Source organism: Bos javanicus, chromosome 1, assembly GCF_032452875.1.
Source record: "Bos javanicus breed banteng chromosome 1, ARS-OSU_banteng_1.0, whole genome shotgun sequence".
NCBI classification, from domain to species: domain Eukaryota; kingdom Metazoa; phylum Chordata; class Mammalia; order Artiodactyla; family Bovidae; genus Bos; species Bos javanicus.
The window spans coordinates 138,397,865-138,974,580 of NC_083868.1; the positions used below are offsets into that span (position 1 = coordinate 138,397,865).

A 576,716-nucleotide genomic window follows, 5' to 3' on the forward strand; every position below is an offset into this window, starting at 1 on the left:
GGACCACTGGAGGTGTCTTGGAGACCAGCCACACACCTTCCTCTCAAACCTGCCATGGTCACCCTCACACTCGATGAACTAGTAGCGCAAAAAGATGGCATGTTCTTCATGCCTGTAAGATCTTTGTCTCCTTCTTGCCTGAATTTTCCCCCAGCTTTCAGTTCAGTTCAATTCAGTCACTCAGTTGTGTCCCCAGCTTTATTGAGGTATAATTGACCAAGAAAAACTGTATATATTTGAGGGGTACAACATGATGATTTGATATATTTGCTAGACATATACATCGTGAAATTACCACAATCAGGCTAATTAATGTATGTTATCACCTCACATAGTTACTATTTTGTGTGTGTGTGTATGTGGTGAGAACATTTAAGATTTATTTCTTGGCAAATTGTAAGTCTACAATAATACAGTATTATTAACTACAGTCCTTATGTACATAAAATCTCTAGAACTTATTCACTGCATATAACTGAAACATCGTGCCCTTTAACCAACTATCCCTGTAAGTTTCCTGCTCCTGAGTGATAATACAGCCGGAACAGTTCTGTGGCCAAACTCAGAGTCTGGGGGTAGGAAAATACCCCCTCCTATGACAGTGGGAAGAACTAAGAAGTTAAAAAGCAGTCAAGGGTCCAGGGAGGGGTGAACTGGAGCCAAAAATTCAATCTTTAAGAGCAGGAAAAAGCGTAATATTTTGGGACGAAAAAACTCTAGTTGCTGAATGATTGTCTCCCAACTAAACTTATAAATCTGCTTTGCAAATACTCTATTAGCATTAAGCTTTGTTTTCTGTGTAAATCTTAATGGCTCCAGGAGAATCCCCATTGACAGAGGAGCCTGGTGGGCTGCAGTCCATGGAATCACAAAGAGTTGGACACCACTGAGCAACTGAGCACAGCACAGCACTCCTAATGAGTATTTACAGATGTATTATTTCATAAGATATATTTGTTGGACTAAATTTCAGAATTTCCTTCTGAAGTTGGGGGAGAGCTGAGTATACTGAGGGCACTGGGGATGCAGCTCATGTAGGTTCCTGCATGTGAAGTGTGTTGAGACCTGGGCAGGACGTGGAGCTGGTCCTTGGCATCACTCAAAGGCCTTCCAGAGGTGCTTGCTTCACAGCCTCTCAGCTCTCAACTGACTGTAAGCAAATTCCTAGTCAAAGAGCTGGCTGAAAATGGCTGGCTGAAGTGTTGACTTTTGGGGTGTGTTTGGATGTCAGTACTAGAATCTTAACCACCTAAGGGGGCCTTCAGGGATGAATCTCCAATGATGGGGGATCAGGCAGCCTAATAATAAAATTAATAATTTCTCCTCCAAAGTTGAGAGCATCTTAACAGCATTTAAAGCATGTGCACACGAGCCCCATGAGCAATTCCCCATGATTCAACATGCGACATTATCTTGCTTATTTTTTATGGCAATCTTCAGGCAAAGGCAGGAAACTGAGCTTCCAAGGAAATGACTTGTGCTTGATCTCACAGTACGCGGTGAGAGTGGGTCCAGAGTCCTAGTCATCAGGGTGGTGGTTGGTGGTTTAGTTGCTAAGTCGTGTCTGACTCTGCGACCCCATGGACTGCAGCCTTCCAGGCTCCTCTGCCTCTGGGATTCTTCAGCCAAGAATACTGGAGTGGGTTGCTATTTCCTTCTCCAGGGGATCTTTCCAACCCATGAATCGAACCCAGGTCTCCTGCATTGTAGGCAGATTCTTTACCAACTGAGCTATGAGGGAAATCATCTGGGAGCAAGTTCAACTGTTTTCCTTATGCAAACAAAGATCACTATCTTTTTATGTGGACCATTTTAAAAGTCTATTGAATTTGTTGCAGTACTGTTTCTGTTTCATGTTTTTTTTGCCACAAGGCATGTGAGATCTTAGTTCCCCAACCAAGGATTGAACTTACACCCCCTGTATTGGAAGGCAGATTCTTAACCACTAGACTGCCAGGGAAGTCCCAGGAAGATCATTTTAAAATACTCTTTGCTGTGTGGCCACTCCTGTCCCTCTCCCCTCCCCTCTCTCTGTCTCTGCCTCTCTCTCACCCTTTCTTCTTCTCTTCCATCTTTCACTTTTCCTCCTTTATCATGTTGGTGGCCCTTCCCTTCTGACACAGTAGTTAAGGCACATGAGTTGCCCCACCATCGTGAAAGAGGAGTGGAGTATCTCCCCTCCTTGAGCTGCTGTCTATTTGTCTGCCTCCTTTATCCTGAGCCCAAAAAATGGACTGAGAGCTTTCCCTTTGGCCCCAGCCCCAAATACATTAAATAATTAATTCCCATCACTCTCCTTTGTGTGCCTTATTTCTATATCACCCAGAATAGCTGGTGGCATTTCCCCTGCATAAAGAGAAAGCAGAGAGGTCAGTTGGCATTTCTGAAATATATATGTATTTTACAAAGCCACGCAGTAGCAGGGCTTCTTTATTCCTTCATTCCTGTGACTGATTCATAACAAGCAGCTTCCTAGCTCTCCAATTGCTCAGCCAATTTCCACTTACCATCTTGCAATCTGGTCAGTGATTAATGCCCACCTGAGTATGGCTGAGGGACAAAGCATTTTCCCAATGGTAAAATCCAAAAGGAATTTTCTAGTCATTTTAAGTCTGTGCTGCCACTCCCAGTAAACCAGTTGGAAAACAAACAAAGTGAGCTTCTTTTATAAGATGTGGAGCTCTGATCCAAGATGGTATTTCTTCCTATCTTTCCTTTCTGTGATGGCTGATACAGGGTACAGCATAAATCCTGGGGATAACATGTTTTCCTTCTGGACCTGTCTTCCTAGACATTGTAGGGGACAAGAATAGGCCACCTCCAAATATGCCACTTTGGCATAAGGATTATTTTGAGCTGAAAGTAATTAAGAAACAGCAGATGCAGGAAGAGCTCTGTTAAAAGCATCATTTCCCATGAGAAAAGCACCCTCCCTGCACTGGGGAAAGGATAACATTTTTATCACTGGAGATGGGGCACCAGTGCCGAGACAGATCTGTGCAGACTCCTAACTCACCCCTTATCTGCCACCAGTTCCATGTGTCTCCTTGTCACGGCTCCACAATTCACCCCCCTTGGAGCTCAAGTCTCTTTTCCCTCTGTTTTGTCACATCTCCACATATTGATCCCTGCTCTTTCGTCAAAATGGTGTTTAAGTTGTCAGGCCTGTTTCTTTGGCAGTCACTTCTTTCTAAAAAGCACCCCCCACACACACACATATGTCATGTAAAAACATTAAATCAAATAAAATGTGTATCCTTTTTCTTGTGCTGTCTGTGGTCACTTTACTTTGAAGACTCCAGCTACAGAACCTAAGAGGGTAAGTTCAGTTCAGTCACTCAGTCGTGCCCAAGTCTTTGTGACCCCATGGACCACAGTACACCAGGCCTCCCTGTCCATCACCAACTCCCGGAGTTTACCCAAACTCATGTCCATTGAGTCCGTGGTGCCATCCAACCATCTCATCCTCTGTCGTCCCCTTCTCCACCCACCCTCAATCTTTCCCAGCATCAGGGTCTTTTCAAATGAGTCAGCTCTTCACATCAGATGGCCAAAGTATTGGAGTTTCAGTTTTACCATCAATCCTTCCAATGAACACTCAGGGCTGATCTCCCTTAGGATGGACTGGTTGGATCTCCTTGCAGTCCAAGGGACTCTCAACAGTCTTCTCCAACACCACAGTTCAAAAGCATCAATTCTTCGGCGCTCAGCTTTCTTTATGGTCCTACTCTCACATCCATACATGACCACTGGAAAAACCATACCTTGACGAGATGGACCTTTGTTGACAAAGTTATGTCTCTGCTTTTTAATATGCTGTCTAGGTTGGTCATAACTTTCCTTCCAAGGAGTAAGTGTCTTTTAATTTCATGGCTACAGTCATCATCTGCAGTGATTTTAGAGCCCCCCAAAATAAAGTCAGCCACTGTTTCCACTGTTTGCCCATCATACTGTTCATGGGGTTCTCAATGCAAGAATACTGAAGTGGTTTGCCATTCCCTTCTCCAGTGGACCACATTTTGTCAGAACTCTCCACCATGACCCATCTGTCTTGGGTGGCCCTACATGGCATGGTTTAGTTTCATTGAGTTAGACAAGGCTGTGGTCTGTGTGATCAGATTGGCTAGGTTTCTGTGATTGTGGTCTCAGTCTGTCTGCCCTCTGATGCCCTTTCTCAGTGCCTACTGTCTTACTGGGGTTTCTCTTACCTTAGACGTGGGGTATCTCTTCACGGCTGCTCCAGCAAAGCACAGCCATTGCTCCTGACCTTGGACGTGGGGTATCTCCTGTCAGCCACTCCAGCGCCGTGCAGCCACCACTAGCCGCTCCATCTGGTAAGAGGGTAAAGGCAGTCTTTTCCTTCCTCCAGCCCCGGCTGATCCAGGGTATTCGAAGGGGAGACGGCGGCGGCGACCTATTCAAATGGTAATTAGAGATATAAAGAGTAATAGAATGAGGATAGCTCAGTAGGAAAATTCAGTGGAGAAAAGAGGCTGAGTAGCTTGGTTTACGCGGAAAATCAATATAACCTGTGACACCAGGTTAGCTCTGACCACGGAGGCCGCAGGCGCCCTCTCGAATAGCGGAAGGTGCCCCACCTTAGACACCTTCTCGAGTGGGTCTTAGAAGCCCAGGCAAATAAGTGGTCGCAGAGGATATCCACGCTCCAGATGGAGACTTCAGCCAGAAGTTAAAGGAAAGAATGACATGGGGAGAACAAGCATTGGTGAGCAAGGCCCATAGCTTTATTTTTAACAGGGGCTTTTATACCCTAAGTTACACATAGAGGATAATAGGGGATGTAAAGTCAGCAGTCTTTGGTTCTTATCAAAAACCAGGGTTTCTTTCCTGCAAATTTATCGTATACAAATGGTTTAGGTGATTTACATCATCTTCTGGCCAGAAGGCCTACTAACATTTTATGACTCTTGACAAGGACTTATCAACAAAGACTTATTTTCTCTAAGAGTAATTATTTTAAGGTTTGGTGCCATCTTCCAAAGATAAAATTGCATTCCTATAGGGCGGATGTGTAATGGGTTTACAACAAAGGAAAGAATTTATTACCTTAAGGGTCTAAAGTTACTAACACCAAGGCCACTACTTATTTTTTCTATATGCCAACTATTAATTAATACACATTCAAGGATACAATTCAGGGGATGTGAAAACTTGGCAACAAGCATTGACTCATCAATGAAATCCTTTACTAGTTTATTCTGACAGTTTCTAACTCTCTGAGAGGCTCTAAGCTATTTGAATATCTTAAACTTCCCGTGCCTCTGGAGGCTGGGAGACTGTAAACAATCGTATGCATAGCTGCAGGAGTCCGGGTAAACTTGTCAGGCGAGTTAGAGAGCCATCTGAGGGGTTTGGATTTAAACACTCCTAATTGCCCAGGAACTTTATTAATTGGAGCTGTAAGTTAACTCTTTGACAGAGAGAGAGCGAGATGGTGGTAGGGGACAGCCCCCAGTAAAGTCAGAGGTGAGAGCACAAAGCAATAAAGTAGTCAGACTCTGGTTTTTTGGGGGGAAAATGCTCGAGAATATCCGGGCGGACTCCTGAGGCTCGATCCCGCCTTTGCGTATGCCGAGCCTCCTTCCTCATGACCTTTGTCATGAGCGGAATGCCTCACCGGCTCCCGGCACTCCAGTATGTTCTTAAATGCAGGGTGATGTTCCCTGGACATGTTTTACATGTGAAATAGTTAAAAATCTACCTATTTCCTCTTCTGACCCAAAAACTCACCCAAGTGTCAGGGAGGAGGAAATTTCCCCTCTGCCCCTCTTGAGTTCTTGTGACTGGACTAAAAATAAAATTGACACCAGACAGAGTATCAGGGACTTGAACCTGGCCAAAATCCAGGTTAGGACTCCAACCCACATGACCAGGACTCTCTCACTCTCTCTCTTTCTCTGGTGAAAAGATTTGATGAAGTAAGATTCTTATAGTAATGAGCACAGCACTGGACAATAATAGGCAACAAGCAAAGTCTTAGCTCCTCTACGTAGTAATTATCCTTAGATGGATGTGCTATGTTCAACAAGATACTTCTGGATAGGACAAGAGAAAAATAGGTGATTGATTTTATAGCCACGAATAAAAGTCGTTAATACTCCTTGGATGAGTTTGGGGAATACATCACAGAAAGGACTCACTCTCTCTTTACACATGTGCACTTCTTGCTTGCTAGGCATTCAAGGGTAAAGTGGGCCGAAAGCTGGCAACCTGAGACAGGTACCTCTGGCCCCTGAGAAGCAGCTCAGCACGTCAGAGGCTGGGGACCAACCTCCCTCAGGAGCAGGCTGCCCACAGTCCCTGGAGGCTCAGAGCAGTCGGCACTGAGTGGAAATGTGAAGAGCACGTGCCCTCTCCCAGGCCAAGGCCAGGGTGAGCCAACCCTGCTGGAGACCCAAAGGCACTAGAGCAGGACTACTCTTCAGGAAGACAAGCCGATCCATGTGCCTGTCTCACAGTATAGACCTGACAACACTAAGGCCCAAGCTGACTACTCTCTGAAGGAGATTGACAAGGGATTGAAGGTAGAGACCGCTGCTCTGCACCCAGGTCCCAGAACAGACGTCAGCGACAGTGCTGATGGATTTTCACAGGCGCCTTGTCCACTGGGACCTGCTTGCTTCTGACAGTTGCTTCATGATGGTTCTGGGGAAGAGTGACCCCTTCTGCCCTGGTGATCAGCAACTGCTCCTCAAAGTAGAGTAGTTGGTCAACCTCAAAACAGTCACTGGCTCGAGGTACCACTGTTTCCAGAGCTGCCCAGACCTCTGCCTCGCTGGCTCCCTGCTGCCTTGCTCTCTTGAGGTAACTGTAGACCTCCTCAAACACCTCCGCTCCCAGCTTCTGCACAGCGGATCTGCCAGGCAAGTCAGGAAAGAGCAAGAAAAGTTACACACTGAGAAACTGTACAGTCAGCCCTGTGTGTCCACAGGTGGTTGAAGCTGGGGGTGCAGAACCTGTGGATACCAAGGGTGACTGCACTGCCATTTTATACAAGGGACTTGAGCACCCTTGGATTTTGGTATCTGCAGAGGGCAGGCACATTTCCTGGAACCAATCCTCCATGGATACCATGTTTGTGTTTTTTTGGATATCATGCTTTTTAAAATCATTAATTAGCGACTTTCCTGGTGGTCCTGGTGACTGAGACTCCATGCTCACAAGGCAGGGGACCCAGGTTTGATCCCTCCACAGGGAACTAGATCCCACACACTGTGCTCTCAGTGAAGGAGGACTGGTTGATCCATGGTGAGACAACTAGGTCCCACATGATGCAACTAAGACCCGGAGCAGCCAAATAAATAAGTATAAAAAAAATTTTTTAATGAAAAATGTGTGATGAATTAGGTTGATGATTATACAGTCGTCCCTTTGGCACGGCATTCATTCAGGACCCCTTGCAAATACCAAAACCATGGATGCTCAAGTCCCTTTTATAAAATGGCATAGTATTTGCATATAACCTATGCACATATCATGGAGAGGACAATGGCACCCCACTCCAGTACTCTTGCCTGGAAAATCCCATGGATGGAGGAGCCTGGTAGGCTGTAGTCCATGGGGTCTCGAAGAGTCGGACACGACTGAGTGACTTCACTTTCACTTTTCACTTTCATGCATTGGAGAAGGAAATGGCAACCCACTCCAGTGTTCTTGCCTGGAGAATCCCAGGGACGGGGGAGCCTGGTCGGCTGCCATCTATGGGGTCGCACAAAGTCGGACACGACTGAAGCGACTTAGCAGCAGCAGCAGCATGCACATATCATCTCTAGATTACTTACAGTACATAATACAATGTAAATGCCATGTAAATACTTGTAAATACAATGTAAATGCTATGAAAATTGTTGCTGGCTTGCAGCAAATTCAAGTTTTGCTTTTTGGAACTTTCTAGAATTTCTTTTTCAAATATTTTTGATCCCCAGTTGGTTGAAGCCACAGATGCAGAGCCCAAGGATACTAAGGGGCAAGTATAAATATTTTTATAACTTTAACTGAAGAAATGTTTCTTTACTCTTCATTTTAATGAATTTGGTGAAAAGAAAAATCAGTTCTTTTTCCCCAGAATCTTAAATGCATTACTGCTAGACAATAATGATAGTAATGCTAACAATAACTGAAGGCATTAATCACAAATGCTTTCATTTATTTTTTTAAGCTTTTATTGTACAGTGTTGTACAATCTTGTAATCCCTAGAAGACATAGAACTGGGTTAGGTGTTATGACAGATAAAAAGAAGTAACTGATCCTGATCTAGTTTACAGACTTGTAATTACAATGCAAGATATATGCACCTTAAATTTTAACTTACATTTTTATATTAAGTCAGAGCTTACACAATGCTTTTACATTTATTCTCTCAAATGACCCTTGTAAACTAAGCAACACATTGAATGTTCATCTCCATTTTACAGATGACAATAAGTATGTTGGCTTTCACAAACTCACACAGCTAGTGGTTAATGGAACTTGAACTCAAACACAGGTCTTGGAACTTCAAGTGCTGGAGAGACTGGCAGCCCTAGGGCCCCACATCCTCCAGCTTGTGTAGGTTTCCCACCTTTGCTAAGAGATAATCAGAACCGAACCCAAGACACTTCACATCTGTAGTCACCTCAACCACTCCCAGAAATTCATACTTTCCTTGCTGACATGTACCAAACCACAGTCAGATCCCATCACTTCACTGTCTCAGACTCCTATAACATTAGGGTCTGGTCCCTTCCCTACTCTCATTTATCAGGCTGTGCATAATCTGCCTCCTGCCTTCCTCCACCAACCTGCTGTGTCTTGTCCACAGTCTGCCTTAGCCATTAGGTTCCAGTCACACCTACCTCCTTTCTGTTCCTTAAAAACAACCCAAGCTTATTCCCACCTCTGGGTCTGTGCACAAGCTGTTCCCTCTTCCCTAAAATGCTTCTCCCTTTGATCTTTATATTGCTGCCTCCTTCTTGCCATTCAGATCTCAGCTTAAATATCACCTTCTTGGAGAAACCATCCTTCCCCACCGAGTCTAAGAGATCCATCCAGTTGTTCCACAGGATCACACAACCTGAACTATTTGCACAGCACATATTACTTTTGGTATTTTTCTTCCATCTTTTTGTGTGTATGTTTGCTGTTGGCCTCTCCCTACTTCCCTAATTAGCATACAAATTCCATAAAGGAGGGACTCAGCACCTAGGACAGGACCAGGCATTCAGTAGGTGCTCAGGAAAGACTTGGGGAATGAAGAAATGACCTAGACGGCCACCAGGTGCCATCAAATAGTGTCTCATGAAAGTTCCTGGTTGGGAAAATCAGGGATACCTTGTGGAAGAGGCGGAGGCACCATCTCACTTGAGCTGTAACAGCTGGAGGATGTGTGTGGGAGCAGCGGGAGACCAGTGAGGTGCCTGGCGGGTGTGGAGGATGCGCAAAGACGTGGGCGAGAGCCACATGAACACAACATTAAAGAAACCTTAGAATGTGATCATTAATATTAACTGCTGATGATAAAGAAGCCCCAAATGTCCCCTGAAACCATACTAACAGTTCCTGCACTTTCTCTGTGTGCCAGGCTCCATTCTGAGCATCATCTCAGATCATCCCTTTAAATCTTCATAACAACAGTGTAGATAGACATTATTGTCATTTCCATTTTACAGATGAAGAAACTGAGATACTGAGTGTATATATATACATGGAGAGGGTATCATGTAACCTGCCCACCAGCACCTAACTTTAAAGTGGTGGAGCTGGAATGTGAGTCCCAGCAGTTTCACTCCAGTACTCATTCTTTTCATCACTAGGATATGGACGTCGGATTCAGAGAGATCAGAGTTGGATCCTGGCTCTCCCTTTCACAGGCTGCATGACCTCATGCCAGTTCCTTAACCTCTCTGAGCCTTGGGCTTTTCATATTTAAGTGGTATTTACACACACACAGGTGGCACAGTGGTGAAGAATCTGCCTGCCAATTTAGGAAACAGGTGATGGCAGGTTTGATCCCTGGGTTGGGAAGATCCCCTGGAGTAGGAAATGGCAACCCACTTCACTATTCTTGCCTGGAAAAATTCCATGGACAGAGGAGCCTGGCGGGCTACAGTCCATGGGGTCACAAAGAGTTGGACATGACTGAATGACTGAGCGTGCACACACACACACATACACACACACATTTAAGCAGAGTACCTGTCGCCTACCAGGAACCTGATAACCATTGTTTTACTCTCGTGTCCATTATTGTTGCTTCCCCAGTGGTGAATGACACAGTAATCCTACTTCAGTTCAACTGGGAGCTTCAAGTAATTTTGTTGTTCTGCCGCCAGTTGAGACACTCTTTTAAATACTTTTATCTTTTCTAGCTGAATTTGAGGGTGAAGTGAAGTGAAGTGAAATTGCTCAGTTGTGTCCGACTCTTTGCGATACCATGGACTGTAGCCTACCAGGTTCCTCTGTCCATGGGATTTTCCAGGCAATAGTACTAGAGTGGATTGCCATTTCCTTCTCCGGGGATCTTCCCGACCCAGGGATTGAACCCAGGTCTTCTGCATTGTAGACAGATGCTTTCCTGTCTGAGCCACCAGGGAAGCTCCCAAATTTGGGGGGTGGGGGGTGACATAAAAAGACTGGTGGCCCAGTGGGATTTAAGAAAAAGTAGTTTTGTAGAGAGAAACTGAGTTTAACAGAAAACATTAAGAGACACAGATTATTCTTTAGACACAGTTTAAGGAAACCTTGAAAAATGATTTTAAAGAACATAAGAAAATCCTGCACATTAAATATGTATGAGGCCCCACAGGAATAAAAGAGTGCCATAAGCTCTCCCTTTAATACCATTGTCTTAATGGTCATTGGTGCTAACAAGTACCAGGAACCTTTATGAAAGGTGGATTTTGTACCACTTCTCTCCATGTCTAGTATTTCCAATGTCTGTCTCTGAATCTGGTGGGCAGAGACAGATGACCACTTCACATGCTTGGGCAACACATGACACCCCTAGATGGGATGTGTGATTTTCAGGCCCTTTATGGAAATGGTGGTGCAATAGGTTCTTGTTGGGTACCCGGTTACAGCTAACCATTCCTGGAAGGGCTATTTTATTTGTGATCTAAACATCCTCCAGCAAATGTTGATGCATAAACTCACTGTCTAAAAAGAAAAATCCATCTAGGTATAATTTATGAAACACAGCTAAAATATAGAGCATTGAAAGGTTGAGAGTAAGCAAATCTAAAAATAAAAGATATGCCAGGCAAATAAAAACCAAAAGAAATCTGCATTAGTATATATGTTTTATGAGACAAAATAGATTTAAGGGGAAAAAAAGCCTTAATAGAATAAAGAATGCCACTAGATAATGAAAACAGTTTAATCCACCAGGAAGAAATGAAAATTCTAAATCTGCATGCATCTAATAAAGTAGAATAAAAATACATCAAGTACAGGACTTCCCGGATGCTCCAGTGGTTAAGAATCTGTCTTGCAATGTAGGGGACTCGGTGCGATCCCTGGTTGAGGAATTAAGATCCCGTGTGTCTAAAGAGTCTACATGCTGCAAAATAAGCCAAAGCCAAAAAAAAAAATTCATCAAGCAGTACAGGGAGAAATTGTCAAATACATTCTCATAATGTAGGATTTCAGTTATTGATATACGAAAGCATTGGAAAAAATTAGTAACAGAAAATCTGAATACACTTATTAAGCTAGATTTAATAGATATATATAGGACCCTCTCCCATCTGATGATTATAGCAACCACATTCTCTCCAGACTCTCATGTAACATTTACAAAAAACTGACCATATACTAGACAACAATTCAAGTTACTACACTTTTCAAATACTGATTTTTATACGAGATCTTGTTATCCGACCACAGTACAATTGTTAAAAACTTGTAACAAAAATATGTGGTAAACATTTCTGTGTTTGTAAATTTATTTATTCCAAATAAATTGTGGGTCAATAACAAAATCAGGCCTGCCATAAACAAATGCCAAAAGAAAAGTCACAGGTGCTTTAAGATTTACATGTTGTAAGACTGCACCATAAATCTACTCTGACACTCAGAAAACAGGCTGTAATATTCCTGCAATGATGTGTTCTAGGAATCACAAAACAGAATATTCTATTTCAGGGGTCTTTCCTGCTATTATCTAAGATTTGAAAAGGGAAGGGAGTGTTTCCTGTGTTGTTTAAGGGGGAAAGGGGGGTTAGTTTTATCAAACGGAGGAACTATCCCTTTAGTTAGGTGGATAACTCAAGTAAAAAGAACTTTATTCTCAAATGAAAAAAAGTGTATTTTAATTCTTTTTCATCTATTTTGTCCCATGCTTCATATCCTTAATCAATTTTATCCTCTTGTTCAAAGCATTTTAAGTGTTTCAGATCAGATCAGTCGCTCAGTCGTGTCCGACTCTTTGCGGCCCCATGAATCGCAGCACGCCAGGCCTCCCTGTCCATCACCAACTCCTGGAGTTCACCCAAACTCACATCCATCGAGTCAGCGATGCCATCCAGCCATCTCATACTCTGTCGTCCCCTTCTCCTCCTGCCCCTAATCCCTCCCAGCATCAGAGTCTTTTCCAATGAGTCAACTCTTCACATGAGGTGGCCAAAGTACTGGAGTTTCAGCTTTAGCATCATTCCTTCCAAAGAAATCCCAGGGCTGATCTCCTTCAGAATGGACTGCTTGGATCTCCTTGCAGTCCAAGGGACTCTCAAGAGTCTTCTCCAACACCACAGTTCAAAAGCATCAATTCTTCGGCACTCAGCCTTCTTCACAGTCCAACTCTCACATCCATACATGACCACAGGAAAAACCATAGCCTTGACCTTTGTTGGCAAAGTAATGTCTCTGCTTTTCAGTATGCTCTCTAGTTGGTCATAAGGTTTCTTCCAAGGAGTAAGCATCTTTTAATTTCATGGCTGCAGTCACCATCTGCAGTGATTTTGGAGCCCAAAAAATAAAGTCTGACACTGTTTCCACTGTTTCCCCATCTATTTCCCATGAAGTGATGGGACCAGATGCCATGATCTTCATTTTCTGAATATTGAGCTTTAAGCCAACTTTTTCACTCTCCTCTTTCACTTTCATCAAGAGGCTTTTAGTTCCTCTTCACTTTCTGCCTTAAGGGTGGTGTCATCTGCATATCTGAGGTTATTGATATTTCTCCCGGCAATCTTGATTCCAGTTCGTGTCTCTTCCAGTCCAGCGTTTCACATGATGTCCTCTGCATATAAGTTAAATAAACAGGGTGACAATATATAGCCTTGATGAAGGGATCCTAAATATCATCTTAGTCCAGATGCTTCACTTGCTTACTCCTTGGAAGGAAAGTTATGACCAACCTAGATAGCGTATTCAAAAGCAGAGACATTACTTTGCCAACAAAGGTCCGTGTAGTCAAGGCTATGGTTTTTCCTGTGGTCATGTATGGATGTGAGAGTTGGACTGTGAAGAAGGCTGAGCACCGAAGAATTGATGCTTTTGAACTGTGGTGTTGGAGAAGACTCTTGAGAGTCCCTTGGACTGCAAGGAGATCCAAGCAGTCCATTCTGAAGGAGATCAGCCCTGGGATTTCTTTGGAAGGAATGATGCTAAAGCTGAAACTCCAGTACTTTGGCCACCTCATGCAAAGAGTTGTCTCATTGGAAAAGACTCTGATGCTGTGAGGGATTGGGGGCAAGAGGAGGAGGGGATGACAGAGGATGAGATGGCTGGATGGCATCACTGACTCGATGGACATGAATCTGAGTGAACTCCGGGAGTTGGTGATGGACAGGGAGGCCTGGCGTGCTGCGATTCATGGGGTCGTAAAGAGTTGGACACGACTGAGCGACTGAACTGAACTGAACTGAAATATCATCTTAGTCCAGATGCTTTGCTTGCAGGCGGGTGCTCTTTGGGTGGATCACCATCCTGCTGAGACAGTGGCAGACTCGGGGAGTTGCACGAAGCCTCCCATGGTTCTAAAGAAGCTCCAGCTGCCTGGAGAACCCCCCAGTATGTATTTGGTTGATTTTCCAGCCGAAAGAGCGTCTTTCGGGGGAGCACTATGCTTACTCTCTCTCCTGTCTCCTCCAGCCCTGTTTCTCATCCTCCAAACTTCTTCACTAGCCTCTTCTCATCTTTAATTATTATTTGTAAACAATATATTTATCACATCTATCTACTTTCCCATCAACTACTGGTTGCTCTGTGTGCCCTCTCTTTCTCCCAGGGCTGTAAAGAAAAGGACTATGTCAATGCAGTTCTTTAGTGTTAGTCCCTCAGTCGTGTCCAACTCTTTGCAACCCCATGGACTGTAGACCGCCAGGCTCCACTGTCTATGGGATTCTCCAGGCAAGAATACTGGAGTGGGTTGCCATTCCTTCTCCAGGGGAATCTTCCCAATGCAGGGATAGAACCCTAGTCTCCAGCACTGAAGGCAGATTCTTTACCAACTTACCTGAGCCACCAGAAAATCAGTTCAAGGATGGCACACAAAAATGTGCTCACATTCTAAATATTATTTAAGTTGGAAGCAATCTCAAACTTACAGAAGAGTTACAGGTGTAGTTCAAAGAACCCTTTTTTGGATTCTAGCCTTTTTGCCGACCTGATGTTCCTTTCTCCTGTATTTTGTGTGTATTCTTTACAAATAAAGACTGTGTGTGTATTCCTTACAAATAAAGACACTCTCTTACATAACCACAGGCCAACAATAAAAATCACAAAATTACCACTGATACATTACTGTCATCTAATTCTCCAGTCCACTTAAGTTTCCCCAGTTGTCCAAGTTCACTTCATTCAGTTGCTCAGTCGTGTCTGATTCCCCAGGGACTGCAGCACGCCAGGCTTCCCTGTCCATCACCAACTCCCAGAGCTTGCTCAAACTCATGTCCATCAAGTTGGTGATGCCTCATCCTCTGTCATCTACCTCTCCTCCTGCCTTCAATCTTTCCCAGCAACAGGGTCTTTTCCAATGAGTCAGTTCTTCACATCAGGTGGCCAAAGTACTGAAGTTTCAGCTTCAGCATCAGTCCTTCTAATGAATATTCAGGACTTATTCCTTTAGGATGGACTGGTTTGATCTCCTTGCAGTGCAAGGGACACTCAAGAGTCTTCTCCAACACCACAGTTCAAAAGTATCAATTCTTCAGTGCTCAGCTTTCTTTATGATCCAACTCTCACATCCATACATGACTACTGGAAAAACCATAGCTTTACTAGATGGACCTTTGTCAGCAAAGTAATGTCTCTGCTTTTTAATATGCTGTCTAGAAAAGCTGATCACAGCTTTTCTTCCAAGGAGTTAGCGTCTTTTAATTTCATGGCTGCAGTCACCATCTGAAGTGATTTTGGAGCCCAGGAAAATAAAGTCTCTCACTGTTTCCATTTTTTTCCCCATCTATTTGCCATGAAGTGTTGGGACCAGATGCCAGGATCTTTGCTTTCTGAATGTTGAGTTTTAAGGCAACTTTTTCACTCTCCTCTTTCACTTTCATCAAGAGGCTTTTTAGTTCCTCTTCACTTTCTGCCTTAAGGGTGCTGTCATCTGCATATCTGAGATTATCGATATTTCTCCCAGCAATTTTGATTCCAGCTTGTGCTTCATACAGCCTGGCATTTCACAAGATGTACTCTGCATATAAGTTAAATAAGCAGGGTGATAATATACGGACTCAACGTACTCCTTTCCCAATTTGGAACTAGTCTGTTGTTCCTTGTCCGGGACTAACTATTGCCTCTTGACCTGCATATAGATTTCTCAGGAGGCAGGTAAGGTGGTCTGGTATTCCCATCTCTTTATGAATTTTCCAGTTTGTTGTGATCTACATGGTCAAAGGCTTTGGCATAGTCAATAAAGCAGAAGTAGATGTTTTTCTGGAACTCTCTTGCTTTTTCCATGATCCACTGGATGTTGGAAATTTGATCTCTGGTTCCTCTGCCTTTTCTAAACCCAACTTGCACATCTGAAAGTTCTCAGTTCATATACTGTTGAAGCCTGACTTGGAGAATTTTGAGCATTACTTTGCTAGCATGTGAGATGAGTGCAATTGTGTGGCAGTTTGAACATCCTTGGCATTGCCTTTCTTTGGGATTGGAATGAAAACTGACTTTTCCAGTCATGTGGCCACTGCTGAGTTTTCCAAATTTGCTGGCATATTGAGTGCAGCACTTTCACAGCATCATCTTTCGCGATTTGAAATAGCTCAGCTGGAATTCCATCACCTCCACTAACTGTTTGGAGTGATGCTTCCTAAGGTCCATTTGACTTTGCATTCCAAGATGTCTGTCTCTAGATGAGTGATCACACGATCGTGATTCTCTGGTTCATGAAGATCTTTTTTGTGTAGTTGTTCTATGTATTCTTGCCACCTCTTCTTAATATCTTCTGCTTCTGTTAGGTCCATACCGTTTCTGTCCTTTATTGTGCCCATCTTTGCATTAAATGGTCCCTTGGTATCTGTAAATTTCTTGAGGAAATCTCAAGTCTTTCCTATTCTATTGTTTTCTTCTATTTCTTTGCATTGACCTCTGAGGAAGGCTTTCTAATCTCTCCTTGCTATTCTTTGGAACTCTGCATTCAGTTGGGTATATCTTTCCTTTTCTCCTTAGCCTTTAGCTTCTTTTCTTGTCTCAGCTATCTGTAAGGCCTCCTCAGACAACCATTTTGCATTTTTGCATTTCTCTTTCTTGGGGATAGTCTTGATTACTGCCTCCTGTACAATCACGAACCTCTGTCCATAGTTCTTCAGGCACTCTGTCTATCAGATCTTATCCCTTGAATGTGTTTGTCACTTCTACTGTATAATCATAAGGGATTTGATATAGGTCATACCTGAATTGTCTAGTGGTTTTCCCTACTTTCTTCAATTTAAGTCTGAATTTGGCATAAAGAGTAGTTTTGAGTATTTCCTATTTTATTTTCATCCCTATTTCAAGTGGATTGGCTTTATCATCTTTGGATAAAAATGACCTCATATTTACTTGAGTGGAAAGGAAGGAAACTTATTCTTTAAAAAAAAAAATTCTATGTGTTAGTGGCTGTGTCTGTTTCATACATTCACACTGGGGCATCCAGAGAGTGCTGAGAGCCAGCCTGCTCCACCAGGAGGCCTTGGTGAAGGATGGAGGGAGTGAGCAGCGGAGGCTGCTCTGCAGCTATCACTCTCTGCCATGGGAGTGAAATAAGGCAGAGAGCAGCATCCAGGGGATTTTTGCCTCTGTTCTGAACAGTATTTTTAGCTTAACAGCAGAAAATATTTGACACCATCCCCTTCCTAGAAAGACCACGGGCAATTTCTCTTCAGGGAGAAGGAATGAGTTTCCACCGGTTCTGCTGCGTCATCAGGTTTCCAAACTCCCTTAGCCCTGTCCTGTCTCTCAGGTCTAACAGGAAAGTCTCCCTCTTGCCTAGCACTGATTTGGTTTGCAAACTATTTCTCTCCCAGTAGAAATCCCCCAATAATGGCTACATTCACATTTCCTGTTTCCAGATTAATTAGCCTCTTAAGGAATGTGAAACTGAAAGCAAAGGACTTTTGTGTCTTTTCTGGTCTGCTCCCTTACCTGGCTTGGGGCCCGCTGGGGATACAAGGCCTTTCTGAGTCATCTTTGACCTAGCGTTGTCCAGCCACAAAACTGTCCCAATGTTACTCATTCAGCACATTTTTAATGAGCACCTCGTGCTTGCCAAGTTCTAAGATGCAGCCATAAGTCCATGACCTCACAGAACTCATACTTTAGTGGGAAAATGACAAATATAAAACAAATAAAGAAATAAGGTAATTTCAGATTTCTGCCTTTTGCTGCAAATGAAATAAAGAGGGAAACAAGAGTGAGAGCATGGCTGCCTAGAAGAGGGCTTGAATCCCCCAGCAAGGAGGAGGCAGAAAAGGTGCTTCTAGAGGGGCTGTGACCACCAGGCCCTGTCAGCCGAACCAGCTCCCGCATCTTCCTGACAGACCTTCAGGTGAGGAAGCAAGGCCCACCTCTAATGTTTGTGGAGATGTAGCAAGAAGACCGATGGAGGCCCACACGCGTCAAAATATTTATAAGTTGTGAACCAAGCTCATGAAGTGTTAAATAAAATATGACCTACCTTCTTACCCTGACAAATTAACTTCATAGAGACCTAGAAGGCCAGCTTCAGTATTCTCAGACTTCTGAGGTCTGCACTGGAACACGGCAGAGCTGGGTGAGCCAACCCCAACCCTCATCCCTAGATGAACACCCTGCCCCTGCCCCCCTCCCTCCCTAGCCTAGCTCCAGCTCCTAGTGTGAGGGGTCTCTGCACTCATGCCTGACACCTCAGCCCCTATATCCAAGAGCCACTGATGCCTCTGCAGACGGCCAGCCACCCTGTGACTTAGGGTGGTGCAAACTGGTAGCACAGACCACCCATGGGGAGGAAGGCCTAAGGCAGAGGCCCACAGATTCTAGAAATGAACTTAGGTCATTTGGGCAGAGAATTGCAGGGACCCAAGTGACCAGGGCACAGTCTAGAAGAGGAGACCCAGGCTCTGAGGATGCCAATCCCCTTGGCCTGATGGGCTACTGGGAGAATGACCAGAGGGGCACCCTCAACAGGCAGGCCCAGTGCTGGCCTTTTTGCCTGAGGCCTAGGGATGAGACTAGGAGGGAGGCTGCCTTTGTCAATGTGATTAAGGAAAGCCTCTCTGGGGGGAAGTGGTAGGAATAGCATTTGAATGGAGACTTGGATGGCCAGGTTCACTGGGGAGCAGGGCATTCCCAACTGAGGGAAGAGGTGGCCAGGCAGGTTAAGCTCTGTGTGGAAGGAAAGCAGACTAGGGTGACAAAGGCCTAACAGAGCAGCAGAATGACAGGCAGTGAGGGCAGACGCTCAGGCAGGGCAGAGAGCTTGGAGGATGAGGAAGGGATCCTGCCTTTACCTGTATGCAGTGGGACCTTTGAAGGGCCAACAGGATCTGAACCTTGTTATAACCAGATCACTCTGGTCCTGTGTGAAGTGAGTGAATCACAGGGAGCCACTGTCAAGGGCAAATCAAGAGATTTGAGCACCATGCAAAAGGCTTCAGTGCCCTTGATATAAAGATCCCTGTGACTAGTTCTTCCCCAAATTTTAGTGCCAAGAAAACTCTCCTACTAAGCTGGTTCTTGTTGACTCAGAGGGTTTCTCCTCTTGTCCAGGCCACCTGGAAGCTCAGAGCTGAGTTTGTTAGGGGAAGCACGCTGATTGAAACTGCCCACCCTGGCCAGGCACCATAGTAACCATTTGTATGAGTTGTTTTACCACAGGAGGTTCTGGTAAGGAACAGGGAACCAATAAGCCTCCACCAACCAGAAGAGCTCGAGAAAGGTCAAAAGGAGACACCACTTGTCCAACCACCTCCCAGAATCCTTCTCTCTGGCATCCATCTTGGCTGAGTAAGGTGTGCACCACCAGGAAGAACTCTGAGTCAGAATGATTGGCTAAAGACAACCCCATGGGATGGGGTTGGGATGGGAAACTAATGGGGGTGGGAAACTAATCCCATCACCATAAAACCCAAGACTGCAAGCCATGTAACAGAGCGGTCCTCCTGGGTTCCCGTACCCTACTGCTTTCCATCCGGGTGCCCTTTCCCAATAAAATCTCTTGCTTTGTCAGCACATGTGTCTCCTCGGACAATTCATTTCCAAGTGTTAGACAAGAGCCCAGTTTCGGGCCCTGGAAGGGGTCCCCCTTCCTGCAACAAGTTGATACTTATTTGCAGGGTAAACTGTTCAATTTATCATCTGGCATCCAATCTCATTTTTTTTTTTTTTTTGCCATTCCATGCCTCATACAGAACTTCCCTGCCCACCTGGGGATGGAACCCATGCCCCCTGCATTGAAAGCATGGAGTCTTAACCGCTGGACCACCAGGAAAGTCCTCTAATCTCAATTTTATACATCACTTCCCATATATGCTTTTACAAACTTTTCTCAAAACACCAAAAAGTTGTAAAAAGTCTCAAAACACCAAAAAGCAATACTAGTTAGAAATGTAAGAAGTTGGGACGCAAGACACTGGTACCTGACCAGTAGTTCCTTTGGCAACGTGTATACCGGAAGTTGTTTGTGTGTTTTGTTTTTGATTGCTTGGTGTATTGTAATTGAGGGGCAGATAGCAAGGAGCTTTTAAATGTCTGTTAACCTTTGATATTAAAAATTGTAGCAACTTGTTGACATTCAGTTTCTAATCTTTACAAACAAATGAATGCCATGGCTTTTCACGACCCTCCTAACATTATTACAAGGATGTCATAAAACATTTTAAGATATACAAAATAGTGTAAAATATAATACAATGAACAAGCATATCCAACTCCCTGTTTATGGATTCAAGTATTAGCAAATGCAGCTGAAGCTCTGAATTCTCTCGCTAATTATAATCCCTTCCCAATCACCAGAGGTAACCACTATTCTGAATCTGGTGTTTTATCATACACAAGCATTTTAAAAATGCTTTTATTACATATGTAAGTATGTATTCCTCAGAAATAAGTAGCACTGTTCTGTGTGTTTTTACACTTTGAGTAAGTGGTGTCATACTTGGGTTTTTTCTTGCCTTTTTTTGCTAAAATTGTCAATATTTACCCCCTTTGCTGCTGGAGCATGCTGATTTTCTGCTTGTGCCAGTCCATAACTACTCTGAATTTGTTATCCTGATGAAGTACATTTCCGGTCGTTTCTACCACCCCCACCCCGTCACTACCACTTTCACTAACAAAGCTGCTGGGAACATTTATGAAAACCCTTTTTGGATTGTTTTTACTTCAAACTACAATGTATATGTATATGTGTGTGTGTGTGTGTGTGTGTGTGGAAAACCAAGCCTTTCAGAGACTGTTCCTACATAATGTAATTATTTTCAGAATGACTTACCATCATTCACATCCTATCTTTCATAATGGATCCAAGATGGATATTTTATAAGAAAATACAATCTAGAGAGGGGTAGAATTACAGAACTTTTAAAAAGTCCTGCAAAGTAACAAGGAGTCATCTAATCAGATGCCTTCATTTTATAGGTGAGGAAAGTGACTCCGGGATGGGGGAGGGGCCTCCCCAGTGGTGAGCTGAGCTTCAAGAATGGACTCTATACCGGCCTCCGCAAAGATGGACATACATGTGAGATAAACATAAAATAAACAAATCTTCAGTAGACAAGGCGCCATGAGATGTGGACCACTTGGTGAAGTCCTTCCTGGCTCAATTACGACTGTGCTTCTCTTGGTCAATTCAAACCACTTTCTTAATTTTTCAAAAGTCAGTTTCATCCTAGCTTTGCTGGAGTCAAAGGAGAGAGCAGGAGATTAAACAGATTTTCTAATCAAACACAAGAATAATTGGATTTGCAAAGGAAAATGAAAAGAAATCACAAGGGAAAAGAAATTAGAACATAAATATGTTTGGGAGAATTCCTCAGAACAAGAGTGAGTTGTTATAGTGGGAAACTACAGGTTTCCTTGGAGAAGAATGAATTTTAAGAGCTGCCTTTCATTTGATTAGATTCTGTAAGAACTCTCTCCTTGACTAAACTTTAGTTAGGCTTCTCTGTGTCCATCTTCTGCTCAAGGAGGCCTCGTCCTCGGCTGCAGTCTCTGTCCCACTGGGCCCAGTTTAGCAAGGATTCCCATGCCCTTCATACCTAAGCAATTCCCCTTAGTAATCTTCTGTCCACTGACTTCCTTCCTGCTCACTGGCTACACATCCCCAGCCGTCCCTGTTGTACTCAAGCAGAGGTCAGTCTCTCTCCCTTATTGCAGTAGTCTTGAGTAAAGTCTTCCTCGCCTGTTTGATTTCTGTCTGGTGCAGTTTTTCTGAGACAGATTCACATCTCAGTGCCAGAAAGTCACTGGGTCCAGGGCAAAAACTGCCCATAATGAGAAGGGCTGTGTCTTGGTTAACCTGAGACAGACTCAGTGCCTGCCTGACATAGAAGCACAGTCACCAGTGGTGCCCATTCCATTGTCAAAAGGGTCCTGGTTTGGATAATAAATTATATGGTCACCCACACGTGATGTGAAATTTACTGGCTAAATTGTCATTGAGGACCTTAATGACAAGAGGACCTACTGGACTTCAAAATGGTGCTATAGCAACTACAAAGGACAAAAGAGAGCAGACTCTTTAGATGAGAACATCTCCTTTTAGTCCTGACTCCCCCTCCACCCCTCCCCCACTCCAAGACATACATAGTTACATTTGATTTGTATCATTTTATGTCCCCAATTAAAATGGTTCTCCATGAATAAAACATGATTTTCATCACTTTGTAGCTCAACATGTTCACTCTTCGGCTTTATTGTACCTCTCACTTGATGACTACAGATTGGTTTATCACAGTATATTTACCATCAACAAGACATGCATTCCAGAGAGGGAAGGAGGGAGGAGATGAGCCCAGGAAAGCCAATGTGCCACAGGCCCGAGGAAAAACAGCTGAGATCAGGGAATCACACCTCATTCTCTGCTGAGTACCAGTAAAAGGACTGAAACGACTTTGCAAAACAGTAACTGAAGCTGACACCTGCTCTTGACAGGTGGGGGCAGACCAAGATTGCCCTGTGCTTTCACCTGCTGTGGAAAGGGATAGGTGGGAGGGATTCCCCTACAGCCTCCCGCCAGGAAACACTGGGTTTCTTGTCTTCTGCCCTAACCCCAAAGGGGGAGACCCTCCATTAACGTGAGGTTTGTGAGTAATTTTGAGCAATGGCTTTTATAGTTACTTTCACTTATTTGGAACGATCTGCAAGAGGCCCTTATCTTGCAGAGTGCTCCCAGGTCCGATGGGATGGCTGCAGACTCTGTCAGCAAGATCTCAGGCTCTGGCTTTAAGATACAGATGGGCTGGGGGGCGGAGGGAAAGGATCGAATTAGGATAATCTCCAAATTTCCTGCTACTGGGAAAGTCAAAGATTCTATCCTCAGCTAGGTTTGATAGCCCCTGTTTTATAGGCAGGAAGATTTGAAAGAAGAGAGAGCAAGGCCACTGAGGGGGACTGGTGCCTCTTGACTTCAGCACTCCGTGTGTGACCCGCAGGAGGAGATGGCAAATTTAGAAAGAGGAACCAAGGCTGTCAGAAGGGTACTTTACCCTGGAAGCAGGATCCCGCCTGCAGCATCACCCCTCACTGGAGCTGGTTGGAAACACAGGCTTTCAGGACCCACACAGACCTACCGGATCAGATTTTTCATTTCAGAAGACTCCAAGTGATTCATGTGCGCTTTAGAGTCTGAGAACACAGGCTGGAGCTGTGGATTACATTTTGAATAGGAGGACTCCATAAAGCATTTCAAACTATGATGAAGTTTTGAAGAAATTCTGATGTTTTTATGGGATCAGGCCAGCTTTCCAAGCTCCGAGGCATCATTTCCCATACCACACCCTCTACAGAATTACGGAACTTAAATTTCTTACAATATGAGTTTAAATCTGATAAGAGTAATGCTTCCATTGATGGGAGTCTTCATCAATTTCAGGCTGACTCTGTCTTTCTCATCTCTTCTCTCTCTCCTTCTCCCTAAATCTCTGACATGCAGCTTTACATTAGTAATAATCTTGGATTCATAACACACTCTCAGCATCGTGTTTGTCTTAAGAGGAGGACGCCAGCCTTGTCTGGGTTGGAGACTAGAAACTATAGTCTGGTAGTTTGCTTGCCCATGTTTGCCTGACTTCTAATTCTGCATCGGCTAGAAGCCCCTCTGCTTAAATAAGCAGGAAACCTCTTTCCCTTCAATTTGGGAAATATTGTATTCCAGTTTTATCTTACTGATGATCTAAGAAGTAACAAGCAAGCATAAACCTATGTTAATATTTTTCCCACCTTTTCTTTGTATCTGGGACAGATATTGCAGAAATCATTTGGTATGAAATGAAGTTTCGATTAGTTCTAAAATATATTAGACGTGTATAATCGGTAGTCTTGGGAAGAAACAGGAAAAATTAAATTGCAGGTTTTAGTTGAACTATGTGAAACTGCCAGTTTTACAGGTTAAAAAAGTCAAATATTGGCAATTTCATTTATTCAACCTAGTTAGGATGTTTCAATTAAGATTTTCTTGACATAAGAAATATTAAGAGGTTTGACAGTGCTTTTTGTGGAGGCTGAGTTGTCTCTTAAAATTTTTTTTTAATTAATTAATTTATTTTTGGCTGTGCTGAGTTTCTTTGCTGCTTGGGCTTTTCTCTAGTTGCGGCAAGTGGATCCTACCCTCTAGTTGCAATGCTTGGGCTTCTCATTGCGGTGGCTTCTCTTGTTGCAGAGCACGGGTTCTAGAGGGAGTGGACTCAGCAGTTGCAGTTCCTGGGCTCTAGAGCACAGACTCAATAGTTGTGGCACATGGGTTTAGTTGCTCTGAGGCATGTAGGATCTTCTTGGATTAGGGATTGAACTCGTGTCTCCTGCTTTGGCTGGTGGATTCTTTACCACTGAGCCACCACAGAAGCCCTGAGTGGTTTCTTTTATTTGGGGATATTTTTTGGAAGTTGGGGCAAATGCTTTGAAGGCTAGACCACCATCTTTCTATTCTAAGCAGGCAGGGGAACATGGGCTGTGGGAAGGTTAAGTTTGGTTACAGATTTAGGATGAATGTATGTGTCCTTGAAGGAGGCTTATAACCTTCTGAATCTGTGAAATATATAAATGGTGACACAGAAATATAGATAGTTGACACACAAACTAGAGTAAGTTTCTTTTCTGCTTTCTTTCTACAGTCAGGTATACTTAATACTTGAACTCTGATAGGAGTAAGAAAAGAAAAATTCCCCCTTCCGTATGTCAGCATCACTGTTTAGTTGGAATGAGAGGAGTGAAGTCAAAGTGAAGGGTAAGAATCTCTTCCCTTTCTTGGTAATTGTCACAGTCACACCGTAGGCCTGCTGTATTCCATGGCATGGTGGGCATAATTCTATGATAGGCCAAACTGCATCATGTTCTAATTATGTATTCAAATGTGCTGGTCCAAGGGTCACACTTTGACTTGAAGGTAGGGAGTGCATGCTAAGTTCCTTCAACTGTGTGACTCTTTGTGACCCTATGGACCATAGCCTGTCAGGCTCCTCTGTCTCTAGGCAAAACTTGAGTGGGGTGCCATTTTCTTCTCCAGGGGATCTCCCCAGCCCACTGTCTCTTGCATCTCCTACATTGGCAGGCAGGTTGTCTACCACTAGCGCCACCTGGGAAGCCCTGACTCGAAGGTAGAGACCATGTCTTAATTGTGATGATGTGTCCAGTGTCTTCAAGGCAGCTTGGCAGACAGTAGGTGTCAGTAACTGCTATATGGCAAAATTTAAAATTTGTAGAACAAATGATGGCTTTTAGTAACTAATTACATTAACAAAAGTTGAAAATATTACATTAAAAATCTTTGTGGATTATGGAAACTAATTTGTCAATAAATATCAAGGGCCACATCCTATGAGCCAATAATTATAACAAAATATTATACCCTATGATCCAGTAATTACATTTATCTTCAGAAAGGCTTTGAAATTCAAAAACAGCATTTGGTAAAAAAAAAAAAAAAAAAGTTACATACAAGTTGGAAAATTATGTACAAGTTGGAAAAACTGAAAACAAAAATCCAAGAGTAGGAAAATATTTTTTTGGAATATTTAATAACATTGGAAAATGCTCAAGGAAGGAAGGGGAGAAAAATCATGACACACATCCTGCTTTTGTTTTAAACTTAAAAAAAAAAAACCTTTAAACGTAGCATCACATTACAAAGATGTCCCAAGTATTAAAAATTCTGCCAAAGCAGTGTTTGTAATGGCTATAGAATTCCATTGGATATAAATACAATAAGTTATGAATTGTGTTTTATAAATGTACACAAGCTTCCCTGGTGGCTTAGCAGTAAAGAATCCACCTGCAATGCAGGAGATGGAGGAGATGCAGGTTTGATCCCTGGGTCAAGAAGATTCCCTGGAGGAGGGCATGGCAACCCACTCCAGTATTCTTGCCTGGAGAATCCCATGCACAGAGGAGCCTGGCGGGCTACAGTCCATGGGGTCACAGAGTCAGACATGACTGAAGGGAATTAGCACGTGCACACACACTAAAATCACACACAGATGGGGTGATATGCATATTGTCTGGCACCTTCTTTTTCTCAGCTAACAACATTATCTAGAGAGCTCACCACAGAAGCACATGCAAAACTTCCTCAATTCGTTTTTTGTGCTGGGATAGCATTCCATTGCAGAGACGTGCACTGATTTTTTCAAAACAACTTGTATTGATACTTTCAACTATTTCTAGCCTTTTGCTATTAAATAGTCCTGTGACAGACACTTTTGACATATATTTCTGTGCATTTATGCAATTATATCCATGGGATAAATTCTGATACTGCTGGATCAAAGATTCTTTTTAAGAACTCCAATAGACATTGGCAAATTGCGCTCCAAACTTACACTAATGAATGCTGTCTTGAACACTGCATAAGGTCACTTCTTCATTTAAAATGAAATAATGGATGGGATACATTTGCATGCATGTATTTGAAGCAGAGTTCATGAGCTCCAGTAATGCACAGCGCCATGAGAACTGGATCTCCCTCCTTTCTCCCCACATCCTTCCCACTCTGCCTTCCCTCCTTCTTGCCTTTTTTTTCTTCCTTCCTTCCTTCTCCTTCTCTCCTTTCCCTCCATCTTTCTTCCTTTCTTCCCTCCTTCCTGCCCCTCCTTTCTTCCTTCCCACCTTGTTACGGGAGGAGAGACATGTGGGAAATTAGAGTGAAGGTCATGTTCCAGTTAGAGCATTAGAAGAAAACAGGGAATAGGCTTAGCTGGAGCAAGGTGCTCCCTCTGGCAGGACAGATGCTGAAACTGGACCCATACAGAGGAGGTCAGCGTGGCCCCTGTCTGAGGATGATATACAATTCTGTGAAGTATTCCATATGTCACAGTAGCTGTGATGTGATGATGTGCTCACTAACTTTATTGTGGTGTGCTGGGCTAAGTCGCTTCAGTTGTGTCCGACTCTTTGTGACCGAATGGACGGTAGCCTGCCAGGCTCCTGTGTCCATAGGATTCTCCAGGCAAGGACTGCCATTTCCTGCTCCAGGGATTTTCCTGACCCAGGGATCGAACCCTTGTCTCTTACATCTCCTGCACTGGCAGGCAGGTTCTTTACCACTTCACCACCTGGGAAGCCTAATCTTATTGTGGTAATTGTGTCAAATCATGATGTACAAACCATCACACTGTACATGTTAAAAGATGAACTGAGGCATATTAAAAAATTTAAGAGTTTATTGAGCAAAAATAGATTTGAATGGAGTGGTGTTAAATCACAAGTGGTGAGGGCCCTCCACTGATGGGATCTCAGCGAGAGACTCTCTAGAGAAAAGGTGAAAACAAAGTGAGGAAATGATTGATGATTGGCTTCAGCCTCAAGCCTGATGGGTGGTTTGTGCTCAGCTGTCCTTGAGTTTCAATTTCATAACCTTGAGGCATATACAAATTTAGATTTTGGCTTGCTGATGTCGGCCGCAATAACATTAGAGACACACTGAACTCATGACCTACCAGTTTAATTAACCTAGTGTACACCTTAACCTTAACAACATCGTATGTCAAATGTATCTTGAGAAAACAGGAATGAAACTTGGAAGCAGACTGTTATGGGGAATACAGGACATAGAAATAAATCTGCAGTATGGGCATGTGTCTCATTTTCCTGGGCACAGAAAGGATTCAGGGAGGATCCTTGTTAAGATGCAGATTCTGATTCTGCACGTCTAGGGTGAGGCCTGAGGTTCTGCATTTCTAGTGGGCTTGCAGGTGACACTTATGTGACTGGTCTGGGATCACACTTTGAGGAAAAGCACTTAGTTGACAAAGCCTCCTGCCAGAAATCAGTGGGGAGTGGGTAAGCATTACTGTTGCAGTCAGGAATGCCCCTGCAAGTGTTACAAGGTGACAAAGAGATGGCAGGCTCAGCCGGTCACTGCTACTTCATCCACCAGCTCCAGTCAGGCCCACCGCAGCAAGGGGACCAGACAAATGCTGCATGAAACCTATGCTTACTTCCCCCACTCCTACAGGAACCCTTACCTTTAAAGCAGATCATATTCTATTTGCTTCATCTCCAGAAGTCAGTAATAACTTCTGTCACACAGAGTCCTTCAGTATTTCCTTGATTTGAGGAATTAAACCCTGGTGTCACTGACTCTGTCCAGGGTTTAAGACTGCCTTTGGTTCAGTCTGCCCATAGCCTGCAGCTGGAGGGACAGGGGCCCTGCCTGTTCCTTTCCTTATGAGATGAGATGAACACAGTAGAACTACTGCCCGAAGGCCCAGAATTAACATGTGGCCTTACAGCACTGTGACTTCCCCTGGATTGGGCTACTTGCAAGCTTCTCTGCAACCTCCCCATATTCCACCAAGATATTTTCTGAAGTGTTAAATTTGGCAAAGCTAAGGGTGCTAATCTATGTTTAGGAACCAGGATACTGCTATATTTAAGTCTTCCTGTGTGATTGTTTCCTTGCCATCAATCCTTGTAAATCAAGAGGAGTTTAAATGCTAACTTCAAAAATTCACAAGCTGCAGTTGACAGGAACATTTTTCACCTCCCTGATCCAAGCAGACAATGCGTGATGCTGGAGGGCTAGCTGTTACCTCTCTCAGCTTCTGCTCAAGGATAGGGAGCCCAGATGATACCTGAGAACACACACACACACACACACACACACACACACTATACAGACAAGAGCTCTGGTTTGAAGCCTTAGGGAAACTAGCTAAAGCTTGCTCTCCTTTTCAAAACATAATCAAGAGGACAAGACTCGAACAAGCACAGGTCTTAAGAACTCTGTCACCTGAGGAAGCTGTTCAATGTATCCTCTGTGTTTATTTATACTCAGAAAAGTATTTGCATCTAAGAAATAGGTTCTGTGTGAGTGAATGGTATATTCTTCTAAAGCCTGGTGGATACTCAGGGTCAGCTTTCTGAGTAATAGACACAAATTAAGGATCCATGAGAAAAACTTCTAATATGCTTGTATTCACTTTAAATTTTGCTCTAATTAAAGATCATTAAAATATATGATGGTTAGCAATTAGGTTGTTTTTATGCTTGATTCATGATTTCATTTGCATTAAAAAGTTTTGAATAGAAAATCAGAGAGGCATAATGTTTCTTTCCTTTTTCAAGAAATTAGGATGGATAAACTCTATGTTTATAACAAACGATTATCTACCTGGTATACAAAAGAAAACAGACAACTCTTTGAGAGTTATCTTTACATATAAACACATCAAAAGCCATACAGATCTTTATGCATTTATATGGATGATTTAAACGAAATATGAAATGGGAGCTTAGATAAAGGCTTGTTTCAGGACCACTGAATATCAAGACTCTTTTCCACCAAGGATGCTAAAGGAACTGCTCAGGTTTCATGGAGGAACAAGAAGTGCATAACCCTGGTCTGTTCCAAGGACACCTTTGTCATGGGTGTGCTGGCAGGCTGCACCGGTTCCAAAACTATTACCTCTGTTTCAAACCCACTCTTCCCTACTTGCATTGGGATGCTGAGCCCATGTCTCTGCTGACCATATTTTCCCTTTGTCAGCAGCCTTCTACTAGGCTCGCTCCACCAGAAGGGGGTGCCAGAGGGAGACAGGTGAGCGGGAGAACTTCCCTCCCATTCCTGTGAATGTCTGGCTGACCCGCTCCCCACCAGCAGCTGGTGAATTCACTTCTGGTTTCTCCGACCTGTCCAACTTTCCTGTAAACCCTCAGAGACCCCAGCGCAAGAAGCTGACATCCTCTTTATCTGCAACCTGGGTACCACACTACGGGGCCCCTCTGCAAGCTCAGAGCCATTAGCATGAGTGACCCAGCAGTCCCCTCCTGAATGTCTGAGTCTCTGTGCCCAGGGCCCCTCCTCCAGGCTTCTGAGTTTTTATATCCCAATCTCTTCCTCCTACTCTTCTGACCTTGGTGCCAACCATTTCCTGCACTTGCTACTCTGAGATATTCCAGTATCCCCTCTGTCTTCTTGGCTCCCTAATACATGGTTAACAACTCAGTATTACACTCCCTCCACTAGAACAACTGGTGTGTGCCTTCTCCCAACAGGCCCTGCCTATGGACAAGCTGGTGGAGAGGCTGGGCAGGGGTCCTTCCCAAGATGTGTTCTCTGAACACAGAAGACGTCCTTAGGTGATCTGTTGTGTGATTTGATATTAAATCAGCTGTAGGTCAAGCTACCTGGCCCTTACCAAGGCATCAGACATGAGCACAAGAAAAAGTTGTTCTGTGATCTTCCACCTCCATCCACTGCTACCCACGTTCTAACAGGAAATGGGAATGAATAGGCTGTGAGGTGGTAATTACAGAATTCTACAACTTCCTCAGTGTACACACACTCACAAGCAGGTTTACACACTCATGACATACACCCACACACCACATCATACACACTTTTTCACCATTTCTTCAGCGAGAAATTAAAGCAATGAGAGGGATTTCCAGAGAGAAATCTGGAGAGCCACAACCAGGACACCAGGCGTGGTTTGCTGTTTTAGTTGCCAAGTCATGTCCAACTCTTTATGGCCCCAAGGACTGTAGCCAGCCAGGCTCCTCTGTTCATGCGGTTAGATGAAGAGAATTCTATGTTGTTAGCAGAATAAATGCCAGCAATGCTGGGGTTGCAGTTGACATTTATTTCCCTATACAGTGGACTGAAAAGTAAATGCACCTTGATTTGAAATACTTTTAAATGAGTGGGAAAATTTCCAGTAATTCATTTACTTTTAGGAAACTCATAATGCTAAAGTGCTGCTTGTTCAGATGCCAACCCAGGAGGCAACACTCTAACCGGAACAAACGCTCCTGTTTTTGCAGAAGGCAGTCGTGTGCTGCACGAGTCTTGCTCAGGCAAGTTCCCAAGAACCTTTTGTTCGTGCTGCTTGAACACAGCAAGATTGCACACACGGAAACACTGTGTGAAGGATGTCAGGTGTGTTGCTTTGTCTACAACAGTGAGGACTGGAAATAGCTCCTGAATCTTGTCTATTTCTCCTGCCTCTCATTTTTTGTCTTCCTATTTGAACCATCTTGGAACAGGCACGCGTGAGCACCATAGGGGTCCTGAGACTATTGGCTGAATCACCTTTGCCCCTAGTCGAGGTTGGAAGGGATCAACTAGAGTTTGTGGTGCTTGTTACAGATGTAGAAGCTACAGTTATAGGCTGAGTTGGCTGAACATTCATTTGAAAAATATTCAGTGTCTTCTAGAGAGACAGTGGCAGGCTATGAGCAGATTCTTCAGAGGAAGGATCCCTGCAGCCCATACCTGCCCGGATCCCACACTACCCGGAAGTCGCCTGGATCAGTCCTCAGGATCCCTGGATTCTAGGTCTGCTGTGTCCACAGGCTGAGGCTTAGAGGACATTCCTGTCATCTGCAGAGTGAGCTCAAAGCTATACTGCATGTCATCCAGACTAAATGTCAACAAGTTACAGAGATGCTACATTGTCTTGATGGCATGAAAACCATTTCAGTTTTCACAGTCTGGAGATGGCACATGCCCACACAGTCCATTCTGGTCAGCATCTAGTATTAGACACAGTGGCTGGACACAGGCATCAGTGTGGCAGGCAGTGCTGCTGACGTGGGGTTGGGGAGGAGACCCAGATGCTGGTCACAGACATGACTGCAATTAACCCTTCTCCTGCATCCCAAGTCCTGGACCTAATTACCTCAGGTAATAACAGGCATTGTTATCCACATTCACAGATGATGAGGTTAAATCTCAAAGAGGTGAAGCTGTGGCTCAAGATCATAGAGCTGTTTGATGGCAAAAAGTCAGAGTTTATACCCAGGTCTCCTTCTCAGGGCAATCACAAAGCCCTGTCTGACTCCCTCTCTCCCCACTCAATTTTAGGCTTTAGGAGCCTTTTCTCAGGTGATTACAATTTTACAGGCAAAACTCATAACTCCTTGGGTGACAGAGACCTGGTTATAATATTATGACAGGTTAGTATTTTCCTAAGATTAACCAGCCAGTCCTTTAAAATAAAAAGTAAGTTTAAAGCCTCTCTGGTCTTTGTGGGCATCCATTGAATTGGCCAGTGGTTTACAGCTCCTGCTGCGTCCTCCTCCTCTCCAGTACACCTGTCCCTGGACCTTACTGATTTATATGCACCAAACGTTTGCCAGAACTGCACTCTTCATGCTGGTCTCCGGTGTTCCTTCTAAGTGACAAACATCTGCCACCTTAGCACCTTCTTTAATACTTCTGTTTTTGCATGCATGCTCCTAAACAGGATTTACTCATCACTATTCAGCCAACAACTTGGAGCGCAACACTGGGCTTCTATGTGCTTGATCAAATTTAGGTCAAACGTCATAAGAAACAAATGAGAGTAGGCAACATTATCTTTCTCATTTTATGAAGCAGGAAAGGGAGGCTCAGAAAACTCAGCAAGTCACTCAAAACTACAGAGCAGGTAAGTCACAGAGTTGATCTTGAAGTTCCAGCCAAATTTCCAGGGCTGACACAGTTCCCAACACATGTAAACACAGAGCTTGAGGAATCCCCAGAACTCCACTGTACACAGCAGAATTTGTGGAAGGAGGAAAATAGTTAACAGGGCTAGTGGTATTTCCTTCCCTCCGACCTTGGTGTAGGAAGAAGCTCTGTGGTCCTCAGGTTGTGGAGTTGGATGCAACGGCTGGGCTGTCAGTATTTACAGACATTCCGTCAGGGGTGCTGACAAGAGCAGCTTAAAGAAATGAAACATCATTTTCAAGCACAGTTTGGAAGATACAAACTGCTTGAGATGCCCCATTATGTTGTTACACAACTCCTGTATTTTCTGTATTCGTCATTTTTTTCCTGCACAGATATAGACTGTACTTCCTTCTACTGATGTGCCGAAGCAGCCAAGAAACATCCTGCTGCAGTTGACACTCTAAAGGTACAAATATGCCAGAGCCTCTGACATTGCTTTTTGCTTTGAAGTTTGAAAGAATGTGTGTCATATACAAAGTAAAAGTTAAAAATTAAAAACAATGAGATGCAAGAGATAAAAAACAATACAGTGTGCAGAATGTAATAGCAAGATGTTCATCAGTGAATTTGTCTATGAAATTTCCCCCCTTCTAGTCCTGAGAAGTCATCTTTGAGGCCTCACTGTCTCCTATGAACACCTTGCATCAAGCCTCACATGAAAGCCCTGCTCCTTACTGCAGCCCTACATGCTATCCAGAGAAAAGAGACCTCTGATTGTCTGAAAACTGACCTTAAAGCCCATTTTCCTTAAGTTTAATCACAGTCCACCCAAGGGATTATTATAGATGAGTGAGTGATCTTTCAGAGACTTGGGGACACCAGAAGGAAGAAACTCATTTATTTATGTCCCCGTATTTCATTCATTCATCCACTCACTCATCCTTTTGTACTCATTGAATACCTAATCTTTGTGCCAAGGAATCAAAGCATCCTGTTTAAATCATCTATCTTTTTTCCATGGACAAATGCAATAAGGAAGTCTTACAAATGCAATAATCATATCTGCCTTTCAAAACACACCATTTCACCCTCACATTTCTCAACATGAGGGGTGTTTTTTTTATAATGCTGTTTAGGCTGTCTGGCAAAAACCTTCTAAGTTAATTTACTCACCACCTTCCACTTAGGCAGAAAATTGTGTCATACAAACACACGCACAAATTACAGAGCACTTGTCTTATACCCAAATAACCTAGTCTATGAAGAATCTTGGTATGATTTGAGAGGTATTGAAACCTCATTGTCTGGAAGCTGTGTTTAATGAGGACTCTTTCCTGGTCTTCCTTTCTTGTTTGATGGGGTCTCATAATAAGCATCATGGTGTCCATGCTTCTGATTGCAGGAGATCAATGTTAGCCTGTATCTCAACTAGGAAATGACTCTCTTATGAATTTTTAAAGTAGTCCAAGTAGCAATTTCAGAGACTAACTTTGTGTTGCTTTGGTTTCCCAAAAAAATTCAATTAGGAAAGAATGTATACACCAGTGAATTTTAAATGTTTTTCCCAATTCCATGGCAGGTAAAATATTCACAGAGACCAAGGGTCCTAATATTCCAGAAAGCTACAGGCCAAGCAAATAGCAAAAAGCATTCTGGAGGAATTAAGTAGCACCTAGCATTTTACAGAATGCATAGAAGAAGTATGAATTACAAAAACTAGACAATAGTGACTGAACTTAAGTTGAATCTTACCAATCATTAGGAGCTAATATAATTAAGTTTTACAAATTGTTAAAGGGTTCTGATACAAAGAATAGGTCATCTCAGTTCAGAATAGAGTGGGACATGCCAAAGACCACCAGCAAAATATGTGCCATACAAGGAGAAAAAGCTGGACCAGACTGGACAAGTCATGCTGCAGAAGGGTACCTGCCATGTCCTAGGGAAGGAGGTGGAAATTTGTTGTGCTCACTCTATCTTGTCCTCTGCACCCCTGCATTTAGCCATCAGATTTCTTCATTCATACTGTTCACATGCCAAAAAGTAAAGTTGATCACACTCCACAAATTCTTGAGAGACCTTTAGACAGTTCTGTGTTAAGAAACACTCCACGCTTTAATATGTCAAGACTTTCTTGGCTATTACAGATACATAATATAATAAGGCTTATATGGAAAAGGCCTGAACACGGGCAAACCAACCCAGCAGAATCCCTTCCTGAAGTCTGAAGAGGCTCCACGTTGCGTTACTGTTGGGTGGCCTGCTTTTCTTAGAACATCTAAACTAGTAATTGTACTTCAATACTTCTTTATTAGTTGACCATAAAAATAGAAAGTCAAACACAGTTAATTAATGCATGGAAGTAGGGAAACACACTCATCAAATCAGCCAAGGGCATCCCTGTCATTTATTCCTCAGAGACTTCAAATCAAAATCTGTCTTCAGTTTTGCTCTTAACTCTTCTTCAAGGGTCACGTATTTTTAATTAAAAAAAAAAATGTAAGAAGGAAACATTTAATTCTAATTAAATCAACAGATAGTAAATTTTCTCTAAGTACTTCTAGTCTTACTTTTAAATAGAGTTAAGCCCCCTAGAAGACTATGTGGTCTAGTTCATCATAGACCATCACCAAAAGAAGCCACCTCTATGAACTTCCCATCTGCATTTCCTGCATAAAGATTGTTGAGGATGTGACATCCCTCCATATGCTCTATATGAAACTAAACACAAAAGCTCTGTCTCCCCTGAGGAATCAGTAACAGTCACATTCTTGCTAACGAGAACTAGTAACTATATCATGTCTCTCTGTTTTGACTTGGTTTCCTAGAAGCTCAGGACCACACTTCACACTCTGCCATAGCAACAATAGTCACACTTTGACTACCCCTCACTTCTCTCTGATCTTCATTTTCTATATATATTATTAGGTTTATTGCATATTTCATTTAATGTAAAAATGAATTAAATAAACTTCTCTCAGGAATTAGAGGTAATCTCTGATCAGCACAACATGCTATTCATATGTGTCAACTGGTAGTCTGATTTTCAGATCCCTTTAACAGAGAGTTAGAGAATAAATTTTTAAGTAAAATTTCAGTCTCTCAAAGACAAAGACTGTGTCTCATTTCACTCTTCACTCCACCATTCTCTGCAAATAGCAGGGGCTACTGAAGGCAATAAGGACTAACACTGCTTATTGAGGGCTGGGTCCATATTTCTTAGAATTTGATATAAACCGGGACTGGAATTTGGCTCCAAAGTAGGAGTTGGAGGATTAGAAGATAAGTAGAGAAGGTTTTAATTTCCGTGGTAAGAAGTCCTCTGATCTCAGAGTTGGGGGGACTTGTGGAAATCTGGTGCATGATTACAAGTTGTCCTGAGGCTCCTGGATCGAGGGCCTGGTGGAGTGCCAGAGAGTCTGGCAGCACTGCAGCAGCAGGGGACAACCATGGCCTAATGGAAAGTTGCCCAAGACAAATGACTTGAACAAGAGACAAGGGAGACAGAGCCCTGTGCCTGGGCAGCAACCTACGCCTCTGTAAGGTGCCTTCTCTCACCTGCCCCGCTCTCCTCCAATCTCAACTGGTTCTCTGCTTTTCTCTGTGATGTACATCATAATTTCCTGGGATTGGAATACTGCTGTTGAAGATATATTGGAAAATAATCCTTTCTTCCCTCCTCTTGTGAGATGATGCAAAGGCAGAGGCACCCTGTCTTTTCTGAAATCTCTTTTGTCAGTTTCATTTCTGCCCTGATATTGATGAGAATGCACAGTTTGACAAGAGTGAGACGGGAATACATGAGCTCAGCATCCTGCTTGTGCTGTCATCCATGTTGGGTCTGTAACTGAGCAGGGCTCCAAAGCCATGGCAAATCAGAACAGCAAAACAGAGGCTGAGAAGTCTCTGATGTGCTTGAGAAAATCTATTCCTATGTCCAGCATGATTAGTCTGTGGAGAGACCTGGTTGATGAGCTGAAAATATAACTGTACTTATAGATTAGAAGAATTAATATTAAAATACACTACCCAAGGCAATTTACAGATTCAATGCGATTCCTATTGCATTCCAATGGCATTTTTCATAGAAGTAGAACAAATAATATAAACAATGTGTATGGAAACACAAAAGATCCCAAATAGGCAAAACTATCTTTAGAAAAAAAGGACAAAGCTACAGGTATCATACTCTCTGATTTCAAACTACACTACAAAGTTTCAGTAATCAAAACAGTATGGTATTGGCATGAAAACAGACACATTGATCAATGAAGTAGAATAGAGAGCCCAGAACCTATACTTAGGTGGTCAATTAATCTACAACAAACATGGCAAGAATACAGAATGGAGAAAAGACATCCTCTTCAGTAAACAGTGTTGGGAAAATGCAGTAGTTAAATTTAAAAGAATCAAACTGAACTGCATTCTCATACTATATAAAAAAAATAAACTCCAAATGGATTAAAGACTTAAATGTGAGACCTGAAATCATAAAACTCAGTTTTTCTTTGACATTGATCTTAGCAATTGTTTTTTGGATTTGTGTCCTCAGGCAAGAGAACAAAAGCAAAAATAGTCAAATGGGATAACCCCAAACCAAAAAGCTTTTGCACAGTGAAGGAAACTACCTACAAAATGAAAAGACATCTACTGAATGGAGAAGATATTTGCAAATCACATATACACTAAGGTTGAAAGTGAAAGTGTTAGTTGGTCAGTCATGTCCAACTATTTGTGACCCCATAAACTGAAGGCCACCAGGTTCTTCTGTCCATGGAATTTTCCAGGCAAGGATACTTGAGTGGGTAGGCATTCCTTTCAGGAGATCTTCCTGACCCAAGGACTGAACCCAGGTCTCCCATAGTATAGGCAGATTCTTTACCATCTGAGCCACCAGGGGAGCCCAAAGTGAAAGTGTCAGTCACTCAGTCTTGTCTAACTCTATGTGACCCCATGGACTGTAGTCTTTTAGTCTCCTATGTTCATGGAATTCTCCAGGCAAGAATACTGGAGTGTGTAGCCATTCACTTCTCCAAGGGATCTTCTCAGCCCAGGGATCAAACCCAGGTCTCCTGCATTTCAGGCAGGTTCTTTACTATCAGAGCCACTAGGGCCTGGTGGTTAATAATATTATTAAGAGGTTAATATCCAAAATATACAAAGAACTCATATAACTAAATATCAAAAAACAAACAACCTGATTAAGATATGGGCAGAGAACCTGAATAGACATTTTTCTAAAGAAGACATACAGATGGCCAACAGACACATGAAAAAAATGCTCAACATCACTAATCATCAGGGAAAATGCAATTCAAAACCACAATGAGACATCACCTCACACTCAAAATGGCTATCACCAAAAGAAATAACAAGTGTTGGTGAGGATGTGGAGAAAAAGGATCCCTCATACAGTGTTGGTGGGACTACAACTATGAATAGCAGTCTGAGGTTCCTCATAAAACTGAAAATAGAATCTAGAAGTTTTACTACTCGGTATTTACCTGAAGAAAACAAAACACTAATTCTAAAAGATATATGCATCTATGTTTACTGCAGCATTAGTTACAAATCAAGATATGAAAGCAACCTAAGGGTCAGTGGATAGATGAATGGATAAAGATGCTTATACACACATATATATATAAACACATATATATAATATATAAACAATATATGTATGTTTATATATAAACATACATATATTATACATATTTTCCACTATATATTTCCATATATATTATATATATATATATATAATGAAACATTACTCAGCCATAGAAAAGAAGGAAAAAAAGTTGTCATTTGCAACATGGATAGAATGTCCTTGAGGATATTATGCAAAGTGAAATAAATCAGATGAAGAAAGACAAATAACATGTAATTTCACTCATATGTGGAATCTAAAAAACAAAACAAGTGAAGAAATGTAACAAAACAGAAACAGACTTATGGATACAGAGAATAAGCAGGTGGCTGCCAGGTGGGAGCAGGGAGGGGGAATGAGTGAAATAGGTGAGGGAGGTTAAGAGGTACAAACTTTCAGTTACAAGAGAAGTGAACCACAGGGATAACTGTAACCATAGTTACAGTCAGTAACTATGTAATAACTTTGGTGACAGATGGTAACTAGACTTATCACTGTGATCATATTGTAATGTATAGAAATATCAAATCACTGTGCTGTGCATCTGGAGCTAACAGAGTGTTACAGGTCAATTATACTTCAACAAACTCATAGAAAAAGAGTTCAGATTTGTGATTATCCAAGATGGGGGAAGAGGGAACTGGATGAAGGCAGTCAAAAGGTACAAACTACCGGTTATAAGATAAACAAGTCCTGGGATGTAATGTACAACATGAGAAATATAATTAACACTACTGTATGTTGTTATGAAAGTTGTTAAGAATTCTCATCTCAGGGAAAGAAAATTTCTTTTTCTTTTTTGTATCTGTAAGAAATGATAGATGTTCACTAAACATATTATAGTCATCATTTCATGATATATGTAAGTCAAATCATTATTCTGTACACCTTAAATTTATACAGTGCTGTATGTAGGTCAATTACGGAGCTTCCCTGGTGGCTTAGGGGTAAAGAATCTGCCTGCCAATGCAGGAGACACAAGTTTGATCCCTGGGTCAGGAAGATCCCCTGGAGAAGGAAATAGCAACCCACTCCAGTAATTCTGGCTGGAAAATCCCATGGATAGAGGAGCCTGGCAGGCCACAGTCCATGGGGTTGCAAAGAGTAGGACATGACTTAGCGACTAAACAATGACAACAACAATGTAGGTCAATTCTAATTAAATAAAACTGGAAAAAAAAAACTTTTTTTTTTTTTAAAGAATTTGATTACATAAATGTACAGAGTTTTGAAGGCATTCAAGAGTCTAATTAGTAACTCATTGTCTATTCAAATGTTTTAAACTGATATCTAGCCAATTGAAATAAATGGGGTCTTTTGAATGAAAAAAAGTGATGAATATCAAAACTCAACAAATACAGCAATAAATATAAGACTTTCTCCTTAACCAGTGGTTTTTGGTGGTGCTTAGGATCTTTAGCAATGAACAAACTGTAGATATTTCAAAATAATATAGGAACGGCTGTGTTAATTCACTGAATTTTATCACAAACATGCTTAATTGTTTCAAAATAATGCCTATTGCCTCCAGCTAGGAGAAATATAAGTTTACTATAATTCAGGCATGGTCTTAATGGGAATCAAAGACATGGAACATATTTGATTTATGGCGCAAAGAAGAAAAAAACTTAAACAGAGTAACCAGGAGACACCAGGAAGACGGTAAAAGCCTTGGTTCATGAACACGAACATGGCCCCAGAAGTCCTTGAATTTGTGCCTCCTGCCCCGCAACCATGGACATATGTTCTGCAGTTGACAATAGCTAAAGGGCCTCTTTAGAATCATTTGCTTGGAAGCAGGATTTCAAATCTGTGAAAAAAATTTGTGAAAAACTTAAAAGAACAAGTGTTTTCATAGTCAATTAAAAACCAGCTCATAAGTCAGGGCAACTGGAAGGTCAGGAAAGAGGTGTGAGCAGGGAGGCTCCTAGCCTTTGCTGGTTGTCTGCTGAGTACTAAGCAGAGTGCTGTTGATACCCATGCTAATGATGCCCCCATTTCACAGGTGCAGAAACTGAGGCTGGAGGCAAAGGGACTCATCTGAGACCACAGAGTAAGAAGTGGAGCCAAGTTGTGAACTCAGATTGTTCAGATTCTAAAAACCACTTTCTGTTCATTTCAGCAATTTACCTCTGATGTCGCCCACTGTTACTGAAACAGGACAGACGGAAACTTCAGTAGGTACACACACAAGTGTCGGGAAAAAAAACAGGTACAGAAGATTTCTGGGGGTAAGATAAGATCCTGGGGACACAGAAGTAAGCAGAAGCCCAAGAGCCAAAGGAAAGGCCTCAGCCCTGGCCTGAGAATGTTTTTTGCTCCCGAGAAAGGGAGGAAAGCAACAGATGCCAGAAAATGGGGAGGAATGTGGAATTGGAGATGCCTAAGGGGTGCAGTGGTCACTGGTCTATACCTCAGGATCCCTTGTCAGGAGTGAAGTATGATTCCTCAGTGGTGGGGAGCATCCCTTCCACCCACCAACAACGTTGCAGGCAGGGCCACCCCAGCTTGAGCATACTCCATTCCCAGGTAAGGCCTTGCTGAGTGGTATACCTGAGTGGTATCCTGGCTTAACCCTCTGCCCAGCTTCCTGCCCTCCCCTACATGTGTGGATCCAGGGAGCTGCCACACCTACCCCCTGGCAGGAAAGCTTTCTGCAGGAAAATCATCTCAGAGCAGGAAAGTTATCTCACTGCTTTCCAGTGAGTCTACCTGCTACAGGAAGTGAAAAAACATTTTTAACAACAGGGATGCCTAATGAATATTTGAAGTTGCGTTAAGTCCTTGTGACATGAAGCCTTTACCACTAGCCTCCAAATAGTCAGCAAAGGTCCAATGCCTTCATAGATGATTTGGTGAGTAAGGATGTGAAGGGAAATGAATAAGGAACCTAGATTTTCAGTCTAAGCCAACATGGCACAGAATGGAGGCAACAGAGAAGATATTCAGGATACCGAAGACTTGTGGTTATCTCGGGAAGAGTGTGAACTACCACATGGGCTGAGGACTTGAGCCAGAACTTCCGAGGCCCTCAAGGGGCAGGACAAGCTGGCTGACATGTGGGTTACAGCTATGAGGCTGAACCGTGCCTTCACAGAGAAGGGAAAGTCATTCCTGGTGCATGCAACAGATGTAACAGGCCCACTTGAGGGAGGAGGCACCATCTGGGCATTGCAAGGGCCTCTCCATACCTGCAGAGGAGATGAGCTGCTCTTCTGAACTTCCTGGGTGTTGGCCCCACTTGGGCAACACTTGGCATTCATCCCTGCCTTTTGAGTCACACCCAGGTGTCCAATCTCCCTGGCTAGGGTGTGAGGCTTCTCCCTCACACCTTCCACCTCACAGACTCTCAAGACAAGCACAATCAATTGATGGCAGACCTCAAGGCAGCTGAGCAGGAAGAAGCCTGGCTGGCTCTTTAAAGGATCTCTTAAACCTACATGTATATTTGGAAAGGCTGCTCAGTGGGGAAGGAGTCCTCATTTGCCAGTCACCAAGCCTTCCTTACACACAAGCTTTTATTTGTTGTTTTGAAATTGAAATGTTGGTTTCAATCAGCAGTTCCTTCAGAAGTGCTGCCTGATAATAACCTTTTATTAAAGAAATGGAATGTTGGAGGCATAACTAACCCCTCTTCAATGAGATTTGAAAAGTGGAGGAGAAATGAAGCAATGCTTCTTCTATTTCTCCACTGAAAGGTTATTTCAGTCAGTCAGACAGAATGAGCTTTATTCATAAAGCACTTGGAAAGCCTCAAATAGTAAGCTCTTTGTATTAAATATCTACATTTGACAAGGAGAAGCTTGAGTTCAGGAAATAAGGTGCTGTTGAAACACAAACACCCACCGGCTCAGAAAAGCCTGTGATAGGCAGCGAATTTGACAGGAGCAGACCAAGCCTGGACACTAGCTGCGGCCTGGGTTACAAATTCTTCATCTTTTGTGGGTTGGCACATACTAATGTGGAGAAAGAAATGGCAACCCACTCCATTATTCTTGCCTAGAAAATCCCATGGACAGAGGAACTTGCTGGGCTATAGTCGATGAGGTCATAGAGTCAGACCCGACTGAGTGACTGAGCGCACACACACGTACACACTAATGACCACCAAATGAGAACAAATAAGTTCCAAAGCACGATGCCAGGCTTGTGGTAACTAAGAGTTTCTGATGGGTCCTGGGCTCTTGGGTTACTTGCTCCCGCTGTCACCATCTCACCTTCGTAGTGGTTCCCAGCACTTGTTTTATTTATTTATTTATTTTTTAATTTTATTTTATTTTTAAACTTTACAATATTGTATTGGTTTTGCCAAACATCGAAATGAATCTGCCACAGGTATACATGTGTTCCCCATCCTGAACCCTCCTCCCTCCTCCCTCCCCATACCATCCCTCAGGGTCGTCCCAGTGCACCAGCCCCAAGCATCCAGTATCATGCATCGAACCTGGACTGGCGACTCGTTCCATATATGATATTATATGTATTTCAATGCCATTCTCCCAAATCATCCCACCCTCTCCCTCTCCCACAGAGTCCAAAAGACTGTTCTATACATCAGTGTCTCTTTTGCTGTCTCGTATACAGGATTATTGTTACCATCTTTCTAAATTCCATATATATGCATTAGTATACTGTATTGGTGTTTTTCTTTCTGGCTTACTTCACTCTGTATAATAGGCTCCAGTTTCATCCACCTCATTAGAACTGATTCAAATGTATTCTTTTTAATGGCTGAGTAATACTCCATTGTGTATATGTACCACAGCTTTCTTATCCATTCATCTGCTGATGCACATCTAGGTTGCTTCCATGTCCTGGCTATTATAAACAGTGCTGCGATGAACATTGGGGTACATGTGTCTCTTTCCCTTCTGGTTTCTTCAGTGTGTATGCCCAGCAGTGGGATTGCTGGATCATAAGGCAGTTCTATTTCCAGTTTTTTAAGGAATCTCCACACTGTTCTCCATAGTGGCTGTACTAGTTTGCATTCACACCAACAGTGTAAGAGGGTTCCCTTTTCTCCACACCCTCTCCAGCATTTATTGCTTGTAGACTTTTGGATCGCAGCCATTCTGACTGGCGTGAAATGGTACATCATAGTGGTTTTGATTTGCATTTCTCTGATAATGAGTGATGTTGAGCATCTTTTCATGTGTTTGTTAGCCATCTGTATGTCTTCTTTGGAGAAATGTCTATTTAGTCCTTTGGCCCATTTTTTGATTGGGTCATTTATTTTTCTTGAATTGAGCTGTAGGAGTTGCTTGTATATTTTTGAGATTAGTTGTTTGTCCGTTGCTTCTTTTGCTATTATTTTCTCCCATTCTGAAGGCTGTCTTTTCACCTTGCTTATAGTTTCCTTTGTTGTGCAGAAGTTTTTAAGTTTAATTAGGTCCCATTTGTTTATTTTTGCTTTTATTTCCAATATTCTGGGAGGTGGGTCATAGAGGATCCTGCTGTGATGTATGTCGGAGAGTGTTTTGCCTATGTTCTTCTCTAGGAGTTTTATAGTTTCTGGTCTTATGTTTAGATCTTTAATCCATTTTGAGTTTATTTTTGTGTATGGTGTTAGAAAGTGCTCTAGTTTCATTCTTTTACAAGTGGTTGACCAGTTTTCCCAGCACCATTTGTTAAAGAGATTGTCTTTAATCCATTGTATATTCTTGCCTCCTTTGTCAAAGATAAGGTGTCCATATGTGCATGGATTTATCTCTGGGCTTTCTATTCTGTTCCATTGATCTATATTTCTGTCTTTGTGCCAGTACCATACCGTCTTGATGACTGTGGCTTTGTAGTAGAGCCTGAGGTCAAGTAGGTTGATTCCTCCAGTTCCATTCTTCTTTCTCGAGATAGCTTTGGCTATTCGAGGTTTTTTTGTATTTCCATACAAATTGTGAAATTATTTGTTCTAGCTCTGTGAAGAATACCGTTGGTAGCTTGATAGGGATTGCACTGAATCTATAAATTGCTTTGGGTAGTATACTCATTTTCACTATATTGATTCTTCCAATCCATGAACATGGTATATTTCTCCATCTATTAGTGTCCTCTTTGATTTCTTTCACCAGTGTTTTATAGTTCTCTATATATGGGTCTTTAGTTTCTTTAGGTAGATATATTCCTAAGTATTTTATTCTTTTCGTTGCAATGGTGAATGGAATTGTTTCCTTAATTTCTCTTTCTGTTTTCTCATTATTAGTGTATAGGAATGCAAGGGATTTCTGTGTGTTGATTTTATATCCTGCAACTTTACTATAATCATTGATTAGTTCTAGTAATTTTCTGGTAGAGTCTTTAGGGTTTTCTATGCAGAGGATCATGTCATCTGCAAACAGTGAGTTTTACTTCTTCTTTTCCAATTTGGATTCCTTTTATTTCTTTTTCTGCTCTGATTGCTGTGGCCAAAACTTCCAAAACTATGTTGAATAGTAATGGTGAAACCAGCACTGGTTTTAGAATTAATTAGGCATCTATTGGAAACGTAGCTTTGCATTTATTAGCTGTATGACAGTAGGAACATTTCTTAACCTCTTTCTTACAAGATGGAGAGTCTTGCCCCCCTTACAGATACGTGGTAAGACCTGCACATAATGGGGTCTTCACTCCCTGGCACAGAGGAAGCAAGCTTCCCTCCACATAAACATCACTATAACTTTGGTATAGTTCAGAACCTGAGATGAGGATATTACAAACCTCATACCACTCCATCTTGGAAACACTTTTAGCTAGCTTAACGCTCCAACATCATTTTTGCGATTGGTACTGTGCCGTGAACTATATATAAGGTTAATGAGAAGAACAATGAAGCTTGTAGGCTTCTCATCTTCAGTTTGACCTTCCTCAGATCAAAGTTTAACTGTGATTGAAAGTGAAAGAAAAATTTTAAGAACTTCTGAGAAGCTACCCACAACAGAACTCATTATTTTGTTTGACCTTAGTGTTACTTACAGAATCTCCCTGTGCCTTCTACAATCGCTTAAGAGTTGACTTCAGCCCTCATCACAGCACTCCACCAAGTCTGTGCTCTGACCTTAATAAGATCTTTCCAAACAGCTGACATGAGCGTTCAGCAATGAAACTGCCAGGAAACTTTTCACAGCCCCAAGGAAGGCTCTCAAGGAAGGCTCTGCAACCATAGCAGCTGACACACCAGCTAGTGCCATCTGGCCTGGACAGGCCTCTGTGACACACACAAACACACAAGCTGGTTTTGAGCATCGGAAGGGCATGCACTTTTCAGGGCACACACAGATAAGCCATAGGAGCAGCCCACACACCAGGGCATGGGGAAGCTCCCTGAGGACCACCTTTCTTTTCCTATTCCTCAGTAAGGACTGCATGCTAAATGCCTCCTTAGAGGAGAAGCAGTGCCCATGCGAGCGTGACACCACATCACTAACTCCATCTCACAACACCAAAGTCAGTGTCCTGGAGAGGTGATTTCTCCTATACGTTAGAGACTTACAGCTCAATGAATCCCCTCACCTCATTAAAATAAATCACACAAAAATCACTTGCTAAATGCAAAAAAACAAAACAAAAACACGCATTACTTTTTTCTGTGTGTGACCACACTATTTTACTCGCAATAAGCAGTGTTTCTGATAAACTGTGTTGGAAATCTTAGTTGAAACCTGAGGCCAAACATGGCTTCTTCCCTTCTACTCCAAAGCTAGACTTTGAGACATTTCGTGTACGACTCTCAAGTGTGTTTGCTGAGAGACATGAAAACTCAGCTTCCTAAATTCCAAGAATATACCAAAAGCAAGTAAACTAGACCCCACAGTGAAAGACTACATTTACAAAAAAAGATAGACAAAGAAAGGTAATATAAAATAGAAAAGTTTGATAATTATTAAGTGGGGGAAACTGCAGAAAAGGCACTCTCATACATTACTGGTAGGAATGAAAGTTACATTTGCAAATGTCCACCAAAATAATATTATGCATCTTTCTTTTGACCAGGCAATACCACTTACAGAAATCTCTCTCAAAGATAAAAAAGGAAACAAACAAAAAAGCTGAATGCACAGGTTACTCATTATATAATTATTTGTAACAACAAAGTTTTGGGAACTCATTGGGACAGGGTGAATGGGCAGCAGTCCATTCACACCAAGGAAACACTGTAAGCTATGAAAAAGAATGAAGTATATTGCTATACACGACCACAGAGCAATTGCCAGGATACACGTCTAAGTGAAACCAACAAAAGTGTGTATAATGTGCTACCAATTTCTTCAGAATATAAATATTTGAATATAATTAAAACATGAAAGAGTGAATGGAAATAAAAACAAAAATAAACAAATGGGAGCTAATTAAACTTAAAAGCTTTTGCATAGCAAAGGAAACCATAAATAAGATGAAAAGACAACCCTCAGAATGGGAAAAAATAATGGCAAATGAAGCAATGACAAAGGATTAATCTCCAAAATATATACAAGCAACTCGTGCAGCTCAATATCAGAAAAACAAACTCAAAAAAAAAAAAAATGGGCAGAAGACCTAAATAGATGTTTCTCCAAAGAAGACATACACATGGCTTAAAAACACATGAAAAAATGTTCAACATCACTTATCATTAAAGAAATGCAAATCAAAATCACAATGAGGTTTTGATCTCACACAGGTCAGAATAGCCATCATCAAAAAATCTACAAACAATAAATTCTGGAGAGAATGTGGAGAAAATGGAACCTTTTTGCAGTTGGCGGCAATGTAAATTAATGCATCCACTATGGAGAACAGTATGTAGATTTATCAAAAAAATAGGAATAAAACTACCATATGACCAAGCAATCCCATTACTGGACATATACCCTGAGAAAAACCACAGTTCTAAAAGACACATGTACCCCAACATCCACTCAGTTCAGTTCAGCTCAGTCACTCAGTTGTGTCTGCCTCTTTGCAACCCCATGGACTGCAGCACACCAGGCCTCCCTGTCCATCACCAACTCCCAGAGCTTACTTAAACTCATGTCCATAGAGTCAGTGATGTCATCCAATCATCTCATCCTCTGTCGTCCCCTTCTCCTCCCACCTTCAATCTTTCCCAGCATCAGGGTCTTTTCCAATGAGTCAGTTCTTCACATCAGTTGGCCAAAGTATTGGAGCTTCAGCTTCAACATCAGTCCTTCCAATGAACACCCAGGACTGACCTACTTTAGGAGGGACTGGTTGAATCTCCTTGCAGTCCAAGAGACTCTCAAGAGTCTTCTTCAACACCATAGTTCAAAAGCATCAATTCTTTGGTGCTCAGCTTTCTTTATAGTCCAACTCTCACATCCATACATGACTACTGGAAAAACCATAGCTCTGATTAGATGGACCTTTGTTAGCAAAGTAATATCTCTGCTTTGTAATATGCTGCTGGGTTGGTCATAACTTTTCTTCCAAGGAGTAAGCATCTTTTAAATTTATGGCTGCAGTCACCATCTGCAGTGATTTTGGAGCCCAAAAAAATAAAGTCTCTCACTGTTTCCATTGTTTCCCCATCTATTTGCCATGAAGTGATGGGACCAGATGCCATGATCTTCATCTTTTGAATGTTGAGTTTTAAGCCAACTTTTCCACTCTCCTCTTTCACTTTCATCAAGAGGCTCTTTAGTTCCTCTTCACTTTCTGCCATAAGGGTGGTGTCATCTGCATATCTGAGGTTATTGATATTTCTCCTGGCAATCTTGATTCCAGTTTGTGTTTCATTCAACCTGGCATTTCACATGATGTCCTCTGCATATAAGTTAAATAAGCAGGGTGACAATATACAGCCTTGATGTACTCCTTCCCCGATTTGGAACCAGTCTGTTGTTCCATGTCCAGTTCTAACTGTTGCTTCCTGACCTGCATACAGATTTCTCAGGAGGCAGGTCAGGTGGTCTGGTATTCCCATCTCTTTCAGAATTTTCCACAGTTTGTTGTGATCCACACAGTCAAAGTCTTTGGTGTAGTCAATAAAGTAGAAATAGATGTTTTTCTGGAACTCTCTTGCTTTTTCAATGATCCACCAGATGTTGGAAATTTGATCTCTGCTTCCTCTGTCTTTTCTAAATCCAGCTTGAACATCTGGAAGTTCACAGTTCATGTATTGTTGAAGCCTGGCTTGGAGAATTTTGAGCATCACTTTGCTAGCGTGTGAGAGGAGTGCAATGTTTACTGCAGTACTCTTTACAATAGCTAAGACATGGAAGCAAGCTAGATGTCCATCAACAGATGAATGGATAAAGAAGTTGTGGTATACATATACAATGGAATATTAATCAGCCATAAAAGGAAGAAATTTGAGTCAGTACTAGGTGAGGTAGATGAACCTAGAGCATGTCATACAGAATGAAGTAAATCAGAAAAAGAAAAACAAATATCGTATATTAACATATATATGGAATCTAGAAAAATGGTGCTGATGAACCTAAATGCAGGAGAGCAATGGAGACACAGACATAGAGAACAGACTTGTAGACACAGTGGAGAAAAGAGGGTGGGGCAAATGGAGAGAGGAGCATTGAAACATGTACATTACCATATGTGAAACAGCCAGTAGGAACTTGCTGTATGATGCAGGGAGCTCAACCCAGTGCTCTGTGATAACCTAGAGGGGTGGGAAGGAGTCTACAGAGGGTGGGGATATACTGCTGATACATGCTGACGTATGGCAGAAACCAACACAACATTGTAAAGCAATTATCCTCCAGTTAAATATAAACAAATTTTTTAAAAAAGAAAGAGTAAGCCATCAAAATTTAAAAATTATTCCCTTTTGAAAAAGGAGGCCATTAGGGTAAGGCATCAGGATAGAGATTAGTCTTTGTTAAATATGTCTTTTTATGAATTTGATTTTGGACTCATGGAAACACTTTACATAATCAAGAAACAAAAGTTAAAAAAAGCGGCTTCTAAAAATTTAAAACAAGCAAGCCTCTGTATAACCACACGGAAACTAATGATGTGGCTCAGTTCAGTAACTGCATGTACGTGAGGAAATTACTGAGGGGAAGGAAAGAATAGGGTGAGTTAGAGAGAATGGTGCTTGGAACTCACACAGGACCAGGCCAGGGTATCTTCATACCTGCCAAGCCAACCTGATAATCCACTGGCCCCTGGGTGGAGCACACAGAAGGGTCTTTCCTCACTCATGGGCAATAATCAGGGACAGTTTAATTGCTGCTCTGGTCCCACATAACAAAGCTGAATCAAACTGTTTCTAAGCAGCTTAAGTGAATCCTAAAACAAAGGTTAAGCTATTTACTGAAACACAGAAACACCCAGGACCCAACGAGGAAAAATTCACAATGCCTGACATTCAGTAAAAGATTACCAGGCAGACTGAGAAGCAGAAAAATGTGATCTATAGTAAAGAGAGAAATAAATCCATCAAAACCAACCCAGAAATGATACTAATGTTAAAATTAGTAGACATAGACATTAAAATAGTTATTACAATTCTAATCTACTTGTTCAAATAGAGGGACTAGTAAACATGTTAATCAGATACATGGAACATATTTTTCAAAAAGACCCAAATTAAACTTCTAGAGATGAAAAGTACAATGTCTGAGATTAAAAAATACACTGGATAGGATTAATAGCAGTTTAATAGTAGTTTAGTCATTGTAGTAGAAAAGATTAAATTGAAGTCAAAGCCCTAGAGACTATACAAAATGAAACAGATGGGTGGGGATGCCTAAAAAAAAAAAAAAAGAAAGAAATTGACCAGAGCATCCATGAGCTCTAGGACAACATCAAGAAGCCTGATATCTGTGTCATGCAGACAGTGGTTTGTTTTCCCGTGGCCTTTGCATGAACTGGCATTGCAGAGGTGATTCAGGGTTGTGGTCACCACAAAGGGCTCCTACCCCTCCAGGTCCAGATGTTTTTCAGGGCATCAGCATCCAGTGGGAGAAACAGGCTCAGACGCTCCCTAGACCTTCAGGTGTTCTCCATGGCTTCTCCTTCTCAGGCTGGGCTTTGCGAGGTAGATTCCAGCCCTAAAACATGGTTTCCCTGAGTAAGACGATGGAGGCCACTCCTATGCACATTGTCCACAGGCACTAACACAAGATCCTGACAGTTTCCTCATAGCGAAGTTCAGTCTCAGAATTTCTCAGGTACTGAGTCTCTAACGCTAGGCTTTGTGGGTCCAGAAACCTTAGGGACAACTGCTGAGCAGCCTGAAACTTAACCCCAAACCTGGGTCTCTTTGTGACAATTCTGTGGGCATGAAGGGATTCAGAACTATAAAGGTCTAAAACATGACTCTTCAGTGATCTGCACTCATATCCACAGCTACTACCCAGTTAGGCGTGGGATCTGTGATGCATCCACTTATGTGATATCCGCAAAAGGCAACACCATGAGCACAAAAAACAGATATGTGGTTCCCAGGGGCAGGTTAGCAGGAGAGACACACACAAAGGAAGAACACAAGGGAAGTTTTAGAAGTGAGAAAACCATCTTTCAGTCTTGATGGTGTTGATGTTTATGTAACTATACGTACTTATCAAAATTGACAGAACTGTATAATTGAAAAAGTAGATTTTATTGTATGCAAATAAAAAAGTGATGCATTTGTCAAATCTCATAGAACCATACTCTAAATAGGGTGAGTTTTACTATTAATAGATATAAATGACCTCTTCCTTAATAAAATAAATAGAAAATGAGTAAACAAAAAAGTCTAAAAATCGAGGCTCTAAAAGCATACATATGTAAATATATTTTTATATGATACTTAGCTTTTATTGAACCCAACTCATATTCTGCCAGTAAACTTCTCCCAGGGTCAATCCTCCTGAATAGGTACTTCTCAAATTTTAATATGTACATGACTCTCCAGAGAGCTTATTAAAATGCAGATTCTGATTCTGCATTTCTCACAAGCTTCCTGGTGATGCCCATGCTGCAGGTCTGCTGGCCACACTTTAAGTAGCAAAGCCAAGGGGCACCGTGAGATCACCTGATATATAAAGGCCAAAAGAACCAGTCACTCAGATTGAACAAGGCCTCCTTGCGTGACCCACTGCCTCGGCTGTGTGAGTTATAGGATCTGTCCCTCGGCAATAGCGTCACTTACTCACTGCTGAAAGGTGACTCACCGTCACTCCCTAGGTCCTCCTCTTTGGTCTCCAGTGGAAGCCTGGAGCCAGGTGTGGAACTGAATGCAGGAGATGATTGTGAAGAAAGCTTAACAGAAAGCCAGAAACTCCTATCCTGAAGGCAGAGATTTCAGGAGGTCCACAAAGCCATAGAGGCCCATTTATTTACCCGCCCAGCCAGCCAGCCACCCACCCATCCCTCCATCTATCCACCCATCCCTCCATCTAACCATCCACCCATCCATCTATCCATCCATCCATCTGTCTATACATGCATACATACATCTACGTATGAATAGCAACATCTCTTCAAATGTCAATTGAGATTACTCAGCCAGAAACGAAGTCCACACTTATTCCTTGTGATTCTCCAGATATTGCAATGACTTTGAGTGGTATCACCTAACAATTGCTCAAAGTGAGTGCTTCCCAGGACCCAGCAGGGCATTCCATTTGTGGATGGTCTCCCAGCAGGAGTAAGAAGTGGCCTCTACTGGAAGCTAAGTGTTGGAGGATGGTAAATGGCTGGTTTTTATATTCAACAACTTCCTGACATTTCCCCAGTGAATTGACACTTCTTTGTGCATGCAAAAAAAAAAAAAAAGTGCTACATAAATGCCTTCACTGACAGCTTCTCTGCCCACAGATGCCCACAGGTATAAAACATAACATAGCAGGCTAACACATGACAACACCTTCAGATATTTGCTTAGGGATTTTCAGAAGGAAGCAACCACACGTCTATCCAGAGTCTATTTTAAGTCATTAACTTTTATCGAGCACTTACTCTGTGCCATAAAGTACCCTAAGTGCATTTCATATACAGGTAACCCCAACTAACCCTCAGAGCAACCCCACAAGGTGGGAACCATCACATTTTACAGACGAGAATTCTCAGGCACAAGGAGGTTGGGTAACTTGTCCAAGGACACAAGCTAGTAATGAGAAACAGGGACTTAAATCCCAGCCGTTGCTGTCCCCAGGCTCAGGCCTTCCCTCCTGACTGCTATGCTAGGGTTACCCTTTGCCTGACACTGCATGTATGAATGCTTACTGAGCCCACTGCACGACATCATCACTTGTTCCTCCCCACTTCCCTACAGAGCTTCCCTCTCTCACCGTAGGACAGGATGAGGCCTGGTACCCGAAGTCACATACACAGAAAGCTTCATTTTTATCTAGGTCCCACCTTTCTTATGTGAAGATGGGGAAAGCTGTGGAGGAAGCAAACTTGGTTAAGGAAACCAGGGGTTCCATTTGAACATCCTGAGTTTGAAATGCTCCCAAGGGAAGATGTCAGAGAGTAAGTTAAAAGCCACATGTTCAGTTCAGTTCAGATGTTACTGAAAGTCACATGTTACTGAAAGATTAAAGATGAAAATATCTGATGAACAGTGCGTACATGCATGCATTTGAGTTGCTTCAGTCCCGTCTGACTCTTTGCAATGCTATGGACTATAGCCCGCCAGGCTCCTCTGTCCATGGGATTCTCCAGGCAAGAATACTGGAGTGGGTTTCCATGTCCTCCTCCAGGGGATCTTCCCGACCCAGGGATCAAAGGGATCAAACTGCATCTCTCACATCTACTGCATTGGCAGGTGGGTTCTTTACCACCAGTGTGTCACCTGGGAAGCCCCTGATGGATGGTACGTTCTTTACCAGCTGAGCCACAAGGGAAGCCCTGGATGGTATGTTCTTAAAAGCAACACAGAAGAATAGATGGTAGTAGAGACAAAGCAAGGTTTGCCTTGAGCTGTTGATTGTTGAATTGGTTGATGAGTCTGTTCGGATTAATTATACTATTCTGATGACTTTCATATATGTCTACAGCTTCCAAAATTAAGTTTTAAAAAATTCAGGACATAGAATCACTTATATAGGATACCATAAAAAAAATTAGTAACTTGGATCTAACTATAAGGAAATATCAGACAAATAAACTGACTGTACTGTTCAAAAATGTCAGTATCATAAAAGACAAGTAACTGAAGATTTGTTCCACAATAAATAACACCAAAAAGGCGTGAAAATCTGTGATCCTGGTTTGTATCCTGGATCAGAAAAAAAAAAAAAAAAAAACTGCTGTAAAAGCCATTATTAGGGCAATTGGTAAAATTTGGATCTGGATCAGTGTATCAAATAATATATCAATGTGAAATTTCTTAAATTTAGCCATTTACTGTGATTATATAAAAGACTGTCCTTGTTCTTAGGAGCTGTACTTTTAAATATTTAAAAGTGAAGAATCATGGTGAATGAAACGTATTCTCAAATTACCCTGTAATAATAAGAATAATACTTTACATGTATAGATAGATATAAAGAAATTATGTAATTGTGGAAAAATGATAATTGGTGACTCTAGATGAAGCAGATATAGGGGTTTATTGTGCTATTCTTACAACTTTTCTTAGGCTTGACAGTTTTCAAAAATAAAAAAAGAATACAGTCACCTGATGTAATTAGTATCCCTATAATACATTCTTTGTGTTCCCTTCCTTATATTCTTTGAAATAAAAAGCTATCTTTTTGACCCTGTAGAGATTGGTACCAGATACTTGATTTTTCTTTAAGAACCTCTTTTATGTATCAATTTTACATGCATTAAGTTACAGACTCATCACAGCAGGCCCTGCACGCACTCCCTGGCTGCCGGGGATGTCCCTGAGGGTCTGCCCTCAGCTGTCAGCCCCTCCTGGGATTGCCTCGGCTGAATAACACCTTGTCTTAGTCCCTTTCCAGGGTGGCCCACATCCAGTGCTTGGTTAACCTGGGTTGTATGGGCCTAGCCCTCTCCCCTCTGCCCAGTGGAGCCCTGCAGGGCAGGTCCAGCTTCAGAGCTCTCTGCCAAAGCAATGGAGACCTCCACCAAGACTGTCTGCTTCCTTTGCCCTCCTTCCTACAGGTGTTGGCCTCCAGGACACCCTACACTTACCTCCTGCACAAAATCCCCACCCCTGAGTCCACTTACCAGGGAATCAGCTATGGCAATAATGTGATGACCATTTTGCAGATGAGAAAACTGAACCTTGGAAAAAAACTCACTTGCCTGAGCTCAGAAAGCCATCTCCTGGTGGAACTAAAAGTCAGACTCCAAGTCTGCTGGGCTTCAGCTCCCTCCTTCTCTTTATCCTTCAAATCCTATGTCTATGTTAATGCTGAAGCCAAGTTCCTATTTCCCCCAGAGACATCCTCAAATTCCCTTTCTCATCTTGACACTCTCACCATCTGCTCTGTTTGGCATATGGCTATGGTCCCAGTTGGGGACTTTTCTTAACCATCACCTCTGATTACATAACCACTGTGCTGTTATTTAGCTTTTCAGTTTGAAGTCCGGTGCTTTCCCCACATTATAATCTCCCTGGGGACAAATGTCATTTATTGTTCTTTGAATTCCAACAGTTGCTGTCCATATGTTGGGGATGCAGCCAGTACATTACCACGTAGGGAAAGAACCCACAATTCCCATCTTTTTCTGGCTGTGGAAACAAACATCCTCAGAAGATCCTTAGCTCTGCAGCCTCAATTTCCTCTTGGCCTGTTCTGGAATGGTGTGGGGCTTTGTGATGTGGAATATAAGGGGATAACACATTATTCTGCCAGAGGAGCAGTACCATCCATGGGGGAGTAGCTCAAACTGTATCAGTGAGCCAGGAAGCACTTGGTCAAATTCAATCAAGCATAAAGAAGTGAACAACACATCAGGAATAAAATCACTGGAATGCAACTTGGTTACTTTTTTTTTTTTTTTTTTGGCAAAACTGCTTTTATTTTAATTATTTAAAGCATTTCATAATGTGCTAGGAAATGAGATATTGTGTCCTCTGCAAAAGTGATGAAGTCTTAGATCAAAACTCTAAGACTACAACACCACGTTATTAAATTTTAAGGGTGAAATAAGTGAGTTGCTTTTCTTGCCTTTGAAGATTATTGACTGGGAGATTAGCAAGCCTTCTCCATAATCTCCTCCCAGAAAGAATGAGCGGAAGGAAGGGCAGATGGGAAAGTTTCACCCAAATTCCCTCACTTCCAGATCTTGGGAATCTTTGGTGCCATGGTAACTGTGTTACTAGGTGACCACTCAGGTACAGGCAAGACTCGAAAACAACAGGCATCTAAACATATTATCAGCTCGAGGTTTGCAAACAATTTTCAGTACTTTTTTTTCTCCTTTGTTTCCAAATATCAGCCTGGAGGGATAATGTGTTGTACTATAAGAACAACATAAATGAAAATCAACTGAAGATAATTTTTATCAAACTTCCTAACTATTCAACCAGCACCCATATAGGAAGTAGATTTTAGAGACAAGTTTCTGAGTTGGAACATCTATAGGAGTGGTATACAAACCATACAGCCCACAGGCCAAAGCTAACCTGCTGTTTGTTTCTGTATATCTTGGAAGTTAAGAATTGTTTGAACATTTAAAAATGGACGTTTAAAAATGGTTGGAAAAAATCAAAGGAAGAATAATACGTAGTGACACCTAAAAATTATATCAAATTCAGACTGCAGTTTGAAAACAATATTTTACTAAAGTACAGCCATACTCAATAATTCATATTGTCCATAGCTGCTTTTGTGTTACAAGAGCAGAGCTGTAATGGTAACAGAGATAACTGGCCCATGAAACCTAAAATATTCACCATGTAGCCCTTACAAAGAGAGTTTCCTGCCCTTGATCTGGAGATAGGAGTTGCAGAGAAGTTAGATTAGGAGGCTGGGTCCCTTCCCTGCCAAGAAGTTTATAACAGGTGCTGTCATAGTTTGTTTAGTCTGCTACAACAAAATAGCATGTGCTCCATGGCTTGCAAACAACAGACTTTTTTCCTCACAGTTCTGGAGGCTGGGAAGTCCTAGAACAAGGGGCCAATGTGGCCCCCTTTTGGTGGAGGCCCTCTTCTGGGTCACAGCTAAGGGCCCTGTCACATGGCAGAAGGGGCTGGGATCAATCTGGAGTCTCTTTTATAGTATGTCACTAATACCACACCCGAGGGCCCCACCCTCATGATTTAAGTACCTCTCCAAAGCCCCACATACTAATACCATCTCCTTTTGGGCTTAGGGTTTCAACATATGAGTTTGAGGGGAAACATGTTCAGACCACAGCTAGTGCCTTCCATGCAGATTCAGGCCTCTTCAGCTGAGCTACGTACACTCCATTCACTGCTGCTTCTATAATAGAAAAGCATGGCTGTGGTCTCTGTGGTGGCCAAACAGGACAGCATCACATGACTGATATGTTCTCACACATTGCACTCTCTGAGGGGTCGGGCCATAGGCTACTTACTCCCGCATGTGTTTCATCCTGGTCCTGGCCATTGCACTGTTGAAAATTGTTGGTTCTGAGGGTGTGTCTGGAGCTGAGCTGGTGACAGTCCTTGTGTCTGAAAATCAATGCACAGTCCTTATTGACTCCATCAGCACTTCAGCAACTTCAAGGCAACAGTCGAGGACAATCAGAAAAGAAGCTATTTCACCTCTGCCACAAGGTAATGCCACGTTCATTAGAGATAAATTCAATTATGACATGCCTATTAAAGAATTTATTCCAAATGACAAGATTATTTACAGTTTTAATATGTACAAGGAATTCCGGGACAAAGCCTCTTTCGGGAAGGATTATTTAAATAAATACCATTATTTTAAAGATGGCCTTTTTATACAGGGGGAAACCAATAGCCTTTGGCCACTATCTTTCAGAAGCTATGGAATTTGTTTTGATGCCTGAGGAATTTTTTCTAATAAGTTTAGTTTTCCCTTTATTTTAACCTCACATCTGAGCATTAGCTTTTTTGCAGTGGAAGGTAAGATGCTGACCAGGGAATAATCTGAAGCTTTGAACTTCAGCAGGATGGAGCAGAAGGCCAAAGTTGGGTTTAGGAGGTAAAGAGCTGTTAATGAAAGCTGCAGAGTTAGGAAATCTGTTGAGAGCCACAGTTTTTTTTTTTTACCAAGATACCTTGGAGACTCTTACAGAACAGGTGAGAACTGGTGGGGAGAAATACTCCACCCACTGAAACAACACTGCTTCCATTAAGAAGCTAAGGCTGCCCCTAAGTGAGGGGCTGGGTCATCAAAAGTCAGATCTTCATGTGGCCTGAGGGGGGCGGGCAGAGTCCTCTCTGTGTCTTCATCCCTCAGAGCCCCTACAAGGCACCTCATCCCATCAGGAGAAAACTCTTGAGTCCTAAGATTCATTTAGGAACTATATCCATGCAGTGACTTTGTTAGAGCAGGTACCCATTCTGTGAAACTCCTGCTTTCCCCTTATAACACACATGACTGTCTGCCAGGTACCCATTCTGTGAAACTCCTGCTTTCCCCTTATAACACACATGACTGTCTGCTTTTTGGACCAAACAAGGAAGTGAGGGCCAACTCCCATTCTGTGGGAGCAAAATTAGTACAGCTTTTTCCCTCTATTTTTAAATTAAAAAGACCAAATGCAAATTCTATTATTTTTTACCCCCCGCCTTCTTTGTATACTCCTCTGGGGGCACACAGCCCCACTTTGAACTTTGTGTTTTTACAGCCACCATCAAGATGAATATAACCTTGCTTCACTTTGTCAGAATCTCTGGTCTTTCCTCAGGCTCCATCCCTAGATGCGGAGTCACTGGTGAGAACTTTGTAAAGGGCACATTACAATTAGCTAAGTAAACTGCATGTCCTGCCTAGTACTTCATAGGTAAGTACTAGGGCCTGATGGCTCCCTTTGCTCTTACTCAGGAGGCCACCCTCCAACTCTGAGAGAAACCCATCTCAGTCTCTGTTACTAGAGATGGCTTCACAGCAGCGTTCTTTCCCAACGGCTGCTTCTTCCCAGAAAAGGCTCTTGTGAGGGGGTGATGGGGGAGGCAGAGCAGTTCACTTCATATTCATGTTGGTTGCTTTTTATAACCATCTTTTCTAGAACCTAAGAAGTTACGAAAACAACAAGCACACCATGCCAAGTAACATGCAAGCTCAAAACCCAGTTCTGCCAAGGTAGAAAGGAAGGCTATGTTTCCCGTCTCACCCGGAGCAAGTTGGCAATTCTTAGGGCTTATGCAAGGAAAGGTCAGAGCAATTTCCCCAGAGCTGCAGCTTATTTTAATCTGGTTACTGCTCCCTTCAATAAGACCCTCAGCATCACGGGGAAAGATGCTAAGCCTTGAGCCCAAGAGTAGAGGTTGGGGCAAAGAGAATTTCAAGCAACAGTCTTGGCGAAGCTTGGTGCTCAGAGCAACTCTTTTCACAGTGTTTCCTATTCACCAGCCTTTCTCCTTCCACTTTCCAACATGAATAGCAGTTGCTTTACGTCTAAGAAAAGGACAACATGTTCAGCAACCACAATAAAGAACAGCTGGGCCGAGTCACAGGCTTCCTCTAATAGGTGGTCACTGAGTCTTGGAGTATATTCTAGACCACTGCTTCTCAAACTCAAGTGTGATTCGAATCAGCTAGGGATCCTGTTAAAATGCAAATTCTGACTTAGTATGTGTGGGTAGGGCCTGAGATTCTGCTAGGCCCTACCCACATGTTTCTAATATGCTCTCAGGTGATACCAGTACTGCTGGACGTGGGACCACATTTTGAGTAGCAAATGTGACAAGCTAGCTATGAATTCGTGGGGTCCAGTGCTATCTGACAATGCAGGACTCTTTGTTTAAAAAGCAGGAGAAAAGCTGGTTTCTTTTCCTGCATTTATATAGGGACCTGTCCTGGTGTTTTTTACTGGATATTTATTTCATGTCATCTTCCCTTGGGAACTGGGCTAGCTACTCTCAAGAAGAGTGAAAACCTTCACAAAGACCCAAAGGCCCCCTGATTCCAGCCCTCCAGAAGTCATGTCTGGCCTCCCTTTCCCCGACCCCAGCAGAGGTGGCAGTGGTGGGGAGGGCAGTGTTGAGGAGGAGGTGGTGTTCAGAGGACTCTCTCCAGGGACGAGGCCCCAGAGGAGGATTCAAGACCCTGCCATATGTCCCACTATCTCAGCAGACTTTATTCATAAAACATAAATTCAAAAATAAGATTATTAGGAATTCATTAAAACCCCTCCTGAGCCTGGAGCCCTGTGTTGGTTGCATGCCCATAAAGTTCTGGTTCCAAAGGTCTGCTGTCTTGATGTTTTTTAAAAAACAATGAATCCTCAATCCCTAGGTTGATTTTTTAAATTATTCTTCTTTGTTAATTTCAACAGCGTTTTCATGCACTTGCACACAGCATGTACATGTGAGATGCCCACACCATGTCGGAGGCTCTCATGGCAGCATGGATCGGGAACTCTATACTCTCACCTCTCCCAGGGCTCTGGGAGCCACAGCCTGGGGGCTCAGCCTCTCCTGAGTCTGTCCCTTTCTGATCTACCTTTGATGGGTCCTCACCTTTGATTCATCTTCAGCTTTTTCTAAAAACAGTGGATCCTGACAAGGAGCATGGCTTAGACATCACTCTTCTTCTTTCAGGGTTTCTAAGACTGAAGAATGTCCACCAAACAGAGTTTATACCTACAGTGATTTTTTCAAAGAGGATATGTGCACAGTGAGGGTAGATTTTAGAGAAAACTCCAACCACTCCATCCTTCCTGTGGGACGTTCTGAAGGTACTTGGTCCTGTGTACTCTGAGAAAAGTCCTGAGGGGTGTGCTACATGGCTGAGACCCAGGGGGTCTTCGAGATTGCAGCCAGAGAGCAGCAGCAGATCAGTTGGCATCCATGCCCTGCCTCTTCCACCCACTCCCTGCCTGGGCTGTGTGCTCTGGAGGAGGGACTGAAGAAAGTGAAAATGTCAGTCATTCAGTCATGTCCGACTCTGTGTGACCCCATGGACTGTAGCCTGCCGGCTCCTTTGTCCATGGGATTTCCTAGGCAAGAATACCAGAGTGGGTTGCCATTCCTCCTCCAGGGGATCTTCCCAACATGGGGATTGAACCTGCGTCTCCTACATTGCAGGCAGATTCTTTACCACTGGGCCACCTGGGAAGCCCCTCATTCAGTAGAACAAAGAGCCAAAAGTGCAGTGATTCCTTTGGGCCCTTTTAGAGAAGGGAGCATTTTCTGGCTGTCCTTAGTAAACCAGAATACCATGTTTGCTGTATTGAGTTCAGTCTGCTCTTCTCAAGACAGACAACTCAAATAATTCTATGCAAATTCATTCCAATTCATCAAGGACAATAATAGCACTGACAATAATGACTAAACCTTTTTTGGTAAATAAGTGCCGTGCCTGGGGCATCATCTCATGGGAGGTTCCCAGGAAGTAGGTACATTTTTTCAATGAGGAAATCAAGGTTTAAGATATTCAGTTCCCACAATGAATACCCTATGCAGCTGGGGCTTGACACCAGGCCTAGATTCTGCTCAGCCACGTTTACAAGTCCCAGAGGGAATACCCACTTCATGGTGACAACTGTGCTGGGAGTCAGCCAAGGTGCTCCTTGCCATGTTTTACTTTCCAGTACTCTTCACTCCTTCTCCACTCCCCTACCCTTTTCAACTAGTTACTGACTCCTTGACCACAGAGATTATGTCCTATTCATCTTTTTTTGAACTTCTTATTCTAAGTGTACAACTCAATGGTGTTAGTACATCTATGATGTGCTACCATTACAACTATCTCCAAAACTTTTTCATCACTCCAAACAGAAACTCTGTAACCATTCAACAATAACTCGCTATTCCTCCCCTCCCTAATCCCTTGATGATATCTAAAGTACTTTCTGTGTCTGTGAATTTTACTGTTCTAAGTAACTCATATAAGTGGCACACAATATGTGTCCTTTTATGCCTGGCTTATTTCACTGAGCATCATGTTTTCAAGCTCATCCACAATGAGCTCCTTTTTATGGATGAATAACATTCCATTGTGTGTATATATATATATATATATTCATTCAATGGTTATTCATTCAACAGTTGGACAGTTGGGTTGTTTGCACAACAAACGATAAATGAACAAACAAAATGAGTGTTATGACTAACGCTGCTGTAGGTAGTTTTACAGAGGTCCTTTGTCAGGTTTAGGAAATTCCTTTGTATTCCTACTTTGGTGACTGTTTTTATCAAGAAAGGGAGTTAGATTTTGTCAAATGCTTTTTTGCATCTATTGAGATGGTTATATAGTTTTTGTCCTTTAGTCTATGTCCTTTAGTCTATGTATTACATTAACTGATTTTCTGATGTAGAACTATCCTTGCAGTCCTGAGATAAATCTCAACTGGCCATTCTATATAGTCCTTAAAATCCCTTATTTTTTAAAATTGCTGTGTTTGGTTTGCTAATATTTTGTTGATGATTTTTGCATATATAGCCATAATGAATATTGGTCCAGTTTTTTTTTTTTTCTTGTGATATCTTTGGTTTTAGTATCAAACAAGAGCCTCACAGAATGAGTTGGGCAATGTTCTATTGTATTCTGTATTTTAGACGAGTTTGTGAAACTGGTATTAATTCCTCTTTGAATGTGTAGTGGAATTCACTAGTGATGCAGTGTGGGCCTGGTGTTTTCTTTGTCGAAAGTTTTAAAATGACTAATTTGACTTACTTGTTATAGGCCTATTCAGATTTTTTTCTTGAGTCAGTTTCAGTAATTTGCATCTTTCTAGAAATTTGTTCTTTTATCTGATTTATCTAATTTTTTGCCCTTTGTAATTTATCCTTGTAATTTCTTTAAAGTTGGTAGCAATGTCTCCTTTTCCATTCCTGATTTCTTAACTGTCTTTCTTAAAGATTGACCAGTGTTTTAAACCTTTTCAAAGAGACAATTTTTGGTCTCATTGATGTCTTCTATTGTTTTCCTCTTCTTTATTTCATTTATTTCCACTGCAGCCTTTACTATTTCCTCCCTTTTGCTCACTTTGGGTTTCATTTACTCAAGTTTTTAAGTTCCATAAGGTAAAGTATTTATTTTAGAAGTTCAATAGGTAGGAATTAAAATCAAAGTACCAGGCTTCAGGTTTGGGGACCACAGTCATCATTCTGTCTCTAACATCACAAGCAGCATGGTCCTCCAGTCATCGCCCTGGGCTTCAGTTTCCTCACTGTATATTTAAGTGTTTCATTAGACTAAGGGCCTTCTTTCAGTTCAAACATTCTATGACCTGTAAGACATATCCCCAGACCTCCAGGGTTATAGACTTTAATTGGGAAGGTAACACACCAACAAAGATGAAGAGCAATCAAAGGGATCAAATATGAAGAGACAGATGGCTGGGACCAACAAAGAAAGTCACAGGCTTTACTGAACATCAGGCACCATCATTCCGGAGTCACTCCCCACCTGGGAAATGTCGGCTGGTGAGGCTTGATACCACCCCACGGGAGTGTTTTGACAATGAGATGAAACAAAAAGATCTGAAGAGACATCAAGCAACTAGAAGCTGTGTTTCTTAAGAATGCACAGCACCGCTCATGATAGTAATATTGTCAGGATCCCTCCTACTTCTATGATCTCTCTTAAATAGCAAAGCTATTTTCCCTGCAGAAGTGACAGCTTGATGATCCTGACATTTCACCAGGAGAGATTCTTCTCTCATTTCTTCCAAAGTTTCCCTTTATTCATTCCAGTTGCTGGATGAATGACCTTGATTATAAAACAAAAACCTGCATTTGCACTTCCTGCAGAACAACCTACCACACGGGTGATGAGCTGATGCAGGCACCGCAGGGTTGGATATTTTGGCAAAGGAGCTCTCCCTTAAGTTCCTGGGACACTGCTTAGTCAGGAATCCTCACAGACGCTGTCCTTGGTGCTCAGCATGTTTAGAATTCTTCTCACCTCATCTCCTTCAACCTCTCTCTTTCTCTCACTTGCCCACAGAATACTCAGGGTGTCCTTGACAGACACCCCTCTCTGCCCAGATTACTGCAAAGGTACAGCTTCATGGCCCACAATCTCTTTCTCCTCCGGGACACTGTGAGAGCAGTTCCATTTACTGAGAAGCTTAGCTGACCGACATCTTTGTGGACACCTTTCCTTGAGTATCTCCCGTGATGATACTGGACCTCAGGGTTGTCGATACAATGGGCCAAGAATCTTTGAAGCAGGTTGGTCTCTGCCTTCACTTATCCCAACACCCAGAGGTGGAGTTGTAGTGCCCAAATTTCCTTTCCAGGAAAGACATGTTACCCAGCTGGTGGGAGTGGGGGACACAGACAGATTGTAGCCACCATCCCTGCAGAAGCGGCCTCAGTGGCAGAGCCACAATGCCCAGAGTTATGCCCTTCCTATGTGCCCCTGATATGAAACAACTCATCACGGTTGAGGTAGAAAGCCTGATCATTTTGTCTTGCACAGACAACCTGAGTTCTGACCCCCACAAGGGTTCAAGTAAGGCTTGTCAGGCCTGCATCACTTTGCAGCTTCTCCTCCGCCTTATCCTGCTTCCCTTCCTTCCTGTCCACAGAGGCCCATCCAGAATAATGTCCTCCCACCCAGCTCCATGTCAGAGGCTTCTTCCCAAAGAACCCATGACATGTGGGGATGGGGGCTGACGGACAGGGGGCATGCAGGTGGTTGTCTTGAAGCCCTCAACACAGTGAGTATTTGATGAGTGATAATAAAAATGACAATGTAACCTCCCTCAGCCCCACCACCATCCCCAGCTCTCTCAGAGAATTGTTTCTATAGGAACAGGGCAGAAGTCAGCAGCTAAGGAAGTTGTTGCCAACCCTGCAGCAGCAGCTGAGTCCCAGCCAAACCCCAGGAGGAGGCTGGAAAAGAAAGCAGACAGGCGGAAGGGAAGAAGATGGCCCAAGAGAGAACTACCTCCAGATGTTTCCAGTAGGAAGGTGGCCGGGGCACATAAGGATGAGTGCGTGAGCTGCCTTAGGCAACTGCGGTCTGGGTCCTGACTCTATGATGTTTGATCAGTTACAAAACTTCTGTGACTCAGTTTCCTTACCTGTACAAAAAAAAAAATCTGCATTTTAGGGCTTTAGCAAAGCCTAAATGCGATGATCTATATGAAAGTATGTTGCTGTCAGTACATGTATGCTGCCTCCCTGGCCCCCAGGGTCCTCACCCCACTGCTTTGCACAGGGTGGTTTCTCAATAAATAAATAGCACCCCACTGCCTCTATCAAAATTAATTAGTTGGAAAAACAGTGGGCCAGCTTGGAGAGGAAACCTGCTACTCACAGGGGAGATGATAAATACCAGAAGATAGGAAATAAACTTTCTATTTTTATTACATAGTTATTTCACACAACAAATATTCAACAGAATTGCATGGAAGATTAAAAACAACAGGAGTTCAGGGGTTTGCAAATGGCCATTTTCTTTTGAATACATCAGAAGAGGCCTCTAAGAATAGTACCTTTCAACCTAAAAAAAATAAATAAAAGAGGGAGTGTCTATTTTAGGATTGAGGCAGAGCAATTAAATGTGCCATCAGGGTAAGAGGTTTATGGAGGCCAGACCCTAACTTTTTCAGCTGTGCTTACCTTGAGGAGACAGTAGCCAGCGTTTGGGAGTTTCATTATTCTGGGGTGCTTACATGGAGAATCAGCTTTAGAAAAAAAATCTGTTTTTCTGTAACAGAAGATTGAGCTGGCTTTCAAACTGACTCAAATGTTTAAGGTAAGTACATCAGAACTCCCCTCTTCTTTCAACAGAAAAGAATCACAGAGGTCACCCATGGTCATTGTGGATAAATCAGAAAACACGGAAGGGAAAAGTCCCTCAGAGAACCATTAGTATCACTATGGTATTTCTTGTGTGTGTGTGTGTGTATGTATCAACTATAGTTTATTTCTTAACACCTCTCATGCCAATGAATATGTAACTACATCATCATTTTTAATAAACTGAGAAGAACTTCTTTATTCTAGAAGACATATTAGCCCTTACTGCTAGGCATTTAGTTTGATTCCAATTTTTACTATTATAAACCACACTGCCCTGAGAATCTTTGTATATATTTCTCTTTACACACAACTCTGATTATTCCTTTAAGATAAATCCCTAGACACAGACTTGCTGGGTCAAAAAATATTTTAATCTTTCAGGTTAGTTTAACCTAGATGTTGAAAGCCAAACTTATTCTAGGTTGTAATTAACACTGTTTTCAAGAGGGTCACAAATACATTAAAGATGCAATGTGAGGCACCTTTAGTAAAAACTTCATTCAATTTATGAAAATCTAAAAATCGAATATAAGCATTTTCTTTATAAAGCCTTAGCTGGAAGTGAGAGCCCAGTGGTTCTCAAAGTCTCTGAACCAGCAGTATCAGTATCATGTGGGAAAATGTTAGAGATGCAGATTTCTGGGGCCCACACACGCCTATTGAATCAGAATCTCTAGGGGTGGTACCCAGCGGTCAGGTTCTCATGCGGAGTTCATCACTTCCTGCCTGGAGTTCTTGTTATTTGGTCTAGAGATAACGATAAACCCAGAAGTTCCCTGAAAACATGAAGTGTGTCAGGTACTGCTCTGTGAGCCCTATGATGGTTTATGTCAGAAAATACTTGATAAATGTGTCATCATTTGTAACGCAGGCTTACATTTCCAACTTTTCACATAAATAGACTAACAGAACTTTTAAATGAACTGGGTAAGAAATCCTCTACCCTGAAAAATGGGTGGACAGTCTTCTGTCAGTGACACAGCTTTATTGACCCAACCAGAGTGGCCTCAAAAAGCAACTGGTCTGGTGCATAATCACTGCTGATACAATAGCTTGACACTGCCCCCTTGAGAATGAGCTGCGACTAAAGTGCAAATGGCCAGGGTGACTTGTCATTCACTGGGCCTCTAACACCCACCTCTCTCTGGAAGGCACTTCGATGGCCATCTGTGCCACCTGCACACACACCCAGGAGCATCACTGATCCTCTTCTGGGGCCAAGACGGATGACAAGAGACCGTGTCCCTTTCACCCTTTCTAAGCTGATGGTGTGGAATTCAAGTCTCAGCTGGAGACTCAGCTGAGCAGATCCAGGACCATGTTTTCTGCTTCTGCAGGTAGGCATTTCATGGAGTCTATCTCCAGCTGGCACTGCTATTGGCATCTATTCAGGAGAGCACGCTGGACAGCTTCTTACCTTTCCATACAGCATCAATCCTGACAACTGCTGCCGAAGCAAACAGCTTCTTCTGCAGTCAGCAGCACAGAAAAGAACTGAAGAATACCCCGCCTCCCCCCGTTGCTGATCACCTACTCCTGTGAAAGACAAAAAAGGGGCTGTATCCACAGGACACTGCCCAGGCCATCTCTCCTCCACATACCTAGGCACTTTTAAGGTCTAGCCTTATCGTTACTGCAGTACACAGTCATTATTATTCTAGATTTCACATTTCCCCTTCCTGTGTATAAGAATCCTCTTCTTCATGAGACAGAGTCCAGCACCCACAAAAGCAGCTATAGATGCCAGAAGGTCACTTCCCAGCCTCCACGCCATCAGGAAGCAGGCACATGGCCAGCCTCTGAGGTGCTCCCCAGACTTACTATCAGAAGTTGCACGGAGGAGGAGTGCAGCTTGAGGAAGCCATGCAGACAGGGGTGGGGCTCCAGCCAGGGGCAGCCTGGCCCCCACGCTCCATGACCATCATTTGTAGCCTTGAGGATGCTCAAGCTGCCCTAAGGAGCCACAGGTGGAGGGGAGCTGAGGCCCCAGGCAACTTGCAGTGCAATTGAGTGAGTGAGTGAGTTGCCAAGAGGTGTCCTCCAGCTCCAGTCAAGTCTTCCCATGATCGCTGTCCTAAGGACATCTGACTACAACCTCGAGGAAGACCCTGAACCAGCACTCCACAGCCAAGCAGCCCCTGGATTCATGACTCACAGAAACCACGAGAGGTACAGAGGACTATTGCTGTTTTCTGCCAGTGTGTTTCTGAGTAGTTGTTAATGCAGCCACAGTTTAAGCATCAAGTTTTTACAGAGGGTCAGGATAAGAAACTAATATATGAAGAATGTTTATGTTTCCTGTTTGCTGTAGAAATATGTTGCTAAGTTTTTGTAAAGACTTTAATAGACATCTACATTTTGTAGATGTCCTTTGGAGATGGATAAAAAATCTTAATTTTTTTTAAATTAAAAAAGAATTGAAAAAATTCATGTGAGAAAATGCATGTCAGAGGATAGGAATATTTGAAAAAATATGAAAATTAAAAGATGAATGTCTTCTCAGACTTTAAAACATTCCATAAAGGCAGTGTAATGAGAACACTCTAGTACTGACAGAGGATTAAGAAGCTAGATCAGTAGGCCCAAAACAGAGGCAGAAATAAATAATATCCAGGAGTTGGAATACAAAAAATAATTTAAGTGGAAAAAATAGATTTTATTGGTGTAAAAACCTCAAGTGTGTAAAATAAGACAATAGCAATTCTAGAATGAAATTTAGGAGGCTATATAGAAAACACTCTTAAAAAACAGTGGAGGAGGAATGAATTAGGAATTTGTGATGAACGCATACACACTACTGTATATAAAATAGATAACCAACAAGGACCTACTGAATAGCACAGAGAACTATACTCAATATAGCCTACAAGAAAAGAATTTGAAATCCAAATCACTGTTCTGTGCACCTGAGATTAACATAACATTGTAAATCAGCTATACTTCAGTAAAAAAAGGAGGGAGTAAATAAAAATACTGAATCACTATGTTGTACACCTGAAAAACTTTTAGATTATACTTATACTGTTTTGGTCAATTGTACACCAACAATATTTGAAAAAATTAAGCTGAAAAACTTTAAAAAAAAACAGAAAAGCTATTAATATATAAAAGTCAAGTAACCTTTGCCTACTTAAAAAACAAAAAATTCCCCCACCAAAAATCCAAAAGAGACAATAAACAGAATTAATAGACATAAAACAGACTAGGGAAATTTTGCTACACATATGATAGAAAAGGGGGTATTAATATTTTTATAATAATTCAGCTTAATACATTGAACACTAAGTCAAGTGCAACGGCAGTGACTATTTCCACACAAAAGAACATGGGATATTAAAGATCCTAATAAATACCTTTTACAAAGAAAAGACTTTGTTTAGGAAAAATAATAAAAAGTAGCTACCAAGACAGTTCATGCCATATTCACCAGTGTGATGATCTGAATTGCTCACCATTCTCAGTCAGCCTGTTCCTTCTGCCTGTTCCTAGATCTGTTTCTCCCTGTCCTGTCCTTTCCACCTGCAGGGCCTTCCTCTCCATCTTTTCATGGCCACATCTATCCTCACATCATGAACAGTCTCAGATGCTGCCTTCTCCTTGAAACATCCTTGGTGGCTCCATCCCCCAACTGAAAGCCATCCCCCCACTTTCTGAATCCTTATTCTCTTGTTACGTAGTTATTTAGGCCCTTGTCTTGGTTCTTCTCCGAAATCTTAAGCCTTTAATGGCAGGATCCAGGCCTAACACACCATTGCCATCTACTACATTCCTCTACAAAGTATATAAACTTTGATGAAATCCTAATGTGCAAGTAATAAAGGAATAAACGACTGCTGAGTTTCTTTCTTAGCTAGGTAAACTTGATTCCTGGAACTTTTTTGTAGACAATAGGAAAATACAGAAAGTTCTTTGCTAAGAAGATGCTACTAAGAGTGATTAAAAGTACTGTTTTAGGAATGTATTTTAATTACAAAGCCTTTTTCTACCTCCTTCCCATCACCACACACCTGCCAAATGAATGTGCCTGGCATGGTAGCAGACATACAGCAGGTTCTCTGTAAATCGCCACTAATTCTGAATCTATTTTAATCTTTCAAGTTTCAAAGAACTTCTAGAAACTATTACATTTTTATCAGATATAAATCTATGAAGACAGAAGGGATAGTGGCAAGTTTTGCGCATGCACAGCAAAATGATCCAAGTGGTTTTGAATCCAAAATATCCCTCCTCTCCTCCGGATGCAGTGGTTTCAAAGTGTCAGTAACCAAAGATAAGACACTATGTTGAAATCACTCTAATTATTACATGAAATTCTTTTCTGTCAAGGTGAAAAGCACAATAGTGAAAGGTTAAATGGCTGTCAGTCATCCCTACATTTAACAGCTTAGAGTCTGAAGAGCTTAAGCAAAGGAAGTTTTGAGGGGATTCCAAAGCTCTGATGTCTTCTCTGGTCTCTATCAGTCATATTGTTTAGTGGAGATTAAACAGTAATTACCAACGTTCAATGGAAGAACTGAAGGGTAACAAATTTCAAAAAGCCAAACTGATCAGACACGTTAACACACTAAAGAAATCATAATGGACAGTGAGGTTTGGAAGCATCTCTTGGGTTCTAATGACTTCTGTGACAACATCCTGCTTGGAGGTACAAAACAAGCCTTTTTATATATAGTTCACCCAACTTGTATCATTCTGCTGATGACTTCTCTATAGAAGTACAGCTAATTTCCCAGTCGTTAAAAAGGCTAAACTTCATTTGTTGCCTTGGTTCCTAATCTGGTTACTAAGAAACACAGAGACAGAATTTTCTTTTTAAAGGAAAACAGAGGTCATCTTTGGCCTTTACTGGCTAGTGATGGGCCTGAACAGTTACTATAGCAACACCATGTGTTGTCTGCGGAATGAGAGCCCATAATCAGTCCCCCATCTCAAGTCACTTCTTTCAAAACATCCTCCTTATTGTTTGTTAAAGCTGATTTTTTTCTGACCATGCTTAAGAACCAGTGGTACCCTAGTCCACACAATAAAGTTCAAGGTCCTTAACCCGGCACCAAGGTTCCCCATGGGCTTGGTCCTGTGCATCCAGATTGCTGATCCCTTCCTCATACCTTACACTGAAGCAGCACCAGCCTTCTTGACAGTTCCATGGATACACCCAGTTGTTTCATATTTCTGAGCTCTCTACTGCTTGATCCTTTGTAGGGAACACTTCCTCTTTCTGACCACTTGGCTACTCTACTTACCTTTCCATTCATTCATCGAATGACTCTTGAAAATTACTGTGTGCCAGGCTATGTGCCAGACTCTGAAAACACTGGTGTGAATAAGATCTTGTCCTGGTCCTCATGGACCCAGGCAATCATAAGCCTTCGCCTCCTCTGTAGAGCTTTGCTCCAGCTGCATATCCAGAGTGGACCCCTCCTAACCACCTCCCTTGTTCCCAGTATGTGTTATCCTCCTCACAATGCCCTGTAATTACCTGCTCCCTGACTAGACTGGGAGCTCATCAAGGGAGGGACCTTGTTTTCTCCATCACTCTGTGATACCTGGCTAATCATATGTGTGTTATAAACATAATAGGGAAGAAAGGAGGGGTGGGGAGATAGGTAGCACATTTCAACCATCAAAGCTGCATGTTTTGAAGCATCTGCCTTCAGTGAAATGGCTGTTGCCTGCGTCTCTGGCTGTCCCCCAGACACCCCAGGCATTTCTGGCCTTTCCTATTCCCTTAAAAGGTGTTTTGTTCTCCTTTCCTCACCTAATTCTATCTAGGATCCCTTAGCATTCTGTTCATGACTGGCCTTGCCTTCTTGTACTCCATGGGGAACTTTGAGGGGAATTTAGGGCTTCAGAAATGGAAGTGCCTCCATTTGGGAGGGTATGTCCTCCATGCATAAAAGAAGCACCAAGGGGGTGACACGGTTACCAAGCTTTGTGCTGGTCTATCCAGGACCACACTTGGTGGCTGGGACCATGTTGCAAATAGGTTTCAACATCTGAATCTTCATACAGTGCCCCGAACCCACCTAAATGTCTGACACAGATGCTGAGGATGATGAACAAATACAATATTGGTTCCAACAAAGCTCAGTAACTCTTGTATACAGTGCCAGATAGCCCAGCGGACATTGACATAACTATAAAAAGAATAAAATTCCTAGAAGAAGCTATTTTCATTTTGGCTTATAATCAAGTTCTCTATAATTTTAAGAAATATATATATATATAAAGAAATATATATATTTTTAGTTTTAGTAGCATTTTGTTTGAATTATAAATTAGGGTGGATGTGCAGGATAAGAATCTCAGGGCTTAAGGGCATTTAATCCATGGCTCTCAAAGTATGGTCTGGATCCAGAATATCAGCATCACCTGGGAACTTGTTAGAAACAAATTCTAAGGCACACAGTGCACCTGCATCTTCCAAGGCCTTTAAGTGATTCAGATGCTTGTTTAAGTGTGAGAACTACCGGTTTAAAGGCTGTAACCTGACCTTGATATGTTCAGGAGACTCAGATACTGAACCTGAAATTCAAAAAGCCACCTTCTAATTGGGGATCCCTTGAAGCTCCACAATGTTTTCTTATCTACCCTCTCCACTCTCCAGGGACATAGGAAGGGGAGGCATCCCTGCCCCTGTTCCACATGGAAATCAAACAGTCTGGGGTAAACAGCTGCCAGCAGCATCTTCAGGGCAACACTTACAACATACTTGGTCCAAAGAACCAGAAGGATATTTGCATCTGTTGTCCCTTCTCTCTTGTCCAGGGTTGGCAGAAGCTCTTGAAAATGTTTGTGGAAGATAATTAAGACCTGGCATGCTCAATGGGCAACTGGATATTGCCATTGCACAGGCTGATGCTGCCTGTGAGTAAAGTGTGTCAATCATCAGTTCAGTTCAGTCACTCAGTCGTGTCCAACTTTGTGACCCCATGGACTGCAGTGCGCCAGGCCTCCCTGTCCATCACAAACTCCTGGAGCTTGCTCTAACTGATGTCCATTGAGTCAGTGATGCCATCCAACCATCTCATCCTCTGTCGTCCCCTTCTCCTCTGGCCTTCAATGTTTCCAACATCAAGGTATTTTCCAATGAGTTAGTTCTTTTCATCAGGTGGCCAAAGTATTGGAGCTTCAGCTTCAGCATCAGTCCTTCCAATGAATATTCAGGACTGATTTCCTTTAGGATTGACTGGTTTGATCTCCTTGCAGTCCAAGGGACTCTCAAGAGTCTTCTCCAACACCACAGTTCAAAAGTATCAATTCTTTAGCACTCAGCTTTCTTTATGATCCAACTCTCACATCCATACATGACTACTGGAAAAACCATAGCTTTGACTAGACGGACTTTTGTCAGCAAAGTAATGTCTCTGCTTTTTAATGTGCTGTCTAGGTTGGTCATAATTTTTCTTCCAAGGAGCAAGTGTCTTTTAATTTCATGGCTGTAGTCACCATCTGCAGTGATTTTTGGAGCCCAAGAAAAAGTTTCTCACTGTTTCCATTGTTTTCCCAACTATTTGCAATGAAGTGATGGGACCAGATGCCATGATCTTCATTTTTTGAATGTTGAGTTTTAAGCCAGCTTTTTCACTCTTCTCTTTCACTTTAATCAAGAGGCTCTTCAGTTTCTCTTCACTTTCTGCCATAAAGGATAGTGTCATCTGCATATCTGAGGTTATTGATATTTCTCCCATAAGTCTTGATCCCAACTTATGCTTCATCCAGTCTGGCATTTTGCATGATGTACTCTGCATATAAGTTAAATAAGCAGGATGACAATATACAGCCTTGACATACTTCTTTCCCGATTTGGAACCAGTCCATTGTTTCAAGTCTGGTTTTAACTGTTGCTTACTGACCTGCATACTGATTTCTCAAGAGGCATGTCAGGTGGTCTGATATTCCCATCTCTTGAAGAATTTTCCACAGTTTGCTGTGATTCACACAAAGACTTTGGCATAGTCAACAAAGCAGAAGTAGATGTTTTCTGGAACTCTCTTGCTTTTTCTATGATCCAACGGATGTTGGCAACTTAATCTCTGGTTCCTCTGCCTTTTCTAAATCCAGCTTGAATGTCTGAAAGTTCTTAGTTGATGTACTGTTGAAGCCTGGCTTGGAGAACTTTGAGCATTACTTTGCTAGTGTGTGAGATGAGTGCAATTGTGCAGTAGTTTGAAAACTATAGAACTACCGCCCAATTGCATTCACTGTCAGTCATGGAGGGTTCCTGTTTAAGTGTCAGGGCTTATACTCTGACATAACGAAGCTTCTATTGCCCCTTGGATCCTGTTAACATTCAGACATATATCAAAAACCATGACGGTTAATAAGCTCTAACTGTGACTGTGGTTGACAAATCTCCCAAAGTGCAGTTAGAGCAAAGCAACTACTGCCTACCTGAGCAATCTCATGTCCAGTGAGACCACATGAGGGGGTGTCTTCACGGCTCCTATGTAATGGCAAAGAAGCTCCTGGAATCCAGAAAGCCATCATACTCTCATCTGCAATGAGCACTTCCCCAGACAGGTGTTTCTGAGGCTTGCTGCCCCTCATATCCGTGTCTGGCAGGCCATTCCTCCCTGTCTGCCTTCCTACACACACTTAGGAGTTTAGCTTTCACCTTTCCCTGTTCCTAAATCACTCACCACTCACCCATCTGCTTTCTGTCTTCTCAAAGTCACTAACAGCCCTCATCTGCTCCCACCTCTTCTCTGGTTCCCTTTGTTTCTGAAGGTTTACATCAGATTTATTCCATCGTTGTCACTTTGGTGGCACTCCTGGCAGAGATGAATGTGTGTTTTTATTCCAAGTCCTAATGCTCACTTATAAAATCATACGGTCTTGAAGGAAATTTAGATATCATCTATCCAATCCAGCACTTTATTTTTTTGCAGTGGAATCTTTTTTTAAGGCACAATCTTATGTTGAAATCTAATTTATAAAACAGATAAGAGTGAAACTATTTTGGTTGAAGCTGGGAAAGGAGCAGAGTCTGCATCTAATTTCTCTTAAAATATTTAAAAATATTTGTTAAGGGCCTCTTTTGTACCAAGGTCTATGTTAGACAGGGCTTCTGTCCCTGTGCTTCTCAGGGTCCCCCCTCCTTGCTAGCTTCTGCAGATCCCCAAGGAACCCAATTTGAAAATTAATGAGCTAGTCTAACTGAGGTCCACAGAGACAGACAGCGCTTTGTCAAAGGACAGCCTACCTGGTCTGCTAATTTGAAACTTGGGATAAATGCACCTCATAGTGTTACTGTTGGACAACTAAACAGGTCACATGATGATGACCAGGAGAAAAATCCAGGGAGCTGTGTTATGAGTGAGGCTTCTCACATACAGATGTGGAAGAAGCTAGAAAAAGGCTATAAATTGTGCGTACACGCCTAACAAAATATTGGTGAATGCTGGCACGCATGAAAACTTCATCTTTATTCCTGTGATTCCCTTTGAAGGGACTGCTTTTGGTTAAAAAATTTAAAATAAAAATTCACCATCAAATTTCAAAGAAAAAAGATCTCACCCCTTTTCACCCAGGACCTATAAAAATTATCCCTTGGCATCCCTGAGGGACTGAGCCCTCGTGAATACCAAAACCTGGGGCCCCTCAAGCCCCTGCACACAAAGGCTGGTACGGTGAATACAGGCGGCCCTCAGGGCTGAAGGTGCTTCCATCCAGGGCAGGTTCCATCTGGGGAAGCGAAACCTGCAGATGAAAGACTGTATCCTCTGATATTCTATTTCTGTCAGGTGACAATTATCATCAGTGCTGGAAGTGATCCCAGTTGGGTTTGTTGGGTTAAAAAAAGGAAGAAAATAAGAAATAGGGTTTTATCTTTGAAGCACAGCAATCCCATTCATCAAGACCAACAATGCTAAAGAAATTTTAGCTCTGTTTTTCAGACCAAATCTCTTCCAGTAACTGGCTGATCTTCAGAATGATGATATTTTCAGCTTGAATGAATGTAGTGTTTCTACAGGACCAGTGAGGTAGAAAGATTCCTCTCCCAGAAAACCTGTAAAACCTATTATTGCATCCTCCTAGACCACCACTGGACCACAGCGGACCACTGAATTTAACGATTTCATCCTTGGACACCCAGGGTCACTGAACAAGGATAAACAATTCTTCTTTGCATTTTCTGGCCCGTGGGTCAGACATTCAACCTCTGTTGGCCTGTCTCATCTGTCAAATGAGGAGGTTAGACTAAAATATCTAAGCTTTCTACTTGTTGGGTATTCCAGTAGATTCAGTAGGTATGAGTATATTTTGGAATCTGAAGAGGCTTACTCACCTAGAGTGGTGCAGCCCAGCACGTGCTCCAAACACCTGGCCAGAGCTTCAGTATCACTGTCCTGCCAAAACAAGAGAGATTTATTTCTCTGAGTGGTAAATGTGGAAAAGTGTTCTCACTACATGTAGGCAAGAGAAAACACATGAAAATCTAGTTGGAAACTTATTGTATGATTACATTTTTTGAAAAGAAAACTCTATATGTGTACCCACATCTTCTCCCTCATGGCAATCTATATAATGGTGTCTATTGTCTATCTCTCTGATAGGAAGAACATACACTAAAAACGTTAACAGCAGTGTGACTGTAAGGTGCGGTTAAGGGGATATATTTATTTTCTCCTTTGGGTGCTTCTGTCTTTTGTAAATTTTTATAATAAATATTATTTATTTAAACTATAAAAATGGTAAATACTTTAGAATGAAGAGAAAAAGGTTTCATTCGTCTATACTAAATACCACAGGAATCAGGTGAACATTGTTTTCTAGACAGCATCTCTACCATTCTTCTTTGGAAATCCGTGGTCTTCAAGGAGCCATAAGTCTAAGAATTGTACTTCTTATTTAACTCTCAATAAGAGTCAAGCACCCCCATGAGGATTTTGAGGGGGAGAATCCCAGAGCTGCACTTGATAACAAATACCATCTTTAATGCAAAATAAACATTTAAGGCTGGAAATATCCAAAGCAGCATCATAATGATCAGAGGAATGTAAGATCTTTATTATTTTCAGGTTTGTTATATTGAGAGAAATTAATAATTTCTGGCTCACCTACTCTATTTCAAAACAAGCTACACATCTCATACTGTAGTAATTGTGGATTTTAGAAAAATGCACTGTAGTATAATTTTCCAAGCAAGAGTACGGAAATGGGTAGCCATTTCCTTCTCCAGGGATCTTTCCAACCCTGGGATCAAACCCAGGTCTCCTGCATTGTGGGCAGACGCTTTACCATCTAGGCCACCAGGGAAGCCCTGTAGTATAATAGATTACCCTAAAACATTATGTAAATATTGGTTTTCATTTTATAACATGTGGTGGGGGTTGGGCAGCCACTTTCTATGCATGTGGTAAAACCCTGCATTGCTTCATTTTCCCAACTGAAAGAAGAGTGACGAAGAAGCTATCCGTGGTGAGTGTTGGTCAGCAAGGCCAAAGCACTAATTGAACACCCCAGTGTGCAGCCCAGGAACAGGGAGGCAGGTATCAGGCACAGAAACAGAAGTAAGAAAAACAGGTCCCTCCCTTCTTCTATACTCTTGCTGTCTCCAAACTTAACAGGGGCAGTCTTGAGACGGGAACTTGGCAGAGACATCCTCTGCAGGAAGCAAAGCAAAGCACACATCTGCATATGCAAGTAATGGTGCCAACCAGACAAGCTGGATCCAGCCTGGCTGCTCCACTGACTGTGCTGGTCGAGGCCAAGTAGCTTGACTTCCCAGATTGTAGTTCCTGCATCTGTGATTATTGTTGTTTTTTAGGTGCTAAGTTGTGTCTGAGTCTTTGTGACCCCACTGACTGCAGTATGCCAAGCTTCCCTCTCCTTCACCATCTCACGGAATTTGCTCCATCTCATGTCTATTGAGTCGGTGATATTATCTAACCATCATCTTCTGCCTCTCCTTTCTCCTTTTGCCCTCAAACTTTCCCAGCACAAGGGTCTTTTCTAATGAGTCAGCTCTTTGCATCAGGTGGCCAAAAGTATTGGAGCTTCAGCTTCAGCACCAGTCCTTCCAACGAATATTCAGGGTTGATTTCTTTTAGGATTGACTAGTTTGATCTCCTTGCTGTCCCAGGGATTCTCAAGAGTCTTCTCAAACACCACAGTTCAAAAGCATCAATTCTTCAGCACTCAGCCTTCTTTATGATTCAACTCTCACTGGAAAAACTACAGCTTTGACTCTACAGATCTTTGTTGGCAAAGTGATGTCTCTGCTTTTTAATATGCTGTCTACATTTGTCATAGCTTTCCTTCCAAGAAGCAAGCATCTTTGAATTTCATGGTTGCAGTCAACATCCACAGTGATTTGGGGGCCCAAGAAAATAAAATCTGCCATTGTTTCCACTTTTCCCCCATCCATTTGCCATGAAGTGATGGGACTGGATGCCGTGATCTTAGTTTTTTGGATGTTGAGTTTTAAGCCAGGCTTTTCACTCTCCTCTCTCACCCTCATCAAGAAGCTTTTTAGTTCCTCTTCACTTTCTGCCATTAGAGTGGCATGTATGAGGTTACTGATATTTCTCTGGGCAATCTTGCAGCTTGTGCTATTAGAGGCTAAATCAGATGATGGTTAAGCAGCCTTCCAGCTCTTAAACCCTATTTTCCTGTGCGTCTGAGCCATATGCACAGAAAAGCGTGGTAGATTGCTTTCAAAGTGGCTGAAACCACCCTCCCATCCCCGTGCTTCTATGCCAGTCCTCACATCAAGAGGGGGCGATCTTCTGTCACCCCTGCGGCTGGGCCTGTAGCTTGCTTTTGGGCCACAGAAAGATGCAGAAGTAATGCTGTGACTTCTACAACGAGGCTTCATGAGGCATGTAGCTTCGGTTTTGTACTCTTGGCAGCCACCAATCACATAAAGAAGTCCAGGTTGTTTTCCTGGAAAGATCCCCTGGTGAGAGCCCTTGGAACATGAAAAGCCACAGGAGGAAATCAGAGACCCCCTCAGCCAACAGCCAGCACCACCATTGGCCATGGGAGTGAGGCCACTGTGGACCCCCCAAGACAAGTTCTCAGCTATATGCAGCCTCAGGAGGGACTCAGCATCACGTGGAGCAGAAGAGCTGTCACATGCAGCCCTGGAAACACAGAGTCATTAGAAAGAAGAAATCATATTTTAAGCCACTAAGTTTCAGGGCATTTTGTTGTACAGTGAAAGATAAGTGAAGTAGGACTTTGAGGTCACTGACCAAACACTGTATTTTCTACATTTATATCCCAGCACCAGCACAGACCCTGGCATATGACGAACACTAAGTCTCATCTGTTTGGGTCACCTCAACTTCTGTGATTTGCAAGGAAGGAAAATAGAAGAATGGCCTGAACTCTGGGTTCTCCCCTACTCAAAGTATTTCATTCCTGGGGACATGGAGGAATGGAGGTTTTTCAAAAGCATGCTGCTTCTTAATCCAGTGGCCTGGTCAAGTTAACCCCTCCAAGCCTCAGTTTCCTTAATTAAAGTGATGAGAATTACAGTTTCCATCTCAGGGCTCTTATAAGACACATGAAGTAACACAAAGCCTTTACTATAGTATATGGCTCACTGAAAATACACAGTCAAAAAGAGAGTTCAGTAGAAGAGGACAGGATGGACACAGGACAGAGACACTCACTGTGGTGGCCACACAGCATGAAAAGTCTTAGGAAGCACCTGAGTTGAACCAATGCAACAGAAACAGCAAGAACCAGAGACAGGACAGGAAGCACCCAAATGACTGGACACATCAATCTCATCTTCCCAACACAGTAGTTAGAAGCACTGCTCATGGGGGTGGGGAGGGCAGAAAGAAATAACTCTAAAACTATAGATGGATGAACAAATACTAACTTTAATTAAGGTATTAATATCTGCCATTGTTGTACCAGCTTAATTAAACTCTAATTAAATTAATTAATTTAAACTCTACCAGGTTTTCTATTTTTCTCCCCATTTAACAGTTGAGAAAATTGAGGCACAAACCTGGTTCCATAATAGCACCAAGTTCCTGCAACTCGTTAGACATGCAACAGGCAGTATTTCCAGGGCCTGACCTCCTAGCCACTCCATTACACGTGCACAGAGTAGAAACTGGAGTTCTTAACCCAGAGCAGCTCATGATGTTGTTGGAGAAACTAGGGTATTGACTCAAGAGAAGACCTAAGAACAATTCCTGGGGATATATATATATATATATATACACACACACACACATATATATATATATATACATATATACATACACACACATATACGGAGAAGGCAATGGCACCCCACTCCAGTACTCTTGCCTGGAAAATCCCATGGATGGAGGAGCCTGGTGGGCTGCAGTCCATGGGGTCGCTAGGAGTCGGACACGACTGAGTGACTTCACTTTCACGCATTGGAGAAGGAAATGGCAACCCACTCCAGTGTTCCTGCCTGGAGAATCCCAGGGATGGGGGAGCCTGGTGGGCTGCTGTCTCTGGGGTTGCACAGAGTTGGACACGACTGAAGCGACTTAGCAGCAGCAGCATACACATATATAAATAAAATAGGGTGTAGCCTGGAAATGAGATGCAGCTAAAGAGGGGGAGGTGGGAGGGGTGGGCTCTTCATTAGCAGCCTCTGACTCCAGATGGAAAGAGCAGTTTAAGCAGAACAACAATGCTCATCTAAATATGGCCTCAACCCGAGGGGCGTGCTATCTCATAGTGGAGTAAGCAAATCCAGCCATGATCCCTGTGGGCACTTGGGACTTTGGCTGACTTCCCTTCCTGCCTTTGGAGACTGCAACACCAGAGGTCATGGGCAATGACCAAGCTGAACCTTCATTCTCAACAAGGGACGCATCATTTTCTATCTCTAGGCTGCAGAACAGGGTATTACAGTTTAAGGTGACAATTACCTATTGAAAACTTTGTAAAATTTTGAAATATTTTCAGACTTACAGAAAACTTGCAAAAACAGTGTGAAAACTCCCACTTACCTTTTTCCCTGATGTCACTGCTATACTAAATTTATGTTATCATTCCATCTATCCACATACATCAAAGTTTCTCAACCAGGCACTACTCATATTTGAGCTGGACAATTCTGGCTAGTGCACTGAGAGATGTTTAGTTTTAGCAACATCCCTCCCCTTGAGCACCAGATGCCAGTAAGACACTCCCATCAGCCCTTCCTTTGATTCTGAAACTGGAAAACCAAAAATGTCCCTGGACACTGCCAAATGCCTAAAGGGGCAAATCTCCCCTGGTTGAGACAAACCAACCTATGTCCATCTCTATCTCCACATACATATTTTCTCTACTGGTCAAATCTGGAAAAGGCTAAGGATCAACATAAACAATACTAATGGTTATAAATGGCTTCCCTGGTGGCTCATATGGTAAAGAATCTGCCTGCAATGCAGGAGACCTGGGTTCAATTCCTGGGTCAGAAAGAGCCCCTGGTGAAAGGAATGGCAACCCACTCCAGTACTCTTGCCTGGAGAATCCCATGGACAGAGAAGCCTGGCAGGCTACAGTCCATGGCATTGCAAAGAGTTGGACACGACTGAGCGACTAACACTTACACCTTTTAACATTTGAATGAAATTTTGTCTATTTTGACAAAGAGGCAATTTATAACAAAGATCAGGTTCTACATTTTTCATATAGTAGTTTAGGAAAGGCATTAAAGAGCTTGTTTTACTGTGGTATGATTTAATGTGGCAATCAGCTCGTTCCTAGTGTTCTGGAAATTATCATTTAATGAACACAAATGATTTCAATAGAAATACACTCACCCCATGAGAAAAAGGGGGAAATGGAAATGAACTCCATGTTTCTTGGGTCTGTACCGTGTTTGCGCTCAGCAAGAATTGCAGTCATGAAAAAGACCTTTTGGGAATATATCATGGCTGGTGCAATGCAGGAATTATGCTGCTGATTGGAACTTCTGCATCTTCTCCTTGCTTCACAGTTTAAATTGATCCCTGCCTGAGCTCAGTGGCCTGTGGAGCACTCATGTCTCCCTAGGAGCCACATCATGGTGTCACCAGCCAAGTGCTAGGAATCTCATTTTCAAATGCTGTTGAAAAAACCTAATTGCTCCTTGTGGACGAATGGGTCCTTAGATATTTTTCAAGTCTCCTTCCCTCCTAACCATCAACCTCTCTAATGAGATCATGCCTTAGAGGCTTGAGGAACATCTTTTAAGATTCAGCTCTGAAAAACTGTCCCACTGCCGGGGTCCAGCCCCGGTGGATCCAGGGAATTCGAAGCGGGGACGGCGTCGGCGAAGATCAGGAAACAACTGCTTAATTAGACGTTTATTAAGGATACAAAGAGTGGTGAAATAAGGATAGCTCAGTAGGAAAATTCAGTGAAGAAAAGAGGCTGAATAAAGTTCCAAAGCAGAGAATTTACATCACCTACGAAGGCCGCAAGGCGTCCTCCCGTTCTCCCGAAGGAGAGGAGACACTAAGGCCTCCCCGGTCAGATTTTAGAAGCCCAGGCAAAATTAGTAGGCTTGACGAGCTTCCCCGCCTCAGAGGAAAAATTCAGCCAGAAGGTGAAAGAAAGAACGACATGGGGAGACCAAATTTCGGTGAACAAAAGGGCGTACTTTATTTTCCAAAGTAGTTTTATATCTTAAGTTGTGCATAGAGGATAATGGGGGAAGCGGTAGAGTCATGCAAGGACAGCAGTTCCTGGTCCTAATTGAAGCCAGGCTTTCAAACTTATCATATGCAAAAGTTCAGGTGATTTACATCATCTTCTGGCCAGGAGGCCTGTTAACATTTTAAGAAACTTATTTTTCTCTAAAGGTGATTATTCTAAAGTCAGGCACCAGCCTCTAAAAAGCATTGGATAAAGTTGCATTCCTATAGGGCAAAGGTGAGGTGGGCTCAATCAAGAAAAGAATTAACTCAAGGGTCAAGGTTACAAACATTGAGGCTAGTACTTACATTTCTATACACCCATTATATCAATCAATACACTGCCAAGGACACAGTAGGTAAGGAGTATGGAGACTTAGCAGCAAACATTGGCCCAACAAGTGAAAAACCCTTCACCAATACAATTTCTTTTTTTTTTTTATTTTATTTTTAAACTTTACAAATTGTATTAGTTTTGCCAAATATCAAAATGAATCCACCACAGGTATACATGTGTTCCCCATCCCGAACCCTCCTCCCTCCTCCCTCCCCATACCATCCCTCTGGGTCGTCCCAGTGCACTAGCCCCAGGCATCCAGTATCGTGCATCGAACCTGGACTGGCAACTCGTTTCATACATGATATTATACATGTTTCAATGCCATTCTCCCAAATCTTCCCACCCTCTCCTTCTGCAACAGAGTCCATAAGACTGTTCTATACATCAGTGTCTCTTTTGCTGTCTCGTACACAGGGTTATTGTTAGCATCTTTCTAAATTCCATATATTTCTAATCAATCTTTTAACTACTCAAAGGAATCTGTGTTTAGACAGTTTAGAACATCTCCTGCCTCTCACAGTTGGGAGGCTCTGAACAATCACATGTGGCCGGAAAAACCTATTCAGGCAGGCTAGAGGACTTCCAAAGGAGTTTGAAGGTTGAAACACTGTCACACCCAGGAATTATTAACTGGAGCTGTAAGCTAACTCTTTTTTTAGAGAGAGGTAGTAGGGGACAGCCCCCCATAAAGTCAGAGGTGTAGGTGAGAGCACAAAGCAGAAAGTAGGCAGACTCTGGTTTTGGGGGTAGATGCTCGAGAATTTCCAGGGAGACTCCAGAGGCTTGATTCCGCCTTTGCGTATGCCAAGCCCCCTTCCTCATGACCTTTGCCAGGGGCGGAGCTCGCTCCCTGCATCCCACAGATTCAAGTTCAGTCAAACACCCAGATTTGTTTCAGAAACAGTAATTTGGTTAATAAATTAGAAATTTCTTCTAAGCAGATAAATTTATTAAAAAAAAAAAGAAGTAAAAGTGTGTTAGTCATGTCCAACTCTTGTGACCCCATGGACTCTAGCCCACCAGGCTTCTCTGTCCATGGAATTCTCCAGACAAGAATACTGGAGTGGGTAGCCATTCCCTTCTCCAGGGGATCTTCCCAACCAAGGGATCAAACCCAGGTCTCCTGCATTGCAGGCAGATTTTTTACCAGCTGAGCCTCTAGGGAGATACCCTCTAAGTGGAAAGGGTAGTTATAATATATTCTCTAATAATCCATATTTATTTTTAATCTGGAAAAATAGAAAATAATTAAAAGAAAATAAACACCCCAAATTCCATAATGTAAACATACACATCCACAAAAATATATGCACGGTCTTTTCCAGGTAGATTTATTAGCTGTTTGAGATCATACTACATATGTATGGTATCCATAGAATACACAGACACACATACACCTTTGTTTGGATTTTCATCCTATGTTATTAAAAATTCTTCAGAAACATAATTTTAATAGCTCCACACTACTGCTCTAAAGCCACATGAATTTATTTCTCTATGCCCTGTTACTGTAATTTGGTTGCTTTCATTTTTTTCATAAATAATATTGCAATGTCTATCTTTGCCCCATGTTTGCTGTTATTGCTTTAGGTTACTGTTCAGAAATGAAATTACCCAGTCAAAGAGTGTGAACGTTAGGAAACCCCCTCTTTCTCTACTCTGGCCCTTTTCTTCACATTCCAGCCATTCCAAGCAGTTTATTTTCTCCACAATCAGTTTTAATGTCTTCATACTTTTTTCAACTTCCTTCCTATTAAAATGTCCTTTCCTTCAAGAAAAGATATGATAGATTCATTAATACAAAGATGATTGATAAGGCCTATAAATTATCTCAAGATACTTGAGATAAATAAATTATCTTGAGATAATTTATAGGCCTTATCAATCATCTTTGTATTGAATTCAGCAGAGGAATTCATTTCTAATAGCAGGCATACCAGAGGAGGAAATCAGGTGATATTGTCACAGAGCTGGAAAAATCACAGTTTCCCATTTAATTATCAGCCAGTTCTGTCTGACTAAATAATCCAGAGTATCTCCTCACTTTAGAGCTTTCACTTGAGTTGTGGTAATTTAGTTCACACACACGTGAACGTATATACTCACACAAAGCCATTTCATTATTCAGCTTTGTTCAATTCAGGTGATGTGTATTAAATGCCAATTATGTTCTGATGTGTACAAAGTTGAGGGAGACAGATACGGCCTCAACCCACCATTTCAGACAGGTAATCCATTCCACACCCCAGGGGTATTCCTGCCAGTACCCTGGTGACTCACTGCTCTTTCAGCAGTACATTCCCCCATCAAATCCTTTGATCAGTGTTCTCCATGCTGGTTGGATTACACAAGCCAAGTTGAGAAACACATTAAAATCAAACAAATAAAAATCCAACAACTACCAGAGCTCAAGACCCCGCATGGCCTCCTTACTTTTCTCTCTGCCTCCTCTGTGGTGTTGCTTTAGTCCATTTCCTTCACAATAGCCATGACTTTGTCACTATGTACAGAATAAAATCCCATCACAGCTGGCCACACCCTGTTTAACTCAGCTCTTGCTCATTTCTCCAATATCATCTCTTTCCACTTCTCTGACTAACAGTGTTCCAGCCATGTAAGGTCTTTCCCACTTTGAGGCCTTCTCATTGGCTGACAGTGCTCTTGTCTCACATATGACATGACTGTCCTTCTCATCCCTCAGATCTCAACTGTAGGTCACCTGCTCAGAGATCCCCCTATTTGAATTGAGTTTGTTTCTGCCACCACTTCAGTTGACATATCACAGTGCCTGTTTCAATTAAAGCTTTGTTTGTTAGTATTTGCTCCATGAGGGCAGGGACCATGCCTGTTGAGTCATTATTAGCTCAAGGCTGGCAACCAATAAACCCTTTGTGAATATGCTGATGAAAGAAAAGCAAATGTCAAGGCAACGTAGTCAAATAAAATATTCCTCTGTTTCTACCTCACCAGCAGATTTTACCTAAATTCATAGCTTCTCAACCCTATCAAAACTCTGGACACATTTCTCCCACTGAATTCTTTAAGAGGTGTTTATTTGCAAAGCTTCATTCCAGGCCAGCGGACTGCGTATCTTCTGCTTCCATCTGCCTTTTCTTCTTGGCTCCCAGCTGTTCTATGATAAGGCTATTTTCTGTCTGCCTCTGAGGTAACCCCAGAGACAGACATGACCTCACAGGCTCCCCACAAACTAGAACTTCCTTTGGTGAAATCCCTGTCATGAGCCTTTTGGGAAAATTTCTGTTGCAGCCTCCCAAATGACCCCAGATGAAGTACATCACCTTTCAGATGATGGCCCCTCTGTAGGTTGAAGCCATTGCTACAAGCTTTTGCCCCCCGTGGCCATCATGGGGTGTACACCCTCAGGCACTGGGGGGACACACAGCTTTCAAGAGGCGAAAGCCACATGTGGGATACATGAACAGCAGGCTGCTTTCTCAGCGCAATTCAGGCTTGTGCTCGCTGGTCTCCCAGGCTTTCCTGGCTTCGTGGCTTGTCCTCTCTGAAGCAGGTTCACTAATCCTCCCAGTTTCACATTCTAGCAGAATGTTATTTTTTTCTACATATTCTGTGATCCTATAGATTCCTATAGACCCAGGAACTTGACCCCTTATTATCTGAATCACAGATTTATGCACCTTGCCACAACTATATATGTATGTAAACTATATAAACATATATAGTTTACATATATAGTTTCTAGGATTCTGCTTCCTAGAAAACATAAAAATCTCGTAAAGCAATCCAGGAAGGTTTCCTCTGAGCAATATTTTTTTGGAATCTGATACCTGGACAGGCAAAATGGACCAAATTCTTAAAAATATTCTCATCTGGATGATCTTAACAGATCAGATCAGATTAGTCGCTCAGTCGTGTCCGACTCTTTGCGACCCCATGAATCGCAGCACACCAGGCCTCCCTGTCCATCACCAACTCCAGGAGTTCACCCAGACTCACGTCCATCGAATCAGTGATGCCATCCAGCCATCTCATCTTCTGTCGTCCCCTTCTCCTCCTGCCCCCAATACCTCCCAGCATCAGAGTTCTTTCCAATGAGTCAACTCTTTGCATGAGGTGGCCAAAGTACTGGAGTTTCAGCTTTAGCATCATTCCTTCCAAAGAAATCCCAGGGCTGATCTCCTTCAAAATGGACTGGTTGGATCTCTTTGCAGTCCAAGGGACTCTCAAGAGCCTTCTCCAACACCACAGTTCAAAAGCATCAATTCTATGGCGCTCGGCCTTCTTCACAGTCTAACTCTCATATCCATACATGACCACAGGAAAAACCATAGCCTTGACTAGCCGGACTTTTGTTGGCAAAGTAATGTCTCTGCTTTTCAATATGCTATCTAGGTTGGTCATAACTTTCCTTCCAAGGAGTAAGCATCTTTTAATTTCACGGCTGCAGTCACCATCTGTAGTGATTTTGGAGCCCAGAAAAATAAAGTCTGACACTGTTTCCACTGTTTCCCCATCTATTTTCCATGAAGTGATGGGACCAGATCCCATGATCTTCGTTTTCTGAATGTTGAGCTTTAAGCCAACTTTCTCACTCTCCACTTTCACTTTCATCAAGAGGCTTTTTAGTTCCTCTTCACTTTCTGCCATAAGGGTGGTGTCATCTGCATATCTGAGGTTATTGATATTTCTCCCGGCAATCTTGATTCCAGCTTGTGTTTCTTCCAGTCCAGTGTTTCTCATGATGTACTCTGCATATAAATTAAATAAACAGGGTGACAATATACAGCCTTGACGTAGTCCTTTTCCTATTTGGAACCAGTCTGTTGGTCCATGTCCAGTTCTAACTGTTGCTTCCTGACCTGCATACAAATTTCTCAAGAGGCAGATCAGGTGGTCTGGTATTCCCATCTCTTTCAGAATTTTTCACAGTTTATTGTGATCCACACAGTCAAAGGCTTTGGCATAGTCAATAAAGTAGAAATAGATGTTTTTCTGGAACTCTCTTGCTTTTTCCATGATCCAGCAGATGTTGGCAATTTGATCTCTGGTTTCTCTGCCTTTTCTAAAACCAGCTTGAACATCAGGAAGTTCACAGTTCACATATTGCTGAAGCCTGGCTTGGAGAATTTTGAGCATTACTTTACTAGCATGTGAGATGAGTGCAATTGTGCGGTAGTTTGAGCATTCTTTGGCATTGCCTTTCTTTGGGATTGGAATGAAAACTGACCTTTTCCAGTCCTGTGGCCACTGCTGAGTTTTCCAAATTGGCTGGCATATTGAGTGCAGCACTTTCACAGCATCATCTTTCAGAATAGTAAAAATATAGTTACAAGGTTTATACTAAACTAGAGCTTCTGCTGCTGCTGCTGCAAAGTCGCTTCAGTCATGTCTGACTCTGTGCGACCCCAAAGATGGCAGCCCACGAGGCTCCCCCATCCCTGGGATTCTCCAGGCAAGAATAGTGGAGCTACAGAGCACCTTACATTTTTATCTTTAGTTCTTAGAGGCAACCCCAAATACTGAAGTTTGTATAGAGCCACATCTGCAAAGCTCAAACTGTAAACAAGCCCCCTCTCAGCTCCTGAAACACGGGATGCCTCTGTCGCTGCTCTGGGGACAGCTGGACATGACCGTCAGGGTGTCCACATTCCACGTGCTCCCTCCACATCATCAAGGCCTCCTAACTGCACTGCGGCTTGTCAGTGTCAGGTTTGTGGCAAGCCAGCATCTGCGGTTGCTTTAGGGTTTCACAGACACGCATGGGAATTCATTACAGAACTGCTCTTCACATATTCTGGGTTACAGCTGGAAATGCAGAGTGGAGAGAAGAAAACAGGACTGACAGAGTGGTGCCACGAAGCCCATGGGGACCATGGGCAGCGGGGTTTAAGGAGCTGGTTAGGAGGGCGCTCCCGTACCGCCTTGTTCCCAGTTCCAGCAGCCGGGCTGCCCCCGCCACTCCCCTCCCTCCCAACAGCTCACAAGCTTTGTCTCTTCACACGTCACAGCCCAAGAGTCCATGGGAAAAAGTCCTGTCATTGGAAGAGGTTTCCTGGAGCAGAAAGAGAAAGAATGTTCGTGTTCCAAAAGGGCCTCGAGGCACACACTCCCTCATTGCAGCTTCCTGTTTCTGACTCCACTTCTAGCTCTCTTCCTATATAAACCCCACAGAGGAAGTGGGAACTTGGCCCTGTGTTTTGAACATAATTTTAAATCATCAGATGCTCCATTTTCACACATCCAAAGCTGGATCCCCAGCATTTCCTCATCGTCTCCTTTGCCAGCTTCTCCAGTAAGTGCTGTCCTCACCCAGAATGTCTAGTGGATACAGGGTGCTTGCTGGTTTGAATACACTCTCCAATACACTGAGTGACCTGGGAAATTGGTTATTCTTTCTACTTGAAGTTTCCTCATTTGGCAGATGGGATGAAAGATGTTACTCCTAGAAAGTGCTGGTGAGCACAACGTGGGACAAAGCACAGAAAGGACTTAGCGTGGGGCCAGGTGAGCTGAGGTGGCTGTTTATTCTTCACTAAGACTTGTCGCTTTCTCTGGTATGACGCGGACCCATGAGCTCCCAGATCAGCAGGTTAATGGAAGGACAGCACCTCCAATAACGTCCCAGATGTGCCACACCCATTTCCTCTCAGACTGAACACACAGATTCTTTCCAGATGTAAAAACTTATTGAGAAAATAAAATCACATTTCTCTGTGTAATCCAATCACAAAATAGTGGGATGGACCTTTTGTTTGCAAGGGCTGTTTAGGAGGATTTTCATATTCTTTGCAGATTCTCTTATGGTCAGGGCCCCCCAGCTCTGACGGCAGAGAGGGACAGGAACTGGTGTGTATGCAGCGGTGCGGGGAGAGGGTGGAGAGAAAAGCCCTGAAGGTGCCACTTCAGCTCTGCAAACCAGCACACACCTCTATACCACTCTCACCCTGGCCTCAGGAACATGCAGCAGCCAAGCACCATGCAGGCCACTGTGCCCGCACCCCCCACACACCTGTGCACCTCGGTGACCATCAACAAGGACGTGGCAGAGGCTGCCAGCACCCTAGAAGGACCACACAGATCTGCCCTTCTGCCTGTGTGCTCCATCGTAATCCACCTATCACCCCCCTTTGCCCTCTGTGCTTTGGTGTCAGGGCTAGAGGGGTAGGCATGACTTTGAACACAAGAGTTGATCTAATTAAAAAGATGGAGGGACTACAGCCTTCTGCAAAGCCTGCTGTGCTGTGTCCCGACAAGAGCAAGGTTTTGCTGGCCCCCATCTGACCAGCAATGTGCTGTGCTTTATCCTGGACCAGAAATGGCAGAAAGGGAAGGTGGAATGACTATGCCGATGAGGGCTGGAATGGGGTTGGGGTGGAAACTGTAACATCAAAGTCATTCCTTTCAGCAACATGAGCTGGGTCTACAGAGGCCTGTTACCTGGAAGGAATGACACCTAAACTGTGATTTCTCTAGCCTTCAGCAGGGCCGGCTGCTATACCACCTGGGCCACAGGCCAGGGGATATTAATGGAGAGATGACTCAGCAGCAGTGCTGGCTGCTTCTCAGAACTGACTCCAACTGATGCAATTCAAGACAAAAAGTGACTGCTCCCATGCAAACAGCTCGTTTAAGGAGCTCTGACTATGCAAAACAGGAGGCAAATCAGTCTTACCATTTGGACTCAAGAGTTCTGGCACCTTCTATAAAAAATTAAAAAAGAGTAGGAGGAGAGAAATCTGTATCCTACAACAGATGTGGGAAGCAGGTTCATTTTAGGTTTAATTTTCATAACTCAGCACTTTTCCTGAAACTGGGACAAACTTTGCCTTGTACACAGATCAGTAATTGTCTTCAGTAAAGCAGCTCTCTGCCGAGGACCCTCTGCAGCAGCCCCTCGGCTATCCTCTCCTCATGGTGGAGGAGCAGTAACCGCCAAGCAGGAGACCGTCTAAGGAAGGGCTACAGACAGGGGCAGAGAGTCTGCCCCTGCTACTTAACTAGCTGTGTGGCCCTGGAGAAGTTCCTTCACCTCATCAGGCCTCAGTTTCCTCTTATGCAAAGTGAGGAGAGCCCAACAGTCTCATCTTCCAAGGGACCTGAGTTTTAAAGTCAGTGCTTCATATAATAATCAATTATAGACAAAATGCTTCCCAAAGGACCTAAACAGACGCAGCACATCTCAAGTACTAGACACAGAGTAAAGGTTCTGGGAACATTAGCTCTTATTATTATAATAATTATGCCTTGATTAAACAAATGACTCCACTAGCAGAAGACACTCTTTGAGGAACACTCAGGTGTTCCTCCTTGGGTTTATCCCATAACAATCTGCTCCAGAAGTCCTCAGTGGACCATTCCAAGGTCATTCTTGATTTTCCTAATGTTTCACTGTGCAGAGCATTTCAAAATCAGTGGAGGATTTGGTGAAAAACTGGGAAATGGGCCTCTACAGCTTTCCATCTTAGCAAGAACAAACATCATGGTCCCAAGAGCTTTCCTTAAACAAGTGTCAATGAAAGCCAGCCACTAAACAGCAGGGTCTTTCCTGAGGGAGCTCTGTGTCACGTCACCATGGTCCACCTCGTGTCTGCATTACAGGGGGATTCAGGATACTGATTAGTGGTGGAGAGGGAAGCACTGGTCATGGCAATAAGGGGAAGACAAGAGTCTACAGAAACACCATCAGTCTGCTGCCCTAAAACATGTCCATCAGGGCACATGAAACACTTTTCAGTGACAGGTCCCACAAATACTGTTGAGAACCTTGTTATGATGACAGCTATAAACTCCATTCTCTTGAGATCTGAGAGGCTGGTTCCAATTCAGTGACCACAGACTTCACAGAGGAGCCATCAACGGCATGATAAGGGCTTGTGATAAAGGGGTTACTGATGATCTGCTTATTGATGCAGAGAAACAACTGACAAATAGGTGCTTCACAAAATTGCTCTGGAGAAACTGCTGCTGAAAAGATTGTCATGGGTGGCACAAGGGACCCTGCAATCAATCCCAGTGAAGCCTGTGGCTGTCTTTCTTTTTTAAAGCACTTCTTCCATCAAAATAGAAACCATGGGACTTCTGTTCCATCTGAAGGAAGACAATATCAACTCTGACCTGATGACTCAAGTAAAAGACACAGGTAAGATGATCACCTAAGCAGACCCTGGGTGCTCAGGCCAATGGCAAGACTAGGGAGCAGGGGAAGAGGTGGCTGGAGGCATTATCCAATTCACAAAGCCAACAGTGACTGGGTCTCAGCCCAGGGTTCTAAAACTTCAAGTTGTATGCTGCTAATAAAATAACCTAAAACGAGAAGGGTAAGTAGTCACCACAACCCCACGCTCACAACCTTTGGGGAAGGGGAAACTATATTGAAGAACAAATGGGGCTGTAATTACCTGTCTCTAATACAAACTACTCAGTTAACATGTCTCCTCCTGTTAACAAGTCCATTCTATTCTATTATTTCAAGTCCATTCTAGGATGGTATACTTTTAATATTTTATCTCTGTCTTTTTGTCAGTTTTATTACTATGTCTTGGTGTGTTCCTCCTTGGGTTTATCCTGCCTGAGATTCTTTGAGCTTCCTGGACTTGGTTGACTATTTCCTTTCCCATATTCAGGAATGTTTCAGCTATTATCTCTTCAAATATTTTCTCAGGTCCTTGCTCTCTTCCTTCCCCTTCTGGGACCCCTATAATGCGAATGTTGGTGTGTTTAATGTTGTCCCAGATGTCTCTTAGGCTGTCTTCATTTTTTTTTTTTCATTCTTTTTTCTACACTCTGTTCTGTGGCAATGATTTCCATCATTCTGTCCTCCAGGTCATTTATCCTTTCTTCTGCCTCAGTTATTCTGCTATGGATTCCTTCTAGTGTATTATTCATCTCTGTTTGTTCTTTAGTTCTTCTAGGTCTTTGGTAAACATTTCTTGCATATTCTCAATCTTTGCTTCCATTCTTTTCCTGAGATCCTGGATCATCTTCACTATCATTATCTGAATTCTTTTTCTGAAAAGTTGCCTATCTCCACTTCATTTAGTTGTTTTTCTGGGGTTTTATCTTGTTCCTTCATCTGGGACATAACTTTCTGCTTTTTCATCATGATTAACTTTCTGTGATATGGTTTTTGTTTTAACCACTGTGAGACTGTGCTTCTTCTTGCTTCTTCTACCTGCCCTCTGATGTATGAGGCTAAGAGGCTTGTGTATTTTTCTTGATGGGAGGGACTGGTGATGGGAAAACTGGGTCTTGTTCTGGGGTGCAGGGCTTTGCTGAGTTAAGTTTTAATCCAATTATCTGCTGATGGGTGGGGTTGTACTCCTTCCTTAGTAGTTGTTTGGCCTGAGGTGACCCAGCCCTGGGGTCTACAGGCTGTATGATAGGATTAATGGTGAATTCCAAGAGGGTTTATGCCAAAGGGGACCTCCTAGAGCCTCCACCCCTGTGGTGAGCCCATACCAACTTGTGTCTCCACAGGAAGCCTGCCAACACTAGCAGGTAGTTTTGGCTCAGTCCCCTGTGGGGTCACTGCTCCTCTCCTCTGGGTCTCGGTGCATGCAAAATTTTGTTTGTGCCTCCAAGACTGGAGTCTCTGTTTCCCTCAGTCCTCTGGAAGGCCTATAATCAAATCCCACTGGCCCTCAAGGCCAGAGTCCCTAGGGATTCCCAGTCCCTTTGTATTATCCCCAGGCTGGGAAGCCTGACGTGGGATTCAGAACTTTCACAATAGTGGGAAAACTTCTTTGGTATTATTGTTCTCCAGTTTGTGGGTCACCCAACAAATGCATATGGGATTTGATTTTATTGTGATAGAGCCCTTCCTGTCTTGCTCTCTCGCTGCAGCTTCTTCTTTGTCTTTGGACATGGGTATCTTTTTTTGTTGGATTCCAGTGTCTTCCTGTTGATGGTTGTTCAAAAACTAGTTGCAGTCTTGATGCTCTCTCAGGAGGAGATGAACACATGTCCTTCTACTCCACCATCTTTAACCAGACTCTGGAAGGCAGATTCTTAACCACTGGACCATGAGGGAAGTACCATAAACTCTCACTTTGGAATTAAGGAGTTTTGGAAGTACCATTAAAAAGCCACAAAATGGCTATATAGCTTTATCTTAATAACAGCTAATATCTCATTATTAAGTACTTCATTAGATTGGGAAACCAAGGCACAGTGGGGTTTAGTGACTCACACAAGGTCACATGATCTGCAAGTGATCCCTCTGGTTTTCTGAAGTTGGTTTTATTTAATTGAAAATATTTTAAGGTAATAATGTTAGTAGCTAAAATTTTACCACTTGATGCTTTGGACAGAAACAGATGTGTTTTGCATATTATGTGCTTTGCAACCACAGTCACAGAATAAAGTTTCTGTGATAATGTAACAATATTAGTCTCTGCTGTTTAGGACAGAAGTACAAGTAGAGATTATATTGTCAATTTGTGGTAGGAGGTGCTTCTGTTTACAAGTCCACTGGAGAAAATAGGGAAACAGTGTAAGGGAAGTGTTTTTATTTTGGTATGCTGAATCCTCACTGTACTCTGTTTTTTCTCAATATTTATTTGTTTCTCTCTTCATGTATTTATCTCTCAATTTCTCTCTCTCATCCTTTCTCTCTTTCTCGTCCCTTTCTCTGCTCAGCTCTATATCACTCCCTCTATCCCCTTCTCCCTGCCTCTTTCTTTTTCTGATGGAGAACTTGAGAACATTTCTTACTGGATTTATTCATTGAGTATAATGATGAATTGCCTAGTCTTCATTAAAAAGGATTGAATGGATTGTGGACAACCTTCAGTAAATCCTCCTAAATTAAGTCTCCATTAACACAGATGCCCTTTGATTGACTGTTATGTTACTAGCTTAATGTTTCCAGTTAGTAAAAAGCTTCTGTACCTTATGAAAGCTTAGGACTAGGAAGATTATCAGATTATGGCCTAAGAAGTAAATCAAGTATAAACTGAATAAATTGACCAGAGTTATCTGCTTTTTCTTCACACAACTCTTGCTCTTCCTCTCTCTTGCAGACAACCAACAGTGAAATCACATGCATGGCTGTTTCTTGGTGTATGACCCAGATGAAGCTATTATTGTTATTGTTACGGAATCTATGGCAAGGTCGTGAACTCAGAGATTCCATTACTGTATGTAAGGGGGGAACTTCAAGGGCTGGAGTGGCCAGGAAGACCATCTCCTAAGCCCAAGATCTCTGGACTTCAACCCCAGAACTAATTAATGCACTGGGACATGACTCACAAATCTGATTACCAGGCAGAGCAGTATAATTTTAAATATCCTCTTCTCTCTTCTAAAGAGACACATGAAATGTTTATTCAGCAGCTATATGTGGGCTGCTCCTCAGTGTATAAGCAGTGTAGTGTGTTTCATCCTCTCACCTGAATCAGTACTGAGTGCTCCAACCCTGTCCTCATCAACACACCCAGATTCACACAGTCCCATGGGGCCCTGTCTGCCCCTGGGCCTTGGAAATCAAGACAGATCATATAGAGCCCGTATAACAAATCTTAGTTCTCCTACTTGGTTTCTAAGACTCCCTTGACTCTTCCTAGGAAGGCACAGCCTGGTCAGCATCTTGGACAGCTCCACTGCTTCTGCTGGAAGCTACGTTTACCTGTTGGTTTGTCCTGTAAACAGGCTGGGGTCCTTCATCCTCAACCTCTTCATCCTTGACTGAGAATACTGTTTTTCCTTCTTCACTCTCCTCACTTTCTTCAGAACAGGAATCAAATACATCAGCATAATACTCTTCAGCCACAAGTGGGTCTTCTGGGATCTCTGAAATAAAGAATAAGCAAAAATCAGGTCCTGTTGGTCATTAAAATGATAATGAGTCTAGGACCCCCATAGCCCAGAGATATGTATTCTGTTAACACTAACAAAGTTTTCATGGAGTGCAGAGTGGAATCTTAGCTTCCTGAATGCACCTAGTAGAATGTAATAAATACTCAGCAGTTAAACCAGTGGAGGAAAGGAGGGATGGTTCTATTTGCAACCACTTTTTGAAACTGTAAGAATAAAACCATGAAACAAGAAGAAATGACCTCTTCTAAAGTCTTTACATTCAGAGGCATGAATCATTATTACAAATAAGGGGATTTAGGACCAAAAGCAAAGTAAGATGCCTTGGCCACCAGACTCTACTATCCACATAAAGTTTTTGTGGACACAGTGGGGGGGACAAATATAAGCATTCTTGCTGGGAATTTCTTCTTTTAAAGAAAATACTAGTAGGGAGGTCAGGCAAGAGGGATAGAATATATAGAAATGGCATTATTGGTGAGCTGAGGGAAATGTTAAAATTCTAAGGCTATGAAGGTTTTTGAGATGTAGATCACACTAAGGTTCTACTTACTCACATGAATATGAAGCATTTTTTTTTTTGCCTTTTATTATAATGGATATTTTATTTTATTTTTTTAATTTTATTTTATTTTTAAACTTTACATAATTGTATTTGTTTTGCCAAATATCAAAATGAATCCATCACAGGTATACATGTGCTCCCCATCCTGAACCCTCCTCCCTCCCCATACCATCCCTCTGGGTCGTCCCAGTGCACTAGCCCCAAGCATCCAGTATTGTGCATTGAACCTGGACTGGCATCTCGTTTCATACATGATATTTTATGTGTTTCAATGCCATTCTCCCAAATCTTCCCACCCTCTCCCTCTTCCACAGAGTCCATAAGACTGTTCCATATATCAGTGTCTCTTTTGCTGTCTCGTACACAGGGTTATTGTTATCATCTTTCTAAATTCCATATATATGCGTTAGTATACTGTATTGGTGTTTTTCCTTCTGGCTTACTTCACTCTGTATAACAGGCTCCAGTTTCATCCACCTCATTAGAACTGATTCAAATGTATTCTTTTTAATGGCTGAGTAATACTCCATTGTGTATATGTACCACAGCTTTCTTATCCATTCATTCTTAATTAAAAACAACAACAACAAAAACACAAGGAAAGGCCACCCAGTCAAGCTGCTGCCAGGAAGTGCTACCTATGTTACTCAATGCATTATTACCAACTAGAAATATTGTTGTTACTGTTCAGTTGCTAAGTCATGCTTGACTTTTTGTAACCCCATGGACTGCAGCCCGCCTGGTGCCTCTGCCCATGGGATTTCCCAGGCAAGAAAACTGTAGTGGGTTGCCATTTCCTTCTCCAGGGGATCTTCCTGATCCAAGGATCGAACCTGTGTCTCCTGCATTGGCAGGTGGATTCTTTACCACTGAGCCACTAGGAAAGTCTGGTTGGTGCTTATAATGGTCTTCAACCAAGAAAGGCTAAGAATGGATCTGTCAGTCCATTCAAAATCCAAGACCCTAAAAAAGTACAGTGATATCAATTCCAATTTGCTAATGGGAGTCTAGAAATAAGAAATATCCTTGGGGAAGGGAGAAAGTTAAATAATGGTACTCTCTCTACCTTATTAAAACCATGGGCATTTAGGCTTTGTACACATTAGTTGTTCTTGTTGTTGTTTGGTCGCTCAGCTGTGTCTGCCTCTTTGTGACCCCTTGGACTGCAGCACACCAGGCTTCTCTGTCCATCACCAACTCCGGACCTTGCTAAAACTCATGTCCATCGAGTCGGTGATGCCATCCAATCATCTCAACCTCTCTCATCCTCTTCTCCACCTGCCTTCAATCTTTCCCAGCATCAGGATCTTTTCCAATGGGTCAGTTCTTTGCATCAGGTGGCCAAAATATTGGAGTTTAAGCTTCAGCATCAGTCCTTCCAATGAATATTCAGGACTGATTTCCTTTAGGATGGACTGGTTGGATCTCCTTGCAGTCCAAGGGACTCTCAAGAGTCTTCTCCACCGTTCAAAAGCATCAATTCTTTGATGCTCAGCCTTGTTTATGGTCCAACTCTCACATCGATACATGACTACTGGAAAAACCATAGCTTTGACTAGACAGATGTTTGTTGGTAATGTAATGTCTCTGCTATTTAATATGCTGTCTAGGTTGGTCATAACTTTTCTTCCAAGGAACAAGCATCTTTGAATTCCATGACTGCAGTCACCATCTTCAGTGATTCTGGAGCCCAGGAAAATAAAGTCTGTCGCTATTTCCATTGCTTCCCCATCTATTTGCCATGAAGTGATGGGACCAGATGCCATGATCTTAGGTTTTAGAATGTTGAGTTTTAGGCCAGCTTTTCACTCTCCTCTTTCACCTTCATCAAGAGGTTCTTTAGTTCCTCTTCACTTTCTACCATAAGGAGGAGAGTGAAAAAGTTGGCTTAAAACTCAACATTCAAAAGACGAAGATCATGAAATACGGTCCCAGCACTTCATGGCAAATAGATGGGGAAACAATGGAAACAAATACTTTATTTTGGGGGGCTCCAAAATCACTGTAGGTGGTGACTACAGCCATGAAATTAAAAGACGCTTACTCCTTGGAAGAAAGGTTATGACCAACCTAGATAGCACATTAAAAAGCAGAGACATTACTTTGGTGACAAATGTCCACTTAGTCAAAGCTATGGTTTTTCCAGTAGTCAAGTATGGATATGAGAGTTGGACTATCAGGAAAGCTGAGTGCCAGAGAACTGATGCTTTTGAACTGTGGTGTTGGAGAAGACTCTTGAGAGTCCCTTGGACTGCAAGGAGATCCAACCAGTCCATCCTAAGGGAAATCAGTCCTGAATATTCATTGGAAGGACTGATGCTGAAGCTGAAACTCCAATATTTTGGCCACCTGATGCGAAGAACTGACCCATTGGGAAAGACCCTGATGTTGGGAAAGATTGAAGGCAGGAGGAGAAGGGGATGACAGAGGACGAGATGGTTAGATGGCATCACCGACTCGATGGACATGAGTTTTAGCAAGGTCCAGAATTTGGTGATGGACAGAGAAGCCTGTCATGCTGCAGTCCATGGGGTTGCAGAGTCGGACATGACTGTGTGACTGAACTGACTGACTTAAAAACAAAATTATCCTTCTAAACTGTAACACAGAGCACTGGTTTTCATCCCATTGTTGATATTTTATGCCTAGTGCATGTGTGCTCAGTCATGTCCAACAAAGAGTTGGACCCCATGGACTGCAGCGTGCCAGTCTCCTCTGTCCATGGAATTTTCCTGGTAAGAATACTGGAGTGCACTGCTGTTTCCTACTCCAGGGGATCTTCTTGGCCCAGTGATCAAACCAGCATCTCTTGTATCTCCTGCATTGGCAGATGAATTCTTTACCACTGGTGCCACCTAAGCCTATTATTTTATGTCTATTGCGGAAAATATGGAATTTGGTGTTAGAGAATCAAGGTTAGAATCTAGCTCTGCCACCTCTTAAATAAGAAACTTGAGTGAGGGATTTGAATTTGCTGAGCTCTTTTTTTTTTTTTTTTTTCTAGTGAAGCGGACAAAAGGTAATCTAACAGGGTAGCTATGAAGATTCAATAATATGATTCATATGAAAGCATCTGTGTATAGGGAAACTTTATCAAATGTTCCATCAATTTCCACATCTATAAAAATGAACTTTTCATTAACTGATTCCAGAATCCCTTGAAAGTAAAATACTTAGTGGATGTAGAAAGCCCTGACAATTGAATGTTTTAAAATCTTTGCTATCTATGATTTTGCATAGAACACAAGAGGCAGTACCATGGAATTAAAACTGGCCAGCTCAAAAACAAGAATTCAGTTCAGTTCAGTCACTCAGTCCTGTCTGACTCTTTGCAACCCCATGAATCGCAGCATTCCAGGCCTCCCTGTCCATCACCAACTCCCAGAGTTCACACAGACTCACGTCCATCGAGTCAGTGATGCCATCCAGCCATCTCATCCTCCATCATCCCCTTCTCCTCCTGCCCCCAATCCCTCACAGCATCAGAGTCTTTTCCAATGAGTCAACTCTTCACATGAGGTGGCCAAAGTACTGGAGTTTCAGCTTTAGCATCGTTCCTTCCAAAGAAATCCCAGGGCTGATCTCCTTCAGAATGGACTGGTTGGATCTCCTTGCAGTCCAAGGGACTCTCAAGAGTCTTCTCCAACACCATAGTTCGAAAGCATCAATTCTTCAGCACTCAGCCTTCTTCACAGTCCAACTCTCACATCCATACATGACCACAGGAAAAACCATAGCCTTGACTAGCCGGACCTTTGTTGGCAAAGTAACGTCTCTGCTTTTGAATATGCTATCTAGGTTGGTCATAACTTTCCTTCCAAGGAGTAAGCATCTTTTAATTTCATGGCTGCAGTCACCATCTGTAGTGATTTTGGAGCCCAGAAAAACAAAGTCTGACACTGTTTCCACTGTTTCCCCATCTATTTCCCATGAAGTGATGGGACCAGATGCCATGATCTTCATTTTCTGAATGTTGAGCTTTAAGCCAACTTTTTCACTCTCCACTTTCACTTTCATCAAGAGGCCTTTTAGTTCCTCTTCACTTTCTGCCATAAGGGTGGTGTCATCTGCATATCTGAGGTTATTGATATTTCTCCCGGCAATCTTGATTCCTGCTTGTGCTTCTTCCAGTCCAGCATTTCTCATGATGTACTCTGCATATAAGTTAAATAAGCAGGGTGACAATATACAGCCTTGACACACTCCTTTTCCTATTTGGAACCAGTCTGTTGTTCCATGTCCAATTCCAACTGTTGCTTCCTGACCTGCATACAGATTTCTCAAGAGGCAGGTCAGGTGGTCTGGTATTCCCATCTCTTTCAGAATTTTCCACAGTTCATTGTGATCCACACAGTCAAAGGCTTTGGCATAGTCAATAAAGCAGAAATAGATGTTTTTCTGGAACTCTCTTGCTTTTTCCATGATCCAGCGGATGTTGGCAATTTGATCTCTGGTTCCTCTGCCTTTTCTAAAGCCAGCTGGAACATCTGGAAGTTCACAATTCATGTATTGCTGAAGCCTGGCTTGGAGAATTTTGAGCATTACTTTACTAGCATGTGAGATGAGTGCAGTTGTGCGGTAGTTTGAGCATTCTTTGGCATTGCCAAAGAATTATTAATACACATATTCAAAAACACCTTTGCCAATTATTTAGGAAACTCAGTTTCTCTCAGTAACTCCAACACAGTCTGTTTTCCCCTCCGATCACCTATTATCAGTTGAGCAGCATATGAAACAGAGTATTTGTGCGTAGGGGCCATTTTTTATAAAAATCTTTATTTTACTCACACTCAAAATGACCAAAGGATCACAGCAAGAGAAGTATATGAAAACCAATATCTACCAGGAGGACAATTCAGGTCTCCAGTTTTGCCTTCATGCAGGGGCATGCACTCGCTGAGTGGACGTCCTGCCTCTCTTCCCCGCCATCCTCGGCCTCTGCCTAGGTCTCTGTGTCTCATCCACAGAGATGTCCATTCTCTGTCATCCCACTTCCTCCCATGTCCTCTCCATGAGTCTGTCTCTCTTTGACAGTTATTCATTCACTGACTCACTCATATTTTCTCCCTCTGTTTCTCTGTCCCCCACGCCCCACTTTCAGGAAAGAATATTCGCTTTCAAGATTGACTCTGAGACAGTAAGACATGTCATTTACATTGCTGCCCAGGGTACAGAAATGTGCTTGGATTTGTGTTTATAAAAAAACATCTTTACAATTGAAACAAAAGCTTCATGCATCAAGATTTACCCATACTACAAATGACACACTCTGGCATTTTGCATACTATTAAATGATTTCTCTCTCTCTCTCTTTTTTAATGCTAGTTGCAACTTGCTAAATTGATTTCTCAACCCAGAATTTGAAAAACACTGGTTTAGAATGCTGACTTCGGCATCAAAAAGACCCACATTTAAACTGAGGCTCTTGATGCTGGGTGTTATGTAAACTTTCTGCCCTTCAGTTTTCTCATCTATAGAGTGGGGAAGATAGCACTCGTCTCATTGAATCATGGTGAACATTACATAGTGTGATAATGCAGCTATCAGTGCACATGGTATGCGTCCAGGAAATGTGAGCTACCGACACTGAACATAAAACTCTGTAGTTTTGTCTGTAATGCTCAACACCAGGAAGAAAATAAATATCAGGCAATCACAAATGGATGCCAAGTTAAAAATTTTAACAATATTTTAAATAGAATCACTTCTCAAAATCTACACAGTGCTCAACACCAAAGGTAGTAAGGAGTGGCACCTCCCACTGCCCTTCTGACTGCTGGACTCCAGAGGGACTCCGGGCATTTTACACCCTCCTCTCCTCCCATCACCTTCCTGTCTCTGGTTCCATCCTGGCTCCTCCAGGCAGCTTAGAGGGAACCTCTACGACAGGGGTGAACAAACTTGCTCTTTTAAGGGCTTGACAGAAAAAGTGTTAGGTCTTGCAGGGTATACAGTCCCTGTCACAGCTACCCAACTCTTTGTAGTGTGAAAGCAGAGATAGACAATAAATGCATGAGCATGGCTGTGCTCCATTGGCTGTGAACTTTATTTAGAAAAGCAGGTGGCAGCTGGATCATACCACAGCTCTACCCCACAGACAAGTGTTTCTCTTACTAAATATTGAGCCCTTCCCATAACATGGCTCCCTGCGCACAGTCAGTTCTTTTCTCTCTCCTTCAAGCATCCCCTCCCAGGGAGAAGAGGAGGGAAGAAACGGACAGGTGTCCAAGTCATGAAATAGACCAGGATGAACCCATCACCAGTGTTTCTTACTCAAATACCACTAACTTGGCGAGGCTCAGAAAAGGGTGCATTTTCAAGTGGAAAAATTGGAAGAAAGAAGTCAGCTCATGCTGTTTGTCAAATTGTGTGTTTTTCAGACACTGGTCCAGTGTGAAGCCTTGTTAGGCAAAGGCTCATTTCTGCTGTCATGGAAGGGAAAATGGTCTGAGATAAATAGCTTTCATTTTCTCATACCCTAAAGTCAGCCTCCTGACAGATGCTTGGGAGCAGCATCCTGATCTCCACTACACTGGGCAGTGGTGACGGATACATTTACGCAGGAATCTAACAATGGCTGCCCCAGCTTGGACACAGTTGTTGCATATCCATGCTGGAGAAAAAGAGAAACAGTTACCCTGTCCTGGGAAAAGGTTGCTCTTTATCAGACCCTTCAACAGAGACCCTAATAAAGCCCTTCCTCTAAGACTTAAGTGAGCAGCAGGATCACCTGCAGGGCTTGTTAAAACATGGACCGCTGGGACACACATAGGGCCCTGATCCAGCCAGTCAGGAGAGAGGCCTGGAAACATGCATTTCTGACAAGTGCCCGGGGGATGCTCGTGCTGCTGGCCTGAGGGCCACAATGTGAAAAGTTCTCTAGGATGTGACTAGTTCAAACAAAAGTACTAGCATATACTATTATAGAAGCACTATAATAAAATGCATAAGATTTTATAATATCTCCACACCTTACAACATTTATATGTTACAGACAATAAATGAAGAAATAAACTTTACTTTTGTTGTTGCTATTGTTCAGCCACTAAGTTGTGTCTGATTCGTTTGCAACACCGTGGACTATAGCCTGCCAGGCTCCGCTGTCCATGGGATTTCCCAGGCAAGAATACTGGAATGGATTGTCATTTCCTTCTCCAGGGGATCTGAGCTCAAATTGTTGTGATATTAGTTGTCTCACTACTCACAATCTCTATAGAGTTATAGGGGCCTATTCCCATTTTAATGATGGGGAATAACAAAACCATGAATTAGCAGGCCAGAGTCACAGTACTTTATAGATTGTTTTTAAATGCACATTCGTATCCATTATTCTACTTTATCACTGCAACAGTGATTCAACTTAGACCAGGACAATCTTTTTACCTCAATTTTTAAATAAAGTGAGAGACAGGCTAATAACCAACCACATGTCACATAGCTGAATACATGGTGGACTGGAAACATAAATTACCTGAATCCTATCTTTATTCCACTGCATTAGTGCTATTTTATGGTTGCTGTTGTTCAATCAGTCAGTCGTGTTTGATTCTCTGTGACCCCTGGACTGCAGATATCAGCCTCCCTGTCCTTCACTATCTCCAGGAGTTTCCTCAAACTCATGTCCATTGAGTCAATGATGCCATCCAACCACCTTCTCTCTCATCCCCTTCTCATGTCCTCAGTCTTTCCTGGCATCAGGGTCTTTTCCAGTGAGTCAGCTCTTTGCATCAGGTGGCCAAAGTATTGGAGCTTCAGCTTCAGCATCAGTCCTTCCAATGAATATTCAGGATTGATTTCCTTTAGGATTGACTGCAAGGTTCTTCTCCTTGCAGTCCAAGGGACTCTCAAGAGTCTTCTCCAACATCACAGTTTAAAAGCATCAATTCTCAGCCTTTTTTATTGTCTAACTCTCACATCTGAACATGACTACTAGAAAAACCATAGCTTTGACTAGACAGACATTCGCCAGCAAAGTGATGTCTCTAGGTTGTCACAGCTTTTCTTCCAAAGACTAAGCGTCTTTTAATTTCATGGCTGCAGTCACCATCCATGGTGATTTTGGAGCCCAAGAAAATAAAGTTTGTCACTGTTTCCCTTGTTTCCCCATCTATTTGCCATGAAGTGATGGGACCGGATGCCATGATATTAGTTTTTTGAATGTTGAGTTTTAAGCCAGCTTTTTCACATTCTTCTTTCACCTTCATCAAGAAGCTTTTTAGTTCCTCTTCACTTTCTGCCATTAAGGTGGTGTCATCTGCATATCTGAGGTTATCGGTATTTCTCCCAGCAGTCTTGATATCAGTTTGTGATTCATCCAGCTCAGCATTTTGCATGGTGTACTCTGCATATAAGTTAAAGCCTTGACATATTCCTTTCTCAATTTTGAGCCAGTCTTTTGTTCCATATCCGGTTTTAACTGTTGTTTCTCGATCTGCCACAGGTTTCTCAGGAGGCAGGCAAGGTAGTCTGGTATTCCCAACTCTCTAAGAATTTTCCAGTTTGTTGTGATCCACACAAAGGCTTTAGTGCAGTTAGTGAAGCAGAGGTAGATGTTTTCCTGGAATTCACTTGCTTTATCTATGATCCAATGGATGTTGGCAATCTGATCACTTGTTCCTCTGCCTTTTCTAAATCCATCTTGTACATCTAGAATTTCTTGGATCTTGTACTGTTGAAGCTTAGCTTGAAGGATTTTGAGCATTACCTTGTTAGCACATGAAATGAGCACAGCTGTGTGTTCGTTAGAACATTCTTTGGCATTGCCTTTCTTTGGGATTGGAATGAAAACTGACCTTTTCCAGTCCTGTGGCCACTGCTGAGTTTTCCAAATTTGCTGTCATATCACATGCAGCACTTTCACAGCATCATCTTTCAGGATTTGAAATAGCTCAGCTGGAATTCCATCACCTCCACTAGCTTTGTTCATGGTAAAGGCTTCCTAAGGCCCACTTGACTTCACATTCCAGGATGTCTGGCTCTAGGTGAGTGACACCACATTATGGTTATCCACATCATTAAGGCCTTTTTGTACAGTTCTTCTGTGTATTCTTGCCACCTCTTCTTAATCTCTTTTGTTTCTGCTAGGTCCTTGCCATTTCTGTCCTTTATTGTGCCCATCTTTGCATGAACTGTTCCCTTGGTATCTCTAATTTTCTTGAAGAGATCTCTAGTCTTTCCCATTCTATTGTTTTCCTCTATTTCTTTGCATCAAAAAATGGAGACGCCCTATACAGTAAGCAAAAACAAGACCAGGAGCTGACTGTGGGTCAGATCATGAGCTCCTTATTGCAAAATTAAGACTTAAATTGAATAAAGTAGGGAAAACCACTAAGCCATTCAGGTATGACCTAAATCAAATCCCTTATTAAACAGTGGAAATGACAAATAAATTCAAGGGCTTAGATCTGATAGACAGAGCACCTGAAGAACTATGGACAGAGGTTTATAACACTGTACAGGAGGCGGTGATCAAAATAATTCCAAGAAAAAAGAAATATAAGAAGGCAAAATGGTTGTCTGAGGAAGCCTTACAAATAGTTGAGGAAAGAAGAGAAGCAAAAGGCAAAGGAGAAAGGAAAAGATATACCTAATTGAATGCAGAGCTCCAAAGAATAGCAAGGAGGAGAGATAAGAAAGCCTTCTTAAGTGAACAAGACAAAGAAATTTTATGATTAGCTAGGAATTTTCATCTACTTATGACATTATTTTCAATGTTATTTTCATATTTCCATCATTATTTATGAAATTTAAATGTCATAAATAATAATTGTGATTATCTTCCTCATAACTCTGAAAGATGTCATACAACAAGGGACAGACCTTTGACTTAATGAGATAGAAAAACTGACGCATAGTCATCCTGGTAAATTATCTGAAGGGAGCTAGGACTATTGAATGCCAGGGGCCCCTCACTCAGTCTCAATCCCACTGCTACTCAGTCCAACTCTGTCTCAGATATGCTCAAGGTGGGCTGTGGGTCAGGATCGCCTGGAGGCCTTTGTAAAACAGATTCTTGGCCCCAGAGCCCACTGATTCAGATTTAGCTGCTCTGAGGTGGGGCCTGAACTCTACACAAAGATGCTGCAACATACTATGAGAACTACTGCTCTATCTTTTGGACCTTCAAGAAGAAAATGACATACAACTGTTTAAAGATAAATTCCCCAATACTTTGTCTATTATTGCACCAGCACTTTAAACTTCTAAAATGATCATCAATGTATTAAAGAATTTTGTAAAGAGCCAATAAGGTAAGAACTTTGCTTAAAGGCAAAACCAAATTTCCTTTAAAGAAACTCAGTTATGTGGGAGGAATTATGTGAGCCTGTGAGCTCACCACTACCCTAAATGATTCTAGCCATCCAATATGTATGCTTTGAGCAAATGCAGGGAGCAAGCTTAGCACAATGGTTCTCAAAAGCATGTCCCAGAAGAGAAATAACAGCAGCATCGCCCAGGATCTTATTAAAAACGCAGATTCTCGGACCTCCCAGACCTACTGGACCAGAAACTGCAGTGAGGGTCCAGCAATTCACATTTTAAAAGTCCTCCAGAGGATCCCAACATATTTAAATTTAAGAACCACTAATTTAGCACAATGTAGACAGTAAGCTCCCACAGGGAAGGAGTTGTGTTCATCTTCTTCTTCATGGCATCTCAAATCCATGTTTCAAAGCAGACATTCAAACTTCTTATTGAAGAAGTGAATGCTTACATGTCTAAGAGATGAAAACTTTCAAACTACCACACAGTATCTCCTGGAAAGAATTTTCTGATGTTTATTTTAGGGAGGGTCAGCAAAAGGGAAGAGGAAGATCAGTAAAAGATAAGGAATTTTTTTCCCCATGAAAGACCTACTCTGTCCCAGTTTCTCACATCTGCTGACCTTATATCTCAGATGGAGTCATAACTCCAAACAGTAAAGTATGTCTTCCTCATACTACCCTCTCCACCTATATTCCACAGGCCTGCAAGTTTGAGGACTCAGTTTAATACTGCCCAGCCTGTGGTGGCACTCACATTAGACAGTGGCTTCTGTCAGGTGCCCCAGACTCTACTCCAGCTGCAAGAACACTCTGGCTCTCTCTGCACATCTAACAATACTGTCGGAATTGATTAATGTCTGAGGACCAAATGACTTGTGATTTGGGAAATCCAACATTTAAAATGCATTTTTAATTGCATTTTTCTGCCTCTTCTCTAAGGAAGTCAACAATATCCACAAGACACTTTTTAAGGTTTTTGCCATATCCTGTATACAGGCGGTATGTGTGGTGGGGGAGAATCTCTTCTTAAAGAGAAGATTATCTGTATTTTAGCTACAGTGAGGCAAGTTGGGGTCTTGGTTGGGGTCAAGCTGGTCAGGCAGCTGCCCAGAGATACCCTTCTTTATTTTTCCTTTCTTTCCTAACTTTCTGAATGAGGCAATGGCTTTATTACACTGAGCCAGAAAATACTGAGCCAAGTTATAATAAACACAAACCATGATCTACTGTTAGATTATGATGTGACCTCTCCAAAGACCAGGTTCAGTGCCAGTGCTCAGAATGACATCATAATTACACTGATGAGGCAGATCTCAGAATTTCTTATTTCCATGAAATAGCATGTGTGGATATGAAAAAGATTGTCCTAATTCATTTTTTAATGAAAAACATTTTAAATAAAGACATCATCTCATATGTAGGGAAAACCTGAGGTTAATATGCTATAACATTCTCACACAACAGGGTAAAAGACAACGCTTTTAGAAGGCACTTAGATACAGACATTGTCTATGCTGAGCTGGCTAGGTTTCCCCAAGGAGCTCCATCTCATGTAAGGTGGGCACAAATTAGGGTAAAAAAGACAGAAATGGAGCCCAAGTTAACTGGTAATATCTGCTGCTTCTGAGAAAGACTGCGCAATAGTGATTAGGAGGATCAGCTACAGAGACTGAAGTTCAACTTTGTTGTTTATTGACTGTATCACCTTGGGCACCCACTTCACGCCTGTGGCCACAGTTTCCTGATTTGTAAGTGTGTGTGGTGAATGCTATTGATGTTCCACCCAAAGCTCCTTAACAAACACACTCCACCTGCGAGTGTTGGCCTGCTCATCCTCCAGGTGCTGAGTTATGGTCTGCTAGGTTTGCCACGACAGAAGGCTTAAACCACAGAAATGTATTTTCTCATAGTTCTGGAGGCTAGAAGTCCAAGATCAAGGTGCTGGCAACTTTGGTTTCTCCTTGGCTTGCAAGTGTGTGGGCATCGCTTGTGTCCAAGTCTCCTCTTCTTATAAGGACACTAGTCAGAATGGATTTGGGCCTTGACCTAACAGTCTCATTTCAAATTAATTGCCTCTTTAAAGGCCCAGTCTCCAAATACAGTCACATTTTGAGGTCCTGGGGGTTAGGGCTTCAACATCTAAATTTTAGGGGAACTCAGTTCAGTCCATACCTACTTCTAACAGGGCACAGATGCCTCCTTCTCTAGACAACTGCTCTTAGATCAAAGAATTACCTTATCAAAGAGGTTATATTTCACCTCCACCCAGGAACAGTTCTGGCCAATGGCTGACTAACTCAAGATGGAACCAACTCTGAGGTGTCACTCCTGTTTGAGCTACTGTGGGGTCAGGCAGGGCTAGTCTGTAGCTGGACCACATTTTTGCTCAACAACCTCCACTGCCCTGCCCTGACACAACCCTCACCCTACTCTACCCAAGAAGACACACACTACAGAATAACCATCTCAGCCTCTGCTTCTAAGCAACCCAACCAAAGATTAGTGGTATTAAAATAATATTAAGAATACCTTAAATCATAGATGCAATGTAAAATTTTATAAAAGCTAATAATGTAAACGCTCCTTAAAGGAAAACAACCAGATGCCAGCAAGATTATATTCTTTTATATTATACATTTAATCCTTAGATTTTCTAGAAAACAATAGAGCCCACATCTATGGATACTGTGAAAGGAAGTCCTTTTTCAGCTATCAATTATATTTCAGACAGCTATATCTTTTATCTCTTGAGGTCTAGTTTACTTGTCCTGCTTAAGATCTTCTTAAAATGTTCTATATAGAATAATGTCCTGCACCTAGTAGGTACTAATAAATGACCATTATTATTACCGCTTATTGCTGTTTAGTTGCTAAGTTGTGTCCAACTCTTTGTGACCCCTTGGACTACAGCATGCCAGGCTCCTCTGTCCTCCACTATCTCCCAGAGTTTGCTCACATTCGTGTCCATTTACTCAGTGATGTTACCTAACCATCTCATCCTCTGCTTCTATTTCTCCTTTTGCCTTCACTCTTTCCCAGCATCAGGATCTTTCCCAATGAGTTGGCTCTTCACATCAGGTGGCCAAAGTATTAGAGCTTCAGCTCCAGCATCACTCTTCCAGTGAATATTCAGGGTTGATTTCCTTTAGAATTGACTGGTTTGATGTCCCTGCAGACCAAGAGACTCTCAAGAGTCTTCTCCAGCATCACAGTTTGAAAGCATTAATTCTTCAGTAACTAAGCCTTTATAGTCCAGCTCTCACATCTATACAGGACAACTGGAAAAACAATAGCTTTAACAATATGGACCTTTGTCAGCAAAGTGATATCTCTGCTTTTTAACGTGTTGTCTAAGCTTGTCACAGCTTTCCTTCCAAGGAGCAAGCACCTTTGAATTTCATGGCTGTAGTCACCATCCACAGTGATTTTGGAGCCCAAGAAAAGGAAATCTGTCACTGCTTCCACTTTTTCCCCTTCTATTTGCCATGAAGTGATGGGACTGGATGCCATGATCTTAGTTTTTTTAATGTTGATTTTCAAGCCAGCTTTTTCATTCTCTTCTTTCACCCTCATCAAGAGGCTTAAAGGTTCGCTTCACTGTCTGCCACAAGATTGGTATCATCTGCATATCTGAGGTTGTTGATATTTCTCCCAGCAATCTTATAAAAGCAGCATTTATACAAAAAGGGCCAACTGCAGAGCTAGAGAAACTACTCCTTTGGCAGAGGCAGCTTGACTCCATCAAGTAAACAAGGATCATTCCTAAACCCCAGGCTTCTGTCCTCCTGGGAGCTAGTAAAGGCACCAGTCTCTCCCCTCTGGACACATCTTCCCTACACTATTAGAAGGAAAGAACTGACCCTGAAATTTTGCTCTTTTGGAAAAGGCATTTTGTCAATTTCTAAACCTCAACTTAAATTGGATTTTATTTTTCCTTTCCAATTTTAAAAAGCCATCTCCACCCCCACAGTGAACCGGTTTATCAGGGTTATGAGGTGGGTCATCGGCTGGGCCTAGAATACAGTTTTCATCAGCAGCTACTAAGACTGGTCATTGGAGATTGTAAGTTACAAGGGAGAAGGGTGTACCCTAAGACCAGTGATCACTGCTTTCCTGTGGCAAGTCATCCCTTTTATGGGGACCAGGGGCCCCAGCTGGAGGTCCTGGGGAGGCCATATGCCATATGCCAAGGGGCTGCTGCAGAAGCAGCATTTCATTATGCAGCCCTCTTCTGGCCCATGGGAGATAACTGTAATTTTCAGTCACAATTTAGTGGGGCTGGAGGCTTGCATCAGCATATTTGCTGAAGAATATTTTGAACCAATGCTTAGTCCAGGGAAGCATGTAGAAGCATTCACAGCCCCTGGTGAAACAAGCACTCTGGAACCTGAGGGAGAAATGAATACTCAGTTCTGTGACTGCCTCAGTCTTATCCAAGCTGCAACAAATGTTACCTAAAAGACTCAATACATCACTCTTCCCTACCAAGGATGACCCCACTGCCAATAAAGTTGAGTACAGAATCTTTAGCTTGGCATCAAGGCCTTTTATAATCTGGTTGCAACCCAGTTTCCTAGACCGGCCTTCTCTTGCTGATGGAGGTGGTAGCTCTCAGTTAAAGGTGGCACCAAAAGGGATTCTGATTGGGTGGCCCTGGGTGAGGTCTAGCAGCTTCAGTTTTCTGATGCTTTCCAAATGGTTCTCAAATATACCTTTAGATCAGGACCTTGGCTTTTGTGACCTGGACTCTACATTTTCCCCTGAACTTCCTCGTGCTTTTCATCTTCTACACTTTTATGACCTCTCCTTCTAGAACTGCCTTGTCCAATATGGTAGCCATTAGACACATGTGACTTTTAAATTAAAATTAAAGGAAACAAACGACAAATTCAGTCCCCTAGTCACACTGGCCACATTTCGAGTGCTTGAAAGTCTCCTGTGACAAGAATGCGGAACATTCTATCTTCAAAAGGCATCTGCTGGATGGCCCACAGTCCCCAGTTGGAATTTGGCCAGATTTCTTGAAAACCTAAGGATATGTGTCCCTTCCCCTCTTGGGCCCTCTGTCCCTCCACTGACTGGGGACAGCTCCACCAGCACGCTCTGTGAAAGGGAGGGTGAAACCACAGGCCCTGTTGTGTCTCCACCCTCACAGTCCTGGCCTCAGCAGAGACAGGCAGTGACTCCATCCCACTCTAGCCTCGGCCTCCTTCACCTGCCCCTGAGACCATGCCAAAGGATCCATCAGACCGAGACTTCTCACCTGTGCAAACCTTCTTTATACAGTTTCTGCAAGCAAGACTTTCATAGATGTCCAGCCCCCACCCTTCAGCCCTAGAGAAAGGCAGCTCATGGACCCCCAGCTCCCCATAGCAGGCACTGACACAACAGGGATTAAGTCCACTTCACTAATCATATCACTAACTCTGCTATGCTGTGCTTAGTCACTCAGTCGTGTCCGACTCTTTGCAACTCCGTGGACTATAGCATACCAGTATCTTCTATCCATGGAGATTCTCCAGGCAAGACTGCTACTGGAGCGGGCTGCCCTACCCTCCTCCAGGGGATCTTCTCAATCCAGGGATCGAACCCAGATCTCCCACATTTCAGGCAGATTCTTTACTGTTTGAGACATCAGGGAAGCCCAAGAATACTGGAGTGGGTAGCCTATCCTTTCTCCAGGGGAACTCTCCAACCCAGAAATTGAATCAGGGTCACTTGCAGTGCAGGCGGATTCTTTACCAGCTGAGCTACCCTCTAAGTCCCACTAACTCTAAGCAGAACTAAATCTCAAATACAACAATACATTTATATTCTTGGGAGCAGGAGTGCAGCAGTTGCTTGGTTGTATAGCTTTCTGATGCTTCCTTCTCTTACACAATAAGCTAAAAGTTAGCACCAGTACTGTGACCTTTTCTAAAATAAACCCTCAAACTAAGACTAAAATTAGCTATGTTAATTAGCTTAGCCTGCACCATCACGCATGAGGCTGTGAAAAGAAATAATTTTCTTAGGCAAAATGCATATTCATGACCCTTTCTGTATGGAAAGCTAAATTAAGTACAGTACAATGCCATATATACACAGATATAACAGCAACTTCTGTAAGTTTTTCTTAGACTTATATCTTGCATCTATAAGATCCAGTGTACCAAAGGGGCTCCCTGCTACACACACATACACACACACACACACACACACACACAGAGAGAGAGAGAACAGAACGAAGCTCCATGATCCATTTGGAAGTAGGTCTCCCTTAGGCTCTCAAGTCTCAGTGCCTTGATTCTATGTGTCAGGATTGATTCTCCCTTAGGCAAAATCATAACACTGCTCTGAAACATCTTTTCTGGTTTGAAGAGCAAAAGCCAAAATAAGTAGGTAAAGTCTATCTTTTCTCCAGAAATGAATATAGGCCAAGAAATCTATTCTCTCAAAAGGAAATATAGGTAGATTGAACAGACCCTGAAAAAGCTGGTATATATGACTGAATGCTGTGTTTGTGGCAGAAGACATCAAGTTCTGTGACTTCAGGCCACTAGCTTATGCTCCCTGGGTTTTAGAAGTCTCATCTGCAACATACAGATAGTAATAACTTGGCAGCCCAAGAGCAGGAGCCCAAACTAGATGATTGCAGGTTGTCTCCTGCTCTAAGGGTTGCAAAAGTACAATATGGAGTAATGAACCAGACAGGTGTATATATGAATTGTGGGGGATCGTGATGAAATACTATTTTGATCAGTGGATCTGTGCATGGGCTAAGAGTCTGTACTGCTGACATGCTCCTCAAACCACACTTTGAAAAGGCCCCAAATGTTTGTCAAGAAGTGAGATTATAACTAAGATTTTCATGAAATTGAAGAATTTAAAGTGCTGTCAAAATGAAGCCTCTGCCTTTTCTCTGGTTTTCCTTTCCTCTTTAACAAGAGGCTTGAATACATCAGAAAGCATTTAGCAATTTGTTTGTTGGCAGAGAGAACACCTTGTGAGCCAAGTAGGATTTCTTCTCTGATGAAATCTTAGAGTGATAATTTCTCTTTCCACCTCATTGCTCCTGGCAAATATTTGTTTCCCACTGGCAGCATCCCTCTGTTAACTGTCCAGCTGGAGGCAGTCAGGAAGCTGCCAGAAGCTGCTTGCTTATGCTAAGATGTTCTAAGCCTGGCAGTGTGAACAGGCAAGCTGAATATGGCAACATGGGCTAATGATCACAAAAATCTACTGCATTGATAATATGGACATGGTTTCATTTAAATGCTTTTAATTAAAGGAAGTGCATATCATACACATCAGTTTAGACAAATGTTCATGGTTCTACTCAGGTGCTAATCCAATCCATGTTGGATTTTCCTGCATGACCAGGGACTTCTGTTGAATGTGATATGGTCTTGTAGAGCAAGGTAAACGCAAGTTTAAAAGGAACTCTTTCATAACATTGACATAGATACACAATCATGTGTAAAATAGTGTAAAATATTATGTGTAAAAAGCTAGTGGGAAGCTGCTATATAGCACATGTAGCTCAGCTCAGTGTTCTGTGATGATCTAGAGGGGTGGGATATGGGGTGGTGGGAGGGAGGCTCAAGAGAGAGGGGATGTATGTACACAAATGGCTGATCCATGATGCTGTACAGCAGAAACTAACACAACATTGTACAGCAATTATACTTCAATTAAAAAAAAAAAAGGAACTCTTTCATGGCCTATAAAATCTATAAACGCTTCCATTTACATGTTCCCAAACTAAGTAATAATTACTTCCTTTATATGACCCGTCATGATTCACAAACTGATTTCAGAATTATTCCCTCACCTAAGGCTCCCTCTATTTTGGGGGCTCCAAAATCACTGCAGATGGTGACTGCAGCCATAAAATTAAAAGACGCTTACTCCTTGGAAGGAAAGTTATGTCCAACCTAGATCAGATCAGATCAGATCAGTCACTCAGTCGTGTCCGACTCTTTGCGACCCCATGAATCGCAGCACACCAGGCCTCCCTGTCCATCACCAACTCCCAGAGTTCACTGAGACTTACATCCATCGAGTCAGTGATGCCATCCAGCCATCTCATCCTCTGTCGTCTCCTTCTCCTCCTGCCCCCAATCCCTCCCAGCATCAGAGTCTTTTCCAATGAGTCAACCCTTTCCATGAGGTGGCCAAAGTACTGGAGTTTCAGCTTCAGCATCATTCCTTCCAAAGAAATCCCAGGGCTGATCTCCTTCAGAATGGACTGGTTGGATCTCCTTGCAGTCCAAGGGACTCTTGAGAATCTTCTCCAACACAGTTCAAAAGCATCAATTCTTCGGCGCTCAGCCTTCTTCACAGTCCAACTCTCACATCCATACATGACCACAGGAAAAACCATAGCCTTGACTAGCCGGACCTTTGTTGGCAAAGTAATGTCTCTGCTTTTGAATATGCTGTCTAGGTTGGTCATAACTTTCCTTCCAAGGAGTAAGTGTCTTTTAATTTCATGGCTGTAGTCACCATCTGTAGTGATTTTGGAGCCCAGAAAAATAAAGTCTGACACTGTTTCCACTGTTTCTAAATCTATTTCCCATGAAGTGGTGGGACCAGATTCCATGATCTTCGTTTTCTAAATGTTGAGCTTTAAGCCAACTTTTTCACTCTCCACTTTCACTTTCATCAAGAGGCTTTTGAGTTCCTCTTCACTTTCTGCCATAAGGGTGGTGTCATCTGCATAGCTGAGGTTATTGATATTCCAGCTTGTGTTTCTTCCAGTCCAGCGTTTCTCATGATGTACTCTGCATATAAGTTAAATAAACAGGGTGACAATATACAGCCTTGACGAACTCCTTTTGCTATTTGGAACCAGTCTGTTGTTCCATGTCCAGTTGCTTCCTGACCTGCATACAAATTTCTCAAGAGGCAGATCAGGTGGTCTGGTATTCCCATCTCTTTCAGAATTTTCCACAGTTCATTGTGATCCACACAGTCAAAGGCTTTGGCATAGTCAATAAAGCAGAAATAGATGTTTTCCTGGAACTCTCTTGCTTTTTCCATGATCCAGTGGATGTTGGCAATTTGATCTCTGGTTTCTCTGCCTTTTCTAAAGCCAGCTTTAACATCAGAAAGTTCACGGTTCACATATTGCTGAAGCCTGGCTTGGAGAATTCTGAGCATTACTTTACTAGCATGTGAGATGAGTGCAATTGTGGGGTAGTTTGAGCATTCTTTGGCATTGCCTTTCTTTAGGATTGGAATGAAAACTGACCTTTTCCAGTCCTGTGGCCACGGCTGAGTTTTCCAAATTTGCTGGCATACTGAGTGCAGCACTTTCACAACATCATCTTTCAGGATTTGAAATAGCTCAACTGGAATTCCACCACCTCCACTAGCTTTGTTCGTATGATGCTTTCTAAGGCCCACTTGACTTCACATTCCAGGATGTCTGGCTCTAGGTCAGTGATCACACCATCGTGATTGTCTGGGTCGTGAAGCTCTTTTTTGTACAGTTCTTCTGTGTATTCTTGCCATCTCTTCTTAATATCTTCTGCTTCTGTTAGGTCCATACCATTTCTGTCCTTTATCGAGCCCATCTTTGCATGAAATGTTCCTTTGGTATCTCTGATTTTCTTGAAGAGATCCCTAGTCTTTCCCATTCTGTAGTTTTCCTCTATTTCTTTGCATTGGTCGCTGAAGAAGGCTTTCTTATCTTTTCTTGCTATTCTTTGGAACTCTGCATTCAGATGTTTATATCTTTCCTTTTCTCCTTTGCTTTTCGCTTCTCTTCTTTTCACAGCTATTTGTAAGGCCTCCCAGACAGCCATTTTTCTTTTTTTCATTTTTTTCCCACGGGGATGGTCTTGATCCCTGTCTCCTGTACAATGTCACGAACCTCATTCCATAGTTCATCAGGCACTCTATCTATCAGATCTAGGCCCTTAAATCTATTTCTCACTTCCACTGTATAATCATAAGGGATTTGATTTAGGTCATACCTGAATGGTCTAGTAGTTTCCCCCACTTTCTTCAATTTAAGTCTGAATTTGGCAATAAGGAGTTCATGATCTGAGCCACAGTCAGCTCCTGGTCTTGTTTTTGCTGACTGTATACAGCTTCTCCATCTTTGGCTGCAAAGAATATAATCAATCTGATTTCGGTGTTTACCATCTGGTGATGTCCATGTATAGAGTCTTCTCTTGTGTTGTTGGAAGAGGGTGTTTGTTATGACCAGTGCATTTTCTTGGCAAAACTCTATTAGTCTTTGCCTGCTTCATTCCTTATTCCAAGGCCAAATTTGCCTGTTACTCCAGGTGTTTCTTGACCTCCTACTTTTGCATTCCAGTCCCCTATAATGAAAAGGACATCTTTTTTGGGTGTTAGTTCTAAAAGGTCTTGTAGGTCTTCATAGAACCGTTCAACTTCAGCTTCTTCAGCGTTACTGGTTGGGGCATAGACTTGGATTACTGTGATATTGAATGGTTTGCCTTGGAAACGAACAGAGATCATTCTGTCATTTTTGAGATTGCATCCAAGTACTGCATTTTGCACTCTTTTGTTGACCATGATGGCCACTCCATTTCTTCTGAGGGATTCCTGCCTGCAGTAGTAGATATAATGGTCATCTGAGTTAAATTCACCCATTCCAGTCCATTTCAGTTCGCTGATTCCTAGAATGTCACTCTTGCCATCTCTTGTTTGACCACTTCCAATTTGCCTTGATTCATGGACCTGACATTCCAGGTTCCTATGCAATATTGCTCTTTATAGCATCGGACCTTGCTTCTATCACCAGTCACATCCTCAGCTGGGTATTGTTTTTGCTTTGCTCCATCCCTTCATTCTTTCTGGAGTTATTTCTCCACTGAGCTCCAGTAGCATATTGGGCACCTACTGACCTGGGAGTTTCTCTTTCAGTATCCTATCATTTTGCCTTTTCATACCGTTCATGGGGTTCTCAAGGCAAGAATACTGAAGTGGTTTGCCATTCCCTTCTCCAGTGGACCGCATTCTGTCAAATCTCTCCACCATGACCTACCCGTCTTGGGTTGCCACATGGGCATGGCTTAGTTGCATTGAGTTAGACAAGGCTGTGGTCCTAGTGTGATTAGATTGACTAGTTTTCTGTGAGTATGGTTTCAGTGTGTTTGCCTCTGATGCCCTCTTGCGACACCTACCATCTTACTTGGGTTTCTCTTACCTTGGGCGTAGGGTATCTCTTCACTGCTGCTCCAGCAAAGCGCAGCCATTGCTCCTTACCTTGGATGAGGGGTATCTCCTCACCGCCGCCCTTCCTGACCTTCAACGTGGGAAAGCTCCTCTAGGCCCTCCTGCGCCCACACAGCCATGGCTCCTTGGACGTGGGGTTGCTCCTCCTGGCCGCCGCCCCGACCTCGGATGTGGGGTAACTCCTCTCGTCGCCACCCCTGACCTCGGACGCGGGGTAACTCCTCTCGTCGCCATCCCTGACCTCAGACGCTGGGTATCTCCTCTCGGCCGCCCCCGCTGACCTCGGACGCTGGGTAGTTCCTCTTGGCCGTTCCTGCGCCATCGCAGTCTGGTACTCTCGGCCGCTGCCCCTGACCCCGGACGTGGGGTAACTCCTCTTGGCCACAGCCCTTCTGGCATGGGGTCCTCCCGGCTTCTGCCCCTGACCTCGGACATGGGGTGGCTCCTCTCGGCCGCGCTTAGTGCACCCGTCGCAGCCGCCTGCGCTTTAGCGCGCGTGTCACAGCCGCCTGAATGATAATTAACTGCAGAGTTAATAGCAGTAAGTGAAAGTGGCCTCAGTCATGTCTGACTCTTTGCAACCCCATGGACTGTGGCCTGCCAGGCTCCTCTATCCGTGAAATTCTCTAGGCCAGAATACTGGAGTTGGTAGCCGTTCCCTTCTTCAGGGGATCTTCCCAACCCAGGAATGGAACCCCGGTCTCCCGCATTGCAGGCAGATTCTTTACCAACTGAGCCACCAGGGAAGCCCAATAGCAGTAAAGCAAGGCATGTCATTGACATCTTCCATGTGCTAAAAGAAAATAACTTCCAATTCTATACAGAGTAAATCAGAAAATGAACACTAAAATCCACTCTGAGATACCACTAAATACTATTCAGATGGACAAAAATTTAAAGTTTGACAGTACCACGTGTTGTTGAGGAAGTGAAACTGCAAGGACAAATTACACTTCCACTATTGGGAGTGTGCATCATCTGAGAAAGATGAAAATACGCACACCGTATGGCTCAGCCATTTCATTCCTGGGTCTATTCCATGGAAAGCCATATGCATGTGTGCATGAGGACATACACAAGAATGCTGTAATGGCCCCAAGCTAGAAACAATGCAAATATTTATTAATAGTATAACTAATAAGTTGTATATTTATACAGTAGGATGTTGTACAACAATATAAATAAACAGACTTCAACTGTTTGTGACAACACAGATAAATCTTGTAGGATTTATCTTCAAGGAAGATAAAAGGAAGAACCAAAAGAAACCCTGAAGTATAATTCTTTTTAAAAAAAATATTTATTATGGCCGTGCTGGGTCTTCATTGCCGCACAAGGGCATTCTTTAATTGTGGCAAGTGGAGGTTACTCCCTAGTTGTGAGCACTTCTCACTGTGGCTTCTCTTGCTGTGGATCACAGGCTCTAGGGCATGTGGGCTTCAATAGCCATGAGTCTCGGGCTCTAGAGTGCTGGCTCAGTAGTTGTGGCACACACATTCACTTGCCCTACAGCCTGTGGGATCTTCCTGGACCAGGGATGGAACCAGTGTCCCCTGCATTGCCAGGGCATTCTGAATCACTGGATCACCAGGGAAGCCCTGCAATGAATTCTGAACCTTCTGCAGATACCTTTGTGAGTATGTGACCAAACTGAGTGATAACCTTCAGAGAGCAGCCAAGCAGAATTATTGTAATCAATACGATTTGATACGAATAAGCACTAGATTTGGAATTTGAAGACATGGTTTGGGGTCCGCCACTTTCAAATTAAGTTGAAAAAGTGAGGGAACCCTAACTCTTGTATTCCTGTGTGGACTCAAGGGGATATTGCCATCCATCTCACACCACACAGTGAGGGAGCCTTCAGTTCAGTTCAGTTCACTTCAGTCGCTCAGTCGTGTCTGACTCTTTGCTACCGCATGAATCGCAGCACGCCAGGCCTCCCTGTCTATCACCAGTTCCCGGAGTTCACGCAGACTCACATCCATCGAGTCAGTGATGCCATTCAGCCATCTCGTCCTCTGTCGTCCCCTTCTCCTCCTGCCCCCAATCCCTCCCAGCATCAGAGTCTTTTCCACTGAGTCAACTCTTCGCATGAGGTGGCCAAAGTACTGGAGTTTCAGCTTTAGCATCATTCCTTCCAAAGAAATCCCAGGGCTGATCTCCTTCAGAATGGACTAGTTGGATCTCCTTGCAGTCCAAAGGACTCTCGAGAGTCTTCTCCAACACCACAGTTCAAAAGCATCAATTTTTCGGTGCTCAGACTTCTTCACAGTCCAACTCTCACATCCATACATGACCACAGGAAAAACCATAGCTTTGACTAGATGGACCTTTGTTGGCAAAGTAATGTCTCTGCTTGGCAAGAGTGAATGTCGACATTCTAGGAATCAGCGAACTGAAATGGACTGGAATGGGTGAATTTAACTCAGATGACCATTATATCTACTACTGCAGGCAGGAATCCCTCAGAAGAAATGGAGTGGCCATCATGGTCAACAAAAGAGTGCAAAATGCAGTACTTGGATGCAATCTCAAAAATGACAGAATGATCTCTGTTCGTTTCCAAGGCAAACCATTCAATATCACAGTAATCCAAGTCTATGCCCCAACCAGTAACGCTGAAGAAGCTGAAGTTGAACGGTTCTATGAAGACCTACAAGACCTTTTAGAACTAACACCCAAAAAAGATGTCCTTTTCATTATAGGAGGTCAAGAAACACCTGGAGTAACAGGCAAATTTGGCCTTGGAATAAGGAATGAAGCAGGCAAAGACTAATAGAGTTTTGCCAAGAAAATGCACTGGTCATAACAAACACCCTCTTCCAACAACACAAGAGAAGACTCTATACATGGACATCACCAGATGGTAAACACCGAAATCAGATTGATTATATTCTTTGCAGCCAAAGACGGAGAAGCTGTATACAGTCAGCAAAAACAAGACCAGGAGCTGACTGTGGCTCAGATCATGAACTCCTTATTGCCAAATTCAGACTTAAATTGAAGAAAGTAGGGAAAACCACTAGACCATTCAGGTATGACCTAAATCAAATCCCTTATGATTATACAGTGGAAGTGAGAAATAGATTTAAGGGCCTAGATCTGATAGATAGAGTGCCTGATGAACTATGGAATGAGGTTCGTGACATTGTACAGGAGACAGGGATCAAGACCATCCCCATGGAAAAGAAATGCAAAAAAAGAAAAATGGCTGTCTGGGAGGCCTTACAAATAGCTGTGAAAAGAAGAGAAGTGAAAAGCAAAGGAGAAAAGGAAAGATATAAACATCTGAATGCAGAGTTCCAAAGAATAGCAAGAAAAGATAAGAAAGCCTTCTTCAGCGACCAATGCAAAGAAATAGAGGAAAACTACAGAATGGGGAAGACTAGGGATCTCTTCAAGAAAATCAGAGATACCAAAGGAACATTTCATGCAAAGATGGGCTCGATAAAGGACAGAAATGGTATGGACCTAACAGAAGCAGAAGATATTAAGAAGAGATGGCAAGAATACACAGAAGAACTGTACAAAAAAGAGCTTCACGACCCAGACAATCACGATGGTGTGATCACTGACCTAGAGCCAGACATCCTGGAATGTGAAGTCAAGTGGGACTTAGAAAGCATCACTATGAACAAAGCTAGTGGAGGTGATGGAATTCCAGTTGAGCTATTTCAAATCCTGAAAGATGATGTTGTGAAAGTGCTGCACTCAATATGCCAGCAAATTTGGAAAACTCAGCCATGGCCACAGGACTGGAAAAGGTCAGTTTTCATTCCAATCCCAAAAAAAGGCAATGCCAAAGAATGCTCAAACTACCCCACAATTGCACTCATCTCACATGCTAGTAAAGTAATGCTCAAAATTCTCCAAGCCAGGCTTCAGCAATACATGAACCGTGAACTTCCTGATGTTCAAGCTGGTTTTAGAAAAGGCAGAGGAACCAGAGATCAAATTGCCAACATCCACTGGATCATGGAAAAAGCAAGAGAGTTCCAGAAAAACATCTATTTCTGCTTTATTGACTATGCCAAAGCCTTTGACTGTGTGGATCACAATGAACTGTGGAAAATTCTGAAAGAGATGGGAATACCAGACCACCTGACCTGCCTCTTGAGAAATTTGTATGCAGGTCAGGAAGCAACAGTTAGAACTGGACATGGAACAACAGACTGGTTCCAAATAGGAAAAGGAGTATGTCAAGGCTGTATATTGTCACCCTGCTTATTTAACTTCTATGCAGAGTACATCATGAGAAACGCTGGACTGGAAGAAGCACATGCTGAAATCAAGATTGCCAGGAGAAATATCAATAACCTCAGCTATGCAGATGACACCACCCTTATGGCTGAAAGTGAAGAGGAACTCAAAAGCCTCTTGATGAAAGTGAAAGCGGAGAGTGAAGAAGTTGGCTTAAAGCTCAACATTCAGAAAACGAAGATCATGGCATCCAGTCCCATCACTTCATGGGAAATAGATGGGGAAACAGTGTCAGACTTTATTTTTCTGGGCTCCAAATCACTACAGATGGTGACTACAGCCGTGAAATTAAAAGATGCTTACTCCTTGGAAGGAAACTTTTGACCAACCTAGATAGCATATACAAAAGCAGAGACATTACTTTGCCAACAAAGGTTCGTCTGGTCAAGGCTATGGTTTTTCCTGTGGTCATGTATGGATGTGAGAGTTGGACCGTGAAGAAGGCTGAGCGCCGAAGAATTGATGCTTTTGAACTGTGGTGTTGGAGACTCTTGAGAGTCCCTTGGACTGCAAGGAGTTCCAACCAGTCCTTTCTGAAGGAGATCAGCCCTGGGATTTCTTTGGAAGGAATGATGCTAAAGCTGAAACTCCAGTACTTTGGCCACCTGATGTGAAGAGTTGACTCATTGGAAAAGACTCTGATGCTGGGAGGGATTGGGGGCAGAAGGAGAAGGGGACGACAGAGGATGAGATGGCTGGATGGCATCACTGACTCGATGGACGTGAGTCTGAGTGAACTCCGGGAGTTGGTGATGGACAGGGAGGCCTCGCGTGCTGCGATTCATGGGGTCGCAAAGAGTCGGACACGACTGAGCGACTGATCTGATCTGATCTGATCTGAATAAGGATAATTTCTTTGTTTTTCTCTGCACTAAATATCTGCACTTTTGGTTGTCTGAGGTTTAATACAGTGCACCAAGCTTCAGATTCCTTTTTATTTTCCTACTTGGCATTGGTAGATCTCTTGAATCTAATGAATGATTTCTATCATCAGTTCTGAAAAATTCTCACTTATTATTCCTTGAAGTATGTTTATGTTTCTTTCTGAAGCTCCAGTTACATGGTTTGAGATCTCACCGTATTGTCCATGTCCTTTCCCCTTTCTTCTGTAATTTTCAAGTCTTATCTGTCCATGTTGTAATGTCTCCAACTTTCCATTCTATTCATTAATTTATACTTTGGTAATTTAGTCACTCAGTCATTTCTGATTTTTTATGACCCAATGGACTGTATGTAGCCCACTAAATTCCTCTGTCCATGAGATTTCCCAGGCAAGAATACTGAAGCAGGTTCCCATTTCCTTCTCTAGAGAATCTTCCCAACCCAGGGATCAAACCTAGGTCTCCTGCATTGCAGGTGGTCTCTTTGCTGACTGAGCTACTAGGAAAGACCACAATTTCTGCTTTAGCTGTATCTAATCTGAGATTTGGAGAAGGAAATGGCAACCCACTCCAGTATTCTTGCCTAGAGAATCCTGTGGACAGAGGAGCCTGGTAGGCTGCAGTCCATGGGGTCGCACAGAGTCAGACACGACTGAAGCGACTTGGCGGCAGCAGCAGAAGTGACTTAGTGTGCATGCGTGCATTGGAGAAGGAAATGGCAACCCATTCCAATATTCTTGCCTGGAGTATTCCAGGGACAGAGGAGCCTGGTGGGCTGCCGTCTATGGGGTCGCACAGAGTCAGACACGACTGAAGCAACGTAGCTGCAGCAGCAGCAATCTGAGACTGAACTCATTCATTGAGCTTTTAATGTAATATAGTTTTAGCTTATAGCTTTAGTTTATAGCTTTATTACATTATAGTTTTCATTTATAGAAATTCTCTTTTTCCAAAACGCTATATGATTTTTATAGTTTCTTACTACTAGAAGATATGTTCAAGTTTTTGTTTGCTAGCTTACTTAAACATAAGAAGCAGTATTGCTTTATAGCCTGTGTCTGATAATTCCAGTACCTCAAGTCTTTGGAGGTATATTGCATATGTATGTCTAGTCTAGTGAACAGTGGTTGGTATTAACAAGCCTGCTTTGTCCACAGCAGAAATTTGCTGTGTTTAAAACTTTTTTTTTTAATTTTTAAATTCATTTTCTAACTTCTCTTCTAGAATGTTACATTCTGTAAGTTATATTTTTTAAATCACTGTATCCTCAACCTAGGTTTATAAAAGGCAGAGGAACCAGAGATCAAATTGCCAACATCTGTTGGGTCATTGAAACAGCGAGAGAGTTCCAGAAAAACATCTACTTGTGCTTTGTTGACTATGTCAAAGCCTTTGACTGTGTGGATCACAACAAACTGTGATCCGCAATTTGGAAATTGTGGAAAATTCTGAAAGAGATGGGAATACAAAACCACCTGACCTGCCTCTTGAGAAATCTGTATGCAGGTCAGGAAGCAACAGTTAGACCTGGACATGGGACAACAGACTGGTTCCAAATTGGGAAAGGAGTATGTCAAGTATTGTCACCCTGCTTATTTAACTTATATGCAGAGTACATCATGAGAAATGCCAGGCTGGATGAAGCACAAGCTGGAATCAAGATTGCCAGGAGAAATATCAATAACCTCAGATATTCAGAGGACACCACCCTTACGGCAGAAGCAAAGAACTAAAGAGCCTCTTGATGAAAGTGAAAGAGGAGAATGAAAAAGCTGGCTTAAAATTCAACATTCAGAAAACTAAGATCATGGCATCCGGTCCCATCACTTCATGGCAAATAGATGGGGAAACAATGGAAACAGTGACAGACTATTTTTTGGGGCTCCAAAATCACTGCAGATGGTGACTGCAGCCATGAAACTAAAAGATGCTTCTCCTTGAAAGAAAAGTTATGACCAACCTAGACAGTATATTAAAAAGCAGAGACATTACTTTACCAACAAAGGTCCATCTTGTCAAAGCTATGGTTTTTCCAGTAGTCATATATGGATGTGAAAGTTGGTTGGACTATAAAGAAAGCTGAGCATCTGAAGAATTGATGCTTTTGAACTGTGGTGTTGGAAAAGACTCTTGAGAGTCCCTTGGACTGCAAGGAGATCCAACGAGTCTATCTTAAAGGAAATCAGTCCTGAATATTCATTGGAAAGACTGATGCTGAAGCTGAAATTTCAATACTTTGGCCACCTGATGCGAAGAACTGACTCATTAGAAAAGAGCCTGATACTGGCTGGGAAAGACTGAATGCAGGAGAAGGAGACGACAGAGGATGAGATGGGTGGATGGCATCACTGATGTGATGGACATGAGTTTGAGTAGGCTCCAGGAGTTGATGATGGACAGGGAAGCCTGTCCTGCTGCAGTCCATGGGGTTGCAAGGAGTCAGACTGAGAAACTGAACTGAACTAATCCTCAACATCTAATATTAGTTTTCATGCAAATTTTAAATTGTTAAATAAAAACATTACTTAAACATACTATAAATGTTTCTTCAGAACTATTATACCATGTTACCAACAATGGATTAGAAAATCCTGGCTTTTCCCTACACTTTTGCTAACACCGTATAATCTCAATCTCATAAATCTTTGCCTGTTTCACAAAAAGTAATGTTATTAATTTTTATTTATTTAATAATCAATGAGGTAGAATCCCTCTTATTAACCATTTGTAGCAGGTCTTCATGAAATCAGTAATTTCCCTTGTTAATTTTTCTTTTTTGATTGAAGTATAGTTTATTTACAGTATTGTATCCATATGTGCAACAAAGTGATTCAGTTTTACATTGATACATTTTTTCAGATTATTTTTCATTTTAAGTTATTAAAAAATACTGAATATTGTTTCCTGTGTTATACAGTAAATTCTTGTTTATTTTAAAAATTCCAGTTTGTATTTGTTAATCCCATACCCCTGGCTTATACCTCCCTTTTTCCCCCTTCAGTTCAGTTCAGTTCAGTCACTCAGCCATGTCCAACTCTTTGCAACCCCATGAATCGCAGCACACCAGGCCTCCCTGTCCATCACCAACTCCCGGAGTTCACTCAGACCCACGTCCATCGAGTCAGTGATGCCATCCAGCCATCTCATCCTTTGTCGTCCCCTTCTCCTCCTGCCCCCAATCCCTCCGAGCATCAGAGTCCTTTCCAATGAGTCAACTCTTCACATGAGTTGGCCAAAGTACTGGAGTTTCAGCTTTAGCATCATTCCTTCCACTGAACACCCAGGACTGATCTCCTTCGGAATGGACTAGTTGGGTCTCCTTGCAGTCCAAGGGACTCTCAAGAGTCTTCTCTAACACCACAGTTCAAAAGGTAACCATAAGTTTGCTTTCTATGTCTGTAAGTTTGTTTCTGTTTCATATATAAATTCATTTGTATCATATTTTAGATTCCACATATAAGTGATATCGTATACTTTCTCTAACTTAATATGATATTCTCCAGGGCCATCCATGTTTCTGAAAATGGCAATATTTCATTTTTTTAATGACTGGGTTAAGATTACATTATATGTATATATGGTGGTGGTGACTTAGTTACTAAGACATGTCAGACTCTTGCAACCCCATGGACTATAGCCCACTCAGACTCCTCTGTTCATGGGATTTCCCAGGCAAGATACTGGAGTGGGTTGCCATTTCCCTCCCACATCTTAAACCAGTCATCTGTTGATGGACTTATAGGATGTTCCCATGTCTTAGCCATTGTAAATAGTGCTGCTATGAACATTGGAGTGTGTGTACTGTTTCAAATTAGAGTTTTTGTTTTTACTGTATATATGCCCAGAAATGGGATTGCTGGATTATGTGGTAGATCTATGTTAATTTTTTTAAAGGAATCTCCAAACTGTTCTCCAGACAATACCACAACTGGGAGAGTTATGCCTCCAGCTTTGGTCTTTTTGCCCAGAATTGCTTTGAGAATTCTAGGTCTTTTGTGGTTCCATACATATTTTAGGATTATTTATTCTCATTCTTAGAAAAATGTCATGGGTGATTTTAAAGAGATTACATTAAATCTGTAGACTGCTTTGAGTAATTAAGCAATTTTAATAATATTAATTCTTCTGATCCAAGAGCATGGGATATCTTTCCATTTCTTTGCATCATTTGCAACTTCATTTATCAATACTTTGTAGTTTTCAGTGTGTAAGTCTTTCATCTCCTTGGTTAGGTTTATTCCTAGTTATTTTTTTTGACATCATTTTAAATGGGATTTTTGTTTGTTTGTTTTCTCTTTTTTATATTTCATTGTTAGTGTAAAGAAATGCAACAAACTTCTGTATACTAATCTTGTATCATGTCACCTTGCTGAATTCATTTGCTAGCTCTAATACTTTTTGTGTGGAAGCTTTAGGGCTTTCTATATAGAGATACCAAGGGAACATTTCATGCAAAGATGGGCTCGATAAAGGACAGAAATGGTATGGACCTAAGAGAAGCAGAAAATATTAAGAAGAGGTGGAAAGAATACACAGAAGAACTGTACAAAAAAGAGCTTCATGACCCAGATAATTACGATGGTGTGATCACTCACCTAGAGCCAGATATCCTGGAATGTGAAGTCAAGTGGACCTTAGAAATCATCACTGTGGACAAAGCTAGTGGAGGTGATAGAATTCCAGTTGAGCTATTTCAAATCCTGAAAGATGATGCTGTGAAAGTGCTGCACTCAATATGCCAGAAAGTTTGGAAAACTCAGCAGTGGCCATAGGACTGGAAAAGGTCAGTTTTCATTCCAATCCCAAAGAAAGGCAATGCCAAAGAATGCTCGAACGACCACACAATTTCACTCATCTCACACACTACCAAATTAATGCTCAAAATTCTCCAAGCCAGGCTTCAGCAATACGTGAACCATGAACTTCCAGATGTTCAAGCTGGTTTTAGAAAAGGCAGAGGAACCAGAGGTCAAATTGCCAACATCCGCTGAATCATCAAAAAAGCAAGAGAGTTCCAGAAAAACATCTATTTCTGCTTTATTGACTATGCCAAAGCCTTTGACTGTGTGGATTACAATAAACTGTGGAAAATTCTGAAAGAGATGGGAATACCAGACCACCTGACCTGCCTCTGAGAAACCTATATGCAGGTCAAGGAGCAACAATTAGAACTGTACATGGAACAACAGACTGGTTCCAAATAGGAAAAGGAGTACGTCAAGGCTGTATATTATCACCCTGCTTATTTAACTTCTATGCAGAGTACATCATGAGAAACGCTTGGCTGGAAGACGCACAAGCTGGAATCAAGATTGCCAGGAGAAATATCAATAACCTCAGATATGCAGATGACACCACCCTTATGGCAGTAAGTGAAGAGGAACTCAAAAGCCTCTTGATGAAAGTGAAAGTGGAGAGTGAAAAAGTTGGCTTAAAGCTCAACATTCAGAAAACGAAGATCATGGCATCCGGTCCCATCACTTCATGGCAAATAGAGGGAACAGTGGAAACAGTATCAGACTTTATTATTTTGGGCTCCAAAATCACTGCAGATGGTGATTGCAGCCATGAAATTAAAAGACGCTTACTCCTTGGAAGGAAAGCTATGACCAACCTAGATAGCATGTTAAAAAGCAGAGACATTACTTTGCCAACAAAGGTCCATCTAGTCAAGGCTATGGTTTTTCCTGTGGTCATGTATGGATGTGAGAGTTGGACTGTGAAGAAAGCTGAGTGCCAAAGAATTGATGCTTTTGAACTGTGGTGTTGGAGAAGACTCTTGAGAGTCCCTTGGACTGCAAGGAGATCCAACCAGTCCATTCTGAAGGATATCAGCCCTGGGATTTCTTTGGAAGGAATGATGCTAAAGCTGAAACTCCAGTACTTTGGCCACCTCATGCGAAGAGTTGACTCATTGGAAAAGACTCTGATGCTGGGAGGGATTGGGGGCAGGAGGAGAAAGGAACAACAGAGGATGAGATGGCTGGATGGCATCACCGACTTGATGGGCATGATGGACAGGGAGGCCTGGCGTGCTGCAATTCATGGGGTCACAAAGAGTCAGACATGACTGAGCGACTGAACTGACTGACTGACATAGAGTATCAAGTCGCCTGCATGTCACTATAGTGTCATTCTGACAATTTTACCTCTTCCCTTCTGATTCAGATAGCTTTGTTTCTTCTTGTCTGGTTTTTATAACTAGAACTTTTATATTGAATAGAAGTAGTGAGAGGGGGCATCCTCATCTTATTCCAGAATTTAGTGGGAAGGCTTTTAGCTTTTCACCATTGGGTATTATACCAACTGTGAGTCTGTCATAAATGGCTTTTATTATGTTGAGAATTGTCCCTCTATGCCCAATTTGGTGATAGTTTTTATCAGGAATGGATGTTTAATTCTATCAAATGCTTTTTATGCATATATTGAGATGATCTTCTGGTTTTGGTCTTCTTTTGTTGATGTGGTGTATCACATTCATTGATCTGCATACATTAAGCTATCCTTGCAATCCTGAAATAAAGTCAACTTGATCATAATGTGGTTTATGATCCATTTTATGTATTGTTGGATTTGGTTTGCTAATATTTTGTTGAGGATTTTTGCATTTACATCCATCAAAGATGTGAGTATGAGTGCACGCATGTTCAGTCACTCCGTCATGTCTGATTCTTTGTGACCCCATGGACTGTAGCCCACCAGGCTTCTTTGTCCATGGGGTTCTCCAGGCAAGAATATTGGAGTGGGTTTCCATGCTCTCCTCATCTATCAAAGATATTGGGCTGTAATTTATTTTTAAATGTGCTGGTCTGGTTTTTGTATCAGGGTAAGAGTGGCTTCACAGAACAACTTTGGGAGTATTCCCTCCTCTTCAATCTTTTAAAATAGTTTAATAAGAATAGGTATAAGTTCTTTCTTATATTTTTGGTAAAATACACCAGAGAAGTTATCCAGTCCTGGACTTTTGCTTGTAGGGAGTTTTGGTTTTTGACTTTTGTCAGCCGTGCTGCATGGCCATTGGGATGGGATCTCAGTTCCATGAACAGGGATTGAACCCAGGCCATAGCAGTAAAAGCCTGGAATCCTAACCACTAAGCCACCAGGGAACTCCCTTTTCAGGGAGTTTTGTTTTGTTTTTTTACAGATTCCATTTCACCTCTAGTGATTGGTCTGTTCAAATTAGCCATTGCTTCTTGACTCAGTTTTGGTGGGCTATAGGTTCCTTGAAACTTTTCCATTCCTTCTAGGTTATCCAATTTGTTGGCATAAAACTATTTTCTTACAATTTTTAAAATTTCTGCAGTACTGGTCATTTTCCCCCTTTCATTTCTTATTTTCTTTATTTGGGTCCTCTCTCTCTTCTTGGTGAGCCTGGTTAGAGGTCTGTTGATTTTGTTTATCCTTTCAAAAAGCCAGTTCTTGGTTTTATTGATCTTTTCTATTTTTTTATCTCTCTTTTATTTACTTCCTCTCTGATCTTTATTATTTCCTTCCTTCTTCTGATTTTCTTCTTTTACTAATTCTTTTAGGTGGTGGGTTAGGTTGTTTGTTGGAGATACTTCTCACTTATGAGGAGGGCCTGTCTTGCTATGAACTTCCCTCTTAGAGGACTGCTTTTGCTGCATCCCTGGTGGCTCAGATGGTAAAGTGTCTGCCCACAATGTGGGAGACCTGGGTTTAATCCCTGGGTCAGGAAGATCCCCTGGAGAAGGAAATGGCAACCCACTCTAATACTCTTGCCTGGAAAATCCCATGGACAGAGGATCCTGGTAGGTTACAGTCCACTGGATCACAAAGAGTTGGACATAACTGAGTGACTTCACTTTCACTTTCATAGATTTTATAAGTTGCATTTTCTTTGTTGTTGTTTTGAAGTATTTTCTACTTTCCTTTTTTATTTGTTGACCCACTGATTTTTTGAGTGAGGGAAAGTCACTCAGTCGTCTACAACTTTTTGTGATCCCATGGACTAGAGCCCACCAAGCTTCTCTGTCTATGGAGTTCTCCAGGCAAGAAGACTGGAGTGGGTTGCCATCTCCTTCTCCAGGGTATCTTCCTAACTCAGAGATCGAAACCAGTCTCCCATATTGCAAGTAGAATCTTTATGGACTGAGTCACCAAGGAACCTTGGTTTTTCACTAGCATGTTATTTAGTCTCCATGTAGTTCCCCGCCCCATTTTTCTTTCTGCGATTGAGTTCTAGTTTCATACCATTACGGTCAGAAAAGATGATTGAAATAATTTTTATCTTCATTGACATCAGTGCAGTATGAAAGTCTCCTACTATTATTGTATTTCTGTCAATGTCTCCCTTTATGTCTGTTAGTATTTGTTTTATTTATTTAGGTGCTCATACCTTGCTCATTTTTCTATTGGGTTATTTTTCTTTTTATTATTGATTTATAAATGGAAACATAAACATCATATATATTATATATTAAAATATATATATTAAATATATTAATTATATTATTGATATAATTATATTATATATTAATTATATAAAATAATATTTAATTTATTAATTAAATTATTAATATATAATTATATATAAATAAAAATATATAATTAATTAAATAATAATTAAATATATAAAAATATATATTAAAAATATATTATATATTATAAACATTATAAGAATTATAAATAATTTGTTATTTCTCACTTGCCTTTTAATTTTGTTTATTATGGCTTTTTTTACCTAGAATTTTGTTTGTTTGTTTTTATATAGGCAAATCTGTATTTTTTTATGCCTTCTGGGTTTATTTTATAATTATCAGAAATGTCTTACTCCAAGATTATGAACTGATTCTTCAATATGTTTTTTGATTAATGTTATGACCAACCTAGACAGCATATTAAAAAGCAGAGAGACATTACTTTGCCAACAAAGGTCCGTCTAGTCAAAGCTATGGTTTTTCCAGTAGTTATGTATGGATGTGAGAGTTGGACTATAAAGAAAGCTGAGCGCCAAAGAATTGATGCTTTTTTTTTTTTTTTTTTGAATAATAAGCATCCCTTTATTTGCTGATGCCATTACAAAAACCGATTACATTAGCAACAAAAAGTGTTTTCTTGAGTTGAAGTCAGAGGCAGTTACTCCCCAAAATGTTAAGTAAAACAGTGTACAACATCAGTATTAAAATGTTAAATTTTACATTGTCTTTACCACTTTTGATCTTCTGAACAAGAATTGATGCTTTTGAACTGTGTATTGGAGAAGACTCTTGAGAGTCTCTTGGACCGCAAGGAGATCCAACCAGTCCATCCTAAGGAAATCAGGCCTGAATATTCATTGGAAGGACTGATGTTGAAGCTGTAACTCCAGTACTTTGGCCACCTGATGCAAAGAACTGACTCAATTGAAAAGACCCTGATGCTGGGAAAGATTGAGGGCAGGAGGAGAAGGGGACGACAGAGGATGAAATGGTTGGATGGCATCACCAACTCGATGGACATGAGTTTGAGTAAACTCCGGGAGTTGGTGATGGACAAGGAGGCCTGGCATGCTGCAGTCATGGGGTCATAAAGAGTTGGATACGACTGAGCAACTGAACTGAACTGAGTGTTTTATACATTTAAAAACTGAATCCACTATAACTCATTTTTGTGTTATTTTATGACAGGAATCTAATTTTGTTATCAAACATGCAAAATTATTTTAGACCACTTACAGAAATATATTTTCTTCACTAAATAAAGCAATGCCATTTTCATATATTAAATTCACATCATTTCAACTTACAAAAGGCCTTCAATATATTACCTCACATAATAGTCACTATATGAAATGTGTTCCCATTCATTCACTAAGAAAAGATTTACTAAGCACATTTTACACGTGTAGGGAAACACACCAGTTTATTGTAAAAGGATATGATAAATGATAGAGAGGAACATGCAGATGGAAGAAACTGTAAGGCAAGGAATATGGGAAGGGACGTGGAGCTTCCATGTCCTCTCTGGGTACCCTACTCTCCCAGCACCTCTGTGTGTTCACCAACTTAAAAGCTCTCTGAACCACATACTTTTGAGATTTTTGGCAGGGAAGGGATTAAGTCCATATTTCTAGCCTCCTTTTCCTCTCTGGACAATGAGAGGTGGAGTTGAAAGTTCTAAGCTTCTAATCATGGTGTGGTCTTTCCAGTGACCCATGCAGGACTCCACCAAGATTCACCTCATTAGAACAAAAGACATTTCTATCTGCCAGGAAATTCCAGGAGATTTAGGAGTTTGGTGTCAGGAACCAGTGTCAAAGAGAAAATATTGGAACAAAAGATATTCCTAGTGTTCTTGTCACTTAGGAAACTGCAAGGGTTTTAGGAATTCTGTGTCAGAAATTGGGGGCAGAACAATCAATCCATATGTTCTATTCTTTGTGTTTATCTTATACAAAGTTGAGAGGATGCATCCAATTGCATGACTCTACATAGGATGAAATTTTCTTAGAGAAACAAAAAGAGAAAGTATATTTTATATATTATAATTCATTGTGGTCTCTCCTACATAAACATTTAAAGCATAAGCAAAATTCACAGTTAAAATGGTGAGACAATTTATACAATGTTTTACAATGCAAATAGCATAAGCATTATATTGCTTCACTCAATAAATGAAAATGATTATTTTAAACAAAGGGGAAGGGTAATATGATTAGCGTTAAAGTGAAAAAAATATTATGCATTTCTGATTTAGAATCTGAATAGGGCCCTACTGGAAAGCCCCAAGGAAACTTATAGGATCCAATAAATATTGACAATGGATGAGGTGCATATATAGAAATGCAAATGTGGAGCCAGCAGTGCCTTTGTTGTGCATTCAACTAGAAAACTAGAATTGTATTTATTCCATCAATACATTAAGTACCTTTGTCAAATGCATCTAATTTTTCACAAGCCATTTAACTAAAAATAATCTTATATCTTCCTGAAGGTAAAACAAAATAGAAATGTATTCATTTAAGAATATAGCTAGATGAATTAAAACAGAGATCCCTATACATGTAATTTATCAACAGTGACATAGAAAAATTCATCAAAAGACAAGCTGCAAAAATCCATGCCACCAGGGAAAGAGCATGGTTTACCATCACCATAACTCCCTGTGTCTGAAGGTTTTATCTCCATGACGATGAGAGCCAGAAATCAACCTGCTCTAAAGCATTGACTGCATTATGCTGATGCTACAGCTCTCTAAGGACTATTTTTCTGAAAAGTTGAAGAGTAACACAAAATAATTAATCAGATGATTTGCATCATATTTGGGATTTTTCAGTGATGAAAAACTGTTTGCATAGAGAATGCAGGAGCCCAGAGTTTGGGTGACTGATTTAGAAACTCCCAGGTTCTTTGGAGGAAATATGTAGTGAGTGAATGTGTTGCACAATTAACCCTGCAGGAGGCCCCTCAAACAGTTTCAAGATCTTGCATCCACTGAGTACATAAAATGATGTCAATTAAAGTATAAAAGTGTATCATCTCAGTAAGACTGCAGATTTTTATGACTATTACAATAACACTGGCAGCATTACTTTTGCTTATTAATGATCTCACACCCATGAAATTCAAATAGAGCTTTTACCTTAGAGCACCTTATTCATGAAAAGGTCTCCTGCTGCTTAACTATCTTTTTTCTAGCTTGCTTATTAAAAAATTATTTAATAGGGCAGTACAACTGGAGAAATTATTCAAGAGATCCAGGAATATTTAATGCTGGCTCTTTCAGTGTCTCCTTTCATGCCCAGAGGAACAGCTCTCAGAGTGGTCAAGGGACTCTGGGAGTACCTGAGACACCTTCAAGGGATTCCAGGACTAACTTCATAACAATAGAAAGATGTTATTTTCCTTTTTCATTCTAATCCACTCAGGTGTACACAGTGGAGTCTTTTAGACACTATGTGACATGTAACATCACAACAGTCTAAATGCAAAACAGATATGAGAATCCAGCAAAGGTTCATATAGTCAAATCTATGGTTTTTCCAGTAGTCATGTATGGATGTGAGAATTGGACCATAAACAAGGCTGAGCACCAAATTGAGGCATTGATGCTTTTGAACTGTGGTGCTGCAGAAGACTCTTGAGAGTCCCTTGGACTGCAAGGAGATCAAACCAGTCAATCCTAAAAGTAATCAACCCTGAATATTCATTGGAAGGACTGATGCTGAAGCATAAAGTCCAATACTTTGGCCACCTGATGCGAAGAGCAAACTCATTAGAAAAGACCCTGATGCTGGGAGAGATTGAAGGCGGGAAGAGAAGTGGATGACAGAGGATGAGATGGTTGGATAGCATCACCAACTCAATGGACACGAGTTTGAGCAAGCTCCAGGAGTTGATGATGGACAGGGAAGCCTGGTGAGCTGGTGAGCTGAAGTCCATGGGGTTGCAGAGTTGGACACAACTGAGCAACTGAATTGAACTGAGGTTTATTAAATAGCTGACTGTGCCTACTCTTTTTTTCATCATCACTGAGAACAAACTCTCAAAACAGGTGATGGGTAGAAAGGGCTTCTACATCAGGCAAAATTAATGTCAAATTCTGGTTTTCTTATTACTGGCTGTGTGATTTCGTGTGAATCATTTAACTTCTCTGAACATTAGTCACATCATCTAAAAGAGAGATGATATTATCAAACTATTTCCCTCAAGAAATTTGGTAATTACAAAATAAAAAATGTTGTATATTTACAGGGAGACACCACCTCTGCAAGAAAGATATCACCTCATTCAAGTGATCAGGGTGACACATATCACATACTCTCAGTTCTGTTCAGTCGCTCAGTCATGTTCGACTCTGCGACCCCATGGACTACAGCATGCCATGCTTCCCTGTCCTTCACCATCTGCCAAGCTTGTTCAAACTCATGTCCATCAAGTTGGTGATGCCATCCAACCATCTCATCCTCTGTCATCCCCTTCTCCTCCTGCCTTCAACCTTTCCCAGCATCAGGGTCTTTTCCAATGAGTCAGTTCTTCACATCAGGCAGCCAAAGTATTGGAGTTTCAGCTTCAACATCAGTCCTTCCAATGAACACTCAGAACTGATCTCCTTTAGAAAGGACTGGTTTGATCTCCTTGCAGTCCAAGGGACTCTCAAGAGTCTTCTCCAACACCACAGTTCAAAAGCATCAATTCTTTGGTGCTCAGCTTTCTTTATAGTCCAACTCTCACATCCATACATGACTACTGGAAAAACCATAGCTTTGACTAGATGGACCTTTGCTGGCAAAGTAATATTTCTGCTTTTTAATATGCTGTCTAGGTTGGTCATAGCTTTTCCTCCAAGAAGCAAGCATCTTTTAATTTCATGGCTGCTGTCACCATCTGCAGTGAAAAATTTTGGAGCCCCCCAAAATAAAATCTATCACTCTTTCCATTGTTTCCCCATCTATTTGCCATGAAGTGATGGGATGAGATGCCATGATCTACATTTTCTGAATGTTGAGTTTTAATCCAACTTTTTCACTCTCCTTTCACTTTCATCAAGAGGCTCTTTAGTTCTTTGCTTTCTGCCATAAGGGTCGTATCATTTGTGTATCTGCATTATTGATATTATTGATATCAATATTATCATATTGATATACTATTCATTGGTATATTATTGATATAATATACATGTTATATATATTACATATCAATATATAATATTGATATATTATTGATATTTCTCCCAGCACTCTCACATACTCTACCTGATGTGATATAGTGAGGACATATCACTTCTGCGCCAGTCTTGACTAGAATAAGTAACCTCTACCTAACTCAGAAGTATCAGACAAACCCACAGTAAAAGACATGCTACAAAGTAAGTGAACATTATTTACAAAAGCGCCAAGATCAGGAAAGAGGATGATGAACTCAGGGCTGTTACAGATAGGGGGAGAGGAAGGAGACACAACAATAAACACAGTATGGATGCTGGACTGGACCTTGAAATGGCAAAGGGACCTTTGGGGAAGGGACTGATAAACTAGAATAAGATTTGTATTTAGTTAACAGTGTCGTTACTTTTCTGGGCTTTGATTACTGTACTTTGGTTAAGATGTTAACACCTTAAGAAGCTAAGTGAAGGGTATATAGAAACTCACTGTACTAGTTTTTGCAAGTTTTCTGTATGTCTAAAATTATTTGAAAATAAAAATTTAAAGAGTAAATTAATCAAATGGAGGCAATCATGTCTTCCATTCAGCACTATATGAGGTTTAGAGGTAACCTGTGTAAAATGTTTTCTGCCATACCTTGCTTATAAATGCAAGCTTCTGTTTTCATTCTTTTTGTTGTATACGCTTTATATTTTTCCCCATGACAATTCATCTTTATTTTTTTAGCATTTTTGCAAAGCTGGTCGGGTGGTACTGAATTAATTTAGCTTTTGCTTTTCTGTAAAGCTTTTGATTTGTCCATCAAATGTGAATGAGAGCCTCACTGGGTAATCTTGGTTGTAGGTTCTTCCCTTTCATCACTTTAAATATATTGTGCCATGCCATTCTGGCCTGCAGAGTTTCTGCTGAGAAATCAGCTGATAAATTTATGGGAGTTCCCTTTTATGTTGTTTCTTTTAATATTTTTCTTTGTCTTTAATTTTTGTCAATTTGATTACCACATGTCTTGATGTGTTCCTCCTTAGGTTTATCTGCCTGGGACTCTCTTTTGCTTCTTGGACTTGGGTGACTGTTTCCTTTCCCATGTTGGTGAAGTTTTCAGCAATTATCTCTTCAAATATTTTCTCAGGTCCTTTCTCTCTCTTCTCCTTCTAGGAATGCTTTAATGTGAATGTTGGTGCATTTAATGTTGTCCCAGAGGTCCCTTAGACTATCTTCATTTCTTGTCATTCCTTTTTTTTTCTGTTCTGCAGCAGTGATTTCCACCATTCTGTCTTCTAGGTTATTCTGCCTCAGTTATTCTGCTATTGATTCCTTCTAGTGTATTCTTCATTTCAGTTATTGTATTGTTAATGTTTGTTCTCTAGTTCTAGGTCTTTGTTAAACGTTTCTTGTATCTTCTTAATCTGTGCCTCCATTCTTTTCCTAAGATGTTCGATCATCTTCACTATCATTATTCTGAATTCTTTCTTTTCTATTTTTGGTAGGCTGCCTAGTCTCACTTCATTTAGTTGTTTTTCTGGGGTTTTATCTAGTTCATTTATCTGGGACATATTCCTCTGGAATCTCATTTTGTCTAACTTTCTGTGACTATGGTTTCTGTTCCACCAGCTGCAGGATCATAGGTCTTCTTGCTTCTGCTATCTGCCCTTTAATGAATGAGGCTAAGAGGCTTGTGCAGGCCTCCTAATAGGAGTGGCTGGTTCCTGCCTAGTGGTAGGTAAAGCTGAGTCTTGTGCCTCTGGTAGGTAGGGCTGTGCTCAGGAAGATTTTAAGCAGCCTGTCTGCTGATGGGTGGGGCTGTGTTCCTGCCTTGTTGGTTGCTTGGCCTGAGGCATCCCAGCACTGGAGCCTATAGGCTGTAGGGTAGAGCTAATGGCAGCCTCTGGGAGGTCTCATGCCAATGAGTACTCCCAGATCTGCTCCTGCCAGTGTCTCTGTCCCTGCAGTAAATCACAGCTGCACCCCCTAGCTTGGCAGGAGACCCTCCAGTACCAGCAGGTAGGTCTTGCTCAGGCTCTTATGCGGTCACTACTTTTTTACCCTGAGTCCTGGCACACACAAGACCTTGTATGCACCCTCAAAGGGTTGAGTTTCTGCTTCCCCCAGCCCTGTGGAATTCCTGGGCTCAAACTCCACTGGTCTTTAAACCTAGATTCTCTAGGGCTCCTTCTCCTATTGCTGGGAAGCCCTATGTGGGGCTCAGAACTTTCACTCCTGTGGCAGAACTTCTGTGGTATAATTGTTTTCCAGTTTGTGGGTCACCCATCTGAGTATGGGATTTGTTTTTATCATGATTGTGCCCCTTCTACCATCCAGTGGCTTCTTCTTTGTCTTCGAATGTAGGGTATCTTTTTGGGTAGGTTCCATAAAATTTTTGTCAATGGTTTTTCAGTGATTTGTTGTGCTTTTTGTGTTTATATAACAAGGGATGAGCTCATACCCTTCTACTCTGCCATCTTGAGCTAATTGCCTTTTTTTTTAATTTATTTTATATTGGAGTACAGTTAATGTACAGTATTGCATTTATTTTATATTGGAGTATAGTTAATGTCCAGGTGTACAGCAAAATGATTTAGTTACACACACATAATACATATACATTTATATATATTCTTTTTCAGATTATTTTCTTATATAGATTATTAAAGACTGTTGAGTAGAGTTCCCTGTGCTATTAAGAGCTACTGCTTCTTCTTGATTATCTATTTTATATGTAGTAGTGTGTATATGTGAATCCCAACCTCCTAATTTGTCTCCGCCAACTCTTTTCCTCTCTGGTAAGATTGTTCTCTAAGCCTGTGAGTCTGTTTCTATTTTGTAAATAAATTCATTTGTATCAATTTTTTAGACTCCACGTATACATGATATTATAAATATCATGATATTTGTCTTTTTCTTTCTGACTTACTTTACTATAATAGTATAATAATCTCTAGGTTTATCTATGTTACTACAAATGGCATCATTCCATTCTTTTTCATGGCTGAGTAAAGTTCCATTGTATATATATACCACATCTTCTTTATCCATTCATCTGTTGATGAATATTCATGTTGCTTCCATGTCTTGGCTACTGTAAATAGTGCTGCAATAAACACTGGGGTGCACATATCTGTTCAAAGTATAGTTTTCACAGATATATGCCCAGGGGTAAGACTGCTGTATCATATGGTAACTCTGTTTTTAGTTTTCTAAGGAACCTCCTTGCTGTTCTCCACAGAGGCTGCACCCATTTACATTCCCTCCAACAGGGTAGGAGGGTTCCATTTTCTCTGTAGTGCTTACTGCTTATAGATTTTTCAATGGTGGCCATTCTGACTTGAATGAGTGATACTTCACTGTAGTTTTGATCTGCATTTCTCTAATAATTAGTGATGTTGAGCATCTTTTCATGTGATTTTTTGCCATTTGGATGTCTTCTTTGGAGAAGTGTCTGTTTAGATATTCTGCCCTTTTTTTGATTGGGTTCTTTGTTCTCTTTTATATTGAGCTGCATGAGCAGCCCATTTGGAAAGTCTGGACTCAGAACACACGCGAGCAAGCACACCTTGACTTGAGGAGCAAGGTGGCCTCCTCAGCCTCCTGTGCATGAGGCAGCCTGACACAGACTATTAAGACCTGCTCCCTCCTGAGCGTGGACAAGCCTCAGTCTCAGTCTCTCAGATGGAGGGTCACAGTCAGCCTGCCTTCCCTTCTGTTCGAGTCGCCATTCCAAACCTCCCACTCTCTGATATGATAAACAACATCACAGGTGTAGCCAGCTCTAGGGCAGGCCCTAGGTGTAAGCAACCCTGGCCCTCTAACCACAGCTCCTGTTTTACTCTCCCACTTAAAAAGAGAATTGAGAATTATATTATTACTAGGAAAATCTAGAATTTTTATTTTAAGAAAATATAAAAATTTCAGAAAGTTTCTGAAAATATTTTTGAATTTTTATCAGAATTTAAAATTTCTGAAGATATATTCTGAAAATTTCTGAAGATACAGTTGTTTATGACATACAATAGTCAAAAAACCCTGTTTTAAACAAGCTACTATGTCACTTCTAGGACATACATGCCCTTCTTTAAAATAAATATGACTTGCCTATCTCACCAGATTTGTGGTAAGAACCAAATGACTGAATCAAATGATTTAACTAGCACATAAAGGGCTTCCCTGGTGGTTCAGTCAGTAAAAAATCCTACTGCAATGCAGGAGACTGTCTGAAATGCAAGAGACCTGGGTTCAATCCCTAGGTCAGGAAGATCCCCTGGAGCAGGAAATGGCAACTCACTCCAGTATTTTTGCCTGGGATAAACCATGGACAGAGGAGCCTGGTGAGCTACAGTCCATGGGATTGAGTCGGACACGACTTAGCAACAAAACCACCACCACGACCACCATGAACACAAAATCATATCAGGAATATTCTGATTCCATTGTAGCCCTAGGAGAGGCAAAATCATACATTTGTTTGAAATAAACATAGACTTTCCCCTAACTTAGCAATCTATACTTTGGAAAAGTGGCCTGCTAAAATTCCTTTATATCCTAACTAAGGGAGAAAATAACAGAATTCAGGGCAACTTGTCTAAAACCAGGAGGTCACTCATACACACAGCCTCTGAGGTAGAGTACAGAACAAATCCCTGTGATTCAGAAAAGCTCCTTCATTTCATTATAAACCAGAGCAGAAAGTTCCATTAAAATAACTGCATGCATTACTTGAATATTTCCATTGCAAAAGTCATAGTTATGACTGCTGAGTTCTTTATTTTAATCTACTGAGTTTGGCCTAAATCCCAAATGAGACTACAGTGGAAAAATGAATGTATATTCTTGCCCTTATTACACTCCTTAGCACAAAATGTTTTTACATTTATAATGTTTTTAGAGAAAATAGCTGGATATTTTAGCTGCTAGCTTACAGGCTGAGGATGGCTGGCAAAGGAGCATGTTTTAAAGCAGTAACTTTGTCCCAGGTTCTGCTGCTGGGTATAACAATGGCACCCTTGATGCAAAAACAGAACATGTGTATCTGCAGAGACTCGGCTTTGGTTCTGGGGGCTGGTCTGGTTCTTGTCTATGGTCTTGACAAAGAAGGCAATTTTTCTTGGTGCTAAAATAATTGGCCCAGATGAGCATAATTAAGACCATAATTGGACAGGGGAACTAATGAGCCTAAGTGATTTCTACATTTCCCATATGCAAAAACTAGAGCAAAAAAAGTAATGTATTCCAAATCATACTTAATTTCATAGAGTGAAGATGCTTATAAAACTATAATCAGAAGTCTCCTGGGTGGTTAAAAGCTGATGAGATATAGTTGGTTATCTCATTACCAACTGTAAAGGTTTTATGTGGAAGTTGAGAAAATACTGCAACTTGCTTTGACACTGTATTTTTTCAGTAAGAGATTGCTGTATGTTTTCTGTTTTGTGTACTATGCTAAGTTCTTTGTATATCATCTAATTTATTCCTCATTAACCCCAGAAGTCCAGGTATTACTATTACACCCATTATATGGATGAGAAAACCGAGGCTGGGAAATATACATTTTTTTTTGCCCAAGTTCACACAGCTGGTAAATGGAAGAATTAGAGAAAAGATAAATTCTGGCTCCAAACTTCTTTCAACTCATGGCTTCCAGTCTGGTGGAGTTTTGTAAAATGTCTGTGGTTATTCCAGAAGTTTCAGTCATTCTTACTTTTAACATACTGGGGATAAGGTTATTTGAAGTTAGAGAAAAATATTGAATTACAGACTATCCCAATCTGCTTTTTTTTCATCAAGCAGATGGGTGACTCAGATGAACCACTGTGGCATCTACAGAGGGTGCCTCCCAGCTCTCTTCCCACAAACTTCCTGCTGAGCAGCAGGGCAAGCAGGCAGCTGCCAGTTATCAACCGCAGCATCCTGCAGACCTGCTGAGCATTGGAGCTAGCGGCGATGGTGGGACAGGGTCCTCTGGGAAGCAGACACTGAGACTGAGAAGTACAAGAGATGTACTGAGGGAAATCAAAGACTTCCCATAGAGGAATCTTTTGTTGGGCAGGAATGCTGTGCCCCACCATAGTCCACAGACCATGCTTAAATAGCGAGGGACCGGCTTACTGGCTCTCAGCTGAGGGGCTGTGACACACTCCTGTATGTGAATGCCTCTCAGGGATATCATCACATGTGAATCAATGAATACTGTCAATACAGTGGGAAATATATATACTCCCACAAGGATACCTACTAGGTAGAATCTGGAGCAGAGATCAACAAAATGTAAATGTGATTTATCAAGTAAAAAGCGGGAAGTGCAGTATCGAATGATATCAGGATGGCGTCAAAGAATGCCGGTGCTCCCAGGAGCATAAATGTGGACCTATGAACATACCTGCAGGCCCAGGGCACTGGCTCCTCAGAAAAGACACAAAGCCACATTTTAGGCATTTAAAATTTTCCCCAGACCTGCTTTTTCTTAACCAGTAGTTACCTTCTAGCCCTCTCAAGTACATTACTAAAATCTCTCATTCAGGGGACCATAAACCCACAAAAGTTAGTTTTGTTCAAAATGTCTAATTCCACAAATAAAGGGAGGCCTTTACAACTAGAGACCACATGTTCATAAGCAATTGCTTGTGCAAACTGTCAAATTATACCTTAAAATGGGGTTGGGGAGGTGGAAGTATAGAGAAAGAGGGGGGTTAATTTAATTCTAAGCTGCTTTAAGCCAGGAAAACAGGTCATGTGGAGTTAAGCTGGGGAGAGGAGTTGGGTTTGCTCATTATTCCTAGATTCAAAAGTAAAAATTAATCTGAGATATAAGAGAGTAAAGTCATTTTGATCTCTACAACCCCAAATGTCCAGGGGCAAAATGTATTGAAAGATAACAGGCATCTTACACTCATCTACAACTCTGTACTTAGCTAGCTAATCTTTAATAGTCAGAAGAAATGCCCATTAATAATTTAAAAGAGTTATGCCAGAAAAAGAAACCTAAATAAGTCCAGAATCAGCAGGAAAGGATGGTCAAGGTCAGCTGTAAAGTGGGGCATGTAGGATCACACTACACCTTCATGATTCGTATGAAACACATTCTGATGGTGTGGATGCCAAAGCACAGATCGGCAAGAGGAATTTATGAAGGCTCCATCCTGCAGCCTCAGAGACGATTCCAGCTGAGAATCTGTAAAAGCTGACAATATCACAAACATTCTGAAGGCTAACAGAAAAATGGATTTTTAAAGAGTAAGTCAAATTCCTCTTAGTGCTCACACACAGACATACTACTCTGCAACAAAACAATCATTTTGGATATTTTTTATAGGTGTCTTATTTTTCTATTTTGAATTTTTTAGAAGCAAGAGAAAAAGAGAAATCAGTGGAAAATGCTGTTAGTCATGAGTGACAGAAGGAATTACTACTGTAGTTCCTTAACAGAAAGGTTTTGTTATTACTGGGTTTGTGTTTTTTTTTTTTTTTTCTGGAAATATGTTATTTCACTTGAAAAAAGTGCAAGTTTGACAAGTAAAGCTAAAGCTGATACTGAGGAGGCTCTCACTGCCACACAACAGGACAGAGAGTCTCTTTACAAAGATCAAAGAGGACAAATTTAAATGCCTATTACATGTATACCTGTGGTGGATTCATTTTGATATTTGGCAAAACTAATACAATTATGTAAAGTTTAAAAATAAAATAAAATTAATTAAAAAAAATAAATGCCTATTACAAATATCTAAATTAAAGTCTGGCCTAAACACCAAAGCAGAAGATTTCAATCACTTCAACAAAAAAATTAGTGAGTCAAAGATGCTCATCAGACTGGAAGTAAGCCCTGTCCAATATTGCTAGGTTTGTTTTCTATGGCCTCTTAGCTTCCTTTCGTCATCATGATGATGCTCTCCAGGTGGTGGATACAGGACCCCTGAGCACAACTGTGAAATTGCATACAAGAAAAAAAATTTCATTTATAAAAGGAAAACCATACCATAGTATAATCCTTCCTGGTGGCTCAGACGGTAAAGTGTCTGCCTGCAATGAGGGAGACCTGGGTTCGATTCCTGGGTTGGGAAGATCCCCCGGGGAAGGAAATGGCAATCCACTCCAGCACTTTTGCCTGGAAAATCCCATGGACGGAGGAGCCTGATAGGCTACAGTCCGTGGGGTCAAAAAGAGTCGGACATGACTGAGCGACTTCACTTTCACATACCATAGTATGCCCAAAACGCTATCTGAAGCACACATTATACAAGGTTTTAGTCTATATTTTTTCTATTCTACCTTAAAGCTATGATGGATGCTTAATTTTCTGCTTAATTGATTCATTCCAAACCTGAACCATGCTACAGGAAATGCGGTCACTTAAAGATGTTCTCTGCGTGGGAATTCCTTGGCAGTCGAATGACTAAGACGTTGTGCTTCCACAGAGGGGGTATGGGTTCAATCTCAGGTCAGTACTACGATCTTGCTTGCCACACTGTATGGCCAAGAAAAAACCTCTTTGCTCTACCAGCAGAGCCCTTAGTTTAATAACTACTGGGCTTCTCTGGTGGCTTAGTTAGTAAAGAATCTGCCTGTACTGCAGGAGACCCAGGTTCAACGCGTGGGTCAGGAAGATCCTCCAGAGAAGGAAATGGCTACCCATTCCAGTATTCTTGCCTGGGAAATCCCACAGACAGAGGAGCCTGGTGGGCTACAGTCTACCGGATCACAAAGAGTCAGACACGACTGAGTGACTAACACACAAATTATGCTTAGCTAAGGGGTTCAGTTCAGTTCAGTTTCTCAGTTGTGGCCAACTCTTTGTGACCCCATGCACTGCAGCATGCCAGACTCCCCTGTCTATCACCAACTCCCAGAGCTTACTCAAACATGTGCATCGAGTTGGTAATGCCATCCAACAATCTCATCCTCTGTCCTCCCCTTCTCCCGCCTTCAATCTTTCCCAGGATCAGGGTCTTTTCCAAAGTAAAGTAAGTTTTTCGCATCAGGTGGCCAAAGTATTGGAGTATCAGCTTCAACATCAGTTCTTCCAATGAATATTCAGGACTGATTTCCTTTAGGATGAACTGGTTGGATCTTCTTGCAGTCCAGGGGACTCTCAAGAGTTTTCTCCAACACCACAGTTCAAATGCATCAATTCTTCAGCACTCAGCTTTCTTTACGGTTCAACTCACATCCATACATGACTACTGGAAAAACTATAGCTTTGACTAGATGGACCTTTGTTGCCAAAGTAATGTCTCTGTTTTTTTATATGCTGCCTAGGTTGGTCATAACTTTTCTTCCAAGGAGCAAGCATCTTTTAATTTCATGGCTGCAGTCACCATCTGCCGTGATTTTAGAGCCCAAGAAAATAAAGTCTGACACTGTTTCTATCATTTCCCCATCTTTTTGCCATGAAGTGATGGGACTGGATGCCATGATCTTCATTTTTTGAATATTGAGTTTTAAACTAACATTTTCACTCTCCTCTTTCACTTTCATTAAGAGACTCTTTAGTTTCTCTTCGCTTTCTGCCATAAGGGTGGTGTCATCTGCATATCTGAGATTATTGATATTTCTCCCCATAATCTTGATCCCAGATTGTCCTTCATCCAGCCCTGAATTTTGCATGATGTACTCTGCATATAAGTCAAACAAACAGGGTGAAAATATACAGCCTTGATGTACTCCTTTCCCGATTTGGAACCAGTCTGGTTTTCCATGTCCAGTTCTAACTGTTGCTCCTTGACCTGCATACAGATTTCACAGGAGGCAGGTAAGGTGGTCTGGTATTCCTATCTCTTTAAGAATTTTCCAGTTTGTTGTGATACACACAGCCAAAGACTTTGGTGTAATCAATAAAGCAGAAGTAGATGTCTTTCTGGTATTCTCTTGCTTTTTCAATGATCCAGTGGATGTTGGCAATTTGACCTCTGGTTCCTCTGCCTTTTCTAAAACCAGCTTGAACATCAGGAAGATCATGGTTCACATACTGTTGAAGCCTGGCTTGGAGAATTTTGAGCATTACTTTACTAGCGTGTGAGATGAGTGCAATTGTGCGGTAGTTTGAGTATTCTCTGGCATAGCCTTTCTTTGGGATTGGAATGAAAACTGACCTTTTCCAGTCCAGTGGCCACTGCTGAGTTTTCCAAATTTGCTGGCATATTGAGTGCAGCACTTTCACAGCATCATCTTTTAGGATTTGAAATAGCTCAACTGGAATTCCATCACCTCCACTAGCTTTGTTCATAGTGATGCTTCCTAAGGCCCACTTGACTTCACATTCCAGGATGTCTGGCTCTAACCACCACTGTGGTTATCTGGGTCGTGAAGATCTTTTTTGTACAGTTCTTCTGTATATTCTTGCCACCTCTTCTTAATCTCTTTTGCTTCTGTTTGGACCATACCATTTCTGTCCTTTATTGAGCCCATCTTTGCATGAAATGTTCCCTTGGTATCTCTAATTTTCTGGAAGAGATCTCTAGTCTTTCCCATTCTATTGCTATCCTCTATTTATTTTAATTGATCACCATGGAAAGCTTTCTTGTGTCTCCTTGCTATTTTTTGGAACTCTGCATTCAGATAGGTATATCTTTCCTTTTCTCCTTTGCCTTTAGCATCTCTTCTTTTCTCAGCTATTTGTAAGCATTCCTCAGACAGCCATTTTGCCTTTTTGTATTTCTTTTCCTGGGGATGGTCTTGGTCACTGCCTCCTGTACAATGCCATGAACCTCCATTCATAGTTCTTCAGGCAGTCTATCAGATCTAATCCCTTGAATCATTTCTCACTTCCACTGGATAATCATAAGGAATTTTATTAGGTCATACCTGAATGGTCTAGTGGTTTTCCCTACTTTCTTCAATTTAAGTCTGAATTTGGCAATAAGAAGTTCATGATATGAGCCACAGTCAACTCCCGGTCATGTTTTTGCTAACTATATAGAGCTTCTCCATCTTTGGCTGCAAAGAATATAATCAATCTGATTTCGGTGTTGACCATCTGGTGATGTCCATGTATAGAGTTAGTTCTAGAAGGTCTTGTTGATCTTCATAGAACCATTCAACTTCAGTTTCTTCAGTGTTACTGGTTGGGACACAGATTTGGATTACTGTGATAGTCAATGGTTTGCCTTGGAAATGAACAGAGATCATTTTGTTCTTTTTTAGATTGCACCCAAGTACCACATTTCAGACTCTTTTGTTGACTATGAGGGCTACTCCATTTCTTCTAAGGGATATCCACAGTAGTAGATATAATGGTCATCTGAATTAAATTCACCAATTCTAGTCTATTTTAGTTCACTGATTCCTAAAATGTCAATGTTCACTCCTGCCATCTCCTATTTGACCACTTCTAATTTACCAGATAATCATGATGGTGTGATCACTCACTAGAGCCAGACATACTGGAATGTGAAGTCAAGTGGGCCTTAGAAAGCCCACCTTTGTTCATTTCACTATGAACAAAGCTAATGGAGGTGATGGAATTCCAGTTGAGCTATTTCAAATCCTGAAAGATGATGCTGTGAAAGTGCTGCACTCAATATGCCAGCGAATTTGGAAAACTCAGCAGTGGCCACAGGACTGGAAAAGTTCCGTTTTCATTCCAATCCCAAAGAAAGGCAATGCCAAAGAATGTTCAAACTACCACACAATTGCACTCACCTCACACACTGGTAAAGTAATGCTCAAAATTCTCCAAGACAGGATTCAGCAATACGTGAACTATGAACTTCCAGATGTTCAAGCTGGTTTTAGAAAAGGCAGAGGAACCAGAGATCAAATTGCCAATATCCGCCGGATCATCGAAAAAGCAAGAGAGTTCCAGAGAAACATCTATTTCTGCTTTACTGACTATGCCAAAGCCTTTGACTGTGTGGATCACAACAAACTGTGGAAAATTCTGAAAGAGATGGGAATACCAGACCACCTGACCTGCCTCTTGAGAAACCTATATGCAGGTCAGGAAGCAACAGTTAGAACTGGACATGGAACAACAGACTGGTTCCAAATAGGAAAAGGAGTCCGTCAAGGCTGTATATTGTCACCCTGCTTATTTAACTTATATATGCAGAGGACATCATGTGAAATGCCAGGTTGGATGAAGCACAAGCTGGAATCAAGATTTCCAGGAGAAATATCAATAACCTCAGATATGCAGATGACACCACCCTTATGGCATAAAGTGAAGAGGAGCTAAAGGGCCTCTCGATGAAAATGAAAGAGGAGAGTGAAAACATTGGCTTAAAGTTCAACATTTAGAAAACTAAGACCATTGCATCTGGTCCCATCACTTTATGGGAAATAGATGGGGAAACAGTGGAAACAGTGTCAGACTTTATTTTGAGGGGCTCCAAAATCACTGCAGATGGTGATTGCAGCCATGAAATTAAAAGATGCTTACTTCTTGGTAGGAAAGTTATGACCACAAAACCAATACAATATTGTAAAGTAATTAGCCTCCAATTAAAATAAATAAATAAAAAAAAAAACAATATACAAATAAAGTTGAGCAATATTCAATGAAAAAATAAAATAAAAAGCAGAGACATTACTTTGCCAACAAAGGTCCATCTAGTCAAGGCTATGGTTTTTCCAGTGGTCATGTATGGATGTGAGAGTTGGACTGTGAAGAAAGCTGAGCGCCGAATAATTGATGCTTTTGAACTGTGGTGTTGGAGAAGACTCTCAAGAGTCCCTTGGACTGCAAGGAGATCCAACCAGTCCATTCTGAAGGAGATCAGTCCTGGGTGTGCATTGGAAGGACCGATGCTAAAGCTGAAAGTCCAATACTTTGGCCACCTCATGCAAAGAGTTGACTCATTGGAAAAGACTCTGATGCTGGGAGGGATTGGGGGCAGGAGGAGAAGGGGATGACAGAGGATGAGATGGCTGGATGGCATCACCGACTTGATGGACATGAGTTTGAGTAAACTCTGGGAGTTGGTGATGGACAGGGAGGCCTAGCATGCTGCGATTCATGAGGTCGCAAAGAGTCGGACATGACTGAGCTAGTGAACTGAACTGAATTTACCTTGATTCATGGACCTAACAATCACGGTTCCTATGTAATATATTGTTTACAGCATTGGACTTTACTTCCATCACCAGTCACATCCACAATTGGGCACTGTTTTCGCTTTGGGTCCATCTCTTCATTGTTTCTAGAGTTATTTCTCTACTCTTCCTCAGTAGTTAAGGGGTGGATCATGGAATCACATACAGCTTTCCCAGGCAAGGGCATTACTTTGAGAGACCCAAAGGTACTGATTTTCTTTGTAAATAACTGATGTTCTGGGGCTGCATTTTCCTCTTATTTCTATCATGCCTACTTTGGACACACCAGTGAAATAGCTAATAGGGCAAGTGTTATTCTGTATCCACTTCAATTTTTCAAATTCGTATATAATCTTTCAAACTTCAGCCAGAGGTACCTACCCAGCTCATCATGCAGAAGAAACACTCTGAATTATTAAATATGCCTAAGGGTGGGGAGTCAGTACATCTTCATTTGATATTAGATTCATTCTAATTATCCTCTAGAGCTCAGAAAATTAGGGAGTGACTGCAGGTGCCTATTCCTGGGAGTAAATGTGAGAGTTGGTAGCAAACACAAGTGTAACTCAGCAGAATACATGACAAATATGAAGCAGAAGCATCATCAATTTATATTCATCAATCAAGCCTCTAAGACAGAGCTCTGGAAGTGAGAGGACATCTGGGAATGTGGACATGACCTCCAGCACATGGTCATCTTTTCTGAGGGCTGACAAGGCGGGTTTTCGGATACATTTGGAGTCCAGACTGTTACATTTTGTCCTATGATGCTCAGGCTGCTTTTGTAGGTTCCAGGTCCTCTTAGATCTAGTGGTATGGGTCCCTAACGTCACAACATGAGCCCCGAAATAAAAAAGAACTGAGAGAGGAGCCAAAGGATTCCAGCCCTCATCTTCTTGCCTCTTGACAGAAGACTACAAACTCTATTAACATTCCTCGTGGAAGACAATGTTGCTTGGTTGACATTAGAAGAAAACCCCACAATCGTTTTTTGGACTAAGGGCCCTGTGTCCCAAATAACATCCAGAGATCTTCTTGGATGCCTTCTAGCCCCATGATTTCATGCCAGTCTCTCTCAGCCATTCATTAGCTAAAACACAAGCTAACATGAATTACTCAGGTATTCTTTTCTGGATATTTTATCATTTCTAAAAAATGTTATCAGTTTTTTTGAGGTATAATTTATGGACAATAAAATGCACTCATTTAAATTATAGAGTTCAGTGGCAGGGTGGATGGGCGGGGAGTTTCATAGAGAATGGATATGTATATATGTTTGGTTGAATCCCTTTTCTGTCCAACTGAAACTACCACAACATTGTTAATGGGCTATATTCCAATACAAAATTAAAGCTTAAAAAAAACAGAGTTTAATAAGTTTTGACAAATATATACATCTGGGTTACCATCGCCACAAGAGGTTCCTTGGGTACTTTTGGAGTCAATTTCTAACACCGTGATCCCCAGGCAAACAGTGGCCTCATTTCTATCACTGCTAGTTCTGGACTTCACAGATATGGAATTATTCAATAGGAATCCTTTTGTCTTTATCTTCTTTCATTCAGCTCAGTGTTAGATATGCACCCAAACTAGTGTATATTGATAGTTTGCTTCTTTTCATTGACGAGTATTACATTGTCTGGATAAACTACAAGTTAGTTTATCTATTCACCTGTTGATTGACACTGGCTTCTACTTTCTGGTACTATAAATACAACTGCTAAGAACATCTGAGTTCATCCTTGTAGACGTGCTTGCATTTCTCTTGGTAACCATCTAGAAGTACAGTTGCAATAAGTAAACACTTTCTTTTAAAAAATAAAAACAATTTTAAAATGTCATTGTCAATCACCTTATTTCCACTTAGACATTTAAAGGGAAGAAATGCTGCCGTAAATCATAGGTCAACCTGCAACTAAAAAAGGGCGTATGGGCTTCCTATGGGCAAGCAAAGTATGAAACTCTTGAGGTCCAAGCTTTCTCTGAGCACAGGGAAGGAGCTCAGAACTGGCTCAAGGAGTGGCTTGAAATTAAGGAAATTAAGTGGCAGCTGGTCAGGCTCTAGGTAGGCAGCCAAAGTGGACAACTGTGCAGCCTCTGCATCATAAGAGCCATGCTCTGGGTGGGGCTGGGGCCCCTGAGTTCCAGGATATTTCAGCTTTGCAAGAAATGCTACTCTGAAACTCAGCTGTTGGTTGCTAAAAATAAGGCTAGAGTGTAATAAAGTTTCTGGCAAGAATTAAAGTGCAAGAATTCATCAGTATTACATACAAGGAGTTAAATGAGGATCATTTCTTCAATGTTCCAGTCATGCTTTTTCATTTGATTATAATGGTTACTCATGACTTCTGCTAAATTAAATCTACCGTAGTCAACTAAACACATATCAGAGGTAAATAATGCATCACCCTGTCCTGTTTCTCTGCAACAAACTCCTCAATTCCAGAAGGAATTGCCTAATTCAACATCAAAGACTGATTAAACATTTGGTAAAGGAGCTTAAAAAATGATTGTGTGATTTTATTTTACATATAAAAACCAGATAAAAAATAAATAAAAACATCCTCTGGGTGCTTAAAGTTTGTAGTCAAATCTTCTAAAAGGCAGAGAATGGGAGAAATAATGAACCACTTCAGAGTTCATGAAAAAATTAAAATCTCCTGTCTCAAAATTTTACAATTAAGCTATGAGGTCACTAATCATCCTGCAGTTACTAACCAGTCATCAAGCCAAGGGCTACATGTTCATAGTCCTTCATAGTCTCCCTTTTCAATTTAATATTTAAGAAAGAACAGAAATTAGAAAATACAAATTTACAGAGAAGAAAAAATAAGGGAAATTTTATAAGCATTTTCCAAGGCATTTGGCCAAACTAAAACTACTCTGTGTTTTTGGCTCTCACAGCTTATAATGGGGACTTAAATAGTGTTTCCTTACGGCATGGACAAGGTGGGCAAAGAAGTGAATTGGCCTATTTTCAGTTTGGTTGGTAACTCAACACGGTCTGCCATAGCAGAACCTCCTGACAGAGGACAAAGCGTGAGGCACGGAGGCCGCCAGCCCAAAGAGTCCTGGCAGCATTGTGGTCTGAGCTAGCTTAGAAGTAACGCGCACTGGAAGCAGGAACTCTGGAGTCCTTGAGCACATTAATTACTGTCTTTGGTTTTTCGTTTGTGAAATGAATAATAGGTACCTTTCCTATCTGAATTCCGGAGGCTGGGCCCAGGCCTCTCACTCCTAGACCACCTGCTCAACACCCCGTCCTGGAGCTTCCTCTTTCTAGACGGTGATGGCCCTTCAGCAACACACAGGCTGTCAGAATTGGTGCTACTTGGTGGCTGTCTGGTCCTTAGTTTTATAGTCTTGAAAAGAAAGGCCCAGGGGATAGTTCTATGCTTCCAAATTTTACCTTTAGAAAATGAAAAATAATGTACTAAAGAAACACCTGCAAAGAACCTAGCTGCAAATCCATCTGATACACATATTTGTCTGCCAACAACTCCCATTACCAGGTGGCTTCCAAAACATCCTTTCGAAAGTTGGCAGATAGTACCTGAAGACTTTCAGGTCCTGGTCTCCTCACAGCTGAAGGAGGCAGGACCAGCTCTAACAGCTCCAACAGGAAGACATCAGATGCATGTTTGGGCTGAAATGACCAGCCAATCCAAGTGCCACTACCTCCATTTTTTTTTGAAAAAAGAATTCAGCTCCTGCCAAAGAGAGTTTCAGCCACAAGGATGTACCTGGAGACCTTTGACCACAAGATGTGTGAGGCTCCCATGCCCCGACCCCCATCCTAGGACCTCCGCAGCAGGCACACTAAGGCCTATGATAGAAGTCTCCGGAAGCACCTTGCAGACTGGTGCTCGCCCAGGAACCTTTCTGCACTTGGACTGAAACTTGAATCATGTCTGACATTCTCTCAACCTTTCTGGGCTCCTTCCCCAACTCTCCTGATAACATTTTGTACTTTTAGCCCCACCTCGGGGAGAAGGAAATGGAAACCCACTCCAGTACTCTTGCCTGGAAAATCCCATGGACGGAGGAGCATGGTAGGCTGCAGTCCATGGGGTCGAGAAGAGTTGGACACGACTGAGCGACTTCACTTTCACTTTTCACTTTCATGCATTGGAGAAGGAAATGGTAACCCACTCCACTGTCCTTGCCTGGAGAATCCCAGGGATGGGGGAGCCTGGTGGGCTGCTGTCTCTGGGGTTGCACAGAGTCGGACACGACTAAAGCGACTTAGCAGCAGCAGCCCCATCTTGGCACCTGCCTCTCAGAGGTCCAAACAACGTATCATTCATTCACTTGAGGGATGTTAACTGAGCACCTACAATGTTCCTGGGCTTCCCAGGTGGCACCAGCGGTAAAACTTGACTGCCAATGCAGGACACATAAGAGACGTGGGTTCAGTCCCTGGGTCAGGAAGATCCCCTGGAGGAGAGCAAGACAACCCACTCCAGTATTCTTTCCTGGAGAATTCCATGGACAGAGGAGCCTGGTGGGCTACACAGTCCATGGGGTTGCCAAGAGTTGGACATGACTGAAGTGACTATGCACGCACACACAATGGCTCTGGCACTTGTCCGTAGCCCTGGGGAGAAGGGTACAGGACTGAAAGGCCACACATTTCGAGCCCTCCCTCTCGGGGTCATGAACTACTTCCTCTCTTTGGCTTTCACCATGTGCTGAGAGCACATGACAGCCTCAGCTCATTCACTTTATTAATGGATTGCTTCATGGTTAAGGAAACTGTTGCCAGGGCTTCCCCCACTGGGCCAGCCTTTTTACTCTAAAACTCATGTTTTTTTTTTTACCATTAGGCTATGATAACCCAGTTTGGCTGACAGCTCTGAGCACTTTTCTTTTCTGGCTCCTGAGGGCCAGGAAAACCAGTTACAGAGGGAAACTGTATTTCAGAGCATTCATAGTGCTACACAGGTTAGTGGTGATGCTGTTTAACTCATACAGAAGGGGAGGTCCCTTATCCAGTGTGAATTTCTAGCTCATCCTCACCATGTCAAGAAGACAGAGAGGATAGACAAAGCCTCAGCTTCCTGCTCTCTATCACCTCAGCTCAGCTCTGGCAAACTGATAGAAGGTGGCTGCATACACCCAAAGCTTTCCCCAGAGGCCGCCAGGCCCACTGGACAGTCAGCCACACCAGCCCACCTGTCATCCAAGAGCAGCCTTCTGAACACTGATGCAAATTCGTACCATGATCTCCAAGGTCAGCTATGGTGTCCTCCACATTTGACCCAAGTGTGCAGAGATCCAGGGAAGGAATGGGCTGAGACTCAGGCAGGTTGTCTGAAGCTGGGTCATCACATTCCTTGCAAAAAGTAATGAACAATTCATGAGAAGCTGATCAGAGGAAACAGCATTACCACAAATGAAACAATATTCTTGTTTAGAAAATGATTTGGAAACAAAAGCCTACCTAATCCTCTCCCTTAAACATGGTAACATTTTCAAATCTTAGGAAGGCAGCTTGGAATGAGAGAAACAGCTTTGAATTAACTTGGCAGGTGACCCTGGGCAAAGCATGTAACCTCCCTTGGCCTGAGTGTCAGGGTCATGGTGAGGGTGAGGCAGAAGGGACGCCCAGGGCACACACGGGAGGAGGTACTGACTTGCAGCATCGGCTGCTGAGAATGGGGATCTCCTTCCGTTGTGCACCCAGGCCTCACGCTCCCTGCAGCCTAGTCCAGCCCTGCTCAGCTTCCTCATCTCAAGACCACAGGTGCTGGCTTCCATAATGTTCAAGCTCTCTTCCAGCTTTTTCTGTGATTTTATGAATTTCAATTCCCTAAAAGAAAGAGATCTAAGAGGTGACATAAGAGTTTATACTTAAAAAAAAAAATGTTAAGTTAAACTTCTCATATATATCAACAGGCATTTCAGCTAATCACTGGGTCTATATATGTGTGTGTGTGTGTTTGCCACCCAGACCTAATGATGAATTGACCTCTTTTCCAGGATAAATGGTTTTCATGGAGAACTAGTCCAAGAGCACCTTCTTATCAAAAGGAGAAAGTTCAAACTAATCCTAAATAAATAAGTAAAACACAGCTGTGCTACACTGTGATGTGGCATCTGTGGAAATACAGTCATAAATATTTTTAAGAAAAATAGTCCATTTTTTATACTGTATAATAATTGTTGCAGGAGGTGAAACAGGGGCTCCAAATTTCAAAGGATCACCAATAATGCAAAAAAACAGAGACTGTGTAAAATGTGCCTTTGTGCCTATTTCAGAAACTTTTTGAAAACAAGTATTTGAATTCTCAATTGACTTCGATTTTCTGAGGTTCTCTTTGAAGAGAACTGTTATAATGGTCTTAGAAGGAGCAGGACATGACCTGCTCTTTGATCCCCAAGACTATTTCCCATTTGCAGGCCTGACCTGCCACACTCTTCACAAAAACCTTCATACCTGCATATACCCCAGGATAAAAGAAAGACTGGGCTTAGTGTGTGCATCGTGGCATCTAGTTGTTTTAAGCTACCATCCTTTAAGAAATGGTGCCAACATGATTCCACAGTCAACTACACTTCAAGATTTCAAAGCCCAAATCCAGCAGAGCAGAAAATGCCTGCCAGAGAAAAAGGTCCCGTCAGTCAGGATCTGAAAAACAAAGCAAGCCACTCTCCTAAACGCCTAAAAGAATTTTTATAATGTTTAAGGGGTGACACAACCAGCCTCTCTCTGAACTCTGATTCTATCTCCAGCTACTGCTTTTGAAATATAATGAGGTTTGCTTCAGCTCGCCAGACAGAAGCAAGAGGACTGGAGAACAGAGCCCAGTGAGAGCAGGAAAAAATTCAACCACAAATGCGCCTTTGGGGAAAGACAGGAGTGTGTGCCTCTTATTCCTTCTCTCCTTTTAAATTATGTTTTTCTTTAGCTTCTCGCACCTGAATGATCCAATTTATTTCTCACACTATACTTCATCCTTTTCAGCTCACTGATGCTTCTCCACAAGATGTCTAGACCCTTTGGACCATCTGCAAAGTGTTCAGCTCTCTGTCCTTGGTTCTCTGAATATGTTACACCTGCCTCACTCCTGGGCTTCCCTACTGGTTCAGTCAGTAAAGAACCTGACTGAAATGCTGGAGACTGTGATGTGATCAGACTGGTCTCCACTCTGCCTGGCCTCCTCTCTCCATCCTCCTCCAGTGGGAACAAGAACCTTCGCTCAGGCTGCCTCTCCTTTTCTTCTATTCCCATTAAATGTTCTATTTTTTTCTAAAGAGATAGTAAGAAGGTCTGCTCATCACGGCTTTCCCAGATCCTCCTCCATCTGAAGCTGCTTTCAAGAACCCAATTTCTGTTCATTACTAATCAGTGTGATCCTGGCCCAGCAGCGTCAGAATCACCAGGGGGTTTGTTAGAAATGCAGTATCTCAGGCCCCACTTCAGACCAGGCAAGTCAGAATCTGCATTTCAACAAGACCAACCAGTGATTCAGGTGCGTTTTGAAGTTTGAGAAGCGCTGCTAGAAGCCATAAGAATTTGAAATAGCGCCAGCTGACTGTGGAGCTGAGCGGTCAAAGATGGTTTTCCTGAAGAGGAAGTGACATTTGAAAGAGGGAGAGTGGGATGGTACCAACGGGCCAGAGAGAAGCAGCTGATTGGCCCAAAGGAAGGTGAGATACCTGGGGTGCTGTGCAACACCATGTTCCTGTCCTCATCAACAAGCAGCTGAGGAAAGCTGCTTCTGCAAAGCTCAGGACCAAAGACGTTGAACTGAATCCTAACAACCAAAGAATGAACCACCACCGTCTCTGACCAAGACAGCCACAGCCACCTCCCTCCTGCCTCTGCTCCTTGCTGATGGATGGGGATGGAATTGGGAGAAACTAGGCAGACACTGTGGAGGTTATGAGTTGGGACTCCATAAAATCTGTGAAATCCTCACGTTCCTCATCTGAACTGAGCCAAGATCTGGAATCCCATGTTCTGTAGGATAATATAGAGTTAATAAAATCTTAAGTGACTTTATGATCCCCCAAGGGCCCTGATTTTTATAGAATGAACAGGACCTCATATAGTGCAGTTGCTTCACGCTGATAATAATCATATCAGAAATTAAAAACAACACAAAAATGATGGTTTTGAAGGCCCATGAAGAAAAGTAAAGAAGTTATCAGTCACTAAAATGTAAGATTATACTTGAAACTATGTTTTTATTTACCATATGCTAACTTCAACATGGTTAGAATAAAGTTATTTAGGCTTTATAATACAAAATATTACCACATCTGTACTTCTCAATATCCAGTCTCTGGGGGTAAAATCCCTTAGAAGCAGGGGACTCTGAGCATTCCAGGAAAAAAACCCCTCCCAACCCCCACATCTCTGAAGCCATCTTCCCTGAGAAAGGGGCTTGGGATAGAGCAGCACCAGCACCCCCATGTTGTCTGCTGAGGGGTCAACTGATAGAGACTCCTAAGGTCAGAGAAGGCTGGACCCCCATCTGCTCTAGCTTTGGGTTTTCAGAACTTGAGAGTACTCACAACCACTAAGTCATCGAGAAAGGTGACTCCTCAGTCAGAGAGCAGCAGAAAACAATGTTCCCAGGCTCTGCTTTGTCTGCAAGTGAGCTCCAGTAGGGGCTCCTGCACACCCCAGATCCAGAGCCCTCTGCTGACTGAGCTACAGTAGTAGAAAAAGTGTCTTCAGGCCTAGGGATCACCCCCACAATTTCAGGGGGTCTGGCCCATCCTGCTAAAGGAAAGACTTTCCCTCAGATGCAGGAATCGCCAATGAACAAATAACCAGAATTTGAAACAGTAAACTTCTCCCAAAAAATGACTCCTTCCCAAGTTGCTTTTACCAAAAGAGCTGCAAGGTTGGTGTTGATGTTCATTATCCAAATACAACCCTGAAGAAAAATTACGTTAAGTATCAAAGCCCACATTAAGGTCAACGAAGATATGTTTAACCATTGCTGCTGCTGCTGCTGCTGCTAAGTCGCTTCAGTCATGTCTGAGTCTGTGTGACCCCATAGACGGCAGCCCACTTGGCTCCTCTGTCCCTGGGATTCTCCAGGCAAGAATACTGGAGTGGGTTGCCATTTCCTTCTCCAATGCATGAAAGTGAAAAGTGAAAGTGAAGTCACCCATTCGTGCCCGACTCTTAGCGACCCCATGGACTGCAGCCTACCAGGCTCCTCCGTCCATGGGATTTTCCAGGCAAGAGTACTGGAGTGGGGTTGCCATTGCCTTCTCTGATGTTTAACCATTAGGGAATGGTATTTGCTATTCAGGTGCCTGGGATGCAGAGGACATGAATCTGGGGTGCATTTCATGTGAGTCTACAACCTAATTTATTATTGGATATCTAGGGTAATTTGCCAAAGGAGTTATTAACACAATGTATGATGATATGGATAGGAGACAGAAAATAAAGAGAGAAAGAATGAAAAATAAGACAAAAAGAACAATGGACTAGAGAGGTAAAGCATGGCTGAAATTCAAAATTAGATAGACACATATCTGTTCTGCAAAGTCATACCTTTAACTCAGCTGTTCATTCCATCCTGATGAAGTCACCTTTAAACAGCAGGCACTTGGTGCAGCTGCTCTGAAAAAGTGTTGTCTCTAATTTTTGGCCTACAGTTAGCACTCAAAACAAATCTCAGTACATCCTGGAATTGGGCAAAGTTGGTCTGGATGTTTTTTTTCCCCTACCTTGTCCCCCTTTCCTACCCAGTTGGCCCTACGAATCTGAAGAATCCGAGGCAAGAAAAGGTCTTTTGTAAAATTTAAAACAGAAGCGCACTCACGTGGAGCACATCCACAGTCTGCCGCTGGAAGTTCCGCGATCTCAGTTCCCGCATTCGTTTGTTGTTTTCTTCATATTTTTCTTCCACAAGCTTTCTGCATAAAGTGAACATAGGCAAAGACCTGAAATTTGCTAAGATGACATCTGTTTCATAAGAAAGTGTGATCCCTGTTTCCACAGGCAGACCAGGGTGTTGGGCAACCAGCCTGCAGTCTCTCTCTCAATGGATGAGTGTGGTGCAGCCTCAGTGGGCTCTCCTTTAAAGCATGCAGGATGCCAGCTCCTTGTTCCCCCAGGACTCAGCGTAGGAGGGCAGTGCCATCCCTGTGTGCTCTGGCCTGTGCTGACAGGGGTATGTCTCAGATGCCCGATTAAGAGCCCACCACATACCAATAACTAGGTGACAGCCATAGACACGGAAAATAGACCCACATTTTAAAGAATTTATGGAAAAGAATATGAGAGCTACTGTGAAGAGGACTTTTTCTTGGACATTTCCAGTTTCCTCTACAACAGGAATTGAATTTACTAGACCTGTTGTTAAACTGGAGGAAAGATTTGAATTTTTGTGATTACTTGTGCCCTAATCTATACTTAGATTTCTTGAAAAAATCACTGAACATCCTGTTGTCAAATTTTCTTGTCTTTAAATTGTGTGGGTACATTATAACCCTCATGACAATGAAGTCATTTTCTAGCTAACACCCATCCTTTCTTGAATCCTAGAAACAAAAATCAAAACAAACTTTATTTAACAAACTATTGCCTTTAATAACAAAAATATTAAATGTCACGAGGAAGATCAATGGCTTTTTTGCATATTAAAGAAATTTTAACCTGAGAAATAATTTGTAATGTGCAAATTATTAAATTGCTTTTTTAATCTGTTACTGTCAGACATTTAATTTTCCTTTCACCCTCAACCAATGACACGAACCATGGCACCCTGGAAATAAACGCATTCCTGAGGTGTTAGATCTGGGGCTATGAGTTGATGCAACTGTTCAAACAATATTCATGAATATATTTTCTCAACCAAATCCACACTTAGTGGTGTACTGGATTTTACATATTTGCCAGCTTAACACTGAATAATATCACATTGGTACCTTGAAAGGGCATTGTTGGAACATTTACACCATAGAATCAGCAAACAAATTATTAATAGTAGCTACTCCTCTGGCCCCCACAGACCCAGAAGCTTCATCAGCAAACTACTGCCCATGAAGCACTATGACAGAAATCTTTTCCCATATTTATTAAAGAAAACATTTGATAAGAGGAAGTGGTCTCTCAGGTTCTTACATGGTTCATCATGATAGGCACTTTAAGTACAAGGACACCTTGGATCATTTTTCAGATACAATGTTGTTGCTGTTGTTCTGTTGGGAAGTCATGTCCAACTCTTTCCGGACTGAAGTATGCCAGGCTCCCTTGTCCTTCACTGTCTCCCAGAGTTTGCCCAAATTCACGTCTGCTGAGTCAGTGATGTGATCTAACCATCTCATCCTCTGCTGCCGTCTTCTCTTTCTGCCATCAGTCTTTCCCAGCATCAGAGTCAGCTCTTTGCATCAGGTGGCCAAAGTATTGGAGCTTCAGCTTCAGCATAAGTCTTTCCAATGAATATTCAGGGTTGATTTCCTTTAGGATTGACTAGTTTGGTCTCCTTGCAGTCAAAGGGACTCTCAAGAGTCCTCTCCAGCACCACAATGCAAGAGCCTCAGTTCTTCAGTGCTCAGCCTTCGTTATGGTCCAACTCTCACATCCGTATGTGATTACTAGAAAAACCATCGCTTTGACTATATGGACCTTTGGCAACAAACTGATGTCTCTGCTTTTTAATATTCTAAGTTTGTTCTAGCTTTCCTTCCAAGGAACAAACTTCTTTGAATTTCATGGCTTCAGTCACCATCTGCAGTGATTTTGAAACCCAAGAAAATAAAATCTGTCACTGCTTCCACTTTTTCCCATCTATTTGCCATGAAGTGATTGGACCAGATGCCATGATATTATTTCTTTAACGTTGAGTTTTAAATCAGCTTTTTCACTCTCCTCTTTTCCCCTCATTAAGAGGTCAGATACATTAACAAGGTCATAAAATGGACAGATTTTATTTTCAGGCCTTTTTGTCTCTTTAGTTCTTGGTTGGGGCTTCTAAGCTTCAAAAAAAGGCAGAGGAAGAAAGAACAAAAATCGGTCAATTGGGCTACTTACCAGCTGAAAAATCAGTTTTTGAGAAATTGGGAGTCTGGGGTTCCTTGGAAGAACGCTTTCATGTGTAAACTCTGAAGACTAGTGATCTCATACAAGCAGCACTGCCCCCAGACTGCGAAGGGCTTCACTTCGCAGAACAGAGCTGCTTCCAGTCTTCTCTCTCAGTTCAGTTGCTCAGTCATGTCCCACTTTTTGCGACCCCATGGACTGCAGCATGCCAGGCTTCCCTGTCCATCACCAACTCCTGGAGACTCCTCAAACTCATGTCCATTGAGTTGGTGATGCCATCCAACCATCTCATCCTCTGTCATCCCCTTCTCCTCCTGCCTTCAATCTTTCCCAGCATCAGGGTCTTTTCCAAGGAGTAAGTTCTTCACATCAGGTGGTCAAAGTATTGGAGTTTCAGCATCAATCTTCAGTCTTGTCTCTACAGACAACAATTTTCTGCAGATACATTCTTCTCCCTAGAGAGCAGCCAGTACTCCAAGCAGAGGGGGTTTAGCAAACACTTGGGGAGTATGGACAGAATAGTGAGGCCGCCTTATCACCCCTCAAAGGGCTATGTAAAGAAGGTATCAGCAAAAATGAGGCTTTGTCTGGAGGTTGTCTCTGTATTTTCATTCCTAATAACCTCCCTGATAGTCCATCGTTCTTTTCACATAAGACTGAAAGCTTGATATTAATACTGTCTGACATCTAATCACCATATTTTGAGCGAATGAGTGAAAGAAAAAATTAATAAATATATAAGAATGTACATTTTAATCTTCTTTTGTGGTTTCTGCTTTTATTTAGCACATTCTTTTAGAGTCCCGAGAGGCAGCCTTCACTAAGGGAAGGTCACTTACTTCAGCTTCCTGGCCTCCTCATCAGCTGCCTGGACCTTCCTCACCCGCATCCTCTCTCTTGGTGTCATCTTCTGCACCTCAGACAGTGCCCGCAGGGTCTGCAGGTGAATCTTTTTTTGCCTGTAAGAATAAAGATTCCCATATGCAACCCATCCCAAACATGCTCAGAAAAATTAAACAAGTATTTTACAGAAGTATCATTACACTACTGAGAAGGGAAAAAGATCTCAAGACTTGCCAAGCAAAAACTAATAAACCCTGGGTAGGTAATTAGCCAAGCAGTACTGTGGTTAATTGGCAATATTTTTAAAATTAGATTTCTGTTTAAAAGCAAAATTTGTACTTTGCAAATTTCTGCTCATTTCACTGCCTATGACTGATTTTCATAGTGTAAGATAAATTAGGATCTTGACTATTAAGGAGTAAATAACAATATGGATAGGACACAAATTTAGAATTAGGCAGACAGGGTTGGAATCCCATCTCTCCCATTCATTAGCTCTGCATCCTTGAGCAAGTTACTGAACCTTTCTGAACCTCAGTTTTCTCATCTATTAAGTGAAGTCGCTCAGTCGTGTCTGACTCTTTGTGACCCTAAGGACTGTAGCCCACCACGCTCCTCCATCCATGGGATTTTCCAGGCAAGAGTACTGGAGTGGGTTGCCATTGTCTTCTCCAGGGGATCTTCCCAACCCAGGGATCGAACCTGGATCTCCTGCATTGTAGGCAGACACTTTACCATCTGAGCCACCAACGGGCTATCATGAGTATTACATGAGATAATGTATATAAAGTGCCTGACACATAAAAGAATCCCCAAATGGTGCTATTAGAATGTGCATGCTCAGTTGCATTCAACTCTTTGCAACCCCATGGACTGTAGCCTGCCAGGCTCCTCTGTCCATGGGATTTTCCAGGCAAAAATACTGAAGTGGGTTGCCATTTCCTCCTCCAGGAGATCTTCCCAACCCAGGGATCATACCTGTGTTTCCTGCAGCTTCTGCATTGGCAGGCAGATTCTTTACCACTGAGCCACCTGGGAAGCCCCAGTACCATAATAGCTAAATGTTATTGAATATGCCCTGTCTTCTAGGCTTCACACAGTAGATATTTTTTAATATTTTATTAATTGGAAGAAAATTGCTTTACAATGCTGTGTTGGGTTCTGCCATACAGCAATGCAAATCAGTCATAATTATATATATAATTATATATTATATATAATTATTAATATAGTTATATATTATAATTATTAATTATAATAATATATATAATTATATATATATAATTATGACTGATTATACATATATATCTCCTCCCTCATAAGCTTCCCTCCCTTCCCCCATCCCACCTCTCTAAGTAATCACAGAGTGATAGACTGGGCATCCTATGTTATACAGTGGCAGCTTCCCACTAGCTGTTTATTTTACACATGATAGTGTTGTATATATGTCAGTGTGACTTTCTCAATTTGTCCCACCCTCTTTCCCTTGCTGTGTCCACAACTCCATTCCCTCTGTTTGTGTCTCCTCTCCTTCCCTGCAAATAGGTTCATCAATACAATTTTTCCAGATTCCATATATATGTGCTAATATACAATATTTGTTTTTCTCTTTCTGACTTACTTCACTCTACATAACAAGTTCTAGGTTCATCCACCTCACTAGAACAGACTCAAATTCCTTCTTTTTATGGCTGAGTAATATATATATGTACCACAACTTTATCCATTCATCTGTCAATAGACATCTAACTTGCTTCCATGTCCTGGCTATTGTAAATAGTGCTGCAATGAACGTTGTGGTACATGTATCTTTTTGAATTGTGGTTTTCTCAGGGTATATGCTCAGTAGTGGGGCTGCTGCATCACATGGCAGATTTAGTCCTGTTTTTTGTTTTTTTTTTAAAGAACCTTCACACTGTTCTCCATAATGGCTGTAGCAGTTTACATTCCTTCCAACAGTGTAAGAGGGTTCCCTTTTCTCCACAAACTTCCCAGCATTTGTTGTTCGATGATGGCCATTCTGGTTGGTGTGAGGTGATACTTCATTGTGATTTTGATTTGCATTTCTCTAATAATGAGTGATGTTGAGCATCTTTTCATGTGTTTATTGGCCATCTTTATGTCTCCTTTGGAAAAAATCTGTTTAGGTCTTCTCATTTTTGTATTGCGTTGTTTGTTTTTCTGATTTTGAGCTGTATGAACTACTTATACTTTTTGGAAATTAATTCTTTGTCAGCTGTTTCATTTGCAACTACTTTCTCCTCTTCTGAGGGTTGTCTTTTCATCTTGTTTATTGTTTCCTTTGCCATGCAAACTCTTTTAAGTCTAATTGGGTTCCACTTGCTTATTTTTGTTTTTATTTTCATTACTCAAGGAGGTGAGTGAGAGATCTTGCTGCAATTTATGTCAAAGAGTGTTTCGACACGATGGTTTCTTCTAAGAGCCTATGTTTCTTCTTAGAGCCTATAATTTCTAAAAAAACTATGCTTCTTTTAAGAGCCTATGTTTTCTTCTAAGAGCTTTATAGTTTCTGGGCTTACATTTAAGTCTTTAATCCATTTTGAGTTTATTTTTGTGTATTATGTTAGGAAGTATTCTAATTTATGTGTAGCTATCCAGTTTTCCCAACACCATTTTTTGACGAGGCTGTCTTTTCTCCATTGTATATTCTTGCCTTCTTTGTCAAGGATAACATGTCCATATGTGTGAGGCTTTATCTCTGCAATTTCTGTCTTGTTCCATTGTTTTTCATTTCTGTTTTTGCACCAGTACCATACTATACTGATGACTGTGGCTTTGCAGTATAGTCTGAAGTCAGGAAGGTTGACTCCTCTAGCTCCATTTTTCTTTCTCAAGAATTGCTTTGGCTATTTGGAGTCTTTTCTGTTCCCATACAAACTATAATATTTTTTTATTCTAGATCTGTGGAAAATGCCCTTGGTAATTTGATAGAAATTGCATTGAATCTGTAGATGGCTTTGGGTACTATAGTTATTTTCATAATATTGATTCTTCCAATCCAAGAACATCGTATATCTTTCCATTGCATCATCATTGATTTTGTTCATCAGTGTCTTACAATTTTCTGCAAACAGGTCTTTTGTCTCTACAGGTAGGCTTATTTCTAGGCATTTTATTTGAATGCAAGGGATTTCTTTGTATTAATTTTGTACCCTGCAACTTTACTAAATTCACTGACTAGCTCTAGTAATTTTTTGGTGGCATCTTTAGGATTTTCTATGTATAGCATCATGTCATCTGCAAACAGTGAGAGTTTTATTTCTTCTTTTCCAATCTGGATTCCTTTTATTTCTTTTTCTTCTCTGATTGCTGTGGCTAGGACTTCCAAAACTATATTTAAAAACAGTGAGAAGTGTGGCATCCATGTCTTTTTCCTGATCTAGAGGAAATGCTTTCAATTTTTCACCATTGAGAATAACGTTTGGTGTGGGTTTGATGTATATGGCCCTTATTATGCTGAAGTAAGTTCCTTCTATGCCAATTTTCTGGAGAGTTTTTTTTTTTTTTTTCTTTATCATTAAGGTGTGTTGAATTTTGTCTAAAGCTTTCTCAGCATCTATTGAGATGATCATATGGTTTTTATCTTTCAATTTGTTAATATGGTGTATCACATTGATTGATTTGTGTGTATTGAATCCTTGCATCTCTGAGATAAAACCCACTTGATCATGGTGTATGAATACTTTCAAAGTGTTGTTGGATTCTGTTTGCTAGAACTTGGTTGAGGATTTTGCATCTATATTCATCAGAGATTTTGGCTGGTGATTTCCTTTTTTGTGTGACATCTATGTCTGATTTTGGTATCAGGGTGATGGTGGCCTTGTAGAATGAGTTTGGGAGTTTTCCTCCCTCAGCAATTTTTTGAAAGAGTTTGAGCAGGATATGTGTTAGCTCTTCTCTAAACATTTGATAAAATTTGCCTTCAAGCCATCTGGCCCAGGAATTTTGTTTGTTAGAAGATTTTTAATCAGAGTTTCGATTTCAGTGCTTATGATTGGTCTGTTCATATTTTCTATTTCTTCTTGGTTCAGTCTTGGAAGGTTATACTTCTCTCAGAATTTGTCCATTTCTTCCAGGATGTCCATTTTATTGGCATATAGCTGCTCATAGTAGGCTCTTAGGATCCTTTGTGTTTCTGTGTTTTCCATTGTAAACTCTTTTTCATTTCTTATTTTATTGATTTGAATCTTCTCCCCCTTTTACTGGTGATTCTGGCTAATGGTTTGTCAATTTTGTTTATCTTTGGAATGAACCAGCTTTTAGTTTTATTGATCTTTGCTATTATTTTCTTCATTCCTTTTTCATTTATTTCTGCTCTTGTTGTTGTTGTTCACTCAGTCACGTCTGACTCTTTGTGACTCCAGGGACTGCAGCATGCCAGGATTCCCTGTCCTTCACTGTCTCCCAGAGTTTGCTCAAACTCATGTCCATTGAGTCCAAGATGCCCCCTTCTCCTGCCCTCTATCTTTCCCTGCCCTTAATATGTCTGCTCTGATCTTTATGATTTCTTTCCCTCTACTAAATTTGGGGGGTTTTTCTTCTTTTTCTTGTTGCTTTAGGTGTAAGGCCAGGTTGTTTATTTGATGTTTTTCTTGTTTTCTGATGTAGGCTTGTACTGCTACCAACCTCCCTCATAGCACTGCTTTTACTACATCCCATAAGTTTTGAGTTGCTCTGTTCTTATTGTCGTTTGTTTCTAGGTATCTTTAAAATTTCCTCTTTGATTTCTTCAGTGACCTCTTGGTTATTTAGAAGTGCACTGTTTAGCCTCCATGTGTTGGTGTTTTTACATTCCCCCCGCCCCCGCCCCGTAATTGATATGTAATCTTATAGCATTGTGGTTAGAAAAAATGCCTGATATAGTATTAGTTTTCTTAAATTTACCAAGGCTTGATTTGTAAAGAAATAAGAAGAAATAATTTACCCCAGAGAATGTTCAAGATAAAAAACATATTCTACTGCTTTTGGATGGAATGTCCTATATCAGTTAGGTCTACTGGTCCAATGTGTTATTTAAGGCTTGTGTTTCCTTATTAATTTTCTGTTTTGATAATCTGTCCATTGGTGTTAGTGGAGTGTTAAAGTCCCCCACTATTATTGTGTTACTGATTATTCCTTCTTTTATAATTGCTACCATTTGCCTTATGTATTGATGTGCTCCTATGTTGGGTGCATATATATTTATAATTGTTATAATTTCTTTTTGGATTGATCTCTTGGTCCCTTTATTATTATGTAGTGTCCTTCTTTGTCTCTTCTTTGTCTCTTTCTTTTGATTTCCATTTGCATGGAATATCTTTTTCCAGCCCCTCACTTTCAGTGATGTATGTGTCCCTAGGTTTGAAATTGTCTCTTGTAGACAGCATATATAGGGGTCTTGTTTTTGTATACATCCAGCCAGTCTGCATCATTTGGTTGGAGCATTTAATCCATTTACAATGTAAATGAATTAATTATTGATATATATGATCCTATTACCATTTACTGTATTGTTTTGAGGGTTGTTTTTTTTTTTTCTTGGTAGGCCTTTTCTTTCTCTTGTGTTTCCCATCAAGAGAATTTCCTTTAGCATTTGTTGTAAAGCTGGTTTGGTGGTGCTGAATTATCTTGACTTTTGCTTATCTGTAAAGCTTTTGATTTCTCCATCAAATCTAAATGAGATTCTTGTTATGTAGAGAAATATTGGCTGAAGGTTTTTTCCTTTCATCACTTTAAGTATATCCTGCCACTCCCTTCTGGCCTGTAGAGTTTCTGCTTAAAGATCAGCTGTTACCCTTAAGGAGATTCCCTTGTATGTCATTTGTTGCTTTTCTCTTGCTGTTTTTAAATATTTCTTTGTGTTTAATTTTTGTTATTTTGATTAATATGTGTCTTGGCATGTTTCTCTTTGGGCTTATCCTATATGGGACTCTCTGAGCTTCTTGTACTTGGGTGGCTATTTCCTTTCCCATGTTAGGGAAATTTTCAACTATGATCTGCTCAAATATTTTCTCATACCCTTTCTTTAATCTTCCTCTTCTGGGACCCCTTAATTCGAATGTTGGCACACTTAATGTTTTCCCAGAGGTCTCTGAGACTGTCCTCATTTTTTTTTCATTCTTTTTTCTTTATTCTACTCTGCTTCAGTTATTTCCACCATTCTTTCAGTTCACTTATCCACTCTTCTGCCTCAGTTATTCTGCTATTGGTTCCCTCTAGAATTTTTTATTTCAGTCATTATGGTGCTCATCGTTGATTGTCAGGCCACTGCCCACACTTTCCTGGGAGCCTGTACAGTCTGGCATTGCCAAGGAACCCATGAATTGGGGCCAGTTCCCCTGGAAGAACGCATGACCTGCCTCAAGCTGTAGCAAATCCCTGCAGGCCTCTGCCACTACAGGCACTCCCCACACATCCCGGCTGTGTCTGCTGTACCTCTCCTATTCCCCAGCCTGATTAAGCAAGGGAGCCCTGAGCTTTATTTCTCCTTTGTTTCTTATAGGTCCCCATGTCTTCTCAGTCCGTGCCTCCATTTTAGTTCTGGGATTTGGGATCACCTTTACTGCCGTTGTTCTGAGTCCTTTTCCGGGCAGACAGCCTATTTCCTCTTCATTTGTTTGGCCTTTTTCATTTTTAGCATCCTCCCTCAGCTGCCGCATATTTCTCTTTTAATTTTGTTTAGTTCACTGTGTTTGAAGTCTTCTTCCCTCAGGCTGCAAGGCTGTTGTTCCTCTTACTTCCGCCTCCACTGGGTGGGGGCAGACCAGTGCCTTGTGAAGGTCTCCTGTTGGCAGGGGGACTGGTGCCTGTGTTCTGGTAGGTGGAGCTGGATCCTGTCTCTCTGAAGGGCAATTCCATGTCCAGTGGCATGTTTTGGGGAGTCTGTGAGCTCAGTATGCCTTTGGGCAGCCTGTCTGTGAACGGGTAGTGTTGTGCTCTTGTTTTGCTAGTTGTATGGTGTGATCATCTGGCATTGGAGCTTGCTGGTCTTCGTGTGGAGTCAGGTCTTAGCATTGAGATGGACAGCTTTGGGAGAGCTCTTATTGATTAATATTCCATGGGGTCAGGAGTTTGCTGTTGTCCAATGTTCCAGACTCAGTCTTTCACCTTGGAAATTCAGGGTCAAACCCTGGCTGGAGCACAAAGACTCCACAAGCCACATAGCACAGAAGAGAAAAAGAAAGAAAGAAATAGAATAAATATCAAGCAAACATACAAACAAACCAAAAGAATGGATGGACAAAACCCCACGACAAATGGTAAAAGCAACACTAAACATACAGGAACACACAATGAAACTCACACAAAGAAAAAAGAAGAAAGGATAAAAAGAGGAACCAACAAAGAAGAGGCAATCAAACCAATAAACAAACATACAAATGAAAACAAACACTAAAAAACTAGAGTAGCAAAAATACAAAACCAAAAACACAGGGGAAAATACAATATAATGAAAAACTACTGTAGAAAAAGGGAAAAATACAATAAAATAATTTTTTTTAAAAAAAGCATTAAAAAAGGAAAAAGTAAAAACAAAAAATTAAAGCACTTATAGAAAAAAAGAACAACAACGGAATGAAATGAAAAAATAAAAAAGAGAGAGTGGTAGTAAGAAGAATATTTTCCTATGGCCTTACTTGTCCTTGCCACATAGTGAGCTCCAGCCAATCTACATACTCAGAAAGTCCTCTAATATTTCTAGGAAGGGCTCTGGACCTGCTGGCACTGTGGAGTCAGCTCAGACTCGGATCTGGTCTTACTCCAGCTTGTACTTGCTTCCAAAGTCCACAATTGCCCCCAAAGTCCACAGCCTCAAGCTAATTGCGGGGATTTAACCTGCTACACCTGCAGCTACAGAGGTGAATTCCCTTCCTCTTCTTTGGTCACACAGCTCCTCGTGTTCAGCATTGGTTTTGGCCCCACCTCTGTTTGTAGGCCACATTCCATTGTTTGTTCCCAGCCCAGACAGTGAAAGTCGCTCAGTCATGTCCGACTCTTTGTGACCCCATAGACTGTACAGTCCATGCAATTCTCAAGGCCAGAAGACTGGAGTGGGTAGCCCGTTCCCTTCTCCAGCGGATTTTCCCAACCCAGGGGTCAAATCCATGTTTCTTGCATTGCAGGCAGATTCTTTACCAGCTCAGCCACCAGGGAAGCAAATGCAGCAGCTGCGTAGGGCTCATTGTTCAGTCGGGCTGGGGAGCAGCAGAGGTACAGCAGACACAGCTGGGATATGTGAGGAGTGTCTGTGGTAGCAGAGGCCTGCAGGGATTTGCTACAGCCTGAGGCAAGTAATATGCTTTCCCAGGGAAGTTGGCCCCAGCTTGTGGGTCCCTCGGTAGTGCCAGACTACACAGGCTCCCAGTAAGGTATGGGCAGTAACCTGCCTGCTCACAGCTTGATGGCAGTTGCAGCAGCCTTCACACCCACTCCTAGGGTCACAGATTGCAGCAGTGGCCCATCCTGCCTCTGGCACTTATAAAGGTGGTGTCCTGCCATCTGCAAGCGTTCAGAGTTAGAAAGTCCCTTGTCTCTCTGGCTGGCCCAGGCTTTCCCCTGGACTCCCTCAACTGTGGGCGGAGGAGCCTGGTAGGCTGCAGTCCACGGGGTTGCTAAGAGTTGGACACGATTGAGTGACTTGACTTTCACTTTTCACTTTTATGCATTGGAGAAGGAAATGGCAACACACTCCAGTGTTCTTGCCTGGAGAATCCCAGGGACGGGGGAGCCTGGTTGGCTGCCGTCTATGGGGTCGCACAGAGTTGGACATGACTGAAGAGACTTAGCAGCAGCAGCAGTCTATCTTCATGGCAGTTAAACCTGTCCTCTTCCTGGGGCCTGACTCCAAAGACTGAGCCTCAGCACCCAGCCCCGACTCACCATGGCAGGCATGCAAACAAGCATCTCAGGCTGGGAAGTGCTGGTCAGCACTGATCCCTGTACTGAATTCTCTCTGCTTTGCCTTCTGCTCACCTGTTGCTATGCTCCCCCCTCTGAGGCTCTGAAGCTGCCCCAATTTCCCTCCATGAGGGGGTTTCCAAGTGTGTGGAAACTTTTCCTCCTTTATAGATCCCTCCCTGAAGCACAGGTGCTGTCCTGATCCCCTGTCCTGATCCCTCTGGCTCTTTTTTTTTTTTTTTTCTGATTTCTTTTGCCCTAGCCTGTTACATGGAGATTAGCTTAGAGGTCTTCTGCCAGTGTTCAGTAGATGCTCTGTAGGAGCTGTTCCACATACAGACGTATTTTTTATTTATTTATGGGGAGGAAGATGATCTCCACGTCTCACTCCTCTGCCATCTTGAAAGCCCCCCCTCCCCAGTAGGTATTTTCATGGCATAGTGATTAATTGTGTGGTTAAGAACATTCACTGGGTTCATATCCTAGCTCTCAAAGTGAAAGTGAAAGTCACTCAGTCGTGTCTGATTCTTTGCAACCCCATGGAATATATAGTTCATGGAATTCTCCAGGCTAGAATACTGGAGTGGGTAGCCTTTCCCTTCTCCAGAGGATCTTCCCAACCCAGGGATAGAACCCAGGTCTCCCGCATTGCAGGCGGATTCTTTACCATCTGAGCCACCAGGTAAGCCCAAGAACACTAGAGTGGGTAGCCTATCCCTTCTCCAGCAGATCTTCCCAACCCAAGAATTGAACCAGGGTTTCCTGCATTAGGCTACATGCTATATGCCTTTAGACAAGTTACTTAAGCTCTCTATGATCATTTAAATAATACTAATTATAGTACCTATTTTATACGGTCACTTTGAGGTTAAATGAGCTAATTCAGGCAAAGAGCTTATAACAGAGCAAAGCATACGGTCATTAACTCTGAAAATGTTAGCCAATATTATTCAAGAGCCTCTTTCTTCAGTTAAAGTAATATGCATATGTTAAATGTACTGAAAGGTCTGCGGCCACATTCTTAATGGCATTTGGCTTGATTATAGCCCAATAATGGAATGCCTTTTGCACTCAACTCCCTCCTGAAGAAACACTATGAGGAAATTTTAATGATTGCTAGGCAGTTCTCATTTTTCTGGAATATAGTTTGGACCAGAACCTCCAGGGGCCATGCAGTTTTCAGGAATACATATGCCCTTAGTCTTTGTAAGACCAAAAAGAACCCTCAAAACAGAGTCATATATCTTGAAAATAACAGTGACAATTTGAAATCAATATCTCATAATGTGAAAGACCACCCAAAGAATTGAATCCGAGCACACGAAAATTGTAAGGACAGGCAAACTGTTTCACAATTACAGTGCAAATTGATAGCTCAAGTAAGTCCATTATTTTAAAGATAAGGTATCTACTATTGTCACGTATCCTGTTAACAAAATAAAATGAGAAGTTCCAAGCACTCTTGAAAAATTAGGTAGTAACCCAAGAAAACTAGGTTACAGGAGCATGCCTAAAGATATATCTCTTAAGGTACAGGGTATTTTGACTGGAAACCATGCATTAAAAAATGACTGAATACCTTTGGTGGCCCAGTTCCCTCAGTTTGAATGTGGATATGGAAGACAAACACAGCACAGTTGACAAACCACCGGACTGGGAGATAGAGAAGCATATTTGTGTAATTTGGCCTTGAAGATCAAGCTGTTAATGGCTAAAGTTCTTACTTCACAGCCTTGCACAGCTCTGGGAGGGACTGTCACTCTCATTGGGTCCTCACAAAATTAAATACAGTTCCGTGAGCAAAATTATAGATTTGGTCTCATCAGTGGTGCCCTCTGGAGTTGTGCAGTAACAGCCTGCACAGCTGCACATGGCTATTCTGACATAAAATAGTATTCTAGGCTCTTGTAAGTTATGGCATAGGAACTCTGAATCAGGCAGGAGAGAGAAATATGAAACACACATTCTCTAGTTCTTATGTACATCTCAAGAAAGTAAATTCTGGCTTATTCAATCATTCCAAGACTCCACAATGTCAACTTTTCAATAGATACTCTGCCAGTTCCTGTTAAATAAACAATATGTGATAGCCATTTATGCTTAATCTGAATGTTCATAAGCATAAATGTCACTAAATGCTTGAAAGATAAATTTCTTTATATACTTACAGTGCAACTGCAGAGCTACCCTGCAGATCTGTAAGCTTTGTAGCTTTGTAGAGGTTTAAACTTTTATGGTTTGTAGAGATTTGTAGAGGTTTAACCTTTTATGGTTTCAATTTGCTACCACCTCGGGCAAAGGGATTTGAAACATCAAGTTACTGAAGCTCCTTAATTTCTTGGCAAGACTTAAGTGAATTCTAGGATACTCCATGCAGTCAGCTTATCACTAATAGATTTTTTAAGATAAATGCATTTAACATTTATACTCAATGGGCTTTTTTAAAATAAAGCAATTACTTACACAGCATTAATTATATAAGTTGCCTCCTCCTGACTATTCAAATTCCTGTCTTCCAGGGCCATTTCTGAATATCGACACATCAGGTCCTGAAAAAAGAACAGTCATATCATGCCTTAAAGAATCCTCTTCAGGGATGAAGAGGCATAAAATGACCAGGGGCCTTTTCTGATGTGTGATACTATTGACCGTGTCTGGGGCTTGAAATCAAACCCACCAGTAACATTTTTCCTTCTGTAAAGGGTTTAAAACATTACACAGCAGCTCCTGTGGGGTCAGGCCCCTGCCCACCTCTCTAACCTCATATTGCTCTTCCTGCTCTCTCACTTCCAGTCACAAAGACACAGATAGGCCTTTTCTCAGCTCCAAGAACACACAGCTTTCTCCCACCTCAGGGCTGTTAGCGGACAATGTCTTCACTCCCAGTGAAACCAAGCAGAAACTCATGGGGCTCCTGGGCAAGAAAGTCTTTCTGTGTCACCTGTTTCTCTCTTTACAGGGAATAGACTCAGCCTCCATGACCTTCCCTGATTCCCAAGGGCAGGTTCAAATAGCTGTAGATCAGGGAAGGGAGGGGATGCAGAGACAAGGGAGGAGTAGGCAAAACACAACAGTGCAGCCTTGGGGCGGAGCCCTGGTTCCCCCTCGAGGGACGCGTATAACAGTATCTCTGAGCTCTTCTGTAGAACTAAAACCCTGAATACAAGGAAGATGTTAACTACTTGAGGAAGCATTCCTCATTCCACAGAGGTCACAGTTTGATAATCTCAGGGACCACAGAAGCTCATCAGGAGATCACTTGAGATCAGACTAAAGGAGTGAAGGCCCTGCACACACCCTGACCCTTATCAGTAACCCCACCCTTGAGCCATTGCTATAAAGTGAAAAGTGAAAGTGAAGTCGCTCAGTCTGACTCTTTGCCACCCGATGGACTGTAGCCTACCAGGCTCCTCTAACCATGGGATTTTCCAGGCAAGAATACTGGACTGGGTTGCTATTTCCTTCTCCAGGAGATCTTCCCAACCCAGGAATTGAACCCCGGTCTTCCGCATTGTAGGCAGACGCTTTACTGTCTGAGCCACCAGGACCCCTGGGTTGGAACACACAGTTTTGAGGGCATGAGCCCACTGTGTCCCCCTTTGTCTGACAAAGCAATAAAGCTATTCTTTTCTACCTCACCCCAAACTCTTGTCTCCAACATTTGACTCAGAACTGGTGCACAGAGGCTAAGTTTCAGCATCACCAGGGCCAGGACTAGGGTCAGAGGGCACTCGCCTCTCAGGTGCAAATTTAAGGAGTACAAGAAACTCAGTAACTAAGATAAATAATATTTTAATACAATAACATTTTTTTAATTAATGACAAAAAGCCTTGGAGAATACAATATCAAACCCAGTCCTGAACTTGCACCATTCCACCTCACTTTCTTTTCAAGCTGACCTTAGGTCTACTTGCCAGCAAAACCAATTTACTGACACCAGATTGTGGTGCAGCAAAGTACAGTGTTTATTGCAGGGTGCCAAGAAAGGAGAATGGGCACCTAATATTCAAAAGACCCAAAATCCCTGATAGCTTTCAGGGAAGGGTTGTTTTTTTCCCCAAACTTTAAATGTGTGTGTTGGCGTACAGCCGACTCACAATGTTGTGGTAGAGTCAGGTGAACAGTGAAGGGACTCAGCAGTACACGTACATGTATCCATTCTCCCCAAACCCTCCCTCCATCCACTCTGGCACAGAACTTTGAGGAGAGTTCCATGTGCTAAACAATAGGTCCTTGTTGGTTATCCGTTTTGAATATAGCAGTGTGTACATGACATTAGGGAAGGTTTTTTAAAGGCAATGTTTGGGGCGAGGGTTGCAGCTCAGAGACTTCCTTAGGACTGGTAGATGGTGAGGTGACAGGTAGGGTGGTGTTTTGGAAATCTTAATCATCAACCAGTCTGAGGTCTACGTACTGGTGGTCATCATATAGTCACCACCTGGGTAGGGGGTCTTAGATTCTGCAGAACAACTCAAAGGTATGCAACAGATCATTATATATATCCCTTGGGGGGAGACCTAGGACTCATGGAACTATTATTTAGGCTATCTTACTTTTCTTGCTTGACTGCTTTTCTTTTGTTTCTGCATTCCCTCATTTCTCTAATTAGTTATTGTTTGAGTCTTCATTTTGGAACTAAGGCGAGAGCTAGGAGACTAAAAAGGCCTTTTTCTACAGTGACAGTGGCCATGGAGGGACTTTCATCTCTGGGAAAGCTCTGCAGTGTCCTGCTTCATTTTAGCTTCACCTTAATCCTAGCCTTGTTGAATCCTGTCTTTGAACTTTCAGTACTTTGATACTATGGATTTTTTATTAGCATCACTTTGGATTTTTTTTAACATTGCATTACAACACAGTTTATCTTGATTACCGAGTTTTGGGCATCCTCTTTAATTTTGCACCAGGGCAAATGCCTCACTTGTCTCACCCTATTCCCAGGGAATCCATTGGATACCTTGTAAATTGTTTGTTTGTCAGCTCACATACCCTTCATTGTGGTTTTGATCACAATAACCAGCCTCTTCTCAGAAGTCTGCCCTCAGACAAGAGGACAGCTATGTTCAGGGAGAGCTACAAGCAGCAGGGAGCTCCTACCACCTCCTCTTCCTGTCATGCCTCATCTCACATCTTTAGGGGTTCCTCCTCCAGGGAATATCACCAAAGTCAGAGCTTTGTAGCACCCACTCCATGTGATCCCAACATTCTCACTCAGGCTTCTGTACAGCTGGCTGCTTCTCATTGTCTCACTGATGTTGCAACGTCAACCTGCTCCTTCTCTGACCAACAAAGCCCTTCCTTTACTGTATTTCACAGCATCCTGTTTTCTTTCTTCGTAGTGCTTCTGATAGTTTACAATTATTTTATTTACTTGCTTACTTTTACTCGGTTATTGGATCCTCTTACTAGCAGTCAAGCTTCAAAGGACAGAAGCCATATCTATGCCTGTCATTTAACCAACCTCCCCCCAGCCCTGGAATGTCAGCACAATCCCGGGTGCTCCACTAACAACTGCACATCAAGTCAGCATCCCTGCTTCCTGTGGACTGAGAACTGGATACTGATGAAAAGGTGTGCCCATTTGTGAAGGTGAATGACTGCTTTATGGGTCCACTTAAAATTATTCATAAAATTAAAGGAAATCTCCCTGAGGGATTTGGATTATAAAAGCCTATAAAATCTAAAACAAACAAACAAAAACAAAACCTCCTGAAAGGATATCATTTTCTGTTTTCTTACCATTGAAGGCAGATTCTCTGCATCAGAATGTCTAATCTACAGGAAAACAAAATAAACTCAGCTAAGCAATAAAAAGTATTATTAGGATACAAAATAAAGGAGTAGAATAATAAAGGCCTAATGAAACCTTCAGATTTTGCATCATTAGTAGAACATTGCTATACTGGCAGGAATACACTTACAAAGTATCGAGAAAAGATTTGTGAGTCAAGAGTTCTTAAGGACGGATATTGCTGTTAGGGAGAAAATTACAATTCTAACTTCTCATATCTGGGGCACCAGGGAACTGGAGTCCATATACCTACTTTGGCAAAGAGACTGACTACTAACAATTTCCCCCAGCTTTTAAAATATTTCTTGTTTCTTCTTTCTGACTGATTCTTTAATGCAGCACATCTTCAAGTCCTAGAAGATATATAAATGCTAATATGTACTTCCCAGTATCCCTTTCATTTTAAATACCTGTAGTTGTTCATCTATGTAAGGAAGTTTTAGAATTTCTATTGCAGATGGTCTCAATGAAGGACTCTTGTTCAACATGCTGTAATGTTTAAAAAGAAGATTATTTTTCAAGTGAACTAAAATGTAAGCACAATTTAAAATTGTTTATGCAGCAATACATTTCTTTCCATACCTTTCCATAATGGCATTCAGCTGTCTTGGGTATCTCTCAGGGAGAGAAGGAGTGTCTCCTTCAACAATTTTTAAAACAATGGATAAGAAATTGGAGCCAGTGAATGCATGATTCATGCAGCACATCTCATACAAAATGCATGCCAGGGACCTGAAGACACAGTCAAAGAATCTGAATGAGGAATAAATATCCTCTTTTAAATTTGATCATCATACAAAGTACAAAACCTCAGATGTGCTAGGGCACTGGATGTGAGGCACTAACATACACTTTGTTTTCTACTTAAATACATGTTTATTAAAAAAAAAAAAAAAGGAAAAACTGAAAGAAGAAAGCACAAAATGCAAGTTTGAATGAACACCTTTTGTCAGAGGAGAGCAAACAATCCAACAGGAATATGCCTATACAGAGTAGGGACTCAATAAATATTTGATAAAGGTAGTAAGGAATCTTTGAATTAACCTCTTTGAAGGAAAAATAAAATGCAGATAAAAACTGTCTTCCTAAGGCAGTTCAGTTAGTGTTATATATGCAAAATGAAATTTAAATTTATTAGCCTAGCCTTCCCTCTAATGTGTGCCCAAGAATTTTGAAAAGGAAGCTGATATCTTTATTAGTTTTCTAAATAGAATCCATTTGCAAATAGGGTGGGAGAGTGGTTGCCTGCAGCTCATATTAATGTGCATAAATTCTCCCTTCAGGAATATGAAACAGAATATTAAGGTTCTAGATCAGTCCAACAGTAATTTGTAATAACTATGCAAATCACTCATCTCTAAACCAGTAGAAAAATATTTTAAATAATCTACATCATTAAGAAAACTAAGGGGAAATTTCTGCCTGAACTTAGTGTTAGGAAAGAATTTTTCTCCTGAATAATGGGTTAATTTTACCTTCTGGGTATTTTTAATTATATAACTAGCCAGGTCTCCCTTTTCTTATTAGTTGTTTGAAAGATCAGAAATAAATTTGCCACTGACCTTGTGTACCTGTGTTTTATGTAACTTCAAACATAAAAGGCAAAGTATATTATCAATATATACATACATACATGAATACTGTCTTTTTAACCATTTTGTGGGTGTTTAACAAAATGTGCATTTGTAAGAAAATCCTGGATGCATACATTGAAAATGTTTGTTCCAGTAAATAATAACACTAAAAATTTTTAAATGATTGGTACGTTACATATTACAAAGCGCTTTCATACAGATCTCAACAGAGCCTCATAATTTCCCAGTGAAATAGAGCCAATAACATATTTTCCCCCTTTTTGACATGATGAAACTGGCTCAGAGAAGTTAAATGATTTGGTTTAAGTTAAACTGACTCTTGAGTTAAGTATTTTTCTTTTCAAATCTGAGACTATTCCCATTATAGAACACTAGAAATAAGAGGCGGAGAAGGCAATGGCACCCCACTTCAGTACTTTTGCCTGCCTGGAGGAGCCTGGTGGGCTGCAGTCCATGGGGTCACTAAGAGTCGGACACGAATGAGCAACTTCACTTTCACTTTTCACTTTCATGCACTGGAGAAGGAAATGGCAACCCACTCCAGTGTTCTTGCCTGGAGAATCCCAGGGACGGGGGAGCCTGGTGGAGCCTGGTGGGCTGCTGTCTATGGGGTCGCACAGAGTCGGACACGACTGAAGTGACTTAGCAGCAGCATTAGCAGCAGAGTTACCACCAGAAGAATGGTAAAACAATGTATAACTGACAAGTGTAAAACTAACCAGTTACTAGAGGGAAAAAAATCAAACAATAAAAATTAAATTAAAACCAAAAAAGCAAGAAAGGACAAAAGAACATAAAACAAGTGAGATGTGAAGATTAAAAAGAAGACAAACTGTCATTAAGCATTTCAACATGATTATGGATATCAAAAAGGTCAAAAGACACTACAAACTACCAGAATTAACAATTGAATTAAGCAAGGTTGTTGGATACAAAGGTCATTTCTATAAGCCTGAGATAAATTTTAAAACAAAATTTTAAATGTCCTTTACATTAACATCACAAAATGTCAAATATGTAGGAATAAATTAAACACAACATGTGCAAGACCCTTCACTATAGCCTTAGTACTCTGCTGAGAGAAATTAAAAAAAAAAGGAGGGATAAATTCACACTTTTGGATTGGGACATTCAATATTCTGAAGATATCAATTTTCCCCAGAACATCTATAGATCTAATGCAATATAAATCCAAATCCTAGCAGACTTTTTTGTAGCTGACTCTAAAGTTTACATGGAATTACAAAAGGAAAAGGGTAGCCAAGGCAATTGAAGATGAATAAGTTTGGAGGTTCTGTATTACCAAACAGCAAGATTATTATGAAGTTACATTTCTTATGAAAGTATGATACTGGCGAGGAAGAAAAAAATATAGCAGTGGAACAAAATACAGATCAAACCAGATCTACACATAGTCAACTAGTTGACTAATGCAAAGATAAACTGCACTGTGGTAGAGAGAAAGATGATCTTTTTAATAAATTATGCTAGGACAGTTGAACATCCATATGGAAAATATTATATACGAATGCCTCTCTCACATCATATTCAAGCACAAAAACCAATTAAAGGTGGGTCTAAATGAAAATAGAGTCATAAAAGAGAAAACAGGTAAACATCTGCCTGATCTTGGTGTAAGTAAAGATTTTTTTAAGTAAAATGCAAAAAGCATGAACAATAAAGTTAGGGACTGATAAATGGACTTCATTAAAATTATAAACATCTATTCACAAAGTCAAATCTGGGTTTCATGAAGACATAATTCTACCTGAGTCATACTTGACGAATGTATTGGGGTTATAAAAAGATGAGGAACTATCTGGCTAGATAGACCATGGAACAATTAGATTTAGAGGACAACTCGGTAATCAATTTTGATGCAAAACTACTCCTTTTTTTTGGAAATCCTCTCAGCTACACTGAATGCATGCTGCTTTCCATTTACCTATTTTATTTTGAGCTACTGATATTGGCTGTGCTGCAGCACACGGAGACTTCGGGATAGCATATTCAAAAGCAGAGACATTACTTTGCCAACAAAGGTCCGTCTAGTCAAGGCTATGGTTTTTCCTGTGGTCATGTATGGATGTGAGAGTTGGACTCTGAAGAAGGCTGAGCGCCGAAGAATTGATGCTTTTGAACTGTGGTGTTGGAGAAGACTCTTGAGAGTCCCTTGGACTGCAAGGAGATCCAACCAGTCCATTCTGAAAGAGATCAGCCCTGGGATTTCTTTGGAAGGAATGATGCTAAAGCGGAAACTCCAGTACTTTGGCCACCTCATGAGAAGAGTTGACTCATTGGAAAAGACTCTGATGCTGGGAGGGATTGGGGGCAGGAGGAGAAGGGGATGACAGAGGATGAGATGGCTGGATGGCATCACTGACTCGATGGACATGAGTCTGGGTGAACTTCGGGAGTTGGTGATGGACAGGGAGGCCTGGCCTGCTGTGATTCATGAGGTCGCAAAGAGTCGGACACGACTGAGCTACTGAACTGAACTGAACTGAACTTGTGGAAAGGGATCTGCTATGGTCCCAGTGCACCTATCTGGGACGGGAGCCAGTAAATGAAATATGAGACAATATGATCGTAGAAACTTTGATGACATTTGGGGCAAAAGATTTTTTGATTATCCTGTACCAGTTTTACAATCCATCTACTATGTATACTTTGTATTCTAATGACTATACATATATGTAGCTATATGTCTATGTTTTAATTTTCTCCAGTTTACAACCAGGCATATCTACATGGGAATAATTACATTATCTCAAACTCATCACTTCTATCCTTTCTGAAAGCTTTTCTCTTATTTGACTCCCAGGTCTTAAATATGGCAATGCAACAGCAGGGAAGGGTCAGGGGCCAGGAGATGAGTTGAAAAAAACAAGAGATATATTTTACTTAGAAGTCTGCAACTTGCATTCCTTCCCCCACCCCCACCCCCTGCAAAATACAGCCAACTATGAAGAAGTAAACAAATACATCCCTGAGGGGGTGAATGTGGCAGTGAAAAGGAAGACTGGGATCAGGTGTATGAAGCAAATTATACCTGAATTCCATAAACTTGCCATCTGTCCAAATCGACCAGAACTGCCCAGAGGATTTCTGAAGCACAGATTGATAATGAATTGCAAATGTAACTCTGACTTTGTCTTGTCTCAAGATGAATAAATTTTACTCTTTGAAATTTGCCCTGATTCTGCAGAGAAGAGCCTACCCCACAGTGGTGCATGACTTTAGTGATGGAAATTTTACTGATCTTCTAGATAATATGTTTACTTGGTATAAGCAAGGACTACCCTAACATATCCATCTGGAAAAGAGTATATATAATTTAAGCAGCTGAATAAGTAGAGTAATAGAAATTGAATACAAGTATAGCAGGTTTTGCTTTAATATGTTACCCTAAACAAGTCTTTAGTGTAGTAATGTTGAAAATCAACATAAACTCAGTCAATATGATGAATGTCTCTGGGGCTGCTTGAACAAATTTTAAGAAGTATATATTAATAACTACTATCTCTTAAGGGCCAATCATATCCCAGAATCTGTAGTGGTTCTTCCCAAGCTTTAATGTGCATACAAATCTCCCAGGGAATTTGTTAGAATGCTAGGTCTGAGTACTTGGGGAGAAATGGTGGTTACATTGGGAGCATAGTTTCCGTATCTTCCTTGAATCCTCATGTAAAACAGAGCAGCTAGATAGCAAAACTTAAAACCAGGGCCAACATTTTCAACAAAGTTAGGTGACAAAGTATCTCCTTGAGCCTCAAGGTACAAGTATATGGAGACAAATCACAATTGCCACGTGACCTGCATAATGTCAGCATCTGTGTGAGAAGCAGCAGAGTCAATGGAGTGAGTGACTGAGAGACAAAACAACAAAAGACCCTCAAAACAGTCAACAGGTACTCCCTGAAAAGCACAGGGGGCCAATCTAAGAACAGCAGCTAAAACTCATAGGGGTTCTGCCCAATCCAAAATCAGAGGGAATGCGAGAAACCCCAGGGTAAGGCCTAAAGGGACTGCAGCAGGAAGATCACAGGGCAGAGGGGAAACAAAAGGGAAAGATTTTTTGATCGTTAGCTGTTCTTGGGGTCATGGTCATAGACTCCACACAAACCATAAAGTCTGGGAAATAAACATGTGTAGCGTTCAAAGCTGGGTCGAGAAGTGGGTTGGCAACCATGATGAAAGCATCTTTCCAATGCCAACTGTTACTCAGCCCCTCGCTGCACAGAGGCTGCTTGTAGCAGCAGCATGCCTTGCTCATGTGACATAAGAGACTTCACATGTTGGAATCTAAAGAAGGGTACAAATGAACTTATTTACAAGACAGAAATAAAGTTACAGATGTAGAAAACAAATTTACAGTTACCAGAGGGTAAGGGGAGGAGGGGTAAATTGGAATTGGGGGATTGACATACACATGCTACTATATATAAAACAGATAATAATAAGAACCTGCTGTATAACACCGGAAACTCTGCCCAATGCTCTGTAATGACCCATATGGGAGAAGAATCTAAAAAAGAGTAGGTATATGTATATGTACAACCTAGACAGTGTATTAAAAAGCAGAAACATCACTTTGCTGACAAAAGTCCATCTAGTCAAAGCTATGGTTTTTCCAGTGGTCAAGTATGGATGTGAGAGTTGGACCATAAAGAAGGCTGAGCACCGAAGAATTGATTCTTTTGAATTGTGGTGCTGGAATAGACTCTTGAGAGTCCCTTGGACTTCAAGGAGATCAAACCAGTCAACATTAAAGGAAATCAACCCTGAATATTCATTGGAAGAACTGATGCTGAAGCTGAAGTTCTAATACCTTGGTCACCTGATGTGAAGAGCTGACTCATTGGAAAAGACCCTGATGCCGGGAAAGATTGAAGGCAAAAGGAGAAGGGGGCGGCAGAGGATGATATGGTTAGATAGCATCACTGACTCTATGGACATGAATCTGAGCAAATTCCGGGAGATGGTGAAGGACAGAGGAGCCTGGCATGCTACAGTCCATGGGGTCTCTAAGAATCAGATATGACTTAGCAACTGAACAACAACGACAAAAATAAATGATTCACTTTGCTGTACACAAGAAACTAACATAACATTGTAAATCAACCACACTCCAATAAAATTCTTTTTTAAAAAAAGATACTTTACACTTTGAGCAAATGGTTGTGTTCCAATGGCTTTCATCATCTTTGATAGTCTCCAGAGGCTCTTTTAAGATGGCCTTAGCCTTAGGACTTCCTGGTGGTTCAGTGGTTAAGAATCTGCCTTGCAGTGCAGCGGGGACGCAGGTTCCATCCTTGGTTAGGGAACTCAAATTCCACATGTCACACAGCAAATAAATCTCGTGCCACAGCTACTGAGCTCTCCTGCCACAACTACAGAATAATCCATGCACAGAAATGAAAGATCTCGCATGCCCCTGCTCTTTCTCTAAGCACTAGACAGGCTCATTTCAGACAGGACACAGCCTGGGTCCTGGACCTGTGACACTGGAGCAGGAGCAGAGCAGGCTTGCAACCTGGAGCAGAGGCTCAGGCCACCTGTAGTTCTCTCGTAATGTGAAGAAGAAATACATTTTATAAGTACCTCAGAGATTTTTGGAGCTCTTTGTTATTTCAGCAAAACCAACTTGTACACCATCCCGTCATGTAACAGTCTTCAGCAGCTTCTCATCCCACAGAAAGTAAAATCCAAGGTCCTCACTATGGTCATTCACCACAGGAACCCTGACTGCCTTTTCAGCCACGTGGATTTATTGCACATCCCCTCCCCCCGCCCTGCCACACACACACTCACACACTCACACTTTGTCCTCAGCTAGCCGGAGGACACTGAGCAGAGCTTCCCTTTGGAAGGACTATACTTCCATGTCCTTATAGTGCTCTCAGGGGCTTTCAGGAGTCAGAGAAGGCCCAGGTCACTTGCAACTACTTTCAAATTCTCAGTATATTTTGAAAATGAAAAAACACCAAAATGGAGTTTGAAAAATTAGATTTTGAAAATTTTACATCGAATAAATTAACACTGCAGCCTACTTCCATGCAGGTCCACCCCTCTTCCCCCAGTGGACACCCCCCTCCTTCAGTCATGGGCACTGGATCTTTCTGCCTGAAAGGCATTTTGTCAGACTTTTCTCTATCCTTCCCATCCTAAAGAGCAGCATCCACTCTCTGAGACTGCAGCTGATGCTCTGCACACTCACCCTGGCTCACCCCTTTTACATCAGAGCCTTGTGCATATGGCAGTTTATGTCTGCCAATCTTTTGAAGACAAAGTCTAGAACTTTCATGTTTATCTTGATCTTTCTTTCTGTTGGTGATTACCTCATGGGCAAGACAGAGTAAGGCTAAGGGAGCTGGACATCCTGGTAAACTGGCTTCTGGATGGCAAGGGAAGCCCTAACTTGAAGCATTTATTGGTTTCTGTGAGGTTCAGAAGAGATGTGGATAGTGGAGTCTTGTGAGCTGGTCTGAGCTGGCTCCTATACACCACTGAATTATGGGAGGGATGGCAAGATGGTGCTGGAGTGAGAAGGTGGTCCAAGGCTGGGGCGAGCAGGAGAAGAGGAGTCAGGAAGAACGGAGGGAGGGTCTGAGGCACACAGAGAAGCTGCGGATCCAGCTTCTCAGCCGAGGCCCAGGTTCTTGGGCTCCATCCATCAAACGCACCGGCAAGCAGTACCAGACTGCCCGGCTGCACGAGCCGCTTCTCTTCAGTCACTTCTTAAACTTCTTAAATAAGGAAAATGAACAGTATCGGCTTGTTATAATGGAGACCCGGACCAGGAGCTGAGTCTCAACTCCGCTTTACTGTCCTCCTGACAAAGCCTATTCTAGTCACCACTAAAAATAATAAAGCACCTCATAACCTAGTGCCTTCAAACAATAATAGTAATTCTGCTCATGAATTTATTCTCTCAGAAATTGACAAAGACAGCTTGAATCTTCTTTCCATGGCATTTTCTGGGCAAGCTCAGTTGAGGTTGGAAGATCCATTTCCAAGTCACTCACATGACTGGCTGATAGGTGTTGGCCATCATTTAGAAGCTCGGTCAGGGCTAAAGGCCAGAGGTCTTGATTCCTTACACTAGACTTCCAGTGTGCTATGCACAGGCTTTCTCACAGCACAGCAGCTGAATTCCAAGAGCAAAGATCTCAAGAGAATCAGACAGAAACAGTGTCATCTTCTGTGACCCAGACTCAGAAGTCACATAATATCAGTTCACAGTCAATAAATCCCTTTATTCACTTATCAAATAAACAAGCAAATAACAAGCCCAGAGAAAGGGCAGTGAGAAGAGTTGATACAATATATTATCTAAAATATCCAGTTTTCCTGAAGAATTTCCTGTGTATCCACTTCCATCCCCTTTAGACTCTTGGTGGCAAGATCCGCCATAACACAGCAATGGGCAGAGATGTGTTCGGTGATTCTTATATGCCTTGCTGACAGGAGAAATTGTGCCTTGAATATTTTCCTGTAGCTTCCACTCATGTAGTCCTTGGCCAGCTCATACAAGCTAAGGTGCATGTTGATGCGTGGATTAAGAAACCGCAAGCAAGGGGAACCACTGATGTCTCTGAATTTTTTAGCCTAAGAATTTAAAGTTGTTGAACTAAATGGAAAACTCTGATATTTCCCTTGTTGTTTTTACAAATGAATTCCAGTCATTCTGAAGCATTTTTCAGGGTAGGCTATCGGAACCATTCCAACTTGTGTGTCAACAATCTTCTTGAAGTTGAGCTAGAACAGAAGTTTCATATCCACGTTGTAACTCATGTCCGTAAGAGTGACTGGTGTGAATCCTTGTATCTCATTGCTTTAATTCACACTTCTTGGTTTACTAGTAAATTGAACTTCTCTTCACCAAATGGAGTTTTAAAGTCCTTTTCTGGCAACTTCCCATCCATATCCTTTGTTGATTTTAGAAGGAGGAACTCCTTAGCTTTGCCGTTGTGCTGTTGCTGTTGTCTCGGTAGTTCATTTGTAAGAATTTTTGGATCTGCTAGACTTTGACATTGCCTTATAGATATGTCTCAAAAACTTTATGTTTCATCAGTTCAGTTCAGTTCAGTTCAGTCTCTCAGTCGTGTCTGACTCTTTGTGACCCCATGAATCGCAGCACGCCAGGCCTCCCTGTCCATCACCAACTCCCGGAGTTCACTCAGACTCACGTCCATCAAGTCAGTGATGCCATCCAGCCATCTCATCCTCTGTCGTCACCTTCTCCTCCTGCCCCCAATCCCTCCCAGCATCAGAGTCTTTTCCAATGAGTCAACTCTTCTCATGAGGTGGCCAAAGTACTGGAGTTTCCGCTTTAGCATCATTCTTTCCAAAGATCATACATATTGTAATATATATCTGAAAGTTCTTTATTTCTCTCACTGAAGCTTAACTCCCCTCCTGTTATGTGTGGGCTGGACTTAGTGACTCTCTTCTAATAAACAGAGAATAGAAAGTAGAATAGAAATGGAAAAGCAATAACTTTATGGTGGAGAAAACTGGCAGACATCAATTAACCTAGTGACCAAAGCTGATGTCACCAGTATTAAGTCATGCTGACATCACACTTCTCCTGATAAAACTGTGATGAGACAGACACATCACTTTTATGGTATTCTTACAAAAATTGGTTTTTCCCCCAAACCCCATTGAATCAAGAGAAAATACTGGCCAAATCCAAACTGAATAACTTTTTATAAAATACCTGACCAGTATTCTTCAAAACCATCAGGAGCAACAAGGACATGTCTGATAAACTTAAAACTTTGATAAACTTAAGAAATGACTGAGTACAGTGTGGAATCTTCAGACATCAGTGAAAAAATGACTTACATTCAAATGAAGTTTAGTTGATAGTAATGTATCAATGATAATTTCTTAGTATTGATAAACGTACAATGATTATATAAGATAACACTGTGTATATGTGTGTGATCAGTCATGTCTGACTCTTTGCAACCCCATGGACAGTATCCCACTATGCTCCTCTGTCCATGGAATGTTCCAGGCAAGAATACTAGAGTGGGTTGCCATTTCCTTCTGCAGGGGATCTTCCTGACCCAGGACTGAACCCACGTCTCTTGCATCTCCTGTATTGGCAGGCGGATTCTTTACCACCGTACTACCTGAGAAGCCCCAAGATAACACCAGAAAATACAAATTTTAGAATTTTTGTTCTATTATGTGAAAAATACCATCGAAATTTTGATAGCAATTGCACTGTATCTGTAGATTGCTTTGAGTAGGATGGACATTTTAAAAATATTATTTTTTTCTAACCCATGAGCACAAAATATCCTTCTATTTGTTTCTCTTCAACTTCTTTCATTAACATCATAGTTCTCAGTGTACAGGTCTTTCACTCCTTGGTTAATAAAAGTGTGGGCATCTTTGTCTTGTTCTTGATTGTAAAGGAAAATCTTTCAGCTTTCCATGATTGTGTATGAACATGATATTAGCTATGGGCCTGTCATATAAGCCCTTTATTATGTTGAAGTATGGTCCCTCTATACTCATTGTGTTGAGTGATTTTATTAGAAATGAATGTTGAATTTTGTCAAGTGTATTTTTCTGCATCTATTGAGATGATCATATGATTTTTATCCTTATTTTGGAAATGCAGTGTTTCACATTGACTGATTTGTGGATGTTGAACTATTCTTGCAATCCTAGAATAAATCCCAGTTGATCATGAATAAAAATAAATTAAAAAATTAAAATGTCCAGTTTTCACAAGTTATGAAACATGCAAATAAATAGGAAAAAATGATCCATATAGGAGAAAAACAGCATGCAAGATGAACTACCCAACAGAGCCCAGATGTCAGACTTAACACACAAGGATTTCCAAGTATCCATTTCAAATATGTTCAATGAACTAAAGGAAACAGTATTTAAAGGAATAAAGTATGATAAAATGTCATACAAAATGGAGATTATCAGTTCAGTTCAGTCGCTCAGTCACGTCCAACTCTTGGCGACCCCACGGGCCACCACACGCCAGGCTTCCTTGTCCATCATCAACTCCCAGGCCTTGCTAAAACTCAGGTCCATTGAGTCAGTGATGCCATCCAACTATCTCATCCTCTGTCATCCTCTTCTCCTCCTGCCTTCCATCTTTCCCTGCATCAGGGAATTTTCTGATAAGTTGGCTCTTTGCATCAGGTGGCCAAAGTATTGGAGCTTCAGCTTCAGCATCAGTCCTTCCAATGAATATTCAGGACTGATTTCCTTTAGGACTGACTGGTTGGGTCTCCTTGAAGTCCAAGGTACTCTCAAGAGTCTTATCCAACACTATAGTTCAAAAGCATCAGTTCTTTGGCACTCAGCTTTCTTTATGGTCCAACTATTACATGCATATATGATTACTGGAAAAACCTTAGCTTTGACTAGACAGACCTTTGTCGGCAGAGTAATGTCTCTGCTTGTTAATATGCTGTCTAGATTAGTCACAGGTCTTCTTCCAATGAGCAAGTGTCTTAATTTCACGGCTGCAGTCACCATCTGCCATGATTTTGGAGACCAAAAAAATAAAGTCTCCCACTGTTGCCACTCTTTCCCCAATCTATTTGCTATGAAGTGATGGGACCGGAGGCCATGACTTCATTTTCTGAGTGTTGAGTTTTAAGCCAGCTTTTTCACTCTCCTCTTACATCAAGAGGCTCTTTAGTTCTTCCTTCTTCCATAAAGGTGGTGTCATTTGCATATCTGAGGTTATTGGTATTTCTCCTAGCAATCTTGATTCTAGCTTGTGCTTCATCCAGCTTGGCATTTTTTTTTAATTTTATTTTATTTTTAAACTTTACATAATTGTATTAGTTTTGCCAAATACCAAAATGAATCTGCCACAGGTATACATGTGTTCCCCGTCCTGAACCCTCCTCCCTCCTCCCTCCCCATACCATCCCTCTGGGTCGTCCCAGTGCACTAGCCCCAAGCATCCAGTATCGTGCATCGAACCTGGACTGGCATCTCGTTTCTTACATGATATTTTACATGTTTCAATGTCATTCTCCCAAATCTTCCCACCCTCTCCCTCTCCCAATCAGTGTCTCTTTTGCTGTCTCGTACACAGGGTTATTGTTACCATCTTTCTAAATTCCATATATATGCGTTATTATACTTTATTGGTGTTTTTCCTTCTGGCTTACTTCACTCTGTATAATAGGCTCCAGTTTCATCCACCTCATTAGAACTGATTCAAATGTTTTCTTTTTAATGGCTGAGTAGTACTCCATTGTGTATATGTACCACAGCTTTCTTATCCACTCATCTGCTGATGGACATCTAGGTTGCTTCTATGTCCTGGCTATTATAAACAGTGCTGCGATGAACATTGGGGTACATGTGTCTCTTTCCCTTCTGGTTTCCTCAGTGTGTATGCCCAGCAGTGGGATTGCTAGATCATAAGGCAGTTCTATTTCCAGTTTTTTAAGGAATCTCCACACTGTTCTCCATAGTGGCTGTACTAGTTTGCATTCCCACCAAGAGTGTAAGAGGGTTCCCTTTTCTCCACACCCTCCCCAGCATTTATTATTTGTAGACTTTTGGATCACAGCCATTCTGACTGGTGTGAAATGGTACCTCATAGTGGTTTTGATTTGCATTTCTCTGATAATGAGTGATGTTGAGCATCTTTTCATGTGTTTGTTAGCCCTCTGTATGTCTTCTTTGGAGAAATGTCTATTTAGTTCTTTGGCTCATCCACGCACATATGGACACCTTATCTTTGACAAAGGAGGCAAGAATATACAATGGATTAAAGACAATCTCTTTAACAAGTGGTGCTGGGAAATCTGGCCAACCACTTGTAAAAGAATGAAACTAGAACACTTTCTAACACCATACACAAAAATAAACTCAAAATGGATTAAAGATCTAAACGTAAGACCAGAAACTATAAAACTCCTAGAGGAGAACATAGGCAAAACACTCTCTGACGTACATCACAGCAGGATCCTCTATGACCCACCTCCCAGAATATTGGAAATAAAAGCAAAAATAAACAAATGTGACCTAATTAACCTTAAAAGCTTCTGCACATCAAAGGAAACTATTAGCAAGGTGAAAAGACAGCCTTCAGAATGGGAGAAAATAATAGCAAATGAAGCAACGGACAAACAACTAATCTCAAAAATATACAAGCAACTCCTACAGCTCAACTCCAGAAAAATAAATGACCCAATCAAAAAATGGGCCAAAGAACTAAACAGCCTGGCATTTTGCATAGTGTACTCTGCATAGAAATTAAATTTAAAAGGTGACAATATACAGCCTCGATGTACTCCTTTCCTGATTTGGAACCAGTCCGTGTTTCAAGTCCAGTTCTAACTGTTGCTTCCTGACCTGCATACAGATTTCTCAAGAGGCAGGTAAGGTGGTCTGGTATTCCCATCTTTGAATAATTTTCCACAGTTCATTGTGATCTATACAATCAAAGGCTTTGGGAAGTCAATAAAGCAGAAATAGATGATTTTCTAGAACTCTTTTGCTTTTTTAATGATCCAGCGGATGTTGGCAATTTGATCTCTCGTTCCTCTGCCTTTTCTAAATCCAGCTTGAACATTTGGAAGTTCTCAGTTCATGTACTGTTGAAGTCTGGCTTGGAGAATTTTGAGCATTACTTTGCTAACATGTGAAGCGAGTTTAATTGTGCGGTAGTTTGAACATTCTTTGGCATTGCCTTTCTTTGGGATTGGAATTAAAACTGACCTTTTCCAGTCCTGTGGCCATTGCTGAGCTTTCCAAATTTGCTGGCATAATGAGTGCAGCACTTTCACATCATCATCTTTTAGGATTTGAAATAGCTCAGTTGGAATTCCATCACCTCTACTACCTTTGTTCGCAGTGATGCTTTAAGGCCCACTTGACTTCCCACTCCAGGATGTCTGATGCTAAATAAGTGATCACACCATCATGGTTATCTGGGTCATGAAGATCTTTTCTATATAGTTCTTCTGTGTGTTCTTGCCACCTCTTAATGTCTTCTGCTTCTGTTAGGTCCATCCCATTTCTGCCCTTTATTGTTCCCATTTTTGCATGAAATGTTCCCTTGGTATCTCTAATTTTCTTGAAGAGATCTCTAGTTTTTCCCATTCTACTGTTTTCCTCTATTTCTTTTTTAATTTATTTATTTATTTTTTGGGAGGCTAATTACTTTACAATATTGTATTGGTTTTGTCATACATTGACATGAATCTGCCATGGGTGTACATGTGTTCTCCATCCTGAACCCCCCCTCCCACCTCCCTCCCCATCCCATCCCTCTGGGTCCTCTATTTCTTTGCATTGATCACCTCAGAAGGCTTTCTTATCTCTCCTTGCTATTCTTTGGAACTTTACATTCAGATGGGCATATCTTTCCTTTCTCCTTTGCCTTTAGCTTCTCTTCTTTTCTCAGCTATTTGTAAGGCCTCCTCAGACAACCATTTTGCCTTTTTGCATTTCTTTTTCTGGGGATTATCTTGATCATTGCCTCTTGTACAAAGTCACGAGTCTCTGTCCACAGTTCTTTAGGCATTCTGTCCATCAAATCTAATCCCTTGAATCTATTTGTCACTTCCACTGTAAAATCACCAGGGATTTGATGTAGGTCATACCTGAAAGGGTGACAATATACAGCCTTGACATACTCCTTTTCCTATTTGGAACCAGTCTGTTGTTCCATGTTCAGTTCTAACTGTTGCTTCCTGACCTGCACATAGGTTTCTCAAGAGGCAGGTCAGGTGGTCTGGTATTCCCATCTCTTTCAGAATTTTTCACAGTTTATTGTGATCCACACAGTCAAAGGCTTTGGCATAGTCAATAAAGCAGAAACAGATGTTTTTCTGGAACTCTCTTGCTTTTTCCATGATCCAGCAGATGTTGGCAATTTGATCTCTGGTTCCTCTGCCTTTTCTAAAACCAGCTTGTACATCTGGAAGTTCACAGTTCACATACTGCTAAAGCCTGGCTTGGAGAATTTTGAGCATTACTTTCCTAGCATGTGAGATGAGTGCAATTGTGGGGTAGTTTGAGCATTCTTTGGCATTGCCTTTCTTTGGGATTGGAATGAAAACTGACCTTTTCCAGTCCTGTGGCCACTGCTGAGTTTTCCAAATTTGCTGGCATATTGAGTGCAGCACTTTCACAGCATCATCTTTCAGGATTTGGAATAGCTCAACTGGAATTCCATCACCTCCACTAGCTATGTTCGTAGCGATGCTTTCTAAGGCCCACTTGACTTCACATTCCAGGATGTCTGGCTCTAGGTGAGTGATCATACCATCATGATTATCTTGGTCATGAGGATCTTTTTTGTACAGTTCTTCTGTGCATTCTTGCCACCTCTTCTTAATATCTTCTGCTTCTGTTAGGTCCACACCATTTCTGTCCTTTATCTGCTTAATTATAGCACCCTTGTTTCTCCTACAAAAACAACCATTCTAACAGCTTCCCTGGTGACTCAGCAGTAAAGAATCTGCCTGCAATGCAGGAGATGTGGGTTCAATCCTGGGTCAGGAAGATCTCCTGCAAAAGGAAATGTCAGCCCATTCCAGTATTCTTGCCTGGAAAATCCCATGGACAGAGAGGCCTAATGGGCTATATAGTCCATGGGAGTTGCAAGAGTTGGACACAATTTAGCAACTAAACTGCTACCACTATCCACAGTTTAAACCAATTTAAAGAGCTAGTCTAGGAACTCAACTCATATATATTTTTCCTGTGGGGGAAAAATCTTCAGCAATAGCTTATACAAATCAGTCATGTTCAAAGTACTGCCCTCAGTGAACCTAATTATCCTAACTTTCTAAATAACTGTTCATAAACTTTTGTAACCTCACTTTTAAGAAAGAGACTTCCTGTACTTGATGGCTGTAAATAAATGAATCCCAAAAGGTTTAGGCAGATTGTAAAAGAAGGATAGTGTTACATATGGGCAAACATTAATAAATGAAAATAATAGCATTATAGTAATAACAATTCTTTAAGCATTATAAATAAATATGTACAGTCATTAGCGCTGAATCTAAACACCTGTTAATTATTCATAAGTGTTTCCAATTCTAACAAAATATCCCACAGTAAACAGAGGCTACAAACTGAGATTCAGTGGAAAAATTCTCAACCTCATTCAATCTAAATTTTCTAGGAGTGTCTCCCAAAGATTACTCATCACACTTATACATCCTTCACTATAATTTATAATTCTCTGTTATTCTTTCCACTTTAGGTTTAGCAATAGACATTTCATTACTAGATAAGCCCATTTGATTCAGATACAACCAAGGTAATCAATAAATTCATAATATGGTGGTTATCCTTAGCTAGAATTTGCTGAGTAGTTAGTAATCTTTGCAAGGAGAGCTGACCTTCTCCTACATTTCTATATTTGGGAGGTGTTAGCTTCTTAAAGTTTTGCCTGAGTCAGATATCATTTTTGTAAGATTGCTAAGATACTATAGCAATACTGTCTGATATTCCTATGATTCTTTATACAACATGAGGAGCAGTTTTTTTCGATAAAAGTTTAATGGAGTCACAACTGAGACAAAAGTGGGTTCCATAGCTTCAGTTTTCTAATGACATCCATCTGATTTGGCAAGCAAATATAGATTCTTGTCGCAAGGAATCAAAAATTACATACAGTTTTCCTGCTATATGTAATTCTAAAGACTTAAATAATGAGCTGCATAAAACAAATCTATTCTCCATTCAAATGACATGATGTAATATCTTCCTGAGATACCATGTAACTATAATCATGAATAAATTTTATATTTGTCTATTTTTAACTGACCATAATAATAATAAATGTGAAGAGAAATTTAGATATGTATCTTGAATTCATTCCAAAGCTCAATATTGATTTTTCTCTAACTGGAGAAAATTACATCAAAAAGAGCAAGAAAATTTCTCCTGAGGAACAGGAATCCTATCACCTTTGATTTTACACCCTAAGGGCTATTACACAGTCATGGGCAAAGAGATGTTCAATAAAGCAAAATTTTAAAAAATTCATTCATAACATATCTTTGTGGGTTTTTATCTGGTTTTGGTTTTTGGAGGGAATCAGGGAAGGAGGTGATTGAGGAAAGATAATAGGTGAATCGGGAAAGACCACCAGGGCAGAAAACAGTTAACAATGAAAAAAAAAAAAACAAAACACTGAAGAACCTAGAAATGCATAATCTCAAGAGTGACTAAAAGGGCAGGATGGATGGGGATCTGCCCTAGGTAGATCTAACTGTAACAGTGTTCTCTCCCATTTGGGAGAGATAAGAACAAAAAAGGAGTAATAACCCTGATGAAAATCCCAACACATAATCCCTATTGTGCTTACTTTTCCCTACCAGAGAAAAGGTAACTTTCTACTTTATCTTCTTTAGAAGAATGAAGTAGGCACAATCTTTAACACTGCTGATAGCTCTGAACTACTTTAGTTGATTTGCATACAATGATTATTTACTTAATTAACAAGCTCTCAGCTAAATTGTCCTTTCAACCCTTAACAAGTTGAAAATTATATAAGATTCCTCTTCAAAGGAAAGGAAATTTTCCCAAATAGGATCTATTGCTAACAACAGAATACAATTTTCCACTTGGTTTCTTGTACTGAGATTTAATCTGGTTCCATGATGAGGAAGGAGAAATTCTTTTGGAACAGAGCTCAAAGAAATCTCAGATGTAGCTATCACTGAAAATCCAGAATTTTTAAAATTTAAGTATCCTTAAAGCTAATAATTTTAGTAAATATTCTTAAAGGCAATAAGAAGACAAAAAATAAAAGAAAGCTACATATTCCCCACAGAGGTGGAAGTTAACCTTAAAAAAAATAAATAAAGCAGAGTGATTAGAATTACAAATGCTTTATGTAATAGGCTAGCAGAAATGTATCAAAATTTAATGTTTATGATACATCAGGAACTTTCCCTTGTGGTTCAAGAAGAAAAAATCTAAGTCAACCAGTTAATCTATGAATAAAGAGAATTTTTGAAATCAATTTAATGAATATATCACATTTCCAACCTAAAAGATCTTCTTTACACTATTCACAGAATAGCTAACATTTAAAAAGGACAAATGAGTGGATGTAGTAAGTAAATGAGCCTAAAAACAAAATGCACTGTATCTCAAGGTAGCAAAATGAATAAGGCGCCTGGAATGGCCCATGCCCACTCACCAGATATCCGACTTTGTGTCATAGCCTTGATGTTTCAGAGCCTCCGGGCTCATATAATGGGGAGTTCCAGTTAAAGTGGTGGCTAGATCACAGGATCCCATTAGGAGTCGAGAAACTCCAAAATCCCCTTGAAATAATAATTAACTTCTATGAATACTTAAAACATGAAAACCAGTACTGTACTGGAAATTAACAACAATGTGTCTAATTTGACAATTTTAATACACAATTATTCATACCATGTTGAAGAAAAAGTTATACATTTTAAATTATATAATATTGGTGAAAAGCTTTAAAAATAAAAGCCTTGTAGGAGAAAGAAGAGTTTGATGATAGGAAAGTGAATTATGTAAGCTAAAACTGCTTTTTTTTCCTGGTATTAGGGAAAACCAACAACTTGAAACAAAAAGATATTTCAAGTCTGAGTAACAACAAACAGAATGATTCTGGAAGCACTGAATATATGATCTGCAATTTTATCTGAGTGAGGGGGGAATTTGTTCTTCATTTACAATAAAGAAAATTTAAATAAAAAACCTGAGACTTTTCAAGAACATGACTATAAAAACTTGAATCCACCAGTTTCAGTATAATTGCTTAATTTGTCTATGGTTTTATGTCTTCCCCTCTAAGAACATCTTACGTGAAGATCAAACAATTCTGTAACTGTTAGGAGTATAGATACAGTTCTAAAGGAGAACTCGCTATATCAACACTTTAATAATCGGTGATAACTCCTAATTGCTTATGATAAAATAAATGTGGGAGTAGGAAAACTATAGTAATCAAACTAGTAAAACAAGTCTAATCATTTGTTAATGGTTAGTGCTTGGCATGGAATAGGAACTCAAAAGACATTTGTTGGATCTACTAATAAATAGCAAATGTTTTATACCTCAGTTTCTATCAGATAATCAGAAACAATTGGTCTTTTTGCTGTTGTTGTTGGGCACAACCAATAAAGCACAAAAATTTAAGAAGTTTGAATAAACCAATGATTATTCTACTACTTTTAGTTACTTTATATTTTAATTTGATAGATAATAATAAAATCTAGAATGCACTCTTTCATGGCATACATATTTTAAAATCTTACCAATTTTAAGTTTATTATTTTTCAGAAATATATTCTTTGATTTCAAATCTCGATGAAGTATCTTCCTACAGAAGGAATAAAAGGATATTCAAATTAATGCAAATATAAAATTTTAAAATCCAAATATAAGTAACATATATGAATGAATGTGAAGTAATTCACACATAAATATACATTCCCAGAGATATATCTTTCAATGTTTGAAAGCTTCAAAGCCACAACATTGTTTAATCTCACTGAGAAAATCAGTTTCAAAACAGATACAGGGAAACATGTAGCTGAAAGAAGTGTGATGTACTTCCAGATTTTATCATGCTTTTATACCCAGTTCACAGAGCAGTTATCACAAAGCTTTATAATCTATTATATACCATATATAATGTATTACATGGTATATATATCATATATGCATAATATATATATTAAATATTATAATCCAATTGTTCACATTTTATATACACGTGGGAAAAATGTTGATGATGGTATTTAATAATAGATAACATTTAAGTAAACAAGCAATGTAAATTATGTCAGTGAAAATTTCATTTCTGAAATTACGAAAACTAGACAACTAGAAAACCTTTGTCTAAAAAAACACCTAAAAATGCTGAGTAAAGTATATGAGTGTCTTCATATATAAACAGCTGAGTCCACAAGAAAATGAGGCAAATCCTTGGGGATTAAGCACAAATAAAACTGAAAATCAGAGGGAGCAATAGGTGCTAATTTCTTAGCAGCCCAAGGAACTCAGAACCCACAGAAGCCAAGACCTTGAGCCCATGTAATGTGGAGAGTTGGAACTAATAGAAATGTATAAAGTCAGAATCCCATATGTGGTCCATATCTTAAGAGAAAATATAATTCAAGAAACACTCATTCACAAGTAAACAAAATCATAAGCTTATCTGTACAGATCTGAACTTTGAGAGGAGGAAAAAAAATATCTCCCTTCATATTTTTTAACCATGTGTCTGCTCACTTACATTTGGAATTCAAATATGCTCTATGGCTCTATGGCTTTAGGACATCCCAACCCAAGAAATTAACATAAAAGTTGGTTCTCTGCTGTTAATAATCTCCTAGGGCATCTGGCAGAAGCAAATGCAAACTGAGTCAGCAGATAATATATAATAAAATTAAACCCCTGAGAAATTTCAGATAACTTAATAGGATACAAACTATAAAATGAATGTATTTCAAATGATTAAAACAATAAAGAATAGAAAACATGAAACAGAAACAGAATACTATCCAAAAAAAGAGATGATGCTGATTTGAAAAACAACCAAATAGAATATCTAGGCAGAAAATGTGATCATGACATAAAAACTCAAGACTGAGACCTCAGCTTTCAACTGTGATGGGATTCCCTGTTGGCTCAGACGGTAAAGCGTCTGCTTGCAATGTGGGAGACTGGGGTTCGATCTCTGGGTCAGGAAGGTCCCCTGGAGAAGGAAATGGCAACCCACTCCAGTACTCTTGCCTGGAAGATCCCATGGATGGAGAAGCCTAGCAGGCTACAGTTCATGAGGTCGCAAAGAGTCGGACACGACTGAGCAACTAACACACTTTCAACTGTGATGAAGTAAGTTTATACCACACTAAATCACCCACCTTCAACAGTTGTACAGAGGACACTGTAAAATTTAAACAATGTAAAGTGTGAGTAAGTTTTTTAAAACAACTCTCTGAAGATATCAGAGATCAGTCAAGGTGAACAAAGGTAGGCAGCACTTAAGGGCCCAGAACCTAAAACAAGGGAGATACATGGAGGTGAGCACTTCCCACAGCATTTTCCTCTGGGGCACGGGCAGAAGCAGAGTGTTGTGGCCAGAGCTTGCAACAGTTTCACTGGGTTTGGAAAACAAAATCCTAGAGCTACAAAGGCAGCCAGGACTCAAGGAGTACATTCTCCAGAGAAAACAGAACAAAAGAAAAGTAAGTCTGACATTCTGAATGGGTTTTAACCTAAGGCACTTGCTGAATCCTAAGAAGCTCAGGGGCAAGACATTTAGGAGAAAGTAGCTGCTAAGAGGCAGAGCTTTCAGCAGATTCACAAAGCTGAGGAGGGGTCTAGGTAAACAACTAAAGTCTTCAGCTGAATACCCTGAATACTGGAAATAAAAGCAAACGAAACAGACCAGTCCTCAGAAACCTAGCCTTAAATATCTCAGTCCTAAATGTATTAAGGTGATCTGCAACTACTATCAGCCAGAAAAAAAATCATATCCTCTTGAGAGGAACATAATATCACCCAACATGTCTGCACTGTTTTACATATATTGATTGTCCAGTATTCCCTCAAAAATGACCAGATAAGCCAAGAGACAAGACCAAACCAAAAACAAACAACAACAAAAAGAAACAAATCCATATGTGATCCACCTATTGGAATTGTTGGACATGGATTTTAAAGTAACTATGATATGTTCAAGTAAATAAATGACACAATGACAGAACTAGATTCTATAAAGAGTTGAATGTCAATTTTAAGACTAAAACAAATATAATTACCAAAATTAAGAATTCAGTACATATGTATGAAAACAGATAAGAAATAGCAAAAAAGATTTAGAAACTGGAATAATGGTTAGTGAAAAATGCAGTTCAAGTATTGAAAAGGCTATCATGCAACCACCTCCAAAGGACTTATGCCAGCATGCCATGCCTTCCCAGGAGGGCTGCTGTCAGTGTCCCTGACCCCGCAGCAGGCCACTGTTGACCCACGCCTCTGCCAGAGACTCCAAAAACACTCACAGGAGAGGATGAGGGCACATCCTGCTACTACACCATCTTTGGAAAGGTGGAGATTTCTGACAAAATGTGGTCCCCTTAAGAAGGAAATGGCAAACCACTTCAGCCTTCTTTCCTTGAGAACCCTATGAACAGTATGAAAAGGCAAAAAGATATGAGACTGACAGGTGAACTTCCTAGGTCAGTAGATGTCCAATATGCTACTGGGGAAGAGCAAAGAAACAGCTACAGAAGGAATGAAGAGGCTGAACCAAAGAGGAAATGACACCCAGTTGTGGATGTATCTGGTGGTGAATGTAAAATCCCATGCCGTAAAGTACAATATTGCATAGGACTGGAATGTTAGGTCCATGAATCAACGTAAATTGGAAGTGGTCAACCAGGCCCAGTGTCAACCACCCCAAGAGTGAAGGTGAGATATTAGCAATCAATGAACTAAAATGGATGGAAATATGCAAATTTAATTCACATGACCATTATATCTATTACTAAGATATAAGTAATAAGATCTACTATTAAGATATGTCTAAGGCAAGAATCCCTTAGACAAAATGGAGTAGCCCTCTTGTCAACAAAAAGAGCCTAAAATGTAGTACTTGGGTGCAGTCTCAAAAACAACAGAATGATCTTGGTTCATTGCCCAGGCAAACCATTCAGTGTCACAGTAATCCAAGATATGGCCCAGCCACTGAGGCCGAGAAGATGAAGTTGAACGGTTCTATGAAAACCTACAAGACCTTCTAGAACTAACACCAAAAAAAAGAAGCCCTTTTCATCACAGGGGACTGGAATGCAACAGTGGGAAGTCAAGAAATAACTGGGGTAACAAGTTTGACCTTGGAGTAAAAAACAAAGCAGGGCAAAGGCTAACAGAGTTTTGCCAAGAGAACGCACTGGTCATAGCAAACACCCTCTTCCAACAACACAAGAGAAGACTACACATGGACATAACCAGATAATCAATACTGAAATCAGATTGATCATACTCTTTGCAGCCAAAGATGGAGAAGCTCTATACAGTCAGGAAAAAACAAGACCAGGAGCTGACTGTGGCTCAGATCATGAACTCTTTATTGCCAAACTCAGACTTAAATTGAAGAAAGTAAAACCACTAGGCCATTCAGGTATGACCTACAACAAACCCCTTATGATTAGACAGTGGAAGTGAGAAATGGATTCAAGGGATTAGATCTATAGACAGAGTGCCTGAAGAACTATGGGTGGAGGTTCATAACATTGTACAAGAGACAGTGATCAAAATCATCCCCAAGAAAAAAAGAACTGCAAAAAGGCAACATGGTTGTCTGAGGAAGCCTTACAAATAGCTGAGGAAAAGAAGAGAAGTGAAAAGCAAAGGAGAAAAGGAAAGAAATATCCAATTGAATGCAGAATTCCAAAGAACAGCAAGAAGAGATAAGAAAGCCTTCCAAAGTGAAAAATGTAAAGAGAAAAAAAAAAAAAAAAAAAAACAGAATGGGAAAGACTAGAGATCTCTTCAAAAAATTAGGGATACCAAGGAAACATTTCATGCAAAGATGGGCACAATAAAGGACAGAAACAGCAAGGACCTAACAGAAGCAGAAGATACTAAGAAGAGGTGGCAAGAATACACAGAACTATACAAAAAAGGTCTTAATGACCCAGAAGACCATGATGGTGTGATCACTCACCTAGCATCAGACATCCTGGAGTGCAAAGTCAAGTGGGCCCCAGGAAGCATCACTATAAACAAAGCTAGTGGAGGTGATGGAATTCCAGTTGAGTTCTTTCAAATCCTAAAAGATGATGCTGTTTAAGTCCTGTACTCAATATGCTAGCATTTTTGGAAAACTCAGCAGTAGCCACAGAACTGGAAAAGGCCAGGTTTCCTTTCAATCTTAAAGAAAGGTAATGCCAAAAAATGTTCAAACCACAGCACAATTGCACTCATTTCACATGCTAGCAAGGTAAGGCTCAAAATCCTACAAGTTAGGCTTCAGCAGTACTTGAACAAAGAATTTCCAGATGCACAAGCTGAGTTTAGAAAAGGCAGAGGAACCAGAGACCAAATTGCCAACATCTAGTGGATCATAGAAAAAAGTAAGAGAATTCCAGAAAAACATCTACTGCTGCTGAATTGACTATGCTAAAGCCTTTGATGTGTGGCTCACAAAAAACTGTGGAAAATTCTTCAAGAACTGGGAATACCAGACTACATTACCTGCCTCTTGACAAATCTGTATGCAGCTCAAGAAGCAACAGTTAGAACCCAACATGGAACAATGGACTGGTTCCAAATTGGGAAAGGAGCACATCAAGGCTGTGTATTGTCATTCTGCCTATATAACTTCTAGGCAGAGTTCATCATGTGAAATGCTGGGCTGGAGGAAGCACAAGCTGGAATCAAGATCGTCGGGAGAAATATCAATGACCTCAGATATGCAGATCACACCACCCTTATGGGAGACAGTGAAGAGGAACTAAAGAGCCTCTTGATGAAAGTGAAAAATGAGAGTGAAAAAGTTGGGTTAAAACTCAACATTCAAAAAACTAACAACATGGCATCCGGTTTCATCACTTCGTGGCAAATAGATGGGGAAACAATGGCAAGAGTGAGAGACTTTATTTTCTTGGGCTCCCAAATCACTGCAGATGGTGATTGCAGCCATGAAATTAAAAGGTGCTTGTTCCCTGGAAGAAAAGCTATGACCAGCCTAGACAGCATATTAAAAAGTAGAGACATTACTTTGCCAACAAAGGTCCATATTGTCAAGCTATGGTTTTTCCAGTAGTCATGTACAGATGTGAAAGTTGGACCATAAAGACCGAGGGTCGAAGAATTGATGTTTTCGAACTATAGTGCTGGAGAAAACTCTTGAGAGTCCTTTGGACTGCAAGGCAATCTAACCAATCAATAATAAAGGAAATCAATCTTCAATATTCATTGGAAGGACTGATGCTGAGGCTGAAGCTCCAATACTTTGGCCACCTGATATTAAGAGCAAACTCATTGGAAAAGACCCTAATGCTGGGAAAGATTGAAGAGAGGAGAAGGAAATAACAGAGAATAAGACGGTTGCATGGCATCACTCTGAGCAAACTCCAGGAGATAGTGAAGGACAGGAAGTGAAATGCTGCAGTCCTTGGCGTCACAGAGAGTCAGACACAAGTTTGCAACTGAAGAACAACAAAATTGAAAAATAATATTGATACTTAGACTAGGAAAGTAGGTGATGAGTTTTAGATATAACACAGTAACAGCTACCACATATATAAAAACGTAAATAAGAAAATCACCACCAGGTATTTTATGAACAAGACAAACATTATGTTGGAAAGCAGTTATGGGAAGTAACTGGCTGGAGCCGTTGTAACAGAGCAATTATTTCTATGCAACAAACCAGATATCAAGCTACTTGACTAAGGTTTTCTTAAGTATAATTTATTGACTTTGTGGTTACAGTAAGCAAAAATAAATCCAGAAAAAAAGTCCTGTCATGTACTTCGTTAGTATCCTTTCCTTTGAAGTATATAGAAATCAAATCCAAGAAATGACAAGGTGACTAGCAATTCAAGCAGCTGATATAAAATCTTTCTTCTAAAGATAGCTTTCAAATAGCTCTCCACATATGTCCCTGTCATTTCTATGTTTCATGATTCCCAAGAGATTTAAGTGCCCTGATTAAGACTGGATGACAGTGGTGATCAAATCCATGGTTGAGCTTTTGCCTCCATCAGGCTATTCTCCATACACAGCCTCCAGGACCACGGCAGTGTGAGGTCTGTGGAGGCAGCTACAGCAGGGTTTTCTCAGGCCCTGAGCCAGAGTAGGACTGTGGAGATGGTATGGACAGTTCAGTTTTCATTTCCCCTTAAGTCCTTATCTGAGTAGTTTCTGAAAATTTAGCTCCGCCCTACAAACCTGTGTTTATCTGACAGGGTCTCAGGGTGGCCTGCAGATTCTTCTTGCCAAAGGTGCTGGCATAAGCAATGGCTCTGTGGTGATATGTGGACCAGGCAACCCCTGTTGCTGGTCTCTGCCACATGGCCACTGTCCTAGATACTGAGGCTCACGCCTGGCTTCCTCATCAGTGTCCTGGGCACCCAGGACCATGATGAGCCTCTATGTTGTAAGCCAGGGGTGATGTCAGGTCCTTCTCGAATGCAGCTACAAAGTAGGAGTTGCTGACACCTGGCAATGGAGTGGGGTCTCCTTGGAAAAAGTGACCTAAGGACATCCTCAAGAAGTGGGAGGATGAAAGAAAGATTCCTGCCAAAAGAAGGCAGGAATCCTCCACAGCACCACACACACAACTTCTCTCTACTTTCCCATCTCTAGACCTGGGGAAGCATGCCTCCATCCCCCGTCACATTTACGGACCTGGATTCCCAAGTAGGTCCTTCCCCTAGGAGCCTCACTATGTTAAAAATCAGTTCCTCACACGATCTTTTTGGGAAACAACCATTCGGGCTTCCCAGATGGTGCTAGTGGTAGAGTATCCGCCTGCTAATACAGGAGACATAGGAGACACAGGTTCGATCTCTGGGTCAGGAAGATCCCCTGGAGAAGGGCATGGCAACCCACTCCAGTATTCTTGCCTGGAGAACCCCATAGACAGAGGAGCCTGGCAGGCTACAGGCTGTAGGGTCGCAAAGAGCTGGACACGACTGAAGCAACTTGGCATGCACCAAGCTCACTGGGGAAAGGTGTGAGCTGCTAGGTGAGGAGGCACTCATCTTACAGAAAGTGCCCCAAGCTTGTTCTCCCCTCCACTGTGAAAGCAAAAGCGATGTCAGCAAATGAGTTCTCTTCAGAGAGGCTGCTCTGTACTTCATCTTAGAAAATCTAGGCTAATTGAACAGAATCCGCTTCGATAGAAATGAGTTGGGGTGGGGGGAGTTTGTTTTGTTTTGTGGTTTCTGTGTTATCTCTGGGGGCAAAAAAGGAGAAGCAAGACATTGTCTCTGTCCCCCAAGGATTTCCTTCATGCCCAGTTCTGCTGTGGTATCCAGAGAAGATGATATTTCAAAGACTGGCCATTTAATTGAACCAAAGAGAAGAAAGGCTTTGAGTGCCTCATATACTGGTCCAGCTTATGGAGCATTGTGGGAGTTGGTGACAAGCCTCACAGGATACAAACACCTTTAACAAACTTAGAGCTGTCTATGTGCCAGAGGTTCAGGCCCAGGGGGAGGAAGGAGTTTTAGTGCTACATTCTCAAGATAGCTTTCAGTGAACTGTGAATATTTTCAGCTTTTAATATCATTATAAGTGTGTATGCCATATGCCATAGATTTAGAATATTACAAATGTATAAATAAACCAAATTAAATTAAGCACAGGAAAGCTCCAAAGGAGTAAACAAAACCTTCATTTCTTCTGTAACCTCATTCTTCCTAGTTTTTCTAGGGTCTTCTTTATATCTTCTGCCCCTGCACTGTATTAGTCAGAGTTCTCCAGAGAAACAGAACCAACAGAAGATATAGATATGGATATAATACAAATGGAGATTTATTACAAGGAACTGGCTCATGCAAAGATGGAGGCTGAGAAGTCCCAAGATTTGCTGTCAACAGGCTGAAGACCCAGGAAGTTGTTCAGTCACTAAGTCATGTCCAATTCTTTGCATGGACTGCAGCATTCCAGGCTTCCCTGTCCTTCACCATCTCCCAGAGTTTGCTCAAACTCATGTCCATTGAGTTGGTGATGTCATCCAACCAGCTCATCCTCTGTTGCCCCCTTCTCCTCCTTCCTTCCATCTTTCCCAGGATCAGATTAGTTCAATGAGTCAGCTCTTCACATCAGGTGGCCAAAGTACTGGAGCGTCAGCTTCAGCACCAGTCCTTCCAATGAATATTCAGGGTTGATTTCCTTAGGATTGACTGGTTTGATCTCCTCACAGTCCAAGAGACTCTCAAGAGTCTTCTCCAACACCACAGTTCAAAAGCATCAGTTCTTCAGTCTCAGCGTTCTATATGGTCCAACTTTCAAAGTCATACATAACTACTGGAAAAACCACAGCTTTGAGTATATGGACCTTTGTTCGCAAAGTGATGTCTCTGCTTTTTAATATACTGTCTAGGTTTGTCCTAGTTTTTCTTCCAAAGAGCAAGTGTCTTTTAATTTCATGGCTGAAGTCACTGTCCACAGTGATTTTGGAGCCCAAGAAAATAAAATATGCCACTGTTTCCATTTTTTCCCCATCTATTTGCCATGAAGTGATGGAACTGGATGCCATGATCTTAGTTTTTTGAATGTTTTAAGCTAGATTTTTCACTCTCCTTTCACCTTCATTCAGAGGCTCTTTAGTTCCTCTTCACTTTCTGCCATTAGAGTGGTATCATCTGAGGCTGTTGATATTTCTCCTGGCAGTCTTGATTCCAGCTTGTGATTCATTCAGCCTAGCATTTTGCATGATGGTTGATTCCAATATCCTCCTATCAATGGTTGTTCAGCAGATAGTTGTGATTTTTATATTCTCAAAGGAGAAGATGAGTGCATATTTTTCTACTCCACCATCTTTTTTGCTTGATGAAGACCCAGGAAAGCTGATAGTCTAATTCAGTCCTAGTCTGAAGACCTGAGACAAGGTGAGTCAATGAACTAAGTCTCTCAACCGAAGGGCAGAAGACAGGGTGAGACATCCCAGCTCCTCAATGAGGCAGGAAAATGTGAGCAAATTCCTTCTTTCTCTGCATTTCGTCTGTTTGGACTTTCAAGGGACTGGATATGTCCAACCACACTGGAGAGGACAGTCTACAGATTCCACCAACTCAAATGCTAATCCCATCTGGAAACTGCCTTACAGACACACCCAGAAGCAATGTTTAATCTGGGCATCTCACAGCCCTCCCGAACTGACACATAAAATTAACCATCACATGCACTAAAGTAATTCTCAAGGCACTGGCAACAGAGGAACCTAATTTATCTTCTTCTTTGTTCCAAAGTAATCTTCTGAAATTATTTGTAAGCAGAATTTTCAAAATACGTTTGAATATGTGCTCTAGACCATAAGAGGGAAAGGCTGGAATAATGCTTGTAAATAAATCTTTTATTGGTTATAGTTGAAAGATTTAAGTAGAAGGTTGAGGGAAACATTGTGATAGGCTGTATTCTTGTTCCCAAATATTTGCATCTCTTGTGCCTGGCAGTGAGTGTCCCCCTTGGGAGGAACAGGCACCTCCACTGGACTTGGTTGTTTGACTTGCTTGGATCCATGGCATGCAAACAGATCAGGCACATATCAAGTCTGAGCAGAGTCTTAAAGAACCACTGAGTGTTTCCCGTAACTTTCTTGCTTTTTCTCTGCCAACAGAAAGCATGAGCTGCTCCTTCAGTGTAGACAGTGAGACAGGAAGACTTAAAGTGGATCTGCAGCTGCCAATAGGCAACAAAAGCAAGAACTGACTGTCCTAAGTCACTGAGGTTAGGGTTTTGTGTTAACATAGCATAAGGAAGGAGTTTCAGGGCTATACCTTCAAGGTAGCTTTGAATGAACTGTGAATACTCACACGTCATTATTCATGTGTCCATGCCATGTGCTAAAAGAATCATTCTTTTGGGTTTAAATTGTTTTTAATATTTTTTTTTGTTTTTAATTTTTGTCAGCTTGATTACTATGTGTCTTGATGTGTTCCTCCTTGGGTTTATCTTGCCTGGGAGTCTCTGTGTTTCTGGACTTGATTGACTATTTTCTTTCCCATGTTTGGGACGTTTTCAGCTATTATCTCTTCAAATATTTTTCAGGTCCATTCTCTCTTTCTTCTCCTTCTGGGACCCCTATAATACAAATGTTGGTAGATTTAATGTTGTCCCAGAGGTCTCTTAGGCTGTCTTCATTTTTTTTTTTTTTCATTCTTTTTCTATATTCTGTTCTGTGGCAATGATTTCCACCATTCTGTCCTCCAGGTCATTTGTTTTTTCTTCTGCCTCAATTATCCTGCTATTGATTCCTTCTAGCATATTATTCATCTCTGTTTGCTCTTTAGTTCTTCTAGGTCATTGGCAAACATTTCTTGCATCTTCTCTATTGTTTCCTGAGATCCTGGATCATCTGCACTACCATTATTCTGAATTCTTTAGTTGTTTTTCTGGGGTTTTATGTTATGCCTGCATCTGGGACATAACTTTCTGCTTTTTCATCCTGATTAACTTTCTGTAATGTGGTATTTTTTCTAGCTGCTGTGGGATTGTGGTTCTTGCTGCTTCTGTCTGCCCTCTGATTTGTCGTTGTTTAGTCACTCAATTGTGTCTGACTCTTTGCAGCCCAACAGACCTCAGCACACCAGCTTTCTCTGTCCTTCACCATCTCCCAAAGCTTGCTCAAACTCATGTCCATCAAGTCGGTGATGCTGTCCAACCATCTTACCCTTTGTTGCCCCCTTCTCCTCCTGCCTTTCATCTTTTCCAGCATCAGGGTCTTTTCCAATGAGTCAGGTCTTTTCCAATGAGTTGGGTCTTTGCATCAGGTGGCCAAAGTATTGGAGCTTCAGCTTCAGCATCAGTCCTTTCAATGAATATTTAGGACTGATTTCCTTTACAATTGACTGGTTTGATCTCCTTGCCATCCAAAGGACTCTCAAGAGTCTTCTCCAGCACCACAGTTTGAAGGCATCAATTTTTTGGCATTCAGCCTTTTTTATTGTCCAGCTCTCACATCCATACATGACTACTAGAAAAACCATAGCTTTGACTATATGGACATTTGTAGGCAAAGTAATGTCTCTGCTCTCATGGAGGAGGCTAAGAGGCTTGTGTAAGCTTCCTGACAGGAGGGACTGGTGATGGAAAAATGGTCTTGCTTTGGTGGGCAAGGTCTTGTTCAGTAAAGCTTTAATCCAGTTATCTGCTGATGGGTGGGGTTACACTCCCTCCCTGGTAGTTGTTTGGCCTGAGGCGACCCAGCCCTGGGGTCTGCAGACTCTTTGGTAGGGCTAATGGCTACCTTCATGAGGGCTTACACCAAAGGGACCTTCAAGGACTGCTGCAGCCAGTGCCCCATCCCTGTGGTATGCCCTTGCCGAGCCACATCTCCACAGGAGACCCTCCAACACTAGTAGGTGGCTTTGGTTCAGTCTCCTGTGGGGTCACTGCTCCTTTCCTCTGGGTCTTGGTGCATGCAAGATTTTGTTGTGCCCTCCAAGGCTGGAGTCTCTGTTTCCCCCAGTCCTGTGGAAGTCCTGTAATCAAATCCCACTGGCCTTCAAGGTCAGTCCCTTTGTTAGACCCCCAGGCTGTGAAGCCTGACATGGAATTCAGAACCTTCACAATAGTGGGAGGAGTGCTTTGGCATTATTGTTCTCCAGTTTGTGGGTCATCCACCCAGTGGGTATAGGATTTGATTTTATCATGATTGCCATCACCTGGCTGTGGCTTCCTGTTTGTCTTTGGATGTGTAATATCTTTTTTTGCTGGGTTCCAGCATTCTCTTGTATATGGTTGTTCAACATCTAGTTGTGATTTTGGTGCTCTTGCAGGAGGAGATAAGTCCATATCCTTCTACTCTGCCATCTTGAACCAGAAGAAGTTAGGCTTTATTTTTTGTTTTATTATTTTGTTGTTTAGTCACTAAGTCATGTCCAACTCTTTTGCAACCCCATGGACTATAGCCTACCAGGCTCCTCTGTCCATGGGGTTTCCCAGGCAAGAATGGGTTGTCATTTCCTTCTCCAGAGAATCTTCCCAACTCTTAATATCATTTAATAAGTGAATCAATAAATTTAAGTATAAAATTGAAATTTCTCCATCTGTAGAGAAAAACTTTGCAATAACTGGTTACAAAAAAAATAATGAAAGACGTATCATTTATTATCTGAATCACAAATTATGGTATTTCAGATCTATATATCCATAAATACCCAAATATTTAGCCTTATTTAATGACTTTCTTAGAATGCTGAAGGATTCAAAACAAATTTAAATCCTCTCTTTAAAGGATTATTTTAAACTCATTTATTTTAACTACTACTTAGCCAACCCAAAATACATCAAAAATGTTTGGGTTCCTAAATCAACCAGATTTCACTTTTGTATTTTGTACACTGAACATCAAAGTTGGCATCTTTATAGGTGCTGTTTTCCCTATGTCTAAGTTAACAAACATGCCAAGGAATAGTAGAGAAAATAAAAGGAATACAAATATAACTGTATGTACACAGAAGTCTTATATTCAGCAGTTTTGGTGGTTTATTAAAAGATTGTTTCATATTCTTTTATCATTGTCTCTTAGGATAGTTTGACACCATTCAAAAGATTGTTGTGAATTGTCAATAGAGTCAGTGGCTGTCTTATCAAGCATGTGTTTCAGAAGATATAGATAATCAGCAGAAGAAGGAGCACCAAATAATTAATTACTTTTTATGCCATCAGAAAGCACAGATGACACATTTAAACTATTTGACATTCATGGATTTCCAGGCCTTGGTGTACCCTACAAACTTCCACTTCTGTTTAAGAAGACTGTTACCATTCCTAAGTTGAAAGCTAACATGGATCCCTCAAAGCATCTACTTCTATTTGTCTATGTATGTTCATCTTTTCAAATGCATTCTTGTCATATTATGGGTCTATAAAACATTTAACATCTAAAACATCTTGCTTTTGACCTGTAGGAAAAATAGTATAACATTAAAAAAAAAATTGAGGCCAATATTGCAAAGGTAAATTATAAATAGTTGAACCCATATAGCCTACTTTGACTGTCTTTATCAGATACTTAATGTCAAAACTGACTTTTGGTCTGAACATGTATCTTCTGCCTTAATTCCTTAGCTCATCTCGTGAGTGAGCACATTTAGATGTGCACTGACACACTCCAAAGTAACCCCACAATCTATATGCAGCATGCTAGGGTATTCACAGCTCAAGCCTGCTGGAAGATGTAATAAATTGTAATAAATGTATAAATAAAAATAGTATGCTAAAGGTACCAAAGAAATGCTTATGGCTCACAGGATAGGATCAGATATAGAGAAATATGTTTAGTACAAGCTTCTGTTTTGTATTTAAAGTCAGTGCAATTTTTAGAACAACAAAAAAGGTAATCAAGTAAATCCTCTAGATATAATCATTTGACAGTTTTTTCATAAAAAAAAAGCGTATCATAGATGTTTAAGTATAGTCATTTACCTTTGGACTTGCCTCCTTTTCATGGAAGCAAGTTCCATGAAACTTGCTTTCCAAATTTCCCAAACTACCTCCCAAATTTCATTTTTCATGTTCAGACATGACTGTGAAAAAAACCCTGTTGCCTCAGTAACAAATGAACATACCTTTCATGCATGTAGTCAACTCCCAGCAACAGCTGGATAAACCATTCTATTATCTGACTCTCTGGAAAGGTTTTTCCAGCTTCTTTATATTCTTGAATTTTACAGTCCAGATCTCGACCCTGAAACAAAACAGTGTGTGTGTGTATATACATATATTTATGTTTCCATTAAGGGCTTCCCTGGTGGCTCAGAGGTTAAAGCATCTGCCTCCAATGCTGGAGACCTGGGTTTGATTCCTGGGTCGGGAAGATCCCCTGGAGAAGGAAATGGCAACCCACTCCAATATTCTTGCCTGGAGAATCCCATGGACAGAGGAGCCTGGCGGGCTACAGTCCATGGAGTCGCAAAGAGTCGGACACAGCTGAGTGACTTCACTTTCACTTTCAGTTATTAATACTATCACTGCAAGACCTCTCAACTTGGCCAAAAGCTGCCAGCCTCTGGAGCCCTCTTCTTAACTAGGCATCCCCTTTGGTCAAAAAAGACTTCAACAAATGTTAACGTATTTCTAACAGCTCGAAGTCACATTCCTAGGATGACCATAGTCCCCCATAATGTGCCTGTTTGAGAAAACTCAAGGCTGCCAAAAAAAATTGTTCCAGCCACACCTCAAGATGGAGCCCCTGTTCCCTACTCACTGGGGAGGTCAGGAGCCCAACTTCAATAAGTGCCAGCTAGCAAAATCAAATGGTTCGGAGGAACCAACTGCCTTCCCACTTTCTGAGTCATATTTCAGCTCCCTGAATGCTTGGGCCCCTGCCTGCATTCCCTCCTCTGCCTCCACTCCATTGTTGTTCAGTCACTACGGCATGTCCAACTCTTTGTGACCCTATGGACTGCACCACACCAGACTTCCCTGTCCTTCACTATCTCCCAGAGTTTGCTCAAATTCATGCCCATTGAGTAGGTGATGCCATCCAACCATCTCATCTTTTGCCACCCTCTTCTCTGGCCCTCAATCTTAGGGTAAGCATTAGGGTCTTTTCCAGTGAGTCAGCTCTTTCCATCAGGTCGCCAAAGTACTGGAGCTTCAGCTTCAGCATCAGTCCTTCCAATGAATATTTAGGGTTGTCTGGTTTGATCTCCCTGCAGTCCAAGGGACTCTCAAGAGTCTCCTCTAGCACCACAGTTGAAAAGCATCAGTTCTTCAGCGCTCAGCCTTCTTTATGGTCCAACTTTCAAATTCATATATGACTACTGGAAAACCACAGCTTTGACTATAGGGACCTTTGTCAGCACTGTGTCCATTTTATGTGGACTTTATCCATTCCATTACTCTCCCTTTAAATTGCCTACTCACTTCGTGCACAGCACAGTAGAGCTCAGTTCTTTCTACTCCCATCAGTGTTTACTGAAGAAACTCTGTATTTAGCACTTTGTCTCACGCCAGAACAAAATTCTTCTAAAGGGTATTAGCTTTTATTATATTACCTAAATATTACCTAAAAATTGTTTTTATTATGTTACATTACATATTAATATGTACCCACATAAAACTAGGAATAATTTCCTTATGCTTAGAATTTTACATAACTATAAACCCCCCAGAAAAACATCTATTTCTGTTTTATTGACTATGCCAAAGCCATTGACTGTGTGGATCACAATAAACTGTGGAAAATTCTTAAACAGATGGAAATACCAGACCATCTGACCTGTCTCTTGAGAAACCTATATGCAGGTCAGGAAGCAACAGTTAGAACTGGACATGGAACAACAGACTGGTTCCAAATAGGAAAAGGAGTACGTCAGGGCTGTGTATTGTCACCCTGCTTATTTAACTTATATGCAGAGTACATCATGAGAAACACTGGGCTGGAAGAAGCACAAGCTGGAATCAAGATTGCTGGGAGAAATATCAATAACCTCAGATATGCAGATGACACCACCCTTATGGCAGAAAGGGAAGAGGAACTAAAAAACCTCTTGTTGAAAGTGAAGGAGGAGAGTGGAAAAGTTGGCTTAAAGCTCAATATTCAGAAAACGAAGATCATGGCATCTGGTCCCATCACTTCATGGGAAGTAGATGGGGAAACAGTGGAAACAGTGTCAGACTTTATTTTTGGGGGCTCCAAAATCACTGCAGATGGTGATTGCAGCCATGAAATTAAAAGATGCTTACTCCTTGGAATAAAAGTTATGACCAACCTAGAGAGCATATTAAAAAGCAGAGACATTACTTTCCCAACAAAGGTCCATCTAGTCAAAGCTATAATAATAATATAATTGACACTTCAAAGTGAAATGTCAAAAGAAGGGTGTACACAAACACTCTTCTCAGGTAGACACATAAGAATAACAAATGTACTAGTTTTTAGCATTAAGCAAAGGACATATTCTACTGACAAGAGGACAGAATGCCAAAAAATTAAATTAATTGGAGAGCTGGGTCTTATTCTCCTTAAGTTATTCCCCACCCTGAAGTTTTCATTCTGCATGTTTATCTGTAAGAAAAGCTATTTGTCTTGTATTTACTTTGTTCTTTAATAAACACTCTGTAGATTTTCTTAGGATTTAATTAAGGTGGTCAAACCACTCACAAATTAAGACACAAGGAATTTCATACAAAAAGAAAGAAACCATTTTTTGTGAAGTAGTCTGATTTTAATTGAGCAATATGAAAAGCATTTATTTCTTTTGTTAAGCCATCATTGAAGTAAAAATCAAATGTTTTGGATGAAATGTCACAGTTTGGTTTCACAAGTTCTTATTACAGTATCTGTAGGCCCGTTCTGTTTCCTTGACTTTGTATTTGAGAAATATTTAACAATGACTTTTATTGCTAAAGCCACTCTAATGAGAAGGTTCAAGGAGACTTTAACTTGAGCCAATATTAATGTTGTTCTAAGTCTATGCCACAGACAGAAAATGTTTTCCTTCACTAACGTCATCCCCTTGAAAGTTTCAATAAAAGCCCTGATGTTAAATTCTAAGATTTCAAATATCTGTAACCCAAAATGTGCCATTTGATGGATTAATGGTCTTGCCTCCTTCCACCATCCAAGTTAACCAACATGAGACTGAAATGCCAAAACCTTGAAGAAATGAAGAGCAACTCAAATACAGTGTCTGAACTCCATCTTTGATTGCCATTAAAAAGTTTTAAATCTTAAAAGGATTTCATTTTAAAAGTTAATCTGTTTTTTTAAGTCATCAATAGAAGCACTTCTATCCGGTTTAAAGGAGGGAGGAGAGCCTTCTCAGAGCCGGAATACAATGCAACTGCAATGTTCAGAGCATACACAAAGGGCAAAATAATCTCAGAATTTCAGGGGTAGAAGCAGTTTGAAAAATTGTTCTGCCCTACTTCTTCATTTTAAAATGAAAGAGCTGCCCCTGATTAATTTTCTGGGCTGACATCTTAAGATTCAGCTCCCTCATACTCTACATCACTCCCTCACACTCTACATCTCCTTTAAATAATGTTCTGACACATCCTTCCGGGAGGCCTCAAAATTTTGCATGTGTCAGACACATCCAAGTAGAGTGTTTAAAATGTATATTCCTGGGCTGTATCAACAGAGGCTCTGATTTGGTAAATTAGGAGAGAACCAAAGAATTGTGTATTTTTAACAAGCATCCTAAGTGACTTTGGGACAGGTTATAGACCACACTTTAAGAAAAGGCTGTTAGATAATAACACAGATGGGCCAAATATCTCACCTACTAATGTGAACATTTTGTCCAATAGTTTGAAAATTTTCAAAGGCAAAAGATGTATTTGAGAAAGTCAATGTTGAATAAGTTTTTAAAATCATATGCTTTTAAATCTGTAAATGGAGTTCATAAAAAGTGGGGAAGATGTCAAATCACGTTATGTTCTTAAACGCAAAATAAGGAGACCCAGTTTCTAAATGGTTACTAAAGAATACCTTGTAGTATCATGCTGCTTATGTCTGATAATATAACTGAGCACTCTTGGGTTTAGTTGCCAATTTTCTTCCAAATGCTTTTAGTGTACGTTTCTTCCTGCTGAGGTAAATGTACATGAATTGGAATAAAATGATACAACTTACTTTTTCTTAAGAAGTGACATAAAATAATGCTTTTATCTATAAATGTGATGCCAAAGTCCACATACTTTCTACTTTCAAACCCTATATAGTCTCCTATTGATAGAAAATATAATAATTAATTAAATCATCATTACATTAAGACATATCTGTGTATTCAAATTGATACACATGTATTTCTGTGTGTATGCATATGCATGAATTATATAAATAGAGGTAGATAAAGACACAAAACATAAGTGAGAATAAGCCAAGGGAAGGAGCAGCTTTCATGTGCAACATGATAACCTGGTGAGCCTGTGCACTGTGAGATGACTGCCACAGTCAAGTTGATTGACACATCCAATATCTCAGATGGCTCCTGTGTGCATGCATCTGTGTGTGTGTGTGTGTGTGTATGCACATGCATGTGTATTGAGAGCACTTAAGATCTATTCTCTTGACAAATTTCAGGTGTACACTGCAGTATTGCAAAGTGTTATTTTCATATTTTGCATAATGCACAAAGACAGGCTTGATTACTGTGGCTGTGTTAAAATCTATCTTTAGTTTAGAGCCACCATCTGAAACATGTTTGGTTAGCACTGCTGATATGAACAATAAAACAATCCAACTATATTAGTTCACGTCCAGGTAGAAAGAGATAATTTCATGTTTGGGAAGATAGGAACCATGAACTAGTTGGTTGACTCCATTAAATATTAAGGGAGGAACAGGAGTAAGCCAAGTAAGAAAAAAAAAAGAGCACTTTCCCTGTTCCCCTGTGACCCTGGTCCTGCTCTGGATGAGATCCAACATTCCAGACATGAGATTGCCAGAAAATCACTCCACCTCTCCAGAGTCCCATTTCCTCATCTACAAAATATAACTAAGAAATAAGAACAAAATTCTAGCAATCAGAATCCAACAATACATTAAAAAGATCATACACCATGACCAAGTGGGCTTTATCCCAGGCACGCAAGGATTCTTCAATATCCGCAAATCAATTAATGTAATTCACCACATAACAAATTGAAAAATAAAAGCCATATGATTATCTCAATAGATGCAGAGAAAGCCTTTGACAAAATTCAACATCGATTTATGATAAAAAGTCTCCAGAAAGCAGGAATAGAAGGAACATACTTCAACATAATAAAAGCTATATATGACAAACCCACAGCAAACATTATCCTCAACGGTGAAAAATTGAAAGCATTTCCCCTAAAGTCAGGAACAAGACAAGGGTGCCCACCCTCACCATTACTATTCAACATAGTTTTGGAAGTTTTGGCCACAGCAATCAGAGCAGAAAAAGAAATAAAAGGAATCCAAGTTGGAAAAGAAGAAGTAAAACTCTCACTGTTTGCAGATGACATGATCCTCTACATAGAAAACCCTAAAGATTCCACCAGAAAATTACTAGAGCTAATTGATGAATATAGTAAAGTTGCAGGATATAAAATTAACACACAGAAATCCCTTGCATTCCTATACACTAATAATGAGAAAATAGAGAAATTAAGGAACAATTCCATTCACCATTGCAACAAAAAGAATAAAATACTTAGGAATATATCTACCTAAAGAAACTAAAGACCTATATATAGAAAACTACAAAACACTGGTGAAATAAATCAAAGAGGACACTAATAGATGGAGAAATATACCATGTTCATGGATCAGAAGAATCAATATAGTGAAAATGAGTATACTACCCAAAGCAATCTACAGATTCAATGCAATCCCTATCAAGCTACCAATGGTAGTTTTCACAGAGCTAGAACAAATAATTTCAAATTTTGTATGGAAATACAAAAAACCTCGAATAGCCAAAGCAATCTTGAGAAAGAATGGAACTGGAGGAATCAACTTGCCTGACTTCAGGCTCTACTACAAAGCCACAGTCATCAGGACAGTATGGTACTGGCACAAAGACAGAAATATAGATCAAAGGAACAAAATAGAAAGCCCAGAGATAAACCCACGCACCTATGGACACCTTATCTTTGACAAAGGAGGCAAGAATATACAATGGATTAAAGACAATCTCTTTAACGAGTGGTGCTGGTAAAGCTGGTCAACCACTTGTAAAAGAATGAAACTGGAACACTTTCTAACACCATACACAAAAATAAACTCAAAATGGATTAAAGATCTAAACATAAGACCAGAAACTATAAACCTCTTAGAGGAGAACATAGGCAAAACATTCTCTGACATAAATCACAGCAGGATCCTCTATGACCCACCTCCCAGAATATTGGAAATAAAAGGAAAAATAAACAAATGGGACCTAATCAAAATTAAAAGCTTCTGCACAACAAAGGAAACTATAAGCAAGGTGAAAAGACAGCCTTCAGAATGAGAGAAAATAATAGCAAATGAAGCAACTGACAAACAACTAATCTCAAAAATATACAAGCAACTCCTGCAGCTCAATTCCAGAAAAATAAATGACCCAATCAAAAAATGGGCCAAAGAACTAAATAGACATTTCTCCAAAGAAGACATACAGATGGTTAACAAACACATGAAAAGATGCTCAACATCACTCATTATCAGAGAAATGCTAATCAAAACCACAATAAGGTACCATTTCACGCCAGTCAGAATGGCTGCAATCCAAAAGTCTACAAGCAATAAATACTGGAGAGGGTGTGGAGAAAAGGGAACCCTCTTACACTGTTGGTGGGAATGCAAACTGGTATAGCCACTATGGAGAATGGTGTGGAGATGCCTTAAAAAACTGGAAATAGAACTGCCATATAACCCAGCAATCCCGCTGCTGGGCATACACACCAAGGAAACCAGAATTGAAAGAGACACGTGTACCCCAATGTTTATCGGAGCACTGTTTATAATAGCCAGGACATGGAAGCAACCTAGATGTCCATCAGCAGATGAATGGATAAGAAAGCTGTGGTACATATACGCAAGGAGTATTACTCAGCCATTAAAAAGAATACATTTGAATCAGTTCTAATGAGGTGGATGAAACTGGAGCCGATTATACAGAGTGAAGTAAGCCAGAAAGAAAAACACCAATACAGTATACTAACGCATATATATGGAATTTAGAAAGATGGTAATGATAACCCTGTATGCAAGACAGCAAAAGAGACACAGATGTATAGAACAGTCTTATGGACTCTGTGGGAGAGGGAGAGGGTGGGATGATTTAGGAGAGTGGCATTGAAACATGTATAATATATAAGAAATGAATCGCCAGTCCAGGTTCGATGCAGGATACAGGATGCTTGGGACTGGTGCACTGGGATGACCCAGAGGGAAGGTACAGAGAGGGAGTGGGGAGGGGGGTTCAGGATGGGGAACATGTGTACACCCGTGGTGGATTCATGTTGATGTATGGCAAAACCATTAAATACTGTAAAGTAATTAGCCTCCAATTAAAATAAACAAATTTAAATTAAAAAAAAAAAAAGAATCTACTTCTCTTTGAAAAAGAATGGGGCACGGTTAGAGGACACAGGAGCCAATTTGAAGAAGCCCCACCAGCCAAAGCTGTGCCAAATTAAGAAACAAAATAATAATGATAGCATCGGGCAATAACCCATAGAATAAAATAAATATCCACGAGTCCATACTGATATGAATAATTGAATAAAGACATCAACGGAGGGGAAGGAACAATGGGATAGCTCTTTCTAACAGAAGAACCCTAATTAGTAAATGTAGAAAGAATGAGGAAAATTCATAATCACAATTAGGCAAACATAACAGTATAGCAGCTCCAGGCAACTACCACTAAAAAAAAATGCAAATATCAGGTAATGAAAGTTTGAAAAGAAATAATAGGACAGAAAGTTGCTCAGGGAACCAGAAGAACAAGACGGGGTAATTTTCATGAATAAGAGCACCCAGCTAATGGCCTGAGTAGAAAACCACACCAACCAGCAGGGCCCGCCAGATTCCCCCCTCACCAGCTCCCCCCTCCCCCATCCCCCACCCTGTTCACAGCTGAGCCTGATCTTTGCTCAGTGATCCATAAATGCTGACTCAGTTTTCATTTATGACTCTGCCTTTCTGTTTCTACACTGGCCATCCTCCCTTTTTTGCAGTTCTCTGCCCTGGCATCCCATTAGATCACCTGGAGAGCTTTCAAAAGTCCTTCTGGGTCATACCCCAGATCAATTAAATCAGACTTTCTGGATGAGGGCTTCAGCCCTCAGGAGTTTTGAAAGCTTTCCAGATGATTCCAAAGTGCAGCCAAGGTTGAGCACTACCACTATATTGATATAATTTTTATTTAGCCATGTTAATATCACAGTTGAGGAAAAAGACAAGTCCAACCTTCTCTGCTTTCTGGCAAAGTGATTTCAACATATATTACAGATAGAAGGACACAGTATTTAATCTTTTACACATCGGCACTTGACAGAAATGAGGTGGGAAGCAGCTGGAAGCAAATGGTAAAGAATTCGTCAAAAGGAAAGAAATTTCCTGAGTACTAACTTCTTTGTGGCTCACTACACGGGCTCATGATGCGACACAAAAATGAATTAGAAAAAGATCAGTCCCACATGCTGAGAGTCTAAGATGGATTATACTATGTATAATGTGCTAAGTGTCACCCAACTGAAACGCTATGAGACTCAGGGATTGAGTGAGGGGTGATTTTCAGCCAGGAGATAACAGGAGTCTTTGTAGAGGGGGTGGCATTTCACAGGACCTGGGAGAATGGGTGGGAAGTGAAAACTTGGAGCCAGGAGGAAGGATGTTGTGAAAGGGCAGAGATAAAGAAGTGTGAGACTGTGGAGAGGAGGCAGGGGACAGCAGGTAGTCCCATTTCCCGGGCTGGAAGAGAATAAAGACACCGATATTTGAAATATCCTGTCTCTTTTGTAGTTTGGGTACTATTCCTCATTGAAGATTTGGTTACATCTTGACAGGAACTTGTGAGAATCAGGTTATTTGCTTTTTACATTCATAACTGGTCTTCCCTGGTGGTTCCATGATAAAGAATCTGCCTGCAATGTAGGAGACTCAGGTTCAATCCCTAGGCCAGGAAGATCCCCTAGAAAAGGAAATGGCAACCCACTCCAGTATTCTTACCTGGGAAATTCCATGGACAGAGAAGCCTGGCAGGCTATAGTCCCTGGGGTCACAAACAGCCAAACACCATGTTGAACTAAGCAACAACACAACACTCATAACCTGATGTGAGGAGTCCAAAGCTCTGGGTGGTGAATATAAGGGGCCTCGTGAATGCATTTATATGTATTTCAGTCTTGAAAGGCCTCAGATTAAATTACAGAGGAGGAAACTTGGAGATTAAAAAACACCAGCTATTTCAATGGTGATAACATTCCCTATGAGGTGCAAGTCTGGCCATCTGCCATTTCCAATATTATTACTTTACCTCAATAAAAAGAGGATAATACCAGGCTTCTGTGAGTTAAGATGAAGTTTGGGTGTGAAGATGAGAAATATCTCGGTTAGCAAGGAGAAACAGCGACCCACACGTCGTCATCCCTCCGAGTCACAAGCTGACAGCTCAGCAGGTGGAGCCAGGAAGCCCCGCAGCTGTTCCCTGGCTGCTGGCCAAGGCCATTACCATGGCAACGCCCCGGAGTGGGAGGGGCAGCTTAGCCTGCGGAAACCACCAGTATTTAAAAAGTAACACAAATGATCCTGGATTGGATCCTGCGGGAGAAAAAAATTCCTATAGAAATGTCCTTTTTAAAGATATAATTGGGACAGATGGGCTCAATTTGAGTGTGAACTGTGGGTTAGATGGGTGTTTCCCAAATTTCAGTGTGCTTCAGGCTCACCTGGTGGGCTTGGCAAAACACAGATGGCCAGACCCGACCCCCAGAGTTTACAGATTCATTACGGCTGAGGTGGAAGCTAACAATCTGTGTTTCTCACTAAAGATTCCGAGTGATGCTGATGCTGCTGGTATGGGGTCGCACAGAATCACCGTATGACACACTGGCATTGCATCAATGTTCACTTCCTGAGTTTGATCTTTTTACTGTAGTTATGCTAAGGAAATATCCTTAGTCTTAGAAAACACTCACAGGAGGATTTAGGACAAAGGGGCAACGGGTCTGCAACCTACTGTCAAGTGGTTCAGGAAAAAAGTAGATAGATGAACAGAATAATAAAGCAAATGTGGGAAATAACAACTGGTAAACCTGGATGAAATTAAAGGACACTTACCCCTTGGAAGAGAAGTTATGACCAACCTAGACAGCATGTTAAAAAGCAGAGACATTACTTTGGCAACAAAGGTCCATCTAGTCAAAGCTATGGTTTTTCCAGTAGTCATGTATGGATGTGAGAGTTGGACTATAAAGAAAGCTGAGTGCTGAAGAATTGATACTTTTGAACTGTGGTGTTGGAGAAGAATCTTGAGAGTCCTTTAGACTGCAAGGAGATCCAACCAGTCCATCCTAAAGGAAATCAGTCCTGAATATTCATTGCAAGGGCTGATGCTGAAGCTGAAACTCCAATACTTTGGCGACCTGATGCAAAGAACTGACTCATTTAAAAAGACCCTGCTGGGAAAGATTGAAGGTGGGAGGAGAAGGGGACGAGAGGATGAGATGGTTAGATGGCATCACTGACTCGATGGACATGAGTCTGAGTAAACTCCGGGAGTTGGTGATGGACAGGGAGGCCTGGCGTGCTGCAGTCCATGGAGTCGCAAAGGGTCGGACATGACTGGGAGACTGAACTGAACTGAACTGAAATTTGGATGGAGGATATATGGGAGTTCACTGTGTTTTGTAACTTTTCTAGTAGATCCAAATTACATTTAAATTAATAACTAAAAATTAATATAAGAAATAAAGTTATAGTTTATCATCAAGATCTGTTCAATATGGTAGCCACTACCTAAACATGGTTATTTACATTTAAATTAATTTAAATTAAATAAAGTTCAACATTCAGCTCCTCAACCACACTAGCCATACTTCATCAGGTGCTAAAGAGTCATGTGTGACTAAGCAACTACCATATTGGACAGCGCAAATATTGAGTGGAGAAGGCAATGGCACCCCACTCCAATACTCTTGCCTGGAAAATCCCATGGACGGAGGAGCCTGGTAGGCTACAGTCCATGGGGTCATAAAGAGTCGGACATGACTGAGTGACTTCACTTTCACTTTTCACTTTCATGCATTGGAGAAGGAAATGGCAACCCACTCCAGTGTTCTTGCCTGGAGAATCCCAGGGACGGGGGAGCCTGGTGGGCTTCTGTCTATGGGGTCGCACAGAGTCAGACACGACTGAAGTGACTTAGCAGCAGCAGCAGCAAATATTGAGCGCTACCATCATCACACAAAGTTCCACTGAACAGTTCTCACTACAGTGGAAAATATTTTACAACTGAGAAAGTCTTTGTGGAAAATTCAGTGTGCTGAAAGCAGCAGCAGAGGTAGTAAAAGCAATAGGAGTCAGTTGTTTACCACAGAAGATAGTTTATTAACTGAATGGGGCAAAAAGAAAAAATGATTAAATTATGGCTGATGGATCACAGTGTAGCTGCATTTGTAAATCCCTGGATTTTGCATGGATCAGTGGCATAATTGCTGGAGTAGGTGTTCTTAGCCACATTCTGTACACCTCATCATTTTACTGGTTTTCTTAACAATCCGTTGGATGAAGGATATATAATCACTCAAATGTTCTGGTTATTTTTCTTTTTTTCTCCTCCTTCTCCTTCAAGCAGAGGAGGAACAAGATTTGATGGGCAAACTCCCAACAAGGCTGTGCCAGGGAGACTGTCCTGAGGGGGAATAGCTAAGACCTGGACAGTATCAAATTTTCAAATATTCTAACTTGGCTACTGGTTTCATTTTGCATGACACACCAGCTACTGTGTAAAGCAAATCAAGGCTGAGTTTCGTTGCTATCTTTACTCCTTCCGAGTTGCTTCTCCTCCCTCTTCTTTTCTGCATCTCAAATACCCAGCACTCTCTGAGCCAAGCAGGCCTGCCACCCACTCTAAAGAGCAACTTCTTTCTTCCTAGCATCATTTCACTTGGGCTCCAGCAACATCCAGATGATGAACTGAACACATTCTAAACACAAGATTCTTTGTTGCATTTGACTTAGGCTAGCTCTCTGAATGTTCTGGGAGATACTTCCTGAGCAGGGTCAAGTTTGGACATTCTCTTTCTGACCCAACTCCTGTAACTCCCCTCTCTCTAGCCTCTCAGAAGTGAACACACAGACCCACATTACGCTGCACCTTGCCAGCCCCACCCCTGGCACCTTTCTCAGCAACTTCATATTCACTTGGGGCTCAGTAAAATGCACAACTATTATCACTTGGGGGAAACATGGAATGGCAGGGAAAACTGCAAACACCTGAAGCCATGAATCACAAGTCAGTTAACATGAAGACTTTTCATAGGGAGAATGAGCTGTATTCCCACTTCCAAGTTTCCACTGGGGAAAATGAACCACAGAGCTAGAATCCAGGACTCCAGCAGTATCCCTCTGCTCTGCCCAGGCCTCTGTTATGGCTTTAAATGTCCATCTAATAATCGAACCATTGTAAGAGGCTTAAGGATACACCCCCCAATCCACACACACCAAAAAAATGCTGGATCATTTTTATGCAGCAATTCCTCCTTAAAAATACATCGATTCTGAGTTTTCCCCAAAAAAGAAACCCTTGGTCAGAAAACAGTTTGCCAGTTACATAGAGATGATTACTCTTAGCAGCAAGACACAATATCCCAGGTAATATTTTTATTCACTTTGTGGCTGGCTCATTCAACTTCTGAGATATCTCTTTACAGACACCTTTTTACTATGAAACAGATTTTTATTAAGACTTCAAAACCAGAAGGAGAGTCTCACCTCACAGTACTCTGTGATAATGCAGAACTTATCCTGCTCCACAAAGTTTGCATGGAACTTGACAATAGCTGGGTGATTCAGCTTGGAAAGGAGCTGGGCCTCTAAAGTGGCCTGCACAGTCTCATTTGGATTAAGTTCTCCAATACAGATTTCCTTCAGTACCTTTCTGCAGCAAAAAAAAAAAAAAAAAAAAAATTAATACATTTAGAACTAAAATAAAGAAAGCTGAGTGCCAAAGAATTCATTCTTTTGAACTATTGTGTTGGAGAAGACTCTTGAGAGTCCCTTGAACTCCAAGGAGATCCAACCAGTCCATCCTAAAGAAGATCAGCCCTGGGTGTTCACTGGAAGGACTGATGTTGAAGCTGAAACTCCAATACTTTGGCCACCTTATACAAAGAGCTGACTCATTAGAAAAGACCCTGATGATGGGGAAAATTGAGGGAAGGAGGAGAAGGGGACGACAGAGGATGAGATGGTTGGATGGCATCACCAACTCGATGGACATGGGTTTGGGTGAACTCCGGGAGTTGGCGATTGACAGGGAGGCCTGGCGTGCTGCAGTTCATGGTGTCACAGAGCTGGACGTGACTGAGTGACTAAACTGAACTGAGAACTAAAATACACATTTAAAGATATGGACAGTGTTACAGGACCATCTAATTAATGCCCAGGCCATAACCTACTCGGAGGTCTGCTCCGGCCTGTGACTCCTGGGGACCTGGCCTGCTTCTGTCCTAGTGGGGCCCTCTGCACCTGCCTCCCTCCCCGCTGCTCAAACCAGTGGAGCCAGAACTAAGCTTGAGTGGGCATGGCCGAGGTGGCTCTCCCTCAGCCGCTAGGTGTCTCCATTTCTCTTTGCCTCTCAGGACATCTCTATTTCTGTCTTTCTCCATCTCTTTGTATATTACCTGCATCTCCTTATCTGCTTTCCTGTTTCTGTCTGCTTTTCTATTTCTCTCATTATTCCTATCTTGGTGTTTCTCTTTCTCTCTCACACACTGTATATTAATGTATATATATATGTGTGTGTGTGAATATAATTATAAAATCCACTGTGTCTCTGCATCTGATTTTCTTTTTGACTCTCTCTTTTCCTCTCTGATTCTGCGTATAAATACACATGCTTCTCTTTGTCTCTCAGCTCTAATATTTTCCAAATCAACTCAATATCAGCAGAATCAATATCTGTTTATTTTCTTTTTAAAACTACGCTTAGCATGTGGTTTGTGGTTTAGTCACTAAGTCGTGTCCGACTCTTGCAATCCCATGGACTGTAGCCTGCCAATCTCTGTCCGTGGGATTCTCCAGGCAAGAATACTGGAGTGGGTTGCCATTTCCTTCTCCAGGGGATCTTCCCGACCCAGGGATCGAACCCAGGTCTCCTGCATTGCAGGCAGACGCTTTACCGACTGAGCTATAAGGAAAGATCAGGGAAGACCTTTAGCATAGCATACTTTATTTAGGAGTATTTAGGAGCTACCAGTATTGAGGAGAAGAAAAAAATATAAAAACATTGACAGAGGTATTCAAGCATGTATAAATGGAACAAGAGCTCATCATCTCTCCAATTTATTAATTCAAAATTTGTGATAACTAATGAGGAGTGGACCAAAACATTATCTCTTCCCATCTACTGAAAGAAAGACTGATAAACAAACCAATTACAGTCCCACGGTGTAAACAGATTGCCAGGGAGAAGCACTTTAGCATACCAATTATGTGTGCAGACAGATTCCACTGATTAGAAGTGAGCCTTAGCTGTTCATTAAGATAAGTTCTGCAGGACCTGTACTAGAATACATTTTGTAGTAATGTTATTTGAGAGTTTCTACCTATGCATATTAATGAAAATATATTTATAGTAGAAACTCTTAATTAAAGGCCCTATAACCAAATCCTAGATTAACCAGAGCTCTGCAGTCCTTTCTAACAGATGCCCAGGGCTGCCTTTGTTTGTACTGGGGATGCTGCAGCCAGCAGGCACTCTCTGGACCACCTTCCAGTTGAGATATGTGTTTACCCAAGTCACAGCGTCTATTCCCAAACTTGTTTGTGCCACTTGTACCCAGTATTATAAATCTGTAACCTAAATATGACAAACTGATGAAGGGTGAGTGAGTGTTGTCTCTGCTAGAAAAACTAGGTCAAATGTTTACCACAATGGTTAATAATGACAAGTTGCAAAAAAATTGCTGTTAAGTAACTGTTAAGACAGTTTTTAAATATTCATTTAAAAATGTAAAAATCTAGCATTCTGAACTGAGATTGCTAAATTTTCATTTCATTTTAAAGAAGGTAAACTTAGAAAACTTAATCAAGTTTATGCAAAAAAGATGAAGAGACCTCTCATGAGAGGACGTTAGACATTGGCTGCACATCAAAAAATGAGAGAAAATGTACAATATTTTCCTTAAATTGGGTATAAATGTTTTAGTTATGTCATTTCATCATTTTAAAGTTGTTCCCTTATATAACCAAGGACCACCTCCAGTCACATCAGACAGGGGCTATCACATGGGTTTTCTTAGGTCTTAAACACCCTACTGGACCCCTACTTGATAATGGAGTAGATTCTAGAGAAATTTTTGCTGGGTATCATGTTCTATAGAGAGGCTGTTCTAGCAAGAATTTGGTTTAAAATGACCTCATGTTATTAACAGTGGCATCTCAAACTGTTGGTATAATAAAGGGGCTTGAAATGACGGATGCAGCTGTTCTCCTGTAATGCCTAAAGATGATGAAGCTGCAGCCAAATGACATCTTCATGGTGTTTTTCCAGTACTCACCATGTCCCAGCCAACTTGCAGTTGTAAAAGTCACAGTGGTTAACATGCATGGTGATACAAAGTCACACACAAACCTGCAGTATTCTCTTACTGGGAAGGAACAAATGCTATCCGAAGCTTTAAGATGCTTACTTTTTCCTTGCAAATAGCAACTACTGTGCAACAGAGCATGGGATTTTACATACATACTTAGATTTTATCTAAGCCCTATCTGGCAGCCTGATGATAAAGCATCAAATCTCATTTGTCCACAGTTTTGCAGACAAAGGAAGGGCTATCAAGGCAGGTAACATCTACTACAATCATCTTTAGCAGAAGCCAAGATATTTGACCTTTCTTACCTAAAACTGATGGAGGAAACTCATTGCGTGTCACATAGTGTGAGAGTCATATCAGCTGAGAAGAGCAAAGAAACCAAGTCAAGAAGCTTGCCCCTACTCAGTGACACTCAGTCTGTCAACCACTGCTAAGTAACATGACAGATATTTATTTTATCAGAACTTCAGCTATTTGGGAGAAACTTTTTAGCAGCTGCAAAGACAGGCACCCCCTCAGACTCACTAATTTTGTAAAGTTTCTGTTCTCTTTCCTGAGTGGCAATGTTTCTTTCTAGGGAACTGACAAACTCTGGAGAGTGACTGGAAATCTGGATAACTACAGCTAATTTCACTCCTGTCAAATTGGCCCACTTTCCATATAAATGGGGTAGGTGATATCTTTGAGATCTTCAGGGTTGTTTTCCTCCAAATTTCCCTGTAGCCTTTCACATATTTCCCATTGAACAAGCAGCATAGGCTGTGTCAGGAAAAAGATGACACCACAAACCACAGAGAACTTGAGTCAAATTCCCAGCTTTTGATTCTCCAAGGAGAGACCAAGGCCAAAGAGAAAAGATCTGAAGGAGCCCCGACCAATGGGATGAGGGTCCTCCCTGCCCGAAGTGAGAAAGAGACCCTCAGAACCAGATGGAGCAGGGGCAAGAACATTAGGTACACTGAGCCCTTGAAAAGAGTTCATGCTCCCCAAACTAGGTCCAGAGGAGGGGGCCAGGGACAGAACTTCCAGATAGGGAGGGGAGCCCCAGAGCAGAAGTCATGGCTGTCTTTCCAAAGCAGGAACTGCACACTTCTTTGTGTCCAGCAAGGGATAGGAGTGCAGGAAAGATCTTCAAGGGGCAAGTAAGTCAAACGGCCTAAGAACTCTGGAACCTCAGTGAGGAGTGCAGAAGCACCTCTGTGTGTCTGTGGTATAGTGCGCTCTGAGGATTTGTGACCCCTGCCCTTGGGTCTCTTGGAGAAGCCAACAGATCAGTGTGCACAAATGTGTGTCTATGTTTGTATTTTCTAAAACTTCAAACTGAAATGGGTTCTATAAAGTTAGGGTGAGCGATGTGTGAGGCCCTCCTGATTTAAGCTGCCATGACTCTCTAATTTGATCAGCAGCTACTGCACCCACTGAGGGCAAAGTCACAGGAAATAGATTTTAACCTCAGCTTAAATAAGAGAGTAACTTTTTGCTTTTTGAAAAAATTTAAATATTCACCTATTTAACAGATTATTCAATCTGCTTAGGACTTTCAAGAGTTTTCATCCATCTATTAAGGCAGCAATTATTTTAACTAATCCTTTCTTTAATGGTCAGCTCTTATTTTTCTAGTTCATAAGAAAATATAGCTTTATTATAGAAAAATCTGAAAACAAAACATAGATCACAATCCACCACAGAGATAATCAACATTAACAATTTTGTATATTTCATTCTCATCTTTTTGCTACACTTTTTTTTAACACTAGAGGCCAAGCAATTTAGACAATTTGCCTGCTATTTTCATGAGATGTTATTTTAGCAGACATCTGTCATGTTAGCTGCACAGCATCTTAGACAGCCTCCCTACACTGTAGTAGATCCCTGGGCTGTGGGGTCCTGCCTTCCACAGATAAAAGCAAACAGACAGCAAACAATTCCTGTATCTCCCGCCTGCCTTGAGTTGGGATGCCAATATGGGACATAGGTTCTGCCAGTCAACTGGACCAACCTGGGACCCTGCCTTGGGGGTGAGCTTGAGGGACAGGGTGAGCACAGGACCCTCCCATACACACCATCCTAAGAAATGGCATGGGCTTGGGGGCAGTGGTAGTGGGCCACTTCCATGGTGTGGTTCCAGCTGACGTCCCTGGAAATTTGGCCTTCACTAACCCCCAGCCCCCTCAGCTGTAAGAGCCATCTGTGTTCAGCACACATCCCCCTCTGCCTCCACTGCGTAGCGGGTGACTGCTCACATCCGCATCTGGAGTCCTGACCCACATGATTATGTGTCACAGAAGCACCGTGAGCTAGTCCCATACTAGCTCTTACTTTGAGATCATTAAAACTGAACCTCCAAAACTCTGATACGTTTAGGTTAATTTTTGTTCCTTTCTGTCTGAAAACTTAGGATCTTCTGAGGGATTTAGGGACATTTATGGGTAGAAGGAAATTTGGAAAACTCAGCAGTGGCCACAGGACTAGAAAAGGTCAGCTTTCATTCCAATCCCAAAGAAAGGCAATGCCAAAGAATGCTCAAACTACCACACAATTGCACTCATCTCACACGCTAGTAAAGTAATGCTCAAAATTCTCCAAGCCAGGCTTCAGCAATACGTGAACCATGAACTTCCAGATGTTCAAGCTGGTTTTAGAAAAGGCAGAGGAACCAGAGATCAAATTGCCAACATCTGCTGGATCATGGAAAAAGCAAGAGAGTTCCAGAGAAACATCTATTTCTGCTTTACTGACTATGCCAAAGCCTTTGACTGTGTGGATCACAATAAACTGTGGAAAATTCTGAAAGAGATGGGAATACCAGACCATCTGACCTGCCTCTTGAGAAATCTGTATACAGGTCAGGAAGCAACAGTTAGAACTGGACATGGAACAACAGACTGGTTCCAAATAGGAAAAGGAGTACATCAAGGCTGTATATTGTCACCCTGCTTATTTAACTTCTGTGCAGAGTACATCATGAGAAACGCTGGGCTGGAAGAAGCACAAGCTGGAATCAAGATTGCTAGGAGAAATATCAATAACCTCAGATGTGCAGATGACACCACCCTTATGGCAGAAAGTGCAGAAAGGCAGAAAGCCTCTTGATGAAGGTGAAAGAGGAGAGTGAAAAAGTTGGCTTAAAGCTCAGCATTCAGAAAACGAAGATCATGGCATCCGGTCCCATCACTTCATGGGAAATAGACGGGGAAACAGTGGAAACAGTGTCAGACTTTATTTTGGGGGTTCCTAAATTACTGCAGATGGTGACTGCAGCCATGAAATTAAAAGACGCTTACTCCTTGGAAGAAAAGTTATGACCAGCTAGATAGCATATTGAAAAGCAGAGACGTTACTTTCCTAACAAAGGTTCATCTAGTCAAGGCTATAGTTTTTCCAGTGGTCATGTATGGATGTGAGAGTTGGACTGTGAAGAATGCTGAGCGCCGAACACTTGATGCTTTTGAACTGTGGTGTTGGAGAAGACTCTTGAGAGTCCCTTGGACTACAAGGAGATCCAACCAGTCCATTCTGAAGGGGATCAGCCCTGGGATTTCTTTGGAAGGAATGATGCTAAAGCTGAAACTCCAGTACTTTGGCCACCTCACGTGAAGAGTTGACCCATTGGAAAAGACTCTGATGCTGGGAGGGACTGGGCGCAGGAGGAGAAGGGGATGACAGAGGATGAGATGGCTGGATGGCATCACTGACTCGATGGACGTGAGTCTGCGTAAACTCCAGGAGTTGGTGATGGACAGGGAGGCCTGGCGTGCTGCGATTCATGGGGTCACAAAGAGTCGGACACGACTGAGCGACTAAACTGAACTGAACTTATGGGTAGAAGGATCATAAAAGTGGACAAACATCCTTTTAAAAGTTATTTAATCCCCTTTAAAATCTAAAAGGACATGAAAAATGGCAGAGTGATATTTATTCAAAAATAAAAAACGGAAAAGCCAGGAACTAAACATACCTAAAGAAGTAGCTGAAAAAAATTGTAGGTGTTAGTGAAGACTATACTACAGGTAGAATTTTATTTCATTGCAGTTGTTTTTCCTTTCCACAATTCAGAAACATTTTTAATGTCTATGGTCAGAGAAAAGGATAAAATTATTTTACAGATCATCATCATATGCTATAATCTATGAGCTGCCTTTGCTTTTAACAATTAAATTCCTGACTCCAGTTGTTTCAGGGCAAAAACTCTGATTCATCCGGTCTTTTCCTCCCCACCCCTGATCACAGGCATGTTGCAGGTTTTGGACACAGAAGGGGCTCAAATGACATCACCATACAGTGTGGGGACAGGTGAGCAGCAGACACCAGCACCTAGGGAGCAAAGTTCTTCTGCTGAGCTTGACTCCAGGGTCCACACAAGGCACCAGGCAGCCACTGCCAAATACCCTCACATCAAAAGTCCCACGTTTCTGTTATTTCACCGTCTATTGACTGCTATCAATATGCCAAACACAATGCCATGTCCTGGGGACACAAAGATGAAAAGGATAAAACAAAGATACAAAGATGGAAAGGACAAAACTCCTGCCCTCCAAGAAAGCTCAGAACCACAGGGAATGCCAACAAATGTAAAAATAGTTGAACAATTTCATGATAGATGCAATAATAGAGCCGGGGATGGGGGTGAGGACCTCTAACCCTCCTTTGAGAAAAGAAAAAAGACAAAATCTATAGACTGGAGCCCCAGGACATTCACTTTTGCACACAGAAACTACTTTGTAGTTAGCTGAATTGCCTTCTCCCCAGGTGGATTCCAAGTAGCATAAGACATGAATTCACCATTCTTTACTATTTGCCCTCTACAAACCTTGCCTGGAAAATCCCATGGACAGACGAGCCTGGTGGACTGCAGTTCACGGGGTCGCAAAGAGTCGGGCATGACTGAGTGACTAACACACGCTATTTGCCCTCTATAAACCAATAGTCTGCAGAGGGAGGTCTATGTTTGCATTATGTGAATAGACTATGAGAGTTAATAAGCATGTGATTTTTCAAAAAAAGAAAACTACTTGAGCTGCTGCTAAGCCAGAAGGAAAAACACCAATACAGTATAATAACGCATATATATGGAATTTAGAAAGATGATAACAATAACCCTGTGTACGAGACAGCAAAAGAGACACTGATGTATGGAACAGTCTTATGGACTCTGTGGGAGAGGGAGAGGGTGGGAAGATTTGGGAGAATGGCATTGAAACATGTAAAATATCATGTATGAAACGAGATGCCAGTCCAGGTTCAATGCACGATACTGGATGCTTGGGGCTAGTGCACTGGGACAACCCAGAGGGATGGTATGGGGAGGGAGGAGGGAGGAGGGTTCAGGATGGGGAGCACATGTATACCTGTGATGGATTCATTTTGGCAAAACTAATACAATTATGTAAAGTTTAAAAATAAAATAAAATTAAAAAAAAAAAAGAAAGTGAGAGAATGTCAGCAGCTATATATCATTCTCTAGAGTAATGCACATACAGATATACACACACAACCACAGTATACATTATGGAATGTGGAATAAAAACGTTACAGGAAGGGGTGTTTCTTAAAAGCTAAAAAACTGGCAGGTTCATAAACTACTCCTTCCTCCCTTCCCCCTGCCATTTATCTATCCAAATTTTTATCCCCCCAAAAGCATTTGAGCTTTATATAACTAGATTTTAAAAGATAACGTGGGTATTGAGCCATGCTCTGTTCTAGAGAACTCTCTTAGTTTGGCGTACCCAGGAAGCAAACATTGAGACAGGACATGAAGCAGGTAATCAATCCAGGCAAGGGGGTAGGAAAGTGAAGTAAAGGGAGGGGAACCATTCAAAGGCCTGTTATCAAGCAAGTTATCACTGTGGATGACTGGGGCTTAATTCTGTGGAAGAACCCTGGGGGCAGGCATAGAACACGCCTCTGGGCTCCTCTGTCCAAGGGCAGGGACCAGCTCCCTTCATCTACTGGCTCAGGCTGCTCCTATGAGTATCAATTCCCCTGCTGGAGCACAGAGACCCTGACAGCCAGGGATATCTCAGGCAGAGCTGCCCATGAGGCAGGTGGACATTGGGTCCATGTACAGGAAATGCTAATCAGCCAGGGGATAGGTGGGGCCCCAACAACATCTTCCACAAGGATGAATAAAGGAAACTTCCTCCACTTTAAATGCTGCTCTATTTTGTCTATACACCTGAAGAGAGCTAGGATATAGTGATTCTGAGGGTTTCCCAGGTGACAGTAGTGTTAAAGAACATGCCGGCCAATGCAGGAGGCATAAGAGACCAGGTTCGATCCTGGGTCAGGAAGGTCCCCTGGAGGAGGGCATGGCAACCCACTCCAGTATTCTTGCCTGGAGAATCCCACGGACAGAGGAGCCTGAAGGGCTACAGTCCATGGGGTTGCAAAGAGTCAGACATGACTGAAGTGACTTAGCACGCATGCATGATTATGAGACACAGTGTTGGTAACACTGAATAAAGTGAAAGAAAGTGAAAGTCACTCAGTCAAGCCCGACTCTTTGGACCCCATGGACTAATCAGTCCATGGAATTCTCTGGTCCAGAATACTGGAGTGGGTAGCCTATCCCCTCTCCAGTGGATCTTCCTGACCCAGGAATTGAACCGGGGATTCTTTACCAACTGAGCTATCAAGGAAGCCCTTATACTGAATAATGAAAGTGCAAATCAATTAGAACCTATAGGTAAATTCCATCTCCTATGCTTTTCCAACAGTCATGTATGGATGTGAGTTGGACCATAAAGAAGGCTGAGCACTGAAGAACTGATGTTATTGAATGGTAGTGCCGGATAAGACTCTTGAGAGTCCTTTGGACTGCAAGGAGATCAAACCAGTCAATCCTAAAGGAGATCAACACTAAATATTAATTGGAAGAACTGATGATGAAGCTGAAGCTCCAAAACTTTGGCCACCTGATGCAAAGAGCCAACTCATTGGAAAAGACCCTGGAGTTCGGAAAGATTGAGGGCAGGAGGAGAAGGGGATGACAGAGAATGAAATGGTTTGGATAGCATCACCAACTCAATGAACATGAGTTTGAACAAACTCTGGGAGATAGTCCCGGACAGGGAAGTCTGGCATGTTGCAGTCCATCGGGTTGCAAAGGGTCAGACATGACTTAGCAACTAAACAACAATGCTTTTCAAGACTTAGTTTACAAACACATTAGCAGCATATAGGTGTATTATGTACAGATAATAAAAAATAATTAATAATAATAATACAGATAAATATGAAGAACAAATAAGAGCAGAAGTGTTTCAGATATTTTTGTTTGGCAAATATGCTATTCCTGGCTCCTGTGTAGATTATATTTTCATTTGTGGTGACAAGTTCCATGCAGTGTCTCAATGCTGGAATCCTAACAAATTACACAAGTTGCCTTTTATTTTTAAGGAACAAAAAAGAGTAAACAGAAACTTTAGAAGTAGGAGTTTTGAAGATAAATATTGCCTGAATAAAAAGTATCTAATAATCATGTGAATTCAATGACTTTTCCTATCTGTGCAAATTTAAAAAACAGAAATGGCTTGAACAAAAAAACAGAACTGGTTTGAACACACATCTCAAGGCTGGAAATGGCACTGGTGCTCAGTGGAGGTTGTCCACAGGGAACCTCTGGTGTCCATGTAAGAACAGAGTTGGATTTTGGACAGGCCCCAACCAGCCTTTTCCCAGGGGGCTTCTTGGAAGTCACATGGGGAAAAGACAAAGTATCTGCTCTGTTGTGCAAAGCCCCCCCCCCCCCTCCAACGGCTTGACAGAGAGTCCATGGCTGAGCCCACGAATCCGTGAGTGAGCGTGAACTGATGGAGGTTGAGAGGCTGTGTATCTGCGCCTTCATGGCCAGGTAGCTTGCCTCCCTGTGTCTAAGTCAGTCTCCACCAAAGCTGCTGGGACTGTATCCTGAGAGTTTACTGAGAACAAACGGCCCTTCCCTCTCCTTTCAGCCAAAAAATGAGTGGGTTCCCTTCATGATGAGCAATGTCCTGGAGCTCCTTTCCACAGCCTGGCAAATTTATCTTTACCACCGGGGATGTAATAGAGCCAATTCTAATTCTCTTCAGAACCAATGAGGACTCTTCCACCCTCTCCTTCTCCCACACACCTCCCAACAATGGTCAGACAGTTCTGTCTTTCTTATTCACTTATTCTTATTTCTGCTCACACAGTTGAGCAAAGTCATTAAACATTGTGGCTTAATGAAGAGACACCGGTGGCTCTCTCCCCGTCACTGGGTGATTTGTAACTGATCTAAGCCTACCATGTAACCCCTTGCCAGTGATCAGTCTAGACATGTGGTGTAATTCTGACCTGGGAGATATGGGGAGAAGTCTCATGGATGGTTTCCTGGGACAGATGCTCCTCACTGATAAAAAAAAAAGAGAGAGAGAGAAGCATGGGAAGAAAGTCTCATTTCTTCCTTCTCTGCACTGCTGTCATTTGCCTGTGAGTCCGTCAGCCGTGGCAGCCAGCTGGCATCCTGGAGGAACTGCCCTGAGATAGCAGGCTGGGTGATGGGGAGGCACCAACACCCCTGCTGACTTCATCACCAGTATCTACTCTCCCTCTGGACTTCCTGCTAGGGAGATATGTCTTTCTTATTTTTAAGCCATCCTGGTGGCCAAAGATGGCCTCATACCAACACTTTGCTACAAGAAGAAAGAGGATACTTTTTAAAAAGAGATTAGAAGCAGAAGTGGAGAATGTGGTGAACATTCCACTGATCTATACAGACTTCAAGCTGTGAAAACTCAAAGGATGGAGGTTAGGTTTAGCTGTGTTGTACACAAAGATTAGAACAGAGAGAAGTCCCTTGAGAACAAGGGCTATGTGTTATTTCCTTAGAAAGTGCTAAGCCTCCTATCTTAAACTAGAAAAGATAACCCGGCTCTTTTTTTAGACATTGGTACAAATCTTCAAAAAAAAATCATGACAAAGTAAACTACAATGAACTATACAAAAATGGATCTATTGTGAGAAAAAAGTATTTGAATAAAGGACTATAAATTATCTGTTGCTAGTGAATCTGGAAACTAAGATAACATGGGATTTTTTTTTTTTAACATGGGATTTCTTTAAATAATTTGAAAACAACTTTATTCACTGTTTCAAAATTCTCATATGTCAAAATCTTAGCAGTTATCAAAATGTATCAGGATTCAGAAAAATTAAAATTCCACAACTGTTTCTTTCCTTCCCTTGGGTACAGATGTTGGAGTTGTGATAGCAAATAGGAAGTTTCTAAAATAAAGGACAATGAGGAAAAGAGTGAAGTAAAGGGCATGGATAGTCCAGCCATCAAAAAATAAAAATGAAACAAAATATACAAATAAAAAAAATGAGATAAAAATAACCGAGGGAAAAAAAATACAATTTCTAAAATATTTGGTCTCTTTCCACTCCTGCTCCCCATCCACAAATAAAGAAAACATATTTTAATAAATAAAAATATATATACATTTTTCTATAATTCTCTGGAGATAGAAAAAGTTGCTAATGTAAGGAATTATTTTGTTTTTCATAGTCTGAAGCCTCCAACTTAAGAAATTACAGATGATATCATTAGGTGTTAGAGGCACAAGGCTGATCATTATAATTTTTAGAAGAAGGTAGGACAAAGTTTCAAGAAGTGCAGGTGATTTTTATTCATGTGGCGGCATTATGAGAAGCATCCATGCAAGAGAAATCTCTCTTGACACCTCAGGGCCAGGTCCTAGGACAACGTCTAGTCACATATGAGCTCCCATACGGGCCTGCAGGCACCCAAAGTCAGCTCCGAGTCCATTCAGTGGGATTCCCAGCACCTGGCAGACCTGATGTCTCTGAATGGAACCAAGCTTATGCACTCCCCATGCTTCAAAATTCAGCTCATTCATTGCCTCCACCATAGTGACCATCACTCTGACAACTATGTATTTTTATATTCATTTCTTGGTCTCCAACTCCAGACTGAGAACATTTACATTTTGCTCCTTTCTATAGCCTTGGTGTCTAGCACAAGTCTTAGCACATAGTGGATGCTCCATCAATGTTCATTGACTCGTAAATGATCTAAATTAATGCCACACTAAGCACTGTTGCATAGAGGGTGGGAGACACAATTCCTATTCATGATTTTTCCCCTTATGGAAGCATAAAAACTTGCATGTTGGGCATCCATCAGAAAATGAAAGTTTCTAAAAATGTGCTTCCTAACATCACTGCTGGAATGGCCCTCATCTGGAAGTGACTTACACACAGGAGCTGATAGTAACATTTGCATAGACAGAGAGAAATGGCAAAGAGATATTTCAACCTAAAAATGGTTCTGCTCAGATGTTTCATAACATCTCAGAGATAACTCCCACCGGATGACTTGGCCCAGGAGAAGCACAAAACTGTCCAGTTTCTAATCCTATTCCCTCACTCAACCTCTTTCCCAATCATGGAATGAATTTTATGTATTTATAGAACATTAAAGCCAGTAAGAACCTCAAGTAGATCCATCAGAGAAGCTCAACCTATTGAAGTTCTGAGGATTGAATGCTTTGTTTTGACTGTCAGTTTTTTTGTTTTTTTTTTTTTTAGTTTATTGGAGTATGGTTGATTTACAATGTTGTTATTTACTATTGTACAGTAAAGTGATTTAGTTATACACACACATATATCTACTCTTTTCACTCTTTTTTTAGATTCTTTTCCCATATAGGTCATTACAGAGTATTGAGTAGAGTTCCCTGTGCTATACAGCAGTTCATTATTGGTTATCTGTTTTATATATAGCAGTGTGTATATGTCAGTCCCAATCTCCCAATTTATCCTTCCTTGCAGCCTTACTCCCTTATAATCAGAGGTTTGTTTTCTACATCTGTAACTCTATTTCTTTTGTAGATAAGTACATTTGTACCATTTTTCTTTAGATTTCAAATATTAACAATATCATATTGTGTCTTTGTCTGACTCTCTTCATTCAGCATAACAATCCATGTTGCTGTAAATAGCATTATTTCATTCTTTCTATGGCTATGTCATATTCCATTATATATATACCCCACATCTTTTTTATCCATTCATCTGTTGATGGACATTTAGGCTACTTCCATGACTTGGCTATTGTAAACAGTGGTGCAAAGAACACTAGGGGGCATGTTTTGAATTATGTTTTGCTCCAGATATATGACCAGGAGTAAGAGTATCAGATCATATGGTAGTTCTATGTTTAGTTCTTTAATGAACCTCTATACTAGTCTTCCTAGTGGCTGTATCAATTTACATTCCCTCGAACAGTGCAGGAGGGTTCCTTTTTTGCCACACCCTCTCCAGTGTTTATTATTTGTAGATCGTGTGATGATGACCATTCTGACTGGTATTGAGGTGATACTGCATTGTAGTTTTGATTTTCATTTCTTTATAGTATCCAAGATTGAGTAATGCATCCAAGGTCATAGAGAAGTTACAGCAGAGCTGACGTTCACCTCTTGGAGGAGGAAAGGGACCACAGCTCCAAAGAACAGACAATCATCTCCAAGTTTAACAGTTTACCCTCTCTCGTTTGTGTATAGAATCTACAGTGCTAAGACAGCCCCAAACTGTCTCATTTTTCAAACCATTTACCAAAGAACAAAAACTCCTGTCATTTGTTCTACTTACCTGCTCCTTAACAACAAAGAAGAGGAAACAAAATGTCTAGAGGAACAGTCTTGCTCCTGATGAGGCACTGCCAAAACTAGGTCTGTTTTCATTAATTTTCATTTGAGTGCTATGGAAAATCTAACCAAGAGTCTAACCAAGAGTCAACAATTTTGTCAGTTCCAGAGCCCCAGAGTTGAAAGTTTGTGATAAGATCACACAAAAGGAAGACAATGTGCTCCAGGAATTACCTTTCCTAGCAAAGTGGTAAAATTACATTTCTGAGGTTGTCCTGGGTACAACAAACCTGTAAGTGTGACACTGTGTGTGTGAGGGCCAGTTTTTAAAAAGCTCAATTGTGTAAAACTCATTTGATTCAAAACTGTTCAACAATGCAGCAACATGCCTTGAGAATAAAAATAAATATCAATAATATAAGATTCAGAGACATTTCACCCAACTACTGCTTAAGATGTTTGCTGGTCCATTCAGGCCATGATGAAAGTTTAGAAGTAACTAGTGTAACTAATAAATTCTTATCTGTGTGGATCACAACACATTGTGGAAAATTCTTCAAGAGATGAGAATACCAGACCACCTGACCTGCCTCCTGAGAAATCTGTATGCAGGTCAAGAAGCAACAGTTAGAACTGGACATGGAAAAACGGACTAGTTCCAAATCAGGAAAGGAGTACATCAAGGCTGGACATTGTTACCCTGCTTATCTAACTTACATGCAGAGTACATCATGAGAAATGCCAGGCTGGATGAAGCACAAGCTGGAATCAAGATTGCCAGGAGAAATACCAATAACCTCAGATATGCAGATGACACCACACTTAGAGCAGAAAGCGAAGAACTAAAGAGCCTCTTGCTGACAGTGAAAGAGGAGAGTGAAAAAGTTGGCTTAAAACTCAGCATTCAGAAAACTAAGATCATGGCATCTGGTCCCATCATTTCATGGCAAATAGATGGGGAAATAATGAAAACAGTAAGAGACTTTATTTTTGGGGGCTCCAAAATCACTGCAGATGGTGACTGCAGCCATGAAATTAAAAGACACTTGCTCCTTGGAAGAAAAGTTATGACCAACCTGGACAGCATATTAAAAAGCACAGACATTTCTTTGCCAACAAAGGTCCATCTAGTCAAAGCTATGGTTTTTCTAGTAATCACATATGGATGTAAGAGTTGGACTATAAAGAAAGCTGAGTGCCAAAGAATGGATGCTTTTGAACTGTGGTGTTGGAGAAGACTATTGAGAGTCACTTGGACTGCAAGGAGATTCAACCAGTCAATCCTAAAGGAAATCAGTCCTGAATATTCATTGGAAGGACTGATGCTGAAGCTGAAGCTCTGATACTTTGGCCACCTCATGCGAAGAGTTGACTCATTGGAAAAGACCCTGATGCTGGGAGGGATTGGGGGCAGGAGGAGAAGGGGACGACAGAGGATGAGATGGCTGGATGGCATCACTGACTCGATGGACGTGAGTCTGAGTGAACTCCAGGAGTTGGTGATGGACAGGGAGGCCTGGTGTGCTACGATTCATGGGGTCACAAAGAGTCGGACACGACTGAGAGACTGAACTGACTGACTAACTGATGCTGAGAAAGACTGAAGGTGGGAGGAGAAGGGGACGACAGGGGATGAGATGGTTGGATGGCATCACTGACTCAATGGACATGTGTTTGAGTGAACTCCAGGAGTTGGTAATGGATAGAGAGGCCTGGCGTGCTGCAGTCCATGGGGTCACAGAGTCGGACATGACTGAATGACTGAACTGAACTGAACTGAACTGAACATAAGATTCAATGCAACAAATCACTCATTTGCTCTATCACACTTTGAAAGGTACTGATTTTAGAGCAAACAAAGATCCTGTTTAGTCAGCAATGAAATTAAGGATGACAATGTCAGTAGGACGTGAAAGAATAATTTACCACAGATAATCAGGTTAGCTCTTGTTACGACTGTTCTATGCTCCAAATTTACAATTACTGTTAGGTTAATATTCAAAATGCAAAATTCTAATGCATAATTCATGCCAGATTTTATTTTGAATATTATAAATATCCTAGAACTGCAGATTTCAATGAGATAATCAGATGTGATGCAAAGCCTACCATGAAATCAAGACATAACGAATTGAGTTTTAAGAAGCAACAAACCATTTCCTGGACTAGGTAAAGCCAACAAAGGATAAAACCTAAAGTAAAATTAAATTAGGACCCAAGCAAGAATAAAGTTGGTGCTCCAAAACTAATACCCAAAAAAAAAAAAAAAAAAAAAATCTAGGGTTTCTATGAAATAAAGTCATCTGATTATATTTGTAGCAGGTGCTGGCTGGTTTCAGGGTAACATGAAGACAGCCAAATGGGGTAAAGTTTGTATTTTTAAAAAGCTCAACTGTGTAAAACACATTTGATTCTCTATTTCATTATCATAGTACTTACAGAGATTTAAGCTAAAACTCTCTCTTTGACTATAGCACTAGTCAAAGAGAGAGTCAAATGTTACTGCATTTAATTTTGAGAGAGAAAGGAAGGGAAACAAAGCTCTGGATTAGCATACTCCCATTAGAGGATTTAAGCAACTGGGTTTTTGGGTCTTACTTTTTTGATGAGTTTTGCCAATGCTGAAAAAAAATCTGTTTTTATAACCAAGAAAGCTAGGGCTTAATGTACTGACAAAGCTCCAATAAGAATCTGCTACTAGGAAGGAGCCAGTTTCCCTGAATGACAGCTTATGGGTTTAGTCATCAATCTGTAACACACAAAAAAGTCACAATGGGCTGTGTAAGGAGAGGAAGGGGTGGAGGAATTGGGGCTGGCCCACCCCTGATCAACACAAGGCTTCATTATCTAGAGTGAGGAGGCTGAGGGGAGCCTGGCTGAAACACATGCTCTGGAAACACATGTCTGCTGCATCTCACAGGGTTGCTATGTCAAGCTTTCCCATCTGCCCAAGGAGTCTGCAGGAGCCCAGCAGGGAGGCCCACTTCTCAGCCTACCACGTTGAACAAAGGACACTGAAAGAGTATTAAGCATGGTTTTCCACCAGCACTGTTTCTAAAGGGTATGGAATTATTCAAGGATCAATCAAAGTGTTTTCATGTTCATACAGTGAAAGAAAGAAGAACCCTTAGACTCATAAAGCATGCTATCTGAGGAAGCCTCAGTGCTTCTCAAATTGTGCTGTGCACAGAGAAGGAAAGGATGCTGATGGCTGAGATCTGAGAAAAACATTTATTAATATTCTTATAATGCTGTGGATTTTTTCTTTCTTTTTTTTCCTCTGTTGCTATTATTGTTGATTTTATTATTATTATTATTATTATTATGAATTCAAAGCTTTAATCCCACTTTCTATTTCCTTTATATACTTCTATCTCTATGTTGGCTTTTTGTGATTCTCTGAGGGTTTTTTCCTTATTTTAATTTTTTGTATTTCTTATTGTTCTTTTCCTGTTACAGTTATTCTTTAATATATATAATCCTTTTTACATACTTCTATTTAACTTTTCCTTTATTTGTTTTCTTTTCTTCCTTTCTTTCTTTATCTCACCAGGCTTGTTAGTTTGTTTTGTTTTCTCTCCTTTAATCCCCAGTTGGCATTCTGCTTTGATCCTGTTTTCTGATTTGTGCTTTAGTTAGTTTTGTTTTTAACTAGTCAATATCATTTTTGGTTTCCTTTGCTTGCTGGCTCACTCCCTTGTACTTTTTTTCCTTTGGACTATTTTGGTTTTGTTTGTGTGTATGTGTGTGTCTGTGTGTGTTCCTTTGTTTTTGTTATTATTTCTCTGATTTTATATTTACCATTTGTCTAGGGTTTGGTTGTTGTTTCTTGTTTGGTTTTGTTTTAATTCCCATTGATGCCATAGCAAACAGCTTGTGGAATCTTGGTTCCCCAGCCAGAGATCAGGCCTGAGCCTTTGGACACTAGACTGTCAGAGAAGTGACCCCAGGTAGTATTAACTAGTGAGGACTCCCACAAAGCCCGCCACCTGTTCCAACACCAAGCATCACACAACTGCCACAGCACTCAATGCAAGACGCCTCACCTAAACAACAAGCAAGACAAAAACACAAATCCAATCATCAGCAGACAGGCTTCCACGTCCCATAGACATCACAAAACATACCACCTCACACAGGCCCTTCCCATCAGAGGGAAAAAATTCACCTTCTCCACCAGAACACAGACACAAGTCACTCCCAGCACAAACTCTACATAAACCACTGGACCAACCCACACACTGAGGGCAGGAACCAAAAGGAAGAAGGAATATAATTGTCAAGCTTGTGAAAAGGAGACTCAAACACAGTAAGTTACAAGAAAAATGAAAAGACAGAAATATGGTGCGAATGAAGGAATAAGGTAAAAACTCACAAGACCAAACAAATAAAATGGAAATGGGCAAACTATTTGAAAAAGAATTCAGAGTAACAATAGTAAAGACTATCCAAAACCTTGAAAATAGAAAAAGATGCAAGAATTAATTAACACATTTAACAAGGACCTAGAAGAAATAAAGAATAAATAAACAGAAATAAACAACACAGTTACTGAAAGTAAAAATACTCTAGAAGGAATCAATAGCAGAATAACTGAGACAGAAGAACAAATAAGTGAGCTGGAACAAAAAAGAATGCTGGAAATAATGGTTGAAGAGCAGAAAAAAGGAAAAAGAATGAAAAGAATTGAGGATACTCTCAGAGACCTCTGGGACAATATGAAATACACCAATATTCAAATTATAGGGGTCCCAGAAGCAGAAGAGAAAAAGAAAGGGTCAGAAAATTTTTGAAGAGATTATAGTTGAAAACTTCCTTAACATGGGAAAGGAAATAATCAAGTCTAAGAAGCACAGAGAGTCCCATACAGGATAAACCCAAAGAGAAATGCTTCAAGACACATACTAATCAACCTAACAAATATTATACACAAAGAAAGAAAAATAAAAGCAGCAAGGGAAAAGCAACAAATAACATATAAAGGAAATCCCATACAATTAACAACTGATCTTTCACAAGAAACTCTGCAGGCCAGAAGAGAATGGCAGGATATATTTAAAGTACTGAAAGGGAAAAATCTACAACCAAGATTATCTGGCAAGGGTCTCATTCAAAATTGATGGAGAAATCAAAAGCTTTATGACAAGCAAAAGTTAAGAGAATTTAGCACCATAAAGCCAGCTTTACAACAAATGTTAAAGGGACTTCTATAGTTAGGAAACACAAGAGAAGGAAAAGACCTAAAAAAACAAACCTAAAGCAATTTAGAAAATGCCAATAGGACCACACATATCAATAATTACCCTAAATGTAAATGGATTAAACACTCCAATCAAAAGACACAGACTGACCGAATAGATACAAAAATAGGACCCATATATATGCTCTCTACAAGAGACCCACTTCAGACCTAGGGACTCATACAGACTGAAAGTGAGAGGATGGAAAAATATATTCCATGCAAATGGAAATCAAAAGAAAGTTAGGTAGCAATGCACACATCAGAAAAAATAGATCTTAAAGAATATTACAAGAGATAAGGAAAAAAACTATATAATGATCAAGGGATCAATCCAAGAAGAAGATATAACAATTGTAAATATTTACACACCCAATATAGGAGCACCTCAATACATAAGGCAAACACTAACTGACATAAAAGGGGAAATTGACAGTAACATAATAATAGTACTAATGCTAATCCTTCTTGCTAAGTCACTTCAGTCATGTCTGACTCTGTGACCCAACGGATCATAGCCTCCCAGGCTCCTCTGTCCATGGATCCTCTAGGCAAGTATATTGGAGTGAGTTGCCATGCCTTCCTCCAGGAGGTTTTCCTGACCCAGGGATCAAACCCATGTCTCTTTTCTCCAAAAAATTCCAGAGGAAGGAAAACTTCCAAATTCCAAACTCATTCTATGAGGTCACATCACCCTGATACCAAAACAAGATAAAGACATCACACACAAAAAAAGAGAAAATTACAGGCCAATATCACTGATGAACATAGATTCAAAAATCCTCAACAGAATTCTAGCAAACAGTATCCAACAACACATTAAAAAGATGAGACACCATGATCAAGTTGGGTTTATCCCAGGGATTCAAGGGTTCTTCAATATATGCAGATCAATGTGATACACCATATTAACAAACTGAAAAATAAAAACCATATGATCATCTCAATAGATGCAGAAAAAGCTTTAAACAAAATTCAGCACCCATTTATGATAAAAAACTTTTCAAAAAATAGGCACAGAAGGAACATACATCAACATGATAAAGGCCATATATGATAAACCCACGGCAAACATTATTCTCAATGGTGAAAAACTGAAAGCATTTCCTCTAAGATCAGGAAAAAGACAAGGGTGCCCACTCTTACCACTATTATTGAACATAGTTTTTGAAGTCCTAGCCATGGCAATCAGAGAAGAAAAAGAAATAAAAGGAATTCAGATCAGAAAAGAAGATGTAAAACTCACTCCTTGCAGACGACATGATACTATACTTCAGATCAGATCAGATCAGCTCAGTTGTGTCCGACTCTTTGCGACCCCATGAACCGCAACACGCCAGGCCTCCCTGTCCATCACCAACTCCCGGAGTTTACCCAAATTCATGTCCATTAAGTCGGTGATGCCATCCAGCCATCTCATCCTCTGTCGGCCCCTTCTCCTCCTACCCCCAATCCCTCCCAGCATCAGAGTCTTTTCCAATGAGTCAATTCTTTGCATGAGGTGGCCAAAGTATTGGAGAAGCCATACTAAATTAACCAAATTCCTTTTTGTGAGAGAGCTATTTGATTGGAAGATCAGAGAGAAGCAATTAGTCATGAGATATGATTCCAGCCCATCTGATGAAGGCATGTTAACAGCTGTCAGTGAAAAGAGTCTTGTGACACCCTTTAATGTGGGAGAGATGCAATCTCCATGTGGACTCATGGCCGACTGAACAAGCAGCCCAGACGTCCTGGAGCCTTGGGCCTCAGGCTGTTTTGCAGGTGCACCCTCTTGTAAGACCCTCAGTTCCATCCCTAGTGACATTTTACTTCACCAACATTTTACTGACTCAGATGCAGATCCCAAAGGACATATTAGCCAAGTTTGCAGAAAATGCAAAGCCAGGCAGCAGCATCAATAGACAAGGGCTGAGTCAATTTTCCAAAGCGATGTAAGATGCTGAAACATGATCTGGAAGCCACCCAAGTTAGACTTGCAAGGTTAAGCCTGAAATTCTCCAATCACAGGTGGGAAAATCAAATCCTCAAATTGAAGATGAGTAAAATGTGGCTGACGAGTAGACTGTTTCATCTATAAACATTCTGGAACTAATGCATGGGGAGAAGAGTAGCTGCCCTCTGAAATTCAATAGGGGACCACAATACAATGTGACCACTAAAAGAGCTCTTGAGACTCTAAACTGATTTTGAAATGTGTGAAAGGTTTTAGCATCAGTAAACTTGGTTCCATCCAGGAGCCCGTGTTCAGGCCTGGGAACCTCATTTCAAAGGGAATATTGTCACCAAGGAATGACAATTGAGATGTTCATGACAATTAAGATGTTCAGTTCAGTTCAGTCATTCAGTTGTGCCCGACTCTTTGCAACCCCATGGACTGCAGCATGCCAGGCTTCCCTGTCCATCACCAACTCCTGGAGTTTACTCAAACTCACATTCATTGAGTCGATGATGCCATCCAACCATCTCATCCTCTGTCATCCCCTTCTTCTGCCTTCAACCTTTCCTAGCATCAGGGTCTTCTCCAGGGAGTCAGTTCTTCACATCAGATGGCCAAAGTGTTGGAGTTTCAGCTTCAGCATCAGTCCTTCCAATGAATATTCAGGACTGATTTCCTTTAGGATTGACTGATTGGATCTCCCTGCAGCCCAAGGGACTCAAGAGTCTTCTCCAACACGACAGCTCAAAGGCATCAATTCTTTGGCACTCAGCTTTCTTTACAATCCAACTCTTACATCCATATGTGACTACTGGAAAAACCATAGCTTTGACTAGAAGGACCTTTTCAGTGAAGTAATGTCTCTGTTTTTTAATATGCTGTTTAGGTTGGTCACAGCTTTTCTTCCAAGGATCAAGCATCTTTTAATTTCATGGCTGCAGTCACCATCTGCCATGATTTTGGAGCCCCCCAAAACGAAGATGTTCAGAGTTCTTAAAATAAGGTTACCAAACGAACAGAGGAACAAGATGGAGAGAGCTGATATATTTTGAGCAATAACTTATGAAAAAGTACTAGGGATATTTCCTGTGTTATTCATTTAATACTTATATACATACAGAGTAGTAATTACCTTTCCCATTTTACAGATGAGGAAACTGAGACTGAGAATTTAGGCTATCATCCCAACTACATAGAGACACTGAGATACGAATGCAGGAGAGTCTGCCTTCAAGGCCAAGCCTCTTTCCATTCCAGTATTAATGTAACCTCCAAGTAGCAGTTAAAATAATATTGAAAAATTATACTAAGATAACTACTACATCATATAGTTTCCATTATTGCCAGGGTTCCATGCTATTTCCTTTGCCTGGGATATCCTCTCTTTACCCTTTCTCTGCCACATTCATATTTGTCCCGTAAGACTTGGCTCCTACACACCCTTCTGATATTGCAGAAATAGGGTGAGTGCACCAGCGTCTAGCATGCCCTGTTGAAAGTGCCTATTTACATCCTGCTTGGCCTGTAAGCCCTTTGAAGGCAAGAACCATGTCCAATTCAGTTTTTATTTCTCCTTCCTAACAGCTTTACTGAGTTATAATTCAGATATCATAAAATCTACTCTTTTAAAGTGTACAGTTCACTTTTTTTTTTTAGTACACTCTCCGAGGTTTGAAACTATCACTGTGTAATCAGAACACTTTCATCATCCTTCTTATGGACTGAATTATGGGCTCCCGACCACCAAAACTCACAGGTTGAATCCCAACTCCTAACACCTCAGAAGTGCTTTAAAGAGATGATCAAGCTGAAATGAGGATCAGTACTGGGTGTTCATTGGAAGGACTGATGCTAAAGCTGAAACTCCAGTACTCTGGCCACCTCATGCGAAGAGTCGACTCATTGGAAAAGACCCTGATGCTGGGAGGGATTGGGGGCAGGAGGAGAAGGGGACGACAGAGGATGAGATGGCTGGATGGCATCACTGACTCGATGGACATGAGTTTCAGTAAACTCCGGGAGTTGGTGATGGACAGGGAGGCCTGGCGTGCTGCGATTCATGGGGTCGCAAAGAGTTGGACAGGACTGAGCGGCTGAACTGAACTATCTGAGAGTGGAGCCCTAATCCAGTATGCCTAGTGTCCTTATAAGCAGAGAGAGAGAGGGCATGCTGCAGGGGCACACAGAGGAGAGGCCACATGAAGATGATGAGGAGGCTGACGTCTACAAGTCAAGGAGAGAGGTCTAAGAGGAAACCAATCCCACCAGCACCTTGTCCTTGGACTTCCAGCATCTAGAACTGTGAGAGATACATTTCTATTGTATAAGTCAGTCAGTCTGTCATATGTTGCTATAGCAGCCCTTGAAAACTAATTCAGTCCCCAAAATAACTTCTCCCCCATTAGCAGTCACTCCTATCCCACAGCCCATGTTTCATGGCCACCACTAACCTGTGATTTCTGTCTCTATCAGTTCAGTTAGTTGCTCAGTAGTGTCCGACTCTTTGTGACCTCATGAATCGCAGCATGCCAGGCCTCCCTATCCATCACTAACTCCCGGAGTCCAACCAAACCCATGTCCATTGAGTCAGTGATGCCATCCAACCGTCTCATCCTCTGTCGTCCCCTTCTCCTCCTGCCCTCAATCTTTCCCAGCATCAGGGTCTTTTCAAATCAGTCAGTTCTTCAAATCAGATGGCCAAAGTATTGGAGTTTCAGCTTCAACATCAGTCCTTCCAGTGAGCACCCTAATCTGTCTCTATAGATTTGCTTATTCTGGACATTTCATGTACATGCAATCATACAGTGTGATATTTTGTGACTGCTTTCTTTCACTAATGTTTCCAAGGTTTATCCGTGTTGTTTCAGTACTTCACTCCTTTTTATGGCTGAATAGCTTCCCATGTATGGCTGGATCACATTTTGTTTACCCATTTTTCAGTTGATGGACATTTAGATTACTTCTATTTTTTGGCTATTATGAATAATGCTGCTACAAATTTTTGTGTACAAGTTTTGGTGTGGACATGTTTTTTATTTGGGGTTAGACTAGGAGTAAAATTTCTGGGTTGTGCGGTAATTCTATGCTTAACCTTTTGAGGAGCAGGCAGATGGTTTTGCAAAGTGGTTGCACTATTTTATATTCTCATCAGTAGTGTATGAGGTTAATAATTTCTCCACATCCTCACGGACATTTATCTTTTTTTATTCTAGCCATCCCAGTGGGTATGAAGTAATCTCTCATTGTGGTTTCAACTTGAATATCTTTGATGGCTAACGATGTCTAGTATTTTTTCATGTGCCTATTGGCCATATTTGTATCTTTTTTGGAAAAATGTATATATATTCTATTTGTTTTTTACTCTCCAGCCTCTGGTCCAAACTGGGCATACAGCTGGGACTCGATAAACAGAAGTCACAAACCATTTACAGTAGAATCATCCAGAGCTCCCAGGTCCCTACTGAGACCTACTGGGTCAAACTTTCCATGCTCAGGACTCCGAATCCACATGTAAATAAGGTCTGGGGAGGTTTCCACCACACACTGAAATTTGATTGAACTAAATTAATTGAACTACCTTAACTGAACTAAAGATTCTTTAAACATCTGAAAGCCATGATATATTCAGAGGTAAACCTGAGATCTATGCTGTTCTAGAATGCAGGTGTGGGCCTGGTGGACAACAGTCACAGGAAGACATCACTTCATTATGTGGTTGACTAAGCTTGGCATTACGCTGGTCTATTTGCTATGAAAGTTGCAGAAGAGAGTCTGACTGGCTGAGATGTAGAACAGAAGGTGGTCTTTGTAGGGAAAGTACCTGGTAGATTCTATTAATTTTAAAATATTCTGTCCTATGATGACATATCCTGGTATATGCTATATCTAAAATGGACCAAGTCTCTACTGAAGAAGAATGTGTATGTTTTTCCTCCCTCTCGGATGTATTTTCTATGTTTTGCTTTTCTCTGAGTCCCCCAGACTTATACAAGCTATCTCACTCTAGATACCATAATACACGTCTTATCTTCCTGTTGTCTGCCACATTTCTTGCTTCCAAGCAACAAAATAAGAGTTTGTTAAGTGAAGCCCAAAAGGAATTTATTACAAATTTAGTGGGTGGGTCACAGAGTCACCAGGAATTTCAGGAAGACTGGAGGAGGGACAACCTCCTTGCTGACATCACTGGCCCTGGGAACTGCACCTTGTGGCCACTGCCAACACCAGAGTGGCTGTCCTGAACCCCTGATTCTTGATGTATTCTTGATCAGTGCCTAGTTTTAAGTCCAGGGCATCAGGTTGTAGAGCTACAATGCTCAACTGATGAATGGCTGACTCGACTATAAGTGAATTTAATGGACACTGGGAACACTGGGTACCATGCTGTTGTTCAGTTGCTCAGTTGTGTCTGACTTTTTGCGATCCCACGGACTGCAGCATGCCAGGCTTCCCTGTCCTTCACCATCCACCGGAGCTTGCTCAAACTCATGTACGTCAAGTCAGTGATGTCATCCAACCATCTTGTCCTCTGTCGTCCCCTTCTCCTGTCTTCAATTTTTGCCAGCACCAGTGTCTTTCCTAAGAGAGTTGAAGAGAGTCAGCTCTTCACATCAGGTGGCCAAAGTACTAGAGATTCAGCTTCAGCATCAGTCCTTCCAATGAATATTCAGGACTGATTTCCTTTAGGACTGACTGGTTTGATCTCCTTGCAGTCCAAGGGACTCTCAAAAGAGTTTTCTCCAACACCACAGCTCAAAAGCATCAATTCTTTGATGTTAACCCTTCTTTATGGTCCAATTCTCACATCCATACATGTCTACTGGAAAAAATCAAAGCTTTGACTAGACAGACATTTGTCAGTAAAGTAATGTCTCTGCTTTTTAATACACTGTCTAGGTTTTTCATAGCTTTTCTTCCAAGAAGCAAACGTCTTTTAATTTAGTGACTGCAGTCATATATCTGCAGTGACTTTGGAGCCCAAGAAAATAAAGTCTGTCACTGTTTCCATCATTTCCCCATCTATCTGCAATGAAGTGATGGGACCAGATGCCATGATCTTCATTTTTTGAATGTTGTATTTTAAGCCAGCTTTTTCACTTTCCTCTTTCACCTTCATCAAGAGGCTCTTAGTTCCTCTTTGCTTTCTGCCATAAGGGTGGTGTCATCTGCAAATCTGAGGTTATTGATATTTCTCCTGGCAATCTTGATTCCAGCTTGTGCTTCATCCAGCCCTGCATTTCACATGATTTACTCTGCAAATAAGTTAAATAAGCAGGGTGACAATATACAGCCTTGACACACTCCTTTTCCAATTTCGAACTAGTCCATTGTTCCATGTTTGGTTCTAACTGCTACCTCTTGACCTGCATATAGCTTTCTCAGGAGGCAGGTAAGGTAGTCTGGTATTCCCATCTCTTTCAGAATTTTCCACAGTTTGTTGTGATCCACACAGTCAAAGGCTTCAGTGTAGTCCATCAGGCAGAAGATAGTTTTCTGAAATGCTCTTGCTTTTTCTATGGTCCACCAGATGTTGGCAATTTGATTTCTGGTTCCTCTGCCTTTTCTAAAACCAGCTTGAACATCTGGAAGTTCTCAGTTCATGTACTGTTGAAGCCTAGCTTGGAGAATTTTGAGCATTACTTTGCTAGCATGTGAAGTGAGTGCAATTGTGCGGTAGTCTGAGCATTCTTTGGCACTGCCTTTCTTTGGGATTGGAATGAAAACTGACCTTTTCCAGTCCTGTGGCCACTGCTGAGTTTTCCATATTTTCTGGCATATTGAGGGCAATACTTTCACAGCATCATCTTTTAGGATTTGGAATAGCTCAACTGGAATTCCATCACCTCCACTACCTTTGTTCATAGTGCTTCTTAAGGCCCACTTGACTTCGCACTTCAGAGTGTCTGGCTGTAGGTGAGTGATTACACCATCATGGTTATCTGGGTCATAAAGATCTTTCCTTTATAGTTCTGTGTATTCTTGCCACTTCTTCTTAATACCTTCTGCTTCTGTTAGGTCCATACCATTTCTGTCCTTTATTGAGCACATCTTTGCATGAAATGTTCCCTTGGTATCTCTAATCTTCTTTTTTTTTTTTTTGAAGTACAAAAGCTCTTTACTTTTCTTTAGGAACAAAAGAGTAGAAAGGACCACTCAGAAACAATATACAACAAGTTTAGCATACACAACACAACAAATAATTGAGGAAGAAAAACGCAGATTTAACATTTCTTCCTGCACTCCACCATGGCTATGGGTTTTGAAAATTCAAAGAAGTTTTTACTCAGCACCTCTTCTTTACTATTCTGATTTCAGTTTTTTTTTTTTTTTTTACAAACAGGAAATAGAAGAGTGGAAAATGAAAGGAATTTTTCCAAAGTCACACAGAAAATTAATTGCAGATCTGATAAATGCAGTTACAGGAGCAAAGGGTTAGCATGTATAATACAACCCAACCTCTGCCATTATTCTCTCATTCTGGGGAACCACATTATAAGAACTACAGCATTGTTATATTAATTATTTGGATAAGAACAATAATAGCACTGCCATCAACTTTTATTAAGCACCAGGTTGTGTGCCAGTTGTTTTTAGTGTAATATTTTCATTTTTGTCTAAGTCTCAAATTAAGCAAAACATGAGAGCATTTTACTGCCATACAACAGATGAAGATAATTCATTGGGTTTGGTTAATTTGTTCAAAGTCGTGTCATTAATGATTAGTGGAGAAGGAATCTGAATGAAGGATGCATGGGTTTCCTTGGGTTTCTTCTCATGCTTCTATTTACATTTAATTATATTCAGTATTATCCATAATAAATACTTTATTTTTTTATTTTTTATTTTTTTATTTGATAAATTTAACGCCTTTTATTGCCATACCTCATTTTACTGTGCTTTGCTTTAGTGAACTTTATAGATACATGTTTTTGTTTTTGTTTTTTTCCTTGTTAATTTTCTGTTTAGTTGATCTATCCATAAGTGTGAGTGGGGTATTAAAGTCTCCCACTATTATTGTGTTATTGTTAATTTCTCCTTTCATACTTCTTAGGATTTGTCTTACATACTGCGGTGCTCCCATGTTGGGTGGATATATATTTATAATTGTTATATCTTCTTCTTGGATTGATCCTTTGATCATTATGTAGTGACCTTCTTTGTCTCTTTTCACAGCCTTTGTTTTAAAGTCTAATTTATCTGATACGAGTATTGTGACTCCTGCTTTCTTTTGGTCCCAATTTGCATGGAAAATCTTTTTCCAGCCCTTCACTTTCAGTCTGTATGTGACCCCTGTTTTGAGGTGGGTCTCTTGTAGACAACATATGTAGGGGTCTTGTTTTTGTATCCATTCAGCCAGTCTTTGTCTTTTGGTTGGGGCATTCAACCCATTTACGTTTAAGGTAATTACTGATAAGTATGATCCTGTTGCCATTTACTTTATTGTTTTGGGTTCGAATTTATACACCGTTTTTGTGTTTCCTGTCTAGAGAATATCCTTTAGTATTTGTTGGAGAGCTGGTTTGGTGGTGCAGAATTCTCTCAGCTTTTGCTTGTCTGAAAAGCTTTTGATTTCTCCTTCATACTTGAATGAGATCCTTGCTGGGTACAATAATCTGGGCTGTAGATTATTTTCTTTCATCATTTTAAGTATGTCTTGCCATTCCCTCCTGGCTTGAAGAGTTTCTATTGAAAGATCAGCTGTTATCCTTATGGGAATTCCCTTGTGTGTTATTTGTTGTTTTTCCCTTGCTGCTTTTAATATTTGTTCTTTGTGTTTGATCTTTGTTAATTTGATTAATATGTGTCTTGGGGTGTTTCTCCTTGGGTGTATCCTGTTTGGGACTCTCTGGGTTTCTTGGACGTGGGTGATTATTTCCTTCCCCATTTTAGGGAAGTTTTCAACTATTATCTCCTCAAGTATTTTCTCATGGTCTTTCTTTTTGTCTTCTTCTTCTGGAACCCCTATGATTCGAATGTTGTAGTGTTTAATATTGTCCTGGAGGTCTCTGAGATTGTCCTCATTTCTTTTAATTCATTTTTCTTTTATCCTCTCTGATTCATTTATTTCTACCATTCTATCTTCTAATTCACTAATCCTATCTTCTGCCTCTGTTATTCTACTATTTGTTGCCTCCAGAGTGTTTTAAATTTCATTTATTGCATTATTCATTATATATTGACTCTTTTTTATTTTTTCTAGGTCCTTGTTAAACCTTTCTTGCATCTTCTCAATCCTTGTCTCCAGGCTATTTATCTGTGATTCCATTTTAATTTCAAGATTTTGGATCAATTTCACTATCATTATTTGGAATTCTTTATCAGGTAGATTCCCTATCTCTTCCTCTTTTGTTTGGTTTGGTGGGCATTTATCCTGTTCCTTTATCTGCTGGGTATTCCTCTGTCTCTTCATCTTGTTTAAATTGCTGAGTTTGGGAGTCCTTTCTGTATTCTGGCAGTTTGTGGAGTTCTCTTTATTGTGGCGTTTCCTCGCTGTGTGTGGGTATGTAGAGGTGGCTTGTCAAGGTTTCCTGGTTAGGGAAGCTTGTGTCGGTGTTCTGGTGGGTGGAGCTGTATTTCTTCTCTTTGTTCAGTCGCGCTATGGGGAGGGAGGGAGGGATGCTGCAAACAAATGACACTGGCGTGCGCTCGCAGTGCCTCAGCCACACTGGGTCTGCCCCCGCTCACGGCGCGTGTAGCCTCCCTGCCCACACTGCTCAGGCTCTAGGTTGTTCCGCCGGGAACAATCCGAGGCTGGCCCTGGGTTGCATGCACCTCCCAGGTCCAAGCCGCTCAGGTTCAGGCACTCAGGTAGTCCTCAGAGGCGCAGACTCAGTTGGGGCTGCGTTTTGTGCTCTTCCCAGGTCCGAGCAGCTCAGGTGATGAGGTGTTTGGCGAGCGCCAATGCTGCGACTTATCGCCTCCCCGCCACTTGGTTATCTGGGTGTAAAACCGGCGCACCTTCTCAGGCAGATGTTGACCGTCCAGACCCCCAATAAGTTTTAGTTAGCAAAGAAGCCAGTTTTATAGATAATGTCTCTCTGGGGCTGCGATTGCCCCCTTCCGCCTCTGGCTGCCTGTCACCGGAGGGGGAAGGTTTGCAGCCGGCTACCTCTGTTTAGTCCTTTGTTCCGTGCGCAGGCTGGCGGTGTCTTACGTTAGGGCTGGCTTTTCGCATAGTAGATATCCCACAGTCTGGTTTGCTAGCCCAAATTATTTCGCTCAGATAGTGCTCAGGGTATTCAGGCCAGATTCTTACTCTCAGCGATGCAGCCCGCGCCGCGCCTCCCTGCTCAGCCCCCGCTTGCTAATGGCGGATGCAGGCGTCTGCGCTGCTTCTCCGCTGGAGGAGTTACCGTAGGGCTCGCAATCTGCGAGTTTTAATTGTTTATTTATTTTTTCTCCCTGTTATGTTGTCCTCTGTGCTTCCAAAGCTCGGCACGGATTCGGCAGTGAGAAGGTTTCCTGGTGTTTGGAAACTTCTCTCTTTTTAAGACTCCCTTCCCGGGACGGAACTCCGTCCCTCCCTCTTTTGTCTCTTTTATTGTCTTTAATATTTTTTCCTACCTCCTTTCGAGGAGTTGGGTTGCTTTTCTGGGTGCCTGATGTCCTCTGCCGGCATTCAGAAGTTGTTTTGTGGAATTTACTCGACGTTTAAATGCTCTTTTGATGAATTTGTGGGGGAGAAAGTGTTTTCCCCGTCCTACTCCTCCGCCATCTTGGCGCCTTCCCCCCTCTCTAATCTTCTTGAAGAGATCTCTAGCCTTTCTATTGTTTTCCTCTATTTCTTTGCATTGTTCCCTTAGCATGGCTTTCTTATCTCTCCTTGCTTTCTTTGGAACTCTGCATTCAGATGGGAATATCTTTCCTTTTCTCCTTTGCCTTTCACTTGTCTTCTTTTCTCAGCTATGTGTAAGGCCTCCTCAGACAGCCATTTTGCTTTTTTGCATTTATTTGTCTTGGGGGTGGTTTTGATCACCGCCCCCGGTACAATGTCACAAATCTCCGTCCATAGTTCTTCAGGCACTCTGTCTATCAGATCTAATCCCTTGAATCTATTTGTCATTTCCACTGTATACTCGTAAGGGATTTGATACAGGTCATACCTGAATGACCTAGTGGTTCTCCCTACTTTCTTCAATTTAATTTTTCCCTACTTTCTCAATTTAACTCCTTCAACAAGGAGTTCATGATCTGAGCCACAGTCAGCTCCCAGTCTTTCTTTTGCTGACTATATAGAGCTTCTCCATCTTCAGCTGCAAAGAATACAATCAATCTGATTTTGGTATGGACCATCTCGTGATGTCCATGTGTAGAGTCTTCTCTTGTGTTGTTGGAAAATGGTGTTTGCTATGACCAGTGCATTCTCTTGGCAAAACTCTGTTAGCCTTTGCCCTGCTTCATTTTGCACTCTAAGGCCAAACTTGCCTGTTACTCCAGGTATCTCTTGACTTCCTACTTTTCAGTCCAGTTCCCTAGGATGGAAAGGACATCTTTTTTGGTGTTAGTTCTAGAAGGTTTTGTAGGTCTTCATAGAACCATTCAACTTCATCTTCTCAGCATTAGTGGTTGGGCCATATCTTACTGTGATATTGAACAATTTGCCTTGGAGACAAACAGAGATCATTCTGTCATTTTTGAGATTGCACCCAAGTACTGCATTTTGGACCCTTTTGTTGACTATGATGGCTACTCAATTTCTTCTAAGGGATTCTTGCCCACAGTAGTAGATATAATGGTCATCTGAATTAAATTCGCCCATTCCTGTCCATTTTAGTTCACTGATTCCTAAAATGTTAATGTTCACTCTTGCCATCTCCTGTTTGACCACTTCCAATTTACCTTGATTCATGGACCTAACATTCCAGATTCCTATCCAATATTGTTCTCTACAGCATTGGTATTTACTTGACCACTGGACACATCCACAACTGAGCTTGGTTTGTGCTTTGGTTCAGTCTCTTCATTCCTTCTGGAACTATTTCTTCACTCTTCACCAGTAGCATATATGGCACCTATTGACCTGGGGAGTTCACATTTCAGTGTCATATAATTTTGTCTTTTCATACCATTCATGGGGTTCTCACTGGGTGCCATGAGGCATGAAAAAGCAAAAAAAAAAAAAAAAAAGGCTCAATTCATGTCTTCTAGGAACTTAGATTTTTATTTTTTATTTATTTATTTTTGGCTATGCTGGGTCTTCACTGCTGTGTGGGCTTTCTCTAGTTGCAGCAAGCAGTGCTTCTCATTGCAGAGCACGGGGTCAGGGTCTAGGCATGTGGGCTTCAGTAGTTTTGGCTTGTGTGCTCTAGAGCGTGGGCTCAGTAATTGTGGTGCATGCACTTAGTTGCCCTGAAGAATCTGGAATCTTCCCAGACCAGGGATTGAACCCCTGTTCTCTGCATTGGCAGGTGGATTCTTAACCACCAGACCACCAGGGAAGTCCTAGGAGCTTAGATTTTACATGAAGAGCTGCAGTGTACAAAAATTGTTGTTAGGAAACAATTATAAGGTTCTGCATAACTACGGAACCGAATTCAAGGTGACAGAACCCGTGTGTAGCAGGGTACCCGCAGTGCTATGGGGTAGTCTGTGCATCACCATATAACCAAAGAGTAGATGGCACTTGGCAGCTTGCCACTGGTCTCGGGGCTCTCTGGTCAACAAAAAGGACATTTTTAACCTTGTAATATGAACCAGAAACCTTTCCAGCTTAAAGGCTAAAACGCCTTTGCACACATTCTCTCCTAGGAGCGTGGGGAGGGGAAGTGAACTGGTCATGTTGGGGAATAATTACTGATACAGTTCAGACAGACAGAGAGAGGGTCCAGCTGACAGAATGTCTTGAACAAGAGGCTTAATTTACATTTTGTCTGACAGAAGGGATTCGAGAGCTGTAAGATCTTTAGCAAGAGAGTGACATTACAAAAATAGTATTTTGAAAAACAGTTACCTTTGAGCTTGAGGCAAAAGTAGTCGCCCACCAGCCAGGAAGCAGCTACAGATGTAAAAATCACAAAGGCTTATAGTGAGATCACAGTGGAGAATAAAGGTAAATTTGAAAGATTCTTAAGGAAGAACTGGCAGGTAACTGAATATGTGGTGGGCAGAGAAGGCAGTCACATGTGATACTATTTAGCATTATTCACAATTGGGAGTGGTAACTACCAGAAAAGGATACTTTCCCCTGGATTTGCTAAATTTCAGATACTGCCTAGATATTCAAATGGAGATTTCCTTTAGACTCTAGAAATACAAAACTGCATAACAGGTGAAGGAGCAAAGCTAGGGCCATTTGCTCTCAGGTAACAGGGAAAATTACTTTGCCAACAAAGGTCCATCTAGTCAAGGCTATGGTTTTTCCAGTGGTCATGTATGGATGTGAGAGTTGGACTGTGAAGAAAGCTGAGCACTGAAGAATTGATGCTTTTGAACTGTGGTGTTGGAGAAGACTCTTGAGAGTCCCATGGACTGCAAGGAGATCCAACCAGTCCATTCTAAAGGAGATCAGCCCTGGGTGTTCTTTGGAAGGAATGATGCTAAAGCTGAAACTCCAGTACTTTGGCCATCTCATGGGAAGAGTTGACTCATTGGAAAAGACCCTGATGCTGGGAGGGATTGGGGGCAGGAGGAGAAGGGGATGACAGAGGATGAGATGGCTGGATGGCATCACCGACTTGATGGATGTGAGTTTGAGTGAACTCTGGGAGTTGGTGATGGAGGCCTGGCATGCTGTGATTCATGGGATCGCAAAGAGTCGGACACGACTGAGCGACTGAACTGAACTGAACAGGGAAAATTAGGAAAGTAAATGGAGTGAATGTGGAGCACCACCTATGATTAATCTATCATCCTTCACCCCAGAGAACACTGTACAGATAAACTTCAACTCAGTTAATCATTAGAAGGCTAGACAAATTGCCTCAATGAGGAAAGCAATGAAAGTCCGTTGACAAAGGACAAAACAAACCATATTTCCTCTTGTTAAACATGGCCTCCCAGGCCTTTATGTTAAGATTTCATGTGAGGTTATAAAGATCTGTTCAAACAAGATTACTTCACCATTGCTAATTATCTTTAGACCCCTGCAACCAAAATAGTAACTGTTTTGAAGCTACTGAACTTTGCCATAGGTCTGTCATATGGGGGAGACTCTATTTGCTGGTCCCCCTCCTCCACAGCAATCTCCATTGCTATGCTGTGCTCTGGGCTGGCTTCCTGGGCACGGGGCCTATGCAGGTGCACATGACCTGATGACTGGAAGGGATAACTTGATTTACTGCTCTGTTATCACAAGCTTAAAATTCTTAATAATTTTTAACAAGGGGCTTTGCATTTTCATTTTTTACTGCACCCCAAAAACCTTATAGCCAGTCCCACCTATCATATTCAAACATAAAAGCTGTATATAATTGACTCTTGTTAAATGGGCCAAACTTGTTCTTGGTCACTGGATCAATTTTGCTTTTACACGTTTGATAAAGTGAGGCAGGGCTCAAATCAGTCAGTTATCTATGTGTCTATCGCCGCTGTAAATGTTCTTAACATGGAAGGCCTGTGAGACCATGGTCACAGGTGAGGAAGTCAGGAGGCCATAGAAACACTTACAGAAACTGAAATGTCTCTATCTGCCCACACAAATCACGTACTCAGAGCAACGCTACCACCGGTGGGCTCACTTAAAAACTGACGTTCTAAAGTCAGTAGAAAAGGTCAAACAGGAATCAACTACATGCAAACTCTGATTCAAGTGCCATTAAATACATATATGTCACACCATGTGGAGAGATCTTAATTTGGTTCAGTTCCTGAAGGAACTATATGGAAGGATTAAGTACGCTGACAGAGCTCCCATGAAGGACGAGACTCTCTGATGGGATTTTATTACATTTTACAATTAGGCTTTATTTCTTGTGGGTTGCACCTCTAAAATTCTAAATTATGTCAGGGAAATATGACTATTAAGTTAGAAAAGCTATACCCTAGCTCTTCAAGAATACAGGTAAAAAGCAAAATTGACATATATAATAAAATTCCTCTTTATTTGTATCTCCAGCTTCAGAAAAAATACCCTGAAATAAAATGGATGCAATTCATAGTAGTTTCAATGAACTAAACTCTATTTTCATGAGACCCAAGAATAATAATGCTTCTCCTTAAAATCATCTGAAAAAGTATTTTTAGTATTACGGGTTGTCCTGAACTAGAGATCAGCAATACCTTGTAGTTTACCTAGAATTTTTTAAAAAGTTTTTACTTGAAGCATCCTCATTGAATTACTGAAAACTCAAATGAAATGATACTGTTGAAGTACTTTGTTCTTTCAAACGAAAAAGTTATACTATAATTAATGGGAAACTATAAAAAAACAAATTTCTGGGATTTTCAGGATCAACTTTGATGACTTTTATATTCGTAGAAAGTTAAAACAAAGGAAAATAAAATACTTCATCCTTAATCAATTAGTTTGTTTTCAAAGTAAAATTGTTTTCAAAGTTAAACACTCAGTTATGATACAGGACATCTTATGTTTATTCTCGGCTCTCTAGCACCCCCTAGAGCTACGCCCATCACCTCTCCACAGTGACCACCGCTATAGAAAGGGAACTGTGATGGAGGCTTCCGGACATAATGAGATGGAGATGAGTCCATGTGCTTCATTTATACAGACTACAATGACAAGCAATATCCAGCTTGTCAGCTTGTCATCAGCAGCTTTCAGCCCTCAGCCTGAAGAGGATATTCTTCAGTGTCTAAATAAATAGCCCTGACTCAGAGCCAGTTTGGCTTTCTCTGAGACTGGGAGCCGAGGAAGAAGGAGGTGCCCACCCGTGGAAGGCACTGGCTCTGTTGGGCTATCCTTTTTCATAGTAGAGAGCAGGCCCACATCTGGAAGTGCAGTGATGAGGCCAGCACCATGGACAGCACGCTGGCCTGCTTTCCCACCACAAGGGGCTCTGCTCAGAGACCCTGTCAAATGCTGCATGTTTTCCTCACTGCAGTGCACAGTCCATCTTTCAGAAGGGGGGCACCTATATCTCAGGGTGACAATTAAAAATAACAAAGTAGTCATTGAGCATTAGACCCATGTGCTTTCTGAGAGGAATCATTAATGAAGGCGTCTGGAGGCTTTCAGGCCCCACATGGAGGACTTCCTGAGGGCCCCCATCACTGAGCCTGATCATAGGAAAACAAACAGTATGCAGCTGGCTGCTGATGGAGGCACGATGTGAAGCTGAATGCTCCTCTAAAAACACTCGGTTCCTAACAGCGGGGAGCTATCCCCTTTGAGATCTCGCTCAACCCAACACCACAGCACATTCATCTCTCCAGCAGAGAAGGACACACAATGAGGAACAGACAGTGTGAACCAGCCAGAGATGTCATAGAAGTCTGCACTGAACCTCAAGGCAGTGAAATGAGGTTAAAACCCTTCAGAGGAAAACTCAAGGGCCATCTTCCCAGCCCACAGTCATCTTTTTTCCCCTGTAACCTGGTTCCCACCTCCAGAAAAAAGGAACTGAATAAGACACATTAGAAATATAAACATATGCAAAAATGTCTCCCTCTGCTGTTAGGAAAACAAGAGCTTTAGTGACAGGTTTTGCTCCAAAATGCCTTCTGATGGTCTTTTATCTCAGCTGTTTTTGTTAGAGTCACTGTTGATTACCATTCTAATACCAAACATAATAGGAACCATGGACAAGCACGGATCAGAAAGATACACACCCAGCACTCTCACCATCTTTCTACATCCTATTCTTTCCATAGCACTTCATCACATTTCAACACGTTATGACCTGACTTATTCATCATCTCTCTCTCCTCAGCTCCACCAGAATGCTCCCCCTCCTGCACTGAGAACTGACTTTGCTGTGTTCACCACTATATCCCAGGCCTAGAGCAGCACCTGAGAGTAAGCCACCCACCCACTCACTCCTCTGCGTGTTACTTAAGGTACACACTGCTTCCTAATCACCACTGACTGAATGACTCTGTGGCATTTGGCTGATATAAACTGGGTCTCTTTATTTTTCCCTGTGGGACTCAGCGAGATAGATCCTCAAGAGTGACCCCACTCCTCACCTGGGAACAGTGAGGCATCGTAGCCCTCCTGTCTCTGGGGTGGAATATGGTCTAGCTAGTTAATATGGACATCAACCCTACTCTGCTACATCAAGAGAGGCAAAGCCAGCTCAGCCTTGGAGTGAGGAGGAGGGAGGGACAGGAGGAAAGGCTGCCCAGCTACACTTCTGGAGGGCCATCAAACTGGTCCTACACATCAGGAGACACCCATCAACCTAAGCTATAACCACTCCCTAGGCCATCCCAGCAATGCCACACCCATCAGGTGCCCTTCCCGGGAAGAGCCTCTCCTTGCAGCTCCTCTGGGTTTATCATTTGCATCAGTGCTTCTCACCAAAATGATTAAAATGTCCTTCTGCTCAGGGCTGCAGATTCCTCAAGGGCTTTGAACATTGTCTCTTGACCAGAGCTCTAAGCCCAATTGCACCCTCTGTCACACATATACACTGGCAGCTCCGAACTATGTCCCTACCCAACTTTAAATATATTTCCCATTTCTGGGCCACTCCAGCTATAACACACTAGGAATTATAATTTATAGTAATTCTATAATTATCTTGTGAGCAATACAGTCACACTGCATCATATTTTTGCATTTTGAATTGTTTTGTGTTTAAACTAAAAATATACCCCATTTTGCTGCCCTGCTTTACAAGGTCTCAAAGAACAGAAGTGGCCCTGAGCTTTCTCAGCCTTTAAGAGACCCTGATCCCGCCCACCCCATGGCCCTTCTGATAGAGCTATTTGCATTCAAATCCTATTTTCAGCCCAATGCAAGCTCCTGGAGGACAGTGGCCATAGCCACCAGCTGGATGCTTGTTAGATGAAGCTGCTCTTGGCCATGCTCAAGGGCAGTGTAGAGTGAAGTTCAGTCAAATTTGTGGCTTTTTCTTTCAATATAGACTGAAACTAGGGAATGTCCATCTAATACAGGATGGCAAGAAAAAACAAACCTATTTCATGCCAGTTAAAATAGTCTGTGAAGATAAGAGGGTTTTTTTCAGCTCACTTTTCCTTTCCTAGAGAGAAATTAAAAGTACATTAATGATCTTTTTTTAGCCTCTTATTCATTTATCCAGTGAAGTTAAAATATGGGTAGATTATAACCAAGTGAAGATGGCATGAGGACTTGAGTTAACCCTACAGGAAGAGATGCTGCCCTGTCAGTAGCGGGTCTGCATGTCACTTTACCGCCACCTGCTGGTCATGACGGTCAGCGTCATGAACCAGCGTCATTAAAAACTGACTTTCATTCCCATTCCTCTTTCTGAATCTCTTGCGAACTTAGATACCACAGATCCCTGTGACCAACAACTTCCACCTGGTACCACGGTGTTCAACATGGGTAGTAACTCCTGAGCTGGCTCCTCAGAACACCAGTGCTAGTCAGAGGGGCTGGGGAAGGGAGTTCAGTGGCTGAACACTCGGTAAAAGCTCTGGAAGGGTCACAGTGTAGCCAGCAGATTTCAGGCTCTGAAGAGTTCCTTAGCAAACTGTCTTAACTCTGTGGAATCCAAGCGTTTTCCAAACTCATTTAATCATGTAACCACTTTTGACACAGAACACCTATCCACATTTTCAGGTACTCTAAAGGCTTAAGGTTAGAGGGCACTGAGCTAGTTCCAAAAATCACAGCTGTAAATGTTTCATGGTATCGAATGCTTGCCTACCCCACAAACTAGACAATTTCACAATATGATTTTCGTTTATAAATGACTTGCCACCAGATTTACACCCTTTCTTACATCACCTCCAAGACACACAGAATGGCAAAGTAATATTGTTGTGACTATCACGTCACAGCCAAGTTATTTCAGAAACAGAAAAAATCATCTTACCATGAGACCTCTGTAAGACGTTTCCAGCAGTGCTTCTCAAACTTTTCCAGCAAAATACCTCTAGTAGCCAAGAAGGGAAAACTTATACTCTGGAACAGAACTGCCAAAAGCAGAACATGCCTGAAATCTCATGCTTTAAAAATTCATGTAAGAAACCGACGTGTTTGTGAAAAGATAAATGTTCAGGCTTACTCACTGCAGCAGTGTTTTTAATACCAAAAGACTAAGAACAACCCAAATGTATAGCAACAGGAAAGTAGCTAAATTATACTACAGTCATACAGTGGAATATAATAACTATATAGTTGTTAAAGAATGGAAACATTCTCTATATGTTGTGCTTGTTGTTTAGTCAAGTTGTGTTCAACTTTTCACGACCCCACGGACTGCAGCACACCAGGTTCTCTGTCCCTCACCATCTCCTGCAGTTTGCCCAAGTTCATGTCCATGGAATCAGTGATTCCATCCATTCTCTATATAGTGACATGCAAAGCTCTCCCAGATATCTTGGCATATGAAAAAAAAGCATGAAACAATAGTGTATAATATACTAGTTTTTATCAGAAGGGGACAAAAATAAGAATCTGTATTCCAGATATGCCTATATATGCACAAAGCATCTCTGGAAGGATCCACAGGAAACAAACCCATTATATCTTGGGGAAGAGAACGGGAACTCAGAAAAAGGGGAACGAGGATGAGAGGAGACTTTTCACAGCACAGCTTTTTATATTTTTTGAGCCATATAAATGTATAATCTATTAAAATTATATTAAAATTTCAAAATTATGCAAATTTTTATTCTACTCCATGACATAGTCATATTTGCTCTAATTTTTTTTTAATTACACATATATTTTCACAACTGTAAAATGAAATCCATATTTAAAGTCCTGCTTCATGGGTCATCTGGGACATCATATGTGTGGTTCAGTGTGAAAAGTATGGGTTCTGGCCATTTAAATCTTGCTTAAATATTTAGCCTTCATTTCATTTGGAGAACCAACATCAGCACACAAAAAATCTGAGAATGCTACTAAAAAATGCTTTCTCAACAGTTTGGGATTTTTATCTACAGGCTGGGGTTTCTAATTGGGGAAAGATTAACCCCAGCATCTTAGAGCTCTTATGCCCAAAATCAATACCAATCTATCTTTGGTAATTAAAAAAGAGCCACCACACTGAGATGGCTCCCAGAGTGCAAAGCTCACAGACTTCTGCCCATTCGTCAACGCTAGTGAATCCAGCGGCAGCCAAACCCCAAAACCAAACCTCTGCTTCACGGCGCAAGTAACTGAACTTCAAACTCTTCAGCTATTTTCTACACGTATTTAAAGGATTGGTGATTATTTTTTAAATTAATCAGTCTGGTTTAAGTCAATTTCCTATTCCCTTAATGGAAAAAAATAATTAGGCTTCTTTTGGTTATACTTCCACACTTTTATTAGAATGCTTTTCATATATTATATGTGAAAAAATATAGCATTTCTTTTTTATATGAAAGATATGGGCTAAAAATAAAATACAACTCAGATATAACTGATGGAACAAGCAAATGCAGCATGACTAATGTCAATAAAAGGTACAATACGTATCTAGTGCATTTTGTCCCAGAAAAGATATTCTAAGGACAAGTTTTGCATCGTTGTTTGCCTCCCAGGAGTAGTTTAATAAACCAACAGTGCTATAAATGTCTCCCAAATTCTCCCAAACTGAAATTTTATTTCTAGGTGTAAATAAGGCCAGAGTTAAAAGGACAAACAGCGTGCAGAGATGAAGCACTGGAGCATGACCAGCAGGGAGTCATCTGCTGCTGCTTTCATCCTCGCTGCTTCCATTTCAGAAGGCTGTTCTCTCTGGGATCCCTTCAGACAAACAAACAGAGAGTGGGGACCACGAGGACTTAAAACTCTACTGCAATCTCCTGACGATCTGTTGGATATTCATGAGGGGCAGAATGACTCCACCTTTAGATTTTATATCAGCTGTAATAATGAGTTATGAATAATTGATCTCTAGGTAGTAAATTATTCAGGCAAGCACACAGTTTCCAAGGAATCCTGGAGAGAGTCTAGCTAATGGCATGAGATGAGTCAGAGGCAGCTGCCGAAGGGACACCCCACATCACCCCACGCAGCGGTGGCAGGGGAGTCAGGGATCCCAGCAGGTGCTTTTCAATGAGGGGGCCATATTAACGCCTTTTGAATTAGTATAAAGTGGAAGTTCCCCACAGGGCACTCCAGTGTCTCTCCAAAATATGAAACACTGAGCCCTGACCACTTCATCCATCAGACCAGGATATTTGTTATCAGCTGAGTACAACCTCTGCTGCTGAAACTAGCGCTGAACTGAAAAACTATGAAATCAAGAATGTACGTGTGTGAATACACACACACACAGACATCCTTGTGTTTATGTGTATGCATATATGCACACACAGTGTATGTATACATACATATTCACAGTTTGTGTGTTTGTATACATATATACAAAGACACACACACACCAAGTTTTGTCATTGTGCAGAGAGCAAAATAATGCTAAAATAAGCTTTATCTGGAGGAAATTATCTACTGCTCTTGGTTTTCAAGACCTGTTGAATACACCTTACCCCTTCTGAGTTCAAAATTCAACCTTTTTAAAGAGAGTAAGGCTTACTTCAGGTATGTGTCGAGTCCCATCCATATCAAACACCCATTCTTAAGCAATGTTAAACTGCCTTGCACATAACATGTCATTGAACCTTCTTATAATTTTCATTTCTAAAACAATTCTGAAAATAATGGAAATTATTCATAGTTAAAGCTCAATAATCACTGTACTGAAATATCTTTCAAAGAGCACATGAAATAAAAGCAGCTGATCAACAAATAGCAAATCCGTTACTGTAAAAACTGCATTGTCTGATCTTGCCTCCAAACCCACAATATCTGTACTTGTGTGAGGCCCATAAGAAGGAAGATGAAGGAGAGAGGAAATGAAGGGCTGCCAGGCTACAACTTTCCTCAAATCTCTCCTGAGGGAAGGCAGGTATAGCTACGTGATTAGGTTTCTAGAGGTTTCTCCAAACTCAAACTAAAAGGGAAGTGGAAATATCATTCAAACTTAAACGCTGAGTGCCAACCACATGTAGGAATTTGAGGAAACTGACACCCAGACACATTCTAATCAAAGCTTCAATATTCCAAATTTTCTATTAGAAATTTGGAAACTTAGAACATATGTATTTAACCTTCCTTCCTCACTTGCTCAATAAAGGTCCTGAAAAACAAAGCCTTTAATTTTTCTCTGATCTAAAAACAAGATTGATTGGTCTGAACTCAAAGATTAAGAAAGCAACATTAAGCTTAAGCTATCAAATTTTACAGTGATCATCACTAGCAACTGCAGAATCAACAAGCTTAACAACCTCAGAGATTCCATGTACCGTGGTCCAGGGTTTGCATTTTTTTTTAATTTATTTATTTTAATTGGAGGCTAATTATTTTACAGTATTGTAGTGGTTTTTGCCATACATTGACATGAATCAGCCATGGGTATACATATGTCCCCCATTCTGAACCACCCTCCCAACTCCCTTCCCATCCTATCCCTCAGGGTTGTCCCAGTGCACCAGCCCTGATCACTCTGTCTCATGCATCAAACCTGGACTGGCGATCTATTTCACATATATGTTTCAATGCTATTCTCTCAAATCATCCCACCCTCGCCTTCTCCCAGAGTCCAAAAGTCTGTTCTTTATATCTGAGTCTCTTTTGCTGTCTCACATATAGGGTTATCGTTCTCATCTTTCTAAATTCCATATATATGTGTTAATATACTGTATTAGTGTTTTTCTTTCTGACTTACTTCACTGTGTATAATAGGCTCCAGTTTCATTCACCTCATTAGAACTGACTCAAATGTGTTCTTTGTAATAGCTGAGAAATATTCCATTGTGTATATGTACCACAGCTTTCTTTTCCATTCATCTACCAATGGACATCTAGGTTGTTTCCATGTCCTGGCTATTATAAACAGTGCTGTGATGAACATTGGGGTACACGTGTCTCTTTCAACTCTGGTTTCCTTGGTGTGTATGCCCAACATTGGGATTGCTGGGTCATATGGCAGTTCTATTTCCAGTTTTTTAAGGAGTCTTCACATTGTTCTCCATAGTGGCTGTAATTTTGCATTCCTACCAACAGTGTAAGAGGGTTCCCTTTTCTCCACACCCTCTCCAGCATTTATTGTTTGTAGACTTTTTGATAGCAGACATTCTGACCGGCATGAGATGGTACCTCATTGTGCTTTTGATTTGCATTTCTCTGATAATGAGTGATGTTGAGCATCTTTTCATGTGTTTGTTAGCCATTTATATATCTTCTTTGGAGAAATGTCTGTTTAGTTCTTTGACCCATTTTTTTGATTGGGTCATTTATTTTTCTGGTATTGAGCTGCATGAGCTGCTTGTATATTTTTGAGACTAATTCTTTGTCAGTTGCTTTGTTTGCTATTATTTTCTCCCATTCTGAAAGCTGTCTTTTCAGAAGGTTTGTATTTTCTAAACACATCTGTGTTTTGTGCTTAGTCGCTCAGTCGTGTCTGACTCTTTGTGACCCAATGGACTGTAGCCCGCCAGGCTCCTCTGTCCATGGGGATTCTCCAGGCAAGAATACTGGAGTTGGTTTCCATGCCCTCCTCCAGGGGGTCTTCCAAACCCAGGGATCAAACCCAGGTCTCCCTCATTGCAGGCAGATTATTTACCATCTGAGCCATCAGGGAAGTCCAAGAATACTGGAGTGGGGTAGCCCATCCCTTCCCCAGGGTGTCTTCCTGACCCAGGAATAGAAGCGGGGTCTCCTGCATTGTAGGTGAGTTCTTTACCAGCTGAGTTATCAGGGAAGCCCTATACACACTTATTAAGGTATAATTGGCATGTGATACACTGCACATATTTAAGGTATATAATTTGATAAATTTTGACATCTGGATACGCCCACAAAACCATCTCCACAATCATGACAACAAGGATGCCCTCCAGCTCCAAAAGTTTCCTCATACTCAAGGTTTGCTTTTTAAATAACTAAAACTTTGGGTAGATTTTTCACATGATTACTAAATAATAGCGATGCTGTCCTAATTAGTATGTTCTACATGTCAAAGGTTTCATAATTGTTCATTCATACTTACAATTATCAGGTAAAGGGGGCTATGAGAGCAGCTGAGAAATAAAAAGTGATTTTATCCCTGTTAAGACTATGGAACATAAACTCAATTTCATAGTATTTTAAAGCAATGAGTCACATAATATTAACGGCATATTTTTAAAACTACATGAAATTATTTATATAATGCACAATTAATACAGTACATAATCTACTTTTAGAAATCTTTGGTGTTAACTATATCTATTTCCCATGTAAATATAAACTTACAAATCATTGGTTCTAAAAGTAAAGCTTAGGAATAAGTGACCAAGAAGCTAATAGGAATATACAGGTTGTTGTTTTTCTCCCTTGTTGACTTTCAAGTCATACAGGTCAATCTAAGTTTACTATTTAGACATGAATGTCATGGCAACCAAACTTTTCCCCGGGAAAATCTGCTCAGGAGTAATAAAGTAAGCCAAAACTAATTTTAACCTGAGAGCTTCCTGCTTTCTCATTTCTTTGACAATTAAGTTATAAATGAATCTCATTTTCCAAGTTATTTAAAGGTGCACAGTATCACAACTCAAATTTTCAGGTCAAAATATTATAGAGGTGGGTACTGGCCAAAACTGCCCATACCTACTTCCAGGTCAATGCACGTGTCAAAAAAGGAAGCAGATCAGTTCAGAAGGGAAAGGCCTGGGAAAACAAGATACCCTCTCAGATGATCCTCAGGAGCAAGCGACAGTACAGGAACCTGCCAGCTGTGCCAGGCCCAGTGCTAGCTGGCTTGTTCCAACAAACGCTGCTGGAGCAAAGGTTCTCTCAAGAAGGAAGGCTGCTTGAATAGAATCAAGAACAAGAAGGGCTAGTTACAGTTTGTTCTGGCATCAGGAAACTATAAAGTTAGCGTGAAGAATATTGTGACGTCAACCATTAAAAACCTTGGATTTGAAATCTATCAAAACTCATCTCAGTCTTTGCTGTAACACATCTTGCAGAAAAAAAAAAAATTCCTTTATTTGTTATGGGATTAAAAACTTGAACTGTCCTACACCTATAAAGTTTTTTCTTGTATATTGTACATTTATTCTCAAAGCATTTTGTTGTATTTACTGAACGCTAAGCGCTAAGTTGCTTTAGTCGCATCCAACTCTTTGCGAACCTATGGACTGTGGCCCACCAGGCTCCTCTGTCCAAGGAATTCTCCAGGCAAGAATACTGGAGTGGATTGCCATTTCCATCTCCAGTTTATTGAATAAATTAGACAAAAATCACATTTAAAATAATAGGCTTACACACTCTTGTGTTTTTAAAACTTGAAGTAGTCAGCAATGACAATGTTAAAGGGACCAGCATATTCAAATACATTAAAAATATTATTTATTAAAATAGCTTAGATATCCCTACCCCCATCTCATACATTTATAAAGAATAATATTCCCTATTTCCTGGGGGTATTACTCAGTGTTAGCAAAACCATTAGCCTCTCTACTCACAAATCCACCAAAGCAATACACTGGAACAACAGAGTGGTATAAGGAAAGAATTTAAATAGTCTGAAAACGTAATAAATATACTAAAGTAATTTATCTATACTCTTCTCCTGTCAATATATTTTAAATAAATCACTTTTGTTTTCTTTCAAACAACAGTAATGTAAGAAAAAAAGGATTTTAAAAAAAGGCTTTTTGTGTGTTGTTGTCTTCCTTCTGAATGCTTCTTGGTGGTTCAGTCTTCAAGGCAGGCTTGTTTGGCTCCTGAAGTGGAGGGTTTCCTTGCACCCTACTCATCCTAAGGTATTGTATTTATTAGTCATCCCTCATTCCTAAGTATTACATCCGAGATAAAAAGCTCATGGTTTCTTTCCTGCTAATACATGCAGCCTCAGGAAGATGTGAATCACTTACCCCAGAACGTCAACTTCATTACCACAATTGGAGCAAACCAGTGTGCACCCACTCTCTCTCCTCCCTTTTCCCTTCCAGCTCCCAAACCCTAATTATGTAAGATGGCCAGAATCTCACAGGACCTGAACTGCAGACCAAGTGGCAAAGCTCAAAGTGAAGTCTAAGTTCAAACTTACCCTGTCCAGATTTACCTAGGAGGAGCCTATACACAATATGTTCCAGAACATGAACTACTTTAAAAGAGATTTTAAGATGCACTCATATTATAATCTCTATTAAAAGACTGAAGATTTTAAGGGGAAAAGACCTGATCACTATAATAAAAAAACAGAAGAAAACTATATTTTCTGGCATGGCAAAATGGAAAGAAATCATTAGTTTCCTCCAAATTGCTTTTATAACTCTCCACTGCATAAACCATTGAATCCTATTAAATTAGCTCACTCAACAATCCAATTCCATCATCACAGATACCTGCTGGGGAGAACTCCTGATCATAATATAGAAATAATAGCTTAATAAGAGTACAGAGAACAGGCTCAAAGCAAGACTCATTAAATTTACTGATGTCTTATTTAGAATGACTCAAAACTGAAAGTAAAGATATGTCCAAATAATTAAGTAAATCAGACAGAAAATCCATAATAGGTACAATATATAAACAGTAGCTTTGCTGAAGGCTATCTGCTATTAAATAGCAGAAATTAATGTCATTCTGAGTCACTGAAAGCTGTTTCAAATATTATAAAATCTATACATTCTGATAAAGAACTATTACTCATTTTTAATTATTTTTGACACTAGCAGGTTACTAAAATCAATTTATTAATTTTCTAAGAGGAAATAATGTCCTTTTCCATAAACAGTGAAAACATACACACAGAAAGGGAGGCTTTTTAGTTCATTCCTTATAATAAGAAAACTGATTTCTCCATGTCTCAGTGTGTTGGAAACAAACTTGAAAATGGATGAAGTCCTTTTTTTCTAATTACACTGAGCATCTCAGCAAAAGTGGCTATAATCCACTGAAAGTGAAAGTGAAAGTCACTCAGTCATGTCCGACTCTTTGCAACCCCATGGACCATATAATCCATGGAATTCTCCAGGCCAGAATACTGGAGTGGGTAGCCCTTCCCTTCTCCAGGGGATCTTCCCAACCCAGGGATCAAACCCAGGTCTCCTGCATTGCAGGTGGATTCTTTACCAGCTGAACCACAAGGGAAGCCCAAGAATACTGGAGTGGGTAGCCTATCCCTTCTCCAGTGGATCTTCCTGACCCAGGAATCGAACCCGGGTCTCCTGCATTGCAGGTGGATTCTTTACCAACTGAATTGGCTCAAATATTCTTCAACTGAAGCACAGAATGCCCATCACTTCTCCGTGACTGAAACTTGGTTATTCATTAGTGTTCCAGACTTATACCACTGACAGAAAGGATACACCGAAATAGTCATTATATAATATCACTAAGGATACAAAAAGGCACAACAGTTTTTCACTTCCACTTCAAAGAATACCAGAATCTGGTCACCACATTTGTTGAATGAATATCAAGTTTCTTTATTATGAAGATTTTTTCAAGCTTTCACATGGTATAAAATTCCAAATGTACAAAAATGGTTCAGTGGAAAATAAGTCTCCTTCACTCCTTGTCCTCAATCTTTGAGGCAACTACCATGACCAATGCCATGTTTCCTTGAAGACTGAATAAATGCCTGTCAGTGGATACAGTAAACACCAGAAGTTGGTTGGCAGGATTACAGATCATTTTCCTGCTTTATGCACACACGTATTTTTGTAGAATGTATGCATGTTACCTTCAATACTGGAAAAGAAGGTAGCCAAGGGTTAACTGTAAGTACGTGCCTCTGGAGTGTTCAGGAGACATACACTGGCTCTGAGGGTTCCCAGGAAAAGAGTCAATGGGAACAATGTTCCCTATTATGAAGAAGAGACCCTTTGTCTGATTAAATCAAATAACTCTCTAATTCTTCTACCTATTTCATTTTAGTTATACTTTCACTTCTGATTAGACATTCAGCTTCTCCAGACTCACCCTAGAAAATAGTGGGGAGGTACATGAAAGGAGGTGCTTATTCATTCTAAGCCTAGGATTAAGAAGCTGCATCATGATTTAGAGTCATCTTATCTGAATTCATTCCTCACCTAGACTGATCATCTCTAGGTGTATTAAGATGACAGCTGAGGAATGGATCTTAATGGGATGACTTTAGCATAGTTCTATTCTTCAAAAGCCCTGACTCCCTTGACCCTACCCCTGTTGGTGGTTACAACATAACACTTTGGAACTGGGCTATAAACCTGAGATATTCTCAGGAGGGACTGGGCTAAGGACAGCCATTTTTTTAGCTTTACAATAAAGGACCTGGACTGTTCTGGGTTTCTTTTTCTTGCCTCTTTATAACTTTTCACCTCCTTTGTTCTCAAGGTCTAAGACCACCGTGCTCTTGCTGTCAATATGATTAGTTCTATCAGCAGCCCCCAGCCTCCATCTCTCCCATATTGTTTCCATGGCTGGGAGGGAAACATGCTTGTTAAGGCTTTTAAAAATCCACTGTAATACAGGCCCCAGAGCTTTCCTCGCTGTGTGGGCTTGGGGACACTTCTCCAAGGATTTGGTGGCCTTTCCTATTTAGGATCCTCATCTCATACTAAACAGACTTGATACTGGGAAAAAATGTCCTGTGGAGAGAAAAGGCATTTCCATGTTAACCATGTTGAGCATATTCAGGCGAAGACCAAAGTATAGGTGCACAGTTATGGAGGGAAATATTTAGATATTTTCATGGATAAAACCAAAGGGGGAGAAAATGAAAGCTCTGAGATAAAGCACAGGAACCAGCAAAATAATGACCTCACGTAGCTAAGAGGAAGCTGGGCAGCGGCCATTCCCACATCTCTAAGAGCAACCTGCCACGCAGAGGCTGAACAACTGCACTGGCCGCTGGTTGTTTCATGTCTCTTCTAGAAAGAAGTTCCTAAGGGCCAAACCTTGTATCCTATTGCTTCAGTTTCCTTCCTGGTTCTTGGTCTAAGCCAAAGATTTATTACATAAATTGTATTACACGCTTGAGTTGACAAACTAAAAGACTAGAGCAGAAAATCAACTCCACATAATAATGTCACTGAATCTTAAATGTGATAAAAGTTTTTTTAAAAACCAGCATTCTATGCTGATAAGATTAATGTTGAAATTCACCAACTGTGGCCCATGATTCCTATTAAATTATACATACTATTCTAAGTATCAAAGTAACTTCCTAGTTTATCAAAACCTTTGGTTTGTATAATAAAAAATTGACAGCTTAACAAAAAACAAATATTATGAGCCAGAATTGGAATAAACTTTAGGAATATGCATTAACTTTATCACCACCTTCACATTATCATTAGACCAGAGTTTCTATAATTTATTATGAAAGAAAATATTCCCAAATATTGTTTTATGAATTTCATGACACAGAGTATAATAAAGTAAAATCCCCTATCTCATCTCATTCACTAACCATTTTAAGCTTAATTTTATTCTACTGTGATAACTAAAAAAGAATGCCAGATATTTCTATGCCCAAAAAAACCTCCCTCTCTCCAAACATTTATTAATCAAGTATAATGCCCATAGTCTTTTAAAAAATCTCATAGTAAATGCAGAAAGTCAATAAAAATGTAAAGGAATGTGATATTTACATTGTAATTCAAATTCACAAATTCATGAATAATGTAGATGGTAGAGTGATGCCCTCAAGAGGCACAGTCATGAATTGCAACTGTCTAAGAAAGTTTTTTAATTAAATCTAAAGTGCATATTTCCTGGACTCAGAGTTCACAGGAACTGTTAACAGTGACCTACAGACCAGATGAAGCTCATGGACTGTCAAATAACTCCTTTACTACGGGTATCAAGGCAGTAGGCTGGCATTTGAAGGTACTATGCATGCATGTGTGCATGCGTGCTGACGCTAAGTCATGTCTGACTCTTTGTGACCCTAGGACTGCAGCCCATCAGGCTCCACCGTCCATGGGATTTTCCAGGCAAGAATACTGGAGGAGTTGCCATTTTCTCCTCCAGGGGATCTTCCCGACCCAGGGATCAAACCTATATCTCCTGCATTGGAGGCAGATTCTTTACTGAGACACCTGTGAACCCAAAGATACCACACCCTCTACTTATCAACTCAAAAAGTTAGGAGTGTATCTGAAAACATGAAGAAAGTCAGATCTACTCTGATCTGTTAAGGGAACAGCATTCATAACAATACAGAAATCTTTTTAGGAGGTATTTTCTACCCATCTCTAAACCAATTTCCTAAGTTTATGACCTAGTATGTAAAGCAGAATAAAAAACATAATCTAACGAAACTGCCTGGAGAATGGGCGGTGCTTGTTAATGTGGTTTGATCACAAACCAAAGGTACAACTGCCAACACTCCCGGGAAAGGATGTAAAAATACGGGCTCAGTCTCCTGCTTCTATGTGTGCATTAAAACAACAATCAATGGTGAGCTGCTGCCCTACACAGCTAAAAGGGCAGCGTTCCGAGGACCAGTTCCTTTCAGACAGCCATAGAGACAGGAAAGAGTAGGTGACAACAGAAGCATTATGATCTCATGAAAGATTCTAGAAGTTTCTAAGATCACACACCTAATATCAAATAGCTTTGCTTGGAGACTTTTCTCTCTTAAAAGTGGAATGCAAGGGCTTCCCTGATGGCCCAGAGGTTAAGAATCCACCTGCCAATGCAGGGGACATGGGTTTGATCCTAGTCCAGGAATACGCCACGTGCTGAGGAGCAACTAAAGCCTGTGTGCCACAACTAGTGAGCCCACACTCTAGAGCCTGCAAGCCGCAACTATTGAGGCCTGCGTGCCTAGAGCCCATGCTCCACAACAAGAGAAGCGACCACAATGAGAGATCAATGCAGTGCAACAAAGAACAGCTTCTGCTCACCGCAACTAGAAAAAGCCTGCTGAGCAACGAAGACCAAAGCCCAGCAACAAGACACAGCCAAAGAGAAAAAGAGAAAGAAAGAAAGAAAGAGGAATGCAAAAGAAAGCTTCTACTTAGAGAGTCCCAGTTGCAGTTGAGCTTCCCTGGTGGCTCAGATGGTAAAGAATCTGCCTGAAATGCAGGAGACCGGGTTTGATCCCTGGGTCAGGAAAATTCCTGGAGAAGGAAATGGCAACCCACTCCAGTATTCTTGCCTGGGAAATCCCAGGACAGAGAAGCCTGGTGGGCTACAGTCTATGGGGTCACAAAGAGCTGGACAGGACTAAGTGACTAACACTTTTGTTTCACTTCCAGTTGCAGTTACCAGGTGGTGTCTAAGAAAACTGAAGCTCGGATTAGGAACCTGTATAATCTTAATCTCAGTTAAGAACAAGACTAGCTTTACTTACTGATCTGTTCACCTTCAAGGCCTGTGGACTTAGCCATGACACTGCACTGCCTTTCTTTGAGCATGCTAACACTCCATGAGCAGCCATATTCACAATCTTTCATAATTTCAGCAGCTCTAAAGTCAAACGTCAAAGATGGGCTCGATAAAGGACAGAAATGGTATGGACCTAACAGAAGCAGAAGATATTAAGAAGAGGTGGTAAGAATACACAGAAGAACTGTGCAAAAAAGATCTTCATGACCAAGATAATCATGATGGTATGATCACTCACCTAGAGCCAGACATTCTGGAATGTGAAGTCAAGTGGGCCTTAGAAAGCATCACTATGAACAAAGCTAGTGGAGGTGATGGAATTCCAGTTGAGCTGTTTCAAATCCTGAAAGATGATGCTGTGAAAGTGCTGCATTCAATATGCCAGCAAATTTGGAAAACTCAGCAGTGGCCACAGGACTGGAAAAGGTCAGTTTTCATTCCAACCCCAAAGAAAAGCAATGCCAAAGAATGCTCAGACTACCGCACAATTGCACTCATCTCACATGCTAGTAAAGTAATGCTCAAAATTCCCCAAGCCAGGCTTCAGCAATACGTGAACTGTGAACTTCCAGATGTTCAAGCTGGTTTTAGAAAAGGCAGAGGAACCAGAGATCAAATTGCCAACATCCACTGGATCATGGAAAAAGCAAGAGAGTTCAGAGAAACATCTATTTCTGCTTTATTGACTATACCAAAGCCTTTGACTGTGTGGATCACAATAAACTGTGGAAAATTCTGAAAGAGATAGGAATACCAGACCACCTGACCTGCCTCTTGAGAAACCTATATGCAGGTCAGGAAGCAACAGTTAGAACTGGACATGGAACAACAGACTGGTTCCAAATAGGAAAAGGAGTACGTCAAGGCTGTATATTGTCACCGTGCTTATTTAACGTCTATGCAGAGTACATCATGAGAAACGCTGGGCTGGAAGAAGCACAAGCTGGAATCAAGATTGCCAGGAGAAATATCAATCACCTCAGATATGCAGATGACACCACCCTTATGGCAGAAAGTGAAGAGGAACTAAAAAGCCTGTTGATGAAAGTGAAAGAGAAGAGTGAAAAAGTTGGCTTAAAGCTCAACATTCAGAAAACGAAGATCATGGCATCTGGTCCCATCATTTCATGGCAAATAGATGGGGAAACAGTGGAAACAGTGTCAGACTTTATTTTTGGGGCTCCAACATCACTGCAGATGGTGATTGCAGCCATGAAATTAAAAGACGCTTACTCCTTGGAAGCAACGTTATGACCAAGCTAGATAGCATATTGAAAAGCAGAGACATGACTTTGCCAACAAAGGTCCGTCTAGCCAAGGCTATGGTTTTTCCAATGGTCATGTATGGATGCGAGAGTTGGACTGTGAAGAAAGCTGAGCACTGAAGAATTGATGCTTTTGAACTGTGGTGTTGGAGAAGACTCTTGAGAGTCCCTTGGACTGCAAGGAGATCCAACCAGTCCATTCTGAAGGAGATCAGCCCTGGGTGTTCTTTGGAAGGAATGATGCTAAAGCTGAAACTCCAGTACTTTGGCCACCTCGTGCAAAGAGTTGACTCATTGGAAAAGACTCTGATGCTGGGAGGGATTGGGGGCAGGAGGAAAGGGGGATGACAGAGAATGAGATGGCTGGATGGCATCACCGACTCGATGGACATGGGTTTGAGTGGACCCTGGGAGTTGGTGATGGACAGGGAGGCCTGGCGTGCTGCAATTCATGGGGTCTCAAAGAGTCGGACACCACTGAGCGACTGAACTGAACTGAACTGAAAGTCAAATGTCTACAAAAGCAGGCAAATAGTGCAAAGTGTAAGAGACAGTAAGAAGGGGCAAGAATGTAGCTAACTGGAGAGGATTCTAGGATCAGCCTAAAGAAGGCCACTGCCTGCAGCTTCAGTCTGCACTGGCTGTACAGGCAGCAGCATTAGCAAATATGATCAAATCTTCTAATTTTTTTCAAGAGAAGATGAAAAGCTCAACTTTAGGAGAGTTGTTAGGATAGCTGTCCATTTTTAAATACTGGCAGCTAATTTAGATTTTAAAAGAAACAACTCTGCAGGCCAAACCAAATGTATACAAAGTGATTATGACCAGTATATAATATGTTGTAGAGATTCTGATGATGAATGATTCCTGTCTGAGAGATTTTGGACTAGACCTTTCCTATTAAATGATTTGTCAGTTATCCTCACTGTCAAATTCATTCTACACATCCAGGCTTTCTTCAGCTCAAGTCATAATTCTTAAGTTCAGGTACTGCCAAGGTCACTAACAAATCACTTCCCACCCAATCGTCCCCAGCCCCCTCTTCTCTCCCAATCTCCTCTCCACTTCCCTACACACTTACACACATACACAGACCCATTATTACCCATTATCTCAAGTTTGAAATGTTCAAGTTTAGTCTTTATACAACTTTTTAGGCCTTCTGTTAACTCTAAAATTCTTCACATTTCTCATTAGTTGAAGAAACTAAAATTGTATACATTCTTTACACTGTGATTTTTTAACTCTTGGGTCAGATTTAGGTCTACTCTTAATGTCTCCATAAAGAGTCAATAATTTTCATAAATGTATCATCCTGTTCTAAATGTCTTGGGTATTTCTCGTATTTAAGGTAATAAATTATTTTTTGGAGTCATAAAGTATGTTCTAAGGACACCAGAAAAGTGCCAGCACTGTTCCCATTCTTCACATAGGAGTTCATCAAAAATTATTAAGTCTAGATACTTACTTTTAAAAATTCTGGACATATAGACCATTTAAAAGGTTGATTTTTTAAAAAATAAAATAGTAGTATCAGTGTAACAATTCCTTTTATAGCTTTTATTGCATATTAAGAAGTAGAAAGAAGTTTATCACACTGATTTTAAACCAATGGGCAAAAGCTGGAAGAATTCAGAGTAGCATCAAAACCTCTAAGATAGATTATGGGATGGAACTTTGTTCTTCTCAAGTTAAGGGCTAATTTCTCAGATCACTCTTCCTTCTCCTTTCTTTTCCTCCTGTGTTTCTGATGTACACGTTTCTTATTTTCAGTTCCAACTAAGTTTTTACTGCAGCAAATTCAAACAACTTTAAGCTAAAAATGAAGATTCATCCTTATTTGTAAGAGATGTACTGTCCAATAGCATTAACAGGTTTTCTCTACCACGAAAGTTTATAGGGTTCAATCAAAATCAAAAGTAAAAAAGTAACATGTGCATCATAAATACAAGATAACTTGAGATGGGAAGCTCTGTTTGGTTTAAATGTCTACTTTGAGGGCTGTATGACTACAGACTTTGAACAACTCCTCCATGGAAAAAAGCCAAAAAAGTCAATGTTATATTTCCTTCACTTGTGGTTCAGCTGGTAAAGAATCCACCTGCAATGCAGGATACCTGGGTTCTATCCCTGGGTGGGAAGACGCCCTGAAGAAGAGAAAGGCTATCCACTCCATATTCTGGCCTGGAGAATTCCATGGACTAGTTTGTGGGGTCGCAAAGAGTTGGACACGACTGAGTGAATTTCACTCACTTTCAGTACCCTCTATTTACCTCAAATGTGAATTACCATCCATTTGCATTTCATAACATTTCTACATTTTCTTCAGGATGGACTGGTTTGATCTCCTTGCTGTGCAAAAGACTTCTCCAGCATCATAGTTGGAAAGCATCAATTCTTCAGTACTCAGCCTTCTAAAAATGCAGTTTTTATAAACAATTTTTATTTTCTTATTCAAATCCCAATCAAGTTAAGCAGAAGCAGACTTTGGTATGCATAAAAATCTTACTTTCATATAATCTACCCCATACCAGACCACCTGACCTGTCTCTTGAAAAATCTGTATGCAGGTCAGAAAGCAACAGTTAGAACTGGACATGGAGCAACAGACTGGTTCCAAATAGGAAAAGGAGTACATCAAGGCTGTGTATTGTCACCCTGCTTATTTAACTTATATGCAGAGTACATCATGAGAAATGTTAGGCTGGATGAAGCACAAGCTGGAATCAAGATTGCCAGGAGAAATATCAATAACCTCAGATATGCAGATGATACCACACTTATGGCTCAAAGTGAAGAAGAACTAAAGAGCCTGTTGATGAAAGTGAAAGAGAAGAGTGAAAAAGTTGGCTTAAAGCTCAACATTCAGAAAACTAAGATCATGGCATCTGGTCCCATCATTTCATGGCAAATAGATGGGGAAACAGTGGAAACAGTGGCTGACTTTATTTTGGGGGGCTCCAAAATAACTGCAGATGGTGACTGCAGCCATGAAATTAAAATACACTTACTCCTTGGAAGGAAAGTTATGACCAACCTAGATACCATGTTAAAAAGCAGAGACGTTACTTTGCCAACAAAGGTCCATCTAGTCATGGCTATGGTTTTCCCAGTAGTCATGTATGGATGTGAGAGCTGGACTATAAAGAAACCAAAGAATTGATGCTCTTGAACTGTGGTGTTGGAGACTCTTGAGAGTCCCTTGAACTGCAAGGAGATCCAACCAGTCCATCCTAAAGGAGATCGGTTCTGAGTGTTCACTGGAAGGACTGATGTTGAAGCTGAAACTCCAATACTTTGGCCACCTGATGCAAAGAACTGACTGCTTGGAAAAGACCCTGATGCCAGGAAAGATTGAAGGCAGGAGGAGAAGGGGACGACCAAAGATGCAATGGCTGGATGGCATCACCGACTCAATGGACATGAGTTTCAGTAAACTCCAGTAGCTGGTGATGGACAGGGAGACCTGGCGTGCTGTGGTCCACGGGGTCGCAAAGAGTTGGACACGACTGAGTGACTGAACTGAACTGAACTGAACCCCATTATATTATACTCACCAGCTGAAATGCCTTTAACAATCTCATCTGAGGACACCATTCAAGCAGCTTTTCTATCTCTTATTAAATTCTTATTTTAATGCAAAGAGCAAAGTAAACAGCACTTCATAAGAGCTGCACACACACAGCAGCCAACTCAAGATTTGCATGAAATATTTTTTACTTACAATTCTTCTCCTTGTTTGGCTTTCTTGTCTGACACCAGAAAGACGGTTCCAAAACTTCCGCTGCCAAGTTTCTGTTGAAGCATGTATCTTCTCGCGATCAAGGACTTTGGACATGTGGAAACAGCTATTGATCCACTCACACACTTAGCAGCCTCTCGGAATTTCAGCATTGCTCCAAACAAGAGAGAACTGTTTGTTTGTTTACTAATGAGACTTAACTCCAAGTCTCATTCAAGTCTCCTAGGAGATGGTCAAATGCATCCAAGTAGTACTGGTCAATGCCTTAAAGAGGAAAGATCCAGAGGTCAGATCTAATAGGTGCTGAACTATTCCTAACAAAAAAATGTAAGTTTCTGATAGTGATACTGATTCCTTGATTAGTGGATTGAATGACCCAATGTTGGTTAACTTTAACTACTTGAGAAAATGTTAAAAGGTAGAGATACTGCAGATTCCAATATAAGGCAGTCTTTCACAAAAACAGAGCCTTCCCTCAGATAGCTAAATTTGGCAAAACTGAGTAACAGTCAAATTTCCCCAGGGTTCTGAGATGTATCTATGTTTTCCAATCAACAATCTGTTTAAGATTTTATACTCCCTGCCTACTTTTCAAAAAACATCCAAATAAAAGAACTTTATAATTCCCTAAAATATACACATCTCCATCAAGTTTTATGTAATTCTTTCCACCTTATGTTTATTTTTTTAACATGGGCCATTTTTAAAGTCTTTATTGAATTTGTTACAATATTACTTCTGTTTATGTTTTCAGTTTGTTGGCACAAGGCATGTGGGATCTTAGCTACTGCAGCAAGGATCAAACCTGCACCCACTGTGTTGGAAGGAGAAGGTTTAACCACTGGACCACCTGGGAAGTCCCTTATGTCTACTTTGACTAACAAATGGTGCTGCTGATGCTGCTGCTGCTAAGTCGCTTCAGTCGTGTCCGACTCTGTGCGACCCCATAGACGGCAGCCCACCAGGCTTCCCTGTCCCTGGGATTCTCCAGGCAAGAACACTGGAGTGGGTTGCCATTTCCTTCTCAAATGCATGAAAGTGAAAAGTGAAAGTGAAGTCGCTCAATCATGTACGACCCTTCGTTACCCCATGGACTGCAGCCTACCAGGCTACTCCGTCCATGGGATTTTCCTGGCAACAGTACTGGAGTGGGTTGCCATTGCATTCTCTGAACAAATGGTGAGTTAGGATTAAACCAGAAATTAGCATGACGCTGGTTTGATTTTTTTTCCTGTAGATTTTAAACCAGGATATTTGCATTTGTTTTTATAGATGTGAAGAGGGATATGGATTTGAAATGAATTTTTTCCCATCCCAAGCAAATTCTGATCCAGTTTCTGAAGTTTTTTTATTATACACACTGTGATAGAATAATCTCCCTGGATTGAAAACAACAAGTTTCACAAATGCAGTTCAAATCTAAAATTGTATTTTTATTAGCTGAATATAAATTTGTTATAGGTAAAGCTGTAATTCCTCAAGAAATTATATATGCATAGCAGAATTATGAAAAGCAGGACTGTTTCATATGAGTATGTGCATGGTAAAATCACTTTTATTTCATCAAAATGGAAAATGTTTTTCTAATAATTACGAAAAATGAGCTTCATTTTAAATTGCTAAGAAAGCATGATTTTAAACTGAATACTGGTCCTTGGAGTCAGATCAATGCCAAAGCTATAAAACAAAAACTGATTGTGCATAATGAGAAAACAAAATATTATCTGTGTAGTTTGAGGTATATGGACAACGGGCTTCATCAGGGTGGTGGCCAATTACAAACATCCTTGGAATCCAACATAAACAAGGAAATGTCTATTTACACCACTTCCTTTCATGAAATAATGTATTAATCAGTTAAGTTTTTCCTAATGCCGGTGAGAACAGCGAAGGATGAAAAGAAGGCAGGAAGCAAAGAAGGAAGAGAGGGAGGGAAGGAGAAGGCAAATCACCTAAGTGGCTAGGTGATCACGACAGTACTAAAAACACAATGGACTGGAACTTCAGAGCTGGGGCCCATACCTGGAAATCCCGATATAACGTGGGATTATCAAGATCACAGAAAATATCAGTGAAATCTACTGATGAAAAAACAACTGGAGAACAGGACTCTCAATGTATCTTTGTTTGCTTCTGATCCCATAAAAGTGATGCTTTCTGGCCAAATGAAGCTGTTAAGAAAAGTGCATGGACTCATAACCTTTTCAACTGAAAAGACCCTTTCAGTAATCCTCCTTATTGGAGAGATGAGATAAAGGTCCCGGCCTAGGGAAGGTCAGAATAGTTCTGAGGAAGTCCAATTTCCCAGGAGCTCTCATTTGTAAATGAGCATTTAAGCCCAGCAGTGTCTCAGCAATACGGCCAGCGCTACAGGACTCCAGACTAAGCTCCCTCCAGCCCAGTCTCTCAGTGACAATCCGCCGCCCCCTCCCCAGTCCCACGTTGGGCCGATGGTTTCATCAGTCTCCTCTTTGCGACTGCACAGCCATCTGAGAACTGATCAGTGTCCCCTTGCCCCCACATTACAGAGGCTATGAAGGAACCTGAGCGCAAGGAGCACACCTTCTTTCTGTGTCCTCGGCGACTGGCACAGAGTAGGTGTTCAGTAAACTCTGTCAGAGCAGCTAAATGCCCAGCAAACCAGCTGCTACCCAAAGTGTGTTTGGTGGGATAAGAGAGATAAGAGTCTAAAAGCTGCACATTGACTTTTGGTGGGTGGAACTGTAAGTTATATCAATCTCGGCTCAGTAACAACAATGGAGAAGCAGCAGATCTGACACCACATTCTTCTAAAGTAGGGATCTAACCTTAAGGGAAACTTTAACCCTAGGGTCAAACGAATAATTCCTTGCCTTAAATTTTTTAAATTTACGTTTTCTCAAAGCAGCTTAACACAAACGGAGGAGGCAGGAGCATCCTCTCAGGGTTGGAGCAGGTCCAGAAGGTCAAGAGCCAATAGAAGCGAGGAGGCGCGGATTCGGAGTCCCGGAGAGGCTGCCCTGAAACCATCACATTCCTGGAACGCCCGCGCGCCCTGAGGAGTCTCCCCGTACCTTTCCGGGTGGAGGGCGAGGGTGCGTCGCGCACTCCCAGGGTCCCTCCAGTAACCCGGAGTCCGGAGGCGCCGCCTCACAACTCGATTGCCAAGCCGGGCGAGCTAGAGACCCAGACTGCGGGGGCCGTTGCCAAGGAGACAGCGCGGGCCGTACCAGGAAGTCGGGCGCGGCTGCTGGGCGCCGTTGCCAGGAAGCAGGCGCGGGGCATACCGGGAAGTCGCGGAGGCGGCCCCTAAGAGGGTCATTTAAGCGGAAGTGTGCGCAGACCCAGGTGGGCGGGGAAAAGGCGGCCCGTCCTGCGGCCTTGCTACCCTAACTTAACGGCAGCCATTCGGAGGGTGCTTCCTGAATGACCTCGTGCGAGGCCTGTGGACCCCTCACACCCTGCGGAGTCTGCGCCACTGACTTCCGGTAACCGGGGTCTCCGTGACGTCAAACGCGGAGACTTCCGATTCCGCTTGGGAGGTCTGGCTCAGTTGCTTGGTCCTCCAGTTCTCGCCGTGGTCCCGAGGGTCCTCCCAAAGGACCAAGCAGGTGGCCGCTGCCGGCGTGGGGACAGGGTGTGAAGGCCCGTGTTTGAGGACTTGGAGCAGACCTTTTGTGCGCCCTCCTATCCAGCACTAATTTGTTGAACATCTACTCTGCAAGATGCTGTAACTAGCCTGGGATGAGTTGATGTGGTCTCTACTTTCATTTGCTTTAGAAGAGAGACTTGCAGAGAAGTAGGTACCCTACAGGGTAAGGTGTTGAGACACACAGGGCCAATATTGAGGTGAAGTGAGTTGGGCACTGAATGCAAGAGGAAGCCCCAAAACTCTGTAATCAAGGTAAATTCTAACACAGTTTCTTTAAAAATCAAAACTAATGCAAAAGAAAGGATCCATGTTTGACAAAATCTCACAGTTTTAAATAAACACAGCATTAGTAACCGTGCATTGCTGAGCCATGTTGGAGCCTGAGGGCAAAGGAGAAACTAGCAATTCTTATCCTGGAACTTAGCTGGTTGGGGAAGGATATGTTCAGTAATCTGGCAGATATGCAGAGACAGATGAGAAGAGTCCCTTGTTAGAGTGAAACTGGAGAATTCAGTTCCTCCCGGCTTGAAACTTGGAACTATGCTAATTAAGACAGGCCCTAGAGCCAAGGCCTCAAAGAAATTCTCAAACACTGATTATCAAAATAGAAAAACTGGATCCATATCAGGGACCCTGAACACTAGTTAACTGAAGCCTATGTTTTCTGATATATTAAGTGATCGAGGTTATCATTTTTATAGCTTAGGATTTTTTACTTTGACCCCACAAAACAAATATTCTGTGTTGTAGGATGATGACTATCTCAATATTAAAGTCTGCAGAAGTTCTGTACGTCAGCAGCCTCTATCCATGTCCAAAGAGCAGATTCCACGAAACCATTGAATTTGTGCCTTGTAACACTTGGGGAAAGCGAGAGAGAATGAAAAAGAACTCAGCTAGGTGGTGTTGGCTCAGAATCTAGGTAAGAACTAAGGTGCTAACACCTAATGTGTTCTATTTAAAGATTTCTTCATAACCTTTGCTGTTCATTTGATGGTGCTGAAAACAGTTACTTTGTTCCCCATCTGTGACATCAATTAAAAATGTGTTCTCTTGTTTTAAACAGGCAATTCTTCAGATGATCATGGGTATCCGAGGTCTAATGAGTTTTGTAGAAGATCATAGTAATGAGTTCTTCACTGATGTTAAGTTGCGAGACACAAAAATTATCATTGACGGTTATGCCCTCTTCCACCGGCTTTATTTCAGTTCAAACTTGGAGCTGCGGTATGGAGGGGACTATGATTCTTTTACAGATGTTGTACAAAAATTCTTTGAATCACTATTTGCTTGTAAAATCTGTCCATATGTTGTCTTAGATGGAGGATGTGACATTTCAGATAAGAAGCTTAACACTTTAAAGGATCGAGCTAGGGAGAAGATCCAGATGGCCCATTCCCTTTCTGTTGGAGGGGGTGGGTATGTGTGCCCCTTACTCATCCGAGAGGTGTTCATACAGGTTCTGACCAAGCTGCAGGTATGTTTCGTCCAGTGCTTTTCGGAAGCAGATCGGGACATTATGACCCTTGCTAATCACTGGAATTGCCCCGTCTTATCATCTGATAGTGACTTTTGCATTTTTGATCTGAAAAGTGGGTTTTGCCCATTGAATGGCTTTCAGTGGAGAAATGTGAACACCATCAAGGGCACACGAGACCGCTACATCCCTGCCAAGTGCTTTTTCCTCGATGCACTGTGCTGTCACTTTGGCATTATGAACAAAACGCTGCTGCCTCTTTTCGCGGTGCTCTGTGGAAATGACCACGTTAATCTGCCTGTCATGGAGACGTTCTTGAGTAAAGTACGACTCCCTCTTGGGGCTGCCAATTCTAAGGGTCGGAGACATCACCGAGTGCTGGGACTTCTAAATTGGTTGTCTCGTTTCGCTGACCCTACTGAAGCATTAGACAGCGTTCTGAACCATCTCCCCAAAAAGAGACGAGGAACCGTGAAGGAACTTCTGTGCAGATCCATGGAGGAGTACGTGCAGGCCCAGGGAAGGCTTCAGGACTTCTTCCAGCATGGTGCTTACACCTGCCCAGACACCTGGAATCCCGGTTTACCACCATGGGTGCTTGCGGCCTTAGCCAGGGGCCAACTGTCCCCTTTCATCAGTGATGCTCTGGTGCTGAGACGGACCATTCTCCACACACAGGTGGAAAACATGCAGCGACCAAACGCCCACAGAATCTCTCTGCCCATCCGGCAAGTCATCTATGGGCTCCTCCTGAATGCTCTTCCACATGTATGTAGTGTGGCCTGGGATGCACTGCCTCCTCAGCCTCCAACTTTCAGCGAAGTAGAAAGGATTAATAAAAATATCAAAACATCAATTGTTAATGCAGTAGAACTACCCAAGGATCATTCTGACTTAAGCAAATTGACTGAGGTAAGTGTTTGTAATACCACTGCAATTTCTGTAAATTACAGATTACAAAGTGCGTTCATGTGTATTAACTCTCAATATAACAAGCTGAGGTCGGTTGCTATATTGCCTCTATTTCGTAGCTGAGAAAACTAGAACTCTAAGTAAAGTATGTGAATCATCAGCCAGTGAGTTATCCATGTTAGGCCTCAAACCTAGATCCTTTAGTGCCAAATTTACCATTTCCACTGTACTTCAGTAGCATGTGTTATCTTTGTGGTTATTACTACTGGTGTGTTGTTAACTAGCTAGTAATAGAATGGAGTTAGTGACTAAAAATGAAAGGGAAAAAAATTCTGAGCTGCACAAAATGGAAAGTTTGCCTTCAGGCCTTGACCAAAGGCATAACGAATATCTCAGAGTACACTGAATTGCAATTAACAAAATTGATACTGATGCTTGGGCCTAGTTTTTCATGTTTATTGATGAGAACTTTTTTTTAGACTTGAGGTTTATGGCATCAGGATGATCTGCTTAGTTTGATACTGAAAACATGAGTTTTAACCTAACTCATTGTTGCTTAAACCTGAATAGCAGGCCAACCCCCTTTTCAAGTTAAAAAAAAGTCTCTTGGATCCCAGTCTTTACTTTGTTTTTTAGTAATATTACATATATATATTAAAAACTACAAATAGATATGAAGCTGCTTATATTTACAAATTAAATGCAGATAAAATCACAATTCCAATTGCAATACTTATTTGTGGGAGCGGGGGTAGGGGTGGGGGTTGGATCCCTGGTGGCTCAGAGGGTAAAGAATCTGCCTACAATGCAGGAGATGTGGGTTTGATTTTGGGTTGGGAAAATCCCATGGAGAAGGGAATGGCCACCCACTCCAGTATTCTTGCCTGGAGAACCCCATGGACAGAGAAGCCTGGCTGGCTACAGTCCATGGGGTCGCACAGAGTCAGACATGACTGAGCAACTAAGCTCATTAGATCCAACTCAGTATTCAGACTCAGGAGTCTCCCAGGCCACTCCAAGTGCCCATCAACTCCAGGATATAGGACCTCAGGACAGCATCCCTGGATGCTGAATCAGGAGCTGGAGTCCTCCCAAGATTATATACCATTGATTCTCCATGGCAGGTGATTTTGCCCCCAGGGGACACTTGGCGATGTCAGGGGACACTTGATTGGTAGTACTTGGGGAAGAGGCCTGTTGCTACTGCCATCTAGTTAGGAGAGGCCAAGTATGTTGCTGAACATCGTATATTTGGCAGAACAGCATCTTCAACCAAAAATCATTCATCCCAGAATGTCTACACAGGTGACCAGGAACTAGCCCTTTTAGCCTCCCCATTGGTAACAGCTCAGGCAGGATGAATAGGATTCACATCAGTAGGTCCAGGAGCCTTCTTGGCAATGAGGAATGACTGCTAATAGGAAAAGTTTTCTTTCTGGGGTGATGAAATGTTCAGGAATTAGTGATGGTTGCACGTGCTTATTTCTAGTGGTAAAGAACCCATCTGCCAGTGCAAAAGGCTTAAGAGACCCAGATTCGATCCCTGGGTCAGGAAGAGTCCCTGGAGGAGGGCATGGCAACCCACTCCAGTATTCTTGCTTGGACAATCCCATGGACAGAGGAGCCTGGCAGGCTATGTCCATAGAGTCACAAAGAGTCAGACATGACTGAAGTGAGTTAGCATGGCATGGCACAGCACAGGCATTCGTTCAGTTCAATTCAGTCAACTCAGTCATGTCCGACTTTGCGACTCCATGGACTGCAGCACGCCAGGCCTCCCTGTCCATCACCAGCTCCCGGAGTTTAATCAAACTCTTGTCCATTGAGCCAGTGATGCCATCCAATCATCTCATCCTCTGTTGTTCCCTTCTCCTCCCACCTTCAATCTTTCCCAGCATCAGGGTCTTTTCAAGTGAGTCAGTTCTTCACATCAGGTGGCCAAAGGATTGGAGTTTCAGCTTCAGCATCAGTCCTTCCAATGAATATTCAGGATTGATTTCCTTTAGGATTGACTGGTTGGATCTCCTTGCAGCCCAAGGGACTCTCAAGAGTCTTCTCCCAACACCACAGTTCAAAAGCATCAATTCTTCAGCGCTCAGCTTTTTTTACAGTCCAATTTTCACATCCATTCATGACCACTGGAAAAACCATAGCCTTCATTAGACGGATCTTTGTTGGCTAAGTAATGTCTCTGCTTTTTAATATGCTATCTAGGTTGGTCATAGCTTTTCTTCCAAGGAGCAAGCGTCTTTTAATTTCATGGCTGTAGTCACCATCTGCAGTGATTTTGGAGCCCCCAAAAATAAAGTCTGTCACTGTTTCCACTGTTTCCCCATCTATTTGCCATGAAGTGATGGGACCAGACGCCATGATCTTAGTTTTCTGAATGTTGAGTTTTAAAGCCAACTTTTTCACTCTCCTCTTTGAATGCATGGCATGGCGCGAATAAGCTAAAACCATTTTAAAGGGGTGAATTTTATGACATGGGAATTATGTCTCAGTTAAAGAAGGAAAAAGTCCCATTGGTCTGCTTTCCCACAGGATCTAATCTTTCTTGTAACAATTCCACATACATAACTTCTGAGGTCCCTGCAAGGGACATGCCTGATTACAAGTCACCATGCTCAGGGAAGCCCAAGATTGGACATTCACATCTGGTGTGTATAATTCATTTATCATTTAAGTCTACATGAGAGACATTCTTATCATGTTAAGTAGCACAACTGACTAGAGCTGAGCATAGGTCAGATTCCAAACAGGGATTTATTAAAACTTTACCCATACCAGTAAAAAATAAGTGTGGCTGTTAGCATGACTGATGGTGTCCTGAATCCTTATAGCTCTTCCTGTTCTTCTGCTGACCCTTCCCAGGAGTGTACTTGAGGGCCATCAGTCACTCCTCTGTCATAAGGGCTCTATGGTTAATAGAGACTTTTTAATAATCATTAGGACCCTGTGGCCTCTATGCTCTGCTAGTCACAAACAATGGAAATCTTTTCTGAAGCAGTCTGACTATGTCCATGAGACCAGTTACCCATTCACGAATTTTGACTTAGGAATGTATACCCTGTTTCCAAGCACCCACCCCCAGGTTAACTATAAATTGTCCCAATGGCCCCTGCAAATGCTTCTGATCGATTGTTGTCCACCAGATCCTGATCCCACCCTGAGTGAGTTACCTGATAATAAACCAATCCATTGATTATATGGAGCCACATGCCTCATTTTTCAGTCTCAAGATGCCTTCTCATTCCCTCTATCCTCCAACAGCAACATTCTAAAGGATGTGTTGCTGAAATTACATTTCTGCTCACAACATAAATGGTGCAATGTTGGAGGCCTTTTTTTTTTTTTTTTTTAATCTATGGCTTTATTGAGAAGTAACTGATGTACAATGAAATGTCTGTTTTAAGTGTGCATACTCTGATGAGTTTCGATGTACATTTACATCCGTGAATCCATCCTACAGTTAAGCTAATGAGTGCATCCATCAGCCCTAAATATTTCCTTTGCCGCTTTGCCCTTCATCCTTCCCTGCGTGTGTCCACATAGCAAAGTGCACAGATAATTTATACCTTGATGAGTTCTGACCAGCTTGACAGTTGCACATAAGGAGAACCCGGGTAAAGACTCATTATCAGCACCCCTGCTTGCCCCGTGTGGCTGCAGTCACTCTCTCCCTCACCTCTTGTGATCATTGTCTTCATCTCTAACAACACTGAATAGTTACTTTTTACACTTTATAAATCATCTGTCTTATTCAACATGATGTTCATGAGATTAATGAGATTCATTCATATCACTGTGTGTAGTTGCAGGTCATTCATTTCTCATTGCTGTGTATTTTTACATTGAGGGAATATGCCACAATTGATTTTTCCAGCTGTTTTTTTTTTTTAAATAGCTGATGGGCATTTGGGCAGTTTGCAGTTTAGGCTGTTAGGAATAGTGCTATGAACATCTGAGTGTACAGCATTTAGTAAACATATGGTCACATTTCAACAGAACGTGACAGTTGCACGTTGTCATATGTCCCAGCTACTCCATTCCTGGTTATACGTCAACTAGGAGAGTAGTAGCTGGGACATAAGACACACATACATTCCTCCTAGGAGACTGCCGAGTGCTCTTGTACAGTGGTTTCACCAGTAAATATTCCCACAGCAGTTTATGGGCATTCCTCTGACTACACCGTTACCCTTACTTGGTGTCTTCTATCCTTTTAAAACATTTTAGCTATTATGGTTGCCATCATTTTAGCCAATTTGATGGGTCTTAATTTGCATTTCTCCGATGACTTTATTTGAACACCTTTTCATGTGTTCATTGGCCGTGTGCATATTCTGTTAAGCTTCTCTTCAGTCTTTTCCCGTATTCCTGTTTTTTGGTTTATTCCTATATACAGGTCCTTTATCAAATAACATGCATTGTGGGGAGTATGCTGTGGATTGTCTTTTCACTCAAGTATGTTTTCATGAACAGAAGTTCTTAATACACTCTAAAATTTCATTATTTATGCCTATCACTTTTGTAACCTGCTTATTGCCTGCTCCAAAGTCATGAAAAAAATTTTTGCCTTTCACATTTAGATCTGAAATCTATCTGGAACTGATATTTGTGTGTGCGTATGGTATGACACAGGGGTTGGGACACTTTTCCTGCCTGAAAATCAAGTTGAGATAATGAGTACAGTGTGATAATACTCCTGGCTCAGTGGAGGTGACAAGTATGTACCTGTATTCAAAGTGAGGTGAGATCTTAGTTGTATCTGCAGATGTCATTTGGGTTTCCATTGGCACAGTCAATTCTGTATTCTCATTCATGCTGTTAGCTCTGATTAGCCCACGGTAATTCTAAAGGGTATCGGTGCAGATGTGATTCCAGAGATGTGAAGTTCACATATGGAAACTTTGTGATAGTATGTGTTTATTTTGTTTGCTTAACATGATGTGGCAATAGTACTTCACCTGGGATTTACCTGGTGGCCCAGTGGTAGGCAATCCGCCTTGCAGTGCAAGGGATGCAGGTTTGATCTATGGTCTGGGAAGATTCCACATGCTGCAGTTAAGCCTGCATGCCACAGCTGAGACTCGATGCAGCCAAATAAATATTTTTTTTTTAGCTTAAAAAATAATAATACTTCATCTGCTCTGTGCCAGCTCTTGTAATAGAAACTTTATAATCTCTTATTTAGTTCCCACAGTAACCACATAGGATAGAGTTTCCATTTTCACTGTGTTACTTGCGGCGGACAGAGCACCATTCAAGTGAACCCTCAAGAGGCTATCCATAAGGAGAGATGGAAGGGGTCGTTCTTGGAGAGTAAGGCAGTGTGCCAAGACCAGCCTCTCTCCTCTGCCTCTGTGGCAGCTTCTTCTGCAGATTTGTCAAAGTGGGATGAACCCTCACTAGATTTAAGGGCTGTGAGCAGAGCAGTTCCCCTTTGGGAAGGGAACATGGATGAGTGAGTCTTACGAAACATCTTGTGTAACTCATACTAGTGTCCATTATACAGATGATCAGACCTGACTGTAGAAAAGCTCAGAAACTTGCTCATGGCTGCAGAGTTAGTGAAGGGAGAACCTGTCTGAAGTCAAAGGCCAGACTCTGCTTGGTTTATAAAAGTTGTAACTTGGCTAGAGAATTCAATAATTTAAGCATTATGTCAGAAAAGAATTCATGTGTTTTCTTAGCTTTGCTTGGTATGTCCTTTTATCAGTTTAGGAGATTATGAGGAATATATTTAAATTTAAGTAATTAATGCTACTTCCCAAAGGGGTGGGTGACTGCTGTAAACCACTTTGTGTATTTCTAATTTTAAAAAGTTCATCAGAGTATCTAGTTATTAAAACCAGTACCTATAAATCATTGTATTAAAAGCTGTCATACATTGACAGTGAAACTGTGTTGTCAGTTACAATGTGTTTTACTTCAAGGTCACAGCTCCATTTTCAGCTGTTGCGAGGCGTTACATGCCGAGAAATGTGCCAGGCAGTCTCATCTTTCTAGAAAATTAAGAAGGAAGTCTTTTCTGGCTTTGTGCAGACACCACAAATACAAACTATTATTTTTCCTCTCAGAGTTTGATGGTGAAGTCACCCTGAGGTGCTCTTCTAATAGACCTAATTTCCTTTTCTGTGAAACTCTGTGACCTGTCCCTTATGTTTCTTAAATCTTAAGAAAACTATTCTTCAATTAAAAAAGAATAAAAATCGAAAAGAAAGAAGAAAAGATATTCATTAAGTTAAAATTATTTCAACCAGAGCCTGAAGCTCTCATAGCTTATTACTTTCTTTATGTGAAACCTGGAGTAAAAGTTGGTGTGGTGAGTTACTAGCATGATGCAGGCAGTCCGTAAATATTCCTGTTCCCCTGGAATATACCCGCCACTAGAAGTGGCCATCCTGGGGCAATTCTCTTGTGAAAGAAAACAGTAAGACATACATTTGAGTCAGGACCCAGACAAACAGAGGCTGTGTGGGATGCTGCAGAGGGTGCATGTCGTCCCAGTCTGCCTTCTGGAGGTGGTCAGTGATGCCCTCATGGAGGCCGGGGCCGGCACAGTCACTGGCAGGAAGGGTAGGGTTGAATGTAGATCTTTGTTTCTTAAAGCAGAAGTGTTAAAATGCAGATTTCTGGGCTCCCCTCAGATTTACTGAATCAGTTTTAAGGGATGGGGCCTGAGGATTGTTTTCACTAGCTTCCCGGGTGAGAGGCACACTGAAGATAACCAGCAGCCCACACGGGTTGTGGACCGGGGCACGGACTGATGCAAAAAAGGACCGCAGCACGTCCAGCCGGTCACCAAACTTATGCCAGCCCTCACGAAGGTTCTAAATGCTCTAAATGGGGCTCATTTTTTTCCACAGAAAGATAAAAAACTGACCTGGTTTCATTTGCATGAAAGTGTCTTCATACTAGAAAAAAAAAAAGACATTCCCCAAAGTAACTTGCAGAATGTCTGGTGTGTATTTCCAGCTCTCCTTGGCTAGCCGGCAGATGCTTCTGTTAGAAACGCTGAAGGTGAAACAGAGCCTCCTGGACCCAGTCCCTGCCGCGCTGAAGTTGCCTGTCGCTGTCAGCTGCTACTGGGTACAGCATGCAGAGGCCACGCTGAAGCTGCATCACCTCCAGGCCCTGCTGCTGGGGATGCTGCTGGGGCCCTTGCGTGCCATGGCCAGCAGCCCTGGTAGGTGCCTGCATGTTCCAGGAGTATGTCTTCATGAGCTACATGCATGTAATCAACAGTTGAAACAAACAAAAGTTCCCAGATTATTTACTTCCATCAGTTGTATCAGAACTTAGAAGTGGGGCACCCAGACAGCTCTGCTTCCTTGATCAATGTTTCTGAGCACCACGTGTGCCCTGACCCCAAGGGCACAGCGGTGAAGATGTGCTGATGCTGTCTCACGCACCTGCCCCACGGCACCTGAGACTGTCTTGAAAGCATGATTTTCATGTGCATTTTTTTCTCTGTGTTCCCTGTCCCTCTCTTCAGTGCAGCAGCAGCATCTGCCCTGGAGACTTACGTCCAATTGCCCATTAGTGGAACTTCTGAACACCTACAATAACAGTAAATGTGAATGCTTGTGCTGCTGTTTTTTGTTTTCTCCACTGCAAGTTTCTGTTAGTATGTAAGTTAATGATGGTAGAAATAGTGATTTCTCTTTCTATTAGAGAAATACACTTTGAGGTACTCTCATCTTCATTTCGGAGAAGGCAATGGCACCCCACTCCAGTACTCTTGCCTGGAAAATCCCATGGATGGAGGAGCCTGGAAGGCTGCAGTCCATGGGGACGCTAAGAGTCGGACACAACTGAGCGACTTCACTTTCAGTTTTCACGTTCATGCATTGGAGAAGGAAATGGCAACCCACTCCAGTGTTCTTGCCTGGAGAATCCCAGGGACGGGAAGCCTGGTGGGCTGCCGTCTATGGGGTCGCACAGAGTCGGACACGACTGAAGCGATGCAGCAGCATCTTCATTTAAACACCAGGTGAAATAAAATATTGAAGCATTGGAGCCTGTCAGTCCTCTAATGAAATTACCTTTTGTACAGGATTATGAGCTTTATCCAACATGTATAACAGTTGTCACACTCTAGAACAGCACTATCTAACATGATAGCTGTGAGCCACATGTGGCTGTTTAAAGTTGAACATTCAGCTTCTCAATGAACTCACATTTCAAATGCCCCGGAGCCACAAATGGCTAGAGGCTGCTGTACTGGACAACATTCCCATCATTGCAGGAAGTTCTGGACAGCGCTACTCTGACATTTGCTGCTTAAATTAAGTTCATGAAACAATGAGCCAACAGAGACTCCAGGACACCCCAGAGTGTGAGAGCCTCTGTCAGAAGAGACTATTGTAAGCAAGTAAGTTCCAGCCTGCTACCAATTAGGACAGAAATTAGGGTGTTTCCCCTCACCAAATAGAAACATAGTTTAAGAAGATTGTCAGAGCACCAGCCTATTAGGTTTTTACCTGAGTCCAAAAGAAGGGGCATGTCAAGGGTCTGTTTGTTTTCTTTTAGGAATGTGGACCCCCACCCCCACCCAGGCAGTCTCAGTGCCTTGGTGCTCGCTCATTGGTAAAAGGTGGGCCTCCTTTTCCTTCCTTCCAAGTTGGTCTGGAAGGCAGGCTGCATGTGGACCTGGGTACAGGCAGGTCTCCTGGGGTGGTTGCTGCTTTTCCTTCAACACTGAGCAGGTGGATGACTTGCCAGATTTTCTGAGAGTCTTGCTTTTGTTTTTTCCCCATAAAACAGAAGTTAAAGCGTGTTTTGAACACACGACTGTTCTTTGAGGAAATTTAGCAAAAGAGAATAGTAAAGAGAATGGAATTTTTCATAGTAATTGGTATTTTTCAGAGACAGATTTAGGGTTTGGAGAGTTCAAATGCAGATGTGTTTAAGGTCAGGTAGTAGATCAGAGGAAGAGATATTATTCTAAGGAAAAGTAAAGAATTTGGGGTTGAATAAACTTAGGTTGTCACTAAAAAGGCATCTCAGTATAAATATTTCAGTTTATATGTCGAAAGGCTTTTACACTGACATGAAAATAGCTAAGAGCCAGAAAAGAAAAGCATTTTGGTTATTTAAACTAGTTTTTTTCTTTATGGAATCTGAAGTTTTATATATGGAAAAATACTACAAGATGATACAGTGTTTTTGGAAATACTGCCCTTTGGCTGTGTCTCTTATCTAGAGGAGAAAGCTGTGCGGGGCGGTGGAGCTGAGACGCTGTATGCAGAGCTGCAGAGAGTGAAGGCACCTCCGGGCACACGGCTGGACCTGGACACCGCTCACGTCTTCTGTCAGTGGCAGTGTTGCCTGCAGATGGGGCTGTATCTCAACCAACTGCTGTCCACGCCTCTTCCGGAGCCAGACCTAACTCGGTAAGTAACTACCAGGAAGCCGGTTCAGGTGGCCGCAAGTCAAAGTTCTATTTACATTTAAAGCAAAGAAGGTTTTTTAACGAAACCAAATTTAGTATAATTGGTCTTGGATCACTGTTATACCTGAAGAACTATAATGCTAAGTTTAAAAAATATTAAATTATTTCCATATTTCCGAAGAAAGTTTCCATGATTTTTTTTTAAAGCTTTCCAAATTACAAAAAAAAATCAATTCCTTAAAGGTAAGAGGCAGTTGTTGATAGAGTGTAACTCTTCCCCTCATTTCTTTCAGATATCACAGTATGAAGGCTTTTTCTGATGATCTTACTGAAATATTCTCTACTTCTAGCCTCCGTAGTCCTGCTGCTCTTCTGTGTCTTTGTACTTGCATTTCTTACCACTTGGCATATTATTATTCATTCATTCATTCAGATGGTAAATATTTATTCTGTGCTAGGGTGTAGTGAGCAAAACATCTAAAAAGTCTGTTGTCACAGAGTTTTTAGTGATGTGACTATTAGATGCTTATGTTGATTTTTTTTTTGTCTGGGGCTTTTGTTTTGCCAGACAAATATGAAGGGAGAGACAGCCTGCATGCTAGGACGTGAGTTAATGTTTGGCTGTGGAGTGTAAAATGTGTAAGGAAAGGCTAGCAGTAGGGTGTGGGCCAGTGAAAAGGGTGGTAGGATCAACAGAGTGGCCATCTGAGTGATTTGTATATTTGAGGGAGTGAGTGAGAAAGATAAAAGGGAGATGGTTAGAAAATAGACTTGCAGTTACATATATCTCTGCACTTGATTATAAGCCCTGGGAGGGCTAAGGACTTGTTTGCTGTAGCCCCAGAGCCTCACATTCAGTAAAGTACTCACATATTTATTGAATAAATTAGTTTTATATAGAGGCATTTCATGTGTACTGGTATGACTTGAAATGTTTCAAGTTCAAAGCTTCCTAGCAGTAAATACTGTTGTTAATGTTACTGAAGGTAAGTCTGTGTGCTGGACACTCAGTGAGGCCAAACACCACCAGAATATTGCAGTTTGGAGCAGAGAAGGGTTTATTGCAGGGCCATGCAAGGAGATGGGTGGCTTGTGCCTTAAAAACCGAAAATTACCCCAAAAGCTTTCAGCAAAGCCCTTTTATAGGAAAAGTAAGGGAGGGCATGGTTAGTTGTTGCAAACTTCTTGGTGTCAGATCCTTTGTTCTTGGTCAGGTCCTGATATTCCTGTACACTTGTAACAAAACAGTTGTTATTCTCTGTTTTGAGAAAGGGAAGGAGAGGCATTAAATTCTGTTTCCTTGCTTCCTTGCGGCTTTTAACACCTAATTCCTTAAGCAAAGCGATGTTACCCCTCATTTTACTTGTTCAAAGTCCCAAGGCTTGACTTTCATCCTCTGAGGTCCAGGCTCTGGCTAAGAGCAGAGGGTCCTCATGTGGGCCAGTCCCCTGCCCAGGAGCACTCGTCCAGCACCCAGTCGGTCCTCGCACCCAGGCCTGGCTCGAGGCAGATCTCAGCTGCCAGTGCACTCAGGACCAGGTCCCCAGACCCTGTCCAGCCAGTCCTTAGCCTGGGACTCGGAGAACACCGCGATCAGCCTGTCCCCACATTGTCCTGGCACCCCTGTGTGACCCTGACTGTTGACAGAGTAGGACCTCTAACCACCTGGCTACCTCTCCTGTGCTGAGGGCCGGGTGCCTGCCTCTCCCGTTTCATGAGTGCAGTGCCTGAAGCTCTTGCTGCCAGCATGTCAGCCCATCAGGCCTGCCAGCTTGACAGCACCTGGGCCTCAGCTGCCCCCACAGACCCCCAGCAATCGCAGGTGGCCACACAAACCTGCTAACCCAGCCAGGCCCCTATTACATTAATACACCCTGGAACTTTCTACCAAATAAGATTAATTGCCCTTTGACCTATGGATTCTTTATTCCTTTCCTTTAATAATTTTGGCCATCCTTGACTGGATCCTCTCTAGTGACCACAGATCTATTTAAAACAAAACAGCAGAAACAGTTCCCTTAATAGTGATTTCAGCAGGAGAGTTGTTCCTGCATCTCAGCATCAAAGGCTCTTTAAGTCATGATGTATACTAAATAAATGGTGGTTCTCCATCAGTTGCTAAGGTACCAATCAACCTTGGCAGTAAGTTATATATTAATATTAAATCTGTGGCTTCCAGTTCATCTCAGCTTGTATTTGTGGAGTTTTTAATCCAAGTGAACCAATGACCTCACAAATGATGAAATTAAATTTTCTTGTATTCAACAGCCTACCTGTGTGTTTAATCAGAGGCATTTTAACTCCTTTTCTTTGAAGTGTTAAGAGGCCTGCTCAAATTGGGGCCAGTTGCAGAACCAGCAAGCACCCATCATTTACTTTGTAGATAAAAAGTTCTAAGTATTACCAGCCAAGAAGTAATCTTTGTAACAATTCAGTTCCTTCTTTCAAGAAACAGATTATCCTTGAGTAAGTAATAATGATTTTATAGAAGCAGTGTTCTCAGTATTTGATGCATCTGTTGAAGCCACGTTAGTGACAGCTGTCCCAGCGCAGGAGCCTCGACTGTAATGATACCCTCTCCTCTTCCCTGAGCAGACTGTACAGTGGCAGCCTGGTGCATGGTCTGTGCCGACAACTACTGACATCGGCCTCGGTGGAGAGCCTCCTGCGCTTGTGTCCTGAGGCCCAGCAACTCTACGAACATCTGTTCAGTGCCACAAGATCCTGTGCCCCTGCTGAACTATTCCTACCAAAGGGTAAATTAAATTCAAAAAGAAGAAAGCAGAAGAAATCAGGTATCAGCTGGTCAGAGAACAGAGTGGGAACCACCCTGAACGCCAGGAGTTGGCATGAAGGAAGCAATCCGTTTGAGCTGTTGATGGTGGAGACCTTGGAGAACGAGGAGGCCCCAGAGCTCAAATAAACTCAGTTTATAATTCTTATCAAGAATTTGTGTTACCTCCCTTGAAATGATAGTTTTTTCTTTAGAATTAATCTGTGAGAGGATAAACACTGCACTACTTTGAATTGCAAAGTATTTTGTATTCTGCTTTTGATAGTGATTTAAGTAAACTTTTTGTATTTCTTAAACATATGTGAAAACATGTTTGTACTTGCCACATTCCACTTCAGTAAGTTAATAATAGTCTAGTCTTCAAATTGCAGCAACTCAGTCTAAGCTATGTTTTTTCAAAAAGAACAGAAGTCCTATGTCAGTTACTTCCTATAAGCTGAAGCTGACTTATCATCATTTAAAACAACTTTTTTACATCTGTATCTTCTTCCTCCTTCATTAGGAAAGGTCTAGGCCCTGGAAGATAGAAGCAGCCAGACAGAAAATGAGACTCTTAAGTACTTTGACAAGAGCCCATGGCAGGGCTGATGAGCACTTTTAGAACAGAAATTGAAACTGTTAATTGTCCCAACAATAGAAGAAACAGCATCCTGGTGGTGAGATGTGCAAGTAATTTGATGTCATAGCCAGCATTTTTAAATGGAATTATCAGATACACATATCATGGATTGTGCAGCTTCTTACTGTGGACTGCAGTCAAGACTTTGAAAGGCACTGCTCTGGAACACACTAGAGGCTACCAACATTAGAAACACCTACAGAACGGTGAAGACATGGCCAGTTCTAAATAAAGAACTGAAAATAGAAAAGCAAGTGGAACGAATATATTTGGGCAAGATCTGAGAGTATACGCCAACCTTCATTTTTTATGTATTCATGCAAATGGCGTTCTGCTGTCTTTACTGTCTCATTGCTATATTCCATCAGCAGCTAAATGTGGTTTCAGCTGTTTTTTGAGCAGGCCTATCTTAAGTTACTTTTGTACTGTTCATGGGGTTCTCATGGCAAGAATACTGGAGTGGGTTGCCATTCCCTCCTCCAGTGGACCACGTTTTGTCAGAACTGTCCACTATGACCTATCTGTCTTGGGTGGCCCTACACAGTATGGCTCATAGTTTCATTGAGTTATGCAAGCATATAAGATCTTTGTCATATCAAAATTCTCTTCCTTGATTCTTGGAGCTGGGGTCCAGTGGAGAAATTATATTAGTAGCAGTGTCCTATTTCCTGGCTTATCATCAACACTGCTTTTTAAAAAAAATGTTTAATTAGAGGATAATTGCTTTACAATATTGTGCTGCTTTTTAAAACACCAACCTTGCATGAAAAACCATTCTTTCCCAGTTCTGCTTTGGCAAGTGTACTGATTTGATAGGCACCAAACTGAAGAGTGTAAGGCTACATAATTTAATTGTGTAGGGCTACAATTCAAAATTGAACTGTATCATTTACCTTTTTCTTGCATTAACAGGAATTTTTCAATCGAAGGAGCCTTCCTTCTTTCAGCAGAGGTAAGAAAACAGGTTCCTTTCTTTCACTGTTGGAATTAGGGCCATTCACTTGAAACTATCTAGCCTTGCAGTAAAGTTAAAATCTAATAATGTCCATTAACTCTTACTGTGAGAATTCAGGAAAGTTACCTACTCTGGTATGTATCTTCTCCTGTGTTCATTAAGCAAGAGGTCACAAGTGCTCCACAATACATCTGAGGGGGTTTACCAAAGAAATATGACATAGTACCTGACCCCCAAAGTCATACTTGTGTAAGCTGCAAGGGGAGGTGAGACAGTGAAATAATGAGAACATTTTATGATGCAGTTCATCAGATGCAAAATGGCAAAGTACAGACTGAAGGCTACAATCAGGAGAGATCGGCCATGAAGACAAGGAGGCGAAACCTGAGGATTCTCAGACGTGGCTTTTGAGCTTGGCTGAGAGAGAGAGATGTGATTCGGAGGAAGTACAGGTGGGGATGGGAGCATATGTAGAACGTCACATACTCCACTTGGAAAACCTGTTTCCTATGTTTTTTAATCAAGTCTTTAGACCTTGCTCTTTCTGATTCAGTTCTAGATACTGAAATTTCACTTGAGTCTTTGGGGATGTTAAGTCTTCAATTAGCAATTTAAGTAATAAAAAGGAACTTTGGACAGCTAAGATCAATAAATTTTAGGAATAAAGCTGGGGAGAGAAAAACACTATAATGTGATGTTGTTCTGTTTAGCTGTGATTAAACTTTTATTTTTACAAGTCCTTTTTGAGATACCTGGACATGGGAAGTTGAATATGTATATCCTTTAAATATAAATTTAAAGGCCTTTTTTTTTTTTGTCTTCACACTAATTTATTCTTTTTTTTTTCTTTTTTTTATTTTATTTTTAAACTTTACAATATTGTATTAGTTTTGCCAAACATCAAAATGAATCCGCCACAGGTATACCCGTGCTCCCCATCCTGAACCCTCCTCCCTCCTCCCTCCCCATACCCTCCCTCTGGGTTGTCCCAGTGCACCAGCCCCAAGCATCCAGTATCGTGCATCGAACCTGGACTGGCGACTCGTTTCATACATGATATTATACATGTTTCAATGCCATTCTCCCAAATCTCCCCACCCTCTCCCTCTCCCACAGAGTCCATAAGACTGATCTATACATCAGTGTCTCTTTTGCTGTCTCATACACAGGGTTATTGTTACCATCTTTCTAAATTCCATATATATGCGTTAGTATACTGTATTGGTGTTTTTCTTTCTGGCTTACTTCACTCTGTATAATAGCTTCCAGTTTCATCCACCTCATTAGAACTGATTCAAATGTATTCTTTTTAATGGCTGAGTAATACTCCATTGTGTATATGTACCACAGCTTTCTTTATCCATTCATCTGCTGATGGGCATCTAGGTTGCTTCCATGACCTGGCTATTATAAACAGTGCTGCGATGAACATTGGGGTACACGTGTCTCTTTCCCTTCTGGTTTCCTCAGTGTGTATGCCCAGCAGTGGGATTGCTGGATCATAAGGCAGTTCTATTTCCAGTTTTTTCTTAATAATTATGACAAAGGAATTCAAATTAATTTCATATTTGAATTTCTAACTCAAACCAATTAGTTTTAGAAGCTAGAAAGATCTTACAATTATCTTTTCCTCCTTTGTGCATAAAATAAATGAACCAATGACTATGCCTCAGTTACCCTATCTGCTGGAGTAGGAAATGGCAACCCACTCCAGTATTGTAGCCTGGAAAATTCCATAGACAGAGGAGCCTGATGGCTACAGTTCCTGGGGCTGCAAACAGTTGGACACGACTGAGCATACACACACACCCTATCTGTAAAACTGGAATCAGAATAGTTCACATTGTTGTCCAAGGGATAAAATGATGTGTACTTTTAGTTAGCACAAGTGGCTCTAAAACATGCCACAAGTGACAGCTATTATTAAATCCACACCTGAGAGCTAAGAGCAAAGCAAGGGCTCTGGGAGAAATGAGGGTGCTGGGCAGAAACATACGGCATTGTGAAACCAGTGGCTGCCAGAGCTCATGGCAGACTCTTGCAGAGGCAAAGCAAGTCAACATTGTTAAATACGGCCGAGTTGAGAAGGGCAAGAATGTGAGAACATTAGCGCAGCTTTAGCAGAGCTGCCAGAGAAGGCAATGGCACCCCACTCCAGTACTCTTGCCTGGCAAATCCCATGGACGGAGGAGCCTGGTAGGCTGTAGTCCATGGGGTCGCTAGAAGTTGGACACAACTGAGTGACTTCACTTTCACTTTCATGCACTGGAGAAGGAAATAGCAGCCCACTCCAGTGTTCTTGCCTTGAGAATCCCAGGGACAGGGGAGCCTGGTGGGCTGCCGTCTCTGGGGTCCCACAGAGTCGGACACAACTGAAGTGACTTAGCAGCAGCAGCAGAGCTGCCAGGCTGAAGCCACACTGGAAAGTGAAGAAGTGCTGGGAGAGTGCGAAGCAGCAGCCAAGCTCAACTCCAGGAAACAATGAATAAAGACCAGAAGGAACAGGCCCTGTGTGAGCATTTTGCTGCTTCGGTCCTTTTTTCTTATCAAGGAATTTTCTGTAGTGTTTTTAAACCCAATTTGAGACTTCAGGATGTGTTTAGAGACAAGAGAAAATTAGGAGCAAGTGTTACCTTTTCCTGCAGCTGCAAGGGTTATATCCTGACCCTATCCCATAACCCTAAGGAGACCAGTCTCCCACATAGGCTTCCAGAGTTCACGGAACACTGCTGTCTAGCACATGCCATCTGGCTGGTTTGCACACCACAAACCCAGCAGCACCCAGCAAGCAGTCACTCGCAAGACCAGGAGAAATAATTCCACTTCTGTGAAAGGACAAACTCTCACTAGTATCTGACTCCAAACACAGTGAGCCTGGATTCTTAGTGCGGTGTTAATGGAGTACTCAGTATTTATCTCTGGTGCATTTCAGTCAGGGCAGCTAGAAATGATTCTGTACTTGTACCAATTTAAAATGAAATAATCTTTATTTTGGAGAGATGTCTATTAAAAAGATGGCTCTCCACTTGTAGCAACAGCTTTCTGAGCCATACAGGATACGTTGCTTTAGCATTTCTTTCCAGGTCTGAATAATAGTATAATTCAAGCCCATCCAGCTATAATAATTCTTAGATGAGAACTTCCTGCTGAGGAAGAGCATTTTAAATTTCAAAGGCATGGACTGCCCCCAGGCAGTGTACCAGTCTGTTAAAATGGGTGAAAGAAATGAAGAGGTAAAACATGGAGAATTGTTCCAGCTAGTTTCACTGGATTTGGTGTTCAGGGAGAGAAATTCCATATGTTACATATGCACATTCAATCACTTTTTTTTTTTTTTTGGCCTCACAATGTGGGATCTTAGTTCCCCAAGACTGAATTCGGGCAACACCAGTGAAAGTGCCAAGGTCTAACCACTGGACCACCAGGGAATTCCCCCACATGCAGTCATTTATTCCTAACTAGTATAGATAACATTTTAGGTATTTGGTTAATATAGCTAAAGTTTTTATTAAAAAACCTAAATTGTACATATTTTAAGAAATTTTCCCATTATCACTTTAGGAGATACTTGGAGATTTCTATGTACAATATAACACACTATCATCAGGATCAAGGAATACCTAGGAATGTTTTTGCAAAAAACAAAATTAAACAATAAAAATGTATCAATGCTGGATTTTTGATAATTTGTTAAGACTGAAACATAACCATCACATGAGCTAGCATACAAGATTGGGGAAACTTTTCAGGCATGTTGATGTATATAATTAGGGCTTTTTGGAGGATTAACTGAAGTGCTTGCTCTTCTTGAAAAACTGCTGTATGTGTATCCAGACATCACCCCCTTCCCCATCTTCCTGTGTCTGGCTTATTTGTGTTCTTGTAACGATGGAATAAAGCAAAGGATGTGGACAGGAAAAACAAGTCTACTCTGCAGTGTCTCAATGCATTCTGTCATGGATGCAGAGTGATGAGCTCTATTTCAAAATAGGTGGATTAATGTACTTCTTAAAAGTCAACTTGCTCTGCTATAGAAACCTTTGAGTAAATACATATTAATATTACTCTAAAAAATGGAGTTAATAAACATACCAATGAGAACAGCTATAAATCACTGTTGAAACTGCCACAACAACACAGCATTTTTATGTTTTCATTAAAAAAAAAAAAAACCTTATTTTCAGATTTCCTATTCAGCTGTCATTCAGTATTTCTATACGATGGGGTGTAGTTGAAAATGAGGGAACTGGGGGTTCTGTTGTGGACTGTTGCTGTTTTTTAGTCCCTAAGTCATATCCAACTCTTTTGCAACCCCAAGGACTGTAACCCACCAGGCTCCTCTGTCCATGGGATTTACCAGGCAAGAATTCTGGAGGGGAATGCCATTTCCTTCCCCAGGGGATGTTCCCAACCCAGGGATTGAATCTCTGTCTCCAGCATTAGTAGGTGGATTCTTTACCACGGAGGCACCAGGGACACCCTGGTGGATATGTTAAGTTAAACATAGCTTTTACGTGCTTAAGTAGAGAGAAGCCTAAATTAAAGTCTTTGAGTGTTATCATGAAGTGTTTTCCTCCTTCTCTGTTTACAAATATCTCCAATAAGTATATTGTACTATTGTAATCCTTTAAAAAAGAAAGAGGAATTAGACATCAAATTGTCAACATTTGCTGGATTGTAGAAAAAGCAAGGAAATTTCAGAAAAATCCATCTGTTTCATTGACTACGCTAAAGCCTTTGTCTGTGTAGATCATGACAAACTCTGGAACGCTCTTAAAGAGATGGGAATACCAGATCATCTTACCTATCTCGTGACAAACCTATGTGCAGGTCAAGAAGCAAGTGAGAACCCCCTGTGGATCAACCGATTGGTTCAAGATCAAGAAAGGGGTACAAACAGGGTGCTGTCACCCTGTTTGTTTAACCTGTATGCTGAACACATCATGAGAAATCCTGGGCTGGATGAGCTACAAACTGGAATCAAGATAGGTGAGAGAAACATCAACAACCTCAGATACACAGATGATACAGTCTAATGGGAAAGCAAGAGGAATGAAAGAGCCTCCTGATGAGAGTGAAGGAGGAGAATGAAAAGAACTGGCTTAAGACTAAATATTAAAAAACTAAGATCATGGCATCCGGCCCTATTACTGCATGGCAAAAAGGGGAAAACGTAGAAGTAGTGACAGATTTCCTTTTCTTGGGCTTCAGAATCACTGTGGATGGTGATGACTGCAGCCATGAAATCAGAAGATGATCACTTCTTGGCAAGAAAGCGATGACAAACCTAGGCATTATGTTGAAAAGCAAACACGTTACTCTGCCAACAAAGGTCTGTATAGTCAAGGCTATGGTCTTCCCAGAGGTCACGTATGGTTGTGAGACCTGGATCATAAAGAAGGCAGAACGCCAAAGAACTGATGCCTTCGAATTGTGGTGCCAGAGAAGACTCCTAAGAGTCCCTTGGACAGCAAGATCAAACCAGTCAATATTAAGAGAGATCAAGACTGAATATTCACTGGAAGGACTGATGCTGAAGCTCCAGTATTTTGGTCATCTGATATGAACAGAAAACTCACTGGAAAAGTCCCTGATGATGGGAAAGATTGAGGGCAGAAGAAGAGGCCATCAAAGGATGAGATGGCTGAATGGCATCACGGACCCAACGGGCAAGAGTTTGGGCAAGCTCTGGGAGATGGTGAAAGACAGGGATGCCTGACATGCTGCAGTCCATGGGGTCGAAGAGTCGGACATGACTGGGTAACTGAACAACAACTATTATAATCAGAGAACTGTCTGTAATAGTTAAGATTCTAGGAAGGACACCATTAAGAAAGCAAGCTTCTGACAGTCCCTTGTCTAGCCCCCCAAAACTGAGGAAAATAAGAGGCAAAAATGGTGGGCAGGGGGCCTTTGGTACTGAAACCTGGGAATGGTGACATTCACAAATCCGAGTTCCCAATCAAAGCACTATAGCTCTGTAAGCTCCCACATTTATGCAAGTTTTTTTAAAACACACCCTATTATGATCATCATAAATCATTTTGCAAAGCTGTTTTTGGTAAGTCGAATAGCCAAGGGGAATTCACGAAGGAATCCTGTCATAACTTTACTGTAGAAATATATTGTGCAAATATGTTGGTTTTGTTGTAACATATATGCAAATATGTTACACAGTCCAGTCTGTGTAAGACTGGACTGATAGTATATTTTGGATAATATACTTCAGCCTGCTCAAACAATGATGCCTGTTTTTGTGTTTGTGTTAGGAAGAAGCAACTGACAAGAAGGAAGTCCATCCAAGGGGGTGAGGACAGGTAAACAGAGGAGCAGGTGAGTGGGGTTGTGTGTGTGGGCAGGGGGAGAGGGTGGGGGGGAAGGAGGCCGTGTGTGTGTTGAAAAGCATAAGTCACATGGGACAACAGAACAGAACAGAACACCCCAGCCCATTGTAAGAGGGAGCCTTGGTGATGAGCTGGACCAGTAACAGCTGCCATGTCCTTCCTGTTGATGATGTTCTGAGAACAGACTGAGTCTCTGACTTTTTCCGCAGACAGGAACCTTGGTGGAGACCCAGGAGTCACTGACAGCAAACCTGGTATCAGCTGCATCCATTTCAGACAGAATACCTTGTTCAGAAACTGGAGGATAGAGAAGATTGATGCCCCCTCCTTTCTGGTCCACTGAACACACTGCAGAGGCCTTATTCTGCTCTTTGTGAACAGCTGCATCAGGGGCAACCTTCTATGAAAGACCAACATGAATGCAGTGGTAAACAATATGGAAGTGAATGTGAGTACTTGTGTGTGAATAAAATTTGCGGGCAATGGTCTGTCATCCCCTAGATTAAATTAACAGCCCTATGTGGGTGAGTTAGGAAAATATTAAACAGTTTCTCTTAATTTTTAACACCTCTAATTCATGGGCTATCTATCTAGACCTACTCCCTGAAGAAAGATGGTTATAAATTCCAATGCAGTCATATTATGCAACTATATGGATGAATATGATAAAGGACCATGAAGACACACTCATTTATAACTACCTAAAATTCATCAATCTGGGGTGGCAGCCGAGAGGAGCAACCCCACGTCCAAGATCAGGAGGGGTGGCAATGAGGAGATACCCCTCGTCCAAGGTAAGGAGCAGTGGCTGCACTTTGCTGGAGCAGCCGTGAAGAGATACCCCACATCCAAGGTAAAAGAAACCCAAGTAAGACAGTAGGTGTAGCTAGAGGGCATCAGAGAGCAGACAAACTCAAACCATAATCAAAGAAAACTAGTCAATCTAATCACATGGACACAGCCTTGTCTAATTCAGTGAAACTAAGCTATGCCATGAGGGGCCACCCAAGACAGCTGGGTCATGGTGGAGAGGTCTGACAGAATGTGGTCCATTGGAGAAGGGAATGGCAAACCACTTCAGTATTCTTGCCTTGAGAACCCCATGAGCAGTATGAAAACACAAAATGATAGGATACTGAAATAGGAACTCCCCAGGTCGATAGGTGCCCAATATGCTACTGGAGATCAGTGGAGAAATAACTTCAGAAAGAATGAAGGGATGGAGCCAAAGCAAAAACAATACCCAGTTGTGGATGTGACTGGTGATAGAAGCAAGATCCGATGCTGTAAAGCACAATATTGCATAGGAACCTGGAATGTTAGGTCCATGAATCAAGGCAAATTGGAAGTGGTCAAACAAGAGATGGCAAGAGTGAACATCAACATTCTAGGAATCAGCGAACTAAAATGGACCGGAATGGGTCAGTTTAACTCAGATGACCATTATATCTACTACTATGAGCAGGAATTCCTTAGAAGAAATGGAGTGGCCATCGTGGTCAACAAGTCTGAAATGCAGTACTTGGATGCAATCTCAAAAACGACAGAATGATCTCTGTTTGTTTCCAAGGCAAACCATTCAATATCACAGTAATCCAAATCCATGCCCCAACCAGTAACACTGAAGAAGCTGAAGATGAACTGTTCTATGAAGACCTACAAGACCTTTTAGAACTAACACCCAAAAAAGATGTCCTTTTCATTATAGGGGACTGGAATGCAAAAGTCGGAAGTCAAGAAACACCTGGAGTAACAGGCAGATTTGGCCTTGGAATACGGAATGAAGCAGGGCAAAGGCTAATAGAGTTTTGCCAAGAGAATGCACTGGTCATAGCAAACACCCTCTTCCAACAACGCAAGAGAAGACTCTACACATGGACATCACCAGATGGTCAACACCGAAATCAGACTCATTATATTCTTTCCAGCCAAAGATGGAGAAGCTCTATATAGTCAGCAAAAACAAGAACAGGAGCTGACTGTGGCTCAGATCATGAACTGCTTATTGCCAAATGCAGACTTAATTGAAGAAAGTAGGGGAAACCACTAAACCATTCAGGTATGACCTAAATCAAATCTGTTATGATTATACAGTGGAAGTGAGAAATAGATTTAAGGGACTAGATCTGATAGAGTGCCTGATGAACTATGGACGGAGGTTCGTGACATTGTAAAGGAGAAAGGGATCAAGACCATCCCCATGGAAAAGAAATGCAAAAAAGCAAAATGGCTGTCTGGGAGGCCTTACAAATAGCTGTGAAAAGAAGAAAAGCAAAAAGCAAAGGAGAAAAGGAAAGATACAAGCATCTGAATGCAGAGTTGCAAAGAATAGCAAGGAGAGAGAAAGCCTTCCTCAGGGATCAATGCAAAGAAATAGAGGAAAACAACAGAATGGGAAAGACTAGAGATCTCTTCAAGAAAATTAGAGATACCAAGGGAACATTTCATGCAAAGATGGGCTCGATAAAGGACAGAAATGGTATGAACCTAACAGAAGCGGAAAATATTAAGAGGTGGCAAGAATACACAGAACTGTACATAAAAGAGCTTCATGACCAAGATAATCACGATGGTGTGATCACTCACCTAGAGCCAGACATCCTGGAATGTGAAGTCAAGTGGGCCTTAGAAAGCATCACTATGAACAAAGCTAGTGGAGGTGATGGAATTCCAGTTGAGCTATTTGAAACCCTGAAAGATGATGCTGTGAAAGTGCTGCACTCAATATGCCAGCAAATGTGGAAAACTCAGCAGTGGCCACAGGACTGAAAAAGGTCAGTTTTCATTCCAATCCCAAAGGCAATGCCAAAGAATGCTCAAACTACCGCACAATTGCACTCATCTCACACACTAGTAAAGTAATGCTCAAAATTCTCCAAGCCAGGCTTCAGCAATACGTGAACCGTGAAATTTCAGTTCAAGCTGGTTTTAGAAAAGGCAGAGGAACCAGAGATCAAGTTGCCAACATCCACAGGATCATCGAAAAAGCAAGAGAGTTCCAAAAAAACATCTATTTCTGCTTTATTAACTATGCCAAAGCCTTTGACTGTGTGGATCACAATAAACTGTGGAAAATTCTGAAAGAGATGGGAATACCAGACCACCTGACCTGCCTCTTGAGAAACCTATATGCAGGTCAGGAAGCAACAGTTAGAACTGGACATGGAACAATGGACTGGTTCCAAATAGGAAAAGGAGTTTGTCAAGGCTGTATATTGTCACCCTGCTTATTTAACTTCTATGCAGAGTACCGCTAGGCTGGAAGAAACACAAGCTGGAATCAAGATTGCTGGGAGAAATATCAATAACCTCAGATATGCAGATGACACGGCCCTTATGGCAGAAAGTGAAGAGGAACTCAAAAGCCTCTTGACGAAAGTGAAAGAGGAGAGTGAAAAAGTTGGCTTAAAGTTCAACATTCAGAAAACTAAGATCATGGCATCCAGTCCCATCACTTCATGGGAAATAGATGGGGAAACAGTGGAAACAGTGTTAGACTTTGGGCTCCAACATCACTGCAGGTGGTGACTGCAGCCATGAAATTAAAAGACGCTTACTCCTTGGAAGGAAAGTTATGACCAAGCTAGATAGTATATTGAAAAGCAGAGACATTACTTTGCCAACAAAGGTCCATCTAATCAAGGCTATGGTTTTTCCAGTAGTCATGTATAGACGTGAGACTTGGACTATGAAGAAAGCTGAGCAGCAAAGAATTGATGCTTTTGAACTGTAGTGTTGGAGAAGACTTTTGAGAGTCCCTTGGACTGCAAGGAGATCCAACCAGTCCATTCTAAAGATAAGTCCTGGGTGTTTTTTGGAAGGAATGATGCTAAAGCTGAAACTCCAGTACTTTGGCCACCTCATGCGAAGAGCTGACTCATTGGAAAAAGACTCTGATGCTGGGAGGGATTGGGGGCAGGGGGAGAAGGGGATGACAGAGGATGAGATGGATGGATGGTATCACTGACTCGATGGACATGAGTCTGAGTGAACTCCGGGAGTTGGTGATGGACAGGGAGGCCTGGCGTGCTGCAATTCATGGGGTCACAAAGTGATGGACATGACTGAACGACTGAACTGAACTGAAAATCCATCTAGCAATGCTTCAGTATGAAAGCTGTCATGTCCTTTTTATCAAGCATACATTTTTCTGCCATTTGGTTGGGGCCTGCTATGTATTGCTCAAAGATAATATTTTGTGCGACTCACATAACCAGTTGTTTCATATTGGCTTTTAAGGTGCCGACTTGATGAAAAATGAAAAATCGTCAAGGCATTATGGTATTTTATAACCACAGATGACACCAAATTGTTACTTCTAACTGTATAACAGGGAAGGCCTCAATATAAAACTAATATAGCTGAGTGAATTGGTATTTAAAAAAAAAAAAACATGTATCCAAGAGCCTTTTCTTTTTTTTTTTAATTCAAAGGCTGAAAATACTCAGAAAACAAAAATAACATCTTTAGGATCATGTAGAACAATGTGCCCAATTTCCCACACTGTGCTTTAATACTGTGAGATATAATTTCTACCCTTATCTAAGTAGCAAGAATGCAATTACTGCTGAAGAAATAATGGTGATGGGGCATCTGGGACTGATGTATGAAGGCAGTTCAGCCAGGCCAGTAGCCTTGGGGCCACTGTAGATGTATGGGCCTTTGCCAGGATATCTGCCAATTTGGCTAGACTCAAACACAAAGGGAACAGAATGGCAGAGCCAGGTACGTCCTGTGATCCGCACAGGAAGCACTGCCTCCCTGGAGCAGTGCAGACACGGGCAGGCCCCACACTCTCAGGTACATGGAGTGCTGGCAGGTCTACATCAGAGGGGAATTTACAAGGATCAAAACTAAAGCCTCAAAATGTTTTTCCTACCCAAACTTCCACCACCTAAATTTACTCTGAATAAATCAGAAGATTATAGCAAATTTCTATCTGCATTTATCACTTAAGTGGCTTATACTTAAAATTTAAGCTTTCTAAAAAATAAAATCCCACAACTGTATATGCAAACTTATGGCTCCATTTATTTTAACCAGTATTTACCCCTCACACACACATACATACACATACCTTTAGAGCCATCTGGAAAGGCCATCCTGGTTGGCTCTTCAACTGGGCTTTGAAGAACAGGTAAAATCTCTGATTATCAAATTAAAACAGAGCAAAAAGGATTTCAAGTTGAAGAACTACTGTCCAAAAAGACCAGTTAAGTGGACTGTGTTCAAACAGTATGTGTGAGATATGAGGTTAGAGAGATCCAAAGAACTATGAGTAAAATACAAACAAACAAACAAAAAAATCAGCACTGTTTTCTACTCTCTTACCATAACTCTTAATAACAAAAGAAATTACTTTCAAAGCTGAGTTCACATTCATTTATTGCTTTACTTTTTTTAAATGTATTTTTAATTGAAGAATAACTGCTTTACAATGTTGTATTAGTTTCTGCTGTACAACAACGTGAATCAGTCATAGTATACATATACCCCCTCTGCTTGAGCCACCCTCTCAACTCCCCACATCCCACCCTTTAGGTCCTCACAGGGCACCAAGATTCTCTATGGACATATTTATAAGTCCATACCATTATTTATTTTCTATTCCTGCCTTGCAAATAGGTTCATCACTACATTTTTCTAGATTCCTATTGCTTTACTTCAGTTCAGTTGTAAAGTCGTGCCCGACTCTTTGTGACCCCATGGACTGCAGCATGCCAGGCTCCCTGTCCATCACCAACTCCCAGAGCTTGCTCAAATTCATATCCATCAAGTCGGTGATGTTATCCAACCATCTCGGCCTCTGTTGTCCCCTTCTATTCCTACCTTCAATCTTTCCCAGCAAAAGCGTCTTTTCACATGAGTCAGTTCTTCACATCAGGTGGCCAAAATATTGAAGCTTCAGCTTCAGCATCAGTTCTTCCAATGAATATTCAGAACTGATTTCCTTTAGGATTGACTGATTTGATCTCCTTGCAGCCCAAGGGACTCTCAGGAGTCTTCTTCAACACCACAGTTCAAAAGCATCAATTCTCAGCTATCTTTATGGTCCAACTCTCACATTGATACATGACTACTGGAAAAACCATAGCTTTAACTATACAGACCTTTGTCAGCAAAGTAATGTCTCTGCTTTTTAATATGCTGTCTAGGTTGGTCATAGCTTTTCTTCCAAGGAGCAAGCGTCTTTTAATTTAGTGACTGCAGTCACCATCTGCAGTGATTTTGGAGCCCAAGAAAATAAAGTCTGTCACTGTTTCCACTGCATCCCCATTTATTTGCCATAGTGATGAGAACAGATGCCATGATCTAAGTTGTTTGAATGTTGAGTTTTAAGTCAGCTTTTTCACTCTCCTGTTTCACTTTCATCAAGGTGCTCTTTAGTTTTTCTTCACTTTCTGCCATAAGGGTGGTGTCATCTGCATATCTGAGGTTATTGATTTTTCTCCCGGCAATCTTGATTCCAGCTTGTGGTTCATCCAGCCCAGCATTTTGCATGATGTACTCTGCATATAAGTTAAATAAGCAGGGTGACAATATACAGCCTTGACATATTCCTTTCCCAATTTTGAACCAGTGTTCCATGTCTGGTTCTAACTGTTGTTTCTTGAGCTACATACAGATTTCTGAGGAGGCAGGTAAGGTGGTCTGGTGTTTCCATCTCTTGAAGAATTTTCCACAGTTTGTTGTGTTCTACAAAGTCAAAGGCTTTAGCATAGTCAATGAAGCAGATGTTTTTCTGAAATTCTCTTGCTTTTTCTATGATCCAACGAATGTTAGCAATTTGATCCCTGATTGCTCTGCCTTTTCTAAATCCAGCTTGAACATCTGGAAATTCTCCGTTCACATACTTTGAAGCCTAGCTTGGAGAATATTGAGCATTATTTTGCTTATGTGTGAGATAAGTGCAACTGTGTGGTAGTTTGAACACTCTTTGACTTTTCCTTTAGGATTGGAATGAAATAATTTTACTTATATATACATACATACATATATATATATATATATATATATATGTATAAAATCAATGTGTGTAAGAAGAAATTATTTTCCTATTACCTATAATTAGTCAGCCATGGTTTTAATTCATCCCAGGCTAGAAACCTCATCTAATATGAAAAAGAACATCACAAACTTCACACTTGAAATCAACCTGTGTCCCACTAAAAGCTGCTCAGCTCTGGAAATTTTCCCAACACTCTAATACCCAAGCCAAAAAGCTAGAAGATGTAGTATCTTCTTGTCCTCCTATCGGGTCATGTCAAATGCTCTTAGAAGGCAGAAATTCCATGTTCTCCTCTCCATACTAATTGCCACATCTAAGTTGGTCCCTCTAACCCTTAAGTGCCTACAGTTCTCTAATCAGTCTCTCTGTTTTATCTTTACCCTCTGAACTCCCCTCAGCATGTTACAAGACAAAACCCCCAACTCCACACTCTTGAAATCTTCCAGCAGGCTGTAATTCAGATTCTTCTCCTCCACCTCCTTCATGAGGCTCCAGCCTATCTGTCCTGCCCTCAAATTAGGCGAGGCCTTGCCATAGCCCTAAACTCCTGTGATTTTCACCTGTCCCTTCCAGACTCCACCAACACTCTGCAGAGGTTATGCCTTTTGGTTGCCACATCCTGCTGTCCTTGACTGGAGTTTCTCAACTTACGGTGTGATTCAGATGCCACTAGTTCTAGGAAATTTTCTTGATCACATCTTCCAATGAAGGTATTTCTCTCCTTTCGCTACTGCAGCACTTGAGGCAGCACTTAACCACTGTATTTAATGTATTTCACTTTCGTCTCCAAGTTAAGACTGAGAAACCTACCAAACTATTTGAAGACTATTATACCTACATTAATATCAAGGACTGGTTAACCAAGATCCATTATTAATAATAACCAACTCTGAAAACCAAACCCCTAAACCCAACAAGAGTTCATAGTCATTCCAAGTACTAACTGAGCTCAAGGAAGCTTAATTATCAGGATAATCTGTCTACCCATATACCAGTTAGGATTAACATTTATCCACACCATGTTTTAGTATGCAGAGCAGCTACTATTTGGGTCGCAGCTTACTCTAAAAAGGCATTTCAAAGATTTCCAAAAGTCAATGTCAATGGAACCTTTCAGTAAAATGCACTGTATTCATTTTTAATGTATGTGTATTTCCAAAATAAATATGCAAATACCACTACGAACTTTCATCAGACAGCCTGTTAACGTTATATCCTCAGCTAACCTGTTCCATGAACTCTTGAAGGGCACAGATGCTACCACCTTTCTATTCCTAGTACATCTAAGTTCTAAAGAAAAGTTTTCTCAAATGACAGTCAATTCATCCATCTAAGTTCAGGTTAGTTCATATGTAGAAATAAAATGCACACAAATTGCCAAGTGACAGAGGCAGAAAGCAAGGTAAAGTTAACTGAGGTTCTTAGATCTTATATTTATTGTTTGCCACCAAACCAGGTCTAGTCACTGAGAATCTGTTGTGAGTATGGCCAGTGTTCTGGCCATACTTTACTTAGGTACTACATGAAAGAGATCAAAATGTGCAATGACTCAGAAAGACTGTCAGTGTAACAGATATGCCTTGCTAGGGTATGAGATATAAAAATGTGTTTTATTCTTGTCAGTGAAGTTACTGCTATTAAAAGAAGCCTGTGTTCTGAGGGGGAGGTTGTTTAGTTTCACAGTTTCATCTCCGGGTCATGCAGTGCTCAGCACAAATCTGAGAGAACATGCTAAGTCTTGTTCCTCTGCAGTCGATTTGAATCATTTGAGGACTGTCTACCTCGTTGGTGAATTAAAGTTCCTTTTCTTCCCTGACATTTAATCACTTTGAGGACAGAAAACTTCATGAGGTAGTCTAACATGGAAAAATCAAGTTAGTATTGTTAGGGGCTACATCTAGCAAGTCTTAGGGTCAGGAAATGGGGAAAAATTAAAAATTTAGATACTAGTGCATTTGGATTATCCATGCTAATTCAGATAATATACTATATGAAATACACACAGAGACGAACTCTAATTTGTTGTTTTACTGTGGGAAATCTGTTATACAGATGATATCTGTACTATACATTTCACTTCTTTTTAAATCACAGATTCAGTGTACTATGAGTACTGTGTAATTTCTGTATCTTCAACATCCATATGATTTTAACATTAACAGTCCCAACTGGAAGAACCTTAACTTTTGAAAATAAATCATTCTGGGGGGAGGTTTAAAATCTTAAATATCAGAATAGGCACATTTATTTCATATGAACCTAAAATGCAAAGCAAAAGATTGACGTGCACTTAATACGTATTTGAAGTCTTTGTAACAGAGAAGAAAACTTATTACAAAATTTAGATATGAAACATCACCATCACTAAAGAAAAAGTTGATTAGACAATGGCTTCCATGTACATTTGACTATCAAGCCTTAAAGAGTAAAGCAGAATCAACTGCAGACATCTCAGGTCCTTACACTAAATTGTTTCAGTTATATCCGCACAGACTCACAGAACAGGTATCTTTCCTATCGTTAACAAAAGTACTGTGGTGCTAACAGTGCAGTTTAATATTGGAGATAAAAACTGGAAAGTATAATTATAAAATACAAAATTCAGTAAACTTTAGGAAGAATTAAACATGTAAGAAGTTGAGACCTGTTTCTGTTTCAGAGAGAAATACTCAACAGAAAATGTATTTCTAATTCTGAATTTCTGGCCCAAATTTGCCACACACTCAAAACAAATTACCTACACCCCATCCAGCTATTACAAAAACTGATGGCATTCCAAGAGCAAATCTATCTATTTCTTTAGCTTGCCCAGTAAAGCAGAAAGAAGACAGAAGATACTGGTGGGAGGAGGAGAGGGACAGACTCTGGGCTGTGCACCACCTAGGCCCCAAAGCTGCAGATTCACAGAGACCAAGGTCAGCACAGAATCTTCCGCTTACACTCTGGTCCATAAACTGTCTGTTAAGTTTGGGGCTTTTCAATTCTTGAAGTTTACCACTCTATACTTTCTAAAAAAGATTCTTTAAAGTACACATAAAAAGACACTGAAAATAATACAATTCAGATATTCAGGTGAGGTACTTGGATTTATATTTAGGAGGTGACTTCATCAAGATGATACTTGACAAAATATGTATTTACATTAACTCTAAAAAAGGCATAACAAGTTAATATAAATCTGCTATCAGTTTCAGCTCAAACAGTCTTAAATATTTTTGACTCCATGACTAAATGTTAATTACTACCCTACCTAGCTACCCTACCTAGAAAGCCACTCAACAGCTCTGTATTTATTAATTTTGCTAGACCAAAGACTCATACCAAAAATAAAAAAAGGAAGAAAAAAGGCAACCATTTACACTTACAAAGAAAAGCAAACATTTACTTCAAATTGCAGTATAGGCTTTTCAATCACAAAAAGAAAGAAAAGAACAGTGATCTGACAGTGGTCACATCCTGTGCAAAAAACATGAGATACAAAAATGATAACAAGGTAGCTGAACTGCTTACACTGCAGGGAAAAGGACATACAGTAGCTGAAATATGGCACTCCTGGGAATTAACTTCCTAAACCAAACAGAATGCCTTTGAAATGATTAAATTTATTTGTGTATTAGTAAGAAAGCCCCACCACCATAAATAGTACAATATTTAAAAATTAAAAAAAAATCATATCTATCTAGAATAGATAGTGTATTTGAACTGTTAGACCTCTTTAAGTGCAGAAGGTGGTTCAGGTTTTACCTTTTTTTTTTTTAATTAAATAACTGCCCATACACTTTATGAAGTTCCATTCAGTTGCAAAAGCCAATTTAAATCAAGGAAAATGTTACCAAAGTTGCATAATTTCATTTGGGACTGTCAGCAGGTTAAAGTCTCAAGTCTTTAACACTCATTTTTAGTCAATAGAAAGTTCAAAAGTTCTCAAATCTTCATTTTATCCTCTTGAACTTGCCCTTCTAAATGATCCTCAGACTGCAATTCCTAGTTTGCAAATAAAAGAATGCAATATGCATCATACTTCAAGAAAAGACGACGATGTCGAGCTAACAGGCTTCTGGATCTTCTCTCTGCTCCTTTCAACCTTCTTGATAATTTCTGCCACTATGCACACTGACGAGGTGAGACCCAGAAGAAACAGTAAATCTGCAAGAAAAAAAAGAGTTTTACAATTCTTTGAACTTATAATTTCAGAGGTTAATAGCTTATGTTTTTTTAGCATTTTACCACAGCTTTTAAAATACATTATTTCTCAACCATTCCTTGAGTAGCCACAATTAGCCTCAGTTTAAAAATAAGGAAAGTAAAGCTCAAATGCACCAAATGACTTACCCAAAGTCACACAGCAAGGACAAGCAGCACCAGAGAACTAGAACCCAGAGAACAAGTCCTCTGACTGCGTTCCCTGAATAATAACCTGAGAATCACAAACTTCAACAGCAACACAACCAAGAGGAGTTTTCTGTTTTTTAAAGGCTGTTCAAGCAGTGGGAAATACCTTGACTGAAATCTGCATCTATTCCACTTGCAAGTTACTGTTAAAAGACCATGTCTTTACAATGGTGTTCACACTATCTCATTCTTATTTACTGCTTCAAAAAATCTCACGTGTCTTCTTAAAACTGCATTTTTTTTTTAAAGAGGAAAGAATATGAGTATGAAATTAAAATCCTGAAATTAAACTAGTTCAACATTAAGATTAACTTACAGCAAAAAATAGTGATCAAAAATATCCAAATTAACTTTAAAAACCCAAGAGTGAGAACTAGCATTATCATAAAATGCATCCATCCTCACATTTACACAGGAAGATTAACCTTTAAATGTACTATACAATGATACATTTCATGCAGAGTGTATGAAAAAATAATGTCTGTATTCCACATCAGGCTTCCCTGACAGCTCAGTTGGTAAGGAATCCGCCTGCAATGCAGGAGACCCCAGTTCAATTCCTGGGTCAGGAAGATCCGCTGGAGAAGGGATAGGTTACTCCAGTATTCTTGGGCTTCCTTTGTGGCTCTCAGCTGGTTAATAATCCACCCACAAAAAAAAAAAAAAAAAAAAATAATCCACCCACAATGCGGGAGACCTGGGTTCCATCCCTGGCTTGGGAAGATCCCCTGGAGAAGGGAAAGGCTACCCACTCCAGTATTCTGGCTAGAGAATTCCATAGACACAGTCCATGGGGTCGCAAAGAGTCGTACACGACTCAGTCACTTTCACTTTCCACATCAACTTAGTAAAACTCTGTTTTTAGGGCTGTTATTTCATAAAATAAGACGTGCAAAGAGGAAAATGTTAGCTTAACAACCAAAAGGGTAATTTTAAAGACAAGCCATCTAGTTTTTAGTGAGCTTAAATCTAGTTTTTTCTTCAAACAAAATTAAAAAGTTATCAACTACAATTACTCTGTCTTTCAGAATCACCAAATATGATTTTGACAAGTGATAACCTATAAAAAATTAACAAGAAAAAAATTACCAGAAAAGTTTAAAACCAGATTTGGAAGAGTGACTCTCCTAAATGTGATTCCAAATACAAACAGCACACATATTTTTCAAAGCAAGCCACTTACTTCACTTTTTAAAAGAAGTTTTCTTAGGACAAATACATTAGAAAATATTTACAACTCATTTATAATATATAAATTATAAAACATAACATTTCTTTTACCCAGTATACTTAGGCTCTCAGTCTGAAAAACTTTCTGAAGTGGAGGAAAGTAAATAACTAATAACTGTCCCATGATGGATCCAAGAACTGCATAGCAAAACATTTTATTACTGCAGAGTCCAATCTCAAACACAGATTTGGTCTGTTGGCAGAGCAGAGAGTTCAGTTATTACCAGAAACAACTTCTTTACTATAATATTCACCTCTAGTTTTTAGTAAGCTGGACTGAATTCTACAATACTAGTACATGAAATCTCTTAATTATATTTTGGAATAATTCACACAGAGTAGGGTAAATTTTAAAGCAGCTTTTCTTTATCAAGGACTTTCTTTAAAAGTGATACTAGGTCTTTTCTGGCTGCCCCATGGTTAAGACTCTATGCTCCCAATGCAGGGGTCCTGGGTTTGATCCCTTGTTGGGGAACTAAAAATCCCACATGCCACACGGCACAGCCAAAAAAAAAAAAAAACAAACTGATTTTATTAAAAAATAAAGGCCACAGAAAGAAACTTCCTTTAGCTTTCCAGAGCATAACAAACTTTTTTTGTATATGATTATTTTCTAAATCATTTCATTAAGGTACATAATCTAAGAAACTTTCTTGAAGATTAGACTTAGTTACATGTATACTGAAAAAGTAAAAATGCCTTTCATAGAACAAAAACCAAATACTATAGCTTCTTTAAAAATTAGTCTAAATTAATGACAATGCATTGTACTTGGAAAGTTCAAGCATGGCGAATGGTAATAAATAGTTAAGGATGCCTAAGGTGCTCTAAAATTGAACAATCAGGCGGCAAATATAACTAGTTTCCAAGAACAACATGCTCTGAAAAAGTATCATTAGGTTCTAGCCCACTAATTTCTATCAAAGCACTTCAATCAAGAGAAGACCATCCACCTTAAGATACAGCATGGGAAAAAAAGAAAATTTTAAATGTCCTAAGTTTTGACACACTAATGGAGATAGTAAGAAAATGTTAATATGCACAAAACTGCTCCTGTATGTCTAACAATACTTTCTTCTATAATGAGAAGAAAGTACACCATCTTAACAGTAGCTATGAACTTTGTCCTATGCTCAGATAATGTTAACTTGAACCTATCACATAGCTACAGATAATATGAAAATGAGAGGAAAAATCAGGTGATGACATCTGTGATTTACTTTAATCTTCTGGCCAAAGTTAAGGCCTATTTCCCCAAATCTCCCATCCCTGTTAGAACACATGTCTGTAGGAAGGCTATATCTGGACCTGTAACCAAGGCTACAAAAGCAAGCAAAGCTAAAACCTTGCCCACTTACAGAGAGAACTCTACCCAATTGAATTAGCCAGCTACAATCACTCAAGCGTACCTGAGATCTGGAACTCAGTGCATTGAACATGTCAAAAAACACAAAGCACGTGAAAGTCATTGTTGTGTCCCGAGGTGTTATCACATTGTCTCGCAGCTGTTGAGAGGAGAAAAAGACTTTCAGTTGGCTGAATTTAATGGACAAATACTACATGCTTTAAAAGGGCTAATATTTTCTTTCTCTTAAAAAAGCTTTAGTCTAAGATATAAGACATATAAGCAACTTAAATTTCCCATACACCCTTTAAATAAGTCACCTAAAGAATAGCTGTAGTCTACATAAAGAAAAAAGTCTTCTCCCAAACTGTAAACTGGATATTAAAACAACTTTCTTTTTTAATGACATTAAAATAGCTATACTAAAGGCTCAGATTTTCTAACTTCTTCCCAAATATTCATGTTCATTTTTATTGTATTTGATATTTCTCTGCATATTTAAATAATTCTAAAATATGAATCAGGAATTCTATTAACCTATAAATACTGAAATCAAACTATTTTTAAATGTTTTATCCTATTTTTGAAGGTTATCCTAACTTCCAGCCTTCTGTTTAACATACAAAAATAATGGAATCCTGTCATACAGAATGCATATAATAAAACAGCTTATCCAGTGAGTATACCTCCCGCCAGAAGACAAACAAAGTCCCACAAACAATGATTATTGAGGAAACAAGTATTTTAAGTATCAGGTTTTTGGTCAAAATGCTGTCTTTCCAGTTGCGTGGAGGTTTACGAATGACATCTTTATCCACTGGTTCTACTCCAAGGCTTCAAAACAAACAGAAAAGTGAATTAAAGTTTTAAGTAAAATTTGGATTTATTACTTTCACAAGTTCATTGACCTCAATTATCCCAGAAACTAAATCCCTTCTTATGGAAACAAAATGTTGAATTATGAAGAAAACCTTGGCTATGATAACTCAAAAATAACCATAAATTTTATCACTCTTTGCTGTTTATTTGCCACAGTTTGGTAGGGGCCTGATAATCAAATTTCAAAAAACTGCCCCATTTCATTTATATAACTTATTGCAAATATGGCCTGAAATACATGACTAACCAACTGGATTTTGAAATATCTTTCATGCAAGGAAGTTTCAACTAGGATAATTTGTTATACATTGATACATACTAATTACTTTGTTAAGAAAGCTGTATCTAGGGCCCCGTTATTATAAAAGAAACCATTAGATGCTCAATACTACAATATTGAAGTAGTCCTTCAGTACTTTCCCAAAGTCTCTAAGAATGATGGTGGAACCTTGGTAATAGCACTAAAGCCAGAGAGAGATTTCTCCATTACATTCTAGTCCAAGAAACAAACAGCTTACTTAAAGGACAGGGACTATACCTGTTCCCTGCTCTGATCTCAGTGTAAAAGCTCAGATCCTAATGCATGAATGAGCATCCCAGAAGAGTAAAAGATACGCTCACATCACACAACTTAAAACAAACATGATGTTGCAGAGATTTCCGATGCTACTGGGAATGAAGTCTTAGAGCTTAACTATCAGGATATAAGGCTATCCTTGTCCTTCTAGTTTACAAATGAGGAAATTCTTACCTCTGAGCTGGAGGTCCATCCATAATAATATTGATCCACAAAATCTGCATGGCATTGAGAGGATTGGGAAAGTTCATTAATGTAGCCAGTGAGATTAAAGTTAATGCTGCTATACTCCTATCGAAAGAAAGAGTTATTTTTAAAAATGTATCAACATTGTATAATTCTTGCTAATTTTATGAAATCACTTTCTTAGCATTTAAAACTCTCATGTTACTACTGTTCTTTTAAAGGAAGCCTATATTTCCAAGTAAACTACTGCTTCATTAGTGTGACTATTTAGCCCTTATGATCTAAAGAGTTAGCCCTTATGATCCACAGCAGTTTAATAAAGGATTTGCAAAGTGTTTAGATAACAACAACAAAGAGGAAGATTTTTTTAACTGAGTTCAGATAACAGTTAAGAGTTTCAATGATATTTTTATAACTGTGTTTTGTAATAGACTACAATAAAAGCCCTTCTGCTTTTGGAAAAAGATACCAAGAAGAAAAATTAAAATTTGACACCCCTTTCTTAGTTACTTCAGAAGGTATTAAATAAGCCACAACAATTAATATATTTTGATGATGATATACACAAGTAATTATATTTAGCTTTATATTTACTATATTTAGTAATTATAATTATCATGCCATGTTTAGTTTTAGGATAGAATCCAGTTTTCACAATGGAAAACTTACATATGAGAATCAGAGCCAGAAGCTTATAGGCTTTTGTTTCAATTCTACTTTTTGAATAATTTATCTGTAAGACCCATAAGTTTGTCACAATTTCTTACAAACTTACGTGCTCAGCTGGAATCTAACAAAATTTTTAATGTTATTATAAATCCCTTTACCCTCTTCAATTGCAGACCTGAAAGTTAGAAATAAAATTAGGTGAGAAAATATAATCACAAAAAAATAAGGATACAGCAATACTGTGGAACTAATTTTGAAAACAAGTTCCCTACTGATAAAACCCATACATTAATAAAACAATTTTACTTAACATAATTAAAACTAGAAAAAAATACAGAAACACTATCTGGCAAGGCATTAAAGTCAAGCCTCCAACTGTACCTGAACTAATTTCATAACACAATAATTTTTATTCTTAAAAGACATGTCAACATTAAAATCACATACTGTGTTTCTATACAAGACAATAATATACATTTATAATACTAAAATAATGATCTTTACCCCTCCTAAGTTTATTTTTCTTAAAGGTACAGATGTATGGTAAGGGGTTAAGTTAATGCAGGTCAGAAATTAAGTGGCAATGATATAAGAATTACAGAATTTAACTCATCTGTTATTCCTAGATACAATTAGATATATGTTGTACCAGGATTATAAAAAGAATATATTTTACAAAGATTCATGAAAATCCTCTCATTCATTTTGCTCAGTCTAGGAAAACATGTATTTTATAAACAAACTATCCTATCTTCTGAGATTTTTATACAATTCTAAGAATGGAAATTAAGTATCTTCTATCCTTAGAAGAACCTTGCAATTCTGGGTCCTGAGGGCCCACATGTTCCACTTGAGGCCACATGGGTTAATGACACCAGCAAGTTATTATGGAAGAATCTTAAATCAATTAGAAACTATAGATGAAACAAATCTATTCAAATAAACTGCATCATTGGCAACATGAAGAATTCCTAACATGAGGAAACAGATATGGATGGGATCTTTATTTATAATCTTTGTCATAAAGCCAGTCACATGCTTATTCCTGAGAGCCTGAATTTAACTTGAATAAACCCACATGAAGGTTCACTGCTATACCACCACGCTAGTGGCAAGGAAATGTGAAACTTGGCTGGTACTCAGTAATATTTCTTAAATGAATAGCCCTGCCATTTTTTTATGTCCATTCCTTACAAATAATTTCCCCCAAAACTACACACTAGGACACAAAACGAGATTGCTTAGTTTAGTAAAATAGTTTAGCTTATCCAGCACCTAAAATTGCTAAACACTTTTCTGCAAATGAGGTGCAGAAAAGGTTAGGAAGAAACTCTCTGATGTGCATTCAGTGAAGGAAACTTACATGATGGTTTGGAAATCATCATCCACCAGGATCATGTCAGCTGCCTCTTTGCAAACATCTGTGCCAGTCTGACCCATTGCAACTCCAATGTCTGCAGCCTTCAGAGCAACTGCATCATTTACTCCATCTCCTGTCATGGCCACAACTGACCCATTCTTCTGCAGAGACTGGGGGTAGGAGGGGTGAAGTGGGAGGGAGGCGTTCTGATTAGAATGTTGCTTTCACACAGATAAGGAGGTATACAAATCCTCGCTTTTTCTTTCCCACATAATCAAAGACTGGAAATAATATATACCATCACTTTTCCAAAAAAAAACTTCAGTATACAGAGGTCTTAGGATAAAGCTTAGAAAAAGCTGCCATTAATATTCCCATGTGTGAGAACTCTGTGTGTAAAGCCTGACGTCGAGTCAATTACACAGTGGTTCTCAGGGCACACCTGGCAATGTCTGGAGCCATTTTTGAGTGTCATGACTTTGTGGACACTACTGGCATCTAGAGGACAGGCGCCAAGGGTGCTGCTAACCCTAAAATACACAGGACAGTCTCTTGCAATGAAGAATTATCCGGCCCACAAGTGTCACGGTGCCAAGGCTGAGAAACCCTTACCTTACTACAACGCAGCACTGTTATGATTAATAAGCCGATGAATTAATGGATACCATGTCAGCTGCTTTGTATATATTTGACTAATATAAATATCATAGCTCTTTAAAATTGTTCACAATCTCAAAACATTTTTTTCTTTTTGTATTTATAGTAATGATTCCTATTCACACTGGAATGATCTGGCTGTAGACTCCTATCAGAACAGACTTACACTATTCAAATGTTAAAAGAAGACTATATTTGCAGATATTTCCTTAAAGTTTTCTTCTACATCTTCCTTTGCTAACGAAATTCTGTTACTGTTTCCATCTCAGGCTTTAAAAAGCACTTGGTTTGCTTCACAACACTTCTGACTTTAGCACTCAAAGAAAATTCCCAGTAGTAATGCAGACAGACAGAAGCATTTTGGATACAGAGATGAAACAATGTGATTCTTAAAGACCCACCTTGATAATTTTCATCTTGTGCCTTGGGCTAGCTCTGTAAAATACTGCAACCTGTTAAAACACAAGATACACTAAAATTCTTAAACATTAAGAATTATCAGAATATCCTATGTACGTATAACTAAGAATATTTTTTAAATTACCAGTTTGAACTGTTTTGCCATAGAGATCAAACTCAAGAAAATACCATACACTTGTTAGGACACTCATTCGACAGGGCCATTTCAAACTTTAGGTACTAAAGGAAATACACAATCTAAACAATTCACCCAGTTTATCCCACCCATGTTTAAGCTCTGAAAAGAAAACAGCTTTATCTTGAAACATTGCAGAAACAGAGAAAGGAAAAGCTCTCTTGCATGTTTCCTCAACACTGACACTCAACTAATACAGCCTTTTCCCTTCTTCTGTCTTCATGAGATTTAAAGAATAGCTGCTTCTCAATGTCTGTTGAGCCCTTTTTTCTGTTAAACAGTATGAAGTGACTGCTATGCTGTTCTACTTAGTTTGAGTCATTAGGCGGTCTTCCTTTGTGTCTCCACTTGCTTATATGATCTACTCTCTCCAAAGAATATATTTAATCCCTTTTCCTCATGCCACTTCCTGGTCTCCTAAAATGCTCACAGCTGTGCCCCAGCTAGTCATCCACAAATCACCTGTACCCCCACTCCCTCCCACACTGCTCTAACTTGCTTATCCACAAGACATGGGCTGTTCCCCAGTCCTCCCCAACAGCACTATGAGGAGAGGAGATGGGTAGGCGTCTTCCATTCCCTTCTTCAGTGACAAATCTTACCTGTGGTCAGTGCTGCTCTGGGGGCTACCTGCCACGGTTCACAAGGATATTTAACCACTGCCTCCCCATCACTCTTTCCAACACACCCAAGCCAGGTGACTTAACACCTACGGGACTCACCATTCTCTTTCCTACTCTCCGAGGACAGGTCTACACTAGCTTTCCCTCCTCATGCTTCCAATGTATCCCTTTCCTAGCCCCACTCTCAGTTAACAACCTCATTTCCTACTTCAAAGCAAGCAGGAGTCAGGAGAAAGCTTCCACAATTCCCACCAGCAACATAATATATACATCTACTTATATTAAGACTAAAAGCTCCATGAGGCAGAGATCTGGCCCTCCAGTGCTCAATAAACAAGTGTGAAATGAATGAATAAGTGACTGAATCTTAGGATAAAGATCTAAAACTTTCTCAGGGGTTAACTATACTATCACATTATTGATTACCCTTATATCCTCTAGGTACCATGAACCACATAACATATGTGGAAAGCATTCTTCCTTTAAAAAGATTCAAAATCCATTTGGAAATTCTTTAGTGCTTAAAAAGTACTATACACACCGATTGGAGAAGGCAATGGCACCCCACTCCAGTACTCCTGCCTGGAAAATCCCATGGACGGAGGAGCCTGGTAGGCTGCAGTCCATGGGGTCACGAAGAGTCAGACAAGACTGAGCGACTTCACTTTGACTTTTCACTTTCATGCATTGGAGAAGGAAATGGCAACCCATGCCAGTGTTCTTGCCTGGAGAATCCCAGGGACGGGGAAGCCTGGTGGGCTGCCGTCTATGGGGTCACACAGAGTCGGACACAACTGAAGTGACTTAGCAGCATACACACAGATGGTCAAAAAGCACATGAAAAGATGCTCAACATTGCTAATTATTAGAAAAATGCAAATAAAAACTACCATGAGGTCTCACACCCAGTCAGAATGGCCATTACTAAAAGGTCTACAAATAATAAATGATGGAAAAGGTGTGGAAAAAAGAGAACCCTCCCTACACTGCTGGTGGGAATGTAAACTGATACAGCCACTATGGAGAACAGTATGAAAGTTCCCTAAAAAACCAAACAGAGCTAACATATGATCCTTTAATCCCACTCCTGGGCAACTGTACCCTAATACTCTGCAGCACTGTTAGTAATAGCCAAAATATGGAATCAACCTAAATGTCCATCAATAGTTGAATGGATAAAGAAGATATAGTATATATAAATATGTGCCACTTGGGGTATGTGTGTATATATATATATGTGTGTGTGTGTATATATATATACATACACACACACACATACACACACACACACACACACATACACACACATACACATATATACACATATGGGGCTTCCCAGGTGGTGTAGTGGTAAAGAATCCACCTGCCAATGCAAGAGACATGTGTTTGATCCCTAGGTCAGGAAGATTCCTGGAGAAGTAAACAGCAATCCACTCCAGTATTCTCACCTATAAAATCCCATGAACAGAGGAGCCTGGCGGGCTACAGTCCATGAGGTTGCAAAGAGTCAGACATGAATGAGTGCATATATATATATATATATTCACACACACACACAAAGGAATACTCAGTCACTCAGTCATAAAAAAGAATGAAATAATACCATCTGCAGCAAAATGAATGGACCTAGAGATGCTCCTACTAAGTGAAGTAAGCTCGACAAAGTATCACATTATATTGCTTACATGTGGAATCTAAAACAAAAAAATGATACAAATGAACTTATATAAAAAGAACTTATATGCAAAACAGAAACAGACCCAACAACATAAAAAATAAACTTGTTACCAAAGGGGAAGGGTGCTGATGTGTATGTGCTCAGTCGTGTCCAACTCTTTGTGACCCCACGGACTGTAGCCCACCAGGCTCCTCTGTCCATGGGATTTTCCAGGCAAGAATACTGGAGTGGGTTGCCATTTCCTCCTCCAGTGGATCGTCCCGACCCAGGGATCAAACCCACATTCCTTGTGTCTCCTGCATTGGGCAGGTGAGTTCTCTACCACTACTGCCACCTGGAAAAGGGAAGGAGAGTAAATTAGGAGTTTGGGAGTAACAAATACACACTGCTATATACAAAACAGATAAACAAGGACCTACTTCTACAGCACAGGGAACTATACTCAGTATTTTCTAATAACCTATAAGGGAAAAGAATCTTACACACACACACACGTATAAAATGAATCACTCTGCCGTACACCTGAAACTAACACAACACTGCAAATCAACTACACTTCAATTAAAAACAATTTTTTAATAAAATAAAAAGGACTTGGCTGCATATGTATTTAAAATGTACCAGTTACCTTCTAACTGAAAATTCTACATTATTGCAAAAATTTAATCATGTAGCACACAGAACGGAGTACAAGAGCATTTAGCAAAGACTACAGATTTTACAGAATTTTTAAATAAAAGGCTAATTACTAATTACAAACACTCAGGTCATACAGAGTAAAAATTTGCCTTTGTTTCACAGCAAATCATTCAAAACATTCAAATCACCCCTTCACAGCCACTACAGGTTATCACTAACAATGGCAGTGAGGATAATAGATCAACTGTTGGGCTGAAAACATACTTCTTTTGTATAGTCACAAGTTACTTTGGCATGCATCCAGTACACCTATCACTTGATATAGATATTTCAGCATTTCAAAGCTCTGATGGCAAATCAAAAACAAAAGCAGCTTCTTTGAGACTAAGCAGATCTCTAATACAAAGCTGAAGACTTCCACGGAATATAATGCTGCACAGAGTAAAGTCTCCTTAAAGCACCAAGATTAGCACATCAATCTTTTTGGTTGAGTAAAAACACTGAAATTTAGTGACACAAAATTATGGCCTGAAGAAATTAGGTATTAAAAAGAAACTAGAAGTGAGTACAAACTCAACTACTTATCACAGAGCTAGGACTGAACTGGGGGGTAACTGAAATTCCTCTATTATAATCTTTTTAATCTTTATTTCTGTTTCTCTACCTAAAAGGGGGTGAATAAGCACAGAATACAATCACTTAGTATAGGAGCAGGAAGGGCAAATCAGAATGAGCACAGTAGACCAGCACAAGGACAACAGGAAAGAAGCAGAACTCTGTCAGCGGAAAGTGCAGGGAATATTGTGGAGGGAAATGGAGAAAGGCTGTGTACTTTCAAAGGAACCCACAAAAGGGTTTTTCTCTTCTCGTGGATCTGTCTCTCAGTGTCATATTTGTAGTCCGTACTCACAATTCTTTTGATCAACATTAACAGAAATGAAGTTATAAAGAGAAGAAAGTAGGTAAATACAAATAGGAGAGGCTAATGAAAGAAATATTATTCTTGGCATTAAAATAATGTCCCAAAGGTCTCCAAATCTTCCAGTATAGATTAAAAAATACCTGATGTGTTGAAATAAGTATTGACAACGTACCAAAAATTAAATAGTACACAAACTGGGATTTTATTATAGGGACCTGGTTAATTAGTAAAAATACGAATGGAGGCAGTGCTATAAAAAACAAACGAGAAAAGAGAATGTCCATTTTTACCAATAGCAAACACACTCAGGAAATCATAAATAAAAAAACATGGAGAATTCCCATATGGAAATTCCATTTCCATACTATTTTTTAATTGTCCTAGGTCAAAAGGACAGAGAAATGTTACAGGATTGGGAATGTGTGATTGAATTCAGAGAAATGTTACAGGATTGGGAATGTGTGATTGAATTATAGAAGAGGAGTGCCAAAAACCCTTTTATAAAGGAAAATAGTCAATTAATATGATTTTAGTACATGCGGTAAAACCTCACTGAGCTGGCCATTTACAAAAAGTTTTGTTTTGCTTCTAACACTAATAAATGAAAAGCTTTTCAAATTTCTCTAAAGTAAAAGCCTAAGACCAAGACTTAAGAGTTACATGAACACACAATAAAAATGGGGAAAAAGGCCAAGGAGGGTTGAGGGCATAGGAGGTCATGGGGAGAAGTCCAGCTCAGCTCAGCTGAAACGACTGAAATAATTCATTGATAGTACTGGAAGAAGAGACATGATAAACCTGAAAGAAGCTCTGGTATTTACGGAATAGGACGACTCTAAGCAATTCATGAGCTCCTCTCTTTGGAATAACATCAGAGCATCTGCCACAACTGATGCAAAAAAACTCTTATTTGGAAATGACCAATGATGTAATTTGTCATGCTAATAATGCAATTTATAACTTACTTCTCAACTGCCTTTCTTCCTTCTCTAACTGCCTTCAGGTTGGTTTTCAGAGTTCATTAGCATTTTTATCAGAAAGCCAGACAGTGAACTGAAGAAAGCAAATAAAATGAAACTTCCAGTCTGTCTGATGTCACTACTTGTTAGCATCTCTGGGAAAAGGCTAAACAAAGATCTAATGGGAAAATGTTTAATTAATCGCAGATTTCATATATATTTGCTAATGTACATTCTGTCTCAATACCCTCAGGGAACTTAATACAGGATTTATTCTTTTAGAAATAAATGTAGGGAAAAACTATCAGGAGAAGACACACACATCCACACTGCTCCCAGATGCTCTAAAAAGGCATTTCAATGAAAAAAAGCACTGTCTTTTCAACAATTGGAGAAGGCAATGGCACCCCACTCCAGTACTCTTGCCTGGAAAATCCCATGGACGGAGGAGCCTGGTAGGCTGCAGTCCATGGGATGGCCAAGAGTCGGACACAACTGAGTGACTTCACTTTCACTTTTCACTTGCATGCATTGGAGAAGGAAATGGCAACCCACTCCAGTGTTCTTGCCTGGAGAATCCCAGAGGCGGGGGAGCCTGGTGGGCTGACGTCTATGGGGTTGCACAAAGTCAGACACGACTGAAGTGGCTTAGCTTAGCTTAGCTTTCAACAAGTGGAACTAAAATGACTAAATAACCATACATTAAAAAAATGAACCTTACCCCACTTCTCACAGACAAAAATAATTCAAAATGGATCAGAAACATTAGTATAAAACCTAAAAGTATGAGACTTTTATCTTAAAAAATAAGAAAAAATCTTTGTGACCTTGGGTTAGAAAGAGTCCTTAGATAACACATCAAAAGCATGATCCATAAAAGAAAAAAATGATAAACTAGATTTCACCAAAATTGAAAACCACTGTTTTTTAAAGTAAAATGGTAATAGACTAAAAAGATAAACCAAAATGGAAAAAACTTTCTTCCCATCAAATATCTGATAAGACTTTTATCCACAATATATCCACTTTTATCCACAAAATAACTTCCAAAATCCAAAAATAAAACATTTTTTAAAAATAGGATGGTTAAACAGTTCACTAAAGAAAATATATGAATGGCAAATAAGCACATGAAAAGGTACACAAAATCATTAGTTGTGAGGGAAATGCAAACTGAAACCACAATAAGACAACCATGATATACCTATTAGAATGGGCGTGGGGAAACTAACAATGCCATGTGCTGGTAACCACTTTTCAAACACTGCTGATGGGAATGCAAAACAATAAAGCCGCCAAGTAAAACAATCTGGCATTTTCTTACAAAGTTAAACATACATTAACCATATGACCCAGCAATTACTCTCATGTATTTATCTAAGAGAAATGAATATTTATTTTCTTACAAAGCTATATACAAATGTTTTTAGTAGTTTTAACCATCATCAGCAAAAATGGAAAATAATCCAAATGTCTTTAAACTAAACTGGTGCACTGGTAACATTCACTAAGTGCAGTGGAATTCTACTCAGCAATTAAAAATGCATTATGCTAAATCAAAAAAAGCAGATTCAAAGGCCTCATGCTGTATGATACCATTTTCAGCATTCTGAAAAGGCAAAAACTACAGGGACAGAAAACAAAATCAATGATTGTTGCCAAGTACTAGAAGCAGAGGGAGGAGCTGACCACAAGAGGATTTGGGATGGGAGGAACCTGTGTGGTGTTAGTTACAAGGACCACAGGCATCCATCAAAACTTAAGAGCTGTACATTAAAAAGGAAAAAGTTTACTGTATGCAAATGACAGCTCTTTAAAAAAAAAAATCATACCCGCATTCAATTAAAACAGAACACAAGGATAAGAAGTATAAAGTAATGATCTGTCTCCATTCTGTACTTTATAAATACAAGCACCACTGTTAATTTTCCACAGTATCTTTCTCAGAGGAAACTGAGCTCTTGCTGAAGTTAACAAATTTGCACTGATATTCATAGACACTCAACGATAAGACAGATCTCAGTGATAAAATTTTGCCTCATGATTTAGACCAACAAATGTGGTGGCCATGTCCCAACTGTTTTCAAATGAATAGCTTCATTAACACTGAAGGAGGAGAGGTAATGCCTACAATAAAGCCTTAGTCTGAAAGGTTCTGGTTTACGCCTACCTTTGGCACTATTTGTGAAAGCTGCTGGACATCCATTGCATCTATTTCTTCTCCTGAGACTGACTGGGAGGTTTTGGAATATAATCCCAGACGACTAGCTAAAGTGAAATGGGAAAGAAAACATAATTAACCAAACTGCTTTTGCTTGATAGGCTAGTCAACATAATGCTCACTTAACGATGTTATTAACTCACTTTCTCTTTAAAAGTATAAAACATTCTTGTATCAAGGGATTACAAGACAAGACTATGGTAAGACAGATAAAACCGAATTAGTAAAAAGTCTTTGAGTTTTCTGTTTGACTCTTTTTGCTTAAATTCAAGAATAAAGAGTTTTCTCAATTCGACCCTAAGAATTTAAACTTAGGTACCATACCTAAGAATTTAAACAAGGCCATGTGGGTTCTGCTTAAGAGCTCAATTTTAATGAAGATTAAGAGTGCTTTTTAACTAAAAAACCAGGCAAGATGGTGGCTCATCTGAGGTATTATGTGCATGTCTGCTGAGTCGCTCAGTCATATCCAACTCTTTGTGACCTCAAAGACTGAGGCCCACCAGGCTGCTCTGTCCATGGGATTTTCCTGGCAAAAATACTGGAGTAGGTTGCCATTTCCTCCTCCAGGGGCTCTTTCCAACCCAGGGATGGAACCCACCTCTCCTGCAATGACAGGCAGATTCTTTACCACTGTGCCACCTGGGAATCCCATGAAGTATCATGTAGTTTTATGTAAATGAAAATAAACACTGAGAAATTTCTCTAGAAATAATCTTCCCAACAATGGTATGTTTTCAGTGACGTATTCTTCTTAAAGTGTGAAATTCTTGTCTTAGTCTCTTTCCATATTAGTAAGAATTAATGAACTTTAGCACATTTTAAATTTATCAGTATGAATTATAGTTTACAGGTTCTGGAAGATTAACTTCCATGTCCATTTCTTCCCCTTGTATTTGGTAAAGTATCTTAAATGGCATTCAAACAACATAGGCATATATGTGATCAGACGATGGAAATATAGACACAAGCTATTTTCTTTCAAGTCAGGTACAAAGTCTGCTCTTAAAAAATTATATTCAAGTTGAAAGAAAAACTAAATGTCATAATTTCATGCATTCTTTCACATTTATGATCTAGTGCTTTTAGTCATCAGAACGGTGTACTAGTAGACTAAAAATAATCAACTATCCTTTTATGAATATAATAATGTGATTTCACAATGCTTTAATTATTTTCAACTAAAAGTATTATTTTAACTAAAATAAAATCTCACCCACAATTTTATAGTGTATGAGCAAACAAAAGCATCAGTTTTTAAACTGTATAGCTCAATATTTTGTAAACACACTTCATGTCTAATGCTCCACTATGCTCTGCAGTAATTTAAGAAAAACTAACAAAAACGAAAGAACCAGCCTAGTTATACCGATGGCAACTGCAGTCTCCTGTGAGTCTCCAGTAATCATTTTTATTGATACTCCCGAGGCAATGAGTGTTGTAACGGCTTCTTTCACACCAGTTCTAGGAGGATCAATGATTCCCACCAGGCCAAGGAACGTCAGTTGTCCCAATTCAGGACCAGAAGCCAAAGCAAGAACTTGGGAGATAAAATCCAAAAAGAAAATGTGAATCACAGAAACATTAGAATTTACTTTATAAAATCTGGAGGCCATGACACTTCTCACTCAGATAAATCACTTAGGACTAGAAAGTCATTGCAGTAATAACAGAAATTTTAAAAATCAAAACTTCTTACGTGCAAAGATACTACAGTTTAATGGTTCTTGATATGGAATTTCTTTAAATTATTAAAAATTAAATGGAATAAGACTACACAACTGTTAAGCAGAGAAAGCGGGAGAGGAACAAATAGGAATGTTTTCACATAGCAAAACTTGCAGCCCCTTTCAGTAGAAACTATTGACTCTTAAGAAAATACAATTAATTATTTGGAAAAGTATAGGTTTGTTGAGCTTTAAAGTCAATTTTAAACAGACATCTTTGAATAGTGATTTCTACTATTGTATCTTCATCTTTCCATCTTACAGGTCTTCAGCATAATTCAATAGCTTGAAGTTTTAAAAGGCTATATTAATTAGACAACATGCAACAATTTTGTACACAACAAACTCTGGAAGATACAGTTAACCTGTAAAGTAATTGTAAAACCACTAATACCAACAAGAGTTTATATTCTCTCTTTCTTTCTATATTAACAGGTGTTTCTTATTCATACCTTTGGTTCTCTTAAACTACATAAATAATACCACCATCAGATCAGATAAGATCATATCAGTCGCTCAGTCGTGTCCGACTCTTTGCGACCCCATGAATCGCAGCACTACCACCCTTTATAGTTAGTTTCCTATCATCCTTAGGAACTTAAGATACAGGACAAAGTGCTATTCATTTCCAAATATCATTTAGCTTATTCTCAGAATTCCAGAACTTTGGCAGTAGCTGCCTTTTTAGCCAGAGGGATGTGTCTACATCTGGGATATTATACTAAAAGACTGAACAACTTACCAAACACACACACACACACACACACACACACACAAAGCGCACAAACTAAACATATGTATCTCGTGGGGTAACTGAAAAGCCCCAGAGAGACCACAGGAAGTATCTATCCTTACTCAAGCACAAGGTATGAAGGATAAGATACATTTGGAAAACCATGGTTAGAGGCAAATGACTTCCAACACAAAATCTATGGAGATATGAGCCCCACCAAAAGCTTTCACTCTGGAGGGAATAAGCCACATGACAGTTCCTGTGTTGGAACAGAGGAAGATGGCAACAGAAGGGGGAAGTGAGTATCAACCCATGTGTCAGCAAATTCTAAGCAAGGGACACCAGCTCCTGGCACCCTCAGTGGATGGATGGTATCAGCCCAGAGGTCAGTATTTTGTATTTATTTGTTTGCTTCTTTAGCATAAATGAAGATCTAATGCTACTGTATGGGACAAAGGTATGTAGACCTTTTCATGTGAAGGATCCCCAACTCCCTCCTTTATATTTGAAACATAAAAGCAAAATATATTCCAATTTTAAAATTAACAACCACATGTATTTTAAGAAACTTAGGTTTTATAAGGTACAAGATAAGTTCATATCAAGTTAAACTTAAAATCTTTATTCATTTATTCTTTACTTTTCATCATGGCAATTTCAGCAGGGGGAGGAAAATGGAGCATAAGAAGAGGAAGAGATGTGAAGCAAGAGATGGATGCCCAGAATGTTTCCCAGAGCCTGTGAAACAAGGATGTGCTCCACACCATGTCTGGTCCATTTCACAAAGTTACCACACCAAACCACACATACACAAAGCTCCACAATCTTTCAGATTAAGAGAACTAGGCCTCCCCACCTCCCCCCACCAAAAAACTGTGACGCTTCTGTTAAAAAAAATTAAGGAAAACAGGGAGCACATACCATACTTTTAAGATTCTATAAATGCAAGTCAACTCAAAACCCTCTAGCTGTGAGCTACTAAGAATAACAAAACACTGCCCTCAAAGGAAGCCACAAGAATATCTTCCTAAACCTACACTATAAGAACAGAAGTCCTGTAAATCTATGGTTCACCTTGCTTAAGTGAACCATGATTAAGAATACTTTTTACACACTTGTTTCCTGCTCCCAGAATTGTGGCGCTTGACTTTCGTTTTGTAAATAATAATAAAATTAAGGAAGCCAACTCTTGTAATTTTCTTGAGAAAGACTACAGAAGTGCATGCATGCATGTGTGCATGCACCCATGGGTGCATATTCCCCACAAGCCAGAACGTAAAGACCAGGAATGGCCCTGACCCCTGATCTTCAACCCTACCCATGCTGATGTGTGTGTGCCCAGCTGACCCCCTCTTCCTATCACTGTCCAGTCAGCAGCATTTCACAAAGCCAAGTCTGGACACCTCTTTCCTCTCTGGTGACAGATGGGAAGGAGTCAGCAACTACCTCAGTTTAAAGAATTAGAGATTTAAGTCTCTTAATATTTAGTAAAGAATTTCAAATTAATAAACAAGACCAAGTGATGACATACGGAAGGAGTAACATCACTTTACTTCCATTCATTACCCTTCTCACAAGATAAACTTGTCTAAAATGAAATTTCTGTCAGCTGCTCAGAAGACCACTGCAGATCTCTAAGAACTGGAAGTTTCATATTTAGCTATGTTTCCAACTTATGTTCTAGGGGCCAATTAGTCAACTAAAACCTAGCATTTCAGAAATGGCAGGGCTCTACAAAGCCTGCGTAGAGCTGGGCAGCTCAGATGTGAAGCACGAATCCATCTGCAGTTAGCAGCACTACCTCTCCACCAAGGTGACTGTGCGGACATGGACTTACCTCTGAGCCCTGCAGAGCCCATCTGGGCCTTCTCTTGCTGGTACAGATCTCTCTGCTGCTGGGTGAGTGTCAAGGTCTGTCCTTTGCTGTGATATGTAGTACAATACTTAATCACTTGTTCATAAGCACCCTTCATAAAACAAATCTCTGGTCTGTCCTAAGAAAAAACAGAGCAAATAGATTCAAGTTAGTTTTAATTCATATATATCAGCCATTGGGGTCAAAAACAAGCAGCATGGATTCCCATAATACACAGAGAAGTAACTCAAGATAGCACTTAAACTCTGATGATTAAAAGTTCATGAGAGAGCTTTCTGCATCCTTTTTAGAACACAGCATCTACTCTACCCCTTCAACCTCCATACTGAAGGTACATCTACACTCAGCTCCATACTCTGAGATCTGAGCTCATAACATAACAGGAGAGGTCTAACATCAGCCCACGAACAATGGTTCAGGCTTTCTACAATTCTGTTACATGCATATATGTGACTCCATTTAATGCTCACAACAAGCTTGCAATTGTGGGTATTAGCAGACTTTTTATCTTGGTTAAGTAATATTCAAAAGCTTACAATGAAAACCTGCAGTCCCCTGCCCAACCTCCTCACCTCCAGTCCTATGCTCCACAGAGGCAAACCAATTTTAACTCTTCTGGCTGTTGTCCTGGGTACTTATTGTCATGTTTTAAATTACATTTTTACAGCTACTTTTCTACTTGTCAGTTTCTACTGTCTGCTGTGACAGGTGATAGTCTGGCCACCCCCACTCCCTATTCCTTCTCTCTCCATTGTTCTAATACACACAGAACAAGAATCACCAGTGTTCTGCTCACTTTCTAACTCCTCACTGCTGAGCCAAGTGGCCACCAGAACAGTTCACAAATGTCTCAGCTCTCCTTGGAAGCACGTGGCAGAAATGTATTTCCTGCCCCTCTGTACCACTCTGAAGTCAGATGTGATTTGCTTTGGCGAATAAACTTAAGTAGTACTTGTGTCTCTTCTAAGTACTACTTGTGGTGATTTATTTACTACTACTGGTGATTTATGAACCAGTCCATAATGTGGCCCTCCTCTGTCCCTGGTACAACAGTATGAGCTCACACTGAGAGGAGCATCCATCTCCCTGGTCCCTGGGTAAGAAGATGCAGCAGAGGCGGCAGAAAGGTATAATGTTCTTTCCATGGCCTATTATAAGCCAAATACATTTCTTCCTGTTCAAGTTTTGTCTTTCATACAGTTAATAATTGCCTCTTTTTTTATTTGCTTAGTTTCCTTTATACTTATTACTAATTAATTCCAAGCTCTCCATGTCATATTATGAAGCACCTCTCAATGTATTCTGCACATGATCCAATGAGCAGGAAAGCTATTACTCCTCCCATATGATGTCTGAGGAACTCCCGCCTTTCCTTTTCTAGCTCATTTCCAGGCTTGCTACACAATTGGCATCCTGGAGCTTCCCTTCACTCCTCCACTGGTCAGAACTCACTGGATTCTAAGTCTCCCTTTAGTGTATATTCTTACCTTGGAATAACTTATCCATCAATATCGCTCTAAGAAAAGGTATGTGGGCTATGCATTTTGAGACTTGTGTGAAAACATTTTTATTTCACCCCCACATATGTAAGTTCAGCTGGGAAGAGACTTCCTCTCAGTTGAAGGCTCAATCACCTCCCAGCCTCTAGTGTGCAGAGTTGCATCTGGAAAGCCTAAGAAGCCACTTAATTCCTAATCTGTATGTATACTCCCTCCCCCTTGCCCTTCCTCCCCACCCTAACAACCTCTGAAATTGTTTAGAATTCTCTCTCAGTGCCCTCAAATTACTTGAATCAGGGGCTTTGGTGTGTTTATTTCCTCACCCCCACCCCTCTGTAACCCACTCACTGTGCAAAGCAGCCAGTGGGCAATTTTATTCTAGAAACTGAAGTTCTCCCTCTAGAAAATCTCCTGATGTTGTTCAACTCTTGTCATTTTCTGTCACCACTATTATGTGGATGTTGGAACTCCTACATCTATTTTCTGATTTTCACATCTTATCTTTTATATTGTCCACCTTTTTGACTTCTCTAGTTTCTGATAGACTCCTTCACTTTATTTGAAAAACAATCTATTTCAAGTATTTTGTTGTCATTTTTCATGGTCTCTGGAAATCTTCTTTAAAACCCAGCACTTTGTTTCTCTGAGATCCCTTTCTCTGCTGGCTTGGTCTGCATCTTTTATACTGAAGACCCTCCCCAAGGCTCTCACAACCCCTGTCTGTCTGTTTACATTCAAGACTGAAGCAAATAAAGGTCTAGAAACTCCATGGGTACTGCAGGGTTTACCAACTGATGGCCCTCACAGTGGAGTGAGGAGACAAAGGCCAGGAGCAGGGAAACTCTTCTGGTGAACAAAGAGCTTACGCAGGACCACTCCATACTGTAGGGATCTCCCCAGAACCAGTCAGCTTCTCTGAAACTCTTCCATCTTCTGACACAAAGAATGAGGATATGGGGAGACCTGCCCCTGCAGGCATTCTGAGAAAGGAGAGTTAGTAGCCCGGACAACAACTTTCCCTTAATCATCCTGTGTTTAGTCTTAAAGCGTTAATTCTGCCTTCTATGCTTGTGCCCTGGATAAGATTTCTGGTCTGGCCTCAAAAAATAGAAAAGGTACATGGAACATTTCTATGGGCTCCTTATGAAGAATCTCCTGATCTCCTGTTTTTAGCTCTGTATTTTAGGCCTCACCTTTAAAAGATAAACTAATAAAAGAGGAAGTATAGGAAAGTCTTATCTTTTATTCACTGGTTGTCATTTTGGTAGGTTCCAGGCAGAGAGCAGAGATAAATACAGACTGATTGTTGTTCAGTCACTAAGTCATGTCCGACTCTTTGTGACCCTTTGGACTACAACATCCCAGGTTTCCCTGTCTTCACTGTCTCCCAGAGTTTGTTCAAATGGCCACTGAGTTAGTAATGCTATGTAACCATCTCAATGTCTGTCACCTTCTTCTCCATTTGCCTTCAATCTTTCCCAGCATCATCTTTTTCAGTGAGTCTGCTCTTCGAATCACATGGCCAAAAATACTGTAGCTTCAGCTTCAGTATCAGCCCTTCTAATGAATATTCAGGGTTTATTTCCTTCAGGATTGACTGGTTTGACCTCTTTACAGTCCAAGGGACTCTCAAACATATTCTCTAGCACTATAATTCAAAAGCATCAATTCTTCAGCACTCAGACTTCTTTATGGTTCTACTTTCACATCAGTAAATGACTACTGGAAAAACCATAGCTCTAACCTATACAGAACTTTGCAGGCAAAGTGATGTCTCTGCTTTTTAATACACTGTCTAAGTTTATCATAGCTTTGCTTCTAAGGAGCAAGCGTCTTTTAATTTCATGGCAGCAATCACTGTCCTCAGTGATTTTGGAGCCCAGGCAAAGAAAGTCTGTCACTGTTTCCATTTTTCCCCAACTATTTGCCCTAAAGTGATGGGACTGGATGCCATGATCTTAGTTTTTGTGAATGCTGAGTTAGTTTTAAGACAGTTTTTTCACTCTCCTCTTTCACCCTCATCATGAGGTTCTTTAGTTCTTCCTAACTTCCTGCCATTAGAGTGGTACCATCTACATATCTGAGGCTGTTGATACTGTTCCCCACTATCTTGATTCCAGCTTGGGATTCATCCAGCCTGGCATTTTATTCGCATGATGTACCCTGGATATAAGTTAAATAAGCAGGGTGACAATAGATAGCCTTGATGCACTCTTTTCCCAATTTGGAACGAGTCCATTGTTCCATGTAGGGTTCAAACTGTTTCTTCAAGTTTCTCAGGAGGCAAGTAAGGTGATCTGGTATCCCATCTCTTTCAGAATTTTCCAGTTTGTTATGACCCACACGGTCAAAGGCTTTAGCATATGCAGTCAATGAAGCAGACATAGATGTTTTTCTGGAACTCTTTGCTTTTTTGATGATCCAATGGATGTTGGCAATTTGATCTCTAGTTCCTCTGCCTTTTCTAAATCTAGCTTGAACACTGGAAGTTCTTGGTTGAAGCCTAGCTTGGAGAATTTTGAGCATTACTTTGCTAGCGTGTGAGATGAGTACAATTGTGCAGTAGTTTGAATATTCTTTGGCGTTTGGGACTGGAATGAAAAGTGATCTTTTCCATTCCTGTGGCCACTGCTGAGTTTTCCAAATTTGCTGACATACTGGGTACAGCACTTTAATATCATTATCTTTTAGGATTTTAAATAGCTCAGCTGGAATTGTACTCTGCTTTTCCCCAGCAGCATATTGGACACCTTCCCACCTAGGGGGAGGGCTCATCTTCCAGTGTAATATCTTTTTGCCTTTTCATACTGTTCATGGGGTTCTTGCAGCAAGAATACTGGAGTGCTTTCCATTTCTTCCTCCAGTGGACCATGTTTTGACAGAACTCTTCACTATGACTCATCCCTCTTGGGTGGCCCTGCAAAGAATGGCTCATAGCTTCTTTGAGTTATGCAAGCCCCTTCACCACGACAAGGCTGTGATCCATGAAGAGGAAATGCAGGCTGTGAATTCAAGTGAAAGTCCCCTAAAGACAAACTACTTGATCCTGGGCAGCTTTTAAATTGATAAGTTTTTCCTGTCTATGCCAGGCTGACCTCTTCTAGATCCTGAGTCAGGTCAATGGATTTGGGTTCTGTTAGTTACACTGGTTGATTTGTTTTATAGGAAAAACTCATCAGCAAATAGGAAGAAAAGTCAAGCAGTTTTTCCAGATTTATTACCTGCCACTCTGTACTTCTACCCCACAACTGAAAAGATTTAATATACAAGTGAGGCTAGTATATTTTAAATTGCTGAAGTCAAATCTTAAAACTTCACATGGGCCACATTACCTTGAAGTAGTGTGTGATCATATATAAAATATAAAAAACAGACCTTCCAAATAAACTCATATACATATTCTTTCTATATCACTATATGGACAAGGGACATCAACTGAAAATTATCTAATTCTGATGCAATTTTTGAAAGCCTAGATTACAAAGCTTAAAGTAACAGCCATTTTATTTTTTATAGTTTTGTTTCCAAATGTCCCCCTTCTCTGAGGTCATAAAAGTTCCTTTAAACACTAAACAGAAATTTATTCTTCCCCTCATCATCAGTTTCTGGCACAAGTTTAGTGTTGGGCAATTTAAAACCAATGTTTCCTACTTATTAGAAGTAAGAGGGAATCCTCTCCCTAATTCCCATCTACAGAGATGTAATTGGTTTCAAATGTTTGTTCACAGGCAGAAACACATAACCAATTACTAATTCCTAATAAAGAAAATATAAAAATAACAACTATATATTTTTCAGGGCAAAGTAAGTTTACACATCAAGCTGGTAATAGCAACTGTAAGTGATATGATTATACAATGTAGATTTCATGACTCAATACATTGCGTAAAAATTTCTAAAGCACCTAGAAATACGGGAGAATTTTGATATATCAGTGTATTTCATTTTGCCAGTTTGTAAGCTGGACCAACTAACATGAATCATACACATTTGGTAACCACTCTTCCGCAAGAGAATATGGTTCTGTTCAGTCAGAAGACAATACATTCTTCAGTGGAAGAACACAGACAACAGTCAGTCAGCAGAAACTTGTCACCAAGAATAAAAAACGTGTCAAAAGACTGATGTCACAAGCTCCAGGACACTGAGACCAGGCTCCAGCTCCTTTCAGTTGTTTGCTCACACAGCAAAACTGACATGTTTGTGCATAAATTCAAAGAGAACACAAAACAACCAGGGCTGAGTCTACTATGAATGACACACACTTCAGGGCTGGTCTGCGTTATGGTCTACGACGGCTTAAATCTAAAGGTGCATAGTAAATGAAAAATAGTAGTCTAGTTAAACAATTCAGAGTAAGTTTTCTGTAAATGGAAAGATACCTGCTGTGTTCGGTGCACACACTTAACAGCCATCCACTTCTGCTCAGAGCTAAAAGGGTATTCAGCTTTTCTGATATAATCCTGTTGAAGTCCATCAAGACCCATCTATATGGCACAAAAGAAAAGTTAATTCTCACCAATTCTTTTTCCTTTAACAAAGAAACAAGAGTCACAACTTGCAGGGAAGCAGGTTAGAGATACCTGGATTATCTTCAAACAGCAGCACTCCATCTATACCATACTTCTCTGAAAAGCAGCATACATGTTCAGTGTGAAAGCCTGGGCATATACATAGTCCAGGGCACACTACTGAACTATGTGCAGAGCAAAATTTCAACACTGACTACATTAAAATCTCAACTGGCTCAAACTCTGGGAGGAAGTAGGGTAAGAAAGAAAGGTATCCAGCCAATACATACTGTATAATCAATAGAAGTTTCAAACTCAACTCCTCGATTCTCAAACAGGGTAGATACTCAAATCTACCCTGCCTGCTGCTGCCATCCTATACCCTCTCGCCCCACCACTGACACACTGACTACTACTAATGCCATGCAGTAGTATGACATTAAAATTATTCCAAAATACTACTCAAAAATATTCTTCAAATTATTCAAAAATCAAGTTTACTGCTCCTTCCTGGCTTTTAAAGGTCCTGCAGTAACCCATCACACAGCCAACTCAACAAGCCTCTAGGCCATTCAAACTGTTCATTTCACCTAGGCTAACCAATTCAAAAGTCACAATCCAGTCTACCCTTATGTATTCCTCAAGCTTTTATTCTTCCTCTTCACCTAGCTTACACCCCACTCCATCCCTATCTAAATCCCTCTTTCCTTTCAAAGTTCAGGTTCCAAGTCTTAAAGTGCACTCTTCTGATATGTGGCTCAGTGTTAAGACTGTCTGCTTCCTTGGTCTGCCTTTCATTTGTTCCAGTCTGTTACTACTGAATTCCTACCTAAACTGTGAGGTCCCCACCCATAAACAGGTGGTTTCATGTTCTTTATTTCTCAAAAGGAGAAAGTTAAACACAATAAATTTCAATATTTTTAAAAAGTGATACTATGCTATTTTTAGTTACAAGGAAAACAAATGGTAAAGGAAAAAGGAAAGTGACTTCTCGTTAAAGTAGATACATTATAAAACCACCAATTTGACTTTATCAAATCAATATTATAACAACCTACATTTCTAAACTGAATCTTAACAGAAGCAACCTCATTCAGAGGCATCCTATTTTATACACGTTTCCTAAAACTGCTCTTAAAAGCAGTTTCATTTTTGTTATAGGAGTGCCAGGTTGGACTTTTAGGTTTCTCATTTAATCAACTGTAGGACTTAGAAAAGGAGATTAACTGGGGTAGAGTCACTGAGATTAGCACCCTTTCTTCCCAACAGAAACACTATCTCTACATTAATTTTAAGAAATTAATAATGGAAGGAAAGGGAAGGCTGGAAAAAGAAAAGCTGATTTCTCATCTTGGCCTTAATACCTTTACATGGAAATACTAAAGAATGTTGCCTATTTCATGTTTGAAAATTGGCACTTATCAGCAATTACACGTATTTATAAAACTTTTCATACAACACTCTGAATATTACGAAAAACAACAGCATTTCTTTGTAAGAATAAACCCATCACTGGTCATTAGTCTGTATGCTGCATGTAGGAGATAGAAAGTTATAGTGAAAACCCTCATGCTCTGTATTTCCAGAAAGACTACAATTGGTTCCCAAAAGGCAGTACAAACTATGAAATCCTGTGCATCTTCTTCACTCCACACCTAAAAGCCAGCAACACTCAAATCCATGGGTTCATATTCTCTTGTGAGAGTGATGTTTTCACATGTCAAAGAAGAGAGGACCAGGCACATACCTTCATTGCAAGAGCAATTAAGGCTCCTTCCGTTGGTTTCCCCATTAGAGTGTTATTTCTAATTACAGCATCATTGCACACACAGCCAGCCTAAGAGAAACACACAACTATGAACCCATCACTGAATCCTAAGTCATTATGAAGAAAGCCACTTTCTTAAAAAGAAAGCAGTATTTACCTCAACAATTCTACTAACAGATGGGTTATAGAATCCATGAACAACATCACCATCAACAATCACTTCCCCAAATGGATTGTAGCCAACTCCAGTAACCTACGGAACATAAAGTAGAGTCAATAATACACTACAGTAGGCAGTGACAATACTTATGAAAACAGAAGAGTGATGAGCTGTGTTCATCATGACACTATTAAAAGTAGAGAAGCATTTAAATTTATCTAAAAGAACATTCAATAGTAAAAGGAATAGATAGTAATTTTCACTACAATGATAAACCTACAGTTAATTCCATACAAATAATTAACTATTATGCTAATTATAATACATAGTACATTGTAAGTAAACAATATAATTGCTAATATAACCTTATATTGCTTCTACGTACAACATATTATTAAAAAGGGAAAATAAACCATGAAAATCTATATATATAAGTGAGTTTAAATTTACATAACATTACATTTATAGGTGTGTGTGTATGTGTGTGTGTTAGTCACTCAGTCGTGTCCAACTCTTTGCGACTCATGAACTGTAGCCCATCAGGCTCCTCTGTCTATGGAATTCTCCAGGCAAGAATACTAGAGTAGGTTGCCATTCCCTTCTCTAGGAGACCTTCCTGACCCAAGGATTGAACTCAGGTCTCCTGCATTGTAGGAAGATTCTTTACCATCTGAACCACCAGGGAAGTCCTACATTTATATAACACTACAATTTGCAAAGAATTCCAATCTATTACATTTGACATTTGTGACAAACCTATGACCTAGACAGAGTTCATTTTGTAAATATGCAAAGCTCAGAGATAAGTGATTTACCCTAGCACTTACCAACTACTTTAACATAGTATGCTACACACCAATTTTAAAAATCAGAGACAGAGACAAGTCAGATACTTACATATTGCGACAACAAGCCAAGCCAAATACAAGCTAAAGTTCACGATAAAAATAAGGCAGTTTAAGGGAATTAACAGTTAATGCTTAACATACAAAATTCTGGGCTTAAAACACAAGATAAATTTATATCCTACCTTTCACACCTGGACCATATAAGCACATGTAAACCCAATGACCCTTCTGAATCATCCAGAAAAGACACATCCAACAACACAGCACTGGGTATCCTAACCAAATCTAACACCCTAAATATACAGTCTCATTTTGAGGCCTAGTAAACTAGGATTAAATAGACCCAAGTACAACTTCTGTTAATTTGTGAAATTCTTCCTTTGTTCACAGAACTGGCTTTAAATACATTTTAAAATACTGTTCCCATAACAAGTAGTATTAATGAAAATTCCAGTCAGAAATTCTGCCACAACTAGCTGAGATTGAAACTTGTCCTCATACAGCTTCAAAATTAACCAATGTACATACACTAACATGCACTTCAGGGGCCACTCATATACAATTTTTAAAGTAGAATAATTCATGCATTCATTTATTCTTTCAACAAGTATGTACTACTACAAAGCAGACCCTGTGCTGGGCACCAGAATTTCTGTTCTATTATGCTCAGGGCATCATGGGAAGAGAGACAGAGGACTTCACCTAAACAAAGAGGGAGGGAGCTATGAAAACACGCACCACAGGGTGAGTTCTAGGTGATCAGCAAAGCTTCTCTGAAGGAATGGGTTAGAAATGAGGTGCAAAGGATGAAGGTGCAGAAGAGGTGCATAAACTGTTTAGGACAGTTTAATGTTTAGGACATTAAACTGTCCTAAACAGTGAGAACAGCACCAAAGGTCCTTAAGTAGGAGCAATTCTGTCACACTGCAAGAACCAGAAAGTCAGTGTACTTGGTCTATGGAAAGCCAAGGGGAGATACAGATTGAGGAAGGAAGTATGGGACAGAACCCAGAGCCGTGAGCAGCCCCACTTCAGGACCCTGGTCATAATGGGAAGCCATTAAAGCATCTTCACTTAAGGAATTCTGAGAGGTTCCTTTGTTGCAGATAGAGCAAGGGTCCAGAGTCTGGTAACAGATGGATGTAGAGACAGACAGAAAGGGTTTGAGGGAGATCAACATTTCTGCGCTGAACAGCTGGAGCAGGATCAAGACTTGGGAGAATTACACGGGATGGAAAAATACTCAGCTGTCAACTAACTTGCACCCTTGTGAAGACACTGGAATGGTTAGGAATTCTAAACACCAAGACTCCTAAAAAGGAATTCTGCTGTTAAAAAAAACATCTACAGTACCTCAGCACGCAGGCCATCCGAAGTAAATATGTGGGTAACAGTCATTTCATTCTTGGTCAGGGTTCCAGTCTTATCTGAACAAATCACATTACAGCAACCTGAAGAATAAATCACTATAAGTCACTAGAGTCATTTAAAAAAAATGAAAGTTTACACTGAAAACAAATTAAAGATTCTAGAAAACTGCCTTGCTTCTCTGAATATTGTAAAACTCAAGCTCATGGATAATTTTAGGTTGTTTTCTCTAATCATGTTTACTTATCATAAGGTAATTTCTGGAATTAAAAAGATACTGATAAATGCTTTTTTTTTTTTTTTTGAGAAAGCTACTTGATATCAACTCTATATAGCAACTTTATACATTTTCTAGAAAGTTTCAAGGTTACCTAAATATAAACTCATGTAATTTTTTCAGTAAGTATTTTAAGGAATTTTTGCCTTCTCAATATTAAACTGCAAACTAGAAGCTAAATTTAACATTTTTGAATTCCTAAATAAAAAGAACCTTCATAACATACATAAAGTTACCAAAATTTTCGTATCATACATATAATTACATTATAGCAATATAACTACTATATACTTACTGTTCTTAATAAATTCAATTCAAGAATGACAGTTTAGGATCTATCATTATCAATTATTTTTCTTGAGATGTCAAACAAGAATAAATCTCTGTAATTCTACAGTTTCATGTTACTTCATTTTAATATATATATATTTTCTATTGTAGTATAGTTGACTTACAATGTTTCAAGTACATAGCAAGGTGGTTCAGTTATACAAATCACATTTATTATTTTTTAAATTATTGTCCATCATAGGTTATTACAAGATATTGACCATGGTTCCTTATGCTATATAGTACACCTCTGCTGCTTGTTGTACACTATTTTTTAATTAGAAATCTAGCATTCTATTCATAGTAAGTCAAACAAGCAGAACCAAAATGTTGTAATTTTTTTAACTGGGCAAAAATTCATGTTATGTTCAAAAAACTATAAAGCATATATATTATGTATACCAAAGCTTTTCTACAATGCTTGATAAAGACCTGAAAAAGAACATCCAAAAAATACTGGATATATTGGAGAACATAAACTAAATGAAATGGGAGCACTGAATGTGAAATAGAAAAACTGAAACAAACTAGGTAGAGCATCATATAGTCCAGTTGTTTTTAAACATGATTGCTCATTTGAAATTTATCTCAAGCTCTGGAGGAAAAAAAGCAATACCTGAGCATTTGGACTTTTCAAAACATTTCAAGATAATTCTGATCTACATTTAGGTTTTAAAAAGTGATCACAGGTTTTTCTAATAGAGCCTAATGTTGGTGATACAGAGTTCTACTATTCTTCTGTTGACCAATCATGATACAAAGGTATTAAGTAAGTTAAATAATCACAACAGTAAAAGATGTTTATCAGTTTTCACACTCAACAGCCAGACAAAAAATAAAAGATAACTACAATTGCAAGCCATAATAGGAACATGATTAATTTAACAATATAAAATAATTACATACAATTTGAGGTGGGGGGTCAAGCAGAGTGATGTGGTAAGTGGAGTGCATACATGCACATGTTTTCATCCACCCAGCCAGTCTATGTCTTTGGTTGGTGCATTTAATCCATTTACATTTAAGGTAATTATTGATATGTATAAACCTGTTACCGTTTTCTTAATTGTTTTGGACTTATTTTCTGTAGGTATCTTCCTTCTCTTTTGTTTCCTGCCTAGAGAAGTTCCTTTAGTATTTGTTGTAAAGTTGGACTGGTGGTGCTGAATTCTTTTAACTTTTGCTTTTCTGGGAGAGCTTTTGATTTTGCCTTCAAATCTGAAGGGGAAATTTGCTGGGTATTCTTGGTTGCAAGTTCTTCCCTTTCATCATTTTAAATGTGGTGCCGCTGCCTCTGGCTTGAGAAATTTTGAGAATTTCAGCTGATACTTGATGGGAGTTCCCTTGTGTGATATTTGTCATTTTTCCCTTGTTGCTTTTAACATATTTTATCTATCTCTTTCATTTTTGTCTGTCTTGTGTGTTCCTCCTTGGCTTTATCCTGTCTGGGACTCTCTGTGCTTCCTGGACTTGGTTGACTATCTCCTTTCCTACATTAGTGAAGTTTTCAGCTATTATCTCTTCAAATATTTTCTCAGGTCCTTTCTCTCTTCCTTCTCCTTTTGGGACCCCTGTAATGAGAATGTTGGTGCATTTAAGTTGTCCCAGAGATCTCTTAGGCTGTCTTTATTTCTGTTCATTCTTTTTTCTGTATTCTGTTCTGTGGCAGTGATTTCCATCATTCTGTCCTCCAAGTCATTTATCCATTCTTCTGCTTCAGTTATTCTGTGACTGATTCCTTCTAGTGTATTATTCATCTCGGTTTGCTTGTTCTCTAGTTCTTTCAGGTCTTTGGTAAACATTTCTTGCATCTTCTCCATTGTTTTCCCAAGATCCTGAATCATCTTCACTATCATTGTTCTAAATTCTTTTTCTGGAAGATTGCCTATCTCCACTTCATTTAGTTGTTCTTCTGAGATCTTACCTTGTCCCTTCATCTGGGACACAACTTTCTACTTTCTCATCCTAACTTTCTCGAAAGTGGTTTTTGTTTTAGCTGCTGTTGGGACTGTGTCTGTTCTTGCTTCTTCTGTCTGCCTACTGATGGAAGAGGCTAAGAGGCTTGCGTAAGCTTCCTGATGGGAGGGTGTGGCAGTGGGAAAAACCGGGTCTTGCTCTGGTGGGCAGAACCTTGTTCAGTAAAGCATTAATCCAATTATCTGCTGACGGTTGGGGTTGTCTCCCTTCCTGGTAGTTATCTGGCCTGAGGTGACCCAGCCCTAGGATCTAAGGCTCTATAGTAGAGTTAAAAGTGACCTCCAAGAGGAATTAGCCCAAGGAGGGACCTTCCCAGACTGCTACTACCAATGCCCCCATCCCTGTGGTAAGCCCCCACCCACACCTCCACAGGAGACCCTCCAACACTAGTGGGTATTTTTGGTTCAGTCTCCTATGGGGTCACTGTTCCTTTCCTCTGGGTCTTGGTGCAGGCAAGATTTTCTTTGTGCCCTCCAAAACTGGAGCCTCTCTTTCCCCTAGTCCTGTGGAAGTCCTATAATCAAATTCTTCGGGCCTTCAAGGTCAGATTACCTGGGGATTCTGAAAGAGTTAATTCCTAGGTAGGTTGATAAGGAGTCCAGGGCCCTCAAGAAGGAAAAAGGGACAAACTTTTTTTCCCTCTACATTCCTTCATCCTAGTCACATGTTTTTTTCTTAAGCTTTGAGTTTTTATGGCAACAATCTATTGCTTCCAAGACTAGTTTTCTTTAAGCCCAGAGCTAATGATTACACAAGAAAACAACTCATCTTACTCAAGGGTATGTTTTCCCTTACTATGGGTATGTTTTTCCTTACTTACTCTGTACTAATGATTATATAATAACAATGCATGTTGCTCCAGAACATGTTTCTTCTTAAGAACCTTCTGACTAATCCTGTTATCTTAAGATATATGTTGTGGGAGTGAATCTGGTAAGACCTTTCTATTGTTGGTTGTTAGTAACCAACATAAAAGTAACCAGAAAGTATGTAAGGCCTTGATAAGACTAGCCTGTGAGGCACTCTCTGCCCCCTTCTGATGTCTGTGTCAGAAGCTTTCTCTATCCCTTTTTTACTGTAATAAATCTTTTACCCCACCAAGTTTTGAGTGACTGAAGCCAAGTCTCTGGTCCCGAAGCAAAATTGTCTCCTTCAGATCATGAATCTGAACTGTTCACCATAAGCTATCAATTCCCATCCCTTTTGTCGGATCCCCAGGGTCAGAAGCCTGATGTGGGGTTCAGAATCTTCACAATAGTGCAAGAACTTCTTTGGTATTATTGTTCTCCAGACTGTGCATCACTCACCCAGCAAGTATGGGCTTTGGTTTTTATCATGATTGTGCCATCCTACCATTTCATTGTGGCTTCTTGTTTGTCTTTGAACATGAGATATCATTTTTTGGTGGGTTCCAGTGTTCTCCTTCAACAGCTAGTTGCAATTTTGGTGCTCACACAGGAGATGAGCACGTGCATTTCCTTCTACTCTGCCATCCTGAACTGAAAGTCACTTTATTTTTTTTTAAACATGATTTAAGCATTAGAACACTCCATGATGCAGAAAGATTTAAAGTTCCCTTACCTGAGTGATATGAATTTTTAATGACCTTTTTTGGTTAGTAAAACCATCCTCAACATTGCTGTATGTCCACCACCACCATGTAAACCTCTAGCACAAAAGCTATAAAACCTTAAGATCTCTGTTAATGTAAACTAACATGTCAATGGACAAGTATGCTCTAACCAGAGACTTACCCAGAGTTTCAACAATAGGTAGTTTTTTCACAATCGCCCTCTTCTTCACCATTCTCATAACACCAAGGGCTAGAGTCACTGTGACCACAATGGGAAGACCTTCAGGAATTGCTGCTACAGCCAAACTGTAGCCAACAAAGACACAGCATTTAAGTATAAATTCAGTAGTACCCATAACAATAATTTCAATTAGCTGTTACTTAGAGACTAAATAATGTAAAATCAATGCTGTCAAACCCATAAAAGGCCTTACTTAGTATGTGGAAAAATTGATTAACATTTATTGGCTACCTACAAGCTACCAGATTAAGCACAGTGATTAAAGAATATACATTCTTACTTCACACTGCCTAGATTTCTACTCCAAGCTTCAATTTTTACCTTAAGCTATTATGCTACCACCCCTGTAGTTTAGTTTCCTCATCCATATATATAGTAACAGGTGTTCACACAAAAACTTGCACATGAATGTTCAAAGCACCATTATTCATACTCAAAAGATGGAAAGAGCCCAAATGTTCAACAATTGATGAATGTTAAATTGTGGTGTATGCCCGTACAAGGGAGCACATAAAAAAGAATAGAGTATGATTCATGCTAAAAATGGAAAAACCTTGAAAACATCATGCTAAGGAAAGCAGCAGGACACATGTTGCAAGATTTCACTTATATGAGATGTCAGGAATAAGCAAATCCAAAAAGACAGAAATCTGTTTAGTGGCTACCAGAAGGCAAGGAGAGGGCAGAATGGGGAATGAACAGGCACAGGGTTTTCTTTCAGGGGTGATTTAAAAGTTCCAACACTAGACGTTGGTGATGGTGGTAATGATGTTGGTGATGGTGGTAACAATATGAATGTACTTAACACCACTGTACTGCATACTTTAAAAGGGAGTATTTTACTGGTATGTGCATTTTATCACAACAAAAAATTACTTATTTCTCTTCATAATATTAAAAAAAAAAATTCAAATTAAAACTCCACTTGTCCCATTCCCGGTATTACCCCCTGACTCTGGCACAGATGAGGACAGGTAGGTACACATCCATCCTTCACTCTAACACTGCTCCCTGCACCCACCTCTACTGCTCAATTTCTATTACCAACTTTTTCTTTAGCATGATCTAACTTGTTTCTGCCCCCTTCTGATGTCTGTGTCAGAAGCTTTCTCTCTCTCTTTTATACTCTAATAAAACTTTATTACACAAAAGCTCTGAGCAATCAAGCCTGGTCACTGGCCCCAGATTCAATTCTTCTCCTCCGAAGGCCAAGAATCCCGGTGTCTTTTGTGGTTCAGCAGCAACCTTTCATCTTGAGGGCTTGTCTGAGATTCCTCAGGACAAGGTAAGGTGGTTTGGAGCTCTAGTTCTTTATTCTCCTAACAAACATGTTTTCTGCTGTACTTTACTAACTCTACAGTGTGCTTGTGTGAATGAACGGCACACTCTGTGCGAAGCAAATGAGGAGCCCTGCTCAGCGGTTCCGTGGTGACCTCATACGGCTTATGGCAGAAACCCTGTCAGGGGTTTATACCGACCTGCCAATGGACTTCCCTGGTGGCTCAGATGGTAAAATGTCTGCCTACAATGCGGGAGACCCAGATTCTATCCCTGGTCGGGAAGATCTGGAGAAGGAAATGGCAACCCACTCTAGTATTCTTGCCTGAAAAATCCCATGGACAGAGGAACCTGGTAGGCTACAGTCCACGGGGTCGCAAAGAGTTGGACACGACTGAGTGACTTCACTTTCACACTTTTAACTTGCCTATCATTACACCATGTTTTACAGCCATCATCAATTTTTTATACGTTGATTCTAAAAGCTAAAATCCAATAAATAATATTTATAATTACTGGCTGAATAGTACACACACTGTATAACCAAGAAATATGTGTCATCATTAATACTTCATTTTCTCTTTTGAACCTCTAAGTACAAATAGAATCTTCTTTACTTATGCTTCCATTAACTCTCACTGTATCAGCAAAGACAGCTATCATCATTTGTAACTTAGATCCAATGGACCTTCTCATTCTTTTGTATTTAAATCATTTTATAAATAACTTACAAAGGAACAGAACGGATTACGAAAAACTTCATAAATTTTTATTTGGATTTTAACCCCAAACTATACTCTTGGATTTGAAAGTATATATATCTGAACTGGATCATGTCCTTTGAATGCAACTGCTCATGAACTGTCACGAATAAACCTAGAACACATTTACCTTACAAAATAGTGATTTCAAATTTAAAAACCATTTTTAACAGGTCGTAGGTTTATCAGTTCTGGTTCCTCTGTATCTCTCTCTAAAATGTAATACTTCTGAAAATGCTGATGACTCATAACTTTTAGGAGAGTCATCTTCTTTGTAACACAATACTACATGACAAATTCCTTGCTACAGAATGATTACCTATAAGAGAATGTCTGTCCTTCTCCTTTTATCTTTAAAAATAAAGCAGTTCAGTGAATTCCCTGGTGGTCCAGTGAATTAGGACACAGCGCTTTCACTGCCATGGCCCAGGTTTAATCTCTGGTCAGGAAACTAAGATCCCACAAGCCACACAGTGCAGGTGAAAAAAAAAAAAAAGTTTAGTCATTAATTCAGGAGTTTGAGAAAATCTAGAGTATCATCATCCAAGGGTTTGGTTCTGAGATTTCATTTTATAATGATTCAACTTCACCTTCATCATTATAGCTTAGAGTGGTTGCTGCTTTGCATTCATCTTCTGGTTTGTGTAATAATTATGAAAACTCTTCTGTCAATTCTTATTTGTCATTATGGTAAAAAAAAAAAAAAAAAACTCAATTTCTCAAATTTGTTTAATGAATGCAAGAAAACCCCCCAAATTTTATCCCCAGACTCCTTTTATACCTTTTTAAATGACAATATAATACTATGGGCAAAATAATAAGATAATTGAAGGATAAAATAATAATAATGATTTATTATTACAGAAGGGACAGGCTACCCACTTCAGTATTCTAGGGCTTCCCTTGTCGTTCAGCTGGTAAAGAATACACCTGTAATGTGGGAGACCTAGGTTAGATCCCTGGGTTGGGAAGATCCCCTGAAGAAGGGAAAGGCTACCCATTCTAGTATTCTGGCTTGGACTATACAGTCCATGGGGTCACAAAGAGTTGGACAGTAGTTTTAAAAGCTATTTATTCTTCTGCTTTCTCATTGTTTTACTCATTTTTAGCACAGTTGGAAATACTTGTTAAAATTACTGTTAGGGTAACAAGAAAGCAAGATATTTCAAGACACAGGAAAAATAAAGTCACTAAAGATCCCATGTGTATTTTAAAATTTATAAAAATGCAATAGACCCATAAGGTCATTGTGAAATAGAATGAGTTTTATTCTATTAAAAAATGGTTTAAATGTTTGATCTCTTGGAGGACCCTGAGGTAGGAATAAAAGTAATGATGCGTTAATCTTCATGAAGTACTCTTTAAAAAATACTCTAAAAAAACATGAGTCCAACAGATGATATGCCAATGATTAATAAAATTCATGCCCAATTTTAAATTCATTTTATATTTAACCCAATGCTTTTTTACATATATTGAAGCCAAGAATTTCAAGTTGCATTTTTGCTCCTCCAAGGAAAAACTATACTCCTTCACTCTATCACAAATATCTTTTAACTTATTCATCCTAGTTATTCCTTGTACTCCATTTGATTTTTTTTTTTAATCCACTGGTTTTTATTCTAAAAGCCTAACTATTACTTGCTAGACCTATCACAGAGCTGTCATCCAGAATTTCTCCATAGAGGACTGAGTCCCACTTTTTCTTACACCCTATACAACACTGTCTTCCTTTCTTACACTCTTGATTTTCTAGAATTCATACAGGAGTAGGTAAGGAATATATTTTCTGACTACTTGCTTACCCTGAATTGATACTTTCGCTAGTCCTAGATTTATAGATTTAAAATCAATTCCCCCATGTTTTAATTGTACTGCCCCACTTTCTTCTCCTTTAATTCAAATTGGCTGTGGATGAAGGTTTTTAAAAAATCCTTTTTCCCTTCTCTATTTGGTTAAATCTCTAGCTTTGTTCCCTTAGTGGTGACAGTATAGCAACTATGTTGCTAGGCAACACTGCTTATGATAAAAGGATCTCCTGACCAATAAATTACTGCTTATGATAAAAGGATCTCCTGACCAATAAATTATCTATGGATTGGAAAAATTATAATTATCTTATAGGAAGCCATAGCTTTGGGTTTCCCGATTGTGGTGAATCTCATAACTGGACATGGTCCTATCAGGCATCCTGGAAAGTGTGTGTTTCCAGAGATGTTGGTTCCTACAGAATATGAGGTATTTTAACCCAGGACAGCTCCGGCCCTCACATGGTCATCTCGTCTGCTTGTTTGAACTGCTGCAGGGACTGCTGCAGGAACACTCTCAGAAGAGGAAGTTGCCCTGTGGTGTTCAGGACACAGGTACCAGGTATGACCTAGGAAAGTCTTGTGAGGTGAAGTCTTAGTGGAGACTAAAAACACCCTGTGATGAAAACTGCAGTTGCTAATGAGAAGTATGATACAGGTCAAATTTTCCTTCCTTTACACACGACCTGACCTGTTTTCTTGACTTTCACAATGATGTTTCTAAGCTGGAGTTTTGGTCCTCCTGCTTGGCATCTGGAGGATCCCTTCGATGTATAAAGATTCATGTCTTGCTTCATTTCTTATATAATTTCTTATCTCTTTTTAAAACTCCTTTTACTGAGATATGGCATGTATTGAATTATTCTCTTTGACACTTTTATCTCCTCTGTTTTGGACATTTTATTCTATTTTGGGGAGACCATTTTGACTTACAATTTTTAAGCTGAGTTTTTAATTTCAGTAATCATAATCTTTTTAAGATTTTTTTTTTATGTAGACGATTTCTAAAGTCTTATTGAATTTGTTCTATATTGCTTCTACTGTTTCTCTTCTGGTTTTTTGGCCAAAAGGCATGTGGGATTTCAGCCACCCAACCAGGGATCAAACTCATACCTCCTGCACTAGAAGGCAAAGTCTTAACGACTGGACCACCAGGGATGCCTCTTAAAAATCATAAACTTAATAACTAAAAAAGAAAAAAAATGTGGGTCCTGTGATCCTTTTCTAAAACAATTTGTCTGTCACGAATGCAATCTCTTCGCAAATCTCTGAAAATATGAATACTTTTCTGTTCATTTTCAATTTTTCTTCTATTCCTGCATATTTGGTTTTCCTCTGAGTTGATTATTCAGTTTCCATATTGTGGTCTTTCTTTCTCATGCTCCTAGATTTCAGTTTGGTGATCCTTGATTGTCTAAGTTTAAAAATGCAATATTTGGTTGGTAATACCAGATATGTAGTGTGGAGTTTCTCCACTGTATACATGTAGGTTTTCATTTTCCTAGAGCTCATTTCAATATATGAATTCTGAACTATTTAAGTACACTTAATATACTCTTATGTGCTCATATAAAACCCATAATGAAATATAAGCTATGCCAAACAAAAAAAATGAGAGGCAAAAGACTTCAAATTATAAACAAACCATTAGAACTTACCTTACACTAATAGTAAACATTTCCAATATGTCTTTTCCTAGCAACCAGCCAACCAACATGATGATACCTATAACAGAATCAAACAGCTATTTTTCCCTTTTATATAAAATCACCTGAGCATACAAGGGATAGAACAACAAAGTGAGGGCAGCAAAAGTTCCTTGATATAAAAGGGAAAGTTTATCAGATCACAGTTGCAAGATTTTATAAAACTCCATTAAGGAGGGAAGATTAAATTAATATTAAGGTTAAAGCTGTGTATGCATGCACACACCTACAGTTTTACCTTTTGCTGCCACCCATCCTTTAAAGTAATAATATCTGAAAGTTCCCAATATAAGAGAACATTACCAGTATTTTTGTACAATGGGGGAAAAAAAGAAGGCAGCGCATACATGTAGGTTTTCTATTAACTGTGAGGTTTGCAAAAAATAAACCCTAGAACTTTACTTCTCATAACTCAATACCCAGATACTACACATTAAATTTGTACTGCAAACCAAGAAGTATTTAGGACTCAGCCCAGGGATGATGTAAGACAGCTAAAACAGCAATTAACATTTAAAAATTATTAACTTTGCAGTATTTGAAAGTTAAAAAGCAATTAACATATACGAAACAACTGATTCTTTACTCTATTTTTCAATCTTTATCTTTGAAAAAGAAAGTGAGGGGAAGGGATGTACCACTGGTTTTGTGAGGAAAAACACAGCATCAGAGTCTTAATAAAACAAAGTAACTTTGTATTCTAGATCAACATGTACATTTAAAACAAGATTTCCTTCATCTTTCTGCAATTACAAAAATAATGATCCAGATTGTGATCTTCTCAGATCCCATCCCAAATACTACCCTGATAAAAGGAATTATGTCTGATGAATTACACCAGGGTCAAACAAACTACAATCTGTGCCCCTCCTATGTGTTTTTGTAAATAATTTTTTGGAACACAGCCATATCCATTTGTGTTGTGGTTGCTTTTGTGCTGACAAAAGAGCTGAGTATTTCCATCACTGAAAGTATGAACCAAAGGCTAAAATATTTACAATCTGTCCCTTTACCAAAAAGTCTGCTGACCCTTGATTTTGATCTTGACCCTTCTCCTATTTCATACTAACAAGAAAATATATGTCCAATGCATTATATTAGAACCATGGAATCAAAAAGCTGAAAAATTTTTTTCAAAAAATTTGAGGTGGTTTCATGGTAAAGTGTTACATAAACTGGAAAGGTTTAATTGGCTAAACTTCCTTTCAATTTATCAAACTGACTATAAATTCTAAAAAATAAACAGCAGAACCAAATGAAGGGAGCTATGAGACACACCATTTAAACAAATGAACAAAACAACCTTCCCACTTTTTACTTTGCTTACAATAATGAAAAATGGATCAACAGAATTAATACTTAAAGAATTATTTTATTGCAACTGTACAGCTAAAATTGCATTATTTTTAAAGTTAGCAAGAAAAATTAAAATAACATCGTGGAAGAATTAAAGAAAAAGATTCCAAAATTGATGTGTTTAATGCTATAATAAAGATGTCATTTCAACTCCATGAATAAAGAATGGAATATAGAACTTCTGGTACCAGGATAAATAAATTTTTAGTAAAAGAGTACTAACTCTACCCTAAATCTTATACTAAAATAAATTCTAAATAAAATAGTAAAATTAAGTGTCAAAAATTAAGAGTGATGTTTAAATAAACATAAACATTTTCCCACAGGGGGTTGGAAAAGCCTTTATGAATGGAACACAGAAACCTAACTGCAGAGATTATCAGTAGGAGGGTGTGATCAGAATCTCAGGCAAGAGAGTGTTTCATTACACACATCTCTCCCCTCCCTACCAAGTTTATTATACAGCCCTCAAAAGCAACTTAAAAATCAAGAAAAAAAAATGTATTTCTAACTTAAACAACAAAAGGATTATATCCTAATTATACAAAGAGGTGTGACCAATCTAAGGCTTAAGCCACAAAAGAAACAGACTGGCAGTTCATAAAATAGAATAAAATAAAAAAGTTGTAAGATATATATGACAAAGTGCTCAGTTTCTCAAATAATAAATTTTGAAATAAACAAAAAAGTCGGCAACAGTGCTGGAAGAGAGACACTTTTTTTGTTGAGGTAGGGTATTATTTGGCAACAGCAAAGAAAAGCCTTTAAAAACATGCCAAAAATTACAAAACCACCACTCTTTGACCCAATAATATCACTTTCAGGAATTTATCCTAAGGAAATAAGAGCAGTTTATAACAAGATATCTGCACTGAACAATCACTTATACAATTTTTAAAAGTTTTAAAGACCTACACAAACATCTAAAAAGAGTGCTGACTTTTTACACGTGTATACATACACTCATAATACTACACAATCTTTAAATTTGTTTAAGGTGAGCATCTATTTAATGACAAGATGTTTATGATGGGATGCACGAAACAAAAAAGAAAAGCAGTCGTAACACAATACTATCATATTTTATTGAAGACTAGAAAGACATATTAAAATGTTTATAGAAAGGTTCTTTGATTATAGGAATTACAGATTTCTATCTTTGTAGAAAAGGACAATGGCTAGGGATTAGTTTAACAGTTTAAAAAAAGTAATAGTAGCTTAACACATGAATGAATTAATGGATTTTTTAAGTATGTACCTAACTCCCACTTCCCACTCAAAAAAGAAAACCTAAGTAAATATTATGAGATATACATACTCACTCTTCTCTTACCTATTATACCAAAGGAGTAAAAGGAAAGTTGTTTTCCTAAGAGGTCCATGCTCTTCTGCAGAGGGGTTTTTGGTGCCTTGACAAATTGGAGAAGAGTGTCACCACAATTACCTAAATTTAGTCAGCTTTACTATGTGCCAGGGCCTCTAAGTGCTTCACACACTCATGACATGCACGACTCCTTCAGCGAGGAAAGTGGGAGGCCTAGAGGCCTAGACTTTTAAAAACCTGTTTATTTGAAAAGGTCTGTGCTCTCTGTGCCTCTTTGGAGAAAATCTATTCTCCCTAGCAGCTTCCCCAGGATTTTAATATCATCAGCTGCTCCTCACTTTTCTACTTTTTCCTTTCTAGATCCACAAACATGCTTGTAACCGATCTTTTTATCCTGCTGGGTCCCTGGTCTCTGGCAATCCCTCTACTGCCAAGGTTGAGATGATTTTACACACTGCATCACATCCGGGAATCTCAGAAGGTTACCTGAGAAAATGATACTGTAGAATGCACTTTCTTTTTTATATATAAGGAGATATTTTAAATGAAAGAACTGATTTTCAATAACCTTAAACAAGGATATCGTACAAGTTATTTATTTCACTTTGCAATCATTTTTTTCTCCAGATACCTGCAATTATGTCAAGCTGGGAATTTTGGCAGAAGATATATTCTAAAGCACAACTATACTATTTAGTTGTGCTTTAGAATATAAAGATTTTAAACTAATCTTTAAAATTCATATGATAAAGGTAATTGGTAAAAATAATTAGCCTTATAAATAACTGGCCATAAATCTTTTTCTCCTGTAAACAATGAATAAATATCAGAATGTTTCAGAGTATTAACAATATTAATTCAAGCCCTTCCAATTACAAGCCTTCCAATTATGCTTTTAAGCACAGACAACTGATATTTTGAATAAAATACTACTTTTGAAAGTAATAAAATAATCCTCCAATGTTCTGTTTTCCCCTACTTAAAACGGAGAATATTTCAGATTTGAAACCAAAACATAAACTAAATACTCACTTCTTCTGCTTGCATCATTTTAAAAACTTCTCCGAATTCAGAATTTTCTCCTGTTCCAATGACAATACCCTAAAGGAAAAAACAAGAAATCGTATTTACATTCAGATGGAATCACCTTTCTCAAATGAAAACAAAACCCCTTCATTTCTTTTCTCCAAAGCTACCCATAAGTCAACATGTCTGACATAATATACCCAGGATTGCCTTTGGAAATTTACTTCCAAGGTTACCATGGATCCCTAAAAACAAACACCTCATTAAACTTATCAATGACTCAGTTCTGAGGCCCATTTTCTGGTCTATATTAATATTTCTGAAATTTGAACCTTTCTTATTACTCAAACATTTAATGTTTCCCCAACAAATACTAGTGAATAAAGCCTTTTATATTTGTGTAATATTAGAATCCAGTAAGGGCTTCCCTGGTAGCTCAGCTGGTAAAAAAATCTGCCTTTAACGCAAGAGACCCCAGTTAGATTCCTGGGTTGGGAAGATTCCCTGGAGGAGGGATAGACTACCCACTCCAGTATTCTTGGGCTTCCCTGGTGGCTCAGATTGTAAAGAATAACTGCCTGCAGTACAACAGGTCTGGGTTCAATCCCTGAGTTGGGAAGATCCCCTGGAGGAGGGCATGGCAACTAACTCCAGTATTTCTGCCTGGAGAATCCCCATTGATAGAGGAGCCTGGCGGGCTATAGTCTGTGGGGTCACAAAGAGTCAGACACAACTGAGCGACTAAGCACAGCACAACACAGAATCCAGTAAATAAAATATTTGAAATCAGTAGCTGAATGATACACAGTCAGAATATTATAGCTAGTACCATATCAACTAAATTGAAATTTTATTCAACCAATGGTGAACATATCCATAAGCCACTGTTTCTATCTAAAAAAAAAAAAAAATTGCCTGGTAAATGGAAGAACTATGGTTGTATTTTATCTCAGGGACACAGCTTACCCTTAGTTGCACAAAGAGCTGTCAAGGACTATGTTCAATTCTGCTGTTTCTTCCTCGTATATTTTTTAAAGATCCACGTAAAATTAGCCAAAAAAAGAACTGAGAAAATGGTTGAAAATGAAGGAACTGTTATCTTCAAAACAAGAATGGAAATTTACCTTTGCTTTGCCACATCTGACCAGTGTTCCCATGAAGGCAATGTTACTTCTTGATGCAAGATCTCCATTAGTAGCAGCCGGCTGAGGAGCTGTCACCTTAGAACAAGGTGTTGTCTCTCCTGTCAAGCTGGACTCATCAACAGAAAGATCCACAGCCTTGGGGAACATAAAGCACTCTAGTCAGTTCAAGTCTGAAAACTCCTTCTGCTAAAATTAAAATCTAAGGAGTCTGTAATCACCATTTCTTCTGCAAATATCCTCCCCATTACAAATTACCCAAAACTTTTACCATATCCATTACTCAACAATCATATTTAAAAATGAAGCTAAGTCAAAAAAATTTTGACTTGCAAGGTTGACAGACCCATGAGACAAAATTAGCCTGAACTTCAAAATACAAGTAGGGATAAGGAGACACTAGCTAAAACAATCTCTATCTAGACTTGGACTGCAAGGAGATCCAACCAGTCCATTCTGAAGGAGATCAGCCCTGGGATTTCTTTGGAAGGAATGATGCTAAAGCTGAAACTCCAGTACTTTGGCCACCTCATGCAAAGAGTGGACTCATTGGAAAAGACTCTGATGCTGGGAGGGATTGGGGGCAGGAGGAGAAGGGGACGACAGAGGATGAGATGGCTGGATGGCATCACTGACTCGACGGACGTGAGTCTGAGTGAACTCCAGAAGTTGGTGATGGACAGGGAGGCCTGGCGTGCTGCGATTCATGGGGTCGCAAAGAGTCGGACACAACTGAGCGACTGATCTGATCTGATCTAGAGAAGACTCAACCCTCAGGAGTTTTCTAAAATTATTTCCTAATTTTGCCCTATCCTGAAAATGGATTTGGCAGGTTTAAACCAACTGTAACAGAAGAGAAATATAACTAAATATAACTAAAAAGAAATATAACTATAACTAAAAATAAATAAATGTTTTCACAATTTGGGTTTAATATTCATGAATTCTTGCTATATATCCCTAACATTTATTTTAAATTTATGTCAGCAAGAATCAAAAATGCACATAAGTGTTTCCAAACAGATCATGAATATCATATCATCATCCAACTCTGCAACAGGATTCAATACTGAGGGCTGCACTTCTAACACAATTAAGAATTCACCTACCCAAGCATGAAAAAAACAAACATCATTTTATATGTAGAAAATACTGCAGATGTGACCTGGCTCTGTTTATGAGTATGGCCCACAGAACAATAATTCTAAGGATGTTAATAGGCATTGTGTATAATGTTATAGACAGATGATCATTGATTAAACCAACACACACATATTTACACATACACACAAGGGAGGAGTACTATGGTTAAGTAAGTTTTAGAAACACTGTATTAAGAGGTAAACAGCTTCCCTTATGGTACTGTTTCTCAAAACTTGCAATGCATCAGTGTCAATCACCTCAAAAGGAATATAGATATAGCAGGGATTGTGGAAGAGTGACCTTAGCAGAACCAGCAACACCTCTAACACCTCAGAGCTTATTAAGGCATTTACTGCCCTACCACAGACAGTTGGGAGAGTGAACCTAACAGACTGCCTTTATACACCCCCCACATAATTCTGATGCAAGCTCAAGCTTGAGAATCAATAGAACAGTGTTTCCCAAACATCTCTGATGGAGAAGGGAAATGGCAACCCACTCCAGTATTCTTGCCTGGAGAATCCCAGGGATGGAGGAGCCTGGTGGGCTGCCGTATATGAGGTCACACAGAGTCAGACACGACTGAAGCGACTTAGCAGCAACAGTAGCAGCAAACATCTCTGATGAAGCTCTTGTTCAACGATCAGTAGGACAATCTCCAGAAAACTACAACCTGGTTCATGATTTTACTCATTCATTCACCCAACCAACGTTTACCGACCACCTTAACTATGTACCAGATACTGAGTCAGATCCAAGAAAAAAAACAAGATAAGAAAATGAATTCAGAGCAATTAGATGATTGTGCAGTCTCACTGCTATTATCAACTGAGCTGGTGTTCTGAATCAGGCCTCCTGATTGACAAAATTCATACTATGTACAAAGTCCTCTAAATTTGTGTGCTCAATCGTGTCCAACTGTCTGTGATCCTATGGACTATAGTCTGCCAGGCTCCTCTGTCCATGAAATTTTCCCAGTTGTTATTTCCTACTCCAGGGGATCTTCCCAATCCAGGGATCAAACCTATGTCTCTTTCAACTCCTGCACTGGCACACAGATTCTTTACCACTGAGTCCCCTGGGAAGTCCATTCTAAATTTAAATCCTGTGTTTTTCTTTTCTCAGAGGGTGGGGAAGGGGAATAAATCTCATCCTTTTAAATGAGTCATTTTGTTATGAGCATAAATACCTTAAAAAAATCTCATGGAAAATAATTATTAAAAATTGAGTTCATGGATTCTTTCCCCCCATCTACATAATAAAACTTTGACTTATTCATTTAAAAAGTTGTTTACTAATGCTTATAATGTCCCACCCCCTGTACTATATCACATCCAATGGGAATCAGCAGTAAACAAAACAAAGGTCCTGTCTTCAGCTTTTAATCTAATGGGAAAATGATTTGAAAAAATAAACAAGTGTATATAATATAATGCCAGATAGTGGGGGAAAATAACATGGTAAAAATGCAGAGTGACACTTTAGGTAGAGAAAAGCTCTCAAAGCAGATGAGCCTTTTGCAGAGTCCTAATTCCCTTCTCCAGGGGATCTTCCTGACCCAGGGATCAAACTCAGGTCTCTTGAGTTGGAGGCGTATTCTTTACCATCTGAGCCAACAGGGAAGCCCCAAATTTGGGTTCATTACTTCACCTCAACTACAAATAAAAAAAACACCTGCCATGCTAAAAGGTAATGGACTTTTCATTTCTATTTTTTAAATTAAAAGAACACATTTGACTTTTCTTCCCAAATTAATCTTAGGATTGTCTGATTTTTCATGCTTTATTAATAAGAAAGAAAAAAGTAGGGCTGCCCAGGTGGCACTAAAGGTAAAGAACCCGCCTGCCAATGCAAGAGAAGTAAGAGACGTTGAGTTCAATCCCCAGGTAGGGAAGATCTCCTGGAGGATGGCATAGCAGCCCACTCCAGCATTCTTGGTTGAAGAATCCCATGGACAAAGGAGCCTGGCAGGTTAAGGTCCATGCGGTCAGAGTCAGACACAACTGAGTGACTAAGACACTAAGAAAAAAGTTAGGTCTTTTTCTTCAAAGATGATACTAACACTAAAAATAGTCAGCTGACACTTTGTTGCTCACTCTCTGGTAGGCACCAAGCAACATACTTATACCAAGTAAACCACAAACAGTTACTTAGATACTAGCAACTCCAATGAGGCAAGCCCTAGTAGTTCAGTTCAGTTGCGCAGTCGCATCCAACTCTTTGCGACCCCATGGACTGTAGCACACCAGGCTTCCCTGTCCGTCACCAAGTCCCAGAGCCTACTCAAACTCATGTCCATCGTGTCAGTGATGCCATCCAACCATCTCATCCTCTGTCATCCCCTTCTCCTCCTGCCTTCAATCTTTCCCAGCATCAGGGTCTTTTCCAATGGGCTGGTTCTTTGCATCAGGTAGCCAAAGTATCGGAGTTTCAGCTTCAGCATCAGTCCTTCCAATGTAGTGAACGTGAACGTGAAGTCGCTCAGTCATGTCCAACTCTTTGCAACCCATGGACTGTAGCCTACCAGGCTCCTCTGTCCATGGGATTTTCCAGGCAATAGTACTGGAGTGGATGGCCATTTCCTTCTCCAACGGATCTTTCCAACCCAGGGATCAAACCTGGGTCTCCCGCATCACAGACAGACACTTTACCGTCTGAGCCACCAGGGAAGTCCAATGTAGTAGTATCCCTATTTTTCAGACTTGTTGAAGGATTAAGGCCTCCTCCAACATCATACAGCTAGTAAGCTGTGGAGATGAAACCTAAACATTGACAAATTAATGATTTTTCTAAATCCCAAATCAAAAGAAAAAGTTTTCTTTGTTTAGCAAGCTCCTCATTAATACTTGTTACTAAAATCATTAATGCTTGTAATTTTCTGAGCTTTTAATCAGAAAAACTTAATACTTAATAAGAAACAGAAACTTGTATACAAGTTATAGAAAGAACTCCTTTCTCTGTGAGAAAAGTGAAATTTACGTTTTTCCACTGAAGACTTTTTACGTTAAATGTAAATCTTAAACAAGAATAAGTACCAACATTAGGTGGGTGTCTGTAGGGACAAGGAGTATAAAAATGATTTGTATTTTTAAAGAGGCAGGAAGTATGGCTTTACTGACTATGTCAGGGACCCAGCTCTTCTGTGTCAGCCTTAGCAGTGCTATAATCATTTAAGAGAGTAAGAATCTTAATTCAAATCAGATTTTTCTACAGAAAAGAGGCCATGTAATTTTTTATACAACAGCCCTGTCTTAGTATACAAACTAATGTGGAAGAGAAGGGAGCTTTGGGCCCTTATCTTTTTCCTTATATAATTATAAATTTGTAAAACTTAAAAATATTAACAATACATTATCAATGAAATTTGTCTAAATCATACAATATAGCATAACTCTCAACTGTCTGCTGAACAAGAAAAAGGACAAGGTACTTTTTCTTAATGGTGATTATGAGTCACCAATAAGTCTCTCAACTGCTTTTCACAGAAAGCAGTTTTGAAAGCATGAGGGGAAGGCAATCATTTCTAAGAAGGGTAATACTTAATAAGGCAGGAAAGCCTAATTATTACAGTTTAACAAAGTCACAATTTAATTCATCTGAAAACAAACATATCAGAGTCATTTATCCAATGCATTCATGAGAGAAAGTTAAGATAAAATGAAATCAAAGAAATAGCCAGCTCCAAACATAAAACCTTCAAAAGAGTTGTTAAAAGGGAAACTGATTATGCTTCCTCAGGCACTATGGTGGAGATATAAATAAGACCCAACACAGTTCAAAAGGCAGACTGTAAAAAAGAATCAAGGTGCATACATAATCCATAATCTGAATATTTAACATCTACAGAATTAAAATGTTTGATAAAAATATCAAGATTATTCCTATAAAACATTAGGGAGAAAGAAGGTAAATACTAACTAAAATCGCTAAGATTTCCTGGAAAGCAAAAAGTGACTGCTTAAAAAAAAATTCGCTAATACAGTACAACTGCTAGCCACAAATAAGTTCTTAAACTAAAGAACATCTTGGTGTCCTGTATGCTGCTAGATTAATCACCTCGAGTCCAGAATTAAAAGCAACTGGAAATGGGTTTCTTTCCTCAGAAATGTATTTTTCAAAATGTTTCATCTGCAACTGCCTGATCATGATAAAATTTCTTACTTATGCTGTCAAAAATTAAGATTCCTCTTACTGTTTATTCAAATGAAGGAAATATAATTAAAAATTCTTCAGGAGCTCTAGCTTATTAATCAAAGTCCACCCACCCCAGTGTTACAAGAAATGAATTTGATCCTATGGTAAATGCTTGCAAACTTTGACTTAAGAGTACAGATTCAACTTGATCAAGTTGCTAATAATTTAAATTCAGTTAACAATGATTTATAGGATATTTCACTAAGATTAAAAAGAATAAAATTTTAAAAGGGAACCTATTTTTACAACAGTCCTTTCCCACCAACGTACAATGAGAATCTTAAAGTTAGTTAGTGTTAACGTTAGTGGCTCAGTCGTGCCCAACTCTGCGACCCCATGGACTGCAGTCCACCAGGCTCCTCTGTCTACATGATTTTCCAGGCAAGGATACTGGAGTGGGTTGCCATTTCCTTCTCCAGGGCATCTTCCCAACCCAGGGATCGAACCCAGGTCTCCTGCACTGAAGGCAGATTCTTTACCGACTGAGCTACAAGGAAAGCCCAAACAAGGACACTAAGTCTCACTTCTAACCTACCCATATAATTAAATTCTAGTGACTTAGTGAGAGATCACAGAGTTGGACAAGACTGAGCAACTGAACTGAACTGAATGAGGAAAAAAGAAACTCTTTCTCTTCAGCATTTTAAAATGAATAGCATTCTTCAGCTCATTATGCTATTTAACAACTGAACTATAAAAAGAAGACAACAAAACACTAAGCAGAGCTTCAGTTTAAATAATAAGTCTTAGAGAACCAACACTCTTATTGCTCTAAGTATGGACCTGTCTTCTCAGTTGTATGATAATACTATTAAAGAAAAACACATCTTTTCCAAACTCAAACACACATGATAACATCAAACAGCTTTTAGTGAATATGCATGTTTCCACATTCCACAAATAAACCATATACCTTTTCCAACATTTTAACTTAATTTCTTTTGACAGCTAGTTTAAAATCCCTAAGTTTGTAAACTGCTCTTTTTAACAAGTGTGCATGTAAGTTTAATAATTCAGAAATTTAAAAGCAAAGTTTCAGTGACAAATCACAATAAGGAAGGGCAACATGCTTATTTCAATTTATCAAAACACCTGCCAAAAAAACACATGGAATTCAATATAAATACTTATAATTCATGAATAACATCATAGAAAACAGTAGAGCAGGACACTCAAACAATCAGTCCAGTCCCTCCACTAAAACAATCATAAGGTGGCAAAAATGGACAGAATGAACTCTGGAATAAAAAACAAATCAGTTAGGGAAAGGCATTTTTATTTTTCTATCTGCTTGTCCCCATTCCCAAGAGAAGCAGCAACAGCAATGAGGATGGAAGCTTCTTTCCTGGACCCTATTCCTAAAATACTGTAAGTTGTGTGTTCTGACCTGTCTGGCAGTTCCCTGAAGGACTGGTACCGAGGCTGACCTTTATTTCACATCCTAACTCCAGCTAGAGTGGCTTTCCCGGTATTTGCCCAAAGATTAAACATACATAAGTTCATGATCTGAGCCACAGTCAGCTCCTGGTCTTGTTTTTGTTGACTGTATAGAGCTTCTCCATCTTTGGCTGCAAAGAATATAATCAACCTGATTTCAGTGTTGCCCATCTGGTGATGTCCATGTGTAGAGTCTTCTCTTGTGTTGTTGGAAAAGGGTGTTTGCTATGACCAGTGCGGAGTACGTCAAGGCTGTATATTGTCACCCTGCTTATTTAACTTATATGCAAGTACATCATGAGAAACGCTGGGCTGGAAGAAGCACAAGCTAGAATCAAGATTGTCGGGAGAAATATCAATAACCTCAGATATGCAGATGACACCAGCCTTATGGCAGAAAGTGAAGAGGAACTAAAAAGCCTCTTGATGAAGGTGAAAGAGGAGAGTGAGAAAGTTGGCTTAAAACTCAACATTCAGAAAAAGAAGATCATGGCATCTGGTCCCATCACTTCATGGGAAATAGATGGAGAAATAGTGGAAACAGTGTCAGACTTTATTTTGTGGGGCTCCAAAATCACTGCAGATGGTGATTTCAGCCATGAAATTAAAAGACGCTTAATCCTTGGAAGGAAAGTTATGACCAACCTAGATAGCATATTCAAAAGCAGAGACATTACTTTGCCAACAAAGGTCCATCTAGTCAAGGCTATGGTTTTTCCTGTGGTCATGTATGGATGTGAGACTTGGACTGTGAAGAAGGCCGAGCACCGAAGAACTGATGTTTTTGAACTGTGGTGTTGGAGAAGACTCTTGAGAGTCCCTTGGACTGCAAGGAGATCCAACCAGTCCATTCTGAAGGAGATCAGCCCTGGGATTTCTTTGGAAGGAATGATGCTAAAGCTGAAACTCCAGTACTTTGGCCACCTCATGTGAAGAGCTGACTCACTGGAAAAGACCCTGATGCTGGGAGGGATTGGGGGCAGGAGGAGAAGGGGATGACAGAGGATGAGATGGCTGAATGGCATCACTGACTCGATGGACGTGAGTCTGAGTGAACTCCGGGAGTTGGTGACAGACAGGGAGGCCTGGCGTGCTGCGATTCATGGGGTCGCAAAGAGTCAGACACGACTGAGTGACTGAACTGAACTGAACTGAACTAAACATACGTGCTAGCAGGCAAAGGACAGAACACGGCAAAATAGCAGACACACCCAAAGACTGAAAAGGAAGAGAGTAAGGTAGAAGTTCTTTGAAGAAATAAAGGCTTGGAAGGGCCACCACGTATACCAGGGAAGACAAAGTGTAATGTCCAGACTCAGAAGCAAGTCCAGAAAAGACCTGAGAGGACCCTACAGATCTGAGTCTGGCACAAGAAGAAGGTGAAGGTGTGTGAAGGTAGAGTGGCAGGCAGCCGAGCTCAGTGATGAAAAAGTGCCCCAACTCAGAGAAAAGCTGCAAAGAGCAGGAGAGTGGCACCCCCTCCCCGACTCCCGGTTTTTTGGCTTCAGATGGATAAGGGTGACTCTGAAGATAATAAAACAGAAACTTCAGGGCCACAAACAACAAGGAATCTTGTCTTTGTAAAAAACAATTTGGAAAAGTCACTAAACAAAGTGGACTGCTGCAGCCCTCAACAACCAAAAACAAACCCTAAGGAGCAAATCTGATGTACAGAGTTACGACGTCATAATACCCCAAATACCTACTTTTCAACAAATAATTATAAGTACAAAGAAATAGCAAAGTATGGCCCTTTCACAGGAAATACTAAACTAACAGAAACTATCCCTGAGGCAGGCCAGACATTGGACTTACTAGAAAAACCTTAAGTCAACTGTCTTAAATGTGCTCAAAAAGGAAACCATGGATAAAGAATTAAAATAAATCAGAAAAGCAATTAATGAACAAAAAGAGAATATCAATAGAGAAAGAAATTTTAAAACTGTAAAAAAAAAAAAAAAATCTAGGAATTCCCTGGTGATCTGATGGTTAGGACTTTGCACTTCCACTGCCAGGGGCCTGGGTTTGATCCCTGGTCAGGGAACTAAGATCCCACAAGCAGTGTGGTGTGGTCAAAATAAGAAATCCTGATGCTGAAAAGTATAATAAATGAAAATTTCACTAGAGGGGCTCAGCAGCAGATCTGAAAAAGGTGGTGGGGGTCGCGGGGAGGGGGGGATGAGCAAATCTGAAGACAGGACAATTGAAATTAACCAGTCTGAAAGGCAGAGAGAAAAAAAGAAAATGAAGGAAAATGATCAGAGCATAAGTATCTGTGGAACAATATCAAACGTACCAATTTCAGCATTTTAAGAGTCCCAAAAGAAGGTGGGGGGGGGGGGGGGCGTGCGGTGGGGAAGGAACCTAGAAATGGGCAGAAAGAATATCTGAAGAAATATTAGATGAAAACTTCCTAAATGGAATGAAAGACAGGAATTTACACGTCCAAGAAGACAAATACACAACAAACAGGATAAATTCAAAGACATCTATACTGAGAGATATTATAACCAAACTGCTGAAAGACATAGACAGAATCTTGAAAACAGCAACAACAAAGCAATTCAACATGTACAATGAACTCTCAATAACATTAACATCCCATCTCTTATCAGAAACCATGGAGGCTAGGACCAGTAGAATGACATATTTAAGCACTGAGGGGGAAAAAAATCAAACAATTATATATCCAGCAAAATTATCTTTCAAAAATGAAAAATTAACACATTCCTATTTTTTAAATAGCTAAGACAATTCATCACTAATAGAAATGTCAACAAGAAATACTGAGTCCTTCCAGATAAAATGAAAGAATTTATAAAATACTTTAAAGCCATGTGAAAAAATAAAGATTTCAGTAAAACTAATAACAACAAAAATAAAAAATAAATGAACAAAGGATCTGAATACACAGTCTCCCAAAGAAGACATACTGATGGCCAATAGGCACATGAAAAGATCATCATCACTAACTGCTGCTATTGTTCAGTCGCTAAGTCCAGTCTGACTCTTTGCAACTCCATGAACTGCAGCACACCAGGCTTCCTTGTCCTTCCCTCTCCCAGAGTTTGCTCAAACTCATGGCCATAGAGTCAGTGATGCTATCTGACCATCTCATCCTCTGGCAACCCCTTCTCTGTTTGCCTTCAATCCTTCCCAGTATCAGGGTATTTTCCAATAAGTCAACTCTTCGCATCAGGTGGCCAAAGTATCAGAGATTCAGCTTCAGTCCTTCCAATGAATATTAAGGGCTGATTTCCTTTAGGACTGATTGGTTTGATTTCCCTGCAATCCAGGGGACTCTCAAGAGTTTTCTCCAGCACCATAGTTCAAAGGCATCAATTCTTCAGTGCTCAGCCTTCTTTATGGTCCAACTCTCATATCCATACATAACTACTAAAAAAAAAAATCACAGCTTTGACTATATGGACCTTCATCAGCAAAGTGAGTTATCTGCTTTTTAATAAGCTGTCTAGGTTTGTCATAGCTTTCCTTTCAAGGAGCAAGCATCTTTTAATTTTATGGCTGTAGTCACTGTCTGCAGTGATTTTGGAGCCCAAGGAAATAAAATCTGTCACTGTTTCCACTTTTTCCCCTTCTATTTGCCATGCATTGATGAGACTGGATGCCATGATTTTAGTTTTTTTAATGCTGAGTTTCAGGCCAGCTTTTTCAATAATTGTTAGGGAAATACAAATCAAAACCTCAATGAGATATCACCTCACACCTATAAGAATGCCTATTATCAAAAGGACAAGAAATAACAAGCCTTGACAAGGATTTGGGAGAAAAAGGAACCCTCATACACTATTGCTGGGAACGTAAATTGGTGCAGGCACTATGGAAAACAGTATGAAGATTTCTCAAAAATTCAGAACAGAATTACCATATAAACTCAACTATTCCATAGTTGGTATTTATCCAAAGAATACAAAAGACATTAATTTGAAAAGATATATGCACCCATATGTGTTCCCTACATCATTATTTACAATAGCCAAGATATGGAAACAAAATTAAGCGTCACTGATAGGTAAGTGAATAAAGATGATCACACACATACATATACACACACAATGGAATACTACTCAGCCATAAAAATAAATGAAATTTGTCATTTGCAACAATGCATATCATCTCTGAGAGTATTATATTAAGTGAAATAAGACAGAGATAGACAAATAGCATATGATTTCACTCATATATGAAATCTAACACACACACACACACACTAAAATAAATAAATTCAAACTCATAGAGAACAGACTGGTGGTCAACAGAAGGAAAGGTTTGAGAGGGGGCAAAAGGGATGAAGGGGTCAACTGTATGGTAATGGATGGTAGCTAGGCCTTTTGTGGTGATCATTTTGTAGTATATACAGATATCAAATTATAATGATATACAGCTGAAACTTAAAAAACATCATATACAAATTTTACTTCAATTAAGACCCCCCCAAAAATCAATGAAAACCAATTTTCTATTTGAAATTTACAATAAAGAATGCTGTGTGATTAAGTAAAATAAACAAATGAATGACATGAATCAATGCATCATGGACTTTCCTGGTGGTCCAGTGGTAAGAATCTGCTTTCCAACGCATGGGGCATGGGTTCAATCCCCGGTAAGGGAACTAAGATCCCACATGCCACAGGGCAACTAAGGCCACACACTGCAACTCGTGAGTGGCCCACAGCAAATACTGAGCCCACCTGCTCTGGAGCTGACACGCCACAACTGGAGAGACGCCCCCACGCTGCAATGCAACCAAGACCTGATGCAGCTAAATAAATAGAAAAATTTTAAGTGAATCAAGCATTTTAAAAAGGGGAGACTGGAGGAAATCAGAAACAAAAAAATAAAACACATATAGAAAACAAATAGCAAAATGGCACAAAAAAGTCTTTCTCTACCAGTAATTCTTTAAATGTAAATAGATTCACAATAGTATAATACAGTCATACAACAGAATACTATTATTTGACAATAAAAAGCAGTGATGCACTGATACATGCTACAGCATAATGAAAACATTATGTTAACTGAAAGAGGCAAGACACAAAAGACTGTACAGTGTATACTTCCATTTACATTAAATGTCCATAACAGGCACATGTATTCTTGGACACGACTGAAGTGACTTAGCATAGCATAGCATTCAAACAGAACAAGCAGATTGGTAGCTACCAGGCTCCGGGGCAAGGAGACAAAGCTAGTGAATGCTAAAAGGTAAGGGTTTTCTTTTGGAAATGATGAGAATGTTATACACTTTGTGGTAACGGCCGTACAACTCTGAAAACTACTGAATTGTACATTTCAAATGTGTTAATTGTTTGGTATGTGAACTATATATGTCAATCAAGCTGTCTTTTAAAAATATATATTTTTACCTGTGGTAGATGTACCAGTACTTTTGGCACAGACTAAGAGCTAGTTATGAATGCCCCACCTCAGATCTGCCAAAACAGAACCCAGATGAGTCCAGCTCATATTAAAAGTTAGGATGCACTCCCCTAGGGCCATTCTATGTTACAGAAAGAAAACAGCCCTGAAAGCTCACACAGTTAATTCATTACATAAGAAGTCACATTTTATTCTTTTAATTACTTTGCTTGCAAGTTGGTGTCTCCCAGTAGAAAGGGCACAAAACTGTCCTTTGCATTTCCGAACTTTGAAATCTGAAATAGCAGTCTATACACGGTACTCAACTATTTGTTGAATGGCTAAAAAAATGACCTCGTAACACAGACTGATTTCTGACGAGAGGGACAACATTTTGCCTAAATATGCTAGCAAATGTTAGAAAAAATTCTCTTTTGAAAAAGAAAAGCAAATCAAAGCAGAATCTGTTTTGTCAGAATATCAAGTTTTCCACTGAGTAAATGGAGAATTTACTTAGTAACTGAGGAAGTCAGATGTTCTGACATAGAAAGATAGCTCCACTAAATGGAGTTACCCAACACAGAGGAACCTGCTTGCTAGTGGTTATTAACAAAAGAGCGGCCAAGAACGTGAGCCTTACAGAAAGGGACATAACGCATAACTGAGGTTTCAGTCAGAGACTACCTCTGACCGTAGCCAAGGGAGGTCTGTGCTTATTCAATTACGCTCATTGTCTTTGGTTTTTACTCGCCCTGGGTACTAAGGAACAACCCTAAAGACACCAGAATCTACTCAGTGAGCCAAACTATTGTTCTATAACAAACTGCGTGGATTCCTGAAGTAAAAAGGGTCTCTACGCAATGCCAACTGGCAGGTTCTACATTTAGACTTCCAAGCCTGGCCCAAGTCGATCTTGACTCCTTGTGGAAATATCCTTTCTGCGCAGATCTGAAAGGTCTGATCTAGTGTCATAAAAATGGCTTTCTGGCTCTCAACCACATAAGTGGTAGTTGTCTAATAGAAGTTTGATACAATTAGAAAAACATCCTATCAAAAATTGGGATTGGGAAAAAAGAAGTAGCAACTGTACCCTGTGTGTAGATTGTGAGGACGGTTTCAAAGAATGATATGTGGCACATAAGCCACAAAAGAAAGTGTCAACAGAATTGATCTTTCAGAACTCCAAGTACAGAAAAATCTTGGTGTATTTCAGTCAACGTTTTGGGGTTAGTTAGAAATTTTCAGCTAAGAGGTAAAATATTTTCAACAGTCAAAAGTAACCTGCTTTTCCTCTATTACATTGTTTTCTCTTACAAAGAATTCCTTATTCAAATACTGATACAGACTTTACCTGGAAGATTATGAAAAGTATTTTATGCTTCCAAAAAGGCAAAATGTACTACTATACAAATACATGCAGTCTATAAGACTGCTTTATCTAAAGTCACTATCAGACCAATCCCTCAAAAGTGTTAGTTGCTCAGTTGTGTCTGACTCTTTGTGACGTTATGGACTATAGACTGTCAGGCTCCTCTGTCCATGGAATTCTCCAGGTAAGAATACTGGAGTGGGTAGCCATTCCCTTCTCCAGGGGATATTCTCTACTGAGGGATCAAACCCAAATCTCCTGCATTGCAGGCAGATTCTTTACCATCTGAGTAACCAGGGAAGCCCAATCCTTTGGCAGCCACCAATTAACTGGCCAGGATGCCTCTTTTCAACTACTATTTAAAAATTAAAATAAAAATCCTTCGGTAAAAAAACTAGAAAACATGTCCATAAACTCAATTCCTCTAAATTTTACTATCCCAGCTCCATGAACAATTCTAAGGTTCCGATACTGGTAAGGTTACTGCCACCAACACATATTCACTCTTTCCTTGGCTATGGAAAACTGACTCAGGCAAGAAAACACAATACAAAAATCTTTAAGTTATCAATATTAATCTTCTTTAAAAGGGGTTTTACAAAAGATAGGTTCAGCCTGCTATGGACTGAATTCTGTCCCCCTAAAATTCATGTTGAAGCCCTAAACGCCAATGTGAGGTGATGGTAACTGGAAATGAGGCCTTGGGAGGTGATTAGGGTTAGAGAAGGTCACGTGGGTGAGGCCCACATAATGGGATCAGGGGCACTGTCACACGAATGGAGATCACTCTTTGTACCATATGAAGATATAGCAGAAAGGTTGAAAGACAAAGAGAGCCCTCACCAACAACCCAATTCTGCCAGACCTTGACTGTGGACTTCCCACTGTTCAGAAACAAACAAAATAACTGTCTGTTGTATAAGCCACCAAGTATATCATATTTATTACAGCAGCCTAAACTGACTTAAGACACAGCCAAAAAACACCGGAAAAAAGTTATATAGCAGTCAGGTCACTGAACATACCGACAATATGCTACTGCAGGCCCAAGTAAGAATTAGAGCTAAAATATGAACCAAAGAAATTATGACAGGAACCCCCGAGTTGCGACGGTGACAATGCTGAAGTGGCAACCTTGGCCACAGTCCACGTCCACAAGAAAAAGATTATACAGCAGAAGTCCTGGGCTTGCTTTTTCCTAAGTGAAATCCAAGTTCTTTATTGTGAGAAATTAATAATATCCCAAGGCTGAGGAGTCTTCTGTTTCCCTTACACTTTAATGAAGAGTTTGTTTCATATATAAAGTTGATACAAAAGTAATTGCAGTTTTTGTACTGTTATAATATGTCATTTGATATTGGAATACATTCTTAATAAAAGTGATTGTTATACATTATTTTAATGCACATTTCTTGCTTTATGCTTTCTTGTTAGTGACATTATTTGTTGTTTATTTTGTATCTTAAACTAGGGATTTGTGTTAGACAAAAAGCAAATTCAAGTGATTTTCTTATTTGAGTTCAAAATGGGTCATAAAGCAACATCAACAATGCATTTGGCCCAGGAATTGCTAATGAACATACAGTGCAGTGGTAATTCAAGAAGTTTTGCAAAGGAGACGAGAGCCTTGAAAATGAAGAGCTTAGTGGCTGGCCATTGGAAGTTGAAAGTGACCAACCGAGAGGATCATAGAAGCTGATCCTCTTACAACTACATGAGAAGTTGCTGAAGAACTCACTGTCAACTATTTGACAGTCATTTGGAATGTAAAGAAAACTGGAATCTGAAAAAAATCCAATAAAAGTTCATCGGTGCCTCTTGAGCTAACCACAAATCAAAAAAAAAATCATTGTTTTCAAATGTCATCTTCTCTTATTCTATACAACAACAATGAATCATTTCTCTATTGGACTGTGAGATGCAACAAAAAGTGGATTTTACATAACAACTGGCAATGACCAATACAGTGGTCAGACCTAGAAGAAGCTCCAAAGCACTTCTCAAAGCCAAACTTCCACCAAAAAAAGGTCACAGTCACTGTCTAATAATCTGCTGCCTGTCTGATCCACTACAGCTTTCTGAATCCCGGTGAAACCATTACATCTGAGAAGTATGCTCAGCAAATCCATGAGATGCACAGAAAACTCCAAGGCCTGCAGCTGGCACTGGTCAACAGAAAGCACCCAATTCTCCACGACAATGCCCAAGCACACATCGCACAACCAACACTTCAAAAATTGAATGAACTGGGCTACAAAGTTTTGCCTCATCTGCCATATTCACCTGACCTCTCACCAACCGACTACCACATCTTCAAGCATCTCGACAACTTTTTGCAGAGAAAACGTTTCCACAACCAGCAGGAGACAGAAAATGCTTTCTAAGAGTTCGTCAAATCCCGAACCATGGATTTTTACGCAAAGGAACGTTTTCATTTTTCTTGTTCAGTCAGTAAGTCCTGTCTCTCTGCAACTCCATGAATTGCAGCATGCCAGATCTCCCTGGCCTTCACTATTTCCCAGAGTTTGCTCAAATTCATGGCCATTGAGTCGGTGATGCTATCTAAACATCTCATCCTCTGCCACCCCCTTCTCCTCGTGCTCTCAATTTTTCTCAGCATCAAGGTCTTTTCTAAAGTGTCAGCTCTTTGCATCAGGTGACCAAAGTACTGGAGCTTCAGCACATCAGTCTTTCCAATGAATATTCAGGGTTGATTTCCTTTAGGATTGACTGGTTTGACTTCCTTGCAGTCCAAGGGACTCTCAACAGTTTTCTCCAACACACAATTCAAAACAATCAGTTCTTCAGTGCTCAGCCTTCTTTATGGTCCAACTCTCACACCTATACAAGACTACTGGAAAAACATAGCTTTGACTACATGAATGTTTGTTGGCAGAGTGATATCTCTGCTTTTTAATACACTGTCTAGGTTTGTCATAGCTTTTCTACCAAGGAGCAAGCATCTTTTAATGGCTGTAATCACAGTCCACAGTGATTCTGGAACCCAAGAAAAGAAAATTTCTCATTGTTTCCACCTTTTCCCCCATCTATTTGCCATGAAGTGATGGGACTGGATGCCATGATCTTAGTTCCCTGAATGCTGAATCTTAAACCAGCTTTTTACTCTCCTCTTTCACCCTTATCAAGAGGCTCTTTAGTTCCTCTTCACTTTCTGCCATTAAAATGGTATTATCTGCATACCTGAGATTGCTCATATTTCTCCTGGAAATTTTTATTTTAGCTGTGAGTCATCTAGCCTGGCATTTCTCAGTCCAACATTTTGCAACAGGAATAAACAAACTTATTTCTCCTTGGCAAAAATGCGTTGACTGTAATGGTTCCTATTTTGGTTAATAAAGATGTACCTGAGTCTAGTTACGAGGAATTAAAATTCAGTCCGAAACCGCAATTACGTTTGCACCAACCAGCTAGCCTTAGATAATCATTCACCACAACCATATTCAGCATACAACACAACACTCCAATAAGCCAGTTTAATTACATCAAAGATAGCAATCTGTGTCTAGAAAAAGAATGTACCTCATTAGCTTTCTTATGCCTTCAGTCAACACATTTAAGTCTAGAAAAAAAAAAGGCTCAACTCTTTCAGTAAAGTTGCCTCAATCTACTGTCAAAGTAGTTGCAAAAACCTGCCTGTGGTACCAAGTAGTAGGTAAAATGAATAGGAGAGAGAAGTTATCAAAAGGAATTAAAGATGGTCAACTATATATGTAAAGTGGATTAACTGAAACAAAATCAACCTAAGCAAAGCACTGCCAAATAAAACATGAGCTGATGAAGTGCTGAAAAGCTAACAGATGGGGGGAAACAATCACAACTAATCAAATACTCCACAAAGCATATATTTCTCAATTTTATAGCATCAAGTGTTAAAATGTAGAAAGTATTCTCCTATTAAATTCACACTGTATATTTAATATATTATTTGCTGAATGGATAAAATATGTACGAATCCATATTCTGACATTTTTCTACATGCATGAGATAATTTTAGTTATTTGAGGTAATTCTCAAGTGCTGCTGCCCTTGCGTGCTCAGTTGTGTCTGACTCTTCTCAACACCATAAACTGTAGCCCACCAGGCTCCTCTGTCCGTGGAATTTTCCAGGCAAGAAAACCTGAGTGGGTTTCCATTTTCCACTCAAAGGGAATCTTCCCAATTCAGGGATTGAACCTGCATCCCTTGTGTCTCCTGCACTGGCAGGTGGATTCTTCACCGCTGCACCACCCTTGTGTAAATGAAAGCACTTAAATACTTTACCAAATCAAATGGTGTTTTGAAGTTTCTATGTCATTATACTGTAATGGGAAACATTTTCTTCTATCTATCCCAGTGAGGAAGTCTGCTTCTGAATAAGAAAAGAAGCATTCCAGAACAAATGGTAACCAAAACTTCCCAGGTTCAAATAAGGGTTCTTAGGCAGAGAAGAGGATTTATATTAAGTGACAGGCCTACTACATCTCTAAGGAAAAATAATTCAAGGTCTTTTCATTAACTAAGTATCAAGGATAGGAGGAAGGGACAAGAATGAGTAAGAAAGATATAGAAAGACCTACTAAGGGGAGAAAGAAGGTAATAAAGTAAAATTAACATTCTCAATACTTACTGTATTGTATTATTTCCACTCAACAATTAAAGCAATCTGATATCTTTCAAAGAATAAATTTTTAAGTACTTGGAAAAAAGACTTCTCTCTATTCCAGAATTAAATGAAGCTTGTACTTATTATAATTTCAAATGTCCTTCAGGCTTTCCATAACCTCCATATGACAACACTCATGTTTTGGGACACATTCAGTTCAGTTGCTCAGTCATGTCCGACTCTGCGACCCCATGAATCGCAGCATGCCAGGCTTCCCTGTCCATCACCAACTCCCAGAGTTCACTCAGACTCACGTCCATCGAGTCAGTGATGCCATTCAGCCATCTCATCCTCTGTCATCCCCTTCTCCTCCTGCCCCCAATCCCTCCCAGCATCAGAGTCTTTTCCAATGAGTCAACTCTTTGCATGAGGTGGCCAAAGTACTGAAGTTTCAGCTTTAGCATCATTCCTTCCAAAGAACACCCAGGACTAATCTCCTTTAGAATGGACTGGTTGGATCTCCTTGCAGTCCAAGGGACTCTCAAGAGTCTTCTCCAACACCACAGTTCAAAAGCATCAACTCCTCAGCGCTCAGCTTTCTTCAGAGTCCAACTCTCACATCCACACATGACCACTGGAAAAACCATAGCCTTGACTAGATGGTAGGTATTCAAAGAATGAAAGCTCCGAACATGTCAATTGCTATAGATGAGACTGGTGTGGCTCATGGACTGAGGTCTCCTTTCACTAGGTGCCTAACTCTGCCCCTTCAATGTATCCTACACCTAGTGGCAAGATTAAAGGTAACATCATTGCCAGCTGGTTATGACCTTCAAAGACAAATCCCAACCAATAAAATCTGAAGCAGAGCTTGGTTTCCAACACTCCACTGGATTCTGATTCCACCAGATATGTGCTATCTACTCCTAACTACTCCAGCTCTGGATCACATACCAGAACACTCACGGTGATTCTGCAGATTCTATTTTCTGCAGCTCCTCCATCTCTACCCAGTACTACCCTTTGACTGGGCTTCCCCAGTGGCTCTGGCGTAATGGTAAAGAATCCGTCCGTAACACAGGTGACTTGCAGGAGACTCAGGTTCAATTCCTGGGTTGGAAAGGTCCCCTCGAGAAGAAAATGGCAACCCGCTCCAGTATTCTTGCCTGGAAATCCCCATGGACAGAGGAGTCGGATGAGCTACAGTCCATGCATGGGGTTGCTAAGAATTGGACATGACTGAGCAACTACACAACCACCACCACCTGTCAATTATCACCACCAAACCAATTGCTGCCTTGAGGCATTCTCTCATTTCACTCCAATCAGAAGTAACCTCTCCCTTACCGAAATTTTCTACTCCATTTTTTGTACTTCTCTTTCATTTACCTAAGAACTCTATCACACCTTCTCTGTGTTTCCCACAATGCATAATACTCCCATAAAGATCTACCGATTCACTACATGGACACCTCAAGAGACTCTATGAGAAAGACGTATAATTAAGGGAAAAAATTTTTAAATCATGTTTAGATATGTCACTTTTTTATACCTACTTTGATAATCTCAGTGTTTTCAGTGAATATTTAACACATTTACAATTAAAATAAGCAATAATACAGTGGGATTCTATACATCTTCCTACTATTTGTTCTCCACTTGAGCCAACTACTTATTCTATATTCCTATTTCTGTCCTTTTTTGTCCTTCTGTCCAAAAAATATTCCTATTTTTTGCCTTCATTTAAATTAAAAAAAGTTGTTTCTTTTCTTATACATTTTTAAAAATTTTAAGTATAGTTGATTTCAAATTATAGTATCAGTTCAGTTCAGTTCAGTCGCTCAGCCTTGTCTAACTCTTTGCAACCCCATGAATCGCAGCACGCCAGGCCTCCCTGTCCATCACCAACACCTGGAGTTTACCCAAACTCATGTCCATCGAGTCGGTGATGCCATCCAGCCATCTCATCCTCTGTCATCCCCTTCTCCTCCTGCCCCCAATCCCTCCCAGCATCAGGGTCTTTTCAAATGAGTCAACTCTTTGCATGAGGTGGCCAAAGTATTGGAGTTTCAGCTTCAGCATCAGTCCTTCCAATGAACACCGAGGACTGATCTCCTTCAGAATGGACTGGTTGGATCTCCTCGCAGTCTAAGGGACTCTCAAGAGTCTTCTCCAACACCACAGTTCAAAAGCATCAATTCTTCGGTGCTCAGCTTTCTTCACAGTCCAACTCTCACATCCATACATGACCACTGGAAAAACCACAGCCTTGACTAGACAGACCTTTGTTGGCAAAGTAATGTCTCTGCTTTTTAATATGCTATCTAGGTTGGCCAGAACTTTCCTTCCAAGGAGTAAGCATCTTTTCATTTCATGGCTGCAGTCACCATCTGCAGTGATTTCAGAACCCAAAAAAAATAGTATAGTTGATTCCAAAGAACAGTTAAGATCAAACCAGTCAATCCTGAAGGAAATCAACCCTGGATATTCATTAGAAGGACTGATGCTGAAGCTCCAATACTTTGGCCAACTTATGTGAAGAGCAACTCACTGAAAACGATTCTGATGCTGGGAACGACTGGGGCAAGAGGTGAAGGGGGAGACAGAGGATGAGATGGTTGGATGGCATCACCAACTCAATGGACATGAGTTTCAGCAAACTCTAGGAGATAGTGAAGGACAGGGAAGCCTGCGATGCTGCAGTCCATGGCGTCACAAAAAGTCAGACACAATTTAGTGACTGAACAACAATACAGTTGATTTTAACGTTGTTTTCATTTCTGCTATACAACAGTGATTCAGTTATACATTCTATTGTTTTTCCTATTCTTTTCCATTACAATTTATCACAGGACACTGAATATAGTTCCCTGTGCTATACAGTAGGACCCTGTTGTTTACTCATTCTATGTATCATAGTTTACATCTGCTAACCCCAACCTCCTGTTCCATCCCTTCCCTAAACCCCATGCCCTTGGCAAATACAAGTATGCTTCCTATGTTTGAGTCTGTTTATTTCAAAGACAGGTTCATTTGTGGCATATTTTAAATTCCACATACAAGCAATATCACATGGGGTTACATATCTTTCTTTTTGCTGCAAATGGCATTATTTCATTCTTTTTCATGGCTGAGTAGTATTTTATTGTATATATGTACTTTCATTGTAAACAAATATCTATCCATTCCTGTGGATATGGAATGGATTAGGACATTTAGGTTGATTCCATGTCTTGGCTATTGTGAATAGTGCTGCTATGAACACAGAGGTGCATGTATCTTTTTGAATTATAGGTTCGTCTGGATATATTTTTTAGCCCCTTGCACCATATGAGGACATAGCAAGAAGGCACCAGCAATGAACGAGGAGGAGGGTCCTCACCGGGATGCAACCATGCTGGTCCCCTTGATCTTGGACTTCCAGGTGCCAGAACTGTAAGAAGTAAATTTATCTCCGTGGTAGTTTGTTAGAGCTGCTCGAACAGACTAGGACGTCAAACTCACCTCAAACAAGCGCAAGTCAGCAGGAACCCTGTCCCCAACTGAAAGGCAAACTGTATCACCTGGAACTAAGTCTCGTGCAAGTGTATGCTCCAATTTTCCTTCACGCACACTGTAACATAAAATAGAAATAGCCGCAGCTGAAGAAAGCAAGCAAGACCACTTACTTTAAGAAATTCCTTCTAGTGGGCTTGCCTGGGAAAAATACATTGCATTATCACACAGTCACATACAAAAGGTATCTGCTAAATAAATCCATGTCTCAATAATCTAAATAAAATTAGAAGTAACAAAAGTTTTAATAGTACAACTTGCTATAATGAATAGAGCATGAATTTTTCATGTCAGATTAATGGCTTCTACCTTATGTTCAGACCATCTTGGGCCACAAGGTATATTGTACTAGTCACATTTAATTTCTACTTTTAAGAGTAGAAATCCGTTATCAGAAACAAGGATCATACCAATGGCATTCTGGTGGCATAAGTTTACTTAGTTCTTCAAGAGATTTTTCTGAACGATATTCCTATTTAAAAAAAAAAAAGAATATTAGGAAAAATATTTATAAAGAAACACAATAAGCACATTCTTAAGAACATATGCTATGTTAGACTTAAACATTTACCTAAACCATTATTTTAACATTTCTCCAAATTTTTATCTTTTGTTTACTTATACTCCCATGCAAAAGCACTTGCCCTTTATTAAATAATGTTAAATCATAGTGACCAAACAATCTTTTATAATTAAATATTCTCAACTCTATATTTCAATATTCAGTGTACAAACCTACGGTCAAGTTACTGATAAGAAAGTGAAGAAAACTAATACTAGTGTAACCAAAGAGTATATAATTTTCAGTCATTAAAAGTTAAGATTACTGAGCCTCATAATTAAGATAATTTTACTTTCAGTGTTTAATGACCAAGGAAGTCAGACAATTAAATGCAAATACACTGGCACTGAAGATTCACGCCCATGGCAACTGTAAAGGTTTGTGAAATAAGTCTGTGTAGGAGAAACATGAATTAAACAAGGAGACATGGCTGCCTTACCCCAAGAGACATGTTTCCCAAGACTCTGAATCACCCAAAGGGGAAATTGTCAGGAGCCCTAACTCTGTGAGGCTCAGTCTTCCTCCATCCATATAATCACAGCTGAGAGTCAGAGACATCCTTCAACACACTATACTGTTCAGTCCAACTTCCATGGACTGTCTCACTCCATGCAACATCACTGCTATTTTTGTCTCATTCTGCACTAAGTACACCAACCTTTTGATCTAAGGTTAAAAAGGGAGGAGAAGGAGTAGGGAGAGTAATGGAAGTGAAAGTTGGGGTGGGGGGAGTTCTGAAATGACTGCAGTGCTAGCACTAATCAAAACTGCACATTCATCACAAACATTTTCAAATAGAAAATGCAAAGTTATATAAGAATAACTTAGAAATAAATCTGTCTTTACTACTAAGGCAAGAGGAACAAATGTGAGAGTAAGGTAAATCTGTAAATATAAAAATCACAAGACACCCAGTGCAATATACAGCATAAGGAACATTATAATTTTGTATGGGGACAGATGGTTACTAGACTTATCACGGTGATCACTTCGTAAGGCATACAAGTATCAAATCACTATGTAGGGCACCTGAAACTAACAATATTGTATGTTAACTATACCTCAATTTAGAAAAAAATTACAGACACCCCTCCCCTAACTATACTAAGATATTAAGGAATTTAGAAGTTTTCCAAAAATTCCATAAAAGGCTAGAAAATACTCACCAGTCCTAGATTCTAGTCATGTAAGACATAAAAGCTGCCCTATCTTTACCTCCCTCTTTAAACATCTTAGCCTTTACTCCCTACAACTACAAAGATATCACTATATCAAAATGATCCTTCAACATACCACCAAAAACTTGACAGCCATCTCAAATGAACACCTAAAAGTTAAATTTTAAATTTACTGTAAAGGCAGCATCAATACGTAATTATACAGAACAATTAGCTATTTTTATGGCTGCAAGGAGGTATAACAGGGATGGGAAATGGAGATTAGAAAGGATAGTGGAGTCATATATAAACATTAAAAGACTATAAAAAGCACTCTTCTAAAATATAGGTAAAAACACAAATATAAATAATACTAAAAAATGAAGACTTTCTGAAAGATTTCTGACAGTTTTCTGACAAAGCATTAATGTAAGTTCAACAGAGAGTAAATAAGACCCTTGTAGAGAGGACTTTTAATTGTCACTTGTAGAATATTTTGTTCTGTCATAAGCACATTTGGGGAAAAGGCTCACATCTGTATAAAAAAATCAGAACTACCAATCTGAAACTGGGCTTTTGATAAATGTTTCAATTTGTTCTTGAGTTTTCCTTCAAACGGACCTATCATAAAGATACTTGGCAGATGGTTTCAGTCATTAAGATTTAAGGTGTGCAACACCATTTTTGGTCAAAGTCCGTACAATGTTAAAATCGTCATTTTGTGGAACTTTTTTTTGAGGGTAGGAGTTATTTACCAAGCTACTAAGGTCTTTGATGTTGTTGTTGTTTAGTCACTAAGTCATGTCCAACTCTTCTGCAATCCCATGGACTGCAGCCCCCCAGGCTCCTCCATGGGATTTCTCAGGCAAGACTACTGGAGTGGGTTGTCATTTCCTTCTCCAGGGGATCTTCCCAACCCAGAGATCAAACCCTGCATCTCCTGCATTGGCAGGCATATTCCCTACCAGTGAGTCACCAGGTAAGCCCATAAGGTCTTCCATACAAAATGATAATTCTGTAAGAATTCTTATGAGGCAAGCCACTCCACACGTCTGTAGCACCACTAGTGACGCAAAAGCATTCCAGCTACTGGTCCAATGGGTCGGTCATACCATGCAAATGACCATGAATGAGACCCAGCCTGGAATGACCTCTGCTAAACTAGCCCTCAACCTGCCTTAAGGTAATTTTTATGTTAAAACATAAAAGAGCATTTCCTAGATACAGGATCCCTGATGGTGTACTAAAGCAACTCACAAAGCTGTTGCAGATAATCTGATTCCAACCGGCATTTTTACACTGGGTGGCTATAAAACAAATTACTAAATTAGAGATTATCACAGGACACCTGCATGATGACAGGAAATATCCAAGGAATATATCACAGATGCGAAAATAACCACAGCCACTTAAAATATGCTCTTTCGATTATAAACATGAACTTTAAATGACACATTACAGTTTTCCTTAAACTAGAATAATTCTTCTAGTCTTATTAACGATGCTTCAAATTTTTAACCATCAAATGACACCTGCCAACATTGTTCTAAAACCTGCAGAAGTTATTAGATATTTAAAGAAACATAAAACTAAGCCCATGTTTTTATTTATGTCTACACTGCTGCTGCTGCTGCTGCTAAAGTCGCTTCAGTTGTGTCCAACTCTGTGCAACCCCATAGACGGCAGCCCACCAGGCTCCCCGGTCCCTGGGATTCTCCAGACAAGAACACTGGAGTGGGGTGCCATTGCCTTCTCCACTAGTCAATAGAAATTCAGACATTATCTCTACAATATTCACATTAATTTTTTTAAACAGGGTTCCTTTTCATATATTTTCTTTACTGTCTCAGTGCCTGTGCTGAATGGGGGAGTTCGATCCAGATCAGAACATCCCTTCCATGGATGAAAAGGAGTCTGAACCCTGACCCAATTTTTTAACTGGAAAACATTTAAAAGAGTATTGCTGGATTTTACTTCTATTTCTGTACTTTTTGTTTCCATCTGCTTCAGTTAACTTTAAATAGAAACACCATCAAATAGAAAACTAGATTTTCTTCATGCCACTGTCTATATCAAAGCAGTCGTGTTGGTTCCACAAACTTCCTTTAAGAGTTATTGTTTCTGAAATTATTTCAAAAACACAGAGCAAATTATTCTGAACATACCCATCCCCCAATAATTACACATTTTAACATAAACCAACTTGATGTTTTGAAGCAATTAACTAAAATACCATTTTATGATGTTATCAAAATAGACGTACTCACCTGAACGAAGGCGACCGTAACAACGATAAGTATTGCCTAAACAAGACAAAGAAACAAGTTTTTTAAATCAGACACTGCAACTTCTGAAATAATTATTAAATCATATTTTATTTTTCTGACTCTGCAGCCCCAAGACACCAGACACTAAGCACAGGAGAGCCAGGGAAGGACTCACAATTCTGCCTTGAGGCCTAGGGGTGGAAAAACCCACAGCTGACAGGAGTCTGCCTCCCCAGGATTGTTTCTTAAACGCTTTGATCTCAGGATCCCTTTACAAACTGAGGACCAGCTTTTGTTTATGTGACTAATAGCTACTGATATTTACCATATTAAATACTTCTTTAATTACTGGGTTTTAACTTACTAAAAAACGTAAGCCCATTACATGTTAACACGTACAATATTTTTTATGAAAAACTCTTTTGCAATCCCACAGATTGTAGCCAACCAGGCTCCTCTGTCCATGGAACTTCCAGCAAGAATACTGGAGTGGGTTATCATTTCCTTCTTCAGAGGATCTTCCCAACTCAAGGATGAAACTCATGTCTCCTGAATAGGCAGGCAGATGCCTTACCACTGAGCCACCAGGGAAGCCCTATGAAAAATATATCCCTCCCCAAAATTGTGAGAAAAGTGGCAGTGTTTTCAATTTTTCTATCGTTGGTGTCCGCTTTAATACTGGGTTGGCCAAAAAATTCATTTGGGTTCTTCCATTCTCCTATCTGCTTCTGCATTTAATTTACTGACATATGTTAATTTGGCTAAAGCATATGAAAAAAATTCAACCTCATACAGATACTGTTGGAAAGGGAGGAGTTTATTTTAAAAGCCTTTTCAAATAATCGTGGTTTTTATTCTTAGCTACTACACCAAAATTAGACAACTGCTAGTAACTTTAAAAGTAATGTGCAATGTAGAATCTAAAACTAGATCAGTGAACTTTTCATAGTCTGTTACATTAGAATCAGTCTCCTTACTATTGTGAATGAATATTTTGTATCATCATGCACAGGTCATTTAGAAAAGGTTGATTCACTGGGTTATTCAAATCTTCCAAGTGTTGACACATTTTATAACTGTTAAAAAAAAAAATCACATTCACTGAAATCCCTACTGATCTCATTAGAATAAGGTCTTAAAATAGGGGAGCTATCCTGCATAAAAATTTTGCAAAGTTCTAGTTACTACTGAAAGCTTGAATTTTACTATTGGTAACAAATTCTGTCAGTTGTTTCTCTTGTAGTGAAAGGTTATTTCACTCACTTTCAAAAAAAAGTATGCCAATTATTCAAGTCTTAATAACCACAGTTTGTGTATCAGTCATTCTTTGGAGTAAAAGGCTAGTTCACTTCAGCACACAACCTTTCCTTGGGACAATCCCCATACGTCAATGAGTACTTCATATTTCATCACAAAGAACAATAAAAAGGTATATACTTAAGGATCAAAATTCAGTAAAATTAATTTTTACTGTTTTATCGAAAACATTACTAAGAGAAACAGTGAAAGAAAACAGTAAGTACGAAACTGCTCTCTGTCAAAGAGTTAACTTACAGCTCCAATTACTAAACAGTTTACTAGATAGGTGCCACTATCTTGATTCAGACCGAAGCTCTAATGGTTTTACCCACATCACTTTTGCTCCATTAATGCAAATGTCTATAGCAAAAAGACAAATAACATTTTAGCTTTATGAAAGTAGTTTTGGCCTCACATGCTCCCTAAAAGAATCTCATAGACTCCCAGGAGTCCACAAACAAAAGCTGGAGACTTTGAAGCTCTGTGTTCATTTCTCCTGTGCAGTTAAGCAAAACACATTTGCTTTAATCAATGCTTAGACTTACTATAAAATTTTATACTACAATGAAACAGAGGGGCAAGAAAAAAAAAAAGATGTAAACTAAAATAACCTAGCTGGAGAGAACAAAATCTTACATAGTAAATATACAGTGCATTGTTAAATATTTTTAATTTCAAAAATGTCAGGCTTCAGTTCACAACTAGTCAAACATACTCTCAATTGGAAAGTAAAAGAAAGTAAATATTTAATTGGAAAATTATTATAAAATGTTTCACATCTATGAAATTATCAGGTTGTTAAATAATTTCCAAGGGTGCCAATCACAAACCCTTGAACATTACTTGAGATCACTGCAACTAAAACCAGAATCTAAAAAAAAAGCAAACCTGAAGAAAACAACAAGGCATCCCTCAATTCATTTTCTAAAATAAAAGCCAATCCTAATTTATACAATTAACTATCAATTTAAAAATACATATATTTTTCTTACCACAGTGATACTGACAGCATCATCAAACTGATGCATTAAAACACTGATGACTGCAGAAGCCAGAAGCAGCATAATAAGGGGATTTTTAAACTGAAAGTGAAAACAAATAGCAATTCAACAGTTTTGCATGAATGATAGTTGTATACCATCCAACAAAAGCCTTAAAAAAAGAAAACAAATATCACAGCATTATTATGTAAAACTAAGAATTGACCAATTCTTAGAATACACATGTATTTTTAGTACTTATTAATTTAACCAATAAGCTGTTCTGAATTTCTATTGGGTCTAGAATAAATGGAAAATGACTTTTAAGATAAAGATTTATATTAAGCACTGGTTAGAATACCTAAATTATGAACTTCAAACACTCTCATCAATCCTGTATTTTAAGTAAATGGACATAAATTACAATTCTGTGGTTTACTCACCCACCACAGGAACAACCAGATCCCACCCACCAGTGCAACTAAGAGCATACCGTAAGATCCTCGCCACAGAAGAAGCTGAATATTTTCCCAACACTGGTTTCCCTGACATCTAGCTAGCAGAGACAACAGTATCTAAAGAAATAAAAACCACAGCACCAACTCAATCAAGAAGCTCTTAAAACAAACAAGCATCAGAACAACCCCAAATCCTTCCAGTTGGACATTCAGTTAAACATCAGAGCTCTGCTGCTGGATTGCCTTCCTCTGATGAAACGCTGCCAATAGCTGTCAAAGCTGCAAGGTCACTTTGCAAAGAATCCATCACAGCGGATAGCCTCAGCCTCTGGATATCATTAACTCTGAAATTAGACACCACCACCTCCTACTTCCTTTATGGTTCCATTCCCTGGCACAGCATTTAGAACTCTGCTTCACATCAGAATCTTGTGAAGGCCTTCCAGCAAATGTCCACATTCACACCACAGCAAACAAATCAGAATCTCTGGGCACAGGACCCAGGCTTTAGCATTTTTAAAGCATTCCCCAAAGTCACTCTAATGCACAGAGGACTGAAAATAACTGCTCTAACAAAATAAAACTACATCTGCAATGTGGTTCAGGGTTTACAAACCACACACAAACTGAGTCAGAATACCTGTGTTTGAATCCAATTCCTTGATTTTTTAAGCCCCAGAGGTGCTTCATCTACTAAAATACTACCTTGTACTAAAAACTGTGTAAGGATTAACCAAGAACGTATATTAAAGCACTGTGTAGACTATAAAACCCGCCAACGTTAGCTGTTATTATCACACTCTGAAAGCAAGGTCCACGATCATTTCATTTGCCCCTAAAAAAGCTGTGCCGTGGTACTAAGGACACTACCTGATAGATGGCAGGCTCTAGACAAACGTCTGTAGAACAACAAAGATGCTGTTCAATGTAGAGGAATGAAGAGTCGCTCAGTGCTTTATGATTAACAACTGATATTCAATGCTAATTATAGCATTAATAATTAATGCTAATTATTACTTAACTATATTACAGGCACTATTTCGTTTCATTCTCACAGCAATACCATGATGCAAGTACTCTGACTCTGAAACAGGATCAAGAAAGTAAAACATTAAATCATATTACCCAGTGATAAGTCAAATCACTGTAATTTGTAAATCCAGAATAAACTTCCTGAAGTTCTGGATGATGCGGAAATACGGTAAAGGTGAGCATAGAAAAATACATTAAAAAATATTCCATTAAAAACAAGATGGACACAAAGTTTGTCCCTAAAAATTCAGTTTTTCTACTTTAGACAAATTCATTTAACAACAGGGTAAATTTTGGTTCATTAACAAGCAAGGCCCCATAGAAAAGTTAAACATAGATTTTGTAAAAAAAAGAATCTAAAGATTAGAAGGCATTACAAAGTTTCTTTACTAAAAAGAATCTGTTTGACAAAACGAACTCTACTAGCTAAAAATTGGCCACAGGAAGTTTGTAGCTTTTCACTAACATGCTTATTATCAAGGTAAGAAAAACCCTACAGCAAATCTTTCTGAAAAGATTAAGATATTAATAAAATATAATAGGTTGGTGCAAAAGTAACTGCAGTTTTGCACTGCTTAACTTTGCCATTTGACATTGGAATACATTCTTAAATAAATGTGGTTATGTTATACATCATTTTAATGCACATTTCTCACTTTGTTTTTTTGCTAATGACTTATTACTTGCTATTTATGTTTATTTTAGACTAAGGAAATGATGTTAGACAAAAAGCAAATTCGAGCAATTTTCTTGAGTTCAAAATGTAAAGCAGCGGAGATAGCTCACAACATTAATGATGCATTTGACCCAAGAACTGCTAATGAATATACAGTGCAGTGGTGGATCAAGAAGTTTTGCAAAGGAGACAAGGGCCTTGAAGGTGAGGAGTGCAGTGACTGGTCATCAGAAGTTGACAACGACCAACTGAGAGGATCACTGAAGGTGATCCTACACAAGAAATTGCCAAAGAACTCAACACTGACCATTCTATGGTCATTCAGCATTTGAAGCAAATTGAAAAGGTGAAAAAACTCCATAAGTGGGTGCCTCATGAGCTGACAGCAAATCAAAAAATCATCATTTTTAAGTGTCGTCTTCTCTTTTTTATGCAATGAAAACAAAGCACTTCTTGATCCGACTGTGATGTGTAACAAAAAGTGGATTTTATATGACAACTGGCAACAATCAGCTCAGTGATGGACCAAGAAGAAACCACCAGGGAAGCCACAAGAAACTCCAAAGCACTTCCCAAAGCCAAACTCGGACCAAAAAAAGGTCATGGTCACTGTTTGTTGGTCTGTTAAAGGTATCATTCACGACAGCTTTCTGAATCCTGGCAAAACCATTACATCTGAGAAGTATGCTCAGCAAATCCATGAGACACACCAAAAACTACTACGCCTAAAGCCAGCATCTGTCAAAAGAAAGGGCCCAATTTTTCTGCACAACACCCGACCTCACAGTGCACAACCAACACTTCAAAAGTTGAACAAATTAGGCTACAAAATTTTGCCTCATCCACCATATTCACCTGACCACTCATCAACTGACGACCACTTCTTCAAGCATCTCAACAAGTTTTTGAAGGACAAATGCTTCCACAACCAGCAGGAAGGAGAAAATGCTTTCCAAGAGTTTGTCATATCCCAAAGCATAGATTTTTATCTTACAAGAATAAACAAACTTATTTCTCATTGAAAAAATGTGTTGATTGCAATAGTTCCTATTTTGATTAATAAAGATGTGTTTGAGCCTAGTTATAATGATTTGATATTCACAGTCTGAAACCGCAATTACTTTTTCACCAACCTAATAATTAAAAATAGCTATTTTCTATTGATAGCTACTATCTCCTAAGATTATTATCTCCATTTTCTAGTTAACACTCAGAGGATAATAAGGGACACACAAGCTATTAATAGTAATAAAGAAAGGTGGAATTTGTAACCAGGCAGTCTGGATTGCCTTTTGCTAATTTTCTAAACTAGTCATATTACTTTAAAAAATACTAACATTTCTATAATAAAAAATATATATAAGACACTTCCAAAGGAAACTACTATATCACTTCCATGTGATATAAGCCCTTAAAGATTTACACACTAAAAATTATAGAAATTCCAACCGAAGAGTAAACTCTAACAAATGAAACAAATTAAGTAAAAAAAAAAAATTTTAATATTATTTTCTTTCTCCATAAATAACTTCACAAAAGTCAAAAAATACATTAACAAAAATACATGTAAAGTACACAGCATGAGAAAATAAAAATATACCTGAGAAATATACTTCTTCCATAGTGGCTCATCTTCACTGATATCAAACTCATTCCAGCCATGGAAGGCTCTCCTATGACTTACTTCACATTTGTTTAGACCATTCTGAAGATCAGCCTATGAGATTTTATATATAAAAGTTACTGAAAATATTAGCAGAAAACAAAGGAGAAAACACAGAAAAAGTACACAGGTATGGTCATATTTACAGGAACTTCTGTGACAGTCAAAATTAATCTATGGGGACAAAGCGTATCAGTGACTGCCTGGGGCCAAGAGCAATGGAAGGATTAGCTACAAAAAACACGTGGAATCTACTTAGAGTGATGAAAATTTTCTACATCTTCATTGTGATGATGGCTATATTTGCCAAAATGCAAATTGTATATTTAATGAGTACACTGTAGTCTATATAAATTATATCTCAATAAAAAATGTTAATATAAGCAACTAGATTAATAAACAAAAAATTATGATTTTTATGTGGAAAGAGGAGTAACACAAACCAGTGACAATGTACAGAAAGCAAATTGTAAGTACATTTTAACTAGTTTTCTTGGTTCCCACTGTTGTCTTACTGTCTTCTAAAATTAGTTTCTCCAAAAGATTATGCATCTTTCCTGTTCTCTGAGCCTATCAAAACTGAGGTTGGTATTACCTTTTGTTCTTAGACTGTACATTTATTCCAAGAAGAAAATCTGTGGTTCCTAAATTACTGAAAATAATGAAGTTAAGTCCTCAAACACCACCTACATTCTTCAGTCACTACCTCTCCTGACTTGTTATTTGAAACTATCAAATAGAATGAAATTACTTGCATCTCTGAAGTAGTTTCTCTGACCAAAAGCTTTATAATAGAGGTCAATAACAGAGTCTTGCGATACCTAAATATATTTAAAGTAAGTGGCTTTAAAACAGAGTATAAATACAATCCGCCCCAAAAAAACCTTTACAAAAAAAGGGGGGTTATGCAATGTTTTTAATGCATTATTAAATTATGTGAATTTTGAAGAGAAAATTTTAAATATTCTTTTCCTCATGTTTCATTAGACTGTGAAAAACTAGGAAGAGACTAAATTACATAAGCAAAAATTTATTTGCAGTTCTGAACTTATATTTAGCTTTTACAGTAGGAAACATAAAAAAGGATAAAACTCCTAACTCCACTTATGTTATAATTAAATTGATCACTTTCCTAATCCAACTAATCCTCACACAGCACTAACAGTTTCTGGGAACACTAATGATCCAGAGCTGCACCATCCTATCAGGCAACCACTAGCCACACACACCTGCGGAACAGAGAATTCTACTGGATAGCACTTAGCTAAGTGGCTCATTCTACTATACACTCCCTTCCTCCCCACCAAGAACTTACTTGGAGAATGCTTGCAACTTCACTGACTGGTAATTCACTTGCTTTTTTTGATGTCAATACCGGAATCATTGTCTCATTTTCAGCATTAGGAATTTTTTGAAAACGTGCAACCTAGGAAACAAAACCAAAGGAAAAATATTTGCATATACTAAACAATTCTAATGCTGTCCAGAATAAACGAAAATTCAAATGTTCCCAGAAAGTTTTATCACAGTTAAAAAACAAATATTTTCAGACTAATAAAGAGTATCCAGTCCTATTAAGATAATTTTATACTAACATGCTATTCTAAAAAGCACATTTCAGAAAATAAGCTACCACTGAAAGCTAGAATACAAAATAATTTTCATACTGCAAAAAAAGATGCTATTTCTACACCAAATTAATCAGTAAAAAGTAAAACAGATGTCCTGTCTAGCAGATTCCAATCGTTACACAGAGTCATAATCCTCTAAACTCATTATGTTTAACATGAGGTACAAGGAACAGCTAAGCTTGTTCCATTCTAACACTACTGTTGATCAGCTCATTTCTTAACTATCCGGGCACCAGGCTACTCTGCCAAAGCACCAACACAGAACATGAGACTTATAGATCCATTCCCAAACTAGAGGAAATGGAAAGCAGAGACCAGACAAGCAGAGGACACATAGGAAGAGTGAAGGGACAAGCAGAATGAACCTTAGAGATGACAGTAACCATGACACCTACTCGACATAGCTTCATAAACAAATATCTACACAAAGTGTTTTAACACAGTTCTAGAAATAAATCCCCAATCCACACTTCTTTGTAGACAAAGTTTTGACGAAGTATGTGAAAGAGAGACAAAAGCTACACACTGAAACTTTAGAGAAGAAAACAATTCAGTCGCCTGCCCCACATCCACTGATTTAAACAATACTGAAAATGAAGTGATCATCTTAATGCCAAGACACAAATCTTTAAGCTATCAGGTGAAATGTTTTCAATCTTGAATAATCAACAAACAGGATTAAATATTCCTCTAAAGACAATTTTAAGACAACATATAAGGTCAAAGAATAATAATTTAAGTTAAAGGGTCACTATAGAGGCCTCTATTCATTGAAAAAAAAAAAGCTGTACTTACTCCAAAAAATAGTAAATAGCAATAGCAATGTAAATAACCAAGTTTTGGAACAATCATATGCATGTTTTCTAATCCCACCTATTACAAAGACAATAAATATTTAAGTATTTTAAAGAAAAGACCATAACAATTTTTCCTTTAATGATAAGATATTAGTGACCAAAAATTCTTAAGAAATTGAAAACAGAGTACCTTTCTCAACATGGTTATTTTATCTTGTGAAATAATTAAGAAGGATCAAATAGGTTTCCATTGCCTGCAGTGACAATGAGATTAAGAAAATCTTTTATTTCTAAGGTTCATATATATCAGTTTCTTCATATGCGAGGATAAATAGTGCCTAAAGTTGTTTGAGGATTACATCCATTTATGGAGCATTCACCCAACTAGTAATAAGCACTGAAATAGCTGTTTTTCCCAAAACTAATATTTATATGTACATTCTCAATAATATAATGAGCTCAGTAAAGAAGCAAATCATTGAAGTTAATAAAGCTAGATTTGCAACAGTTCTTCTATTAAATATATTACTACTCATAAAAACACTTTTTAAAAAGTTATCCTTTGGTATTTGATACATAATAGGGTCTATGCTGGAATACACTACATAAAATCCCTCAGGAGCATTACATGGGCTCAAAAGAGGTCAAAAGAAGGAAGTGAGACTATTTCACTTAATAAAGGATAAGATAACCCTCTAAATATAAGAAAGGAAGAGGGCAACCCAAAACCAAAGGGTGACTTTACAGAAGACCAACATCAGACTTAGAATAAAGGGTGCCCGATGCTTGGGATGGTGGCAGAGCTGGATGGCCATCCACTGTAAGAACCGGTTTCCACAACACAGAGGGGACACAGCACAGAAAATTCTTGCTGAAAGGCAATGATGCTAACTGTATTTATGCTCCCTAGACTCCATGTCAACTTAAAACTATGAGATCATTAAGTTTTAATCCTATTATCTTTTTAAGCAAATGTTACTGACATTGACCAACTGTGATGGATTGTTAGTTATATAGATCATAGAAATATTTTATCAAAGCAAGATCCTCTATGACCCACCTACTACAGCAATGGAAATAAAAACGAAAGTAAACAAGTCAAACCTGATTAAACTTAAAAGCTTTTGCACAGCAAAGGACACTATAAGCAAGGTGAAAAGACAACCTTCACAATGGGAAAAAATAATAGCAAATGAAATAATGGATAAATGATTAATTTCCAAAATATACAAGCAGCTCGTACAACTCAATACCAAAAAAACAAACAGCCCAATCAAAAAGTGGGAAAAAGAACTAAACAGACATTTTTCCAAAGACGACATACAGATGGCTAACAAACATGAAAATATACTCAACATCACTCATTATTAGAGAAATGCAAATCAAAATTACAATGAGATATCACCTCACCCCAGCCAGAATGGCCACCATCAAAAAGTCTACAAACAATAAATGCTGGAGAGGGTGTAGAGAAAAGGGAACACTCTTGCACTGTTGGTGGGAATGTAAATTGATACAGCCACTATGGAAGATGGTATGGAGATTCCTTAAAAACCTAGGAATAAAATAAAACCACCATATGACCCAGTAATCCCACTCCTAGGCATATACCCTGAGAAAATCAAAATTGAAAAAAGACACATGTATCCCACTGTTCATTGCAGCACTATTTACAATGGCTAGAACATGAAAGCAACCTAGATGCCCATCAACAGATGAATGGATAAAGAAGGTATGGTACATATACACAATGGAATATTACTCAGCCATAAAAAGGAACGCCTTTGAGTCAGTTCTGATGAGGTGGATGAACCTAGAACCTATTACACAGAGTGAAGTGAATCAGAAAGAGAAGGATAAGTATCATATCCTAACGCATATATATGGAATCTAGAAAAATGGTACTGGGGAATTTATTTGTGGGGAAGCAATGGAGAGACAGATATGGAAAATAGACTTGTGGACATGGGGAGATGGGAGGAGAGGGCAAGATGTATGGAAAGAGTAACATGGAAACTTCCATTACCATGTGTAAAATAGACAGCGGATGGGAATTTGCGGTATGGCTCAGGAAACTCAAACAGAGGCTCTGTGTCAATCTAGAGGGGTGGATGGGGAGGGAGATGGGAGGGAGGTTTAAAAGGCAGGGGATATATGTATACCTATGGCTGATTCATGTGGAGGTTTGACAGAAAACAACAAAATTCTGTAAATCAATTATCCTGCAATTAAAAAAAAAGAATATTTTAATTTGTTCATTACTCTTTCAAATAACACCTGCATTTACTGAGAATCTGACTCTGTGCTCGGCCCTTAGAATTTAACAAAGAGCAAAGTGACGGGGAGGACAATTGGAGGGAAGACAGACATTAACAAGAGTAGCACAAAGGAAGAGAAACTGAAATAGTCGCTAAGGCTGAGCCAAAGCCTAAACGACACCCAGCTGTGGATGTGTCTGATGGTGAAAGTAAACTCTGATGCTGTAAAAAAACAATACTGCATAGGAACACTGGAATGTTAGGTCCATGAGTCAAGGTAAATCGGAAGTGGTCAAACAGGAGATAGCAAGAGTGAAGATCAACATTTTATGATCACTGAACTAAACTGGATGGGAAAGGGTGAATTTAATTCAGATAACCAATATATCTACTACTGTTGGCAAGAATCCCTTAGAAGAAATGGAGTAGCCCTCACAGTCAACAAGAGTCCAAAATGCAGTACCTGAGTGCAATCTCAAAAATTACAGAATGACCTTGGTTCATTTCCAAGGCAAAACATTCACCATCACAGTAATCCAAGTCTATGCCCCAACCACTAACACCAAAGAAGCTGAAGCTGAATAGTTCTATGAAGACCTACAAGTCCTTCCAGAACCAACATCAAAAAAAGATGTCCTTCTCATCACAGGGGACTGGAATGCAAAAGCAGGAAGTCAAGAGATACTTGGAGTAGCAGGCAAGTTTGGCTGTGGAGTACAAAATGAACAGGCAAAGGTTACAGAGTTTTGCCAAGAAAGCACACTGTCATAGCAAACATCTTCTTCCAACGACATGAGGCAACTCATGGACATCACCAGATGGTTAACACTGAAATCAGACTGATTATATTCTTTCGAGACAAAGATGGAGAAGCTCTAAACAGTCAGCAAAAACAAGACTGGGAGCTGACTGTAGCTCAGATCATGACTTATTGCAAAATTCAGATTTGGAATTGAAGGAAGTAGGGAAAACCACTAGACCATTCAGGTATGACCTAAACCAAATCCCCTACGATTATACAGTGGAAATGACAAATAAATTCAAAGGATTATATCTGATAGAATGCCTGAAGAACTATGGACAGAGGTTCATAACACTGTACAGGAAGTGGTGACCAAAACCATTCCCAAGAAAAAGAAATGCAAAAAGGCCAAAGTTGTCTGATGAGGCCTTACAAATAGCTGAGAAAAGAAGAGAAGCAAAAGGCAAAGGAGAAAGGAAAAGATACAACCATCTGAATGCAGAGTTCCAAAGAATAGCAAAGAGAGGTAAGAAAGCCTTAAGTGAACAATGCAAAGGAATAGAGGAAAACAATAGAATGGGAAAGACTAAAGATCTCATCAAGAAAACTGGAGATACCAAGGGAACATTTCATGCAAAAATGGACATAAGAAAGGACAGAAACACAAGTACCTAGCAGAAGCAGAAGAGATTAAGAAGAGGTATGAATACAAAGAAATGTACAAAAAGGTCTTAATGACCTGGAAAACCACAATGCTGTGATCACTCACCTAGAACCAGACATCCTGGAGTGTGAAGTGAAGTGGGCCTTAGGAAGCATTACTACAATCAAAGCTAGTGGAAGTGATGAAATTCCAGCTGAGCTGTTTCAAATCCTAAAAGATGATGCTATGAAAGTGCTACACTCAATATGCCAGCAAATTTGGAAAACTCACAACCCTGGAAAAGGTCAGTTTTCATTCCAATCCCAAAGAAGGGTTTATGCCAAAGAATCTTCAGACTACTGTACAACTGTACTCATTTCACATGCTAGCAAGGTAATGATCAAATCCTTCACCCTAGGCTTCAATAGTATGTGAAATGTGAACTTCCAAATGTTCAAGCTGGATTTAGAAAAGGCAGAGGAACAAGAGATCATATTGCCAACAAGCGCTGAAGCACAGAAAAAGCAAAAGAATTCCTGAAAAACACCTACTTCTGCTTCACTGACTATGCTAAAGCCTTTGACACTGTGGATCACAACAAACTGTGGAAAATTCTTCAAGAGATGGGAATACCAGACCACCTTATTTGCCCCCTGAGAAACCTGTATGCAAGGTCAAGAAGCAATAGTTAGAATTAGACATCGAACAAAAGACTGGTTCAAAATTGGGAAAGGAGTATGTCAAGGCTGTATATTGTCACCCTGCTTGTTTAACTTTTATGCAGAGTACATCATGAGAAATGCCAGGCTGGATAAATCACAAGCTGAAATCCAAATTGCTGGGATAAGTATCAATAACCTCAGATACGCAGATGACACCACTCTTTTGGCAGAAAGTGAAGAGGAACTAAAGAACCTCTTGATGAAGATGAAAGAGGAGAGCGAAAAAGCAGGATTAAAACTCAACATTCAAAAAACTAAGATAATGGCAACTGGTCCTATCACCTCATGGCAAATAGATGAGGAAAAAATGCAAACAGTGACACACTTTATTTTCTTCGTCTCCAAAATCAATGTAGATGGTGATTGTAGCCATAAAATTAAAAGATGCTTGCTCCTTGGAAGAAAAGCTATGACAAACCTAAACAGCATATTAAAAAGCAGACATCACTTTGCCTACACAGGTCCATATACTTAAAGCTATGGTTTTTCCAGCAGTCATGTATGGATGTGAAGGTTTGACCATAAGGACGGCTGAGGGCCGAAGAATTAATGCTTTCAAACTGTGATGCTGGACGAGACTCTTGAGAGTCCCTTGGACAGCAAGGAGATCAAACCAGTCAATCCTAAAGGAAATCAACTCTGAATATTCACTGGAAGGACTGATGCTGAAGCTGAAGCTCTAATACTTTGGCCACCTGATGGGAAGAGCTTACTCATTGGAAAATACCCTAAGGCCAGGCAAGACTGAAGGCAGCAGAAAGAGGAAACAGAGGCTAAGATGGTTGGTTGGCATCACCAACTCAATGGATATAAGTCTGAACAAACTCCAGTAGATAGTGAAGGACAGGGAAGCCTGCATACTGCAGTGCATGGCGTCGCAAAGAGTCGGACACAACTAAGTGACCAAAAAACAACAAGAAAGAAGGCTTCCCTGGTGACTCACATGGTAATGAGTCTCCCTGCAGTGCAGTGAGTTCAATCCCTGGGTCAGGAAGATGCCTGGAGAAGGGAATAGCTACTCACTCCAGTATTCTTGCCTGGAGAATCCACAGACGGAGTAGCCTGGTGGGCTATAGTCCATGGGGTCACAAAGAGTGAGACACGACTGAGTGATTAACACACACACACACATGAAGGAGAAGTCCAGGGCTAAGGGCACTTGGAATCAGAGACCTAAGGAACTCCAACCAAGGCAGGTAAGGTCTGATGAGGAAGTGATGCTTACGGACCTGAGCGGCAAGAAGCCGCCTGAGGCAGGGGATGGATGGTAAGAACAGAGGGGCAAGTGAGGAAGGGGGAGCACTGCGAGAGTGAGTCACTAAAAAAGGCCAGCATTCATCCACTCACTCAATTCAGATCCTTGACACATCATCAATGCTCATTATTCTTGCTACTAGGGACACAAAAGTGACTGAAGAGGTAAGAACTCTGGCCTCGTGGAGCCACATACCAATAGGCAGCAAAAGACCATGAATGGTATGTTACACAATAAATGTTCTAGTAAACAAGAAAAGAAGGATAAGCAGGAGAGTTGTTTCACTTTACATGAGGGGAGGTGGGACACAGCAGGGCAAGAACCTTCCAGTAAGGTGATGCCATTTTTCAGGCAACTTCATAATTCCATCTTTTCCAAACTTTTTATCTTTTGAGAAAACGGAACTGAAATTTTTTCCATTAAGAGAATTTTGTAAAGACTGAAATAAATAGAAATCTGAAGGTGCAACATCTGGTGAATACCATGGATGAATCAGAACGTCTCAGCCAAGCTGTAACACTTTTCCCTCATCATCAAAGAAACATGTTGTTTTGTGCTATTCTGATAGAAGATTATGCATTTTCTGTTCACTAATTTCAGACATGTTTCACTCAGTGCTGTCTTCAGTTGGTCTAATTGGGAACAGTACTTGTTGGAATGAATTGTTTGGTTTTCCAGAAGGAGTTCATAATAGAGGACTCCCTTCCAATCCCATCACATACAACATCACCTTCTTTGGATGAAGACCGGCCTCTGGTGTGGTTGGTTGTGGTTCATTTGCCCCATGATCTCTTCTGTTCTAATTATTGTACAATATTTACTTTTCCTCACCCATCACAATTCGTTGTAAAAATGAAACATTTTCATTACAGTAGAGAACTGCATGAGGAAATAGTCAGGAAGGCTTACCAAACATGAAAGCAATTAACAAATTAACAAGCTGGACTTCCGGTTCAAGATGGCAGAGTAGAAAGGCATGAGCTCATCCCCTCCAGCAAAAGCACCAGAAGTGCGACCAGCCACTGAACAACTATCAACAGGAGGACACTGGAACCCACCAAAAAAAGATACTCCACGTCCAAAGACAAAGAAGAAACCGTAGCAAGATGGTGGGAGGAGTACAATCACAATAAAATCAAATATATCATACTTGCTGGATGGGTGACCCAAAGACTAGAGAACAATAATACCAAAGAAGTTCTCATACTGTTGTAAAGGTTCTGAACCCCATGTCAGGCTTCTAAGCCTGACGATCTGACAAAGGGACTGGCAATTCCCAGGGAATCTGGCCTTGAGTGTCAGCAGGATTTGATTACAGGTCTTCCTGGGGACTGGGGAAAAAGAGACTCCAGTCTTGGAGGCACAAACAAAATTGTGCATGCACCAAGATCCAGAGGAGAGGAGCACTGACCCCACAGAAGACTGAGCCAAAACTGCCTGCTAGTGTTGGCGGGCCTCCTGTGGAGACGCGGGTCGAGAGGGGCTCACCACAGAGACAGGGGGCACCGGAAGGTCCCACTTGGCGTAAAACCTCTTGGGAGTTCACCATTAAGCCTACTATAGAGACAACTCTACACATGGGCATCACCAAATGGTTAATACTGAAATCAGACTGATTATATTTTTTGCAGCCGAAGATGGAGAATCTCTATACAGACAACAAAAACAAGACAGGGAGCTGACTGTGGCTCAGATCATGAACTCCTTATCGCCAAATTCAGACATAAATTGAAGAAAGTAGGGAAAACCCCTAGACCATTCAGGTATGACCTAAATCAAATCCCCTACGATTATGCAGTGGAAGCGACAAATAGATTCAAGGGATCAGATCTGACAGAGTGCCTGAGGAACTACAGATGGAGGTTCATGATATTCTGCAGGAAGCAGTGATTAAGACCATCCCCATGAATAAGAAACGCAAAAAGGCAAAATGCTTGTCTGAGGAGGCCTTACAAATAGCTGAGAAAAGAGAGATGCTAAAGATAAAGAAGAAAAGGAAAGATATAGTCTTCTGAAAGCAGAGTTCAAAAGACTTGCAAGGAGAGGTAAGAAAGCCTTCCTCAGCGATCAATGCAGAGAAATAGAGGAAAACAACAGAATGCGAAAGACTAGAGAGCTCTTCAAGAAAATTAGAGATACCAAGGGAACAGTTCATGCAAAGATGGGAACAATAAAGGAAAGAAACATATGGACCTAACAGAAGCAGAGGCTATTAAGAAAAGGTGGCAAGAATACACAGAAGAACTATACAAAAAAGATCTTAATGACCAGATAACCACAATGGTATGATCACTCACCTAGAGCCAGAGAGCCTGGAATGTGAAGTCAGGTGGGCCTTAGGAAGCATCACAACGAACAAAGCTAGTGGAGGTGATGGAATTCCAGCTGAGCTATTTCAAATCTTAAAGGATGATGCTGTGAAAGTGCTGCACTCAATGTGCCAGAAAATTTGGAAAACTCAGTAGTGGCCACAGGATTAGAAAAGGTCAGTTTTCATTCCAATCCCAAAGAAGGGTAATGCCAAAAAATGTTCAAACTACCACACAATTGCACTCATCTCACACGCTAGCAAAGTAATGCTCAAAATTCTCCAAGGGAGGCTTCAATAGTACGTCATCCAAGAACTCCCAGATGTTGAAGCTGGATTTAGAAAAGGCAGAGGAATCAAATATCAAATTGCCAACATCCGCTGGACCATAGAGAAAGCAAAAGAGTTCCAGAAAACCATCTACTTCTCCTTATTGACTAGGCCAAAGCCTTTGACTGTGTCAATTACAACAAACTGTGGAAAATTCTTCAACAGATGGGAATACCAGGCCTCCCCATAATGATGAACTAGATTTCTAGTTTGTCTTACATGCTACATAGTAGCACTATTCACCCTGTTAAAGACTAGTAAGAGACTCTTTTTAGCAAATGGTGGACTGGCTAACCATACAAAAAAATAAAATACTGCTGTACCCCTCCTCACACCACATATAAGTTAACTCAAATTGATTAAAGACTTAAATGTAAGAATTTAAACTATAAAACTCTTAGAAGACAAAGACTTAAATCTTCTTGATCACGATGCCCTAGACATAACACAACAAGTACAAGAAACAAACAAAAAAATTTGATCATCAAAATTGTAAAGTTTTGTACTGCAAAGGACATACATCATCAAGAAAGTTATTTAAAGGGATAATTCACAAAATGGGGAAAAATACCTGTAAGTCATTCATCTGTTAAGGGGCTTATATCTCAATAATTAAACTCTTACAATTCAATAATAAAAGGACCAATAGTCCATTTAAAAATGAGTAAAACATTTGAACACATACTCCTACAAAGAAGATATACAAATGAGCAATAAGCATGAGAGCTCCCTCAATATCACACAGATCAGTTCAGTCACTCAGTCATGTCCGACTCTGTGACCCCATGAACCGCAGCACACCAGGCCTCCATGTCCATTGCCAACTCCCAGAGTTTACCCAAACTCATGTCCACTGAGTCGGTGATGCCATCCAACTATCTCATCCTCTGTCTTCCCCTTCTCCTCCTGCCCTCAATCTTTCCCAGCATCAGGGTCTTTTCAAATGAGTCAGCTCTCCGCTTCAGGTGGCCAAAGTATTGGGAGTTTCAGCTTCAATATCAGTTCTTCCAATGAACACCCAGGACTGTCTCCTTTAGGATGGACTGGTTGGATCTCCTTGCAGTCCAGGGAACTCTCAAAAGTCTCCTACACCACAGTTCAAAAGCATCAATTCTTTGGTGTTCAGCTTTCTTTATAGTACAACTCTCACATCCATACATGACTACTGGAAAAACCATAGCCTTGACTAGACGGACCTTTGTTGGCAAAGTAATGTCTCTGCTTTTGAATAAGCTGTCTAGGTTGGTCATAACTTTCCTTCCAAGGAGAAAGCGTCTTTTAATTTCATAGCTGCAATCACCATTCTTCAGTGATTTTGGAGCCCCCAAAAATAAATTCTACCACTGTTTCCCCATCTATTTGCCATAAAGTGATGGGACAAGATGCCATGATCTTCATTTTCTGAATGTTAACTTTTAAGCCAACTTTTTCACTCTCCTCTTTCACTTTCATCAAGAGGCTTTTTAGTTCTTCTTCACTTTCTGCCATAAGGGTGGTGTCATCTGCATATCTGAGGTGATTGATATTTCTCCCGGCAATCTTGATTCCAGCTTGTGCTTCTTCCAGCCCAGCGTTTCTCATGATGTACTCTGCATAGACGTTAAATAAGCACGGTGACAATATACAGCCTTGATGTACTGCTTTCCCAATTTGAAACCAATCTGTTGTTCCATGTCCAGTTCTAACTCTTGCTTCCTGACCTGCATATAGGTTTCTCAAGAGGCAGGTCAGGTGGTCTGGTATTCCCATCTCTTTCAGAATTTTCCACAGTTTATTGTGATCCACACAGTCAAAGGCTTTAGCATAGTCAATAAAGCAGAAATAGATGTTTTTCTGGAACTCTCTCGCTTTTTCAATGATCCAGAGGATGTTGGCAATTTGATCTCTGGTTCCTCTGCCTTTTCTAAAACCAGCTTGAACACCTGGAAGTTCACAATTCATGTATTGCTGAAGCCTGGCTTGGAGAATTTTAAGCGTTACTTTACTAGTGTGTGAGATGAGTGCAATTGTGTGGAAATTTGAGCATTCTTTGGCACTTCCTTTCTTTGGGACTGGAATGAAAACTGACCTTTTCCAGTCCTGTGTCCACTGCTGAGTTTTCCAAATTTGCTGGCATGTTGAGTGCAGCACTTTCACAGCATCATCTTTCAGGATTTGAAATAGCTCAACTGGAATTCCATCACCTCCACTAGCTTTGTTCGTAATGATGCTTCCTAAGGCCCACTTGACTTCACATTCCAGGATATCTGGCTCTAGATGAGTGATCACACCATCATGATTATCTGAGTCGTGAAGATCATTTTTGTATAGTTCTTCTGTGTATTCTTGCCGCCTGTTCTTAATACCGTCTGCTTCTGTTGGGTCCATACCATTTCTGTCCTTTATTGAGCCCATTTTTGCATGAAATATTCCCTTGGTATCTCTAATTTTCTTGAAGAGATCTCTAGTCTTTCCCATTCTATTGTTTTCCTCTATTTCTCTGCATTGATCGCTGAGGAAGGCTTTCTTATCTCTCCTTCCTATTCTTTGGAACTTTGCATTTAAATGGGTATGTCTTTCCTTTTCTCCTTTGCTTTTCGCTTCTCTTCTTTTCACAGCTATTTGTAAGGCCTCCTCAGACAGCCAGTTTGCATTTTTCCATTTCTTTTTCTTGGGGATGGTCTTGATCCCTGTTTCCTGTACAATGTCATGAACCTCCGTCCATAGCTCATCAGGCAGTCTATCAGATCTAGTCCCTTAAATCTATTTCTCACTTCCACTATATAATCATAAGGGATTTGATTTAGGTCATACCTGAATGGTCTAGTGGTTTTCCCCACTTTCTTCAATTTAAGTCTGAATTTGGCAATAAGAAGTTCATGATCTGAGCCACAGTCAGCTCCCTGTCTTGCTTTTGCTGACCATATAGAGCTTCTCCATCTTTGGCTGGAACAAATATAATCAATTTGATTTCAGTGTTGACCATCTGGTGATGTCCATAAGTATGGACACCAACATCATTACTCATGAGGCAAACAGATATCAGAACATAACGAGGCAACATCACACCCACTAGGATAGCTACACTTAAAAAGACAGACAATACGAAATGCTGGAGAGAATGCATAAAAACTGGAGCCCTCATACACTGTTGGTGAAGTGCTAAAAGGTACAACCACCATGGAAAGGTTTGGCAGCTACTACATACTATTATTATGTTATTATGCAAACATTTCAGCTTAAAAACTTTTGAGCCACTTAATGCTCCAATTTTGACAATTATAAAATGCAAATAAGTTCACAGAAGTTTAGTCGAATGTAACCATCTTACCATCCAAAAGTAAACCATTTTAAGAGATAATATGTCTTTCACATGTTATTTAGGAATTCATGTCTGCAGACTCAGGTTTCAAGGAAAACTTTCCTGAGTTAAGCCATGAAGAATGGATGGCAGAGAATGGCTAAGACATGCCAAGGAAGTACTCCCAACAAGAGATGAACACTACTAAAGGTCACAGCAATGGTAATTTAATTTGTATGTAACAACTTCCAGATGTACAAGCTGGATTTAGAAAAGGCAGAGGAATCAGAGATCAAATTGCCAACATTCACTGGATCAATGAAAAAGCCAGAGATTCCAGAAAAACATCCACTTCTGCTTCACTAACTACGCTAACACCTTTCTCTGTGTGGAACACAACAAACTGTGGAAAACGCTTAAAGAGATGGGAATACCAGACCACCTTACCTGCCTCCGGAGAAACCTCTATGCAGGTCAAGATGCAACAGTTAGAACCAGACAAGGAACAATGGACTGGTTCAAAATTGGGAAACAAGTATGTCAAGGTTGTGTATTGCCACCCTGCTTATTTAACTCCTATGCACAGCACAACATGCAAAATGCCAGGCTGGATGAACCACAAGCTGGAATCAAGATGGCCGGGAGAAATATCAACAACTTCAGATATGCAGATAATACCACTCTAATGGCAGAAAGTGAAGAGGAACTAAAGAGCTTCTTAATGAAGATTAAAGAGGAGAGCAAAAAAGCTGGCTTGAAACTCAACATTCAAAGAGGAAAGGACAACCCACTCCAGTATTCTTGCCTGGAGAATCCCCATGGACAGAGAAGCCTGGCAGGCTGCAGTCCATGGGGCCACAAACAGTCAGACACGATGAGCGACTTAGCACAACTTTCTGGCGACCAAAAGACGTTCCAAGCTTATCTTTGTATCTCCCCTGCCCCTATGTTAGAATCAACCATTTCTCCATGGAACCTTAGTTCTTTTCATTGACAAGTATTATTTGGAAGTGTCACAGCTTTAAGGCCTTATTAACAGACTGCGTTAAGGAATATATACATACGTGCAAACTCATGTCTGTATCTACTTTTATGTTTATCTGTAAATATGTTAAAAACCGTTAGTCCATACTGAAACTGCCAATGCCAATCTAACTTTACAGAAGTTCATTTCTACCTTTTCCCTTTCCTTATCTGGAACACTTTTCTCTTACAGTGAAACACTTGACTTTCATAATCACCCTTATACATATTTATTTGCTCTAATCTAGAATACACAGAGTAGTTCTGGGAGTTCTGACCATTATCACTGTAAAAAACAAAAATCTACTAAGTCGAGTACAATATTTGTGTGCAGCTTTTTTTCTCTTTAGTCTCAGGTTTGTTTAGAGTTCTTTGTCAATAGCATTACAGAGTCAAAACCTGTATTCCCAAAGTATTTAGACTAGTTCTTCCCATGGTCATCCTTCAGAGAGTTAGTTCATTTGAAATATAGTTAGGTTCATTTGCTTCTGTGTTATTATTCCATTTAGAATTTGGAGGTTATTTTCTCCCCTTCTCTCCCCTATCCTTGTAAATCTTATTTATTTGAGAATATGAAACATCAATTTAGTTCTAACAGTTAAGACTAGTCAAAGAGGTAAACACAGACAAGCATCAGGCCATTCCATCCTTTCAGTCTCTCTCTACCCCACCCTCTTTATGTAACCAATCTCCTTTCCAGAGGGTCTTTCCTGTATTTCCTTCTGTTCAAATGATCATTATGTGTTTGTATTTTATTTCCTCTTCTTCTGCTTATAGTAACATAACCTAGACGAAAGGTTGATGATACCACTCTAATGACAGAAAGCGAAGAGGAACTAAAGAGCCTCTTGATGAGGGTGAAGGAGGAGAGTGAAAGAGCCAGCTTAAAACTAAATATTAAAAAAAACTAAGATCATGGCATCCGGCCTTATTACTTCTGGCAAATTGAAGCAGAAAAGGTGGAAGTAGTGACAGATTTCCTCTTCTTGGGCTCTAAAATCACTGCGGCTGCTGACTGCAGCCATGAAATCAGAAGACATTTGCTTCTTGGAAGAAAAACTAGGACAAACCTAGACGGTGTGCTGAAAAGCAAAGACATTACTATGCCGACAAAGGGCCATATAGTCAAAGCTATGTTCTTCCCAGGAGTTATATATGGTCGTGAAAGCTGGATTGTATAGAAGGCAGAGTGCCGAAGAATTGATGCCTTCAAACTGTGGTGCTAGATAAGACTCCTGAAAGTCCCTCGGATAGCATGGAGATCAAACCAGTCAATCTTAAGGGATATCAACCCTGAATACTCGTTGGAAGGACTGATCTTGAAGTTGAAGCTCCAGTATTTTGGTCATCTGATGCAAACAGCTGACTCATTGGAAAAGTCCCTGATGCTGGGAAAGATTGAAGGCAGAAAGTTCTAGAAGATGGCGCCAGAAGATGAGATGGCTGGATAGCATCACCAATGCAATGGACGTGAACTTGGCCAACTTCGGGAGATGGTGAAGGACAGAGAGGCCTGGGGTGCTGCAGTCCATGGGGTCACAGAGTCGGACACAACTGGGCGGACTGAATATCAACAACCTTAACAATATATCCTGGAGATCAGTTCATCAGAGTCCAGTTCAGATATCTTCCTCATTCTTTTTACAGCTGCATACACACACTTACAGACACACACACACACACACACACACGCATACATACACACATGATATATATACCATAGTTTATTCAACTACTCTTCTGTGTAGCAGATTGCAAACAATGACCCATAAATAACCCTGTATATGGATTTTCATATCACTGGAGTTGTACCTTCAAGAAAAATTCCTATAACTGAAACTGATAGGTCAAAAGGCAAATGCATATGCAGGGCTCTGCCAGATTATCACTGAGTTGTACCAGTCTGCCTTGTCAGCAATGTATGTGTCAGTTTCTTCATAGCCTCATCAACTGCTACACTTTAACTTTTGTCTATCCAACAGCTTAAAAAATGGCATATGGAGCCATTTTCATACATTTTGGGGGATTATCCTTACTGTATTTCAATCACTTTTCTATCAGATTACTGCAATCTATTCTCTCAATTTTTAAGAGTTATTTATATATTAGAGATCTCAAACCTTTATCTTGATATATTGCAGGTATTTTCTTCTAGTCTACCAACTGTCTTGACTATGTTTTTTGTCATGCAAAAAAAATTTTTCATTTTCATGTAACAAAATTTCTCAATCCTCTTACTGTCTCTGTATTTTAAGAGCTAAAATTATCAATTCCATTAACCAGGTGATACTCAACAACTAGGGTATATATAACGACTAAACATTACACAAGGTAGAACTTAGAAAGTAACTACCAAACTTAACAATGCAGAATCTTTAAAGGGGAAAAAAAAAAAACAGTATGTCTTATTCGTAACTACAAAATTCAATGATCAAGCTCACATAATTCTACGTTTAGCTCAAAATGGATCAACTACCTAAATATAAGCACTAAAAGCCATAAAACTCTCAGAGAAAAAAGGATGAATCTTCATGACCTTGGATTCTTGACTCTTGGTACCAAAAGTACAATCTATAAAAGGAGAAAAACTAGATGAACTGGACTTCATCGAACTTTAAATCTTTTGTGCATCAAAAGATATTATCAAAAGAGAAGATATATTATTCTTTTATCAATGAAAAGAGAATCTATAGATGTTATTACAGATTATCAGGGTTTAATATCCAGAATATATAAAGAACTTCTGAAACTAAACAACAAAAATACAAAAACCCAATTAGAATATGGTCAAAGGACCTGAATAGACATTCCTCCATTTGTATATGTACAAATGGCCAATAAGCACATAAAACGATCTTCAACATAGTCATAAAGGAATGCAAATCAAAACCATAATGACATCCTTCTTCATATATACTAGGGCAGCAAGAATTTTTTTCTTAAAAAAGAAAAATGATAAAAGATTTACTCTGCCGGTAAAGATGTAGAGAAACTGAAACTCTTGCTTATTGCTGGTGGGACTGTAAAATAATGCAGCTACTGTGGCTAACAGTTTTATAGTTCCTCAAAAAGCTAAATACAGAATAATCATATGACCCAGCAATTTGACTCTCAGGTATATATCCAATATAATTAAAAACAGACACTCAAATATTTGTAGGCCAATGTCTAATGCAATATATTCACAACAGCCAAAAGGTGGAAACAACTCAAGAATCCATCCACAGATAAACAAAATGTGGTATAAACATACAATGGATTATTCTTCAGCCACAAAATGAAATGAAATTCTGATACATACACAACACAGATAAAGCCTGAAAATACGCTAACTGAAATAAGCCAGAAACAAAAGTACAAATACTGTATGAGTCCACTTAGGTGAAATAGAACAGACAAATTCACAGAGGAAGAAAGTAGATCAGTGGTAACCACCGGTAGAAATAAAGAGAAAATGGGTAGATTTATTATTTAATAGATACACAGTTTCCACTTAAGGGAAAAGTTTGGGAAATACACAGTGGTAATGGTTGTAAACTGCTGTGACTGTAATGAGTGCCACTGTATTGTAGACTTAAATATGGTTAAAACAGCAAGTTTTATATTAAATATATTTCACAATTTTAAAAATGCTTCATACATAAAAATATTTCAATGTTACTATCCCTTCCAATCTAAAGTACTAGGTTATGACATTTACAAATTAACCAAGTGAATCTAGTTTATTACTCTGGAACACACTGCCACAAATGTTTCAAATCAGGATTACCACGATACAAGCAACAGAGAAGGATGGTTTGGTCAACTCCCTGAAGCTGAAACCTGCAATGCAGACTTCCCACACCATGATCACTGTACCAAGAGCCAAGAGCTAAAGGTTTGTTTCTCATATATTCCTAGTCCTGAGTGAAAATGCAAAGGTGAAGGTTGTTCTTCAAAATGAAAGCACAGTCTGAAACAGTTTCCATCAAAGTCCTGGTATTTCCTTCCTTAATCCTATTCCTTACAATTAAGTGTTTTATTGATAATTTAAATCTATGTTCTCAATCTGTTTTTGCCCCACATATTACAACTTTCTCCCTCTCCCAAGGAAAACATTTTCATTGTCGTGCTTATCTACTAATTCATGCTTATGTGTGTGTGTTAGCCACTCAGTCATGTCCAGCTCTTTGCAGCCCCACGACTATAGGCTCCTCTGCCCATGGGATTTCCCAGGCAAGAATACTGGAATAGGTTGCCATTCCTTTCTCCAGGGGATCTTCCAGACACAGGCATATTTTTTACCACCTGAGCCACCAGGGAAGCCAAGGTCAGACAGAAACAGCAGACCCGAGGGTCAAGAAGGTTTCACAACAGGGCATCCAGCTCCAACTTGCAAGGGCAGGCTAGGACTGCCAAATAGTTTCTTAAAATAAAAAATGTAAAAACAGTAAAGAATATGACAACTACAATCCCACCTACCTACCTTTCTGTATATCTAGTTCATTATACATTCAATTTGGGGCCATTTAGTCAATGTTTAACTTTGGTATTAATGCTGGCAGCCCTCTGGAATTCCTCTGACCCACCAGACAGAATTCTTCTTGGTTCTTCCCTCCTTTCTTTGGCAAATATTTCTTATCGTATACATACAGGGGTAAAGAACAGGATTACTGACCCTTTTCAAGTTTATATTAGCCATATTACCTTCAACTTGAAAAAACTCCAATATACATACTTCTTTGAACAAAAGTCCTTCTTAAAGTGCTTTATAAGGTATACATGCAGCTTTTTTCCTTCAACAATGCCATTTAAAGAAAAAATAATCACACAGATTCTCTTGCCAAATTTCATCCATCTGATCCCAAGTTTCAGCATTTTTTTTTAACACATCCAAGTAAAATAAAGCAGAAGTGTTTCATTTTAATTTTCAGTGCACAGAATTCTTTAAGATACAGAAATACACTCTGGCATTCATTCCCAACTGTTGTCTGTTGAATACAGTTGTAAACCATCTGTAATCCAACTGAGACTAAAGTATTACATAAAATGAACAATCCAAAAAAGCTCACATTTTTAATATGCCACCTTTAAAAAAAACCCTCTTTCCAAGTTAGATAGGTTTATTTTTTGTAAAATCCACTGCTCAACACTTTGTTTCTGCTAACTAATGACCTCAGCTGCTTTCTACCAACACAATTAGGAGGAATGAATTCATAATCAGTATACACTAACAAAAGCCATGTTTCGAAAATCCAATCCCCAACATCAATGAAAAGAGCAGGCAAGAAAATACCACTTTTGTATACAGACAATCAAAACATAAAGAGAACCAGGGGATTAAGTTACATCAAAAGCTAAGTTATCGTAGATTCAGTCTCCCACTTCATTAGCCAGACAACTTGAATTCTGCACTGGTATCAGCTACTTCTTTTCCAAGCCAAAAGAAACTGGTACTGAAGTAACACACAATGGTTTGAAAAGCAAAGAAAAATAATAATAATACAAGTCTAAGCTCTGATTAACTCTATTAAACAATCACATTCTAACCCAACCCCCAAGGAAATCTTAGTTCCTATATCACTTTAAACACACACAACCCATAAGTATCTCTAAAAGGAATGTTACCCAATAGAACCATAAGAATACTATTATTCTGAAATATTTCATTGCTTGAGACACAAATAAGTTTTCTTTACCTGTCCTAATAATCTTGCACCATGCAGGAATGGTGTATCCTCTATTATTGATTTATTTAGAGACAAATTTTTATCACATAAACTGCAGAGTATTTAGATGATTCTTAAGTTTATGAATAGGTTTCTTTCATGTATGACCTAAATCAAATCCCTTACGATTACAAACTGGAAGTGAGAAAAAGATTCAAGGGATTAGATCTGATATACTGCGTGAAAAACTATGGACAGAGGTTCCACCATCCCTAAGAAAAAGAAATGCAAAAAAACAAAATGGTTATATGAGGAGGCCTTAAAATAACGTGAAAAGAAGAGAAGCCAAAGGCAAAGGAGAAAAGGAAAGACATACCATTTGAATGTAGAGTTACAAACAATAGCAAGGAGAGATAAGAAAGCCTTCCTGAGGGAAGAAATAGAGGAAAACAACAGAATGGCAACGACTAGATCTCTTCAAGAAAATTGGAGATACTAAGGGAACATTTCATGCAAAAATGGGCACAAAAAGCACAGAAACGTACGGACTTAACAGAATCAGAAGATATTAAGAAGAGGTGGCAAGAATACACAGAAGAATTATACAAAAAAGATCTTCATGACCCAGATAATCATGATGGTATGATCACTCACCTAGAGCCAGATATTCTGGAATGCAAAGTCAAGTGGGCCTTAGGAAGCATCACTATGAACAAAGCTAGTGGAGGTGATGGAATTCCAGTTGAGCTATTTCAAATCCTAAAAGGTGATGCTGTGAAAGTGCTGCACTCAATATGCCATCAAATTTGGAAAACTCAGCAGTGGACACAGGACTGGAAAAGGTCAGTTTTCATTCCAATCCCAAAGAAAGGCAATGCCAAAGAATGCTCAAACTACCGCACAATTGCACTCATCTCACACACTTGTAAAGTAATGCTTAAAATTCTCCAAGCCAGGTTTCAACAGTACGTGAATCGTGAACATTCAGATGTTCAAGCTATATTTAGAAAAGGCAGAGGAACCAGAGATCAAATTGTCAACATCCACTGGATCATCAAAAAAGCAAGAGAGTTCCAAAAAAAAAAATCTACTTCTGCTTTATTGACTATGCCCAAGCCTTTGACTATGTGGATCACAACAAACTGTGGAAAATTCTTAGAGATGAGACTACCAGACCACCTGCCTCTTGAGAAATTGGTATGCAGGTCAAGAAGCAACAGTTACAACTGGACATGGAACAACAGACTGGTTCCAAATAGGGAAAGAAGAACGTCAAGGCTGTATATTATCACTCTGCTTATTTAACTTATATGCAGAGTACATCATGAGAAACGCTGGGCTGGAAGAAGCACAAGCTGGAATCAAGATTGCTGGGAAAAATATTGATAACCTCAGATATGCAGATGACACCATCCTTATGGCAGAAAGCAAAGAACTAAAAAGCCTCTTGATGAAAGTGAAAGAGGAGAGTGAAAAAGTTGGCTTAGAACTCAACATTCAGAAAACTAAGATGGTGGCATCTTGTCCCATCACTTCATGGCAAATAGATGGGGAAACAGTGACAGACTTTATTTTTTTGGGCTCCAAAATCACTGCAAATGGTGACTGCAGCCATGACATTAGAAGATGCTTGCTCCTTGGAAGAAAAGTTATGACCAACCTAGACAGCATATTAAAAAGCAGAGACATTACTTTGCCCACAAAGGTCAGTCTAGTCAAAGCTTAGGTTTTTCCAGTAATCATGTATGGATTTGAGAGCTGGACTATAAAGAAAGCTGAGCACCGAAGAATTGATGCTTTTGAACTATAGTGTTAGAGAAGACTCTTGAGAGTCCCTTGGACTGCAAGGAGGTCCAACCAGTCCATCCTAAAGGAAATCAGTCCTGAATATTCATTGGAAGGACTGATGCTGAAGCTGAAACTCCAATCCTTTGGCCACCTGATGCAAAGAGCTGACTCATTTGAAAAGACCCTGATGCTGGGAAAGATTGAAGGCAGGAGGACAAGGGGAGGACAGAGGATGAGATGGTTGGATGGCATCACCACTCAACAGACATGAGTTTGAGTAAACTCCGAGAGTTGGTGATGCACAGGGAGGCCTGGCATGCTACAGTCCATGGGGTAGCAAAGAGTCAGACACGACTGAGTGACTGAACTGAACTGAAGCTTCTTTCTATTGAAATACATGTCTCCATGCTAAAAGTATGCCCTGGAAAAGAAAGGTGAAAGATAAAAGAGCAATGAAAAGTCTCTGAAGTATTCATTCCTCAGCATCTACTTGTGTAAAACTTTTATAACTTAATCAATAACTCACATGTATGTTTTTAACTCCTTGCTTCTATTTCTAATTCTTTTATTAAGGTATAATCAAAGACACTTCAAAATGATACCACTGAACCCAATGTGGCAAAAAGTAACTTGGCATGAATCGCTGACTTGAATGAATTTTCAGTTGTAAACCTAATGCCTTTCAGCTCAGTTCAGTTCAGTTGCTCAGTCATATCTAACTCTTTGCAACCCCATGGACTGCAGCATGCCAGGCCTCCATGTCCATCACCAACTCCCAGAGTTTATTCAAACTCATGCCCATTGAGTCAGTGATACCATCCAACCATCTCATCCTCTGTCATCCCCTTCTCCTCCCGCCTTTAATCTTTCCCAGCAGGATCTTTGCAAATGAGTCAGCTCTTCCCATCAGGTGGCCAAAGTATTGGAGTGTCAGCTTCAGCATCAGTCCTTCTAACGAATATTCAGGACTTCAGCCCTCAACTATAAAGAACCAAAATTTCCAGTTACAAGACTTTATGCAGTACATTCTCACATTAAAAGACAAATTATTTGTCCTTGAAAGATCTATAAGAAATATGGTGTTTTTATTACTTTGAAGCTTTGATTTAAAAAAAAGAAAAAGTCTAAAAACTGATTCAGCGTAATAGTAGTTAATAAATGTTATCACAGTAGTAGTTGGAAGAGATATGATAAAGAACTAGTAGTAGTAACAGTAAGGTGATACAAAACACAGGAAGAAACCAAAAGGAAATCCAAGAGCTGCAGTGTACAATAACGGAAATTAAAAATTCATTAAGAGGACTCAAAAACTCACTTGAACTGGCAGTAGGTACCAGCAAACTTGAAGACATGAAATTAGAAATTTAGAATTTGAGGAAAGAAAGAAAAATAATTGAGAAGTGAAGAGAGCATAAATGACTTCTGGGACACCAACAAGAACGAAAAAGATGAAAGAAAGATCAGAGAGAATATCTGAAGACTTAATGACCAAAATCTTCCCAAATTTGATCAAACACTTCCAAGAAGCTCAGTAACATCCAAGCAGAAAGAACTCCAAGGGACCTACACCAAAACACATTATAATCAAAAGACATGACAAAGAATCTTGAAAGCAGCAAGAGATAAGTGATTCATCACATACAAGGGATCAGCAATAATGTAATCAGATTTCTCATCACAAAGTATAGAGGCCAAAAGAAAGCAGACACGTATTTAAAGTGTTAAAAGAAAAAACTAAACTAAGAATGAAATATCTAGAAAACCTGTCCTTCAAAAGTGAGGGAGAAATTAAGATATTCCCAGATAAACAAAAGTTGATGGAGTTTATTACCACTAGGCTTGCCTGACAAGAAATGCTACAGGTTCCTGCAGGTTAAAATAAAATGGCACTTGACAGTAACCTGAAGTCATATGAAGAAATAAAAATCTGAGTAAAAATAAATATACAGAAAACAGTAAAACCTAGTATTGTTAAAACCTTGATTTGTAACTCCACATTTTATTTTCTATGTGATTTAAGACACTAATGTATTTTTTTAATTAGGCCTGTGGACACACAATGTATAAAAATGTGATCTGGGTACGTAACAACTAAAAGGAATGAGGGTAGAGATACAGAACAGACTTTCTATGTTACTGAAGTTAAACTGGTACAAATCCAAATCAGAGTGTAGTACTTCAGAAAGTTAAATGCAATGTTGATGACCACAAAGAAAACAGCCAAAAAAATACAAAAAGTCAGTAAGATAAGAACTTAAATGCTTCATTACAAAACAAACAAACAAATCAACTAAACATAGGAAGTAATGACATACAGAAAACACACAGGAAAAGAACAGAAGTCTCATCAGTCAGGCTTAAAAAAGAAGTTCTAAAGTACGCTACAACATGGATGAACTCTGAGGACGGACATTACGCTATGTGGACCAAGCCAGTCACAATAAATGATTCCACTTATAAAAGTGAAAGTGAAGTCACTCAGTCACGTCCTACTTTTTGCAACCCCATGGACTGTAGCCTACCAGGCTTCTCTGTCCATGGGATTCTCCAGGCAAGAGTACTGGAGTGGGTTGCCATTTCCTTCTCCAGGGGATCTTCCTGACCCAGGGATTGAACCTGAGTCTCCTGCAATGCAGGCAGATGCTTTACCCTCTGCGCCATCAGGGAAGCCCTTTCCACTTATATGATATACCTAAATTAAGTAAATTCATAGTGAAAGCAGATTAGACTTATTTGTTGTTGTTCAGTCACCCACTCATGTCCGATTCTTTGTGACCCCATGGACTGCAGCACATCAGGCCTCGTTGTCCCTCACCATCTCCCGAAGTTTGCCCAAGTTCATGTCCATTGCATTGGTGAAGCTATCCAGCCATCCCATCCTCTTGACGCCCCCTTCTAGAACCTACTGCCCTCAATCTTTCCCAGCTTCAGGGACTTTTCCAAGGAGTCAGCTGTTCGTATCAGATGACCAAAATACTGGAGCTTCAACTTCAGGATCAGTCCTTCCAACGAGTATTCAGAGTTGATTTCCCTTAAGATTGACTGGTTTGATCTCCATGCTATCCGAGGGACTCTCAGGAGTCTTCTCCAGCACCACAGTTCGAAGACCTCAATCTTCGGGTGCTGTCTTCTTTACAGTCCAGCTCTCACAACCATACATGGTCACTGGGAAGACCAAAGCCTTGGCTATATGGACCTTTGTTGGCAGGGTAACGACTCTGCTTTTCATTTTTCAGCACATTATCTAGGTTCGTCATAGCTTTCCTGCCAAGAAGCAAACGTCTTCTGATTTCATGCAGTCACCATCCGTAGTGATTTTAGAGCCCAGGAAGAGGAAATCTGTCACTTCTTCCACCTTTTCCCCCTCTTATTTGCCATGAAGTAATGAGGCCAGATACCACAACCTTAGTTCTTTTTAATATTTAGTTTTAAGCTGGCTCTTTCACTCTCCTCCTTCACCCTCATCAAGAGACTCTCTAGTTCCTCTTCGCTTTCTGCAATTAGAGTGGTATCATCCGCATATCTGTGGTTGTTGGTGTTTCTCCTATCTTGATTTCAGCTTCTAACTCATTCAGCCTGGCATTTCTCACCACGTGCTCTGCATATAGGTTAAACAAACAGGGTGACAGCAGACAGCCCTGTCATCCTCCTTTCTCAATTTTGAACCAATCAGTTCTTTCATACAGGGTTCTAACTATTGCTTCTTGACCTGCATACAGCTTTCTCAGGAGACAGGTAAGATGGTCTGGTATTAAAATCTTTTTAAAAAGAGTTCCACAGTTTATTATGATCCACACAGTCAAAGGCTTTGTCAGAGTCAATGAAACAGAAGTAGATATTTTCCTGAAATTCCCTCGCTTTCTCTATGATCCAGCCAATGTTGGCAATTTGATCTGTTTCCTCTTCCTTTTCTAAACCCAGCTTGGACCTCTGGAAGTTCCTGGTTCACATAATGCTGAAGCCTAGTATGCAAGATTTTAAGTATGAACTTACTAGCATGGGAGATGAGTGCAACTGCCTCATGGTTAGCACGTTCTTTACTACCCTTCTTGAGAACTGGGATGAGGATTGACCTTTTCTAGTCCTGTGGCCACTGCTGGGTCTTCCAGATTGGCTGACATATTGAATGCAATGCCTTGATGGCATCATCCTTTAAGGTTCTGAATAGTTCTACTGGAATTCCATCATATCCACTAGCAGCAGTGCTTCCTAAGGCCCACTGACTTGATTCTCCAGAACGCCTGGCTCTGGGTGACTGACCACACCATCGTAGTAATCTGGTTCATTAAGGTCTTTTTTGTACAGTTCTTCCATGTATTCTTTCCATCTCTTCTTGATCTTTTCAGTGTCTACTAGGTCTCTACGGTTTCTGTCCTTTACTATCCCCATATTTGGGCAAAATGTTCCCTTGATATCCCTAATTTTCCTGATGAGATCTCTAGTCTTTTCCCTTCTGTTGTTTTCTTCTAGTTTTATATACTGTTCTTGAAGAAGGCCTTCTTGTCTCGCCATCCTGTTCTTTGGAACTCTGTATTTAGCTGGATATACCTTTCCCTTTCTGCCTTGCTTTTTGCTTCTCTTCTCTATTTGTAAGTAATTATTTGTAACTATATTATCCTCAGATAACCACTTGCCTTCTCGCTTTTCTTTTTCTTTGAGATGGTTTTAGTCACTGCCTCCTTCAGCCACAGTTTACTAGATCTAATCCCTTGAATCTATTTGTACCTCCACTGCATATTCACAGGGGATTTAAGTGGTACCTGACTGGCCTAGTGGTTTTCCCAGCTTTCTTTAGGTTAAAACTGAATTCTGCTATGAGAAGCTGATGACTGGGGCCACAGTCAGCTCCAGGTCTTATTTTTGCTGCCTGTATACAGCTTCTCCATTGGCTACAAAGAATGTAATCAATTTGATTTTGGTATTGACCATTTGGTGATGTCCATGTGTAAAGTCGTCTCTTATGTTGTTGAAAAAGGGTATTTGCCGTGACAAATTCTCTTGGCAGAATTCAGTTAACCTTTGCCCTGCTTCATTCTGTTCTCCAAGGCTAAACTTGCCTGTTACTCCATGTATCTCTTGATTTCTTACTTTTGCATTCCAAATACCCAATGATGAATAGAACAATTTTTTTTTTTGGTGTTACTTCTAGGAGGTCTTTTAGGTATTCCCAGGGCTGATCAACTTCAGCTTCTTTGGCATCAGTGGTAGGGGCACAGACTTGAATTACTGTGATGCTGAATGGCTTGCCTTGGAAACAAACCGAGCTCATTCTGTCATTTTTGAGGTTGCACCCAAGTACTACATTTTGGAATCTTTTGTTGATTATGAGGGCTACTCCATTTCTTCTACAGAATTCTTGTCCACAATGTAGAAATAATGGTCATCTGAATTAAATTCGCCCATTCCTGTCCATTTTAGTCCACTGATTCCTAAGATGTTGATGTTTATTCTTACCGTCTCCTGCGTGACCAGGTCCAATTTATCTTGATTCATGGACCTAACCTTCCAGGTTCCTATGCAATACTGTTTTTTGTAGCATCAGATTTTACTTTCATCATCATTCTTAAAAAAGAAGTTCTAAAGTATGCTACAAGATAGTTGAACTCTGAGGATGTTACGCTAAGCAAAGCAACCCAGTCACAATAAATGATTCCACTTATATGATGTACCTAAAATAAGTAAATTCATAGTGAAAGTAGATTAGGGGTTATACCAGTGGCTGGAAGAAGGGAGGGAACAGGAAATTACTGTTTCACTGATACAAGTTTCATTCTGGAGTGATGAAAAAATTTTGGAAATAGACAGTGGTGATGGTTGCCCAACACTACCAACATTCTCAATGCCACTGAACTGCACACTTAAAACAGTCAAAATAACAAATTTTGTTATTACTTGTCTTATAATTTTTTTTAAAATGTAGTAATAATACCAAAAACAACTTAAAATGGGTGAATTTACTGAATCACAGATCAGTAAAGCCGTTTTTTAAAAATCTAACAAAGCTTTTTAATTAAAAACAATCTAGGCGTAAAGAAGCTTTTCATCCTCCCCCTCCCAACACATGCTCAAAAAAATCTTTTTTTTTTTTTTTAAGGTTAGATATATAAAATATGTAGGTTATTTTTCCAGTGATTCTTTTCTTTTCTTTTTTTTTTTTAATTCTATTTTATTTTTAAAACTTTACATAATTGTATTAGTTTTGCCAAATATCAAAATGAATCCACCGCAGGTATACATGTGTTCCTGAAGAGATATAGAGACAATTTGAAAATAGTGGAAAAGAGAAAACAATGACCCGTATCTATCTGAATATTTCTCACAAGGAACACTAAGAGATGGTACACTCTCCTGATGCCAAAAGAGAGGATTTAAATTCTGTCACATGACAAAAACAGAAAACACATGGGCTAATAACCTGGGTAGACTCCTGGCTAGGTGGGCCAAAAGTATTAATAAGTCAGTGCCACTAAGTGTGCCACTAGGCTCCGTCCTGTTTAATAGTGTATCAACAACTCAGATACCTAAATAACATGCTTATCCAAGATGACACCAATGCAAAGCCAGAGAGGGTTAGCCACTCTGCCTCATAATTCAAACAAGCTTATCAGGCTAATAAACCAATAGGTAGAGACAATATGCCACCACCTTCATGTTTACAAAAGCATATACATATATATACTTTATAGAGATAAATGTAAAAACCACAACTCAAAAAGCAACTACTAAAGCACCAAATGCTAAGGCTCTATACTGCTGAAAAGGTAAACAACATTTTAAACCGCATTATGAGAAATACAACTTTTAAGTCAAGGGAGTAAGGACCCCAGAGTACTATCTGATCCAACCACACCCTAACAACTCTATATGCAGTTACACCATCATTAGGGTCTGCCCCAAAGGGTGGCATACTGTGGTGACATACTATGGAAATGAGGTCTTAAAACAATTGGTGGATTAAGTTAGGAATATTTGGTCTAGAGAAGAAAATTATGAAGGAGCAGTGCATGACATTAACTGGACTTCAATAAAAGTTTCTAAATATTAATAAAGGATATGACAGGCACCTTCAAATATTTTAAGGCTGTTACACGAAACACAACATTCTGCTGAGATTAAGGAAATAACTAGTGCCAACAGACAAAAGCGCAGTTCCCGGTCATCCAAACTTTCTGGTAGAGAATATTGGTGATTTTTATATGGGGTGGGAAGCTGGTCCCCTCAGTGCAGGGAGATACCACTGGCTCTTAATGCCTGTGGTACTAAGGTTTCCGACAATGAACAGGTAACCTCAGGTAAGGAAAATACTGTGAAATGGTCATCTCTCACACTGAGCTTTAAGTGCCAGAACATGGACCCAAAGAACAGAGCATAATCAGGCTCCAATGTAGACCAACACTTAAATATTCCTCATTTGACAAAAACTAGTACAACTGCAAATCCTATTTTTCTCCCATACTTAGAAAACTTGGGGAATGAAGCAGTAGGTTCTAAATGCTATTGAATATTTGCATCCAAGAGCTAATTCTAATCCATTTTGAGTAAAGCAATATAAACTACACACACACAAATCCATTTACCTCTGCAGACCAACAGGGATCATACACAAAATAATCAACTTGAGAGAAAAAAAACAAATCTTTTGTTACTAGCACAGTATGAATTCCTAATTATATTACTAAGTCATTTTTAATGATTTTTTTTAAATAAAACCTGCTCATTGTTTTTTAAGAACCAAGTAATAAGAAAGGATTTAATGTAACTAGTATATCTCCCCAGTTCCATTGCCCAGGAGGAACCTCTGTTAACTCTGTGTACACTGCCAGCCATTTCTATGCCCATGTTACAAGTTTTGTTTTGTTTAAATTACAAATGGAATCACATAACTACAATACATTCACTCAATACATCTTGGACCTCTTTCTATTTCACCACACATACTGATGTGCCCCAAGTGACGCTAGTGGTAAAGAACCTGCCTGCCAATGCACAAGACTTAAGGGATGCAGGTTCAATCCCTGGGTCAAGAAGATCCCCTGGAGAAGGAAATGGCAAACCACTCCAGTATGGCAACCCACTCCAGAGTTCTTGCCTGGAGAATCCCAGGGACAGTGGAGCCTGGTGGGCTGCCATCTACGGGGTCGCATAGAGTCGGACACAACTGAAGCAACTTAGCAGCAGCAGTAGCAGCCAGTATTCTTGCCTGGAGCATCCCATGGACAGAGGTATGGTCCTGCTGCTGCTAAGTCACTTCAGTTGTGTCCGACTCTGTGTGACCCCACAGACGGCAGCCATCAGGCTGCCCCGTCCCTGGGATTCTCCAGGCAGGAACAGTGAAGTGGGTTGCCATTTCCTTCTTCAATGCGTGAAAGGGAAGTCGCACAGTCGTGTCCAACTCTTAGCAACCCCATGGACTGCAGCCTACCAGGCTCCTCCATCCATGGGATTTTCCAGGCAAAGTACTGGAGTGGGGTGCCATTGCCTTCTCCGAGGTATGGTCCACAGGGTAGCAAAGAGTAGGACACAACTAATGTGACTTCACACATACACATACACACACACACACACACACACACACACACACACTGATCTGTCCCATTTTTTTTTTAATGGCTCACAAAGCACTTCATTATACGGTAGTGCCCCAGTTTAGTCCTCCTGATGACAGATGTTTAGGTCATTCCCACCTTTTGCTATTATAAATGCTGCTATTATACTTATATGATATCTTTACATGTATCTTTATATGCTTATACAAGTACAAACATAGGATAAATTCCTGAATGTGAAATTGCTGGGTATATTTTTTATTCTGACAACTATCACTAAGTTGCTCTCCAAAGGAATTTTGTCGAATGAACTCCCAACACCTGTCAGGAGCTTCTATTTCCCCTGAAATCTAGCCAAGATTAAGCATAACCACACTGTGGAATCTTTGCCAGTTTGATGAGTGGAAAACATTATTTTAATTTCCATTTCTTCATTACTGAAGTTGGGGACCTTTTCACATATCTATTGGTCTTCTGAAGTAAAACACTTGTTCATATCCTTTGGCCACTTTCTCCTAAAAGTTACTGCCTATTTCTTATAGATTTAAAGAGCAATCTGCACAAAGTAAACTTTTATCATTTGTTTCAAGTGTTTTTAGCACTGGTTTACAGTGTATTTACTTCTTTTCTTTCTTTTTAAAATTTTATATGATCACTCTTTTGTACTATGGTTTTGATATTTTATCTCAAGCTTAGTTTTTTATAAAAAGTCTTTCTTATTCCAGCCTTACTGTTTTTTTATTTTTTGCCAAAAGTAAGCTAATAGCCCCAACACCATTTACTGAATAATACAGCTTCCCTCATTGCTCCCCAACCACTAAGTTATTCTCTAGAGAGAAGGGCAAAGAAAGTAAGAATAAAATATTACTAACTCAAACTTTTAAAGCCACTTTGCAACGTTAACTAGAATAAAATGATAGCCAAATGTTCAAAAAAATATTATGTTTGCACCTATAAAAGAACATTGTATCTTCAAAAGTAAAGGACAATTCAGGGCAATGCCTATGAAAATTCTGTCTTTTTTACAGGAATGGACAAACTGATTCTAAAATTCATATGGGAATGCAAGGGGCTAAGGCTAAAGGAAACAATCTCAAAAAAGCAGCACAGGACTTCCCTAGTAGTCCAGTGGTTAAGAATCTGCTGCCAATGTAAGGGACTGGTTCCACCCCTGGTCAGGAAGATTCCACGTGCCACAAAACAACCAAGCCCAGGTGCCACACCTACTGAGCCTGCACTCTGGAGCCCAGGAGCCAAACTACTGAACCCCAAGCACCCTTGAGCCCATGCTCCACAATTAGAGAGCAGTCCCTGCTAGCCACAACTAGAGAAAGCCTGTGCACACCAATGAAGATTCAGTGCAGCCAAAATAGAAATAATAATAATACTTTGTTTTAAGTTGACAGATTCATAATCCCTTTCAAAACTTAGTACAAAAGCTACAAAAATCCAAACAGTGAGGTACAGGTATCAAAACAGACATATGGATCAATGCCACAGGACTGAGAATCTAGAAATAAATTCATATATCCACGGTCAAATGATTTTTAACAAGGGTACCAAGGCAATTCAATGGAGAAAAAAATAGTCTTCAACAAATAGTGCTGGGTAACTGGATATTCCATGCAAAAGAATGAAGCAGGACCCTCATCTAACACATATATGAAAATTAACTCAAAATGGATCAAGATTGAAAGCTATAAGCTATAAACTCCTAGAAGAAAACACAGATCTTTGTCACCCTGAAGCAGGCAGTGGTTTCTTAGATATAACATCTAAAGCACAAACAACAAAAGAAAAAATATAGATAAACTGGACTTCATCAAAATTTTAAAAGCTTGGCTACAAAACACCAAAGACCCCAAAGAAAGTGAAAAGACAATCTAAAATGAGAGAAATATTTGAAAATCCTCTTAAAAGGGTCTTATAAATGCTGCAATAAACACTTTCACATAAACCTGTTTGTATGATTGTGCAAGTAGAGGCACAGTACATATTGTTATGAAGGATCCAAAATACATAGAGAATCTTAAAACTCAACAATAAAAAACCAAATAACAAAATCACGAAAGAGGCAAAGATGTGAATAAACATGTCTCCAAAGGTATGCAAATAGTCAAAAAGCACATGAAAGGATGCTTGATATCACTAGTCATTAGGAAAATAGAAACCAAAACCAAACAATACCATTTCATAACCCACGGGATGGCAATTTTTTAAAAAAGAAAGAAAATAACAAGTGTTGGAGAGGCGGAGCAGAAATTAATATAACAACTTTCTTGTATAAGAAAGTTCCCAGAATTATTATTCATATTAGCAACAAAAAAAAAAAAAAAATCAGAAACCACCCAAATGTCCCTCAGTTGATATATGGATAAACAAAACATAGCATATGCATACAACATATTCTATAACATGGCTAAATATTGGAAACATCCTAAAATGAAAAAAGTCAGACACAAAATGTCACATTTACCCATTTACATGCAATATTCAGAACAGGCAAACCCAGAGACAAAAAGTGATCTAAAAGCTGCCAGAGGGTGGGGAAAGGAGAGAACAGAAGTGATTACTAATGGGAAAGGGGTTTCTTTTGGAGGTAATGGAAATGTTCTAGAATTAGATTAATGTATGACTTTGTGACTATGCTAAAAAACACTTAATTGTGTACGTTAAAATGGCAAATTCTACAGTACATGAATTATATCTCAAAAAAAAAAAGTAAAGGACAGGATCTGCTAAATAATGTCATGATTTACCCCAGCAACAAGAGAGTTAGTATTCAGCTTCTACGTGACTTTGGGTTTAAAACTACACAACCTGAATAAAGATTAATTGGGGGACTTACTTCAAGCATTTATAGTCATGGGACCATAGACAGTACAATTTCCCAAGTGCAGAAGATATAGAAATGAGAGTTGTAACCAAGAAACCAGATGAGCAAGCACAAGGTAATTATTTCCAGAGCACAGTTCCTTTGAAATAAACTGCTATGAGCCAAAGCACACTATAGCTGTACCTAACTTTAATCCAATCCAGTCCTTTTTATGAATGTATCTTCATTACAGAAAAATAGAAGAGGGATAAAATCACCAGCTACTTCAAAAGATTTTAAAAAATTAAAAATCAAACAGGATGTAAAAAGAAACTAAAAGAGAATACAAACAGTTAATAAACGAACCGAATTTTATTGCAAATGTGTGACACAACTGCACAAAAGTAAGTAAGGAAGCAAAGAACCTGCCTAAGGAACTTTAGAAAGCAGATTTAGACTGCATAGTGTAAACCTAAGAAAAATGCTATACTGTAGTTTAAAAATGTATTTCTCAGACATCAGAGTGAAAAGCTACCTTTGCCTCTCCGCTTCAATCTACAACCACTAGACGGTTACACAATGCAACAAAATGTGATTCCGCCCAACACACCAATCAAAGCAGTTCAATGAGCTCAAGAATAAAATTAATGAACAGAAGGAACACTTTACCAAAGAGACTAAAACTCTAAACAGGAACCAAACAGAAATTCTGGAGCTGAAGAACAATTCAACAAACAAGATGAAGAATGAATTACAAAACACTGGAAATAGAGCAGACCATATGGAAGAGAAGGGCTTCCCTGGTGGCTCAGAGGTTAAAGCGTCTGCCTGCAATGTGGGAGACCTGGGTTCGATCTCTGGGTCAGGAAGATACCCTAGAGAAGGAAATAGCAACCCAGTCCAGTATTCTTGCCTGGAGAATCCCATGGACAGAGGAGCCTGGTGGGCTACAGTCCATGGGGTCGCAAAGAGTGGGACACGACTGAGCGACTTAACTTTATTCTAACTTTATATGGAAGAGAGAATTAGCCAACTTGAAGACAGAAACCTGAAATGATACAAAGTAGAAGAGGAAAGAGAAATAAGGTACTTAAAATAAAAAGGAAATTCTGTAAGAGCTATCAGAATCTTTCAGGAAGGGCAACATTAGGATAACAGGTATCCCACGAGAAGAGAGGGAGAAGGGAACAGAGTTTATTTAAAGAAATAATACCTGAGAACTTCCCAAGCCTGGAGAAGGAACCAGATATATAAGTCCATGAAACTAAGAGAACATCTAATTACCTCAATGCAAAAAGACCTTCTCCAAGACGCTTTATATTAAAATTGCCAAAAGCCAGGTATTTTAAAGGCAGCCAGGAATAAAAGGATACTAACCTACCAAACCTAGATAGCATATTCAAAAGCAGAGACATTACTTTGCCAACAAAGGTCTGTCTAGTTAAGGCTATGGTTTTTCCAGTGGTCATGTATGGATGTGAGAGTTGGACTGTGAAGAAGGCTGAGTGCCGAAGAATTGATGTTTTTGAACTGTGGTGTTGGAGAAGACTCTTGAGAGTCCCTTAGACTGCAAGAAGATCCAACCAGTCCATTCTAAAGGAGATCAGCCCTGGGTGTTCTTTGGAAGGAATGATGCTAAAGCTGAAACTCCAGTACTTTGGCCACCTCACGTGAAGAGTTGACTCATTGGAAAAGACTCTGATGCTGGGAGGGATTGGGGGCCGGAGGAGAAGGGGACGACAGAGGATCAGATGACTGGATGGCATCACTGACTCGATGGATGTGAGTTTGAGTGAACTCCAGGAGTTGGGTGATGGACAGGGAGGCCTGGCATGCTGCGATTCATGGGGTCGCAAAGAGTCGGACATGACTGAGCGACTGAACTGAACCTACCAAAAAAACCCCTAAGGCTTCCTGCAGATTTCTCAGCAGAAACAGGTCAGGAGGGAGTAGAATAACATTCTCAAAATATTGAAAGATAAAACCTGTCACCCAGGAGTGTTCTAGCTAGCAAAGTTATCATTCACATATGAAGGAGAAATACTCCCCCAGACAAACAAAAGTTGAGGGAGTTCATCTACACAGACCTGCATCTACCAGAAACAAAAAGGCATAAATACACAGAACTTTGAGTAAGGAAACAAACTCAGAAAATTGCAACTCTTCATGAGCATACGTTCTTTAACACTTCATTATATCATAAAGGTAAAAGGGGGGAAGAAAAGTAGAAAAAATAACTACAGAAACTTCAATTTGCTAACAAACGCAACATGAACAGAGAAAATTAGAGACAACAAAAACACAAAAGAAAAAAAGGATGAAAACTATATAGGTAATTATTTCATCTTACCAGGAAAAAAAAAAAAATTCAATGTTTCTCAGGGGGGAAAGGTTAGCAATTCTGAAACTACTTTTGTGAGTGTGCACAAGGACTGAACAAAGAAGTAAATATATTGTGGGTAAGAATCAGGGTTCCTACCTTTGGAGAAGGAAATGAAAGGGGAAAAGCTGGCCAGGGGGTTGGGCAGCTAAATGCGTCTTGAGGTATGGGATGGGAAGTGGCAGCATCAGTAAGAACTCGTGATTTTTATTTACAGATTGATAGATAAGGAAATAAAAATGTATGTTTACTACAAACGTGTATTACTGTACATATATGTGCTAGCTCTGTCTACTGAGAGGACCTAGAAACAGTAACATCCCAAGAGTACTGAGCACACCTGGCACCCAGATCTTGGCTTCTAGATACCAATCTCCAATAAAATGAATCTGCTGCTGCTAAATCGCTTCAGTCGTGTCCGACTCTGTGCGACCCCATAGATGGCAGCGCACAAGGCTCCCCCGTCCCTGGGATTCTCCAGGCAAGAACACTGGAGTGGGTTGCCATTTCCTTCTCCAATGCATGAAAGTGAAAAGTGGAAGTGAAGTCGCACAGTCGTGTACAACCCTTCGCGACCCCATGGACTGCAGCCTACCAGGCTCCTCCATCCATGGGATTTTTCCAAGCAAGAGTACTGGAGTGGGGTGCCATTGCCTTCTCCGAAAATGAATCTGCCTTCTTTGAAAAAAACGGTTTGACTCCATGGCTGTTGCAAACAGGTAAAACATGAGATGTACCTAAAAACTGTGGTATCAGAAAGTGAATTAGTACTCACAAAATTACAGATGCACTGTATAAAGGACACAGCAGGCAAATTTGTAATTGTTCCCAATAACCAAAGCTGGAATGATTTGAGCAACAAAGCATTATGTTTTAACTCATATGGTAAAAATAAATATCCACAGATCCATGTAAATAAATAATTGGGCAATTAGTAAATGGAGGGAAAAGATCAATTCTTAACATAGAACTGCAATTAGCAAATATAGAAGGAATGAGAGTACAGGAGTTCAGAACAGGTCTCCCAAAGATATACCACTTTGGCATGTGGGTTTTTTTGAGCTAAATGCAAAAGAGATCCGGTACGCTCAAGGGATACTACTGCTCACGCCTTGACAACCTACTACAGAATCTGAACTAGCGATTTTACCCAGAAAAAGAGTTACAACCAGAGATTAAGTTGCTCTATCAATATAGCAAAGCAAGTATCTAATTACCAAACATGATCCTCTTGTCCTTGGAAGCCCTAGGCCCCTAACCCCATTCCTTAGCTCAGAATGGCATACTCATCTCATTTTACCTTCCTGTCTTTGAACCTCTCATATATGTGCAGTCTCTGACTCTCATCAATGTGGGGTTCCTATACATATGAATTAAAATTTGATTTTCTCCTGTTAATCTGTCTCATGCCATTCTAATTCTTAGACCAGCCAGAAAAACATAGAAATGTAAAGTTTTCTTCCTCTCTGACAAAAGAAACAGAAAATCATCATTAAGTAATCACCACAGTATTAACTGCTGCCAGCAAGAGCCTACAACAGAGGCAAAAATTGGCCTGTGAAAAGTATGACGAGATGCAGGATGCTTACAGTTTCAAAGTACCTCCTCACACGAGGAAGGTATTAATTACAATTAAATTATTACATTACGAAGAAAAATTACACATTATTAAACATCCAACTACCATTTCTTAAAGCCTTCAGCTAACAACTATTATTTTACCAGTAATAACAGAGTTTTAAAAAAGACTGCGGTCCTCTTTTGTTAAAGGAATCACTTTCCTTGAAATCTACAGACAAATGGTAGATTACTTCTCCTCCTTCCTCCTATGCTAATGACATTCATTTCATACAGTAGTTAATTGATGAACTTAATTTTACAGGCTATGGCAAACCAATCACTTATGAAATCAAAGACATGACTGTAGCCTTCTTCACACTCTGTACTTACCTGACTGAGATGGCTATAGGTACAGCAGGGAGCTGTAAAAGCCCTTTCAGCAATTTGTGGTCAGATACAATAGCATCAAAAGCTACCAACTTTGAATCTTAAGATTTAAGCTGAATGAGAATTACTTTGCTACCATAAAGTCACCTTTACGTTATTAATCTCTTGTGACAGATGGGGAAATTAATGTATAGGAAAACGGAACTGTTTTTTTTCCTACAGCTGCTGCTGCTAAGTCACTTCAGTCGTATCCAACTCTGTGCGACCCCGTAGACGGCAGCCCACCAGGCTCCGCCGTCCCTGGTATTCTCCAGGCAAGAACACTGGAGTGGGTTGCCATTGCCTCCATTTTTCCTACAGATATACCAATAAAAGATTCCTCAAAAATGACAATGCCACACAACTATATACATGTAAAGAAACATTAAACACAGTGAGAATATTAGAACGGTCCCTTGCATTAGAACTGAAAATACATGTTTCCTGGAGTCCCAAACACGAGTGGATGAGCTGGTGGTAATGTCCACACCTAACAAAAGAGAATAAAAAGATACCTGACAAGCAAATGAAAGTCACCTATCCAAACCTAAATAAGCAAATCTGAAGAAATCGCTGACTTCTAAGAGGAGGCTACTTGAAATTTTGTAACTGGATAAAAAGGAAAAGGACATCACAGACAGGAGGCCTGCCGTTTTCTGAAACAAATAACTCACAACACTTCAAAGAACAGTAATACTGCTTTAAAACAGTAGAATTTCTGAAAGCTAGTGAAATAAAGAATTCAGCCTACATTAAAAACTTTTAATCCTGATTTTAACATTTTTGCCTATTAATAGAAACAAATCATGAAATACTCAAACCCAAGCCAAGAGAGTCAAAAACAACATAATTTGAAGAAACTATGAGAAAAAAAGCTGCTATAGTTTGCTAGGTATCCCACTCATCTCACAGAAAAATATGTGAAGCCTTGAAATTAGAAGAAAGATCAATGCCAAAAGTAACATCCTCAAATCTATTTACCAACCAAGGTAAAGGAAATATTTATTTGTTGAGCAGCTTTTGATTGAGAATGATGGTTGAGAATGATGAGGTAGAGTCATCATTCTCCCTTCACAAGTGAGGATATCAAGGCTTAGAGGAGTTAACTTCCTTGACTTTGGCTAGAACAACATTTCTCAATCTCAGCAGCACTGACATTTGGGGCCAGGTAATTATTTGTTCTGGTAGGGACAGGGGGACTGTCTTGTAAATCACAGGATGTGTACCAGAATCACTGGCCTCTATCCATTGCATGGCAAAAGTATCCTCCCACAGTTGTGATCAATGAAAACCTCTTTAAATGCTGCCAAATGTCCCATGGAGGGCAAAACTGCCCCCAGCTGAGCACTACTGAGTTAGAGTGAATAAGCCAGTATTTTCATTTAATGGACAAGGGCTATATGCCAGATCCTGTTCAAAATGAATGAGGAATAGCTGAAGATCTTTGCCCTAAGAGCTTGCTTTGAACCCTGGTCTTCTAGCCCAGTTCAGTTCAGTTCAGTCGCTCAGTCGTGTCAAAACTCTTTGCGACCCAATGAATGGCAGCACGCCAGTTGTCCATCACCAACTCCCAGAGTTCACCCAAACTCATGTCCATTGAGTCGGTGACGTCATCCAGCCATCTCTTCCTCTGTCGTCCCCTTCTCCTCCTACCCACAATCCCTCCCAGCAGCAGGGTCTTTTCAAATAAGTCAACCCTTCGCATGAGGTGGCCAAAGTATTGGAGTTTCAGCTTTATCATCAGTCCTTCCAATGAACACTGATCTCCTTTAGGATGGACTGGTTGGATCTCCTTGCAGTCCAAGGGACTCTCAAGAGTCTTCTCCAACACCACAGTTCAAAAGCATCAATTCTTCGGCACTCAGCTTTCTTCACAGTCCGTCTCTCACATCCATACATGACCACTGGAAAAACCATAGCCTTGACTAGAAGGACCTTTGTTGGCAAAGTAATGTCTCTGCTTTTCAATGTGCTATCTAGTTTGGTCATAACTTTTCTTCCAAGGCATAAGCGTCTTTTAATTTCATGGCTGAAATCACCATCTGCAGTGATTTTGGAGCCCAAAAAAATAAAGTCTGACACTGTTTCCCCTGTTTCCCCATCTACTTCCCATGAAGTGATGGGACCAGATGCCATGATCTTAGTTTTCTGAATGTTGAGCTTTAAGCCAACTTTTTCACTCTCCTCTTTCACTTTCATCAAGAGGCTTTTGAGTTCCTCTTCACTGTCTGCCATAAGGGTGGTGTCATCTGCGTATCTGAGGTTATTGATATTTCTCCTGGCAATCTTGATTCCAGCTTGTGCTTCTTCCAGCCCAGAGTTTCTCATGATGTACTCTGCATAGAAGTTAAATAAGCAGTGTGACAATATACAGCCTTGACGTACTCCTTTTCTTATTTGGAACCAGTCTGTTGTTCCATGTCCAGTTCTAACTGTTGCTTCCTGACCTGCATACAGGTTTCTCAAAAGACAGGTCAGGTGGCCTGGTATTCCCATCTCTCAGAATTTTCCACAGTTTATTGTGATCCACACAGTCAAAGGTTTTGGCATAGTCAATAAAGCAGAAATAGATGTTTTCTGGAACTCTTGCTTTTTCGATGACTTCTAGCCCAAGTGATGTTCAATTTTAAAACAAACTTCTCTCCACATACAATGTGACCTTCAACACCGTCCCTCTGGCCAGCCCCCACATCAGCCAACTCCTCCAGCCAATCAGCAGCACCTCCACTCACCCACTTGCACTGGTTCTACAGCTGTAATCACTTCTGACTCAACCCTCCCCAGCATTCCCTATTATTGAGATACTGTCCAAGTTCTGCTAGTTTTCTGGAGGAGTAAAATGGGTCTCTCATCCATCCCTACCCCACATTTCCATCATTCTAATGTAGATACATGGCCAATTCCCCTCCTTTCTACCACTGGTAGAAATTCGAAGAAACTCACCTCTTGATCCTTCAAATGAATTAAGGGTACACATCAAGGTATAACAGACTACCAACCTCTAGGGTCAGGGGCTGGTAGATATTAAAGAGTGGTCAGCAAACACCATATCCTCTTTTTTTGGAGTAGGAAAGGAAACTGAAACTTAACATCCCATCACAGTAAACAGCAGCCCTGAAAAGCATTAAGAAAAGGACTCCGAGAGATTAGTTGACCTGCCATTAAAAAGCGGCTCGCATGCTATTCCTGGCACTTGTGCCATGCATCACTTTTGTCTGTTCCAAGCGAATGTAGAACTGACATTCAAGAGGGAAGTGAGATAAGATTCCCAAAGAAAGCCTGAACCAACTAGCATTTCTGCCCATCCCAATGTATAAACGCAGAGGTAAATGCAGCAAACATTCCACTAGGGAAACTCTAAAACCAACAATCAAACGAGTCTAGTGAAATAACTGCATATACGGGTGGACTCCGGGAGTTGGTGATGGACAGGGAGGCCTGGCGTGCTGCAGTTCATGGGGCTGCAAAGAGTCGGACATGACTGAGCGACTAAACTGAAGTGAATTCAATAAAGACATATATAGCACATTCATAACATGATGTACAGCACCAAAATGTTAATTTATTTAGCAAATGAAAGGCTTTGAGGTGACATAAAAATCCAGGATCTGTTTTAAAGTTGATCTTTATTCTATGCAGACAATAGAACTTCATTATATTAATGGTTCTTAGGAAATGCTTTATTGTGACTTTAAGACATCACAATCAAGATAACTTTAAATTCAGTACCTAAAATTCACAACCTAATCAAAAGTTTTAATTTATATTCACAGTTAAAAAAACAAAACAATGATCCAGAAAAGTATTATGGGTAACAACCTAAATACTTCTGCCTTATTATTCTGAGTTTTCCTATAAAGGGTTGAACATTAAACACCAGTACAGGGTAGCAAATATATTCAGTGTCAGGGTCCTACTGCTATTCCAACTTTATCAGATTTTTTGTTCTATGTAAGTAAATAAACAAATCAAAATAATTTCTACAAGGATCCTTCAATGTCTCAGAGTTTTCTGAAAGAATAAAGAAATGCATTGTGCTAAATTGCTATTATTTCCTCATGAGGGATACAAGTTTAAGTCTGTGTCATCATGAAATGATCAAAAGCCAAGCCAAAAGATCTCCCTTAAGAAATTATCATTAACAGGAGTATTAAAGACATAATCATATTCATACATTCTCTAATACCAGATGCAGAAAGACTGAAGTTGAATTAGATGCCCAGTTAGGAATCATCTTAAAGTGATGCTTCTGACCCCTGCTGTTACTGTCTTTCTCCTTCCTTAACCTACTATATATAGCCTTGTAACATTTCATTCATTTTTTTCCTAAATGTATCCAATAAGCTTAGCCTAAACTAACCTAATTTGAGTAATGGCCTTGTACAGTCAACTCGCCTTATTGCCTTGTACAGTTGGCTCGCCTTATCCACAGGTTCTGTATAGCAGATTCAACCAACTGCAGATCAAAAAAAAAAAAAAAATTCCAGAAAGTTTCACAGAGCAAAACTTGAATTTGTTGCATGCCAGCAACTATTTGCATTGTTTCTACAGGTATTTACATAAAACATTTAGATTGCATTAGGAATTATAAGCCATCTAGAGATAACTTAAAGTGTAAGGGAGCACCTGCACAGGCTATATGTAAATTATGACACCATTCTGGATCACGGACTTGAGCATCCTCAGATTTTGATATCTGTTGGGCTCCTGGAACCAATCCCCAGATACTAGGAAAAGACTAGTTCTAGGATGTATACCTTTGTCAATATTAACTTAGAACCTTAAAAGCTGGAACACATATTAACCAATGCATATAAATAGCAGCCATATAAATTTAAGAGGAAATTGCACTGAAGGCCTTTTTTTTTTTTTTTTTTGAGAAATCTTTTCCTGCAGGAAACAATGGCATTAACCAAGAGTTCACCCAACAAGTTTTTACTTTACTGTCTTTTACCAACACTTGTCCTCATGAAAACTGTAAAAATAATCTTGTCACAACTGATGCCTGAAATTACTATAAAGAAAATCTGTCTTTTAACAAAGTAAAGGTGGGAAGAACTTTTGAACATATAAAGAGATCTTTAAGATGTTACATGTAACAATGGTGTAATTTAAAATTATCCCAGCTAATTTTACTATCAAGCTAAGGTGTTCTTAGAGCTTCCCTTGTAGCTCAGTTGATAAAGAATCTGCCTGCAAAGCAGGAGACCTGGGTTCAATTCCTGGGTTGGGAAGATCCCCTGGAGAAGGAAATGGCAACCCACTCCAGTATTCTTGCCTGGAGAATCCCATGGACAGAGAGGAGCCTGGCAGACTACAGTCTATGGGGTCGCAAAGAGTCAGACACGACTTAGCAACTAAACCACGACCAAGGTGTTCCTTCCTACTTTAAAACAAAATTTAAACTTGATTATGAAATTTAAACAGATTATGGTTAACCAAGATCACAAAAGAAAATCAGCCTTGAGGTTCAAGGGGGATGTTCCCTAGACTATTTTGATTGGTACTGCTTCAGTTAACAGAGTTGAATTCTGCTGACATTAAATGAATAATAAAAACATTAAGACAAATCACATCTTTAGGGCTGAACTGTCAGAAGACATTTTACCAACATTCTCTGCAGCATCCTAACTCTGGGTTACTACAGTTTATAAAATGCTACCACATAATTTTTAGTTTCAACTCTTTTCTAGAAATACTGATTAAAATTATTTTATTAACAAAACAACAAACATAATAAATTATTTTCTACAGCTAAAGATATAAAATATTTTTACAACTTGGTTTTCTATTATTTCCTGTTAAAGAAATACAATTAACATGGCTTCTCATCCCTTTTTCCTTACAGTTCCTCCAACTATCCTAACATAATCTTTTCTTAACACATTTCCAGTGATTAACAATTTGAACTTGAATAAGAAACTATTTTAAAAAGTGCAATGAAACATACTATCATTTTCAAATGCTATCCAAAAAGCTCGAGTGAATATATTCTAGATGGACTAGCCTATCCTCTAACCTTAATTAAGCATGTCCTAAAATCTTGAAGGTTATTAATCTCTATATTTAAGGTTACGTTAAATAATTTCATGTGTATTAAATTTATAGTGGTTTTTCTATGTAAAAGACCAGATTTGCTCCAAAGAAAAAAATCCATTATTGGGAAGGATTTGCAAATTATCCAGCTGGAAATAGCTTTTCTAATAAATCGTCCTTTTAAACATCCAAATGATAAATTTTTAAAAAATCAAAAAAAGAGCCATTTTTTTGTGCATCTTCAATTCCTACATGCTATCTGCTTTGATCTAGGATATGGATAAAATCCTAACCCACGAATGGAAGTGTAGGACCAGTCCCTGAAATTCCCAGGAAACCAACATTTCAGATACTTTCAGGGACTGACTGGAGTATTCATCCTGGAGACTAAGGCTAAAATCTGGTCAAGGTTTGCCGATAAAGTGGGAGAAAGGTCCAGAAGAATCAAAACTAAAGTATAGAAAGAAATGAGCACCGTGGCTGAAAGGAGTCATACAGATGAAGTTGTAGACATGGCACATGCCCTAGGACCTCCAGGCTCCTGCTCCCGGGGCCACTGGCAATTCCATCCTGCGCACACCTAGAGGTAGGGGGAACTTACCTACACACCAACCAGAGGAGTCTCTGTTTCTGGGGAACAGCAGCAAGCAATCACTCAGAGGCTCACCAGGCTGTGTATCAGCCATCCTCCTGGGCACTTTACATACCAGGCTTCATTCTCTCCTTACACTCACCTTCCAAAAAAAGGCATTTAGCCCATTTACAGATGGAAAAACTTAGCAGCTAAGAAAGCTTTAGAAACTGAGTAACTTGTGAGACTTTTAGGAGAGGAAAAAAAAGTACCTGACAGGATTCAAATCCAAGCCTATCTCTTTTTACACTGTCCCCTGGTTTGTTGGCAGAGCTCCAATTTTCCTCTATGGGTTTAAGGCCTTAACACTAAAGAAAATACTGCCCTTAATTCTACCCGTTTCGTAACTAATAATGACAACTTCATGCAGAGCATTCTGGCCACTACTGTACCCCCTTTCAATATTTAATGTTATAACATTACGATGTAAACACTAGGCAAGGCTATTTACAATTAACATTTACTGAGCACTGCCACATACTTTTTCTAAACACTAACAACCTAAACGCTATTCACATGGTATGTGTGTGTATGCTCAGTTGCTCAGTCATGGTCGACTCTTTTGAGACCCCATGAACTGTAGCCTACCAGGCTACTCTGTCCATGGGATTTTCTAGGAAATAATACCAGAGTGGGTTGCCATTTTCAACTCTACAGCATCTACCCTAACAGGGATCGAACTGGCGTCTCCTGCATCTTCTGCACTGGCAGGCGGATTCTCTACCACTGCATCACCTGGGTAAATTCTATCAATATCTTTATTTCACAGATAAAGAAACTGAAACAAAACCAGCTTTATTAATGTGCACAAGGCCACATGATGGTAAGTGGGGATCCAGCATTCAAATCAAGTTGTCTGGTTCCACAATGCATATCTTCAATGCTAGCCTTTCTCTCTCCCAAGAGAATTTATGCAGGGTTTCTCATTTAACTCTCCTAAATGTGTAAGCTAAATATTATCAATCCCATTTATAGATGTTTCCAGAGGGGCTCAGAAAGATGAGTTTACTTAAAAGTCACACAACTTTTAGTGGTTAAGGTATAATTCCAATCCATTTGTTTCACACCCGTAAGATGCTAATAATATATCTTATCTGAAAGAGAACACTGTCTATAAAAAGGAAAGCGATCTAAGTATTTCAAAACGGCCAAATGGTTTTGAAAATTTCTAGGCTATATACAAGTTCTTAAAAATGTTTTAAGAAAAAGGAAAAAACGGTGTAATGGGAATGAAAAGCTGACAAAAATGGCCTCAATTATTATGAGGCAGAAACCCCCACCAGTTTCTAAGAATTGAATAACCTTTTACTATGAGGCCAAATCATTATTTAACCATAAAGTACCAAGACTCAGTCAGCCACAAGTGTACACCAAGCTTCCAAAGCACAACCACTCCCTCCCACCTCATCCTATCTCACAACCACTCCCTCCCAGCTCATCCCATCTCACAACCACTCCCTCCCACCCCAACAGACAATGAGAATCAGCTTTATTAGTCATACTTCTTTTCAAGAAAGAGCAAGAAACAGAAAAGCAACATATAACAACCCACTGACTTTAGGCTATACTCTTAAATCTGGTAACATTCTGGTAAACATGGTAAAGCAGAAGCTCAAGTTTCACATGTTATTTAAGATGCAACTACCAACAAACAGGTATATGAATGCTTAATATTCTTTGTCTCTTGTGAGGAAAAGATCTGCCTTCCTTAAACCTATTAATACAGACAAGGCAGAAAAAAATTCAGAGAAGTGATTTTCCATATTACCAGCAAAAATCACTGCTTTCGAACGCTGTTTCTAAAGATCCAATTTAGACAGTAAACATCCTCTGCAGTTATTTACATTAGTATTTCAGAAAATGTCTTCTACCAATTATCCATCCAGAGTAAAATTAAGCAAGATAATCATGCCTTTTGTCATATTTCCCTCACATCCCAGGGGTCTCAGACAACAAAATAGATTATCACATATAAGAAACATCTATTTTAAACTAACTAGTCCTACTTAGTACAATCAACCTTACGTTTTCAACAATGGAAAAACAAATTAGAAAGCTGCCAGAAAGCCCAATTGCAGCTCCGCTGTACCAGGTGCAAATTTTAAAAACCAAAGATACATGAGTACAAACTGTGATCTGTAAACATTTTTCATAGCATCTTGCAGCCCCACTTTATTTAAAAAAAAAAAAAAAGGAATAAATTTAAAAAGATGATCACACACAAGTCAGTCCAAAGAATAGTGCGGTTTTTTCAAGAGGGAAAAAACAACGACATTTATTCAGAGTTGTTCAACGATTAAAATTTTAAAAAGTGCTATGTATGAAAGTACTAAATATTTCATAAGGCGAAAGGAATCGAGTAACATGCGCATGATAATCCGGTGTATTTGCAGCGTCCAGTGGACGAACAGGTTCCACTGTCAACCTCCTATAAGGCATGTTTTGAAACGAGGAGGAACTTTCAAGAAAGGAAATCACCTCATAATATCTAGCTAAAGTCAGAGTTGATTTCTGTGAACTGAAAAACACTGAATTTTTTTCCCCAAAACTGAACTTAAATTATTTTTTTCTTTCTTATAAAGGAATCCAGTTAAATCAAATAAAGGCAAATACAGAAGGATGCAATGCAGAGCCTTCCCTTCCCATCTCCACCTCCCCTGGAGTGATTCCTCTCTGAGAGCCATGGAAACAGCAGAGATGCCATCTGAAATGAAAACTTCCCTTCCAAACCCCAAGCTAAAGAAAGCTGGTTCCTCCGGAAAGCATTATCAAGCTCAGTCACCCTACAGAACCTTAATTTCTGAAACTCCCTATGCTACGAAAATACAAGCTAGATATCTCAGGAAGGCAATTCCTTGGACTTCACAATCGAAGGAAAAAAATAAAATCAGAACCAAAAACGTGGAGAAAGACAACTTAAAAGCCAACCACCACACCCTCAACTCCGCGCTGCAACCCGCCTGCCGGGGGGCCTTTACCTTCATCTTCCATCGAAACTGCACTTGGGTTGATGGCTACAAAGTCTTTAGTGTCAGCCACGGCCACACTGGGAAGAAGGAGAGGAGGAGAACAAGAGAAGCCCCCGGAATCCCAGGCCGTCACCCCCGCTCCCGGCCACGCGGCCCGCGGCTGCGCCCACCACCCCTAGCAGCAGCATCTGCAAGAGAAACCGGAGAAGCAGCGCTGACGGGGGCGGGGAGGGACCACCGCCCACCGCCCCAGGAGCTTCAGGCCCCGCGCCCGCCCCCTGGCCGCCCGCATCCCTCAACTCAGGCCGGCCGGGCAGCGCCCCGGAGACGCCCCCAGCCGGGTACTCTGGACGCCCCCCAAGACCTAGAAGTTTCTGGAAACGGGGGGACAGTGGGTAATCCGGGCGTCCCCCCCCCCCCTCAAAGCCCCATACCCTTCTCTGGGCTGCGGGGCACTCACCCGCAAGCTCGCGGGAGCGGCTTGCCAAGCGGCGGCGCCGTACGGGCGCCTCTCCCGGCGTGAGGGCGGTGACCGGGAGGGCGGGCGGGGCGGGAAGGGGAGCAGGTGAGGAGACCGGTCTCGAGCCGGCCCGGGCTCGATGCGGCCGTGCTGGTCTGCTCCCGCCTCCGCCTCCTGGGCTCCGCCCTCCCTGCCGCCCGCCGCCCCGGCGCGCCCCGCACCCCGGGTCGGCCCCGCACTCCCGGGCGCCCGCGGACCGAGCTTTGTCGCCACCACTTCCGCCGTGAGGGGCGCGGGCGCAGGCGCACTAACACGCCCGGGCGGGCACGGCGGAAGTGAGTGGAGGCCAGGCTGCCGGTCCGGAGGGGGCTGCGGCTAGGGGCGCTCGCTCAGATCCGATCTCCCCTGCTGTCACCCCTATCCTACCCCGGAGACGTGCTCGGCCTCTCCACGCACCTGCCCGGCGCAAGTGTGGGAGAGCCACCCGCTCCCCCGCGCTTGCCGCGCCTCCTCAGAAGGCAGCCGCGGGGTCGGTCCGAGCGGGCAGGCGCAGCCATGTTCGCGGCCCGCGAGATGTTTGAGCGCCCGGACGATGAGGTGGGGAGCCCCTCCCGCAGGGCGGCCGTCACAATCTGGGCGGGCGACGCGCTGACCCGCAGCCTCGCTTGCAGGCCTATCGCTGCTGCTGTCCGCTGACCGTGGGGCAGGTCCCCGCGGGGCCACGTCTCAAAGTTCCATCCCGATGGGGTTCAGCCTCAGCGCACTCGGGCAGAGGAGCCGAGATCATCGGTTCCAGTGTGCAACCGGAGAGGCTAGAATAGCTAAAGGCCTCGCGCCCCCAGATGGAAGCTAAGGAACCGGCGTTACCTTTAGACTCTTTTGGCACTTGAAATTTCCCCTTGCTCAGCACCTAACCGAGACCCCCATCAAGTCAGTTTTGATGGACGGTTAGTTTAATAATCCTTGTCAAGTCTGACATAGCAGAGGTTGAACCTAAATCCTCTCGCCCCCAAATCCACTAGAGGGCAGGTCTATACCTGCTGAGTTCCAGCGCATCCTGCAAAGAACTCAGGAGATGGCAAAAGAAACGTCTTTCCTTATATGCTTAGAGGTGTTTTTCTTCATCTACACTTAGGCCTGTTGAAAATTTTGCCCCTTACCCTTCAGGTCCTGTAACATATCCTTATGTGCTCTTACCACATGTTCAGCATCAAAATAAACAAAGGGACAGAGTTACCTATTCTGTTTGGCCCCAGGATAAGTGGAACTAGTCTAGGATCAAAAATCCTGATTGAAGGATTGATTGAAGAAACATCGCGATTTTATTCTGTGAGGTCACTTTAAAATTTCAAAAGTGAAACCCTAAAATCACACTATATATATAGCCATCTTTGGCTTGTATGCTTAATGATTCTTGTTTGTTTAGGGCTGATACGTGTACGATTATGATCGGTACAACAATGAAAGTTCTATCTCTTACTCAATGTTTTAATCAATTTGGAATGATTGTTACTATGGACTTTGACAGCACAGTATCACATGAAAAACATAAAATGTCTAAAGTAGGAAATTCACAGGTATAGACATTTGTTATTAAAGTGTGATCTTACAAAATAGAGGGTAATTCTCCATTAAATTCTTTGATGACCTCGAAAATTTTTTCAAAGGCAACTTTTCACAGTTATCTATTGTAAACTGCAATACTCCTGCATTGCTACTGAATTCCTAGTTAATGCCTCCTCCATAGATTTATCACTCCATGGTTTACATCTAAAGTAACTTACAATGGAATTTTACTCTTTGGTTGCCTCAGTTGTAAAAGCCATTATCTGTATTGCCAAGACAAAAAACCTGATTAACACCAACGTTGTCCAGAAAAATTGTTACATACTTCATTCTTAACCCATTGGCAGTTATCTCACAAATTCCAGGGCATGGCAGTAACAAAAACCTGTAAAGGGTAGCTTTCAACCACTTAGCTGATTCTTAAGCTTCATCAACATATCTCTACAGTCAGTCAGTTCAGTCGCTCAGGCATGTTCGACTCTTTGTGACCCCATGAACCACAGCACCCCAGGCCTCCATGTCCATCACCAACTCTGGGAGTTTACCCAAACTCATGTCCACTGCGTCAATGATGCCATCTAACCATCTCATCCTCTGTCGTCCCCTTCTCCTCCTGCCTTAAATCTTTCCCAACATCAGAGTCTTTTCAAATGAGTCAGCTCTTCACATCAGGTGGCCAAAATATTGGAGTTTCAGCTTCAACATCAGTCCTTCCGATCCTCTATTCTATGCCTGTACACCACCTCCACCAAGCTGGCCAATATTAGTAACACCAACTTTTACTTCCTGTGTATATGAAAAGTATCATTTGTTAACAATATTCAAGTAGGAGCAATGGGGAATGCTTTGGCTACAAGCTTCAGCAATCTCCCTTCTCTCAGCATCTCCTGATAAATTAACCTGCATGAAACTTTGATGTAGCAGTCTCCACTTCCTCATCTCTGCAGGAAGGGGACTAAAATGTATGAACACTGCATTACCTACATTTATGTGTGTATATACACACAACCAGCTTGAACATCGGGAAGTTCGCGGTTCATGTATTTAGAAAAGGCAGAGGAACCAGAGATCAAATTGCCAGCATCCGCTGGATCATCGAAAAAGCAAGAGAGTTCCAGAAAAACATCTATTTCTGCTTTATTGACTATGCCAAAGCCTTTGACTGTGTGGATCACAATAAACTGGAAAATTCTGAAAGATGGGAATACCAGACCACCTGACCTGCCTCTTGAGAAACCTATATGTAGGTCAGGAAGCAACAGTTAGAACTGGACATGGAACAACAGACTGGTTTCAAATAGGAAAAGGAGTATGTCAAGGCTGTATATTGTCCCCCTGCTTATTTAACTTCTATGCAGAGTACATCATGAGAAACTGGGCTAGAAGAAGCACAAGCTGGAATCAAGATTGCCGGGAGGAATATCAATAACCTCAGATATGCAGATGACACCACCCTTATGGCAGAAAGTGAAGAGCAACTAAAAAGCCTCTTGATGAAAGTGAAAGAGGAGAGTGAAAAAGTTGGCTTAAAGCTCAATATTCAGAAAACGAAGATCATGGCATCCGGTCCCATCACTTCATGGGAAATAGATGGGGAAACAGTGGTAGAATTTATTTTGGGGGGCTCCAAAATCACTGCAGATGGTGACTGCAGCCATGAAATTAAAAGACGCTTACTCCTTGGAAGAAAAGTTATGACCAACCTAGATAGCATATTGAAAAGCAGAGACATTACTTTGTCAACAAAGGTCCATCTAGCCAAGGCTATGGTTTTTCCAGTGGTCATGTATGGATGTGAGAGACGGACTGTGAAGAAAGCTGAGCACCGAAGAATTGATGCTTTTGAACTGTGGTGTTGGAGAAGACTCTTGAGAGTCCCTTGGACTGCAAGGAGATCCAACCAGTCCATTCTGAAGGAGATCAGCCCTGGGATTTCTTTGGAAGGAATGATGCTAAAGCTGAAACTCCAGTACTTTGGCCACCTCATGCGAAGAGTTGACTCATTGGAAAAGACTCTGATGCTGGGAGGGATTGGGGGCAGGAGGAGAAGGGGACGACAGGGGATGAGATGGCTGGATGGCATCACTGACTGGATGGACATGAGTCTGAGTGAACTCCGGGAGTTGGTGATGGATAGGGAGGCCTGGCGTGCTGCGATTCGTGGGGTCGCAAAGAGTCGGACACAGCTGAGCGACTGAACTGAACTAAACTGATACACATAACATGCATATATATTATGAGACTTTATAGATCTAGACATAATATCCACCCTTTTTTCCCTCAAAAGATCATTGTGACGATCTGATAAAGATGAAGACAGGTTGTGAATTATAAGCTATGAACGTTTAAGATTATCATACAGAAAAACCAGCTAAAGTATGGACTATAAGGAGCTAAAATAAGATTGATGGCAACAAAAGGTATTATGTTCAAGTTTCCTCTTAATTCTTCTTTAGAAATAAATGCTCTAAAAATCTTTAACCCCATTTTGTTAAAATCTTTAACCTATAAAATACATCTAATGCAAAAGGTGGTCACACATGAGCAATAGAGGGGAAATTTGTCAGACATCTCTTCTTTGGGGAATATTACAAAGAGGGAATATTGAGGAAGGACAGACATGATGTTCTAATTTTATTTATACTGTGCCTTATTACACAAAGGTTGTGAGCTATCCTGTTTTTAGTATCAAATTTGATAGCCGGCATTTTTATAAACCTGGATTATAAAGATAGATGTGGCCTTTAGGATTTAAAATTAACTTAGGAAAGGTTATTTTTTAAATCTCTCCTCAATGTCTTGACTTTTAACTTGTTTAAACTACTCAAAGTTAGTAATTAAGAAATTTTACATAGCTGCTGGAAGAAAAAGCTGTCATATTTGAAATTGAGTCTTCTAAAAGCATATAAAGACAATATTTTTGTAAGTTGACCCACTCCAACAGAACAAGAGAAGTATTTTTCTTCTTACAGGGTAAAGAACATGCTAAAGGACATGCTAAGGGTCACATTTGAGAAAATACAGTCTTATTCCAAGAAATGTCCTATGAAATGAATGTCATAACAACAACCTGCCAGTATTGCTATAGATCTCCTTGGTTCTATGTTTTAGCAGTAGTGGAAGTGTAAAAGCTGGAAGCGAGAATGAAAATCAAATGGGCTCAAAAATGAGCAGTAGAAACAAGGGAATTTAAAGTATATTCTTTTAATTTTTAAAGCAGTTTATTCCAAATATGACTCAGGTCCCCTGTTCAAGGGTTCTGAGCATGCAGTGATATTTGGGATCTTTGGTACATAGTACTACCAATCTTCTGGGTTGGAGATAAGGGCAGGTCGGGGTGCAGGTGAATGAGGAAAGAAAGAGAGGGAGGAAAAATGAGTGTGACTTCACGTCCAAGAACCAACTCTGCACTTGATTATTTCCATGGAAAATAGCCATAGAATATTCCACATTACATATACAATGTAAGATTTGAGATTCAAATGTACCCATTTAAAAGCCACTCTGTCCAGTTTTCAAGCTGGCATAATTCATCTCTAGTCCCAAAATATATTGTCTATAGTAAATACATAATAAAAAAACTTATTGAATAAATGAGTAATCTGAAAAATTTTGTTGTGTTCACTCAGTTGTGTCCAACTCTTTGCAACCCCATGGACTGCAGCACCCCAGGCTTCCCTGTCCTTCACCATCTCCCAGAGCTTGCTCAAATTCATATCCATTGAGTTGGTGATATCATCCAACCATCTTGTTCTCTGTCATCCCCTTCTCCTCCTGCCTTCAGTCTTTCCCAGCTTCAGGGTCTTTTCCAATGAGTAGGGTCTTTGCATCAGGTGGCCAAAGTATTGAAGCTTCAGCGACAGCATTAGTTCTTCCAATGAATATTCAGGGTTGATTTCATTTAGGACTGACTGGTTTGATCTCCTTGCAGTCCAGAGGACTCTCAAGAGTCTTCTCCAAAACCACAGTTCAAAAGTATCAGTTCTTTGGCGCTCAACCTTTTTTACAGTCCAACTCTCACATCCATACATGACTACTGAAAAAACCATAGCTTTGACCAAATAAACCTTTGTCAGCAAAGTAATGTCTTTGCTCTTTAACATGCTATCTAGCTTTGTCATAGCTTTTCTTCCAAGGAACAAGCATCTTTTAATTTCATGGCTGCAGTCACCATCTGCAGTGATTTTGGAGCCCCCAAAAATAAAGTCTGTCACTGTTTCCATTGTTTCCAGCTTGTTCTTCATCCAGCCTGGCGTTTCACATGATGTATTCTGCATATAAGTTAAATAAGCAGGGTGACGATATATAGCCTTTATGTTCTCCTTTCCTGATTTGGAACCAGTCCGTTGTTCCACGTCCAATTCTAACTGTTGCTTCTTGACCTGCATACAGGTTTCTCAGGAGACAGATAAGGTGGTCTGGTATTCCCATCTGTTTAAGAATTTTCCACACTATGAACAAAGCTAGTGGAGGTGATGGAATTCCAGTTGAGATATTTCAAATCCTAAAAGATGATGCTGTGAAAGTGCTGCACTCAATATGCCAGCAAATTTGGAAAACTCAGCAGTGGCCACAGGACTAGAAAAGATCACTTTTCATTCCAATCCCAAAGAAGGGCAATGCCAAAGAATGTTCAAACTGATGCACAATTGCACTCATTTCACAAGCTAGCAAGGTAATGCTCAAAATTCTCCAAGTTAGGCTTCGACAGTACGTGAACCAAGAACTCCCAAATGTTAAAACTGGATTTAGAAAAGACAGAGGAACCAGAGATCAAATTGCCAATATCCACTGGATCATAGAAAAACCAAGAGAATTCCAGAAAAGCATCTACTTCTTCTCCACTGACTATGCTAAAGCCTTTAACTATGTGGATCACAACAAACTGTGAATACCTGGAAAAGAGTCATCATAAAAAAATTTCACTGTTGAATAAATAAACATAATCCCACTGTTACTTTGCTTCTTGTTTTCTATGAACAAACAAAAACATGAGTCTCTGCTTTCCTTTAAAGCAAAAAAAAAAAAAAAAAACATGGATTTTCAAAGGTTTAAAAATGAACTCACATCTCCAAACCACAAAAGGGTTAGCTAGGACAACTTGATCTGAATGAAAGAGGTACTAATCATTAACATGGGTATTAAGTATTGAGTACTGCCCAGAACAGATGAAATTTCACACTTGGATTTTGAACTCAGGTAACCATTTGAAGGAGATCCAACCAGTCCATTCTGAAGGAGATCAGCCCTGGGATTTCTTTGGAAGGAATGATGCTAAAGCTGAAACTCCAGTACTTTGGCCACCTCATGCGAAGAGTTGACTCATTGGAAAAGACTCTGATGCTGGGAGGGATTGGGGGCAGGAGGAGAAGGGGACGACAGAGGATGAGATGGCTGGATGGCATCACTGACTCGATGGACATGAGTCTGAGTGAACTCCGGGAGTTGGTGATGGATAGGGAGGCCTAGCGTGCTGCGATTCATGGGGTCCCAAAGAGTCGGACACGACTGAGCGACCGATCTGATCTGATCTGATCTGAACCATTTGAAATTAAAAAATATCAATGTTGAGGTGGCTTCTTTTGTGCAAGTAGCAAATTTCAGGTGAGCTTGTGCTTTAGATTCTAATGGCATGCATATCAATGCCTGACAAAGCCAAGAACACTCGAATTCTCAATACAATCTTCAGTTAATTCCTTAGAGATATCTACCCTTCAGTTATTTCCTTAGATCCATGGCATCTACTCTTAATTCTTGGAAAAGATGACTCAGAGATGAGGTGTAAGCCTTAGGACTTAGGAAAACCAAGAAATTTAAATTGCTATTGGCCAATACCTCCTACTAGCTTTGAAAGCCTTGCTTATGGGTTGGATGTCATAAGTAGTTGAAATTATTGGACAGATTCCGTAGTGTGTCTAATAGCCCCCTGCTGTGTTGGCAGTAATAGCCTAGACCTCCCCCCTCCATTTAAAAGCTTCCTCAATTTCACATCAGTAACACCTTCAATTTCTCTTTACTCTGCTGCACACTGGAATCTGAGAAAGCTTCAGGAAAGGCTGCATTTCTTCAGACCTCCAAAATGATTCATTTTACACATAAAGTTTTCTACCCAACCATTTTCTAGAAGTTAAATACTTTTGCAAAGCTTGCATCTTTGCCTGAATTTGTCCCCTGTCTTTCCAGGCCACCCACAGACATTATTTCCCTCCACTGTGCTTCCCATTGGGAGAACAAATGAGAAAAAAGGCACCCAAATGCCATTATGATAATAAATGAAAGAGAAATCCACAGCCCAGAAATTTCCCAAAGCTTTATGAAGATGCTGAAGGTTAGCCTAGGACAATCAAACACACAGACCATGTTTCTGTTGAGCATCCTACATGAATTGGAGGACCCACACCAAAGGGATGGTGCAAGATAGGTGATAGAGGAGAAGAATTGCCAATTGGCAGGAAGAAGCTTTAACAACACAAGCAAACTTTTAAAGCATAAAAACTTCAGGTTAGAAAATCCATCACTACAAATAAAGACCAAGGACTTTCCTGGTAGTCCAGTGGCTAAGAATCCACCTTCATGGGTTAGATCCCTGGACAGGGAATGAAGATCCCACCTGCCATGCTGCAACTACTTAGCCCACATATTCTGGAGCCTGGGCAATGCAATGAAATATACCACATGGGGCAACCAAGATCCCATGTGCCACAACTAATGCAGTAAAATAAATATTTAAATATTTTTAAAAAATAAAGATCAGATGGAAAATTAGATTAGCAGCACTTACAGTATAAGCTCAGACAACTTTATTTTGCTTTTTTCATTATAAAAGACAATGATCATGTAGCCTCTTTGAGAAGGTATTTTAAATAATTTAATATTGCCAAATTATCCCCTTTATTTGGGACATTAGGAAAATGTGGATTCTAGAAAGAAAAAGAGCTCTCTACAAGACTGGAACAAGTAAACTGAAGTGCAAACTGGTGGCTTGAACAAATCCTACCAGTCCTCAGTTCAAAAAGTTGAGACCCAAACTATTTTCTAAGAAACATACTTTACAACTACTGGGAATACAGGCCAGTGGTCCATTCTACTAGGTTGGTGCAGAGTAATTGAGGTTTTGCATTGTTGAACTTTGCCATTTGATATTGAAATACATTCTTGAATAAATGTGGTTTTGTTATACATCATTTTAATGCACATTTCTCACTTTATTTTGTTTTTGCTAATTTCCTCATTATTATTTGCTGTTTACTTTATCTTTATTTTAGACAAGGGAAAGGACATTGGACAAAAAGCAAATTTGAGTGATTTTCTTACTCAGGTTCAAAATGGGTTGTAAAGCAGCAGAGACAACTCACAACATCAACAGTGCCTTTGGCCCAGGAACTGCTAATGAACATACAGTGCAGTGGTGGTTCAATAACTTTTGCAGAGACAAAAGCCTTGAAGATGAGGAGCGTAGCAGTGGTGGGTGATTGGAAGTTATCAACAACCAACTGAGAGTATTATCAAAGCTGATCCCCTTACAACTACACAAGAACCTGCCTAAGAACTCGATGTCAACCATTCTATGGTCATTCAGTATTTGAAGCAAATTGGAAAGGTGAAAAAGCTCGATAAGGGGGTGCCTCATGAGCTGACTGCAAATCAAAAAAATTGTCTGCACAACAACAATGGACCATTTCTCAATCAGATCTTGATGTGCGATGAAAAGTGGATTTTATACAGCAACTGGTTATGAACAGCTCAGTGGTTGGACCAAGAAGAAACTTCAAACCACTTCCCAAGGCCAAACATACACCCAAAAAAGAGTCATGGTCACTCTTTGTTGGTCTGCTGCCAGTCTGATCCACTACAGCTTTCTAAATCCTGGTGAAACCATTATATCTGAGGCATATGCTCAGCAAATTGATGGAAAGTGAGAGTGAAAGTGTTAGTCGCTCAGTCACGTCCAACTCTATGTGACCACATGGACCAAAGCCCTCCAGGCTCCTCTGTCCACGGGGATTCTCCAAGAAAGACTACTGGAGTGGGTGGCCATTCCCTTCTCCAGGGATCTTCCCGACCCCGGGATTGAAACTGAGTCTCCTGTCTTGCAGGCAGATTCTTTACCACCTGAGCCACCAGGGAAGCCCAGCAAATTGATGAGATGCACTGAAAACTGCAACACCTGCAACTGGCATTGGTCAACAGAAAGTGCCCAATTCTCCATGACAAAGCCTGACCGCATATCGCACAGCCAACACTTCAAAAGTTGAAGGAATTGGGATATGAAGTTTGGCCTCATCTGCCATATTCACCAGACCTTTTGTCAACCGACTACCACTTCTTCAAGCATCTTGACAACTTCTTGCAGCAAAGATTCTTCCAGAACCATCAGGAGGCAGAAAATGCTTTCCAAGAGTTAAATTCCAAAGCACAGTTTTTATGCTCTGGGAATAAACAAACTTATTTTGTCTGGCAGAAATTTGTGAATTGTAATTATTCCTATTTTGATTAATAAAGATGCATTTGAGACTAGTTTAAATTATTTAAAATTCACAGTCTGAAACTGCAATTACATTTGCACCAACCTAACAAAATATTTAACAGTGAGCTGACAAACTAGAAATGGCATCAGGCACTATGAGGAGAGTAAAAAGAGCTTTGTTCTACTCCAAATGATAAAGTACATCTTGTATTGAGTGTTACAGTGATCCTCAAGCATCCACCTACCAGCAGTTTCAGCATCACTTGTAGAGTTATAAGAAATGCAGATTTTTAGATCCTACCCAGACCTACTAGTAATGCTCAAAATTCTCCAAGCCAAGCTTCAACAGTACGTGAACCGTGAAATTCCAGATGTTCAAGCTAGATTTAGAAAAAGCAGAGGAACCAGAGATCAAATTGCCAACATCTGCTGGATCATGGAAAACTCGAGAGAGTTCCAGAAAAACATCTATTTCTGCTTTATTGACTATGCCAAAGACTTTGACTGTGTGGATCACAACAAACTGAACAATTTTTAAAGAGATGGGTATACCAGACCACCTGACCTGCCTCCTGAGAAATCTGTATGCAGGTCAGGAAGCAACACTTAGAACTGGACATGGAACAACAGACTGGTTTCAAATCGGGAAAGGAATACGTCGAGGCTGTATATTGTCTCCCTGCTTCTTTAACTTATATAAGAGTACATCATGAGAAACGCTGGGCTGTATAGTGCTCCTATACAAGTTTTTAAAATTTCAATATCATATGAATGATATTGGGCTGGATGAAGCACAAGCTGGAATCAAGATTGCTGGGAGAAATACCAATAACCTCAGATATGCAGATGATACCACCCTTATGGCAGAAAGTGAAGAAGAACTAAAGAGCTTCTTGATGAAAGTGAAAGTGGAGAGTGAAAAAGTTGACTTAAAGCTCAACATTCAGAAAACTAAGATCATGGCATATGGTCTCATCACTTCATGGCCAACAGATGAGGAAACAGTGGAAACAGCAACAGACTTTATATTTTTGGGCTCGCAAATCACTGCAGATGGTGACTGCAGCCATGCAATTAAGACGCTTGCTCCTTGGAAGAAAAGTTCTGACCAACCTAGACAGCATATTAAAAAGCAGAGACATTACTTTGCCAACAAAGGTCCGTCTAGTCAAAGTGTAGGTTTTTCCAGTAGTCATGTATGGATGTAAGAGTTGGACTATAAAGAAAGCTGAACACCAAAGAATTGATGCTTTTGAACTGTGGTGTTGGAGAAGACTCTTGAGAGTCCCTTGGACTGCAAGGAGATCTAACCAGTCCATCCTAAAGGAATCAGTCCTGAATATTCATTGGAAGGACTGATACTGAAGCTGAAACTCCAATCCTTTGGCCACCTGATGCTAAGAACTGACTCATTTGAAAAGACCCTGATGCTGGGAAAGATTGAAGGCAGGAGGAGAAGGGGAGGACAGAGGATAAGGTGGTTGGATGGCATCACTGACTCATGTCCATTGACTCAGTGAGTCCATTGAGTAAACTCTAGGAGTTGGTGATGGACAGGGAGGCCTAGTGTGCTGCAGTCCGTGGGGTCGCAAAGAGTCGGACATGACTAAGTGACTGAACTGAGACCTACTGGATCAGAAATTCTGGGGATTGGGCTCAGCAATAAATGACTTAACAAGCCTTCCTCTTTCCCCCATGATTCTGAATGCTTGGAAGTACTATAACCTTCTTATTACCATTCTTCTTCATGGAAAAGCCAATACCAAGGAAGTCAAGACCTTTAATGCATAATCAAGCTATCAATCAGCCAACCCTGGAGCCTGTCCTACCACAAGACTTCCATTACTACAAGATAATAAACATTTTCAGCTACTTTCAGCTAGAAACATCCTAATTTATAGAATCTTAAATGAGAAACAATAGTTTACCTCATATACACAAGTTAAAAGATAGTCATTTATGCTTGTGCAAGCTAAGTCACTTTAGTACTGTCCAACTTTTTGCGATCCCATGGACTGTAGCCTGCCAGGCTCCTCTGTCCATGGGATCCTCCAAGCAAGAATACTGGAGTGGGTGGCCATGCCCTCCTCCAGAGGATCTTCCCAAACCAGGGATCAAACCCATGTCTCCTACATCTCCTACTTTGGCAGGTGGATTCTTTACCACTAGTGCCACCTGGGAAGCTAAATGAGAAAACATACTTTACTTTAAATAAGTAGGTTAAAAGTTAGTTGGTTGACGCTTAGGCTGCTCCTATGCTGCTGCTGCTGCTAAGTCGCTTCAGTCGTGTCAGACTCTGTGCGACCCCATAGACGACAGCCCACCAGGCTCCCCTGTCCCTGGGATTCTCCAAGCAAGAATACTGGAGTGGGTTGCCATTTCCTTCTCCAATGCATGAAAGTGAAAAGTCAAAGTGAAGTTGCTCAGTCGTGTCCGACTCTACGTAACCCCATGGACTGCAGCCTTCCAGGCTCCTCTGCCCATGGGATTTTCCAGGCAAGAGTACTGGAGTGGGGTGCCATTGCCTTCTCTGAGGCTGCTCCTATACAAGTTTTTAAAATTTCAATATCATATGACATATTTAAATGATAAAATGTTAAATAAATTACTTAAAATGCTAAAGGCAGTGTTAATTAATAGGAAGTTACAGAATAAGATGTAAGTAAAAACCACTGAACAAGAGAGTGACATCTGTTTTTTTAACAGATTTCCATACTAGCATAGAAAGTTTTAAAATAGCTGTTGATTCCAGAAACTGCTTTGGGAAGTTTTTCTTATTACTGGTTAGGAGTATTTTAATATTATGCAGCTACACATTATGTTTGGAAACATTATATCTTAGAATTTTTATTTTTTTAATGTAGTTGTGTGTTCTAATATAGACTTTTTCCTGTGTAATTCTTCAACTAATGACTACTAAGTGAGAGATTCTACTAGAAAATTGTTAAAAATTAAGTTTACACCTTCTTAAAGTATGACAGTCATTTTTTTTTCACACACTTGAAAAAAAAATCTTGAAAAAGATATTTATTACTTTAAGGTCTGGACACCATCTTTTTTACATTTTATGACTCAAAGTATAAAATTAAAACTTAAAAAGCTGTGACATTTAAAAAAATCTATTTGTATTCTTCTTTAGTTTAAAAAGCCCTCTTCCAAAAACACAAGAGAAGACTCTATACATGGATATCACCAGATGGTCTATACTGAAATCAGACTGATTATATTCTTTGCCACAAAAGATGGAGAAGCTCTATACAATCAGCAAAAACAAGACCGGGAGCTGACTGTGGCTCAGATCCTGAACTCCTTGTTTCAGAATTCAGACTTAAAGTTAAAAACATAGGGAAAACCACTAGACCACTCAGATATGACCTAAATCAAATCCCTTATGATTATACAGTGGAAGTGACAAACAAGATTCAAAGAATTAGATCTGATGGACAGAGTGCTTGAAGAACTATGGACGGAGCTTCGTGACATGGTAGAGGAGGCAGTGATCAAGACCATCCCCAAGAAAAAGAAATGCAAAAGGCAAAATGGTTGTCTGATGAGCCCTTACAAAAAGCTGAGAAAAGAAGAGAAGCAACAGGCAAAGGAGAAATGGAAAGATACACCCATTTGAATACAGAGTTCCAAAGAATAGCAAGGAGACATAAGAAAGCCTTCCTCAATGATCAATGCAAAGAAATACAGGAAAACAGTAGAATGGGAAAGACTAGAGATCTCTTCCAGAAAGTTAGAGATACCAAGGGAACGTTTCATGCAAAGATGGGAACAATAAAGGACAGAAATGGTATGCACCTAACAGAAGCAGAACATATTAAGAAGTGGCACAAATACACAGAACTATACAAAAAAGTTCTTCATGACCCATATAACCACAGGATGTGATCCTTCACCTAGAGCCAGACATCCTGGAATGCAAAGTCAAGTGGGTCTTAGGAAGCATCACTGTGAACAAAGATAGAGGAAGTGATGGAATTCCAGTTGAGCTATTTCAAATCCTGAAAGATGATGCTGTGAAAGTGCTGCATTCAATATGCCAGCAAATTTGGAAAACTCAGCAGTGGCCACAGGACTGGAAAAGGTCAGTTTTCATTCCAATCTCAAAGAAAGGCAATGCCAAAGAATGTTCAAACTACCACACAATTGCACTCATTTCACATGCTAGCAAAGTAAAACTCAACATTCTACAAGTCAGGCTTTAACAATACATGAACCATGAACTTCCAAATGTTCAAACTTGATTTAGAAAGGCAGAGGAACCAGAGATCAAATTGCCAACATCTATTGGATCATCAAAAAAGCAAGAGAGTTCCAGAAAAACATCTATTTCTGCTTTATTGACTAAGCCAAAGCCTTTGTGTGGATCACAACAAACTGTGGAAAATTCTCAAAGAGACGGGAATACCAGATCACCTGACCTGCCTCCTGAGAAATCTGTATGCAGGTCAGGAAGCAGCACTTAGAACTGGACATGGAACAACAGACTGGTTTCAAATCGGGAAAGGAATACGTCAAGGCTGTATATTGTCTCCCTGCTTATTTAACTTATATAAGAGTACATCATGAGAAACGCTGGGCTGGATGAAGCACTGGCTGGAATCAAGATTGCTGGGAGAAATATCAATAACCTCAGATATGCAGATGATACCACCCTTATGGCAGAAAGTGAAGAAGAACTAAAGAGCCTCTTGATGGCTTAAAACTCAACATTCAGAAAACTAAGATCATGGAATCTGGTCCCATCACTTCATGGCCAGTCAATGGGGAAACAATGGAAACAGTGAGAGACTTTATTTTGGGGGGCTCCAAAATCACTGCAGATGGTGATTGCGGCCATAAAATTAAAAGGACCTTGCTCCTTGGAAGAAAAGCTGTGACCAACCTAGACAGCATATTAAAAAGCAGAGACATTACTTTGCCACAAAGGTCCATCTAGTCAAAGCTATGGTTTTTCCAGAAGTCATGTATGGATGTGAGAATTGGACTATAAAGAAAGCTGAGAGCCAAAGAATTGATGCTTTTGAACTGTGGTGTTGGAGAAGACTCTTGAGAGTCCCTTGGACCCCAAGGAGATCCAACCAGTCCACCCTAAAGGAAATCAGTCCTGAATATTCATTGGAAGGACTGATGCTGAAGCTGAAACTCCAATCCTTTGGCCACCTGATGCTAAGAACTGACTCATTTGAAAAGACCCTGATGCTGGGAAAGATTGAAGGCATGAGAAGAAGGGGAGGACAGAGGATGAGATGGTTGGATGGCATCACCGACTTGATAGACCTGGGTTTGATTAAACTCTGGGAGTTGGTGGTGAACAGGGAAGCCTGGTGTGCTACAGTCCATGGGGTTGCAAAGAGTCGGATACTTCTAGAAACTGAACTGAACTGAACTAATTTACATGATTAAACCGCTCATTTGAATCCTGGAAAAGTGCTGCCAAGGTAAAGATGCCAACATTGCACATTTGATTAGAGAATTTAAATTACTTTTAAGAAAATTAGAATCAATTTTCACTGAACAGCCACCAAAACTACACATCTGTTTAGTGTTTTTCAGTCGACATAACACTTCATGTACATTATTAAATTTAATCCTCACAACCCTACGATGTGAGCGGACTAGCTCTATTGTTTTTTATAGCTGACAAGTCTGAGACTCATAAGTGAAGCTCCTTGTATAAAGAATTTCTCACTATTTAATGTCAAAGTCAGGAGCCAAATATCCATCTTGGCTTCAATTTCCTTAAAAATTCCACAGTGACCATTAGAAATACAGAAGAAGATATCCTGTTTATTGAATTATCTTTTATCATTTTGTTTCATTAAATCATTGGCATCTTTCAAGCCCATTAATTCTGAGCCTAGAATATCTGCACCAGGGGCTTCCCTGGTGGTTCAGTCAGTAAAGAATCTGCCTGCAATGCAGGAGACTCAGATTATATCCCTAGGTTGGGAAGATCCCCTGGAGAAGGGCATTGCAACCCACTCCACTATTCTTGTTGGATAATTCCCATGAACAGAGGAGCCTGGAAGAGTACAGTCCATGGGGTTGCAAAGAGTCAGACATGACTGAGCGGCTAACACTTTCACTTTCATAGCTCATTTGGTGACATTCAAGAATGCATTAATAGGGACTTGATTCTAGAACATTCTTGGTCATTGTCCACATTTATTCATTTGTTCTTATTTAACCTTCAGACACCATCAATGGGAAAACCATGCTCCAAGTAGAAGATGTTTTAGAATTCCTTGGATTTATCTTCTCAGAGTTGAAAATTACTATTAAAATAAGAATGTTATCTTATAATAATCACAAATAGGCATTTTAGAGAGATTATTCAATAAGTAATTAAGACATGTTCATTAACATGCTTTATTGGAAAACCAACATTTTAAGCATGTGTTCTAAGGATCTAAACTAGAGGCACTAAATAGTATTAGGAATACTAATTTCATCTTTCCAACTTGTAAAATGTTCCTTTGTCCTTAGTATTTATAATTATACTTACATATTTACCAGAGTAGGGGCAACGAAAAAACTGAGAGATATATTTTTAAATGCTAAGACCTCATAATGGCTTTAGATAGCATGGAGGACATAACAACTATTATACCTTTTCTATATTCTGCACTTTAAACCAACAATTAAAGTTGTCAGTTGCTCTATCAGTTCAGTCAGTAAACAGCTACAAAAGAACTATAGATACAATGTATTTTCAATTATATTCTTATAGGAATAAGACAAAGACACTGTTTAATGATTTCTTGCATTAAAGTATTGTATCATACTAGTAGGGCTGGGACAACTGTAGCTGGAGATGTTCAACAGGAACCTGTGAAGCTGTAAGTCATCATCACTATCCCCCTGGCTTTAGCAATGACTCTCCATCTTCTAAAGCGCACGTGTGCTGTTCTTGAAAAAGTAGAGCAACCCCTGTCAACCTATTTTGGAAATACATATCATCAAATGATCTATATCAGTAGTTCTCAAACTATGGTCCTTGTCACCTTAGAACTTCTCAGAAATGCAAATTTGGGGCTCTGCCTCAGACCTGCTGAATTAGCAACTGTGTGGGTAGGGCCCTGCAGTCTGTATTATATTAATTACTTCCGGTTTAAGCACTGATATACAAGAAATATAAAACTTTTGTGTAAAAAAGTCCTCAATTCCAAAGAACAGCTGAGAATGTATATCTGAATTTTAAACCTCCTCCAGCATTCTTTTTTTTTTTTTTTTAGCGATGTGGCATGCAGGACCTTAGTACCCCAAAGTGAAAGTGAAGTCGCTCAGTCGTGTCTGACTCTTTGTGACCCCATAGACTGTAGTCTACCAGGCTCCTCGTCCATGGGATTTTCCAGGCAAGAGTACTGGAGTGGGGTGCCATTTCCTTCTCCAGAGGATCTTCCCGACCCAGGGATCGAACCCGGGTCTCCCGCATTGTAGGCAGACGCTTTACCGTCTAAGCCACCAGGAAAGCTACAGTACCCCAACCAGGGATCAAAACTGAGCTCCCTTCAGTGGAAGCTCAGAATCTTAACCACTAGACCGCCAGGGAAATCCATAAACCTCCTCCAGCATTCTTAAATCATATATGGCTTTGAACTTTGAGTAGTTACCTGTTGGCTTAAGACCAGTTATTTTAAAAGACTAAGGGAAAGGGCACTAAGACCATGAAGAAATTCTTCTTCTCCCCTTTTAAGTAAGGCGGAGCGTCGCATCTGTATAGCGATGGAACTTTCGTATGGAAGAGAACAAAAGTGCATTGCAGCGGCAGTGGAGCTACGGTTGTGTTCTCAGCTATGAAGTCAACCTTTGTTCTCCTATTTCAGGTTTGAAGACCTCTGGAACAATGCTTCTTTGACCAGCTGTATCAGGTTTTAGCAACACCAGTTAAATGAAAGTGGAGGAAGCTTCATAAATAAAAAATGCCATTACTCTTGAAATGGTGTGTTCGTCAGAGAAATAGTTTCATCCCTCAAAAACAAAACAACAGCAACAAAAACTATGTAGCATTTCAGAGGTTATAAAAAAATGTAAGTACATTATACAGAAATTATATGGTGGGTCCAGAGCAAAAGTGTAATTTTTCAGCTTTGGTGAAATAGGATTTTACACTAATCAATCACTTTAAACAATAAACTATGTACTCATTATATAAGACCAAAATACTTCAATAATATGATCTGTTAATAATATTGTTCACAATGGATTACCAAAATCATTCTGATAAAAACAAAGATTATATTAGCAGTAAAAAAAATGATAATATATTTATTTTAAGGTGTACTTATAAGCCATACTCTAGTTTAGTAGTAAATATTATAATAAGCTTAATGGTACAGGACACAATTATAAGAACAGTTACTCATTTAGAACAAAGGAAAAGGAGTAAGATGAGTCAAGAGTTTTCCACTAGAAGGAAAACATACCCAAGACCCAAGAAAGCTAGGTGTTCAAATACATTACCAGTGAGAACACTTCAGTAAAGAGACCCAACATAAAGGTGATTTTATCCAGATACAAATTAGAGCAACTATGTTATAACTGCATATAAAAGTGAGTTTACAAAAGCTTGATTACATGTCAATGAAATCTTAAAGACTTTCTTTAGTGTTGCTATAATTTTTCTACTGTGTCATCTAACAGCAATAACATGTTCTTTCTCTATGTGTATTAACTGGCCTGCTTGGAAGGATAGCAAAGGGTGTTTTTAATATTAATTAGACCAATTTGGGAGTTTTGAGATCTATTGCATTTGCAAATAACCCCATTACAAATAATGACTTTTGCAAATATAAATGGGGGTGGGGGTGAGGAAATCTTTGAGTTTGAGCAGTTTCAGAACATCTTCATCTCCGTGGTACTATTTACTATAGTACAAAATACACTGAAAGAATATCCTTTGCCTCATTCAATGGTTTGGGGAGCTCAGGCTGTTCAGAACAGGACCTCATCCATTACTTTGGAAGCCACCCTATGGCATGTACTCTTGCATATTGTAGCAAACACTATTTTGTTTCTTTTGCCTGTTTGGTAAAATTTACAAAAGATATTTTAACTGCAAATGACTTTAGACCACTCTTTTTGCTGACTTTTCTCCCTTCAGAATTTTGGCCTTGGCTGCTCCAGTGCTATGATAGGAGACATGTGAAGGGAGAAAAGTCAGCGAAAAGAGTGGTCTAAAGTCATTTGCAGTTAAAATATCTTTGGTAAATTTTACCAAACCATGAGACCTAGCATTTCTTTTAGGACCTTAAAAGGTACATCTGCAAGTGAGGGGCCCTCAAGCCAAAATTCTGAATCTGGCTTAAAGGAAGTTGAGATGAGGAGACATTTAGATTGCATTTGGATTTCATGACATATAAGTGTGGTTTGTAGTCATGTCTGTGTATGGTTAAGTTATCACTAGCTGTCTTGGTAGGACGTCTAGGAATATTCCCACCACGTATAATCCTAAATCACAAGACCTGAAATCTTCACCTAAGTGTGTCCAGTGGTGCCCAGCACCTGAAGTGTATGGTGGTAAAGGAGAAACAGAGCCAGAAACTAGTCACTAGAACTTTTCTAGACTCTAATAAAAACCAAATATAAATTAACCATGTTAGGAGTATCTGAATTATCTTTTGATGAGCTCTTTAGAAAATATTCAGTTCAGTTCAGTCACTCAGCTGTGTCTGACTCTTTGCGACCCCATGAATCGCAGCACGCCAGGCCTCCCTGTCCATCACCAACTCCCGGAGTTCACTCAAACTCACGTCCATCGAGTCGGTGATGCCATCCTGCCATCTCATCCTCTGTCGTCCCCTTTTCCTCCTGCCCCCAATCCCTCCCAGCATCAGAGTCTTTTCCAATAAGTCAACGCATGAGGTGGCCAAAGTACTGGAGTTTCAGCTTTAGCAATAGAAAATATTAGAAAACCATTTTCACATGAAGTGGTGATCAAAGACTCTGTAGTCTAAAAATGTAGGAACAAAACACCTTAGGATGCATCCATGAATTAGCAAAAATGCGTGTTTTTTTTTTTTTTAGATATTGTGATGTTTCTTATATTTGTCACCCAAATCTGTAATTCATTGAGGTTTCTTATTCCATTCTAAGTCTTCACTTTATATCCAATTTAATACTATAATTTTGTGCTGGAGAGGGTGTGGAGAAAATGCAAACTAGTACAGCCACTATGGAGAACAGTGTGGAGATTCCTTAAAAAACTGGAAATAGAACTGCCTTATGATCCAGCAATCCCACTGCTGGGCATACACACGGAGGAAACCAGAAGAGAAAGAGACACATGCACCCCAATGTTCATCGCAGCACTGTTTATAATAGCCATGACATGGAAGCAACCTAGATGTCCATCAGCAGCTGAATGGATAAGAAAGCTGTGGTACATATACACAATGGAGTATTACTCAGCCATTAAAAAGAATACATTTGAATCAGTTCTAATGAGGTGGATGAAACTGGAGCCTATTATACAGAGTGAAGTAAGCCAGAAGGAAAAACACCAATACAGTAAACTAACACATATATATGGAATTTAGAAAGATGGTAACAATAACCCTGTGTACGAGACAGCAAAAGAGCCACTGATGTATAGAACAGTCTTATGGACTCTGTGGGAGAGGGAGAGGGTGGGAAGATTTGGGAGAATGGCATTGAAACATGTAAAATAGCATGTATGAAACGAGATGCCAGTCCAGGTTCGATGCACGATACTGGATGCTTGGGGCTAGTGCACTGGGATGACCCAGAGGGATGGTATGGAGAGGGAGGAGGGAGGAGTGTTCAGGATGGGGAACACATGTATACCTGTGGTGGATTCATTTTGATATTTGGCAAAACTAATACAATTATGTAAAGTTTAAAAATAAAATAAAATTTAAAAAATAATAATAATAAAAAGAAAAAATAAAGAAAAAAAAATACTATAATTTTGTATTCTTTTTCTTAAGAGAAGTTTCCCCAAATTGACTAAACTTCAAATCTTTCAAAAACATAGATCTCTACCTAAAGGGATTTAATGTGTCTTCCCTACACGGTAGTTATGATGGTTGTATTTTTTAACTCCTTTATTCTTAATTAATGAGAGAAAACACCAGGAGAAAAAGGACAAAAAGAAAGGAAGAGGCAAGGGAAAGAACGGGAGAAAGGGACCTTACCGATGGAGGTATCTCAGTATGAGGCAGTGAACCAGACTGTGGAGTCAAACAGGCAAACCTGGAGCTGACATCTTCCTGCCATCATGTGTAAGCTATGTGCCAACTATATGCTAACCCTAACCTTACCTCTTGAAACCTCAGTTTTCTCACTCATAAAGTGGGGATAATACCACCAATTTTATAAGATTATTATGAAGATTAAATGACAACATATATAAAATATATTGCTAAGTGCCTGGCACATAAGACATTTAGTAAAAATTTTTAATTTCTTGTGTTTTTTTGTTTTTTGTTTTTAACTTTTTGGCTGTAACACAGGGAAAGCTGGATCTTAGTTCCCTGACCAGGCATGGAACCTGGACCCCCTGCAGTGGGAGCCTGGAATCTTAGCCACTGGACCACCAGGGACATCCGTAAATTCCGTATTCTTGAATGAATAATCCAAGTTGTATTTCTTGAAATAATCTTACTAATAGCTACCTTTAGGATGCACAGGAAAGAGATAATTTCAACATTTTTCCTGCTCTCTTCACAGCACACTATGAGCTGTACAACATATGTGGGAAGCTCATTTCTTTTTCTGCTAAGGCACGAAACTATTTGTACAAGGTGAGAAAATATGTCATCTTCCATTCTGAACAAAAGTTAGCAAATAAAATGTTACAAACTGTCTGAGAAGTGGGATAGGGTAGCAAATTTAGGAATCTGCGTAAAAAAGCTACATTATAGTTTAAAAAAAAAGGGTTTCATATATGAGTTCATGTGATTTTTTTCAAAAGCAAAGGATTTGGTGTTTATCCATTTCATCCTATGGTTCAAAGACATCTGAGCACAGTAGATTAGGAAAGTTTAGAAGCATATGACAAGATTAGAAGTAGCTCAGAAGTTAACTCAGGGTCCAGGTGTTTCCCAGGCATGTCTAAAACTTCACAGCTACAGCAATATGGACAAGAAGAGGGGAACACCTTCCAAAGAGACCATAATAAGCAACTGATTGTTAGCACTAAATGCAGAAAAAAAAAAAGAAAGTAAAAGAGGCTTGATATCAAGGGGGGAAAGTGGTTAAAATGTCACACAATAACCTAAAATTTTTCCATGTACCCATTCATCAATGACTGCAGAAGTATACTTATTTATTTATACTGAAGAGGTTATAAAACCTGTAAAACCATGGGTGCAGGTAGTTCAGTGGTGGATCAGGTTCAGAAAAGCTAGTCACTGGTGCATAAGCTTTTCATCTGAGCTGTTTTCTAGGTGTAGCTTTATTTCCCTTCCTTAATGGAGGATTACACGCTACATGAATCTCCAAAGATGTTGGATTCTGTTTTCTTCGGGTTTTGATTTCAGAGTGACATGCTCAGACTGTGGAGTATTTATCACTGAGTTAAACAAATGAACTCTAGCTTGTGTACCTACGTCTTCTTTGTTCCTTGTTTTTGTTCAGTCGCTCAGTCGTGTCCAACCCTTTGCAGCCCCATGAACTGCAGCACGCTAGGCTTCCCTGTCCTCCACTATCTCCTGGAGTCTGCCCAAACTCATGTCCATTGAGTCAGTGATGCCATCCAACCATCTCCTCCTCTGTCACCCTCTTCTCCTCCTGCCTTTTGTCTTTCCCAGCATCAGGATCTTTTCCAGTGAGTCAGCTCTTCATATCAGGTGGCCAAAGTATTGGAGCTTCAGCTTCAGCATCAGTCCTTCCAATGCATATTCAGGGTTGATTTCCTTTAGGATTGACTGGTTTGAGCTCCTTGCTGTCCAAAGGACTCTCAAGAGTCTTCTCCAAAACCACAGTTTGAAAGCATCAATTCTTCGGTACTCAGCCTTCTTTATGAACCAACTCTCACATCCATACACGACTACTGGAAAAATCATAGCTTGGACAATTTGGACCTTTGTTGGCAAAGGTCTCTGCTTTTTAATATGCTATCTAGGTTTGTTATAGCTTTTCTTCCAAGGAGCAAGGGTTTTTTAATTTCATGGCTGCAGTCACCATCTGCAGTGATTTTGGAGCCCAAGAAAATAAAGTCTGTCACTGTTTCCATCGTTTCCCCATCTATTTGCCATGAAATGAAATGATGGGACCGGATGCCATGATCTAGGTTTTTTAAATGTTGAGTTTTAGGCCAGCTTTTTCACTCTCCTCTTTTCACCTTCATCAGGAGGTTCTTTAGTTCCTCTTCACTTTCTGCCATTAGGATGGTGTCATCTGCATATCTGAAGTTATTGATATTTCTCCCAGCCATGCTGGATCCCAGCATTTTGCACGAGTCACCTTCATTCCTAAGGGGTCTGAATCATCTTTCTATTCACTGTATCAGAATATTGGGGCTGAAATGGGCCTCATGTATCATTCAATCTTCTCTTTCATGATGCAGAAACCATCACTACACTATCTCTCAAGGAGGGTCACAAGGAGGGTGGCCCATTGTTTAGCCTCACTTTTTTAGAAAGTTCATCCTTATTATTGTATCCCAACTCTCCCTACAGTTCTACTCATTAGTGATGGTTATTTTCTCTGGGACCTCCCAAATACCACCTCCATTTTTCTTCACAAATTGGCCCTATGTGTCTTGTGAAACACACAAGGAACAAGTACATACACAGAACAATCAGCCCTTACATGTCTGCCTCACAGAGCCTAACATTCAGGATTCCTTCCAACACCTCAAAATAGCATTCATTATCTGCCTAGACCCCTCCCCACTGCCACCCTCACCACCCAGCCCCTGGGAACCAATTCCACAAATGAGTTCTTAGTGTCTTCCAGGCAACCGGCACTTTATTTGCCCTCCAGGACATACTGGGAAGCAAGTGGCCTCCAAAATAGGTGCTCAATCGCTACTGAGATGAGCACAGCAACAGAGAGCTATAAGGTGCCTCCAAAGTAATACATGCTGAGGAGAGGGGACAAGGTAAGAGAGTCAGAAAAGGCTGCCCTCAGGGACCTCATATTGAATTAACACCTGAAGGGAGAGTAGGTATTAACTATGGGAGGATAGTGAGTAACAATTGGGACAAAGGCCTAACCAGGATGTGACAGGGATCCAGAGAGAGGAGAAGGAGACTGGAGTTGGGGTGCAGAGACCAAAGGCAGGCACACAGCAGGAAAGCACATGGGGGCTGGCAGCATGGTGAAGCGGGGAGTTTCACGGTCAGTTTATCTCTGGAAGACCCCCTAACTGCAGTGAGAAGAACCCATTAGACAGGAGAGCAGTGGCTGGAGGGAGACCAATGAGACAGCTGTCGCAATATTTCAGATAAGAAGGGAACTGGCCTCCTGGGCTAGGGTGGCAAGACAGAGAAGTAGATTGAACAACTGGGGGCATGCTGCTGCTGCTGCTGCTGCAGCTGCTGCTGCTAAGTCGCTTCAGTCGTGTCTGACTCTGTGCAACCCCATAGATGGCAGCCCACAAGGCTCCCCTGTTTCTGGGATTCTCCAGGCAAGAATACTGGAGTGGGTTGCCATTTCCTTCTCCAATGCATGAAAGAGAAAAGTGAAAGTGAAGACACTAAGTCATGTCCAACTCTTAGCCACCCCATGGACTGCAACCTACCAGGCTCCTCCATCCATGGGATTTTCCAGGCAAGAGTACTGGAGTAGGGTGCCATTGCCTTCTCTGAATTGGGGGCATACTTGGGGATAAGACTGAAAGGATTGCTGATAAATTAGATACTGACTGAGGGAGCAGAAAGTGCTGGGGATGACTTCTAGGTTTCTGCCTGAGTAGCAGGATGGATGGTAGTACATTCTCTCAGAGAAGACAGGATTGGGAGAGAGACAGAGTATGAGAGTGTGCGCCGTGACCAGAAGAACGTTCATCTTCATACAAGCCATCAATCGCAGTCCTTGGGTGTTTATAGGCTATTAAGTGCTGCAGACACACGTGTTTGTGTCCCCCAAGTCTGTATGCTGAAATCCTAACCCCAATGTGATCGAATTAGGAGAGGGGCCTTTGGTAGATGACAGGTCATGAGAAGAGAGCCCATATGAATGGCATTAGTGACCTTATAAAAGAGAAGCTGCATAGCTCCCTCCTGTCTGCTATGTGAGGACACAGCTTAGAAGTCAGCATCTGAATGCGGGAAGCGGGTCTCACCAGATACCAGATTGGCTGGCACCTGGATCTTGTACTTTCAGCCTCCAGAACTGTGAGAAATAAACTTCTGCTGTTTATAAGTGTATGATATTTTATTACAGCAGCCCAAACAGACTGAGGCATGAAAACCATTGGAGACTTTTTATTTGGTGAATAAACAGCTCTCTTTTTAAATTTCTCCCTTCAGATAGAGACTGTTGCATTTACCATGATAAACTAGTTCAACTTTTAATGTCATATTTAATACTCCCAAATATTAAGGTTCAGTTTCATACTATCACAGCAATTTAACTGTCAATGTTGCTTAATTTAACTATCAGTGTTGCTTTGTATACAATCATGCAAATTCCTCTACAGAAATGGGGTAGAGTCTCTGACCTCTACCTTAAATTCTACGAAGGATCATCTTTTCTTCCTGCCTCTAAAGCATTAAAACTTTTTCTCTACCCAAGCACAAGGACAAGGGGCAAATGGCTTTAGTTTTCCCCTGAGATGTCATTTGAAGTACCAGTAGCATTTCATGAATTTTTTTGGAGGCTTTTAAAAATGGATAACTTTGGTATACTATCAAAATATAATAACACACTTACTTAAGAAGCTAAATATTCTTAATATTTCTTAAACCAAGCTGTATGGAAGTTTCTATCATTTTACCTAGAGAGGAAAGCCTGCATCAGCAACTCAACACCCTATGCCGTGTTCCAAATCTCAACAGAGCTTTTTGGGGGCGTCTGAGGGGACACCTTAATTTTTATACTGTCATTCAGAGCAGACATAAGAGCCAAAATGACAAACTAAGTTTCTAGGGTTCAAATTAAATCCAAATATTTATTTAACAACCCACCACTGAGGTTGGCATTTACTAAGAAACAAAGCAAGAAATAAAACTTCAGTGATCCTGTTTAACTGGAAAACTTTCTTTAAGCCACTGAAGAGAAACTTTAGAACAGCCTTCAAAACAAAATTCGGCTCTAATCTGTAACCACAGTATAGATATTATACATAACCCCTGACCCCCCAAAGACCATTCTCTCATTTTAAACTAATCAGGGCGGGTCTTGAGCCACAAAATACTTGCTATGACAGCAGTGTATGATTTTTGCCTCATTATAAACACTTGAGAACAGCTCTTTCTACTAATTAAGACTGTAAACATCACAGAAGGGGTATACTACACCTGATCCTCATCACCTATGAAAATGCTCCACACACAATATATATTAAAAACTTGCCTAATCATCAAAAGAATTCCACAAAACAAGATGACAAAGCAGAGCGTTGTGAGCATGACGGTCAGTCTTTGCTAGGTCAACATTTGTATTCGTATTTATATATGAGGACATCATATATGTATGATGGTAACATGGTTGCATTTTCAGATAACAAGAATATGGAGAGATAGCAAAAAAAAATTATGTGTATTAATTTTGTTGGAAGATAATATTACACTAGTTCAAGGGTCTAATTCCAAAAAGCTTATTTATGTATAGCTATTGTACGTGCCCTCTGGCCCCCAAGATCACTCTCCTTCTCCTAAGTAAATTTACCATTAAATAGGCAAGACCTGTCAGGTCAGCTCTTAAATCTTACTTCTTGTTCAGAAAGAAGTCTTTCTGTTCAAGAGACAGGAAGGCACCAGGTCATCCCCCAAGTTCTTGTCTATTAGTCATCCTCTATGTTCTGATCCCTCATCTGTAGGATACATGGAAGAAGAGATTCAAGTTGATGAAGCCACCTCAGGGCAGTATAAGCTGTGTTGCTGTCACTAGGTCGTTAAGAGATCAAGCATGGTAAAATGGATCAGTTTAAAGCCAAGCAACTCGAGTTCCAATATGCCTTCAGCACTTGCTGGCTGGTGGCCTTGGGCAAGGCCTCTTACAGTCTGAAAGTCTGCCTTCCCTCAGCTTTGTATTGAGCATCCATCTTATGGGAATATAAGGATTAGAGATAGCTAATGAAGGTCCTAAAACTATACACATTAGCAACCTCCTTTCTAACTTTCCAATGAGCTTTCCAAGGTTAGCCATGACCGACTTTGACCTCATTTCTCTAATTCTGTGAGACCTTATGCTGCAGAGCTGTTAATTGGTTTCAGAAAGGAACTGAATATGTTATTTTTCTTACTGTCTCCATTAGTCTATATAGTGAGTTAAGAAATCAGCACAATGCTCGTCGCTATTTCAGGTCATCCCAAATGGTTGTCAACTGGGAAGGGGACCGTCCACTCAGCCCAAGACAGAGGATCCTATTAAATTCTAATAGTCCTCTGAATGTATTTTGTAGCATTTAAAAAATAAACTTAAAAAAAATAAAATGTACAAGCAATATAGCCACATCTCTGAAAATTTACAAATACTGAGAAAAGGGAGTGGCAATTACCTAATCCACATTCCACAGTTCCAGCCCCATCCTTTTAGCCTCCTCTCCCTCCCCTCCCCGGCTCATAAGGCCTGAAGAAGCCTGTGGGTGTGGACTTAGCCAATGTGGCCAACCCAGAAACAGCACTTGTGTCTCTGGCTTTCCACTTAAAAAGCAAGCATATACTGAGACTTGGAAACCAAGAGACATCCTTGTAATGCCAACACCTTGCCTAAATAAGAGATAATCTAGACCAGCCTAACCCCCATAGTTAGCACAGTCTGAATTTCCAGCACTTGTAAAATCATTAAAGGAACTGCATAAGAGCAGTTTCCCCTCAAACAGTAATAATAATTCTTATTTTTCTGAATTATGCATCGACTTTTGGGGAAACTTGTCATTAGAGGATTTTCTGTCTGCTGACTTTTGCTTTCTCATCTTGGAAGTGTTTTATTAAGTAGGGCATCTTGTTCAAATACAGGACACTGCTCCTGTCTCCCATGAGGTTTTGCAGTTCTAGTTACTAGCATGATACACACACAATTTATGACTGTTTTGGGTCTTTGATGTGGTTACACATTTGTCCTTTACCACTACCATCCTTTTTCCTAAACTAGATTTAAGTGGATCAAACATAGCTATTTCTTCTTATAATTTGGTATGATTCAGAAAAACAGTTTTAGGAAATGCTCTTTCATAGATTATAAGGGATAGAATAATATAAATCTCAAAACAGTAAAATGAATGCATGGTTTTTAAAAAGAAATGATCAAACATTTTAGCAGGTTTTTTTTGTTTTTCTTTTGTTTTTTATGTTTAAACTCCCACATGCTAGAGTCTACTGCTAGAAGTACTTTTGATTGGCTAAAAAGACTAAAATCAGCAGTGCTCTGTCCTCTAACTTCCATCAAAAAAGTGACTAATTACTCCGAAAGATTCTCACAATTAGTGATCTGTTTAAGGCTATCACACTTACAGTCTACGAAATGTTTCTTTGTTTGGCAAATCCTGGTGATATTAACCTAGACATAAATAAATACAAAAAGCTGAGTATATTTCTGGGGCCTGATATTATTGTCTGTCAAAATATTAACAGTTTTAAAATTTGTATTTGAGGCCCTAGAAAATTATCAAGGAATCTACACAATTTAATTCAGAGTAGTTTAGCTATTCTGAAAAAAAGAAAGCACAAGGTTTTATTACAGAACTTGAGCTTAATCTCGGGATCCAAATGTTCCAAGTTCAAATAAATCCCCCACATGCCTGTTTGCTCCTCTGCCAAGTCTGAACAGCTGAAAGCAAATGCCGACTTGCGCCTACAAACAGGTAAATTAGCAGAAACTAAATCACCAAGTGACATAAAAGCAACACCCAGAAACAAACCCCCATTAACCTTAAAGGTAAAATAAACAAAACGGTACCTGTTCTTCTTCTTTTTGGTTTCTCAGCATCGATAAATATTTTCTAATTGCATGGATAGGATATTTTTTGAAATAAGAGAATCTTGACTGAGGCAACAGATTATCCATGATGAGGAGATCACAAAGATCCTTATTTGCCCCTCCCTGTCAGCAACCACATGAAATCTAGAAGCTTCACAATTCCTCAGATGCCTAGAGATTTGCTTGTAGCTTGACCACTTTCCTGAAAACAAAGCAGATGTTCTTCTCCTTGCTGCTTCCTCTTTCAGGAAGAATTCATGGTGAAAGCAGACAGCCACGTCCCAAGGCCGCCTGAAAGCTTCCAGAAACGCAATACCCAGAGAGCAGCAGGAGCCAGGAGGAATCCAGGGGCTGGTCTGCCGGATGCAAATTGCTTAGTGGTAGTGATGTGACTGTCCTATTTCTAGCAACAGCGTTCTGTTGCAAGCTATGTTAATATTAGGTAGCTGGTGACTTTCCACACCCACAGACTCTCATGAGGTTTAATCTTAATTCTTCTGACAGCTTTTCTAGCTCTTAAAGAGGACATGACATGGTTTTTTCCTGTTTCCTTCCAGAATTCTTATCAGCATGAGCACGCACACACACACCCTCAGCGGCATCTCAGTTCTAAAGCGTTGAATCATTCAGCCTTGAGAAGCATTGTTTCAGAGGATTTCTAAAAAAAAAAATTAACAAATTACTTCAGTCTTCATCCTTATCAAGGAGTTCAGTGTCAGCACTTAAAATGGTTGGTTTACACTATCATGCATTATGCAACATGCCCAGTAACCAGATACTTTATATCAGCTGAACAATAGCTGCAAACAGATTTTGTTTTGAGTTAAAAGGCTTCTCTCCATGAATCCTTATCACATACTCACAGGCTGAATCCTGGAACATTAAATTTCCCCAGACTCTATTCTGAGCTTAAGGAAGAAAAATGTTATACATTTACTTTCTAACTCTTATGAAAAGGATTCATGCTTAAAAAAGAACATGGTAAGAGGTCTGTGGTCATAAAGGACATGAAATCATAAAATTTGAAAGTTCAACATTTTCTTAATTCTCTATAGAAGTTGCAGGGTTTCTGAACAAATTTCCCTAGTAGGCTATGCTATATTATTACCCTTTTTAACTTTGCAGTAGGTGGTTTATTTGATGAAACATTTGGCCAGTTTTCTGAGGGGCAGTTATATATAGTCCAGGGTATACATCAGCCAGTGATTTGCTTTCAGGTGAAAGAGGAGAGCTGGTCTTTTCCCCTTCAGAGAGAACACTGAAGGCCAGAGTGCAGAGGTCAAGCAGAGCTTGGGGAACCCATTTTGCAGCCTGCGCCTTTCCCCTGGATAGCCTCCCTGACATCCTGGTTGGGCTACTTGCCTTCAGGGAACACACTCAGCTAACGTGGGCTGTGCTGTGAGCGGCCCAGGCCATCTGTCAGGCTGGCGTCCGCCCACTTGCAAGGTGATCTTCCAGTCAGCCAGGGCCAGGCTGGCAATTCCAAGAGGTCCCTTGCATAATACTGCGAGGGCTGGCTCCTCGGAGGAGGCCCTGCCCTCATGACCCCCCTCCAGGTGCACTGCTACATGCTCACGGAGGCTCTTGCAGCCCTCTTCCTCCACAGGCTGGGGGCAGCCCACTCTAATAGGAGTCGCAGAGAAGCACCATGCTTTTGAGCCACCAGAATGCTCAGGGCATGTGTGTTGTGCCCTCCCAGCCTGCTCTGGCCCTGGAAAGAGGGGTGGCCCTCAGGGCACTGGGCACAGGCATAGGTCCATTTATACACATGTTCCAGGAAGCCAGAAGCTGCCCTTTGGCTTCTCTTTTTGAAACTATCAAAAGCTTCACAGAGGCCTCTTATGCGGGCAAGGCCACACCCCCACAGCACGGCTGGTGATCAAAGCCTCTTCCCAATGGAGCAGCGCAAAGCAGACCTCATTTCAAATGGTTGTTTCACGGTCATCTTTTCCTGGGTTGAGGAGAGTGATGAAAAGAGATGGGGAGGGAGAAAAAACCTCCAAACCAAAAACTATCCTGACTAGATTGAGCATGAAAAGAAAAACTGGTGAAGCAAATGCAATTAAAATTCCTTTAGGTGTTTAGTTGGTAATAAATACAAATTGTGTCTAGTATTTACTAGGCCTTTGGGCTAGGTACTGTGCTAGATTCCTTACATGTATCATCTCGTATAATCCTATAGCCCTCTATGGGGTAACTGAAGCTCAGAGAGGGTAAAACAACTTGCTCAGGTCACACAGCTACAAAGTAGAGAAGAGATTCCAATCAAATAGTCTGACCCCAGAATCTTGGTTCCCAATTAGTACAATGCACAGCCTCTCAGCCCATTACAGAAATGGATTCTGAGGACCCCTCTAAGAATTAACTGAAAATGGGAAGGTGTGGAGATGCCTTGCAAAAGGAAAACACAAATGTCAATGATAGGAATTTACAGACCAAGATGACAAGGTTTGAGACCAGGTGCATCTTCATGAAGAATCATACACCTTCCTACCCTGGATTCTCTGTAAATAAGAGAGAATTATTATTTACCTCTTCAAGATTTCTTTGTGAAATGATTTTAGTGATCTTAAAGAGTTTGTATCCATGGATACAGGTTTTCTGCTTTGCAAACGTTGAAAACTGCTATAATCTCAGTTTTTGTTTGACATAGGTTGCAGTGGTCCATTTCTCTGAACATTTAACACAAACATGGTATAGGATTTGACACACCCAGTTTCTCAGGTAAATGCCATCATCCCTTTGTGTTCACCGTGGCCACTCCTGGCATCTCAGCCTGGAGGGGTTCCATGTTGATCACCACCATGACTCAGCTGCCTTGGCGAAAGGGAGTCGGCCAGAATGCTGGTGTCTGCAGTGTGTCTGCAAGAACCAGAAGAACTCTGTAGCTGCTTCAAATGATAAGAGGTTTATTCCACTCCCTGCAAAGAACACAATAAAGAGCAAAATGACGACCTGTTATTTGGACTCCCTCCCACCCTTTGTCCTCTATTCAACAGAAAAATAACCAGCAGAAGTCACAAATCAGGAAAGGCACTGATGGAGGCTACAATCTCACTAGGAAAGCATATTCATGTATTCTCTTTGATTTCTAAGAACTACCTGCTTTTTCACAAGCAGCTTAAAATATGGGGAATCTCAGTCTCTTCACTTGAAGAGGAATATAAAGAGGCAAAACCAAAGCCAGAAAAAATAGTGACTAAGTGGTGAAGAGAGAGATTTTAGTTTATTCCTTTTCAAACATTGGAGAAGATGAGATAAAAATGTGGGTTTGTGAAGCCACCTAGCACCATGCATTGCAAACAGTAGGTATTTCATTAATGCATGCCAATGTAATTTGTTAAAGGGGAAAGGCAAAGAGGAAAGAATGGGACCCAAGTGTTAAATTTCTGATGAGAAACAGGAAAGGAAAACAGAAAACATGTCTCCAGGATACCTTTAAGTGGGCGGAGTTTCCCTATTGCATCAGGACAAAACTAAAACCGCATCAATTTCTTTCTCTTTTTCTTTTAAAACCATCAGAGTTGAGAGTTTTATTCTTTGGGAGCTACTCCAGCCCAGATACCAAGTGACGGGCAGGCAGTTTGGATGATGGAGAAGCAGCTAGCCCTAGAAACAGAAACCACTTTTCATAATGAATACCACTGAGAAATCACTCTTCCAACTAGGTCTGTGAAAACTGGCCCAGCCTCCTGATCCCCCAAAGACAGTTTTAAATGAAATCAGGAGAGAGGAAAGGGAGGCATTTACCATTGGTCATCAGGACAAGTTAACACAGCACCAAAGTCTGCTTTTCTGTGCAATTAAAGCACTTGTGCCACTTCCTATGACATTTTCTCGGTGCCCCCACCATGCAGGGGTAATTGTATCTGTTTATGGGCTTTCCTGGTGGCTCAGAGGGTAAAGCATCTGCCTGCAGTGTGGGAGACCCAGGTTCAGTCCCTGGGTCAGGAAGATCCCCTGGAGAAGGAAATGGCAACCCGCTCCAGTACTCTTGCCTGGAAAATTCCATGGATGGAGGAGCCTGGTAGGATACAGTCCATGGGGTCGCAAAGAGTCAGACACGACCGAGCGACTTCACTTTCACTTTCATGGTTCATTTGATGGAAAGAACTGACTCACTTGAAAAGATCCTGATGCTGGGAAAGATTGAAGGTGGGAGGAGAACAGGATGACAGAGGATGAGATGGTTGGATGGTATCACCGACTCAATGGACATAAGCTTGAGTAAACTCTGGGAGTTGGTAATGGACAGGGAGGCCTGAGGTGCTGCAGTCCATGAGGTCGCGAAGAGTCAGACATGACTGAGCGACTGAACTGAACTGAATGGTGCATTTGAGGGCTTCCCCAGTGGCTCAGCAGTAAAGAATCTGCCTGCAATGCAAGAGCTGCAGGACACACAGGTTCGATCTCTGGGTAGGGAAGATCCCCTGGAAGAGGGCATGGCAACTCCAGTATTCTTGCCTGGAGAATCCCATGGTTAGAGGATCCTGAAAGGCTACAATCCATAACAACTTAGCACACATGCTTGATGGTGCATTTTTACTTTCCCAGAAAGCATGTTCAACTCCCACCCAAGTTCCTATTATAAGCACAGTTCAGCCAATGCAGAAGACCTGGGTTCAATACCTGGGTCCAGATGATCCCCTGGAGAAGGGAATGGCTACCCACTCCAGTATTCTTGCCTGGGGAATTCCATGGACAGAGGAGCCTGGCGGGCTACAGTCCACAGGGTTGCAAAGAGTCAGACGTGACTAAGCAAATAACACTTTCACATATGCACTTTTTTATAGGTGCTAATCTTTTATCAGTATATCCTTTGTCAATTATTGCAAATGTGTTCTCCTAGTTTGTGGCTCACCACTTCACTCTTGGCTTGATGTTTGTTTTTCACAGGGAGATGGAGTTTTTTATTTGTTTGTTTTGATGAAGAGAAGTTCTTAATTTTAATTTTGTTGTGTACCAGTCTTTTCCTTTATGAATTACCTCAGGGTTCTGTGAACGAGGGTGCATGGTTCAAAGCAGACTTACTGCCTATTTTTGTAAATAAAGTTTTATCAGAACATAGACATGTCCATTCTTTCACGTGTTGTCTGTGATCACTTTCCTGCTACAGCAGCAGGGCTCAGAACTCCTGAAGTATTCACTCTCTGGTCCTTTACCCCAAGGTCATAAAGATCATCTACTTTTTCTGTGAGAGTTGTTCCCTAACTTCTACCAAATGGAAATGGAGTGCTTTTTCTTTTTTTAGTATTTATTTTTATTTATTTAATTTTGGCTGTGCTGGATCTAAGTTGTAGGGTGTGGAGTCTTTGATCTTCATTGCACCATGCAGGATCTTTAGCTGCAGCACGTGGGATCTAGTTCTCTGACCTGGGATTGAACCCAGGTCCCCTGCATTGGGAGCTTGTAGTCTTAGCTACTGGACCACCAGGGAAGTCCCAGGAGCCTCTTCTTTGCAACTTTAATATTTCTCTCTCTGTTGGTAAACTTTCTCTTGGGTTTCATTTTCCAGATTAGAAAAGAGTTGCAAACTAGCCATCACAGGCTAATTTTGTTTATAAAACAATTTGGTTGGTAACATTTTTAAAAAGTAAATGCAAGCATTTAAAGTCAGATTTGACACAAATATTTGAGCTTCTGATTTCTTTTGAAAAATTAAAAGTTCGAAAAGTCTTGGCCTGCTTCCACAGTGGTGACACTCTCTTAAGTAGATCTGCTGCCTCCTGCAGTTGAGCTGGCCTCCCTGATGACGCTGATGCTGTTGGCCTGGGGACCTCATCTTGGCCAAACCTGGGTCAGCTCCTTTGAGTTTTCCTTTTAACTATGTCCCAAGATTGCCTGCTTAGTTCTGGCAAAAGTCCTGCTGGGTCAGTTTAGATTAAATCTTTCACCTTCATATGTGATCACCATGGCTTGTCTTCAGAAGAATCCTGTTGAGTTGGTCTAGTAAGAATCTCCTAGCCTTGATCTTTCCTCTTAGTAATTTTCCATTCATTAACCCCAAACCCTGCTCTTTGGCTGCTGTTGGGCTGCACCCCGAGAGCCTGCAAGCCTTCTCATTGCTCAGCCTTCAGACCAAAGAAAGAGCCCAGGGTCAGTGACAAAGATATCAATAGTTTATTGGACAGGGGATTTTATGAAACTGAAACAAAAGGTCCTGGGGCAACACCCCATCATGTATGGCAGATGGGAGGCAAGACATGACAGCAATCTTCACGATTGGGGTAGGAGGCTACCATTCTTAGGGGCAGTTGATGTCAGGTTGACTCATCAGTTACCAGGGAAATCAACAGCGAGGGCAGGGGACAAGCACTTAGGCAGATACCCTATAATTAAGAGGATTTGGATAGTCATTTGAGTGAAGCAGGGCTTGGTCAAGCAGGGGATTACAGACAGCAAGAGAACTGCCATCTTGTATGACCTGACCATACTGCAGTCTCCGCTTGTCCTTGGTATTTTCAGAGTTGAGTGCAATCTCTCTCCCCCACTGTCAGGCCTCCCTTGTGGTAGTCCCTCTTGAATAAAGTCTCCTTTATCATCTTTAACAAGTCATGAAGAATTTTTTTTCTTTAACACAGTGTAGGTAAGAGGCTCAAGAAAGTTGTAACACATGTTTGGGTTAATGTCTTCCAAACTTTTTACATGATTCTAGTACAGTGCTTCTCAATCTTTCATATGCATATAAATCGCCTGGTAGGCCTGGCATGGGCACAAGATTCTACAATTCTAACAAGTTCCAGAGTGATGCCAATGTTCCACATTCCCCGCCCCTCGCCCCCCCGCCATTATGACTGGCAAGACTCCAGCGCCTGTCCTGGAATACACAACCAACACTATCTCAGAGCCTCCATTGGAAACTTCCATTCTGATGTCCTGCCAGGTGAGTTTCCCCATTATGTTCATCACAGTTTGCTATTTTTCTATTCCTTTGTTTCTTTTATTATCTCCTCCCTGCAATGTAAGTTCCATGAGGATAAGAAACACACCCATATATCAGTCATTCCTAACACCCAGAACAAACAGCAACAAACTGGAAGCCAGAGCACAGAACAAGTGGCCTCTGACTTAAGAGAATAGAGGAGCTGAAGCCTGAGGCAACAACACAGAAAACTGAGAAGAAATCCAACATGGTCTGCAGAATTCCCCAGAGGCTCAGGAATTGGCAGAGTGAGTAACTTTGGAAGTGGGAATGGACATAGGAAGGTCAGTTGGAAAGCTTTAAGAAGCATTTGGGGGCTTCCCTGGTGGTCTAGTGGTTAAGAATCTGCCTGCCAATGCAGGGGACATGGGTTCGATCCCTGGTTCGGGAAGAACCATGCCTGTGCACCACAACTACTGAGCCCGAGCTCTGGAGCCCATGTTCAACCACAAGAAGTCTCTGCAACGAGAAACCCAAGCACCGCCACGAAGAGGAGCCCCCACTCGCCACAACTAGAGAAAACCCTGCTTGCAGCAACAAAAACCCAGCCCAGCCATAAGTAAATAAATAATAGATCTTTTAAAAGAAGAAGAAGCAGCATTTGGACCAGACCCCTCCTCACTCCCTTAAGGAGGGGACTGAAATTTCCTTTCAGAAGATCCGTGTTTATCTTCTCTCCTCTTCATTTGGTTCTTTGGGTTTGTGCCCCTCCTCTTTTTTTTTTTTTTTTTTTTTAAGACATTGACTGTTATTTGGGAAGACACAAAGGTGAAGACCAATTCTCCCTGTGTGCAGCTGCCACCTTTTTCATTCTTTACATCTCAGCTTAAATAACACCTCCTTGGAGAGGGTTTTCATAGAGAATGTATATTGTGTGGAATACCTAGACTAAGTTTCCCCTGACTTTTCTCACTAACTGAGTCCTTTCTGGTGTAACTGGTTTACTGAACACACGGAACTCATAGGGTGGCATAAAAATAAACATTATTTTAGATGCCTGCTGTCCCTTTAAATGTGTTCTATGAGGAGTGTGTGTGTGTGTGTGTGCGCGCGCGTGCGTGCGCGCGCCTCACCTTCCTTTATACAGGAGTAAACTTTTGGGCCCTCCCCAGGACGTTTTTAGGAACTGGGAAATCCTACAGTAACTTTAAGTCACAAGCACAGTTTCAATTTGATATTGCCTCATCTCAGGAAAAAATTTTCAACCTGGTTTACCTGTGAGTCTTCTCCCCTCCCTCCAGCTGAGACCTGCTAAGCGCTGACTATCTGCCATAGAAGAGAGAAGAGTGGTCCTCCTGCTCTTGTTCCCAGTATAGCATTTCTCCTTATCCCTCAGATTGCTGAGATTTCTGGATCTGCCAGTGCAAAGGCAGGGGATAGAAAGAGAAGTAATATGGATGGAAAGTTCTTTCTTGGCTGATGCTGCTGTAAGATTTCCTCATTTCTCTGCGCCTGGGAGTTGTTTAGGACTTTATCTTCCCCTGATGGTTTTTCACTCATTAAAGCCTTTAGCACCAGCTGAAGTTCTCCTCTCCACCCCAGGCCTGCCACCATCTTGTAACACATGTCAAGACTTACTAAATTTCCTAATAAGACTTCTCTGGCCCTTTTTAGATACATAAAAGTATTTCTATATATTTTCTAATGTGCTTTAATTTTTACATTTAGATACATAATACCATTTAAATTTTATTTTCTACAGTCATCCCTTGGCATCTATGAGGGATTGGTTCCAGAAGCCCCCTCAAATACCAAAATTTGTGAATTCCCAAGTCCCTTATATATTTACAATGGTATAGTACCATCGGCCATCCACATCATGCACTCTGCATCTGCATTTTCAACCAACCGTGGTTATGTTATTTTGTATATTACAATTTTATAAAATCTGCAGATCTTGGTGTCTTCAGGGACCCAGAAACAAACTACTGTGGATCCTGAGGGACAGCTGTATCCAGTTCTAATTTATGCTGTTTATTAGTTTACTAGGTCAGCCACAATGAAGTACCATAGACCAGGTGCCTTAAACAACAGAAAAGTATTTTCTCACAGCTCTGGAGGCTAGAAGTTTGGGATCAAAGTGTCAGCAGGACTGGTTTCTTTGAAGCCTTTCTCTTTGGCTTATTAGATGGCCATCATCACTCTGTCCACATGGGGTTCCTTCTACACATGACCTGTGTCCAAATTTCCTCTTTTATAAAGACGAGGAAATACAATACAATACAATACATACAATACAATACAGTAATGATAAGTACTAATACAATAATGTATTAGTACCCACCCTAATGATCTCATTGTAAACTAACTAACACTTACATGTACTTATCTCCAAATACAAACACATTCTGTGGGACAAGGGATTAGAACTCTAACAAATGAACTTGGGAAGGTCTGGGTGAGGGTGGGGAGACATAATTCAGTCAGCAACAACTTGGATCTATTTTCAGATGCTCTACTTATGCATTTCTATGTTATCACAGGTGTAAATAACATAGTATTAGAAATTAACTTTTCTCTTTTTAAAATTTATATTTTTTTAATCAAAAGATAATTGTTTTACATAATTTTGTTGTTTTCTGTCAAACCTCAACATGAATCAGCCATAGGTATACATTTATCTCCTCCCTTTTGAACCTCCCTCCCATCTCCCTCCCCATCCCACCCCCTAGGTTGATACAGAGCCCCTGTGTGAGTTTCCTGAGCCATACAGCAAATTCCTGTTGGCTATCTGTTTTACATAGAAAGTAACTTTTCTTAATGGTTTACTGCATTCCTAAAACTTTCTCCAATCTCTTCTTCCTTCTACTAGAAACAAATATCTCCCACTGGATTTCATTTGAGTACATGTGATAACAATATTCCCTTCATAAAGAGATGTGTCCACTTCTTGCTTCAAACTTGTGGGAAGAGAACAAATTAGCCAAGTTGGCGTGTTCAGGCTCTATCGTCCCATCCTTTGTAAATAACGACTATGTAGCAACTGAGATCATTTTACAGCACTGCGCATGTGCTTCCTGAAGTACTCATGACAGCTACCTGTGACGGCTATGATCATGGGCTACTTTGTGCTGTATGGATATATGAGCTCCACCTAGAAAGCAGTGGCATTACTGCTGCGTCAAGTCTATGGCCACTGTGCCAGCCAGAGAGAGGTTGTACTGGGTTAGATTATGCTATGGTAGCTGCTATGCCTGCTGCATCAGCCAGGAGAGAATAAACATGTCTGCAGTTCCTATGGCTCCTCAACTCTTCTTCCAGACTCTTAACTTGTGCCTTGCCTACCCTGGGTTCAGCCAACAGTGTGAATGGCAAGACCATTGGCATCACAAACAGGGTCAACAATACAAAACTCAACTGCAAACTCCTAGGGCTCAAATAATTAACATCCAAAAATTATCATTTGAAAAGTCGTATTTGACATTATTAACAGTTTGTTAATGACTTACAATACTTCAAACACTGTGTTGTGAGTTTTGCTTGCAATGTCTCCTAAGTATCCTGTAGAGTAGGACAGAATATCACAGTAATCCAAGTCTATGCCCAACCACTAATGCCGAAGAAGCCGGAGTTGAATGGTTCTATGAAGACCTACAAGACCTTCTAGAACTACCACCAAAAAAAGATGTCCTTTATATCACTGGGGACTGGAATGAAGAAGTAGAAAGTCAAGACACCTGGAGTAACAGGCAAGTTTGGCCCTGGAGTACAAAATAACACAGAGCAAAGGCTAACAGAGTTTTACTAAGAGAATGCATTGGTCATAGCAAACACCGTCTTCCAACAACACAAGAGAAGACTCTACACATGGACATCACCAGATGGTCAACACCGAAATCAGATTGATTATATTCTTTGCAGCTGAAGATGAAGAAGCTCTATACAGTCCGCAAAAGCAAGACAGGGAGCAGACTGTGGCCCAGATCATGAAGTCTTTATTGCAAATTCAGACTTAAATTGAAGAAAGTAGGGAAAACCAGTAGACCATTCAGGTATGACCTAAATCAAGTCCCTTACAATTATACACTGGAAGTGACATACAGATTCAAGGGATTATATCTGACAGACAGAGTGCCTGAAAAACTATAGACAGAGGTTCATAACATTATAGAGGAGGCAGTGATCAAGACCATCCCCAAGAAAAAGAAGTGCAAAAAGGCAAAATGGTTGTCTGAAGAGACCTTACAAATAGCTGAGAAAAGAAGAGAATCTAAAAAGCCAAAGAAGAAGAGAAAAGATATACCCATTTGAATGTAGAGTTCCTAAGAATAGCAAGGAGAGATAAGAAAGCCTTCCTCAATGATCAATGAAAAGAAATAGAGGGAAGCAACAGAATGGGAAAGACTAGAGAGCTCTTCAAGAAAATTAGAGATACCAAGGGAACATTTCATGCAAACATGGGCACAATAAAGAATAGAAACAGTATGGACTTAACAGAAACAGAAGATATTAAGAAGAGGTGGCAAGAATACACAGTACTATACAAAAAAGATTTTCATGAACCAGATAACCACGATGGTATGATCACTCACCTAGAGACAGACATCCTGGAGTGCAAAGTCAAGTGGGCCTTAGGAACCATCACTATGAACAAAGCTAGTGGAGGTGATGGAATTCCAGTTGAGCTATTTCAAGCCCTAAAAGATGATGCTGTGAAAGTGCTGCACTCAGTATGCCAGAAAATTTGGAAAACTCAGCAGTGGCCACAGCACTGGAAAAGGTCAGTTTTCATTCCAATCCCAAAGAAAGGCAATGCCAAAGAATGTTCAAACTACCGCACAATTGCACTTATCTCACACGATAGCAAAGTAATGCTCAAAATTCTCCAAGCCAGGCTTCAACTGTACATGAACCCAGAATTTCCAGATGTTCAAGCTGGATTTAGAAAAGGTAAAGGAACCAGAGTGCAAATGACCAACATCTGGTGGATCATCAAAAAGCAAGAGAGTTCCAGAAAAGCATCTACTCCTGCTTTATCAACTATGCCAAAGCCTTTGACTGTGTGTATCACAATAAACTGTGGAAAATTCTTCAAGGGATGGGAATACCAGACCACCTGACCTGCCTCCTGAGAAATCTGTATGCAGGTCAAGAAGCAACAATTAGAACTGGACATGGAACAATAGACTGGTTGCAAATTGGGAAAGGAGTAAGTCCAGGCTGTATATTGTCACCCTGCTTATTTAACTTATATACAGAGTACATCATGTGAAATGCCCAGCTTGATGAAGCACAAGCTGGAATCAAGATTGCTGGGAAAAATATCAATAACCTCAGATATGCAGATGACACCACCCTTATGGCAGAAAGCAAAGAGGAACTGAAGAGCCTCTTGATGAAAGTGATAGAGGAGAATGAAAAAGCTGGCTTAAAACTCAACATTCAGAAAACGAAGATCATGGCATCTGATCCCATCATTTCATGGCCAATAGATGGGGAAACATTGGAAACAGTGATAGACTTTATTTTCTTGGGTTCCAAATTCACTGCAGATGGTGACTGCAGCCATGAAATTAAAAGACACTTGCTCTTTGGAAGAAAAGTTATGACCAACCTAGATGGCATATTAAAAAGCAGAGACATTATTTTGCTCACAAAGGTCAGTCTAATCAAAGCAATGTTTTTTCCAGTAGTCATGTATGGATGTGAGAGTTGAACTATAAGAAAGCTGAGTACCAAAAAATTGATGCTTTTGAACTTTGGTGTTGGAGAAGACTCTTGAGCGTCCCTGAACTGCAAGGAGATCCAACCAGTCCATCCTAAAGGAAATCAGTCCAGAATATTCATTGGAAGCACTGATGCTGAAGCTGAAACTCCAATACTTTGGCCACCTGATGCAAAGAACTGACTCATTTGAAAAGGCCCTGATGTTGAGAAAGACTGAAGATGAGAGGAGAAGGGGAGGACAGAGGATGAGATGGTTGGATGGCATCACCAACTTGATAGACATGGGTTTGAGCAAGCTCTGGGAGTTGGTAATGGATAGGGAAATATGACGTGCTGAAGTCCATGGGGTTGCAAACAGTCAGACACAACTGAGTGACTGAATTGAACTGAACTGAACTGAGAGTAGGAATAAGGCTCAAAGAAGTAAAGCTACTTGCCTGAGGGAATATAGCATTTAAGTGACCAATTGACAATTCCAGCCCAGTTCTATTTAACTTCAAATCCCAAACTCTTAACTATTATACAGTATTGCCTTCATAGCTATTTAGTGTCCTCCTCCATCACCAAGCAGAATGCCTGGTGCACAGAATGTGCTTATAGAATGAACTAAACTGAAGAGCACATCAATCAACATTTATGTTGTCATCCATTCCATGTAAAGCCATGTGACTAGTGAGCTGTTTTAGGTCTGGATTATGGTGGTTGAAATAACAGATATGTGGTCAGAGATCTCTCCATTCCCATTACACATGGAGCCTGTACTTCCAAATAAAGACAGTCACCTTTTCCAGTCTGTGTACTCCTGGTCTTTAACATAACTCTTGGCTCAAACTAAGCTCCATTATAGCTGTTCACTTAATGTTACCATTTCTTAGAATGTCAAGCTAATGCCATAAAACATTCTCACTGAAAGATCAAAAATAAAACAACTGCTGTGAAGATTATCACCCAGGCAGTCAACAAATTATAATTTTCCATTATTACTAGAGAATTTATACACTGGTTTACCTATGAGCTTCCTTGGAGGCTGTGGTGATAAAGAATTCGCCTGCAATGCAGAAGACCCGGTTTGGGTTCAATCCCTGGATTGGGAAGATCCCCTAGAGGAGAGCATGGCAACCCACTCCAGTATTCTTCCCTAGAGAATTCCATGGACAGAGGAGCCTGGCGGGCTACAGTCCATGGGGTCACAAAGAGTCAGACACGACTGAGCGACTAACACTTTCACTTTACCTATGAGCAGTGTACTGCGTAAGGATGTATATGATTTGGTGGGTATCTTAGTCAGCTTGGGCTGCTATAACAAAATAACCACAGATTGGGTAGTTTAAACAACAGATCTTTGTATTCTCACAGATCTGCAGGCTGGGAAATCCAAGATCAAAGGGATAACAAATCTGGTTTCTGGTCAAAGCTCTCTTCCTGGCTTGCAAACAGCCACCTTCTCACTATGTCTTCACATGGTCTTTCCTTGGTTGGTGCACACAGAGACAGAAAGGCACTGAGAGCATTCTGGGATCTCTTCTTAGAAGAACACTAATCCTATTGGATTTGGGCCCCACACTTTTGACCTCAACAAAACTTTAAAACTCCGTCTTAAGGTTAGGCTTTCAACATTCTAATTTAGGGGAGAACAGAAGAAATATTGAACCCATAACAATGGGCCAAGTTGCCTCAGGATAGAAACAGGCCATTAAGGATCTCAGCACATTGTTGGGCGCAGGAATTATGATCAGAACAATGCCTGTTTCTACCTAAACTGTTTCCTCTTCCCTATATATGAGGACCTACATCTCTACAAAGTTTGGAACAATATTGCCTACTCAGAGGTTATTTGCAATGCTTGAGTTTTCTGGATGAAAGATCTCTGTATTATTTAATGCAGTAAAAATTTAATCAAAATGAATAAAGTCTCCATTACTATCTTCAGCATTAAAATAAAATCTCATCCTCATTCACAGTTGCTTTATTTAAAATTGTTATTTTGAGTTATTTCCTTGAACTATCCCAAACAATTGAGACAGACTGGGACCTTTGCTGAAGTGCTTGCACCTGGATAAATGTCTCCTCAAGCAATAGAATACAAAAAAAAAAAAACAAAACTATAAGGGATTAAAAATAGCCATGTGCATGCATAACTGGGGCAAATTATGAACATCATGATACAAAAAGACCAACAAAAACAGGGTTTCAGGAGCAAAAGCAGAGTACTGCATATGCCCCCTGCAAACAGCACCACCAAGGGGGTGGGTAGACCACCTAAGCCACCCTCCCAGCCTGACCCCTGGACACATGCCTACCCTCAGTCTATATAAGGAACTAGCTCACACCCCCTCAGGGGCAAGCAAGGGAAGCTGTTACTTGTTTTCATACTCCCTGTTGCAGCAGTGGCCCCAGTAAAGCCTTGCCTACATTTCTTGTCTGGCCTCTTATCAATTTCTATTGATTAAAGAGGCCAAGAACCCTGGTTGGTAACACAATCTCATTCCTTTCTTAATATCAGTTTTCAGACAATTACATATAATTCTATCTTCCCAGAAGCCTTTGTTTACAGTTATAAAATCTTTATTGCTACAGAATTTCTTTTGGCTCTTTATGATTTCTCTTGCTGAGGTTCTGTCTGGATCTGACATCCTACAATTCTGAGATGCTCCATGATGAAAGCAATGTTTTAAACTCTAGACTTGTCGAGTGCAAAAAGAATATAATGATGAAGCAATGCAGAGAGCAACAGAAGTGTTGTTATTGTTCCGTAAAATTGTAAAAGTAGTTCAAAATGACAGCACAATTGAGTCACCTTCCTTCATGTAGCTGTAAATTCATAAACAAGTTGTTTTCCAAGAGCATGCTAAGGTTTTCTCCTACCCAAAACTTTTCCCCCAAGTGTTTTGGATGGCTTTCTTCCACGCATATCTTATCTGTACAAAGTGACTCTCCAGCCCCTTAACAGCAGGTGCTCAACTCTCCACCTCCGTCTGCACAGTTTCTTACACTTCTGTCCTTGTTAGGAGAGTCTTTTCTGTTTTCCAAAGAGCCAAACTTGTAACAGGTGCCCTCACTCTGCAGCTTTAGATTGCCAGAGCTACTGAGTACGTGGAAGCTTGAGGCTGGGTTTCTTGCTATGGTGGAAGCAGATGCAATGCTAAGACTACCATTTGAAATTCAATATGCACTGGACTGGATATAACGTCTGAAATAAGAATTTCATTTTGCTAATTTTAAACATTTAAGAGTTCAATAACACAGTTAAATTTTTTACTGGACAACATCCTTTCAGGATAGCTGAGGTCTTCTCTCCCTCTTCTCGCCCTCTATCTCCTGAAATATATAGAGTTCACCTTGTCCCTAGAAGAGGAGGAGTCATTCTAACAGAGTTCACATTCTGCGTATTTTTCTGCAAGTTTTACCAAACCAAACCTGAGTCCACCTGCTTGCACTCAGTAAAGTCAATCTACTGACACCAGGTGTGGTGCAGGAAAGTGGAGTTTCCCGCAGGTGCCAAGCAGGAGTCCAGGTAGCTAGTGCTTAAAAGGCCCGAACTCCCCAAAGACTTTCAAGGAAAGGTTTTTAAAGACAGAGTGAGAAAGAGGGGTGTTGTGGGACATGTGGTCAGCTTCATGGACATTTTTCTGGTTGTTTGATGGTGAGATAATCAGTAGTCAACATCATCAACCTTCTGGTTCCAATCTGTCTGGGGTCTATGTGCTTGCGGGCAGCAGACACTTAACTTTTTCTTCTTGGTGGGGGTTTCAGTATCTGCAAAACAGCTCAAAGAGACATGGCTCAGAATATTATCTAGGAGGAACTAGGGTCCTTGACTTTGTCTAATGGCTAAACTGTCAATATTATTTTAGCTTGCCTGTTTTCCCATCTTTCTGCATTTTCTCATTTCTATGATTAAATGTACTGTTTGGAACTCAGGAAAAGCCTAGGAGGCTAAAGTTTTTCTACAGGCAAGAGGTAGGCAGAGGACATGGGGGTGGGGGTCTATTCCAGGAAGGTCCCATACGGTCCTGCTCAGTCGCAAAAGCACAACCAGCTCCATAATATCACTAGGCAAAAATTAACACAACCATTCCTTGGGACCACAGTTACTAACAGAGTCACAGGAAAAGAGCGATAAGACTCCCCCTCCCACCCAGGCAGAGTGTGCTAGTTATTATGTAATTGTCTCTCAACTCCAAACACATCATTCTATACTCTCTTCAGTGATGATTGGCTTCTACAAACCATTTACCACTTTGCCAGCTACTCCTTCTTTAGGCCCTTCAAGTAGAGAATGACTGCAAGGTTGAAGGAATGAAAAGGGACTTGCTCCTTTCTGTTTCAGTTTTGCTTCCTGTTCTTGAGAATCACACCAGGGATGCTCCTTCACCCTGGCAGCAACATTTATTTCTATTATTTCTACGGTGGAGGTTGAATCCAACTTGCAGATTTCCATCACTCTCAGAGCTAGCATTATTTTCCCTCTTGGTATCAGCACATCCAGTCAGTGCCCTGTCCTCCGAGGTCAGAGGCCCAGCCCCCAGGACCTTCCTCTGAGCCCAAAGATAAGAGAACCAGCTGGCTGGGTTCCAGCCTCTTTCCTCACTTGGTACTAAGAATGTTTATTGGGCCCAGACTCCTTGCATTTGCATGCATGGAATTGAAATTCAGGTCATTTTATTTGAATGTTAAGGGTAAAGGCACCACAAGAAGACTAGAAGACTTGGGAACATTCAGATTACTTGTTAATATCTCACAAAACTATATCTGTAGGCCAGACATTTTCCTCAGGTTTAAGCAGAGAGCCTGTATGTGCCTCAAACTCAGAATGTCTACAGTTAAGTTATTGTCTTCTCCCTTAACTCGGTGAATGTTGACAGCATCTACCACTTTCCAGCAAGAACCACTTTTTACTTTCTCAGTCTCCAAATACTGTCAATTTTGGGCTTCCCAGGTGGCACTAGTGGTAAAGAACCCACCTGTCAATGCAGGAGATTTAAGAGGTGCAAAGTTGATCCCTGGGTTGGGAAGATCCCTTGGAGAAGCACATGGCAACCCACTCCTGTATTCTTGCCTGGAGAATCCCATGGACAGAGGAACCTGGTGGGCTAGGGTCCATAGCACTGCAAAGAGTCAGACATGACTGAAGCGAATTAGCATTTTATTTCCCAAAATGTTTCCTACTCTCCATACGTAGTTCATGACCCTGTTTCAGACCCACTGATCTCATTGTGTTACTGTAAAACCCTCCTATTGTCTCTTTGCTTCCAAGTCTTTCCCTCTCAATATAATCTTTCTTGAGTCTATTTGGCTCTTAAAAAAACTAAAAAGATAATTAAAACATGTCATTTTCAGGACATAATCCCAGATCTATCCAGCAACTCTGAAAGACTCTCCTACAACTCTGAATCATTTAAGATTTTTCTTTTTATCACTGGTTATAATCAAGGCAAATTGGAAGTAGTCAAACAGGAGATAGCAAGACTGAATGTCGACATTTTAGGAATCAGTGAACTAAAATGGACTGGAATGGGTGAATTTAACTCAGATGATGATTATATCTACTACTGTGGGCAAGAATACCTTAGAAGAAATGGAGTATCCATCACAGTCAACAAAAGAGTCCAAAATGCAGTACTTGGATGCAATCTCAAAAATTACAGAATGATCTCTGTTCATTTCTGAGGCAAACCATTCAATATCACAGTAATCCAAGTCTATGCCCCAACGAGTAATGCTGAAGAAGATGAAATTGAATGGTTCTATGAAGACCTACAAGACCTTTTAGAACTAATACTCAAAAGGATGTCCTTTTCATTACAGGGGACTGGAATGCAAAAGTAGGAAGTTAGAAACACCCAGAATAGCAGGCAAATTTGGCCTTGGAGTACAGAATGAAGCAAGGCAAGGGCTAACAGAGTTTTGCCAAGAGAATGCACTGGTCATAGCAAACACCCTCTTCTAACAACAAAGAGAAGACTCTACACATGAACATCACCAGATGGTCAATACTGAAATCAGATTGATTATCTTCTTTGCAACCAAAGATGGAGAAGCTCTATACACTCAGCAAAAACAAGACCAGGAGCTGACTGCGGCTCAGATCATGAATACCTGATTGCCAAATTCAGACTTAAATTGAAGAAAGTAGGGAAAACCATAGACCATTCAGGTATGACCTAAATCAAATCCCTAATGATTATACAGTGGAAGTGAGAAATAGATTTAAGGGACTAGATTTGATAGACAGAGTATCTGAAGAACTATGGACAGAGGTTCATGACATTGTACAGGAGACAGGGATCAAGACCATCTCCAAGAAAAAGAAACACAAAAAAAGCAAAATGGCTGTCTGAGGAGGCCTTACAGATAGCTGTGAAAAGAAGAGAAGTGAAAAAAGGAAAAAAGGAAAGATATATCCATTTGAATGCAGAATTCCAGAAAATAGCAAGGAGAGATAAGAAAGTCTTCCTCAGTGGTCAATGCAAAGAAATAGAGGAAAACAGTAGAATGGGAAAGACTAGAGATCTCTTCAAGAAAATTAGAGATACCAAGGGAACATTTCATGCAAACATGGGCTCAATAAAGGACAGAAATGGTATGGACCTAACAGGAGCAGAAGATATTAAGAACAGGTGGCAAGAATAAGCAGAACAACTATGAAGAAAAGATCTTCAAGACCCAGATAATCACAATGGTGTGATCACTCACCTAGGGCCAGACATCCTGGAATGCGAAGTCAAGTAGGCCTTAGGAACCATCACTATGAATAAAGCTAGTGGAGATGATGGAATTCCAGTTGAGCTATTTCAAACCCTAAAAGATGATGCAGTGAAAGTGCTGCACTCAGCAGTGGACACAGGACTGGAAAAGGTCAGTTTTCATTCCAATCCCAAGGAAAGGCAATGCCAAAGAATGTTCAAACTACTGCACAATTGCACTCATCACCATCACAATTGCACTAGCACACGCTAGTAAAGTAATGCTCAAAATTCTCCAAGCCAGGCTTCAACAGCACGTGAACCATGAACTTCCAGATGTTCAAGCTGGTTTTAGAAAAGGCAGAAGAACCAGATCAAATTGCCAACATCTGCTGGATCATAGGAAAAGCAAGAGAGTTCCAGAGAAACATCTACTTCTGCTTTATTGACTATGCCAAAGCCTTTGACTCTGTGGATCACAATAAACTGTGGAAAATTCTTCAAGAGATGGGAATACCAGACCACAGAAACCTGTATGCAGGTCAGGAAGCAACAGTTAGAACTGGACATGGAACAGACTGGTTCCAAATAGGGAAAGGAGTACGTCAAGGCTGTATATTGTCACCCTGCTTATTTAACTTCTATGCAGAGTACATCATGAAAAATGCTGGGCTGGATGAAGCACAAGCTGGAATTAAGATTGCTGGGAGAAATACCAATAACCTCAGATACGCAGATGACACCACCCTTATAGCAGAAAGTGAAGAAGAACTAAAGAGCCTCTTGATGAAAGTGAAAGAGGAGAGTGAAAAAGTTTGTTTAAAGCTCAACATTCAGAAAACTAAGATCCTGGCATTGGCACCATCACTTCATGGGAAATAGATGGGGAAATAGTAGAAACAGTGGCTGACTTCATTTTTTGGGGGGGGCTCCAAAATCACTGTAGATGGTGACTGCAACTATGGAATTAAATGACTCTTGCTTCTTGGAAGAAAGGTTCTGACCAACCTAAACAGCATATTAAAAAGCAGAGACATTACTTTGCCAACAAAGGACCATCTAGTCAAGGCTATGGTTTTTCTAATAGTCATGTATGGATGTGAGATTTGGACTATAAAGAGAGCTGAATGCCAAAAAATTGATGCTTTTGAAATATGGTGTTGGAAAAGATTCTTGAGAGTCCCTTGAACTGCAAAGAGATCCAACCAGTCCATCCTAAAGGAGATCAGTCCTGGGTATTCATTGGAAGGACTGATGCTGAAGCTGAAACTCCAATCCTTTGGCCACCTGATGGGAAGAATTGATTCATTTGAAAAGACCTTGATTTTGGGAATGATTGAAGGTGGGAGGACAAGGGAATGATAGAGGATGAGATGGCTGGATGGCATCACCAATTCAGTGGACATGAGTTTGAGTAAGCTCCGGGAGTTGGTGATGGACAGGGAGGCCTGGTGTGGTGCAGTCCATAGGGTCACAAATAGTCAGACACGACTGAGCGACTGAACTGAACTGAACTGATGAGCAACTTGATGGTGTGTTTTGTGCTGTTTACCTCATGTTTCTTATGCCTATTGTTCACTGAGCTTGTGTCTATGGCTTTACAGTTTTCTTAGTTTGAAAATTTGGGGACCATCATTTCTTCCAATATTTCTTCTGCATCTACTTTCAGGGACCCCAAGATATTTTGGGCCACCTGTTGTCTCACAGCACACTGATTCACCATTTTTACATTCTCTTTCTCCCAGAGTTTCACTTCGTACACCTTCTAATGCTATTTTTTAAATATTTATTTATTTATTTGGCTCTGCGGGGTCTTTAGTTGCAGCATGTGGGATCAAACCAGGGATCAAAGTGGGCCTCCTGCGTGGGGAGCACAGAGTCTGAGTCCCAAGTGCTATGTTTTAAATTCAGTAGCCTTTCCTTTTGTCATATTTAATCATTCATTAATACTAAAATGTATTTTTCATCTCAGTCATTATAGTTTTCCTCTCTAGAAGTTCTACTTTTATTATATTTTTAGATTTTCTATGTCTTTTAGATTTTGAGCATGTGAAATATAGTTAAACAATTGTTTAAATGTCGTCATCTCAAAAAAAAAATGTCATCATCTCATAATTCTTGGGTCTATGTCGGTTCTGAGTCAGTTTCATTTAATTGATTATTTTCCTTATTATGGATCATGCTTTCCTACTTCTTTGCCTGGTAATCTTTGTTTGGATACCAGACACTGTAAAGTTTACCTTGTTGGATGCTGAATATTTTTGTATTGACAGTTATTCTTTTGACTACCGAGCATCTGCCTTCTAATGAGGCAGAGTTTGTATCCCATCATAGAAACTGAAAATGCCAGACTCATTTTTTCTAGTATCCTTTCAGTGTGGAGGAAAGGCCATGACCTAGCCGTGACAATGACCCATACCCATACCTGTTCTATACTTTAAAGAAGATGCAGATTCAGTGAAAAAACACACTTCTCATACATTCTAGGGACAGGAAGCAGCAGCAGCAGTGGGAGCAGCTACAGGAAGTCTTTAGAGGCAGCATTCCCAGTGGTCATACTAACAATGCAGTTGGTCTTCTGGGACCCAGCAGCATAGCAGTGGGGTTTTCACTAAACCTGCTCTGTGGTGAGATTTTTGGGCTCTTTTCCAACCGTGTAGTCTGCCAGCCTGGTTGTCTAGTTTTTCTAAAGATGCTACATGCCATCCACTATTCTTCAACATTTTAAATTATTGAATGGACAGGGAGTGAGCAAAAGTTGCTTAGTCGTGTCCAACTCTTTGTGACCCCATGGACTGTAGCCTACCAGGCTTCTCTGTCCATGGAATCCTTCAGACCAGAATACGAGAGTAGGTTGCCATCTCCTTCTCCAGGGGATCTTCCCAACCCAAGGATCATGTGGACAAAGAATGTCTTTTGCGCAACATGTTTGATTTTCTCTCACTAACAATAACTTATTGATGTTCTGACTACCTGTTTTTTTGTCTGCTTGTTTTGTAAAAGCTCCTAGGTAGCCTGGCTCCTCCTCAGAGCAGTCTCTCAGGGCAATCTGAGAGATTGCCTCCTGGGATTAAGTCCTTCAGCAACTCTCCCAAATAAAACATAATTCTCAACTTTTAGGTTATGCATTTTATTTAGTTGACAATTGAAGTATATGTGTGTGTGGTGTGCATGTTACATATTTGTGTTTATAAATATATATGTGTATATATATATATATCTCACATAAGTGATGATTTTTCACAAACTGAATTTTCATCAGCCAAACACATGTGCCCAAGTCAAGAAACAGAATATTAGCAACATCCTACAAACTTCCTTATTTCCCTCCCATTCATTACCGTCTGCCATCCAAGTATAACTATAATCGTGACTCCGAACATCAAAGACTAGTTGTGCCTGTTTTTTTAACTTTGTAAAAATTGAATCATACCACATATTCTTTTGTGTCAGTTCAGTTCAGTCACTCAGTCGTGTCCAACTCTTTGAGACCCCATGTACTGCAGCACACCAGGCCTCCCTGTCCATCACCAACTCCCAGAGTTTACTGAAACTCATGTCCATTGAGTCGATGATGTCATCCAGCCATCTCATCTTCTGTCTTCCCCTTCTCTTCCTATCTTCAATCTTTCCCAGCATCAGGGTCTTTTCAAATGAGTCAGTTCTTCCCATCACGTGGCTAAAGGATTGTAGTTTCAGCTTCAGCATCAGTCCTTCCAGTGAACACTCAGGACTGATCTCCTTTAGGATGAACTGGTTGGATCTCCTTGCAGTCCAAGGACTCTCAAGAGTCTTCTCCAACACCACAGTTCAAAAGCATCAATTCTTCTGCGCTCAGCTTTCTTTATAGTCCAACTCTCACATCCATATATGACCACTGGAAAAACCATAGCCTTGACTAGACAGACCTGTACTGGCAAAGAAATGTCTCTGCTTTTGAATATGCTACCTAGGTTAGTCAGAACTTTTCTTCCAAGGAGTAAGCGTCTTTTAATTTCATGGCTGCAGTCACCATCTACAGTGATTTTGGAGCCCCCAAAAATAAAGTCTGACACTGTTTCCACTGTTTCCCCATCTATTTCCCATGAAGCGGTGGGACCGGATGCCATGATCTTCGTTTTCTGAATGCTGAGTTTTAAGCCAACTAATTCACTCTCCTCTTTCACTTTCATCAAGAGGCTCTTTAGTTCTTCACTTTCTGCCATAAGGGTGATGTCATCTGCATATCTGAGGTTATTGATATTTCTCCCGGCAATCTTGATTCCAGCTTGTGCTTCATCCAGCCCAGCGTTTCTCATGATGTACTCTGCATAGAAGTTAAATAAGCAGGGTGACAATATACAGCCTTGACGTACTCCTTTTGCTATTTGGAACCAGTCTGTTGTTCCATGTCCAGTTCTAACTGTTGCTTCCTGACCTGCATACAGATGTCTCAGGAGGCAGGTCAGGTGGTCTGGTATTCCCATCTCTTTCGGAATTTTCCACAGTTTGTTGTGATACACACAGTCAAAGGCTTTGGAATAGTCAGTGAAGCAGAAATGGATGCTTTTCTGGAATTCTCTTGCTTTCTTGATAATCCAACACATGTTGGCAATTTGATCTCTGGTTCCTCTGCATTTTCTTGAATTCTGGAAGTTTTCAGCTTGAATATCTGGAAGTTCATGGTTCACGTACTGTTGGAGCCTGGCTTGGAGAATTTTGAGCATTACTTTACTAGCATGTGAGATGAGTGCAATTGTGCAGTAGATTGAACATTCTTTGGCATTACCTTTCTTTGGGATTGGAATGAAAATTGATCTTTTCCAGTCCTGTATCCCCTGCTGAGTTTTCCAAATTTGCTGATATATTGAATGCAGCACTTTCACAGCATCATCTTTTAGGATTTGAAATAGCCTAACTGGAATTCCATCACCTCCACTAGCTTTGTTCATAGTGATGGTTCCTAAGGCCCACTTGACTTCGCATGTCTGGCCCTAGGTGAGTGATCACACCATTGTGATTATCTGAGCCATGAAGATCTTTTCTTCATAGCTCTTCTGTGTATTCTTGCCACCTGTTCTTAATATCTTCTGCTTCTGTTAGGTCCATACCATTTCTGTCCTTTATTGAGCCCATGTTTGCATGAAATGTTCCCTTGGTATCTCTAATTTTCTTGAAGAGGTCTCTAATCTTTCCCATTCTATTGTTTTCTTCTATTTCTTTGCACTGATCACTGAGGAAGGCTTTCTTATCTCTCCTTGCTAATTCTCTGGAACTCTGCATTCAAATGGGTATATCTTTCCTTTTCACATCCACCATTATACTTATGAAAATCATTCTTATTTTTTTGTGTAGTTGTAGCTTGCTTATTCTTATTGGAATAGTAAAGCATTCCATTTTATAAGTATACTATAACACATTTATCTATTTGTGTTGAGGGACCTGTGAACTAAAAACGCTGCCTTCCAGATCAGTAACAAAGGATGTTAGAGCCATCAACCACCTCAGCCGTCCTTGACGGTGAGCCCTGAGGGGATAGCTGAGGTGAATATCAAAGGAATGATTTCAGTGAACCGAGAATCTTGCATTTCCTCATACATAGAAAAGTGCCAAATTCCACATTTTGACTATCTGGTCTTTGTTGCAAAATTTCCTGTGTATCCTGGCTTGCCCTTGCCTCTTCTGAGCAGTCCCTCAGAGGTATCTGAGATGCTGTGTCTTGGGCTTAGGTCCTCAGTTTTGCCCACCAAATAAAATATAACTCACAATTTTTAGTTTGTGCCTTTTTTTTTTTTTTTCCAGTCTCCAAGACCATTCTCAGGCTCAGCAATTTGCTGGAAAGACTCACAGTACTCATAACTGTTATATTCCAGTTAAGATTTATTACAGTTTGCTGATTTTAAATCAGCAAAGGGAAAAGGTACATAGAGCTGAGTCTGAAAAAGACAGGCACAAGTTTCTAGGGGTCCTCTTCCTGTGGATTTGCATGGATAGTACTTCATTTTTCCAGCAAGTATGTGTGACAACAGGTACAAAGTGTCTAGTAGGGAAGCTCATTTGAGCCTCGATGTGCAGGCTTTGCGGGTTTTTTGGAAATCATCACTGTAGGCATGAGATGCACACGTGATGGACCTCAGCTACTCAGGCTCACTCTCACTCATGGGTCAAACTGATACCTCATGATGTAAAGATAGGCATACAGAAGCAGGCATTCACGTGAGTTACATTATTGTCTTAAGCTAACTGGCAGAGCCCATGGCTTTAGGCATACAAAGATACTCTTTTCCGGCAGAATATTCCATAGACTCAGGGATCTCCTAGAATACAAGGCAAAGGCTAGTTCTGAGGACTTTGGGACTGTCCAGGGTTTGAGTAGTCTAGGTTTATAGAATTAGTCCTTTCTGCATTGTTGATGGGCATTTAGGCAGTTTACTTTTTTTGTAACACGAATAATGCTGCTATGAACATCCTTGTACACATTTTTAGTGAAGATTTGGGTGCATTTATATTGGATGGTTCCTCAGTAGAGAAAATAAAGGTCATAGAATACATTTTCAGTTTTCATGTGAAGTGTGAAGTGAAAGTCACTCAGTCATGTCCCATTCTTTGTGACACCATGGAATTCTCCAGGCCAGAATACTGGAGTGGATAGCCTTTCCCTTCTCCAGGGGATATTCCCAACCCAGGGATCAAACCCAGGTCTCCTACATTGCAGGAAGATTCTTTACCAGCTGAGCCACAAGGGTTAGTTTTCGTAAACACTGCCAAATCATTTTCCAAAGTGATTATGTCAATTTAAACTCCCACCATAAGTGTATGAATGTTTTCAATACCCTTTTTTCTGGGGGTGGGGTGGTGGTGCTGCATGGCTTGTGGGATGTTAGTTTCCCGACCAGGGATTGAACCTGGGCCATGACAGTGAAACCAGAGTCATAACCACTGGACCATCAGGGAACTTCCACAATATCCTTTTTTTAGAAACAGTTTTATTGAGGTACAACTGACATACAACAAAATGAATACTAAAGTGGACAATCTGATAACTTTTGACATATGTATACAACTGTAAGACCATCACCAAAAACAAGATAGTGAACCTATTATTCATCCTCAAATGCTTCCTTGCAATTCTAATTTTCTCTTTTTTAGAAATCACTTAAAAAATTTTTTATTGAAATACAGTGGATTTACAATGTTATGTTATTAATAGATTCAGGTATACAGCAAAGTGATTCACCACCATTATATATATGGTGGTGGTTAGTGGTCTAGTTGCTAAGTTGTATCTGACTCTTGTGATCCCATGGACTGCAGCCCTCCAGGCTCCTCTGTCCATGGTATTTCCCAGGCAAGAATATGGGAGTGGGTAGAAATTTCCTTCTCCAGGGTATCTTCCCGACCCATGGATCAAATCCTGGTCTCCTGCATTGCAGTCAGATTCTTTACTCACTGAGCCACTAGGGAAGCCCCAGTTATATACATATATTTTTTTTAAGATTCTTTCCCATTATGGATTATTACAAGATATTGAGTATAGTTCCCTGTGTTATACAGTAGATCTTTGTTGGTTATTGATTTTATATATAGTAATATGTATACTTTCATCTCAAACTCTTAGTTTATCCCTCCCCCACCCTTTCCCCTTTGGTAACAAATTTGTTTTCTGTCTGTGAGTCTATTTCTATTTTGTAAATAAGTTCATTTATATCAGTTTTTTTAGTTTCCTCATATAAGTGATATCATATGATATGTGTCTTTCTCTGTCTGACTTACTTCACTTAGTATGATAATCTCTAGGTCCCAAATTCTCTTAATGAATCTGTTTTCTATTTAAATCAGCCAGAGTTAGTTTCTATTATTTACGAATGAGACTTCCTAGTTGATATAATCCCATTTTACATTTTTTGTCTTTGTGTCCAGCTTGGTCTTCTGCATTTCTTTTTATTTTGCTAGATGCTTGCTAGGTATCTACAGTGTGTGCTAGGAACGTAGACCCTGACCTTTGCCTGTGTGAGTCAGTTCAGCTCGACTCCCAGTCCTCTGATTGCAGCTTTGGCCCCAGAACTCCTGGTAATTCCACATTTCCTTTTATCCCCTATTCTCTGAACACTCTTTTTCTTGAACCCCTATAGTTCTGGTCCTAGTCCTTCCTGATTGGCATAGAACCAAACTCCCTGAGGCCCAATTCCAACAGAGGGTTTCCTAGTGTTAAGAGAAAGGGCCTCTCCCTTAGATCTTAAGTTGCATAGACCACTATTGTGGGTTGAATTGTGTCCTCTCCCAAAAAAAGATATGTTGGAGTCCTAACCTCTAGTTCCTTAGAATGTGAATATATTTGGAAATAGGGCCTTTATGGTGGTAACCAAGTTAAAATGTCATCATTAAGAGCTGGCCCTAATCCAATAAAATTACGGTTTTGTGAAAGGGGAGGACGTCTTTGGTGGTCCGGTGGTTGGGACTCCGGGCTCTTAATGCAGGGGGAGTGGGTATGATCCCTGGTCAGAGAACTAGGATCCCATATGCTGCACAGTGCAATCATAAAGTAAAAAATAAAAGAGCAGATATTTTTAAAAAGAAGCAGGGAAAATTTGGAAACAAGGACACTAATGTAGAGAGGACAACACAGAGACATAGGAAGAAGATGGCTACATATAAGTCAGGGAGAGAGGCCTGGAACAGACCCTTCCCTTACAGCCCTCTGGAGGAATCAACTTTGCTGACACCTTGACTTTGAACTTCCAGTCTCCAGAACTCTGCTGCTGCTGCTGCTAAGTCGCTTCAGTCGTGTCCGACTCTGTGCGACCCCATAGACGGCAGCCCACCAGGCTTCTCCATCCATGGGATGCTCCAGGCGAGAACACTGGAGTGGGTTGCCATTTCCTTCTCCAACGCATGAAAGTGAAAAGTGAAAGTGAAGTCGCTCAGTCGTGTCTGACTCCTAGCGACCCCATGGACTGCAGCCTACCAGGCTCCTCCGTCCATGGGATTTTCCAGGCAAGAGTGCTGCAGTGGGGTGCCATCGCCTTCGAGCAATTTCTGCTGAAGCCACTCAGTTTGTGCTACATTGTTAGAGCAGCCCTCACAAACTAACAACCAGGTGGGGTGCATCAGCTTTTCCTAATGGTTTTCAGATCACATGGAGTATGACAGCAGATCAGAGCATAGTGGCTGCCCTTTTAGAAACACTGCTGCAAAAACCAAGGCTGGGGAGAGAAGAATTGGAGAACAACAAACTAACTCCAGATTATCTGGCCATTCATGAGACCTTGAACAAGACCTGGCTGCATAGTGGAGTTCTACATTCCTTGTTCTTTCTGTTTTCACAGATTGATAAGCCTGATTCACTTCTTAACAGCCATCTGTGAGAACGCATGAACTGCTTCATTCAGTGGCTATTAAGGTCTCTTCCACAGTCTTCGGGAGGGGGGTGCATTTGGGAATGTTTTTCTCTCAGGACCTTTTCTTGGGAACTTTTCCAAAACCAGAAGATTAATACAATTTTGATAGAGGCAGTACAGCATGTCTTGAAACCTCCCTGAAGTATACTTATCACCATTAATCGGATAACCCGGCAGATAACCTTCAAAGAACCAACTTCAAGCTGAGTCCTTGTGAAGACTGCATTTTGCTGTATTTGCAAAATGCTGTGAAGTTTCAGAACTCCTACTTGTCTTGATGGTCAAACTTTTGATTAAAGAGGGAAAAACAGGAAGAAAGAGAATGACATAAACAGAAAGTACATTGGGAATCTTAAATGGATTCAGAGCCCATGATTTATTGCTCTTCCAGCTGAACCTGGCAATAAAGAATATAGTAAATGTGTCCCACAAGGAACTTCTTTTCTATTTCAAGTCCCTCCTTTGGCTATTTTCATGCTTCAATTCATCCCCCCAATTTTTTGGACTTTTAAGTCTGGATTTGAATATGTTTCAACAAATCTGCATTAATGATTAAGTGCTCAATCCACTTGGTTGAGCCTCAGGGGTCAGATTCTGCCTGGAGGTGAACATAGTGACCCCCTCAGGGACTTGCTCTGGTGACATTAAAGAAGATTTTGGTTTGCTGGTGGTCGAGAGACACTTTTGCCTCTTTGGTTCACTTCCTTTTGCTTCCAGGGACTAGTGACAGTGCTCTGCCCGCCTTTAAAAGAGGTTGCTCTTTTAAAATTGAGATGAAATTCACAGAACTGAAAATTCACCATTTTAATGTTTTTACAGCATACACTTCAGTGGGTTTTAACATGTTCACAATGTTGTGCGGCTAATAGAACTAATTTCTGAACATTCCATCACTGTGAATGAAAACCATCCTCTGTCGCCTCCCAACCCCTCCATCTTCCCCAGGCCCCCAGTGTGCTTTTTGTCTGTGTGCATTTCCCTACTTTGGATTTGCCTATTCATGTAAATGGAATCATATAATAAACGAACAATGTGACTGGCTTCTTAGCATGTTTTCAAAGTTCATTCGTGTTTTAGCATGTATCGGGCTTCCATTCCTTTATCCAACTGAGTATTACTGCATCATATGGATAGACCACATTTTGTGTGTCCATTCATCAGTTAATGGACATTTGGATTATTTCCATTTTTTTCTTTAATGAGTAATACTGCTATGAGTATTCATGGACAAGTTTTTGTTTGGATATATTTTCAGTTCTCTTGGCTATATACCCAAGAGAAGAATTGCAGGATCATATGGTATCTCTATGTTTAACTTTTTAAGGAACTGCCAAAGGTTTCCCAGAGTTTTTTCCAAGAGTAGGATGGTAAGATTGCTCTCAGACATACTGTTGTTGAGGGGCAGCTGAATCGTCAGAGAGAAATGCCCACCATAAAGCTGAAGGTGCAGGAGTAGTGCCCAGACGAGATGCCAAAGTTAGATATTTCCACTTGGCCATCATCCAAATCCAGTGACTGTTAACGTTGCTGGGAGATGAGTTTCTGAGGGTGATAACAGATGGAAAGAAGGGAATACAAGAGGCATATCATAAGCCAAACCCTGTCTAGGATTGTGTTAGCTGTGCTGCCAATTTAATCACCACTGCACAGTTGAGTGGCTGCTATTAGCCCCATTTTGTAGATGGGGCTGCTGAGGCCCACTGAGGTTAAGCATGTGAACTGGTTTGCATAGTTTGTGTCTAACAGGGCCAGGACTTAATGCTGACTTAAGACCATCTTAATGCAACCTTAATACAAACTAAGAAAACTGTAAGGGAGTAGAGGTAGATTTGAAAAAGAGAGTACTATTACTTGTACCAGGATGGGATAGATAACACATAGTGTTCCAGAGTAAGAAAGTTGCTTGTTTGTTCTTTGTTTAGTAGGTTGCCAAATATGCCAACTGTCACAAAGGGGTCAATTAAATGCAAAACATATGTGCATGAGAATATCCAATTATCTCATTTCTGATCCATTACATTCCTCGGAATGTTTCCTATTCAGACTTTAATGCGGCCTGGGCTACATGCCGCTGGCCTGCATGCATTTCCCTCTGCAGAGCACCAAGGACACAACTGAATCTCCATTATAGACAATAAGTGCATTTCGGAAGGAGTAAGAAAACCCATTATTTATAGAGAAAACAGTTTCACAAAAGCTGGAATTTCAAAGCACAGTGAGACTTTCTCACATTAAGCCATGAATCAAAGTTCGAGTGCATAAGACTAAGTAACTCAATACTAGAAGGGATAAAAAAATTACATTGCAGTGTTGAAATAAGACCATATTTTATTGCAAAGAGGCAGCACCTTAAACTTCCCTGAGTATTTTATATCTTTAGCTTTTTTTTTCTTCTTCAGATGGTGATGAGTGAACCTGAGATTAAAGTGCCATTATTTCAGAGCACTGAAGCACAACCATGTAATGACTCCAGAAATCCCTGGCAGTTTCAGTCAGCAATCTCTTTTTTATTAACAATCTCGACATTGTTGGGGCTAGAATCTTTCCCGACTTTAGATTGTTGGTTTACTTGACACTTGAGAATGTTTTTGAGGATAAAACAAGTTTGGAGCCAGATCCATGTAAAGCCAGTCATGAAGCACTTCTATGAAAAATTTCCACAGAAAAAATCAGAAACAAGTGTTTCTTTGAAGAAAAGGTAAAAATAAGGTGAAGTTGATGCCATAGTAAGTTTACATTACTCACAAATCATGGATGAATTGATTCCAGTAGTTGTTTGTTTAGCTTTCTTCTAGGTAAAAAGAGCTTCTTTTTTTAAAGAATGGTTTTTTCTTTCGTAGTATGTTGACTTATAATGTCAATTTCTGCTGCACAGCAGAATGATTCAGTTATACATATACATTCATTCTTTTTTAAAATAGCCTTTTCCATTATGTTTTTTCACAGCATATTGAATATTGTTCCCTGTACTTTACAGTTGGATCTTGGTGTTTATCCACCCTATGTGTAATAGTTTATTTATATTTGCTAATCCTAAATTCCCAATCCTTTCCTCCTCCACCTACCCTCTCCCTTGACAACTAGAAGTCTATTCTCCATGTCTGTGGTTCTAAAACAGCTTAGTTTTTAAGGATTCTGCTACTTATACACTTTCAAATACAGGGATAAAGGAAGCCTCTTTGGTCCTTCTCTGTGGTGACCTAGTATCTGCTAAGGTGCCATCCAGAGGTTGATCTGTGTGCTACAGCTACTGTAACTGCAGGTACTGATGTCTAAGAAAGTGAAGCCTTTCCAAGTTGAACTATAGAAATACAGATCACAGAGGTATGAGAGAGCACTGAGGAGAGCAGTCATTGCTGCTTGGGGTTCATGCCATCAGATGACCCTACTTAACTCCTGAGAAGAATATACATCCTTTCAGAAGATCTCACTATTTAGTAGTTGAGCATTTACTGTGCAGACAGAGTCTAAGATGGCCCTCCATGGTTCAGATCTCCTGATGTTCACAACCTTGTGTAATCCTCTCCCCTTGAGTGAAAACAAGGCCTGGGATATGCTTCTAATCAATACGGTAAAAGGAATGAGATGTCACTCTCATGATTATGTTATGTTGGATAAGCCTCTGTCTTGCAAGCACATTTGCTCTAGAGATGCTCCTTGCTGGCTTGATGAAGTAAATGGCCATATTGGAAAATCCACATGATAAAGATCTGCAGGCAACAGCCTCTAGGATTGAGACTGTCCTCCAGTCAATAGCCAATAAGAAACTAGGATCACCTTCCCTAACAATCACAAGTACATGAATTCTGTCAATATCTGATTGGAAATGGATTCTTTCCCATTTGAACCTTCAGATGAGATCACAGCCTTACCCAACACCGTGAGTGAAGCTTTGTAACATCCTGAACAGAGGACCTAGTTAAGCTATGCCAGGAATCCTGACCCACAGAAACTATAAGAAACATATGCCACAAGTCACTGAGCTTGTGGCAATTTGTCATGCAACAACAGAAAATTAATGCATTCACATATTCTATCTACTAATCCATAAGCTTAATTGTAAGTTTAACAGACAGTTCTATTCTTAAATAACAGCTCTGAATGAGACCCATGGTTGACTGCTTTGAGTAAGCACCATAGCATTTCAGAATGAGCAGATTCTGTCAAAGTGGGTTTCTTCTTCCTATAATTTGTTCATGACCATGAAAAGGCTAAGGTAATGGGACCTGGAAAAAGCAAGAGAGTTCCAGAAAAACATCTATTTCTGCTTTATTGACTATGCCAAAGCCTTTGACTGTGTGGATCATAATAAACTGTTGAAAATTCTGTAACAGATGGGAATACCAGACCACCTGATCTGCCTCTTGAGAAATTTGTATGCAGGTCAGGAAGCAACAGTTAGAACTGGACATGGAACAACAGACTGGTTCCAAATAGGAAAAGGAGTACAAGGCTGTATATTGTCACCCTGTTTGTTTAACTTATATGCAGAGTACATCATGAGAAATGCTGGACTGGAAGAAACACAAGCTGGAATCAAGATTTCTGGGAGAAATATCAATAACCTCAAATATGCAGATGACACCACCCTTATGGCAGAAAGTGAAGAGGAACTAAAAAGCCTCTTGATGAAGGTGAAAGAGGAGAGTGAAAAAGTTGGCTTAAAGCTCAACATTCAGAAAACGAAGATCATGGCATCCAGTCCCATCATTTCATGGGAAATAGATGGGGAAACAGTGGAAACAGTGTCAGACTTTATTTTTCTGGGCTCCAAAATAACTGCAGATGGTGACTGCAAACATGAAATTAAAAGATGCTTACTCCTTGGAAGGAAAGTTCTGACCAACCTAGATAGCATATTGAAAAGCAGAGACATTGCTTTGCCAACAAAGGTTCGTCTAGTCAAGGCTATGGTTTTTCCAGTGGTCATGTATGGATGTGAGAGACGGACTGTGAAGAAGGTTGAGAGCCGAAGAATTGATATTTTTGAACTGTGGTGTTGGAGAAGACTCTTGAGAGTCCCTTGGACTGCAAGGAGATCCAACCAGTCCATTCTAAAGGAGATCAGCCCTGGGATTTCTTTGGAAGGAATGATGCTAAAGCTGAAACTCCAGTACTTTGGCCACCTCATGCGAAGAGTTGACTCATTGGAAAAGACTCTGATGCTGGGAGGGATTGGGGGCAAGAGGAGAAGGGGACGACAGAGGATGAGATGGCTGGATGGCATCACTAACTCGATGGATGTGAGTCTGGGTGAACTCCGGAAGTTGGTGATGGACAGAGAGGCCTGGCGTGCTGCGATTCATGGGGTCGCAAAGAGTCGGACATGACTGAGCGACTGAACTGAACTGAATGGGACATTGAAGTGAAGTGAAAGTTGCTCAGTCGTGTCTGACTCTTTGCGACCCCATGGACTATAGCCTGCCAGGCTCCTCTGTCCATGGAATTATCCAGGCAAGAATACTGGAGTGGGTAGCTGTTCCCTTCTTCAGGGGAATCTTCCCAACCCAGAGATTGACCCCAGGTCTCCTGAATTGCAGATGGATTCTTTACTGTCTGAGCCACCAGGGAAATGCTCTATTTTATATAGGAAAGGGATTTTTTTTTTTTTTTTTTAATAAATTGAACTAAAGGGGATGCTGTAGGAATGAGAACAAGTTCATTGAAGCCTTCCCGTTTGTTGCCACTTTCTAATGTTAATGGCACCTCTGTTGATTAGTGTTTGTTGGTTATTCAAATTCATTTTTTCTATTTGGTTATCTATAGATGGCTTCCATGGAAGAAAAAAGGTCTAGAACCAAGTTCAGGTGAACAACAGTAAAAGCTCTTCATGCTCCAGTCAACATGAAATTGGGCAGCAAAGACAGCCTGGTTAATATAGGAACTCTCAGAGAAAACCGTGTTCACTCTTCATTTCTTCTGCAGTCATCTTTTTCTTCAAAGATGATGTCTGTCTTCCTTGTCACTGGTGCTTTTTGGTCTGTGATCTATTTAATCTCTTCTCTAAGGTTTCAGTCAATCCTAAAGGAAATCAGTCCTGAATACTCATTGGAAGGACTGATGCTGAAGCTGAAACTCCAATACTTTGGCCACCTGGTGTGAAGAACTGACTCATTGGAAAAGATCCTGATGCTGGGAAAGATTGAAGGTGGGAGGACAAGGGGATAACAGAGGATGAGATGGTCGGATAGCATCACCGATATGATGCACATAAGGTTGAGTGGGCTCCAGGAGTTGGTGATAGACAGGGAAGCCTGGCATCCTGCAGTCCATGAGATTGCAAAGAGTCAGACACTACTGAGCAACTGAACTAACTAAAGTTTCATTAGAGTTTAGACATTGACATTTGATATTTTAAACATTTTGATATCTCTTCAACTTTTACATGTTTGATTAGGCAAATAATTCTCTAGAATTACATAAACATATACAATTCTTAGAGTAATTATTGAATAACTGCACATTCATATTAGTAGAATATTCTTATAAACACTACCTTAAGTTCAGAAGAGAAGACACATTTTGAAGTGTAGCTCACAGAAAGTTCAGAACTCATTTTTTAAAGATTAAGTTAAAAAATGTGCAGGAACTCATTTATTTCACATCTGTCACCCACCAGTGCCTACAGTTATTAATGACCTAGTATGATTTGCATTGTATTTGCATGCCTGTGCATGTACTGACCAGAATATAAAACCACTCCACCTAAACTTTGGGAGAAATCATTCCTGGATTTCAGAAAGAGAAGTGACCAGCCTAGGGAGAGGGTCAACCATGCTTTTGAATCTTTATAAAAAATATTTACTGGGGGAGTTCCCTGGTGTTCAAGTGGCTAGGATTTGGTGCTTTCACAGTAGTGACCTGGTTTTAATCCCTGTTTTGAAAACTGAAATCTTGCAAGCCACACAGTGATGCCAAAAAAAAAAATTACTACCTGCAACCATAGATGAAAGATATGACCTAGAGCACCTGGACCACACCTCTTACCATGAGAACTTCTTGGCATTCAAGAAGACTCAAGATGGATATCTGCTCTCCTCTCCATTAGAAGTGCTAATGCGGCCTCAGCTATGACTCAGGAAAGGGAATCATGGTCTTTATCATCAGTGGAAAAATCTATCTGTAATCATCCCTGCATGTTTCAGCTACTGGGACCACTGTGACATTTTCCTGCAGCCCTTGCATCTAGTCCAAAATATTTTTTGTACATCATGACAATGACGTTGTTCAGTTCTAAGTCCACAAATAAATATGTTTTTAGCCACAATTTTTCCAGTAGTCATGTATGATGTGAGAGTTGGACCATAAAGAATGCTGAGCACCAAAGAATTGATGCTTTCAAATTGTGGTGCTGGAGAACACTCTTGATAGTCCTTTGGACAGCAAGGAGATCAAACCAGCCAATCCTAAAGGAAATCAGCCCTGAATATTCACTGGAAGGACTGATGCTAAAGCTCCAATAGTTTAGCCACCTGATGCAAAGACCCTACTCATTGGAAAAGACCCTGATGCTGGGAAAGATTGAAGGCAGGAGGAGAAGGTGATGACTGAGGATGAGATGGTTGGATGGCATCACCCACACCAATTCAGTGGACGAGTCTGAGCAATAGTGATAGTGAAGGACAGGGTAGCCTGGCTGGGAGATAGTGAAGGACAGGGTAGCCTGGCTGCTGCAGTCCATGGAGTTGCAAAGAGTCAAACACAACTTAGTGACTGAACAGTAGCAAGTAGTCAGATTTTCCTGTATTAATCAGATTGTCTCTGCTGCCCAAATTTATGTACTTCTGCAGGAGTATGGGACACTGACAACTTTAAGGATTGCTCACCCAAACTTGATTCCAAGTTTTTTCCTTCCTAAATGCTTTTTGGGTGAAAGCTAGAATCCAGCTATTGTTTTGGTGCCTTTCGTCTCTACAACCAACCAGTTCATTATTCCTTCTCCACCTCTATTCTTAGCCCTCCTTCAATTCCAAGCACCTTTCGCTCCTCTGAGAAATGGTCACCTTTGCCCTTCCATAATGACTCCCTTCACCAGAGGGAAATTTGACCTCAGAGCACATAGTGGCTAATGCTCCATCCTCCTACCTGTTCAGAGTCAGGTGACAGCCAAATCCTTGCCTTTTACAACAAAATGGGGAATGAGATTAGAGTCCAACACTCAGGCTATTATTTCATAAAGAGTTCAGTGCTTCAGCACAATTATCTGATCTTTATTGTTACAATTCAATTTTCAGGATGCAGTGGAGAGAGAAAATATATTCACGTTATCAACCTTCTGGTACAGGAACATCTAACAAGAGCCTCTTATCCTTTCTAATTCCCAGGAGAAAACAGCAGCCCTGAAAGCTGCTGCATGCCATCAGAAACATGGAGATGAATCCCTTCAGTATGGGGACTTGATGGCTTTGTGCTTCTTTAGTCACAGAGTTGACCTGACTGCTTATTCTGAAGGGCCTTGAAGAATAACTTTGGCTTTGATTACCCAGTGGTTTTCAGCCCTTCTCATTTCCTCTTCATATCTTGTTTTTCTGGGATTTAGGGAGTTCCTTCTTACCCTGTTGCCTCAAAGCAACTTGCCTTATCATCTTTTGGAAGTCTAAGACCCATTCTCTTTTGTCCTTCTGATTCTCCTGAATATCCTTCCTCTTTCTTTTCCTTTCTTCCTAGCATCAGTGTTTTCATCATAGCATCATTTTTTTTATGAACACAGACACTCTAATACTAATTCTTTAATAGGGAAAAGAAATAGCATTCTCTGATTTGTCTAGTTAGGCATCTGCAATTGCTCTTGGAGACTACAGAGCTTTGTGGTGAGTCACTTCAACATTCCTGGTATGTCTGTAAAATAGTGTGCCAACATTCATATATAGAGAAACAGATTGAGTGCACACAGTTTATTTGCAATCTTGGGAGATGTGGGCAGAAGAATGTGTATTAATAGTAATATAAGGAAGGGAATGCAGTCTGTAAGGGGTACACTATTAGGGCAGCTACCATAGTTGTGCAACTAAAGTGAAATCCTTTGAAGAAGTTTTGGGAAATAACGTAAAATGCATACTCCATTATGATCCTATTCAAGGGGCAAGGGAGCTGAAGGATTTTTACATTCAAACCCTATAAATTATTGGTTATGGGATGGTCCTGTGGGTTAAAATTACCCAGGCACCTTGAGTTGACCTTACATGCGGGCAGGATGAGTTCCAGGCTGTCCCGAGGACAACCCTCTGACAACGTTGTGGGTTCTGGCTGTTAGAAATCAGTCTGACATGCACAGGAGTGAGGGCATTGTGAAAACCGCCATAGGGACCAATAGTGAGAGCTCAGAGGACTTGATTCATCCTATCGACTACCTGATGAGCAACCACTTTGAAATTCACAGTGGTGGTAGCCCATGCTGTGATCCAAACATTCCCTACAAACTAGTGGCTGAGGTTAGTGGATGATCAGTACAGTAGACATTTGCCACTCTTCTGGTTACCCATTCCCCCAAATCTTTCTTATTTGGAGGACTCTGTCATTAAGGGACTTGGTAAAGTGCTTTCATTCCCAAGGTCAAAATGTCTGAATAAAGTTTTCTTTCCTTGTCTCCTTCTAGCCAGGGTATTGGCAGAGATTAGCCATTCAGAGATTCCTGCCTGGGATTTCTTCTTAGTCAGTTTGGGGTTGCCATAATGAAGACCCACAGCTTGAGTGGCTTATCAACAATAGATTTTTATTTCTCATAATTCTGGACACTGAAACTCCAAGATCAGGGTGCCAGAGGGCTGGGTTCTGGTCAGAATCCTCTTCTGAATGTCAGGCTGTGGTCTTCCACTTATATCCTCACATGGTGGAAGAAGAGGGGGAAGCTCTCAGGGTCCCTTTTCAGATCAGATCAGATCAGTCGCTCAGTCGTGTCCGACTCTTTGCAACCCATGAATCGCAGCATGCCAGGCCTCCCTGTCCATCACCAACTCCTGGAGTTCACTCAGACTCACATCCATCGAGTCAGTGATGCCATCCAGCCATCTCATCCTCTGTCGTCCCCTTCTCCTCCTGCCCCCAATCCCTCCCAGCATCAGAGTCTTTTCCAATGAGTCAACTCTTCGCATGAGGTGGCCAGGGTCCCTTTTATAAGGGCACTAATCCTGTTCATTGAGGCTCCACTCTCATGATCTAATCACCCCAAATACCTCTACTCCTAGTACCATCACATTTGGGGGTTAGAATTTCAACATATGAGTGTGGGAGGATGTAAACATTCAGTTCATGACAGACTGCTAATCTTCTGGAGATGCTGTGGGGAATTGTTCTTGATGGTGCAGTTCAGGAGCAGAGGAGTCCATGTACAGATGTAGCCTGGATCCCTGCCTTGCTCCAGCCCAATGCCCCTGGTTTGTACATGTTCCTCCAACAAATGCATTTTCTTTCACTTAGCAAGTGCTGGTTCCTATTGTCTGCAACTAAGAACAATTGATCTTCACAGAATTACTGGAGTTTGAATGCAGACAATGCCCTGCTTTGTGCAGAGGACTTTTCTAGGATCTAGAGAGGAGGCTGAGAAAAACAAAGGAAGCAGATGACAAGCGTTCAGCCTTCAACAAACTCACAATCCAGTTGGACAGAGAAGAAGTAAACTCATGTGAAAATGCCTGAAACAAACCCACTTACTTCACCTTGTTTACATACATTACATCTTTTACCCACTTATCTCTTATATACTTGAGATCTTTTATCCTCAATAACCCTGTATGGGAGGTACTATTCTGTAGGTTTTGCAGAAGAAGAAGCTGAGGCATGGAGAAAGTAAATCATATTTTCAGAATGACAAAATGGAGACTCAAGTGTCATTGTGTCCAACTCTGTCACGTGCCCTTGCCTTCAGGGTTCTGCTTAGGAATACCTCACTGCACACGGGCAAGGGCTGCAGCAGGGGTTGACAAATTATGGCTCAAGTCCAGTCAGCCAATTCTTTTCGTAGATAACATTTAATTGGATCACAGCCACATCCATTTGCATATGTATTGTCTATGGTTGTTTTTGAGCTGTGACCATAGAGCTGAGTAACTGTAACACAGACCATATGGTCTCCAGGCCTAAAATATTTACTACTTGGCCTTTTATAGAGAAAGTTCACAAACCCCTGGGCTAGGGCATAGTTATAAACAATTTCACTTCATGGAATCAAGCTTCTGAGAGTCCTCGATCTGGTGTCATTTGGTCTGCACTGTCTTAGAGACGTTAATGATTACGCAGTAAACTGAAATCTAAGTACAAAGCTATAGTCATTTTAATGATAATTATAACAGCAACTGTCATTAATGAAGATTCTCTATATTCATGTGATGAATGTTTTACTTCTACTAGCCTGATGCCAAATTCAGAGAGACTAAGTCAACCTGTGTAGGCACAGAGGACTGGTCATGGCAGAGCTAGATTTATCCTGCATGCAGTCTCTAGAGGCTGGGCTCTTAACCCCCACATGTTGCAGCCTTCACATCTATCATGAAGAAGAAGAAGTCAGGAAAAAGATAAATTTTCTATGGCTCTGTGGAGACAGGCAGATAACCAAGAACATCTCAAGAAGCTGGTGTTAATGAGACAGGAGATGTTGGGTTACCCAGAGCAGGAGGGTCTGGTTGTGATGGGCACTTCTCTCTCTCAAGTTGTCAAGATTCCACTTGTAATTACATGCTGCTTTCTATTTTTTCCATGAAATATGTTGACAACTCTCAAGATTTATTATAGACACCTCACAAAGCTGCTAGTCCCATACCCACTAACATTTGATTTTCAAGAGTTTCTGAATTTTTCTATTTTGTGATATTTTGAATGACCCTCTCAAGCCCTTACAACTCCAGTAGGGGTTCAGATGGTAGAGAATCTGCCTGCTATGTGGGAGACCTGGGTTCAATCCCTGGGTCAGGAAGACCACCTGGAGAAGGAAATGGCAACCCACTCCAATATTCTTGCCTAGAGAATTCCATGGACAGAGGAGCCTGATGAATACACTCCATGGGATCACAAAAAGTCGGACACAACTAAGTGAATAACACTTGCACTTTCAAAATGAAGAGTAAACCTGCTCTTTGCCCCAGAGCACAGCAAAGAAGTAGGTGGTGAGTCTTCTTAAAGAGCATTTAAAAGGACCAAGATAATTACGATGGTGTGATCACTTACCTAGAGCCAGACATCCTGGAATGTGAAATCAAGTGGGCCTTAGAAAGCAGCACTACAAACAAAGCTAGTGGAGGTGATGGAATTCCAGTTGAGCTATTTCAAATCCTGAAAGATGATGCTGTGAAAGTGCTGCACTCAATATGCCAGAACATTTGGAAAACTCAGCAGGGGCCACAGGACTGGAAAAGGTCAGTTTTCATTCCAATCCCAAAGAAATGCAATGCCAAAGAATGCTCAAACTACTACACAATTGCACTCACCTCACATGCTAGTAAAGTAATGCTCAAAATTCTCCAAGCCAGGCTTCAGCAATACGTGAACCATGAACTTCCAGATGTTCAAACTGGATTTAGAAAAGGCAGAGGAACCAGAGATCAAATTGCCAACATCCTCTGGATCATGGAAAAAGCAAGAGAGTTCCAGAAAAACATCTATTTCTGCTTTCTTGACTATGCCAAAGCCTTTGACTGTGTGGATCACAATAAACTGTGGAAAATTCTGAAAGAGATGGGAATACCAGACCACCTGACCTGCCTCTTGAGAAACCTATATGCAGGTCAGGAAGCAGCAGTTAGAACTGGACATGGAACAACAGACTGGTTCCAAATAGGAAAAGGAGTACATCAAGGCTGTATATTGTCACCCTGTTTATTTAACTTATATGCAGAGTACATCATGAGAAACGCTGGGCTGGAAGAAGCGCAAGCTGGAATCAAGATTGCCAGGAGAAATATCAATCACCTCAGCTATGCAGATGATACCACCCTTATGGCAGAAAGTGAAGAGGAACTCAAAAGCCTCTTGATGAAAGTGAAAGAGGAGAGTGAAAAAGTTGGCTTAAAGCTCAGCATTCAGAAAACGAAGATCATGGCATCTGGTCCCATCACTTCATGGGAAATAGATGGGGAAACAGTGGAAACAGTGGCTGACTTTATTTTGGGGGGCTCCAAAATCACTGCAGATGGTGATTGCAGCCATGAAATTAAAAGATGCTTACTCCTTGGAAGGAAAGTTATGACCAACCTAGATAGCATATTGAAAAGCAGAGACATTACTTTGCTAACAAAGGTCCATCTAGTCAAGGCTATGGTTTTTCCACTGGTCATGTATGGATGTGAGAGTTGGACTGTGAAGAAAGCTGAGTGCTGAAGAATGGATGCTTTTGAACTGTGGTGTTGGAGAAGACTCTTGAGAGTCCCTTGGACTGCAAGGAGGTCCAACCAGTCCATCCTAAAGGAGATCAGTCCTGGGTGTTCATTGGAAGGACTGATGCTGAAGCTGAAACTCCAGTACTTTGGCCACCTCATGCGAAGAGTTGACTCATTGGAAAAGACTCTGATGCTGGGAGGGATTGGGGGCAAGAGGAGAAGGGGACGACAGAGGATGAGATGGCTGGATGGCATCACCAACTCGATGGACATGAGTCTGAGTGAACTCTGGGAGTTGGTGATGGACAGGGAGGCCTGGCGTGCTGTGGTTCATGGGGTCACAAAGAGTCGGATATGACTGAGCGACTAAACTGAACTGAGCTGAAAACACATCTGCCTTGTCTTGGAATGTGGTTTACACAGTTCCCACCTTCACTGGGAGATTCCAGCTGTTAAGTCCTACCTGATGGTACCACCGGATCCCCTTGGCTTTATCCCTGACCTGCTCCTTCCAGGAAGGTCACTCATGTTCTACCAGGAAGCTCAGCCTTACCTATTCCAGGTGTCAGACAGCCAAGAATGCAAGCATCCTGAAAAACCTCTGCTGCAACCCAAATATGCTGGAGCGTTGTTTGCCCTCAGATTTTGGCCTCCCAGCCCTGAACACAGAACGCAATGTTAGTCTTGGAATCTAACTTGTGTCCACCAGCCTGGGCCGTCTCCAGTGGGGGAGACCCTCCCCCTCCTCTCCGTGTGGTCTGTGCTTAGCACACTGCTGGGCATACAATAGGTGGTCAGAAAAAGATTTTGGAGACCACCTCATCAGCCTTAGAGGGATCTGAATCTGAAGGACAGCTGGCCATATCTCCCTTAACTCCTCATGATTTTCCCTGGGCGCCTGAGGACTAGGGCCCAGGGCAAACTTCAGTTCCTGACACCCAGCCTGGTGCTCTGGGCCTCATTATTCTGCCCTGGTCTGGCCACAGCTCACCTAACTGCCTGCTATCAGATTTTTCAGCATCACCCGTTTGGAATTCTGCTCTGACTCAGTGTTTCATCCACCTGTCAGGCTTCAACCCTTGCCTTTCCAATCTTCAGCACTGCCCATTGGGTGTGTTGGCCCCATGCTTTGCCTCTTGCCCAACTTCTTCGATTGGCCCAGGAGTTAGGTCATTTCCTCTAAAGCCTGTCCAGCCATATGGTATGTCTAACAGGTCATGTACCCAGAAAACAGAAAATTGGGTTAAAGATTTACTGAGCATGGCCCCGCCCATCAGAACAAGTCTCAGTTTCCCCCACCATCAGTCTCTCCCATCAGGAAGCTTCCATAAGCCTCTTATCCTTCTCCATCAGAGGGCAGAGAGACTGAAAACCACAATCACAGAAAACTAACCAATCTGATCACATGGACTACAGCCTTGTCTAACTCAATGAAATTATAAGCCATGCCGTGTAGGGCCACCCAAGACAGACAAGTCATGGTAGAGAGTTCTGACAAAACGTGGTCCACTGGAGAAAGGAATGGCAAACCGCTTCAGTCTTCTTGCCTTGAGAACCCCATGAACAGTATGAAAAGGCAAAATGATATGACACTGAAAGATGATTTCCCCCCTCGGTAGGTGCCCAATATGCTATGGGAGATCAGTGGAGAAATAACTCCAGAAAGAATGAAGAGACAGAGCCAAAGCAAAAACAACACCCAGTTGTGGATGTGACTGGTGATGGAAGTAAAGTCCGACGCTGTAAAAAGCAATATTACATAGGAACCTGGAATGTTAGGTCCATGAATCAGGGCAAATTTGAAGTGGTCAAAGAGGAGATGACAAGAATGACAAGACTGAACATTGATATTTTAGGAATCAGTGAACTAAAATGGACTGGAATGGGTGAATTTAACTCAGATGACCATTATATCTACTACTGTGGGCAGGAATCCTGTAGAAGAAATGGAGTTGCCCTTATAGTCAACAAAAGAGTTTGAAATGCAGTACTTCGATCCAATCTCAAAAATTACAGAATGATCTCTGTTCATATCTGAGGCAAACCATTCAATATCACAGTAAGTCTATGCCCCAACCAGTAACGCTGAAGAAGCTGATGTTGAGTGGTTCTATGAAGACTGACAAGACCTTCTAGAACTAACACCCAAAAAAGATGTCCTTTTCATCATAGGGGACTGGAATGCAAAAGTAGGAAGTCAAGAAATACCTGGAGTAATAGGCAAATTTGGCCATGAAGTACGGAATGAAGCAGGGCAAAGGCTAACAGAGTTTTGCCAGGAGAATGCACTGGTCATAGCAAACACCCTCTTCCAACAACACAAGAGAAGACTCTACACATGGACATTACCAGATAGTCAATACTGAAATCAGATTGTTTATATTCTTTGCAGCCAAAAATGGAGAAGATCTATACAGTCAACAAAAACAAGATAAGGAGCTGACTGTGGCTCAGATCATGAACTCCTTATCGCCAAACTCAGGGTTAAATTAAAAAAGTAGGGAAAACCACTAGACCATTCAGGTATGAACAAAATCAAATCCCTTGTGATTATACAGTGGAAATGAGAAATAGATTCAAGGGATTAGATCTATAGAGTGCCTGAAGAACTATGGACAGAGGTCATGACATTGTACAGGAGACAGGGATCAAGACCATCCCCAAGAAAAAGATATGGAAAAAGGCAAAGTGGTTGTCTGGGGAGGCTTTACAAATAGCTGTGAAGAGAACAGAAGCAAAAGGCAAAGGAGAAAAGGAAAGATATACCCTTTTGAATGCAGAGTTCCAAAGAAGAGCAAGGAGAGACAAGAAAGCCTTCCTCAGTGATCAGTGCAAAGAAATAGAGGTAAACAATAGAATGGGAAAGACTAGAGATCTCCTCAAGAAAATCAGAGATACCAAGGGAACATTTCATGCAAAGATGGGCTCCATAAAGGACAGAAATTGTATGGACCTAACAGAAGCAGAAGATATAAGAAGAAGTGGCAAGGATATACAGAAGAACTATAAAGGAAAGATCTTCATGACCCAGATAATCATGATGGTGTGATCACTCACCTAGAGCCAGACATCCTGGAATGCGAAGTCAAGTAGGCCTTAGAAAGCATCACTACGAACAAAGCTAGTGCAGGTGATGGAATTCCAGTTGAGCTATTTCAGATCCTAAAAGATGATTCTGTGAAAGTGCTGCACTCAATATGCCAGCAAATTTGGAAAACTCAGCAGTGGCCACAGGACTGGAGAAGGTCAGTTTTCATTCCAATCCCAAGGAAGGGCAATGCCAAAGAATGCTCAAACTACTGCACAATTGCACTCATCTCACACGCTTGCAAATAATGCTCAAAATTCTCCAAGCCAGGCTTCAACAGTATGTGAACCATGAACTTCCAGATGTTCAAACTGGATTTAGAAAAGGCAGAGGAACCAGAGATCAAATTGCCAACATCCGTTGGATCATCGGAAAAGCAAAGGAGTTCCAGAGAAACATCTACTTCTGCTTTATTGACTATGCTAAAGCCTTTGTGTGGATCACAACATACTGTGGAAATTCTGAAAGAGATGGGAATACCAGACCACCTGATCTACCTCCTGAGAAATCTGTATGCAGGTCAGGAAACAACAGTTAGAACTGGACATGGAACAACAGACTGGTTCCAAATTGAGAAAGGAGTACGTCAAGGCTGTATATTGTCACCCTGCTTATTTAACTTATATACACAGTACATCATGAGAAATGCTGGGCTGGATGAAGCACAAGCTGGAATCAAGATTGCCAGGAGAAATATTAATAACCTCAGATATGCAGATGACACTACCCTGATAGCAGAAAGCAAAGAAGAACTAAAGAGCTCCCTGATCAAAGTGAAAGAGGAGAGTGAAAAAGTTGGCTTAAAACTCAACATTGAGAAAACTAAGATCATGGCATGTGGTCTCATTACTTTATGGCAAATAGATTGGGAAACAGTGGAAACAGTAACAGACTTTTTTGAGGGGGACTCCAAAATCTCTGCAGATGGTGACTGAAGCCATGAAATTAAAAGATGCTTGTTCCTTGGAAGAAAAGCTATGACCAAACTAGACAGCATATTAAAAAGAAGAGACATTACTTTGCCAACAAAGGTCCATCTAGTCAAAGCTATTGTTTTTCCAGTGGTCATGTATGGATATGAGAGTTGGATTATAAAGAAAGCTGAGAGCTCAATAATTGATGCTTTTGAAATGTGGTGTTGGAGAAGACTTGAGAGTCCCTTGGACAGCAAGGAGATCCAACCATTCCATCCTAAAGGAAATCAGTCCTAAATATTCATTGGAAGGACTGATGCTGAAGCTGAAAGTCCAATCCTTTGGCCACCTGATGGGAAGAACTGACTCACTGGAAAAGACCCTGATGCTGGGAAAGATTGAAGGAGGGAGGAGAAGGGGATGACAGAGGATGAGATGGTTGGATGGCATCACTGACTCAACGGACATGAGTTTGAGTAAGCTCCAGTAGTTGGTGATGGACAGGGAGGCCTTGCGTGCTGCAGTCCATGGGGTCGCAAAGAGTCAGACACGACTGAGTGACTGAACTAAATTGACTGACCCAGAAAAACAACGAGATTCCTAATAATACCACAAAACAGGGACATGTTATCAAGAGCCATTATTTACTTGCTGATTAAACCTATCTATAAGTAGGTACTGTCATCGCTATTACATTAATGAGGAAACTGAGACTCGGGAAAATACTTGCTCAGGACGCTTAACTTTCTGTTGCTACATAAAGAATGACCACAAACAGTGCCTTTCAACAACACACTAGTTACCTTCAAGTTCCCATGGGAGGGGCCTGGGCACAGCTGGGTTAGAGGCTGTGCCCAGGGTCTACTACTCAGGGTCTCACAAGGCTATGTCACAGTGTCAGATGGGCCATGTTCTTGTCTGGATTCTTGCCTGGGGAAGACTCCACCTCCAAGCTCAGTCTCTTTGTTGACAAAGTTCATTTCCTTGCAAATGTGAGACAGGGCCTCAGCTTCTTCCCAGATATTAGCTGAAGGCCACCCTTACTCAAGGCTTTACTCAAGGCCACCACATAGGCAAGTCATATGACTGTTCATTTTTTCAAGGCCTGAAAGAGAACCTAACATTCTAAAACTCCAGTCTACTCAAATAGTCTTAAGTGAAAGTGAAAGTGAAGTCGCTCAGTCGTGTCCAACTCTTTGCGACCCTGTGGACTGTATCCTACCAGGCTCCTCTGTCCATGGGATTCTCCAGGCAAGAATACTGGAGTGGGTTGCCATTTCCTTCTCCAGGGGATCTTCCCAACCCAGGGATCAAACCTGGGTCTCCCACATTGCAGGCAGACGCTTTAACCTCTGAGCCACCACAGAAGCCCCTAAAGGTGACATCATATCACCTTTGCCATATAATGTGCCATAATTGACATCTCATCATGTTTACCATGTTTAATGGATTAGAAGTAAGTCACAGATCATCCCTCCCCTCCAGGGGGGAGGATCATACAGGTGTTACCGGAGGATGTGCCACAGAGCTGCTAAGTGGCAAGTGGGGGCTAGAGCCCTGCCACACTGCCTCCCTGCAGCCCAGGCACCTTCTTTTTCCAGCTGCCATTGTTGCCACATGGAATTGTTCTGTTTCATGAGTCTCAAGTTATGAAAATTGGAAATACTTTGACCTTACCCTCAGGGTCCAGCTCACAGTATATTATGATCAAGTCCTTTCAGTTTTCTCTACTTTCTTCAATGTAAGCCTGAATTTTCAATAAGGAGCTCATGATTTGAGGCACAGTCAGTTCCAGGTCTTGTTTTTTCTGAGTGTATACAGCTTCTCCATCTTCAACTGCAAAGAATATAATCAATCTGATTTCCGTAAAGATGCTTTGATGATGTCCATGTGTAGACTGAGACTGGTCTCTTGTGTTGTTGGAAGAGGGTGTTTGCTATGACCAGTGCCAGGCTGGATGAATCACAAACTGCAATCAAGATTGCCAGGAGAAATATCAACAACCTCAGATATGCAGATGATAGCAATGTAATGGCAGAAAATGAAGAGGAACTAAAGAGCCTCTTCATGATGGTGAAAGAGGAGAGTGAAAAATTCAAAAAGATCATGGCATCTGGTCCCATCACTTCACTGCAAATAGATGGGGAAAAAGTGGAAGCAGTGACAGATTTTATTTTCTTGGGTTCCAGAGTCACTGCAGATGGTAACTGCAGCCATGAAATTAAAAGATCCTGGCTTCTTGGAAGGAAAGCTATGACAAACCTAGACAATGTATTAAAAGGCAGAGACATCATTTTGCCAACAAAGGTCCATATAGTCAAAGCTATGGTTTTTCCAGTAGTCATGTACGGATGTGAAAGTTGGACTATAAAGAATGCTGAGCACCGAAGAACTGATGCTTTCCAACTGTGGTCCTGGAGAAGACTCTTGAGAGTCCCTGGACTGCAAGGAGATCAAACCAGTCAATCTAAAGGAAATCAATCCTGAATATTCATTGGAAGAACTGATGCTGATGCTGAAGCTCCAATACTTTGGCAACCTGAAAGATTGAAGGCAAAAGTAGAAGAGGGTGGCAGAGGATGAGATGGTTATATAACATCAGTGACTCAACGGACATGTATTTGAGCAAACTCTGGGAGACAGTGAAGGACAGAGCAGTCTGGTGTGCTGTAGTCCATGGGGTCACAAAGAGTCAGCCACGACTTAGCAACTGAACAAAAACAGCAGCAATCTTTCGGTTTTCCAGTACAAACCATCTTGAAGTGGGTTTAAAGCAGACCTGCTTGTTTTGAAATGCTGTTTACACAATATTCAGTCTTGTTGGGAGATTCTAGATGGTTTATGACAGTAAAAAAAAACCCCAGCAGAGCCAGTGGAACAGACCTTGTATTAACTCAGTACAGTGGTACATGGTGCTGAATTCTGCTCTCCTAAGGACAGTTTCTCTACATGCAAACAAAGATTTAACAAATATCCAAAGTAGAACAAAAAGATGTAATGCTGTTTTTCAATTTTAATCAATTCAGAAATACTATATCTGGATAGAACTTAAATTCCTTTCTCGGTAAAATAAAAAGGAGATAGATCAGATCTTCAGGGTCCATGAAGAAAATTGTCAACACATCAGACACTTATCTGTCACAGTGTCACATCATCCTTTTATTTCTGAGGAAACAGGCCCTGTTATCAGTCTCATAAAACAACTTTATCACAGAGGCTGCCATGTGTCCATGGCTGTGCCTGATTTCTTGGCCCTCCTTTAATTCCAATTAACAATACAGTAGAGATTTGATATGGTGAGCAGATACCACAGAGTTTTGTCTACTGTTTTTTAGTTTGTGGTGAAACACAACTCTGCAGAAACATAAAGTATGTTCTCCTCCTGAGTCTGAGATAGATTCTAAATGCAGGCAAATGCATTTGTAAAAAACTCAGGAAAGCAATAGCAACATAAGCCAGATGTGTCAGAGAATTGAGTTGCTTTAGTAGACATACTGTGTGTGTTTTTTTTAATCAGAGTAAGTTAGGCTTCCCAAATACAATTTTTTTTTAATATACCATCACATTGTTGGGTGCTTCCATCAATCACAGCAGAATAATATCACCATAAAGAAAGAGCTTGGAGAAAGCAAGGATTTCAGCTGAACTGAATTTAACAAAAGCTGTAGAAGCAGATATCAGCTGTGCACACAAAGCTCTAGCCTCAAAAACATATGGATGCAAGAGAAGACAAGATATTTATATTTTGCCACCCAACTAAAAAATATATATATTCCATTGACAAAAATGTATTGCTTTATTTATTTATTTAGAACAGGGAAAATATTTAAACAGGTTAAACTAAGGAAATAAATGACAAAAGTATCTACAGTATTTTATAAAACTAGAAAGTGGATTCAGTTCCATAAAGAAGGAAGATTAGTGACTGAAGGTGGTGATGGTGGTGTTGAGGTTACCATTACCATGACCTCAGGTCACAATGGGGAAATGTACCTGTTATTTTGGAAAGTGGTTCCTGATTCCTACAGGGTTCTTTGTTTTCTGATCTCTGGAGGGCAGGGCTTGATTGCTCAAGGACAGTGAGAGCAAGGGAATTCAGATGTAGCTGCTGCTGCTGCTAAGTCGCTTCAGTCTTGTCCGACTCTGTGCGACCCCATTGACGGCAGCCCACCAGGCTCCCCCATCCCTGGGATTCTCCAGGCGAGAACACTGGAGTGGGTTGCCATTTCCTTCTCCAGTGCATGAAAGTGAAAAGTGAAAGTGAAGTCGCTCAGTCGTGTCCGACTCTTAGCAACCCCCTGGACTGCAGCCTACCAGGCTCCTCCGTCCATGGGATTTTCTAGGCAAGAGTACTGGAGTGGGGTGCCATCGCCTTCTCTGATTCAGATGTAGAGAAACTAGAGAAACTTGCAATTGAGCGATGGGTTCTTGTGCCTGAGACAAGAAGGAAAGAGGGAGGGTGCAACCTTTAAAAGAATGACATAGCCATTGAGGATATGACATAAACTGGTTAGAACTGATTAGGCCCAAGATGGCAGAAGAATCAACTTCCAGGAGAACTTGAGCCTCATTACATGTCTGCTGTAATACATTAGCTAAATGACATGTCCATAGGCACCATGATAGTTCCAAGGCTGATCATAAATGAGCAGTTAGTTGGGTTGTGGCCCAATTCCTGGAAATCACCTCCCCTCTTCAAAATAGTTGGCATTATCCTCCCAAACACATTAGCCTATAAGATAACCTTGACCATAAAAACTAATCACCTCATATTTTGAGATGGCCCGCATTCTGTACAGTGTGCTTCTCCCAAGGCTTCTCGCCCACTGAGACAGACTGCATTCTGTCTATGGAGTGTGTATCTTTTTCAGTAAACTTGCTTTCCCACTTAGTTCTTGGGACAGAACTCCCTTGTCCGCCTGCTTGTATCCCTCACAAGTGTCCTATATTAATAAATTTACTTCTTGCTTATCATTTTGCCTCTTGCTGAATTCCTTCTGCACTGAGACATACAGGAACTGAGTTTCATAAAGTCCTGAGACCAGGTGTCCACGCAATTTCAGCTGGGAGATTGTGGGTTTGAGTCCCCTTCTAAGCTAGAGATTGGGGTTCGAGTTCCATCTAAAGTGTAATTGGGTTTGAGTCTCAATCTGACATGTGCAGTTTTATGTCCACAGCTTAGAAAGTCCAACTCTTAACAGCAGGTGTTTGCAGCAAAGTGAGAGTTTGTTGCAGGAGGTTAAGTGAGAGAATGGGAGACAAGCCTCAGATCCACTCAGACTTAGTCTTTGAGATTGCAGGTTTTTAAAGGGGAAGAACAAAGTAGCTGAGGTTAATCATCATCTTGTGACACTTCTTAATCTTAGTTTTGAGAATGAGGATGTCTCAGTTCAGGGTTCTCTGGCCAGGTGGTCCACGGCTCTAGGGTCTGTTAGCTTGTCTTGCCTTGGAGGAACAAGGTTTGAGTTTGAATTAAAATTTGATCATTACAACAGCACTTTTTACTCATTAGACACTAATTAGTGTTCAGTCAGCATAGGATTGAGATTAGAGAGGTCAATAAAAGGAATAAAGTTTTAGATAGAGAGATTAATCATAAACTCAATAAGGGAACTTGGTTTCAGACCCACTGCAGCTGGGTACCAGGTGAACTGGAGGTAAAACCATCATCTATTTTCATCCCACCCCTTCCCTAGCCCAACACCAGGGAAAAGAAAGAAAGGAGGTGAAGTTGCTAATTACTTAATCCCTGAAGATACCTTCTTATCTAGTAGAAAGCTAAACTGAAGCGGTGAAATAATTGAAACATCTGGGAACTTTCCTGGTGGTCCAGTGGCTAAGACTCTGCACTTCCAATGCAGGGGGTCCAGGTTCAATCCCTCATCAGGAAATTAGATTCTGCATGCAACTAAGAGTTCACACGGTGCAGTTAAAAGATCCCACATGCCACAACTAAGAGCTGGCACAGCAAAATGAATACAAATAAATATTTTTAAAATATTTAAAAATAATAATAAATAATGAACATATAAGTGTAGAGGAAGGAGGTCAGGTTTCTTCTTGGCTTTCCCCTCCAGCTGAAGATGGCACCTGCTACCCTGGGCATGGGGGAAGGGATACACAGAAATGGTAACAGAGATGAGTCTCACATGACCAAGAGGAGCTGAAACACAGAGCAGAATTGGAAATGGAGTATTCTTTTTCAAATGGAGGGAGTATGGATGAGACTCAGAGGATGGGGGAAAAAGGAGGAGAGGAAGGGGGAGCAATGTACAGATCCTGGTGAAATGCTCTGATTTCTCTTTGGTAGACCACTGTTTACAGGAAGCAAAAGAGAAAACAATCACATGCAATTTCCTTCCAATTCAAAAATTTGGATTTATAGAAAACTTGGACATGGGCCAGCCAGGAGCCAGAATGAGCTGACAGGATTGCAGTTAAGGTATATCATCAGAGCAAGTAGTAAGAGCTACACAATGGCTCAACTCAAACAGCTTTAAAAAGTGAAAAGGATTTCACTCCTATTATCTAGGCTTTTAGTAGAACCAAAACTTCTGATTCACAAAGGCTCACGGTTTAATTTTAAATTGTGTTACTTGTCAGTTTCCCTTTCCATGACATTTATTTTCTTATTCCTTGTTAGAGCACTGCCTATTTTTCAACATTTTTTTAAAAATTCTAATTTTAGACCTCAGCTCTTTTCCTGCCTAGTTTAATAGTGATGCTGACTCATTTTTCATGGAAAACAATTGTTTCCATATAGGTGGTGCTAGTGGTAAAGAACCGCCCCACCCCCACCCCCACCCCCCGGCCAGTGTAGGAGACATAAGAGATGCCAGTTCTATCCCTGGCTCGGGTAATCCCCTGGAGGAGGGCATGTCAATCCACTCCAGTATTCTAGCACCGAAGAATTGTTGGTTTCAGACTGTGGTGTTGGAGAAGACTCTTGAGAGTCCCTTAGACTGCAAGAAGATCAAACCAGTCAATCCTGAAGAAATCAGCCCTGAATATTCATTGGAAGGACTGATGCTGAAGCTGAAGCTCCAGTACTTTGGCCACCTGTTATGAAGAGCCAACTCATTGGAAAAGACCCTGATTCTGGGAAAGATGGAAGGAAGGAGGAGAAGCAGGCCACAGAGGATGAGATGGTTGGATGGTGTCACTTACTCAGTGGGCATGAGTTTGAGCAAACTCTGGGAGATGGTGAAGGACAGGGAAGCCTCGCATGCACAGTCCATGGAATCATAAGAGTCAGACACAACTGAGAAACTGAACAAATTCTTGCCTGGAGAATCCCATGAACAAAGAAGCCTGGCAGGCTATAGTTTCTATGGTCACACAGAGTTGGACATGACTGAAGTGACTTGACTTAGCACACAGGCACTAGGTTGTTAGACCAAGCCCCAGGAACACTGATCCTTATAGGAAAGAGAAGTCCAGCATGCAGCTGTGGCCTTCATGCCTTTAAAGTTTTCCATATTTTCACATACAGGGACTGAGAAGCACAGGTGACAACAGATGAGCTATCAGAGGGAAAGAATAGGGTGATGAGAAAGCACAGACTTCAGATCCAGACTGCCTGGGTTTAACTCCCAGTTTTACCAATTATTCCTTACTTGCCATTGGAAGCTATGAAACTACAGTGTCTCCGTTTCCTTATCAGAAAAGAAGGCATGATGTTATTAGATATCTCCTAGGGTTATTGTGAGGATTAAATGAATTAATGTTTCCAGAATCCAGCTACTTACTATCTCCATTACTGTCTATCAACATTGCCTGAGTTCACCATCATCTTATCAGGGAAGAAATTTTCCTTTACCCTTCTAGGTTCTTCTAGCTGCTCTATGAATTAAACTGGCACATATATTATAATACATATCTATATTAACAGGAAAAAATTAAATAAAAGTTGAATAACATGTATACAAGGGAGAGACCCAGAAAAACTTTGTAGTTTGCCAAAACGGCCAAAGCCCTCACCTTAAATACCATCCTCAGCTAAAGACAGAAGAGGATGTTGAGAGTGGGCATAATCATTTAGGAGAGGTGACCAGGAAAAGCACAGTAAAACAAGAGTAAAATTGTTATTCAGATTTAAGTCAATGTCTTCTCTATTAAGAGTTTCTAGAGATTTATCATCCTCCTCTTCCTGATACAGCAAGAGAGACTCTTACAAATGGAGGTTTCCCTTACAAATGTGAGTGTTTCTCACAAAAGGGTAACTCCTATTTGGTTTCCAGAGTTTCTTTCATGTCTGTGGCTTCTTAGACAATAACTGGCTTAAAATAATAATGATAACCAGCTTAAAATATGCCATTCCAAACAGATATATTTTGGGATTGGCAAATTCTGCTTCCCTACAATCTCCTTATAGATTACAGTCTCCCAACCAGACTCTCTCTCTCAGCTTTTACCCTGCCAGGCCATGGTTTATTTCCCAGTACAGCATGTGTTCTGAAACTGGGTTTCCCTCTTGATGGGTGTTGAGTCAAAAGAAATACCCAAGCCATAGAAGGGGAGAAGGAATGGTTTATTTCTTGTAGCAAGTAAGGAGAACACCTGGGATTTTTCCCAAAGCAGTGTCTCCCTGAACAGCAAACTTGGGGAAGTTTTAAGCTAGGACGATATGCATATTCATGAAGGGGCTTGAGCAGAGGAGAAATCAACATAGAATTTGGACAAAGATGGACAGAAACTAAGTGTTAGTTCATTGAAGTCAGGGTCAGAAAAAAGAGAAAGGGAATCAGGCACAGCTTTCTTGACATAAGAGAAGCCATTTTTGGCCTAAACCATTTTGGAATCTAAGCCTGGCCACAGTGCTAGCCCTTGAACAGTTCTCAGTAATTAACGGTCCTAAGCTGCAGTCCATGAGGTCACGAAGAGTCAGACATGACTGAGCGACTTCACTTTCACTTTTCACTTTCATGCATTGGAGAAGGAAATGGCAACCCACTCCAGTGTTCTTGCCTGGAGAATCCCAGGGACGGGGGAGCCTGGTGGGCTTCGGTCTGTGGGGTCGCACAGAGTCGGACATGACTGAAGCGACTTAGCAGTAGCAGTAAGGGAACAAAAGAACAAAGAAAAGACTGTTCTCAAGAAAGACAAGTAACAATAGCAAAGATACGAACCAGCTGAAAAGACTCTCGGTTCTGTTTTAATGGTAAAGACTAGTCTGAAGCACTTTCTGAGCCATTTTGCAGAATTTAAACCCTCCTCCAGCAACTCCACCACCAGATATACTAGAACCTAAGGGATGCTGCTGCTGACATTTTCTGAGCCTTGTGACTTCAAATCAACTAAAGCTTGGACTCTTTTGACTTTTGTCCCAATTCTATGCTGAATTCTCTTCAGCTCAAGCCCCTTCATGAATATGTATATAGCACCCAGGCCTCTTCATGAATATGCATATACCTTTAGCTGAAAACTTCCCCAAACTTCCCCAATTTTGCTGCTTTGAAAAAGATCCCTCGTGTTTTCCTAACTTGCTGCAAATAATAAATCCTTCCTTTTCCTGCTCTTTGGCTTGGTTGTGTCTTTTGACCTGACACACACCCAGGCAAACTCGGTTTGAGGGTAGCAAATGTTCTTCCTTCAGATACCTGCACTGTTCATCACCCCTTCTCTTTTTTATTTTTATTTATTTATTTATTTTTGAGAATTTTAAAAATTTTAATACAGTTCAAAGCAGCGTACGTGGTTCATTTCAGCTCCTTCACGGCCAAACCGGGGGGCAGGGACTGCTTCAGCTTCTCTGCCTTCTCTTTATCTGTGATGACCAAGGTGTAAAGGTATCTGCTGCATCGAACTTTAAACTTCACATTATCCTTATTTTTCTTGATCTTGACAGACTTGGCATCCTTGCCGCGGGCTGTGAGCAGGAAGTCCTTGATTTCCTCAGTTTTGCAAGGGATAGCCACAAGGCACGGGGCACGCGGCCGGAACGTCAAGGGGCCAGAAGCGAAAAGAGCGAAAAAGCCCTTCTCTTTATTAAAAACAGTTTTATTGAGATACAATTTACATATGTATTTGGAGAATGTCACCTGCCATGTCAGTAAACAAAGGATGTTACAGCTATCAGGCTGTCATCCACTGCACCCAAGCCCCACTGTGCACCCTAAGGAGATTCAGGATGTGAAAGAGTAGGATGCTGTAAGGTGCATATCAAAGGAATGATTTCAATGGACCCAGACTCTCACATCTTCCCACACATAGAAAAGTGCTAAATCAATTAACTTGAGCTGTCTGGTTTTCTTTAATTAACAGTAATCTCTTATCTCTGCTGTTGATGTTTTGTTTGTTTTTTGCAAAAACTCCTATATATCCTGGCTCCTCCTTTACCTCTTCAGAGCAGTCCCTCAGAGTTCTCTGAGAATCTGTCTTTTGGGCTAAAGTCCTCAGTATGTCTGCCAAATAAAACATAATTCTCAATCTTTAGGTTGTGCATTATTTTTTTCAGTTGACAATTTTGGAGACTGTGAAGGGACGTAGAGCAGTCTTCTCTTCTTTGCATATGAGGATCCAGAGTGTGGTACCTAAAGAGACGTCTTGTGTCCTTCTGTCTCTTCTGAGAGTCCAGACAAATTTCAGTGAGTCTTTCCTGGTTCTTGGATCTCCCATTACTGGCTGCTGATCCAAAGTTTTATACGGTGATGTTAAACTTCTCTCTGGAGGGATAGGTTATCTTTGAAACTTAGTTTCAGGAAGAGGTACCTGAGCCTCAGTTGAAAGGTTCTAGGGAAATTTTGCTCACTTTTGGCACTGAGTAGGTTATCCTCTGGAGAAGGCAATGGCACCCCACTCCAGTACTCTTGCCTAGAAAATCCCATGGACGGAGGAGCCTGGTAGGCTGCAGTCCATGGGGTCGCTAAGAGTCGGACACGACTGAGCGACTTCACTTTCACTTTTCACTTTCATGCATTGGAGAAGGAAATGGCAGCCCACTCCAGTATTCTTGCCTGGAGAATCCCAGGGATAGGGGAGCCTGGTGGGCTGCCGTCTGTGAGGTCACACAGAGTCAGACACGACTGAAGCAACTTAGCAGCAGCAGCAGCAGCAGGTTATCCTCAGTTAACTGGGAATTAAAGGAAATCTTGCCCTGAAAATGACTAAGATGAGGCTTTTTTATCACATATGCAGTTAAGTTAGAGAACCCTAGCTTGATTAAAACATCTTTTCAAAATTCTGACTTCTTAAAGAAACAAAAGCCCTTCTAGGTGGGAATTCTCATTTCTCTCCCTGTGCTTTTGAGATATAAACATTCTACCTGATTTTCACAGGTGTTATGTGTGTGTGTGTGTGTGTGTTGACAACTTGATCTCTGCCCTCTGGAAGATACATATATAGTGTACATTTGGCAGTCAACTGATTCTGAGCAGGCTTTTGTCTTACTTGTCAACTCTCAAGGATAGATGATGGATCCTTTAAATTGGAGAACCATTATATATATATATATATAATTGTTAACCTAAGAACTCCTTTAGTTTAATACCATAGAGAACAGTATGGAGGTTACTTAAAAAACTAAAAATAGAGATACCATATGATCCAGCAATCCCACTCCTGCGCATATATCTGAAGAAAAACACAATATGGAAGGATGAATGTACCCCAGTGTTCACTGCAGCATTGTTTACAATAGCCAAGACATGGAAACAACCTAATATCTGTTGGCAGAGGAATGGATAAAGATGTGGTACATAGACACAATGGAATACTCCTCAGCCATGAAAAAAGAAATGAAATAATACTATTTGCAGTAACGTGGATGGACCTAGAGATTGTCATACTGAATGAAGTTAAGTCACACAGAGAAAGAGAAATATTATATGACATTCCTTATACCTAGAATCTAAAAAGAAATGATGCAAATGAACTTACAAAGCAGAAAGAGAAGCACAGATGTAGAGAATGAACTTATGGTTGCCGGGGGAAGGGGTAGTTATGGAGTTTGGGATGGACATGTACACACAGCTATATTTAAAATGGATAACCAGCAAGAACCTACTGTATAGCACTTGGAACTCTCCCCAGTGTTATGTGGCAGCCTGCATGGGGGAGAAAGGTTACATGTATATGTATGGCTGAGTCCCTTTGCTGATCACTTGAAACTATCACAACGTTGAGGATCCCATGGATGGAGGAGCCTGGTAGGCTGCAGTCCATGGGGCCACTGAGGGTCGGACACGACTGAGCGACTTCACTTTCACTTTTCACTTTCATGCTTTGGAGAAGGAAATGGCAACCCACTCCAGTGTTCTTGCCTGGAGAATCCCAGGGATGGGGGAGCCTGGTGGGCTGTTGTCTATGGGGTCACACAGAGTCGGACACAACTGAAGTGACTTAGCAGCAGCAGCAGATACCCCAATACAAAATAAAAAGTTAAAAATAAAGCAATCAAATTATATTTAAAAAGCTGAAAGAAATACCTAAACAACAATTACTTGAAGCGATGGGCCAATTATTCAAGTTAAAAGATTGACAAAAGGGTCTGAGTTCCTTGGCTCAATCCCTCAATGGGGCCCCCAGAGTCTTTGATACAACATAGATTCAACGATTGGGTGATAAAAAGTAAGGAAAGCTTCCAGGACTCCTTATAAGACCAAGACTTATTAATTGGTTCTTAAGGGAAACTAGAGGTAAAGCTATAAACGTTGATAGAATTGAGATGAAAGTTTATAAAAATTTAAATAAGCTTTATATAAGATGGTTACAACTCTTTTGCTTAGTTTTATTATAGGATAGACATGTTTCACTGGGGAATGCTTCATTTGCTTGGTGTTATAAAATAGGTCATTTGAATCTACCCCTCAGGAAATATTAGCTAAACATGCTAAAGAAAGCCAATAGAGTTACCTGAACCTGTGAAGTAAAACTGAGAGCTAACGTTCAAAGGCTAATACAAAAATTAATAGAGATTTTACTCCGTGTCTAACCTATGCACTCAGAAAGAGGGCCTTTGTTGAATGTCTGATACAAGCCTTTGAAGGCATGATACATTAAACCCTAAAATTCTAGAACATGGAACTTAAAATTTTCTATTTAGTTGGAAATATTCTCACCAATATAAAAAACAAATTAAAGAAAGTAGAATTGAGCCAATCAATCTTTTAACATCATTTAGGTAGCAGACCAATCCTTTGGGAAATTAAAGGCAACTATCTTTGTCTTGCAAATCTCAACAAATTAGAAATGTAAATACAACCCACTTTAATCTGTCAGAGCCTAATTAGGTGGTTCAAATAAAACCTGAAATTCAGGGAGAAAAAATGGGGGAGGGTGGAAGAGAGAGGGGAGGGCCAGGTCTTTAGCAAAATTAATGATGGCTAAAAGTCTTGAGGCAGTTGATCATATAACTCTTAACATGTAATTCTTAACGTCTTCTGCATTGGCAGGTGGGTTCTTTACTACTAGTGCCACCTGGGAAGCCCCCTAATTGTAATAGTGCAACCCTAAATATGGGAAAAAGCAACAAGGGAGAACATTTCCTAGATCATAATAAAATAGTAAGACAGGCGACCCAGAGAATTTTAGATTTCAAAAAGGTCTGATTCAAAGAATTAGCACCTTGAGCAGCCTATTAACAGAATATTTACCTGATCTAGGAATGTACCTTCCTGGTGGAATGGGCGGAGAAGGCAATGGCACCCTACTCCAGTACTTTTGCCTAGAAAATCCCATGGATGGAGGAGCTGGTTAGCTGCAGTCCATGGGGTCGCTAGAGTTGGACACGACTGAGCGACTTCACTTTCACTTTTCACTTTCATGCACTGGAGAAGGAAATGGAAACCCACTCCAGTGTTCTTGCCTGGAGAATCTCAGGGACGGGAAGCCTGGTGGGCTGCCGTCTATGGGGTCGCACAGAGTCGGACACCACTGACATGACTTAGCAAGCAGCAGCAGCGGAATGGGACAAAATGCCCAAATGCCCATAAATTGCCTCCCAAGTGTTGGTCAAATGTATGACCAAGAGGAGGCACTGTGAACTAGGAGTGTCACCTGCCATATCAGTAACAATAGGTGTTGTGGCCCTCAAGTTATCAGCCACCATAACTGTATCCTTGAAGGAATTCAGGATTTGGAAAAGTGGGTTACTGGCCCTGGAAAGTGTTAAATTCATTAACTTGAGATAGCTGATTTTTTTTTTTTAATTAACAGTAACATTTGAATGTTCCAACTAACTTTTTTCTATTTGTTTGTTTGTTTTCTTTTGCAAAAACTCCTATATATCCTGGATCCTCCCTTATCTCTTCACAACAATCCTTGAGAGCTATCTGAAAGGTTGTGTTCTGGCCCTAAATCCTCAATATCTGCCAAATAAAACAGAATTCTCAGCTTTAACTTGTGCACTTTTTCAGTTGACAAATGCCATAAAATGTACCTGTTTTACACACTTCAGTGGCTTATAGCAGTGATCCCCAACCTTTTAGGCACCAGGGACTGGTTTCATGGGTGACAATTTTTCCATGAGCAGGGGGAAGGGGGAAGTGTTTTCAGGATGATTCAAATCCATTACATTTATTCAGCACTTTATTTCTATTATTATTTTATCAACTCCACTTCAGATCATCAGACATTAGATCCTGGAGGCTGGGGGACCCCCGGCTTATAGTATATTTACAGAGTTGTGCAGCCAGCACTCTGTTGGGACCCAGGGCCCCAAAATGTGCCTTAATGGTATGTGGATTATTTTAAGTAAAGTACTTAAGAAATGGGCATGAGGGACACTCTAACCCTTCTTTCTGTCTATGTGAAAGCAGGAAATAAATCTCTCATATGAAAAGTGCCCTTCTGTTATTGAACCAGGTCCATTTACCCAATGTACAACAAGCCAAACACTGAGACACCGAGGTTGCAGCTGAGAAAGTGTTTGTTCCTGAGGCAGACGAGAGATGAGACAGGAGAATAAGTCTGCCTCCCTGAGGGCAAGGGGGTTGGGATCGTTATAGGACAAACATCGGGGAAGGGTGAGGTAATCAGTGTTTGTGTTGCTACATCTGCGTTACATGCTTCTGCACATTCAAAAGTGGAGGCCCTTAACGTGATCTGAGGGTGAAGGTTCCTGGCCTTCTGACTTCAAAAGGCCATTGTTCAGACACCTATGCAGGTCCAGTTTTGGGGTTGATAGTCCCAGCCAGTCCTACTTGGCTTGCACTGGACAAGAGCTGAATCCAAGTTCCTATAAAACAACTGGGCATGGTGAAGCTGGCAAGATACCCAATTAAAGAGAGGGAAAAAACGAAGAAAGAAAAAAAAAAATACAGCAAGTTTTCATCAATAAAGCAGTTTACAAGCAGAGGTGTTTTTTTTTTAAAGTATTTATTTGACTGCTTTGGGTCTTAGTTGCAGCACTTGAGATCTTCATTGCATCATGTGGAATCCTTTGCTGTGGCCCATAGATTCTGTAATCGTGGCCCTTGTACTTGCTCCACAGCATGTGGAATCTTAGTTCCCCGAGTAGGGATTGACCAGGGATTGAACCAGTGTCCCCTGCATTTCAAGGCAGATTCTTAATCACCGGATGCACACCCAAAATCTGTGTCATTGTCCAGTCCATTCTTCACAATTGTATTGTTTCTTTGTCTAAAAAGTATAAAAGCTGCATGCTTTGGCCACTTCTGAGCTCCCTTTTCTATGAGACCTCCATGCACAGAGTAAAATTTGCTTCTTTTTCTCCTATTAGCCTGTCTTGTATATATTTTATTGTTAAGAACTCATGAGGAGCAGGGAAATTTCCTTTCTCTGCCAACTTTGATCCATTTTAAAATATATTAATCAACTCAAAAGGAACACTGTACATTTTAGATATTGTTCTTCTGTTTCCTCATCCATCCCCTCCCCATACAATGTTTAATCTACCTTCTGCATATATATGTACATATATATAATATGTGTGTGTGTTTGTGTATGTATATATGCCTATTCTGGACATTTTATGTAAATAAAGTCATACAAAAATATGACTTTGTATGTTTTCAAGGTTCATTTATGTTGTAGTATGTATCAGTTCTTCATTCCTTTTCATTGCTAAACAATATTTCATTATATGGATATACCACAATTTATTCATTAATTAGTTCATTTGACTGTTATGGCTAATGCTATTATGGACTTTGTGTATAGGTTTATGTATGCACAGATATTTTCAGTTGTCCAGGGAATATAACTAGGGAAGGAACTGTTGGGTCACATGGTAGTTCTATATTTAACCTTTTGAGGAAGTGCCCAGTTATTAGGTTGGTGAAAAAGTAGTTGCAGTTTTGGACTGTGAATTTTAACTCATTATAGCTAGACTCAAACACATCTTTATTAGACGAAATAAGAACCATTATAATCAACAAATTTTGCCAATGAGAAATAACGTTTGTTCAATTCTGTAGCATATAAATCCATGCTTCAGGATTTGATGAACTCTTAGAAAGAATTATCTATCTCCTGCTGGTTGTGGAAGCATTTTCCCTGCAAAAAGTTCTTGAGATGCCTGAAGAAGTGGTAGTCAGTTGGCGAGAGTCAGGTGAATATGGCAGATGAGGCAAAGCTTTGTAGCCCAGTTCCTTCAGCTTTTGAAGCATTGGTTATGCCACTTTGAGCCAGGTGTTGTCATGCAGAAGAACTGGGCACTCTCTGTTGACCAAATCCAGCTTGTAGTCATTGAAGTTTTCAGTGCATCCCATGGATTTGCTGAGCATACTTCTCAGATGTAATGGTTTAGCTGGGATTCAGAAAGTTGTAGTGGATCAGAAGGACAGAAGACCACCAAGCAGTGACCATGACCTTTTCTTGGTGCAAGTTTGGCTTTGGGAAGTGCCTTGGAGTTTCTCCTCAGTCCACCTACTGAGCTGGTCATCACTAGTCGTCATATAAAATCCACTTTTCATTGCATGTCACAATCCAATCAAGAAATGGTTTGTTCGGCTTATGAGGCACCCACTTATAGAGATTTTTCATGTTTCCAGTTTGCTTCAAATACCAAACAACCATAGGATGGTCGATGCTGAGTTCTTCACCAACTTCTCGTGTAGTCGTAAGAGGATCAGCTCTGATGATCCTCTCAGTTTGTCATTGTTAACTTCCGATGGCTGGCCACTCCACTCCTCATCTTCAAGGCTCTTGTCTCCTTTGCAAAGCTTCTTAAACCACCACTGCACTGTACATTTGTTAGAAGTTCCTGGGCCAAATGCATTGTTGATGTTGCAAGTTGTCTCTGCTGCTCTACGTCCCATTTTGAACTCAAGTAAGAAAATTGCTCAAATTTGCTTTTGTCTAACATCATTTCCCTAGTCTAAAATAAATATAAAATACACAGCAAGTAATGAGTCATTAGCAAAAAATAAAGCAAGAAGTGCACATTAAAATGATGCATAACATTAGCACATTTATTTAAGAATGTATTCCCATATCAAACAGCAAAATTCAGCAATGCAAAACTGCAAATACTTTTTTGCACCAACCTAATATTACCCAGATTGGAGGCACCATTTTACGTTCCCAACAGCAAAGTATGACGGTTCCAATTTCTCTACATTATCTCCAGCGTTTATTCTTGTTTGACTTTTTGATTCTAGTCATACTAGTGAGTGGGAAGTAGTTTCTTATTGTGGTTTTGAATTGCCTGTCTTTAATGACCCATGACGTTAGACATCTTTTACACCTACGTGCTTGTTGGCCATTTGTGTTCCTTCTTGGGAAAAATGTCTATTCAACTTGTTCACACATTTTTAATTGTGTGGTTTGTCTTTTTGTTATTGAATTGTAAAAGTTCTTTACATATCCTGGTTACAAGTCTCTTTTCAGGTATATATGATTTGCAAATATTTTATTCTTATCCATACATTATATTTGTTGTTTACAGTGTCCCTTTGCTAAAATATGATCTCTACAAGACCAGACGTCTTTTTCTATCTTGTCTGATGATGTATCCCAAGTGCCTAAGCACATATAGCCACTGTTCAATAAATATTTGTTGGATGAATACATTAGTCTATTTCTCAAACAGTAACTGCTAAATAAGTTGTTTTTGTTGTTTTTCCTGCATGGAAGATGCAACTCAAAACATGGTGCTAAAATCGTCCTATCGGTCCAATCCAAAGACATTGCCAAAGAGGCTTCTGAGGTGCCTAAGTGTTTTACCCTTCATCTTTAGGAGTTTTTGTTTCATCATTTATAAAGTAAAGAAAATAATATCTTAATATTTTCTCCATAGATGATATGAGGATGCAATGAAATAATGTATATAACATGTGATTCAAACTAGATAGAAGTTTATTTCTCACATAATAGTTTGAACATTCAGGTCTTTCTGCTCCATGAGGAAAACCAGGCATTACATTTCTTTCATCTTGTTCTTCTCCACCTCTTAGAATATTGTTCCTTATATCAGTTAACTACTGATGCATAAAAAGCTACCCTAGAACTTTATGGCTTAAAACAATTAATCTCCAACATACATCACAGCAGGATCCTCTATGACCCACTTCCCAGAATATTGGAAATAAAAGCAAAAATAAACAAATGGGACCTAATTAACCTTAAAAGGTTCTGCACAACAAAGGAAACTATTAGCAAGGTGAAAAGACAGCCTTCAGAATGGGAGAAAATAATAGCAAATGAAGCAACTGACAAACAACTAATCTCAAAAATATACAAGCAACTCCTACAGCTCAATTCCAGAAAAATAAATGACCCAATCAAAAAATGGGCCAAAGAACTAAATAGACATTTCTCCAAAGAAGACATACAGATGGCTAACAAACACATGAAAAGATGCTCAACATCACTCATTATCAGAGAAATGCAAATCAAAACCACTATGAGGTACCATTTCACGCCAGTCAGAATGGCTGCGATCCAAAAGTCTACAAGCAATAAATGCTGGAGAGGGTGTGGAGAAAAGGGAACCCTCTTACACTGTTGGTGAGAATGCAAACTAGTACAGCCACTATGGAGAAGAGTGTGGAGATTCCTTCAAAAACTGGAAATAGAACTGCCTTATGATCCAGCAATCCCACTGCTGGGCATACACACTGAGGAAACCAGAAGGGGAAGAGACACATGTACCCCAATGTTCATCGCAGCACTGTTTATAATAGCCAGGACATGGAAGCAACCTAGACGTCCATCAGCAGATGAATGGATAAGAAAGCTGTGGTACATATACACAATGGAGTATTACTCAGCCATTAAAAAGAATACATTTGAATCAGTTCTAATGAGGTGGATGAAACTGGAGCCTATTATACAGAGTGAAGTAAGCCAGAAAGAAAAACACCAATACAGTATACTAACACATATATATGGAATTTAGAAAGATGGTAACAATAACCCTGTGTATGAGACAGCAAAAGAGACACTGATGTATAGAATAGTCTTATGGACTCTGTGGGAGAGGGAGAGGGTGGGAAGATTTGGGAGAATGACATTGAAACATGTATACTATCATGTATGAAATGAGTCACCAGTCCAGGTTCGATGCACAATACTGGATGCTTGGGGCTGGTGCACTGGGACGACCCAGAGGGATGGTATGGGGAGGGAGGAGGGAGGAGGGTTCAGGATGGGGAACATGTGTATACCTGTGGCAGCTTCATTTCAATATTTGGCAAAACCAATACAATATTGTAAAGTTTAAAAATAAAATAAAATTTAAAAAAAAGAAAAAAAATAAATAAAAAATAAAAATAAAATAAAAAAAAACAATTAATTTTTGTTCATGGTTCTTAGAATTGGCAAATTGGTTTGTGCTCAGATGGATGTTCCTTCTACTGGTCTCACCTGGGATCTCGCATTCAGAAATGGTCACCTGGTGGCCTGATCGGGACTGTGTAGTCCAAGATTGCCTACTCACTTGTCAACTGGCATATCTCTCCACATGGTGTCTTTATTGCCAAGGAGGCTAACCCCAGTATGTTTAAATGGTTGTCACAGCATTCTAAGAAAAAAACTAAAAATTAGATAGCACCTTAAGACCTAGGCTTAGGAAGCTGCACACCGTTACTATATCACTTGCACACCATTGTATTTTCCAAAGAAGAATAAAAAGGAGAAAGAGACTTCACCTTTTGACAGGAGCAGCAGCAAAATCATATTACAAAAGAGCATCCATATACAGATGGGATACATCTTCCATCAAACTCTGCGTTGAATCAGAATCACCAGTGCAGCTTCCTCCTCTGTATAGTTGAAGCCATCCCGTGAGTGTCACATTTGCGTTTCAGTTCACTCTAGATCTAATGAATCAGGGACCTGGAGTGGGGCCCTGCAATGTGTATTTTAACAAGCTGCACTGGTGATTCTGATTCAACCCAGAGTTTGAGAACCATGCTCTGTTAAATATGGCACTACTGGGCACAACTCTTTTCTTAAGGGCCAAGGCACCCATGCTCAAGCTGCAGGGAATCTTGGCTGCTGACATAGCTGTGTTCCTCACTAGGAATTCCCTCAACATCAGGGACCCACCTTGCCCAACGTTACACTCCCTACCAGCATGTGGTCCATGACCAATAGCTGGCTGGCATAGGGATACAAATATCCAACCTCTTGTCTCAAATTGGGACAACTCTAAAGAGCTTTCTCAACTCCAGAGTTCCCCATGGATCAGCTAAAGCCTCAATGGTCAGCACATTGCAAGTCGGTTTTTTTGCCCAATTTTACAGGCGTACCATGGACATATTGCAGGTTTCGTTCCAGGCCCCTTGCAATAACGCAGGTGTCGCAATAAATCAGTCACTTGAATTTTTTTGGTTTCCCAGTGCATATAAAAATTATGCTTATATTATACTGTGGTCTATTTTTTAAAGTAATTGTTTATCATTTTTTTTTGGCTGTGCTGGGTCTTTGTTGCGGCATGAGGGCTTAATTGCCCTGAGGCATATGGATTCTTAGTTCCCCAACCAGGTATCAAACCAGCGTCCCTGCATTGGAAGGTGGATTCTTAACCACTAAACCACTAGGGAAGTCCCTATACTGTAGCCTATTAAGTGTGAAATAGAGTTATGTCTTTAAAAACATACATACCTTAACTAAAAATACTTTATTGCTAAAAAGTGCCAATCATTTTCTGAGCCTTTAACAAGTCATAGTAGTAACATCAAAGATCACTGATCACAGAGCATCATAGCAAATAAAATAATAATGAAAAAGTTTGAAATATAGTGAGAATAATCAAAATGTGACACAGAGACACGAAGTGAGTAAATGCTGATGGAAAAATGGTACTCATAGACTTGCCTGATGCAAGGTTGCTTTAGACCTTCAATTTGTGAAAAGCACAATACCTTCAAAATACAATAAAATGAGGTCTGCCTGTACTTTCCTTACTCCCTTATAGGTGTAGCTCTTGAGAATACCTTAATGTGCCTTTCACACACAACTCTCCATCTGACAGCCAATTTCCTGGGAATAAATCTAAGGCATGTTTGAAATAACACATGCACAAAGATTTATAATAGCAGAAGATTAACAACTTAGGTGCCCACAGTAGAAGACTGGTGAAATAAACCATGTGGCTTCTGAACAGAATTACAACTGACATGGAAAGAGCTCTGAAAATAATAATAGTAGTGATAAAAGGTTATAAGTATATAGCATTTACTAGGTACGAAGCACTGTTCTAAGGTCTTTATGTGTAGGTGTTTTTCCTATGCCCAGCCCAAGAAGAGTAGAAAGGAGACTCAAGAAAGAATCTCCCAGGTAAAGAAAATTGCATTTGAAGTTCCAGGGGCAAGAGAGGATTTGGAGTATTTTTAAAATTCACATTACACATGCAATATACAGGACGATAGAAGTGCATAGTGTGAGTGGAAAAAAAAACAGAGATGAGGCAAGAGAATTAAGATGGAACAGGGAGGAGGATGTAGCATGACTGAGCCCTGGGACCAGTTCAGTTCAGTTGCTCAGTCGTGTCCAACTCTTTACGACCCAATGAATCGCAGCACACCAGGCCTTCCTGTCCATCACCAACTCCCAGAGTTCACTCAGACTCACATCCATCGAGTCGGTGATGCCATCCAGCCATCTCATCCTCTGTCCCCTTCTCCTCCTGCCCCCAATCCCTCCCAGCATCAGAGTCCTTTCCAATGAGTCAACTCTTTGCATGAGGTGGCCAAAGTACTGGAGTTTCAGCTTTAGCATCATTCCTTCCAAAGAAATCCCAGGGCTGATCTCCTTCAGAATGGACTGGTTGGATCTCCTTGCAGTCCAAGGGACTCTCACTAGTCTTCTCCAACACCAGTTAGGAGGCTGTTATTCTGGTCCCAGCGAGAGGCAACAGTGTCTTGGGGTAAGGCAGTGATAACAGACATGGGGAACAGATTTATGAGATGACGTTAATCCAATGCAGTAATTTGAATCAGACGTGGGAGGAGAGGCAGATTTGGGTTTGTTTATATGTAAGTAGTGGGCATGCTTTCAAGAATTGGGCTTGAATATATTAAGTTGGGGAAATTCCTAGTCAAAATCTAAGTGAAGCTGTCAAATAAGCAGTTGGATATGTAAGTTTTGGATTCAGTCTGAACTGAACATTGAGCTGACATTGTGTCTGTGTTATTTAAAGACAGAGATTAGATGATTTTAGGAAATTAATGTTGATGGTGAAATTTTCCCTTGAGATTACCCTGAGGACTGACGGACCAGTCATTTTATTTATATGAGTTGAGTTGAGTTGTGTTCAGTCTCTCAGTCATGTCCGACTCTTTGCTACTCCATGGACTGCAGCACACCAGGCCTCCCTGTCCATCACCAACTCCCAGAGTTTACTCAAACTCATGTCTTTGTGTTGGTGATGCCATCCAACCATCTCATCCTCTATCATCCCCTCCTGTTTCCACCTTCAATTTTTCCCAGCATCAGGGTCTTTTCCAACAAGTCACTTCTTCAAATCAGGTGGGCCAAAGTATTGGAGGTTCAGCTTTAGCATCATTCCTTCCAATGAATATTCACCACTGATTTCCTTTAGGATGGACTGGTTGGACCTCCTTGCAGTCCAAGGGACTCTCAATAGTCTTCTCCAACACCACAGTTCAAAAGCATCAGTTCTTCGGTGCTCAGCTTTCTTTATGGTCCAACTCTCACATCCATACATGACTACTGGAAAAACCACAGCTTTGACTAAACAGACCTTTCTTGGCAAAGTAATGTCTCTGCTTTTTAATATGCTGCCTAGGTTGGTCATAACTTTTCTTCCAAGGAGCAAGTGTCTTTTCATTTCATGCCTTCAGTCACCGTCTGCAGTGATTTTGGAGCCTAAGAAAATAAAGTCTGTCACTGTTTCCACTGTTTCCCCATCTACTTGCCATGCACTGATGAGACCAGATGCCATGATCTTAGTTTTCTGAATGTTAAGTTTTAAGCCAACTTTTTCACTCTTCTCTTTCACTTTCATCAGGAAGCTCTTTAGTTCTTCACTTTCTGCCATAAGGGTGGTGTCATCTGCATATCTGAGGTTATTGGTATTTCTCTCGGCAATCTTGATTCCAGCTTGTGCTTCATCCAGTCCAGCATTTTCCACAATGTACTCTGCATATAAGTTAAATAAGCAGGGTGACAATATACAGCCTTGACATACTCCTTTCCCAATTTGGAACCAGTCTGTTGTTCCATGTCCAGTTCTAACTGTTGCTTCCTGACCTGCATACAGATTTCTCAGGAGGCAGGTCAAGTGGTCTGATATTCTCATCTCTTGAAGAATTTTCCATAGTTTACTGTGATCCACACAGTCAAAGACTTTGGCATAGTCAATAAAGCAGATGTTTCTCTGGAACTCTTTTGCTTTTTGATGATCCAGCAGATGTTGGCAATTTGATCTCTGGTTCCTCTGCCTTTTCTAAATCTAGCTTGAACATCTGGAAGTTCATGGTTCATGTAATGTTGAAGCCTAGCTTGAAGAATTTTGAACATTACTTTGCTAGCATGTGAGATGAGTGCAATTGTGTAGTAGTTTGAGCATTCTTTGGCATTTATTTATACATGTATTAATAAATATCTATGAATAAATGAAACTTGAACTTTTAAGGTAAAAGTGAGACATTTACCTTTAATGGGGAGATGGAGAAGAGCACAGCAAAAGTGATCGAATAAGAGTGTGGAGACAATGAGGGGAAAAGAGTGTTCTAGATATCCAGACCAACTGCTTCAGAGAACTCGAAGCTGAGCCCTGGGTCTTGGCACTGAGGTCATTCATGACCTTAACAAGAGCAGCATAGGGTAGTAGATACCAGAGTGTGTTGGACTGAAAAGTGAAAGTGGGGAGAGAAGAAAGGAAGAGAGAAAGGGAGGAAGGAAGGGAGGGAAGGAAGGAAGATGAAAGCAAGTGAGGGAGGAAGGGAAGATGAGTATGGTGTGTGTGGAAAGAAGTCATTTAGAAAGAAATATATAGGGACTTCCCTGGTGGTCTGGGATTCTCAGGTGGCTCAGTGGTAGAGAATCCGCCTGCCAATGTAGGAGACGTAGGTTCGGTCTCTGGTTCAGGAACATCCCCTGAAAGAGGGAGTGGCAACCCACTCCAGTATTCTTGCCTTGGAAGTCCCATGGGCAGAGGAGCCTGGCAGGCTATAGTCCATGGGGTTACACAGAGTCAAACATGACTCAGTGACTGAGCATGCACGTCCCTGGTAGTCCAATGGCTAAGATTCCCTGGTCAGGGAAATAGATTCTACATATTGCAACTAAGAGTTCGCATGCCACAACTAAAGATTTGCAAGCTGCAACTAAGACTTGGTGCAGCCAAATAAATAATAAAGAAATATGTAGTGTTCAATGACAACTTTCCCATCTAAAATGTCAATTAAGAACATAACAGTCACCTAACCTCTACTTCATCTAGTAGCTGTGAATATTAATGCTCTAATATACTATGAAATACATATAATAGTATTAAGGGCATAGTAAGCATTTTAAAATGAAAGTTCTTGGAACTAAATAGAAGCTTTCATTATTATTCTTAGCATTATGTAACTATCACAAACGCTGCACTCTTACAAGACAGGAAGTGAGCCTGGACTTGAAATAGATTTTTTTAAAAATCTCATTAGGTAACAAAAAAAGAAAAAGACACAGACAAAGATTAGAGGAGAGTCACAGGGGTGAGAATTCATGTCTTTATTACGTGTTGTTATTTGTCACCCTAATTACCATCAATATTTAACAGGTAGCCTGATTTCCTAGGGAATCAGGGTGACTGAGTTTCTGACTAGAAGTGAAATAAATGTTCACTCCTGTGAGGTGTTATTTCTTTCTGCTCCAAAAAGCCAGCTGGTGCTACGAACACAGTTAATTGAATTTTTCCACCTCCCTCAGAAAAAGCTTCTAAAAGAGCCCATTTTCTTCTCGAATGGGAACATTTTATTCACAAAAATCTTATTTTAGTGACTATCCATCTAGTCAATTCGTTAAGCAGAGTTTGGTATTCCACTTATTGGAGCCATTTTGACTGAAATGAACGTAAATCATTGAGTGATTTTTCTTGTAGAGAGAGAGGGGAAATTCTTTTGAGAAAGTCAATATAAATTTTTTTTTCTAGGAAGAAATAAATATTACTGGTCCAGTATACTATAGACCTTATTCAGAAAAACCATGAGTTATAAGACCTCTATCTACATTGTGCTGTCCAATACTTTAGTCACAATGAAATATGGCTAGTGCAACAAAAGAACTGAATTTCTAATTGTATTTAATATTCATTAATTTAAATTTAAAGAACTCTTAAGTAAGTTTTGAACAACTCGAGTAGGTAAATTTACTTTTTTTAACTGTAAGTTTTATGTACTATAAATACAGATCAAGAATTTTTAATGAAAATTAGCATCTGAATTAAGAGGTACTGTAAGTATAAGATAAACAATGGGTTTTGAAGACTTGTTATAAAAAAAGAATGTATAATATCTTATTAATAGTATTTCATACTCACTACATGTCAAAATGATAATCATTTGAATATATGGGTTTAACTAATATATATTATTAAAATTAATTTCACCTATTTCTTTTTGGCTTTTTAAGGTGACTACTGGAAATATTTTAATTACACTTGTAGCTTACATTATGTGTTTATATTTATGTTCCAAGATTCATTGAAATCTATCAAAACTACTATGTAAAGAGATAAAAAAGCAAGATGGCTATTATTTTATGTCAAGATAGTGAAATTTAAAGTCATTGTGCTAATTTTGAAGACATTTTGATAGTGACTACCTGAATCAGGCGCATTTAAAATAAATTATAGTGGAATATTTGGGAATTTGTTGTAAGAAAATCTCAAAATATAGAGAAAGTTTTATGCTAGATGAAATTCATTGCAATTTAATTTATAATTAGGAAAACATTTAAAATAATTTGTATATAGAATAGCAGAAAATGCTTGAAAAAGTGGAAGGATAGTCTTAATTGAATATCATGGTATTATTAAAAATACTAATGATGCTCACATAACAATATGTAAACTGTTGGCCACCCAAAATTAAGAAATATTGCCACCCAATATTAAATGAATAAAGCAGTATACAAAATGATGTTCGTATACAATTAGAACAAATTTTAAATTATATATACATATAGACATGAACTGGAAATGAACATAAAAAAGAAAAATAGTTTATTTGTTAGACTAGTGGAAATGTAAGTGTGTTTACTTAACAAAAAGGGGACATTATGTTGTATAATTATTCTATAATGCTGCTAAGTTGCTTCAGTCGTGTCCGACTCTACGCAACTGCATAGACGGCAGCCCACCAGGCTGCCCTGTCCCTGGGATTCTCCAGGCAAGAACACTGGAGTGGGCTGCCATTTCCTTCTCCAATGCATGAAAGTGAAAAGTCAAAGTGAAGTTGCTCAGTCGTGTCCAACTCTTAGCGACCCCATGGACTGCAGCCCACCAGGCTCCTCCGTCCATGGGACTGTCCACGCAAGAGTACTGGAGTGGGGTGCTATTGCCTTCTCCGATTCTATAATGAACAGTTATTATATTATGAGTATTATGATTTATTTTTTGTATGATAAATAAATATACAGTGAACTGGAAAAGCATGTTAGAGTGAGTGGAAACATTTTAAAATTTCTTTTAGTGAATGAAAATGATTTCAGTAAATTACAATACTTGGATTGAATTAACTGGGTATCCATGTAATATAGGGTAAAACTTCTTTTCCTTCTAAAATTGTACCAAGGCCAAGTGTTTTCCATAGGGCCACATATCCTACTTACTCTATATTCTGCTGGTGGTTTTAGGAAAAAAGAGATCAAAAAGGCATTTGGAAATGAAACGAGTGCTCTGATTGTTAGAAGAAAGACCGGGTTAAGACTGTCAGAAACATTTGCAAATGTGTGAATGCATTGCACCCAAAGAGAAAAGAAAAAAGTGTCACCGAGAGAATAATTTTGTGCTAATGTCGGGTGACAGCACCTTGGCACTTCCCTCTTTTTTTCCTGACCAGATCTTTCATTTTTCTTGTTACAGTTCATTCTGATAACGATGTGCAGCCTAATTACTTTTTTGAGCATGGCTTTAATTTAAGGGACAACCCTTAAACTCAACCTTACATAATTGCTTGCATTTTTTCCCTTTTAACTCCTTCCAAGATTGCTTTAGTTAGTGAATTTCTACTCACTTTGAAAGCAAAAGGTATTCATTTTTCTTTATTTTGAAATCTACACAACCTTATCTAAGATTAGTTAATAAGCAAAGTTTGGAGCTATAAACATGTTATTAGCATATGCAAATCATTAACAATTTCTATATTGTAATACATTTGACCTGTATCAGTTCATAAACTTGGCTATAGAAGAATATTAAGTGATTTGGGTGGAACAAAAGCTGAATACTGAAGAAGGATAGTTTGTTTGTCTTAATATATTAACCTTGGAATAATTTTCAAGTGATAGACTTACTAGTGCTGGTGCTGACATTTATACTGACTTTATAGTTACATAATGTGCAGAATAACTTTTATTTACCAATTATACTCAGCATTGCTCAAGCTAGACTATCAGTGTTTTAGAGACTGTTTGACTTCATAAAAAGAAAGCAGGCCTTGCAATCATAGAATATTGGGTTCTAATCCAGTCCCTGCTATGCCATGCTTTATAGTAAGTTACTTAACCTCTTTGAACTCCAGTTTCCTAAACTTTAAAATAAAAGTAACATCACATATCTCATTGCATTGTTGTTACCAAATAGCTGAAGAATGAAAAGAATGAAAAATTAGCTAAAGAATGGAAAACACATATACCCTACTGACACATAATAGGTTCTCAATTAATGGCAGTGATAGCAAGCATTGGGCTCCACTAGCCCAATGAGATTGTTCTTCTGCTTTAACAAGATATTCTGAAACACTGATGAGCATCCGGAGAAGAGAAATAAAAATCCTGAAGTAGAAAATTAGGTAATTCTCAAGCAGGTTTTAAGAAATAAGAGGAACTCAAATTATTTGAAAAGGGTGTGTGACAATTGCACGCATTATGTCATAGCCCTCTTCAGATACATGAAGGGTGTCAAAGAAGGAAAAAAAGAAGTTCATGTCTTTACAGATAGATTTTTCAGAAAAATAAATTAGTTTTAATTTCAACAAGTGATTCGGCATCAATAAAACTGTCAGACTACCATCTTAACTGTGAAGTGTGAAGAAGTATAGCTTCCCTGGTGGCTCAGACAGTAAAGCGTCTGCCCGCAATGCGGGAGACTTGGGTTCGATTCCTGAGTCGGGAAGATCCCCTGGAGAAGGAAATGGCAATCCACTCCAGCACTCTTGCATGGACAGAGGAGCCTGATGGGCTACAGTCCATGGGGTCACAAAGAGTCGGACACAAATGAGCCACTTCACTTTCATCATCTTAACTGTGAAGTGTTAGAACTAATTTAAAAAAAAAGTATAGTTGATTTACAATGTTGTGCTTGTTTCAGGCATACAGCAAAGTGATTCAATCATATATATATATATATATCAGATCAGATCAGATCAGTCGCTCATCGTGTCCGACTCTTTGCGACCCCATGAATCTCAGCACGCCAGGCCACCCTGTCCATCACCAACTCCCGGAGTTCACTGAGACTCACGTCCATCGAGTCAGTGATGCCATCCAGCCATCTCATCCTCTGTCGTCCCCTTCTCCTCCTGCCCTCAATCCCTCCCAGTCTATATATATGTATATATATAACTTTCAGAATTCTTTACCATTATAAGTTTTTTTAATTAATTAATTAATTTTGGCTGCACTGAATCTTTCTTGCTATGCACAGGTTCTCTCTAGTTGCAGCAAGCAGGGGCTACCCTTTGTTGCATTGTGCGGGCTTCTCACTGTGGTGACTTCTCTTGTTCCTAGAACTTAGGCCCAGGTGCCCTGCAGCAAATGGGATCGTCCTGGACCAGGGACTGAACCCATTTCCCTGCACTGGCAGGCGGATTCTTAACACTGGGCCACCAAGGAAGTACTTCCATTATAAGTTATCATAAGATATTGAATGTAGTTGCCTGTGCTATAGAGTAGATCCTTGTGTTAGAATCAATTTTAAGAGAGGTTTCAGAATTTCCTGGGTGGATATGAGCAGTTGCCTACATGATGTCCATTTCCCCTCCCCATTTCTTAACAGTGTCCAGGTTCTCTTCTGCTTTTCTAACTCTCCTTCATGAAACCTGAAAGTTTTGGGAAGAGAAGCTCCCTCTTCTATTTCTAAGGGTAGATTTGCAATTGCCTTATGATAATGGACATATCTATTACCCAGATCAGAGATACCAAAGGAACATTTCATGCAAAGATGGGCTCGATAAAGGACAGAAATGGTATGGACCTAAGAGAAGCAGAAGATATTAAGAAGAGATGACAAGAATACACAGAAGAACTGTACAAAAAAGATCTTCACAACCCAGATAATCACGATGGTGTGATCACTGACCTAGAGCCAGACATCTTGGAATGTGAAGTCAAGTGGGCCTTAGAAAGCATCACTACAAACAAAGCTAGTGGAGGTGATAGAATTCCAGTTGAGCTATTCCAAATCCTGAAAGATGATGCTGTGAAAGTGCTGCACTCAATATGCCAGAACATTTGGAAAACTCAGCAGTAGCCACAGGACTGGAAACAGTCAGTTTTCATTCCAATCCCAAAGAAAGGCAATGCCAGAGAATGCTCAAACTACTGCACAATTGCACTCATCTCACACGCTAGTAAAGTAATGCTCAAAATTCTCCAAGCCAGGCTTCAGCAATATGTTAACCATGAACTTCCTGATGTTCAAGCTGGATTTAGAAAAGGCAGAGGAACCAGAGATCAAATTGCCAACATCTGCTGGATCATGGAAAAAGCAAGAGAGTTCTAGAAAAACATCTATTTCTGCTTTATTGACTATGCCAAAGCTTTTGACTGTGTGGATCACAATAAACTGTGGAAAATTCTAAAAGAGATGAGAATACCAGACCACCTGACCTGCCTCTTGAGAAATTTGTATGCAGGTCAGGAAGCAACAGTTAGAACTGGACATGGAACAACAGACTGGTTCCAAATAGGAAAAGGAGTACGTCAAGGCTGTATATTGTCACCCTGTTTGTTTAACTTATATGCAGAGTACATCATGAGAAACGCTGGACTGGAAGAAACACAAGCTGGAATCAAGATTGCCGGGAGAAATATCAATAACCTCAGCTATGCAGATGACACCAGCCTTATGGCAGAAAGTGAAGAGGAACTAAAAAGCCTCTTGATGAAAGTGAAAGTGGAGAGTGAAACAGTTGGCTTAATGCTCAACATTCAGAAAACGAAGATCATGGCATCTGGTCCCATCACTTCATGGGAAATAGATGGGGAAACAGTGTCAGACTTTATTTTTGGGGGCTCCAAAATCACTGCAAATGGTGACTGCAGCCGTGAAATTAAAAGACACTTACTCCTTGGAAGGAAAGTTCTGACCAACCTAGATAGCATATTCAAAAGCAGACACATTACTTTGCCAACAAAGGTCCGTCTAGTCAAGGCTATGGTTTTTCCAGTGGTCATGTATGGATGTGAGAGTTGGACTGTGAAGAAGGCTGAGCGCTGAAGAATTGATGCTTTTAAACTGTGGTGTTGGAGAAGACTCTTGAGAGTCCCTTGGACTGCAAGGAGATCCAACCAGTCCATTCTAAAGGAAATCAACCCTGGGATTTCTTTGGAAGGAATGATGCTAAAGCGGAAACTCCAGTACTTTGGCCACCTCATGCAAAAAGTTGACTCATTGGAAAAGATTCTGATGCTGGGAGGGATTGGTGGCAAGAGGAGAAGGGGACAACAGAGGATGAGATGGCTGGATGGCATCACTGACTTGATGGACGTGAGTCTGAGTGAACTCCGGGAGTTGGTGATGGACAGGGAGGCCTGGCATGCTGCGATTCATGGGGTTGCAAAGAGTCGGACATGACTGAACGACTGATCTGATCTGATCTGATTACCCAAGCAGTCATGGGAGTTAACATGCCTAAAAGTGAAGTTTAGAACTCTGCTTAAACTGCTGGGAAATAAATTCTTTCTTCAAGAATAGTCATTGCATACCTTATGATATAATAGATATATATACAATATATAAAACATATATATATATATAGAAAGAGAGAGAGCACTGAATCACTACACTGTAGTCCCAAAATATATATGGCATTTTATATCAACAATACTTCAATAAAAAATTTTTAAATAATTGCAATGTATAGTGGAACTATATGTAACTTTGTTCTGTATTTTCCAAGTTTCCTGTAAATGTGTTATTATACTTTCATATTTAAAAATTTTTTTAAATTTAGCAGTCATTTTGACATTCAGATGGGAAGCCTGGAACTGTGGCAACCATCTCAGGATTATGAGAGAGGACAGCCTAAGAGAGGATGAGCGGGGAGAGGTCAGAAGAAATTAGGACCCTGATGACATTGCAGCACTGACCAGCCAAAACAGTAATAGCCCCAAAGACCTTCAGACTTGGCAGGTACATAACCCCAAATTCCCTTGACTACTCTAGTGGTTTTTGTCTTACTGCAGCAGAGGATGTCCTAAAAGTGGCATGGTGGCATCCCTTCTGAAGGTTTATCTCATTCTCAAGTGTGCTTCTTAGCCTCCAAATGGGCTACAGGCATCCTCCAGAGTCGCAGTTATGAGTTATTTTGGATTTCCTATCATATCTAATACCCTGCCCTTTGTGCAGTAGACCCTCTGGAAATGTTTGTTTACTGAGGATTGTGGCTGTCTGGCCTATCTTCAAATCATATTGTGTCCTACAAATCTCAGCAGGAGCACAGATTAGTTTTTAGCTTATCTTCAAACCCTCTTCCCACCTTGGGCTCTCACTGTCATTATCTTTCTGATGGGAAAATGGTTTTAGCAAATGTGTTTCGGCCTCTCATTGAGCTCTCGGCTCCTCCAGTGTTAGCCAAAACTTGGACTCTCTGGAAAAAACAAAATTTTTTAGGAGAATTCTACTAAAGCCATCACCATAGTCACAGCTCATTTTCAGAATGCGCTAAATATCTATAGACATGAAATTTACAATTCCCAGAACTCTTGGAAAATTAGTATTTTAATTCAACTTTATGCATGGCTTGCTATTGCCATATTATATATAAAGAGAGAAGCTGAGCCATTAATTCTCCAAATGGCTTGTGACATGAGTGTTTAAAATGTCTATGGTAGGAGAAATTATGTGTGGCATATGTGTGATTAGCATAGTTTATCACATACTGTGGGCTCCAAAAACCAGTATTGGGTGAATGTCAGATACTAATCCTATCTGGTTCCTATGTGTGTGCGTGCATGCTAAGATGCTTCAGTCATGTCCAACTCTTTGTGACCGCATGGACTGTAGCTTGCCAGGCTCCTCTGTCCTTGTGATTCTCCAGGCAAGAATACTGGAGTGGACTGCCATGCCTACCTCCAGGGGATCTTCCCAACCCAGGGATCAAACCTACTTCTCCTATGTTTCCTGCATTGGAAGGTGGGTTCTTTACCTCTAGTGCCACCTGGGAAGCCCAGTGTGGTTCCTAAAATGTGCTGCTATTGCTGGCTGTTCCATTCGTGTAGAAGGTTTTCTTTCTCTCCTTCCATAAAAGTTCATGACCAAAAGCTTTTGTAATTAATTTATGCACATATGTAATAATAATTTAGCTCTTTTCATTTATCTAAAGGTACCTTGACATAACAAAAACTGTCTCCATTATTTACCCCATGAAACCAACAGAGACAACTGACACTGAAAGCACGTTTCTATTCTTTCCCAAATGAGAGGCTTCTCTAGTTCTAGGTGGGAGCTTGTAGGACTCAGGACAGGTTATAGAAAATGTCCTGGTTTGCAGGACTCACGATATTAATAGAATGAAAGTTCTTTGTGTCTACATAGAATAAAGAGCCAGGGCTGACAGAGTTCAGGGTCATGGCCACGTTTCTGGTTTTTTTAAGACTTGTAAAGATGAGACCATGTTCTCAAATAGTGGAATCAAGGTCACAAAGAAAAATGAAGCTATCAGATCTAACTGATTTTTCATCACAGTGTCCACAATACTTTTCTGAAGCCATCTAACACACTTTGGTAAGATACCATATTAATTCTGCTCTTAAGCAATTTTCCTAACTCCTCACTTGAAATACCTCACTTGATTTCCTGGCCATGTTACCCCTTTCCCATGCTATTATGTTGGCCAAAAAGCTTGTTCGTAAGATGCTACAGAAAAATCCAAATGAACTTTTTGGCCAACCCAATAGCTTCAGCCTCCACCCTAAATAACACTTACATAATCCTTACCATGGGCTTCCCCAGTGGCTCAGTGGTAAAGACCCTGCCTGCAATGCAGGAGTTACAGAAGACTCACGTTAGCTCCCTGGGCCAGAAAGATCTCCTAGAGGAAGGAATGGCAAGCCAGTCCGATATTCTTGCCTGGAAAATCCCATGGACAGAGGAGCCTGGCTGGCTACAGTCCATAGGGTTGTAAACAGTTGGACTAAGCAAATTCTATTATATATGAACCACTGTAGACACTCTGCATATATTAATTCAATTCTCCTAATAACCCTGTCAATACTACTTTATTAGCCTCAGTTCACAGATAGGGAAACTGTTGGGTTTGTCTGACATCATGCAGCTACCAAGTAGTAAGATCAGGGTTTGAGCTCAGGAAGACTAGCTCTAGGAGTCTATACTTAAATCACCATGTTCCACTGTCTCACAGCTGACCTCAGGGTTGAGACTCAAACTGACCAGCAAATAGGAACAATTCTAAGGCCAGATCAGCAATCTGTCAAGGCTGCAGTTTTGCCTTGGAGCTCAGTTTCCATTATCAGGCCAGTACTTCAACATCACTGCTTTCTTTCCCAGGCCATGGTCTTTGCCTAATGTTTCCAATCCTTTAGAAATAATGTTTGGGATAAAATCCCCAAGACTTGACGTGGAAGCTGCCCGGCCCTAGCCTGCTGAGAACTTTTTACCTCCTTACCACTGTTAACTGCAAATTGGCACTTGCCATCCACCTCTGCAAGAATTAAATCATGTGCTCCTGCAGCTGCAGACATTCAACATCCCCTGAAAGGAATTCAGGGTGAAGAGCAGACGTGAGGGACTCTGTTCTGGAAAAACTGGCAAAACAGATCTTCAGTTAGTTAGATATTTTCAGGAGCTGATTTTATGAGCCCAATTCTTGTATCTCCTCATATCTAGAAAAACACTAAAATCCTTCATGGTGACATCTGTTCCTCGTGACTAGCAGAAGCCTTCTGCAAAACAATATGTGCTTGATTGCGTGTACTTCCCCTTCCCCCAAATCACATATATTCTGACTTTCCTCCCTGCCTCTTGGGAGCAGTTTCTCAGAGCTATCTGAAGTGCTGTCTCCCATGTTGCAGTATTCACTTTGCCCCAGTTACAACGTGACTCACACGGTGCCTTTTATAAGTTGACACCACTTTGAGACTATGCTGCTTACTTCTGCCTATGGCCCATCACCAAGCCTCTCTGTGCCTGATTTGCCCAATTTGTTAGTATCTGTCATTCTCAGGGATGGAAGACAACTCTGGGATTCTTTCAAGTTTATGCTGGGAAATTCTTGATGGCTGTCTGCCTAATTGTAAGCAGAAAGAGTAGAGAGTCTCCAGAAAAAAAGAACCACAAATGGCTTTCTTGACAATAGAGAAGCCATTTTTGACCTAAACCATTTTGGGATCTAAGCCTGGCCACAGTACTTGCCCTTGGACAGGTCTCAGTAAGTAATGAACTTAGGGGACAATGGAATGTGTAAACAAGACAAAATCAGGCAAGAGAAGTAACAATAGCAAAGATAACAGATCAAGCATAAAGGCTTCAAGTTCTATTTCAAAGAAAAAGATTTGTCTGAGCTCAACCATCCAGATCCACTGAAACCTAAGGGATGGTAATGATAACATTTTCTTAGCCTTGTGACTTCAATCAACCACAGCTTGGACTCTGTTGAAATTTGCCCTAATTCTAAACTGAATTCTGCTCTGCTCAAGCCCCCTGCTGAATAGGCATATACCACCCAAACGCTCTCCTTCATGGATCACAGTCATGTCATGGTGAAGGGATTTGCATAACTCTAAGAAGCAATGAGCCATGCTGTGCAGGGACACCCAAGATGAAGAGTTCTGACAAAACATGGTCCACTGCAGAATGAAATGGCAAAACATTCCAAGATTCTTGCCACAAGAACCCCATGAACAGTATGAAAACACAAAAAGATATGACACTGAAAGATGAGCACCGCCCAAGTCAGAAGGTATCCAATATACTAATAGAGAAGAGCATAATAATAATAGTTCCCAGAAAGAAAGAAGAGACTGGGCCAAAGCAGAAATGACACCCAGTTGTGGGTGTGACTGTTGGTAAATAAAGACTGATGCTGTAAAGAATGATATTACATAGGAAGTTGGAAAGTTAAATGCATGAATCAAGGTAAATCGGATGTGGTCAGGCAGGAGATGGCAAGAGTAAACATTGACATCTTAGGAATCAGTGAACTAGAATGGACTGGAATAGGTGAACTTAATTCAGATGACCACTATGTCTATTACAGTGGGCAAGAACATTTTAGAAGAAATGGAGTAACCCTGATAGTCAACAAAAGAGTCTGAAACACAGTATTTGGGTGCAAATCTCAAAAATGTCAGAATGATCTCGGATCATTTCCAAGGCAAAGCATTCGACATCACAGTAATCCAAGTCTATGCCCCAACCACTGATGCTGAAGAAGATGAAGTTGACCAGTTCTGTGAAGACCTACAAGTCCTTCTAGACCTAACACCAAAAAAAAGATGTTCTTTTCATTGTAGGGTACTGGAATGCAAAAGTAGGAAGTCAAAAGATATCAAATTTGGCACTGGGGTACAAAATGAAGCAGGGCAAAGGCTAACAGTGTTTCACCAAGAGAACATACTGGTCATAGCAAACACTCTCTCCCAGCAACACAAGAGATGACTCTACACATGGACATCACCAGATGGTCAATACATAAATCAGACTGATTATGTTCTTTGCAGCCAAAGATGGAGAAACTCTACAAAGTCAGCAATAACAGGACTGTGAGCTGACTGTGGCTCAGATCATGAACTCCTCATTGCAAAATTCAGGCTTAAATTGAAGAAAGTAGGGAAAACCACTAGGCCATTCAGGCAAGACCTAAATCAAACACTTTGTGATTATATAGTGGAGGTGATGAGTAGATTCAAGGGATTAAATCTGGTAGACAGAGTACCTGAAGAACTATGGATGGAGGTCTGTAACACTGTACAGGAGGTGGTGACCAAAACCACCCCAAAGAAAATGAAATGCAATAAGGCAAAGTGGTTGTCTGAAGAGCCTTTACAAAAAGCTGAGGAAGAAGAGAAGCAAAAGGTAAGGGAGAAAGGGAAAGATACATCCAACTGAGTGCAGATTTCCAGAGAACAGCAAGGAGAGATAAGAAGGCCTTCTTACACGAACAGTGAAAAGACATAGAGAAAAACAGTAGAATGAGAGAGAATAGAGAGCTATCAAGAAAATTAGAGATATCAAGGCAACATTGCATACAAGATTAGGCATGATAAAGGACAGAAATGACAAGGACCTAACAGAGACAGAAGAGATTAAGAGGTGGCAAGAATGCACAGAAGAACTATAAAAAAAAGATCTTCAGTTCAGTTCAGTCTCTCAGTCATGTCCAACTCTTTGTGACCCCATGGACTGCAGTATGCCAGGTTTCCCTGCCCATCACCAACTCTCGGAGCCTACTCTAACTCATGTCCATCAAACCATCCAACCATCTCATCCTCTGTCCTCCCCTTCTCCACCCGCCTTCAATCTTTCCCAGCATCAGGGTCTTTTCCAAGGAGTCAGTTCTTTGCATCAGGTGGCCAAAGTATTGGAGTTTCAGCTTAAGCATCAGTCCTTCCAATGAATATTCAGGACTGATTTCCTTTAGGATTGACTGTGTTGGATCTCCTTGAAGTCCAAGAGACTCTCAAGAGTCTTCTCCAACACCACAGTTCAAAAGCATCAATTCTTCAACACTCAGCTTTCTTTATGGTCCAACACTCACAACTATACATGACTACTGGAAAAACCATAGCCTTGACTAGACGGACCTTTGTCGGCAAAGTAATGTCTCTGCTTTTTAATATGCTGTCTATGTTGGTCATAGCTTTTCTTCTAAGGAGGAAGTATCTTTTAGTTTCATAGCTGCAGTCACCATCTGCAGTGATTTTGGAGCCCAAAAACATGAAGTGTGCCATGGTTTCCATTGTTTTGTCATCTATTTGCCATGAAGTGATGGGACCAAATGCCATGATCTTCGTCTTTTGAAAGATAAGTTTTAAGCCAACTTTTTCACTCTCCTCTTTCACTTTCATCAAGAAGCTCTCTAGTTCCTCTTTGCTTTCTGCTATAAGGGCGGTGTCATCTGCGTATCTGAGGTTATTCATGTTTCTTCTGGCAATCTTGATTCCAGCTCATGCTTTATCCAGCCCAGCATTTCACATAATGTACTCTGAATATAATTTAAGTAAGCAGGGTGACAATATGCAGACTTGACATACTCCTTTTCCAATTTGGAACCAGTCTGTTGTTCCATATCCAGTTCTAACTGTTGCTTCCTGACCTGCATACAGATTTCTCAGGAAGCAGGTAAGGTGGTCCCATCTCTTGAAGAATTTTCCACAGCTTATTGTGATCCACACATTCAAAGGCTTTGGCATAGTCAATAAAGCAGAAATAGATGTTTTTCTGGAACTCTCTTGCTTTTTTGATGATCCAGCAAATGTTGACATTTTGATCTCTGGTTCCTCTGCCTTTCCTAAATCCAACTTGAACATCTTGAAGTTCATAGTTTACATACTTTTGAAACATCACTTGGAGAATCTTGAGGATTACTTTGCTAGCATGTGAAATGAGTGCAGTTGTGCAGTAGTTTGAACATTCTTTGGCATTGCCTTTCTTTGGGATTGGAATGAAACTGACATTTTCCACTGCTGTGGCCACTGATGAGTTTTCCAAATTTGCTGGCATGTTGACTGCAGCACTTTAAGAGCATCATCTTTTAGGATTTGGAATGGCTCAACTGGAATTCCTTCACCTCCACTAGCTTTGTTTGTAGTGATGCTTCCTAAGGCCCATTTGACTTCGCACTCCAGGATGTCTGGCTTTAGGTGAGTGATCACACCATCATGATTATCTGCATCATGAAGATCTTTTCTTTATGGTTCTTCTGTGTATTCTTGCCACCTCTTCTTAATATCTTTCACTTCTATTAGGTCCATGCTATTTCTGTCCTTTATTGAGCCCATCTTTGCATGAAATGTTCCCTTGCTGCTGCTGCTTCTACTGCTAAGTTGCTTCAGTCGTGTCCGACTCTGCGACCCCATAGATGGTAGCCCACAAGGCTCCCCCGTCCCTGGGATTCTCCAGGCAAGAACACTGGAGTGGGTTGCCATTGCCTTCTCCAATGCAGGAAAGTGAAAAGTGAAAGTGAAGTCGCTGAGTCTTGTCCGACTCCTAGCGACCCCATGGACTGCAGCCTACCAGGCTCCTCTGTCCATGGGATTTTCCAGGCAAGAGTACTGGAGTTGGGTGCCATTGCCTTCTCCAGAAATGTTCCCTTGGTATCTCTAATTTTCTTGAAGAGATCTCTAGTCTTTCCCATTCTATTGTTTTCCTCTGTTTGTTTGCTCTGATCACCTTGGAAGACTTTCTTATGTCTCCTTGCTATTCTTTGGACTCTGCTTTCAGATGGGTATGTTTCTCCTTTTCTCCTTTGCCTTTTGCTTCTCTTCTTTTCTCAGCTTTTTGTAAGGGCTCATCAGACAACCATTTTGCCTTTTTGCATTTCTTTCTCTTTGGAATGGTCTTGATCACTGCCTCCTATACAATGTCATGAACCTCTGTCCATAGTTCTTCAGGCACTCTGTCTATCAGATCTTATGTGCTCATCTTCTCCTGTGAGAACACCAAAATTGCAACTTGCTGCTGAACAACCATCGACAGGAGAATGTTGGATCCCACCAAAAAAAAGATACCCCACATCCAAGGGCAAAGGAGAAGCCCCAGCAAGCTGGTAGGAGGGACAAAATCATGTTTAGAATCAAACCCCATACCTGTCAGAGATGGTCGGAGGGCTCAAGCAAAACCTGGTGTGCACCAGAACCTAGACACCCCACAGAGACTGAGCCAGACCTGCCTTTGAGTGTTTGAGTATCTCCTGTGGAGGCACAGGTCAGCAATGGCCTGTCTCAGGGACAGAGGCTGTTGGTGCAGCAGACCTGGGTCACACAGTGTGTGGCATAAGCCCTCTTGGAGGAGGTCACCATTAACCCCACCATAGAGCCACTGAGCAGGTGGCCCACAAACTGCAGAACAATTATACCAAATAAATTCTGTCACTGTTAAGAAAGTTTTAGGACCCACAGCAGATTTCCCAACCTAGAGATCTGGCAAAGGGACTGAGAACCCCCAGGGGGGATTTAATTACAGAACTTACACGGGACTGGGGAAACTCTTGGGGGGCACAAACAAAACCTTGTGCACACCAGGACCCAGGGGAAAGGAGCAGTGACCCCACAAGAGCCTGACCCAGACTTGCCGAGTCTCTGGTGGAGGTGTGGGTCGACAGTGGCAGGGTCAGGGGCACTGAATACAATAGTGCAGGCAAAAGACCTTTTGAAGGAGGTCACCGTTATCTTCATTACCCCCACCATAGTTTAGTCTCAGGTCAAACAACAGGGAGGGAATACAGCCCTGTCCATCAACAAAAAACTGGATTAAAGATTTACTGAGCAAGGCCCTGCCCATCAGAACAAGACCCAGTTTCCCCCTCAGTCAGTCTCTCCCATCAGGAAGCTTCCATAAGCCTCTTATCCTTCTCCATCAGAGGGCAGACAGAAGGAAAACCACAATCATAGAAAACTAATCAAAAAGATCACATGGATCACAGCCTTGTCTAACTCAATGAAATTATGAGCATGCCATGTAGGGCCACCCAGGGTGGATGGGTCATGGTGGACAGTTCTGACAAAACGTGGTCCACTGGAGAAGAGAATGGCAAACCACTTCATTCTTCTTGCCTTGAGAACCCCATGAACAGTATGAAAAGGCAAAAAGATAGGACACTAAAAGATGAACTCCCCAGATAAGTAGGTGCCCATTATGCTACTGGAGAACAGTGGATAAATAACTCCAGAAAGAATGAAGAGATGGAGCCAAAGCAAAAACAACACCCAGTTGTGGATGTGACTGGTGATGGAAGTAAAGTCTGATGCTGTAAAGAACAATATTGCATAGGAACCTGGAATGTTAAGTCCATGAATCAAGGTAAATTGGAAGTGGTCAAACAGGAGATGGCAAGAGTGTCAACATTTTAGGAATCAGTGAACTAAAATGGATTGGAATGGGCAAATTTAATTCACACGACCATTATATCTACTACTGTGGGCAAGAATCCCTTAGAAGAAATGGAGTAGCCCTCTTAGTAAACAAAAGAGTCTGAAATGCAATACTTGGATGCAGTCTCAAAAACGACAAAATGATCGCTGTTCATTTCCAAGGCAAACCATTCAATATTACAGTAATCCAAGTCTATGCCCCAACCAGTAATGCTGAAGAAGCTGAAGTTGAACAGTTCTATGAAGACTTACAAGACTTTCTAGAGCTAACACCCAAAAAAGATGTCCATTTCACCATAGGGCACTGGAATGCAAAAGTAGGAAGTCAAGGTATACCTGTAACAGGCAAATTTGGCCTTGGAGTACAAAATGAAGCAGGGGAAAGGCTAACAGAGTTTTGCCAAGAGAACGCACTGGTCATAGCAAACACCCTCTTCCAGCAACACAAGAGATGACTCTACATATGGACATTACTAGATGGCCAATACCAAAATCTGATTGATTATATTCTTTGCAGTTGAAGATGGAGAAGCTCTATACAGTCAGCAAAAACAAGACTGGGAGCTGACTATGGCTCAAATCCTGAACTCCTTATTGCCAAATTTAAGCTTAAATTGAAGAAAGTAGGGAAAACGACTGGAGAAGGCAATGACACCCCACTCCAGTACTCTTGCCTGGAAAATCCCATGGACGGAGGAGCCTGGTAGGCTGCAGTCCATGGGGTCAGTAGGAGTCGGACACGACTGAGCGACTTCACTTTCACTTTTCACTTTCATGCATTGGAGAAGGCAATGGCAACCCACTCCAGTGTTCTTGCCTGGAGAATCCCAGGGACAGGGGAGCCTGGTGGGCTGCCGTCTATGGGGTCGCACAGAGTCGGACACGACTGAAACGACAGCAGCAGCAGCAGCAGCAGGGAAAACAACTAGACCATTCAGGTATGACCTAAGTCAAATTCCTTAGGATTATACAATGGAAGAAAAAAGATCTTAATGACCCAGATAACCACGATGATGTGGTCACTACTCACCTAGAACCAGATATTCTGGAATGTGAAATCAAGTGGGACTTAGGGAGCATTACTATAAACATAGCTAGTGGAAGTGATGGATTTCCAGCTGAGTTATTTCAAATCTTAAAAGATGATGCTCTTAAAGTGCTGAACTCAAGATGTCAGTAAATTTGGAAAACTCATCAGTGGCTACAAGACTGGAAAAGGTCAGTTTTCATTCCAATACCAGAGAAGGGCAATGCCAGAGAATGTTCAAACTGCTGTACAATTGTGCTCATTTCACATGTTAGTAAATTTATGTTCAAAATTCTTCAAGCTAGACTTCAGCAGTATGTGAACTGAGAACTTCCAGATGAGCAAGCTGAGTTTAGAAAAGGCAGAGGAACCAGAGATCAAATTGCCAACATCCATTGGATCAATACAGAAAGCAATAGATTCCAGAGGAACATCTACTTCTGTTTCACTGACTATGCTACAGCCTTGACTTTGTGGATCACAACAAACTGTGAAATATTCTTTAAGAGATGGGAATACCAGACCACATTACCTGTCTCCTGAGAAACCTGTATGTGGGTCAAGAAACAAATTAGAACCAGACATGGAAAAATTGACTGGTTCAAAATTGGAAAAGGAGTACAACAAGGCTGTATATTGTCCCCCTGTTTATTTAACTTCTATGCAGAATATGTCATACAAAATGCCAACTAGATGAATCACAAGCTGGAATCAAGATTGTGGGGAGAAATACCAACAATCTCATATATGCAGATGATACCACTCAAATGGCAGAAAGTGAAGAGGATCTGAAGAGCTTCTTGAAAAGGTGAAAGAGGAGGGTAAAATAGCTGGCTTAAAACTTAACATTCAAAAAATTAAGATCATGGCATCCAGTCCCATCACATCATGGCAAATAGAGGGGAAAAAGTAGAAGCAGTGACAGATTTTCTTTCAGCCATGAAATTTAAAGATGCTTGCACCTTGGAAGGAAAGCTATGACAAAATTAGACAATGTATTAAAAAACAGAGACATCACTTTCCCAGCAAATGTCCATATAGTCAAAAATATAGTTTTTCCAGTAGTAATATAAGGATATGAGAGTTGGACTATAAAGAATACTGAGGGCTGAAGAATCGATGCTTTTCAATTGTGGTACTGGAGAAGACTCCTTAGAGTCCCTCAGACTGCAAGGATTTCAAACCAATCAATCCAAAATGAAATCAACCCTGAATATTCATTGGGAGGACTGATGCTGAAGCTGAAGCTCCAATACTTTGGCCACCTGATGCAAAGAGCTGGATTATTGGAAAAGACCTTGATTCTGGGAAAGATTGAAGGCAAAAAGAGAAGGGGTGGGGCGCAAAGGATGAGATGGTTAGATAGCATCACTAACTCAATGGTCACGAACTTGAGCCAACTCTGGGGATAGTGAAGAAGAAGATGGCCTGGTGTGCTGCAGTCCATGGGGTCACAAAGAGTTGGACATAACTTAGACCTAAACAACCAGGACCCAAGCTCCTTCATGAATATGCATGTACCCTTAGCTTAAAACTTCCCCAATTTCACTGTTCACATAGACACTGCTTTGGGAAATATTTTAAGTGTAGTCTCCTTATTTGCCAAAAGTAATTAATCCTTCTTTCTTCTGTTCTTTGTCTTGGTTGTATCTTTTGGCTCAGTACCCAACAATACGCAAACCCAGTTTTTGGGTAACATAATGAGTCTGTTTTGATTATTGCCTTTTGTCATTCTCAAAACTGACCCACCAGATATTTCCCTTGTGGGTCCAGTGGCTCAGATTCTGTGCTCAACGCAGGGGGCCCAGGTTCCACCCCTGATCAGGGAACTAGATCCCACATGCTGCAACTAAGAGTTTGCCTGCCACAACTAAAGACCACACACGCCACAGTGAAGACTGAAGATCCCAAGTGCCGCAACTCAGACCTAGTGCAGCCAAATAAATAGGTAAATAAATTTTAAAGAAAAAAAAGACCCACCAGCCTTACTTCTGACCCTTCTCCTTGTTGAGTCTTTATCTCTCTCCACCAAATTTTCCTCTCTCCACTTTTCAGTCTTTCTTTTGAACCACATCATTTTCTGTCTTCATTTTGCTTATTTTCCCAACAACTCTTCATGACTTCCACTAGTTTGGTTTCCCTTTTAAAAGTCTTATTTTCTCTTTGCATATATGCTTCTAACTTTCTCTGTTTATCTCAATTTTTACACACTTTTCTCCTGTTACTATCTCATTTGGAATCACCAGTTGTCTAAGATAAAAGATCTTTAACCAACTCTCTATATGCTAGAAAAACATCCACATTTTAGGGTTATATTTGTCTGATTTGGAACTTTGAGAACTTCAGTTTCCTCACCTGTGAAATAAGGACAGTAGGAGTCATATAAGATCATGCATTGGTAAGCACTTTGAAGACTATGTGACACTAAACAAATGTTAGGCGTTATTAGTGCAGAGAACACCAGAGCATCTTTAAAATATGGAAAGAATAAGTGAGTTCCACTGTGCATTATAAACCAGCCCAAGAATTAGCCACTTTGTTCCTGTTCTTTAATCTTTATAGCCAGTGTTGATATATAGAGCAGAAAGAAGCAAGTACATTAGGAAAACAGAGCATATAATAGCTGCAGGCATTGTACACATAGGTCTCTGCACTTTTTCAGCATTTTTGTCAAAATCTTTTGCAATCTCTTCAAGTCCCTGCTTTTTTCACTAGAATGGGAATAAAAGATTAAACCATAGATTGCAAACTGGTGGTTTACTGGCTAGCTCTGGTATTCTAATATATTTTGTTTGACAGAAAAATGACCTTTTTAAAAATTGCATGTGAATGCATTTAGATAATATTGTAGGCTGGATTTTTCCAGAAGCAGTATCTTAGCCAAGGATTTGGGTTGTTGTCGTTGTTTAGTTGGTATCATGTCTGACTCTTTTGTGACCCCATGGAATGTAGCCCACCAGGCTCCTCTTTCCATGGGATCTCACAGGCAGGAACACTGGAGAGGGTTGCCATTTACTTTTCCAGGGGATCTTCCTGACTCAGGGATCCAACCTGCGTTTCCTACATTGGCAGGCGGATTCTTTACCACTGAGCAACCTAGGAAGTCCCAAGGATTTTGGTACAGGTGAATTATTAACATTCTTCCAACAGAAACCAATGGGGTCACAAAGCAGAAGAAGGCAATAGAAGAAGCCAAGTTAGGTGTGATTTCAGGTGGCACCCCATGTTCAGCCTGACCCCACAGGGCACAGTAGAGCAGAACTGATGTTTTTCTCATCTAGGGTTTACACCTTCTAGAGGTAAAAGAGGTGGGCTTTTATACACTCACCCCATTGGCTATGGATGACCAGAAAGAGGGGAGGCCATCACTTCTAGGCACTTCTATCCTTATCAGGGATTAATCCTAAGGCCCAAGAATAAATCTCTCAAGGTCACAGAGGTGAATCTCTAGTAGCAAATCATGTAAGGAGCTGGGAGATGGGCACACAGAGCTCGTGAAAGTGATCTGGGGGTTCCTGTTACAGCGTCAGCAAGAGTCCATTACAAATAGGATACATGCTGTCCAGTTTGCCAAAGTCCAATACTTGTCCTTGGCTAGCTGCAGTACCAAGGTTTCTATAATAGAGAGCTTGGGTATGAGACTGTGTTTGGAAGTAGAGTGCTTGAGTCAGGACCCCCAACTTGAGGCTCTGCTTGCTTAGCATGACAATACAAGTTATACATTACATTCAGTTCAGTTCAGTTCAGTTCAGTCGCTCAGTCGTGTCCGACTCTTTGCGACCCCATGAATCGCAGCACGCCAGGCCTCCCTGTCCATCACCAACTCCTGGAGTTCACTCAGACTCACGTCCATCAAGTCAGTGATGCCATCCAGCCATCTCATCCTCTGTCGTCCCCTTCTCCTCCTGCCCACAATCCCTCCCAGCATCAGAGTCTTTTCCAATGAGTCAACTCTTCGCATCAGGTGGCCAAAGTACTAGAGTTTCAGCTTTAGCATCATTCCTTCCAAAGAAATCCCAGGGCTGATCTCCTTCAGAATGGACTGGTTGGATCTCCTTGCAGTCCAAGGGACTCTCAAGAGTCTTCTCCAACTCCACAGTTCAAAAGCATCAATTCATTACAAGATGAAAAAAACATCAGCTGTTCATGCAATGGAGATCATGGGAGTTGGGATTAAAGTACTCTCTTCCCAAGACTCACCCTTCTTTTTACCATTTTATTTGGCAATTCATTTATTTGGCCTGATCCCTACAGCCATTTCAGTTTGGCAATTTCATAATTGTATGATGGAAGATTAATGGCACCATGAAATGTCCGATCTAAAAAGACTTAGAGTTTTGGCCCCCTCACTTAACTTCACAGATTTTGAAAGGATGTTCCAAGCATTTATGACTTTCTTAAGATCTCAGAGCTAGTCATGAGCAAGAGCAGGTAGCACCTAAGTCTCTTGTCTCTATGGGTTGCTTAGTCTGGGAAGCTGCTTCATCCAGCACCTTAACTTGTGGGTCAGTAGGCTGACTCCACAGGGAGACGAGGGGAATGAACTTATCAAATTGCCGAGCACAATGTAAATGTTTAAGTGTGATTTTGATCTCGAGAATTATCTGGTTCTGCTGAAACTGATGAGTTTTGAGGGGCAGAAGCTACAGATTATTACACAGAAAATGAAAGACATTAAACCTAATTCTCTTTATGATGCCTTCTAATCTCTCCTAAATGTGTTCTGTATCCTTCACATTTCCCACAAACTCATCTATAAAGGCTTTGCTTGATTTTAGTCCATTGAAGATGATGACTGAGGTAGCTTAGAAAATTGGCTTATTCTTCACATTTAAAAAATGTAAGTGATTCCATCATTGTAAACGTCTTAACTGATTTCAAGCATTAGTTTGTGGAGAATTCATGCTATGCCTGTGTACTAAGTAGCTTCAGTCGTGTCCGATTCTTTGTGACCCTATGGACTGTAGCTTGCCAGGTTCCTCTGTCCATGGGATTTCCCAGGGAAGAACCCTGGAGTGGGTTGCTGTGCCCTCTTCCCAACTCAGAGATCAAACCCTTATCTCTTATGTCTCCTGCATTGACAGGCGCCACTAGCACCACCTAGGAAACCCTCTATGATATCTACATTAGTAACATTTACCATATAATATAACCTAAACTAAGAAGATTTATTACTCATTTGACACTACTTCCCATGTAATTCAACATACCAAATGAAACTAATCTCAAAGTTAGCTAGAGATCAAAGGACTTTATTAAATTTTGATATAGAAAGTTTTGTCAATAAATTTCAAAAGGGTTTGGAACACTCAGTCAAATAGGATCATGTTGTTCAGTTGCTCAGTCATGTCCAACTCTTTTGAGGCCCTGTGGATTGCAGCACTCCAGTATCCTCTTTCCTTGGATTTCCCAGGCAAGAGTACTGGAGTGGGTTGAGAATACATCCCTAGAAACATGGAAATGCCAATTCAATGAGATAATGCCCAAATGAACATTTAGTCCTGCTCTTGGTGTAAAAACAAAAGCAGCTAATAAAGTTTTTAAGCATTAGCAAAAACCATATAAAGGATGGAGATCCATTGAGCTTAGTATTCAGTTCAGTTCAGTATACTTTTTCATTTAATTTATATGTTTTAACTTCAATTTTAAAACATATGAACATATTCAAAGATAAAATACGCAGTATATACATGAAAACAGTTGTCCATGGTGCAGTTAAGAAAGGAATAGGAGTGAAGTATGTGGATAGAAGGAAATCATGGAAACAAAAAAGAGAACTGTAAGAATCAAAGATGACAATGCATCCGGAACTACAACAGCATAATGATCAACTCAACTGTATTCTCTTGAGATCCAAAATTATATACTTTCAAAACATAAATTTTAAGAAAAAGTAAAATTGTGAGAAAGAGGAGCAGAAAAGAAAGAGGCTGATATGCAGCAGAATAAAGAACCAGTTCAGGATGACTCTGACCTGGATTGTAAATGCCAAGAATCAAGGCCCTGCTGCAAAGAAGCGAGGTCTGACTGGAGCCCTCTCTAGTCCAAATCACTGTGTCTGTTTCCTTGAAATCACTGAACACTCCTAGTGAAGCTGGAAGCCAAGACTTAGGAGAACTGGGACTATTAACAAGAAGCTATTTTAAAATATATGTGTGTGGACTCCAGTTCAAGATGGTGGAGATAGAAAGATGTGTGCTCATCTCCTGCTGTGAAAGCATCAAAATTGCAACCAGCTGTGGAACAACCATTGACAAGAGGACGCTGGAACCCACCAAAAAAAGATACCCCAAGTCCAAAGACAAAAAAAGAAACTGCAGCAGAACAGTAGGAGGGGAGCAAACACGATAAAATCAAATTCCATACCTGCTAGGTGAGTGACCCACAAACTGGAGAACAATAATACCACAGATATTCTACCATTGTTGTGAAGGTTCTGAACACCATGTCAGGCTTCCCAGCCTGGCAATCTGACAAACGGACTGGGAATCCCCAGGGAATCTGACCTTGAAGGCCAGAAGGATTTGATATAGGACTTCTACAGGACTGGGGAAAAGAGAGACTTCAGTCTTGGAGGGCACAAACAAAATCTTGTCTGCACCAAGACCCAGAGGAAAGGAGCAGTGACCCCACAGGAGACTGAACCAAAAATACCTACTAGTGTTGAAGGGTCTTCTGTGGAGGTGTGGGTGGGGGCTCACCACAGGGATAGGGGCACTGGTAGTAGCAGTCCAGGAAGGTTCCCCCTTGTGCTAATCCCTCTTGGAGGTCACTATTAACCCTACCATAGAGTCCTTAGACCCTAGGACTGGGTCAGTTCAAGCCAAACAACTATCAGGAAGGGAGATAATCCCATCCATTAGCAGATAATTGGATTAATGCTTTACTGAGCAAGGCCCTGCCTACCAGAGCAAGACCCAGTTTTCCCACTGCCAGTCCCTCCCATCAGGAAGCTTACACAAGCCTCTTAGCCTCTTCCATCAGCAGGCAAACAGAAGAAGCAAGAATAACCACAGTCCCACAGTGGCTAAAACAAAAACCATTTTAGAGAAAGTTAGGATGAAAAAGTAGAAATTTATGTCCCAGATGAAGGGACAAGATAAAATCCCAGAAAAACAACTAAATGAAGTGGAGATAGGCAGTCTTCCAGAAAAAGAATTCAGAACAATGATAGTGAAGATGATCCAGGATCTCAGGAAAACAATGGAGAAGATGCAAGAAATGTTTACCAAAGACCTGAAAGAACTAGAGAACAAGCAAACCGAGATGAATAATACACTAGAAGGAATCAATAGCAGAATAACTGAGGCAGAAGAATGGATAAACGGCCTTGAGGACAGAATGGTGGAAATCACTGCCACAGAACAGAACATAGAAAAAAGAATGAAAAGAAATTAAGACAGCCTAAGAGATCTCTGGGACAACTTAAATGCACCAACATTCTCATTACAGGGGTCCCAAAAGGAGAAGGAAGAGAGACAGGACCTGAGAAAATATTTGAAGATATAATAGCTGAAAACTTCCCTAACATGGGAAAGGAGATATTCAACCAAGTCCAGGAAGCACAGACAGTCCCGGGCAGGATAAACCCAAGGAGGAACACCCAGAGACACATAGTAATCAAACTGACAAAAATTAAAGGCAGATATAAAATATTAAAAGCAACATAGGGAAAATGACAAATAACATAAATGAGAACTCCCATCAAGCTATCAGCTGATTTCTCAACAGAAACTCTACAAGCCAGAAGGGAATGGCACCATATTTAAAATGATGAAAGGGAAGAACCTACAACCAAGAATACTCTACCTAGCAAGATTCTCCTTCAGTTTTGATGGAGAAATCAAAAGTTTTCAGACAAGCAAAATTTAAGAGAATTCAGCACCATCCACCCAGCTTTACAACAAATGCTAAAGGAATTTCCTAGGCAGGAAATACAAGAGAAGGATAAGACTTACAGAAAAGAAACCCAAAACAATTAAGAAAACGGTAATAGGATCATACATAGCAATAATCACCTTATAAATGGATTAAATGCACCAACCAAAAGACATAGACTAGCTGGGTGGATGAAAACATGTGCATGTATGCTCTTCCACTTACCACATCACTCTGTTTGACCAGCCCCCAAAATTGTATGTAATTATTTTATATTGTTAAGTTACTCATGTTCCCATAATGGCTTGCAATTGTAATGATCTTTTATTTTTTGTCTGGCTATTGATTGTGAAAACTATTCTTTTTTTATTTTGATTGTGAAAACTGATAAACATATTTTACTATTGTGATTACGTAACTACTCACTTAATATCATTGTATCATGATTGGTCATCAGAAAAGTAATAGAACTCTATATCACCAAAACTATGATTTAACAGAAAAACCTGCAATCATTTTCTAAAATTCAGAGGCATATCAGAATTATCTTGAAATTTTTTTGAAAAATACAAATGTTCAGATATTTCTTTTTTTTACCTCCAGAGCTCCAGATACATTTCTAATGAGCAGCCATGTTTAAAAACAACTGGACTATATCATGATCTTTTATCTAGTTTGTTTCACTTTTTCTATTTCATATTCAGTGCTCCCATTTCATTTAGTTTGTTTTCTAACTTCTCCATCTCTTCTTTACTTTTCTGATGTTCTTTCTCTTTATCCAGTGTAGTAGAAAAGCTTTTGTATACATGTATATAAATAATGTGTATTATATAAATATTTTAGAAAACTTACAGATTTTTTCCTAACTATGACATTTTGATTTCACTTGTTTGACTTAGTATGAGTAGAATGCTAGATTGCTAATTTTAAAAGTAGATAAGCAACAAAGGTTTACTGTAGAGCACAGGGAACTATAATCAATATCTTGTGGTGGTGGTGGTTTAGTCACTAAGTCGTATCCAACTCTTGCAACCCCATGGACTGTAGCCCGCCAGGCTCCTCTGTCCATGGGATTCTCCAGGCAAGAATCCTGGAGTGGGTTGCCATTTCTTTCTCCAGGGTATCTTCCCAACCCAGGAATCAAACCCGGGTCTCCTGTATTGCAGCCAGATTCTTTACCAACTGAGCTATGAGGGAAGCCCATAATGGAAAATAATTTCAAAATAATATATGTGTATATATGTAACTGAATCACTTTGCTGTACACCTGAAACATTGTAAGTCAACTATATGTCAACAAAATATATATATTGAGAAGAAATTAAAAGATAATGTAAAAAAAAGCCATCAAATACTACTTCATTGAACTCATTAATGAGGTACCCAATAAGAATTACAAGAAGTTTGAAGGTCAATTTAAAGAGTAGAGACCTATAGGGAATAAAGAACTCTGCAATGAATTTCCAAGTTAATACAAAATAGTTCTATCCACAGAATGGGTCTGTCTATTCATCTGTGTAGTAATCAGTGCATTTCACTGGATACAATTATTTTGCCTTTCTCTAGACAAGAATCATTTATATTATCAGTTTTCTACTAACAGAATTATTTTTAAAACTAAACAAATATAGTGAAAGGATGAGTTAACCTGGATGGGTGAGCTACAGAAGATACCACTGTTTAATCTTTTAAAGTTGTTCTGAGTATATATATACATATATATGTATATATATACACACACACATATATATCTATAAAAAGTACATGCATACACACACATAAATTTAACACTAGGAAGCCTGATAAAACATAGATATAAGCCTGTTTTAGTCCATGAACCTTTAGTTTTCAAGTGCTGATTTAGAATAATGAAGGGACCTCAAAGATCATCTAGTTAAAAAATCTCTCAAGCTACAGGAATAGCACTTTCTTGTAGATTCTTGGCCACTTCTCAGCAGGAATACATTTTAAGAGACAGTCTGTTCTTCCAAATGTCCAGAAATCACCCCATTTCAGCCACCTGTCTTCCTACTGGTGTGGTTGGCCCTGATTCTGGAATCTGGTTTCATTGCATAATTTTAAAAAATCTCAAATGAGAGGTGCTAGTGTAACTTTCTGATAGAAGATTATCAGATGCTGTTTTCATGGTCATTTGTTTTGCTAGGTTTCTGTCTCAGGTGGCAAGAGAAGATGCAGCTCAATTCTTGATCGCAGGCCAGAAGAAAATGCAGAGTGCACTCAATTTCACAAAAGGAACAAAGCTCATTTACAGCACAGCCCTGCACATAATAGAATTTCATGAGTCAGTCAATAAAGATAATTAAACAGTGTAGGTCAAGGACTAGACACAACCATTCAACTTCCTGCAAATCCATTAGGCAAAATCTTGAGAAACATTATTTAAAAGCGGGAATATTTAATCATTGGTGCATTTTAAAATGTGGTTTTTTGCTGCTAAATAATGTTGAAAAAATAATAAAAGTCAAATCCTTAGCAACATTACTTTGTCAAAAAAAATAGCTTCAAAATATAGTGATGAGCTTTCTTTTTTCTCAATATGTGAATTCCCCACTCTTCTGCTTTGCTCTTATGGTTTCTTCTCCCTGGTCTGCCTTTTCTCCTCTCAGGAGAAATATTTGTTTCAGGAAGCCCTCTCTGGAGATTGGAGCATGCCAACTCCTTGCCCGCCACCCACTCCCACCCTCCTGCCTCCCCCTGCACCCACCGGCCTCATAAATCCTAAATCCTTTTAGCATTTTTAATACATAGTTTCTGCTGGCACATTTAAAAAATATTGACTTCCTTGAACTATAATTCATGTATAATAAAAATGCACCCATACTGAATGTAAGTTTGGCATGTTTGACAAATGTATCCATCACTACAACCACCATAGAAATTAAAGTAGAGAATATTTCCATCACCTCAGAAAGTCCCCTCATGATCTGTTTTCTGTCACTATAAATGAGTTTTCCCTGTTTCTGAGTTTCACATAAATGGAAGCATGTAGTATATACTTCTGTATTCAGTTCATGTGGCTCAGCATAATATTCCTGAGATTTATCTAGGTCTTTGTGCGTGTCGGTATTTTGTTCCTGTTGATGGCTAAGTTGTATTCCATTGTACAAATATATACAATTAGTTGGTCCATTCACCTGTTGGTGGAGATTTGAGCTGGTACCATTTTTCTGCTATTGTAAATAAAGCTCACATGAACATTTGTGTGGATATATATTTTTATTTCTCTTTGGTATATACACATGTACACAGACACAAAAATATGATTGTATGGTAACCATATGTTTAATCTTATAAGAAAACTGCTAAAAGAAGTGATTGTACCATTTTCAATTCCACCAGCCGTGGACAAGATATTCCTTTCACATCCTCAACACTTGGTTTTATCAGCTATTTAAATTTTTGTTATCCTGTGCTGCGTTGCGCTTAGTCGCCCAGTCCTGTCTGACTCTGTGCAACCTTATGGACTAGGGATATCTTATTGTGGTCTTAATTTGATTTGCCTGAAGCTGAGGTGGGCGTGTTTTCATATGCACATATCTTCTTTGTGAAGCTCTAGCATTGCTTTGTTTTGTAGCTCAGGGCCTTTTGTCTATTTTTTAGACACTCCTGATTGGTTCCTCCTCACTCTCATTACCTTGCAATGCATTTGCTTTGAAGTTCTTTCCCCATATTGTCACAGACTGGCTCCTTCTCATCAGTGAGACCATGAATGTCACCTCCTCTGAGAAGCCTTCAACTACTCTTCAGCATCTTACCCTGTCTGGTTGCCTTCATAACACTTATATAACTTCTGTCTGAAATTATTTTATTTATGCATTTGCTTATCATCTTCAAAAATATTTTATTATTCGTATTGCTATTTTATTTATTTTTATTTTCTGGCCATATCATGCACCTTCTGGGATATTAGGCTCTTGACCAGGGATTGAGCCCAGCCTCTCCTGCACTGGAATCATGGAGTCTTAACCCCTGGACCACCAGAGAAGTCCCTGCTTATCTTCTTATCATCTATTCATCTCTATTGGAATATAGACTCCGAAGAGTGGGTCTTTTGTTTGTTTGGTTCATAGTCAATACAGACAGTTTAGCAGTATAGATCAAGGGCTAGACACAATCATTTGACCTCCTGAAAACCCATTAGTCAAAAGCCTAGGAAATAATATTTAAAAGCTGCAAATTAGATTATTGATACATATGTAAAAGAGCTTTGCTGCTACTACTAGTAAAGTGCATGGAACACTGTAGGTTCCCAGTGGGTATTTGCTGAGCAAACAGCAGTATAGATTTTACAAAGTGCTCTCAAGGAGTTTCACTTCCATCATTCACTTATTCCATGCACATTTACTAAGAACTATGAAAATATTCCAAGCCTTTTGAGGATATTAAGAAGAATAATTATTCCTACACTCAAGTTGCTTATGATCATTTTGAAATACGGACTTTTATCTCAAAATTAATACATGTTAATGATAGAAAGTTAAGCAGTACAGAAGAGAAAGTCACTGCTTCTCCAAGACCAAAACTTCTTAGGAATAACTATTAGTAGCTTTTTTGTATCCTTCCAGAATTTAGACAGTCATACACACATAAACACACACACACACACAAATGGCATCGTAGAAAACATACACTTTTAAGTTGCTTATGATCTCATGGTAGAGAGTAAGATTGCCAGATTTAGTAAATAAAAATGCAGAGTCCAGTTAAATATGGATTTCAAATAAGCAAGTAAAAAATTTTGGTGTAAGTGTGCCCAAATATTGCATGAATATACTTCTAAATGTTTATTTGCTTCTCTAGACGTCATATTTAACTGGGTACCCTGTGCGTTTTCTGCCGGCCCGGGGTGAAGGCAGACATTCAGAATGATGTGCTACAGTCTTGCGCTGTGTCTGCAGTCATGGAAGCCAGGGCACAGGTCAAGGGACTACAGAGCAGAAACTAAGTTTACCCGGCAGAATCAGGAAAAGCTTACAAAGCAGACATCTGCACAGGGACTTAGTGTATGAACAGGAGTTTGACAGTTGGAATTAGAGAAAATAGCAGGAAAGGGGAAGAATTGTGGAAAGATTTGGGTGGGTTTGGAAAATAGGATGACCTTTAGCATCATGGAGGCTTTAGTGCCCGAGAACTCTGTGGGGACACAATATCTGGAGCAGGAAGAGCTGAGACCACAGGCAGCGTCAGACAAAGAAGGATCCTGCACACAGGCTGCCAAGAGGCATTTTTACCCAGGAGACCAGTATTTGCCAGCCTCTTGCTACCTCGACCTTTTAAAAAGAAACTCCGGAACCCCTTTCACGGAAGTGTATAAACTTGCTAGTCTTTTTTGGATTCATTTTTTAAAATCGTTTTTATGGTATAATGTAATTGAATGAGCAAAAACAAAAACATAACTGTTGTGTTACAAAGTTTATTTTAAATACACTCCTTAATAACAGTAATATACAAAGATGAATCTTGACTGTCTCCCATGATGTTTAATTTACTTTTAATTCTATAATAAGTGTGATTTATCACCTAATAAATCAGGATTTTGAGACAGGCTGGGATCTAAGACCTTTTGCTGCGGTGCTGCAATGCTTGTGTCATGACAAACATCTCCTTGAGCAGTAAAATTCTAAGAAACTACAAAGGACTAAAAGCAACTGTGTACACTCGCAGTTGGGGCAAGTTCCGGACAAAAGATGCAAAAGACCAAAAAGCCTAACTGCCATTTCTGAAGAGCCTGGAGCAACAACAGAGTGTCTGGAGCAAAAGGGTACAAAGTGCACAGACTTTATACTCAATTCCACCAAATGGGTGGGCAAAACATCTAATTTGCCCCTCAGGCCAACCCCTGGACACACCCCTGCCCTAATACCATATACGGACACAGCTCACACCCCCCTTAAGAAGTGAGCCAGCAAAGGAATCTTGTTTTCGCTCTCCCCTGCTGCAGGAGGGGCTCCAATAAAGTCTTGCCTGAATTTCTTGTCTGGTCTCTGATCAGGTTCTATTGATTGGAGAAGGCCAAGAACCCTGGCTGGTACCAATATAACCTATTATACCGTGTTTGAGGATGCTAAAATGTGGAAATGAAATTTAATTTTGTTTTATGGCATCAGAAAGACTTAAAATTCTTCTCATGATCTGATGTTTAGAATTCTTGCTTTTTTACAGTTTAAAATGTCAACAGGTTTGTGTTTATCTTTTTATGTTTGACTCTTTAAATGACATAAGAGACAAGGTTTCAGATTTTTCTTAGTACATAACACATACGCATGCTGTTTATATCTAACAAATTAAAAGCCAAATGGAATATAATTGCCACTATATTCCCTCTTTTAATACTATTTTTGTAATTATTTGACATGATGTTACAGTTTTTGATGAGAATCAGGCAATTTACAGATCTATTGAAGCTCCACTTGAGGTGAATTAGTAGCAGTCTTATTTTCCCCTCTTATCATCTTACTGTATTTCAAGACTAATGTTTGTAGGCTTTCTGTCTTTAACCAATGGTCATTGTAACTTGGTGAATTATAATGGGGTAAGTATCCTTGAAACCACCATTTATGTCAGAAGACAGACTTTCCAACATATGTCCTGTTCAATCTCAGCTCATCCTTACTTCAAGAGTAAGCACCTTCCCTGGTAGCTCAGTTGGGAAAGAATCTGCCTGCAAGGTGGGAGACCCAGGTTTGATCCCTGGGTTGGGAAGATCCCCTGGAGAAGGGAATGGCAACCCACTCCAGTAGTCTTGCCTAGAGAATTCCATGGACTGAGGGGCCTGGCAGGCTACAGTCCATGGGCTCACAAAGAGTTGGGCATAACTGAATGACTGATACTTACACCAAGCACTGTACCAAACTTGTAACACTTATACCAAGCAAATATCTTGACCTTATTATATTTACTTAATTATTTTGGGGGACAGTTTCATAGCCCACTGGTGCTGAACTAAACTCTTTAGTTTGGCCTACTTTTTTTTTTTTTTAAGATTTGTCTTTGAGCCTCTTAATTTACAGATTTCCTCTTCAACTCTTTTTTCCCCTTCATAATTATTTATTGTAGAAACATGCTGATTTCTCCTGTAGTTTCCACAGCCTGAATTTTCTGGATATATTTCCCTCCTAGCATGTTCCTCTGTGTCCCTGTACATAGGTGTTGGATCTCGAGGCTTAAATTCTGGTTAGATTGTTTTTGCAGTACTGCAGCCAGCGCAGCAGGTAGGGATGGAAAGTGGTCGACAGCACAGTTTGGGAAAAAGAAACTAGAGACAGAATTAAAGTTTTAAAGACGGGACCGGTGGACTCAAGACCTCTTGGATCAAGAGCCATGTTCCTCAGAGCCATATCACTTTTATTTAGTATCTTTCTGCAAGCACAAAGTATCTGTTGTGCTACAGTGAAGTCAGCCTCCGGTGTCTCCAGTCACATCTCCCATTTTATTGATTATTTTTTAACTATCTTTGTTATTTTCTTGTACAAGGGGTATCACCTAGCTGGAGGCCATAGACCTGCATATGCCTTGGGAAAGCATCTTGGTGTGTGCACAAGCAGCATTCTGAACTTGCGCTGACCTGGTGTTCCAAGGTCCACAATATATGTTTTTCCTTAGCTTAGCAGGGCATGACGACCCCAACTAATCAACCTGATGTACTTGTATTGCTATATTTTGCTTTTAGTCTTTTCCTGTGGTGATTTTCTCATGGCTTAGCCAGAACAACAGGTGACTGTTATATTAACCCCTGCATGACAGGACTGTTTCACTTGCTTTCCTCAGCAAGCACATATGTCTGATTGTCCCTTTCTGGTGCCCTGAGAAGTTATGGATGTTTAATGCCTGGTTAATTTAATTCTTAGGGCTTGCAAAATGACAATATTCTTCTTCTCATTTTCCTTCTTCATTTACTTGCTGGAAACCATTTATAAAGAGAAATTTTGCCATGTCTGTTATTTATGTGGCAACATAGTTCATAGTTCACACATAGCACACACCCTTTTCCAACAACACAAGAGACGACTCTACACATGGACCTCACCAAATGGCCAATACTGAAATCAGACTGATTATATTCTTACTCTATACAGTCAGCAAAAACAAGACCTGGAGCTGACTGTGGCTCAGATCATCAGCTCCTTATTGCAAAATTCAGGCTTTTGAATCTTGAAGAAAAAAATGTCCCTACTTTTGAAGAAAGTAGGGAAAATCAATTGGCCATTCAGGTATGACCTAAATCAAATCCCTTGTGATTGTGTAGTGAAAGTGACAAGTGGATTCCAGGGACTAGATCTGGTACACAGCGCCTGAAGAACCATGGATGGAGGTTTGTAACACGGTACAGGAGGCAGTGACCAAAACTACCACAAAGAAAAAGAAATGCAAGAAGGCAAAGTGGTTGTCTGAGGAGGCTTTACAAATAGCTGAGGGAAGAAGAGAAGTGAAAGGAAAGGGAAAAGGGGGAAGATATATGCAACTGAATGCAGAGTTCCAAAGAATAGCAACAGAAGACATAAGAAGTGAAAGTGAAGTCTCTCAGTAGTGTCTGACTCTTTGCAACCCAGTGGACTGTAGCCTACCAGGCTCCTCCACCCATGGGATTCTCCAGGCAAGAACAGTGGAGTGGGTTGCCATTTCCTTCTCCAGGGGATCTTCCCATCCCAGGGACTGAACCCAGATCTCCTGCATTGCGGGCAGACGCTTTACCCTCTGAGCCATCAGGGAAGCCCAGACATAAGAAGGCCTTCTTAAATTAACAATGCAAAGAAATAGAGGAAAACAATAGAATGGGAAAGACTCTTCAAGAAAACTGGAGATATCAAGGGAACATTTCAAGGAAGGATGGGCATGATAAAGGACAGAAACTTTAAGGACGTAACAAGCAGAAGAGACAAAGAAGAGGTGGCAAAAATACACAGAAAGATACAAAAAAAAAAAGCCTTCATGACCTGGATAACCATGAGGGTGTGGTCACTTGCTTAGAGCCAGACATCCTGGAGTGTGAAGTCAAGTGGACCTTAAGAAGCATTACTATGAACAAAGCTAGTGGAGGTGACAGAAATCCAGCTGAGCTATTTCAAATCCCAAGAGATGATCATGTTAAAGCGTTGCACTCAATATGTCAGTGAATTTGGAAAACAACAATGGCCACAAGACTGGAAAAGATCAGTTTTCTTTCCAGTACCCAAGAAGGGCAATGCCAAAGAATGTTCAGTCTACCACACAATTGCATTAATTCCACACGCTAGTAAGGTAATACTCAAAATCCTTCAAGCTAGGTTTCAGCAGTACATGAGCCAAGAACTTCCAGATGTACAAACTGGATTTAGAAAAGGCAGAGGAACCAGAGATCAAATTGCCAACATCTTTTGGATCATATAGAAAGCAAGGGAGTTCCAGAAAAACATCTACTTCTGCTTCACTGACTATGCAAAAGCCTTTGATTGTGTGCATCACAACAAATTGTGGGAAATTCTTAGATGAGAATACCAGACCACCTTACCTGCCTGTATGCAGAAATCTGTATGCAGCTCAAGAAGCAACATTAGAACCAGATATGGAACAATGAAGTTAAGTGAAGTGAAAGTTGCTCAGTCATGTCCAACTCTTTGCAATCCCACGGACTACACAGTCCATGGAATTCTCTAGGCCAGAATACTGGAGTAGGTAGCCTTTCCCTTCTCCAGGGTATCTTCCCGACCCAGGAATCTAACCAGGGTCTGAATTGCAGGCAGATTCTTTACCAACTGAGGTATCAGGGAAGCCCATGGAACAATGGACTGGTTCAAAATTGGGAAAGTACATCAAGGCTGTATATTGTCACCCTGTTTATTAACTTCTATGCAGAGTACATCATGGGAAATGCCAGGCTGGATGATTCACAAACTGGAATCAAGATTACTGGGAGAAATATCAACAACCTCAGATATGCAGATGATACCACTCAAATGTCAGAAATGAAGAGGAACTAAATAGCTTCTTGATGAGGGTAAAAGAGGAGAGTGGAAAAGCTGGATGGAAACTCAACATTCAAAAAAACTAAGACCATGGCATCCAGTCCCATGACCTCATGGCAAACAGAAGGTGAAAAAATGGAAACAGTGCCAAATTTTATTTTCTTGGGATCCAAAATCACTGCAGATAATGACTGCTGACCTGAAATTAAAAGACACTTGCTCCTTGGAAGGAAAGCTATGACAAACCTCAACAGCATGTTAAAAAGCTGAGACATCACTTTGCCGACAAAGATTCGTACAGTCAAAGCTATGATTTTTCCTGTAGTCATGAATGGATGTGAGAGTTGAATCATAAAGAAGACTGAACATCAAAGAACTGATGCTTTCTAATTGTGGTGCTGGAAGAGACTTGAGAGTCCCTTGGACTGCAAGGAGATCAAACTGGTCAGTCTTAAAGGAAATCAACCCTGAATATTCATTGGAAGGACTGATGCTGAAGCTGAAGCTCCTGAATATTCATTGGAAGGGCTGATGCTGAAGCTGAAGCTCCAATAACTTTGGTCATCTGTTGCAAAGAGGTGACTTATTCGAAAAGACCCTTATGCTGGGAAAGTTTGAAGGCAAAAAAAACGGGGGTGGCAGAGGATGAGATGGGTAAACAGCATCACTGACTCAATGGACATGAGTTTGAGCAAGATCCAGAAGATGGTGAAGGATAGAGGAGCCTGACGTGCTGCAGTCTATGGTGTCACAAAGAGTCAGACAGGACTTAGTGACTGAACAATAAGTAGTTCACACAAGAAAAGCAGAATAAATAATTATTTCCTTTTATTTATTAATTTTCAAATGAATAGCATCTCCAACATGACCAA

General features: G+C 40.5%; 3 protein-coding genes, 1 long non-coding RNA gene and 1 other non-coding gene across 27 annotated transcripts; 3 read left to right on the top strand and 2 right to left on the bottom strand.

Annotated features, from left to right (window-relative positions):
• Positions 1-4,723: 4,723 nt before the first annotated feature.
• On the bottom strand, positions 4,724-282,913 carry NEK11 (NIMA related kinase 11). 12 transcript variants are annotated; one of them, XM_061421649.1, is made up of 18 exons: positions 282,740-282,908; positions 281,709-281,857; positions 279,669-279,950; positions 222,632-222,797; positions 209,796-209,914; positions 195,789-195,853; positions 194,693-194,819; positions 176,498-176,647; positions 176,326-176,404; positions 175,864-175,899; positions 172,590-172,675; positions 161,225-161,344; positions 158,164-158,257; positions 153,590-153,704; positions 94,392-94,555; positions 75,126-75,186; positions 56,515-56,611; positions 4,724-6,877 (listed from the first exon to the last, which is right to left on the bottom strand). In XM_061421649.1, exons 3-18 carry the CDS (start codon positions 279,836-279,838, stop codon positions 6,586-6,588), a joined length of 1,941 nt encoding a protein of 646 aa, XP_061277633.1. In that variant the 5' UTR covers positions 279,839-279,950; positions 281,709-281,857; positions 282,740-282,908; the 3' UTR covers positions 4,724-6,585. The 12 variants fall into 12 exon arrangements, with proteins under 12 accessions (XP_061277633.1, XP_061277624.1, XP_061277671.1 ...); XM_061421705.1 differs by lacking the exon at positions 281,709-281,857 and adding an exon at positions 73,229-73,302 and having other exon boundaries at positions 6,789-6,877; positions 282,740-282,906; XM_061421696.1 differs by lacking the exons at positions 4,724-6,877; positions 281,709-281,857 and adding exons at positions 53,926-56,399; positions 73,229-73,302 and having other exon boundaries at positions 282,740-282,906.
• LOC133255141 (U6 spliceosomal RNA) lies at positions 26,815-26,921 on the top strand. Its single transcript, XR_009738894.1, has one exon. It is a non-coding gene; the product is annotated as a U6 spliceosomal RNA (small nuclear RNA).
• A 13-nt stretch (positions 282,914-282,926) lies between the features above and the next one.
• Positions 282,927-305,799, top strand: ASTE1 (asteroid homolog 1). Of its 8 annotated transcripts, none has more exons than XM_061421620.1 (7): positions 283,027-283,569; positions 284,068-284,239; positions 284,384-285,706; positions 292,685-292,895; positions 294,915-295,104; positions 297,699-297,859; positions 298,400-305,725. In XM_061421620.1, exons 3-7 carry the CDS (start codon positions 284,396-284,398, stop codon positions 298,408-298,410), a joined length of 1,884 nt encoding a protein of 627 aa, XP_061277604.1. In that variant the 5' UTR covers positions 283,027-283,569; positions 284,068-284,239; positions 284,384-284,395; the 3' UTR covers positions 298,411-305,725. The 8 variants fall into 8 exon arrangements, with proteins under 8 accessions (XP_061277578.1, XP_061277604.1, XP_061277586.1 ...); XM_061421602.1 differs by lacking the exon at positions 298,400-305,725 and having other exon boundaries at positions 284,384-284,544; positions 284,637-285,706; positions 297,699-298,195; XM_061421594.1 differs by lacking the exons at positions 283,027-283,569; positions 298,400-305,725 and adding an exon at positions 282,927-283,013 and having other exon boundaries at positions 297,699-298,195.
• A 3-nt stretch (positions 305,800-305,802) lies between these two features.
• Positions 305,803-310,824, top strand: LOC133250464 (uncharacterized). The gene is made up of 2 exons (XR_009737335.1): positions 305,803-306,263; positions 306,410-310,824. It is a non-coding gene; the product is annotated as an uncharacterized LOC133250464 (long non-coding RNA).
• A 5,354-nt stretch (positions 310,825-316,178) lies between these two features.
• On the bottom strand, positions 316,179-470,818 carry ATP2C1 (ATPase secretory pathway Ca2+ transporting 1). Of its 5 annotated transcripts, none has more exons than XM_061421527.1 (28): positions 441,527-441,662; positions 440,620-440,798; positions 394,138-394,248; positions 392,760-392,876; positions 389,006-389,095; positions 386,715-386,750; positions 383,139-383,200; positions 382,678-382,786; positions 361,028-361,183; positions 359,910-359,978; positions 358,887-358,962; positions 356,150-356,216; positions 350,585-350,709; positions 346,232-346,329; positions 344,028-344,123; positions 343,850-343,939; positions 341,974-342,078; positions 336,054-336,210; positions 333,126-333,296; positions 331,706-331,803; positions 324,521-324,571; positions 323,466-323,632; positions 322,209-322,277; positions 321,422-321,538; positions 320,478-320,625; positions 319,856-319,951; positions 318,498-318,639; positions 316,179-316,970 (listed from the first exon to the last, which is right to left on the bottom strand). In XM_061421527.1, exons 2-28 carry the CDS (start codon positions 440,623-440,625, stop codon positions 316,840-316,842), a joined length of 2,760 nt encoding a protein of 919 aa, XP_061277511.1. In that variant the 5' UTR covers positions 440,626-440,798; positions 441,527-441,662; the 3' UTR covers positions 316,179-316,839. The 5 variants fall into 5 exon arrangements, with proteins under 5 accessions (XP_061277511.1, XP_061277521.1, XP_061277502.1 ...); XM_061421537.1 differs by lacking the exon at positions 441,527-441,662 and adding an exon at positions 441,071-441,159; XM_061421518.1 differs by lacking the exons at positions 440,620-440,798; positions 441,527-441,662 and adding an exon at positions 470,145-470,818.
• Between the last annotated feature and the right edge of the window lie 105,898 nt (positions 470,819-576,716).

What these genes read in the sequence shown, in the direction of transcription:
- NEK11 (XM_061421640.1), bottom strand. Translation starts at nt 279,838, where the DNA reads ATGCTGAAATTCCGAGAGGCTGCTAAGTGTGTGAGTGGATCAATAGCT. An exon ending in CAGAGAATCTGCCTTCAATG is followed by an intron (nt 172,676 to 175,863) that starts GTAAGAAAACAG and finishes TTCTTTTTTCAG; the next exon opens with GACCTGATGTGTCGATATTC. An exon ending in AGACTGTGGATGTGCTCCAC is followed by an intron (nt 153,705 to 158,163) that starts GTGAGTGCGCTT and finishes ACTTTTTGCAAG; the next exon opens with GAATGTGATGACCCAGCTTC.
- ASTE1 (XM_061421594.1), top strand. Translation starts at nt 284,396, where the DNA reads ATGATCATGGGTATCCGAGGTCTAATGAGTTTTGTAGAAGATCATAGT. An exon ending in TGCCATGGCCAGCAGCCCTG is followed by an intron (nt 292,896 to 294,914) that starts GTAGGTGCCTGC and finishes TCTCTTATCTAG; the next exon opens with AGGAGAAAGCTGTGCGGGGC. An exon ending in CCGGAGCCAGACCTAACTCG is followed by an intron (nt 295,105 to 297,698) that starts GTAAGTAACTAC and finishes TTCCCTGAGCAG; the next exon opens with ACTGTACAGTGGCAGCCTGG.
- ATP2C1 (XM_061421518.1), bottom strand. Translation starts at nt 470,252, where the DNA reads ATGGATAATCTGTTGCCTCAGTCAAGATTCTCTTATTTCAAAAAATAT. An exon ending in ATGCTGTCAGTATCACTGTG is followed by an intron (nt 386,751 to 389,005) that starts GTAAGAAAAATA and finishes TGTCTTGTTTAG; the next exon opens with GCAATACTTATCGTTGTTAC. An exon ending in CGGATGGCCTGCGTGCTGAG is followed by an intron (nt 344,124 to 346,231) that starts GTACTGTAGATG and finishes TATGTTCCGTAG; the next exon opens with GTTACTGGAGTTGGCTACAA.